This window comes from Nilaparvata lugens, chromosome 6, assembly GCF_014356525.2.
Source record: "Nilaparvata lugens isolate BPH chromosome 6, ASM1435652v1, whole genome shotgun sequence".
Lineage (NCBI taxonomy): Eukaryota > Metazoa > Arthropoda > Insecta > Hemiptera > Delphacidae > Nilaparvata > Nilaparvata lugens.
This window is the reverse complement of record NC_052509.1, coordinates 36,392,169-36,828,019: the sequence shown is the minus strand read 5'-3', so window position 1 is coordinate 36,828,019 and position 435,851 is coordinate 36,392,169. Positions and strand designations below refer to the sequence as shown.

Genomic DNA, 435,851 nt, shown 5'->3' with positions numbered 1-435,851 from the left:
CTAATTTTTCTTTGTTGTGGGGGGGGGGGGGTTCAAGGGGGATCTATACCCGAAACTCCTGAATATAGATTGGGAAACTACTTAAAAGTGATATTCCGTGTCAGTGAGTGTTCAATTTTTGCTGTTCACGTTCACCCAATTTATAATCCTCTGCTCTGATATAGTTATGCTCTATTCAGATAAGCAACACCATACATCCGCATAATAAATAATCATGCACTAAGCTTACCTTGTCCAAATACAGCATTGTATGCGTGTATAAATATATATATTGTATATAGGGATTACAATGCTGTTTAGGTAAGCTTCAGTAAAGAATGCTGTGACAAACGAACTTTGTTGGCGCACACACACACACACACACACACACCACACCACACACAACACACACACACACACACACCACACACACACACACAACCACCACCAGGAGGTTTTCTGTTATGCAACAGATTCGCTGTTCAGTTTCAACAGCGAACTCATAGTTTTGGCTGAGAGTTTTCCACATTTGGGAAAACTCAAAATTTTCGATGAAAACTCAATTTCCTGGGTCGTTATTCGAATTTAGTCAAAATCGAACTATAATATAGGCTTATCTCCGGGAGCTGAACAAAGAAGCTTCTATCGAATTCTCTGTGCGAGGCTTATTGAATGTGTTGAAACAATTTGGGGGCGCTAAGGGTGCCAAGGGGGAATATTTGGGTGATTTGGAAGTTTTCTTAGCCCCCAGTGTATTCTCTAACTGATTTTGAGGTTGGGTTTCCGAGACAATCAGCCGTATTGGCTGAGAATTTTTCGTAATTTTTGTCTTTTTGTGAGACGTCACACATGTATAAAATCTCACACTGAGTCATCGTGTTGTAACCTCAAACTTATAAGTGTGTGAAGAACATTAGAGAACACCAGGCTGAGAGATTCAGTATAAGATTCAATATAATAGTCCAAATCGCGGGAGGCATAAACCCTGCACACCCTTGATCTGTTTAATGACTAGATGTGTGAGAATAATGTTTTCTGCCAGTATAAGTTGTAGTGTAGCAATAGATTCAGAGACCTTAATTATTACCTGTATTGAAGACAGTATAAGAAATCAAACAGTCGATCAAGGAACTTGATGCATATAATTTACGGGATGCGCCACTAATATATTCTGAAGGTCTAGGATAGATTCTATCTATAAACCAAATGCCGTTCAGAAGATATTTCAAGGACAGAATCTTTCCAATTTCAGGCTCTATTGTGCGATTTTTACACTGCAGCTGCTTCGCTCTGTAGTAGGAACTTTATTTCTGCGTCGAAGTAGGGCACAGATAAAGCTGATATATTAGCAGGTAAGGACAGAGTCTTGATCGTGCTTAACAAGTACAAACGTGGCAAACACAAAATCTGAAGGGCTTAAGAAATAATCGAACTCAGGAAATAGCGTATTAAATTTGAAATATAATGAGCATAATAATAGTTACAAACAGTACAGCTTCGAGATTTGATAAAAGGTTTTGAATAATTTTCTCTTGACAGACTTAGTTGAATTTGTGCTATGATGCTGGGCTATCATGCACGTTCTTTTACAAAGTTTAAAAAATTCTTATAGGTAAATTAGAATTCTAAATGATTCAACCAAAAATATTACAATTTTTGAAATTAATCAGGGTCGTGGTTCAAGCAAATAAGGACAGTTAAACGATCACAAAAACTCACAATTTTAATTCCGTACACTCAGGCTATTAGCGCTTTTGACGTGGCCAATTTATTTAGCGAAGTAAAATTGAAGTAATTTCTGTACTTTTTCGAAGCGAAGGTGGGGCCCCATAAAATAAAAGAGAACTCACGTGATCCTTCTTGGCATAGTAGTTCTTTGAATTAATTTAGATTCGATGACTCGTCCAAACTTTGGTCTTCAGCACGTGGGAGATTTTAGAAATTAATTATTTCCGTCACCAATCAAAAAATGGATTATAAAATTTAGATTTATATGTGCCGAGCACTATTTTTTTCAGGATTTCTCCCAAGTTATAATAGTGAATTTAATAGCAATAGACTACATACATTATTGCAAGTGAGTTAGCGAAATTGATTATTTTATCTCTCTATTATGAACGGCCATGTCTTCGAGTTTCCCAGGATAGATATTTAAAAATTGTGGCTCCGAGTCGTCGAGGAATGTAGATTATGGAATTATTTCTAAAACTAAGCCTTACTGTCGTGACATAGAGTTATCGCACTCTATGTCGCGACAGTAAGGCTTAGTTTAGAAATAATTCTATAATCTGGTGTTTCAATAATTCATAATATCTTGCTGTTTTCCATAAAGGTAAAACAGCAGATATGGAAATCATAACAACTACCGATTTTGCAGTTACCTTTTGGTCCTAAGGCTCTAGAAGCCACACGACGATTGGTCAATTGGTTCCCCACCTTTTATATTGCCCAATAGGGGACCTTTTTTTAAATACAGTAGTGGGGCGATTCCCCAGCCGAGAGACCAGATACGTTTCGGAGGACACTTTGCTAGGAGCACTACGAGAGTAAAGATGTAGTCATTATGTTTCGGCCCTTTTTGGGCAAGTTTATAATATTGTTATAATACTATAACATCGAGAGGAAACACGAAGAAACCAACAACAAGTGCAGTTCAGTGAAACAAAGGGTCATACAAAAATGTCAATCAAAGTGCGGTTTGAAATTGGTGTATGGGGCTATCGACGAAATTTGGGTTCGTTGGGTTTTTCTGTTTTGAGTTTTGTTCTGAAATTAATATTTGCAACTGATATTATTTGTTTGATGACGTATAATATCTAACGTAAGGATAGTATGCGCCCCCAGATCAGAGGATAAGTTAATGTTACTTGTTGAATTTAATTTGATTCTAATTCTCTTTCGAGTCAGTATTGTTTGTTTAAAATGTTGTAGTGTTGAAATAGTGAACGGCGATTAAATCGGATTCATTTTCTAGATGTGCCAGCCTACTTTCCAAATTCTAAATTCTTTCAAATTATCTTTAAAGGTGAGGCACCACTGCGCCGACTCTGCTTCTAGAGCTATTTGAATCTCTGGATTTCAAACTTTCTAAAAAATTAAATTTTTCATTACTGACTCTAATTATACAAGATTAATTTTTCTATAGTTGATTTTTTGATTTACTATATAGTTAGCATTAAGTTAGCTCTCCAATTTTCGAGACGTCATATCTCAAAAACTGTGGGTGCTCAAAACGAATAAATTGCTCAATCAGCTCAAACGAGCTCAAAACGATGGTGTGTTCACTTCTTCGATTTCAAAAAGTGGGGAGCTGCATCAAGTTGGCTCTCCACTTTTTGAGACATCATATCCCAAAAACGGTGGGTGCTCAAAACGAAATAAAAGCTGCTCAAATCAGCTCAAAACGAGCTCAAAACGATGGCATGTTTTGTTTTTTGGTTTCGGAAAAGTGAGAGCTGCTCTCCAATTTCTGAAACGTCATATCTCGGAACCGGTGGTGCTCAAAACGAATAAAGTTGCTCAAATCAGCTCAAAACGAGCTCAAAACGATGGCGTGTTTAGTTTTCGATTTCGAAAGTGGAGAGCTGGCATTTGCTCTCCAATTTTGAGACGTCATATCTCAAACGGTGGGTGCTCAAAACGAAATAAAAGTTGCTCAAATCAGCTCAAAACGAGCTCAAAACGATGGCGTTGTGAGATTTAAAAATATTTTAGTGGAGAGCCAACTTAATGTTGGTCTAAAATCCTTGATTTGTTACATGGACCACTCAAGGGCAGTGCTCCGTTCTCTCTGGACCCGGACCTACACTCGCGCCGATTACCTAAATTCAACAACAACACACACACACAGGCAGGACATGCCCTCGTCCACTCTAATCTTGAGTCTCACCTAAACGAAAAAAATCACACAGCCTACAGGAAAACGTCACAAACACAACGGATCTTTACACTATCACTATGCACGCCTACCGCAAAAATCACACTTCAAAAAAACTATTTCCAACAATAAAACTGATTCACCTTCTCGAGAATAAACATTACTGTAAAGGAACTTAACAACCTCATCTGAATCAACTATTTTCATACAAATTCCCAAGGATTGATCATTGTTTCAACTTTATCTACAATACCTATCATTATAATATCATAATTTTTCTTTATAAGTTGTACATTGTATACAATGAATAGTGTCAAAATATATCTTTGATTAGATACAATTAAAAAATAAATACATAACAAATAAAACATCTACAGAATACAATAATACAACATTACAATACAATTCAACTCAAAGGATCTGATCTCATTTATTCAAATATTCTTCGATATTATAAAGCCTCTTTCAGTTAAATAATCTCTTTAATTCCAATTTGAATTTATTGGGATTCAGCTCTTGTTGATTCGCGTCGGTAGCTTGTTATAGAACTTGGCTCCTATGTATGTGGGCTTCTTCTTGTAGAACTCAAGTCTATGGCTTTGCAATGTAAAAGTTTATCTCTGTTTCTAGTGCTGTACCTATGATTATGTCCTAACGTCAAAATATTTCCAAGATTTCTTTCACACACATAATTGTCTCAAATGTAAAGACTGTAAACTGTCATTATATTCAAGGAGCGAATGTTCTTTACTGATGCTAGGGTCTAGTGTAAATTATTTCTTATAGCTTGTTTTTGTGATTTGAGAATTGAATCCATGTTCTGATTTGAAGTAGATCCATAAAGACTTATACCAAAGGATATTATAGAGTGTATGTAGGCAAAATAAATCATTTTCCGCGTTTCTATTTTACAAAAGGGAGACATTTTTCTAAGAACAATAATCCTCGATACCCGTGACAAACCCTTGTGACATGTTCTGTCCAATTCAAGTTTTGATCTACTGTTAATCCCAAGAACTTGGTAGAGGTGGACTGAGAAATGACTTTGTTGTCCAATTTATTGAAGGAAAAATGTTTTTACCTGCTGTGTAGTGAATGTCAATAGGTTCGTTTTACTCATATTGATTATTAATTTTTGTTCATCAGATGTTTTGCCAAAGTGGAGAGGTTTGATTCTGCTATTATCTCAATTAATTCTGGGATTTGGCTGATATTTTTAGTTTGCGTCATCAGCATACAAAACTAGCTCACTATTGCCTTCGAGATATGGTATACCTTTCAGATAACAGATAAAGAGAATTGGTCCCAGAATTGAGCCTTGGGGTACACCGCACCTACTGTTCTCATTTTTGAATTGAAGGTATTCCTGATCCCTTGTGATCATAGACTTATTTGAACAAACATTTTCCTGTTCATGATGTATGATTCAACCACTTGTAAGATACACCTGTCACCCCTAAAGTTTTAAGACGACCAAGCAAAATCCTGTGCGAAATGCTATCAAAAGCCTGTGTGAGATCTAAAAATATCCCGACTGCTTTTTCCGAGTTATCTATCGAGTCAATGACAGATTCGATAAATTTTGTTGCTGCAGTCTTGACTGATTTTCTGACTTGACCTAATTATTTAGTTTAAACATCTCGAGCCCAATTAACTTTTTAAAACTACTTATCAACAATAGCTAATCAAATAGTTTTCTATTTATTCCCTGATTACCTTCCGATTTACCTAAACTTTTCAAAAATTCTTTCTATTCTCCCCAAACATTCTCCCATAATAATTTCCAAATTTTCCTAATTTACTTGGGTTGACTTTTAAAATATCAATATACACTTTCGACGTGTGAGACCAGAATAAGTACGTTGACATCACAATAATTTCTATCACCATTCACGGAATTACAGAATACAAAAATTTATTCAGTACATAGAATCAGTTGTTTTTCACCTATCCTAGTTTCTTCTACCAGTTTTTATTCTACTGTTAAACCTTTAATTTCTCAATAATCAATTTCAATATGAAGATTCAGAATACTTTCAACTTAGGCTTCAATTATACTTGACTTTATCTTCAAGCACTTTAAAAGATTTTCACTTTAATGGATTTACAGAACTGAATAACTTTCCTATTTCATCTACAATTATTTAAACTTCAGACAAATTGGAGTAGAAAATATAAATTATTCATTCAACTATAAATCAAAATCTTGACCGTTAACATGTTCACAGCATGAATTTTCAATTATAGACTCGGTTTACCATATGATACATGGTACATACTATGAGTGGGAATTACTTGGGAACTGTGATGGCTCAAAACGTCAATTTCTGCTGAGAGTAGCTCCCCATAGACCTCCACTCTTGTGCAGGTTTCCACGTTTTGAGCACCTCTAGTTCAGGAGTTATAATTGGTTTTTTGATTTACCATATAGTACAGGAGACATAATATGAGTGGGAATTACTTGAGAACTGTGATGGCTCAAAACGTCAATTTATGCTGAGAGTAGCTTCTCATAGACCTCTACCCTTGTGCAGGTTTCCACGTTTTGAGCACCTCTGGTTCAGGAGTTAAAATTGATTTTTTTATTTACCATATAGTACAGGAGACATACTATGAGTGGGAATTACTTGAGAACTGTGATCTGTGATGGCTCAAAACATCAATTTCTGCTGCGAGTAGCTTCTTATAGACCTCTACTCTTGTGCAGGTTTCCACGTTTTGAGCACCTCTGGTTCAGGAGTTATAATTGATTTTTTGATTTACCATTTAATACATGGTACATAGTATGAGTGGGAATTACTTGAGAACTGTGATGGCTCAAAACGTCAATTCTGCTGAGAGTAGCTTTTCATAGACCTCTACTCTTGTGCAGGTTTCCACGTTTTGAGCACCTCTGGTTCAAGAGTTTTAATTGATTTTTTGATTTACCATATAGTACAGGAGACATACTATGAGTGGGAATTACTTGAGAAATGTGATGACTCAAAACGTCAATTTCTGCTGAGAGTAGCTTCTCATAGACCTCTAGTCTTGTGCAGGTTTCCACGTTTTGAGCACCTCTGGTTCAAGAGTTTTAATTGATTTTTTGATCTACCATATAGTACATGGTACATACTATGAGTGGGAAATACTTGAGAACTGTGATGGCTCAAAACGTCAATTTCTGCTGAGAGTAGCTCCACATAGACCTCTACCCTTGTGCAGGTTACCACGTTTTGAGCACCACTGGTTTAGGAGTTATAATAGATTTTTTGATTTACCATATAGTACATGGTACTTACTATGAGTGGGAATTACTTGAGAACTGTGATTACTCAAAACGTCAATTTCTGCTGAGGGTAGCTCCCCATAGACCTCCACTCTTGTGCAGGTTTCCACGTTTTGAGCACCTCTAGTTCAGGAGTTAAAATTGATTTTTTGATTTACCATATAGTACAGGAGACATACTATGAGTGGGAATTACTTGAGAACTGTGATCTGTGATGGCTCAAGACGTCAATTTCTGCTGAGAGTAGCTTCTTATAGACCTCTACTCTTGTGCAGGTTTCCACGTTTTGAGCACCTCTGGTTCTGGAGTTATAATTGATTTTTTGATTTACCATATAGTACATGGTACATAGTATGAGTGGGAATTCCTTGAGAACTGTGATGGCTCGAAACGTCAATTCTGCTGAGAGTAGCTTTTCATAGACCCCTACTCTTGTGCAGGTTTCCACGTTTTGAGCACCTCTAGTTCAGGAGTTAAAATTGATTTCTTGATTTACCATATAGTACAGGAGACATACTATGAGTGGGAATTACTTGAGAACTGTGATCGCTCAAAACGTCAATTTCTGCTGAGAGTAGCTTCTTATAGATCTATACTCTTGTGCAGGTTTTCACGTTTTGAGCACCTCTGGTTCTGGAGTTATAATTGATTTTTTGATTTACCATATAGTACATGGGACATACTATGTGTGGGAATTAATTGAGAACTGTGATGGCTCAAAACGTCAATTTCTGCTGAGAGTAGCTTCTCATAGACCTCTACTCTTGTGCAGGTTTCCACGTTTTGAGCACCTCTGGTTCAAGAGTTTTAATTGATTTTCTGATCTACCATATAGTACATGGTACATACTATGAGTGGGAAATACTTGAGAACTGTGATGGCTCAAAACGTCAATTCCTGCTGAGAGTAGCTCCACATAGACCTACCCTTGTGCAGGTTTCCACGTTTTGAGCACCTCTGTTTTAGGAGTTATAATTGATTTTTTGATTTACCATATGGTACATGGTACATACTATGAGTGGGAATTACTTGAGAACTGTGATTGCTCAAAACGTCAATCTCTGCTGAGAGTAGCTCCTAATAGACCTCAACTCTTGTGCAGGTTTCCACGTTTTGAGAACCTCTAGTTCAGGAGTTATAATTGATTTTTTGATTTACTGTATAGTACATGAAACATACTATGAGTGGGAAATACTTGAGAACTGTGATGGCTCGAAACGTCAATTTCTGCTGAGAGTAGCTTCTCATAGACTTCTACTCTTGTGCAGGTTTCCACGTTTTGAGCACCTCTGGTTCAGGAGTTTTAATTGATTTTTTGATCTACCATATAGTACATGGTACATACTATGAGTGGGAAATACTTGAGAACTGTGATGGCTCAAAACGTCAATTTCTGCTGAGAGTAGCTCCACATAGACCTCCACTCTTGTGGCAGGTTCCACGTTTTGAGCACCTCTAGTTCAGGATTATATTGATTTTTTGATTTCCGTATAGTACATGAAACATACTATGAAGGGAAATTACTTGAGAACTGTGATGGCTCAAAACGTCAATTTCTGCTAGAGTAGCTTCTCATAGACTCTTCTCCTCTTGTGCAGGTTTCCACGTTTTGAGCACCTCTGGTTCTGGAGTTATAATTGATTTTTTGATTTACATATAGCACATGGGACATACTATGAGTGGGAATACTTGAGAACTGTGATTGCTTAAAACGTCAATTTCTGCTAGAGTGCTCCTCATAGATCTCCACTCTGTGCAGGTTTCCACGTTTCGGCACCTCCTCTAGTTCAGGAGTTATAATTGATTTTTGAGTTACGTATATACAGAGACATAAATGCGTGGGAATTACTATGAGAATAAGAATAAGAATAAGAATTCTTTATTGCCGTTGAACAAAATTAATCGCAATAGGCAGTGTCAATATGCAGTAAAGCTTTAGAATACAAACATACACATAAAAAGTCATATTCAAATATACTTAATAATAAATATAAGTCAGGAAACATTACAATACAATACTATCAAAATATTTAAAAATTCAATAAAATATTATAAAAAAGCAGGCTATTGTAATTATTATTATTTTTGTATGGTACTTGATAAACACCTGGAAAACCACACTGTTACTGATTATACACTAACATTTACTACATTTCAAAGCACCAAACATCATCATGATTTTAAATATTCGTCGACCGAATAGTAACCATTCTGTTTTAAAATCAAACTAACTGCATTTTTAAATCTATTAACAGGCAGGGTTTTAACATTTACTGGCAACTTATTAAACAAAGCGAATTGTAAAAACATGTGACTTTTCAAACTCTTGGTCAGTCTTATTTTAGGGGTAACAATGTTTTCTTTATTCCTTGTATTATAGGTATGGTAATCACTGTGTCTGGGAAAGTTCTGTAATCTTTTTTTCACATGCATAACATTATATAGAATATATAAAGATGGCAAGGTCAGAATACCATGTTTAATGAAGTGTGGCTTACATGATTCTCTCTGGGGAAGGTCTAGGATAGCCCTAATAGCTTTTTTTTGCCATATGAAGACTCTCTTGTGTGTTGTCGAGTTCCCCCACATTCTAACACCATAAGCCAAATGAGAGTGAAAAAGACCATAATATGTCATCATTACTGTATCAGAGCTTACAGAATTTTTCAGTCGCCTCAGAAGATATACTACTCTGGCTAAGCGTTTACATAGACCATCAACATGCTCCTCCCAATTGAGTTTAGCATCCAAGATTATACCCAAAAGTTTCACTGGTTTCAAAACTTCTTTGTCAAGACCTGCTGAGTGTCCCAATTGAAATATTATTTTCTCCGTTTTCTCTTCATTTATCTTAAGCTTATTGGTTGAATACCATGTTTTAGCTTGTACCAAAGATCCATCAAGCTTCTTATTGATATTTTCTATGCTCACATCTGACTGAATTAAGGTGGTGTCATCAGCATACATCACGGAAAGACCCGATACATTGAAGCTAAAATCGTTTACAAATACCAAAAAGAGAAACGGTCCAAGTACCGATCCTTGTGGAACACCAGCATATATATTCAAGAAATTGGAACATTTACCATCTATGATAACCCTTTGCTTCCTACCCTGAAGATAACTTCTTAGGAGACTTAGCTCCTTGCCTACAATACCATAATATTCAAGTTTTTTACATAATATCTCATGCGAAACCAAATCAAAGGCCTTGCTCAGGTCTATTAGACTGGATCCTACCATACATTTCTCCTCAAAGCATTGCAAGATTAGGTCCACAATTTTTTCAACCGCATCAATTGTGGAGTGATTAGGTCGGAAACCATACTGGTAGGGATACAATAAGCTGTTATTCATGAAATATTCATATAATTGTATAAGCAGGCAAAATTCTATAATTTTACTGATAATAGGTATGAGAGAAATCGGTCTGTAGTTCGAAGGGTCATTATGATCTCCTTTCTTTAGAACAGGTGTGACTTTGGACAACTTCAGACAATCAGGGAAGCATCCCATGACAATAATCAGGTTTATAATAAACGTGAGGGGAAGCAGAATAACGTCAGTTATCTCTTTAATTAAATAATTAGAAACTCCATAGAAATCTTCACTACGGGAGTTACTCATTCTATTCACAATTGCTTTAACAGAAATCATATCCACTGTCTTCAATTTAAAGTTATATTTCGATTTAGGAGCTTTGATCAAAAATTCTAAAAATGATGCTTCACTTTGTTCCTGAACCTCATTTTGCATTGTATTCGATATATTAGAAAAATGCTCATTCAAAACGTCAGGAGGGATTGTAATTGGCTTCTTGAAGGTTTCAGTATAAGTTTCTTTTTTTACAATCGACCATGCAGCTTTACATTTATTGTTTGCTTTTTCGATAAATTTACTATTATTTATTATTTTGGCTTCTATCAACTTTTTTCGGTAAAGCTTTCTTACATTCTTATAAATTTTTCTATCATCTTCATTTAAAGTATTTTTAAATTTACTGTAGGATGTCAACAGTAAAATGTGTAATTTTCCAAGTTCAGGTGTGTACCAGTTTGTCACAGATTTTTTCTTGCTTCTACTTTCGAATGACAATCTAGGACAGCTGCTATTCAAACACTCCACTACAATACTTAAAAGAGCTTCAGCTGCCTCATTTACATTATTATTGGATTTGTAAACTTTTTTCCAACAAACATTCACAAGAGACTGTTTCAAATTATCCAACTTTTTCTCCGAAAATAACCTGATAGAAATTGTTTTTCCAGGGCTTTCATCAATTTCATTGCACTTATTTGGAGATGATAGCTTATTTTCTAGATTAAAAGATACACAAACACCCGCATGGTCCGATATCAAACCCTGTTCTAATTGAGAGACTTGAACGTATGCAGCAGAAACATTACTAATTACATTATCCAGACATGATTTGAACCTAGTTGGAGAAGAGTTTGCACAATATAAATCGAATGATCTCAACAAATTCAAGAAATGTTGAGTACTAGGTTCTAGGGTTTTTATTATATCAACATTGAAATCGCCTGCCAGTATTAGGTATTTGAAGCCTTTAATCCTATTGGTAACAAATGTTAATAGCCGCTCTAAATTAGTGATAAACTCTTCAAAATTAGAGCTTGGAGTACGATAAAGACTTATTACTAGGGCATTCCATTTGTTAAGCCTAATAGCTGACGCCTCACAACTAGTCTCACAACAATAAGATGATATGTCAATGTGTTTAAAATCTAGCCCTTCTCTAACTAAGATCGAAGAACCCCCATAAGGAGAACGTCGACAATAGAAGCTAGCCAAAACAAAATTTTGAGGAACATAGAAGCAAATTTCCTCCTCTCTTAGCCAGTGCTCACTCAGGCAGATTACCTCAACTTCCCTTTTATTTATAATAGCCTCCAGTTCAAAAAGCTTCATTCTTAAGGATTGAATATTCAGTGACCATACTATTAAATTTCTCTGAAGGTCCTGTTTTTTGCATTTAGAAATTGGTAGATCGCGAAAGATTTCAACAGGACCAACAATTAGTTTTCCGAGTAGCATTCTCCATACCCTAGTTCAATTACTCTTCTATTATCAACTGAACACTTCATTAATTTGTCAATCTTATCAGCCAGTGCCATCTTCCCTTTCCTATTTAGGTGAAGGCCATGCCTGGTAAACATATCTCTTTGCAGGTCTGAGATATCAATAACCCTCACATTACTAAATTTCCCACACAATTTTTTTATTTTACCATTTATTTTTCTAATTTCAACATTAACACAAGACCAGTCAGGCAGGTCATGTCTGACTGGAATTGTAGATACTAAAACATTAGTGAATACCAACAACTGCAGAACAGTGAGCAGACCTCTCAAAAATTTGGCAGACTGGTTGCAATATACATCATTGGCCCCTCCCATTAGCACAACATGGTCATCACTGGTCATATCAGCACTATCACTTTCAACATTACGGGCAATCGGGCTTAATTTTGCACCCGGCATAATAAACCCACTGACTGAATTAGATTTGCCTGAATCCACACTGTTGAGATAGTGAACCAGGTCACGACCGTGACTGTCACTGAAAATTTTAATCTTATTTTTGTTCCGCTTACCAAGATCAGTATTTGTTAATTTCTTCTCAACAGAACTATTTTTAGTTTTAGAAGTTCTTACCTGTCTAGAAACTGAGAAATTATTATGAATGTCATTACAAATTTGTGCCGTACCCTGAACAGTATTTTCTGAATTTCTACATTCTAGTAATCCTAACGACTTGCTAGACATTGTTTTTGGTTTCAGTATCTGACATAAATTACAAAGAATCCTCCATCTATAATTGGCCGCATTAAAATTAGAATCAAAAGAGAGACCCTCTGTTAAATTAGTTATACTGTTTTTTTCACGAAACTTGAACACTTCCTCAAGGAAAAACAGGGCGAATACTCCACAATCATAGTTGTTGTTCTGGCGAGGACAAGGTATATAAGCCAACCTATCTGAATCAAAAATCGAACTTACTCTCCCTATCAGAGCCTCCGCATATTTATCATTGAGTTCACCCATTGAGTCCAGCTTAAAAAACACCTTACCAATTTTATCAAACAGCACAATGCTCCAATGTGAACCACACCAACCATCCCTAGTACTGGAAGGCTGATTATCATTCACCACAAAAGCAATTATATCATTTTTATAGACAATTTCCTTAAGGAAGGACAAATCTGCGTTTTTATCATTAATTATCATGCTAGTTATCGCTGGTAGAACAACATAATTTTTACCTGAAAAAGAATCAATCAAATAGTTACAATAACAGTCCATATCCGTATCAGTCAGAAGTTCATTTTTAAGAAAATGACTAATCCGATCCATAAGTGTAGCCTCACGAGAAGACGTCTCCTCACTCTCAACTCCCGCAGCCCGCACTCGCGATTCACTCGCCGACACCTCCATCAGTCGAAAGTCGAGCTCCATCGAACGATTGATCGCCGCACTCCATTGCTCCTCGAGAACTTTTATCCTATCTCTCAACTGTAGATTCTCAAGCTCCAAGGCAGATTCATGGGTTGTTTGAGACTTATCACAAATATTAGAATCATTGAAATTGATCTCTTTGCCAACATTAGACGGAGATAATAGCAGCGACTCCTCGTCGGTTTCAATAGATGATATAGCCAGACTATCATGTGTATGCGACCCATTAATTTCTCGAATAATAGATGCACTGCTATTTGTCTTTATCGATACAGAACAGTTTTTGACAAGGCAACGCCAGGTAATATCACCTTTACTTGTGCAAGATCCTTTTCTAAATTTAACATTATTATATAAAATAGCAGGGTTGCCCTTTGACGTTTTGCTCTTTTCTATTGTCGATTTCATATTAATCTTACTCGATTTCACATTCATTGACTGTTTATTTGTTTCAATCGTATAGAGCTAATTCGCATACAAGGAAAAACAATAGAATTTTGATTATGCTTATCAAAAGAGTCAAAGGAAGAGTGAGTCAAAGGAGATTAACAGCGCCAAGAGGGCCTTCAAGGCAGGAAACAATTTGGAAGCCCGTGGAAGGAAAGAGTTGGAAAAGACCAAGGATAGTAGCAGACAATCACACGCAAAGATAAGCAAAATTGAAATTCTTTTCCGATTAAGTAAATTAATACGAAGAGAAAGTGACCCGGTGCGTATATTTAAGTATTGGCGCGGCCGGTTTACCGTAGTTATCGTTGGCGTAGGTCAGTTCAGATCAGCTGTTTCGGAATCAAAAGTTACTAACATTCCGTTGTCAAAATAACCAAAAACTCCGGCTACCAAGTATACAATTTACGCCAGTCTATATCTATAGATAGAAACAGAAAGGCCGCTCATCAAATTACCAGCCAGATAAGAGCAAAAGCCTAGTCTCTAGCAAAAACAAGCAGTATTCTCAGTCGCTTGTCAATCAATCTATCACTCTCTCTCTCCTTAATCAGTATACACAAGCACAGACAATCAGAACAGAACACTGCCGAAAAACAGTTTGTCACAGTTTAAAAATGAGGTTAGAAACCCTCAATCGCGAATAAAGTGGATATCACAAGTCTTTACTTACAGTTCACAGGGTCCAAGTGTGATTATAATATTGAACGGCACTATTTGGTTAGTATGATAAAATCTAAAACACTTAATTATTCACTTTAACTGGTAAAATCTCTAATAAATGAAGAGCTACTCATAATGTCAACTTCCCTGTACCTGCGCATGCGCAGTTTCCGATTTACCGTATAGTACATGAAACATAATATGAATGGGAATTACTTGAGAACTGTGATGGCTCAAAACGTCAATTTCTGCTGAGAGTAGCTTCTCATAGACCTCTACTCTTGTGCAGGTTTCCACGTTTTGAGCACCTCTGGTTCAGGAGTTTTAATTGATTTTTTGATTTACCGTATAGTACATGAAACATACTATGAATGGGAATTACTTGAGAACTGTGATGGCTCAAAACGTCAATTTCTGCTAAGAGTAGCTCCTCATAGACCTCCACTCTTGTGCAGGTTTCCACCTTTCGAGCACCTCTAGTTCAGGAGTTATAATTGATTTTTTGATTTACCGTATAGTACATGAAACATACTATGAATGGGAATTACTTGAGAACTGTGATGGCTCAAAACGTCAATTTCTGCTAAGAGTAGCTCCTCATAGACCTCCACTCTTGTGCAGGTTTCCACCTTTCGAGCACCTCTAGTTCAGGAGTTATAATTGATTTTTTGATTTACTGTATAGTACATGAAACATACTATGAATGGGAATTACTTGAGAACTGTGATGGCTCAAAACGTCAATTTCTGCTGAGAGTAGCTTTCCATAGACCTTCACACTTGTGCAGGTTTCCACGTTTTGAGCACCTGCAGTTCATGAGTTATAATTGATTTTAGGATTTATCGTGTAGTACATGAAACATAATATGAATGGGAATTACTTGAGAACTGTGATGGCTCAAAACGTCAATTTCTGCTGAAAGTAGCTTCTCATAGACCTCTACACTTGTGCAGGTTTCCACGTTTTGAGCACCTCTGGTTCTGGAGTTATAATTGATTTTTTGATTTACCATATAGTACATGGGACATATTATGAGTGGGAATTACTTGAGAACTGTGATGGCTCAAAACGTCAATTTCTGCTGAGAGTAGCTTCTCATAGACCTCTACTCTTGTGCAGGTTTCCACGTTTTGAGCACATCTGGTTTAGGAGTTTTAATTTATTTTTTGATTTACCATATAGTACATGGTACATACTATGAGTGGGAATTACTTGAGAACTGTGATGGCTCAAAACGTCAATCTCTACTGAATGTTACTTCTCATAGACCTCTACTCTTGTGCAGGTTTCCACGTTTTGAGCACCTCTGGTTCAGGAGTTATAATTGATTTTTCGATTTACCATATAGTACATGGTACATATTATGAGTGAGAATTACTTGAGAAATGTGATGGCTCAAAACGTCAATTTCTGCTGAGAGTTGCTTCTCATAGACCTCTACTCTTGTGCAGGTTTACACGTTTTGAGCACCTCTGGTTTAGGAGTTATAATTGATTTTTTGATCTACAATATAGTACATGGTACATATTATGAGTGGGAATTACTTGAGAACTGTGATGGCTCAGAACGTCAATTTCTGCTGACAGTAGCTTCTCATAGACCCCTACTCTTGTGCAGGTTTCCACGTTTTGAGCACCTCTAGTTCAGGACTTATAATTGGTTTTTTGATTTACCATATAGTACAGGAAACATAATATGAGTGGGAATTACTTGAGAACTGTGATGGCTCAAAACGTTAATTTCTGCTGAGAGTAGCTCCTCATAGACCTCCACTCTTGTGCAGGTTTCCACGTTCTGAGCACCTCTAGTTCAGGAGTTATAATTGATTTTTTGATTTATCATATAGTTAGCATTAAGTTAGCTCTCCAATTTTCGAGACGTCATATCTCAAAAACTGTGGGTGCTCAAAACGAAATAAAAGTTGCTCAAATCAGCTCAAAACGAGCTCAAAACGATGGTGTGTTTACTTTTTCGATTCCAAAAAGTGGAGAGCTGGCATTAAGTTGGCTCTCCAATTTTTGAGACGTCATATCTCTAAAACGGTGGGTGCTCAAAACGAAATAAAAGTTGCTCAAATCAGCTCAAAACGATGGCGTGTTTACTTTTTCGATTTCGAAAAGTGGAGAGCTGGCATTAAGTTGGCTCTCCACTTTTTGAGACGTCATATCTCAAAAACGGTGGGTGCTCAAAACAAAATAAAAGTTGCTCAAATCAGCTCAAAACGAGCTCAAAACGATGGCATGTTTGTTTTTCCGATTTCGAAAAGTGGAGAGCTGCTCTCCATTTTTTGAAACGTCATATCTCGAAAACGGTGGGTGCTCAAAACGAAATAAAAGTTGCTCAAATCAGCTCAAAACGAGCTCAAAACGATGGCGTGTTTAGTTTTTCGATTTCGAAAAGTGGAGAGCTGGCATTAAGTTGGCTCTCCAATTTTTGAGACGTCATATCTCAAAAACGGTGGGTGCTCATAACGAAATAAAAGTTGCTCAAATCAGCTCAAAACGAGCTCAAAACGATGGCGTTGAGAGATTTCGAAAATATTTTAGTGGAGAGCCAACTTAATGTTGGTGGAATTTAGATGTGACTAACCTTGCAAATTTGTATGGTGGAATTGTTCAATTTTGGCGAAAGGCAATGAAGATGGTGTGAGCTGAGATTTTTTTGTATAGTAAACGGTCTGGTTCATTCGAGAGTTATGGGGCTCGTCAGTAGAATAACGTAAACCGAAATCTAGAAGTATTTAGTGAGTCTTCGTAGTGACTGTAAGGGGAACAATCAGTGTAGTATAGTTTAGGGAAGCACAGTCAAAAGGTTCGTTAATGTTTGGTTAGAAAGTCAGCCGCAAAATCACAAGTAATAATTGGTAAAAAAATTAATTGTTGTGTTGAAAGTTGCTTAGAAATTTGGTATGGTAACGAAAATTGAAGGTTTTATACAATGAATATTATTTATAGTGATTAGTTGAGGTATACAAATAAAATAACAGAGTAAAGTTTCCGAGAAGGTAAAGTTAAAATGGTTATTAGTGTATGTGGGAACAAATATTTGAACAGTAATTAACGGGTTAAATTAAAATAAAATTAACAGTGAAGTTTTTTCCAGTTGAATTTGAAATAAAAAAAATCTCTTGAATTAAGCATGAGTTTAAATTATTTTGTAGAGTTGAAAGGTTGATTACAAATTTGAATGGGGATATGAAGGTAGAAATATGTAGGAAAATTCGTGTCAAAAAGGAAATAGAATTCTTGTTTGGAAAATTGAATTGTACTAAATAACAGTAGTAGAAATCTTACTTTGGCCAGTAAAGTTAAGTTCAAAGAAAAACGGAGAAGGAAGAGTGAGAGAGAGAGAGAGAGAGTGAGAAAGAGAGAGAGAGAGAGTTTTCCATGTGAATAAGTTGAGATATTTGGGAGATCTGGTAGAGTAATTGAATTTAGTTGAATATGAAGTTATTGTTGAGAAATAATTATGTGAGGCTCCAGTAAGGTTGACAATGTCAGTGAACTTGTGAATCAGTAATAGTGTAATAGTAGTCTATTAATGTGTTGGTAAATTCAATAATGTTGATAATCAGAAGTCAAGCAATAGCAGTCCAATGCTAAGATAATTGTTCCAGCTGAATTTTCATTATTATTAAATCATGCGTTGAGAATTATTCTTCCAGTGTTTGAATTAAATTTCACGTAAGCTACTTTGAGATAAATAATCATGATCAATGTCGAGTCACTTTATCTAGTTGAAGTTGTAGGCAGTGAGAAAATGACACCAACACTAGTAACAAGCGAAATATAGAATTATTGTCGATTAAAACCTGGCACTCATAGTTTTGTTTTGACTAGCGTTCTGTCATAGAGGTTTCCTACTAGAATATTATTATAATGAAAAGTGTTTTTCTCATGATTGTAGAATGCAAAATCACGCTTGAGTCATGTTGAAAAATATCCGAAACAGATCAGAAAAAAATAGGAAACAGACCAGTCTATTAAAGACAAGATTTTTTGTCGTGAGTTATAATTGGATAGGTTTTTGTGAGTATGGCGCCACTCTATAGCCTAGTCTCTATACACTCAACGAGATGATTCCTAATGAATGAGAAGGAGGAAAGAGAAAAAGAGTTATGACGACATTTACCATATTTGTTAGGCCTCCCATACACGTTTCGATCGGTCTTAAGGCCCGGACTCTTCATTCCGGGTCTTAAGGCCGATCGAAACGTGTATGGTGTGGCCTCAAGACGAAAAGTGATCTCAAGGCCGGATTTCGGCCGCACTGGAATCAAGTGAGATCTGCCTCAAGACAGATTAATTTTAATTGCTCTTGAGACGGATCTGGACGTGAATGGGGAAACCTGGTTTCGTCTTGAGGCCAAAACACCCGCTCTTCCACCTCTGCCATATTTTCTACCCTCGGTCAACACGTTTTGCACGTATTATGCATAGCAAAATCATTCTTAAAATCGATTTCTTGAAAAATCAATTATAACCATGGTCAACATGTTTTGCACGTGTTATGGATAGCAAAATTATTCTAAAAATAGATTTCTTGAAAAATCGATTATCGAAAAAAAGAAATCGATTTTTTGAGAGAGTCGATATTCATTTTTCATCCCAAGTTGTGCCTCAGTGTGAGTAGGAGAAAGTTAACAGTCACAATAAAAACCGGTTTCTTCAGGAATACTGCACTAATCATCCCCTAGTTTCACTTCAGAGTGAGCGGAATAGTCGAGGAATCAACACATCCCCCAAGCAGTAGGGTCAGTGTGTGTGTAGTAGTGTGGTGTTTTTGGAGTGTGGCATCACATTCGGCTGAATAAATTATCTGCTGAGGCTGATATGATAATATATGATTATCATATTCCTATTTTCATATTATAATATTCCTATTATCATAGTTGTAGTTGATCAAATGAAATGAGATAAAAATTAGATTTCGTATTTTCCTCTCTGTTCAAATATGGTAATAATGATATGATTAACCAAGATAATAGAAATATTACTGTGTAATACCTGTCTAGTCCTGTCCTAGTAGTGCTAAAAAAGTTTCAGGGTTGAAGGATTGAAGGAAATTCAACTTTCATGATAAAATTAATAACATCGCAAAGATTTGTTTTTCTTTTGAATATAACTTCTCCCAGAATCATGGGGCGTTATTGCTTTCCTCATCACAGAGTCTTGTTTTGAAATTAACGGGGTGACCATTCTCAATAATTCCAAATAAGTTGGCTCATCCATTCTTAGATAGTTTTTCATATATTATGGGTGACATTGCAACTCTGTCAATAAATTTACGTGGGTGAACTTCGTCCTCTGAAGCCATGACTTCGCCCACATGCTCCTTTTCCGTTTTTTCTTTTGGACACTGCACACATTATAACAGCAATTGCTTGTAGGTCCTCAATAGATGACTTGTCGTCTTGAACTGAACTTACTATCACAGAATGTATTGCACTAAAATTTGACTAAAATATTTCACAAATCTGCACAAACGCCCACCTTCCAATAGAGCTACCGCGCTACTGGATACGGTACTGGATACGCAACGGCCCCAAGGCCAATCGGTACGTGAGTGGGGAGACCGCCATTGAGGCCCGGTCTTAAGACCGATCGAAACGAGTCCGGGCCTTAAGACCGATCGAAACGTGTATGGTAGGCCTTAGAAGGATTCAGTACGGGTTCGTGAAGGGTTTATTAGTCGAAGATTTTGTTACGTGACAATATAATGTATTAAGAAGAAATTCCGGAATGTAAATAACTTGCGCAACTAGATTAGTCATTAAATTACGTTATAAACTTCTTAATATTGAATATCTTTATGTAGGTGAATTAGGTCTAACTTTATTTCATTGATCGGCTGCATACTCGCGGTAAATGAAATGATTGTACAGTTTCTCACGGTAGTAGATAATTGATTGTTTGGGAAATCGGGTGATTATCAATTTTTGAAGTTATCAACAGTCATGATATCCTATGTGACAATGTATGTACGTGATGCCTCTCATAATAATAAGAAGTCATTTAGTATAAGACGATTTATCATAATATTCTATACTATACCCATTTTCAATAGCTTAATACTCATACATTCATAGTTAAGAATTATACATTCACATAGTTAGGAGCTAGTACATATAGATAAAATATATTCTCATTCATAAAATAATAAGAATGATGTCTAAGGCCTCATATTTTATATTCTATTCGCTTTATATTTCATATTATTTTGTTGATATCCCTATTCTTTATTAGTTTACCTTCCATGATTAATACAATTATAAACTTACTAGCAAGAACCCGTGCTTCGCAAGGATCTATTTTAAGACTTGACAAAATGAAAACTTGACGTAATGAAATTTTGAAGAATTGAGAATAGGCCTATAACCATCCTTGGTTAATTAAGAATCTTTAAGCAGAATTTCAAGTTATTAGTCCAGTAGTTCAAACGTGATGATGCGTCAAACATAATTTTCCTTTCCCGTACATGCATAAGCCAGCTCTTTACTTTATATAATTATTATAGATATAGTTAACGACTGCAAGAGATAGGACTATGGAACAGAATAGTGGTGAAACTTTGAAAGCGCCAGAAGTGTCTCAAACACAATAGTAGGTAATACATGAACTTTTTGAAAGTGATTTGAAAAAATGTTAAAACAACAGAACTGAATCCTTATCATTCTACCTTCATTGAGAGAGGCTTTTGTTTGAGCCGAATGGAAATCTATTTATGAAAAAGTGAATGTCTGTTTGTGTGTTTGTATGTTTGTTTGTTCCTTGTAGACTTGAAAACTACTTGACATAACGGCATGAAACTTCGGGAATATGTTGTGTGAATATTGGGGCTGGTTTCTGAACAGGAATTTTAATAGGGGGGCTAATAATAATTATCTATTAATCCATTTTATAGACATATGTATTCGAAATTTTCGGCCGAGCGGCTACTGAAGAACGAAAAGATGATCACGATTCAAGATCATATTGTGATATGATTTAGCATCTAAAGTTACCAGCTGTAATAAACATATCACCCTGTGATGAATTATTGTGTACTGGTATTAAAACGGTAGTTTGGAGTTGAAGTGTAGTTGATTGGTACCAGCTGTTGATAATGGTTCCTTAGAAGACCTATACAAATAATTATCACTCCCCTATCATTGAGAAACTGGAAAATGTTGGAAAAAATTATTCACCTAATGAAAGAGAGTATATATATATATATATATATATAATATATATATATATATATTATATATATATATATATATATATATATATATATTGTATAGTATTCATATTGCATTCAATTATATTACTGAAGAATGGAAGAATAATTTACAATTTTTTGAATTTAGCTTAGCTTATATTCATCCTAAAATGGGAAGAATATGGAATTCTGTGTGATTCATCGTACATCGCATATTTCCTGGACCATATCTCGACAATCTACAGCTATGAAAACATGGAATATTTTTCTTTGAAACACTGATATAACCTTTTTTTTAATTGAAAAATTTACTGATAGATATTACTACCAATTGATTGAGAAGAATAATATGTTTTCGGAACAATGAATGCTGCATGACTAAGCACATAGGAAGTCCGTATTGAGATGTAAATGAACATGTTGATTGTCAGATAAATTTCATGATTCACCAAATAAAGTCAAGTGTAACATGAGATACATTGGCGGTACGAAGTTCGCTGGGTAAGCTAGTTGTAAATTAAGCTTTATTATTAATAGACAACGCTGAAAAAGACAGGCTCAATCACCAGGAATACTATAAATCTGTAGAACGTTCACCACGTAAAACACGTGGTAAGCTCGCGCTCTCAATCAACGCAAAATCAATTCGATCAGCTAAATGATGAAATTGTTTTAAGCTTCCCAATGATTACAACATATGTTAGAATATCATGTGTCAATTATCTCAGTTCCATATGGAGTTCACCTTACCATAAGCTTACTTAATAGGATCCTTTTTCATCCTATGAAATCCTTAGAGGCAAAATATCTCAAAATCCGTTCTTAGTGCGCATCTAGCATGTTTGAAGAATATTTGTGCAAAGTTTTAAGTCTGTAGGCCAATTAGTTTGAGCTGTAGTGTGATTTTACATCGAAATTTTCGAAAAGTGCCCTCTCCTGAACCCCCCTGTGCACCTGATTGGAATTTTTCTGCATAGATCTGATTTTTCCGTACCTGAACGAAAAAGTTCCTCATGACTTTGCTGTGCAATGAACGGTTAAAAAGTGAAAATTTTTGGGGGCCCAGCTCACTCGGGGGGGGAGCAGATTTCTGAAAATCCTTTTGTAGTGGATGTTTTGAGGCTACAATAAACAATTGTGCGAAATTTAAAGTTTTTAGGCTTAGTAGTTTGGGCTGTGGTGTGATTTCAGTTTGTTGGGGCTTAGCCTTTTAGAAATAAGGTAGAAGAAGAAAAATAAGATGAAGAAGAAGAGAAGAAGAAGAAGAAGAAGAAGAAGAAGAAGAAGAAGAAGAAGAAGAAGAAGAAGGAGATGAAGAAGAAGAAGAAGAGAAAGAAGAAGAGAAAGAAGAAGAGAAAGAAGAAGAGAAAGAAGAAGAGAAAGAAGAAGAAGAAAAAGAAGAAGAATGTATGTCCACAGATATCGAACCGAACCTCGAACCGCGCAGCAAACCGTGCATTCCTCCGAACATCTTGTCTTTCAACGAACATGAGCATTATGTTTCATAATGTTAAAAATCAGCTGTTAATCATTCGCCGCACCGTACTCCGCACCATTCGCCGTGCCGCTTGCCTCTGTTCTAACTGCTCGCCTCACCTCACTCCGATCGCTGAACTTTTCAGCCAATCAGAGCCCTCGATTACAATTCGCCGTGCAGCTCGCTCCACAATATATTGGCTATCCATCACAAGTGGAAAACATTCGAACATGAATACAGAAGTATGGGCAATTTTTTATTTGATTAAATTCATGTTTTGAAGAATTCATTGTTACGAATGATAAATTGATAGGAGCTTATAAATTCTGAATGAAAAAATAACTTCTGAAAAAAATAATTATATAAATCTGAAGTGTTGGTCATATCTAAATTCACAAAGAGTTCGATTCTTGTTGGCAAGATAGATGTTATTCAATGCAGAAATCATTGTTATTTTACTAAAAGATAGGATAAAATGAATAGTTCTCTTTCAGGGGGAGTTTTGACAACCCACAAAACTCATTTTTCATTTGAAGAAATAATATCAAAAAGGTGCATAGGACCTTACTTTTTTGTTCAGCTTGCCAAAATACCCCTCATTTCAATATTAAAATTTTCGACTGACTGTACAGTGAGTCAATCATTCTATCAAGGCTTGAATAATTTTGAAATTTTAATTAAATAAAAATGGTAGAGAATAATTATCATGTAGATATCAACACCTTTATTTAAAGACATATTAACTGCATGCGTTTTCATATTGCCGATACAGCATTGATAATACTGTAGACGTTTATTTAGCAGTCTCAAAAAACTGTTCTAGCTAAAAAATTAATAATACATGCCACGTGTAGGCTTATACATTGCATCAGGAAAACGAAGTTCAAAACTATGGTTTTCCTAAACATATGTTTTTGAGATAATTTCTTTGATGCAACTGTTTCACATTCACCTTTATAAATTTTACAGAGTTTGTGAAAATAAAAAATATTTATTGATTACCAAAACAATATTATTATTATATTAATGATAATAATTAATTATTAAAACAATACTTTTATTATATCAATAATAATAATATTATTAAACATATTTATCAATTATCAGAACAATATTATTGAGGTTGAGTGGAATCAGGTAGAAAGCAATAATAGAACAGATGTTCTTTTTTGAATTTCTATCATATTATTTTGTTATTTCCAATGATTACAACATATGTTAGAATATCACATGTCATAATCAAATTATCTCATTTCCATATGGCACTCACCTCACCATGTTCATAACCTTACTTAATTGGATCCTTTTTCATCCTTTGAAACCCTTAGAGGCAGAATATCTCAAAATCCGTTCTTAGTGCGCGTCTAGCATGTTTGAAGAATATTTGTGCAAAGTTTCAAGTCTGTAGGACAATTAGTTTGAGCTGTAGTGTGATTTTACATCAAAATTTTCGAAAAATGCCCTCTCCTGGACCCCCCTGTGCTCCTGATCGAAATTTTTCTGCATAGATCTAATTTTTTTTCGTAGCTGAACAAAAAAGTTCCTCATAACTTTGCCGTGCAATGAGCGGTTAAAAAGTACAACATTTTGGGGGGGCCCCAGCTCCCTCAGGGGGGCAAATTTCTGAAAATCCTTCCTTAGTGGATGTTTTCAGGCTACCATAAACAATCGTGCAAAATTTCAAGTTTTTAGGCTCAGTAGTTTGGGCTGTGGTGTGATTTCAGTCTGTCGGGGCTTAGCCTTCTATAAGTATAGAGAAGAAGATCATAGGTTCATTCAGTTTAACTGATTCCGTTTTTAGTTCACAGTAAATAATTCAGTGGTAGAGATTTCCTGCTAGAGTACAATAATGGATAGAACATTTTCATTGCTACGGAACGTACATCACGCGTGTGTCATTGCTCTCCGATGGCTCGCTAGTATTGCTTTTTCAACCATTGTTATCTTTGAATCGTAGTCTATGTAGAATAGTATTGCCTACTGAATTGCTTTATATTGTTAAAAATAAGTTGCACTCTCAACTCTATAGTAATGATAGTTAGATTCCAATACACTCAGCAGAGTGAAAAAGCTTCATCCTTTACTATTATAATCCCCCTTTATTTGGTTATAATTGCTATATTTGCTATAATTGCTTTATATTGTTAAAAATAAGTTGCACTCTCAACTCTATAGTAATGATAGTTAGATTCCAATACACTCGGCTGAGTGAAAAAGCTTCATCCTTTACTATTATAATCAACGTACTTCTTTTACAACAGCAGAGTAGCATAGAAACAACTGAAACACTGATGCCTTTTAAAATAATGTTTTTTCTTTGTTGGATTTTGCCAAGAAAATAATCAGAGACTCAATAAAGTGACTGAAGTATTCAAGATTATTATACTCGGTCCGTCTTTAGTACCTACTTAATAAGTGGACACGCCCATGTTTAGGATTTTTTCAACAAATCTTAATTAGTTTCTGTAAGTTTCAATAATTATATTAGTTGTAGTCATACATTTTGCTGAACTTCGGAATGATTAATGAGATTACTTTTGAAGAGGGCCCACTTCAAATTGGATCCTGGTATCAATCCAGATATTTGGCACTCCAAATTATACAGAATGCCTCTATGGTAACATATTATACTGATTAGATCTCTTTTTGCGTGTTTCTCACCGTAAGGAGGGGGACTGTCCCGAGCACTATTTTTAATTCAGACCTTTTCCCAAGTTATAATAGTAAATTTAATATGCAATAGACTAGAGCCATAATTGCAAGTGAGTTAGCGAAATAAATTATTTTATCTCACTGTTATGAACGGCCATGTCTTCGAGTTTCCCAGGATAGATATTCAAAAATTGTGGCTCCAAGTCGTTGAGGAATGTAGATTATGGAATTATCTCTAAAACTTAGCCTTCCTGTCGCGACATAGAGTGCGATAAGGTGGAAAACAGCAAGATATTGAAATTATAACAAACTACCGATTTTGCAGTTACCTTTTGGTCCTAAGGCTCTAGAAGCCACGCGACGATTGGTCAAATTGGTTCCCCACCTTTTATATCGCCCAATAGGAGAACTGTTTCTAAATACAGTAGTGGGGCGATTCCCCAGCCGAGAGACCAGATTACGTTTCGGAGGACACTTTGCTATAGTGAGGTCCACGCTATAATGGCAGTGAATAAAGATAGGAGAACAGCGTTTTCGATTCTCTGCCTTAATTAATTATATTTCTGCACTGTCAAAAACATATTTGGCATCGTTGCGGAGCTAGAAAAGAATAGTACTACCTGCTTTGGCGAATGATAGACAAGGATATCAACATCAAAGTTAATCAAATACTGTCATTATAACGTGGACCTCACTATAGGAGCACTACGAGAGTAAAGATGTAGTCATTATGCTTCGCCCTTTTTGGTCAAGTATATAATATTAGACTATTTATTAATGTAGGAGCTAGTTTTATTTTTATTAAAGTTAAAATTTTCCAGTAGTGCCATGTCCTGAAAAGCTTGATTGTGTTTCTTCATCATGTAGGAATAATTGTTTCCTCAAATAACCGCTAAGCTACGTAAAATAAGGTTAAAATATAATAAATTTAGGGAATTTAATTAATCGAAACTTACATCAGAGTATTGTATCAACAAAGCCTGTTATTGTTCAAGTTGAAAATTTCGATTGAGAGTAGTCCTTTTGATTTTATTATCGATGGGAGATAATAATATTTTTTTCTAAAGAATTACAGAAAGTAGAGAAGAAAGTTTCCAGTTATGTTACATTTGAGTTATTGTTTCTGAACATACATTATTGTGGAGAATTGCTAAAAATCAAGACGATAATCTTTAAATTGGAATGTGAATTGCAATATTATCTCAAGATTGAGACTTGCTAAATTTTTATATTTTTTTGACTGTGTTTTCTCATGGCGTTAAGGCTTTTAACTGAACGCTAATTTATTAAATTATACCAGAACTTTTGAATTATTTGTGAAGGAAGATCCATTAATTCTGATACAGAGAATCAGTATAGTTTATAGATAAAAATCTATATAAAATGAGGATTCAAATAGAATGAGAGAATTCAAATAATCCATAATCAATAGATAACTCCTTTTTTTGCTTTTGATTAATTGTAGGAATAGTTAGAAATTAATGCTGTAATACATTTATTTACAGCGGTTCATGTGTGTCCCCGAACCAACTTCATGTTTCACCCCTTCAAAATCCAGCTTTAAGACACAACTTCATACCATCATGGACTCCACGAGCAAGGCATGTCGTAGGAGGTCCCGATGATGATACCTGACCAGAATTGACATAAGGTCGTTTCGTGAGACGGAGGTTCCGCATCGCAAGATGACTTGCCGACATCATCAACTCAACTCTTAGAAGAAAACGCCGAAATAACAAAATAACATCGAAAGGAAACACGACAGAAACCATCAACAAAGTGCAGTTCAGTGAAACAAAGGGTCATACAAAAATGTCAATCGAAGTGCGGGTTTGAAATTGGCGTATGGGGTTATCGACGAAATTTGGGTTCTTTGGGTTTTTGTGTTTTGAGTTTTGTTCTGAAATTAATATTTGCAACTGATATTATTTGGTTTGGTGACGTATTAATATCTAACGTAAGGATAGTAATGCGCCCACATATCAGAGGATAAAGGTAATGTAACTTGTTAAATTTAATATGATTCTTATTCTCTTTCGTGTCAGGATAGTTGATATTTTGTTTGTTTTAAAATGTTGTAGTGTTAAAATAGTGAACGGCGATTAAATCAGGCATGGCAAAAACTTATTGTAGTTTTTCTGACCCTAACCCGTTCGCCTGCATGAATTGAAATAGTATAGACTCAGATTCATTTCCTAGATGTGCCAGCCTACTTTCAAAATTCTAAATTTAATTTCAAATTATCTTCCTATCATCTTTAAAAAGGTGAGGCACATATGGAAGCAATCAATTGATAGAATAATTTACAAATATAACAAATAATATTGCCTCAGGTATAGGATAACAATTAAAATACATAAATTCAACAATTATTAAGAATCTCACTAGAAAATGGTAACTTTTTAGAACAAGGTCTTCACAGTGAAGGCAAGTGTCTCTCTTCTCAAAACTTTTGGCTGAGCAGTTCCGTCTTACTCAATTTGCATAGAAATTCTGCTATTGGTGGAACTAGTATGACGTATACATCACATCAGAGATGAGTAAGAGAATAGTTCTTGCTTTATAATAAATAAACTTAAATTATCTGCCTTTTATCAGTAAATAAATTTTCTTCATATTTCTCCTTATTCAACATACAATGTGTTACCGCATGTGATAAGACTTTTCTAGTTGCTGATAACAAAAATAGAATATCATGTTTGAATATCATCCCTTTTTGGTGTCATTTTTCTGACCTATGATTGGCCTGAACGGGTTACAGAGATTTTTACATCAGTCCATGCGGTTGATTCTATGATAATTATTACATAATATTTATATTTCATACAAGAGATTCTTAATACAATAATAAATAACAAAAAATGAATATTACATTTCTTATCAGTGATAATTCATTATTTATTCATTCATTTATTATTAATGCTTGTATCATGATCATTTAACATGTTGTACATTTCCATCAATAAATTATTTTAACAATAAAAAATATATTTCTATTTTGAAACTCTTATCCTTATTACAATAATTATTGGTTTTAGAAGTAATATTATATCATCGTTTTGAAACGTAAGTTCAGTAGGACAAATAATTCATTTTGACTAATTTCTTGACTGCATTCAAAACAGCTGTTCACTAACATAAACAAAGTTGTAACCTCTAAATTTGATGGTTGACTATAAACAATTTACAAATTATTTGCAATAAATTATAATTTTCAATAAATAATTCTTGCAAAAATATGCCATATAGAACGGTGCTCTTATCTCAGTCTCAGCTGTTGATAAGTATAATCTTTATTGCTATCAGGTAACTGTACATTTGATACTATTCCTAGCCTTTGACAATAATAATATCTTCTATTACTTCGATTTATTTTATTTCATGGTCTCAATAATTTTAAGATGTCACAATACATACGTACATTACATACTTGTTACATGCCAAATGAAAAACAAACAGTTAGTTTATTCAAGAAAGTTATGGAAGTTCAATATGATATGTAATTGAATTGTTAATGGTTAACATCAAGTCCAATGACAAACATCTATAAGTTTTTCTTTAGTGATTATTGAATCCAACTCCTATATTGAGCGAGTTCAGTTGGTAGCAGAGACACATACATAAAAAGATAAAGCCATAAAGGTAAAAATTGTATGTTGTTGGGTCAGGAGACCGAGGAGGCCATGCAAAGCAAGTCTTGTCGTTCAGGCCATCAAGTCTAAGGCAAGTAGGCTGAATGATGGTCAGTGATTTCATCAAATCACTTATCATCAATTTCAATTCACGACACATCGTTCTGGATTAACATTGATACGAATTGACGTAATTAAAAGCTCTAGACACTTGCCAACTTCACTTTCCCTGTCTGAGAAAAAGCCTTACATCAAATTCTAACCAGTCCATCCAATAGTAGAAAAATTGCGGCAAAAGTATAGCAGGCACATGCGCACTGGTGCTAACTAACTAACTGAGATGCTTTTTCGCTCGACAAAGCCTATAATTTTCAATTGTGAGTTCAGCTCAAAGTAAAAATATTATACACAGTTAAAACGCCGACATTCATTTGTGAACACTCTGAGTTATCAATACAGTAGTGAATTGATGGCAGCGCATCCACAGCTTCTCTTGTTATGTAAATTCACTCCTATTTGAAAAATTGAACTTTAGTAATGTCTTTTGATCCTTCAACGATTTAATAGGAGCATTAAATCAGGAATCAATTCAATAAAACTATAATGAACCAGAGTTTATACACTTTGCTTATAACTTGCTTGAGCTAAAAACGCTGTTGGATCGCGCCATCTGTATTTCCATTTAGAATGCTTAATTCTGCAATTTTTAATCGAACTCTGTGAATCGGAATTTGTTTCTTTCGATAGAAAATATATGCGGTGGGTACGAGCTACGAGGTGTCAGTTGCCTTCTTGGTCCAAAACCGGGGTTTGTACGAAATAGGGTCGTTGCAACTATTAGCCCAGTCAATAAAGGTTTTTTCGATCCGAAAATTAAATAAAAGCTGAATCTTTTACCATCGATAGAACCTTCCCAAAGGGGCATTCTCTCAAAAGTCCCAAGAAATCCCCTTGGAGCTTTCCCCCCTAGCCCCCCACAAAGTTGAAAAATGCAGGTAATCACGGAAAATCAATTATCTCTGTACCCATCGATCGGAAACAGTTCTATTATATGCCATTAGATTCGTTACATTATGGACTACAATATTAGTTATATTCATTTTTTCAATAAAATCAACAGTTTTCTTGATAAAATAATATATATGTAAAAATTTAGGGGGTTTGCGATTTGATTTTTTTGTTTTCTTCGATTAACTTCAAAGCAAGTAGTTTTAAAGAAAAATGAGTCGAATAATTAATGTAGCCACTTTCATTTCAAATCCATTGATGTATATTGTTATGTATTTGCGATTCGATTTGACGCCGTGGAAGGGGAAACAGTCGACGCGGAACGGCGCGGCTGACTCTCTTAGCCATAGTAAACAGCAAACTGGAAATCAATTATCTCTGTAACCATTAATCGGAAAAAAATCTATCATATGTCATTCGATTCGTTAAATTAATGACTACAATATAAGTCGGATTCATTTCATCAATAAATCGGACAGTTTCCTTGATAAAATAATATAATGTAAAAATTTAGGGGTTTTTCAATTTGATTTTTTTGTTTTCTCCGATTAACTGCGAAGCAAGTAATTTTAAAGAACAATGTGACGAATAATTATTGTAGCCACATTCATTGCGAATCCATTGATGTATATTGTTATGTATTTGCGTTTTAAGTTGACGCTGTGGAAGGGGAAACAGTATAATACTGCTGTCTATATTGCATCTCATTTACACTATGGCGCTCGAAACAATTAATTTTGTCTATTGTTTTGACATGCGCTGTATATAGATTTTCACTTTTCAATACTCTAAAAAAATATTACAATTTTCTTGATTTAACCATGCTCATGATAAAAATCAGGATTTCGTTGTTTGCTCACAGAATTGATTATATTAATTTGAAATGTGCCTTCTCCATACGAGTCAGAGGTAACACAATTTGATAACTCTAGTTTCAGATATTGATGTTTTTCAACGAAGTTTCATGATATATTATGTCTCCGACTCCTTCATCTTATCCTTATTTAGTGAAAAATAAAGATTCAAAATTTCTTTTCATAGCTTTTCTTGTGTTTCATCTTGTTTCATCACTCTTTATAATTTAAACACTTGATAATGGAATGAATATCATCAGATCACGTGAACAAAAAAAAATAAAATAAAAGGGTGGGCCTACCTGAGATACTATATGATAACACTGTACTCCTGATAAGTTGAAAATTTTCAAGCTGAAAGTAGATTAATTTGTTGCACATTCGGTTCAAATATTACCAAATATTACCAATATTATCACTTATAGTGAGAACGAATTACTCTGAAGCTTTCTATTCTCACTGAACATAAAGAGGCAATACCAAGCCAGAATCGCAGTTCCGTTCAAATCATTATTATCAGAGCTTTCAAATTGATGCTATGTAACTATGGATGTTATCCCCATCTCACAATTTCCCTATTTATCCTTATCCTGATTCAGAATAAAGTAGTTGATCTCTACAATCACAAAAATCAATGTACAGTACCTATAATAAATAGTAAAAATAACAAAATTTCTAGTAATAATGCAACTTTTTCTAGGTACCGTACGAATTTCAAGGCTCATAAAATGACTTTTTCTCAATCACAGGCAGAAATTCCAATGATCATCGTAATAGTAATTTAATGAAAATTGTTTGTATTGTACATTGTTCGACATAAGATAAGCTACTTCTTCAAGGTAATCAACGTATTTAGGATTATCATGTTTATGAATGAAAGCGAGACTGTGATAGAAGATTGGTCGAACTGAAATATAAACATTATATACAATGCATATTTCTGATCGACTATAATTACAAATGATAGTATCAAGCCGTAATGAATTGAGCAACTGAATTTCAAAGCTACTATCCACTGTTCAAATCGCACTGTGATTTCCTTTTACTTCCAAATGGATTGAATTGCCTCACTCTTCAACGTAACAATTATTGTAAAAAAACCAGTGGAATGTGAACGTCATCCAAATAGCATTTGAATTTCAATTTTCAGATCATGAAATTCATAAAAAACTCATTTATGAGAGAAAAGTGATGAATTGCAAACAGTGCAAGTAACATTGATACAAAGCGATACAATGAAAATCAACATCGATTAATTTAATACTGGACTTATCAAATTCATATTACCGTTAATTTATATAGCTTATAAAATGTAAAACCAACATTTAAAATTTTCTCTACTGGAGCAAAACATCGATAGAAAATAAAGAAGAGCCCATTATAAGCACAATATACTTGTGAACTAGAATTCACTTGAACTAACTCATCACTTCAACCCTTCAATCACAATGAACTAGAATGGTATAAAAACCATGAAATTGATAATCAGGTACATTTTTCAAATAGCTTCTCCCAACTAAATCTGTGAATGCTAAGTCATAAGAAATCATGTTCAATAGATTTAATTTGAATGCTTCAAATAGAAAATGATCTATTCTTTTGGTGCCCTAATCAAAATCAATTTCAATCAACATTAATCGACATGAAGAAAAGCTTCTGCTAACCTTGTGTAATGAATGACAAATTGCGAGTGGAGGTGAAAAATCGATATGTTAACAAAAATAATAGAAAATGATAAATCATCTTTCAATTAATCTTATAGGGTAGGGTACTTTGTGGTTAAATGTGAAACACTTTCATGATTTTCCTACCTTTTATGCATGCTTACTCTTCCTTAATTTGTATGTTTGCATGGCTTTCATCTTTAAAACCTACTGAATTTTCATATTGGACTGTCTAAATAATGTAGATTCAACTAGTAAGAACGGAAGATAAGCTACTTTACAGAGAGAATCATAGAAAGTTTCAACTCAACAAGCCCAATGTATACATTTTTTTATGCCTCTGCCGTCATATATATTTGGCTCAACTGAAGGTATATTATCAATTTGGCTTGGAGGATATTAACTATAGAAAACAGCAAACACTGCATGCTATGATTTTTCAGGAAATTGCCACTGTTAACACTATTGTAATCTATGATTTATCTCAGTTTTTGACATTCATAACTTATGATAAATTTTAGCATAGTATTATGATCATACACACATATTCTAAATATGTATTATATTATGTAATAGTATGAATATTTTATCGGTTGCAAACAATATCTTTGTCTGTCATAGAATGCATTATTTAGCACATATATAACAACAAAAAGATTTTAGAGAATTAAAATGTGAAACATTAGTTTCATCGCATGTCAAAACAATAGATAAAATTGATTGTTTCGAGCGCCATAGAGTGAATAAGATGCAACTTAGAAAGCAGTAGGCCTACTAATGTATTTTACTGTTTACTATGGTGAAGAGAGTCAGCCAGGCCGTACCGCGTCGACTGTTTCCCCTTCCACAGCGTCAAATCGAATCGCAAATAAATAACAATATACATCAATGGATTCGCAATGAATGTGACTACATTAATTATCTGTCTAATTTTCTTTAGATTATTTGCTTCGAAGTTAATCGGAGCAAACACAAATCAAATCGAAAAACCCCCAAATTTTTACATTATATTATTTTATCAAGGAAACTGTTCGATTTATTGAGGAAATGAATCCGACTTATATTGTAGTCCTTAATTTAACGAATCGAATGACATATGATAGATTTTTTTCCGATTAATGGTTACAGAGATAATTGATTTCCAGTTTGTTGTTTACTATTGCTAAGAGAGTCAGCCGCGCCGTTCCGCGTCGATTGTTTCCCCTTCCACGGCGTCAAATCGAATCGCAAGAACATAACAATATACATCAATGGATTTGCAATGACAGTGGCTACATTAATTATCCGACTCATTTTCCTTTAAAACTACTTGTTTCGAAGTTAGTCGAAGAAAACAAAAAAATCAAATCGTAAGCCCCCTAAATTTTTACATATATATTATTTTATCAAGAAAACTGTTAATTTTATTGGAAAAATGAATATAACTAATATTGTAGTCCATAATGTAATAAATCGAATGGCATATAATAGAACTGTTTACCAACAATGGTTACAGAGATAATTGATTTCCCGTGTTTACCTGCATTTTTCATGTTTTAGGGGGCTGGGGCGGAAAGCTCCAAGGGGATTTCTTGGGACTTTTGGGAGAATGACCCTCTGGGAGGGTTCTATCGATGGTGGGAAATCCAGCTTTTATTCAATTTTCTGATCGAAACTGCTTTTTTGGACCTTCATTGACTGGGCTATATGTGTTAGGAACATTAAGGATGTCGATAATGTACGGAAATGGCAGCAGACGTCTTCCGACATTGAGATTAAATATCTTAACTCTATCAAATAATTAACTTGATGTTAACTCAGTGGCTACTGACCATACTACATCTCATATTGACAATAGATGGAGAAATAATCTGGAAGCAGTAACGGGGTCCATTGATGATTGGTTGGAACTTTTTTCATTCAGTCAGAGTTTTGTACACAGAGAATTAGTAACCAGGGCGAGCGGCGATAAGGCAGATTGAAATGAAACTGCTCATTTAGAACTCCAGCTAATATAGTCATTAGGAGTGATAAATAAAAAGTGCTACCACTATCATAACCGCTACTTATAAGAGAAAGCAGATAATTCTCGCTCTTCTTGATCAACTTGTATGATTTATTTATTCCATTTTGCATCAGATTAGGTCCATTAGCGTTCCTACGGACAGGATAAAAAGATACCTAAAAAATGGATTTGGTCGTCTATAGTTATCATAATGTTGCAGAAATTTACTGACTCATAATTCTTCGCACATTGGAACGTTATATTAATTTATTCCAGGCACGACATTATTAACTCTCATGGCATGGTATTAATTTCAATCGCAATCTATCTCCTAAATAATATTCACTCTTATGATGATTATAAAACGTTGTAGGTTCTAAAGTGTTATTGATGCAATTGGGACTGGAATATTATTCTGTGGTATCAGATCATTCACCTGATACTGTGGTACTGTGGTATCTGTGGTACTGTGATGATACTGTGGTATCATGAACATATCACCCCTGCCCACATTGCCAGTTCAACATAGAAGCTTCCCGATCAAAGACGTTTTCGAATAGTCAAGCTAGTTAGAGATATCTTGAAATACGGAAATCCGAACTATTTCAAAGATGATTTAAAATTTGTTTCTGAAGGTAGGAGGATAGATGCTTCACATACTAGAACCGGAGAAAGTACTTTAAGGATACCCAACCATCGAACTACTATTTTCACAAAATCCTTCTTAGTTAGTGTCTGTCGTGCATGGAATGCACTTCCTGTTTCTATCAAGTCCATCGAGAGCCGAGCGAGCTTCATCCTGACTTTAAAAAAACATCTTTTGGAAGAAATGACTGAAACTGTCCAGCCCTAGAACGATCACATGACAACCATCCCCCACCCATCCCACCAATCTTCTTCTTAAGGTGCCTGTCCGTTTCGAACGTTGGCGATCATATTGGCTGTGATGACTTTGTTAGTTGCGCTCCGAGAGAATTGAATGGAGTTTTTTCCAAACCAGGCTCTCAGGTTGGCCAGCCAGGATATTCTTCTTCGACCTGGGGCTCTCCTGCCTTCTATTTTGCCCTGCAGTATGGTCTGCAATAGCTCATATCTGCCCCTATTGCGCATTATGTGGCCCAAGTATTGCAACTTCCTGAATTTTATTATGTTAACCAGTTCTGGGGCCATATGCATCCTCCTCAACACCTCCTGATTGGTAATCCTATCAGTCCATGGTATCCTCAGGATTCTCCTATACAGCCATAACTCAAATGCTTGGAGTTTTGCTTCTGTGTTTTGCTTTAGAGTCCATGATTCAACACCATTCAACAGTACTGAGTACACATAGCACTTCAGTAATCGAATCTTCGTATGCAAGGTGAGGTCATGGCTCTTGAAAACAGACCCCATTGTTATGAAAGCACTTTTGGCTTTCGCAATCCGACACCGGATCTCCTGAGAATTATCCCTTGACTCATTAATCATAGTTCCAAGGTAGGTGTATTGTGCGACCCTATCAATTTTCGTCTGATCAATGTACAGTTCCGCTCCTTGGATGTCATCTTTACTAATGATCATGAGCTTTCTTTTGGCTGAGTTTATATCAAGTCCATCCCACCAATACAAACCTATAAACCTGTTATAGAATAAATTGTATATATATATATATATATATATATATATATATAACTCATGTTATTTCAATTATCCACTGCATACTGCTGTGTATATAACTAAAAGTTGATTACCCTGATCTACTTTCAGCCTACTCCATTTTATTAATCAATGATTTGATCTTATCTACCTATATAATTATTTTACTTTATTAATTTTCTGTTTTTCTTTCTCTTGAATATCCATATTAATTAAAACGTTCACAATATTTCCATTTATAAATAAATCCTCAGTTGAATTGATGAAATGAACGTTTTGTTAGAGAGTTAGTGGGAAGGATATTTTGAATATTATTTCCGAAGAATGGGCATTGATATGTCCAAAGCTCCGCCAATTTATGTAGATGCATAACAATATTATCTTTAGTTATTACAAATTGCTTTTTTCGTATCATATACAGTTTAATAATTATTTTCTTAGTCTATATTATGTAAATTCATCTATAATTTTGCTGTATTGTAAGATATTTTATATGAGTGTATAGGCCAGTATATATTGTATTCTACATAAATGAAGTACTCAATCGATCAATCATTTATTCTCAATCTTCTCTGTTGTTGCCGATGATGCCCACATGAATCCCCAGCTTGTGAGTCTTCAATGGTTGAGACTATGAGTATTTTGAGTTATGAACTTCTTAATATTATCAAAACTCAAAATAATCAAGTACCTCTGTGTTCTCCATCGATATAGCTGATATGGTATAGTAATCAATTTGTAGTGCACTATAGGTCTACATTGTGAAGTTTGGAAAACACCATAGTTCTATAGCTATATTATTAACACTTTTAAACTCGAAATCCTGGTCCAACAGACCTCTAAAGAAATTTGCATGTAGCAAATCACAGTTGTAGATGGACTTGTCTGCTCCCCCACCCTATGTACCTTTCCACTAGACAGTCCTCTTTTGCTGCCGGGCCCTTTCTCTAGTTCTAGGCTGGCGTTCATCAGTTGCTATGCTCAAATTCAGAACGTAGCGGTCTCTCTGACCGATGATTTCTGTTTAGTGTAACGTGAAATGAGGTGTTGCTGACCAAGGGTTTCTGTCTGTGTTTGAACAGGTTATTTTTGAACGAGCGTTAGCGAGTTATGACTTTTGACTTACTGAAGGCCAAAATCGTTGTCTGTTTGTATGTTCTACAATAACTTAGAATGCATTGACCAATCAGCTTTATTTTTTGAACACGCATTCTTCGAACCTTTTTACAAGTCAAGTCCGTTGGACAACAATATTTGTTGGACATCAAAGTTCGTTAGACAATAAAATTGACTCAATCATTCGTCTTTTTTCAGGATATAACAAATAACATTGGAAGTGCATAAGAAAATAAATTGTTTTGATTCATCATTTAGTCAGCTGAAGAATTCATTGCATGCAATTACAATAGATGATTCATTCATTCATTCATAATATCAGCTGAGGATATTTGGAAAGACAATTTAAGCGCTGACACATGATTTCAGCTGATTAATATACAACATAATTTACAACTTTCACATCAACAAACATGGATTGAGATAATATCAATGTGCGGTTTTCGCTATTCATTTTTTCTTTGAACTCTGTGTCGTTATCATGTATCACATGACCACCTTTTCATCTAGAACAAAATGAATTTGAATTAATATTAGAGACAAAGATATTGAAGCGACAGAGTAATTTTTCATTTCAAATAGAATCCAAAATGAAACCTACTGACAAATAAATCTTGTAAAAGAAATATTTTGCTTTTTTCATAATTTTCATCAACTTCATATAATTAATTGCGGGTTTCAAATATTATAATACAACAGTTTCTGAGCGAGTTCTTCAATTCCAGGGGGTCACTAGTTTATCCTCATTCATATCACTTGATTGTTTATTGGTGTCTTCTACAGGTATTAAAGATTCGAGAAGATGTTTGTTTTAGTTGTTCTTATGAATGCTACAAAGGGTTTTCAAGTCTATTCGCCGGATGTAGTGTGAAATGAGGTCTTGCTGTCCATGGGTTTCTGTTTGTGTTTTTGAACTGATCATTTCTTATTCTAATTTATCTGAACTTTGAATTCTGAATTTCTCACTTCTGTTGAGAAAGTACAATAAACGTGAGAGTCATTTCATTGGGTTATAAATGAGTTATAATTCTGCTATACGTATATACTATATACCCATTGTCTATACCCTGTAGTTCATGCAACTACAGGATATCAAAGTATATTATACTGTGTAGAGTTATTAGAAGGGTTCATCGTTAAAGAATACGTTGAATGGAGAGAGGTCCATGAAAAACGGTTATGCACTATTAAAATGATGTAGGCTACAAGCAAATAATGTTATAGCACAAATTTATTGAGCCTTGTCATGAATGAAAGCTAGTTGGTTAATCAAGTTCATTCTTCTAAAACGCAAAACGATTAACGTCGTACTGTGGCTGTGGCTGTGCTTCCAATCGCAAATTAAGTTGTAAATCAACAACCTTCAACAGTAGATTGCGTTTCTCCAGGGATAGGAGGAGGAGGTTGAGGAGGAGGAGGAGGAGTAGGAGGAGGAGGAGGAGGAGGAGGATGAGGAGGAGGAGGAGGAGGAGGAGGAGGAGGAGGAGGAGGAGGAGGAGAAGAAGAAGAAGAAGAAGAAGAAGAAGAAGAAGAAGAAGAAGAAGAAGGAGGATGAAGGGAGGAGGGGATATAAGATAGCTCTTGTGAGCAGTGAAAGGGAAATTGGAAAAAGTGATGAAGGAGCTAGTAGAGAGCAGTGGTTGCTATGTGATTCTTGGTCACTTTTTGAAAACTTTTTAAAAATCTTATCTATGAATAAATTTTGAGACACATCATCCTAGTTTTTGCTTGTGATAAGATGATCAATCATATTTTGGGACTCGAACCCATAGCCAGGCGAAGCGAGAGCCCGCTAAGTTGCGAGGATCCCGATCACTCGGCTAGGCTGGCTGGCAGAATAATTATTGTAAAAGAAGAAGATAGGAGATGAAAAAAGGTTTTAGATCACCCTCGATTTTTGCTCTTATTGAGGCCATATCTTGAAGTAAGAAGTATTAAGAAATGAAGTATATTTTGTCAGGAGAATTGGCTATGTATAAGTTCTTGTATGGTGGTATTATTATGTAGGTGGTATTTTGGTATGGTCGTATTAGTAGTAGCAGAGGGTATCATAAGCTTTCTTATGCTATATTTTCTCTATGGTGGTAGTATAGTTGTATGGTGGTACAGCAGTAGGTAAAGTTGAAGCACTGCCGCCGACTTGTGCCTGACCTTTTAAATTATAATTTTATTATCATTATTATTATTATTTTTATTGCATCCCAAACATCCGAATAATCAGACTGAGGATAAGTCAAAAAGAGCAACCTAAAGGAGGTTCTCAACACATATCATAATACATTAATAAAATACTGTAATTATACAATAGTCACATGAAATATTTATAAATATATATATATATATATATATATATATATTATATATATATATACAGTATATATAAAAACGCAGTTAGTCAAGATTACCTATGTACAAGGACCTGGGAAGAATCAAAGACAAGGAACAATAATATATCTCTCCTGCAGAAACTCATCCACAGAATAGTATGGCCTTTCAAGTAACAGCCTCTTTAACATTCCTCTAAATCTTAGTAAGTCCGCCATGTCTCTAATATCCTGAGGTAATCTATTATATATTTTTGGGCCCATATATTGCGGAGATTTTTCAAACATGGCGGTTCTATGAGCAGCCACTGATAGGGAGGCTGAGTGCCTTGTATTGTAACTGTGGATTTCATTATTATGGGTGAAGTTTGGTAGGTTTTTGTGAACGTATGAACAGATCTCCAAGATATACAGTGACGGCAGTGTAAGTATCCTGCTACTAAGGAATAGTTCTCGACAGGGATATCGGGGGGGCTTACCAAAAATAACTCTTAATGCTTTTTTCTGAGATCTAAATACTAGGATGAAGAATTTTGATCTTCCCCAAAGGGTTATGCCATACTTGAGGAAAGGAAAAAGATAACCGTAATATACCACCATTAGGGCTTTGAAGCTCAATGTGTTTTTGAGCACTCGCAGTGAGAAAATATCCGAGTTAACCCTGGAGCATATTCTTGAGTGTGTACTGACCAGTCCAATCTACTATCTAGTGTTACTCCTAGAAGATCAACAGCAACGCTCTGCTGGGGTACACTCAAATCGGCCAACTCATTAAAGTTTCTGGCTGCAAAATGGGGGGGTTGGAAGGTAATGAACTTAGTCTTACTTGAATTCATAGACAGACCATTTGCATCAAACCATCTCTTGATATTCAGTAGCTCTTTCTGTGTTTGGGTGACTACAGCTCTCAAACTTGAATTATTGATAATAGATGATGTGTCATCGGCATACTGAATAAGTGGCTTAGTAGAGCAAGATGGCAGATCATTTACGTACATAATAAATAATGTGGGACCAAGAATGGAGCCCTGTGGTACACCAGCATTGATTACAGCCCATTTTGATTGATAATTTTTATTGTCATGGTTTATTATTACACTGATTGTTTCCCTTACAATCACTACGAAGACTCACTAAATACTTATAGATTTTGGTTTACGTTATTCTACTGACGAGCCCCATAACTCTCGAATGAACCAGACCGTTTACTATACAAAAAAATCTCAGCTCACATCATCTTCGGTGCCTTTCGCTAAAATTAAACAATTGCACTGTATGAATTTGCTAGGTTAGTCACAGCTAAATTCCTTGATTTGTTACATGGACAACTCTCGGGCAGTGCTCCGTTCTCTCTGGACCCGGACCTACACTCGCGCCGATTACCTAAATTCAACAACAACACACACACAGGCAGGACATGCCCTCGTCCTCCTATAAATAATTGAAAAATACAAACAGCTTCAATAAACATTGGCAACTAAAATCCGACAAAGGAAACAACAATTTCATGTATCTGATTTGGGGGCGCATTACTATCGCTCATTTAGATAGCAATACATCACAAAACCAAACAATATCAGTCATAAAATAACAAATTAATTTCAACATGAAGTTAGTCAAGGAAGAAAAGCCCGTTGAACACAAATTTCGTCAATAATAACCCATTCCATAAATTTGGAATCCCCACTTTTGATAAACATTCTTGAGTGAACCTTTTGTTTCACTACACTGCACTTTCGTTGGTCTGTACGTTGCTTTATCGTCGAGGTTACGGTACCACGTTTTTGGCGGTGAACCTTTACCGGTTGAATTTGGCTTGACGGAGACGTCATCTTATGTACCTAGACCTGTCATCTGAACGGGAATCTTGAAGCGGTGTTATATAAAGTTGCGGAGCCAAAGGGGTGGTACATGAAGTTGGTTTGGGGTCACACATGAACCACTTAGCGGTTATTTGAAGAAACAATTATTCCTAAATGATGAAGCAACACAATTAAACTTCTCAGGACATGGCACTACTAGAAAATTTAAACTTTAATCAAAATAAAACTAAATCCTACATTAACCCTTAAAAGCCCAGCGTTGCCATATGGCAACAGAAAAATGTGTCAGCAGGGAATTTTTTTTTTTCGCCTATGACATGCGTTGGCAGCCCTGTAGCGGTTGGAATACACAGAGAAAGAGCCAGACTACAATATACAGCTGAGTTTGAACCTTGACATTGTTGTTTGTACTATCCAGCTGAGCATAAAAACTACAAATGACACCATGACAAACCAACATGAGTAAGTTGATTTTTATATTCATTGTTTATACCTCTCCATGAATATTTGTGATTTTATTTTGTTAAAAACATGTTTAGAAATAATTGTTGGATAATAATGATCCAGTTAACCTCAAATTGATAGTTGTGACTTCACTTTTCTTGCACCTGTTGCCATATGGCAACGCGGGGCTCTCACATTATCATTTCATTTCAGTACATAACCTTACTGCTGTGTACCTTCTAACAATATCTATGACTCCATTTACTGCAATATATCATTCAATTATAAATTATATTGAAATGACTATATATTTTATTATAATAACTCATCTCTGTATGATTGTCTCTTTCCCAAACTGACATTTGACATTGGAATTTAGCCATTTATTCCCAGTTTTACAATTGCTGCTTTCTCCACAGGCCTATGAGTGTAGCTGAAATACTTGAAGAGTTACAGCGTGATGAATTCCAAGATATTGATGTGGCTGAGTTATTTGTGGAGCCCCCAGAGCCAAACATACTATCAGATGAAGATTCAGCTGATGAAGATGAAGGAGGGATGATTGACAACCTCAGCAGCAGACAACTTGCAGCCTTGGGTGAAGTTGTTCTCACCAACAATATCAGAATGGGTGTTGGCAGTGAGATTGAAGTTCCATATGATGTTATGCCTCAAGAATTAGCCGCACATAATGCAGGTGGGTGAGTTTGGTATTCATTAGAATGCTCCATAATTCATTGTGAAGTCATGACTCAATACAGTTCAACGACATTATGAATAAACTAATTGAGCTGTTTGGCTATACACAGACATAATATATAATTATTATACAATTTTATAAGTGATGACAGTAATAAAATTATCAATGTTATATTGTTTCAATTGGACTGTTTTTTTGTTTGTTTCAGATGAGCAACCTCCATCCACAAGCATTTCAGAGGAATCAACAGCGGGAAGCAGTGTGGAACCATCTACATCAGGAGGCACTTCAAGAAAAAGAAAACGCCTACAACCAGATCAGTCACAAACGCCTACAAACGCCTCAACACAGTTCCAGCCTACCAATTTTTCATTTGACCGCAGATGGAAAAAAGATGATCTCTTCACCACTGCTCATCATTTTCCTGAAAGCGATTTTACAAAGTATAGAGATTTTTCACCTGTGGAACTATTCCAGCTTTTTTTTGATGAGGAGCTGTTTGACCTGATGATCAACGAGATAAAAAAATATGCAGCATTCAAAAACGTTCCTGATCCAAATATAACCAAAGCTGAACTGAAGTGTTTTTTTGGAATTCTGATTATTTCTGGGTATAATTCTTTGCCCGGAAAACGTTACTATTGGGAGACATCTGATGATGTGAGAAATCATCTTATTTGTAAGTCAATGAGACGAAACCGTTTCACACAAATAATGAGCTTGCTTCATTTTGTTGACAGTACAAGAATAGATCGTTCAGATAAACTTTGGAAACTTCGTCCTCTCATTGATAAGCTAAAAATAAACTTTGGAGTAAATTTTGTCCCAGTTCAACAATTAGATTTTGATGAGTCAATGATTGCCTATTATGGGCGTCATTCATGTAAGCAGTTCATAAGAGGAAAGCCAATCCGTTTTGGATATAAAGCTTGGTGCCTCAATACATTCAGTGGTTACCTTGTAGATTTTTCAATATATCAGGGTAGGACAGGAAGTACAGATGATGCATATGATAAAGCTTTTGGTAAATCAGCTGCACCATTAGTGAGGATGCTGAATGATCTAGAACCTTGCAAAGTTCTGCCATATCACATTTACTTCGATAATTTATTCACGGGTCTAAATTTACTATCATACCTGAGAGACCAGAACTTTCATGGTACTGGTACCATTAGAGCAAACCGTGTACCAAAAGATTGTAAATTATGCTCTCCAAATGAGATAAAAAAAAAGGAAAGAGGGTTTTATGACCATTCTGTCAGCAGCGACAACATAATAATCACAAGATGGCAAGACAATGCACCTGTCACTGTTGCCTCCACAATTCATGGGATAAATCCATTGTCCCATGTGAAGAGATATTCACGAAAAGAGAAAAAAACTGTCCTTGTCAAACGGCCATCACTCATTGGTGAGTATAATAAGTTCATGGGTGGGACAGATTTGATGGACGAGAATGTCAACCGATATAGAGTTGGCATTAGGAGCAAGAAATGGTGGTGGCCTATATTTTCATGGTGCCTTGATGTATCACTCCAGAATGCGTGGTATTTGTACAACATGGCCAACCGACCAAGAATCACACAGCTTGAGTTCAAACGTGCAATTGCTGTATATTATCTGCAAACTTTTGGAACTGAACCACAAGTTGGAGGGAGACCATCTTTACGCCCACAGTCAACTCCTGCATTTGAAGAGCTAAGATATGATGGATTGAACCACATTGTTATTGAAAATGAAAAGAAAGATGGGAAAAAAAAGAAACGAAGATGTGCTAGAGCAGGATGTAAAAGCTTCATGAGAACCAGTTGCAAGAAATGTGCTGTCGGCCTCTGCATACCATGCTTCTTACCATTCCACACAAGGAATTGACTGTTTGGAGATTGAATAGTTTGTAATCCAAGAATATCTTATCTGCTATTTTCCTATAACACTTGTTTGTAATAAAATATGTAAAATTAGAAAAGTTTTATTATTGAAAAGAATGATGAACCCATTGCTACTGCATTGACCTATTGTTGCCATATGGCAACGGCTGATTTTGTTCATTCAACAGCAATTGAGGTCAATCAATGAATAAAAAGTGTTATAAAAAGGTCTAAGAACACATATTCAACCAGTTTTTTCGATATAATTGGAAAAAATAACACATTGAAAAAACTTGGGCTTTGAAGGGTTAAATAATAGTCTAATATTATAAACTTGCCCAAAAAAGGCGAAACAAATCGACTACATCTTCACTCTCGTAGTGCTCCTAGCAAAGTGTCCTCCGAAACGTAATCTGGTCTCTCGGCTGGGGAATCGCCCCACTACTGTATTTAGCAACAGGTCTCCTATTGGGCGTGGGGAATCAATTTGACCAAACGGCACGTGGCTTCTAGAGCCTTAGTACCAAAAGGTAACTGAAAAATTGGTAGTTTGTTATCATTTCAATTGCTGTTTTCCACCTTATCACACTCTATGTCGCGACAGGAAGGCTAAGTTTGAGAGATAATCCCATACTCTACATTCCTTGATGACTTGGAGCCACAATTTTTAAATATCTATCCTGGGAAACTCGAAGTCATGGCCGTTCATAATAGGAGGAGAAAATTATTTATACTGCTAACTCACTTACAATGATGGCTCTAGTCTATTGCATATTAAATTTGCTATTATAATTTGGGAAAAGGCCAGAATTAAAAATAGTGCTCAGCACAGACTTATCAAAACTTTGGGTAATTTACCCGGTGGTTCTGGAGGGGGGGGTCTTATGGAACAGCCCCCGCACCCAGGAAAAGTAGGTACCGGAAAATTGATAAAATTATAAAATGCTTAGCACTAACACAAAAGCCTATTTAATTTTAATCGTGATTGAATGTCACGAGAATCAATCAGAAAAGGCTTGTTTGAAATTTTCGATCCAACAACAATAGTTCATTTGACTGTGTAATTTGGACACAATTTTTGACTCTGCAGCTTCATTAAGGCTAGTTGCTAGTAAGCCAAAAATGAAAAATGAAACTATTAAACCATCCTCATCCCTTGTGCTTAAGGGATGAGAGTGGTTCTAAAGTTTCATTTTTTTTTAATTTGTAAAAAAGTTCAATTTTTGCTTTGTTAGTCTTGTCGCTGAAATACATTGTTTCCAAGATACATGCGTGTAAACCAAAAATGAAAAAAACGAAACTTTCAAACCACCCTCATCCCTTAAGCACAAGGGATGAGGACTTTTGATATGTTCACCTTTCTACTGGTCAAAACCAAGCTGCGAAGTCAAATATTGTGCTCCAAATTTTCCCTGTCAATAATTGATCTATTGTTGTTGAACTTAAGATTTTGCACTCAACTCTATAACGGCTGTAGGGAGATGCCTAAAATAATGAAATACAGTAATACATGAAATTGAAGAGAATATAATTAGCACTGATTTTTTCAATCAATCATTGAAAAGTTATAAGGCAAAAAATATGAAAAAAGGATCCGGAAGGGTTTTTCTTAAAATGTGACACTTTTGAGAGCTCATACCTAGAAAACTAAAAGAGAGAAAGTGGAAAACTATGAAGAAAATGTTACGAATGAAACTTGTAGGCTTATTTGTAAGCTTTAATCGTGTACTTCAAGAAAATTCACGTAAGACATATGTGCAAAAAACCCAAAATATGGTACTTTGAAACCAGCACAGGGGGTAGGAGTGAGGACCTTTGATATGTTTACCCCCATACTATCCTCAAAAGAGCTGTGGGGTCAAAAGTATGTGTTCGAAACTTTTCCCTCTGTACCTTTTTTTAAGCATCCGTTGCCTGGACTATCACCGCTTCAAATCATGATCGAAATATTGTACTATTCATAGTTAGCTTGGAAATTATTGAATTCCAAGTACTGCTCCAGGAATTTTTGACCCATACACTGTATCCCATCAGCCTTCCACTTCTCCAATTTAAATGATGTCTTTCTTTCATTCATCAATGGATTACACAAATTAATGTATAGGGTACAAAGATATTATGTATATAGGTAAGTAAAGAGTATTGTACTATTCATTTCCTAATGATAACTGGAGAATGCTCATTTGACTTGATGAAGTAGGACTAGTGACTCGTTGCGTTAGGGTGGAGGTAGATCATGCCACTTTTAACAGAACAGTCAGGTCGATATGTAGATTTCAGCTTGGATCTCTTTTTTTAGGGACCCATGCTTCAGAGCCATAATAGAGTTCAGGGATTGCCATGAAATGTCAGCATTTTCTTTCTTGTGGCTTTATTCTCAGATTGCTATTCACAGTCCACAGGCCACATTATGTCCTGCTATTCATTTACTGTATCTTTATACAAACGTCTTGATTTCGCGAAATGAGATATCGCAACCCTATAATAGAAAATGAACTCACTCAAATACTTCATATGAACGATTTTATGTGATCTAATTGACAATTTTCCTAGAAAATCTTCGTTTTCTCACTAAGGAACGAGATTTACATAATTATTATTCTCAGCACTGTTATTGAATTTAATTTATGTAATGTTCTCTGTTAATGGGTATTTTATGTATTTTTCAGAACCCTGGGTAATTTAATGTAAGAATACTGAAACTGGTTCATTTTATTCAACTTTTAACATTTTGATGATTGCAGATTTCTCTTCACTGACGAAGAAGAGATGATAAAAGAGCAACTCTGCCACGTGCATTGGACACTGTCAACATCTTCTCCGTCCTTAGATGTATGTCACCCAGCCATTACGGAGCTCCAATTCACACACAACCGTGAAGCAAGCAAGATCAAAGAATGGGAAATCTACGTGTTGGATAGAGATGGTTGAAGGGGGTGAATTTGAGGGGGATTGCCATTACGCGTTTTGGTGAAGGGGGGTGTCTGAATTTCTCCTCCATTGTCTTAATATTCCCGCGCCGTGTCGGAGCGAACAGTTTATTCCCGGAGTCCCTGGGGCTGTAATGTATATATCGACGTAATTTTGCTAGTCCGGGGCCCTGCCCGAAGGACCTTACCAGCCTAGGGCGTCTACTCGATTGACGGCGCTCGCTATATTGAGTCGATTGCCATAGCAACCATGTCCCCAGGCACTCTAGTAACCCCCCCTTTCTACCCATCGCTCAATGTGTAGTACCCTTTTGCTTGCATAATTCTAACGTTGATCTATTCTCTCGCCGGCTCTCTTTTTGCCTTTGGAACAAATATTATGCTAGTTTTCCTTTGTTATATCACACTTGGTCTCATATACGCCCGTTCATTTCCTACTTTTAAATCAATTCTTGTTCTGTTTTTTGTGTGATAATAATATTCAATACCAACTACAATTCAATAAAGTGGGATATTCATATGCTTATAGCTGTTCATATTATTGCTTATATGTTCAGCTTACCAAATGTAAAATTGTTCTGAATATGAATATAATAGTATAACGCATTTATTCATATTTCATAACAATGGAATAACATGAAATGTATGAATAGATAATACGATAAATGATTTTTTCTAGACTTTCTCTTATTTTTAACATGTTACTGATTTGTTGCTAAATCAATAACCAGGTTGTATCGGTAGCTCCAGCTTTCACGCCTGAATTTCCCAATAGAATTTATTTCAATCAAATTTTGCAATGTTCGAAGAATCCTCCAGTTTTTTCAGCTTGTAGTATTAGGAACAATACAAGCCTCTGGGAACTCAGCACATTCTCTTGATACCGGCCCTCCAGCTGCTTTTCCACTGCAATGACAATGCTATCAAAATTCTGCTACCGAATTCCAACTGTCTCTGGCTCCAAATATATCGGAAGCTTATCATTGAGGTCAATCCACTCATGTTCCTCAATTATTAGTCCCATCAACAGATGTGGTAATTATGTTGGGGTATATTGGAGGATTTACTGATTAACAAGCATTTGGCATATTCACGAGTAACTTGATATGAAGGACTGTGAGGGATTACGTGAACATATTTGACAGTCTAGTTTTCAGACGTTTTAATCTAGTTTTTTGAGCATTCATTTGTAAACTAAACACCCTTGTGATGAATATCCCTTGTATCTTTCTTTAATTTGTATGTAGGGTAGTAACATACGATCAATAACCATAAAAATGAACCAAGTAGTTCAAATATACTATTTTATGAGGAATTAGAGTAGAATACTTATGCATTTCTAACGGGAATCGTCATCTATCTATATGAGTTGTATATGAAAAGAGTAATTAAAACTCAATTGATAAATAATTATAATGATTGAAAGATATTTGTTCTCCATCATATTATTGATAATTGAAGGTACTTAATACCTTCTTTAAAAACCTACAACATTCTCTTCCTATCTATTGTCTCTTTCTCAGATTTCCTCCTACATAGAGCTTCTCTCACCCTCTTTTCCCACTCATATGAGAATATATCTCCCTCTCAGTCACTTTAAAATCCGCTGAAATCACCTGTTTCATAGTCTGACCTGCTTCTCCCGCCCCGAGGGAGCCGCAGCCTTTTGTTAACAGCTCATTGTGTCCTGTGGTCTCTTGTACCCAAGCATTGTTTCGTTTCATTTTTCCCCTGAATTTCCCTTAGTAATTGGCTTTTCCATTTTCCACAGTGAAACTGCAAAGCAACCAACCGTTCGATGGAATATGTCGGATTATTTCAAGCCTGCAATGTTTGACATAAAGAAACAGTGATTTATGGATTTTATAGATAGGAGCATTGCATGAGTTTAGCATGAGTGATTCATTTATTGAATCATTGTCATTTCAATGGAGATTTACTCTTTTTCGTGAAATTGATTCCTTGTTGTTTCTATAGCAATTATCATTATTATGCGTCGAATTTCCTTATATGGAAATCGCTAAGTATTTACTTTGGATGCCGTACTAAATCCTTATTTCTTCGATTTTCTCCCAGAACTCTTTCAATCTGGCCGATATAGCCTCTCTTCTTTTTTTGGGAAAAGACCACATTCCTCCTTTTATTTTCCACTGGGTGTATTTCCCACTTTGCAACACTCCTTCTGAATTGGGTTCTGTCAAATATATCAGATAAGTCCTTCTGTACAATCATGTTTAATCCAATTTCCCACAGTCTTTTTGCTCTTCACAAAAATTAGGATTCTCTTCGTCATTCGATCCCCGGGAAGTCTCATCAAATGTCCAAAGAATTTTAATCTCCTCTTTTCGATATCGGCAGGTACTTTCTAGTATTTTTCCATAACGAGTATAAGTTCATTCATTATATTATTGTAATAGGTTACCTCATTCAACTCACCTCCTGAAATTTCCACCCCGGAAATGAAGTATATTCGAGATGACTATCTGAATATGCATCACTGCTGAAAGCATGAAATTATCAGTGGAGATTATAACTCTGATGAAGATAATGCACGTAATGTTGAATAAGAACTATAATATTCATCTTTATAGTGAAGGGGAGGTACGCATGTTATAAACCCCCTAATGAGCACAAAAAACAAAACAAAAGGCAAAAATCCAAGTTTCAGCATGAAGTATGTAATATAACCTCAAAACAATTTTGAAATGCTGTATATCGCCGACTTATCCAACTTATTCGGTGAAGAATATAGTTGGTTGATAATTTAAATGATTTGTCAATAATAGAATAAAAATAGGCTAGAACAAGATTGGTCTTGCACGAAGTCAGGATTATAAATGGAGGGTACACCATTCAACAAATAAACATATAAAATACGCATGAAAATAACAAACGAGCAATAATAAAAGAAAATATATATTGCAAAAATATCACAGATAGCTCACAAAAATATTTTACTTTGCTCATTAGCATCAATTAATGAATCTCATGCTTTTTTATTCAGCATATATTCTGTCTAGTTCCATAGCTCAGTTGTCAACCTGCTATTGCTTGTCGAATCTATATATTATATAATATATATATATATATATATATATATATATATATATATATATATATATATATATATATATATCTATATAATATATATATATATAGACAGAAGACACTTTAAAGTTTGTAATATAAATTAAAACAGGAGACACGAAATAAATAGATTGAAAACACTTAAAAACCTACATTAGAAATGGGGGAAATTTTCGAAGACTGTGTCTCCTTTCTCAACCGAGAAGGCTGCAGTTTTGAATCCAACGGTTGTGTGACCACAGAGTACGCACAGAGCCTCAATTGTAGCAGCAGAAACCACAGATTACGCGGTGCAGACGGATGGAGAGAAAAAGAGTACAGATTCAGGAGACATTATGGGGTATTTAGGTGGCGGTTACAAACGGGATATTTAAGATTTGAGTGAGTTATGAATAAGGAAAGGTGTAGCTTATGAATTGATAGAAAAGAGGAGATTTGAAATTAGAAATCATAGGGATGGGTATCGATAAATCGATGTTTCGACATCAAACATCAATGTTTACTGTTCGATGTTTTCCACTTATCGATGGTTTTACCTAGACATCGGTCATCCGATGTTTTTCTTTCAATAAATACCTTTAATACTAATTTTACTTGCGCAAGTATTACTCTTATTAATTTCTTAATTTATAATAAAAACCCTTTCGGCGAGCTAGCTTTGATCATCAGATTAATTCGAAGCACTAGGGCGCCCATCACTAATTCAAATTTATCACTCACGTGTCGAAAATCTTCTTGTAAGCCGCCGATGTCGATCCAACTCCATGTGGTCCGGGAATATGGTAGCCGGAATCGTCTCCTCCAAGGGGTTATAAATTTATTTAAAAATGAAAATGACTTCTGCTTCACAATAGCATCACGAAGTCTTTTAAGAAATTTAATAATTTACTTTAACTTTAACTTTTACAAAATCATTATCAAGGTACTACGCTCTAAAATATTTGGGGTCCTCTTATGGTGGCATTTGGCTGGCGAGTGCTGGTTCTCCTTTCTCAAGTTTTACAGATCCTATTTCCGACTTTCAAATTAGCATAAAATTTAAATATCTTAGTCCTCCGCCATTTAGGTTCAAATAGATCTTACAAAAAATACCAAAATATTGCTTAGATTGTATGATTAATAATTTCTTTGCTTTCGAGCCATATCGATAACATAGACTATACAACAATTCAACATAGATTCCGAACATTTATAGAAATATATATAAATATTTTTGAATTGGCCTACAATTGCCGCCTATTAACTGCCGTTTTACTATTGGTGCATGCAAATTTTATTCGGTATTCATGCGCCTGGTACCTCTTATTTCCTGAATACATTAAATTATTTTTATTTGGTTTTTTATTTATGCTCTTTACATGCTAGCTAATATTCTATACATTAATATTAATTCCATGCTACCTAATAATTAGCCACGTGATCAGGTGTTTTTTCACATTGCACACCATCTGATTGCAATAAAGCTCTGCCAAGGGGTTTTGGTCAGATTCTACGTTTCTCGGTTTGATCGATCTCTAGGTCACCGATCCGTGAATACATGTACCTAACCTCAATCTTCAAATATTTTATATAATAATCTATTTATGAGCAATAAAATTCCTTCAAATCCTTTTTAGGTTTTTGTACCATTTAGCCAGAACAAGCTGATGCTATCTAATCTTAGTTATTATCTATTTGGCGATATTAGCCAGTTACTTTATTTTCAGACCTATTACTGTTTCTGTTAGGGCTTTTTATCTACCCAGATTTAATACTTTACACGCGCCCCTGGGTTTGAATTCAAAATATTTGAGAATCACAATGTTTTTAATGAAAACCCACCCTTCAATACATCGATATACACTATACTTTATTTATAAATTATACTCTCATACTTCTATCACAGTTCGCAGACATATTTGCTGCATCTCCTTTATACCTTTATCAAATACAATAACAAATTCTCCTCCTCAACACACATAAAATATCATAAATATAAACTTCTAAACGCACTCCTCCTGACAACACTTAAACATAGTAATTTTTAAATTCGCCGCTTGCAGGGCCGCCAACCTAACTACACACATTTCATAATTCTCACAAATGATTCCTTTTAGACAATAATTTCGATTCACAAAACTTCTGGGCTTATATCTTATAGTATTTCTTAGGTCTTAATATAAATAATTTTCTATACATGGTATATACCTAACCCATTGTTGGTGTTTTTCATTACAGTACGTCCGCATAAAACGAGAGATCTCTGCCATACGTCGCTCTACCGGATTAGCGCTGGGGCTGTAAAGAGATGTCCTCGACCATTTAATATTAGCCAGGTGAAGTATTTCTTTCCACTGCTTGCTACAAAAATAGGTTGCGTTGTCTGATAGTACTCGTTTGGGCTTTCCTACTTCACTTGTCCATCTTTCCGTTATGCATCGGGCCAAAACTTCTCCGGTCAATTTACCTATGGGAAATAGCATGGTATATTTTGAAAAAACACATGTAAGCACGAATATGTATTTTTTTCCGTATTGCGCCATGGGCAATGGACCATATATATCCGCTGATATCAATTCCAATGGTGCGCTGGGGAGAATGGGATTCATTTCACCTCTGATATGGTATCGCGGGTATTTGGCTTTCTGGCATATATCGCAAGCTTTCACTATTTTGGCCACTTTTTTATGCATGCTTTTAAAATAACAGCTTTCTTTTAGTAGGTGGAGGGTCTTCGTAGTTCCAAAATGTCCAATGCGTTCGTGAGCTTCTTTTATCAAATCTGTTTCCATATTAGCGGGGATGATTAGGCGCCAGTCGTAAGTATTTTTAGCCGGTCGGTGGAACATAAATCCTTTGTAGCGGGTATACTGTCGCAGGTAGTCGGGCGGTTCGGCAGCTCCTTCTTCCATCAGTTCGCGGATCCGGGACAGTCTTGGGTCTTCATATTGGGCGATACGGATTCTTTCAGGTGTTAACATGGCAGTATGAATTCGTGGTTGGATGTTGGGAGGATATGGTATGCTTTCTCCACTCTTTACGGCGAAACATCTCAGGTTGGTATCTTGACAATATGTAGCGTCTATTTCCCTGGATAGAAAGTCGGCGGTCTGATTTTTCTTTCCTGGCAGATGGGTCAATTCGATATCGTATTCTTGAAGCGCAAGAAACCATCTAGATAAGCGGTTGTGATTCAATTTGGCTGTTTTGAAAAATGTTAAGGCTTTGTGGTCGGTATTGATAAATATCTTATTGCCGAGTAACAATGTCCGGTACTTAATACATACTTCCACAATACTCAACAACTCTTTTTCGGTCACAGAATAACGACGCTGGGCTGGATTGAGTGTCTTACTGAAAAATGCCAACACTCCTTTCTCTCCTTGCTCATCTTCTTGGAAAATCTCTGCGCCTATCGCGTAATCTGATGCATCGACATTCAAGAAAAAAGGTTTCTTTAGGTTAGGGTGTTTCAACACGACGGAATTTAGGAAAGCTTCTTTTAGTTGCTGGAATATGATCTCTTCTTTGTTAGTCCAAATCCAAGGCTTGGTACTAGACAGTATATGACTGAGTTGAGCAGTGTAGTGTGACATTTGTTTATTAAAACGGCGGTAGAATTGTAAAAATCCAATAAACTTTTGTAATTGTTTACGGTTGGTTGGTGATGGAAATTGTCTGATGGCTAATAATTTGTCCGGGTCCTGTGATATGCCAGTAGGTGTGATTATGTGTCCTAGATATTTCACCTCTCTCGCAAAAAATTCGCACTTAGATAGTTTGAGTTTCAATCCGCAATTTATCAATCTATCAAATACTATATCTAAATGCTGGCAATGTTCACGTATATTCTGTGAGGCTATTAATCCATCGTCCACGTATAATGTACAGTAGTCTCTGATATCGTCTCCTAGCGCCTGTCTCAAACATCGTATGAATATAGCCATAGCATTTCTTAATCCAAACGCTAAACGAGTGAACCTATAATTGCGTCCATTAAACAGGAAGGATAAATAATCGCGCGATTCCGGTGCTACTTGGACTTGCCAATATCCTGCGCTCAAATCTACCGTTGAATATATGGTCTTGCCATGGAAAGTTTGCATAACTTGTTCAATTTGGTCTGGTCCTTCTCGGTCATCATCCAATATGCGGTTCAAGGCGCGAGCATCCAGACAGAGTCTCACTGTTCCATCCTTTTTGGCTACACACACAATCGGCAAACTATAGGGTGCTGTGGATTCTTCTATAATTCCTAGTTGTTCCATGCGAGATATTTCTGCTATGGCGGCGGATCGATAGGTGAAAGGTATGGGGTATGATTTGCGGTAATACGTGTCGTGTGGTTTAACGTTGAGTGAACATTTGAAGTGAGTAGCTAGGCCAGGTTGTTCGGAAAAAACGTCTGCATTTTTGCGGAATACTTGAATTATTTCCTGTCTAGTGTCAGGGTGCCAATCGGTACGTTGATGAATTCTGTTTATCAGTATCTCTAACAATTCTTCGGTACTAGAGTCGGCTCTTGACGGTGCTCGGTCCTTCGTTGTTAGGCTTAGTACCTCCATACACTCCATAGCATTTTCCATTCCGTGGATACCCCACTCCCTCGGCACGCCTTCCATGTAGTGAGCGAAATGTACCTCAGCGATTCCTTCAGTGCGTTTCTTCAGATCAAGGGGTACTATAACTTCGTATGCTTCGGTTTCGGTAAATGCATGAAATTTCGAGGTTTGGAAATTTAAACAGGCCTGGAAGTGTTGTAGAAAATCTGTACCTATTATTATGTGCGGACCGGAAACAGGTAATACAAGAAATGTATATGCGAATCGTTGTTGTTGAAGATTTATTTCCAGTAAACATTGAGTAGTTATATGTATTCGCCGTCCTGGACTGATACCTGATACATATACGTTGGTTAACGGTAGAGTAGCTAATTTTGTTTTTTCTTTCAGACGTTGAAATAAGTCTGTTTGTATGAGGCTACATTGTGAACCACTATCTACTAATGCTTGAACCTTCATTCCATATATTTCTATATCGATATACGCTTGCATTTGGATATCCGGTAGCCTGCTTTCTTTTTCCGTTTCTTCTAACAAAGTCTCCGGTAAATCATTTCTGAATGTGGTGTATGATGTTGAAATATCCTGCTTTTCTTGGTTTGTTTCACTTGAGTTTGTGCTTGCTGTATCGGGGGTATCATATAGTCATGGTTTATTAGCTGTAGTTTTCTGTATATCTGGTGGCGGGTCGTTGGGTGTTGGGTTCCGGGTTTTTTGTTGATTCATTCCTATTGCATGTGCTAATGTATAATTTGTACTTACTTGTTGAGGTGGCGGTTTATAATTTCTGTTGTAATTGTTTTGTGTGTGATTATTATGTGAGTTTAATCGATCACGGCCATCATAGTGATTCTTACGATTGCTCTGCTGGGCATAGTGGTTGGTTGTGCGATTTTGAAATTTTTCATTATTCCAGTTACCATTTTGCCTGTGCTCATAGCGGCGTTCAAATTGAGGAGCAGATCGGTAGCGATCATATGATACCGGTTCATAATTTTGGCTGTTATACTGATTAAATTTTGAGTTATGTTGATTTGGTGCGTATCTCTGGTCTGAACGGTGGTTTGATATTGCCATTGCAGACTGTATGCCATATAAATGATTTATCAGCTGCTTGCAATCAGTAATGGGTTGTGTGGCGAGTGCCATTCTAACTTGATACGGTAGCTTCTTTAAAATAATACTTGCTAATGCCGATTCATTAATGGGCTCGCTCAATTGAGAATTTTTAAACTGTAGGGCAGTGACGAAAGTGGTACATGCACCGTCTAAGTTAGGGTTGAAATCGCATGATATATGTCCGCTAGCACGTCCAACTGTTTACTTCTGCTCCAATACTGTTCCAGGAAGACAGCTACAAACTCATCCAATGATGTAAATTCATGGGCTCTACTCCGAAAGAACATCAGGGGTTCGCCAATCAATAAATTAGTCAAACGAAGACGCCAAAAATTCCAAGAGGTAGGTGCAAGAGTTTGTACTAATTTTATCTGATCAATGAATGGTTGAGGTTGCAAATGGCGATCAGTATTATCAAATTTTCCTAGTCCTTGTAATATACTATGTACGTTGAGGTTGTCTGTTTGAATCCCTTGAGGTCGTTGTTGAATATGATTTTCTAATGCTGTTATTTTTTCCTGTGTTATCTGCCATTGACTATTATGTGTAATTTTATTTGCGTTTATTTCTTGATTTAATTGAGTCAGAGTGGATTTTTGAATTAGTAGAGTTCCGTTTAAAGCTTTACAGGTTTCTGTATTTTGATTGATGCTACCTTGCAGTTGGTTCATTTTTGTGGACATATTAATCTGTTTATTTTGTATTTCTTTAATACTGTTAATATTTTTGTCAACTGTAGTTGTTAAGGTTTGATTGGCAACGGTAATTTGTTTGTGGATTTCTTGGTGGCAATCGGCCTTAATGTTATTTGTTATATCCTGAATGGTGTAGTGATTTGTGTGGTTAGGTTATCTATCCTTTCATTGAGTTCACATGTAACCGTATCCAACCTTTCCGATAATCCTGCCGTAACTTTATCCTGACTTTCTTTTTGTAGGGTTATCATTGCTTTTAATTCTTCCCTATGATTCTCTACTTTAGTTTCAATATTATCCAACCGTTGTTCTACTGATTTTATAGCGCCTGCGGTCTCTTTCATGCCCTGTTCCACTGTTTGTTTATTTTCCTCTTTTACTGTAGCAATCTCTTTTTTAATCTCCTGCATCATATTATCCATTGTTTTTTGTAACATAATATTGAAAGTACTGCTAGTTTGTTCCATTATTACCTTTTGAAGCGGATCTAACTCTGTGATTGAAAATATACTTTGTTTGCTCAGGTGTGACTCGGCCTCCGGCGATGCGGGTTCTGCAGGCTGCTCCTCGCCCCCTTCAAAGTTGATCTCTGCTATCCGTTGATTCAATGGTGTGTCAGCGGCGTCGATTCGAGTGGATGATAGAGGTTGCAGACCTGGTGGATCGAAGACTATCGACCCGACGCTTCCTGGTTCCCTTTCTCGTGGCGTATTGGCATCTACCGTGGTGGGGTTTGATGTGCTTGGAGTCGACAAAGTGGGATCTGTGCAACCGCCGTACATATATGAAACTTCAGAGTTTGCGGGAGTGTGATTCATTATGTCAAATATGATAAATGCTAATTAAAAAGTGATAAAATGATAAGCGAAAATGCTTAAAAAAGAGACACAAACCGGGACTTACAGTGAAACAGTGATGTGTAAAGTGTTTGGATACTCATACAACAAGGTATTTATACTTAAGTTTTTTATAATGCTCTAGCGCCCCCAATGTTTTGTTTTAATTTATTCTTGGCTAGTTTACAGGCTGTGACTTATTTTCCAACCGGCTTAAACACATAATATATTTTTGACTAGAAAGTAATAGCAGTTTAGGCTTATAAAATATAATCTCTCTCTATAACATGTATTTTTTTACAGTACTAATAATATAAAATTTTCTTTAAAACATATAATTTCTCTTTATTTAAAGCTATTGATTCCCCAAAAAGTAATACAAATTTCACTTCGCCAGTTTTCCTCAAAACTCGTATAAGTTATCTATAATTTTCAATATGGTTATTGACTTAATTTCAAATAATTATTCAATGAGCTTGGCTCTCATCATCAGTCCCACGTTGGTACGGCATGTCTTTATGTCACGTTATTCTTTATATTTAAATAACGATTAGCCTCCTGCTTGGCATCAGTCGGTAAAGCATGAGATTTGATATAATTATATAATTAGGTCGTGGTTTTCTAATAGTATTCAGTCTTAAAAAATCTTGATAGGCCTAGATATGGGCTTCTCCTATAACTCTTGTAATTCAATAAAAATAAATATATATAATATGATACTTATACATAGTGTTGAGGAATAAAAATAAATTGCACACCATAACGTTTCATACATATATTACACAAATAATGCAAAAAATAATCGAGGCAAAAAATATATAAAGAGCGATAAAAAATATAATATAAAAATAGAACAATAATTGAAATCAGTAAAATATCACAGGCTAAACTTTATATTCTAGATTTATGGCACGAATCATTACCATGTGCCTTTATCTTAAAATCATATGCATTCTTTTGCATGTAGCTGCGATATGCGCTTGCTAATACTTGTCGACTTGGACAATTCAATAAAAATAAATATATAAATATGATACTTATACAATAGTGATGAGGAATAATAAATAAATTGCACACCATAACGTTTCATACATATATTACACAAATAATGCAAAAAATAAATCGAGGCAAAAAATATATAAAGAGCGATAAAAAATATAATATAAAAATAGAACAATAATTGAAATCAGTAAAATATCACAGGCTAAACTTTATATTCTAGATTTATGGCACGAATCATTACCATGTGCCTTTATCTTAAAATCATATGCATTCTTTTGCATGTAGCTGCGATATGCGCTTGCTAATACTTGTCGACTTGGACAATTCAATTAAAAATATGTGCTTTAAGATCAGCTTGATAAATTAGCCACTAATAATCCAAATATATATATATTAAAATCTCTAGTACTTAGTAGATTTCTTTGTATCGAATATATATTTTTATCTCAGGGTGCAAGATTCGGCACCTGACGGAATAGGTAGAGCCATTCATCTAGTGAATTAGAGCTATAATAAACTATCGCAAATTGTATTGCAAAAATTAAATATCATATGCATATGTTACTTATACAATAGTGTTGAGGAATAATAAATAAATTGCACACCATAACGTTTCATACATATATTACACAAATAATGCAAAAAATAAATCGAGGCAAAAAATATATAAAGAGCGATAAAAAATATAATATAAAAATAGAACAATAATTGAAATCATAAAATATCACAGGCTAAACTTTATATTCTAGATTTATGGCACGAATCATTACCATGTGCCTTTATCTTAAAATCATATGCATTCTGTTGCATGTAGCTGCGATATGCGCTTGCTAATACTTGTCGACTTGGACAATTCAATTAAAAATGTGTGCTTTAAGATCAGCTTGATAAATTAGCCACTAATAATCCAAATATATATATTAAAATCTCTAGTACTTAGTAGATTTCTTTGTATCGAATATATATTTTTATCTCAGGGTGCAAGATTCGGCACCTGACGGAATAGGTAGAGCCATTCATCTAGTGAATTAGAGCTATAATAAACTATCGCAAATTGTATTGCAAAAATTAAATGTCATATGCATATGTTTTAATAGCCTAGATTTTGTACTTCTTTGAGTTAATAGAAATTTCTGAAATATTGATCTATATTTTTCTTTCAATGAAATACCTTTAATACTAATTTTACTTGCGCAAGTATTACTCTTATTAATTTCTTAATTTATAATAAAAACCCTTTCGGCGAGCTAGCTTTGATCATCAGATTAATTCGAAGCACTAGGGCGCCCATCACTAATTCAATATTAATCACTCACGTGTCGAAAATCTTCTTGTAAGCCGCCGATGTCGATCCAACTCCATGTGGTCCGGGAATATGGTAGCCGGAATCGTCTCCTCCAAGGGGTTATAAATTTATTTAAAAATGAAAATGACTTCTGCTTCACAATAGCATCACGAAGTCTTTTAAGAAATTTAATAATTTACTTTAACTTTAACTTTTACAAAATCATTAGTAAGGTACTACGCTCTAAAATATTTGGGGTCCTCTTATGGTGGCATTTGGTTGGCGAGTGCTGGTTCTCCTTTCTCAAGTTTTACAGATCCTATTTCCGACTTTCAAATTAGCATAAAATTTAAATATCTTAGTCCTCCGCCATTTAGGTTCAAATAGATCTTACAAAAAATACCAAAATATTGCTTAGATTGTATGATTAATAATTTCTTTGCTTTCGAGCCATATCGATAACATAGACTATACAACAATTCAACATAGATTCCGAACATTTATAGAAATATATATAAATATTTTTGAATTGGCCTACAATTGCCGCCTATTAACTGCCGTTTTACTATTGGTGCATGCAAATTTTATTCGGTATTCATGCGCCTGGTACCTCTTATTTCCTGAATACATTAAATTATTTTTATTTGGTTTTTTATTTATGCTCTTTACATGCTAGCTAATATTCTATACATTAATATTAATTCCATGCTACCTAATAATTAGCCACGTGATCAGGTGTTTTTTCACATTGCACACCATCTGATTGCAATAAAGCTCTGCCAAGGGGTTTTGGTCAGATTCTACGTTTCTCGGTTTGATCGATCTCTAGGTCACCGATCCGTGAATACATGTACATAACCTCAATCTTCAAATATTTTATATAATAATCTATTTATGAGCAATAAAATTCCTTCAAATCCTTTTTAGGTTTTTGTACCATTTAGCCAGAACAAGCTGATGCTATCTAATCTTAGTTATTATCTATTTGGCGATATTAGCCAGTTACTTTATTTTCAGACCTATTACTGTTTCTGTTAGGGCTTTTTATCTACCCAGATTTAATACTTTACAAATCTCATACAAAATTTTCATTCTCTGGATTAAAAAGGTGTTTATAATAATTTTATAAATTAATTTTTCTGATTACTAAATCATTATTTATTCAAATTGCACATATTTTATGGGAATCTTCAATAATAGAGGTCGATTTGCATTAAAAAAGCCTCATAGTTCTTCCTCAAGTCATCTCTTGCTCAATTTCATCACTCTTATTTGGTAGCTATTATCACTCTGAAATAGTCTCAAAGAAAAATTGGAAAAAATATATTCTCTAGTGACTAGTGATTGATTAAATTAATCAAACTCTTCTACATAAAAGAATAATTCACTATGTTGGGAAAAATTGTGTGTTTGTATGAACTAAAGTAGGCATTGCTGTGCTACTGCACAACCGTTTGCTCAATCTTTCAGTTTTTATTTTTAATCACTAAATTAATAAAATAATATCATTAATATGAAAAAATTACGTTTATTTGCAATAATTATGTCAAGCAATGGTTATCATGAACTGGAAAAAGCTTTTTTTCAAACACATTAACAACATTTTACAATGAAAGAATTGATTGTATTGATTTATGTAGTTGTTCTGAACAAAAATCACAACTGAAGTCATCTTTCCCTTTCTTTTACATGTACATGAAAAAGTAGATTAATTTTTACTATCTGTGTCACTTAAGGATATAATAGACTTCATAGTATCATCCGTGAAAACGTAGGGTGATACGATGTTTAAAAACATCGATGTTTGAAAACATCGATGGTTACTGTTCGATGTTTTTCACTTATCGATGTTTAAGGTAGAAAAACACCTTACTATCTAGGGATACCCATCCCTAGAAATCAAAAAATAATTAGACTAAAATTGGAGAAATGAATTGTAGAATTGAACTTGAATGGAATTTATTTTTCATTTTTATTGAACATTCAATATATATATATATATATAATATATATATATATAATATATATATATATATATATATATATTATATATATATATATTTGATAGCTGTGAAATTTATTATTATATGATGAAATTTATTTTAATTTAATTAAACAGTTGGTAACTATGGTACTATTGCTGTCTGTTGAGACTAGGACTGGAAGCAGCTCCAAGCACCCAAATAAAAGCCAATTCTTTCGTCTTGACATCTTTGGAGGGGGCTGTGGGAGGGAGGGTGGCAAGGACTTTGACTTTGAAGCATTGGTCAAATTTCTTGTTTTGCTCAGAGCCATGGGTAGGGATGAGTAGGGAAGTATTATTTTTAATGGAAGCCCTGTGATTGTTGATCCGGAGGTTTAGGGCAGTGGTGGTTTCACCTATGTAAAAGGCAGGACAGAAGTTGCAGGAAATGAGGTAGATGCAATTTTTGGAGATGCAGTTACTGGATTGATGGATTTGGTGGGTGTAGTTGGTGATAGGACTGGTAAAGGAGATGGAAGAATCAGTGATTGGACAGGTTTTACAGCAGGGGCGTTTGCAAGGTAGGGTACCAGGTGGAGTTGGGATTTCATCAGAGGTGAGTGATTTGTTTTTACTGAGAATTTTCTTGAGGTTGGGAGGTTGCTTATATATGACGGTGGGTGGTTGCTGGAAAAGGTGTTTGGTAGAGGGATTGGAGGAGACAACATGGAACAGATCTTTGAGGACAGGTTTGAGGTTTTCAATTCCAGGGAAGTAGGTGGTAGAGAGCTTTGGAGTTTGTAGGATTTGGGAATAGTTTGTGGTTGGATTAGTGCCAGTTTTGGAGGTGATTTGTTTCTGTAATAACCTTTCAGGATAGTTACATTTCAGGAGGGATTGGTGGAGTTTTTTGAGGTACTGGTCAAGATGGTGGGGATCACTGCGAATTTTTGGCCTCAGATTGAGAGGTACCATAGCTACCAACTGTTTAATTAAATTGAAATAAATTTCATCATATAATAATAAATTTCACAGCTATCAAATATATATTGTGAAGCACTTCTTGGGGGAATTACTATCGCCGCCAGGGTTAAGTCGAAACACATATAACGAATCTTGTCCTGAGTCGCCAGTATTGAGGTTAGGAATTTGAAAATGCCTGCGTGGACGCTAAGTGAACACCAGACTGACTGAGTCACTACAAGATTCGATAAACACTTGGTCTCGGTCTGAATCGCGGGAGGCATAGACACTCGCTCACCCTTGATTCTTCTTATGACTGATTGTATAATGATAAAAATTTCAGATGTAGTGTAGTGGTCGCTAAACACTGAGTGCGGAGATCTCAAAACTATTACCTGTTATGAAACAGCATTTAAAATTATACAGGTCGAGAAAAAACCCCGAAGTAGATAATCTACAGGACTGCATCTCTAATAAGTTCCGAAGGAATGAGATAAGGTACTGAGGACCAGAGATCGTTCGGAATATACTTCGAGAACAGAGTCTTGTCGGGCTTTATGCTCTATTGTAGGAAATTATATTATCTCCAGCTGCATCTGCCATACAGTCGAAAAATTCGCTCCCAAGCCGAGGTTGGTCACAGATAAAAGCTGATATATGAGCAGCTAAGGACAGAGAATAGGTAATCTCGATCTGACCCCACACACTACATCCACTTAGATCTGTTCCAATATCCAGGTTGAACCAATTATTTCAATGATCGTACTTGATCGGTTCTTGATAATATAGAACGTGTCAGACATAATAATTGACAGGCTTAAGAAATAATCGAACTCAGAAGACGAATTGACAGAGTGAAAATATAATATAATAAAATATATAATTTGACAGTGCAGATTTAAAGCTTGGATTACAGATTGAAAATAGTTTAACATTGACAAAATAACTAGAAATTTGCTTGTGCTCGCATGATATCATGCATGATCCAACATACTTTATAATATTGACAAATAACATTGACAAAATAACTAGAAATTTGCTTGTGCTCGCATGATATCATGCATGATCCAACATACTTTATAATATTGACAAATTTAACAGTTCTTTTTTTAAATAATGGAAAAAAATTATAAAAGATTTTTAAAATTACTCAAGGTCGTGGTTCTGGCAGCGGAGGATAGTTAATCAACTACAAAATCTTTTAAATTCTATACCAGATAAAATCTAGGATCTTAATGATTATAAGCGCTTGTCGGCGTGGCCATTACTTTACGAAGAAAATTTTATATTTTTCTGCATTATGTTTTCTTCGAAGCAAAGATTGGGGCCCCAAACATAAAAACTCACGTGAATCCCCTTGGTGGTCGTGGTTCCTTTAGATCAAATTTTGTATGATCAGTTGCTGGTCCAGGCTTCGGTCTTAGCACATGTGGAATTTTAATTAAATATTTCCTTCACCAATTAAATTAGGGAATAATTAAATTTGAATTTCTAGAACAATCAATTGATGAATAATTTTACAAAATAATAGATAAATTGGCCTAAGACATTGGCTCACAGATAAAAAAATACAAAAATCGAATAAAATTTCACTAGTAGGTCTTTTTGGTAACTTTTTAACAATGTCTTAACAGTGAGGATTTTTAAAGGGAAGTGTGCTGCCTTCTTCTGAGCCTTTGGCTAGAACTTTTTTCTTGGAATCACTGTGTAATTAATTTGCATGAAAATTCGCCATTGGTGGAATGATTATGACATAGGCATGACGTCAGTGGCAAGCAGTAAAATATAATTCCTTTGATTACAATGATAACTTAATTTGTATAATTTTGTAAATTGCTTAATTCTCTATATACATTTCCATTATACAGTGTACATGCACTAGCATATATGATAAGGCAAGTTTGCTGGCTGATAACAGATTAATATAATTATGATGCTTTCAAACGATCATCCCTTTTGGTGCCATTTCTATGACATATGATTGGCTTAGACTTGCCAAAGAGATTCATTCACCATGTGACTCAGTTGAAACAATAATTTATAATTTAATATTTTTATAAAATTCTTATTATATTCGAAACTTCTTCTTCTTCTTTTCCTTCCCCTTATGCCGCTAAGCGTCGGGTGCCTCCAGCCATTTCTTATATTGCACTCTATCCTGGGCCATCCTCCTAACGTCCGTCATTGTCTTTCCCTTTCCAGCCGCGATACTCGCCACATACTCGCTCCATTCCATCCGTGGTCGTCCCCTGCCTCGACGTCCCTCCGGTCTTGCTTCCATTACCATCCTTGCTTTTCTTTCCTCCCTCATTCGTGTGACATGTCCATACCAACCTAAAGCTTTTCGTTGGACAGAAATGATCAGCTCTTCCTCCTTTAGAGTATCTCTGATCACTCCATTTCTCACTCTGTCTCTCCTTGTCTTTCCAACGACTTTTCTTAAATATCTCATTTCTGAGGAGGTAATTCTACTTTTATGCTTATCTAGGAGTGTCAGGCATTCTGTTCCATACATTAGGATGGGCTTAAAAACTGCTTGATAGATTTTCATTTTTGTTCCCTGGCTTATCTCTCTTTTCCCAAGTAGTGTCCTTCTTATTTGGTAGTATACTTGGTTAGCTTTCCTTACCCTATTATTGATTTCTTCATCAACCTTTCCATCTGTGGAAATGACCGTTCCCAAATATTCAAAGTTATTCACTCTTTCCATAGATTTTCCATTCCACTTTATTTCCATTTCTGCATTCCCCTGCATCTTAGATATCACCATTACCTTACTCTTATCTGTATTTACTATCATTCCCTTGTCTCTTATTGCACTACACCATTCCGTGACAGAATTCTGAAACTGTTATAATTAATTTTGCTGCTCTCATCAGTGATACAATATTCATGCTATGGCCTTGTTTGTTACTACAACATTTCACATTGTAATTTCGTGAGTAATAAATAATTTTAACAATAATACATTTTATTTTTCTATTGAAGTTCTTTATCCTTTTTCAATAGTTCTTAATTTTAAAAATAATATTATAGCTTGCATTAAAACCTGGCGTGACATTTATAATATTGGGTCAATCAGCTGTTTCTGAGCTGTTACAAAACATCTGATCCATTGTAAACAAAAGTGTAACCTCCAAAAAGTCCAATGAGCAATTCACGAATGGTTTGCACTCAATTGGCAAAACAATTACAATTTATTCCATTAAACAACTCTTTGAAAAAATGCGTAGTACAAAACGGTACTCTTATCTTATACTCAGCTGTTGATAAGGGAGCCTTACCGCTCGGGTGCTAACTGTTTGTTTGGCAAACCTTCTATTTTATAAGGGTAATTATAATTCTTGTAGTTAATTCTCTTCTTTCATGAGATTTACTCAAAAAATGCATCACAATATATATTAAATGTTCAATAAAAAAGAAAAATAAATTCCATTCAAGATCAATTCCACAATTCCTTTCTCCAATCTTAGTCTAATTCTTTTTTGATTTCTAATTTCAAATCTCCTCTTTTCTATCAATTCATAAGCTACACCTTTCCTTATCCATAACTCACTCAAATCTTAAATATCCCGTTTGTAACCGCCACCTAAATACCCCATAATGTCTCCTGAATCTGTACCCTATTTCTCTCCATCCGTCTGCACCGCGTAATCTGTGGTTTCTGCTGCTACAATTGAGGCTCTGTGCATACTCTGTGGTCACACAACCGTTAGATTCAAAACTGCAGTCTTCTCGTTTGAGAAAGGAGACACAGTTTCCGAAAATTTCCCCCATTTCTAACGTAAGTTTTTAAGTGTGTTTGATCTATGTATATCGTGTCTCCTGTTTTAATTTATATATATATATATAAAAGCGAAATTGTACTCACTCACTGACTGACTGACTATACTAACTCAATCACTCCCAGAACAAGCTGGTAGTTCTGTGAACAGTAGACCTCGCGCAGTTATAAGGACATCCCAAATCATAAGCACATCCACACTGATACACTAACTATTTATTTGATCAGATCATGCTTACACAAGATTTAATAATCATATAACTCTTTCCAGAATTTAGCGTGAGAAAACCAGAAGACATCTAGGCGCCCAGACGAGCTGTTCTTTGCATCCTATTTTATAGTGTATGAAAATTGCATTCAATGAGGCATGCAATTTATAGTCTACACAGCTGCTAATTTTTTAAAAGTTACATTGAGATATTGAATTGCATGCGTCATGGCATGCAATTTATAGTCAACTCGACAGCTGATTTATGATGATTAATTCTATAGTCTGATTTTCACTCTAATATTGACGTATGAAGGAGGCTCCTTTCCTTTTTTATATTATCCTTGAAATGCGAAATTTCCAAACATTAAATCATTTAAACATTTAAACATTTAAACATTTAAACATTTAAACATTTAAACATTTAAACATTTAAACATTTAAACATTTAAACATTTAAACATTAAACATTTAAACATTTAAACATTTAAACATTTAAACATTTAAACATTAAACATTTAAACATTTAAACATTTAAACATTTAAACATTTAAACATTTAAAATTTAAACATTTAAACATTTAAACATTTAAACATTTAAACATTTAAACATTTAAACATTTAAACATTTAAACATTTAAAATTTAAACATTTAAACATTTAAACATTTAACATTTAAACATTTAAACATTTAAACATTTAAACATTTAAACATTTAAACATTTAAACATTTAAACATTAAACATTTAAACATTTAAACATTTAAACATTTAAACATTTAAACATTTAAACATTTAAACATTTAAACTTTAAACATTTAAACATTTAAACATTTAAACATTAAACATTTAAACATTTAAACATTTAAACATTTAAACATTTAAACATTTAAACATTTAAACATTTAAACATTTAAACATTTAAACATTTAAACATTAAACATTTAAACATTTAAACATTTAAACATTTAAACATTGAACATTTAAACATTAAACATTCAAACATTTAAACATTCAAACATTAAACATTTAAAACATTTAAACATTAAACATTTAAACATTTAAAACATTTAAACATTAAACATTTAACCATTTAAACATTTAAACATTTAAACATTTAAACATTTAAACATTTAAACATTTAAACATTTAAAACATTTAAACATTTAAACATTTAAACATTCAAATATTTAAACATTTAAACATTTAAACATTTGAACATTTGAACATTTAAACATTCAAACATTCAAACATTTAAACATTTAAACATTTAAACATTTAAACAGTTGGATTGATCTCTCTTTTTCATCCTTGATCGTACTTCCTCCTTTTTTATTCTGCATAAGATTTAAATATATTCTCCAATTGGTGGATTTCAACAAATCTGCAATGAAGCAATTTTAACCTTAACAAGTAGTTCCCCATACAAGGATATATTATTTTATAAAGAACAAATAATTTTGGGCTCAACTCCAACCTCATGCAAGTTACATCTAATTAAATACACATTTTACACTTATAATGAGTTTTTATAAAATTTAATAAATACCACGTGGTGGCTTTTTGAAATGTACATTTTTAGCACCTACTAGATACTGTATTAAGATTGGTACATCCCCAGACTGTAATATGTATTAATGCGCTCAATAACAATAAATCCCATTTCCTTTATCTTTTTGTTTTGTTTTTATAATTTTTGTTCATGCTATAATATGATACAATAAATATTTTTGTGTTTTCTTAATCGTTTTTGTGACATTTATTTGACATGCTTAGTTTACAAGACCTTCTTGTCCTCGTCTTAACGAATGCTACCTAGATGCAATTATTTTGCTATAAAGTGTCTGGCTAATTTTCAAATATACGGCTCGACCAATTACTAAGGTCGCCGACAAGCTAATGTCAAAGAACCTAACCTCAAACATTATTATTATTATATTACTAAATAATTACAAAAAGACTTCTATTTTCATTTGGCTGTTAATAATCATAGCCTTGAGAGCCGTTATTATCTTATCTCTAGCTTATCTTCCAGCTTCTTGTGCTTAGACCTAACAATTTCTTTCAATAGATAAATTTGTTAACTACCCAAAATGTATTGTTATAATATGTTCACTCACACTAATGTTCATCATACATCTTTTGTAATAAGTGGGAGGCTTCTAATAAAAAATTAAAAAACAATAACAATAAATAGAAAATTACAAAGTAGCCTACAGCAGCGGAAGAAAAAAATCGGTGATAAAGAAATCCAACCACAAAAGATTTTGCTCAAAGTCTTTCTCTGTCATTACACAATAATGTATGTCGACATGTGTATTGATATGCATGTTTATCATGCATGTCCTACTGTTAGTGGTCAGCCTTACAATGTAGAAAGTTGCATTCTTCAGTTTCTGACTGTACTGCGAAATTTTGCTGACTGCTAACAGTTCAATATCATCTATAATGTTCTCCTATTATTCCATTAATTATGGACTTAAAATTTTCCTCTATCTACCATCAAACACTGTCACTACACCACCTACTACTCGCACTTTGTACCAAAGACAAAATAACTAATCGTATTCTCGTATTTTCCCAAGCTAGTACTTTTTGATGGTTCATTATTGTATTATTAATACAATAATACTATATGTATGAAATTGATAAAAAAATATTGATTTAAGAATCTGATTTTTAATACTTTAAATTATTTCTGACTTCATGAACAGCTTTGAAGATAAGTGATAGCCTATAATCCACTTTGAGAGAAGGGATACCCTGACACATGCATAGCTTATTGACAGTGACCAGCGTTCCAACAGAATTGAAACTGAACAGAGCGCTGGAGATATTGTCAGATCAATTTGATCAATTTGTGCGGCAGCATGTGGAGTCTTCTCTTTGTGAACATAAGACATGAGCGCATTGAAATTGATACAAACGTAACACACAACCCAACTGACCACCATATCGAGATGATAGATGTAAGGCGCAGAATTCATCTCACTCACTCATTCTCTCTCTCTTTCTCTCTCTCTCTCTCTCTCTCTCTCTCTCACTCACTCTCTCTCTCTTCAAGGATCAGTTTGTTGACACAGATCAGTTGTTGCCTCCGTATAGGATTGTGCAATTCTGACTACACACGACCAAAGGAGCTAAAGGAGCAAGCACTTGACGACTGTGAAGATGACGATGTGCTTTGCCATTAGAAATTCAGCTTTTGATGCATAATTGACCGCCCTACCTATGCAGGTCAGGCTGGACGTTCCTGCTTTGTGTTTTCGGTCCGAATTTGCTCGCCTTGTCCCCTGGCTACTGTCAATGTTTGAGAGCCCTAGGCTAAACCCCCCCCACACCATCACACCTTCACTCCCCAGTAGGTAGGTTTCCCCCTACTGTATTTTCTGTACTTTTTCCTCCTCATTCTTCTTAATCTCCTTATTATCTCCTCATCGTATTCTCTGAACTCCTCTCTGGAACATATTAATACTTATTCATAATTATTCATATTTCAGCTCCCTACTTTCCTCTCTAACGTGTTCAATTTTTTTATTTTTGTTTTCTTCTTCTTCCTCTTCTTAACCTTATCATCCTCCCAATCCTCCTTATCTCCATCTCATCTTCCTTCTTTGTTCTCTTATTTTTTCTCCTTTTTGTTAATCCTTACACTTCTTCTTTCATAATATGTTCAGTCCTTCTTTCTCTTATTATTCATAGTCCTCTCACAAACGTTTCTCATTGGAAAAGGGGAAGGAATTCTCTTATATTATTCATAGTTTTCCATCATATTATTATATCGAGAAGATATCGCCTTCACTCACACTATTTACTATCTCTTCTTCTTGCCCTCTTTTTTCTAACATATTTTTTCTCTACCGTCTACTCCACTGTTCTTCCTTCTTCTTTTCTTCTTCTTTTTTCGTTTTCTTCTGACAAACCTTATATTTTTATCATTACATTATTGTTCATTTGTCTATTCATAGTGGTTACTTACAGTTGATTCATCTTTCTTATTCACTATTCATTTCCTCCAATAAATCATTCTCAATTTTCTTTTTCTCCTTTTTTCCTTACCATTTTTTCCTTTTCACTGCCTTCTCCATTTCCTCTATCATTTCGTTGTAAATTTCTTAGAGTTGATTTCTAACGCAATAAATCGTTATAGAGACAAGCTTTTTTCGTAGGACCACACCCTGGTGAAATCCTAAATCGTTCTGACATTTCAAAGAGCAACTGCAGCAACAAAATTGGAATGGACAACAAATGGCGCAACCAGCAACAACTCATATGATTGATACAGATCGCTGCTGTAAATCAGAATCTGACATTTTATATTCTATTTTCGTCGCGCCTAGAAGGAAATAGAATTTTAACGACACCTCGCTGAGCGAAGGTTACGAATTCAACGAAAGTGTTGTATAGTTTTGGGATAGTTAAATGTACCGTTACCGCCACGCTGAGCATTTGTGAGCACTCTAATGGGTGTAAAGGTGCGTACAGACTCAAGCGTCAGTACGCGAGCAGTACGCAGAATGATTGCAGGTCGCACTATTCTGGATCGCGCGCAAAAAACTGGCCAAGTTCCCGCCGGCAACAATGGAACAAGTGGCATGCTCGCAATCTGACCGCGATCACTGTACTTAGCGAATACTTGTTCGTTTTAAGCGCGCGTCAGTCTGTACGTAGCTAAAGTACATACTTAGTAAATAAGGACATATATTTTTCAACTAACTGTAATTTATTACAGTTAGTTTTAATATGTTTACACATTAAGTATATAAGTACATATTTTTCAACTAACTGTACTACGCTTACCTTATGCTTAAGCTTACGCGAACCTTATGCTGAGCTGCACACAAACACGGTTCGATGTTTAGCGGTTTTTCCACGATCGAAGTTTCGCGCGCATTCCCAGTGCTCAGTATAAACATGTTATTGGTATAGACGATGCTGCGCACCCGTTTAAATAACGAATATTTAACTCACTTTTTTATGTATTTGACCATGACATGCAGTCGATTATTAAGTAAATATTAAAAACTTTTATTTACTAATGACTGGAGTACTTCCAATCGTCTAACAATCATTTTCAACAGTGTAGACCGGAAATGTTTTGATGGTTAGGAAGATTTGTGGTGTTTATTATGTAATCAAAAAGTTTGTTGGATTTGAAATTCAGCTGTTCATTTAGTATGTTGTTACTGTCTAGGATGGTGGCTTTATAAATTGCAAACTGTTCTGTTGTATTTAATTCATGTTCATTTCTTTTTACTTTCAATATTGTAAGGTTGGTATCTATGTTTGTGTAGGAGTGCCCGGTTTCATTGAAATGTGTTGCAAAAGCTGATTCTGTCTTGGTTTTAAGTGCGTTGATATGTTCTTTAAATCTAAACACATTTAAATGAAACCGGGCACTCCTACACAAACATAGATACCAACCTTACAATATTGAAAGTAAAAAGAAATGGACATGAATTAAATACAACAGAACAGTTTGAAATTTATATAGCCACCATCCTAGACAGTAACAAATTTATAAAGCCACCATCCTAGACAGTAACAACATACTAAATGGACAGCTGAATTTCAAATACAACAAACTTTTTGATCACATAATAAACACCACAAATCTTCCTAACCATCAAAACATTTCCGGTCTACACTGTTGAAAATTATTGCTAGACGATTGAAAGTACTCCAGTCATCAGTAAGTAAAAGTTTTTAATATTTACTTAATAATTGACTGCATGTCGTGTTCAAATACATAAAAAAGTGTGTTTATACAAAGCAGCTCGGAATGGATCAAGAAACCATCAATATTTAACTCTTCCAACTTCCTCGCTTCTGACTTCTATAATAAATTTAGATATATTATGATCAAACTCGTTATTCTCTGAACTTGAATCTTTCAATTATTGATTTAAAGTTGCGTTTATTATAATAGTTTGAATGTATTGTATTCATTGGATGCTTTCATGAGAACTCATCCATAGAATTGAATACAACTTCAAGTATGTGATTTATTCAATAAGTAGTTGTGACTTCTGTTGCAGGATCTCGTGTTCTCGTATCCTCGTATTTTTGTAAACTTGTACCATTCTTGTATTGAGTTGTAAATAAGTCATGCTGTCGAACGAGGGCTGACGAATTCTCCGACCAGCATGAGCGGGAGGCCGGTGATATCGGACATCTGACCTTGCCGTGGCGACCGAGAGACCAACTCCGATCTAATCGCCATCGCACTAGCACGATGCCTGGAGGTAATCTCATCCTCATTCCCAACTTAATCCTCATCTTCCACCTTTTCGGACTCCGAACTCTGTCGACAGATCCTAGATAAGTAATTGATATCCCCCATTGCAATATAAAATGTACCCCCTTAATTTTGGTCTCTAAAAGACAAGTCTGGTCTCAAGACCTTCAATTTGGGTTCTCACGTACAGAATGTTTTTTCAATCAGTTTATTATTTTTTATTTTCATTATAAGAGCAGTCAGTCCAACACGAACTATGTTCTTATTTCCTAATCCGTCAAATCACTAGAATTAGGATTTTCTGTCATCATTGACGAGATCGAAATCGGCGGATCTCAGGGTTTGCACGACTTCCGAACAACTGACAGCATACATTGTTGATGAGAGCGGCTAATTGTTCAGGTCCATCTTATTTGATGAATATGCTTCATCTATTCTTTTATTGAGTTAATTGAATTTTTTCAAACAAATGAAAATGGACGAATGATACAGCTCTATCCTCAAAAAAGCAACATGTTACAGTGATTTGGAATGTAAATTAAACAATTATTTCATATAATAATAGTATTCCTCACCTGGAAACGATTCTGCGTAAGGATAGTTATCCTTAGTTATCCTCTTATACATTCCAGTTGGAGAAATGTTTTCAGCTGAAATAGTAGAGAGTATTCCGATTTGAAATCAATGAAATTGATGAATTTTTTCTCAAATCAAATCAAAAAATTCTTTATTGGTTCTTCAACAACAATAAATATACAAAAAAAACTTTCAGCAGAAATAAAAGAAACCAATCACCTGCAAGGAAAATCCTGTGCGCAGGTGAGAGTTGCTAATACAAATTCAATAGTCAAAAGATCAAATAAGAATTTATATAATATAATATTTAATAAAAGAAGATGATGAATAAGAGGAATAAGGGTGAAAGAAAGAGAGATGGCAAATATACGGTACTATTGAAACAAAGATTAGAGTTACTCAAAAAGTATGTCCTCGATTTTACTGGTAATTACCCATTCAATAGTTCTTTTTTTAAGCAATGAATTAGAATTTAGATTGATATGCTCCATAAGGTAATCTGGAATTTTGTTGATTAATTTATTAGCTAGGTAGAAGTATTGTCTCCGGCAAACATTAAGATTCATTCTTATATTTTCAAACCTATTTCTGGAAGGTCGTAAATTGAAGTTTGATTCACGGAATAGAAAAATATCTTTGAATGAAAATTATAAGGTTTTCGATATATAATTGACGGACTGTTAAAACTTTAAACTCGTTGAATAAATTTTTCGTTGGATAAAGACGAGGTTTACCTAAAATAGTTTTAATAAGGTGTTTTTGGATAATAAAAAGTTCTTTAAAATGAGCATTCAAAGCACCCCCCCAAGCCCGAATGCCATACTGTAATACAGATTGAGCATATGAGTAGTAGATTAGCTTTGTTATTCTTTGATTATTTAGTTGTTTGATTTGATGAAATTTGTAAATAAGAAATCATAGTTTTTTGCACATGTTGTCAATATGACTGTTCCATCTTAGATAAGGATCTATTGTTATACCTAAATATTTAACATTATCTTTTTTATTTATTTTTGGACAGGAACATAAGCTATCATTATCGCAATTTAGTAGATGGATTTTAATGGTGTTGAGTGCATGTGGTTGAGTTGATGCGCTTGGGGAAAAAGTCATGAACACGCTTTTGTTTGTGTTCAGTGTTAGAAGATGTTCAGTCAGCCAAGAGTGTACCAGTCTCAGACCATTCTCTGCTGTGATTTTCACATTCTCCCATGTGCGTTCTGTAAAAACCAAAGCGGTGTCATCTGCAAAGGATATAATATTACAATTTCTAATTTTTAATTTGAGTAGATCGTTTATGTAAATTTGAAACAGAATAGGTGATAGAACCGTTCCTTGTGGAAGGCCATACTCGGTAACCTTCTTAATACTAGTTTTGTTATTAATAGTGAGTATTTTTGATACCTATCACACAGGTAGGAATGGAAGAGTTTTAGTGGTAAACCCCGAATTCCTAGATGTTCCAGTTTCTCCAAGAGCCTGGTCTGAGAGATAGTGTCGAAGGCTTTGGCTAGGTTTAGAAAAGTTGTTAATGTTTTATTTTTGTTATTAAAGTCATTCGTAATCAATTTCAAAAGTTCTGATATAGCATCTTCTGTTAATTTTCCAGATTGAAAACCATACTGGTTGGTATTAATAATTTTGAATTTGTCCAAAAACTCACTAATCCACTCTTTAACAGCTTTTCAACTACTTTTGCTAGATTATTCAGTAAACTGATGGGTAGGATTAGTTGGATCACCTGCTTTATGAATAGGAACGATTTTAGCTAGTTTGAATTGTTTTGGAAAGTAGCCAATTTGAAAGCATTTATTTATTATGTTTTTCAAAAGGTTCTGTAATAAAATAAGAAATGATTTTGAGACAAGAAGTACTAATGGTGTCCATACCGGGGGCAGAACTAGTTTTTAAAGAATTTAGTGTTTGGAATATTTCATCTTCGTCTGTATTGTGTAGTTAGAAAGAGTTATTTGACGGAATTGTAGAGTCAATATGGATATTTTGTCTGTCAGTGATATTTTTTGTTAATTCATTTGCATACAATTGCCCTATGTGGGCAAAATGATGATTTAAACTTTCCGAATCTATGTTAGGCATACCTGTTTTCCGTTTAGTATTTAATAGATCATTTATGCATTCCCATGTTTTTTTCGAATGTCCTCTACACTGATTTAATTTGTTATTGTAGTAGTCATACTTGCATTCTTTAATCATATTATTCAATGTGTTTCTATAGTATACATATTGGGCTTTGAGGATTATGTTGAAAGTTTGTTTCTTGAGGATTTGATGCATGCGGTCACGATTTCTTATGGGAGTGATAAGTCCAGTAGTAATCAAGGTTTTAGAGGTTTCATTTTGTGTGTTAAAGTTTTTATGTGAGTGACTTTTTTATCTCAGTTGTTATTTTATTAACAAAGAGATCTACAGCATCATCAACATTCAAATCAATTAAAGCATTTACATCGGACCAGTTGCAGTTTTCCATGTTTGTTGCTAATTCTCTTTAATTGATTAATTCTTTATAGTTAACTGTTAATTGTGGTTTCTGAGAAGTCTTCTCTATACACAAACTCGAGCAAATTAGAAAATGGTCAGTTACACTCGTTTCAATTATTGAGCCAATAGAATCATCAATAGATTTTGAAGAATTTTTATAGAATATATGATCTAGGCAAGATTGAGAGCCATTGACCACCCGTGTAGGTTTGTTTATATATGATTTGAATCCGTGAGATGAAAGTAAGTTAAAGTATTCGTTTACAACGTTAGAGTTACGGTTCAAATCTATGTTCAAATCACCAGTAATTATTATGTTTATTTTATTAATACTATGTAGGTAATCAATACATTCATTTAAACTATTGATAAAAATATTCAGATTCGAAGAGGGTGATCTGTAAACAGCAACTATGGTAAGCTCGATATTATTATAATTCAGAAAGGACATATTTAGTATTAAGGAGTTAGCTTCAAGTATGTCAAAGTTGATAAGATTAATTTTATACATATTTTTACTAAAGACGCAGATACCGTCACATTTATTGAGCTTACCAGGTGCGCTGTGAACAGTATAATTATCAAGGCTATAATTAAAGGAGAGTTTTTATGGTTTTAGTTTGTTCACGATTTATTGTAAAAGTAGGTATAGATTGAAATTAGAATAGGCTATAATAGACTGTGATATAATTGAAGTCTAGTAATTGTTTATTGATATTCCTGTATTATTATATATATTTTTTTTAACCGAATAACTTTGAAGCCTGCTCTTGCACTGCATTTTGTGTATTATCTTCATTTATGTAATGTTTTTGTAATTCTGTTAGAAATTTTATTGTATTGACTTGGCCTAGTGTACTGTATGTATTTTCTGGATGTGATAAATCATTGAATTGAATCATGCAAGAGGCTATTTGTTCAAGTGGTAAAATATGTTTTATACTGGATTACATTTTCTATGAAACATGCCGTTTAGAACAGCGATCCAAGATGATTGTTCACAAATGATGCTAATAATTGCTCGATTGATTTGCACCAGTTTTCATACCAAGCAGCCACTCTTGTTTCGTTTCAACAATATTGATGAAAATTGCAGGCCTACTGTCAACATTGCTAACAATAATTTCATGCGTTTATTGTTTTTGTTGAGCATGACAGTCTCTAAACGATGTTTTCGCGATTTATCATCTACTAAATTAATGAAATGCATTGTTATTACGATGACAAGCACAGAGCCTCGGGCGTGAAATAGCATTAAACGTGCCTGCATGGATCCTATTGGTTATAAAATGAGTTTGAAACTGACAACAGACTTGTTGTTTTTGTGCAGTGATTCCAACGTGCACTTGCGAAATTCATGGTTCGTAAATGTTTATTGTAATGGCTAATTCTATGCTTTTTCACCAAATTTGAATTTGACATGGTAGAGTAGATGCTGAAGGAAAGATTATTATAGAATACTTCGTTCATCCAATATGCAACGATGTAAGCTTGATTCATCATAAATTCACTAAGCTTGAATGTTGATGAAACCAAATAAATCTCTTTCGCATTAAACAGATCTGATAAGCCTGAAGAGAATTTAAATTTGAAACTCCACATAAACTGTAATCAGGACCACCTATATACTACCTCCCCTCCTATATAGGAAGTCCTGCTGTAATGAAAACTCAATCAACAGTAATTGTCCCGATATAAAAGAAGTCAGTATTACTAAATATCTAGGTGTTCTCATCGATAAACATTTGGAATGGGACATCCACATAAAATTAATCTGCAAAATAAGACACATTTCCTTCAAATTCTTTGAAGCAGAAAACATTCTGAGTCGAAGTCAGCTGAGAATGGTATACTCAGTGAGTTAAGAAAGAGGACCCCTTCATTAACCTTTTTTTTTGGTGGGGGAGGGGTTGCAATTTCGTGAATCAACCCTGTAGGAGGGCCCTTGAGAGAATCTACCCGACGGCCCGAAATAAACCTACAATAAATATGCATGGTAGATCTAGGAATTAAGGTTTATCAAGAAGCATTTGATACTGTTCAACATAATATTTCACTAGATAAATTATAATTATGTTGCTGGTGTTCGTGGACTGACAATAATGTGGATGAAGTCTCACCTTTCATGCCGGAAATAGTTTGTGTCAACAAACAAACAAGCCGGAGATTGTATGGCCTCTTTCACACGATAGGAGACGTGCAACTTGAACACTGAACAGTGTTCAAGTTTTTTTGTCGAAGTACGTTGAGTCCAATCGTGTCTTTCACATGGTGAACCCGAGCCAGGAACCTCCTTTTGTTACGTCTTTTCCCCTCGAGGCAAGCAGAAACCCGTATGGATCGAGATACTAGCGGACAAATCGCCGCTTTCACATGGTGATTCTACGTCTCTCCGGTCCTCACTTTTTCTCAAAATCTATCTTTCTTGAAAATGAAGATAGAAAGATTCTGATTTCGGATTTGGATTCAGCGACCCCAAATTTCTTTAAAGCGTAAGTCCCGTTTTCGAAAATATCCGAAAACAAGGAAGTTATGGCTGTTTTTAATAAAGCTTTCTACTATCATATAATTATACGGTAAAAACGAACAGGTACTGTACTATACAGTACGTATGTACTGTAGCTATTATTATACAACTTACTCCGTATTCACGTAGGAAATTTGATGGGATATTTATCTTGATTTCTGAAAATACCCAAAATAAGAGAGTAAGATAACTTTGAAAAACCAACGTTTTCCTGCCGATTGACAAAACAGATAAAAAATTAGTCTAAGACATATTATGTCTTAGACTAAAACGTGTAACAAATATCAGATCACTATTCAAGCTATCAAGCTTTTCATGAATTTATTTGTCTCCCCATGGCAGTAGGTTTGCGCCCAACGTTTTCACTTAAACATTTCTGTGATAATAATTATTAAATTATGATAGAAAACACTATCGTATTGATCTTCTAAATCCAGTTACATGCACATCGATTTCCGTAAAATTGATTTTTACCATTCCTATGAATTCTACCAGGTTCAGCGCAACTTGTTAAATATAATTATGTTTGATTCAACAGAATTCATAAGAACGTCAAAAAATCGAACAACAAAAAAGCCGAAGTTTGTGTCGACGGTATACGACATAGAAAGCAAAAGCTCGTGCTTGGTCCATAGTTCACGACTGAGGATTCAGCTCAGCGACTAAAATCGACAAGCCATGATTATGTTAATCAATACTCATATAATAATACAAAGTATGGAACTGCTTTTTACTATGATACATGGTTTTCATTCTTTAATAAAAATAAAACCAGATTCCGGTGTCAAAAGCATCAAAGTCGCCAGGCTGGTCTGGACTATTCATGACTTTCTCAGTATGCATTATCCACTCAGCAGTTCTAATACAAACTCAGACATCAGTTTCATTCTAGTTGGAATGGAATGACATTTTTTATTCTTTCAGTTCCTATTATTACCATAGATCGATTCAGATCACCACAATGTTTATACTGTATGTTCATAATAGATTTTTCTGATTGTTGCAAAGAAATATTTACTGGTATTTTGGAGTTTTAATCAACTATTTGAACCTGATAAATTAGATTGTTGAATGAAAATTGAAATTCAGTGAAGTTCACTTGTCCTTTTCCTCGTATTTTATTGGGTGATGAGTGGAGATGATTCGTGAGTTCATATTTGGATTCATCTTTTCAAAGTTTTTTTTTGAACTTTTAAAAATTAAAAATGTTCATGTTTAAACTTTTTAGGTGTTTGAAAACTTCTTGAAACCTTTGCCTGTCTCTTCGTGAGGCAGGAGTATTGTTATCTTTGTATGTTTACCATATAACCATAATTATGATAATGGAAAGCTATATTAAAAACAGCTATAACTCCCTTGTTTTCGGGTATTTTTGGAAATGGGACTTACGGTTTAAAGAATTTGGGGTCGCTGAATCCAAATCCGAAATCAGAAATCTTCTATCTATATTTTTAAGGAAGTTAGACTTTGAGAAAAAGTGATGAGTCATACTTTGAGCAAACGTCGGCGTAATTGTTAGATCTGTCGGCTTATTTGTAAGATCCCCATGTGAAAGCACAGGAGTGCTGCAAAATATGAAATATGATCTTCCGTAATATGATCTTCAGGAGCTAGGATTCTGCCGTGTGAAAGAGGCCTAATAAAGAAAGTAGTCTAAAGTAGTCAACAGTGAGTTGGCAACAGTTTGTTTGATATGGTGTTCCGAAAGGATTGGTGTTTGGTCCAATTCTTCCCCTTGCCTATATTAATGATCGGTTTTACAACACATTCAATGGACGTTCAACATCAACCGGTGACGACATTGTATTGGCGAATTAAGAAAAACAAAGTGGAATCACAAACAGGAGATGATCCAGATTGATCTTCTGGATCTCCATTGCTGGTTTCATTGTGATATATTAGCACTGCTGAAAACTGCTATGTAAATTTCTCATTATCAGCTATCTCATCATCATGTTAGACTACTTGAATATTATACTTGAACTTGAATAATAGAATTCACAGCCTGGGAATAATATCTATTTTTTCATGTTCTGGAAAGTGGAAGCTATGACTTGAATTAATTTTCATCGGTTTTCAATTCCAGCATAATTAGAATAGTTTGATTCCAGCATATTCTGATGGTAATATCACGCTTCAGAGGAATCCATAGTTATTGCATAGAGAAAATAATACTTCAATCTCCAATTTAGCAGTATTATTTTAATCTCTGATTAAGGTAATCGAGAATGTTCAAAATATATCCACTCTAATGTGGCCTGAGAAATATTCAAAGGTAGAATAAAATTAAATAATCAACTCAATGAAATAACAAGCGGTTTCTATTTGACTTTGCGTTTCCAGTAGAGTGGAATGAATTTACAAAACACAATTCAATATTACAATAATAATTATTATTCTTGATAATATTGGATATATGCTACCATCAATTGGATGATATTGATTTTTTGATGTAAAACAGGTAACAAATTGTCAAACTAACAATTTATTTGTACAAACATATGCAACAAGCAATAAATAATTTTACACACTAGTTCACAATCATCAACTCACAAAAATGTTATAATATAGTAGGCTCATCAGGTACAACCATTTTCACTATTGAATTCCAGTAATCTGAAGAACTCTCATTATCTTAACAATAAACAACTTTCATGGTTGAACAACATCGTATTGTGATTCTAAGTGAATAAGAGGTTCAAAATACGAATTAAAGGGAATTAATTCATCAATTCCCTTACTTAATGAAATTAAGATAGTATGGGGTGATGTGAACTTTACATAAGCTCTTAAAAAGGTTTTCTTCAATCAGTAATTTTAATTTATATAATATTCAACTGATTTGGAATTGTAGCCTATTCGATGAGCCTACCCCACTCCAACAAGCGGCTTCAACTAGATAAAATTCTAAACTATACAATCAGAAACAAATTCAACTCTTATAAAGCATGTGAAATAGAATAAAGATGGTCTTATTTGAAACAATAAATTTAATTCACTCGACCTAAAAGAAAACAATAATTATTATTCATTATTCAAGGAGGTCATTCAATATTCACATTAAATTTTCATTATCTAAGAAGTACTATTTACAAGGTAGATTACTTGACTAATAATGGAAATAATTTTAAAGTAAAATTACTCAACAGTATTGGTCTAGTTATTTCGATTAAAAACTTGAAGTGGGAGCATCATTGAAGTCTTAATTGGAGGAGCATCAGAACTTTGTCTAATAATCTATCAAATACAAAGATATTTTGAAGACAGATCTGTTTATCATGGGTTCATGACATGCTCAGTCTTGCTATTTGTTGTTTTTTTTCAAGTAATTCTATAATGAATCAAATATAGATTTTGAGAAATGAGTGAAATTAATTGTTTCTTCAAGTAGTACGGTGGCTTCTAAATCTTTACAATTTTTGTTTTGGTCTATTTAGATAAATTAAAGTTCAAATGTGACAAAAAATACAAAAATACGTTACCCTGTGCATGGTTGTATATGGGACGGATAAGAAGAATATGTTACATTCGCACCATATTATCAAATTTTCTAAATGATTGAGAAAGAGGAGCAAAGTGGATTCTAGTGAAAGTATTCTCGATCACTCGTTCATTCAAAAATAGATAGTAACAATTCTAGCGCGTATGCTTCATACACATTGTGAAGTGAGCTTGTCCTTTTGAAAAAAATTATTGCACATAGTATGGGGACAAAGTTACAATGTCTATATGAACATTACAAACTACTCATCATTTTCGGATTGTTAAAATCTTGAATGAATATGGATAAAAAATCACCAAGCCATCACATTGATGTTAAATAATCAAATCACCTTGTCCCTCATATAATATTGGATATACTCGGATGTGAAAACAACAATAGCTATCCCAGTTAAAACTGGTCTCTCCTCGAAATTCCACAAATTCGGACATGGAAAGACTTAATAGGAATAACGTCTCAGTGTGTTAACCAGGTAACTCCATGTCACTCTACAGACTGCAGAAACTGGATGGTCAACTCGTCTAAAAGTTCAAGTAATCTTGAGACCAACTCCCTTCATCAATCACATATGATTAAAAATCAATTCTTGGTGTTCTGGAATCGAACTGGAACTGTAAGTAGGTCTATTCATTTCTCCTCATAAATCCTTTCATCATCCTTGATGAAGCTCATAAGTATTCGAGCTTTGTATTTCATACATGACTATATTTAAGGATCATTGGTCAACATTCACATCGAAAACGTTTCTAGATCTTAAAGATTTTAAATATCTTCCCAATAATACAAGAATCTGACGGTCACAACATTTCTCCTCACAATGATACCGAATTAAGCTTTGGGTTTGAGTAATTGGAAGGATTATGATGACTGAGCGAGATTAGTGGATCTGCAGCTATTTAGTGAATTCCGATAACCAGGAATAATGAGATGAACCAGGTAACACTCTCAGCCAACAACCAACGTTAAATTCACAGTTACAGTTTGTTCTTAAGTGAAGTTTCATCAAACTTTTCTGATGAAAATATAAGAAATCAATTGACAGTTATTGTTGATAACAGTAGTGGGTTATCAAGTTGATGGGACTGGAGAACCAAGATCGGAAATGATAACATCAACACATTCCCATGAATGGTTCTCGTAGGACGTTTGTGACGAATGGAGAAAAATAGATTAACACATTTTCCATGTATTTTCGTAGAAAATTGGCGATAAATGAAGTAAACAAGTAGTAGACAAACACACCTAGCACACGACAGAGTTCAAGTGGTCACACCTTGCGCACAAAGAGGTACTCTGAAAACTGTTGTCCTTCAACGCCGCCGCCATTGCTGGCCGCTATTCGAAAGCCGGCGTTCAACAATCTGGTGACCGCTTGCACCGAGTTTAGCTTACAGTAGCCGTTCAACGGAAACCGAATCACGTGTCTGGTGTCGTGCTGGTTCCAAGCCATCCCGGATCTGGCGTCCATCAGAGCTTGGTTAGTTTCGGGAAAGACCTCGTCCAGTAGGGCTCGATCCCCGGACAACATGATCCTCTCCCCCAGGTCGGGACTTACATGAAGTGCCACACATTCGTAGCACTCGCCGCCTCCAATTGCCGCCTTTACGTCCAATTTGTCACCGCCCCCCAATCGCCCCCCGATGCTGGAGTTGCGCGGACTGGAGGCGGCTGATCCGCCCCCTGATGTGCTCCTTTGTCGTTCGCGGTCCTTCTTCAGCTGTTCGAGTTGCCGGCACATTGCTAAAACATAAGAGAAAAGACAATGATAAGAAATTGAATAATTAAAATTGATTTCAAGCAAATTTGTGTAAGAATTGTTTGTATTGATTTCAATTTCATACATCACTCTCTTATTAAAATCCACCAACAATAGAGAGAGACAAGGGCTTTCAAACCTACTGTATTTAAATGCAGCTCTCATAACCTACTATGCATTTGATGATTTATTTGAAGAAATTGAGATTATTAGTATTCATTCCCAAATTAACTCCCTGGAAAATCGTGGTGGTTTTCAGAGAAATGTATAATCTATAATCAAATAATCTAATAATCTAAATCTAATAATCTATTCCTAGATTTGATATTCGACAACACAGAAATATCAATTTAATTCAGTTCGACTGTATTTATTCAATAGATATATGTTCTATATCCTGACAAAAAGAGATTAAGTGAATGACAGGATCACACAGAGTCTGTTCCTTCTCAACGTCTGACAACAAAAATAAGCAGTGACCTTTCGGGGTCGAAACCAGGATACCGTTAGACGGCGTCCGTTGATTTTGGGGAGGCTGGCTTGGGGCAGATTGGAAATTGTAGTTTTGAGCGCTTGGGGGTGAGTGCGCGCTTAGGTACACTCGGCAAATGGAAATAGTCGTAATTATTATATGGGTCGCACAAGTAGTGGAGTTGGAGGGGCAAACGGGCAGCAAATTGCTTTAGGGTTGTGAGAAAGAAGGATTGAAGGAAACGATGAGAATGATAAAGAGAGCGAAACAAACAAAACAGAAGAGGAAGTAAGTGAGGGAGGGAAGGACCAGTGTGCTTGAGGCTAGCAGCAATGAGAGGACAGGGATGATGATGAGGTGGAGGAGAAGGAGGAGGTGGAAAAGGTGGTGGAGGAGTAGGAGAGTGATGAGGTGGAAGAGGGGTAGCGATCAGAGCAGATTGCTTGCCTGGGGCGATTCTCTTTTGAGAGCATCGCAGAATTTGAAGAGATTATGTCCAGGGGCACTGTACCCCTGAAGGCATTGAGTAATGAGCCCCAAACTGCCCGCGGCCCTCAATTATTCAGCCGGGGCCAATTCTGCGAGTAGAAAAGCGCTGAGCACCACCGCCTATTCCATTCTATCTGCATTATTTTCAACCCCCTACCGCCCTCCATTATTCGCTACTTCTCCCTTGCACCTGTCACAACCCTTTCTACCCCCCCAAAAATTCTCGCCCGTCTACAACAGCAGAATGAAGTATCATCCTCCTCCCCTTCCAAACTACCCTTCTTAGTCTCCAATACATCACACAGTGCAGTACTTTCTACCTCGAAAATATTAATTTATCAACTAAAAAATAAATATCAACTCACCACGTTTGTCTCTACAACCTCTACCGATCAAGTAAATTTGTATAATATTCTTGACACCTAAATTATCTGCCCTTTTCCTGATACTATGGTTCTCTTTGCACATGAAGGATGATAGCCTACATAATTTTTTATTATTGTGAAATAAATTGATAATCATGATTTAATCTACTAATAATGCATTTCCTAATCGAAATTCCCAATATAACTTACATGATAATATTATTTATTTAGATCATTTTTTGAAGGTTTGATTTATATTCGTTCGAAATGATGTATCATTTAATTCTTTTAAAGTATGAATTCATGGCTACTTTCTTTCATTTATAAAATAGAAACATAGTACCCTTTGAAATTAATGAAATAATAGATTAAGAATACAAATGATAGTAACTAGTTACATAGTTCACACTGGTTAAAACCCTGACGATGGTGTGAACACTGAAACTAGTTGTTATAATTTGTTTTCTCAATCTGTTATTCCATTAATTCAAAGGGTACTATAATTCCATTTAATCTTTATAGTGTTTCTACCACCTATTTGAACTAGATCACGTTCCAGAGAATATTGCTTAATACAGGGTGCTACGACATAATTGAGACTAGTTGATTCTTCTCCGAAGAAATGATTATTGCTATAGTTCCTATCCAATGGTATCCAATCATGTTTAAGCCACTTGAAAAAGTTGATCATCTTGTTCGCGTAGTCTTTGCTAAGAAACGTTCAACAGATTTTCTCCTTATCATACATCATCACCGCAGTTGAAAATGGGTTTGATCGTGAATTCCCCCATACCGGGATAATAATTATTGTATGAGTTATTCTGCTGGGAATGTTGCGAGATTTTATGACTGTTTCTTCAACAACTGAATGCGGATTGTCAGTAGAAGAATTTAGTTAATATGACAGCAACAAAATGCTAAACGGTGCATTATTTTGGCATTCGTAAAGGATTTGATTGATGAAAAAAAATATTATTTTTTCAACAAAGTTTCTCGCCAGGAGTCTGGATCTCTAAAATAATTTCATGTGAGTTATAATTCTAGTGATTTAGATAAAGATTAAACGTTTTTAATTTCATTGTTCTGATGAACTGATAGTAAAGGATATTGGAATAATTTGACAATACAGACAATTCCAATAATAATTATCAATATTGAACTTAAGAATGATGAAACAACTTTTTGCCTAAAAGAGATGGGACCTACAGCAGTCAGATTTGTGTGAGTGTGGCGAAACACTGACTATGAGCCACATAGCTGCTGAATGCCCCCAATCTTTCGAGGGCGATGTCAGAGAGCTGCATGAAACCACAAAAAGAGCTGTAAACTGGTTGAAGCAGCTATGAGTGGCTCTGGAAGAGGAACTGTATATTTTTATTTTCAGGCTAGGCCTGAAACTGATATTTTATGTTTTGAATACGTAGGTCTAAGACCTCATTTTTATTTCCTGAAAAAAAATTTAAGGCTGATGTTGGCATCAAAACTATACGATTGGATGAACCTATAAATGAGTGATTCTTGCAAGTATCACTATCATTTGGTTACATAAATCTGTAGCTCATGAATGTTCATTCCTATTTCCCAGAACTGTAATAACAGAATTTCTGTTATTAGTGTAGCGTGGCTAACGCAAAGCTCTGATCCAATTTTAAATGAATGTACTGAGCAAACAAATTCCAGCGGATTCGTATGAATGAATGTTGAAGATGAAGAGAAGAAAGGACGAACTTTGTACTCGCAAATCTTATTACTTATGCTCCAAGCGCCAACCATGTTCAAAGTTTATTCTTCGCATAACCGCGGGCCTCACAGGTCTATTCCTACATTATGATAAAGAGCAAGTTTCAATTTTTTCTGTTGCATACGTTTGATTACAAAATTCCACAAGGGATTTTTCCCAGTGCTCTGTCGGTCTGTGAGATTGTGCTTCTTATTAAAAAAATGTGAAAATTTTCATCATGCTCTGTTTTGTTCGAGCAGTTGAACTGCTCTATGATATGAGGTAATAAATTATTCTCAAGTACAAGAAGTACTAACAGTGCTATAAATTTATCTTCCTACTTCAACAAGGAAGTACATTTTAATCATGGAAAAAATTTATTCATTAATAAAAAAGTCGTATACTATTGCAATGGAGAATCAACTTGAGTTGGCCTAAATTCTGGTCATGGCCTAGATAAAGAGAGTATAAAATGTAATGAATGTATAGAATGCTCAGATGTATGAAATTTGATGCATAAAATGTTATATTCAATACTCTCTTGCTACATCTCTAGCACACGAAGGCACGAGAGCACTCACTTTTCAATGGACTCACTCAGACTCACTTTTCCCTCAGAGAAAACTCTAATCAGCATGAACATTCTAGAGGAAAAAATTCAAATAGTAAGAAAAAACACATGTGGAAATATTCCCTGAGGGTTTTTGAATTGTATCAGTCAAGTATTATCCTTCAAATTGCATTATCAACTTGAAATCTTATGGAAGGATCACTGCTCTTCCGACCTCAATAGGATAACAACATTCGGCTTCTGTTGGCGTATGATAAATCTACATGTTGTAGCACTTTGTATGGTACTATATATAATATACCGGTATCATTTGATAACGTCTGATAAAAAACTTGTCGATGTTTCGGGAGTTTATTTTGGTGAACGATCCCTCAATAAGACAAGTCTCGTCTGCCTTCGGGCGAGACATTCAGGTTTTAAAACTATGCTTTGGGCTTGATGTCACATTGCAAAGTGACAGGTCACATGGCCAGCATAGATGTGGATGGATTAAATTCACATTAAATGTACATGTACCACATTAAATTCATCTTGCATATTTTAATTATATATATAGCTGTGGACGGTAGTCAACCTCCCAGTTCCACATCAGTCAAACAAAGTTATTAATCTTCTATGTGAATAAAAAATGACAGCCGAATAATGTACCTACTATTTAATAAAATGTTTGGAGTAAAATGAGATTCATCTTACTGTACTGCCTACTTTATTGAAAGGAAAATAACTCATTGATTGATTGATTATTGATTCTTTATCACAAATGACAATCTTTTGCCAGGTCTTGCAAGACATTGATAATCAATGCTACGGACTTGAAGATTAAATCACAGTGAATAAAATTTGTATTGAAATTTGTAGCTGCAGGAAGAATTCATCAATTTGATGGACAGCCAATGCCATTCTACATAATTTGTTTTGGAAATAACATTAGTTAAAATCAATTATGTGCTTCATTGACTTCTTCCCTGCACGTTCTTCACATTTTCACGATCCATTTTTATTAGAATGTCAACTCAAATAAAAAGAAAGCTTGTACAAAGAAACCTAGTGGACATTCAAAGAGAAGAATGACACATAAATCCTTGGTAGTGCTTTCGATAAAGACTACATCGATTAATCAACATTAGAGGACTTGAAATAATGTAGGTTATCATAGAATGAAGATTCGTCAATAGAGTTTAGAATTTTCTCTAAATTTTGTAAAAAATTTTTCCAATTGAGGGAATTTTATTATCGGACTCTACGTAACCTATGAAACATGAGTGAAGTTCATCAATGGAGTAACTATCGATTCTCGAAACATATTTGAGTGCTGAAGGCGAATTTTTATAGTATTTTAGTGTAATGGATAGTAGAAGAGTAGATGGTTCAATTGGATAAGGGTACTCGGTATCAACGAACAAAATTGATAATTCTCAAGGGATGTTCTTGAAGTTGCTTGTCAGGACAACTAGAAGATCCTTGTTTAATTTATTATTCGAATAATATTTTTGAAGTTTGAAATTTTTGTAGAAATAATCAATATTGAATCAATATCGATATTTGAATGACCCGAGGATCAACATGGAAAGATGAGATTTGTGCTACTGTCGTTTTTCCTGTGAATTATGCTATTGAATTCAACAAACGTCCAGATATGCAGGAACATAATTACGCAATCATTCCTTTTTTGAATTCGTTGGTGGGCACAATCCACCTCTTACTCACTCTCTTTCTCACTCTATCTCTCACGGACTATCTCTCTCTCCTATCAACCTTGCGGCCAAATCAAAATAATTTACTGTTCAGTAACAACGATTATTATTGTCCTGATTATTATTAACAGGGGCTCGAACCAAGCTAATTTCAAGCAAAATGTTATTATTTCACATTAAACAGAATCAGTGTGCACTAATTAATTACATAACTGACATCAAGAGGTGGTCCAGTCTATTCAGACCGTGTACATGAACATGCTAACAAATTTCATCGACCATCTCGAATTTCAATTTCGAATTTTCCATTGAAACTCTGAAGGCTACTGCGCTGGTTTAAAATGAGAAAACAGGGGATGCTCCATGATATTAAATATCCATGGTCTGTGGCCCGTCATGTAGTAATAATAGTTGGACACTCCATTTCATGACGTTAATAATGAAACTAGTCCATATTCCAGTGTTCACCTAGTACATTTTCCGTACAGCTATTATACATAATACAAAACCCACATTTCCCCCAGCTAAATATATCCATTTCTAAACGAATAAACGAGATTGTACATGATTTTCTTGATAGGCCTATGTGCATCCTAAAAATAAAATTCCCAGTAATAGAACTCTGAAGGATGGAGAATATAATAATATTCAATTATAGAGAACTTAGCTGTTATGGTGTAGCTTGTGGTTGTTTGTGAATTTTTAGCACAAAATGCTCTTTCCAATTCAATATTATTGATATTATCAAACTCTTCTGTGTTTTTCCAGTTTCCTTATAACATTTCTACCTTGAAAATTGTTATCACTTGTAAACAAGATTGTTATCAAGTGCGAAACATAAGAGGAATAGTACAAGCCTATCTTAGAACAAGCCTGAAGCTGCCATAATATTCGTTCAATCTTGAAAAATGAGGTTTCATTAAAATTGTTGTTGGATTTGATAAAAAAAGTTATTTGTGTATTTTTTTTAAATAGACGGATATTAACCGCATAAAGATATTAAAGACAATTAAGCGGCTGCCATTTTGTTTTATGAATTTGAAGAATTTTTTTGTAGCTTTGTCCAGTTGTCATAAATGACAGTACAGAATTTCACTTTCGTATGTTCAGCCATTATTAAAGAAAAATAGTAATTGAAAGTATGTTGGCTGTGTGAGTAGCTATGAACTTTCTAAAAATTCGAAAATGATACTCGTATTTAGATATGTTTCGTACCCAGGAATCATGCACTAGACTATTGGTAGGGAGGTCCGAAACACCCTGAATACTCATAATAGTAAAACAACATAAAACTGATCCATTGATTTATCACGTTCTTCTTCTTCTCCCGAGCCTATATCCCATTTGTCTTGGGGTCGGCCCTCCTAATCCTTTTCCGCCATTCTGAGCGTTGTTGGATTAATTCAGGCTCCAAATCCGTCTTCCTCATATTCTTGGAGATGGTACGTATCCAGGTTGTCGGCGGTCTACCAGGGCGTCTCCTATGTTATTCAATTTCCATAACGAGTCTGGTCATGTGACGTCTTTAACGTGGTCTTCTTTACGTCTCATAACGTGCCCTAACGTGATATATGTTTCTATAGTACCTCGATGAAGGGCTTCCAAATTAATATCCACTTAGTGATACTCAGAATACATATATGTACGAGTTTTACAGAGTGATCTTTTAAAGAACAGCTTGAACAAAAAGTTTCAATCTGAAGCATTTCCATTCTGATTAAACGAGCGTTAGCGATTTCTTACTTTTGACTCAAGGCCAAAATCTTTGCCCGTCTGTGTGTCTGTCTGCTTGTATGTTTGTCTGCCCGTATGTTCTACAATAACTTTTGAGCAATTTGATCAATCAGCTTCAAATTTTGAACTCATGTTCTTCGATCCTTTTTACAGTTCAAGTTCATTGTACAACGAAATTAACTCACTCCGTCTTTTTTCAGGATAACAGTATAAAATCAATAGTGGATAAGAAGACCATTTGTTGTGATTAATAACTCAGTCAGATGGATTATTAACAGCATGCAATTTCTAAATATTTTCTATTCAATTGATATTATGAATTATTATCCAATCATTTGGAATCGAAATCATGTATCACATGCCCACCTTTCTATTAGAGAAATAAAGTTGAATTGAAAATGATGTAGTATTCATATTATGACGGATCCAAGATGAATATTTTGAAGCGAAAGAAAAGTAGTATTTTTAATTCGAATAGAACCCCCATAAGACCTACTGTCAAATTATCCTTCAGAAGAAATATTTAGCAGTTTCCATAATTTTCACGAATTTTGTATAATATTACAAGTTGCTGATTTCAAAGATGAATACAACAGTTTATGAGCGAGTTCTCCAACCCAGGGGGTCACTAGAGACTTCAATATGGTGAATGTAAACTTTATTACTCACGTGCGATGTCGAAGTATCTGGCTTCCTCTAATAGTAAATCGAGATCAGCAAAGTTGTCTGGTATTAAGAGTCGCGAGTTTCGCATGAAGTTGAGTATGTGCCTGAACATGCCACCGTCTCTGTCGATGAAATAGTGCTGTTTCAGCGAGTCCAACACGATTGGAATGCTACCGTTGAAGAGTTTTGCTAACCTCGATTCTGGATATCTGTAACAAAACGAAAAAATAGTTCAGGATTGAAAATATCTTCGGGATTGCTAAAGAATTAAAACGTCATGAATCCTCACAGCTATATTGAAATATTTTGTGAATGAACACCAAATAAATTTTTTGAAACATCCATTATACAAATGTGAAATGAACTGGAAATGCTTCGTCATCTCAAGGTATTCGTTCATTCGTCTCATTATAATGGATCTATAGATTTCTATGAAATGAAGAGAATCCTGAACATGTTTCTGCGTCACCATAACTTCGCCAGAGAAGGTAAGCTCTGCGTTTGTCTTGCGTATGGTCAGTGTTCTGCGTAAAATAATCACTATTATTAGATTTATAGAGTTGTGAGTGTGTCTTTTGATTGTACAGTGTGCGTGAGTGTGTTTTTTTAAATATAAGTTATAACTAAAATTTTTAAAGTGTACAATCATTTTATTGTGTATTCAATATATTTATCCGTGATGGAACGTGGAGAAGCTAGGAGAAAGAGAGGTCACTCTAGTGTTCAGCCAGCTAAAACACCTCCTTATTCTAAAATCGGCCAAGGAACTGCTCTACGAAGTCAAACACGTGAACTTGTAGTGATAATTCTAAGCATATTTTTATCTGGGAGAGTTTTAATATTGTTGGGCTGAAATGTGTTTTAAATTATATCAAATTCCAGTGACTATTTTGGATTATTTTTTGTTTTGTTTTGTATAAACTTGATTATAATACTCTTAAAATCCTACAAAATCATGCCAAAAACAAAACGCAGGTTGATGGTTATAGATTAGTTTTTTGTATTGTTTCATGATCACCTCAGAAGCCATTGAATTGTCAACGTATAATCAATGGTGTACAAGCATGACAAGAAAGGAGCTACAATGAGTTGGCTGGCGCCGATGCGACCCCTGCCTGTTGAGCAGTTAATAGGGCAGTTGGATTCATCTGCTGGGGGGCTCTTGGCCTTTGCATGTTGTGTACCTCTCCACAACAATTGTGTAATTTCTGCAAAACATTTTCTATAGGTTTTTAAAAATCTTTCTCAGAATAGCCAACAAGCTGCAGATTTTAAAATCAGAATGATATAGCTCACGAGCGAGTACTTCAGCCCAGGGTCTCACTAGTTTTCATAGTAAGTTTCATAGAAGCACGGAATAAAGAAGTGCTTATTGCTCATTACTTAGCATTACTTACTTAATTAGCATTAGCAAATGCATTTTTTTTATTAAATTTCATCTCTTGACTCACAAACTATTACTTATTAATCTCTTCATTACTCCGTGGTTGAAGGGAAATACTCACATATTATGTGAGACGTCTTATTAAGACGTCTCACAGACGTATAGGCCTGCCTACTTCAGCTATGAATATTATTTATACTCATTAAGGTCAAAATAAGTAATGTCGACTATGTAGGCTCATATTGTGTCCCTTTGTGTTTTGTAAATCAGTTAATTCTTCATCACAGACACACTTTTTCTCTATGTATTTAACACGACATGCAGTCAAAATTTATCTTTTGACTGCATGTCGTGTTAAATACATAGAGAAAAAGTGTTTTAATACATCGCAGCTCGGAATGGATCAAGGAACCATCATCATTATTATAGAGTTTTCTTGTACCCAAAATTGATTTGATGGAAAGTACCTACTGACCGCCTCTTCTTTCCCCGTCTGTAGGCTTATAAGAGAGTACTCATTATTCTCACTCGTGAATGACCGTGTAAATACGGCAACACCGCGGCAGCTGCATCCCACCTTTTCGCTACTCACCGTATCCCTCCAAGTACGAAGTAAATTAAAACACACTATAGTGTTTTGAAAACTACCTGAGAACTATATTTCATAGAGGACGCATCCGTCTTGTGTACGGAATAAGGAATCGATTATTTTTTAATTGTAGAAATATTTTATTAGTTTTGCAACAGAACACTAAAATCTTCAGTTATCGAGCTTTCGCCTCGAATATTACAAACTACAAAGGTTGCAAGAGTATCAAACAAAACTGTATTATAGAGTTTTGTATAGAGAGATAGGTAGTTCAATCGTGTACTTTACATAATACGACTCTTTTTCATAACCTGACAATCCTCCCTCTGGAGGATCTCATTTAATCAGGCATCACCAGCAATGAAATCGCCTGGAAAAAGAGTGCATGGGAACTCGACGAAATCTGAAATGAAGTGGGTCACTTTTCACTCTTGATATCGTTCTCTTGTATTCTCGTAAAAATGTTTCGAGGAACCAGTTTCAGTTATTAATAGTCAGTCCTACAGACATGTTAATTCACTTCATCTGTTGAAAACTATTACATAAATTCAGAGGAAGACATGGTGATAACAGCAAATTGGACTTTTATTCCCCAATTAAATATATTTTATTTTCTATCTTATGTCATCAGAAATCTTACGAGCCAATCATCCCATTATTTCTCATTCTTTTTTATCTGAATACACACATTAAAAGTAATTCTTATCCCAGAAGGTGGTTGTTGAGAGGCCTCAACACATCCTATAAAATTTCAAACGAGTCAACTGTTACAATGTTTCAAGTTCCAATAAAAAATCTTGAACTTTTTAAATAAATTATTTTGTGATAGATAATCTAATACGCAGAGCATAATTGAATTCATATCCAGGGGCAATTCTTATTAATAAATAATAATAATAATAATATCGTGTGACCTGGCTGGCTGGCTATTAATGTAAGGCATATCAAATTCAAGCATATATGTCTTCTTAATTTTATTATTTTTTCACAACACTATCACGCGAATGATTTTCTCATTTCACATTAATTTTGTTCGATAACAGTAGTACTCCAATAATTCACTCCACTTGGTGCGGCAGCGTTTGTAGAACTAAAACTTCCTGGTTTTGAAGCACCTAAATTTGAAAATTTACTTTGTGAACATATTTAAGCACTTAAAATTTTGTGAAGTGGAGAACTCCAAGACTTAATCTATTTCGGACTGTGTGTAACCCTATCTAAATTTGGGAGAGAAATAGCACAAGGTTACCTTATTTTTTCTCTCCCTATCATTTTGATGATGTATGGATGAAGAATTCAAGCGTGATTTGTGTGTATGTGTACAAACTAATTCAAATGTAACAAACTACTGTATTTTCAACATGGTTAGGTGTTGCATAGAGTAGATTTTTCACAATAAACTTATAGAATAGAATTAAAAGAATTAATCAATTATCATGAGATTCAACAATCGATAGATGAAATCTGGATTGATAAAATCTAACTAAATAAATATTGTATTTTTTCTATATTCAAAGAAGCCTATAATACTCGTGAGGTAACTACTGGGTCGCCAATAATTTTCTCCTGCTAGCATCTGTCTTGGTGAGAGTTCTAACTGCATTAACAGATAGAGATCCTTGATTCAAAGTACAGTCAATAGCCACGTTATCAAGAATCCTTGTGGCATAAATATATGACTATTATAGTCTATTCACATTTCACATAGCTTTGGGACAATATACACAGAATCAATACAGTGATTTTACTGGTGATCAACAATTGATAAGCTAGCCAGAGGTTCATATGAACACATTTACTAGAACAAGTTTTTTAAAATGATATACAAAAAACCCGACACAGATAGATTGAAAAAAACTTGAAGAACTCACGTATTACAGTATATTTAGGTAACTGAGTCGCCTTTTTAAACTGGTGAGTTGTAATTGTGAAAATATCTCTATGTGTATAAAATAAATTAAAACAGGAGACACGATATAAATAGATTGAAAACAATTAAAAAGTTACATTAGAAATGGAGAAATTTTTGGAGACTGTGTCTCCTTTCTCAACGAGGCAGTCTGTGCCTCTTGTTTTAATATATATTTAAATATATAATTATATTAAAACAAGACATAAATAGATTGAAAACACTTAAAAACTTACATTGGAAATGGGGGAAATTTTCGGAGACTGAGTCTCCTTCCTCAACCGAGCAGACTGCTGTTTTAAATCCCAAAAATTGGGATTCGAATGGATTCAAAACTGCAGTCTGCTCGGTTGAGGAAGGAGACTCAGTTTCCGAAAATTTCCCCCATTTCTAATGTAAGTTTTTAAGTGTTTTCAATCTATTTATATCTTGTGTCTCCTGTTTTAATTTATATTACAAACTTTAAAGTGTCTTCTGGTATATATATAAAGCTTTATACACTGAGTATGATGAATGACTATGAGTAAATAGGAGCGTGTAGCTTACATATATCTATGAACACAGATTGAAACTAAAGAGAACTATAGTGGTCCTATGGTGTGAGTTACAGTACATATATAGCACATGGAATAGAATGGTGATGTATATCAGCTTCAACCACCGCATATGTGTGTACATTGGAGGAAAAGGCGTAGCCAACGAGTAATAGGGTAAATGTATATTGAAGTAGAGGTTTGTACAGTGTTTGTACTCTTAGCGAGTGCACGACTTCATTAATTAGAACGGCGACCATTCATTTGCCGGTGCAGGTATTTGCGTAGAACGCCGGGGATCAAAATCAAACGTTCGACCGGCGTCAAATAAAACAGGCCGCGGCATTAATTAGATCCGGACAGCCCATGTATCCAACTCCCAGGCACAGTCCATCCACACAATGAATAATCACTTAACAGACATTGTAATCTATCCAAGTTCATGATTTTACTGTTTGGGTTCACGGAGCCTGGAATTATCGCAAAACAACTGGAGCTACCTGTCTTCCAGTGAAAAGCTTTGAATGGGCTTATTTCGAGAGCTACTAGAACTGGAATCAAAATTCGCTGAGCTTCACAGGAAATAACCATTTAATCAACTGAGCTTTCGTGTGCTGATGAACTATTATAACGTAGACGTCCAATAAGTTTGGCGTTGATTACTATGGAATCAATGACACAATTGAATTGACAGCCATTTCCCAGCTGGTTGAAGCACACCACAGTACTCTGCTTTTTCATGAGGATGACGCCTAGTACTACTACAAGTGGTGTGGGTAATGGGAGAGATGAGAAATAAAAATTGACATAAACTTTTCTAAGACATTATTGTGTAATGAAGTCTCTCGGAATAAAAATGTGATGTACTCTGCATTGAACTAACCCCGGATCAAAATTAGCCCAGCTTGAAGTAAACCAGCATCTTTGTTGATGATATCTACACTTTCCTTATTTCTTGTAATTATTTCAATATGAAAGAGATAATAATTTCTGTTCTACGAACAAGCATTTTACTTGCCATTCTCAAATTCTATTGGTGAATGCTAACACAACTTCAGCTTAGAGTGTAGGCCTACTACGTCACACACCGTCGATCAAATGCGAGAAGAAGTCCACGACCACAGATCGCTTTAATTGGCTGATGCCGTTAGATTATTATGCTCCATTTTGTCGAAAGATGTCATTCAAATCAATTTGTAATTTTGTTAATGGACTCTAAATTCATCAAAAGATGATTCAGATAAAGGATTCTTCACTATTATATTGGTGGGACAGTATTAAAAAGAAAATTAATTTCAACCGTATTAACTATTACGTATTCAGTACTAACCAAACTTGGTTGTGTCTTTAATTCAAATCAAGAAAAAACTATGTACAGTATTTAACATTATGCAGCCCAGCTCATCCTTGCAAATGCCTACATTCCAATTTTGTAATGAGGCTGAAACTCACGATCAAGTATGGAGAAAGTTGTTCCAAGGAAATATTCTAATAAGTCCTTATAATACAAAACAGCAAGCATTAGCACATAAATTTCAGAATAGTGTGACACAAATTGGAAAACAAACTACGGTCCTTATGTTGAGGAGAGTGTAACATAAAAACGAATTTTGCCAGCAACCAACCGGTTCCTGGAGGCGTGAAGTAATTATATTTAAAATAAATTGAAGCATGATTCTGGCTTACTCACAATGGCTGGTAATAAAGTACATTATTACCGGTGAAGCCAAGCTACCTATGGGTGATTGCCACAGTTAGAGTCTAGTCATCATCGTAAAGTCATGGGAAATGACTTTTACAATTCTTCTCAAAGATCGAGCAGATCACTCTCCAGCCAGCCATCTAGCACGCCAGTCGACATGCCATCTTCATCCATGTTACAACTCAATTGCATTTCAACAATATTGCTTTATTATTGAGAAAAATGATGAGAGTTGATAGGTTCCACTCCGGTTTAATTATCCCAAAGTTTAAAAGTCACCATTTGAGGAAATCGGAAGTGTTGTTTCTTGAAACTACAGTACATGATTTTTAATCTGCTTATTTGAATTTGTAGAAATGACGAGGCAAAGCAAATATGAGAAGATTTCGGATGAAAATGAACATCGGATTATAAAAACATTGAATACATTTCTGATGTTTTTTTTGTTTTTTTTTTAATCACAAATTTCAATATAATTTTCCCTGATTTATCAATTTCACTCTATTGATACTCATACACTGATACTCACATACAAAATACGACACTCACTCACTGGCAGATAAAGTCAAGATTGATGAGGAGTTTCCAATCGAATGTAAAACTCAAACAGTTCGTTAGTTCAATAATTGAACAATAATATTAGATTCTAATTATTCAATTAAATTAATATTTTATCAATTAATAGATTAATAAATTCTCAAATAACCTCACTGAAGGAGCTGGAGTCAAACAGTCCTGTGACTCGAATTTGTCAGTCTAGTGGAATCGATATAATTCCAATTTAATTATTTGATTACGGTGGGTTGAAATTGTGAATGTTCGGCATAAATCTAGGATCTGGAAATTGGAGTTGAAGTGAATCAGGTGAGCCAAGTACTATAGTGACATGCATAATGTTAAGCTTTATGTTGACAGTATTTGATTAACATTGGTGTTGCTATACTTGTCTATCATTAGACAAAGAATACAATACAATGAGTTTTTATTTGTCAACGTGACTAAGATTGGACTGTAATGTCCACTCCACCACTCGTATAATAACGTAGAATGGATAACCTGTATATAGATCAAATATTTATTAAAGGTGTGGCTATTCATTGTGTTATTTGTACTGGGAAAATTAGTGCTTAATTATAATATATATAATATATTATATTCCACTACATTTAATACATATAATAATTATTGTCAGAACATTGAATTCTTCAAAGGTCAAGCATGTTGGGAGAAATCTTTATCTATTTAGAACTAGCAGGAACCTGTGCTTCGCAAGGATCTATTTTAAAACTTGACAAAATTAAAACTTGACGTAATGAAATTTTGAAGAATTGAGAATAGGCCTTTAACCAACCTTGGTTAATTAAGAAGCTATATGCAAAATTTCAAGTTAATAAGTCCAGTAGTTCAGACGTGATGTTGCGTCAAACATAATTTTCCTATCCCGTACGTGCATAAGCCAGCTCTTTACTTTATATAATTATTATAGATATAGTTAACGACTGCAAGAGATAGGACTGTGGAACAGAATAGTGGTGAAACTATGATAGCGCCAGAAGTGTATCAAACACAATAGTAGGTACTACATGAACTTTTTGAAAGTGATTTCAAAAAAAAATTAAAACAACAGAACTGAATCCTTATCAATCTACCTTCATTTAGAGAGGCTTTTGTTTGAACCGAATGTAAAAATCTATATAATATAAAAATCTGGTGTGGCGCACTCACACAACTTTTCTTGCCGTTATGAAAATTTATCACCTGACGCTAGTGTTCCCGCACATCTCAAGTCTACTATTCAAAGATCCAAGCCAGCTGTTGACAGGGCAATAAGGCTGGAGACACTCGAAGTTTGCTATCTCTTCATAGTGAATGATTTAATAGAATCAACAATTGCCAACAGTTTGTAATTGAAATAATAACATTTTCTCAAATTTCGAGCTTATTTTCAATTTTAGGTGAAAATGTTACCGAACATTAATTGAAGAGATTTTCATGCTCAATCTTTTCCACTTGGAATTTTTTATTTAAATTGTATCTATAGCCTGATAATTGGGAATCTAAAATCAAACTTTGCATAGATGGGGCGGAGCTCCTGAAATTTTTACAGATATGAGACTTGTGGCAGTTGATAGAGCTTATCAATGACTATATCATTGACTTATAGAGCTTATCAATGACTAATAAATTTGATCGAAATCGTTGGAGCCGTTTTCGAGAGAATCGCGAAAAACCGTGTTTTTGAGAACATTTTCACCATTTTATACGCCATCTTGAATTGCATTAGATCGAAATTGTTCGTGTCGGATCCTTATAGTGTAAGGGCTATACGTTCCTAATTTCAAGTCATTCCGTTAACTGGGAGATGAGATATCGTGTACACAGACGCACATACACTTATACACACACACACACACACACACACACACACACTCACACTCACACACACACACACACACATACAGATCAATACCCAAAAACCACTTTTTCGGACTCAGGGGAACTTGAAACGTATAGAAATTTAGAAATTGGGGTACCTTAATTTTTTTCGGAAAGCAATACTTTCCTTACCTATGGTAATAGGGCAAGGAAGGTAAAAAATGAATGTCCGTTTGTGTGTTTGTTCCCTGTGGACTTGAAAACTACTTGACATAACGGCATGAAACTTTGGGAATATGTTGTGTGAATATTGAGGATGGTTTCTAAACAGAAATTTTAATAGGGGGGGGGGTAGTAATAATTATTTATTAATCCATTTTACATACCTATGTTTTCGAAATTTTCGGCCGGTGGCTACTGAAGAACGAAAAGATGATCATGATTGAAGATCATATTTACTGAGAGATATTACTACCAATTGATTGATGGACAATTTAAAACTAAATTAGGAAATTGAAGTAGTTTTAGGCAATAGCCTGTTTTTTCTTTTCCGATTCTTGTATTTTTTGCTAACCTTATAAATAAATAATGAATGCTGCATGACTAAGCACATAGGAAGTCCGTATTGAGATGTGAATGCAAATATTGATTGTCAGATAAATTTCATGATTCACCAAATAAAGTCAAGTGTGACATGAGATACATAGGCGGTAAGAAGCTCGCCGGGTAAGCTAGTTGTAAATTAAGCTTTATTATCAATAGTCAACGCTGAAAAAGACAGGCTCAATCACCAGGAATACTATAAATTTTATGAGGAACCAGTAAGCCATTAATTTTGAGTGGTTCAATCACTTCCATTATGGACACTAAATACATTATGGACAATTAATATGTATGAAATTTATTGGCTACAGAATAAAACACTTTTGATTGCAGTGACCCCGACTACTATATTATGAATAACCATTTGGATCAAATATCATGAATTACTCGCATCTTTCATCAACTCATAATTTTTGTTCACAAAATATTAACAAAAAAAATATATCAAGTTATATTGAATAAAATCACGGCTAGTACTCAAGTTTGTCTTTTTCTGGCTGTGTTACAAATAAATGTAGGTATATTTTTGACATTTTGTTTCTGTAATCTTGTTATCTATTAAGAAAGTTTTCAATGTAATTTTTGATGGCAATAGAATTTGAATTTAAAGAAAGAATTATCAACAAACTCCTAACCAAAGAAAATCTTTGTGTTCTGTTCTAATCAGAATGTATGAGACTCCATATACAGCTGATAGAAGGCGCAAACCGAACTGGCCCAGCACATAAAGGTGCATACAGATTTACGCGCCGTGAACATGAGCAATTCACTTTTAATCAGCTGATCCCAAGCTTTTTATATCTGCATCTTACCGTTTCTGTAAAAATACAGATATAGTCAGCTGATTAAAAATGAATTGCACCTTAAAGGTGCGTACAGATATACGCGCCGCGAACATGAGCAATTCACTTTTAATCAGCTGATGCCAAGCTTTCTATATCTGTATCTTATCGTTTCTGTGAAAATATTACTATAGTATAATAATATAGTAATATAGTATATAGTGGAAATATATAAATATATGGTGAAAATAATATAGTATTTCCACAGAAATGGTAAGATACAGATATAGAAAGCTTGGCATCAGCTGATTAAAAGTGAATTGCTCATGTTCGCGGCGCGTAAATCTGTATGCACGCTCCGCAATCTTCCAACACGCTCCACGCACGCTCCGCACACGACCCGCAGTCGCTCCGCAATCGCTCCACGCACGCTCCGCAATCGCTCCGATCATGAACGTTACGGGAGATGTTAGCTCTTCTCGCGTTCCACTCTTGCTCCCCGGTTGATCTGCTCCAGTGACGTTCGATTGCGGAGCCGAGCGAAAGTCTGTATGCACCTCAACAATAGAACACACACGTGGCAAGCTCGCGCTCTCAATCAACTCAAAATCAATTCGATCAGCTGATTGATAAAATTGTTTTGAGCTTTCCAATGATTACAACATATGTTAGAATATCATGTGTCAATTATCTCAGTTCCATATGGAGTTTACCTTACCATGTTCATAAGCTTACTTATAGGATCCTTTCTCATCCTTTGAAATCCTAGAGGCAAAATATCTCAAAATTCTTTCTTAATGCGCGTCTAGCATGTTTTAAGAATATATGTGCAAAGTTTTAGGCCAATTAGTTTGAGCTGTAGTGTGATTTTACATCAAAATTTTCGAAAAGTGCCCTCTCCTGAACCCCCCTATGCTCCTGATCGGAATTTTTCTGCATAGATCTATTTTTTTCTTTAGCTGAACGAAAAAGTTCCTCATGACTTTGCTGTGCAATGAGCGGTAAAAAAGTACAACATTTTTGGGGGACCTCAGCTCCCTAAGGGTGACAAATTTTTGAAAATCCTTTCGTAGTGAATGTTTTGAGGCTACCATAAACAATTGTGCGAAATTTAAAGTTTTTAGGCTCAGTAGTTGGGCTGTTGTGTGATTTCAGTTTGTTGGGGCTTAGCCTTTTATAGATATAGATAGAAAAAGGAGTAGAAGAAGAGGAGGAGGGGAATTAGGAGGAGGAGGAGGAGGAGGAGGAGGAGGAGGAGGAGGAGGAGGAGGAGGAGGAGGAGGAGGAGGAGAAGCAGGAGAAGAAGAAGAAGAAGAAGAAGAGAAGAAGAAGAAGAAAAAGAAGAAGAAGATAGATTATCATGTTTCTTTGGCCTGTGATCTGTATAAATGACCTGTAACAACTAAAGTTGCGTCCACACATGGCGAACCGAACCTCGAACAGCGCAGCAAACTGAGCATATTTTTCATAATGTCAAAAATCAGCTGTTAATCATTCGCCGTACCGTACTCCAAACCGTTCGCCGTGCCACTTGCCTCTGTTCTAACTGTTCGCCTCACAGCATTCCGAACGCTGAACTTTTCAGTCAATCAGAGCCCTCGATTACAATTCGCCGTGCAGCTCGCTCTGCAATAGTTTGGCTTTCCATCACAAGTGGAAAACATGCGAACATGAATACAGAAATATGGGCCATTTCTCATCTGATTAAATTCATGTTTTGAACAATTCATTGTTACGAATGATAAATTGAAAGGAGCTAATTCTAATTCAAATGAAATAACTTCTGAAAAAAATAATGATTGGATAAATACAAATATTAAAAATTATATTATTGACCAAGAACTCAGTACATCGACAATTCATTCAACTAATTCTGTACTGATAAAATTATAAGAATTTTTTTTATAGATAATCAATTTCATCAACTAATCATAAACTGACTGAAAAAAGTACTTCAATTTCCAAGAATTTAATTAGTAGAATTATATAAATCTGAAGTGTAGGTCATATTTAAATTCACAAAGAGTTTGATTCTTGTTGGCAAGAGACATGCTATTCAACTCAGAAATCATTGTTATTTTACTAAAATATAAGATCAAAAAATAGTTTCCCTTCCAGGGGGAGTTTTGACAACCCACAAAACTCATTTTTCATTTAAAGAAATATCGACCTTATTTTTTTGTTCAGCTTGCCAAAATACCCCTCATTTTAATATTAAAATTGAAACTGTATTGAAATTGACAATTGACTGACTATAGTGAGTCAATCATTCTATCACGGCTTGAATAATTTTAAAATTGTAATAATTGAATAAAAATGGTAGAGAATGATCTTCTTCTTCTTCTTCTTCTCTATACTTATAAAAGGCTAAGCCCCAACAGACTGAAATCACACCACAGCCCAAACTACTGAGCCTAAAAACTTGAAATTTTGCACGATTGTTTATGGTAGCCTGAAAACATCCACTAAGGAAGGATTTTCAGAAATTTGCCCCCCTGAGGGAGCTGGGGCCCCCCAAAATTATGTACTTTTCAACCGCTTATTGCACAGCAAAGTCATGAGGAACTTTTTTGTTCAGCTTCGAAAATAAATAAGATCTATGCAGAAAAATTTCGATCAAGAGCACAGGGGGGTCCAGGAGAGGGCATTTTTCAAAAATTTTGATGTAAAATCACACTACAGCTCAAACTGATTGTCCTACAGACTTGAAACTTTGCACAAATATTCTTCAAACATGCTAGACGCGCACTAAGAACGGATTTTGAGATATTTTGCCTCTAAGGGTTTCAAAGGATGAAAAAGGATCCTATTAAGTAAGGTTATGAACATGGTAAGGTGAGTGCCATATGGAAATGAGATAATTTATTGATTGACATGTGATATTCTAACATATGTTGTAATCATTGGAAATAACAAAATAATATGATATAAATTCAAAAAGGAACATCTGTTCTATTATTGCTTTCTACCTGATTCCACTCAACCTCAATAATATTATTCTGATAATTGATAAATATATTTAATAATATTATTATTATTGATATAATAAAAGTATTGTTTTAATAATTAATTATTATCATTAATATAATATTGGTATTGTTTTGGTAATCAATAAATATTTTTATTTTCACAAACTCTGTATAATTTTATTTATAATGGTGAATGTGAAACAGCTGCATCAAAGAAATTATCTGAAAAACATATGTTTTGAACTTCGTTTTCCTGATGCAATGTATAAGCCTACACGTGGCATGTATTATTAATTTTTCAGCTAGACAAGTTTTTTGAGACTGCTAAATAAACGTCTACAGTTTTATCAATGCTGTATCGGCAATATGAAAACGCATGCAGTTAATATGTCTTTAAATAAAGGTGTTGATATCTACATGATAATTATTTTCTACCATTTTTATTTAATTGAAATTTCAAAATTATTTAAGCCTTGATAGAATGATTGACTCACTGTACAGTCAGTCGAAAATTTTAATATTGAAATGAGGGGTATTTTGGCAAGCTGAACAAAAAAGTAAGGTCCTATGCACCTTTTTGATATTATTTCTTCAAATGAAAAATGAGTTTTGTAGGTTGTCAAAACTCTCCCTGGAAGAGAACAATTCATTTTATCCTATCTTTTAGTAAAATAACAATGATTTCTGCATTAAATAACATCTATCTTGCCAATAAGAATCGAACTCTTTGTGATTTTAGATATGACCTACACTTTAGATTTATCAAATTCTATTAATCAATTCATGGAGATTGAAGTACTTTTTTCAGTTAGTTGATGAAATTGATTATCAATAGAGAAAATGATTATAATACAGAATTAGTTGAATGAATTTTCGATGTACTGAGTTCTTGGTCAACAATAATTCAATATTGGTATTTATCCAATCATTATTTTTTTCAGAAGTTATTTCATTTGAATTAGAAAATATTTATAAGCTCCTATCAATTTATCATTCGTAACAATGAATTCTTCAAAACATGAATCTAATCAAATAAAAAATTGCCCATACTTTGTCACGTGGTACTTTAGTACCATCAAATATTTTAAAATGAACCAATGAATTTTAATAGAATTATAAAATGGAAAGAACGTTAGACCTAGTCAAAGGATAAATCAACTTAAATCGAATATTATTAGCGATTAGGAGTAATAGTATTATCAAAAATGATAAGAAAACATGTATAATTATGATTCAATAACTATGAGAACCCATTGGCAAGATCAAAAAATTATAAAGCGGCTTACTTATTATTGGCGGATTATAAAAAATAAAAGTGTGCATGAACATTGAGGTAAGAATTATTTGTTTACATTTTGAAAAGAATTAGTTGATCTTGAATAAATCGATAATTATTAGAATCAATGCTGAGCGAATCAGCTGATCATTCGGTCAACCAGTATAACAGGTTGAACTATATAAAATTTACTCACAAAGGATATATTATGTATACTAAAGGAAGTTGATGTGTAGAAATACGAACAACTATTATTTCTGTATAAATATTTATTATAATCTAAAAAGCACGAGAAACCAAGAGTATACAAACTCATATAAAAAACTAAATGTATTATCTATTAAAATTGTATGTTATGATTTATTTATGAAATCAATTCAAGATAAACACTCCATATATTTGTATAAAAACTTTTTTATTTAATTTTTTCTATCATAAAGTCGAGGAAGCCCTGATTCCCAAGGCGACCAATTGTATTGAGTTTATTAAATTGAAGGCCAATCAGAGAGTAGCTTACAGAATTATTCTTGGAAGAGACAAATTTTTCTGAAAACCTCCTTCTTCTGGCTGAAGATCTCGACCTGAGAGGATGCACATGGAGTTGAGGGTTCTTTCTTCCTTTTTAAAATTTTAAAACTATTAAGCCAAACCCTTTTTTAAATGTGAAATATTTGTATTAAATGTTAAATTATCTGTGAACTCAGTGCTGTCAAAGAGTTCGTAATTCGTAACTATTCCCTATAAATATATCTTTAATTCGGAAAGAAACTTATAAGAATCTGGATCACGCGCTAGCCCAGCAGAGATGAAAGGAGCCTACCTAATTAATTATTGGAAATAATTAATTCAATCCACGAGACCGTCAAGAACTTCATTTATGTGAGTGATAAGTCAAACGAGCTCGTTTTAGATTTTCTGCATATAATGGGGGAATTAATTAAAAGCGCTATTCAAATTGACTTACATTAAATAAAAAGTCACCACGTGTTGAATAATATCACATAGTTCATAAGATCATTTTATAAATTTATTTGATATATGTAGGAGGCTTACTTCCACGCACGGCCCGAATTCATATAAATCCCTGAGATCTCATGTTTGAATAATAATTTATTAATTACAATTTTGTTAATTGAACAAAGTATATCATATCAAACCTATAGACCAAACAGGTTTCTATTTGCAGAATTTTGTATTGATTGGAAGTCTAAGTATCAGTATTAAATATAATGTAATTATGAATTTGAAACACACTATTGTGAATATTAGCAAAACCTGTGATAATTATTCAGATTTTAGAAAGAATTTATTTAAGAAAAATTATAGATATATCGAGCATTTTATATACACTTTTTTATGGGAATATATTTTGTGTTTTATGTCAGCATACAAATCGTAGAAATTTATTTTATCCTAGTTCATCTCGTGATATACAGTTTGAGCTGTTTTAATACCAACAAATATTCAGCAGCACATAAAATTATTGAATCAAATAATATTGATCTTATTAAGAGCACTCAGTATTTATCATCCTTTGATGATAATCATTTTAGTCTGCCAGAACAAGTATATTGAAAAATTATATTAATAAGGTTCCAGTTATATCATATAAGGATCCAGAGAGCTTCAAGAACTGGCGTTGTAAGTTCTAAGGAATTTTGGAAGGATAAATTGGTGAATACCTGTATTCACGACGAGCGTTTTAAGAATCAACTAGAAACAACTATAGTTGGTCTTTATTATTCTCTAGTGGGTGCATGGTTACTGTTAATCAGTCATCAAATATTCTTTTAATTTCCTCACTGGTATTCTTCAAGAACTTCATAGAAGCAGCGGTAAGAATTATTAATCACCGGTCATTGAACCTTATGGTGATTATTTGTATTTGTAAAATTCATGTATCTACCACTGAGCTAGAGCTGAGGTTTGAACCCAGTAATTTTGCGAGCCGGACGGCCTTAATTTTTTGTGAATTTATTCGCAAAAGAGGGAATTTAACAACTGCTCTTATAAATACCAATAACATCGTATCATCTGTAAAGGATTGGAAATTTACCACTTTACACAATTATAGCTTCATAACGTGGGGCTCTATCATAAGAGATAACCCTCCAAGGAGCACAACTTCACAACTTCTGTATTCATGTTCGCATGTTTTCCACTTGTGATGGATAGCCAAAATATTGTGGAGCGAGCTGCACGGCGAATTGTAATCAAGGGCTCTGATTGGCTGAAAAGTTCAGCGTTCGGAATGAGGTGAGGCGAGCAGTTAGAACAGAGGCAAGCGGCACGGCGAATGGTTCGGAGTACGATACGGCGAATGATTAACAGCTGATTTTTAACATTACAAGACATTTATACAGATACAGAATCTAATATAATACAATTTAATCTTCAAAACACGGATCAGGAGTTAACTAGTATTTACTTCCATAAATTAGATTGTGCGCAACAGGTCAATAATATATTGTGTAACTGTGAAACTATAAAAAAATAATAAAAATCTGGTGTGGTACACTCACACTACTTTCCTTGCTCATTGATCTATAAGCCTCATTCTTAAACGAGGATAATCTAGGGGAATAACATTATGCCGATTGGCGGCTTAATAATTTTATTAAAACTACGATTATACTATTGTTATTGTTTTCAGAGTACATTTTCCTTTGTTTGAATTATGAAATTTGAGGATTTTTTAAAAGTTGTCAAAACAGCTGTTCTACAAATAAAATATCGACGTGTGTTCTTTTGAATAAACTGCTCTACCCACCTACCTCAAGCACGAGAAGGAGGTTACAAAGTAAATTTCTCAAGAATGGGGTGGACCCCCTGTTAGTTTCTCAGGAAGGAAACTCATGCTAGTTTATAGAGCTGATATATAACTATACAGGGTATGAATTTGAAAAAAATCGGTCAAGTCATTTTTGAGAAAATCGTGAAAAACATGTTTTTGTTTTGCGATTATCCGCCATTTTTCTCAAGAATATTACGGAGCTCCTGCAATTTTCCAAGGAATGAGACTCATGTCAGTTGATAGGGCTTATAAATAGCTATCCATGGTGAAAATTTGAAGAAAATCGTTAGAGCCGTTTTCGAGAAAACCGTGAAAAACATGGTTTTTTAGTGATCATTCGCCATTTTTCTCAAGAATATTACGGAGCTCCTGCAATTTTCCCAGAAATGAGACTCAAGTCAGTTGATAGGGCTTATAAATAGCTATCTAGGGTATAAATTTGAAGAAAATCGTTAGAGCCGTTTTCGAGAAAACCGTGAATAACTTGGTTTTTTAGTGATTATCCGCCATTTTTCACAAAAATATTACGGAGCTCCTGCAATTTTCCCAGAAATGAGACTCAAGTCAGTTGATAGGGCTTATAAATAGCTATCTAGGGTATAAATTTGAAGAAAATCGTTAGAGCCGTTTTCGATAAAACCGTGAAAAACATGGATTTTTAGTAATTATCCGCCATTTTTTCCGCCATCTTGAATTGAATTTTATTGAATTTCTTATTGTCGGGTCCTCATGGTATAAGGACGTTAAGTTTGAAATTTCAAGTCAATCGGTTGATTAGGAATGGAGTTATCGTGTTCACAGACATACACACATACACACATACACACACACACATACACACACACACACACACACACACACACACACACACACACACAGACCAACACCCAAAAATCATGTTTTTGGACTCAGGGGACCTTGAAACGTATAGAAATCTTGAAATTTGGCTACCTTAATTTTTTTTGGAAAGCAATACTTTCCTTACCTATGGTAGTAGGGCAAGGAAAGTAACAAGCACGTACAGTTAAATATCTGGGCCTCATATTGGATAGTAGGCTCATTTGGTCAGATCATGTACAGAAGATAAAAAATGAGTTATTTGTATACATAAGGAAGTTCTATTACCTCAGACAGTTATGTCCAAAAGAAGTATTGTTACAATTATACCATGCAGTTATTGGTTCTAGAATAAATTATGGAATAATATGCTATGGGAGTGCATACAATGTTCATATTAAACCTGTGATTACTGGTCAGAAACATATATTAGAAATAATTTGTAATAAACCTAAACAATATAGTTCAATGATGCTCTTCAGAGAACTATCAATATTATCAGTGAGACATTCTTTTCTATTCAAAGCATTGCTGGATTTAGCTGAAAATAATTTCGATATTCAACAGATGAGAGAAAGAATAAACCTCAGGAATTCACAGGACATTAACCTCCCAAAACCAAGATTAGAACATTCCAGACGACACTTCAAATACATAGCTATAAAAATATTCAATTCACTTCCAGTAACAACAAGGAAAATAACGTCACGTCAGTTATTTAGAAAAGAAATCAAGAAATTCATTTTACAACTAGACAACCCGAATGATTTTTTTACTAAATTAATATAGGTCTAAATTTAGTATAATTTTCACATTACACGACATGAACACTGCAACAATCAAAGATCATTGAACTCACAAATCCCGTCCGGTATGCGTAAACAGTAAGACAGTATCAAATTTCAATCACTGTATCTTTCTTCAAAACGCATTCATTTATGGTCTAATTACATCAGCACTTTGAAAAAAAACGAAACGTTAACTATGAATAAAATTTAACTAAATATGAAAAAAAAACAGCAACCACTCCGTACATAGTTTTAAGTTTTGTGTAAGTGTGTGTGTGTGTGTGGTGTGTGTGTGTGTGTGTGTGTGTGTGTGTGTGTGTGTGTGGTGTGTGTGTGTGTGTGTGTGTGTGTGTGTGTGTGTTGTGTGTGTGTGTGTGGTGTGTGTGTGTGTGGTGTGTGTGTGTGTGTGTTGTGTGTGTGTGTGTTGTGTGTGTGTGTGTGTGTATATTCAATTATTATGTTCTTCATGATATAATATTTAAATTTGTATATAAATATTTTATTATATATATTCAAGTGTCCCCACACAGGGTAGCCTATAGGGAACACATATTAGAAATTAGGAAACAATATTGTATTTGATTTTTGGAATGCATTTGATTGTATAATTATTTTTTTTGAATAAAGAATTTGAATTTTGAATAAAGATCACAGGCCGAAGCAACATAATAATCTATCTTCTTCTTCTTCTTCTTTCTTCTTCTTCTTCTCTCTTCTTCTTCTTTTCTTCTTCTTCTTCTTCTTCTTCTTCTTTTCTTCTTCTTCTTCTTTTCTTCTTCTTCTTCTTCTTCTTTTTCCTCTTCTTCTTCTTCTTCTTCTTCTTCTTTCTTCTTCTTCTTCTTCTTCTTTCTTCTTCTTCTTCTTCTTCTTCTTCTTCTTCGTCTTCTTCTTCTTCTCTTCTTCTTCTTCTTCTTCTTCTTCTTCTTCTTCTTCTTTTGGTAGAGAGTTAGTGGGGAGAATATTTTTAATATTCTTTCCGAAGAATGGACATTGATATGTCCAAACCTCCGCCAATTTATGTAGATGCAAACAATATAATTATTATCTATATAATATATTATTATATTACAAATTGCTTTTTCATATCATATACAGTTCAATAATTATTTTCTTAGTCTATATCATGTAAATTCATCTATAATTTTGCTGTATTGTAAGCTATTGTATATAAGTGTATAAGACAGTATATATTGTAATCTACATAAATAAAGTACTCAATCAATCAATCAATCTTCTTCTTCTTCTTCTTCTTCTTCTTCTTCTTCCTCTTCTTCCGACAAACTGAAATCACACCACAGCCCAAACTACTAAGCCTGAAAACTAAGCCTAATTTCGCACAATTATTGTTTATTGTAGCCTCAAAACATCCACTACAAAAGGATTTTCAGAAATCTGCCCCCCCCCCTGAGGGAGCTGGGCCCCCCAAAATTTTTACTTTTTAACCGTTCATTGCACAGCAAAGTCATGAGGAACTTTTTCGTTCAAGTACGAAAAAAATCAGATCTATGCAGAAAAATTCCAATCAGGAGCACAGGGGGGTTCAGGAGAGGGCACTTTTCGAAAATTTTGATGTAAAATCACACTACAGTTCAAACTAATTGGCCTACAGACTTAAAACTTTGCACAAATATTCTTCAAATTTCATCAATTAGCTGATCGAATTGATTTTGCGTTGATTGAGAGCGCGAGCTTACCACGTGTTTGTTCCATCGTTAGCCAGTTCGGTTTGCGCCTTCTATCAGCTGTATATGGAGTCTCATACACTCCGATTAGAACAGAGCACAAAGGTTTTCTTTGTTGAGGAGTTTGTTGATAATTCTTTTTTCAAATTCAAATTTTATTGCCATCAAAAATCACATTGAATACTTTCTTAATAGGCAACAAGTTTACAGAAACAAAATGTCAAACATATACCTACATTTATTTGTAGTACGGCCAGGAAAAGACAAACTTGAGTACTAGCCGTGAGTTTATTCAATATAACTTAATATATATATTTTTTGTTAATATTCTGTGAATAAAAATTACGAGTTGATGAGAGATGCGAGTAATTCCTCATATTTGATCCGAATGGTTATTCATAATACAGTAGTCGGGGTCACTGCAATCAAAAATTTTTTTATGCTGTACGGTAGCTAATAAATTTCATACGTATTGATTGTCCATAATGTATCCAGTGTCCATAATGGAAGTAATTGAACTACTCAAAATTAATGGCTTACTGGTCCCTCATAGATTTATAGTATTCCTGGTGATTGAGCCTGTCTTTTTCAGCGTTGTCTATTAATAAATAATAATGCTTAATTTACAACTAGCTTACCCAGCGAACTTCGTACCGCCAATGTATCTCATGTTACACTTGACTTTATTTGGTGAATCATGAAATTTATCTGACAATCAACATGTTCATTTACATCTCAATACGGACTTCCTATGTGCTTAGTCATGCAGCATTCATTATTCCGAAAACATATTATTCTTGTCAATCAATTGGTAGTAATATCTATCAGTAAAGTTTTCAATTAGAAAAAAAATCAGGTGTGGTACACTCACACAACTTTCCTTGCTCATATTTGAAACAACGATTAGACTTCTGTATATGTGTATATATAATTGTTTTCAGAGTACTTTTTCCTTTGTGTAAACTGTGAAATTCGATGATCTTGTTAGGAAGCGCCGCATTGTAATAGTATTGATGGTAGGTTCGGATCACTTCAATGATCCGGATCAATTGATCTCATTCACTGCTACGAGCCAATCAGAAGACCAGAATTGGAACTTCCCAAGGTCACGTGACGTGTTTAGTATTGGGGTCATGTAAAAAGCATTGGTTAGATAGGCGATTGATTACAAGTTTCCATTCTGTACCTATTCTGTGCCTATACACCGCATCAGGGAAACGAAGTTCAAAACTATGGTTATCCTGAACATATGTTTTGGAGATAATTTCTTTGATGCATCTGTTTCACATTCACCATTATATTATACAGAGTTTGGGAAAATAAAAATAATTAGTGATTACTAAAACAATACTATTGATGATAATTAATTTCAAAAACAATACTTCCAATAATAATAATAATATTATCAATTATCAGAACAATATTATTGAGGTTAAGTGGAATCAGCTAGGAAGCAATAATAGAACAGATGTTCTTTTTTGAATTTCTATCATATGATTTTGTTATTTCCAACGATTACAACATATGTCAGAATATCACATGTGAATCAATAAATTATCTCATTCCCATATGGCGTTCACCGTGAACCATGTTCATAAGCTCACTTAATAGGATCCTTTTTCATCATTTGAAACCCTTAGAGGCAAAATATCTCAAAATCCGTTCTTAGTACGCGTCTAGCATGTTTGAAGAATATTTGTGCAGAGTTTTATGTCTGTAGGCCAATTAGTTTGAGCTGTAGTGTGATTTTACATGAAAATTTTTAAAAAATGCCCTCTCCTGGACCCCTCTCTGCTCCTGGTCGGAGTTTTTCTGCCTATTTTTATGTTTTGTGGCTACAATACTATGTTATACATTGCCGAACTTGGCATTATTTGGCTATTTACCCATTATCAATTTATTATTTAGGCTGTGGAAATTCTTCTTCCTGAAGAAGAACTTCCTCACCACACAGAGCGGAAGACTTGCTACTGATAATCTCAAGAAGAAAGGAGACCTGCAGCCAATTCTCCCTATTAAATTGAATATAATTTATGTAGCACAAAGTAAAGTTCCTAATTATTATTATTTGAATCTTAAACTAAAGTTCCTATTGTTTTGAACGTACTACTGAGAGTGTACTTATTGCCTACAATTCCATATTATGATGTCCACCAGCAGCCTCACAGGACTATCACCATACGTACGCGTGAGGGAATAATAATATTATTGAGTCCTGATCAGGCAAAAGTGCCATAATAGTGCGCGAAAAGGCCAAAATCAATAGTGCATTATCAAATATCTCGACGATTCATCAAAAACCTATTAAAAATTGTAAAGATCGTTCAAAAATCATCACATGAACTCGAATACTTTTCATGCAGAAATTGCTAATAGTACTAATAAGAAAGACTAATTCATTTCATTATTCCAAATGAATGATTAATAGTATCATAAATTTGATTCTGTTAATTGCATCATCTTTTGAAGTGTTAATTTATTGATAAAATCCCAATTATTGTTTAAAATCAGTAGTTCTAAATTTCAATTCCTTGTTTGGAACTGTTATATTATAAGTTATCTTCCAGGATCTTCAGCTTGCAAATCAATCATTTATTTATAATCATTTATTATAATATGAATCGGATACAGAAGAACCTGACCTCCCCTATCGCCCTCACAGATCACAGAAAATTCTGAGCGAAGGTGGATGTGCTTCTCCTGTTGTGATCCTCTCAAGTCAACAAAAGCCTACATATTCCGGAGCAAAAAAGGGATGGATCATGATAATGGTTACCCCATAACAATATGCTTAACCCATATATATTGAAATATGTACTGAACTAGTGCAAATTACATTCTTTTTCCCTGACTTTGATTCATAATTTTTTTGCTTTATAGAATTTATAGGAAAGCTATCTTATTATTTTGCAGATCAATTTTATGTAGATGTCCCATTTTTATGCGTCGATGAGGTCATCTTTAGTGCTATTGACTTCTTTCATATGAGGACAATCACAGTTGCTTGAATTCTGATCTCAGTTAACGTGAAGTCCCAAGTTTAGATTATCACCAGGTTTATCAGATTTATTTAGCGAGACAGATTTATTTAACACTAAAGTAATGTTATTGGTTTTATTGACATTGAAACTGATTTTATTTCTTACCAACCACTTTTTCGACCGAACGTAGTGAGGTCTATGTTTTAACTCGGATTTTCTTTTGTCTGTCTGTATATGTATGTAACACAATTACGGCCAAACGCGTTGATAGAATTCGAGATTTGGCAGGAATATTCCTTTTTCAACGCGCGTCACAATGTATACACAAGGTTTTTTGAAATTTTGTATTGTAAGGATAATAGGAAAAGAAAAGGAATTGCTCCATACTCCGATATCACTATATACATATCGTCTACTCTGAAGATAGGACTAATCACTAATCAGACTATAGAATATTCATAATCAATCAGCTGACAATCGAGTTACACAGATATCTAGTGAAGCTGTGTCTATTTCTATAAGGTCTATAGTTTCAATCAAAGACCTTAAAGATGTATGCATCTTCAAGGTCTTTGGTTTCAATATTTTGTTTTGCAGTCATGCTATTATTATGCGTGCCCATCAGTACCACTATTCTCACATTTGAAAAAACTAATTTATTAGGTGATTAAAAATAATCAAATGAACTAAATAATGCTGAAGAAATTATATTTTTTATTGTAAAAAATTAATTTTATCAGATGGGAAGATTATCTCGGAACTGGATGAATCATATCATAATATGGAAACTGAGTTTGTTAACATTTCAAACAAGTCCCCCGACTGGATCGTCCAAGAATGAGATCAGCAGGCTCGCTTCGCTCGCCTGCATTTTTCATTTCAGCATTTATGTCATATATTAGGACAATCCAGTCGGGGGTCCAGACTAAACGTCTGGTTAAACGGATATGGCGAGCGAAGCGAGCCTGACGGCTAGTAATATAATATTCCCAGGATTGAAGTAGCAGTGCCCAATCAATTTTTCCGCGATAAATGCATTTAAATCTTCAACTTGGTGCCAACCCAACAAAGTCAACTCAACTTAATGCCAACCTGACAAAATTATCAATTTAGTTGCCAGTTAACAACTGTTTCGAAGAGGTACTCTATCTAGATTATAGTTCTATAGTAACATATGATATTGAAATTTCAATTATAATTAAGAGAATAATATAATTTAAAAATATAATTTCAATTATATTGGGAGAAGAAGAATATACATGCTAAAAGACGAACTTTAAACCCTTAAAAACAACTCTTGGAGTTACAATATTGCCAAAAGATTTCTTAGTGCGCCTCTAAAGGGCCAACTGAACATACCTACCAAATTTGAACGTTTTTGGTCCGGTAGATTTTTAGTTATGCGAGTGAGTGAGTGAGTCAGTCAGTCAGTCAGTCAGTCAGTCAGTCAGTCAGTCAATCAGTCAGTGAGTGAGTGCCATTTCGAATTTATATATATAGATAATGAAAAAAATCTAATGAAATCCAATCATAATTATCACATACTTCAAATATATTCATAGGTAGTAGAACCACACATGCTCTTAATTCAATGTCATGAATTGAAAAATAATTACTGTTTTTATAAATCTTATGTTTTGTGAAACATAAGAATTCAATGGAAATAGTTATAATAGTTTTTGAGATCCATCATAAGAAAAATTGCTTGCTGAATAAAACTGGAATAAAAAATAAATATAGTCTCGTCACTGTCATAGAATTTTGTTTTCGGGAAGGTGCTCTCCCTAGATGATAATGTTAATATATAATTTATATTTCGTATAGCCATCATCAAAGTACTTTCTGTACCTATTCTTTCATATTCATCTTGAATCCTGCAATGTTTTAAAATGAGGTCGCCAAGTTTGGTAATTCAAAAGCTATTATAATTTTTCTCACTTGCTCACACTCTCACTCGTTTTGAACAGACTATGGGAAACTCCCTTCTGATGATCAGCTGCTACTTAAGAGATCAAAAATCCTTTCTTAAGAAACTTCTGTTAGTTTTCCTAGAATTGAGACATGTTCGAAATCCATCCGACATACGTATCCACAAACACACATTATACAAACATAAATTTCTCGCCTAATATAATAATTGACTTCAATGATATGATTTCATTTAATGAGATTAATATCGAGGCACCGAGCTTCGCTCCGGTGTACAAAAGCAAAGAAGCATAAAAACATAGTTTATAATATTTATTTATTGATACATTGAACACAATTCTTTCAATTGTTTGGGGAAGGACCAACAGACACAGCCCAAAACTGTTTCTTCCCTGAATTTTAATGTATACACTATAAATACGGTAGTCCAAAATGTAGGTCATGTTCCATACATTTTTGAATTCCAATTTTCAGTCCAAACATTTGGAAACAGAAAAGTTCTTATTTGAATTCTCCACAAACCAAATTTGATAACAAAATAACACTCACTGATCACTTAAAACTGTAAAATAATTATTAGCTTTAAACATTTCGATATAGGTAGGTACTCTAATTTGGATATGTCAACAAATCAGACAAAGGTGCATTTTCGTTTGTGCGTAAACTTCCGCAGTCGACGACGACAAGCATTGTTGACATCCATATTGTCCAAATTTCAAGTGTGCTGAAACAGCTGATCAAATAACTTTTCATTATTAATTTGTGTTTATTATTCAAGAATCAAACAATATTTATTATTAAAATGAATAATAATATTAACATATTGCCATTTTAAATTATGAAATGTATAAACTTAACCTCCCCCAACACAACATAATATTTCAGGTTATTTTCATACAAATTTAACTATCTACCCAATCTGAGATCCTCACCCTGTCGTGCTCGACGATTCATTATGAAATCTATCTATATAATGAGAGGGAGTAGGGTCACAGAATAGGTACAGAATGGGAACTGTCAATAAAACGCCTATCTAACCAATGCTTTTTACATGACGCAAATAGTAGACACGTCACGTGACCTTGGGAATTTCAATCCTGGTCTTCTGATTGGCTCGTGGCAGTGAACAAGATCAATTGATCCGGATCATCAAAGTGATCCGAACCTACCATCAATACTATTATAATGCGGCGCTTCCTAACAAGATGGCGGTTTTTTTTTGCGTCACGGTACTAGCCAAGTTTCCATACTGTACGTATACTGTGGTAGGGTTGTGTTTGTTCGTGTGTTCGTTTGTTCGCATCAAAACATGTCAACTTGTGGATTGCATACCGGAAGAACAGGAAGGATTTAGATCTCCAAATTTTGCACATAGATTCTAAGAATATCAATCTCGTGCACCTAGAAGCCCAAATTTCAATCTTCCTTCTAGATTTTTCTTAATTTATATTCAAATTTCATTATGCGACATGACATTTTTTATACAGTCAGCATAGCTTACATTGTTGTAATATTATATTTCGCACCTAGGGTCGAAAATGAGACTTTTCCGGCTCGAAATCGGTTTTCAAGTCCGAGGCCGTAGGCCGAGGACTAGAAAAGATTGAGAGCCGGAAACACATTTTTGCCCGTGGTGCGAACGCTATTTTTCGCCACACAAAAAAATAAAACAAATATGAGAGAAATTGTTTATTAGGCACTTCCGAAAGCAAAACTGGAAGGTCATAGCTCTAACAAATCTGAGGTGAACTTAATATCAGGAAATTCTCCAAGTATTTTTTTTTCATTTTCAGTGAATACAATTATAAATCATATAAATATGATCGGGAAAGAACAATAGGCATGGCCCAAACTATTCTGTTTCCAAATTTTGATAATGAATAACATGTCCGAAAATTATGTTGGTTTTAGTAGTTCCAAAATTATCCACCAGGTTTAGTGGTAAACGCCGTACTAGCTGAGTAGATTTCAATTTGTCTAAATAACCTAAAATATCATGTTCAATTATGATTTAATGTGGGAGGTTGAGTTTATACTTTTTTATTCTTTCAAATGGCAATAAGATGATATTATTATGAATGTTTTGATTCTTGAATAATAAACACAAATAATGATCATTTTTTGGATCAGCTGTTTCAGCACACTTGAAATTTGGACAATCTGGATGTCAACAATGCTTGTTATCGGAAATTGAGGTTAGAAGTTCTATCCTACTCTGAAAATTGAATTTGAATAGTTTATAATATATCTTATTTGTATTTAATTCATCCAAATAGAATGATAGTATCTTTTTGCAAAATACTTTATTCAATCCTAGTTGCATAAACTGATTCCGTTCATAAACTATTTTGTTAAAACGTACACATTAAATCAGAATCAGCTGACTTCAAGGTTATTTTACAGCCCTAGGGCCGTAAAACTTTTACCGGCCTGGTCGGAAAACAATCACTTTCGGCCTCCATATGACGCACGAAAACCAGCTCATTACATCCAGGTGGGGCGAAAAATGTGTTTGTTTATAAGTGAGCAACTTGCAACTTATAGCCTAAGGTTAGTACAAGACATCTTGTTTTGAATGCAGCCGTGGTCTAGCGGTAGAGTGCTTGGCTAGGGCGCGAGTGTTCTTGGATCGATTCCCGAATTTTCCACTTCTTTTTGTTCATAATTTTTCCCTCGAAACTTATAATTATAAATACTTTTTTGAAAGAAGTTGTTCTCATTACGTTTGAACTTGAATTTCATCAAATAATATATTACAGAGTGGGTGAAAAGTCCGAGAACGGCTAACCCTACGGCTTAATATCTCATACACAAAGGTAATTTGATGGTGGGTGTGATTGGGGATCGCACTAAAATTGAAAATACTACTTTGCTATGACTTCAAAAATTTGTTCCGCCATCTTGGATCCACCATTTTGAATTCAACTTTGTTTTTTAAGTAGGAAGGTGGTCATCCGATACATGGTTTCGAAACGGTCAAAAAACATCGTTTCTTATTTCAATCAGATTCTTCCAGATTCAAATTCCTAACAGTGTGTGCCTCATTATAGAAAATGAATAGTTCTCCGAGGCACTGTCCACTGAGTTCTAATAACATATGAGAAACTAATATAATAACTTAAATATTATTGCCACTTATGTAATGAGTTTCAAGTTATAAGAAGTCATTTGAAATCTTATAACATAGCCCTTATTATTCTATTTGAGCTCGATGAGTCTGTGTGTTATAAACCAGGCGCTAAGGGCTAGGTCGTTTATGGAATGCAGTAACTCCAGCAGGAGCAGGTAATGGTTTTTGTTTCTCAGCAATATTATTCTTTCTCAGATAAGTAGACAAAAAATATTGTACGTAACTTGTACGGTAACATATTTACCACATTCCTATTATATGATAATATTCTGCCCTCAACTACGTTTTGGACAGTCACAATCATACTCATGCAGTAAATTATCGTTACAATATTTGTAACTTAAAGTATACAGAGAAAGCCGTACATAGAACATAATTTTATTATTAGAGTGGAATAAAATAATAAAAAATTGATTATGCCAACTAAAATCGTGACTTTGTATAAATAAACAGGTATGACATTAGTATAATGAAATTTTCTCTTGTTTTCAAATTTTATCTTGAAAGTATCTTCTAATAAAAAATGCTATGAGAAGATACATGGAACCTGTACTTTACTGGATCTCGGTAGCCTATACTACAATATTCTTGGGTTAGGTGTACCGGCTGATTGAAGCATGTTATGCTTTTGAATGAAACCTGTGTTGTATGTGCGTACTGTACACAGAGCGGCCTTATCGAAGGGGTCACGTGATTGATAGAAGGAAGGGGAGGGGGGTCGTCAACAATGTTGGTCTCGGTGCCGAGCGTCCGGATTTAACTTATTATTAATAACAAGTGCGGGTGGATGGATATCCATCGGACAGCGATCAATCCAATCAGCACGGGACTTGCCAAACAATGGTAGCTCAACTGCAAACTAGAGATTTGCAAACATACATCGGGGTTGGGTTGGTGGGTTGGCGGGGCAGTCCGTTGATAATGTTTGACGAAAGCCAGAGGCGATGCATGACTCTCCTCTCCCCCCACTACCAACCAATAGCTCCTACTTCATTCAACCAACAGCCCCCGGGTCACCCTTCATCACTGCAGTATTTCCGGGCCCCATTTTTCTCCACTGATTTTCCATATTTTAATTATTCGCTGTGAATCAGCAATTTGATCAAACATACTCATCGATTATGCTCTTTCTGAATCACTTCCTGTTAATACAAAAATATAGGAGTTTTCATCTCTACGATTTAGTTAGACTTCATGGATCATAAAAGTGTTAACAGGTTATTAAAAATAATATTTTCCATTAAACACATGAGTGTTATCAATTTTTTACCTGTAAAAGTAAATTAAATTGTTTATTTCTCTTTCCATTCCTCTATTCACCAACTCACATTGAATTGATTTTTTATTCTGTACTTGAGAAACCGACTCCTAACATGTACTATCAGTACATTACTGAGACGGACCAATACTTATGCTTACATCAGTTAGTGTTGATTCATTTTTGTTACATGACCTTAGGCATTATCTTGAACACCATATCAAATATTTGATAGACCCTGAAGAGAGAGCTCCAAAACCGATAATTCCGAATTATTGTTTGTGAGCAGGCCTGCACCTTACAGCAGCTATACCACCCAGCAATTGTTCCTCTCCATCCTACGCCGAAGTTTCCATCTGACCAAGGCCTGATCTTGATAGGATATAACAAAGGGATTTGAGCCCTTGAGGACTCAACTCACCAGAAGGTAGTAAAAGGCATACCGGTCAAGTGCCCTTTACAAGCCAACCTTCATTGTTGCCTTTACAGTCTGCCAGAGGTTGTGTGCTGGATCAAGGGATCATAGCAAACTTTCAATCGCCAGCTCTGGTGCGGTTCACTAGTAAACATTGTTCTCCCTGTCTTGTTCTAATCCTATCCTTGTTGCTTACCATCGCATTATTCTCCTTGGAGCACCTTCAAAATGGCTTGATCGTACTGATAAGAGGTTTGAAAGCAGTAGTCATATTGCATCATTATTTTTGAGGCCTTTGTCAAGGTTCTGCATTGGCTAATTCAATGATTACGTTCCCTCTCCTCCTCAATCAAAAAATTAGTTTATTATATTATTATATATAAAACTAGCAGGAACCCGTGCTTCGCAAGGATCTATTTTCAAACTTGATAATCTGAAAACTTGACTTAATGAAATTTTAAAGAACCTAAAATAGGCCTTTAACCATCCTTGGTTAATTAAGAATCTAGCCTATAAGCAAAATTTCAAGTTAATTAGTCCAGTAGTTCAGACGTGGTGATTCGTCAAACATAATTTTCCTATTCCATACGTGTATAAGCCAACTCTATCTTCTATATATATATAAAAAAATGAATGTCTGTTTGTGTGTTTGTTCCCTATGACTTGAAAAATACTTGACATAACGGCATGAAACTTTGGGAATATGTTGTGTGAATATTGGGGATGGTTTTTGACCAGAAATTTTAATAGGGTGGCTAATAATGATTATTTATTAATCTATTTTACAGACCTATGTTTTCTAAATTGTCGGCCTAGCGGCTACCGAAGAATGGAAAGATGATCATGATTCAAGATCATATTGAGATAATATGATTTAGCATCTAAAGTTACCAGCTGTAATAAACACATCACCCTATGATAAATTGTGTAGGCTACGGGTATTACAACGGTAGTTTGGAGTTGAAGTGTAGTTGATTGGTACCAGCTGTAGATAATGGTTCCTTAGAAGACCTATACAAATAATTATCACTCCCCTATCATTGAGTGACCGGAAAATGTTGGAAAAAATTATTCACCTCAAGGAAGAGATTTGTTCATATTGAATTTATTATTACTGAAGAATGTCAGAATAATTCACAATTTTTTGAATTTAGCTTAGCTTATTCTCATCCTGAAAATCCTAAAATGGAAGATGGAAAGAATATGTAATTCCTGGTGATGATTCATCGTACATCGCATATTTCCTGGACCATTTATTGACAATCAACAACTATGAAAACATTAAACTAATCTTTGAAACACTAATTTATCCTATCTATTTTTTTTTTAATTCAACACTTTACTGTTAGATATTACTACCAATTGATTGAGAAAAATATGTTTTGGGAATAATGAATGCTGCATGACCAAGCACATAGGAAGTCCGTATTTAGATGTGAATGAAAATATTGATTGTCAGATAAATTTCATGATTCACCAAATAAAGTGAAGTGTACATTGATTTTTGGCGGTACAAAGTTCGCCAGGTAAGCTAGTTGTAAATAAAGCTTTATTATTAATAGTCAACACTGAAAAAAGACAGGCTCAATCACCAGGAATACTATAAATTATGTGAAGGACCAGTAAGCCATTAATTTTGATTAGTTAAATCACTTACATTATGGACAATCAATACGTATGACATTTATTAGCTACAAAATAAAAAACTTTGATTGAAGTGACCCCGACTACTACAATATTAATAACCATTTAGATCAAATAAAAGATATTACTCACATCTCTCATCAACTCGTACTTCTTGTTCACAAAATATTAACACAAAAATATGAGTTATATTGAATGAACTCACGGCTAGTACTCAAATTTGTCTTTTTCTGGCCATGCTACAAATGAATATAGGTTGTTTATGTTTGACATCTTGTTTTTGTAATCTTGTTGTCTATTAGGAAGTTTTTCAATGTGATTTTTATTTGCAATAAAATTTGAAAAAAAGAATTATCAACAAACTCCTAACCAAAGAAAATCTCTGTGCTCTGTTCTAATTGGAATGTATAAGACTCATACAACAATGGAACAAACACGTGGTAAGCTAGTGCTTTCGATCCATGGAAAATTAAATTCGATCAGCTGATTGAAGAAATTATTTTAAGCTTTCCAATGATTATAACATATGTTAGAATATCATGTGTCAATTATCTCAGTTCCATAATTATGGCATTCACCTTACCATGTTCATAACCTTACTAAATATGATCCTTTATCATCCTTTGAAACCCTTGTAGGCAAAATATCTCAAAATCCGTTCTTAGTGCGCGTCTAGCATGTTTGAAGAATATTTGTGCAAAGTTTCAAGTCTGTAGGACAATTAGTATGAACTGTAGTGTGATTTTACATCAAAATTTTCGAAAAATGCCCTCTCCTGGACCCCCCTGTGGTCCTGATCGAAATTTTTCTGCATAGATCTAATTTTTTTTCGTAGCTGAACAAAAAAGTTCCTCATGACTTTTCTGTGCAATGAGCGGTTAAAAAGTACAACATTTTGGGGGGGCCCTAGCTCCCTCAGGGGGGCAAATTTCTGAAAATCCTTTCTTAGTGGATGTTTTCAGGCTACCATAAACAATCGTGCAAAATTTCAAGTTTTTAGGCTCAGTAGTTTGGGCTGTGGTGTGATTTCAGTCTGTCGGGGCTTAGCCTTTTATAAGTATAGAGATAAGTATAATTTCTCAAATGAGGTTCAGGTGTATCATCTGAATTTGACCAATATTGATGTTCATCTGTAAAGTCTCTGTGCTAAATATGTATTTATCATCCATTTTCCACTAAATTTTTTATCCCAATATTGAACTAGAAGTAATGTTCATTCAAGACTATCTCATGTCTTATTTTGATAACTGGAAGAATGCAATCTATGCAAGCATTCACATAAACATATCTTATAAATTACAGAAAATTCTATCAAACCTGTTAACTAGTCAGTTAGTGATACAAAAGTTCATCAGGACAGATGGTCAACCATTATAAGCTCATCAAATATTCAGAATCGATAACTCTGAGAAATCGTAATAGGTGAAAAAGCCTGGTATGACTAATTCCCCATCTATCTGGCACTGAGATCTGATGAGAGCTGGGAGTTAACTGGGAGACTCCTACACTGGGAGATAGGCATCGATTGTGGGAGTCGAGTGAGTCTTCCTTCGTTGTGAGTGTGAGTGAGCGGAAGAATGTCCAAAATCGTGATGCAATTGGAATGATACCCGTTGGCCTCACGTCCATATGGAACGACCGATCACCATGCTACAACCCCTCCAACCCCTGTGACTGTATCTTACTTCTCCAACCACTGAACATTTCCATCAAGCTAGTTTTTTAGTAAAGATTGATGATGTGATGTCTTTGTGCAAGTTACTTCCTGAAACGAATTTTGATAAATTACCAATATACATTCCCTTTTTTATCAACGTAAAAGACAAATAAACTATGTGGGAAGAAAGAAGAAAGAAGAGATAGTATACTGTTGCTATTGCGTGTGGAACCTGTCAAATTTGATAAAGGATTTCAGTTTTTAAATTCATCCTTAGGCAATAGATCATATATTTTTAAATACTAATTTGAATCAAAACATTCTTCGCACAGTAAAAGCCTGAACTGTATTGAATCAGCTGGTAGTTTAACCTCAGAATGAATGTCATTATAGCAAACATTATAACGTAATATAAGAGTTAACCTGGTGATATATATTGGAAAGAATGTTTCACCTATCAATCTGACTTGTCTTAACTGGAGTTTCATAACTGGAGTCTCCTAGACGTAATAATAATATAAAAAGGAGAATAGAAAATAAAACTGAACTAGAGTTTAACGAATTTGATTGGTTTAAACTGAGATTCCGTTCGAACTGGAACTTTACAAAGAACCTAATTTTATATAAAACAGCCAAAACGAAAACGGCGTGGAGTATTTATCAGCCAAAAATATTTTTGAAATTCTTCTCAGCTCTACACAACGTTCTATGCAATGTATCATACCATCTACCAATTCGTCGAAATAGATTCACTCTTCAACGGACGTGACTTGTCTACTTTCAACTGGAGATGTGTGGAAACCTAACACTTCCTGGACTCTACTCGTTTCTCCTCTTCTCATCTCTCCTCTTATTCTTTCCTCTCTCCTCCTCTTACTGACTGATTGTCATTTCACGAGCTGCGATTAGGCTAAAAAATCAGCGGAAACCTTGGGAAAGTGACGTCACAAATAAGGCTGACTATGATAGGGAGCGTGGGAAACGGCCGGATTTGTTAGTTGGCCTGCGGCTGCCTCTCAAACATTCGTGACAAATTATTAACCGATAGCTGGCTATATATCAGTCGTAAATATTCCGCTACAGGTCAGGTTAGCTGGTAGCTGGCCGGGTCGATCAAGACGCTTTCGCTTTGATGAATTTTATTTGTTCAACAGTTGTCTCCTTCTTATTCTTTTGAAAATTCTTGTTTTAAGAGATGGCATATCTTAATCTTTATCATTCCAAGACTTTAAATGATATTTTCTCTCTTTCTTCTTGATTTTTTTCTCAATACTCTTCTCGAGTAATCTTCTCACTCTATTCCCAATATTTTTTTAAACTCTCATAATGCAGATAGCTTTTAGATGTTGCATTATTTTAGAACGTTATAGAATTAATAATTATCCCATTTTATTAATCATGAATATATATTTTGTTTACAAACGGATTTATATTTATTTGGTAGGCCTACTCTATCAATCTTCTAGTTGAAATTCAAAAAAAATCTGTCCAGTGAAACACATTATTTCCAATTTTAGTTATTCGGTTTCGTTCTCTCTTTTTAACCTTCTTTCCGTCTCTCTAATAATTATAAACCTCGTGGTACGATACAGAATGTACAGTTGTGATACAGTGATATAGTTTAATAATATAATATACAAGCTATAATATTAGATATATAGTAATAGTAATAACTGAAATGATACTTCTTCCATACAGTCAAGCACTTCCTAAATATTTTAACTCATCATAGTCTCCATTCTCGTATTTCCCTCTTCCACTAGCATTCTCTCTTTTCTCCTTCTAATATTTCTCATTCTCATTCATCCCATCTTCTCTCGCACATAATCTGATTTCTTTCACCTTCCATTGATCTCCTCTACCTGAATTATTCTCTTTTGAAGATTCTTTTTCAAATTCACTCTCCATTTCTAATTTTCTGGTCATCCTTTCTCTGTCTTTTTCATATCTTCCTCATTGAACTCCATCTTTTTTCAAGTTGTGGCGCTTCCGTGAGCTGGCAGTAGCACACAACAGGTTTTTCTCACGTCTATTTATTCTTCTTCCAGATCCGCACAGATGGATGGAAGCTTCCTCGTACTGTGTATTTAAGTTTCCAAATCAGTATAATCCAAACTACTGATTAGTAGCACGCTCAATGATTGATGCACCTGTCAACAATGGAGCAAGTGGAAAAAGAAGCGGTAAAAGTGGAAGAAGGAGAGAAAAAAAGTAGATTATAAGATTCTGGGTCGAGAGGTAAAGAGTTTCAGTCTAGAAATTCAGTGTTTCGTGGGTTAGTTTTCAAGATATCCGAATAACGTTTCTCGAAGTACTAAGAAAAACGGAACTCGTGCTTGTTTACAACATGACTGACATTGAAATAACAAAAATGGTAGTTAAATTCGAAGTGCTCATCATAGCATTGATCGTACGTTTGCAATAATTGTGGAGTCTGAAGTTGTAACCGGCAGGTAACCGAGAAGGTTTTTAGAGAGTTTTTATTTATTCAGACACTCATAAAAAAGAAATTATATACTGAATATATATTATACTTCCACAATAAAAAGAACATCCTTTTTTGTGATATCTAGAGTTTATAGGATTTAGAAGCATTACACCAACAAAATGAAGTTATTTCCAGCAATCAAATATACTTTATCTAGTTTGTATATTTAACCAGTGGCGGCTCGTCCTATGTGTTCAATGGTTCATTGAACCCCCAGAATTGAATCAACTTCCTATACAATGATGAATTTGCAACTCAAATAATTATATTTCTATTTTATACTCATTAAATTACATCACAACATTTTTCATCTACGTAAACTTAATGTCGATGTTTTGCGGCCGGTGCCTGAGAGCCCGGAGTGGCTTGCTTGAAACAGCACCGAATGGAATGACGATGGAATGGTGGAGATGGAAAGCAGTGTTCATTTCCCGATGTGAACCCAGAAACAGGGCTGGGTATGGTAGTGGAACCAGGCACGGCCCTAGGGACTTTGCCGCCCTGGGCGAGATCGGCAACTGCCGCCCCCTCGCAAGTATCCCGTCTTTAATTGTTAATCCCGGGTTCCACCCCTCCTTGAGCGATCGCCTAACGCCGGTTACACATTGGGCGGTTTCTGCCGGGGCGGTAATTTCGCCGTCGCCGCCGTTCGAGCAGTAGTCTATGAACTTGAATGGAAGCTTACACACTGGGAGGCAGAAACGCCGCGCGGCTATATTGCCGTTGGCGGCAGCTGTGCAGCCGTTCACTACCACTGCGGCTGGCGGTGTTTTGCTGCTCTTGTCTACGCAGTGGCGTACGTGACCAAATGGGCGTTAACACATTTGGCGGTTGTCTACCGTCGCCGCTAATCAGTCGTCTTTCCCAGTTGCTCCAAGTCAGAGGTCTTTGAAAATCAGCCTTTTAATTTGTGTCTTGTTGTAAAGTTTGTAAGTTGTTTATAACATTTATTTATTGTTTTAAGTGTTTGTGGTTGACGAGTGTGAGAAAATGAGTAAGTTAATAGACAATGAGTTGTTAATATCATTTGTAGAACAGAGGCCAGTTTTGTGGGACAAAACCCTCGACATATTTAAGGATCGAGATGCAACAAGGAATGCGTGGAAGGAAGTGTGTATGGATGAGATTAGGGGGGATTTTGAAACTCTGGATGACAAGAAAAAAACTGTAATATGTTGTATATCGCTGTCGATTTAATAAAAACGTTCATTTCAATGAATCCAAGGCGATTTCTCTGCTGTATTCTTTTTCTTTGACGGCACAACAAACGTGGTAAACGTTGTTGCCTTTCCATTTTAAGTTAAACACTTAATAATATATACTTTTGGAAAATGTGCAAAATACAATTAACTGAACACTCATGAAACAGTGAAGTCACAACACATTTGCGATGAAGAACTACAACAATTATTTTGGCTACTGTTCATACGATCATACTGATCATATTTTGCCGCTCGATGTTTGGCGGTATTTTTTCCGCTGAATGTGTAAGCTTGACTTTTTTTCGAGGCTGCGACGGCAGTTTCGCCGCCGCGGCAGAAACCGCCCAGTGTGTAACCAGCGTTACTATTGTGTCTCCGCTGTGATGCGACACCACAGAGTCTCAGTAAACTCTAAAAAATTATGTTTAACACTAGTTATTGACATTTAAACAAATATTTGACAATTATAAATATTGGGGAACAGTAAAGTCCAGTCAATATAGACATAAAAATGGGGGTTTGCTTGCAATTTATGTCGTAGTTCTGATTTTTTAATATTTTATTTGGATACATGAGAGAGGTTCAGAACCAAATTCTTCATGTAAAATTCCCTTGTGCTAATACAGAGTGGCCCAAAAATTTCGTATTTCAGGTTCATTTTCCAGTTTTCAGCTATTTCCGGCAAAATTAGTGATCGGACAGAAAAATTTGCTCTTGCCTTTTTTAAGATCATAAAATTCTGAATGAAATTTGATCATTCGGAACTCTCTATCTCCAATGAGTACTGAGCTATGATTTTTCAAATATGAGTGATATTTTAAGGAAAAAAATCAATTTTGATCATATTTAGTATCCCGATCGGGATATATTTAGTATTTGATCAATATATCCCGATTACAATCTAGATGTAAAATTCAAAATCCCTCTGGGCATTTTTAGCTTCAACCATCATCACCATCTATATTGTCCTCACAGTGATATTTCGCACAATGATATAAGCTCATGAGATCATGTTCTATGAGAATCAACCGTTAGTTGCACTTCATTTCAGTATTTCCTAGTGGAGAGGCGCGCGAGAACACGATCAAGGATCGCTTAAGGATCAAGCTATCAAAATGAAAAAGTTTTCTTTTTTCAATCATTACTTTCTGAGACATGAGCGCCTAAAGTTTAAAATTTTGGGACAGAACATTTCAAATTCGGTACGAGATGAATCCATAATATTCAAAGGATAAATTCTTCATAGTATTTTTGATTTAATAAAACAAACATTTTCTGAAAATATCAATTTTTGAGAAAGTTTTTCAATTTACTAAAAATGACCAAAAATAGTGTTGAGTTTTTTTTTTTGTAAATTGAATAACTTTTTCAAAAATTGATATTTTCAGAAAATGTTTCAACATTTTCTTGTTCTATTCAATCAACAATACCATGAAGAATTTATCTCTTACCGAATTTGAAATGTCCTGTCCCAAAAATTTAAACTTTAGGCGTTCATATCTCAAAAAGTAATGATTGGAAGAGAATGTTTTCCTAAGAAAACTTTTTCATTTTGATATATACCGGTACAAATCGAAAAACTTTGAAAAATATCACCAGTACAAGAAAGTTTATTTTTAGCCTTTGCACAGCCTTAAGACGTACACTGCAACATAGTATTAGGCCTACTTAACTTGCTAAGTAATTAGAACTACAATTTCTACAAGTTTGTTTAACACACCTGTTTAATTAAGTAGAACTCGTCTGACCTTTGCAATTCCCTCACCAATTCTTCAAGATCTGGGGACTGAACTATTTTATGTTCGCTAGACCACTCAGACGTTCCTGGGACATTGTTGATCTTAGAAAAGTCTTCATTAGCTCGAGGTTGAAAAACTTCTTATATAATTTTACCATTCACATTTGAAATTATGAATTTATTATTTATTTGTATTTTAAAATTTTCCGTTCCTTTAAATTGGCCGCCCCCAAAACCTGCCGCCCTGTGCGGCCGCCCGGTCCGCCCACCCCTGGGGCCGGGCCTGAGTGGAACAGAGGAGGGGAATCGGTTTGCTAGCACGGATTTGGTTCACAATCCTGTGTGAACCAAGTTTGCACGAGTTCATCCGAGAGTAGCCGAACCTAGCCGAGGCAAGTGAAGCATTCGGTAAACCTCGGAATGAATCGTGAGTATTCGTGATACGGATACAGTGCCATCTTGAACTTGCTTATAACCAATAAATTTAAATTTGGTGGCAGTAAACAGTAAAAAAGCGGTAAACAAGAAGTAGCCTAAGCATGACAGTTTTGAGGTTATACGGTATGGTTACGGGTATACACTGTTTACAGTTGTGATAGATCTCACTGCATTTTTCGTTATATAAATTTGTTTTGCGTGTAGAAGAATATAGTAATTTCTAGTGAGTTTTGTGTATTCGTGAGTATTTCTAGTGTGTTAATTTTCTTTTAGTGAGAGTGTGAATATAATTTATTGTGTTACCGTAACAGCATTTTGATGAAGAAATATGAATAAGGTTCAGTATTTGTTAAATACAAACAATATTAATATTGAGGGTAGGTGTAAAATAAAACATAATGGTGACCAACTCTCGAAGTAAAAATCAAACAAGAAAAATATGAACAGGACAAAAAATTTATATTTGTAGAAAATAAGCTCAACCTTTGGGGTGTAATTATTATCGATCACGTTTACACTTGATTATGCGCAATACTCTATATCCTATTGACCTTTCTCTCCAATAGATCATGAGGTTGAACCCCCAAGCTAGAAGATCACGAGCCGCTACTGTATTTAACTCTTATATTTCTGGAAAATATAGCTGAGTTATGATTTGTGTTGTGGTTTACAGTTTCTCATTCGCTTAATTCCATAAAAAAATAAAGGTTTTCTTGTAAACAATCCTGGATGATTATGATTACAGAATAGACACATTGATAGTTATTATATAAGTTATGCCCATTCATTTGTAACAATTCGTATATCACCCAATTTTTCGCATAATACACAGTACAGTACAACAAACAAATTAATTCTATTTGAATATAGTAATGATATCTGCAATGTATGAGCGTATAATATGCTAAACTAGCATAAAGAATGTGTACGTTACATTCTATAATCTCTGTATATGCTATGTGCTCAATGCAAGAAATCACGCTTATGTTTACTTTTTGTATTAGGCCTATATTAAGGCTCGCCTTATCAGGTTATGTACAGACAGAATGTCTGGTTCATCTAAGGGCCTTTTCTGAGGACTTACCGAATCTGCCCAAGGATTGTTTCCATGTCCACGCTGATGTTTCTCAGCTGGCGGAGCATTAGGTATTATGTATTATCAGAACGCAGACATAAAACTCATATCACAGTCTAGTTCATTTATAATTAAATTCGTCAAAGCCTAATTCATGATTTCTCAAGTCCAGGATAAGTGACGACTGCACACTTCAACCGTCCACATAGAGTCATGCAAGCCAAATGTGCCAACCAGTCTTTCAGGGAGAGGGAAGTTGCAAAGCATATAACAATATTACTAACGAGTGTTTGACAATGGAGGGGCAAGCACCCCTACAAATGATTATTACACAAAATTGAATAGAAGTCTCAATGAAATGAATATTTGAATCATTGAGTTCTGTGTGCTAAATTTTTGAAAACGCATCCTTGTAAGATAATCAAAATAATAATTTATGACATAATACAAAGGTTGAATTCTTTCATGTCAGGGAAAGGAATACCAGTTCAGTCGGCTGATTGACAGAAAATATCTATTGATTATGAATTAATAGATATCAATTAGAAATGAATAGATAGTATATATTGATTATAAATTTAACTTTGGCTGCCCAATGCTATAAACAAATGATTGCAAGTATGAAAGGTTATGTTATCTTGAAATACAAAGATGTTTGTTTATTATATTAGCTACATTTTGAGCTCTCGCAATTATAACAAAATAAAATGATTGAAGGATCAATAATTTATTGAGTTACTGGAGAGTTAATTTTATCGTATCGCTTCTCATCTTGCTGTTTCGAACCCTGTAAGTTAGCTCGAGAAATGTGTTGTCACAGTACATAATAATTGTTTTACTGTTGCATAATAACATTATGAAACATTGAAAACCATGTTTCCATTAATTATGGTCTTCAATGAACAGAGTCAGGGGATGGGGAAAAACAGTGGAAGGATGGGGAATCATAGATATCCATATGATATTTTATGAACGTTTGCTCATGAATTCAACTTATGTTGGACCAACGGAGGCCGAAAGAGTCAATCTAGTCAGTTCATCCGCGATCATCTGTCTTGTGATTGGGCACTGGCGGTGATTGGAAGCGACATCTTGTGACGATAATTTGACACGTGTTCTCGCCCTCCTCAGCCGATTGAGATATCAGCTCCAGCATTCCCACTAAACCTGACCCAAATTAATGATATTCCACGTAATAAATTATGATTACCGTAAAGCGGGCGCCCGTTATAGTTTACAAGTCATTAATATTGAAATTGCTGTTGAAAAGCAGCTGAAAATTGAGAGCCACTAATAGAGAGGCAACTGCACACAAAACTCCACTGTAGTGGCGGAGAGTTTGTGTGTGTGTGTATGAGAGAGAGAGAGAGAGAGAGAGAGAGAGAGAGTGAGAGTGAGAGAGAGTGAGAGAGAGATCAACTTGATGGGGTTGCATCAATCAAACGCTGACAGTCAATGTGAAGCCTGCTATTAAAAAATAGTGAACGATCTGACCGTCTATTAACTCTAGCTGCTCATTTCTCAACAGAATCATAACTCATCAACATTGCCATTATTATCATCATCGTCATCTTCATTACAATTATTTCAAGCTTGCCAAGTAGCGGAATCTCATGCCTTCTGTTAAATACATTTTTCAATGAACAGGAATATTTTTATAGGTGTTTTCGGGATAAAAGGAAACGAGATTCTGTACAAGGTGTCCTACTGATTATACTTTGAATGGTCTTTATTCAATTACTATGTTATTACAATCCTGTTATTCCTTGAAATGAACTCATTATTTATTGTTAACAAGTTATTTGAAATGCGTATAGAGCGTATTAATACTAGACTACGATTCAGTGATATTATACATTTTATAAGATATTATCTTGTGTAATCTCTCTCTTTCATATGGTAACTTTTCACCTCCAATACATCATCGATTGATTATTTTGCTCATTCATCCAGAGTTTTAGACATAAGATACAGTAATATCAACGGTTCGCTGTTATCTAACCGTGTCAATTCTTCAATGCTTCTTGAATAAAAAAGTAAGAACTTTCAATAGTTAATTTATGATTTCCTTGCTTTTTCTTGAAAAAAAATGTCGACAATCTACTAAGTTTGAAGGCTTTGTAATTTTCACCTTCTATATTTTTGTTGTGTTTAATCTGTCACGTTTACATACAGAAATATAACTGAAAAGTGTTGCGTTTTAAATTATCGTAGTTTTTATTATATGAGTTTGTATTGTTGGATTTAGTCTTGGATTCTATGCGTTTTCACGTGTATTGAACTTTGTATGACGATTGTCAATTTTATCTTGTGATAGCTTACGACATGTATGATGTATAAATAAACGAAAACCGAATGAAAGGTAGGAAATTAACTAGCATTTCTGATATTTCATTGAAACGAATCGTGCAAATGTTCTTACAATGGGAAAGACTCGAAAAATGTTGTATTTTCGAAGTGGGAGAGATGGAAGGAAACTATTAATGCAAAGATAATAAAATTATTTATTCATTTATTTATTTAGAATGTGAAGGAAGACTACAGGCATTACGCCCAAATCAGTCTCCACTACTATCTACCAACAAATTGAACATGTAAGAAAAGAAAAATAAATGGTAATACAATGAAAGATACGGAAGATAATTATGATACTACATTCATAAAGTGTGTGCTGTGAAGCAATTGGGTATAAATATAAGCATGGTGAATGGAAAGCATGTGGAAGTAGAGATTGATTGAAATAAAATTAACTAATATCAATACAGAAATTGAATTATGTTCAATGTAATTTAAAGCTACGGATGAATAAATTGGAAAACATTATTATGAAGCAAAGAAAAGAAAATATTGAGGTTAACAAGTCAAGCTATACTAAATATAATATGAGTGTTACATACATAATCATGTAAATTTGAAAAAAATTAAATAATGTGAGACTAATCTAAGAATTACTAGTTTGAAAGAGAGACAAGTATTATTGAACAAAAGATTCATGTGCAAAAATAAAGCATGCTTGAGAGAGAAAAAAACCAAAGAAAATGTATCAGAGTGAGAGCATCAGAGCAACTGAATTTATCCCAAAGACTGCGATTGATGTATTCAGTGAACGATAGCCTCACTGGCATGGCCATGTACATCAACTCCATCACAAAAATCATTAAAAAGCCTCAGTGCTCCGTTTAATGGAGAGCAATAATTATGCAAAGTTCTTGACCTTGGGATATGGATACTCTTCTTACATTGAAGGAGGGCACCTGAAAACCAATCCTTGCAAGGAGACTAGAAAACCCAGAGGACATGCTCTTCCGATTTTCATGTAGAAAAGGAAGCGAAGAAGCTTATTCTGCACCCGCTCGATTCTCAATGCATCCAGATGAGTGGAAGGACTCCAAACAATGGGAGCATACTCAAGAGCACTCCTGACCAGAGATTGATACAGGGTTACCACAGTTTTAACATTATTGAAACTAGCAGAGTTTCTCAGGGCAAAGCCCAAGAGCCTGTTTGCTTTGCTTATGACGTGGTCAACATGTGCTGAGAAGGACAGTGCACTACTGAAAACAATGCCCAGATCCCTGCAAACTGTAACCCTTTCCAAGCAAACACCCTCAATCAAGTAGGAATGACTAATTGGATTGGATTTTCTAGAGATGGTCATACATTTGCACTTCTTAACATTCATTTCAAGTTTATTCTCATGGCACCACAATGCAACCCTGTCAACGTCAGCCTGCAAGGAATAACAATCGTTCAAGCCTCTCACCTCTTTGAAGATTTTCATATCGTCTGCAAAAATCAAACACCTGGAGTTGGGTATCTGGAGGGGTAGCTCATTGAACAGTAGCAAAAACAGAAGGGGTCCCAGATTGCTGCCTTGAGGAACACCAGATGTACTGAAGTAAGTACAAGAAATGCTTCCCTGCTCAGATACAAAATTCTTTCCTTGTTCAATAGATAACTCCTGAAGAATTCAATTAATGCAGTGTTGAAGCCTAGCTGAGATAGTCTCTTCAATAATACACCGTGATTGACACGATCAAAGGCTTAACTAAAGTCTGTATAGATAACATCAACCTCCCCACCAGCATCCATCCAGCACATCAGAGACAGATACTGTGAACTCCAACAAATTTGTTACAACTGATCTTCCAGGAAGAAAACCGTGCTGATTATCAGACAATATAGGGCATGGATACCAAAGAATCCTATCATAAAGTGATCTTTCGAAAACTTTGGCAAAGACTGACAATATACTTATTGGTCTATAGTTCATGATCTCATCTCTCCTACCGGATTTGAATATAGGGACTTTCTTCAAGATCTTCCATCTGCTCGGAAATACTCCAGTTTTCAGTGACAAGTCAAAGATGAACTTCAAAGGCCCAATTAGTAGCTCCCAACAACCCTTGAGAATGAAGGCAGGAACACCATCAGGCCCAGGAGCCACCCTCGGCTTCAATCTATCAATTGCTGACTTGATTCTATCCTCTGATATTGACAATATTTCCAAAGTACCAATTGTAATATTATAAACAAAATCAAGCGAATCACCCTTATTGTAGCAGGACGTGACTATGGTGAGAGAACAGAACCAAAGTATTCAGCAAATCCTGAAGGAATATCATCCCCAACAAAATTTTCATCATGCAGCGACATCCTCTCACAAAAGCCATTAGTCTTGCGTTTATTATTAACAAATGTCCAAATTTTTTGGAATTGTATCCTCGATCCGATTCTACCTTAATAACATAATTCCGATAGGCCTCTGAAATAAGAGATTTCAGCTCTCTTCTCAGTCTTAGAAATTCATCCATGTAACCAACTGAAGACCGTTTTTTACACGCACATTTGTTCTTCCTCTTCACCATTTCAATGATTTGGCGAGTGAACCAAGGTACCCGCCTTGACTAGGACCGTTCACGTGAAATTGATTTAAGAGGAATCGTGACATTAAAACATTCTTAGATTACACTGTAGAAGCAGTCAACAGCCGCATCAACTTCATCAATTCCATACAAGCCACTCCAGTCGTAGTCTTTGAGCAAGTTATATAAAGCAAAATAATCTGCTCTAAGGGAATCAAAGACAGGAGGAGCATTATTAAGTGATCGTCTTTTCACAGCAATATCACTCAGCAAGTTTATATTAAGTGCTGGATGATGTTCGATATCCTCTGGTACCAGCGGATTGGGTTCGTGCTCTATGGCTACGATAGGACTAAATCAAGTGTACGAAGATAAGAGTTTTGAATACTATAAATAGATTTCAAATAGTAAAAATTTAGGAAATTCCCCAACTTTTTAACGGTCACAGAACCATTAAGGAGATCATAATTACAGTCTATCACATCAGGCAAATTGAAGTCACCTGCTACAAGCAATCTATCACCTATCACATTGACATAACCCTCAATACAATCGAAATACCTATTATAATGATCAGAATTGGCGGAGTTGAGAAAATAAACAACATTAACGTATAGAGGATCATCCCTAACAAATACTTTTATCATTAAACTCTCAAAACTATGACTATCGAAAGATGAATTGATCAAAACATTCTCCTCAGATTCGATCTGCCTTCGCACCGCTATTAAGACACCCCCTTCGCGACAGGAGCCACTTCCGGGTCGATCCCGGCGATAGACGACATATCTTTCATGAAAGATCTCATTGTCAGAAAACCCGGAATTCAGCCATGTCTCAGTCAGCAAGATCACGTCATACTCAGAAGCAAGTAAAGAATTCAATAATACATGGATTTTGGTTCTTGAACCTCTCACATTTTGATAATACACACTCAGTTCCCTAGGAGCCATCATAATCGACCAACAGCAGCAAGTAAAGAGAAAAAAATATAGGCACATAACAGAAGACACTTTAAAGTTTGTAATTTAAATTGAAACAGGAGACACAAGATATAGATTGAAAACACTTGAAAACTTACATTAGAAATGGGGAAATTTTCGGAGACTGAGTCCCCTTTTTCAACCGAGCAGACTGCAGTTTTGAATCCAATGGTCGTGTGACCACAGAGTACGCACGGAGAGTCAAAAGCAGCAGAGACCACAGATTACGCGGTGCAGACGGATGAAGAGAAAAAGGGTACAGATTCAGGGGACATTATGGGGTATTTAGGGGGCGGTTGCAAATGGGATATTTAAGATTTGAGTGAGTTATGGATAAGGAAAGATGTAGCTTATGAATTGATAGAAAAGAGGAGATTTAAAATTGGAAATCAAAAAAGAATTAGACTTAAATTGTAGAAAGGAATTGTAGAATTGAACTTGAATGAAATTTATTTTCCATTTCTATTGAACGTTTAATATATATATTTGATAGCTGTGAAATTTATTATGATATGATGAAAATTATTTCAATTTAATTAAACAGTTGGTAGTTATGGTACTATTGCTGTCTGTTGAGACCAGGACTGTAAGCAGCTCCAAGCACCCAAATAAAAGCCAATTCTTTCGTCTTGACATCTATGGAGGGGGCTGTGGGAGGGAGGGTGGCAAGGACTTTGACTTTGAAGCATTGGTCAAAGTTCTTGTTGTGCTCAGAGCCATGGGTAGGGATGGGTAGGGAAGTATTATTTTTAAAGGAAGCCCTGTGATTGTTGATCCGGAGGTTTAAGGCAGGGGTGGTTTCACCTATGTAGAAGGCAGGACAGAAGTTGCAGGAAAGGAGGTAGATGCAATTTTTGGAGATGCAATTACTGGATTGAAGGATTTGGTGGGTGTAGTTGGTGATAGGACTGGTAAGGGAGATGGAAGAATCAGTGATAGGACAGGTTTTACAGCGGGTTTTACAGCGATTTGTTTGCAAGGTAGGGTACCAGGTGGAGTTGGGATTTCATCAGAGGTAAGTGATTTGTTTTTACTGAGAATTTTCTTGAGGTTGGGAGGTTGCTTATAAATGAGGGTGGGTGGTTGCTGGAAAAGGTGTTTGGTAGAGGGTTTGGAGGAGACGACATGGAACAGATCTTTAAGGACAGGTTTGAGGTTTTCAATTCCAGGGAAGTAGGTGGTACAAAGCTTTGGAGTTTGTGGGATTTGGGATTTTTTTGTGGTTGGATTAGTGCCAGTTTTGGAGGAGATTTGTTTCTGTAACAACCTTTCAGGATAGTTACATTTCAGGAGGGATTGGTGGAGTTTTTTGAGGTACTGGTCAAGATGGTGGGGATCACTGCAAATTTTTTGGCCTCGGATTGAGAGGGAACGTGGGAGGGATCTTTTGATGTGGTAGGGATGGCAACTCTCAAAGTGTAGGAACTGTTGAGTGTGGGTGAATTTGGTGAAAGTATTGGTGGATAAGGTATTGGAGTTGGAAAGGATTACATTGACATCTAGGAAGTTGATGGAGGATTCAGAAATATTCCAGGTGAAGGAGACAGAGTGGTTGGAGTTGAGTTGATTGAGGAAGTGGGAGAGGGTATCATGTCCATTAGACCATATGAGGAATATGTCGTCAATGAAACGGAGCAATATCAGGGGGGATAGGGTTTGTTTGGAAAGGAAATCTTGTTCAAGGAGGCCCATGAATAGGTTTGCATAGAATGGTGCCATCCTAATGCCCATCGCTGTACCCTGGGTTTGAAGATAATATTCATCTTCAAACCTGAAGGCATTGCTTGTGAGCACCAGTTTGGCAAGGTTTACTAGGAAGCAGGTTGAAGGGGTGGAGGGTGTGGGTCGTGAGGGAAGGAAATGCTCAAGGGATTTTAAGCCTTCCTTCAGAATGGGGGATGGGAGTGTAGATTATATTTATATATATATATATATATATATATATATATTATATATATATATATATATATATATTTATTTATATATATATATATTGAAAACACAATATAATAATATATAACTCAATATAAACAAGCAATATTCAAATAACTGTTAAACAGAAATTTAAAAGAAATTAAGATGAGTGAAAGGACAAAAAAGCAGGTAGAAAAAATAAAAAGTGTACTATAAAATTCCCAGTAATGATTAAAAAGGTGGGACTATTTTTATATAATGCTGTTCTCGATAAGCATGATATATAGAAAGAGATTGAAATTCTCAGAGTGAGAATGAAGATTTTAAGATAAAAAAGAATATAATATTCATATTCACACCATGCCTCCGGCAGAAAAAAAAACTGATGGATCAATATCTGTGATAATAAGAACAAAATAAGTTATGGATTCTTTAAATCATATCCATTAATTAGTATATTAATAAATGATTGCAATTCATACTATAGCAGTAACTTAGTCACAAGAAAGAGTTTATAAAAAATGAAAAAGAATTACTAATCTCGAATTGAAATCATAAAAAAATAATTTGAATTAGAATGCAGGCTAATTACTATGAACCATTTTAAGAGGATATTCAAGAGAGAGAAAAAAACAAAGGAGAAAATCAAGAGAGAAGCCGGTTGATTGAGAGGGTAGTTGGCAGCGACGAGATAGAAGAGTGACATGCTTCATATCGAAGCGTGACGCCAAGTAGAATAGAAATCAAGAATGCACACCAAATCACAAAAACAAAAGAGAAAGATAACAGTGATAAAGGAAGACTATGGTGAGCAGAGTCAGCTTGCAAAAAGCTCAACACAGTTACAACTTTGAACGTACTATAAAATTACAATTTTCAACACATAGTACCTGCTGTTCCCGTTACCACTGATAAAATAATCATTTTTCGATAATCATCTTCACTGAATCATTTAGAATATTTAGCCTAAGGCCAGTTAGACTTAAGTGAAAAAGAAAATGCTAATACGTTAAGTTAATGCTGAACACTCTCTCCTCCCTCAATCAGAGAAAGAAAAAAAACATTTCCCTTTAAATAGTGAAGCTAAGGTGAGTACAAAACAAGTGAAATATAACAAAATGAATATTACTGTGTGAAAGAGAAAAACAATAATTAAGCGAGAAATGAGCACTTGATAAAAAGATATGATAAAGAACAAAACTTAAAAGATATGAATCTTTATTTGATTCGACTTATACTAATAAAAAGAAAAAATATGAGCAATCAATGAATCTTATCCATTCATGAAGTTCTCAAGTTCCTTTTCAGTATTGATAACAAAAACCTGCCGATAATGTACAGGGCGAATCCTCACACTCCCTGATCTGTCCAGTCATAAATACTTGAAGTCGCGTTCCCTTTGATGTTTTTAGCCATATTCAGGATTCTCCTTCGCTTAGCGGTCAATACGTTGACGTAAACAGGCTGATCATCACACGGTAACCCCACATGACGAGTAGAATGTTTCTTAACTGATCACCCTATCCGCAACGTCACGACGAACAAACTTCGCAATTATACCAGGAGTCGGTTGACCAGATCCCATCTCCAATCTGTGACAACAGTCAATTGCCTCGGCGCCTATATTTACTCCGACGGCCTTACACGTTGCTATCACTAGATCTGTAACGTTCTCATCACGCGACACCGGCACACCATGAATCTCCAAAGTGTTTCTTCGGCCATATTGTTCGAGTGAGTTGAATTTATCAGACAAAAAATCAACACTCTCCCTTAGGATCAGATTCTCCTTTCGCAAAGATGAAATAATGTTTTCTCGATTCTTAATTATTTGACTCTTTTTAGCAAGAATCTCAGAGTTAGACATTAGTTTATCAAGACAAAACTGAAGCGACGTCTCAAGCTTTGACTGACTATCGAGGATATCATTTTTACTTTCCTTGCCCTATTACCATAGGTAAGGAAAGTATTGCTTTCCGAAAAAAATTAAGGTACCCCAATTTCTAAATTTCTATACGTTTCAAGGTCCCCTGAGTCCAAAAAACTGGTTTTTGGGTATTGGTCTGTATGTGTGTGTGTGTGTGTGTGTGTGTGTGTGTGTGTGTGTGTGTGTGTGTGTGTGTGTGTGTGTGTGTGTGTGTGTGTGTGTGTGTGTGTGTGTTGTGTGTGTGTGTGTATGAGTGTATGTGCGTCTGTGTACACGATATCTCATCTCCCAATTAACGGATTGACTTGAAATTTGGAACTTAAGGTCCTTCCACTATAAGGATCCGACACGAACAATTCCGATCAAATGCAATTCAAGATGGCGGCTAAAATTGCGGAAATGTTGTCAAAAACAGGGTTTTTCGTGATTTTCTCGGAAACGGCTCCAATGATTTTGATCAAATTCATACCTAAAATAGTCATCGATAAGCTCTATCAACTGCCATAAGTCCCATATCTGTAAAAATTTCAGGAGCTCCGCCCCATCAAAGCAGATAGATTCCCAATTATCGGGCTTCAGATACAATTGAAACAAAAAAAAATCAAGTGGAGTAGATTGAGCATGAAAATCTCTACAATTATTGTTCAGTAACATTTTCACCTAAAATTGAAAATAAGCTTTAAATTCGAGAAAATGTGACTATTCAATTGCAAATTATTGTTGATTCTATTAAATCATTCACTATGAAGAGATAGCGGACCTCATGTGTGTCTCCAGCGTTATTACCCTGTCACCAGCTGGCTCAAATCACTAAATAGTAGACTTGAGATGCGCGGGAACACTAGCGTCAGGTGATCAATTTTCATAACGGCAAGGAAAGTTGTGTGAGTGCGCCACACCAGATTTTTAAAATCTAACAACGACTTTTCAAAAATATCTGCTGTAATAGGTTGCTGCGAAGCTGCATAATAATTACTATTACTACTTTTAACAGGTGTACTGTCAGATTCACTATTTCTTCGTGAACGTAGTTTAAAAACACAGCTCTTACACGACCAAGACGTAGATATTAGTAACTCAAGTTCGGCATCACTCAATTCCTTACCACCACCCACACATTTACCATGAAATATTGAATTGCATTGACTGCATATCACTTTGTCTCTAGCTGATCGGTTAATAGAAAACTTGCATCCAGCACAGTCACTCATTTTGTTAGTCGGAATAATATATATGCAATAAATAGCTTGTAGATGAATAACACAGACAGTTCAAACGACAAAATATTGTCTAGCTTATCGGCAACTCCGACATGAAACCCAATAGGATTAATCCAGATGGGTAGTTCTTAAAAACAACTCGATTTAGAATAAATTTATAATTTTGGTTACAAGTTCTGAACGAGCTATTAGGTTTTAGGAGCATGTTGACAGCCGATAAGGTGCGCGAGATTAATGGCCTATCACTAGCATCATTTTGAATCTGCCTTTTGTTCACTAAAGAGAGAGAAAGTAAGAGAAATAGAGAAACAGAGAGATTGATAGAGGGGTCAGTGTAAAAGAATGTGATAGTGAGAGATAAGGGTGAAGGGAGTTGAAGGGAATTTGTGGGAAGAGGAGAAATTATTGAGAGAGATTGGTTGATTGCCTTTATCAAGGGCGGAGCTAGGACTCCATGTCCTCTCTGCTACACAACCTCCTAGAGAGAGAGAGAGTGTGTGTGTGTGTATGTGTGTGAGAGAGAGAGAGAGCGAGAGAAAGATATAAAGAGAGTGAGAGAAAGATAGATTAGGAGTGATGTTGAGACGGATGAAAGGAGTTGATATAAGAATTGTTCTAATCCCAGTACGTAGCCAATAAATTGGCCTGGAGGCAGCCAAGCCTTGCGCCCCGTGGCGAAGGAATTGATAGACGCCGGGAAAAAGCCTTGCTAGGAGCACTAGCAAGAAACATTGTTCATGTTTGGGAGCGATTTTTGTAAAGCGCTGTATCTCGCCATACATAAATCAGTCTTATTAATCTCTTTTCTCCAGCCTGAATATTGTATTGACGTTATAAGTTGCCAGTTGTTTGGCCAGGTCCCATCTTTTAGCCTGCAGCGGAAGACTATTAATTTGATATTTACTACGATTAGGCGAGCGGTCTTTAGGTTTAGGAAGAAGAGTAGTGCCCCAAGAATTTGCCGCTGGCTTGCGTGGAAGGATAGCTTTAAAACCGTTTCCCTCCCTTCCCACTATAACCTAACCTCTCACTTTTCTCTCTCATCTATGCACCATCTCCATCCCACATCAATAACTTATATCGCCTTATCTGGCTTGCATTACAGCCGCAGGCTCGATCCAAGTATTCTTATTCTTGATCATAGACGATGTGGTAAGAGGAAAAACTCCAGTTTTCAATATTATTTTTGAGCGAGGGAACTCATGATTTTATGTAATTTACATTATCATTTTCGAATAAGAGTTGTTCTATATATCACAAAAGTTTTGGTATAGCCTACTATTTAATTTTAATTCTTTACCTGTTCTCAGTCAACTCAAATAGGTATAAGACGATAATTGAAGTATGAATGATAAGAGTAGAATCTAAAAATATATCTACAGATGGAAATTACTGAGATATTGCAATTATTCAAATGGTAATGAATTAATTATTATTATTAAACGAAAATCCAAATTGAATGCTGTAATTCATCCCAAAGACTTCTGCTACTGCAAATATTGACAACAGGGTAAACAGCTAGATGGAAATTCGATGATCTCTACTATTCAATAATTAATTTTCTAATAGTACTGCTCATCGAGTTTCCATCTAGCTGTTTACCCTGTTGTCAATATTTGCAGTAGCAGAAGTCTCCGGGGTGAATCACAGCATTAAATTTGGATTTTCGTTTAATAATAATAATAATAATTAAAAATATATCCTCTATAGCTCATGTTACTTTCAGAATTTCATTGATCTTTGAACGGGCAATGAACAAAGATAATCCGACTAACCTAAAAAATAAATTCTTCAAGAGGTAGAGAGAACAGATTAAATGATTTGAACCTAATTCTGTGAATCAAAACCTCTACAACACGGGTTTCTCTATTAATAGCCTATATTACAGAACGCGTGCCTATTTATTTCGAACGCTGACTGTAAATGTGTAAGAATCGGATCTCTGAAGGACTAGACAGTGAGAAGGGGCGGAGTTCGAGCTTTATCAAAGTCTGGCACGTTCTCTTCATCTTCTCCTAACCTTTCTCCATCATCCTTATCATCACCTTCTTCCACTTGTCACTTATTCCTCTTCTTTGTTGTCTCTTGTTTCTGTTATTTTTCTTCTACTCTGTTGTCAGCCTCCTTACCCGTCATCCACTCACTCCTCCTCTCTCCTTCTTCAAACTGTTTTGTTGTGTGGTGTTGAATGGTTTGTTTCCCAGGAGAAGCGAGCAAGCAAGATCAGAGTTGTAGCGTGGGAGTTTGGAAAGCAGCTTAGTTCACGACCTAACTTTGACTGGCCAACAACTGATGAAATGTTAATGTCACTAGAATAGGCTTTTCTCTCGCCTCCCCTCTCTTGATCTTAATTGGAACAGTGCTCATGAGATTGTTGAGAATACACGTTTCAATCAGGAACAACAAGGGTACAGCCACATTTGAACTTTGAAATGATAGAGCAATTGAAGTTTGATTAGTTTTCTTTCTGCAGCCTTCAAACACTAATTTAAAAGAATCAAACATGATAAGAATGAAGAGACTTCTATTCTGGTACTATCTAGAGCCTGGTAGTCAATATTGAATCACATGTAGCTTGCTCTGTCTAATAACCTACTTGTTGGCTTCCAATCACACTAATCTAACGGACTTCATTCGAACCAATACGAGTAGTAGAGACGATTGTCTATCGACGGTTTCAATTTCAATCAAACATCTACTTATAAGTCACGTGTAGGTTGGTGCACCAGCGCAATAACTACCCTATTTTTCATGTTACTATCGTTCCTAATATATTCTGTAGCTCAAGTTGAGTTATATTGTAACTAAGCTATTTCTAACAACTGATAAAACCCACTATGCTCTTTTCATTTCCATTTCAATAACATACAATGTTTGTTGAATCACAGCCATCCCTTATCCTTCGTACCTATCCCTTAACAAGTTTAATACTTCCATGTTGGGAGTTGGTGTAGAAATCCCATATATTGATTGTTATCGTTTTAAGCGTACTTGGAAAACGTTTTTCCAATCCATGACACAGAAATATTCCTCTTCTTAGTATTTGAACATGAATTAGATAGCTATGGATATTGTTCGTATTTGGATTGCCATATTTTTTTTTAATACTAAAAGAAATCATTCATATTATTCTAGTAATGTTGAAATGAATTTCAAATTTAAGTTATTGTTATTTTTTTGATGATAAATTGAAGTGTGATGACTTACTTGGTGAGAGTTTCTAGCGAGGAGGTGTAGATTGTACCGCCGACGTCGATGTGAACGGGGGCGGTGTAGCGGGAGGCGGCAGCCACGCAGGGGATGCCTGTGATCTTGTGGTTGTAATTGAGGGGCGGTGGAGGGTGACCCGCTGAGGGAGGGGTGGGCGACGACGAATTCGACATTGTCGGAGAGGTGGCTGGTGATGTGCTGCAAAAACAAAAAAAAACTCTCTTTTATTTCATTTTCTCGTATCTACTTAATTATTCAATTCTAATCATGAGCTTGGTTCAGTACTAATATTTATTTGAAAATTCAAATACAAATTAATTTACAAAATGGATAGGAAATAAAATCCAAAAATAAGGATAGGAAACTGAAATTGAATAGCCTACACTTTCAATTCATTTAAAAAGTTATGTTAAGCTGATCAAATTACATTCTAATGTGAAAACATTGAATATAGACACTGGATAATTGCATATTAATTGAAATATTTCATTCGAACTGAGCAATTAATTTGATCAGGTTCTGGGATTGATGAAATGTTTTTTTTTTTTGAAATTTTGATTCCAATAAAATCAAAGTCTGGAAATTTGTTTTCTCAGCTCAGATGCTCAACTGCTTCAATGATCTATCGTGACAAATTCAACATGTGCATTCTGGAAACTGGAATGTATTACTCATGTTCATACTGATGTACATGCCCTTCTCATATTGGCCAATATGATCAATCATATATTTGCACTATGAGGATAGACAAAATCTATATTTGTTGATATCAACTCTATATTGGTTGTTTGACATATGAATAGAGCACTAAGTTTCCATCAGTCATATCAGCCTACAGCTCATTCCTGACCCTTTATACAGGTTTGCAGAGAACTTGAACACCGGAAACATAAACTTCTGATTTGGAGGTTCTATGAATCATCATTTCAAAGGCCTTCTCAAAACTAGAAAGATGACATCAATAAAAATGTTCTATGATAATTTTATTCAAAATGGCGGCTGATTGGAGTATTAGTTTTTAAATAAATAACTGATAAATTTTAATCAGTCGTCATTTTGGATAAAAGTATCATAGAGCATTTTCATTGATGTCATCTTTCTAGTTTTGAGAGCGTCTTTGAAATGATGTTTGGGTGTTTACGTTCAAAATATTTGAGTTACTACCCCTCATTTCTTTAAAAACTAAAACTTCAATCAGCCGCCATTTTGGATACAAGTATCATAGCGAATTATTGTCGATGCCACCTTTCTTGTTTCAAAAAGGCCTTTAAAATGATGTATCATTCAATGGGTGTTTACATTAAAAATATTCGAGTTACAACCCCTAAGTCACCCCCTTAGAAGGGTTGAAATTCAGTTGTACGTCAAAAGGTAGAGCATTTGACCAATAAATTATATCTATAAGCTATAACTTATATCTATTAAGTATTATATTTACAAGAGTCTCCAATTTATTGAAGGGTTCCCATACATATGACTCACTCTGTATATATGAATAAAGTATTATTGATCATCCGACAGCATGAACAATTGGATGTAGTTCGAAATGTCGCAATAAAAAATTAAAAATGAATATAATTGAACTGATATAATATTAGTCAGAGAAATTTGATATTTTCTATTATTCTCTTAAATAGGAAGGTAGGCTATGTTAAACATCAACATAATTTTGTAAACTGATCTCTTCTGTAGCTAGAGCTTCTTCCGACATTTGCGGACGACCTTCAAAGTAAAAGTGGGCCGGAGAAATTTGTAGTTTTGGTGAACCGTGAATGGATACAACGAGATTGACATCTCCAACAACTACTGAGCAAACTGTTGGCTGTTGGCAATATTTGGCTGCAGTTGTAGGGGAAGAGAGAGAAGCATCAAGTATAGGTGAAGAAGATTAAAGGACAGAAACTATGAGTGAGAAAAAGTAATGAAGATAGCGAAAGAGACTATCAGAAACGGGCAATTACAATATTTTTACAGGTCACTCACTTTTATGCCGGATAGAAGTGCCTAGAGATCGCTGCTGTGTTCGGGAGCAATCCAACAATCTCTGTCTCTCTCGCACCAATAAAGTGGCTATGGAGCAATCAAACAATCTCTACTTTATTTCTATCTTTGTTGCGGTGGCTGGGGGCACCGCAACATTCGATTAAAATGGTAATCGCCCACGGCTTGAATCACTCGCGTGTTAAAACACAGCGAAAACGAGCCGGCGAAAAAATAATAAATGAAGATGATTCTTCGAAATACACCACCGTCAAAGTCAGACACATCCATCCTAGCACTGAAAATCAGTCTTGTTTTGGCGGTGGCCACTTTTGTCGTTCTTGTGCTGAAAAAGAAGTGTCTTGTTTTGACGGGGCGAGTCCGTGACTAATTTCTCTACCTGGAAAACAGTCTCTGGTTGTCGCTATCAGTTTTTGACGCTTCTGTCAGATAAGCTGGCAGAATAGCTTGGAAGTAAACTGGTTTCAATTTTGGAACAGACTGTACTTTCTTTGAAATATTCTTTTTAGAACTTAGTGTGACTAGAAGTGTGTGTGTGACCACCATTGGACAATACTCCTGCGTGACATTGTCTCTCATCTCAACCTTATTTAGTTCTATTGCTTCCTCTCTCATTCTCTCTCTCCCACTCACTCTCTCACCCTCGATCTCCCTCTCTCTATCACTCCTGCGTCTTTCTCTCTCACTCTCTCTCTGTCTAACACTCACACACACACACACACACACTCTCTCTCTCTCTGTCTAACACACACTCTCTCTCTCTCTCTCTCTCTCTCTCTTTCTCTCTCTCTCTAACTCTCTCTCTTACCCGGTTGTGTGCTAATGCTCTCCTTTCTTCAAAACCCCTTAGGGTTTTGTTATTATTTCATTCAATGCTTCAGAAATAATTATCTACAACCTATCTTGAATTTGACTTTCCCATGCCTAGATTTGTAAATCTCTTTGTGTCAATAATATTCATTACTATCAACTCTTGCTTGTAATATTGTGAATTCCCCCATTCAACCGAGTAGGATTGTATAATATAGTTGATGTAGCATCGTACTGGAGGGTTGATGGTTGAATTTGAGAGAGGGCCGGCCGTGCAAAAAAAACTAAAACTGCAATTCAATAAAATCCTCACTTCTTCACTTTCTCACTATAGGCCTATATCCCTCAGAACCACACTCTCTTGTGAAATACACAATCCCCTACACTGAAATAATTTGACTCCTTCAAGTTATGTGCTCCCAACTTGATAATACCGCCCGTTGTTCTCTCAATAATATTTGTTGAACGAGCGTTAGCAAGTTCTTACTTTTCACTCAAGTTCAAAGTTGTTGCCAGTTTGTGGGTTTGCTTGTTTGTTTGAATGCACTACAATAACTTTAGAAAGAGTTGATCGATCAGCTTCAAATTTTGAACACGCACTCTTCGAACCTTTTTACAGGTCAAGTTCGTTGAACAACAAAATATTTTACTCACTTCTTCATCCTTTTTTAGGATATAAAAGTAACATTGAAAGTACTGCATGAGACAAAATAACTTGCTCCTGTGTGTCTGCCTGACTATTATCCTTCAGTAGCATACGCGTAATATTAATGATACAAATTGTGATGGCAGTTGCTATGTCGTTGGTATTATTGATTTAACAAAATTTGAATTCTGATTCTGAATCATTTACCCATACGGAGAAACCTATGAGGTCCTATGGATTCACGTAGGCCTACAGCGTAATATTAATAGGGAAACAGCTTAATGTTCCTTTTCCAAAGATAATATAACAGTGGGCTCCACTGGGATTCTTATTCAAATTGAAAAAAAATTCTGTAAAATAATTTTTTAGAAGAAAAAAAATTCTTCAAAATAATTTTTGTCTGCGATCTTCGTTCCGCCACATTGAATCAAAAATTTTCTATGGGAAGGTTTTAATACAAGATTCAAATAATAAAGAATTTCAAGAGACAATGAATGGTGGAAATCGCTCATAAATATATCAAACCGTTTCAAAGATATTCACATTTTAGTGTTGAAGTTTTCGTATATCTGTGATACAGAAATATTGCTCGCCTAGAACAGGATAGATTATTCATCACATATTCTTATCATTATCGTTCCCTAGCAACCTATTTTAAGCGTTTATATAGTAGCTGCTGAGAGAGATTTATGTGATAGATATACCTGAATAATACTATTAAATACTATATTCGACTAAACAACGAGTGACCCAAATGAAGCGATTCAAATATAAAAAAAAGAAAAATGGGAATGCGAAAAATATTATAATATTTGGAACTCCATAACTTATCATTTAATTAAGAGACATGTATGGAATTAATAATTTATTGAAAAACACTAATAATTTAGCAATATTGCACTAATAGTTTTAATTTTAGATGACTCTCTCCTGGATTATTGAGTTATGTGTTGGATATTCCTCAGTGATTGCTGCATCATCTGAGAAAACTCCGTAAAAGTGATCTCTGTTCGAAATTAACAGAATGCTCAAGTATAGACATTTAGAAGAATACAAACATTTCATTTAATGTTCATTGAAATCGACCACATCAGTATTATTTACACGTGAATTACCGGTAGTGTATTGTTAATGTATTAGGATTTGAGAAGATAATATGAGCATCTTATTGGTTTTTCTCTCAATGATTCAAATGAATGGCTTAATTGCTTTTATATAATAATGAAAATATCACAGTTTATTACATTCCAGTACAATTATCGTGTTTCACAATCCATTTCTAAGTAGAGCTCATAAGTATCGTAATCTTGCCATACAATTACCATACAATAATTGAAGTTGATTTCATTCAACTTCAGTGGTGCCATTTCACCAAACTGCTAAAGGGTGGGCAAAAACCAAGAGGTATTGGGGGGGGGGAGGAATACCCCCAAAGGATAGAGGGACCTGGGTTTTTCCCCATAAATGTTACATTAGAAGATGTTATTATATGCTTCATTTTTTCCAATTTTATACAAATGTGGTTGAAGTATCAATACAAACATATACATTATTAGTTATCAAATTCAATCATGGAATATTTATTAGAAATATGGGTCTACAGAGAGGCCCTAGAGTAGGAATACACTGAAACAGATTTCTTAAAAATCATGGAAAAAGATAAATTTTTCTTTTACAATGACAATTTCATTGGGGATCATATTCTAATTGGAAAATAACTTTCAGTTAGAAAGCTAAAGATACATCAAGCTGTTCCCATAATTCTCAACAACCCTTTACATACATTTTTGATTGTCTGATTGTGCCCTTTCTTTTGCTTTCACTGTGACATCTTGCAACTTGTAAATTCTCACATTGAAATTTATTCAATAAGTGTACCCATTCTGTATTCAAACTATACCACAGAGAAAAATATATTATTTATTACTCTGTACCCGTATCCATACTTTCAAGGCAATTTTGCTACATTGTTGATACTGTAGAAGGAATTATACTACTGCTGATAAAGAAAAGTATTAAATCATTATGAGACTCTAAGGATTCGTGTAGATAGACCCGCATTTTCATTATTTATCTGATCCTTGAGGGGGGCCTAGGCCCCCTAGGCAGCTGATTATAAGTAAGAATTAATATTGCTATTTTTATAATACAGTACAGTACACCTGAAGAATTGGCAAAGTTTATGGTAAGGGGTGAGGAGGTACTCAGCTCTTCCAACTAACATCGGATTAGTTTTGTGCAGTCTACTATAACAGATGTTCCCATATGGATGTTACTATAGACGTATTTATCATTGTATTCAATTTCTGTTTGTTAGTTTGTTTGTATGTCTGATGGAAATCGAAAACGGCTCTAACGATTTTGATTAAGTTTGAAATATAGTATATAGTTTGAAATATAGAGTTTGTGATACGAAAATCATCATTTGGATTAGGACTCATGTTTAGGATAACTCAATGAGGGAACTTAAAAATGATTAGGTACGGTAATATATTCATCAACCGAGTAGCAGCTGACTGAGAGAGTTTTCCGTCGTCAGTTGAAAACAGTTGATCAAGAGAGTTTTTCATCGTCAGTTGAAAACAGCTGATCGAGAGAGTTTGCCATTGTCAGTTGAAAACGAGACAGATGTGTTGAGTCACCAACTTTGTTGACGTCATTTTTTTGAAGTTATTGCATGATTCGAGAAAATAGGTGCAGAGAGCAGCCGAGTGACAGCAACGCAACGCAAATTTGAATTTGAAACATAATGATTGCGGTAATATTAATAAGGTAAATACTGAAGTAGTCAGTTTTAATATACCTGAGTAATTGAATTATAACAATTCATTCACTTCTAAATTTCCATCTCTATGTCTTTGTACTTTCAACTCTGTTTCTTTGATATTGTTATCTTCATAGACGTGAAGTAGATAGATAAGGGTGGGTGTCTTCCATGAGTAAAATGAAATGTCTATTTCCGACTTCTGCAGTTGAATACTTGTAGCTAGTAGTTCTGTGAACAGTAGACCTCGTACAGCATTTATAAACAGATCTCATTGTCAATATGTCACCCCAATTAGCCCTTCGGACATCGGAAAAAAGAAACCGGTACCGTGACGAGAGATCGTAAGTGTTGAAACGGCCAATGACTGATTGGCGTTTATTGACGATGACAATATTACCTGTTATAAATAAAACCGAGAGCATTGCCAAGCTGTAATCATCAAAAGCTAATTTACAAACATGCCAACATACATATACAGACAAAAGCAAATCCCGTCGTTGAAACGTAGAAAAATCAATCATGAAAATATGTGAATCATCAAATCATGAAAAAATAACATTTTCCCGCTATTTTGGGAAATGATAACTGTATATCTTCCAGTATTGAAAATGACATTCAAAATGAAAAACAATACTGAATAATTTTATTATATTGAAAATTCTCAATGTTCGAGTAATTAACCCTCCAGTAGGCCTAGACTACATTCAACACAGTAGAACCTATATAATTTGTAGCTTACGGGACCAAGTATTTAATACGAATTTTGGAGGGTGACGAATTATATATCAAGCTCTGCAATATCGAGGCTGATTAAACAAAATACGAGAAAATTATATCATTGATACTGATCCCATCATTGCCCATAAATAATTCATAATATAGCCTCTATGAATGAATATTAGAAAATATTGTTAAATATTAATTTGACATACTTGTAAAAGATTTCAGAGATCAATACAACTGTTCATGAGCGAGTTCTTCAACCAAGGCTGTCTCTAGTTATATTATTATATTATGTGAATCCATAGAACTTTAAAGTTCACTCCGTATGGGTAAATAATTCACAATCAGAATTCAAAATCCCTAAACTAATAATACCAATTACTATAACGTTAAAGGTATTGCTATCACAAGTTGTATTATCTAATACATATAGGCTATGTTGGAAACAAACAATACCTAGACAGGCAGACAGACATTAACGAAAGCGAGTTGATGTAAAATTTGTATATTAATCAGCTGAATTCGGGGCATTAAGGACAGTATATGTGATTATTCTTAAATAGCATTAGCTCTTATGAATAAATGGGTAAATTGTGGTAATTGCATGCAATTAATATTCCAGCTTACTAATGATAAATCACAACACCCTTTTTCCAATTCACTTCATCAGTTGATGTGATTTTTGGTCTCCTCATCACTGGAGTTATTAGTAACTGTAGCATAATTTTCGATGAACTCATTACTGGAGTTATCAGTTACTATTGCATATTAGTGTATTTATCTTTATGGGAATACCAATTACAGTGTTTTGATGACAAAACTACGAATTATAGAGAAGTTTCAGTGTACTCACTAATCTTGACAATTGACCTATCAAGTGAAGTTATTTTCGTTTTGAGTCAAGAAATTTACTAATAGTTCTATTATTTAAGCTCCAAATAACTGCAGAAAAGAGAGACAACTGCACAAAATAGGAATGATATATAGGACTTATAAATAGATATATAGGACTGATAAATAGGAATTATACAGTTACAAGATAAGTCATCGTCTGATATTACTACGTAAAGGGATAGAAAAGAGTGATAGGTTTCAGAAATAAATTGTCAATGGTCTTGTTAAGAATAGCCTACATGTGGGGATTCATCAGAACAATACCATTGTTTGAAAACCAGACAGCTCTGCGTAGTACAGTCCGTCCAAGAAGTATAACCTGACCGTCTTGTTTTTGAAGTGTCTGAGATTCGATGTGTCTGACTTTGTCATTTCTGTACGGATGTAAAAGTGTCCGGTTTTGGCGCCTAACGCACACGCCAATTCGAGACTCTTTCAAAACAGTCATTCCCTGTCGCTGGCGTACGGTGTCGATGGATGAGATAGTCGCTGTCCACTCCTGTCAGGTTCTGGGTGTGTCGGAGGACTAAGGTGGCGCGTACCCTAGTTTGAATAGCTTTATGTAATCTCTAAACATTGACATGAAGTGACTGGAGTATAGCTACAACAGTACAACTTGAAGTTAATAAAGGTTGAAGTTAAAATTCCAGACCACTTCATCACGTTAGCTGAGGTCATGATGTACTAAGAGTAGAAAAAATTAGCTCATTAGTCTCCAGACTAGATAGCTATAGTATTGTACAATAAAAAAATGATGTACTAAAACTTTCTGAGTTTAACGAAATATAATGGGAATGAAAACTTCAGTTTCTCAAGCGGTTCCCCCGATTTTTAGGGGCGTGTTTTCAGATGTTGGTCATTGAGGTTTTAGATACTTAAGATGTACTAAAAAACTAATTAATAGGCAGAATGAAATATGTTGAGCAATGAGCTCAACTCTTCAACCCTGGAGTATTTTTAGCAATAGTAGTATTTCGGGGAGAAAATTTCACTTACTAGATGTATACTTAAATTGGAAATTTGAGGGTCGCAATCTCTCACAATGTGGCAACGCCGATACTTGGTCGGCTGAAGGTTCTAGTTCTCAATTACTTTGAAAGTAGCAGAGAATGTACATTCGTCGCCAAGAAGCCAATCAGGACGGTTCTAGAGCTTGGTTTCTTGGCAGAAAATTCATCCTCAGCTCCTACTGGAGGATCTTTCTTGAAGATGCCCCACTCCATAAAATATCTTGATAACAGCAATAACTTATCTTGATAGAGCAACAATAACAGCTTGTCGACTTCAGCATTGAATTACTGGTGATATTAAAACCAGACAAATGTTTTAGATGGATGAATGCACTGCAATCGTAATGCTTGTTATAGATGCGTTGACAACAAACCTTCACAGCTCTTCAGCTGGTTGACATGAAAGGTCGCGCTTGATCTTATTACTTTCAATGTGGCAACGCCGATATTTGGTCGGCTGGATGATCTAGATCCAAATGACTTTGAAAGTAGCAGAGAATGTACATTCGTTGCTAAGAAACCAAGCGAGATCAAGCGCGAGATCTTATTACTTTCATTCATGGATCCATTATTCATTTGCTGAAAGAGACTGGTTTCCAACATAACAGGTGTCTTGTTAGTGCAAAAATTAAATCTTATAAAAGAATTGAGGGTTAATGGTGTCGTCTGTCAGTGCACCAGTATCATTTTTATCTAGGACCATCTCGACTTGCCATGTTCCAAGTGAGAGAAAGAGCAATTGGGAGGGACAAGGATAAAACACGTATTTGAAATAAAATATACTGTAGCAAATCTCCCCAACAAGATCTCTCGCAGTCATCCTTGTACGTGGAAGTAATGAAGCTGTTTGTTAGACGACGTGCTATGAAAACTGTCATACATTCTGACGTTAATCAAGTTTACATATCATATTTTCTAAGAGTAATGCGAGATAAATGAACGTTTTTTTAGATTAGGTTGGCATAGAGAAGAGACTAAACAGTTATTAAAAGCGGTTGTCTCTGCTGTGAAAAGAATTATTAGCTTGCTGCGATCGTCTTATCAGAAGAATTGATACGACGTCAGTTCCGGAATGCAAATGTTTATAGTATCTTCTATCATTTCTTTGACGTCAGAATGATAGTAGATTGTTGATGTCAGATTGAATCGCGCCTTATTGCGTCATTGTAGTCTACACTTCTAGAGCGTTTTTCTTTGTTTCCTCAACTCAAAACAAAGGCGTGTTTCATAGAAACTTATATGCTATTCTCAATTGTTTCAACTTTACAAGAGCCGAAATTTCAATGGAGCATGTTGAAGCTTCAGAGTACTGCTCTCCAAACTGAATGAAAGTGGGTCGCTTGTCCTGTTTATCCTGCTTTCTGGATAATTCCCAGTACAGACCAATTTTTTGCCATTCATAACTTATAGATTACTGTAAACTACGTAATCAAAATGCTTATTGAAAGAATTTAGAGCCCTCCTAGTATTTGAAAAATGATACTGTAGAATATTAGAAATAAATAAGTCTCAAAGATTAATACTCAACGTGTGTAATCTCTATTAAAACATGTAGGATAGAGTGAATTCCAATCAACAAACTATTAAATATTATAACTGATTTATGTCATCTGTTTTGCATAACATCTGGTTTCTGGTATACTACATCTTCCCCCTTTCTTCTTAAGTTCAATCTGCATATCGCAGTTGATCTGCGTGGCATCTTCTCATCGTTTCCTCAACATTCACTAGGTATGAGTATGGTCCATTTACTTTAACGATTTTTCCTTTTTTGTAGCCTTTGCCTGATCTGTCTAGTACCCATACGCCATCGCCCTCTCCGAACACCTTTGCGTTGACTCTCGGCTTGCTGTTCCCTTGTCTAACTAACTCTTCGTCTACTCTGTCGTTGACATCTGGTAGTAATAGATCTATTTTGCAGCGTAACTCGCGACCGAACATCATAAAAGGAGGTGTTTTTCCCGTTGCTCTCTTTGGGGATGTTCTATGAGCGAATAAAAATTTATTTAGTTTTTCTTGTAAGGTGCCAGTACTTCCTTTTGAAATTCCCATACGTTCTTTGAACGTTCGTACACAACGCTCCGCCAATCCATTGCTTTTTGGGTGATATGGGGTGATACGTGCATGTTTTATGTTCAGTTCTTTGCAGAAATTTTGGAATTCATACGAAGTCAGTTGAGGACCGTTGTCACTTTCAATTATTCTTGGGTAGCCAAATTTAGAAAATAGATCTTGTAATATATTGATCGTGGATTTTGTTGTGGTTGTTGACATGGGTATTACTTCGAGCCATTTCGATCTAGCATCTACAATGACTAACCACATTTTCCCTAAAAATGGTCCTGCGAAATCTATGTGGATTCTAGACCACACTTCTGTTGGAGAAAAGTGGCATCTCAACATCTCTGTTTCTGTTTTCTTGACATGCGGTGCAGTGTTTTACATGTTCCTCTAAATCTTTGTCCAGTCCAGGCCACCATACTTGGAATCGTGTTTTTCCTTTCATTGCTACAATTCCTGGATGACCTTCATGAAGAATTTGTAGTACTTTTGTTCTTTATCTTGTGGGTATGACTAAACGACCCGACCAGAGGAGTATGCCATTTTCAAATGATAGTTCTTCTCGCTTATTGTAATATGGTAGTAGTTCTTTGTTTACATTTGTATATGTTGTCCAACCACTCCGGAGATAGTTTGTAACTTTTGCAAGTGTTGTGTCATGTTTTGTTGTTTCTTGTAAGCTCTTTGTTGATAATGGTATATCTTGAAATCGAATGTGGAAAAGATGTGCTCTATTGTTTTCCCCTAACTTTTCGTTTTTTGACTTCAATACATTTTCCAAAGGAAACCTTGATAGCATATCCGCCGTTGCATTATCTGCACCTCTGTGATAATTTATTGAGTAGTCGTATGAGCTCAAAATTAAAGCCCATCTAGCAATACGGTTGGAAACAACTTTTGGAATAGAGTCATTTTCACCGAAAACTTTCACTAAAGCTTTATGATCAGTACGAATCTCAAAGTGTCTGCCATAGAGGAACTGTTCAAAACGTGTTACTCCGAAAATTCAACCTAATGCTTCTTTTTCAATCACACTGTACCGTTTTTTAGCTTTGTCAAGTCGTCTTGATGCGAACAAAATTGGCCTTTCAGTACCATCAGTATATATGTGAAAAAGAGCTGCACCTAATCCGACTTCACTTGCGTCTGTGGCAAGAATTAGAGGAAGTGATTCATCATAATGAGCTAAAGTATCTGATGTTGTTAATAAATGTCTCAATTTTGTAGCGATTTGTTCATGTTTTTTATCCCAGTGCCAATTTGCTCCTTTTTGAAGTAATTTGTGTAACGGAACGCACAGTGATTGTAAATGTGGAACAAATTTACTGTAGTAGTTGATTGATCCCAAGAAGGATCTTAGTTCTTTGACATTTTTCGGTGATGGCATATCTTCTACGGCTTTGATGTGTTCAGTTGTGGGGTGTATACCTGTTTGATCTATTCTGTGTCCCAAATAGTTTACTGATTCCTCAAACCATTTACATTTTTATTACCGTAGAGGTAAGGGTAGATTGAATTTGAGGAACCAATTAAGTCCAAACAAAGGTATGTCATCTTTCTTTATAACAATTACTGGTAATTTCCTGGAGTCACCAAAAGCATTGACAAGTGTTTCAATGTCAATCCCTGTGTATGCCGTGAGGTTTCTTGTTGGTTTTAAAATGGGACTTCCAATTTTTTTTCATAATTTCTCGTTAATAACGCTGTAAGCGGCACCTGGATCATACAGCATTTTCACTGTGTTGTTGTTGAGTTTAACGTTCACCATTACTTTACAGCCTTTTTCCAGAGTTCTTATATGTTCAATATCGGAAAGTGACAGGTTGTCATCTTCTATTGATAAATTTTCGCGGACCTGATTTATCTGTGTCTTTTACAATTGTAGCCTTCCCCTACTTTTAGACATGCTCTAGCAAAATGGTTCTTACCTCCGCAAGCTTTACAAAATTTGTTATTTGCAGTGCACATGACACCATCAGAATGTCGCCGGTTTCCACAACGGAGACAATGTGTATTTTTGTTCAATTTTAGAGTCGATTTCTTTTCATATTTTTCGTTGTACTTTTGAGGGTTAGATTCCATTGCCTGATGTTTATCAGAAATTTTTACTCTATTCAAATTTGTAGAACTGTTTTTAATTTCTTGCTGTTGAAGGTTAACGGTTTCTAGCAATTTTGCTGATTCTACTATTTTTGTAAAAGTTGTTTGTGTTGATGCATGCATTCTCAATAACTCAAGTTGCCAACTATCGTTGTTGATGCCTAATATGAACTGATCTCTTAAACGTTCATCCAGGTTATCACCAAAATTACAATTTCCTGCGAGAAACCTTAAATCTAGTTCAAATTGAGTTATGGTCTCACCTTCATTCCGGAATCGTCGAGAAAAACAAACTCTCTGGGATAGAGGTGCTTGTGGTTTCGTGTAGTATTTGTTTAAGACTTCTATTGCATCATTAAATCCAATGTTGTTTATGGGGGTCGGATGCATAGAATCGAAAACTATCTTGAATGGTTGCGGTCCCAGATTCTCAAGTAGTAAGTCTCGTTTTTTTTCTTCGTTTTTGATGTTTCCATTTCGTAGGAAAATCTTGAACCTTTCGTGCCAATATATCGAATCTTCGGTTGTTCCGTCGAATGGTTGACATTTGCTGTGATTTTTATTTACCGACTGCGCCATGTAGAATATTAGAAATAAATAAGTCTCAAAGATTAATACTCAACGTGTGTAATCTCTATTAAAACATGTAGGATAGAGTGAATTCCAATCAACAAACTATTAAATATTATAACTGATTTATGTCATCTGTTTTGCATAACATCTGGTTTCTGGTATACTACAGATACTTTATAGTAAAACTACAAGTCTTCATTAATATAGAATTATATTCAATTCATTCACTATATTCACTAATACATATTCACTAATATTCTCTAATATATTCACTAATTTATATTTCACTATAAACATGTTGAAGCACATTCAATTGATATTGAACCATCTAATTTCAACATCCTAAATACTTAATACCGTACGTACTTAATTGAATTTTTCACTGACATACTAAAATAGATTCATCCGCATAACGCTTAAAGTCGCAGTGTTTTTGGCATTATCGCCAGTGGAACAAGTGTTGCGTTAATTCCCTGATAGATCGATAAGTCCTAAATGTCTGAAAATTATGCTTGGTTTTAAGTAAACTAGTTTTTAATTAAAAAAAAAACGATGACATTGGGTGGAAATTGTTTCTATCTATTATCTATTAATCTATCTATTTCCAACAATTATTTCTATTTTCAAATGAATGACATATATATTATTGGTTTCTTGTTTCTATATGATTCAATTTTAATATTTTGCTTTGGAAAATTTCGATTGAACTTAATGGACAACAACCCACAGATCTACCTTACATTCAACCTTATCTTGAATTAAATTCCATTGGAGATTTATTCGGATATCGCTACTAGACCATTAGGAATCGTCGATATAAACAATATATGGGTATACTGTGAGAGAGAACAGATTCAGTAGTATGTGATCAGTCTTATAGATGCCGAGCTCGGAAGCCTGCCCTAAGTTCTGGACTTACAGAGTCCACGACTGAAATAAGCACTCGGGTCTAAATCGACTTTCTGAGTCACGGGTTTATCTTCTAAACTCCGGGGTCTATAAAGTTCTCGACTTATTTGAGTCCAGGACTTCAACGCAGTAAACTTGAGGAAAATTCACAATATTATATTTTTGTTATTTTGGCAATGGAAGACAGCTGATAGAAGAGGGCTTATTCAAACGAGCATGATCTCCAAACTATATTAATTTTGTATCAATTATTTTGTGAAAACACGTCTCGATTTATTTGAAGGCCTATAAAGCAAAACCTAACCTTTTGAAACATGGATGAATAAACATTTGATTATTAATTTCATGTTATGCTATTATTGATCATTGATCCTTGCCAGTGATTTTGGAATAAAAATTTTAGTAGGCTATTGAGTTGGAAAACGTATTTGCTTTGAAAAAAACTGGAATGATAATAATTTATTATTATTAATCTGTTGAGTATGACATTGATTGATAACATTCACAATGAAAGATGAAATTCTAAGGCAATCCTTGTATTATTTTTCTTGAAAATTTTTAGGTTATGTCACAGTCGGGAAATAAGGTTTTTACGCATAATTCTGATGGAACTTTTTTTAAAAATAGACTTGCTAATTATAAATTATAAATTTAGATGTACTAATCCAAATAATTTACGTATTCCAAGACATTCATTTGGCTATTAATTTACTCCAAATGTGTTTGCTCAATTTAAGTCCAGAACTTAATTTTAAAACATACCTCAGACGAGAGTTTAAAATCACGCTGTTTTAAGGTCTGGACTTAACGATATTTGATAAATTATTGACTCGGGAAGAGGCGAGAATCTAATTCAAGTCCTGGACTTATAAGCCCTTCACTCAGAAAGCTAAATTATAAACTCCAGGGTCTAACATGATCTCTAAACTCCAGGGTCTATTTGAGTCCTCGACTACGTTAACGCTCTGACTTGGTAAGCCAATTTTCTGAGTACGGAGTTTGAAGCCAGTCTAGAACTTAGCTGAATCCCGAGCTCGGAAACCAGCCCTAAGTGTTGGCTAGTGTGTGTAGCTAGCGAATGAGCAGTGTTAGTTCAGTAGTCGCATATCAGCCACTAGATATGTAGCCACAACTATTATAGCTACGTAGCTGCTGTTCTAGATATTAGATCGCTAGGAGCGCGGCACGTTCAATTAATTAATAAATCTCTCTATTTTCCTTGCTCTGTTTATCCATGTAAAGATCATGATCATGAAGAGATTTAATGTTTTGTATGTATACAAGTACAGCTTATTCTAGAAGATAATGTCTTGTACATTGAATAGTAATGTTTATTGGTAGTCACCCTCCCCCTTATTTTCACATTATTCTACTCTCTCAGAGTTGGTGCGCTATTTGCAGACGTTCCCTATATCTAAAACACTCTCAGTTTTATAATGTGCCTTTCTTTGAGACTACTTCATTTGAATGTCCATTAGATTATTATTTCTCTCCTTGCTTTCTCTTGAGCAAACTAATTTATTAATCAGGGTCAAGTGTAGGAGAGGGCCGCTTACGTTCCAGCTAACCATCAATGAGACAGAAAAATAAACGTAGTCTAGCCAATTGTTATTCATGAAGATGAATAATCTCCTAGAGAGGAGAAAACAAGTTGCATATTCTCAGTTGTAGTTGGAGGTGAAAAATAGAATAAGTAATAAAACCCAGCCATATTATTTGTTGCACATCGATTCAACGTAGTTTAACCTTGTTTGAAGATGACTGTATAATTTATAATGTAATTTCTGATCATAGTACAGCAGCAGGTTATAGAACGATAACGTATTCGCTCCTTCATACAGAAACTACTTGTATTCAATTTGACTTCTGAGTAGCTACAAATAGCTTTTATCCTCAATTTGATTCACTCTGTAACTTCTATTCTTAGATAAATTTGAACGATTTTTACTCATTTAATTACTTTTTTATCGTGTTTTGAGATTAAAGAATTGGTTTGAAAAAGGAATTAGGGATCCTCAAATAATAACTAGGGAACTGACTGCTGGATAGGCCTACTTTCACAGTAAATATGAGGCCAATGCATTCCTGATCTGGAACGTAGGCCTATACTGAAATTTGCGTCTATATTGATTTTGGTATACAAACCTAAATTTTGGTGCACTGAATCAATTCCGATAAGAATGGATGTTCAACTCATTCTAACAATAAATTGTCATATGTAGTACAGAGTAAAAATAAATCAATAAATCAATTAATTTAATAAATAAGTAAATCGATTTAATCAATAATTTTATCAAAAATAATTTATTCAATTAATCGATTTGATTTATTAAATTAAGAAAGTAAATCGATTTTGAAAGAGAGAGATTTTCAAGTAAATGGAGCGGCAGGGAACCATGAGAGCTCCAGCCAAAAGTTCTAGAAAAATATCATTCCTTTCAAACTGATAACTATTTGTTCACTGATTTCGCAAACTGATCTTCATTAACTTTTTTTTTCAAAATTTCAAAGCCTTCTTACGACAATAAAACATGACTGACGAGACAATACTTGATAGACGGCTCAGCACTTCCCAATTCTGAAAGCCTCCTACGACAAGGAAACATGACAATACTTTGCTTCAATACTTGATAGACGGCTCAGTACAATAAAGAAGCCCACTCTCTTCAATTTGACAATAATCAACTACCTTTAAGCAACCATCAGCGCATCAACAGACAACAATCATCCACTATCTTTAAGCATCATCAGTGACTTTCTCTAAACAACGATCAACTATCTACCGACTACCCTTAAGAACCATCAGTTCCTACCTTGAAGCATCCATCAGCCCGCGGCCCAGTTGGCCCCACAATCCGATGACCACAACTGTCGTATGACACTGTCTGTACTTGTCTTCATCATGCAGGCTCCGCACCAATAATGTGTCAACTCAAAACCCTTTATTGGAGGCTGCTGTCTGTTAACGCACAATGCCTCCGGAGCAACTGAGCCTTGCAGTTGTGTGATGGCATCGAACAGGAGCGTTGTTGCTTTATAATGAGAGAGCTGCACATGCACACACGCGCAGGCACAAAATACGCCAGCAGCCACTTTCGACGGACGATACGTCGGTCGCGTCGAGAGTCCAATCCGTCGATTTGGCCGCGGGCGACCGTCCGCTTGCTCGCTCGTTATTGAAGACCTGCACCTCTCCCGCCAAAGACGAGCAGGAAGCTCTCAAACAAAACGATCCAGCGGCCTCTTTATTTACATTTCAACATGCACATGATCTTTCTGCCCACCCTGCCAATCGTCACCAAAGGGTGCTACTGTTATACTCGATAGCAGCAATAGTGAGAAGAGTAGACAGATATTTGCCTAGTTTATGATTGTAGCTGATGACAACGCTCGCTCTCTCTCTCTTCCTATATCTTTCAATCTCTCACTGCCTCTCTATCCTGTTCTGGTGATTTAAAACGATTAATTTCTATATAGAAATGTTCAGTACCTGGTAGTACCGGTCCATTAAAAAACTGAAATAGGCGAGAGCTGCCCTAACAGAAAATGACGATTCTCCAATAAAAAAAATGAAAGTGATGATATCTATTACCGATATGGAATCGTTTCTTGTAGAAAAACATACAAGTATCTTGTACTCTTAACTTATAAACTCTCCTGTTTCTCAACACAACGACTGAATTGTGCCACAAACTTCAAGCGCAGTTTGCCCAAAGCCGGGCAACCAGTGGTAGATCGGCTACTTACAAAGGTACTCCAACATTATCTTTGTCAGCTATCGCTGTACAATGGATGCAATTGCAACAAGCGGATAAAGTACGCAGTGCAAGGAAGAGATAGAGAGAGATTATGCAGTAGCTTTGACACCTTTGAACAGATATTTCCTAGACGTATTGGTAGGCCAATAGCTGTAAGTTGTGAACAGTACTTACGCCAACTCAAGCTATAACCAAGAAACTGTAATCGAATGACATCATTCTACTTGAATTATTAATGACAACTGCGTCAATACGTTTCTCTCTAAATCCAACTCATTCACTCTCTCTCTCTCTCTCTCTCTCTCTCTCTCTCTCTCTCTTATTATCTCTCTGTGTTAGACCTTTGTAGGAGAGTTGTCGCTGAGGCAAGATGTCCGCACATAAATCCTGAGCTTGTCACAACAATAGCGATACGGAGATAAGGAGACAATAAATGCTAGGGTTGGGGCTTCTGGTCACTCTGTGTGATATATACTTGACAATCGCTTTCAATGTATGTGCGCTGACTTGATGTGCTGGCTGGACGCTTGAGAATTATGGCGTTTCTTTGGCAATACACACAGAGATTATGGATGCCAGAATTGAGATGTGGATGATGTATGAACCGATTGTATTTGACAGTAGAGATAGCGTGGGGTGTTTTTAAGTGTTCAAAATATAAAACAATGATTATTGTAGACAGAGGATCAAAGTCTAGGGACCATAATTCACAATAAATCACGAAGCAATATACTGGCTGTCCTATAGCATAGAGAAAAGTATACTACTATTCTCTATATTATAAAGAATATGAAGAATATTATTCATGGATGGGGTGAGATATATTAACCTATTCTAACCTTCCAACAACATTTATGATGAACTAGCTTACCCGGCGAACTTCGTACCGCCAAAATGTCAATGTATCTCATGTAACACTTGACTTTATTTGGTGAATCATGAAATTTATCTGACAATCAATATTTTCATTTACATCTCAATACGGACTTCGTATGTGCTTAGTCATGCATCCCGGAAACATATTCTTCTCAATCAATTGGTAGTAATATCTATCAGTAAAGTGTTGAATTAGAAAAAAAATAGATAGGTTGAATCAGTGTTTCAAAGATGAATTTAATGTTTTCATAGTTGTTTATTGTGAATAGATAGTCCAGGAAATATGCGATGCAGCATTTTATTTATATAGATAATTTTCCAACTGCAAAATAGATAATTTACTAAAAATCAATTAATTCTGAACACAGAAGAAGGCTGTTATTATTCGAAATTATTCGAAACAAAGCAATGTCTTTGGAGCATGTAAGTCTTTAACCTGAGGCCGCAATGATGGATGGTTGCACACAGAATAGTCATTTTCTTTTTAGTCTGGTCGTTTAGAATAAAATACATGGGCGGAGGCCTTTTATGGAGCAGCACACACTTTTGTCTACTATCTACCGACGGCTGCTGTATGACGCAATGATTATAACAGCTGATTTTTATTTCTGTGTGTGGCCAGCTCACGATTCTTCTCCCATAAGGATTACATGTAAACTTTGAATGACCGTAGGGAAGAGTCCTAAAGTCGGATTATCCTATACTATTAAACGAGCAATAATTTCTGTTTATATGTTTTGTGACATCTTAAAATTATTAAGACCATAAAATAAAATAAATCCAAGTAATAGAAGATATTATTATTGTCAGAGGCTAGGAAGAGTATCAAATGTACTGTTACCTGATAGCAATGAAGATTACACTTATCAACAGCTGTGACTGAGATAAGAGTACCGTTCTATACGGCATATTTTGGAAGAGTTATTTATTGAAAATTAAAATTTATTGCGAATAATTTGTAAATTGTTTATACTTAGTGCCGGTTGCAGTAAAACCGGGTTATTCTTAATACTGATTAATTCCAGTAGAATCATATTTTTGAAATGGTCTTCTCCGATTTGGTTCACGTGAAATTAATCAGGATTAAAATTCAACCGGCTTTTGTGCAACCGGGCCTTTGTGAGGGAAATTTTCCTCTGGAAATTAATCTCATAAACATTTCTATATTAACTATATATACTATTATAATTTCTTCTTTCGTGATAAATTGTTTATGCTTTTGTACTCTAGAGCGAAGCTCGGTCCTCGATATCCTATTATATTGATTCAGCAATTTCTGTATAGATATATTTATATAGTTATGTGGTTATCTGGTTACCTGGCTATCTGGTTATGTGATCATATGGTTGTATGGGTATATATTTATGTTAAAATATTGAAAAAAAATTGAAAATAAAAACGGATCACGAAAACGGCTCTAACGATTTTCACTTAAATTTGGAACAAATTAGGATTATGATATGAAGATTCGATTGCTCTAGGTATCAACCCTTGGATTACTCACTGAAGGACACTAAAAGGATTAATACGTCCTTGGAAAAACAGCTGGAAATTTTGTCGTCTATAGATACCGTAATGGAAGAGAGTGACCGAGTGCTTGTGTGTGGAATCATCCAGCTGATCTGACGAGAAGAAAAATTCAGCAAGAGAAACTTATTTTCGTTTATTTCTTTTTTTTTAGAAAACATGTTCACTTCAGAAAGTCCAAAATAGTAACTAGATGCTGTTAGTGGTACATAAAAAAAATTGTAGCAAACATAGTATCTCATTCTAAATCGAATTCATAGTATATCTATTTGTAATAATTGATGATGTGTTTGTTTTTTGAAGTGTGAATAAATTGTTATTTTGATGAGTGATAGTAGCTTAACCTAGATTTTGATTTTGACTGTAATATAAATTTGAAAAGGGACAGTTTTGGGCATAAGTCTGTTGTGCCTCCTCAAATAACTGTAATAGTTATTTATGCAACTAGTGCGCAAAGTGACAGTTTGCTGCACCGAAAGAAACGTTTACTGGTCTGGAATGGTTTCTTGAGTGCAGTAGAGGAACTTTGCGCACGTATTTCACATTGAATTTTCCTACAGTTACCATTGAATGTAAAAAATAGGTAATTGAAGGTAAAAATGTCTCATAATTCATCAATTTTTTTTGAGCGTTATATTGTGGCACTTGAATTGCTTATTATGAAGAATTGCAATCATTGCACACATAAATGTTCAGAAGTTAATTGAAATTACAATAGACGTGATATTTCAGAGTTATCCAGGAGTCAATTATTTTTATCCCATCTACAAAAAATCATAAATTAGTACTATAATGAAGATTATAATAACAAAATAATATGATTGATGTTGAAAAATAATTCCTTCCTACATAGGTATGAAATGATATAGTTTTACTCATTTCGCTTTAAATCTAGTATTTACAGGGTTTTCTAACTTAGCTTTTTCGGAGAGTAAAAGTGGAATTCGAATATTCTTCTTTCTTATATGTTAATTTTTTTTCTTCAATTATGAGTCAATTTTATGAGCTACCGCTGCTGCCTACTATTGTGTCTCACTTCCACAATCACATTCAACACTATCCACATCCATTTTTTACACAAATTATTACGAAAATCAAATGAGAAACAACAAATTTGCATTCAAAATACGCGCCAATGGTTGATTTGAATGATGGAAGTATGGAGAACCGACAGGCGCGCGACCTAGCGGAAAAAATCGTAACTACGTTCGTTCCATCTTTCCACCTACCTATCTAAAAACAATTTCCAGAAATTATATTAGATTTACGGTCTCAAATTACGAAAAAATGCTCAAAGTATCCTAAAAATAACATGGACACCAGAGAATTTTGATTGTAGTTTTTTTTATTCACATGGATATCAATGAACGGTAATTATATAACCTCAAAATTCAAATTTCATAATGTGTATTTGCTAGAGTACATTTCTCATTGTTTGCAGTTGCAATAATAATTATCAATAGAAAAGAAACATTATTAATTATTAAATGATGAGAAGTAATTATTAAATTATGATTTACATGAACATTATTCTTATTTTGGATTTCTAGAATGAGATTTCATCATAAAATGTAGCCATTGAAGTGATTCTCATCCGAACACAGTCATTCTAACCAACTTAATTTTGGCTTTCGCGTACCATTCATCCATATAACCCACTAACTATTTTGTGTTGCCATGTTGCAAATCTGGAGTACGCAAAGTAATACTTTGTAATCAGTGCCGGAATGGCCACTTTTCAAGGTATCTGTAGGAAAAAATAATTGTACAACTGAGAAAATGAATAAAAACTATAAATTCAATCTTTCGTTACGAGTTATCTATGCTTTTAAACTCCAGAGCAAAGCTCGGTCCCCCGATATTCCAATTATATTAAGCAAGCAATTTCTGTACATCTATTTTATATCTGGTTATTTATGTTCAACGGATCTCGAAAACGGCTCTAATGATTTTCACGAAATTTGGAACATAGTACGTTTATGATATAAAAATTCGATTGCACTAGGTCTCATCCTTGGGAAAACTCGCTAAACGACATTGAAATGATAATAATTCATCCTTGGCTGGAACAGCTGAGACTTTCGTCGTCTGTGGATGGTAGAAAGTGAGCAACGATTCTGTGGAAAATAAAAATATCGGATCCCCAGAATTCATAAGCTGACGTTCATTCTAAACACGATCATTTTAGAGAATTGTGTTCTGTTTATCAATAAAAAAAAATAAAGAGCGAAGCCCGGTGCTCCAATATCAAATTTGATATGTCATGAACCTTGTCCTGAACATAACGTACAGAACTAAAAAAATCATCAAATTCGGTGCACACATAAAAAAGTTATTGAATGTCAAAATTTGAGGCTCGATTTTTATTTATATAGATATAGTTCGGTTGAGTTCAGAAGTTGTATGCTGTGTGATATCATGTGCGTTTTTAAGAGATTTTTGCATGAATACATGCATACAATATTGGATTTCTTGTATAACGTTTTATATTTTTCTCATCAACAAATAGGAAATGTCATATAGCTCAACCTCGAAATCCTTATTCATGTCTAATTCACGTGTAAGAGCCTTTAAAGAATTGCAACTTTTCATGAATGTAACTTAGATTAGTTGAATATAGTTTCACCTACCTGAGAGTTGAGTTGGAAAGTTCAAACATGACGGTTGTGCTTGAGACCGCTGTATAAATGTGTTCCTCAGTTTGTTTTAGTATTAAAAGTGAAACGAATAAGCAGGCTAATGTTTGTAACTCACAGGAACAGTTGGAACAACTGTTGTTCGAGTGACGTTTCAGTGAACATTGCTGTGAAGACTTTTAGGTTAGAATCAAAGCCAATGCAGAGAATCTACTAGAATTACGAAGTGTTGGAAGGGGTCGGTAAAGGTTGAGCAGCCTATGAAGAGATAAGTACAACGCTATTACCTTCCCAGCTATATAGTTATAGTTTAAGGCCAAACTGATAGCAACCTGATTTTGATAGCAACCTCGGTACCTTACTACGTAGTTTGCGATAAAAGAAATTGTTTACAATTATAAAGATCAATATAACTACAATAGGAATTGAGAACGGCTCTTGATATTGATAATGTGGAGGAGATGCTAAAAATGAAAAAAATTCTGAAATAAATAAGAACACAAAGAAAACAATCAAAGAAGAGATAACTGCCCTCAATTTGACATCTATTTATTTATAGCTGAGCAGAATCGTAAAATTCATGAGAAAAATAAAAATTGAAACAGGAGCTGCAAAAGGGAGAAGTTATGTTGGAATATCTTCAAAATAGGTAATTCATTTTGAAAAATGGTTACCTCATTTTTATCTGAGCAGTCGATAGGAGGACAGCCCGACCTGCAGTGAGGTCTTTCGGCTCTTTGGTGTCAACTTCCGACCGCAGGTCGCATTTTCTCCTAAAAAAAAACAATTGAAAAAGATTAATGAGAGCGTCAAAACATTTAGAAAGAATCAAAACTTTCAAGAGATCTCAATATATTACTTGAGTGCCAGTATCAGGTCTGGAAATCTGAAAGGAATCATTAGTATATCACGATCTAAAACAAATTCGAGACTTCTATTCTAATAATAACGTATTTCATCTCTATTTATGGAATATATCCAGTGTTAGCACATCCTTCATGATGTTTTCATTTTGGAATACATCTATACTATCGTATAACAGAACCCCCGATTGAATTGAATCTACAAATCTTTATCACTGAATCGCGTTTTCTTGAGCCCTTTCCAAAAATCCAGAAGGATTAGCTCAGTTGATATTTGTCCTAGCCTTGTTGGAATGTAAACATTCAAATGTAGCAATGTTTGTTTGTGAGGTAGGTGATGTTTCCGTGGCTGAGAAGTGAGGAGCGTCAGTGAAAGGTCATCAGCGGTGAAGAAGTACACGATGATGCACGAGATAAAAGGCTAATCTGACGGACAGTGTGCGTGCTTTAGCATCCCGATCGCATAGATTAGTCGTGACCAGGGTATTTGGCCAGCCTGTTGATTTCCTCTCGTGATTAGCGAATAAGAAAGACGCCGATTGTGCCGTTATTCCACATGACCACTTCGCACCAACGATTTTCTCACCTTCTCGCCAGTGTCATTTCGGCACACTTGACTCTCAGATCTTCATGTTCTCTCAGGATCTCTCTCACGTTTTCTCTGTGAACTCATCGTGAGTGGGCAGAATTGAACATTTTCAAATAGATTAGTTATTCAAAAAGCTTTAATCATAGCTCAATTATAACTTCTGTTTCAGGAGGAGACGGAGAAGAACGTATATGGGAATGAGAATTTGAAGTTTTCATGAAAAATTATAAACGGAAGAAAAATGTTGGAGAGCAATTTCCATCTTGATCATGGGAGTCTCCACCATAGGAGACAAGGGAGACGCGTACCCCAAAATTCAAAAAATCTCAGATATCCAACACTTTTGTGTAGCAGACATATCAGAAAAAGAGACGGCTCAGTTTAGTCTGTGATTCCAAACATTACAAACTAGCTGAGTCATCGATAGACTGGAAGAATAAATATTAGGGCCTACAGAGCAATAGAACTAAAATATTTCGTTTCATCATGAATACTATAAAATAAAATATTCGGATTCATTTCTCTACAGAACCAATTTTATTTGATTACATTATATCCTTTGTTTATAGTTTAGTCTATCGAAAGCCATAGAAGTTATAGTTAGTAGTAGTAGTAGTAGTGGTGGTAGTAGTAGTAGTAGTAAAAGGCCCTAGTATATACTAGTTTCGTAAACGAATTAGTTCCTCCAACTAAAAAGATCCTGATAATCGATCTCCTTCCTCATACAAAATTCTTCATCATCAAACACAGGAAGCAATTTAATCGATCAATTGTTCATTTTGGTTGTATCTCGATCTTGGAATAGATCTCCGATCCGCCTATTCCACTTCAACAGCGATACATTCCCAAAAAACCAGTCAGGTATCTCCACAGTAATAAATAACATCTAGTTGTTTTGGAAGAAGCAAATCTTCTTTCTCTTCTCCTAACAAAATCTACCCTCTTATTTTCGCCAACATCAATCTGATGCTCACGCATTCAATTATCATTTTTGTGATTTTACGATAAGCCTCCCCGGATTCGGATTGCTTTTGACACTATTATCCTCGAATTAGAAAGGTGGAAAAAGCAAAACTTACATCTTGATGCATAATAAATAAGTGGGTTAGTTCTACATGTCGGCTCTATCCTCTATTATCGCCTGATAATTGAAAATTATGCACGAATAGACAGATCGCCAAGTATCATTCTAAGTTATGATGCAACTTCCATTCCACAAAAGTCGTTATCGTAAAATTTTTTCTCGAAGAGTGCTCTATATCATCCTGAAAGAGAAGCTTATTGATTCCAAGGAGATAGCGGAAGAAAAGACAATCAATTATGAAATGTAGAATTTGCCCCGAATGACCTATACGATTGGAAATAAACATTTGAACTAGTAGCTCTGTGAACAGTAGACCTCACGCAGTATTCTCATCCACAAGTACCTGATGTCAACTGTTTTAAATGTTAACAAACTCAATTCACGTTTGAATTTGTATTCCATATGATATAATTCATCCAGTTCCGTGATGATCTTTCTATCTGATGAAAATTATTTTTTTTAGAATCAAAAATATTATAATTTCTCCAGCATTATTTAGTTCATTTGTCTAATTTCATTCACCTATTAAATTAGTTTTTTCGAATGTGAGAATATTGATACAGATGGGCACGCATAATAATACCATGACTGCAAAACAAAATATTGAAACCAAAGACCTTAAAGCTGCGATTAGACCAAATTTAATGAAAAAAGTTCATAACTCAATCCTTATAGATTATATTAGATTGAACATAACTTATCATACACATGATAAGCATACGTGTTTGTTAACTTCCATTCAATCTAATAGAATCCATAAGGATTAACTTATAACCGTTTTGTTAATAACTTTGGTGTAAACCGAGCTTAAAGATGCATACCTCTTTAATGTCTTTGATTGAAACTATAGACATTATACAAATACAGTAATGGGCTGGCTTCTCCACACATCTGTCTAATCACTTGACAGCTGATTTATGATGAATAATTCTATAGTCTGATTTTTACTCTAATATTGGTGTATGAAGGAGGCTCCTTTTCCCTTTTATATTATCATTGAAATGCAAGATTTCCAAAAACCTTGTATATACGTCGACGCGCAATTTAAAAAGGAACATACCTGTCAAATTTCATGAAAATCTATTACCGCGTTTCGCTGTAAATGTGCAACATACAAACATATAAACATTTAAACATTTAAACATTTAAACATTTAAACATTTAAACATTTAAACATTTAAACATTTAAACATTTAAACATTTAAACATTTAAACATTTAAACATTTAAACATTTAAACATTTAAACATTTAAACATTTAAACATTTAAACATTTAAACATTTAAACATTTAAACATTTAAACATTTAAACATAAACATTTAAACATTAAACATTTAAACATTTAAACATTTAAACATTTAAACATTTAAACATTTAAACATTTAAACATTTAAACATTTAAACATTTAAACATTTAAACATTTAAAATTTAAACATTTAAACATTTACATTTAAACATTTAAACATTTAAACATTTAAACATTTAAACATTTAAACATTTAAACATTTAAACATTAAACATTTAAACATTTAAACATTAAACATTTAAACATTTAACATTTAAACATTTAAACATTTAAACATTTAAACATTTAAACATTTAAACATTTAAACATTTAAACATTTAAACATTTAAACATTAAACATTTAAAATTTAAACATTTAAACATTTAAACATTTAAACATTTAAACATTTAAACATTTAAACATTTGAACATTATTAAACATTTAAGAATTTAAACATTTAAACATTTAAGCATTTAAACATTTAAACATTTGAACATTTAAACATTTAAACATTTGAACATTTGAACATTTAAACATTGAGAGAAATGCCAAACCGTGGACTTGAATCTTAGACCTCACTTCGTTCGGTCAATAATATTAGGATGTACTGTATAATAGATAAACAATCTGGTATGAATTGTTTATTCTATGATTGTATCTCAAGAATTTTATGTACTGTTCAAGCTTAGTTTGAGCTTGAAAGCTGAAAAATACTTTTTATAATGCTATAATGTGATAGCAACTAACATTCACAGTGATCTGGAACGAACAAATATCCCAAATGTAATGAGAATCCGGATCACACTTTGCTTGAACCTCTGTTCATAGCTAGTTTCTCTTGATGATCATAATTAATTCAAGAAAATGCTTGAGAGTATTATGACATTTGCCAGGAATGATGCTAATTCATCTACCAAATCAGAAATGAATAAACCAAAACCAACAAGAACGTGATCAGAGAAAAAGTTCAAGAACTTTTATCTATAAAAATATAAATAGTAATAAGATAACACGAGTTTCGTACATTATCAAAGAATCCGAAAACTCACATTGCAATCATTAGTTGGAAAAGATAACACGGGCTGTGGGGTAGGAGTGGGGAAGGGGGCACCCCAAGAGCGTCAATTAAGAGTTTCGGCCGCCGCACCGCTCTAGAAAAATAAACCGGAAGCGGAAATGAAAACATGAACGACCGACAAGGGACCAAGAAGTTATAATTAAATATCATCAATGAATGAGGAGTCGGTCTGTCTAATTGAATAAAATCTGCCGGATCTCTCTATACATCGTTGCTGTATCTGTGTAGTATTTCTATAGTTGATTGCTTGCTATCTGGATAAGAGTACAGCGGCATCTAAACCCTTCCACCAAAGTTCCAGAAGCCACCATCAGAGTGCGCTAACGTCGCCGCTTCTGGAATAATTCAGATATGGCGATAAACGGAAATGCCCCGGGGCTGCGGGATGGCAGCTTCTGCAGCCATTCAACGCCGGCCAGTAAAAACACGTTTAACGAGGCTTACCCGAGAAAATGTAGTCTCCTCTATAAACATCTATTGCTGCTTCTGAATAGTCCTCACTCACACGTGTGGAGTGGACTTGCACTTATTTCTAGTTTCACTCCCTCCTTCTACCCCAGAATAATAAGTGACTGTTTGATCATGCGCACAAATAACTGAAGTGATGGTGACTATAAATTTAATATTTGTTGAATCGCCGGTGTTATAATAGTTGATAATATATAGTTCGATCTTTGTAGCTACTATACTCTGCCACAAAATACATAGTACATAGTACTGTATTTTATTATCTACATTTGATATACAATGACTGTGCGCATTATCTACAACCACAAAATATTATAATTTACAAATGAAGTCCACCATGATACAATCACCAATGATACAGAGAGAGAAAACATTTAAACGTACACTATTTTCCAATAAACTATTATATAAGAAGAAGAATAGAAATAATGAGATGTGCAGGCGGTGGATGGAGTGGAAGAAGAAAAAAGAGGAGAAGAAGAAGAGGGAAAGGATGATAAGGAGAATGGAGAGGAGGAGAGTAGGATGAGGAGGAGGAGGGGATGAAGATGATGGGACGAGAATGACCGATGAGGAGGGGAAAAATAGAAAGTATAAGTGCAACAACATGAAAATTACATCAAATTGCTCAGATGCTTTGAAAAACGTCTATTATTCACTACCTACAAATTATGAGTCTGCTTTGTAAAGGATTTCGACTTTGTGAGCTCTATGAACTGAATATGAGTTCAATATCATAACTTTTCAGCACATATTATTTGTTTGTTAATGAATCTTCTCAGAATTCTGAATTATTGTTTTTCTTGTTTCTCGGTTTGTTTAATCTATTATCCCCAGGTTCGCCTTTCCATATTTTTTTTATTTCTGCTCCTTGATCAGCACTCACTACTCTTCACTCCTGAAACCTCACTCTTCAGGACAGTAATGGACTGTTCACACCTGTCAGCACATCACTCATGTCTATGCACCAGCCCACCGCACACATCACCATCTTGGTTTTCGCAGATTACTGTGAATGGGTGTTACCAGAGCCCTAATAAAACTGCGCAAATTACTGTTATTACGAGAAAACGCCGGGCCTTCATGTGCCCAACATTGCCTTGAATCTGATTCTTGGTTCTCCATTCCACCATTCCAATCTACTAATAACACAAGGGAAGTGGTGGCAAACATAATTGATGACAGGAGAGTAAGCTTTATAGGAATTGATGTGTTTTCTCAGCATTCAGTAGCTTTCATCATTCTGCATGCAATTCTCATTTTTGCATCTTCTTCAAGTTGTCTCATTTCCTCTACTGATAATATGTTGGTAGCTGAGACGTGATCATGAGACAACTAGGAAGTTAGTTGAAGTGGTTATATCGGAGAATAGGATGAGATGTGAAACATTGACGGACAAAGAGAAGAATTACAAACATAGAGAAAGTGGAAGAGGAAAGAAGTGTAACAGAAAGAGCAGAAAGAAAACAATACTCTATGAGGGGACGCCGAAAAAAAATTGAAAAGAAAGACAATTTATGATATAAGATGATAGGGAAACTGGAAAAGAATACAGAACACAGCAGACAGATAGATTTGAAGAAAGCAAAAAGGAGGTGATGAAGAAGAGGAGGAGCAGTACGAAGAGAAAAATAGTGGTTGAGGAGGATGATGAAATAGTAGTGGTGTAATAAGGGCCGGAGAAAAAGTAAAATTTTGGAATACTGAAAATAATAAGAGAAAAAAGGGATAACAATATTAATACAAGAAAAAGAAAAAACATGAATAAGGGAAATAGAATGAGAAGAAACATTGGACGAAAAAAATAACAATAAGAAAAAAAAATGGTTGCAAAAAAGAGACAACAAGAAAATAGAAAAGAGAGAAGAAGAATAAGCAGCAAGAAGAAGTAGGAGTAGAAAACGGAAGTGCAAAGATGACGGTGGGAAGAAATAAGTAAAGGGTACCACCAGCAAGTCACTAGCAATTATCGTTGGTTGGTTTTGGTCTTGACGACGTGTATTATATTGGCAAGTTGTAGGCCTGAGAGCCGCTTCTTCAAACAGGAGTCAGGAGGCAGGACTAAGCCTCATCCATCGCACGGCCCCATTAACAACACTTTACGATCGATGGGCCCCATTAGACAGCAGCTGCCCATGGCCTTCTAGTTCCTCAGCAACTCACAGTTGAAACTCCCAAAGGAGACGTTCCTCTACAGACATCAGGTGCCGTTATCCCACAAATTTGATATGTGTGACCTTCCAGTCGTCTCTAAACTACTAGTATGAGTATGAAATGTGCTTTCCAAGATACAAACATATTTGAGTGAAAAAAATATTTGCATATTTGTTTATTCGATTTATTATCAATTATAAATCATAATCAAACAATATAATAATGTGATTGAAAGATCTTAGATATATTAGATCTGATAAGAATAAATGTGCGTCAATTTTGTTCTCAAGTAACCATACAAACTCATTTATTGATCGTCCCATTTCGTACAGCTACTAGAGAGGCACTACAGGCTTCAGACCAAATATGTTCCTATTAAAAATCACACGATAATATGTTGTGCACCAAATTTTGAATTGAACGATTCACTTTCCAGAACGAGAAAAAAATTTAATTCACTATAAATTGATCAATTCTCAATAGACAAAAACTCATCTCATAAACTTGATCTTTTCTGTGATTTCTCACAAGTTGAATGAGACGATTACCAATCTAATGATAACTTATATTTTTTCATTCTATCAAAAACTCATAATGTTCATTCAAATTATAAAATTATTACCGCTGAAAATCTCAGCTGCAGTGAGTTCCTCTCAAAAGAAGACATGCCTCTTCAATATCCTATAAACATATCAGGTGCCGTTAGTCAACAGATTTGATGAGTGTGACCTTCGAATCTGATTTGTTTTTAAACTATGCGAATGTGTATATTTTACAGCAGGAAATCTCCAGCCTGAGGCTTATTCAAACTTAAGAGAAACCAGGATTTCTTGTTCTCTACCTTACACCTCTAGGAGACGAATTAGTGACCTTCGATTATAGTCTAGATGGCTCCAGGCACATTTAGCAAATGTGCCAAATTATCAAAGTATAGTAGTCAATCAAGTTGTACATTCGAATTTATCAAGTTGATCAATCAAGTTTTAATATAGTAGAACAAGATCACAGAAACTCATTTTGATCTATTATTAGATTAGACTATACATAGTCGTCAATAAACATAGATATTTCTACCGCACAAGTTGAATGAATGCAACTTGGATGATAGATTCGATTACAGTTTTCTACTTAAGTAAGTCCCAAGTTGGAGATCTACTTTTTCATTGGAGATTTATTGATTAATCGATATTGCTGGTGACAACGATAATAAATTATCGATATTTCTATTTGACAATGACATTTGAGGTTTTGTCGAATTGTTTTCGTTTTCGTTCAAAATATGTATCTTTATGACTATTAATTTTTTGATGTGTCACAACTTGAATCTTAGACCTCACTTCGCTCGGTCAACGAGTAGCTTCATAGAATAGAAATGATTCACCTAATAACACATCTTGTAGTAAAGCAGCTCATCCAGATTGATAACTCTTATTAAAAAACTGGTCTTTATTCACGTTAATGCATTGCAAACATGACATACATACTATAAGATCAAGCTGGTAAACATGCAATCAAATATAATGCCCAACTACATAACTGCACATCACTGTATTTATACGACCTGGCTAACTCGTAGCTATACTGAGGCCGCGCTCACAGTCCTTACATGTTGTTACGAAAACAGATCATATGCACCAACGTAAGTCTCTTTATGTTTTGAGGAAGCACTATAGTTGGCCAAACGAAAATGGGTCCCTCAAGGTCAAAGCTTGCTCTTGACACCACCACCCGTCTCTACCAACACTGTTGCCACTTTGTACTAAGAGTGGCTAGTAAGAGAGAAAGTGAATGTGTGTGTGAGAGAGGGTGTGATAGTGAAGTATTGTTATTGTGAGGTGTATTGTTTGTCTTATCTGTCCAAAGCCTGGATGAAGTGTGATGGGAATCAAATGAGAATTCATGCAAATTGAAAAATGCAGAGTGAAGTGGGCACTACAAGAATATTGACTAAAATAAATAAAATTACATCACTCCACTCCCAATTGATTATTATAAAAGTCTTCAAGTAACCTTTATGAAGTAATAGCTCAGTTTATAAATAGTTGCATTTATAAAGAAAAATCTAATCATCATTATAAAATTGGATTTCTTGATGTCATGACTCAAGAAAGAGTTATACATTATACATAACAATATTCTTTCCTTCATTTCATGATGTTGAAGAATATAGCGGATGATGGGAGGAGGTAACACTCTACTACCAATAGACCAGAGTCTATGTGAACAATGTAAAATATGTTACAATGCAGAGTTCACAAGAATGATAAAACATTCTGAAGCATAGAAGAAATCCATCTGAAGAAATTCAAAGAACTTGAAACCCCCAGCAGTTTCAAGAAATGAATTGACATTCTATTGAGGTACCTACTGTGTTAGAGTGAAACTTCTTTTTATCCCCGGGAAAGATATTCAGAGCAGAGATTCAACGGCCACTTAGTGCGGAACAGTCACGATTAACTTTGAAATTACGATTATTATTTCCAGCGTTCATTTAACCGCCATTGACCGTTTCTAATTGCAAGGATTGAATGAATTATTTCCTTTGGCCTGCAATATAATTAATCTGTTTCTTTTAGTCATTGCAGTAGAGCAAATAATTGAGTAATTTTTCTTTGTAGAATTGGGTTCACCGATACCTACCAGCCCTGTAAATTACTGAGTTTAATTATGATTATAATTATGTGTATAAGGACAATAGAAAAATTACGTTTATACTACTTGGTAGTGGAGGGTTAACTCTCTTATTTGACTTTCCATAGAACATAATCATTTTAATCCATTCAAAATTGGACAAACATCATAAAGAGTAAACATTACCTTTTTCGAACAATTTCTATGCAAATTTGGGAAAGGAACAGTTTTGGGCTTGAAGCCTGTTGTTCCTTTCCCAATCATTCATAATTGAGAATTATATTGTATGTATCAATCTATATAATACTAGCCGTCAGGCTCGCTTCGCTCGCCATATCCGTCTAGCCAGGGGTTCCGCCCCCAGGACCCCCGGCTGGATCGTCCAAGAGTGAGATCAGCAGGCTCGCTTCGCTCGCCTGCATTTTCATCATATGTTAGGAAAATCCAGTCGGGGGTCCAGACTAAACGGATATGGCGAGCGAAGCGAGCCTGACTGCTAGTAATATAATATTCCCAGGATTGAAGTAGCAGTGCCCAATCAATATTTTTCCGCGATAAATGCATTTAAATCTTCAACTTGGTGCCAACCTAACAAAGACAACTCAACTTAATGCCAACCTGACAAAATTATTAATTTAGTTGCCAGTTAACAACTGTTTCGAAAAGGTACTCTATCTAGATTATAGTTCTATAGTAGCATATGATATGGAAATTTCAATTATAATTAAGAGATTGGGAGAAGAAGAATATACATGCTAAAAGACGAACTTTAAACCCTTAAAAACAACCCTTAGAGTTAAAATATTGCCAAAAGATTTCTTAGTGCGCCTCTAAAGGGCCAACTGAACATACCTACCAAATTTGAACGTTTTTGGTCCGGTAGATTTTTAGTTATGCGAGTGAGTGAGTGAGTGAGTGAGTGAGTGAGTGAGTGAGTGAGTGAGTGAATCAGTCAGTCAGTCAGTGAGTGAGTGCCATTTCGCTTTTATATATATAGATAGAAGATAGAAGAAGAGAGAGTAGGGTTGTGTTTGTTCGTGAGTTCGTTTGTTCGCATCAAAACATGTCAACTTGTGGATTGCATACTGGAAAAACGGGAATGATTTAGATCTCCAAATTTTGAACATAGATTCTAAAAATATCAATCTCGTGCACCTGGAAGCCCAAATTTCAATTTTCTTCTAGATTCTTCATAATTAATGTTCAAAATTCATTAATAGTACATACGATTTCATAAAAGAATCACCAAATCATATGGTGGAATTAAAAAATATTATTATACAGGTATACAGGTGTAAAGTAGTATAGGAAAATTATGTTTGACGCATCATCACGTCTGAACTACTGGACTGATTAACTTGAAATTTTGCATATAGATTCTTGCTTAACCGGGGATGGTTACAAACCTATTTTAAATTCTTCAATATTTGATTACATCAAGTTTTCAGTTCAGAACATTTCTCTTGAAAGGGTAATTAGAAGATAGGTAAGATTAGGGATCCTTTTCGAATGATAAAAACAGGTTTTCCGTCACACCCAAATTTTTTCCGCCATTTTGGAACCACCACTTTGAATTCAACTTCTTTTTTTAATTGAAAGGTGGTCATATGATAGGATTTCCAGAGAAAAGGTATGGTGGAAACCGCACATTGATATCTCAAACCTTTCAAAATTTATTCTCATTCATTTCCTTTATTTTAGTGTAGAAGATGATAGATAAATGGATGATATATCCATCTATCTATCATCTTCTATACTATAATAGAGGAAAGAACTGGCTTAAAGACGTATACACGTGTAGAGGATTGGGAAATTATGTTTGACGCATCATCACGTCTGAACTACTGGACTGATTCACTTGAAATGCAGCTTATAAATTCTTAATCAACCGAGGATTCTTATAGGCCTATTTTCAATTCTTCTGGATTTCATTACGTCAAGTTTTAAAATAGACCCTCGCGAAGCACGGGTTACCTGCTAGTGTATAAATAAATATATGATAATTTGCCCGAAATGAATTTGATCTGAATTGATGGAACTATTATAAAAATAAGACTGTTCATAGTTCATACAATAAATGTCACTCATACATTAAATTTCTTATAATATGAACTATGACGTGTATACAGAACAATGCTACGATAATAATTATCACTCTTTGGAAAATGACATCCACCATTCTTGAAATAGCAGAAACAGTACTTCAACCAAACATAGTACGTTTTCTAAGAAGATCTCTAAAAACCTTATCCACATGAATTCTCTATTCCAACAATCTTCTTGGTATTTCAGCTTTTAAAAGCTTGTGTGCAGGTTCCTGCATTTTCCTCCTCCTTTTTTTTACCTGTTACGCCCTTAACTGCATTCTCAAGGAGGCACAAGAGTTTTACAAGAGTGTGGAGGGAAAGTAAGAAAGCATAGAAGAAGAATAAATAAGTATTGGGAAGAAGGAGGACAAGATGAGAAGAGGAAGAGGGAAACAAGAGAGAAATGGTGAGGATGAGTGAGGGGAAAAGAGAACAAAGAGAAGACCAAGCAAGCTTAATGAAAGACAAGAAATGGAAGTTGATATTTACAGAAGAATACGGGTGGATGAATGATGATAGAAAGTAGATACACGGAAGAAAAGGTAAATTCGTAGAGGAAGAAGTAAGAGAATTAAAAGAAGCAGAATAATAAGAATGATGAACAATGTGTAACTGAAAAAAAAATCATTTAAACATTATTCTTGAATGTAAGAAGAAAATGAAGAATGAGAAGAAGATTCAATGTGGAGAACATGAAAACAAAAGCAGAGGATAGAGGTGATGGTGAAGAAAGATAGGAAGAAAGTAGTAAGACCGAGTTTGGAAAGAGGTGGACAAGAAAGTGTAGAACTACACGACAAACATTGGGATAGTTATAAGAATGTCTGTAGCAACGTGGAGTGAGAACAAAGGCGGAAAACAAAGACAATTTGATTAGGTAGAAGAGAAGAAATGAGAGGACAAGAACAAAATAATGAGAAGATGTGAGAAGTAAGAGGAGAGGGTGGACTAGCAAGAGAAAAGTAAGTGGAAAGAAAAAAGATGAGATGGTCCATTTGAAGTCTTTTGAGTAGACTACCGGCTGAAGAAATACCGGTACTCATTTATGGCTCATCAATCAACCAGTACTGAGCCATCTTCCCTCTTTGCTTTTAAAGTCTTACTAATCCAACCAAGCGAATATTATCTCCGGCTCACAAATGCCAATCTTCCAACCACGTACCTCTTTTATGATCCTTCTTCTTCAGCTGTGAATATTATTAACTGTCTCTCAGAACAGCATTGTGCAATATTTGCTCTCTCATCTCAACGTCAAAGCACTCACTTTCAATCGACTTGAATACAGGGGTTTCATAGTCTCGTTACTGAGGCGAGAAATAATAGACAACTTGTGCAGTGATAGTAGTCGAAATACTGGAAAAATAATGAAAAACCCTTCAATCATCATGGAACGTTAACAGTTTAGTTTTGAAAAATGAATTAAGACCTACTGTAGACATTCAGTATTTGGTTATGTGGTTTAAGATAGGATAATACTGGGAAATAGTTTATGATTATTTATTTATTCATTCATTGGATAGAAAATCACAATTTCGGAATGAGGAGTTATGTCACTTTGTGATTTCTTCCTAACGTTCTTGAGAGAAAATTGAATCAAATCCATTCAAATAATAATTTGGTTCTTTTTTTGAGAACATATCATGCAATGGTGGGTTGCATACGAGTGGAGGGAGAATTTGCATTGACTTTCTTGGGAAAAGAAGACTTGAAAATGGCTTGAAAGTTGAAACTAGTAGACTAGTGTTTATTGACCAAGCGGAGTGAGGTCTAAGATTCAAGTCGACGTTTGGCATTTCTCTTAATGTTTAAATGTTTAAATAATTATATGTTGCGCATTTACGGCAAAACGCGGTAATAGATTCTCATGAAATTTGACAGGTGTGTTCCTTTTTAAATTGCGCGTTGACGTGTATACAAGGTTTTTGGAAATTTTGCATTTCAAGGATAATATAAAAAGGATAAAGGAGCCTCCTTCATACGCCAATATTACCGTAAAAATCAGACTATAGAATTATCCATCATAAATCAGCTGTCTAGTGGACTATAATACTACCCGTTCAAAAACATCGAACATCTTGAAAATGTATCGTTCCATCAACGTTAGTAGACAGTAAGTTGTCTACTAGTAGTTCTGTGAACATTAGACCTGACGCAGTATTCTCATCCACAAGTACCTGATTGAAACTATAGACCTTATGGAAATACAGAAATAGACTGGCTTCTACACACATCTGTGTAATCACTTGTCAGCTGATTTATGATGAATAATTCTATAGTCTGATTTTAAATAATAAAATTTTTGGTATAATGATATAGTACTGCTTTCCGAAAAAAATTAAGGTATCCCAATTTCTAAATTTCTATACTTTTCAAGGTCCCCTGAGTCCAAAAAAGGGGTTGTTTGTGTGTATGAGTGTATGTGCGTCTGTGTACATGATATCTCATCTCCCAATTAACGGAATGACTTGATATTTGGAACTTAAGGTCCTTCCCCTATAAGGATCCGACACGAACAATGTCGATCAAATGCGATTCAAGATGGCGGCTGAAATGGCGAAAATGCTGTCAAAAACAGGGTTTTTCGCGATTTTCTCGAAAACGGCTCCAACGATTTTGATCAAAGTTATACCTAAAATAGTCATCGATGAGCTCTATCAACTGCCACAAGTCCCATATCTGTAAAAATTTCAGGAGCTCCGCCCCATCTATGCAAAGTTTGATTTTAGATTCTCAATTATCAGGCTTCAGATACAATTTAAACAAAAAGCTTATAAAAATAAGCTCGAAATTCGAGAAAATGTGATTATCAAACTGTGATTGCAAACTGTTGGCAACTGCTGATTCTATTGAATGATTCACTATGAAGAGGAGACCTCGTGTGTCTCCAGAGTTATTGCCCTGTCACCAGCTGGCTCAAATCTTTGAATAGTAGACTTGAGATGCACGGGAACACTAGCGTTACGTGATCAATTTTCATAACGGCAAGGAAAGTTGTGTGAGTGGGCCACACCAGATTTTTAGTTTTTACTTTAATATTGGCGTATGAAGGAGGCTCCTTTTTCCTTTTATATTATCCTTGAAATGCAAAATTTCAAAAAACCTTGTATATACGTCGGCGAGCAATTAAAAAAGGATCATACCTGTCAAATTTCATGAAAATCTATTACCGCGTTTCGCCGTAAATGCGCAACATATAAACATTTAAACATTGAAACATTGAAACATTTGAACATTTAAAAATTTAAACATTTAGGGCCGTTTGCACCATGTAAGTTTAAGCTAAAGCCAAAACCAAATCTGGATTTTTTTTTTGTTCAAACTAAAATTCCGTTTGCACACTATCAGTTTATCACTCTTTATTGAGTTTAAACTCTTGGAAAGTTTAAACCTCCAAAGCAGCAGGTTTAAACCAAATAATTTGGATTAACTTGACATCTGTAAAGATTTGACGGGGAAACAGCTGATTTTTCAACGGTTGTATATTTAATGCTTCTGTAGACGATAATTATTATTTAGGTTAGAGTGAATCATTATATGAATGTAAATATAATTATTATAATGATTGATGATAAGTTTTTGATACAGATGACTGCGAAGAAATTTTGAAACTGAGAAAAATTAGGCGAAAACAAATCATTTTAATTTCTGGGATGATAGAGAATTTTTTAAACGGTTTTGCTTCAGTAAAGTAACTGCCAATTTAGTATTTAATTGAATACACCACTTGATAGAAAATAAGACAATTTTTAACAGTGGTCTTTAATTAGAAAACATGTTCTCAAAACACATAACAGAGATATTTTGATTTCGAAAGATTTCTTCTAATAAACAAGGAAGACCGTAGTATCTATATATAAAAGCGAAATGGCACTCACTCACTGACTGACTGACTGACTCACTCACTCACTCACTAACTCACTCACTCACTCGCATAACTAAAAATCTACCGGACCAAAAACGTTCTAATTTTGTAGGTATGTTCAGTTGGCCCTTTAGAGGCGCACTAAGAAATCGTTTGGCAATATTTTAACTCTAAGGGTTGTTTTTAAGGGTTTAAAGTTCGTATTTTACATGTATATTATTTTTCTCCCAATCTCTTAATAATTGAAAATTCCATATCATATGTTACTATAGAACTATAATCTAGATAGAGTACCTCTTCGAAACAGTTGTTAACTGGCAACTAAATTAATAATTTTGTCAGGTTGGCATTAAGTTGAGTTGACTTTGTTAAGTTGGCACCAAGTTGAAGATTTGAATGCATTTATCGCGGAAAAATTGATTGGGCACTGCTACTTCAATCCTGGGAATATTATATTACTAGCCGTCAGGCTCGCTTCGCTCGCCATATCCGTTTAGCTAGACGTTTAGTCTGGACCCCCGACTGGATTGTCCAAACATATGATAAAAATGCTCAAATGGAAAATGCAGGCGAGCGAAGCGAGCCTTCTGATTTCATTCTTGGACGATCCAGTCGGGGGTCCAGGGGGCGGAGCCTCCTGGCTAGACGGATATGGCGAGCGAAGCGAGCCTGACGGCTAGTACCTAGATATAAGCGAACAAAATAACTTTTTCTTACATTCTAAAATAAAATTTTTGGTGTCAATTAAATATAAATTGTATCTAATATAGTAATATAGCATTCCATCATTTTATGAAGAACTTCTTGATCGCTTTTCACTTTTATTAACGTAAAGCTTAAAGCTCTGTGGTTTTGGTAATGTGGATTTAAACATTTGAACATTTAAATATTCAAACATTCAAACATTTAAACATTAAGATAAATGCCAAACCGTCGACTTGAAACTTAGACCTCACTTCGCTCGGTCAACTAACGTTGCCTTCCCATAAGCTGAGGCCATGATTCTAGTTTAGAGTTTTGAGTTATTGATAGAAAACTTTTTTACATTTTTCTTTTCTAATCTGATGATCAAAATTGCAACAAATATTATTGAAAAGAAATTGATTTCTAAAATTATGAAAAGTGAGAAATGAAGTTTGTAGGAAATCAGCATTATGGTAGTTTATTTTGTTAATTTCATCACACCGATTTTTCGCCAACACAACACAGAATGTTCTATGATGGGTTGATTGGATTGGCGTATCTACGGCAGCCAGTCCTGATAACAGCGCTCATACTCACATTCCGGGAGTACACGTCACGGTACGATAGGACAGAAAGCTCTATGTTTATTTAGGATTGTTCTAGACATTTTAAATTGATAAATTATTAATTAATTTTTGAAAAAACATAACAACAGGTCAATGTAACTTACTGAGCCTGAGGTCTACTGTTCACAGAACTACTAGTATAAGTGATTATTTGAAAAAAGAGTTTAAAAAAGAGTACTACTATGTAGTTTTCCATATTAATTAAACAATTCGAGTAGTTCTATTAAAATAATTTATAACTACTGAATTCAGTCAGTTTTACCTTGATTCTATATGGTAATACATCTCAGTAGTGGTGTAGTGAGCAGGCCTGTATCTTCTTTGATAAGTTATTCCCTGCTGAACTCACCTGTTCAACAGAATAACAAAGAAATGAGACTTGCTCGTTAAAAATGCAATTTCAATAAGAAATTATTATTTGTGTCTCAGAAGTCTTCCAATATATCAGGAAAGTTATTCTAATAATTAGGATTATGAGTTGAAACTCAATTTTTAAGTGAAAAATACTTGAAAACTGTTTTGAATCACAATTTCATGTTGAAGCAACAAAATTTGTATTTTCATACTTGGAAAATAATCATGTACTAAAGCTGGGTTTTCGTTTGTGCGTAAATGCCGTCGTCGACCACAACAGGGTGGGGATCTCAGATTGGGTAGATTCCAATTTGTCTAAATAACCTAAAAGATTATGTTCAATTATGTTTTAATGGGGGAGGTTGAGTTTATACTTTTTCATACTTTTAAATGGTAATATGTTGATATGATTAGAAATGTTTTGATTCTTGAATAATAAACACAAATAATGGAAAGTTATTTGATCTGCTGTTTTAGCACACTTGAAATTTGGATAATATGAATGTCAACAATGCTTGTCGTCGTCGACTGCGGAAGTTTACGCACAAACGAGAATGCACCTTTAGATGGATTATGTACAGTATTTAGAAATTGATAATATTATATGAGTGTAATCTAGATTCTAGTCTTTTCCATCATGTGTGTCAGATGTTATGCGATGTCCAAGCAGAAGCAAGCACATAATAAGAATATTTTGTACCGCCTGAGGCCAAACAACACGGGACCTGATTCGCCCAACTGTAGAACATCAGGTCACCGTATCATTAGTTTGAATTTATGTTTTCATTAGAGACTATGTACGAAACTAATCCCCAATAAGTGGTACAACCTATAAATTGATCGTGCCCAACTTAATTCCTGATTCTGTATTTCGGAATGTGTCTCTCACATTACTTTTTTCGTCTTATTATTATCAACCATTTTTGTTAATCTCTTTCATGAGTTGCTCTACATCCTGTATTTTTCTCTGTTATCTTCATCATTCCTCGCCGGTCTTTCCTCTCTTGTACCTCTATCACTTTTATCCTCCAATTCTTCAATATTGCGTTTAATTTTTATTGCTTATTCAATTTTGTAGAGAATCCACGTAATGGGTAACCTGTTCTCTCCATAAATATTTACATTTCTCACTCTCTCAAACCACCTACCCGTGATTCACTTTCTCTCTCTCGCTCTCTCTCTCTCTTGTTTAATCTATTGCTGACCCATTCCTGTTCCTGCAATATGTTTCTTCGAATATCACATAATAATATCTCACACTCTATTCTAATCTTCCAAACTATCTATTATTTTTTTCAAATTTTCTCGTTTCTCCTCTATGACTGTTTTTCTCTCATTTTTCTTATTTTTTTCTTTTCTCTTCTTTGTCTACCACTAATTCTTTCTCTCATTCATTCTTCTTTCCGACTACTTTCTGGCACCTCCTTCTTACATTCACTTACCTTTATTCCCTCTCCTTTTTTCTTTCCAATTCTTCTCCCTCACCTCATCCGCTCTTCCTCTTTGACAGCTACTTCATCGACGTCACCCAAGAGTAGAGAGTTCACTTGAACTCAAACTCATCAAGATAAATCTCATTAACTAACATGCGTGAAAATTCATTGCGCTTCTTTAACCGCAAACTCGAAGCGGTTCTTTTTCTGGTAGTCGAAGAACACATCAGATTTTTCTTGCGGTTATAATAATAATAATAATAATATTAATTCGTCCAATCAACATACATTGTACAAAATATTTTAGAAAAAAAACACTCTTAACTGGTGTAGCAAACATCTTCGCATGCACAATACATTGTATACCAAAGTCTAAATGAAACCCACAAGGTAATCCTGTGTGGGGCCCTTCTTCATACTTTTATCCACAATAGAAAAAAAATGAAATGAAATAAGTAAAAAATCAAATGAAAATATAGTCATACTTGGATATTACACATAAATTTAAAAACTAAAATTTTGAAAAAAAATTACTAGAGAAAAAGTATTGAACATAATAAATATAAAATCATAAAGCAATTAAACAGGATTTTGTGCGGGCAGCACATTCTGAGTGATCATTAGTATTATTCAGTTAACAGTTCTTATTACATTTTCGGCCCGCAGCGTAACTGTGCCAAACTAGTTCTCAGACCAATTTAGTTGAAATATCGACAAGGAATAGAATATAGTCACTCATCACAAAGAATCATCACATATCCAATAATTTGAGCTTGCCGCTTATGCAAACTCGTGTCGCTTCTTATGCCGAACATGCTATGGAGTTGAAGCTGATGCTATTTGGTAAGCTATCACTCTGCCATGTCTCAGATGCAAATGAGCCTTCAGGCTAGTTGTTTGATTAATGGTTCATGAGTTCTGAAAGACCCTTGCAGCGATTAGCGTTCAGTAGGAAATCTCTACTGTTCAACGGGTGTCCATTGGTTGGTTTTTCATCAAATTTATTTTTTGTCTCATTAAATCCACCGATCACGGTTCGTTTTCCTTGCAATTATTTTCTACTATGATTGTCGTTCACAATTTAACTATCGTATCCTATTGAAATATTACACTTCTCATTCATTATTTTACCATCAGTTGCTAGTCTATCTGCAATTGAAGCCTATATTCGCATAACGTGTTTGATAGGAAATATGAATTTGTGGAACCCAGCTAATAAATTTTAGTAACCATGTGAATGTCCTCAAGGTTGATGGTACAGAAATGGGGAATCTTTCTTAATGACTCAATTATTATAACTCTCATTGAATCCCTTCATCCATGATCCTAGTATTTGTATGTAACGCCTACTATGAAGCGTGGCTTAAGCATGGAATTATAGAAAGATACATACAATAACATACAATGAATTCCAATAACAAGGTAAATTGTAATAGTGAAATGCATTAGGATAAACGGTCGAAAATATCAACATGATTGATGATAATATCCTACATGTTGATGATGAACGGACTAAGTAAGCGATTCTCGAGATCTCTCCTTACCTTTGATAGAATATGATATACTAGAGCTCGAACGCAGTTCAATAATTGAGTATATTAAATCAATCAATTTTGATTTAAAGTGAAAGATTTTTCGTTCGGCTTGGATCAATTTCACTGCGAGCCAACAAGTGTACTGCCGATTAAAAATAAATTTGAATGCTTCGATTGATGGACATCGATAGATCGCTAATGTGACCAGTATCGCTTATGACTTGGTCAACCAGTTTCAAGCTGAGAAAACAATCAGCTTAATAATATCTCACTGACAGGTTTGGTAGACCTTATTCGATAGATTAATATTCTTTAGAATGGCTCAATTTGGTAATCACTAGAAGACAAAAAAATTTTTTTTCTAATTTTTCATAACAACTATGACAATCTTTGATATGATCCCCTGAAACGTAAATGTATTCATTGAGGATAATGAATAGATGGCTTTATTGAATGATTTACTATATTTTTCTATTAGAACGGATGGAAATGGATGAATTTAAAGCTCAGAAGGAGGATGTTCAAGTCCGAGACGAATCCAGTAAATCCGGTACTCAATATCTTCTCTACATCGGTGGCTCCAATCAAGCTTACGCTATCCTAATCCTAATTGGAAAAATCTTCTTAAGATTTTCGAATAGGAAAGCTGCTATCCAGCCTTAAGCTGAACCAACGCAATTTGACTCATCTTCATGTAAAAAGCAAATTCCCAGCTCACATGCTTCGAGGCAAAGTCATAAAATGTTAGCTTTCCTGTTGATACATAGTCGTAAAAGTTTCTGAACAGGTTTGCTCCAAGGAACTAGTGGCATTGAATCTGTTCTTTTCAACAGTGAATTATGTTCCAAATCAGCCTCAACATGTCGATTCAATAAGCTGAAGGCATATAAAATCTACCAACTCCCATTTTATTCAACAGTTTTATAATTTGAGATTTTATAGATTTCAACTGGAAACATCGAGCAAAGTTGTTTGGATGGAGTAATTACCTCGAGATTATTGAAATAAATTGGAGACAAAATTATCATAGCTACTTAAGAAGGACTAAAAAGACCTAACGAGTTTTCTATGAAGAAACGTTGATTATTAATAGTATGATTATGGCCTCTATTTTGGCGTTTGAATGGTCCAATTTCGGAATATGTAATCCATTCCAGCCAAAAAGTATAGTGTGGGCTGTAACAGATAGTTTTGTAACGTGACTTTCCATATTTATGACCTCTTCTGTACATGAGAAGAGATGGGAAGTTGAACTCTATCAGTTTTGGAAAGTTTGAGCTGATTCAGTTCCTTATTCGAAAAAATTATTCTTCCAGAACAATAAGAAAATTAAAATGTATGATAATTATTTATTGAATTACTAGCAGGGTACCCGTGCTTCGCTACGGGAATTTAATGACCATATTATTTTAGTAAAATATTTATAACCTGAATTCTACCAAAGCCGTTATAATCGTTTATGAGATCCATCATACAAACAAAAATTGCTTGCTGAATATAACTTGAACAATAAATTAATATAGTCTCGTCACTGTCATAGAATTTTGTATCCGAAAAGGTGCTCTCCCTCGATGAAAATGTTATTGTATATAGGACCGTTTCAAGTCTCATTCAAATACATTTCTATAATACTTAGTTACCCAAAAATCGTTGTCAGTAAGTGTGATGATTAGTTGCGTTGCTATTACCTCAGTTTGAACAACACATTCAACTCTGTTGAAATATACATTCAACTGCGTATATTGAAATGCAATCAAAAGTTAGTAATGCCTTATGGTGTCACGCAGTTGCTTTTATGCACTCACCTTGACATCAGGGAATATTTTTTTTTATTGAATCATGCAATGTTTTCAAATTATATTGCTAAATGTTATAACCACAGCTGTTAATTTTCTCTCTTTAGTTTTCAACAAACGATGAAAATTTCTGTTTCAATAAGCTGCCACTTGGAAGATCAATTTTTCCTCTCAAGTTATCTCAGAGAAGAGACTCAGCTCAAATTTTTGTATCACGGACCTACTATTTGCTAGGAGCATCTTATGATCTGCCCTCTATCGGTGATAAATAAAGAAATTAGTCCACAGCTTGGCATGAAAATTATTGAGTATAATCATTTGAATTATTAATTGATGTGTTGGGAGTGCTCTGTAGAATAGTAGACTAATTGCAGCGAATTTTGTGGAATATTGAGCGGGGCTTAAGAGTCGACCTCGACTTTATCCATTGGCAACTGATATTTCTCGTTGACAGTTATCAAATTAGCAGTGATCATGTTATATTTGCTTTTGCTTGTTGCAATTGAAAATAGAATTCCAAATCAAGTCTATTTGGGATTGGTTGACTCCATGGATCTCTTGCTTATTCTGGAATTTCTGGCATAGCCTATCGCTTAAGCCGGTTTACACCGAAGGCGCAAATACATAGATCCACTACATCTGAAAATAAATCTTTCTCTAAACGCAGAGTAGTTATTGGCGAAATGTTGATAGCTTAATCCTTATGGATTCTATTGGATTGAACGGAACTTGACTAACACATATGTTCATCAAATGTTCACATTTTCTTAATAACTTTGGTGTAAACGCAGCTTTACTCTTCGTTTCATTTATTCAAAAGTGTAAAAGCAGCCAATCCACTGATTCTTTCTTCCATGGAAGTCCATTTATATATAAGAGTCCATTCATAATAATTAGTCCAACATTAAATGTTGCTGATTTCTCATGTCCTAAACTTTACTACCATAAATATTAGAGTTGGAATTTTCAAGTGGACATTTTAATGTTAATTTGAATAGTTCTGAATAGAGTTTATTCAATTACTTTGATTATTCACTATACCATTATATGATTTCTTTCTTTAATCTTAGCTTGAAACCAAAAGCTTGGGGATGAAAATTTGAATGTAAATTAACATGTAACTTGATTTAATTTCTATCTAAATTGAGAACTTTAGTATTTACTTGTGATTCATTGATATAAATATCAATAGGTATGTCTTGGATCATGTAATGACATCAATATCGGGGACCGAGCTTAGCTCTGTAGTACAAAAGCATGAAAAATTTATAAGGAAAGAAGAAATTATAATATCATTCATAGTTCATATAGAAATGTTCTATCTAATCACAGTAAATTGAGATTAATTCCCAGAGGAATGCAAAAATTTCCCTCACAAAGTCCCGGTTGCACAAAAGCAGGTTGAATTTTAATCCTGATTAATTTCACGTGAACCAAATCAGAGAAGACCATTTCAAAAAGATAGATCTACTGGAATTTATCAGGATTGAAAATAATCCGGCTTTTTTTGCAACCGGCACCAAGTACCTGATTGAATGATTACAAAACTTAAACAGCTGAGTCATAATTTTGACACAGTCCCACACACATGAACTCGATCACTCACTTCCATCATCAACAGACGACGAAATAATTATTATCAGCTGTTTTTCCAAGGATGAATAATAATTATCCTTTCAATGTCCTTCAGCGAATTTTTCCAGGGATGAGACCTTGTGCAATCGAATTTTTATATTATATTCCTACTATGCTCTGAATTTCGTGAGAATCGTTAGAGCCGTTTTCGAGATCCGGTGAAATACAAATATATAAACATCTGAATATCTAAACATCCAAACATCTAAACATATAAACAGAAATTGCTCGTTTAATAGTATAGGATGAATGGAAATAGGACCAGCTGATGGAATATTATGTTTTTTTCGATATAAAATTTAGCTGATTTTGAAACATGAAAATATCAGGTCCAGTAGCTCAAAAGCCTGTTCAATTCCAATCATGATAAAATTCCATCAGAACTAATCAGAGCAGGGGCTTCTCTGATTGGTTCTCGTGGTATTTAGTCCGGGTTAGGAATTAACAGACAGGACAACTGGCTCTCTCAAGGCCATGGCTGCGTAGTAACATAGAGCAACAGAGGAACCAATACAACAGAAGCTTAAGAAATTAGTCGCATTTCTATCACCTCACAATAAACATCAATTCAACTACCATATGTTTGGAGAGATCGATTTTTAATTTATTATGCTATCATCCGGTCACTTTCTAAACCTATTCTTCCAGATGTTCCATGAATACTGCAATGTTTTGAAATAAGATCGCTAAATATGGTAACTCAACTACAGCTATTATAAGCTATAATCATCAGCTTCACTTTATTTTCACTTGCTCACACTTTCTTTCTCACGTTTTCAACAGAGTATGGAAACTTTTTTTGATCAGCTGCTACTTGAGGGACAAATAATCATTTCTGAAAGAGCTTCAGCGATTTTTCCCAGAGTTGAGACCTGTTCCAAAATATTTTTTCTATCGCAAACGTACTCTATTCCTGATTTGATAAAAAAATGTAAGAGGCGTTTTCGAGATCCGTCAGACATACATACTACATATCTGCAAACACACATATTTAAACAGAAATTGTTCGCTTAGTATAATTGACTTCAATGATCATGATTCCATTGAATGAGAGGTTAATTCACATAATAATAGCAACGGGTATAAAAAGCGAGAATGTCAAATATAATTGAAATCGAAACTATTAACAGCTGGCATAAGAAGCAAAAATGGCAATCATAATTTTGAAATCGAAACAGTGGCTATCATCTCATCTCCATCTGATCTAATGTAAACAAATTATAGTAAGATTCATATCAATGTGTCAGCATTATTTGAATAGGGAGTATTGATGCTATTGATGAGGTATACTGACAGTTTCAAGTGAATATGAACGAACTGTTATGCATATTCTCCAATATTTTTATCGAAAGCTATCTTCTATTTCCTTTGGTAACACAACTAATATTTGGGAATAATTGATTCATGGGAAAAGCGCCTTACTTCTATGGAAGATATTTTTACATTAGGGAAAGCAACAACAGCTATTTGGCCGTTTTAATAAATAACCCCTTTCTTTCGTCAAGTTAAATTCTGGCCGAATATCCTCATTCTTTGCACACAGATTCCACAACGGAAACTTCTGAAGTTTTAAAAATACCCTCCATTCATCATACTGAATAATTAAAATTTCATGGAAACTGTTTAAGCTGTTCACGTGATCTGTCAGATATACAAACAAGATTAGTCTTGATAGAATAGGATCAATTGATAAGACTCCCGTCATAAAAGTTTGTTTTATGAAACATAAAAATTATCTATACTCCCAGGAATAGAAATAAAAATATTTATTCTTATATTTATATTCTAGTATTTATAAATCTTCCTTTTTTAAAATTATTCCATATAACATGTTTCGGCTATAAATAATGCCATTATCAAGTGATTGGAAAATGAATAATAATATAATATTCTCAGGAATAGCTCTGATTGAAGTAGCAGTGCCAAATCAATTTTTCCGCGATGAATGAATTTTAATCTTCAACTTGGTGCCAACCAAATGAAATAATCTCAACTTAATGCCAACCTGACAAAATTATTAATTGGTCGCCAGTTATCAACTGTTTCGAATAGGTACTCTCTCTAGATTATAGTTCTATAGTAACGTATGATATGGACATTTCAATAATTATAATGAAGAGATTTGGAGAAGAAGAATATACATGCTAGAAGACGAACTTTAAACCCATAAAAACCACTCTTGGAGTTAAATATCGCCAAAAGATTTCTTAGTGAGCACCTAGGACATATAATGAAGCTATATTCTAAGTTTTGTTGCAATCCATCCAGTAGTTTTCCAGAAATCGTGATCAGTGAGTCAGTGAGATAAGAATTTTATGAGTATAGATTCAACATAATTACATTGCAAAACAAAAATCTGGTGTGGCGCACTCACACAATTTTCCTTGCCGTTATGAAAATTGATCACCTGACGCTAGTGTACACGGGCATCTCAAGTCTACTATTCAAAGATCTGAGCCAGCTGGTGACAGCACAATAACGCTGGAGACACACGAAGTCTGCCATCTCTTCATAGTGAATGATTTAATAGAATGAACAGTTTGCAATTGAATAATCATATTTTCTCGAATTTCGAGCTCATTTTCAATTTTTGGTGAAAATGTTACTGAATATTAATTGTAGAGATTTTCATGCTCAATCTTCTTCACTTAAATTTTTTAGTTTAAATTGTATCTGAAGACGGTATTGGTTGATCTTGAATTGGTTATCTAAAATCAAACTTTGCATATATGGGGCGGAGCTTATGGAATTTTTACAGATATGGGCATATGGGACTTGTGGCAGTTGATAGAGCTAATCAATGACTAATTTAGGTATAAATTTGATCAAAATCGTTCGAGCCGTTTTTAAAGAAATCGCGAAAAACCCTGTATTTGACAACATTTTCGCCATTTCAGCCGCCATCTTGAATTGCATTTGATCGAAATTGTTCGTGCCGGATCCTTATAGGGGAAGGTGGCCAAGTTGCCTCTAGGGCGCCCGGCCACCCTTGACTCAGCCTCTTGACCCACATTTGTGCCTGGAGTTTCACCCATATCTGGTCTCTTGGTTTTTTCTTTTTGCCCGTACGAAACTTTGTAGGGTCAGAAGTCTCACCTCTCCCAAGAAGTTTTGCCTGAATGGCCCCCCTTATCTAGGCAGTGGTGAGTTTTGGCCTCTCCGCCCACAAATTCGTGACCTACGTGAGTCCCTCTCTTGGCCTTTTTGTAGGTTCTTCCGCTTAGAGAGGGGACGTCAAATTGCCTTTAGAGCGCCCGGCGCCCGGCCACCCTCGACTCAGCCTCTTGACCCACATTTTTGCCTGGAGTTTCACCCATCTCTGGTCTCTTGGGTTTTTCTTTTTGCCCCTCCGAAACTCTGCAGGGTCAAAAGCCTCACCTCTCCCAGGAAGTTTTGCCTGAATGGCCACCCTTCTCTAAGCAGTGGTGAGTTTTGGCCTCTCCACCCACAAACTCGTGATCTACATCAGTTCCACTCCCGGCTTCTTTGTAGGTGTTCCGTAGTTGTTCCATGTGATCCACTCCTGGCTTCTTTGTAGGACCTTCCGCTGAAGGAGGAGTCACCAAATTGCCTTTGGGGAACCTGGTCACCCTCAACTTAGCCTCTTGACCAACATTTGTGCCTGGAGTTTCAACCATCTTTGGTCTCTTGGGATTTTCTTTTTTGCCCCTCAGAAACTGCCCTGATGGGGCAGATCTCGTGGGTTTGAAGGCAAGGCAACTTCTTGAGTTGCATTGGGGTCCCTTCTAGTCGCCTCCTACGACAAGCAAGGATACTGTGGGTAAATTCTGGTTTTCAACACATTCTTGAGTACGATGTTCGACTCAAAGCTCCCCCAACCCTAAGGGGGCAACAATAAATGTAGGTGCAGGAAACATGTTGTGCACATCACAGAAACGCAAAAATGCTTTTCATTCCTCTGGGAAATTGTCGCATTTGGCTTCCTATTTTTCTCCCACTCTTCTCCCTCCTCCTCCTACTCTTCAAATCATAAATATATCTTTTACATCCTTAAACAATGTAATTCTCTTTTATCTTTCTCGTTTCTCCACTTTTTCTTCTCCTGCTGTTGTGTGGCAGATAGGACCTGAAGTCCAAACTCCATCTTGATGAAGGCAATAGAACAATCCATAGTTTATCCTCCATCAAGAAACCTTAATATGTATTTTTTCTTCATCCTCTTTCCCCTAAACATTTCCTCTTCCCCCCAACATTATCACTATTATCATCATGTCCCTTCCTTTCCTTGATTTTAATTTGTTTGTAACTTTCATTCCTTCCTCGTATTCTCATTACTTCCTCCCTTTCTTTTTACCACTTTGTGCTCATCTCCTAATTCACCTTTTCTGTTTTCTCTCCCATCATCTCATACTCTTTCTCTTCCGCTTCAATTTGCCCTTTATCTCAACCTTCTCCTTATCGTCCGGACCGTGAGAATGTGTTGATTCACCCACGCCTGGTCTATGCAACACCAACTGATCAACACCTCTCCTTGATGTACATCTCTTCTCAATCGGGAGCTTTGCATCTCCTCCACCGCTTCATCTCCTCCCATGCTTCATTTCACTCTTCGACACACTGTCTCTCTCACCCAATCTCTCTCACTCACTCACACAGTCCCTCCTTTCCCACTCATCCGACTGGCGCGGCCAGTTGCATAAGATTACCTAGTGCAATAAAATAAATATTCTTGTCAGATCATTCTGTAATCATTTCCCATTGCTTGGGAATAGGCGGCTATTTGCATACGACAAGGTATCATGCCGCTTCCACAAGATTGTAAACAGATTTTTAAAGATACTAAAAAATAAAAATACAATAGTTTATTTCCTTATCATTTTCAGACATTTGAAGACTGAAAAATCATGATACGACTAAGATTCATTATAATGATTTCTTCCAATTATTGGAATGATGGAGCTCATAAGTTTGAAGATATCATAAGATTTGCATTTTTTTCGATTGCCAGTGATAATTATGAATTGGAAAATCAGAGATATTCATATTTGTCCAGGTTTTCCATAAAATTCAATTTCTACATAGATTCTTCATTATGGGGAATTTAATTTATGAAATGGAATCTACACCGTACGGAGAAGGATGAACCTGCAGAGGATGCACAATTGGATTCGTAATTCCTAATTTCCTATTTGACAATTCTCCAGTCAATAGACTGTGGCGAAGAATAATCAGATCTAAACTCAATCATGCGCCTTGAATTGATGAAGATGTAAAAGGGAAACTCATCATTAATGAGAATTTGATTAAGTTTTGTAAACGCTAGTAAGATATCATTAATTGGAATTAACCATTGAATTCCTAGCCAATCGGAGACTTTAAAGTAGACTATTCAAGCGTAATGTTATCAAGCGTATATTGAAAAGAGATTGACTAATACTCTATATACTAAATAATAATACTAAATACTAATACTAATAATACTAAATACTAATACTAAATACTCTCATGAACCTGAAATAAAGTGAATTCTCTTTCTCTCTTCTCCTATCTTCTCCATATTTTTCTCATCCTCCTTCTTCAGTTTCTCCACTTTCTCACTTTTACTCCTTTCTTTTCATCGTCTTATCTACCTACTTCTGTTTCTTTTAATTCAGTATCCTTGTGTCCTTTTCACATACTATATATTCCAATTACATATTTACATCCTCCTCCTCATTCTTCTATCCCTACTCCTTGAATGTTATTTAACTCTTTAGAATGTTATTTAGAATAATGTCTCAATTAAAACACAACAAACATCTTCTTGGAAAAAATTAATTGGGACAGCCGGCGTATAAAGCTGGGATTCCATTCCATGTAAGACCCATCACATTATCAGCTCTTAAGCTAGAAACCCATTGTTACATTGTCTACATGTTGTCAACAGCCTTGACATAACACCTGCAGTTAAAACGATTCAAATAAAAGATTCCAAATACAAGTTAACAGGCTGCGTCATGTCCATGCTTGGAGACTTCAATGGTGGATAAGTAGAGACGAGTCGTTTAAACGCCAGCTTTTGAAACATCAACTTCCTAAATACGGCTCTGAATGAGGTTCCTGAACCCAATGCCTCATTTCTATGATACACGTCAATAGACTGACTACTTGGATAGCATTCAAGTTCATCTTCTTTCTACTAAATCTGAAAGTGTGTAAGGCCCTTAATGGTCATAAGTAATATTTTGATCAATTAGCTAATATGCATGATTTTGGAAGTAGCTGAATCTTCCATAACGGTAAAAAAATAAACTTGGTGGGTTGTCCGGTCCCAATTAATCTTTAGTAGTCAGGATGTATTCTATTTTAAGATGAGAACATTCCAACTTTTTCTCAGATAAATATCACAATCATCAGCTCAATACTCCTTCTGAAACAATTACTGTTCGAACTCGAAGCATGAAAAAATGTATATTCAGCAGCGTCAGAATTATATTTCGAAGAGAGATAAACGCTGTTTCATTTTTGAACTCTATTTGAACTTTCTTTTAGATTCATGGCGAATGATTGAGTAGTCTATTTTTATGTAAAGTTCTAGATTCTATCAAATTGAAACTTGATTATTGAGATTGTAATCATTGATGACCTACAGTATTTTTTCACCAATGTGTGGATGATCACCAATTAATAATGATTGAGAGGGTTAGAACTCCTTCCACATTTCTAACAAGAGTGGATGTTTAGATAATGAATATTTTTACTTTCCTTGCCCTATTACCATAAGTCAGGAAAGTATTGCTTTCCGAAAAAATTAAGGTACACCAATTTCTAAATTTCTATACGTTTCAAGGTCCCCTGGGGTTTTTGGGTATGTATGTGTATGTGTGTGTGTGTGTGTGTGTGTGTGTGTGTGTGTGTGTGTGTGTGTGTGTGTGTGTGTGTGTGTGTGTGTGTGTGTGTGTGTGTGTGTGTGTGTGTGTGTGTGTGTGTGGTGTGTGGTGTGTGTGTGTGTGTGGTGTGTGTGTGTGTGTGTGTGTGGTGTGTGTGTGTGTGTGTGTGTGTGTGTGTGTGTGTGTGTGTGGTGTGTGTGTGTGTGTGTGTGTGTGTATGTGCGTCTGTGTACATGATATCTCATCTCACATTTAACGGAATGACTTGAAATTTGGAACTTAAGGTCCTTACACTATAAACAATTTCAATCAGATGCAATTGAAGATGGCGGCTAAAATGGCGAAAATGTTGTCAAAAACTGGGTTTTTCGCAATTTTCTCCAAAACGTCTCCAACGATTTCGATCAAATTGATACCTAAAATAGCCATTGATAAGCTCTATCAACTGCCACAAGTCGTATATCTGTAAAAATTTCAGGAGCTTCGCCTCATCTATGCTAAGTTTGATTTTAGATTCCCAATTATTAGTCTTCAGATACATTTTGAACAAAAAATTTCAAATAGAAAGGATTGAGCATGAAAATCTCTACAATTAATGTTCAGTAACATTTTCACCTAAAAATGGAAATAAGCTCGAAATTCGAGAAAATGTAATTATTCAATTGCGAACTGTTCTATTAAATCATTCACTAGGAAGAGATAGCAGACCTCGTGTGTCTCCAGCGTTATTGTCCTGTCACCAGCTGGCTCAGATATTTGAATAGTAGACTTTAATTGCTCGTGATCATTAGCGTCAGGTGATCAATTCTCATAACGGCAAGGAAAGTTGTGTGAGTGCGCCACACCAGATTTTTGTGATTAGTTTTTAGTGCATTCCAGTAGTATTATCTTTGAATTTTAATTTAATCTTTGAATAATTATATTAATGTATATTTATAAAAAGACTAGCATTGTATTATTTTATTATAGCGTCTCATTTCAGACCTTACTAGTTCGGTTATTTATCATTATCAAGGATAATGGAATAACCGATACTAGTCATGTTTGAAATACGTAGTATACAGAAATAAAATTGAGGGAGCTAGTTGCTATTTATTTATGAAATTTACCAAGTAGTCCAATCAAAATATCTAACCAAATATCTTTGTATTTGAAAATGTACATTATGAAACTCATCACTCAGAAAAACAACGAACTTAATGTCAAGTAAATCTTACTGGGATAATGTATCCACTCTTCAATGGCTCAAATCTTTATTGTTTCCAGCATTTCATGTGTGTCCATAATATTCAATTAGTAAATATCAATATCGAAGTAAGTTCTACAAACTTTATCAAGATGACAAAAAGTCTACAAAAAAAGGAGCCCAAACAGTCAATTCATACAGTTAAAAAAGTCGTTATGTGGAGAAATCAATAGTCATCTTCGTGTTGAAGAGTTATTCTAGTTATGGCATCCATTAGGTCCACTACTTCTAGTGGAACTATTCAGTATCTCAATGATAATGGAGCAGGCGGCAACCTATGTAGATTGAGAAAGTGAATTCCTAATTTCGAACAACAGTCACGTACCGAGATTGTGAAACATAATTTATTAGCTGACAACACAACTAATCAGTACAACTACTGTAAGCTGTCAGCAAAAAAGGCTGTGCAATGGTAGCAACAACAGCAGCTGAATCTGATAGCGGAGTCTGGTCCTTGCCTCAGGATAATGTTAGGTTCCTGCACAGCTGTATGACTCCAAGTTTAGCCCGGAGGAATCTCCAGGTTGACTTGTGTCCTTTTCAGATCGCCCAACCGGTCTTCCCTCCAACACAGACAAATCCAATCATACAAATCATCATGAGTGTTGTCAGAATCGCCCCTAGTTACAAATTGTTCTAGTCGCTGTCCGGTCCTCTAGTTAAACATCTGATACTGTAGAAACGGGTGAGTGATTAATAGTTGGAAATTTTCTTTGCCAAAAATGTCTTGACTGGCTTAATTTTTCCCATTTCCCCACAAAATAATAGGAAACTGGTTCAGATTCAATAATAGAGAAATCGAATGAAATAACTCATAACTACATAGTCTATCATTCTAGTGTATAGTTCTCATCTTAATTATCGGATTCATAATTATTCGTTTTTTTCGAATTCCTTTATTATTTCTGTTATTAAAATCTATTGTCTCTGTAAACGTCTCAATTTTCTAGCAGTAAACATCACATAATCGATGTTATTCAATCTGCAATACTATAGATATATTTCTGTAAATATATTATTGAACTCATATCCCACAGCCAAACTGTATCCTAGTGAGGAACATTTACAATATTTTCTATCAGGCGGATAATAATATTTATTTGAATGATTGTTTAATTTCCATCATAAATTACTTAATGATTGGGCCTACAGTTTTTTTCTTAATATGATCAAACAGAAATTCAATGTTTTTATTGAAAAAAAAACAAAAGTAGATAAAACTCCATTCAATAGCATTCAACTGAATGTTAGTCTTTTCCAATATTAATAATTTATTTCCTTCATGGATCTTTTCATAAGTTGAAAAATGAATCTGTAGACTGTAACTAATCAGTAACCCCGTCTGCTTGTCCCACAGAGTCTATGCAATACAGAACAGCTCTCCACTCGTTGATTAAATCATCCAGCCAGTTACTGACTATGATTTAGCCAAAATAACGGAACAGGGTCTTTGTCAAAAGTGCCCACAACTTGAACTGACTTGAGAAAGGCTAGGGAGGATTACCGTCTCCTGTCAGCTTATGTCAAATAATGAGGTGTGTGAAGAATTTACAGACATGATGATAAGTATGATATTGATGATGATGGTGGTGGTGCGATGATAATGATGATGATTACTAGAGCTAGTGATTATGATGATAGGTTGATGATGGTGACAATGATGATGATGAGGGCCAACAGTGGCAGTTTAGGCGGTTTCAAATAAGATGGCAGGACTCGAAAGCAGCTGAATTTGAATTGCTTTGCATGACAATCGAAAAACAAAGAGCAGAGTTCCGTTGTCGGCAATTTGATGATTTATGCATTCACTGATGTTTTGTGCTCTACGGCCTCCAACCAACTACCACAAATTGCATACTGATCAGTCACTCTCTAACTCAGCCTCACTCTCTCTTTTTCTCGCTCTCTTTTCTTCACTTACTCACTCCTTATCAATCACTCTTTTCTCTTTCACCGCTCTCTCATTTCATCTCCCTTCTGGCAGTAGCCGTGTCTTTGCTATGCAAATTTTCTGCGGACAGTGTGTTTCCAGTTGCATCGACCGAGGCACTGGCGTCTCATCTCTATTATTGATGAACTCCAAAATAGATCATGTATTTATTGCTAAAAGCATTACATAAGAGACGTATTTTGAAATCAGCAAATGTATTAGGAGGTTATGGGTATAATGATTATATAACAGCATCTTAAGCATCAATCCAGGATAAAATGCTCGTGAAATATGAAGAACTCGTACGATTTTTAAACAGATACCATCCTGATTACAATACTCATAACATAAAAATGTTTTACAGTGATGATCACACTTATCACAGTTAACTAATCAAAATTTAGATCATACTAAAGGTTTATTCAAATATATTTTTTCAGATCAAGATCTTGATGAGATATTAATGAGTTTAGGTGGACACATTTAAGTTTGTACACCCCGCTTTAAGGCTCAAACTGTGAGGAGAAGACTTGGATAACAATCCCATATTTAGGCCTTGTATCTGATAAAATAGGTAGGGAATTGAAGAGGAATGGATTTCATGTTGCTTTCAAGACCAAACCGATTTTAAATAGTCTATTTAGCTGGAGTAAAGACAAAATTGATATTTGGGATAAAAGCGGGGTGTACAAACTTAAATGTGATGATTGTAATGCTTGTTACATGGGTCAGACTGGTAGAAGTTTCAAAAGTGGAATTAAAGAACACATCAGAGATTGGAATAAACAAAATGGGGAATCTAACTTTGCAGAACATTTGATAACAAGTAATCACAAGTTCACAGTCAAGGAGAATGTTGAGTTTCTACATGTTAATAACAAAGGCAGATCTTTGAATATTCTAGAGGCTTTAGAAATAACAAGAGTAATTAAGGAAAATTCCCAGTATAGTTTAAATTACCAGATTCATTTCAACCAGTACAACACTACGAATTTAGTTTTATCATAAAATTGTAAGCATACATTAGTCAATAGTTTTCCCATTTACATATTTGTTTTATTATCTTTCACACTTGTTTTCTTGGTTCTTATTTTGTACTCAAAGTAAATTTTATTATCATGGCGATTCTGTTGCTTAAGCCGCCATTTTGTCACACCGTTGAGGGGGAGGAGGCTGTCTAGCTAGGCCAATGGCAGGCGTTCATGCCCTCGACCAATAGCAGTACTCGCCTACTAGTATAAATTCTGCTGCTCTTGTATTTAGTTTTAGTTTATCAGAGATTGACAATGGTGTAATAACCGAAACCGGTCTTTCTAATTATCAATAAATCAGTGGTTTTTTGACAATTTCTTAGTCTTTTTTCATTCAATATGAATAATTACCACAATATCAACTTCTCAACTACACAAAAAAAAAATTAAAATTTCATCTCTCATATTGATGCTTGTTTCCTAGAGACTTATATTTCCCACATGATATTGATTAGAGCATACAATAATAATTACAAAAGATTTTAAGTTGAACACAGTTATCACTTAAGAAGCACAGATATTTTCCGGACGTACTATAAAGGCGTAAACTGGCACAATAAGTTGTGATGGTGGCGTTAATTGAAATCAGCTACCACTAGCTGAGCCACCACACAATAAATCGGATCGATCTATATTTCGAAGGTTGAATTACTGTTCACCCTCAGGCCAGGAAGAGGATGGTCACTCTATAGACATCGTGGCATAGAAATACACGTATGTCAAAACGTCTTTAAAACATTTTAAAGTTTCATAATATAAATTTAAACAGGATACACACGACACGGATAGATTAAAAACACTTGAAAACTTACATTTAAATGAAGTACTACTTCTACTAAGTAATACTACTATTTGCACAACTTCTTATGTAGAGAGGAAACTGACGATTATTTTCATTTAAACGGAAATTTTAATTTTAATACGCTGCTTTTAATGTTTTTGATCTATCCGTGTCGTGTGTATCCTGTTTCAATTTATATATATATATATATATATATATATATATATATATATATATATATATATGTGTGTGTATTTTATATATTGGGCGAGGAAAGAGGGACTGTTGTTGGTACTTCCCCCGAGGAATTGGCACCTAAGGCTCACCTTGGCATCAAATACTATGTAAATTAGTTTGTGGTTAATAACTACGTAGCTATACCGACACCATACCTAAACGGGCATAGCTGTAGGTGATCGTAGGCTATACACCTCTTATTGTCAGCATAAAAGAGTCCAGCGCCTCCGGCTTCAAACGACGTCTTGCATCTCACAACAGGCAATAAGAACTCGAGCAGAGCAGCTGACTCACAAACACAAGATAATAATAATCGTAGCGTTCATCGGACCAAAACCATTGCAGCAAAGTGAATATCAAAAGGAGAAAACATATCAAGGGGAACATATCAATGAAATTGTAAATCTCACTAACCTAGTCACCTCACAGAATTACTTCTGTTACAATAACCAAAATTATATCCAGCCAAAAGTTCTTAAGAATAGAGAAACTCTTATATTGTTAATTCTTGGTATCTTCCGCAATTAAAAGATTCTATTACAATATCCTCCTTCTTATGAGGATACGAAGGAGTTACTAATACGCCAAAATCTCACTTTCAAGTTTACTGAACTTCAGATAATTATTTGATGCTCCCGAGCAGGTATCATTTTTTATTACCGAAGAACTGGATCGCTTCCGACCTAACTCCGACTTTAGGATACAATTTAAGAAAAATGTTAATTAAGCTGTTGGAATGAAGCACAGTTCTCAAGCCTTTTAAATACGCTAGGTTTTTTGCAATAAAATCTTGGTTTCAATGATTGAGAAATCTTCCATTTTACGACCGTGAATAACAATAAAAAGCACTAATTAATCTTAAATCCGTAGTGAAACCAAGGTACTCCACGTTTTTTATACTTTTTATTTATTGCCCTGTTGTAGATCCAAATTAGAAAGGAACCGATTTGCGATCATTGGGCCTATAATTCGCCTCTATAAATATAATTGAGACCTATCCTATCTAATGACGAAGAATTGCAATAAAACGTTTAATTGAATGATAATGAGGACGTTTACAGAGAAAAATGTACAGAAAAAAATAATAGCTAATTAATGAACAGAAATGTGATCAAAATATAATTAATTTTATAATTTATGATGATGTTTTTCTATAATGCGTGATTATAACAATAAAAAGGTGAAATTAAATGCCATTAAAACATTCAAAGAGAATTTTGGTACTATGCTAGCTGATAAGATAACCAGAAACTTTAACCAGAACTTTATAATAATTTGTTTAATCAATAATACACTATTATTTTATGTGAGATAATAGCAATACAATGCTCAAATCGAAAACAAGTTCAAAAGTACTCATTTAAAGAATGATACTTCAGCTGATGTAGTGGTGTAGATATTGGTATAGTATAATAAAAATGTAGAATCAAATATGTAAATATTTGCAGATCAAATCGAAGAAAATAGTGATGTCAGCCAATGATACAGTCAACTGGAAAAATGTTGACAGAAGCTAATCTGGTAAAGCATTCTATGAATAGCGAGTTTGTTATAACGATCGTGACGGAATTTAAAATGATAAGGTGCTAAAGCTGGATACTTTCTTATCTAGAGCGAAATTTAACAGATATTTTCCAGAGAAGACTAGCACTGATGGCAGGCTAACTGTTAACTGCCTACTGCTAAATTCCTACTGGTCACTGTCTTCATTATGAGACCAGAATTCGTATTGCATATAAATATATGACAATCATTCTGAATTTGGCAACAGACCAGTTCCAACACCCACACTCAGCCGATTTGCCTTCGTTTTGCAACTTGCCTTGTTTTATCTTTCCATGGACTATAATTTTCGCTGAACATTCAATACTAAGCCAGCCACATCACTGTGAGCCATTCATATCCTTGTTCATTAGCATTCGAAAGAGACCAATGCTCGTAACCTATGCTAATGTAGAAGCGTGTGTGATGCTAACAATATGTCTTCAGGAGGTCCAATTTCAAATAATTTTAGTCAACAGAAGTTTATCAATATGATTTTTTGGCTTTTGTCGCTTGTATTATTTATAATTGATATCCAGATATATTAATTCTATCGTTTGTAGTTTTTCTCCTTTTGGCATTCTTTGTGAAATTCCTGTTGTACCGTTGGAAGTTCAGAATATTCTATGTATATGGTTTGATGAATCAATGATCCAGTATTCCGGTTAAAGTTTTAGCCTTTTTTGAACATAATTTGCCTCATAGAAATCACTCAAAAAACACAATTGAAAATTTTTTATTTACAAGACGCCATTCCACATCTCCTAACATACAGTCCAAGTGAACGTGCACCAAGGCAGAGGGAAGTCAAGATTATCATGCAGGCCATTATTAGGAAAGCCGAGCTTGGCCATTGAGCAGAGCTTAGCCACCGGGCGGGTCAACCGCCTAAATGATCGCTCGTAAATAAATATTCGTCCAACATATTCTTCACTGCGAGATAACAGCCAGCTACGTGAGACAATCGGTCGAGCTCAATAGATAATGAAAATTAATAACATAATCGGCAATCGGACCACCTCCCCCCTTTTGATACTGTAGCGTGTTGGATCCATTAAGAACCACGACAAATTATCTTTGCTCAACACTTTCTGTCTCTCTCTTATCACAGTGCTATTTCTCTCTCACACACACATACACATATTTATCTCTCCCTCACACTATCTCAGTCATCTTCTGTCTTCTTTAAGGAGCAAGCTTTTTGTAATATATATATATATATTTTTTTTTATTTACCATCTTGCTCTTTTGTATAACTGTGCATTTTCCACTCTCTTGCACTCTTTTCTATCTCATCATGTTTTCATTTGTGCCTCAAATTAATTTGCTCCATCCTCACCTCAAATAAGAGTTTTTCTACTCTTATTTTTTTTTGGATACTACGTCTTCAATCGTTAAATTCCATAGTTCAACGTCTTGGAAAAACCATCAATCACCTAGTACATTTTGAATGATTTGGAATGCAATTGATCTTGTATAGACTGTTTCTACTCTGCAACGAGGTGTCAGCAACGGTTCAACTTGCGTGACACCGAGTAATCCACCGTGTGATCCACTTATTATCTTAGTGAAATTCCTCATGATTATTGATTCCAACTTGCAACGTTTCTGGCCATCTAGAGGGAAAATCTCACCCTCTCGGATGACAAAAACCATTACAACATTCAGGATAGAGAGCATAGGGAATCATATGTTTTTCAACACTTAATTCAGTTTCCTCACTTACTCAGATCGAAGTGTGCACCACTTTCCATGTTGTTTAGTACCAATACATCCAGTAATCTCATTATTAGTGAAGTTAGGAATTTTCCGCTCATTTCTAATCTGCTCTCACAAATGTCTCATCTTTCTCAAAGATCTCTGAATTATTCATCTTTTTATCATCTTTTACTACATTTCATTCCATTACTACACCTTTAGTATTGTATTAAAATTTTGATCCAATGCTCCTGTAACCGGCGCAGAACTCCTCAAGGCTACTCTTACAATAGGGTAAACTTAATAACGCAATAACCAGGACACAAGCTTAAATCGAAGATAAATTTACTACCCAATATATCTACAAGAATATCATTTGACACTAATCCCCATGATTTATGACAAGTTACAAGCAAGTTTCAACTAATAAAAATATATTTCAAACGTAAACTCCATTAAAAACAAAACTAAATTTCATTGAAGATCAAACTAAATTCCATTAAAAAATCAAACTAAATTTCATAAAGGATCAAACTAAGTTCCATTGGACAATCAAATTAATTTTCATGAAAGATCTAACTAAATTCCATTGAACAATCAAACTAAATTTCATTAAAGATCAAACTGAATTCAAATACAAATCAAACTAAATTCTAAAAAAAAATCAAATTGAATTCCATCATTCTCAAATTACTTAGTATGTGTCTCTGTGAGCACTACTTAAAAGCACAACGGTTTCCAAAGATTAAAGCAAGACATCAACAACCAACATGACCAAGTTTTCTATCCCAGGACTCCTCTTTCTCATCTACTCATGGATATCAATCACAATTATTGCAAGGAAATTTCAATAATCTGATCATTATAGTTAGTAAAACAGGGAGTAAGTTGAACTCATAATGACAATAAAAGGCACAAATCTAAACAATCTAATCAATAGTTATCAATAGCACAACATCGCATTACTGTGCAGTCAATAAGTTACAGTAAAATCTCAATTAATAAAACAATTCACATTTTAAATAATATAGAACACATTCAATAAAACAAAACATATTTCCTTCCTCAAGTGACATATGAAACATACTGAAAAATTGTGCCATCTCTCTTGCTCTCTCTTTCTCCATATAAAATGGAATTTGAACGTAATAACTTATTGGAATAAATCTTGGTAATCCTGGGTGATAGTTGGTGAAAATCTTTTCCTAAATTTTGAATAATGAATTTTGTAACCAATTTGGACAATTGGTCTAATGAATTTCCATAGTTTGTTGAACACTCACCCAAATGCACGATCAGAGTAAAGGAAACCATAGCACCGTACACAAGTACTGCTCAACTACGTCTGACTACTATTCTCAATCCAACAGGTAAAATCAATTTTAAAATGCTAGTAATACTGTACAGTATCGCTGCCTTTACTAAGACAATAGGTGTCATCCAACACCAAGTTACAGCGACTGCATTGGAAGAGACGGTAGAGAGAGAGAGAGAGAGAGAGAGAGAGAGAGAGAGAGAGAGAGAGAGAGAGAGAGAGAGAGAGAGAGAGAGAGAGAGAGAGAGAGAGAGAGAGAGAGAGAGAGAGAGAGAGAGAGAGCGAGAGTGAGAGAGTGAGTGGGAGAGAGTCATGCCACTCTGCGTTGTCAAATTATCAGGCAATATTCATCAATTGTTCTCATTCTCACACTATTACACACCACATTCAACCTAGTTAGATAAACTAAAGTATGTAAGTGAAATATTACAGAGGTAGATAGACCCTTTAGATAGATAGATCCCTGAAGAGCAGGGATAGATAAAGAGGATAGGTAGCTTTATAGACAAAGCTAAGGGTAGAATAATATAGATATGAAATGGATATACAAAGCTAGAGGCTACATGAGAAGCTTCTTGTTCTGCATTATTAGTAGTGTTATAAGATTATCAGCAGAAATCAGCAAAGCTCCAGGCAGCTGATCTTCGTTTCGGATTGCGGTCAGCTGATTTATAATGTTCAGCTGACCGTGGGCCCCTCTTAGCTGCCCTCAAGCACTCAATTAATCGCTATCCTAATCTTGATCGCCTTCAAAAATAATTGTTGCCTACCGATGTAATTAAGATTACAATTATAGCTCAGTGATGGATTTATTGAATTACGTATCAAAAGTGATCTAGAATATGCTGTTAATGTTTTATGTAATTTATTTCCTGATTGTTTTGGTTATAGAAAACCTGAAATACTGAGTAGCAAGAATCAATAGTTTACTTACTCAATCATACACAAAACGCAAATCATTAGAATGAGTCGGGGAAAGTCCAACAAGCACAACCCAATATCGCATCGGTTAACATTATTTAACTAGGATACATACTCTTATTACAAGACTGATCTACTCTTAATATGCTATATTTGTTGTAATAATGTAGAAAAACATTGAGTTATAGATAGCATAAATAATGTGTCAGAATTGGCTTCACATAAGGGTGAAAATTTCTATCACCGTTGAAAAATTGTAATAAAAGTTTGTTCAGTTGTAGAGTAGTTGAATAGATGGAGGTGAAGAAAAATTGCATTTGAAACGAGTTGTAGAAAAGTCAGCCTGACATTTGGAGGCAAATTTAAACTCCACTTGTAAAATCTTATCAACTAATCCGTTCCATAGCTCGCTTTACAGCTTCAGTTAATGCACTTACACTGAGCTCAGTAGCATAAAACTCACCATAAAGTGTAAGATTTAGAGGATGCTTCATGCACGTGCAACAGCTTACTGGTAGAGAAACACTTGTTTGACTCTTCGGCTAGTCTTCAACTTTGTAATTTCCAGCAGTGTAGAGAAATGCAATATAACGGCTGTTTCACTGTATCATGTGACGCGAATGCAGAATAAAACAAAGGCAAACTTGCATGAACTGAACTGAAATTGGGAATACACATTGAGAAGTATTAAAATTCACTAAATGGTCTCATCAAGAGACTATCAGATTTCATTGGTGTTTTCAAAGTAAATAATCATTATTGAAGGAATACATGTCTTCGAGGACGACTAAAACTTTTCTTCCACTAAATACTGAAGTAGAACTTTTTCCCCTGAATGAGTCCTTTGGAGTGAAATACAGAAGTACTTCTGTATTTGGAACATCAGATTACAGAAGTATTTATTACTACTTTTAAGAATTACTACAGAGAATTACTACTTTTCCTCTCTATAAAGTACTTTGAAGTGACTTCTTCACCCCCTAGTGATTAAAAATACAATTTAAATAACTTGGATGGCAAGGGAGGAACACTCTTATAATCATCATAAAATAATATAGAACTGTTCAATAATAATTCATTGTTCTACGAGTATTATCTGTGGTTGTAGACTGTTATCGAAGCAGAGGAGGATGATAATAGAAATCTGAACAATATACTAATTCAAGAGTAATCTTGAGAATAAAAAAAATATCAAAGGTGGAGAAAAAATATAAATTACGAGACCACAAGTGAGTTTCCTCTCTCAGGGAGTATAGTTAGGCTATTTTGTCCCTAGAGATATGGAATAAAATACCTATTGAATAATTATATCATATGAATGTAATAATACTGGATTGTTAATTATAATACAATACTGTGTTATCTATAATATTATTAACAAGATCATATTATTCTTTATAAATATTATAATACTAGCTGGCCCGGCGAACTACGTACCGCCAAATAGTTAATGCATCTCATGACAAACTTTGCTCCACACACCTGTGGAGGCGCGATGCGTCATTTTGCATTCAGGTGATTCTTGCTTATTGGTTTGGTTGGAAGAACTCACACACACTGAATCGGGCATGGCGTGGAACGGTGTGATGAGGCAGTCTCCGTAAGATCAACACTTTGTATCACCAAGCCGCGCCTCCTCAGGTGTGCTTAGCCTTAGCTTAATCTGATGCACTATATTTTTATGGAAATTATCCAACAATCAGTATTCACATTTATATCTCATTATGGACTTCCTATGTGCTTAGTTACCGTTGTTCAGCAGTTTGTATTTTCAGATATAGTTGAATGCAGCTTGCTGGGAAATTGAATAGTATATCTCCTTGCTGCCGATTTTCCCGTGCAAATTCTAAATTTACAGCATTTCGAGTTCTACGACCCAAGTTTGTTCGTCGTTCGTACCGCTGCATTATTATTGACCGACCAAGCGAGTCTAAGATTAAAGTCGACGGTTTGGCATTTCTCTTAATGTTTGATATCGGGGCACCGAGCTTCGCTCGTTATTTCTATTATTATTGATAAACAGAACGCAATTCTCTAAAATGATTGTGTTTATATTTCACAGCTGGCTATTATATGTCATCTTATGAATTACGGGGATGCGATATTTTGATTTTTCACATACTCACTCGCTCACTCACTTTTTTACTATCCACAGCTGTTTCAGCCAAGGATGAAATATTATTATTTTAATGTCGTTCAGCAAGTTTTCCAAGGATGAGACATAATGCAATCGAGTTTTTATATCATAGACCTACTATGTTCAAAATTTCGTGAAAATCGTTAGAGCCGTTTTCGAGATCAGTTGAACATAAATAACCAGATATATAGATATATAAAAATACAGAAATTGCTCGCTTAATATAATAGGATCAAAATATAAAAATATAGAAATTGCTCACTTAATTATAATAGGATATGTTTATATGTTGCGCATCTATGGCGAAACGCGGTAACAGATTTTCATAAAATTTGACAGGTATGTTCCTTTTCAAATTGCGCGTCGACATATGTACAAGGTTTTTGGAAATTTTCCATTTCAAGGATAATATAAAAGAAAAATGGAGCCTCCTTCATACGCCAATATTAGAGTAAAAATCTGGTGTGGCACACTCACACAACTTTCCTTGCCGTTATGAAAATTTATCACCTGACGCTGGTGTTCACGTGCATCTCAAGTCCACTATTCAAAGATCCAAGCCAGCTGGTGACAGGACAATAACGCTGGAGACATGCCTTTAAGAGAAGCTCGGTCAATAACATTTTCACGCTTATATTGAATATTAGATGAAAATGTTACTGACCATTAATTGTAGAGATTTTAATGCTTATCTTTTCCTCTTGGAATATTTTGTTTAAATTGAATCTGAAGCCTGATAATTAGGAATCTAAGATAAAACTTTGCATAGATGGGGCGGAGCTCCTGGAAGGATCCGACACGAACAATTTCAATCAAATGCAATTCAAGATGGCGGCTGAAATGGCGAAAATGTTGTCAAAAACAGGGTTTTTCGCGATTTTCTCGGAAACGGCTCCAACGATTTTTATCAAATTTATACCTAGAATAGTCATTGATAAGCTCTATCAACTGTTACAAGTCCCATATCTGTAAAAATTTCAGGAGCTCCGCCCCATCTATGCAAAGTTAGATTATATATTCCCAATTATCAGGCTTTATATACAATTCAAACAAAACATTTCAAGTGGAAAAGATTGAGCATGAGAATCTCTACAATTAATGTTCAGTAACATTTTCACCTAAAATTGAAAATAAGCTAAAAATTCGAGAGAATATGATTATTTAATTTCAAACTGTTGGCAACTGTTGATTCTATTAAATCAATCCTATTATATTAAGTGAGCAATATCTGTATTTATATATCTGGTTATTTTTATATCTGGCTAGTTTTATATCTGGTTATTTATGTTTTACGGATATCGAAAACGGTTCTAACGATTTTTAAAAAAATTTTGAACATAGTAATTTTATGATATAAAGATTCGATTGCACTAGGTCTCATTCTTTGGAAAACTCGCTGAATGACATTAAAAGGATAATTCATTCTTGAGAAACAGATGATAATTTCGTCGTCTCTCGATAACAGAAGATGCGTGTGCCTGTGTGGGAGAGAGACAGAATTATTTCCAGCTGTGAAATAAATAATCAATCAGCGAGAAATTTCATCTAGCTAGACAATTTAATCGATTTGATCAACATAATCTGATTTTTTAAGGTGACATGATGATCCTCCTAAACACTGGAGTATATCATAATTTTCAAAGTTGATCATTATTTGACAATTTCAAATGTTTGAACAGAAAATTGAGCCTGAATTCAAGTGTATGGAACATAACCTACTTTCTGGACTATTTATAGTGTATATATCGAAATTCGGGAAAGAAACAGTTTTGGGCTGTGCCTGTTAGTACTTCCCCAATCATTTTAAAGAATTGTGTTCGGTTTGTCAAAAGTCAATAAATAAATAACGAGCGAAGCACGGTGCCCCGATATATCTATAGTATATCTATTTTTAATTTATGATGAGTTTGTTTTTTGAAGTGTGAATAAATTGTTATTTTGATGAGTGATAGTAGCTTAACCTAGATTTTGATTTGGACTGTAGTATAAATTTGAAAAGGGACAGTTTTGGGCATAAGCCAGTTGTGCCTCCTCATATAACTGTAAAAAAATCTGGTGTGGCGCACTCACACAACTATCCTTGTCGTTATGAAAATTGATCACCTGACGCTAGTGTAGGTCCACGCGCATCTCAAGTCCATACTATTTAAAGATCTAAGCCAGCTGGTGACAGGACAATAACGCTGGTGACACATGAGGTCTGCTATCTCTTCATAGTGAATGATTTAATAGAATCAACAGTTGCCAACAGTTTGTAATTGGATAATCACATTTTCTCGAACTTGAAGCTTATTTTCAATTTTAGGTGAAAATGTTACTGGACATTAATTGTAGAGATTTTTATGCTCAATTTTTTCCACTGGAATTTTTTCGTTTAAATTGTATCTGAAGGCAGATAATCGGGAATCTAAAGTCAAACTTTGCATAGATGGGGTGGAGCTTCTGAAATTTTTACAGATATAGGACTCGTGGCAGTTGATAAAGCTTATCAATGACAATTTTGGGTATGAATTTGATCAAAATCGTTGGAGCCGTTTCAGAGAAAATCGCGAAAAACCGTGTTTTTGACAACATTTTTGTCATTTTAGCCGCCATCTTGAATTGCATTTGATCGAAATTGTTCGTGTCGGATCCTTATAGCGTAAGGACCTTAAGTTCCAAATTTCAAGTCATTCCGTTGATTGGGAGATGAGATATCATGTACACAGACGCACATACACTCTCATACACACACACACACACACACACACACACACACACACACACACACAGACCAATACCCAAAAACCACTTTTTTGGACTCAAGGGACCTTGAAACGTATAGAAATTTAGAAATTGGGGTACCTTAATTTTTTTCGGAAAGCAATACTTTCCTTACCTATGGTAATAGGGCAAGGAAAGTGATAATTGTACGACTGAGAAAATGAATAAATAAATATAAACTATGAATTCAATCTCTCGTTACAAATTTTCTATGCTTTTACACTCCAGAGCAAAGCTCGGTCCCCCGATATTCACTATGAAGAGATAGCTGACCTCGTGTGTCTTCAACGTTATTGTCCTGTCACCAGCTGGCTCAGATCTTTGAATAGTAGACTTGAGATGTGCGTGAACACTAGCGTCAGGTGATAAATTTCCATAACGGCAAGGAAAGTTGTGTTATTGCGCCACACCAGATTTTTTTTCTCTATTCCACAGCAATGATAGTGATGAAAACGACCGACGTAATTTTCCCGGCGGCTTTATATATTCGTATCAAGTGATGGTGATGGTGTGGGAGAAGGAAAAGAAGGAGGAGGGAAAAGAGGTGTGGGAGGAGTAGTTGGAGGAGGGGGAGGAGTAAGAGGAGGAGGTTGTGGATGAGGAAGAGGAGGAGGTGGGTGCGAAAGAGGTGATGAAGAAAGGGACAAAGTGCTGCATGAGAAGAGGGTAGGAAGCAGGGTGAAAAATTAATCTTTGCCCAGCGTTCAATAAGCATGCAACACGAACAACTAAATAAATAAATGAAAATAATCCGAAGCCCTTGGGCTAAGTTTGCTTTATTCTTCGTTTTACAATCTGTGTGAGCGATAGCCTGAAGCGATGCGTCTTCTATCGTCGCGTCATTTCGCTTCAAACCTAATGGCTTTTTAATGTTTATTATAGCCAGTCTGATAGAGTATGTGTTCCACGCATGACGTTCAAGTTCTGGTGGAAATTCCTAAGCTTCCAATTTACACGTTATCACTCTGTGTCTGGTATTTCCACTCGATTTGTCTGCCCTGCAGCTCTCAAACACACAGTGACCTTTGTGGTAATGCTTTCAAAACTCACAGATATCTTATCCCGAAATATGTAGGCGCAGAATACAGACAAACATCATCTTCTTATAACAAGAACGCATGTGACTTATGAAAAAGCATTTCCAAAAACGGCTTAACTTTCAAGAAGTACGTCCTCGGTATCTATTTTTCATGTCGTTATATCATTATATTGAAATGATAATACCCAACATTTTAAGAGCTATGTCTGCAGTATTCGTCTTTCATGTCTACTGCATTTCATTTTGATTCCCATATCAACTTTTAGCTAGATTAGAGAAATCATGAAGTGCCATGACTTGAGGATATTCTTTTGAAGTGATGAACCTTTCATCAAATACCCTTGCGTCACTTAGTAGTACCGTTACAGCATCTATGAACTATCACTCACAAGGTGAAAAACCAAACTGAGATTCCATTAAAGTTCTTCCGACCAATAATATAATTAATCGTTAATAATGAATGATTATTCTTCTTCACATGACAATTTATTATATCCTGGGAAAAGGAATCGTATAGATAAGTGTGAGCTTAGAAACGAAAAAAGCCGATGTAAAATTCAGGCTCTATTCAAATATGTATGACAACACAATACATTAAGTGTAACTACAGTTGTAACTTTATCTTATCCTTGAAGACTCATTGTTGCATGGTGAGAAGTATGAAAACGCAGTACATTACTCGTATTTCACGTGGTTTTCTATCTTCCAAAAGAAATTTACACTATTTCACTTGATACAGTATTTCACTCTGAACATCTTCGTTTACAGGAACATCGTCAAGGAATGGTTATATCTTAGAGAATACCATAATATCAATCAAATACGAGAAAACATGATTGACATTTCACAAACGACCATGTTCAGTCTTCCCTATTAAGTTGAGTAATCTTTTATATATTTGTTATACTCCTTATACTTTGTATTACACAGTAGAATCGAAATCTCAGTAAGCTGAAGAGAAATGCCATTCCATAGTTCCACAATGATCTACTTTCCAAATTGCAACAAACAGAGAAAGAAATTTGGCGAGTGCCGCTTTCAAAAGGAAAGAGCTCACTCCGTGTGTGTCCGTTCCCATTACAAACGCATGGGCGGACGTTTATTATCACGGAGCAGTTATGATGTGGCCTGTCAGGGTGACAGGAAAGGGGCGTAGTCACCCCTCCCACCACAGATGCTCTCACTCCTCACCATAATCCACTCAATCTTAACCACAGTCAGCTCCACTCCTTGACCACACTTTACACACACACACTTATTTTCGCGTTTCCTTGTTTACATAACGGCGACGACAAAATATAAATCTGCTCCGAATATTGTTATGGTAATAAGTCTGAAATTATGCTGCGAATAGAAATGCAGTTGTGAAAACTCGTGCGCACCCAAGTCCCACTCAAGTTTTATGCCCTGGCAAAGTAAAAAATTGTAACAAATTTATGCTGTGTTTTGAATTGTGACACTCAGTTGAGCATAACAGTGTCAGTGCCCTTACAAGTAGGCTGTCTAGTCTAGTCTGGTCTAGTCTGGTCAAGTATACTCTAGTCTAGTATAGTCTACCCTAGTCTAGTCTGTCTTCTACTCTAGTCTAGAGCTGTCTTAGTTTGCCAGATTATGGGGTAATAATAATAATAATAATAATGATAACAATAATAATAATAATAATAATAATAATAATTTGAGCCACGCATATGCGAGCCATGCGTTATTCTGAAAATTGGGAACCTAGATGTTTCAAAATAGGGTCGTTTTGTGAATTAGAAGAGACGCTCTCAAATATAGGACAGATTTGAGTACATTGAACAGTGTGCTCTTGTTATGATGTGTGTGAATAAAATAATTGTTTTGAAGATATTATGATATGATAGACACTCAGGAGTTTTGACAATGAATAACCTCATTACAAAACTTCCGAGAAGACATTCCATAATATGGTTTAAATAGATAGCCATGCGACAGTCTCATTGTGACAAAGAGGGGGTGAAAGAGAGTTTCATTAGAAATAGGGTTCACCACTAAATTGAGTTAAGCACATTATATTGAGTAAATAGGGTTGACCACATTGTAATTGTGGAGTTATCAGTCGGGCACAAAGTTTGAAATATATTGGCATCATTGTTGATGACAATTTGTTGTGGATGGGACAGATTGGAGAAATAATTAGGCTTTTTCCTACATAGGGTCTTCAATTTGAGGGGTGAGTGTCCAAGTTTTGTGTTGAGATATAAAATCTAATTACACACGACCCTGATCCATCTTCTTTATATTTCTCTTCTGGTATTAGAATTATAGTGAGTTTGAATCATAATATATTATAATGTAGTAAAAGTAATAGTTTTGTCAATTCAGAGTGATTGATTTGCATCGAACAAAGTTGTAGATAGTCTGAGGGAATTAGACTCTATCAAAGTATTCCATACTTAGAATGCAGTCATGTACGGTGATTTAGCCTACTTCCAACGTCGTTGCAGTTGCAATACCTGATAGCAATGCATGATACCGGTTTCTTTGGTCTCTATGAATACAGGGACTTCTGCATTCCTCCATACGCCATCTCCAGATTATTGTCATTTGTCATCATCATTGAATTTAGAATCAGAAATAGATGCAGAATCAGTGATGAAGATGAAAAAAATTATTGAAATAGAATATTGTGATTGGCATACAATGATGAGCATACAATTTTATATCATTGTTGTTCAGCCAGGTGATTATTAAATAATTAAATGTGATTAATCTATATAATAATATAGAGTAGGGTTGAGTTTGTTCGCATCAAAACATGTTAACTTGTGGATTGCATACCGAAAAAACGGGAATGATTCAGATCTCCAAGTTTTGCACATAGATTCTAAAAATATCAATTTCGTGCACCTCGAAGCCCAAATTTCAATTTTCCTTGTAGATTTTTCAGAAATGATGTTAAAATTTCATTTATGGAACAGCATACGGCATACCTATGTTGTAGAATTTGTCTATATAAAGGAAGCTCATAGAAAAATTGATAGGCTGGTAACAATGTGTAGCAATATTAAGTGTTTCGATACAAGAAGCTCATGTTTTGATACAGGAGTTTTGATACAAATGCTGGCATCTTATTACCGGTATAGCGATTGTGATAATATTATATTATTGTGAGTTGTTAAGTTTTAAGTAACAACCTATTGATTCTCAATCTTTTAAATTTCCAAAAAGCTGTTTTAGTAATACTGAAAATCATCTAACTTGCCATACAACACTACCGGCGCCGGTACAAGTAGTAAGTTAAATTATGTTATAAAAGTATGTAGGAGTTTTGATTTTGAATGAAATCAATACAATAATATAGCCAATCAGGCAACATACAATATTGTTCCACAGACAAATTCCTAAATCCGTGAAATATTGATAACTTTTTCTTAACATAAGAGATTTATTTCAAGTATGATGAGGTTAGGTATGTAATGTACTGAAATCCGATTATCAGGAACGAAAATTTGTTGAACCCAATTGAACAGTTATATTATTAAGATTTTTGAACAAACATTTAGAATAATATGTATCCAGTTATTTTGAACAAGTGCTATAAATAATCATTTTCTATGTATTTTGGTGGCGAATTCAATCGCGGCCCAACCTAAAATTTAACAGCATATTTGAATATTGCCGGAATTTTCAGCAATTTATTTGTATCAGGTCACAAATAGATGCGAAAATTAATGAATATCATTATGAATTATCAGACAGAAACAAATTAAATCTTTTTTCAAATGAAATATACTACATTTATTTTCATTCTTATCACTGAAAAGATACTGATGCAAAATAAGAGTAAGGATAATGCAATGTAATTATAACGTTGTTACAAGACATTCATCTCCAAGCATAGTCCTGACGTAGTGGTAAAGCTCTCGGCTTTGAAACGAAAGATTCTTCGTTCAAATCCCAAAGCTTTAGATTATTTTTTTTGTTCTTAATTTTTTCCCTGGAAACGTATTAATGTAAATAATTTTTTAAGGAAGTTGTTTTCATTACGATTGAACTCTGATTTCATCAAATGAAATTTAATGTAAAATTTTGAAATCAAGTTAATTAATATTAGTATTATATCTATATGTATAAAAATGAATGTATGTGTGTTAGTTTTCATTTGTTCCCTATAGACTTGAAAACTACTTGACAGAACAGCATGAAACTTTGGGAATATGTTGTGTGAATATTGGGGATGATTTCTGACCAGACATTTCAATAGGGAGGCTAATAAAAATTATTTATTTATCACTTTACAGACCTATGTTTTTGAAATTGTCGGCCGAGCGGTTACCGAATAACGGGAAGATGAATATGACTCAAGATCATGTTGTGATAATATGATTTAGCATCTAATGTTACCAGCTGTAATGAACAGATAAATTTTTTACTGGTATTAATACAGTACGGTAGTTTGGAGTTGAAGTTTAGTTGATTGGCACCAGCTGTAGATGATGATTAGTCAGAAGACCTATACATAGCTAGCAGGGCACCCGTGCTTCGCTACGGGAATTAAAAGATAAGATTATTTTTGTGAAACATTCATAATCTAAATTCTATCAAAATTTTTATAATAGTTTTTGAGATTAGGCCACAACTTGGCATGGAAATTATTGAATCAAATCATTCGAATAATTAATTGATGTGTTGGAAGTGTTCTGTAGAATATTAGTCTGATTGCAGCGAATTTTGTAGAATAATGGGTGGGGCTTAATAGTCTACCTCGACTTCATACTTGGCAATTAATATTTCCCATTGACAGTTATCAAATTAGCAGTGATCATGTTATTTTTGATTTTGCTTCATGCAATTGAAGAATAAATTCAAATTAAGTTGATTCGGGATTTGATGACTCTGGTATCCATGGATCTCTTGCTTATTCTGGAATTTTTGGCATAGCCTGTCGCTCACTTTTTGTTTCACTTATCCAAAAGTGTAAAAGCAGCCAATCCACTGATTCTTTCTTACATGGAAGTCCATTCATACATAAGAATCCATTCATAAATAGTTAGTATAACATTTATTCTGGCTGATTTCTTATGTCCTAAACTTTACTATCATAAATATTAAAGTGGGATAGATTTAATGTGAATTTGCATAAATCTGAATAGAGTTTATTCAATCACTTTGTTTATTGACTACCTTTATATGATTTCTTTCTTTGATCTTAGCTTGAGCCTAAAGCTTAGGGAAGAAGATTTAGATGAGAACCAACATGTAACTCAATTTAATTTCTATCTAAATTGACAACTTCATTTTTTACTTGTGATCCATTATCAATAGATTTGTCATGTTTCATGTAATAACATCATGAGAGGAAATAGGAGCAGCTAATGGAATATCATGTTTTTTTTTCGATTTAGTTTTTAGCTGATAATGAAACATGAGAATATCAGGTCCATTAGATCAGAAGCTTGTTCAATTTCAATCAGTATTAAATTTCATGAGAATTGATAAGAGCAGGGTTTTTTTTAAATAGAAGGCTTCTCTGATTGATTCTTGTGATCAGTCCGGATTAGGAATAAACAGACAGTGAAACTGGCTCTCTCAAGGTCATGGCTGCGTACAAACATAGAGCAACAGAGGAACCAATACAACAGAAGCTGGAGAAATTAATCGCATTTCTATCATCTCACAATGAATATTACATTTAACTACCATAATTATGTTTGGGAAGATCGATTTTAAATTTCTTTTGCTATCATCCGATCACTTATTTCTGAGCCTATTCTCCCAGATGTTCCATGAATACTGCAATGTTTTAAAATAAGGTCACCAAATTTGGTAACTCAACTACAGCTATTATAATATTTCTCATTTGCTCACAACCTTTTACGTTTTCAACAGACTATGGAAGCCTTTTATCTGATCAGCTGCTACTTGAGAGGGACCAATAATCCTTTCTCAAGGAACTTCAACGAATCTTCCCAGAGTTGAGACCTGTTCCAAAATAATGTTTTTCGTCGCAAATCCACAATATTCCCGATTTAATCGAAATCGTTAGAGCCGTTTTCGAGATCCATCCGACATACATACATATCCACAAACACACAAATTCAAACAAAAATTGCTTTCTTAGTATAATTAATTTCAACGATAACGATCTCATTCAATGAATGAGAGCTTATTTCGCATAATAATAACAGCTGACATCACAAGTAAAAATGTCAAACATGATTGAAATTGAAACAGTAGCGATCGAGTACGTTTGAGTTTCTTTTCGCGTTTTAAAATTTTCAATTATTAATACAGTATTTTCAGTTATTAGTGATGATTTAGTGAAGTATTATTATTTAATTTGGTTTTCAACTTTCCTAAATTCTAAATTCCTAGTTTATAAATATTTTGGACTCAAAATTGGACAAAAAAACGTGTAGTGTAAACATAACCTATTTTTGGACAATTTCTGTCTAAATTTGGGAAAGGAACAGTTTTGGGCTTTAAGCCTGTTGTTCCTTCCCCAATCATTCATAGTTGAGAATTATATAGCATCAATTAATGTATCATCAACATTGCTATCTTCATCTGATCTCAATAAACCAAATTAAAGTAAGATTCACATCAATGTGTCAGCATTTTTTGAATGGGGAGGAGCATTGATGCTATAAATGAGGAATACTGACAGTCATCGAACTGTTATGCATATTCTTCAATATTTTTTTCGAAAGCTACCTTCTATTTTCTCAATGTTTAAGAATCACAAAGTTCAACAATCAATGTTTGAGAATGATTGATTCATGGGAAAAGCGCCTTACTTCTATGAAAGATATTTTTACATAAGGAAAAGCAACAATAGCTATTTGGCCGTTTTAATAAATAACCCCTCTCTTTCGCCCAAGTTAAATTTTGGCCGAATTTCCTCATTCTTTGCAAACAGAGTCCACAACGGACAATTCTGAAATTTTGAAAATACCCTCCATATATCATACTGAATTATTAAAATTTCATCGAAATTGTTTAAGCAGTTTTCGCGATCTGTCGGATATACTATCAAAATTAGTCTTGATAGAATATGAAAAATCGATAGAAGCAAGTCCAGTCATAAAAGTTTGTTTCATGAAAAATAAAAACTATCTACACTCCCAGGAATAGCTCTGATTGAAGCAGCAGTGCCCAATTAATTTATTCTCGATTAATGCATTTCAATAAGTTCTTCAACTTGGTGCCAACCTAATGAAGACATCTCAACTTGATGCCAACCTGACAAAATTATTAATTTAGTTGCCAGTTAACAACTGTTTTGAAGAGGTACTCTCTATAGATTATAGTTCTATAGTAACATATGATATGGACATTTCTATTATAATTGAGAGATTGGGAGAAGAAGAATATACATGCTAAAAGACGATCTTTAAACCCTTAAAAACCACCCTTGGAGTTGAAATATCGCCAAAAGATTTCTTAGTGAGCACCTAGGACGTATAAGGAAGCTATATTCCATGTTTTGTTGCCAACCGTCCAGTAGTTTTCCAGAAATCGTGATCAGTGTGTCAGTGAGATAAGAATTTTATAAGTATAGATTATCACTCCCGTATCATTGAGAAACTGGAAAATGTTGGAAAAAAATGAATCACCTCATGGAAAATAGTTGTTCATATTGCATTCATCAATTACTGAAGAATGACAGAATATTTTTTTTTAATTTAGCTTAGTTTAGCTTAGGATATTCATCCTAAAATGGAAGATGGAAAGAATATGGAATTCTGTGTGATTCATCCTATATCGCATATTTCCTGGACCATCTATTGACAATCAAAAGCTATGAACGCATTAAATTCATCTTTGAAACACTCATATTTTTTTAATTCAACACTTTACTGATAAATATATTACTACAAATTGATTGAGAAGAATATGTTTTCGGAATAATAAATGCTGCATGACTAACCACATAGGAAGTCCGTATTGAGATGTAAATGAAAATATTGATTGTCAGATAAATTTCATGATCCACAAAATAAAGTTAAGTGTGACATGAGATACATTGACTTTTTGGCGGTACGAAGTTCGCCGGGCAAGCTAGTGAATAATAAGGCAATGCTAAAATTGCTCCAATGCTATAGTATCAGGTTCCAAGTGTTCAACAGTTCTTGAAGTTTTAGAAGCTTCAACAATATGATTTAAGCTTGTGTATTGTATGATTTAAAAATTGTTAGTAGGCCTGATGTACATTGGATGAAATGTAAGCCATGAACATTTTCATGTTTTCTGACAATAACAGATTTGATTGAGACGAAAAATTAATGTTAGGAGTAAGTAACGGATGAGGAAAAATATCCAAGAAAAGAGAAAGACTATCGATCATTTTATTAGACTGATAAGGAAATTTTCGATCCATTTTCGTTTTGTATGGTATCTAAATCTATTAATACTCAAAATAATTCTTATCTGGCTCGATGATAAATAAATTGATTTGAGGCAATTCACTATTCATCCTCCTCTTCTCAAATTAGAGAAAGGAATTTATGGTATGCCGAAAATACAATTAAATTTTTTTGGAAAACATCCCTTTGCGACATACCCAGATCAAGTCAAAAAAATCAAGTCATTAATACTACAACTAATGGATTGGAACGTATCTCGGCTCTCATCACAGTGAGTGCCCTGCAGTATGTGAAGCAGAAAATCACTTTTGAAAGCTAGGGATGTCCACGTCCATGAATCATGAGCACAAAATCTACACTGCACCAGCAACAAGCAACAGTGCTCCCGGTATTAACTTTTCCGAAAAAATGAACTAAGAAAAATATTCATTCATTCATGCTCTGAATAATGGCTTTCCAATGCTTGCCTTTTGCCTCCTTTCTGCTGCTCAGTTCAAACAGTGTGATGATATTAGAGGGGGGAGAGGGTAGAGTTTTGGAGCAGATGGTTGCTCTGCTATACACAACAACTAAAAAACAGCGCATTTGAAAAGTTATTTCCATCGGTACAAGAGCTGAAGCTAACTTGTGCGTGCGCGCGCGTGTGTGTGTGTGTGCCATTTTAAAACGGTCGCAAACGGCAATGCCTGAAAGGCTGAGAGAATACATTAGAGCGAGCCATAAAACACAATGATATCGTGTCTCCAGGGTCCGATACTTTTTGTGCTCACAACAGAAAAAGTTTGAATTTCTGTCAGAAGCCAATAAGCCGTGGATGGCCGGAAGCGGCGCCAAAGCCCAGGGGCATTGCAAATGCGACGCGGTTTCTTTAATTTCAGCGACAGCATCGCCTCCAGCACCATCATGGATATTAGATTTTCAACTATTATTAAAAAGAAAGCAATATCATATTTTAAACGACGCACCCTTTTTCGCGATAAGCCCTGTCATGCAGGGTGGGTGGGTGAAAAGGAGATGGCGTTCCACTTTTTCAGCTGCGAGGCAAAACTTCTTCAGCTCAATAAGAGCGCCACAAATCTGATCTCTGTGTATCACTGTTTTACAAGAGTTTATATTGACATTTTGCCTCGCTCCAGTCGCTTGTCATCGAACAACGTACATGTATGGCTACACACTCACACTTATCTGGTCAGCTTTGTTCTCAACTCATTCCATTCAGTCGCCTATTTTCGGCAAAATTGTTTTGTAAACTCACAGCTCTAAGTCTGGATACTTTTGTTCCAAAAAGATTTTCATTCTCCATTATATTATTGTTGATATCACCATAAAAATAGAATCAATCAAACTTATATTCAGAAAATCATGGATAATATCCGTTATATTGATGGATGGATAGATAATCCAAGACTAGATCCGTTCGGTAGGAAATCAAGTTTCATCTCTCATGAACTTCCACTCACTAATCTCATGAATAATGAATCTATTAAAAATGGATTCTACTTTATACTCATCAACTAATGATAACACTGCAATTACTAGAAACTGATTACAGTATTTTAATTACAAAAACGAAAAAGTATCAATGAAAGGAAAAAATATTAAGTCGATGTGGGACACTCTTTCTTTCCTAAAAACTGTATGATTGCGGCTAACAATCTAAAAAATAAAAATCAAAGCTCGTCATGTCGAAAATCTAACAGTTGCTAACGCATATGATAAGGATACATTAATGTAAGATACTATTATGAACGCATATCACTTCATCAATTTCAAATAGCATTTGAACAAATGAAATGGACATTCTCACAGAAAAATCAATGGATGGATAATCATTGTCTAGTCTATGAAATCTAATCAACTAGTCTATGAAATCAATTATGCATTAGTTACTTGAGTCTGTTTATTTTTATAAATCGTGTGACCCTATTCCTTGGCCTGTGATCTAGTCCTTGTGTCAGTATAAGTAAAATATGACTTTTCAGTATAAAGTCGGAGAGCATAGAATTTAATTGAAGAGTGATTGTATTGTATTCTATCCTCTCTGTTCAAAGTATGGCTTTTATTGGTGTGGAGAGGGGCACCATCACTGTTCCTGACGTCTCGTCAACGTGGCATCAACGACTTGAGTCAGGGATAGATGATGATCAAATTCATATTCGATGTGTGTCAAAACAACAACAATTCACAATACTTAGGCTGCCTACTGTACTTAGGCCTACTCATAAAAAAGTCGATACATTGGAAGCTTTTCTTATCAGTTTTATAAATGGATGGAGATTAATTTTGAAGCTTTCCACTGGAACGAGATATTTCTATACACTATTATTGCATTGATATTTAAAATTTTGTGGTTTTTCCACCAAGACACTAGTTATTTCAAGATAGTAATTGAATATAATTGGGGTTGGGGTACAATGGAATGAAGTGAAGATCCATCAATCAAAGCCAGTAAACCATGACTAATGATCTATGAAATGACCTCGCTAGCAATGATTTACAAGAGAATGGACCAGAAAGGCAGCAGGACAGGTGTACTGTAGTTGGCTACTTTCCATTTGCAGGTAACTTGCTGCTCTAAAGCTTTGATAGCCCCAAGACAGAGAGAGAGATCAGACTCTTGGAAAGCATTGGAAGTTGAAACTATTGATTTTGTGAGAAATATTCTGTTTTCTATTAGGTAACTTAATTATTATGCCTTTGGGTGTGTGTATGAATGGAATAACTGGGAAATATTTCAGAATGAGAGAAAGACTCATTTCTATGTAATTTATTTATATATTTTTCAAATGAATGAGAGAATAATTGACTAATTCATTCAGATAATGACATATTCTAGGATAAATGTTAGAGGCATGTTGATTCAAATACTTCACAATTTAATAGTTGAAGTAAAAGTCATCAATGAATAAATTCAATTAATTTGAAATAAATCAGGAGTCATATTGGTATTTCTTGTAGTATCATAGAGAAAGGATAGCACTCATGCTCATTCAAAGAATATTATAATTCAGTAGTCACTGGAAGATAAGAAGCACTAATTTCAATAATAGTTGCAAAAATTTGATTGTTCAAGAATCTCATTAATTCATAGTCTTGTTGGCTAGACAAACAAAACTAAAATTCGCATGAACGTTCTAGGAATCGTTAATAAAAATGGTGTTCAGCTAAAATATATTTTGATTATTCTCTAGAAAGTTCCGTCATTTATGGTTTAAAAACCAACATAAACATTCAACACATGCCATATACTCTTGACAGAAAAAATACTCTCTTATTAAATTTGAAATAGGAGTTCTGCTACATATGAAAATACTGTACCTTTAATATTTCTTATTCACCCGTCCCAAATAGCACCAGACAACAAGTTAAGACCTGCAAACTTTCTAAGATAATTTTTCGGAATCCAAAGGTCAGACTTTGCGAAGCAGGTTCCAACCTATTGTATGCAAATTGGAGTTTCATCGGTTTCAAGCATCAAGGATTCCACATAAGAGAATCGAGATTCATCAACGTGATAAAATTTTTTCCAGCATCTTAAATTTTGAAGTTATCCAAATAAGCTGATGCAAAATTCGCTAAAAATTCCAGAATCAGTCCTGTTGTGGCGGAATGACATCCTAAAATTATTGCTTCTTATTCTCGAATTCATTTTGCAGTTGAATCATTATCATTTGGATACATGGGTGAAGAATTCTTTGAATTCAGATATGAATCAATCCTCATAGAGATTTATTTTGTTATTTTATATTAGAACGGTTTCAAAAGGGTACCGGTACTATGGTATTATTTTACAATCCTCATAGAGAGGTTTGTATAATATCGATTCAATTAAAGGAATACAATGATAAAAAATATACGATGATAAATCAAGCAGTGAGTGTAATTAATAAGAAAAACAATTCAAAGTAATATACCAGTAAAATTGGTTAAAATACAATTTTAAAACATCCTCTATCTATATTTAGAGAAAAAATTATGGGAGAATGTTTTCGAATCACAATTATTATCGATTGAATTCTTGAACTAGGTGTTTGAAAATCAATTGGAATTTTAAATCACCACTACTCACTATGAATACAACACACACGAATGGTCCAAATGAAATAGTTTTTCATCGGGGTTTTAGTTTTAGATAGTTGACCAAATAGGAGTCTCTTATCATTACTCCCATTTTCCACGCACATTTTAGGGCTTATGTAGGCATAGCATAGTTTATACTGAATTATGAAACAGTCCCAACAGTTATATAAAGAGATTCATATGATTTTTCAAACTGTGAAAATTCTACTCGTTACGGTATTTCAGTTATGAATAGAAATTTTCCTTTATTAGTTCGTCAACAGGTTCTCACGCTACAATACATGAAATCATCACAGCAATGAGACATGCAATTTTTCACATCAGGTTTCCTCAATACTCTTCAATGAAAAGTAAGTTTGAGAGTTGAGAGACATTGTATGTCTATATATGTATCATCTGAAAAGTGACTAAACCCGTTAATCCCCATTTATCTCTGAAATCTGCATATTTGTTCTGGAACTAGAAATTCAGCACCAGTAAACTATAGAATAGGATCGGATCAATTTAAGCATACACGTGGCGATAACACGTATCCCCAACATTCATCTCAATCGTGATTCAGTCTCACAGGTGACCACAACAATGCGAGACTTGTCAGAATGAATTAGGAGCAGCGAGGAAGTATGGAGAGATATTGTCTGTTGAGTGTTTCGAAAAGATAAACCTAATTGGAATGAATGGATCCAGAAGTGAGCTTGATGCCAGATTGCAGTTCACAACCGGATTGAATCGCTATCAATTGGAGGCACATGGTAAGCAATTTGCAAAGAGGAGCCCAACCTAACCCTGGAACCTTGATATTCAGGCTTCAACTGGATTATAGTTGTGAAACGCACAAAACCCATCTCTAAATCATCACCATCAAGTCAGTATAGATATATATATATATATATATATATAATTGTGGGCGAGTGTTGGAACTCACATGAAGGTCTGAATGCCAATTTACAGCCAATCAAATTAACGATAAGAGAAGTGAGAGGTGCATTTAGGATGCGTAATGTGCCTTTTACCACGATAAGTTAATGTCAGACAGCTAGGCATATTATATAGTACAGGATCATTGAATCTATTACTAGTATCACTGCCTCTAAGTACAGTACTTACTCCTTGCAAGATGAATGTTTAGTGTAGCTGGAATAGTGAGTGAGTCTTCTTTATAGACGCTTGGTTTCTAATTATGGTCTGAATTCATCTTGACACATAAAACATGTGAATGTAATGTTGGACAGTTATTCTTGTTTCAATTCACTTGCTTTATAATATTGTCAGTTGAGAGTATTAACACCTGCACCTATTTCATCACAATAGAGAGAAAGCAACAATAGATTGTCTAAAACATATAAAAGTAGAATATTATATTGAGGAAGAATTGAATTATGCACCTTGGTTTTGAAAAATGTTTTTCCCAGTATTATCAAGTACAGTATAAATCTAAAAAGATTTCAAAGGATGGATAGATAAGAAGTACTCGTAGTGTGGAAATACATACTGAATTTCGGTAGCTTGCAATTTCTATTTTCAAGTTTCAACTTACAGAAGTAGTGACGATGAGTAAACTACATATCATTTGAATATTGTGTTATAAGTGCTGTTTTGTAACAATATAGTCTCACTATGTTCTGGGGTGACTGGGGAGTATTAAGAAGAAATGTCCTCCCTCAGGAAAAAAAATTCTCACATAAGACCCAAAAAGCTAATAGGAATTTCAAACCTATTCGTGAGCAAGGGGAAACTTCAGTAATTTGTCCAATTATAACTTGTCCTGAACCCTAAAGCCAGTTACATACACATCGATTTTTGGACGAAACAGCACTGGCTCATTAATATAATATTTATATAAAGGGGAAAGCGGATTCAATAAGCGTATCATTATAGTTTCAATAAAAACCTATAAGTTCTATAAAATCTATAACAACCAGAATTCAGCTGGAAGAATAAGGTTAACAATGTAGTAGTGAAAGCAACTATAATTTATTGTGCTCATATATTACAGCTACCAGTAAATTTGCTGAGTAGACTCCAAGTGAGTATTAAATTAAAACAGTAATTTGAAATTCATAGCCTACATCTCAATGATCACATAAATCATTATACCTACTTGGTCGGGTTTGATGAGTTCATTATTAAGATTTGAATCTATAAAATCACAAATATACGGTACGTTGTACCAGTATAAATCATAGTTTTACTGATGATTTACTGCTTTTTTGACATTTTATTACCGTACTGTAACTGTATCAGGTTTACTGGAAACTTGAACTCTACTCTCTATTCAACCACTATAGTATTATCTAGGTCAGATATGAGTCAATGTATTGAATGAATATGAATATTTAAATGTTTTATTATCTTATTGGTTGCCAATAGATGATGTAGTCAGGTGTCTCATCCACAAATAATTCAAATCCATTATGTTTGATGTGTTGACAATTTGATGTGATTTGATAAACATTAACTTAATGATATTCAGACCTATATCCCCATAACAGCTTATACCGGTAGCTACAGGAGATTTAATATATTATTCTGTTTGACTAAAATTGAATAATTCCAAGATATTTTATTCTGATAATTTGATGTGATATGCAGCCTGGAAGTAGATAAATGCTTAGAATTTAGAGGAATGACTGCAGAAATTAAAATGAGAATAATTATATCAAATTTGTCCTATTCAAGGATAATATATCTTATAAATCTCACAAGTGATATTAATTTAAGTTATTTGAGCAATTATATGATGTTTAGTTGGAGTGACATCTTAATTATTCGGCTATCCCATTATCATATGTATGATTTTTTAAATAATTCAATTAAGTAACTTTTATTTAGAATATTCCCTCTAAAATGTTCATCTGTACTGAACTGCTATACATAGTTCACATTGAACTGAGTGAATAGAGTCTGTACCAAAAAGTTGCAAATAACCAACAAACCACTCGAAATCTCAGACTACATCTTCATTCTCATCATACATCGTGTCTTGACCATAGAAACATCGGAAAGACTGGAATATAAAAAAGTTTTTAACACGTGTTTGACCTATGAATCTATCAATAGATATCTAGTAAAGTTCTAATGTAAATAACAGATTTTTATTGGCTAGTATTTGTACTGCAACGGCTACAGTGGAGAGATTTATGTGCACGGCAACTATTTAAGGAAGTTGAAAAAATATCAAGTCTATTATTTTTCCGATCACACGTGCGCGGAAAAATAAAATGGCAGCTCAATCGATGTCCGAATCATGTACATGGTTAATGCATCTGAAGGAGTTGCCAGTCAGCATTCTTTTGAACTCGCGATGAATATTTGATGAATTCGAAATGAATAATCCTGCACTTTGTCTTGGGTTGACCTTTCTCGTTCGCCACATTGTGGTTTATGATACGACCAGTCCTGAAAACTCTTGACATTATAAAGTCACTGACCATCTCGCATCTCCTCTGCATCTGCATCATTTCAGCTGCGCGTTATCTGCATCAATAATAATGCCCATTTCCTATTAAAAATGTTGAACATATCCGTGTGAAGCACTACCTGAATTGTGAATTAATTTTTTTACTTCAATTTACTTCTCAGTCCACTACCTGAATTTGTTTTTCACCTCTTAAATAAACATGGAACGTATGACATTGGACAAATTGACATTGTGATAACGCATTTATTGAGAAATTCAAAATATATAACAAAATCCCACCGCTCAGTTAGAACCAACAGAAAATTTTTGAATAATAGATCATACATTACTTAACCAGCTTTCATCAAGAATAAAAATTCATTATTATTAAAATGTAAAGTATTACTCAACATAATAAATAACTTGAAATTATCATTGCAGAAGTTCTTTTTCAATAACTTGGAAAAATATTGATAAACTTTGTGATATATGGGCACCTTATTTTAAATTGAAAGCAGATCAATAGTGAAATTTGATATCACATTAATAATCTTATTTCTATGACAATCTTATGAATGATTTGAGAATGACCAACAGAGGCTCAGCCCAATTCTGTAATTTTCATAGAAGTAGTGAATCAAGTAATAAGAGATGAATCTAAATTAAGGGCCGGTTTCCGAGCTCTAGATTTATAAGTTCTAGACTTACAGAGTCTTGGACTTGAATAAGCCTTTTGATCTAAATCGTATTTCTGAGTCATAGATTTATCTTTAAAACTCCAGGTTGTATGAAGTCCTAGACCTGTTTGAGTATAAAACTTGAAGCATGAACACGAGGGAAAAGTACAGTATTTTGTTTGTGTGTTGGCATTGAAAGATGACAGATGAAAGCTTGCTCCGTGCTGATAGATAGCATAACATAGCAATCATAGTAAAAGTTCTACAGTGCTATAAATAAAACATCTAAGATCTTGCTTCCCTCAAGAAAACATTGTAGAATAAGCTGAGGAGATTAAAATACATTTCAAGAATCGAGAGCTTCCTCTAAGCATGGTACATTTTTGATCCTTGAATAAATTCATTGATGATGTAAAACTATTAATTTTGTAAGACGAAATCCACGAAAGGCATGAATCCGAAAGGCATGAATCAAGATGAAAGTGGAATTATCTCTACGATGCATGAACACTCTCGTTGAATGTTTCTGTTGTTGAATGATCAATTGAAAATATAATTGCACGACTTAATTTATTTCCTACCTTTATCTGAAACGAGTAACATCCAGTACGAATAACTAAATCGACAATTTATTATTGAAAGTGTACCATTTATTCGTAATTGAATTGAATTTATCTGTTATTATCAATTATACCTTGTTATACGAGGAAAACAGGTTCTAGAGTTCTATAATACTTAATAATAGCTGCCAACTTATAAGGCTGTGAATGTTTTTGCCCTAGTTATTCTATTCTGACGCCGCTCTAGCTTCACACTAATGCAATAGAATTCCTCTCATGGTATATTATAATAGATATTGAAAAGGAATTCTTGAGTATGTAAATATGGAAAAGATATTCTAGATTCTAGAGTACGTATAACTAAACGGACAACTTACATAGTTGGTATTTGCAGAATTCATTTTCAAACAAGTTCCACATGGACATTCAAAGATATCACAGGTATGAATTATTACATCTCTGATACTTGGAAAGAATCTTGAAACTGGAAAAAATAATTTTATTGATTGTTTGAAAGGAAGTCCAAAAGAGTAAATCCATGAAATTATGTGAAGACCTTTATAAATAAACGAAGCTACCTCTCATCATCTTACAATAACTTCTATAGAACTAATAAACTTTCTCTCGCAGAAGTTCAAACATGTAAGAATGTTCACTTATTGTAAGAATAAGGAGAATATGTTTTTTGAACAATTGACTTTAATAATTGTAAAGCAGTCGAAAACAAAAACGTAAATTCTTGAATCTTCCAAATCAAAAGTTAGAAGTAACCCTCACCCTTGCGTAACCGAGAATGGTGAAAAATGTCCTAGTTTTTTCTGTCTATGATCACATTCAAGCTTATCCTGTTAGTCCATGCTCTTGGTGAACAAACAAAGAATTCCTATAAGTTTGAAGTTTTCTGTAGAAGAATATAAAAGATAGCAAATAAAACGGATTAAACATCCCCAATTCCTTTCTACCGCACACTTGACCCCTTATAACTTTTTATATTGTTACGATCTTTGTTCTGTTAATTCAAAGAAAAAATGAGAATAAAAAAGAAACTCCTATGCTTGATTAGCTTCTAATAAACTTAGTCCTTTGATAATGATATGTCCGGTCCAAGTGATTCCATTATTTTTTCACAAGTTTCTGTGTGTGTATGTTTGTGTGATAAGTTTGAAAGGATTAAAAAGTTGTTGGTTGGAATTAGGGCTGACAGGAATTGCAAAGGGGTGGGTTGAGATTCTTTAGTGGACGCCTTTGAGTTTTTTTGTCGCACCGTACGGTCTCCCTCTAATGGGAGCACCCTTTCAGATGTTCTGGTCAGGGAGGGACCAAGCCGTTCTTCAGGTATTAACGTCTGACAACCTTCATCTGCATATTATGAAACATCATCGGGCTCTCAATATCGTATAGTACGAGGAGTGTCCACCCTCTGTGGTCTATGGTCTGGTCTTGTCATCACACCCTTCAACGTGGTCGAGTGCTTTACTTGATACTTTTTATCCGCTCTTTTTTCATCATCATCATCATCTTCCGATGACTGAGCGCCTCTTGAAAGGGCATTATGCAATTAGCTGTGCTGAGAGCTGAGAACAAGAACGAGCGGCACCAAAGCAAAGGCCGACATGAAATATCATGATATTATCCTCATGACAGGACAATGCCAACTCGAAGTCTCCTATTTTAATAATGAATAAAACATATCCGCACTAAGTCACGTGATATTACAACAATCATAATGAAATGCTTTTGAGTCTTTCATCTTTGCAAGAGGAAGGATGGGGAGAAGAGGTCGAGATGAGTAGGAGAATAATAAAAAATGACTTTTCACATCTCATTGTCCGCAACAATCATGCTTGTAATGGAGCAGCTCATGAGCATGATGATAATAGTCCAGTCACTAAATACATTGGTGCATGCAATTTATATTGTAGTTCTGATTTTTCAATATATTATTTGGGTACATAAAAGAAGTCCAGAACAAATTTCTTTATGCAAAATTTCCTTGTGCTAGATACAGGGTGGCCCAAAAACCTCGTATTTTCGGCTCATTTTCCAGTTTTCAGCTATTTCTGCCAAATCTCGTAATCCGACAGAAAAATTTACTCCTGCTTTTTTTCTAGATTATGAAATTCTGAATAAAATAAGATCATTTGGAACTCCCTATCTCCAATGAGTACTGAGTTATGATTTTTCAAAAATGAGTGAAATTTGAAGAAAAAATCAATTTTGATGAATTTTAGTTTTTGATCAACAACATCTTCCGATTGTTACCTTTTAGATGTATAATTCAAAATCTATTTGGGCGTATTTTTCTGCTCTACAATCTGAGATCAGGTAGAGCGCTCTATCTCATATAGATTCCCAGGTACACCTGACAGCAATGCTCCTTGTATTGTGAAAAACACCCAATATTCAGCTTCAACCATCATCACCAACTACATAGTCTTCACATTGATATTTCGCACAATGACATAAGTTCATGGAATTATGTTCCATGAGAATCACCTGTTAGATGCACTTCATTCCTGTATTTCCTAGTGGAGAGGCGCGCTTAAGGATACCCCAAGGATCAAAATTTCAAACACTTATAACCTCTGACACAATGCTCAGATTTCATCGTACTACACTTCATTCTTCTCGGCTCGTCAAGGCGGTCCAAAATCCATGCATCATAAGTCAAATTCGGTTGAAAAGTAGAAAATTTATTGTTGAGTGTACCAAAGCCCACATTCCAATATACACAAAAATGGCCAATTTCTATTTGTACCCAAATAATATATTAAAAATCAGAACTACAATATAAATTGCCAGCACACCCCCTTTTTATGTCTATATTGACTGGACTATAATTGTTACGAAATAGGCCGAGTTCTAAAGGCGATGCACAAATTAAATTCAATCTTCCAAACCATATTTTTCTATCACTACTTCATTACTCCCTCCTTCTCCTTCTACTACTCATCCTTCTCCGATTTCTCCTCCGCCTCATCGTTCCTCTCCAACATATCCTCCTTCTCCTTCTCTTCCTCTGTCAAGTCATCCTTCTACAGCATTTTATCTTTCCAGCTTTACTCTTTATCAATTTTCTTCTCCTTCCTCCTCTTTTTCTACACCTCATTATTAATTTTTCTCGATCCCAATCTCTTCCATCTCTGGGAGCCCCTGATCATTCTCCCTCTTTTCCTCCTCGTCCTTCTACTCGTCCTTTTTTGACTCTGCCTACTTTCTCACTTTCATTGACTCCGATTTCTCTCCATTTCCATCATCCTTCGCACTTTCGCACTTTTTATTCTGCTTGTTATCCTCCTTTCAATTTTTTCACTCTCACCTCTTCTCTTCACACTTCCTCTCAATTTTTTTTCCGCCCTTTAATCTTATTTCTGTTGATTTAATTCCTACATAATAATATTGATGACTTTAAATGTAGTATAAACTTTGAAAATTGTATTCCTTCAAAGTATAGCTTGTGCGTAAGTATATTAGTATTAAAGTACTGTGTTTACAAATCCATCTTGCTCTCAAAACAAACCAAACAAGGCTCTTTCGTGATTCAATCGAACCTCTTTTCAAACTAGACGTCCGTCATTATTCTGATTGAGCGCTTTTGAATTCGTCAGTGATCGCCTGTCTATATTGTACCTGAACTTGTTAAAGCCTATTCAACTGAAGGAACTTCAGCTACAAAACGCAAATCATTCTGGATGAGTTTCAAAAATATTTGTATTGCAAACGAGTGATAGGTTACAGAAGAAAGCTGTTCCCTAATGAGCTTTTATGCTATGAAACTGACACTTGTGTTGTAAAATTCAAAGCCTGTGTGAGGCCTGTTCAACATCATAATAATATTTATAGGCAGACTACTAAATTATTTTTGAATTTCTTCAATGACTTATTTCAATTATGAATGTATTTTATAATGGAAGAATCAAACATGCCTCTTAATCGCCATTCCCATTTCCCATGCACAATAATACTGGTGTTCATAGGTAACACTATTATCAGCAAAGAAAAATCGCTATGCATGCCTGGAGAAGGGAAGTCCCCCTTCCCTAATTACCCATGGGTTATTTAGAAGAGCTTCTAGTGAAAACTGAACAATCTTACAGTGTTGAGATGATTTTTGAGTCATAATCGATAAACATTCTTTTAGAATGATCTATATAGCTATGTCAAAATTTATAATTTTCAAGCGAATTTGGTACTATTTGGTAGAGTAGAAACCGATCTAGGTAGAGTAGGAGGCCAGCGGGACAGGTAACAATGAAATTGAAGTTACGAACGTAGAAATTTGAAAAAAATTATAAAAACATTGATTCATCCGAATTGAAATCAAATCTATATGGAATTGATATTGGAAGAATATTATACATTCATATTAAGGAAGACGGATCGGATGGAAGGTCACTCAATAATCAAGACTATTCTGTTATATCAAAAAAAGTGAACTTCGACATTATACGCGTAAAGGCCTCATTTCAAAACCGTTTCTATACTTGATTCAATACTCAAACCTTTTGAACCCTAAATCATGTTTTCTCATGGAATCAATTTACATACAGTACTATCATTTCACTTTATACAAGCTTTCCTCCTAGAATAAACAGCAAATCAAGAAATTCTCCACTATTGAAGATATAATAGTAACTGGTTTGGAAGTTTGATCGCCGTGCCTGTTCTATGAATCAGGAATCTTGTGACATAAATACTTATATAAGTATTTATATAAGGAAGTACATACTTTTCTCACACAAATCACTTCGAATTTCTTGGTGGTCGCTCATTTACAAAGATGTTCTGTTTTTTGTGATCAATCGTTTATTATCGGATTGATTGCGTGAACAGAATCAAAGATAGAAACAAGTTTTTCGACTGAATTCATCTTGGAGAAATATCCAGCAAAAAAGCATAACATTAAAGGAATATCTAATCGACTTATGTTCTATATATTTACTACTTTTTTCTTAAGAAGCGCTGTGACAGTATATAATCCCCACCCTATTAGAGAGAAAATTGTCGTTGATAATAATAATTACACAGAAACATAAATCAAGAAATACTCCTAGACCGTCGTTGCTTGTGGGCTATACAATGATGCATTTCCAGTTACGTTGTAGACACAAAGTTTCTTGATATCTATGATATCCATGAGCAATGTCAGATGTCCGTGAATTACATAATCTTGCCCGTCAATAACACTTCTAATCTTGAATATCTTGAGACCCGAGCCCAATAAGTGAAATTTTTTCTTTATCTGAACCTTGCGTTCCCATAGCTCTCAAATGGGAGTAATCGCAATGAAATGAATGGTTGTTCTAGCAAAATAATTAGCAATCTGTTCCTTTATGAAGCCCAGTTTCTGGTTATTTTAAAAAGAAATATTATTATTAGAATAAATTTTAATAATCAGAAATCCGTCTAAAATTACTTTACAGTAATTATTGTTCCTATACAGGAACTACTACATTGAGTTAATTACGGTAATGACATTATTTGCATCCACAGTAAAATCCTAATAATGTTTTCAATGTTTACATGTCAGTATTCGTACAGCAGATAAGTAGTATCACCTCTTATAGTTTGTATAAAATAAGTTGAGACTTGGCCCTCCATCCGAAGAAATTGCATGGTTGCCAATTCGTGTAAAATTGCAACTTTTTCAAATTTCCTATTCAACATCAGAATTGGATGTAGAATATCATTCCCGATATCCTAGTAGTGCTAGAAAAGATCCAGGTTTGAAGGATTAGAAGAAAATTTAACTTTTATGATAAAATTGGAAAAATCGCGGAAATTTGTTTTTCTTTTGAATATCACTTCTCTCAGAATCATGGGGCGGAGTAATTCGTGATAATTTTATATCAAATTAACGGGTAGACTGTGTCCTTTCTATTGGGGTCCGATTAGTTTTTATCAGACCTATAGTTATTTTTTAATTAATGATTATGTTCGTCAATAACGAGACATTTCAAGCAGAAAAAATTAAATTTTCGACATGCTGGAAACATTTTTGTTTCAAAAGATAAGTGGGTAGTGAAATCTAAAAAGTTTCTCAGAAATAATTGAAATCCAAGGAATTTTAAAGTTCGAAGGGCGGCTGCATGGTATGCATTGTGTACTAAATTGTATGCTAAAAGCTGGAAACTTACGAGATATTTGATGAATTATTTCAAACGTAAGCAGCTGATTGCCTCTAGAAAGGATGTAATGAAACACCAACGTTAGTAGACTAACTGTCTACTAACTTTGATTAAACACTGCTTGGATTATTCGAGGCGAGGTTGTCATTTTCACTATTTTATAATAATGTGGCTTGTAGTTGCTGAATTTTTCAATCGTTCTGTATTTTGTTATTGTTGATCCCAGCTACTCATAGCCTATGGTGGCACACCATTCAGCCGCTATCCTTGACTTTGAAAATCCTGAGAGGCCAAAATACGTTGTTCCGAGTACATTTGACAATTGGAAAAATAATTTCAATTATTTCTGAGAAACTTTCTCGCTTTCACCACCTACTCATCTTTTGGAACAAAAAAGTTTCTATCATATCGAAAATTTCATGTTTTATGCTCAAAATGTCTCGACATTGACGAACATAAACATTAATTAAAAAAATAACTATATGTCGGATAAAAATTATTAGACACCAATAGAAAGGACACATTCTCCCCGATAATTTTATATAAAATAATTATGCATTACGACGCCCCATGATTCTAAGAGAAGATTCAAAAGAAAAACAAATTTTCGCGATGTTTCCAATTTTATCATAAAAGTTAAATTACCTTTTGATCCTTCTAACTTATCCTTAAATTTCTCTAGCACTACTAGGATATCGGGAATGATATTCTCGATCCCAATCTCTTCCATCTCTGGGAGCCCCTGATCATTCTCCCTCTTTTCCTCCTCGTCCTTCTACTCGTCCTTTTTTGACTCTGCCCACTTTCTCACTTTCATTGACTCCGATTTCTCTCCATTTCCATCATCCTTCGCACTTTCGCACTTTTTATTCTGCTTGTTATCCTCCTTTCAATTTTTTCACTCTCACCTCTTCTCTTTCCACTTCCTCTCAATTTTTTTCTTTTTTCCGCCCTTTAATCTTATTCCTGTTGATTTAATTCCTACATAATAATATTGATGACTTTAAATGTAGTATAAACTTTGAAAATTGTATTCCTTCAAAGTATAGCTTGTGCGTAAGTATATTAGTATTAAAGTACTGTATTTACAAATCCATCTTGCTCTCAAAACAAACCAAACAAGGCTCTTTCGTGATTCAATCGAACCTCTTTTCAAACTAGACGTCCGTCATTATTCTGATTGAGCGCTTTTGAATTCGTCAGTGATCGCCTGTCTATATTGTACCTGAACTTGTTAAAGCCTATTCAACTGAAGGAACTTCAGCTACAAAACGCAAATCATTCTGGATGAGTTTCAAAAATATTTGTATTGCAAACGAGTGATAGGTTACAGAAGAAAGCTGTTACTTAATGAGCTTTTATGCTATGAAACTGACACTTGTGTTGTAAAATTCAAAGCCTGTGTGAGGCCTGTTCAACATCATAATAATATTTATAGGCAGACTACTAAATTATTTTTGAATTTCTTCAATGACTTATTTCAATTATGAATGTATTTTATAATGGAAGAATCAAACATGCCTCTTAATCACCATTCCCATTTCCCATGCACAATAATACTGGTGTTCATAGGTAACACTATTATCAGCAAAGAAAAATCGCTATGCATGCCTGGAGAAGGGAACTCCCCCTTCCCTAATTACCCATGGGTTATTTAGAAGAGCTTCTAGTGAAAACTGAACAATCTTACAGTGTTGAGATGATTTTTGAGTCATAATCGATAAAAATTCTTTTAGAATGATCTATATAGCTATGTCAAAATTTATAATTTTCAAGCGAATTTGGTACTATTTGGTAGAGTAGAAACCGATCTAGGTAGAGTAGGAGGCCAGCGGGACAGGTAACAATGAAATTGAAGTTACGAACGTAGAAATTTGAAAAAATTATAAAAACATTGATTCATCCGAATTGAATTCAAATCTATATGGAATTGATATTGGAAGAATATTATACATTCATATTAAGGAAAACGGATCGGATGGAAGGTCACTCAATAATCAAGACTATTCTGTTATATCAAAAAAAGTGAACTTCGACATTATACGCGTAAAGGCCTCATTTCAAAACCGTTTCTATACTTGATTCAATACTCAAACCTTTTGAACCCTAAATCATGTTTTCTCATGGAATCAATTTATATACAGTACTATTATTTCACTTTATACAAGCTTTCCTCCTAGAATAAACAGCAAATCAAGAAATTCTCCACTATTGAAGATATAATAGTAACTGGTTTGGAAGTTTGATCGCCGTGCCTGTTCTATGAATCAGGAATCTTGTGACATAAATACTTATATAAGTATTTATATAAGGAAGTACATACTTTTCTCACACAAATCACTTCGAATTTCTTGGTGGTCGCTCATTTACAAAGATGTTCTGTTTTTTGTGATCAATCGTTTATTATCGGATTGATTGCGTGAACAGAATCAAAGATAGAAACTAGTTTTTCGACTGAATTCATCTTGGAGAAATATCCAGCAAAAAAGCATAACATTAAAGGAAATATCTAATCGACTTATGTTCTATATAATTTACTACTTTTTTCTTAAGAAGCGCTGTGACAGTATATAATCCCCACCCTATTAGAGAGAAAATTGTCGTTAATAATAATAATTACACAGAAACATAAATCAAGAAATACTCCTAGACCGTCGTTGCTTGTGGGCTATACAATGATGCATTTCCAGTTACGTTGTAGACACAAAGTTTCTTGATATCTATGATATCCATGAGCAATGTCAGATGTCCGTGAATTACATAATCTTGCCCGTCAATAACACTTCTAATCTTGAATATCTTGAGACCCGAGCCCAATATGTGAAATTTTTTCTTTATCTGAACCTTGCGTTCCCATAGCTCTCAAATGGGAGTAATCGCAATGAAATGAATGGTTGTTCTAGCAAAATAATTAGCAATCTGTTCCTTTATGAAGCCCAGTTTCTGGTTATTTTAAAAAGAAATATTATTATTAGAATTTTAATAATCAGAAATCCGTCTAAAATTACTTTACAGTAATTATTGTTCCTATACAGGAACTACTACATTGAGTTAATTACGGTAATGACATTATTTGCATCCACAGTAAAATCCTAATAATGTTTTCAATGTTTACATGACAGTATTCGTACAGCAGATAAGTAGTATCACCTCTTATAGTTTGTATAAAATAAGTTGAGACTTGGCCCTCCATCCGAAGAAATTGCATGGTTGCCAATTCGTGTAAAATTGCAACTTTTTCAAATTTCCTATTCAACATCAGAATTGGATGTAGAATATCATTCCCTATATCCTAGTAGTGCTAGAAAAGATCCAGGTTTGAAGGATTAGAAGAAAATTTAACTTTTATGATAAAATTGGAAAAATCGCGGAAATTTGTTTTTCTTTTGAATATCACTTCTCTCAGAATCATGGGGCGTAGTAATTCGTGATAATTTTATATCAAATTAACGGGTAGACTGTGTCCTTTCTATTGGGGTCCGATTAATTTTTATCAGACCTATAGTTATTTTTTAATTAATGATTATGTTCGTCAATAACGAGACATTTCAAGCAGAAAAAATTAAATTTTCGACATGCTGGAAACATTTTTGTTTCAAAAGATAAGTGGGTAGTGAAATCTAGAAAGTTTCTGACGTTGAATAGGAAATTTGAGAACGTTGCAATTTTACACCATTTGGCAACCCTGTAATTTCTTGGGATGGAGGGCCAAGTCTCAACTTATTTTACACAAACTATAGTATCAAAAATCTGTCTAGAATTCTCAGAAATAATTGAAATCCAAGGAATTTTAAAATTCGAAGGGCGGCTGCATGGTATGCATTGTGTACCAAATTGTATGCTAAAAGCTGGAAATTTACGAGATATTTGATGAATTATTTCAAACGTAAGCAGCTGATTGCCTCTAGAAAGGATGTAATGAAACACCAACGTTAGTAGACTAACTGTCTACTAACTTTGATTAAACACTGCTTGGATTATTCGAGGCGAGGTTGTCATTTTCACTATTTTATAATAATGTGGCTTGTAGTTGCTGAATTTTTCAATCGTTCTGTATTTTGTTATTGTTGATCCCAGCTACTCTAGCCTATGGTGGCACACCATTCAGCCGCTATCCTTGACTTTGAAAATCCTGAGAGGCCAAAATACGTTGTTCCGAGTACGTTTGACAATTGGAAAAATAATTTCAATTATTTCTTAGGAACTTTCTCGCTTTCACCACCTACTCATCTTTTGGAACAAAAAAGTTTCTAGAATATCGAAAATTTCATGTTTTATGCTCAAAATGTCTCGACATTGACGAACATAAACATTAATTAAAAAAATAACTATATGTCGGATAAAAATTATTAGACACCAATAGAAAGGACACATTCTCCCCGATAATTTTATATAAAATAATTATGCATTACGACGCCCCATGATTCTAAGAGAAGGGAGATTCAAAAGAAAAACAAATTTTCGCGATGTTTCCAATTTTATCATAAAAGTTAAATTTCCTTTTGATCCTTCTAACTTATCCTTAAATTTCTCTAGCACTACTAGGATATCGGGAATGATATTCTACATCCAATTCTGACGTTGAATAGGAAATTTGAGAAAGTTGCAATTTTACACCATTTGGCAACCCTGTAATTTCTTGGGATGGAGGGCCAAGTCTCAACTTATTTTACACAAACTATAGTATCAAAAATCTGTCTAGAATTACTAAATTGGATCTCAGACAGTAATTGTTAGTTTCTGACAGTAGAAACTCTTGTCAATAATTACTGTAGTCTTTCACAAGGTCTGAACCAGTGCCTCAGTACAAATACGGCAAAAAATTATGTAATACGCTTTTTTAAAATTGAAGGATCTCAATGGAACAAACCACGAGAGAATTGTTGGATTTCCAGAGATTGTAGTCCACGTTCCATAATAATTTAGAATGCAGAATGTTCTAGAGCGGACTGCTCGTCTCTCCTTTGGGTCTGTCCTTGCGGCTAGTGCATGCCCCTGCGAGTATGTAGTACGCCAAGCAAATGCGCATATCTTATTATCCGCCCTAGGCAGGTGAGCCCTTATGTTTAATCTAGATTTGCAGTTGCCGTGTTTTGTTGTAGGTACTGCTCACGTTGTGTACCTCAACTCACGAGATTTATGGGGAGCTCATGTTAATTATAAACATATTAAGGAGATGTAAGAGACATTTGAACAAAAAGAATTTCAATTTAAATATTCGAATTCTTCAAAGCAGCATAAATGAAAGACTACGATTGCAAATTTGATACTATTGAATACTTCCTAACATGTCCCATATGCTCTTAATGAAAGCACATATCAGCTTCCATCGAAACTAAAATTCTCCTGTTCTCCAGAATAGTGGAAGGAACAATTGCACAGAATATGATATTACATACATTGAGGACTCCTCGAATGCCTGTGTCAAAAGTAGAATCAATCTATTGATATTAAGACTTTTCCAAATTTACCATTTTCGGATATAAGGATTTAAAGATTGCCCTATAGCTTATCACTACGAGAGAGTGAACAATTCTTGGAGGACAATAATTAAAATTTGTGTGAATTGTTGAACGAGCGTTAGCGAGCTCTTACTTTTGACACAAGGCCAAAATTGTTGTGTGGCTGTTTATTTGTTTGTCCGTATGTCCTACAATAACATTTGAACGTCTAATCAATCATCTTCAAATTTGGAAAATATATTCGTCGAGCCTTTAAACAGATAAATTCATACAAATAAAGAAGAAGAAGAAGTAGAAGAAGAAGAAGAAGAAGAAGAAGAAGAAGAAGAAGAAGAAGAAGAAGACCGCGTCCATTTTCCACCAGCAGCCAATTATTTGCATTAGCCCGCGAATGTTCTTTATTCACTGATATCGGTCATTACAGTTAGCCAACACCAGTCATTTCACCAATTGCCCTCTATTAACTTACTGCACTCTCGTATCAATCAAACAGACTATTACTCCACTCTTCAATATTGAGTCATTGAAGGGATGCGTGCTGCTACTGCTAAGTCAGGGGCGTGTCAAATTGCGATAATTTGCACAAACTGTAAACTCCTTCCACAACACATTATTTCATTTCAGCTTTGTCGGTCATGATTCAATCAGAAGTCTTCTGTTCAATATTTTGCACTTCATTCGACAAGAGATTCAAATCAGATGATTTTCTCACTTCTGAATGTAGAAAAATAATACTCATGCTCTCTGATGTAATTACCAGATCTACTCAATAGTTTCCTGAATTGATCTACTAGTACTTACCAATTTTCTTTTTTACAACTTTTTTTCTAGATAACATTCATTAATAATATAACATAGGAAGTTTTCAACTAAAATGAATTGAATGAATGAATTTATTTATTTTTTTTGCCAAAAACAAAATACAAAAAAGCTTTACAAAAAATAAATATAAGTATATGCTACTGCACTTAAACCAAGATACATACATTTATTTAATTAGATATAATAACGAAATTATATCCTTTATATTATAGATAATAGTTATAAAATGAAGATTCAATTTATATTCACATGCATAAGTACAGTAGGTGAGGCAAAAACACCGGCAAAAGGAAGATTCCTTGTGCGCCAGTGTGAGTCGTAAATCAGCTTAATCAGGGATGTAATATATAAACTTGAATTTAGCGTATGAAGTGTTCGAAAATATAATTTATAATATGAAGTTGATTATTGTATAAAAGTCAACGATTGGAAATAATTCAAGTTCAGCCATGCCTCTATGGCTCTTTTTCTGTGTTTATTATTTCGGAAATCATTAAGTGGAAATTCACTTACTAGTATATTTATGAATTTACTGCTAATGTAGTAAAGTTGCCTTCTAAGAAGAGCTGAGTTGGTGTTATATATTTCATATTTTCTTATTGTGTTAGGTCTAAGATTATAATTTATGTAATCGGCTAGTGGGAAATTATGCTCGTATTTAAAACTGTAATTTGTTATGCAACTAAGACATAACTGTCGTATAGTTTTAACATCAAATTCACTGAACAAAATTTTAGTATCATGAGTTCTAGGTTTCTTTAAAATTGTCTTTATGATGAATTTTTGTATTAGAAAAAGGTTTTTAATATAGGTATCGAGAGTCCCACCCCAAACTATTAAACCATATCGCATTAGGGATTCTACAAGTGCCGTATATACCTGTTTACATTCTGAGAAAGATAACACATTTTTCAATTTATAAAATTCATAAGATAGGTATTTTAGTCTCTTACATAGGAAGTTTACATGTATGTCCCATTTGAGACACTCATCGATCCATATACCAAGATATTTGAGGCCCATTCATGTATCTTGAGAGTTTGAAACATACTAACCGCGGAACCAATCACTTCACAATAATTTGGTTGAAAAGCCATGAAGAATTCCGGTCACGAATTTGATGAATAATTGGTAATCAAATAAAAGAGCATTACCAATAATTATGAACTGGATGATTGCCAGGAGATACATTTCGAAAGTATCAAAGTTTTTTTGTCTGCCAAATAACTTCGGATTGACAAGTGTGATTGATTACATCATAGAGAAAAAAACGTTATGTAGTAATATTGAATAACTGATCACATCAATCAACTTTTGAGAGCTCAAAAAACGATTAGCTGTTAATCTGTTGGTCTTATATGTTAATCTGTTGGTCTTCCCCATATTCAATGTGTCAAAAAGAGGCTTAGAAGGATGTTGTATGGACTCTCTCGGACTTCCCTGAGCTCAATCTAAGACAGTTATTTATAAAAACAATTCTCACATATATAAGGAAAAATAAAATAAACCTATTTGCTAATATACAACACAATTATCAAGCACGACTCAGGAACAACCATGGATATTCAACACCTAGATTAATGCATGGAATAGAACTCAAATCACCATACTACCTAGCTCAAATTATCTATAGGAATTTGCCGGACGTCATCAGGGAGGCTGAGAATTGCAGCGACGTGGTGTATAAAAGTAGGTTGGTCGGGTGTCTTTTTGGCATAGGCTGGATTGGAACTGAGGAACTGCTCCATTCACCGTACATGTAGTATAACTTACCAGCTCAATTTAATTAAAATATAACTTTTTCGCTTCATTGCTGATCTTAGGTTCCCTTGCTCTCCCACTTGTAAATTTATAATCAACTCTGCTCTGCTATTGATCACGTATTTTTATGAATAAACTATAAACAGCAGTTACATTTACTTATATAGATTCTATAGAACATAAAGTTAATAGTTCATAGCACAGATAAAGATACATGTTACTCTATTTTCATGCAAGAACTCTCCCCCATTCACAGACGTATAGTATCCTTGGGGGAATTCCACGCCATCTATGTACTAGCATTAATGTAATAATGTATCATTTTCTATTTCAATTTATGTATTCTATTTATAATTGAATTTATGAATTTTACATTTTTTTTGTAATGCAATGTGGAAAAATAAATTGATTTGATTTGATTTATCAAGGTGGCTCCAAATTTCAGAAGCCAATTATTTCGAAAGTGGGGGGGGTGGTCGTCAAAGTTCAATTTTTATACATCCAGACCAATCTCCATTAGCTTCATCTGACTATAATCATATATTTTATACCAAGAGATTGCAGTATTATCAAAACGCATATAATGTAATTCTATGCATATGGTTTGAAACACATGATGTTAAATCGTCTCCTGAAAATGAATAGGTATAGAAAAAAATGTCCTTAAATACCTAATTGTTTGAGAATAAGCTATCACTTCTCACATTTATGGTTGAAACAGGGGTTTGGCATGGTTTCTATGTATAGACATAAGGTGTAGGCATAATCTTAGAGATTATGGGAAAATTCGTTTCATATCTGACAGTAACTATGTATAATATTTCACTTCACTATGCATCTCAAAAGCTCGCTAATGGATTTGTTTCAAGTAACAGAATGAAAATCACGTTCATCAAATCCAGAATTTTGATGAAATACTTCCAAATACAGCAGAAAAATGTCTGGTATTAAGAAAAAATCTGGTGTGGTACACTCACACAACTTTCCTTGCTCATTGAACTGGGAGCCTCATTCTTAAACGATAATAATTTAGAGAAATAACATAATGACGATTGGCGGCAACATAATTATTTGAAACTACGATCGGACTACTGTATATGTGTGTATATAATTATTGTTTTCAGAGTACTTTTTCCTTTGTGTAAATTGTGAAATCCGATGATTTTTTAAAAGTCGTCAAAACAGCTGTTCTACAGATGAAATATCTCGACTATGTGTTATTTTTATAGACTGCTCTACCTACCTACCTCATGCACGAGAAGGAGGTTACAAAGTACATTTCTCAAGGATGAGGTGAACCCCCCATTAGTTTCCCAGAGAGGAGACTCATGCCAGTTGATGGGGCTGATAAATAACTATACGGAGTATGAATTTGAAATAAATCAGTCGAGTAATTTTTGAGAAAATCGTGAAAAACATGGTTTTTCAGTAATTATCCGCCATTTTTCTCGAGAATATTACGCAGCTCCTGCAATTTTCCTAGAAATAAGACTCATGTCAGTTGATAGGGCTTATAAATAGCTATCCATGGTATAAATTTGAAGAAAATCGTTAGAGCCGTTTTCGAGAAAATCGTGAAAAACATGGTTTTTTAGTAATTATCCGCCATTTTTCTCGATAATATTACGCAGCTCCTGCAATTTTCCTAGAAATAAGACTCATGTCAGTTGATAGGGCTTATAAATAGCTATCCATGGTATTAATTTAAAGAAAATCGTTAGAGCCGTTTTTGAGAAAATCGTGAAAAACATGGTTTTTTAGTAATTATCCGCCATTTTTTCCGCCATCTTGAATTGAATTTTATTGAATTTCTTATTGTCGGGTCCTCATGGTATAAGGACCTTAAGTTTAAAATTTCAAGTCAATCGGTTAATTAGGAATGGAGTTATCGTGTTCACAGACATACACACATACACACACACACACACACACACACACATACACACACACACACAGACCAACACCCAAAAATCATGTTTTTGGACTCAGGGGACCTTGAAACGTATAGAAAACTTGAAATTGGGGTACCTTAATTTTTTTTGTAAAGCAATACTTTCCTTACATATGGTAGTGGGGCAAGGAAAGTAAAAACAGATGGAGTGAAGTAAAATAATTGTGGTTTAGATTTAATCATAATATTTTAAATACGTACGTGCATTCTCGACTAGTAGGCTACTCTTCTCATTTCAGAAAGTCCCAGAATATTCACTCACCTGAAAATAAACGTGCAATAATAACATTATTGAACAAAATAGCAACTTGGAAAATGAATGATATTAGGAATCTTCATGTCTAGCAATAATTTATGTTATTTCTATTCACTAATTCTTGTAATTACCTAATGAACTGCACATTGAAAAATCAACAGATTCTCTGGTTCACTGTGTTCTTTCCTTCTTTCCCTTGTTTCCTCTTTTCCTCCTATCGAAATTAAGGTCGTGGCCGATTTCCCATGCATTCACATCTATTTACGCGAGGATGTGATTCTTTTATCACGCGAAGCATGAGACTCACGTTTATAGAAACAAATAGAGAGTCCATTCTAATTTCAATTGTGTCCATGCAACAATTTATCAACAACTAAACTGCGTCATTCTACTAAGAAAACATGATTAAAATACAGTAACACTGAGTTACTGATCGATAGAACTAAGTTAGTGAGAGACGTTACCAGGAAATGTAGTACTGAATGAGCTAGGAGCTCAAGCCAATGTGAAGACCCCCTGCTGATTTCTGATGCATGGACTGATACATCCAGTTACTTACTTATCCAAGAGATAAACTTGTCAGTTACAGTTCCTACATCTTACGAGTTCTGCTTGACAGAAACGAGTATTTTTTATTATTTGCAACTTTTCGTTACTTCTTTATCACACCGTTTCGAAAAAGTGTTGGAGCATAAAGTAATCACCGCGAACCGATGGACGAGAATAAATCCCTTCTCCTCCTTCTTCTACACCTTCTACTTTTTCTCCAGATCCCTTTTTTCTCCTTTTTCATTTTCTCCAATATCCATCTCCTCCTTCTCTTTTTTCCTCATATCCTCCTCTTCTCCTCCTCCTCCATCTAGTTGTCCTCTTCCTAGTACATATCTTTCTTCTTTCTCGTCTTTTCTTCCTCCTTCTTCTCCGTCTTCTTGTTCTTCTTCTTATTCATCACAATTCCTTGGTTTTAGACACGTAAAGAAATTAACGTTCAGACAGATAATACGTGAAAAACCCAACGAGCATCAAAAAGTTTCAAAAACGGTTGGAGTACTCACGATTTTTTCCGCCCGATGGCTCACGTGACATGTGATTCCCAAACGTGTCCTGGCCGATTTAAGTTCTCGTTCAAAAGTAACCACTCTTTCTAACGGGTTCGGAACACCCCTTACTTTAGAATCAGCTCGCGTCCAGCAAAGCAGGGAGTTGCGCTCTATGTTGCCTGTCACTTCTATAGGACCCCTCACTGTTTTCCATGTTAAAATTTATTCTTCGAGTTCTGTTCTACATGTTCGATTTTTCAAAGATGTCTCGAGAGTTGAATGCCAAATTAGATTACGCATTCGTTCTGACTGCTCATTCGACATTCTTTGTGTTTTTGTTCTTTTTGGAAAGAATAATATTGCAGGAATGAACCAGACTAAATGTGGTATTCAAAAGAGTTCTTCCCTGAGTAAATAATTAGGTATCTTAATGGATGGATCCGAATGTTTGCATCATCATCAGATTTAAATGTGAACTGGATGGAGATTATTGATAAATTAATTATTCAGAATTGTAATAACTTTTATAAAACCCAATATATGATGATCTGACAAGCCATTGATAACAATAATGAATATTTAGGCCTGTATTCACCAGAAAATAGAACTGAGTTCTACAGTCAGTTGAAGCAACAAAAAAACTTACTCAACAAAAGACTGTCAAAAGCGGAATTCACCACAACAAACTGTTCTAGATCACGTGACCAGTCAAGGCTCCTTTGAAACTTACTCACCGATTTTGGTCGGTCAATCATCAGTTGACTACAGAAAACTGTATTGTGGGATGCGCTTTCAGAAAATGGCGCCAATGTTTACTTTAAATTGAAATTGAGGTTATTGCACAGAAAAGAGGAATATCAAATAATAAATAATCAAAATAGTGTGGCATTAATATTACTTCATCTATATAGGCTTACATGTGTATAGACACACATATTGTGCATTGAATTTTACATTGTAATAGGAGGTAAAATTGCACTTACCAGTAGCATATTTGTTTGTGTTTGATGCTGTTATAGCCGATTTTGCCCTCTTCTTGAGGTTTTCCCACATTGTTTTTAAAGCGGGAGCCTCCCTTTTAATATAATTATTAAAAGAGTTGAACTCCTCAGCAATTTTTTGGCCATCCTGAAGATTTTGTTTTATTCGGAGTGACATCTGTTTTTTGCATTCGATGACTTTGAAATGTTTCTCAATTATTTGAATGAGAAGTATTTTTTCAACGTTTATGGAATACACAATAATTCTCGTTTCTTAAACACTATTTCTAATAACTATAAATCACTAACACTACAACCTATTAGTAACTACAATAATTATTAAAATAATCAACTTGAATTGAAATAATAAAATAATTTTAAAAACTAATCACATATGATTGATGAAAAATAAACATTAGGCTATAGAGGTTACAAGCTTACAACAGAGGAACACATCATGTGAAAAATTCCTCTTTTTACTTTTCCTTGCCCTATTACCATAGGTAAGGAAAGTATTGCTTTCCGAAAAAAATTAAGGTACCCCAATTTGTAAATTTCTATACGTTTCAAGTTCCTCTGAGTCCAAAAAAGTGGGTCTGTATGTGTGAGTGAGTGTGTGTGTGTGTGTGTGTGTGTGTGTGTGTGTGTGTGGTGTGTGTGTGTGTGTGTGTGTGTCTGTGTACACGATATATCATCTCCCAATTAACGGAATGACTTGAAATTTGGAACTTAAGGTCCTTACAATATAAGGATCCGACACGAACAATTTTGATCAAATTCAATTAAAGATGGCGGCTAAAATGGCGAAAATGTTGCCAAAAACAGGGTTTTTCGCGATTTTCTCGAAAACGGCTCCAACGATTTTGATCAAATTCATACCTAAATTAGTCATTGATAGTCTCTATCAACTGCCATGAGTCCCATATCTATGAAAATTTCAGGAGCTCCGCCCCATCTATGCAAAGTTTGATTTTAGATTCCCAATTATCAGGCTTCAGATACAATTTAAACAAAAAATTTCAAGTGGAAAAGATTGAGCATGAAAATCTCTACAATTGATGTTAAGTAACATGTCCACCTAAAATTGGAAATAAGCTCGAAATTCGAAAAAATGTGATTATTTCAATTGCAAACTTTTGACAAGTGTTGATTCTATTAAATCTTTCACTATGAACAGATAGCAGACTTCATGTGTCTGCAGCGTTATTGTCCTGTCACCAGCTGGCTTAGATCTTCGAATAGAAGACTAATTTAGATGCGCGGGAACACTAGCGTCTGTTGATCAATTTTCATAACGGCAAGGAAAGTTGTGTGAGTGAGCCACACCAGATTTTTTAGGTTAGAGAACGATTCTACACGACCCAATTCTTGTCCACTGCCTTTACGATCCGGACTGATCTATGGTCAGCAGACCGTAGCTCAGTTTGTCCTGGTGAATACCGTTTGCTCAGTTCAAACGACAGTCGTGGAAGCATGAATTAATCAAAACTTGTTGAAGTTCCAGTTGAATCATTATTGGTGAATTTGAGCTTAAGTATAAATTCTATGCCGAGTTCTCTTCTTTTCTTCTTCTTCTTCTTCCGTTTCTCCTACGCCCTTCTCTTCTTCTCCACCTAGTGTGTCTTCCCAATCAGAGAGTTCCCTCTCTCTCCTTTCACATGTCTCTCACTTGTCTCCCCCTAGACAATAACGATGATGCCATAAAGATCCTCAATGTTTCAATTTTCTAGTCATAGAATACTTCTTTCAACTCCTCTTCAACCTTCCACAATATGCACACCAAAAAACCAAGCTATGATTCTAATTTTTTGAGATGGTGAAACTGCGTGATTCTCCATACATTTTATCAATAGTATTTTCTCTTATCATACTAATAATACTGTTCACCACTAGATCCAATTGAGAAGTATTCCAAATCTATGAACCTTATTCTAGTTCAAAGCTAACAAGCAGTTAGTAAATAGTAATGCTCAAATAGAGCATTAGTTTGGTTGAACTGAATTTTCGACAATATTTCAATCGATTTGAAGAGGAAAGATATCGATATCTGTGGATTCTGACTCAGTTGGGTCGTAAATCCAACCGAAAAATTGAGTGGACTGTATTGTGTTTGAAATAGAGAAAAATAAAACGAGTGTCCTAACTAGACGTTCTAGATCAAGACACTGCCAGTATCCACACAATGTTACACTATGAAAATTACACCTCTGGTGAATAATGTAATGTAAGTTTGTAAAAGAAGGATAAAAGATTGAAATTGAAAGTGTATTGATTATTGATGTAAACCTTGACCTCTTCAATATGATGTAAGGAACTAAGTATACTAATGAAAAGATTTGAATTAGGCACACGTTTTTAATTCGCTAACTTTTTCTAGCGCGCTTATGCTAACATTACAATAGTGCATGAGTTATACTGCAGTTGAATGTGCACTAAAACAATTTGACAAATGATAGTTCGTAAAGGAACAAACTTGGACAAATAAGAATTGATAAACAATTTGATGATAAGAAGAGTTGAATCAAAGTTAGGTATTGAAATAAATGACTATTAAACATGATTTGAATGAGTTGAACAGTGGATAAATTGAATAAGTAATAATTAATTTGAATGAATAGAATTTGAATATAATTATTTGATACCCAATTGAGTAAATTTTCTGAAACTACAGTTGACTAACTGTCAATATGTTTGAATAATGTCATAAGTAAAATTGATTTCAAAGATAACAAATTCTAAATGACTAATATTGCTTGAAAAGATAACCCAAGCTTGACTATCTGCTTGGTAACACAAAAGAGTGAAAATGTAAGTTGATATTAAAAAGACAGTCGGTCTCAACATGAGATAAAAGAGATTGAGATTGCCAAATCAAAATGACAATAAATAAGATCTCAAAACATACGAAATATTATCATAGCTGAGATAAACACAGACAATAACTGTGATTGCCGTGTATGCTGTAGAAGGACAGATGAATCCGCCTTAATGAAAAATATAAGAATATGTAAATGTTGAAATGTCAATATGCAATCCAATGCTGAAAACCAGTGAGTTCAAAGATTGCATTAATCTAAGCGGACTTGGGACGCAGGTAAGTGAAAACTTAACCTAGTTAAATTGTGAAATGCTAAGAATGCTGTCATAGCATTGAAGACATTCAAAGGACGATATGCCTAGAAACATAAATGGAGTGAAACAAAGTGACAAATTACGTTAACAAATGCCTTTGAAAAAGGGAACTACAAATACATGAAATTGGAAAAGGATGTGACTCATCTTTAGGACCATGAAAAAACGCCGACCAAGAACGTCTCCTTGACTCCAGTGAATCCAAGAGATAGGTTAGCTCTCCTGAGCCATCCTGTATCCAAGAATCGTTGTGTTGGACCTTAATTGCACTGCAAGGCCATTGTACAGTTGGGTCTTAGCGCCTTCACAAGTTCACAAGACCGTAAAGTTGGATCTTAGCTGGTTACAAGATCAAAATGTTGAATGATGAAGTATAGAAAAATATGATGTCGTACCGGTGACCAAGTAGCGGCATGAAACTGTTGCTGGCGCGATCTGAGACTGAGCGCACATGTAGGTTAGGTGTGACCAAAACAATAACACATATTGAAAGTGGATACAAAAGTTCAAAGATTACCGCAAATCGACGTGATTATCTAGAATTTGGAACTGTTCATGAACAATGAATGGTGAAGGTCACTAGTTGGTGAACACAGTGCCGTTGAAATACATTAACTCCATGTTAATGTCACGAGAGAATTTACCTATTCTCTGTCGGGAGTGCCGACGAATGATTGTTGAAATGTGAGAAAGAAACAGTTCCAAATTCACAGACATTGATTGAAATACATCACGGTGATGCCACAAATGAACAAGAGTTCAAATATAAATGGATGAAGCTTGAAATTTCATAAGTTATAAATTTAAGATGCAAAATGACCACGAGGAACCGAAGTTGAAATGTTCAAAAATTGATAAAAAACGGAGCGATTCCGGAGATTGATGTCTCGTTATGACGAGGATGACCGATGAAACCATTTTGACACAAAATTAAAATTTGAATAGGTGAAAATTGAAATAAAACTTCAAATTGAATGAGAAGACATGACGGACCAAACTCAACGCTTCGGTGACGACGAGAAAGGACCAGGAAGTAGGTTATGTTACCACAATTTCCGGTATAGCCACATGATGACTAAGTAGAAAAATAAATGCTAGCAGCAAATACAATAATCCAATTCAAAGATTAAATTGATAAAAGCAATGAATAATAATCAATAATATCTAAAAGCAAATAATAAATTGAAAAGATACTAAAGATCAATGAGGCTGTTGACTGTGTCCATGTAAGCCAACGACAAGAAGTCGATATTTAGATCGATATGTCACAAAATGACAAAGTGTGACCAACAAGAGGTGAACTGACAAAAACATCCGAATGATGATGCCAAAGTGTGGACATCAGATCTAACAATATCATTTATAAATTTTTAGCACACTAATTAACAACAAATTTGAGCTAGCCCATGTGAGGCAAATTCGTTCCTGTTCAGTGAAATCGACTTCTCAGGTAACTAACATTCCCATGTGCTATTTATAAACCTTTTTAGATTTTATTCAATCAGTTCAAAGTTCACACACTAGATGGCAAGTTGACTCTTGGTTGCAGCGCCATGTTATTAGTCAGTTGAAGTACGACGGTCAGAAGACTGCATTGACACAAGGCATCACCGCTCTCGCAAAGCACGAAATGAGTTTGAAATTTGCAACCGCCAATGGCAAAAGGGAAGAGCGAAACGAGCAAAATTTCGCAGCTTAGCAAAGCGAGCGTGTTCAGATGGGTGAGCACTGTGCAGCATTGAGTAGCACTGAGCAGCAGTGAGAAGTAAGCAGCCAGCAGTGAGAGGTAAGCAGTGAGTAGTGGGTAGTAATTTTCTTTGAGTGACAGAGTCCAAGAAGTGTGTTTGCTCTCACAACACCTGCAAGGTTTTCACGACCCTTATTCGAGATGCAATTGCTGCCATAAGAAGTGGTCCACATTAATCTTCATTCATAACCACAACAATCTTATATGAGATTTTATAACGAATATAAGCTTAGATATATATTTCTTCTTCTATACTACGTACTGAAAATCTCTTTTCCATAGCTCAATTTAAAGGCTTTTTTGGAAGGGCCTTCATTCATTATTTTCATTTTTTTAAGTTAGAGTATATTATTATTAGATTTTATTATATCACGTATATTTTTGAATACAACAAGAAAAAAAGACTCAAGGAATAAAAAAATATACAGCTGGAATAATATAAGGATAGAATAGCATTTAACATCTTCCAGGCCTGATCAGAGGCACCCCAAGCTCCAAAGCTGATCAGAGGCATCCAACTTCTTCATTTATGAATGAGTACAGTTTTTTTTTTAAGAAAAGTGGATGCAGTCCAACCACTTTCACATCACAGCGGAGTAAAACCGCACACTTCCATGGTATTTGCGGTTGTGAACGGTAATGGCCACAAATAATGATGACAAAAACGTTGAATTCGCCGCCGCAAGTGCTTATCGGCATCTAATGAGAGTTGCGCATGCGCACTATGTAGCGGTCGCAACTGCCGCGGGTGTTGACGCACATTCATATATATTATATACCACACTATATTCAATGCAACACTACACACAGAGCGGGCAGGCAACATAATTTCGTTCTGTCACTTCTAGGTTTATCTATCCAGCGGCTGTAACGATTTTTACCAGCCGCATTCATAAAGTGCGCCTGGTACAATTGCCCAAGGACTCAAATCAAAAGAATTCTTTTCGCATCTTCTTTTAACGCCTCTAGCGTTTTGAGACGGAAAATTATTTTTGACCCTGTAATAGTGGTGAGGTGGAACTTGTGGCCATCAATAATCATTTCCATTCTTGGGCTGTAGAGTCTGATATGATTTGGATGCTAATGTCGAAATCAACAACAAAAGCTAGTTTTATAATGTATAAAGTTCTCATTGAGTCAGTTGTTTCATAAACGTTCACGGTTTTCATTTTCCAATAAGTTATTGGAATTTTATAGCTGAGGATGATGACTATTGATTAGCTCTAGGCTTGTGCGTAAGTGATAAAAGTGATAAATGCTGATGATGAGAAATTAAGATATGATGCTAACTGATTAGTCAACCATCAGAAAGACACAACCAAATTCCATGTAAGTACTTCGTGATCACTCACTATCGAAGAGAGTTGGTGAACCAGAAATTGGGGAAAAGTGAGTCGAAATAATACCAGACGAGACTATCACAGGGTGAGATATAATGATTGAGAGGGGCGTGTGAATATTACGGGGTCAATCTTGTCTGCGAATCAATCACTAATATCTGTGAGTTTCTCTTGAGAGAGTGAAAAGGTAGATGGTTAGAGACAGAAAAATAAATAGTGGGAGTCCGAGAGTAATGATCCAAGAAAGATTGAAAAAACAGTGAATAGCAATAATAAGCTGAAAGATGAAAGAAAGAGAACAGAGAGAGATGAGGTATGACATAAGATTAGGCTACTCTATTTATGTGGATTACAATATATGTTGCTTCAACGTATTAGCCTAATCGACTAGAATATCAAACCTATATGATTTTAATATGAACAGGAGAATTATTCAACAGAATAAATACGATATGCAATTCTTGATATTGATCACAGAATCTGTTTCTTCTGGTATCCCAGTTGATAATGTGAGTTTGTATTTTGTAATTAGAAGAATTTCAACTATATCATGATATATTATACATTCTAGGAAAACGATGTGAAAAAGTGAGATTTTCCACATTAACAGGCTAATGGAAGTGGAAAAGTGAGTGGGGAGAGAAGAGAAAGAGGGTGAGAAAGCACAAAGAGGGCGAGAGAGAAGGAGAGGAACAAGATGAGTGACAAAGAAATACAGAGGATGTTGGGGAGAGAAAGATGCAATGAATGTCCATGTAAAACAGAAAGGAAAAGAGAATGATTATGGATAAACAGGTGACTATTTTCGTCTTTCGATATTAAATTAGAAGGCAAAATGAAAGGAAGGACAGTACACTCTCTGGAACCATACTCTCTCTTGTTTTTGCCTGAGGCAGGTTAAGCTTAAGTAGGTCACCGCCCCCGCGGGTATAATTCAGTATAACTATATTCTACCCACATATCTAAATAGGTATGATTCAAAACATATCTACATCCATCCTGTATAGTTATACCAAGATCATTCCATATAATTCAATACTATATACATGCCATATAGTAATAACTGGTGAAGCGATATCTATCCATGCTGAACGGTGTCAGCCTCCAAGGCCCAAATCAGGCAGCCCACCATTGGTGGGAGAGGGAGCATCAGTGCCGGGGTGAAAGGTCATAGCACACTCAACCGGCTCAATCTCTCTGACTGACTGATGTGAACCACCAATATAGCTCATATAGCTGCACAATCAGTTATCGATTTGGTCAAATCGAAGTAATCTACTCCAGAAGTGGGTGAAGATTAGAATGTTCATCAACGCTCCATCTCTGTTTACAACGGACATAGACTGGAAGAGTAACAAGATAGTACTAAAACTAGAGTAACTAGAGTATAGTTCATAGAACAGGCTATTGCAGGCTTCTTGTGAGATAGATGGAGATTTTCTTAATTGATGCACACAATATTGAGTTTTTATCTAGGATCATGACATGATATCTATATAATAAGAGAGAGTAGGGTTGTGTTTGTTCGCATCAAAACACTTCAACTCGTGGATATCATACCGGTAAAACAGGAATGATTTAGATCTCCAAGTTTTGGACATAGATTCTAAAAAAATCAATCTATAGTCATACCTCGAAGCCCAAATTTCAATTTTCCTTCTAGATTTCTCAGAATAAATGTTCAAATTTCATTCATGAGACATGACATTTCATACGCCATACATTGTTGTAAAATGGTTTTCTATAAAGGAAGCTCACAGAGAAATTCATACACTGGTAGCAATAATGTGTTTCGATACAGGAAGCTCATTTTTCGATACAGGAGTTTTGATAAAAATGCTGGTAGCCTATGTATCAATAATACTGATAATATAGATATAAGATGTTACACGACCTTTATACAGATCACAGGCCAAAGCAACATATTAACCTATACAATAATGAAGGAAAGAACTGGCTTATACACGTACGGAATAGGAGAATTATGACACATCATCAACTCTTAACGACTGGACTGACTTAACTTGAAATTTTGCATGTAGATTATTAATTAACCGAGGATAGTTATAGGTCTATTTTCAATTCTTCAAGATTTAATTACATCAAGTTTTCAGTTAGTCAAGTTTTAAAATAGATTCTTGCGGAGCACGGGCTAACTGCTAGTAATAACATATCTGCCATAAAGAACAAGGTGCAGCAGTTTGCTTCGATTCTCACATCAACTGTCATAGATTTAAAATGTTGCCAGTGGTGAATTTTCGTTTATTATTTTTGAGCTCATTTGAGTAGGCAACATGATTTGGACAGGTGTTCATTGTAGTTCTGCCGTTCCCGGTTATTACAAACAATATGAATCTGTGATCACTACACAACAAGATCACTCAACAACGCCGTCCCCAATGCAAACACAATTCGGTCCTGGGTCACCAGATCGAGTGAAATGGTGGTACACTGGAAGCAAATTAACACACATGGTCGTCGCAGATCCATTACCCCTCCAATGTCGCTTTCTTTAAAAGTATCGAAGCACATTCATCTCAATGCGTGAGTGGTAAATGAGCTAGACTTCTGCTGCTGGGCTGGCGAAAACCCTCCAATTATTCATTAAAGACCACAAAGCAAAGAATTATCGATGAAGTTGTTGCCATACCCTGCGACTTTTGTGCAAGAGCTGATAAACATTACAAAAATCTTCTTCAACGAAGCATTGATGCTAATGACCGCCATATTAGTTCGCGTACACAGTATTGTAATGAAACTACGTATTATTACATATTTGAACTCATTATTACATATTTTCCTTCAAGATCATACACACTGTATGGGGACAGGATCATAGACTGACCCGAATAGAATGAATTTGTGTAGATAGGAATGCTTCGGAAACAAACTGGAAGGAATGTTCAATCCAAGATTCGTCAATTTATTCAATCGTCATTTAATTCTTATAGACCGTCTTATTATAGAATCGAAGCCTGATGTCAAATAATCTCACATTCAGCTACTTTGTTTTTTAGATTTGGAATGTGGACTGGCTATTTCTTGAGGAATGAATATTCTTTCCTTCTTTATTATTTTCTCTTTCTCTTTCTTGGTAATTATTGACTGGTTCTGCACATTTTTCTTGAAATTGCCACAAACGCTCAGGTGCAGTAGAAAAACCATCAAATATCTCGGCATTCTCGGGTGCGAACGGACAACGCAAGTTGATTATCATCACGTTAAAACATTTGCTCCAGCTTCAAATTGTGGATAGGAGTAATTGGGTAGCCTCGTAGATTGCAATTGCAATGGAATTACCTTCTCGTTAACTTGAAATCACGTACAGTTTTGGTTGGTAGCATGAACAATTATTTTTCCTTCTCTATATTCTATAACCTACTATGAAGACTTCAGTTGATGTTTAACCTTATTCGTATAGTATAATATTCGATGAAAAATTGATCGTTTCAGATGGACTTGTAGCGTACTCTGAGAACGGCGGGGGACGAGAAATTCGCCTAATTTACTTTGATTCGATAAAATTTGGGATACTTTCCTGATTGGCTGATATTCATTCTATGGTTGATTAAACTTCGTGATTCATATTGGAGCATTCAATAATGTCATCCCTACTAACAAAGAATTCGAACACCCTTGTATTCGAAAAGGATTCCAAGAAATGCGCTACTGATAAAAATGTATTTCCGTATTTGTATAATTTCGGGAATGATATGATAAAGAGTAATAGAATAGTTATGAATGTAATATAAAAATCATTATATTATGTTATGTTTTATCTTTCGATGATAAGATACTGGTTTTTCTGATATTGTACTATTCTTTGGATCAATAAAATCTTCCTCATTTCTTTTCAAAAATAGGTTGATAAGCCTGCCTCTTCATCCCACAAATATCGAAAAGTAATGATAATGTTGATAATTGTTGAAATGTGATTGACTTCCACAAAATAATTAAGCAATAATAAATAATTATAACTCTCATAATAAATCATTGACTCAAACGTTTTCATATTATAAACCGGTATTTATATTATAATGATTAGAAAGATTGATATTGAAGATTTATCCTGATCTTGTTAATAGTCTCGATTCTTGTAATATCATTCACAGTCAAGATAGGATTGTTCAAACGTGTGGTTTCAGATAATATTGATGGTTTAATTATAAAAGTTGATAAATAAATAGTCCTTGTGCCGAGCACTGTTTTTAATTCAGGCCTTTACCCAAGTTATAATATTCAATTTGATTCGCAATAGGCTAGAGCCATTATTTTAAGTGAGTTGGTGAAATAAATTATTTTCTCTCTCTATGATGAACGGCTATGACTTCGACTTTCCCAGGATAGATATTTAAAAATTCTGGCTCCGAGTCGTCGAGGAATGTAGATTATGGAATTATCTCTAAAACTTAGCCTTCCTGTCGCGACATAGAGTGCGATAAGTTAGAAAATAGCAAGTATTACAATTATAACAAACTAATGATTTTGCAGTTACTATTTGGTCCTAAGGCTCTAGAAGCCACGCGACGACGATTGGTCAATTTAATTTCCCTTCGCCCAATAGGAGACCTGTTTCTAATACAGAAGTGGGGCGATTCCCCAGCCGAGAGACCAGATTACGTTTCAGAGGACACTGCTAGGAGCACTACGAAAGTGGAGATGTAGTCAATTTGTATCGCCCTTTTTGGGCAAGTTTATAATATTAGACTAATTAATGTAGGAGTTAGTTTTATTTTTATTAAAGTTTAAATTTTCTAGTAGTGCCATGTCCTGAAAAGTTTAATTGTGTTGCTTCATCATGTACAAATAATTGTTTCTTCAAATAACCGCTAAAGTACGTAAAATAAGGTAAAAAATATAATTTGGGGAATTTAATTAATTGAAACTTCCATCAGAGTATTGTATCAACAAAGCGTGTTATTGTTCAAGTTAATAATATAGATTGAGAATAGTCCTTATGATTTTATTAGTGATGAAAGATTTTTTTTTTTGTAAAGAAGTACAGAAAGTAGAGAAGAAAGTTTTCAGTTATGTTACATTTTAAAAAAATATTTAAAATTTAATATTTCTGTATAAATCTCTTGTCAGAAGTATGTACTTCAGGAAATTCAATTTCAATTGTCCGTTTGACTTTCCCTCTGACACTCTGAGAAATATTTTCCAATTGAAATCATTAAATACAAGACGAGATGTTAAGTCTTTGATTTTCCTTCATAGCTTATTAAATAATAGAATAGATTCCCCATATTTGCTTTCATATGTCAATATTTATATATCTACCATATCACGTCGCTCCACTTTCTCTTTTTTTTTGTGCCCCGTTCCAGAACTGTGAGTCACTGTAATTCTCCGGTCAACAGAGTTCAGAGACTTTTCAACTGTTTCTCTGGGCAACTGGACATCTTCTGGTTCTCTCATGGAAAATTTTATAGAATATTAAACAGTCTATTGTGAGATGCCCTTGCTCAGTCGTGTTGTCGATTATTTGTTGCTGTATATAGGTGTGTATCTTTTGCACTGTGTACTTCTTACTCATTCTGTTGCTTCATTGGAAGGTATCAGTCCTCTGACATTCATTTGTTAGTTTTATCCATTCTTTGTAACATTTTTATTTCAATTTTAGAATCTTTTCATTTCTATATTCAGTTTTATGATAATTTTCTTGTATACATCTATTTTATTCCTTCTCTTGTATTTCTATAGTTTTTTTCTTTTAACAGTATTGCAATTGTAAAAGTTATATTGCTCATTGTATAATAATAGGCATGCGGAGAGGCACGAGGGGAGACTGCACCAACATGACAACGTCGAGGCGATCCAGCTGCTAGACAATGGAGGGTTGGTGCGGAGGCTCAAAAGGAGGAAACCGTTTGAACTAGTGTAGTATTGTTCAAGTAGTGTCCAGTGAAAGAGCAGAGCAGTGATTGAGTGAATCTAGCTTCTATAGTGCAGTCAAAAAGTGTACATATTAATTAAACAATAGCAGTAAGAGTTCCTAATTCACTGTTCAATTTTTCAAGTAGTAATTTAGGATAGAAAAAATTAGCTCATTAGTCTTTAGACTAGATGGCTATGGTATTGACCAATAGAAAAAAAAATTGTATAATAATCTTGTATTGTTGTATTTGTGAAGGAGGCACATTAAGGATAACCTGTTGTCTCCATAAATAAATAAATAAATAAATATTAAATATTAACATTTGAGTAATATTGTTTCTGAAGATATATTATTGTAGAAAATTGCTGAAAGTCAGGAAGATAGAATTGGAATGTAATTTTGAATATTTTGTTAATGTTGAGACTTGCTAGTTTAATTTTTTTACTGTATTTTTTCATGGCGTTAAAGCTTTTACCTGAACGCTAATTTATTGAATTATACCAGAACTTTTGAATTATTTGTGAAGGAAGATCCATTAATTCTGATACAAAGAATCAGTAGTTTCTTGAAATGTTTTTTATGAAATGGGGATTCAAATAGAATGAGAGAATTTAAATAGTCTTTAATCAATAGATAACCCATGTTTTCGCTTTTATGAATTGCAGGAAGAGTTATAAATTAATGCTGTAATACATTTATTTACAGCGGTTCATATGTGACCCCAAACCAACTTCATTTACCACCCCTTTGGTTCCGCAGCTTTATGTAACACCGCTTCAAGACACCCGTTCAGATGACAGGTCTAGGGACGTAAGATGACATCGCCGTCAAGCCAAATTCAACCGGTAAAAGTTCACCGCCAAAAACAAGGTACCGTACCGTAGCCTCGACGATAAAGCAACGTACAGACCAACGAGAGTGCAGTGTAGTGAAACAAAGGTTCATTCAGGAATGTCAATCAAAAGTGGGGATTCCAAATTTATGAAATGGGCTATATGGGTTATTATCGACGAAAATTGGGTTCAACGGGTTTTTTCTTTCTTGAGTTTTCGCATTTAAATAATTTGTTATTTTATGACTGATATTGTTTGGTTTTGTGACGTATAGCTATTTGAACGAGGGATAGTAATGCGCCTCCAAATCAGATGAAGAATGTCAACAAAGTAACATGAAATTGTTGTTTCCTTTGTCCGATTTTAGTTGCCAATGTTTATTGAAGTTTGTATTTTTCAATTATTTCAAAGTGTAGTGTTAGTTTATGGTAGAAACCTATTAAATCAGGCATGGCAAGATCAATTGAAGTTTTCTTGACTCTAGCCCGTTCACCTGCATGAATTAAGTATAGACTCAGGTATTTTCTAGATGTGTCGGCCTATTTCCAAATTATCTTTTAAAAGGCCAGGCACATTCTCATTCTGATAGTATGATTTCTTCATATTTCAATTCAATGTTATGATAGTTTCACAGTGAATGAAGTTGAACTGGAGCTGATCTGTTAAGATTTAGTAAATTTGTAGATTGAATTTAGATTCCCTAAACTAACTTCATACTGTAGATAAGATTGTTCATATTGATGAGTGCACATGATATTGTTGAAATTTGCATTGTCTCACCATGTAGATTAGTGACTAGAGTATTGTTGGAGCAAGTGGTGATGTGTTGAGAACACAAGCAGAGGTCACACACCAAATAATGAAGCCTGAGTCGAGACGAAGCAAAGCGTGGGGGTTTCAGTGGTGGCCACGAGGCAAACTAATATTTTCAGAGCCGATGCGCTTCAGGGCAGATGAAGGCTGAGGAAACTTCCAGAGAGAATCACCTCAGGCAAGTCCGGTTATGTTCAAGCTCGAATAAATAAGAAAGAGGGAGAAGAAGATAGAATGAAGAAAAGGACGATAGACGGATTTCGTCTCTCTTCTTATCCTAAGCCGGCTGGCCGCTCGGGGCGTCGCCTAGGGGCACCACACAGTGCTCGCCCCTTCCATCCTGCTTTGCTGGGTTATTTCGCTGTTAGCCTAGGGGGCCTGTTTCCTCCGACCACCACCCGTCTCCAGTCTACAAAGAAATTAGACTGTGACGCAGCTCTGCGCAATCGATAGTAGTTGTTGCAAGAAAATCCTCACATTATACCCACCAGCTTCGACATCTAAACTTCAAATAGTTCCTCCATCAACTTGTGATTCAGTTTTTGAATCGATTTTGATCTGCTCGAATATGCTGAGGAGATAGTTATTTGTATATCTAGAGTGAAAAGTGCTGTCTTTTCTCCCTGAGGGAAAAGTTTGAAGCCCGAGGCGAAGCCGAGGGCAACAATTTTCCTGAGGGAGATAAAACATTTTTCACTCGTGATATACACAACATTTTTCCTCCACCTACATTTTTATAAAAACTGCTAATAAAATAATTTTTAAAAACGTATGTGACCAAACAATGTGTTACAACATAATCTAAAAAGTAAACAGAAACAGCTGGCTTGTAATCACAGTTCTCCTCCGACAGCACTATCTGTCGGCTAAAGTTGTAACAACAATGACAGCCAAAACTACAGCTATGATGAAGTTCCCGTTTCAAATTTGATTAGTTAATAAGTAATATTCGTTGGCTGATATTTTGAATAACATGGAATAAAAGAAAAAAATATAAACATTTTTTTTAGTATAGTGGTATGAAGTTTGTAATAATAATTTCAGCATACAAACATAAATTTTATATATCGATCAAATGTCTGGTTGAGGTATTGAATTTAGTTGGTTTAATGACTACTCTATATGCTTCCTCATCTGAGCTTAGACCTTCTGACCTATTCCAAATGTACGTTTTTAAAATAGAGATGCTTCCCATGTTATTTAAATGGAGTCACTTTTACTCCCTAGGGAGTTTTTCTGTTTTTTAGTACCGAGAGCGAAAAAGTGACACTTTAGTATCATGTTTCAGGGAGTAAAGTAAGTACTTTTGACAGTAGGTGGAGGAAAAGTCTATTTGTTTATCCGATTAATTACTTTTAGGCCTAGCTTCACTTTGAGGAAAAACCTTCAAATGAAGTTTGGAATAAAATTGTGCAGATTTTGCGCTTGTGATTAATCAAATCAAAGTTTGACTTCTTGCAAGTAAGGTGAGTGACAGCTCCCCTTATTTATGAGAATAGATGGCGTTCACTGGACGTCTCTATCCTCGTCAATATATTGAAGATGTGAAAGGCCAATGATCCAAAGTAGGACCGAATTACACGTTCAAAAATATTTATAGCATTTCGTTTGTTTCCTCCAATTGGAACTTCCAATAGCACACGCTATCAAGACAGTCTATGAAATGAGTAAATAAGATAGAGGATTCAATCGAGTACATGCATCCATCAATGATAAGTAACAAATGACAATGTTATTGTCCAATGAAACTGAAACTTGGAATCAACAAAAATAATACATAGCTTCAAAAAAATAACTCTTAACAATCCATATTATGATGGAATAGTAAAACAAAATTTTCCACTCGTGTTCACCAACGATAGGTATCAGAGGCTACTGCTGAAGAATATTACCTACAAAATACCATTGATATAGTTGTCACATGGCAAGTGATATTCGATTTGTTACAAGTCGTCATCATATGTAGATGGAGGATAGAATCAAATTCCACTATCAACAAAGAGCTATTGTTATTTGAAAAATATAACGGTATCAGATGTTCAACAAAAACCAATTGTTGTCATCCATCAATAACCAATCAAACACTCAAAAATTATACACTCAATGCGTCAGTTGATGCATAGCAGCGAGACCGCGAAACGATATGATAGTATTGAATTCAGCCGCGTTTCAGTGATTCAGCGGTGTGGTGAACCGCGAGTGAAACACACGTGTCGAAATAATAAAATAATAGCAGTCGGCTACAGCAGACGAGCACGCCTGAACTGACAGTTGGCAAGGTGCGCAAATAACGATTACGTGTGATGCTAGGTTAGCTGATGCCAGGTTAGATGATGCTAGGGTTAGTTGGCCGCGAAGCCATCAGTTGATTACGGTGGTTACCGACGGACGAATTATTCTCGTGGTGTATGATTGGCACCGGCGTCTGATTGCCCCGGGGGGCGAAATTGCCAGTCAGCTAAAATTGGTCCCTACTTCCACGCCAAAAGACCAGCAGTCTAATTTATTGTATTATTTTGGAGCCGTACGTACGGTCCAGCGATCTTTTTCCGCCGTCAATTTCAAGCCGAACGTCAATAAATTTGTTAGTGCACCTATTTACTAAGTATTAGTAAATATTAAATATTATAGTGATTTCATCACAGAAAGGTTCATAGAAATACATTTTAAAATTCGAAGTAATAGTATCATGCAGTAGAATAGTACTGATTCTGAAGTTTTCTTGTTCACTCAAGTTTCAGCTCCGAGTAGTCTAGCAGGTAACCCGTGCTTTTGCACTGGGGGAATTTCGTGTTGTAAAATTCAATCCCCTTATGTCCAGGAAACATCAAACCAATAATAATTATTCATTATTGTGTCAAAATCCCTTGGTAATCTTTATCAGAGTTGAAAGTTCTCATCAAAAATGGTTTGATTGGTCTCGAACCCACAAACTTTCTTTCATTCATCAGTCACGCATGCTACGAATGACCGTACACCCCGGAATCACTTGAACAAAGCTCTGTTTGGTTGGACTTTTATTATTGCAGCAACTTTGAATCTTAAATTGAATAGATTTATTATCATATATAAAGTAAAATTGATTGATAGAAGAATGAAAACAGGCCTGTAACCTGCCTCGGTAAATTCAGAGTCTTCATGTGAAAATGCAAGTTAATCAGACCATTACGGTAGTTCATGAGTGATGATGCGTCAATCGTTTATTCCCTCTTCGGTAAATGTATAACTAATTTCTTCCTTTATAATAGGCTACAAAAGATGCATACAAGACGTGTTTTTCACACGTAGCAATTTCCACAGTTGAAAATTACACATAAATTATTCTTTTGAAAAATTCATCAAAAAAATGACAATTAGCTACGATCCAGTTCTATTTTGCAAAAAAATAATAATATATATATCTGATTTCATAGGAAGAAGAATAAGAAGTCAATGTATTCTTTCCATCATGAAAAATCTGGTGTGGCGCACTCGCACAACTTTCCTTGCCGTTATGAAAATTGATCACCTAGTGTTCCCGCGTATCACAAGTCTACTATTCAAAGATTTGAGCCAGCTGGTGACAGGGCAATAACGCTGGAGACACACGAGGTCTGCTGTCTCTTCATAGTGAATCATTTAATAGAATCAACAGTTGCCAACAGTTTGCAATTATTGGATAATCACATTTTCTTGAATTTCGAGCTTATTTTTAATTTTAGGTGAAAATGTTACTAGACATTAATAATTAATTTTACAATTATTGTAGAGATTCTCATGCTCAATCTTTTCCTTTCGGATTTTTTGTTTAAATTGTATCTGAAGCCTGATAATTGAGGATCTAAAATCAAACTTTGCATAGATGGGGCGGAGCTCCTGAAATTTTTTCAGATATGTGACTTGTGACAGTTGATAGAGCTTATCGATTACTATTCCAGGTATAACTTTGATCAAAATCGTTGGAGCCGTTTTCGAGAAAATCGCGAAAACCCTTGTTTTTTATAACGTTTGCGCCATTTTAGCCGCCATCTTGAATCGCATTTGATCGAAATTCGTGTCGGATCCTTCTATTGTAATGACCTTACGTTCCAAATTTCAAGTCCTTCCGTTAATTGGGAGATGAGATATCGTGTACACAGACGCACATACACTCATATACACACACACACACACACACACACACACACACACACACACACACACACACACACACACACACAACACACACACACACACACACACACACACACACACACACATATATATATACAGTCCAATACCCAAAAACTACTTTTTTGGACTCAGGGGACCTTGAAACGTATAGAAATTTAGAAATTGGGGTGTACCTTAATTTTTTTCGGAAAGCTATTACCTATGGTAATAGGGCAAGGAAAGTAAAAAGTGATTGATGAAATAACCTTATTTTTATTATTCCAAAATATAATGGAGTATAAAATTCTTGAAAATCTCAATATATATTTCTGTTAGAAAAGAGAAGTAAGTTCAATTTTATGGACATTACACAAGGCCTTCTTCCATATTTCATGAATCAAAATTGGTTGCTAGGGAGTGATCGGATCGTGAAAAATGGTGTGACCTGGTAGAGGCCTTTGCCTATTGGGGGCTTGGTTTCAACAAAAGACAGAAAAATTAGGTAGTATTCACAATTTGAATCATTGTAAATATATGAATTAACTTATGAAGAGAATTAATTAAGTGAATTGTGAGGATATTCTTTCTATATTGTATATTGTATTTGTGAAGGATAACAATGGAGGCTTTATTTATTTATCTATGTAGCTACGCTATGAAATAAAAACTCCATTCAAGAAGAGATGATTTGGATTATCCAGCTTTGAGAATTAGTTTCAATAGAATAGTACATTTTAAACTGATTTCGAAGTCTAATGAGTTCTAATAATGACTTTTGAAATTGAAACTTTTAATTCATACGGTAGCCACTTCTCAATACAACCAACCTACTTCACCAGTTATGATCAATGTCCCAAGTTGGATGGTGGATAAAGATCAGAAAAAACTGAGTCATAAAACTCGTCATGTTTCTGACCACAATAATATTCTTTTCTCCATCAGGAAAAGAGACTGGAGTAACTAACTCATTAGTGGATACGTTCAGTATATAATAGGGTGTTGCTGACCGGTAGCAGAAGGGTATTTCAAATTGATTTACTGGTACATTATTTTTGCCCTGAACGTAACTCGCCACTGAAAGCAAAATAGGAAGAAAAAGAGGGAGTAATAAAAAGAGAAAATGCTTGACCGCAGGCTAGCGAACAGGGGCATGCTCTTTCTACAAGTTTACAACGTTAATTAAACAGGCAATTAGTGAGCGGGAGTCAGAATAGTTGCAACCGCGGGCTGAAGTCCACTGAACAGCCCCTAGGCAGACGAGGCTATCAAATCCACACACAGAAGCCAACTATAATGGATTTTGGTCTGGGATACGACTGCCACCAAATTAACAAGCACCTCAAAAATAAGAGCTACTAGATTATAAGATTCGGTTACTAGCTACTAGCTAGACTATTATAACATTCTGTAACTCTGAATTCAAAACTCTGAACCCAACGCAATAATCGCCCACTGACATTTCAAACTAATTAGTGGGAATCTCAATGATAATAACACTGTCAAAGCGTCTGACGCCCTATAGATAGTAGCAGCATCTATGGTTGCCTACAGTGGCACTACATTTGCATTTCTGAATCATCCAGTCTACTGAAGAGTATAGCTACAGAAGAGTAGACATCCAGCTCTCAAAACTTGAATGGTAAGCCTAATTCTTCTCTATCTTGTATCATGAAAAGGAATAATTTTATTGTTAATGCAGAAACTTAGCTACTCAATTGAATTATATAATTACCATACGTATTTATTATGATAATTTTATTGTTTATGGACCATAATGGTCTATATATGTATTTACTTATTCAATATAATTCCACCTGAAAAAAAATAACAAAACTATTACAATTACAATACAATGATACTTAACAATGTTAGTTACTTTACAATTCGTATTATTGTTTTATTATAAGAAAACAAAGATATTGTCAATTTCACTATAATAGTGAAATATTCATAGTGTAGAATAATATATAATAGTGAAATTAACAATATCTTTGTTTTCTTATTATGGAGAGATTTCACAACATGACCATCAATTCTACTAATTTTATTATTGTTTTATCATTTTATTAATTTTAAAGGGTACTATAGCCTAATTCTATTTTATGAATAATTTCACCTATTTATTTGTCTCTGGAAATAGGTCTGTTTGTTGCTCTGGAATGCAAATTATGTGAATAAATTATTGAATTGAAAAATCTCATGCAGAATAGTGAAGAGCCTAATGAGAGTCACCTCATACTGGCAATCGGTGAGAAAGTCATGTTCAAGGATTTCTAAGCAGGAAAAGATTGGAGGGAAAATGAAGAATATATTCATTATCATCAAACCAAGGACTGCCTGATTATTATGAGTGTGAGACGATGCTTTGCAGTGAGTTACGATGATTGTCATATAATTGCTCACCGGTCATAAATACAATGAATTGAACCCACAGTCATAAATAAAATACTGACTTGAAACTTGTAACGCTTAGTTCTAGCGGTGTTTTCATGGCTTAGCTGTAGTTTACAATCGACTAATTAGGATTCAGACACGTTTGCCAATATTTTTCAGGTGGTGTAATCTACCCAATTGCCAATCAGAATCTTATGAAATCTATTAAAACTGGACTTTCATGAATTGAACACTGATGTGATCTACAAAAATAAAATGCTCTGAAATACAAAAAGTAATGAAAGAAGATTTCAATGATACCTTCATTGTCCAAGAATGTGTACTTATCAAAATATTTTTCGTTGTGTTTCTCGTTATAAAATTTTCAATTATACTTCAATTTTTTTTTAAACTTAGTATTTTATTCGCCCTACATTATCATCATGCTATTCAATTCGAACTTTCGAGACCACGTTTTACATCACATCAACTAGAACTGAATATAATAGCCTTTTTGTAGAATGAAAGGATGTTTGTAACTAGTAAAATATGGAACATATCAAAGAGAACCCCACATTAGATAGAAATAGAATCCATTTGTCCATATAATATATCGTGCTATCGAATTCGCAATCCACTTCAAAACGCTTTTTTGAAAATCGTATTATGGTTTAATGTGGATAACACATCACTTAGAAAACTAGGAGTTTCACCGGAGTAGGAAACAAGATATACCTTCCCTCGATTTGGAACCGAATTTGAATCACGCTACGCACATCAGTCTACATTTCCTCATTACAGACATGGACATCAGACAAAGCAACATATTACTCGGTCCGGTAATGGATTGAAATCTAATTATTATTCATTGAATAATGCAATCTACCGTTTATGCACGCTGAAAGACCATTGCTAGAGTGATATGCTAGCTGAGAGATTGAATCGCCTGGACTAAACACCGCTCCCCAATACTGGTTCCACTAATACTAAATAATAGGCCACAGATAAACATTTAATGTGTATGTAACTAATCCCTTAATTTGGTGCGGTGCTGTTGAGTACGTGAATATCATGCGGATATTATATGGCCTGAAAAGGTTCAAGTGTGTTTATCGAGGAGCGAAGGAGTGCGGTCGTACTTTTCGTAGCTCCGTTATCGTCAATAGTAGATAAAGTGGAAGTTGCTTTCGTTTCTATTTCAACTTCAATGCTGTTTGTTCGCGTAAACATGCATAAATACTGATTTTTTCTTATTTGTGTGTTGGACCCACTATATTATTCGTGAGTAGATTGCGAACAATTAAATAGTTTATTTCTTCTTATAGTGTGCGTGCTCTCTCATATCATCTGTTAATATGGCTGACTGCTATAAATGTAATTCAAGTTTCGCGAATGCTGGGGAAGGCATCAAGTGTAATAAATGTGCAGGTCTGTTTCACGCGAGTTGTACTAGACTTGGTACAGTAGATAAGTTTAAAAAGATGAATTCTCAAGCAAAGTCAGCCTGGAAATGTGATGAGTGTATTTACGGCCCTGATAATACTAGTATAGACGCTAAGTTGAACAAAATATTGGAATCTATCACTGATCTGCGTACTGAGCTTATTAATCTGTTTGAGCCTAAGATTGCAGCACTTAAAACTGACGTCAATTCTTTAAAAAAGAGCAGTGAGGAAACCAAGTTAAAATTTGAAAAACTCTCTAAAGAACGCGATGAGAAGTATATCAAGTTGGAAACGGCCGTTGCAGAGCTTGAAAAAAGCAATTCCCAGCTACGAGATGAGGTTAATTTCCTACAACAGAGGTCTAGGATTGAAAACTTAGAAATTGGGGGTGTACCACGAACTGAAAAGGAGAACATTTATGATATATTAGGGGCTGTTGCTAAGACGATTGGGGTCGCGTTTAGACAGGAGGACATTGCTATAGCTCATAGGGTGCCAAACGCTAAGGGTGGTAGTAATATAATAGTCAAATTTGTTGCAAGAAGAGTAAAGATTTCGTGGCTCGAAGCGGCGAAGAAGAAAAAAGACATTAATTCAAATGATCTTGGCTTAGGGCTTCCTGGATCTTCTGTGTACATCAATGATCATCTGTCTCCTTACAATAAACAGCTTCTTGGGAAGGCTAAAGAGCTAAAAAAAAGGGAAAGCTTGAATTTGTTTGGGTCAAGAGTGGGAAAATATTTGTGAGGAAAGATGCTGCGTCCCCGGCCAAGCAAATAGTGCGGGAGGCCTCTCTTGATAAGTTTATTCAGGGTTAAAGTAGTTTTGGAGTTTCTTTGAGTATATCTAACTTACCTCTGTTGAGGATATCGAATTGCGAGTGTTGAATATTTTTTGAATAATGGTAATATGCTTGAATCATTTATTTTTCCTTGAAAAACGGATTTTTTTTCTTATTGCAGTTATTTACAGATCTATAGAGCATTCAATTTATCTATTTGATTCTGAACTTTTGTAGTTTTGTATCCTCGAGGAAGAGGTGTTTTAATTTTTTTTCGTGAAAATGCTAGGACTATACTTTTGTTTTTCTTATTATTTGTTTTATTTATATCTAATTTTTCTTGTTGCTAATTATAAGGATTCAATCCATGCCAGTGTTATGTATTGCAATATATTTATGTAGTTAGTTGAATTACTTGTTGAACTATGAAAGTTTGTTTTTGTGATTTTCAAATTTATTATTGAAATTAAAGTGTTAGAATTGCTAATCTGCTATTCACAAATCTATTTTTAAATATAATCGGATGAAAACATGGTATAGCATAAATAATACTCTTTCATTCCTGTGGTTTTCTTGACAAAAATATTTTAAATTTCAATTCAATTAGAATAATTCTCATACTTGGATTATTTTCAATGAATAGATGGTGCAACAAAAATATATGAACGATATCAAATATTAAACTTTCCTAAATCACAGGAATCTTTCATTTTAATCTATTCTTAAATATTTTGCTGTAGATATATTAATTTTATAATCTCATCCTTGCTTGACACTTCTTATCTGAATCATATCTTCTTATAAATTGTTATGAATTATGCTGGTCTATAGCTCTATTTATTTAAACTTATCAAACATTTTATAATGAATTATCAATATTCGAAATATAAAAGTTACAATAAAATGTTATACAGTGAACGAAAATTGCGTTCACGAATCTCTTAATATATAATTATTATTGCTTAATTTTCCATTCTACATGTTTATTGAGTACTCAGGGCTGCCTAGTTCAGGCTCTGGTAGATTTTTCTATCCGTTTGAATATTTAATTCTTATCTTATATAGATTTATTATGAGTTGATGTATTATTTGAATCTATGAATAGCTTTGTATTTTACCTATATTCTATTGTGGGTGCTGACACACATGTTGAAGAGAATCAAGTTTTTCTCTCTTTCACCTCCTTTGTGTCTTTTGATCATTTCTTTTCTTTTTCTATATGCTATTTCTTATTTTATTTAAGTGTGTGAGTGTGTGTGTGAATGAAATTCCAATGAAGGTAAATGAATTCGATATTCATTTTGAATTTCTGGTGTACCACCAAATCTCTAATATCAAATATTGTTTAAATTCTATGAGTTATGATGGAGGATGAAAATAGTTGTGTCTTGTTGAGTTCTATTGATGAAGTTAATATTTCTCATATTTCATCAAGTCATAGTTTTACGATCTTCCATCAAAACATACAAAGTATAAGCAGCAATTTTGATAAGTTTGTCACATATATTAGTTGCTGGAAAGTGAGGCCAGCTATTATAGCGTTGACTGAGGTGTGGTTGGATACAGATGAGCAGGTGTCCCAGTATTATATTGATGGCTATGAATCTTGTTCAAGTATTTCCTCTTTCACAAGAGCCACCGGCTTGATTGTTTATTTTTCCACTGAATTAGTTGGTTTCAACTGCAGTGTAAAGGAATGTGAGTTGGATGGTGCGGACGCTCTTTATCTTCAGTGCACCTTATCGAACTATAAATTCAATCTAATCGTTCTTTATAGATGGCATGGCTTTGAATGCGATAGATTTCTTACCAGTCTTGACACTATTTTAAACATTCCTTCGTCTTGTGATACTGTCATAATAGGAGATATTAATATCAACATTTTGGCGACTGGTGATAATAAAGTTGATGATTACTTAGAAGTTCTCAGCTACTACGGTTTTGAATCGATTATAGACATACCTACTAGAGTAACGGAGACAACATCAACCTGCATTGATCACGTATTTATGAGATCACAAAATTTTTCACATTTTGAAAAATGTGCAGTTATTGAGGATTTAATTGGTGATCATAGAGCTATAACATTGACAATTCGCGCTAACCTAGATAATAGTAGAAGGAATTCTTGTAAAGAAAAATACAAAATCGATTTAGACAAACTGAATAATTTCCTCCTGTCTCATGATTGGGGTGATGTTTTCTTAAGTAATAATGTTAACTATAAGTTTGATAAATTTATTGAGGTATTTAAAAATTATATTGATTGTTCAAAGGTGAGAGTCGAATGCAAAATAAAATCAATGAATTTGAAGAAACTCAAACCATGGATAACTGATGGTCTGTGTGCAGCAATCCACTCGCGTGATAGATTATTTAAAATAATGAAAAGAAACCCTGATAACTTAAGATTAAAAAATAACTTCAAAAATTTCTCTAGAAAAATAAAAAATTGGATTAAAATTGAAAAAATAAAGTATTATTCTTCATTAAATCAAATGCCTCCACGGCAAAAATGGCAAGTTTTGAATAAGCTGTGTGGAAATCCGAAAAAATGTAAACCCCTAAAAGAATTAAAAATAGAACACAGGGATGAAATTGTTAGTGATGCAAAAAGATTGTCAAATATTTTTAATGAGTATTTTGTTAGCATTGGCAGAGATGTCGCTGCTAATTCTAATGGTGGAGCTGATAACATGGACTATCATAATATCTTCAAGGAAACTAATCAGCAGAAGTCTATATTCCTTGAAGCTGTTACCTATGATGAGCTCTTAGTTTACATTAGAGGATTAGAAAATGGTAAATCTTGTGGGGGTGACTGTATATCTTCTGGATTATTGAAGAATGTTGCGCTGGCCATAGTACCAATTCTAGTTGATATTTTCAATTGTAGTCTCTCTACAGGGGTGTTTCCTTCTGGGATGAAGCTGGCAAGAGTGGTGCCAGTTTTCAAGTCGGGTTCTCGATTAAAGTTGAACAATTATAGACCTATATCCCTGCTGTCAGTATTTTCAAAGTTGTTGGAGAAGATAATGAAAAGGAGACTTCTAGAATTTCTTGATTCATGTAATTTTTTCTATAGTAACCAATTTGGCTTTCGTGAATGTATGAATACAGAAATGGCTCTTGAAAGGTTTATGGCAGTTGTTTTCTCTGGTCTCAACTTCAGGCCAGCACGCTGTGTCGCAGGACTGTTTCTAGATATAAAAAAGGCATTTGACACAGTGAACCATTCGATCTTGTTAAATAAATTGTATAATGCTGGCATCAGGGGCGTGGCTCATGACTGGTTCTTGTCCTATTTGAATGACAGACAACAATATGTAGCCATTGGAGGTGTGAAGAGTGAGGTTCAGGTAGTGGACTGTGGTGTACCACAGGGATCAGTCCTTGGGCCAATCTTGTTCCTCATTTTTATTAATGATCTCTATTCGTTCAGGTTCTCTGGTATGCCTGTATCTTTTGCAGATGACACTGCATTGGCATATTGTGATCTGGATGGCCCCAATTTGGTAAGATTAATGCAGGATGATTTGAACAAGCTGTTGCTCTGGTTTAGACACAATAAGATTCAGCTCAATCTTTCAAAAACAAAATACATGCTGTTTACACTATCAACATCATGGACATTGCCTTCTGCACTGAAGTTTCATGGTAGCTGTGCGAGTGATGACTGTGACTGTGAGGTGGTTGGTCAAACTGACTCATTAAAATATTTGGGTGTGATTGTTGATGAAAAGCTCACTTGGTCTCATCATATTACTAATATAAAAAGCCATCTGCTGTTAATGCTGAGGAAGTTCTACTTTTTGAATAAATTTCTCCCTATGAGTGTCCTGAGGCAGCTATATTTTGCACTTGTCGATTCAAAAATCAGCTACGGTATAAATTGTTGGGGCTCCACTTACATTAGTCACTTGAAGCCCTTAATAACTATACAAAAATCCATAGTTCGTGCCATCAAGAAGGAGGGTAGATATGAACATTCTTTTCCTATCTTTCAGAGTCTCAGATGCTTGCCTCTCAGATATATCTATGTTTTCAAAGTATTGTATATGTTTTATGTTATGTCTGGAAACTGTGGTCATGCGTTGTTCAGGGATGTTCCTAGTTATCAAACTAGGAGAGTGACATCTGATTTACTAAGACTTCCTAAATCGTATACCACTTGTTTCCAGAAATCGTTTGTATTTCTCGGCCCTAAGTTTTTCAACAATATTCCTCTTGAAATTAAGAGAACACAAAATCGACTTGTTTTTAAAACAAAAGTTCTTGGATGGCTTAGAGGTCTTATGCCTGACTATCTAGAGACCTTATTCAATGTGGTTTCTTAGTTAAAATACTCTGATAATGGTGGCTATGCATTGGCTAAATGAGCTGGAATTGGAGAGTGAGCATGGTTAGTGTGAATGTGTGAGTGATTGGTTGCTAATTTTTCTTTCTTTCTTCTTTTTATATTTTTCTACTTCTCTATAAATTCATAAATTATCAGATATTCATTCCTGCTCGCAGACGTAGAGTTTTGTACTCTCAGCAAGCAGTATTTTTCTATCCAAATTCACAAATTAGTCCTGGTTTAGCATGTTCGAATTCTTGTCTGATGTTATTGTTATTTGTTTAATAAATTAGACTTTTATGTACTTTATAAAATATTAACTTATTACTCTAATATTGTTAAACTGTATTATTTTTCTCATAATTTGTAAATATTGTGAATTGGATTGAATAAAATTTGAATTTGAATTTGAATTTGAATTTGAATTATTATTATACAGCGATTTCCTATAGCAACAAAATATTCAGGTTGAGAGAATAGAGTTCTCATTATTTTACGGCCTCCCAGTTAATACAATTATAATGATCTATATGGAGCATTTTATATAATACTAGCAGGGTATCCGTGCTTCGCTACGGGAATAGAATGATCAGATTATTTTTGTAAAATATTTATAACCTGAATTCAACCAAAGCCGTTATAATCGTTTTTGAGATCCATCATACAAACAAAAATTTCTTGCTGAATATAACTTGAATAATAAATTAATATAGTCTCGTCACTGTCATAGAATTTTGTTTCCGAAAAGGTGCTCTCCCTCGATGAAAATGTTATTATATATAGGACCGTTTCAAGTTTCATTCAAATACATTTCTATAATACTTGGTTACCCAAAAATCGTTGTCAGTAAGTGTGATGATTAGTTGCGTTGCTATCACCTCAGTTTGAACAATGCATTCAACTCTGTTGAAATATACATTCAACTGCGTATTTTAAAAAGCAATCAAAAGTTAGCGATGCCTTATGGTGTCACCCAGTTGCTCTTATGCACTCATCTTGACATCAGGGGGTATGTTTATTGAATCATGCAATGTTTTCAAATTATATTGCTAAATGTTATAACCACAACTGTTAATTTTCTCTCTCCCTCTCCTCAACTTTTCAACAAACGATGGAATTTTCTGTTACAATAAGCTGCCACTTGGATGATCAATTTCTCTTCTCAAGTTATCTCAGAGATGAGACTCAGCTCAAATTTTTGTATCACTGACCTACTATTTGCTAGGAGCATCTTATGATCTGCCCTCTATCGGTAATAAATGAAAAAATTAGGCCACAGCTTGGCATGAAAATTATTGAGTCTAATCATTTGAATTATTAATTGATGTGTTGGAAGTGCTCTGTAGAATAGTAGACTAATTGCAGCGAATTTTGTAGAATATTGGGCGGGGCTTAAGAGTCGACATCGACTTTATCCATTGGCAATTAATATTTCTCGTTGACAGTTATCAAATAAGCAGTGATCATGTTATTTTTGATTTTGCTTTATGCAATTGAAAATAGGATTCCAAATCAAGTTTATTTGGAATTGGTTGACTCTGGTATCCATGGATCTCTTGCTTATTCTGGAATTTCTGGCATAGTCTATCGCTTAAGCTGGTTTACACCGAAGTTATTGACAAAATGTTGATAACTTAATCCTTATGGATCCTATTAGATTAAACGGAACTTGACTAACACATATGTTCATCAAATGTTTACATTTTGTTAATAACTTTGGTGTAAACGTAGCTTTACTCTTCGTTTCACTTATTCAAAAGTTTAAAAGCGGCCAATCCACTGATTCTTTCTTCCATGGAAGTCCATTTATATATAAGAGTCCATTCATAATAATTAGTCTAACATTTAATATGGCTGATTTCTCATGTCCTAAACTTTACTACCATAAATATTGGAGTGGGAATTTTTGAGTGGATATTTTAATGTTAATTTGAATAATTCTTAATAGAGTTCAATCAATTACTTTGATTATTGTTGACTAACATTATATGATTTCTTTCTTTAATCTTGAATCCAGAAGCTTAGGGATGAAAATTTGAATGTAAATTAACATGTGGCTCAATTTAATTTCTATCTAAATTGAGAACTTTAGTATTTACTTGTGTTTCATTAATATAAATATCAATAGGTTTGTCTTGTGTCTTGTAATGACATCAATATCAGGGACCGAGCTTCGCTCTGGAGTACAAAGGCATAAAAAATTTACTACGAAAGGAGAAATTATAATATCATTCATAGTTCATACAGAAATGTTCTATCTAATCACAGTGAATTAAGATTAATTCCCAGAGGAATACAAAAATTTCCCTCACAAAGGCCCGGTTGCACAAAAGCCGGTTGAATTTAAATCCTGATTAATTTCACGTGAACCAAATCAGAGAAGACCATTTCATGAAGATGAATCTACTGGAATTTATCAGGATTAAAAATAATCCGGCTTTTTAGCAACCGGCACTAAGTACCTGAATGAATGATTACAAAAGTTCAACAGCTGACTCATAATTTTTACACAGTCCCACACACATGAACTCGCTCACTCACTTCCATCAACAGACAACGAAATAATAATCATTATCAGCTGTTTTTCCAAGGATGAATGATAATTATCCTTTTAATGTCCTTCAGCGAGTTTTCCCAGGGATGAGACCTAGTGCAATCGAATTTTTATATTATAAACCTACTATGCTCTGAATTTCGTGAGAATCGTTGGAGCCGTTTTCGAGATCCGGTGAAATACAAACATATAAACATCTAAACATCCAAACATCTAAACATATAAACAGAAGTTGCTCGTTCAATAGTATAGGATAGGAGAAAATAGGACCAGCTGATGGAATATTATGTTTTTTTTTATATAGTTTTTAACTGATTTTGAAACATGAAAATATCAGGTCCAGTAGCTCAAAAGCCTGTTCAATTTCAATCATAATTAAATTCCATGAGAACTAATCAGAGCAGGGGTTTTTTCTAATAGAAGGCTTCTCTGATTGGTTCTCCTGGTATTTAGTCCGGATTTGGAATTAACAGACAGGACAACTGGCTCTCTCAAGGCCATGACTGCCTAGAAACATAGAGCAACAGAGGAACCAATACAACAGAAGCTGAAGAAATTGGTCGCACATCTATCACCTCACAATAAACATCAATTCAACTACTATATGTTTGATGAAGTCGATTTTGAATTTATTTTGCTATCATCCGGTCACTTTCTGTACCTATTCTTCCAGATGTTCCATGAATACTGCAATGTTTTAAAATAAGATCGCTAAATTTAAATTTGGTAACTCAACTACAGCTATTATAATCTTTCTCACTTGCTCACACTTTCTTTCTCACGTTTTCAACAGAGTATGGAAACTTTTTTTGATCAGCTGCTACTTGAGGGACCAATAATCCTTTCTGAAATAGGTTCAGCGATTTTTCCCAGAGTTGAGACCTGTTCCAAAATAATTTTTTTATCGCAAACGTATTCTATTCCCGATTTAATAAACAAACGTTAGAGGCGTTTTCGAGATCCTTCAGATATACATACATATCCGCAAACAAACATATTTAAACAGAAATTGTTTGCTTAGTATAATTGACTTCAATGATTATGATTTCATTCAATGAGAGCTTATTTCACATAATAATAACAACGGGCATAAAAAGCAAAAATGGCAATCATAATTTTGGAAACGAAACCGTAGCTATCATCTTATCTCCATCTGATCTAATGTAAACAAATTATAGTAAGATGCACATCAATGTGTCAGCATTATTTGAATTGGGAGCATTGATGCTTTTAATGAGGTATGCTGACAGTTTCAAGTGAATATCAACGAACTGTTATGCATATTCTCCAATATTTTTATCGAAAGCTACCTTCTATTTTATTTGGTAACACAACTAATGCTTGGGAATAATTGATTCATGGGAAAAGCGCCTTACTTCTATGGAAGATATTTTTACATTAGGAAAAGCAACAAGAGGTATTTGACCGTTTTAATAAATAACCCCTTTCTTTCGTCAAGTTAAATTCTGGCTGAATTACCTCATTCTTTGCACACAGATTCCAAAACGGATACTTCTGAATTTTTAAAAATACCCTCCATTCATCACACTGAATAATACAAATTTAATCAAAACTGTTTAAGCAGTTTTCGCGATGTTGGATATACAAACAAAATTGGTCTTGATAGAATAGGATGAATTGATTGAAGCAACACCAGTCATAAAAGTTTGTTTCATGAAAAATAAAAATTATCTATACTCCGGAGTATAGCTCCGATTGAAGCAGCAGTAACCAATCAATTTGTTCTCTATCAATGCATTTTAATTATTTCTTCAAAATAATCGCGCTGTTCACGCGATCTGTCAGATATACAAACATAATTAGTCTTGATAGAATAGGATCAATTGATAGAACTCCCGTTATAAAAGTTTGTTCTATGAAACATAAAAATTATCTATACTCCCAAAAATGGAACTAAAAATATTTATTCTCATATTTATATTCTAATATTTATAAATCTGATTACCCTTTTTAAAATTATTCAACACGACATGTTTTGGCTATAAATAATACCATTATCAAGTGATTGGAAAATAAATAATAATATAATATTCTCAGGAATAGCTCTGATTGAAGTAGCAGTGCCCAATCAAATTTTCCTTTATAAAAGCATTTTTAATCTTCAACTTGGTGCCAACCTAACAAAGTTAACTCAACTTAATGCCAACCTGACAAAATTATTAATTTGGTTACCAGTTAACAACAGTTACGAAGAGGTACTCTCTCTAGATTATAGTTCTATATTAACATATGGTATGGACATTTCAATTATAATTAAGAGATTAGTATAAGAAAAATATACATGCTAGAAGACGAACTTTAAACCCTTGAAAACCACCCTTAGAGTTAAAATATCGCCAAAAGATTTCTTAGTGAGCACCTAGTACTTATAAGGAAGCTCTATATTTCAAGTTTTGTTACAATCCGTCCAGTAGTTTCCCAGAAATCGTGATCAGTGAGTCAGTGAGATAAGAATCTTATAAGTATAGACTAGAAGTCCATAATAGTTAGTAAAACATATTGTGGCTGATTTCTCATGTCCTAAACTTTACTATAATAAATATTGAAGTGGGATCATTACAATGTAAATTTGCATACATCTGAATAGAGTGTATTCAATCACTTTGATCATTGACTACCATTATATGATTTCTTTCTTTGATCTTAGCTTAGAATCAAAAGCTTATGGATGAAAATTTGGATGTAAACTAACATGTTACTCAATTTAATTTCTATCTGAATTGACAACTTTAGTATTTACTTGTGATCTATCAATATCAATAGGTTTGTCTTGTGCCATGCAATGACATCATGAAAGGAAATAGGAGCAGCTGATGGAATATTTTGTTTTTAATTCAATAAAGTTTTTAGCTGATTTTGAAACATGAAAATATCAGGCCCAGTAGTTCAAAAGCCTGTTCAATTTCAATCAGGATTAAATTTCATGAGAATTAATCAGAGCAGCGTTTTTTTAATAGAAGGCTTCTCTTATTGGTTCTCGTGGTATTTAGTCCGGATTATGAATTAACAGACAGTGCAACTGGCTCTTTCAAGGCCATGGCTGTGTACAAACATAGAGCAACAGAGGAACCAATACAACAGAATCTGAAGAAATTAGTTGCATCTCTATCACCTCACAATGAACATTACATTCAACTACCATATGTTTGGAGAGATCGATTTTAAATTTTTTTATACAATCCGGTCACTTCCTGAACATATTCTTCCAGATGTTCCATGAATACTGCAATGTTTTAAATTAGGGTCGCCAAATTTGTAAGCTCAAATACAGCTATTATAATCTTTTTCATTTGCTCACACTCTCTTACGTTTTCAACAAACTATGGAAAACTTTATTCCGATCAGCTGCTACTTGAGGGACCAATAATCCTTTCTCAAGGAACCCCAGAGTTGAGACCTGTTCCAAAATAATGTTTTTGTCGCAAACCCACTATATTCTTGATTTAATCAAAATCGTTAGAGCTGTTTTCGAGATCCGTCCGACATACATACATAACCACCCACACGTCATATTCAAATATAAATTACTTTCTTAGTATAATTGACTTCAATGATTATGATTACATTCAATGAGAGCTTATTTCACATAATAATAACAGCTGGCATCAAAAGTAAAAATGTCAAACACGATTGAAATTGAAACAGTAGCGATCATCAATATTCTTCATCATCTGATCTGAAGTAACCAAATTATACTAAGATTCACATCAATGTGTCAGAATTGTTTGAATGGGGAGCATTGATGCTATTAATGAGGAATACTGACAGTCAACGAATTGTTAAGCATATCTCTATATATGAAAATGAATGTCTGTTTGTGTGTTTTTTTGTTTGTTTGTTCCCTATAGACTCGAAAAATACTTGACAGAACGGCATGAAACTTTGGGAATATGTTGTGTGAATATTGGGGATGGTTTCTGACCAGGAATTTCAATAGGGGGTCTAATGATTATTATATTTTATTAATCCATTTTACAGACCTATGTTTTAAAATTTTCGGCCGAGTGGCTACTTATAAATTTAGCATCTAAAGTTACCAGCTGTATGATAAACACGTCACCATGTGATCAGTTGTGTACTGGTATTGAAACGGTGGTTTGGAGTTGACGTTAGTGTACCGTAGTTGATAGGTACCAGCTGTAGATAATCGTTCCTTAGAAGACCTATACAAATAATATTCTTATCACTCCCCTTCATTCAGAAACTCATGGAAGAGAGTTGTTCATACTGCAATCATTAATTACTGAAGAATTACAGACTGAATTGAATTTCTCTTTGAATTTAGCTTAGCTTTATAATATTCATCCTAGAATTGAAGATGGAAAGAATATGGAATACTGTGTAATTATTGATCGTACATCGCATATTTCCTGGACCAACAACAACTTTGAAAACATTAAATTCATCTTTGAAGCATTGATCCAACCTACCGGTATCTATTTTTTTAATTCAACACTTTACTGATAGATATTACTACCAATTGATTGAGAATATGTTGCAATGTCGGAATAATAAATGTTTCATGACTAAGCACATAGGAAGTACGTATTGAGATGTAAATGAAAATATTGATTGTCAGATAAATTTCATGATTCACAAAATAAAGTCAAGTGTGACATGAGATGACATGACTTTTTGGCAGTACGAAGTTCGCCGGGTAAGCTAGTTCTCCTATATTTTTATCGGGAGCTACCTTCCACTTTCTTTGGTAAAACAATCAATGTTTGAGAATAATTGATTCATGGGAAAAGCGCCTTACTTCTATGGAAGATATTTTTACATTAGGAAAAGCAAAAACAGCTATTTGGCCGTTTTAATAAATAACCCCTTTCTTTCGCCCAAGTTGAATTTTGGCCGATTTTCGTCATTCTTTGCAAACAGATTCCACAACGGACACTTCTGAAGTTCTAAAAATACCCTCCATATATATCATAATCAATATTATTGAAATTTCATCGAAATTGTTTAAGCAGTTTTCGCGATCTGTAGGATATACAAACAAAATTAATCTTGATAGAATAGTATCAATTGATAGAAGCAGCTCCTGTCATGGAACTTTGTTTTATGAAAAACAAAAACTATCTATACTCCCAAAAATAGCTCTGAAGCAGCAGTGCCCAATCAATATGTTCTCTCAATAAATGCATTTTAATTAGTTCTTCAAATTGGTGCCAACCTAATGGAGTCATCTTTACTTAATGACAACCTGACAAAATTATTAATTTAGTTGCCAGTTAACTACTGTTTCGAAGAGGTACTCTATCTAGATTATAGTTCTATAGTAACATATGATATGGACATTTCAATTATAATTGAGAGATTAGGAGAATGAGGATATACATGCTAAAAGACGAACTTTAAACCCTTAAAGACCACCCTTAGAGTTGAACTATCGCCAAAATATTTCTTAGTGAGCACCTAGGATGTATAAGAAAGCTATATTCCAAGTTTTGTTGCAATCCATCCAGTAGTTTTCCAGAAATCGTGATCAGGGAGATAAGAATTTTATAAGTATAGATTATTGATACTACTCGCGCTTCGCGCTCGGCAGGGGGCTTCGTCCCCTGCACCCCCAGTAGTGTAGGTTAGCAGCCTCCGCGCTTCACGCTCCGGCTGGGAGGCGGGCTTCACCCGCCCAATCGCCTTTTATGACTATAAGGGGTTGAAGCAGCCTCCGCGTGAGCTTTTTTTACAAAAAAATATTTTTTTTGGTAGTAGAAACAAAACCCAAACTTCTATGGACTCAGTTAGTCGAGTGGGTTATTATAATATTTCAAAAAAGAAACTCGAAATTGACGATTAAAGTTTTCTGATATACGGAAATAATAAGCAGGCAAACAAAGGCTAGTGACCCTTCTAAAGCTGTGAAGAATGGGCTCCAGTGACTAAACTCTACCAGTGTGAACGGTTGTATGCAGAAGCATTTATGCGCCATTACTATTGCTCTCTTCTGAAAATAGGACAGGTTCTATTTTCTGGCAAGAATTTTCTATTCTTCATCTTCTAATTTTTCTATTTTTTCTTCTTCTTCTTTTCCTTTTGATCCTTCTTCTTTTAATTTTTCTTTTTCTCCTTCTTCAATAATTCTGAAGGTTTTCCGTAGCCTCTAGTATAGTATGCAACAGATTTGGTGTTCAGTTTTCACAGCAAACTCATAGTTTTGGCTGAGAATTTTTTGCATTTGGGAAAACTTCGAATTTTTGATGAAAACTCAATTTCCCAGGTCGCCATTTGAATTTGATTGAAATTTAGCTATGACTTTACACTTGAATTGGCGAGCTGAACAGAAAATCTACTTATTAATTTTTTGTGATAAACAAATTTAAATGTGTCGCAAATATTTGGGGTTGGCCAGGGGTGCCAGGGGGAGAAATTTGAAAGTTCTGGAGGTTATCCCGTAGACTTCAGTGTAGTTTGCAACAGATTTGGTGTTCAGTATTCACAGCGAACTCATAGTTTTGGGAAGACTTCAAATCTTCAATGAAAACTCAATTTCCCGGGTCGCCATTTCAATTTGGTCAAAATCGAACTATGGATATAGACCTATCTCAGGGAGCTGAACAAAAAAGCTTTCATCAAATTTTCTTTGCGAGGCTTATTTGAATGTGTCGAAAAAAATTTGAGAGGCACTAGGGGTGCCAGGGGGGTGAAATTTTCGTGATTTGGAGGTTTTCCCATAGACTCCAGTGTGTTCTCCAACTGATTTTGAGGTCGGTTTTCCGAGACAATTATTAATGGCCACGTGGAAAGTGCAAATAGTATAAGTGTACTGGATTATAATTGTAATTTTTGTGGTCGTTTAACTGTCCTTATCTGCCTGTACCACAACCCTGATTAAATTTCACATATTGTGATATTCTCTAGTTAAATCATTGGAATCATAATTTATCTTTAAGAATTTTTAAACTTTGTAAAAAGAACGTGCATGATAGCCCAGCATCATAGCACTGATTCAAATAAGCTTGTCAGCAGAAAATTATTCAAAACCTGTTTATCAAATCTTGAAATTGTACTGTTTATTAATTATTATTATTATTATTTTTCATTATATTTCAAATTTCATACTTTATTTCCTGAGTTTGATTATTTCTTTAGCCCTTCAGATTTTGTGTTTGGCACATCTTCTGTACTTGTTAAGCACCGATCAAAAACGATCATTGAAATAATTGATCCAAATCTGGTTCAAGGAACAGATCTGAGTGGAAATATTAAGTGCGGTCAGATCGAGATCATATGTTCTCTGTCCTTACCTGCAAATATCTCAGCTTCTATCTGTGCCCTACATCGACTTAGGAATGAAGGTTCCTACCACAGAGCAGAAACAGTTACAGCGGAAAGAATCACACAATAGAGCCTGAAACTTGGAAAGATTCTGTCCGCGAAGTATCTTCCAAACGGCATTTGGTCTATCAAACCTATCCTAGACCGTTGGAATTTATTAGTGGCGCAATCCCGCAAATTATATGCACCAAGTTCCTTGCTCGACCTGTTTGATTTTGTGCACTGTCTACAATACAGGTAATAATTTAAGGTCTCTGAATCTAGTGTCTAGCGATTGCTACACTATGACGCATACTTGCAGAGAATATTATTCTCATACAGATAGTCATTGAACAGATCAAGGGTGTGCAGGAGTTTGTGCCTCCCGCGATTTGGACTATTAAATTAAATCTTTTACTGAATCTCTCAGCCTGGTGTTCTATAGTATTCATCCACATACTCATAAATTTGAGATTACAACACCGAGGATTCAGTGTAAGATTTTATACCTGTGTGACATCTCCATCTGGGGCATTATTCAAGTCAAAAAACCTGGAACTCCCCAAGGAGCATTACAATATTCACAGTCACAGTCGATGTACCTAGAATACATGAATTCTATGTACATCATGTAAGAATAAAAATTTGGATATTCCTCGAAATAATGAAGGAAAGGAAATTGATAGGTCTTGAGCTAGCAGCTGTATCGTTATCACCCGATAGGATGTCAATAAACTCTAGATTGGATAATAACGGCTCTCCAGGCTATGGTTTCGAACAGCCAAATGAAAATGAAAGTATTATCGCTATTTATTTAATAATATAAAATATATAATATTTTGAGGTTAGGTTCTTTAGTACTTATTAGTCGGCGACCTGAATAATCGGTCTAGCCATATAATTTGAGAATTAGCCAGACACAATGTGGCAAATTTAGTTGCATTTAAATAGCATTCGCTTAAACTATGATCAGAGGGTTAGTAATCAAGCATGGCATGTCAATGTAAAAGAAAAAGCATTTTAGAAAATACAAAAATATTTATTATATCATACAAGCATGAACAAAATGTATAAAATAAATAAAAAGATTAAGGAAATGGGATGTAACTTTATTCAGCTCATGAATACATTTGTAGTTTTAGGATATGCTACTTATAGTGCAGTATTTGACTGGCGGTAAAAGCAAATAAATTCAAAAATACACATATTTATTAAATGAACAGTAAGAAATTGTAAACTACGCAGTACCCAGATTTATGTAACAAATATAAAATAAATATTCAAGACAAAAATATTCGCTCTTTAGGTTGTAACATGGCAGTTTAGTATGGACTATTTTGACAACTTTGAATTACATCATTGCGTAGTAGTGAGGCCACCAATGAGAGTGAATATTTAAATTTCATGCAAATTAAAAATAGGGAAGTGTGATTGTGAAAGAATAAGGGTAGGTCCAAGCCCACTTGCTTGATAGAGGTTACCAGGGACAGCCACCAATTTGAAGAGCACAAGACTAGATCCCTTTTTAAATAATTGTAAATTTTAGAAATCAAAAGTTAATAATTAGAATTCAATTCCATAAGACTCAGTGAAGTTGTAATATAACAAGAGTCATTAAATTTAAATAATCCCCTTGGAGAGAACGACAGCAGCTCACCAGGAAGGCCAAGGACATCGAAACGAATCCGGACCATCATCAAAATTGTGAATTTTGACACATGAGTTCAATTGAAAAAATATTTAGGAGGGCCCTCAGTGCTTCGAAATTATCACAATTAAATAAAGCTAGCTCGTCAAAAGGTTATTTAAATATTAAAAATAATATCAAAACTTGCGCAAGTCTTCAAACATAAAGGGAATATTTTTAAGAAACATTTATGAGATTAGCTATTGAATATGCACAGAGGGAACATTTATTAATATTTGATTAATTATAATTTTATGCTCACTCATATATCTTTTGTCAGTAATTTATTCGATTTTTGCAAAGCTCATGTTCATAAGATAAAATGATTTATCTAATTTCCACCAGAGGCCGAACCCAAGCCCTGAGATATATGTATATTCTGAGATTTATATTTCAATATTTGTATTTTTCATATAATTTCGGAAATAAGATTTATAAGTTTAATTCCACAAGCAACAGCAAGTCGACAACTGATCTGTACAATTTGAGAGAATATATGCTGATTAAAGAAGCACATGGTAATTATTCGTGCTAAGGAACAAAGTCAATCCTTAGAGAGCTATCTGTGATATTTTTTGATAGATATTTATTCTCATATTATTTTTATATTTGTTGCTCTATATTTTCCATTTATTGCTCATTGATTTTTTATTTATTGCTCAATTACATTTTTTTGTTATATTCATTGAATGGTGTACCCTTTATTTATTATCCTATCTCCATGCACGACCAATCTTGTAATATTCTATTTTATTATCATTATTGACATATATTTAAAACTATCAACCAACTGTATTCTTCACCGAATAAGTTGGATCAATCGGCTATATACAGCATTGATTATTAAATCTTTGGAAATAAAACGTTCCCGAGATTTATTTGAATTATCCAGGACCAGAATATCCGATTTGAAAAAACTCAAAGATCATAGTATTAAGTTGCAGCAATACAAATGAATAGAATTTATAAGGTATTCTGATAGAGTCTCGCCTTTGATTCCGCATGGTATAATTTTTCATTGCTGACCACTTTGTTGAATGGTGGCGAGTGGCGTTGGTGGCGATACCGCATTGTCTAGTTCAAAAGTCAGAGCCCTTATATCTATCTACCTCGCCTGCATCTATATCTGTGGAGTCAACCAAATCAGTCACAAAAACTGTGAACTGTTAAAGCGGCTGACGTTTGCAGCCAGCGAAAGCAGAGAATTGTTTGAGCTCCTAGAAGAGCTGGTAAGAAACTGGTGCTATTTTTATTCCAGGAGTCACAAAAAATAACATTACAATCGGTGATAGCAATTGGCTGGTTTGAAACAATGTCTGTCTGCTTGAATCCAGTCCCTCCAATTGCTATTCAACACTTACCGATTTCTCGCCGATACAACACCACACACACCACAGGATAGCGTACTCTCTGATTGGCTGATTGGGATGGCGTATCGACAAACAGCCAATCAGGAAGCTTTCTGTCCTGTCATATCGTGCAGGGTCAGCGAGGAATCAGTTAGTGTGAAAACGGTCAATGGCCAGCTATAATTTGCAAATATTCGCCTATTTTTCCGGGAATTAAGCAAAACTGTAGGTCAACATCTACCTCACCATCATCATCTCTCCCATCTCCAACCCTGATCTGCGCAAAAGCCTGTTACTCATGTGAGCATGAACCTCAGAGCGCATAAATGTTTTGAACTTGTATTTTTCATTTTTTTACGTACTATTTAGTTTGAGAGGATTACATTTTTTAATATAATTTCACCTCATATTTTGAGATTTTTTAGTTCTGAAGTGGTATGAATTAGTAAGAATGATTCTGGAAGATGGAAAGAATCGACAACAAAGAGGAAACCAAAAATAATAGAGGCAGCATGCGTTACAAAGAATGGCGTTGGAGTACAGGATTGATGATAAACGTGAAATAGGAATCATGTAGCAATTAAATTATATTAATGGAAACTGTTGGGTGAGGTGAGGGAGGAGTGAATAGAGGAAAGTACGGAGACGACGATGAAAAGTATAAGAAGCAACAAAATAAAATAAAGGCTGTTGTAAAACAGGGGAAGAGATTTTATTGCGGTGGAAGTAAACAGTGCATAGTAATAACAGTGGAACAAGAGTCAAGTCAAATAAGGAGTTTTGTATTAAATTCTGACGAGAGTGAAAAGCTGTGAGTAAGAGAGTAAGGGTGTCGGCCATGGGTAGGGGGGAAGGGAGTTGGTTGGTTAGCACAGAGCAAAGCGGCAACAAAACCTCCTATTTATATTAATTTCTATATGCTCACCCCTCCTCACCCCCAACGACGACCAGCTACCTCGCTTCTCTTTCTCCGGGCTAAATCAAACAGAATTCGGTACAGCAGTTAATTATAAAGTCGTCTGAGTTAGACAGAGAGGGTAGAGTAGAAGGCCTGCAGGGCAGCCACCATAGCCGCCTTGTGTTTCTGCGAGTGCAGTGTTGCCAAATGTCTGATTTATTAAAAACTCACCTTGCCCCGTGGGGCAGGCAGTCTGGCTCGGAAAAGCTCGGAAAACCTCCTCGACGCTCGGCTCGGTCGCATTACCTACGGCCCGAGGCGTTTTCCAGCACAATCGCTGCGCACTGAACACATTCAAAAGTTTCAAATCTCCTGTGTACATACTCATTCACACTTTCATACAGAAACAAACTGTCCCTGGAAATTTTAAAGTGAAATAATATATTCGAATGTAAATTGAAATTCAATGTTGTGATAGTTTCTATTGAAATACGATTTCCTTATTCAGAAATTTGAGAGTAATAAAATTATTTGACGAAAGAAATAGTTTTTGACTGCACCTGTTGCTCCGCTCCAATCATGATTTGTAGGTTAATGATTTATTGATTATTCTTTATTGATTCGTACAATAAATACAACATAAAAATTATAGGGAGAGAAAAAATGTAACCTTCTGCTATTCTCCTCCCAAATTTAGATAAGGTTACACATAATCCAAAATAGGTCAAGTCTTGCAGTTTTTCACTTCAAGCTAGATGTTGGGTTCATGTTAAACTTGCTTATATAAAAAGTAACTGCACCACTGTTGTACAGTTACGATTAATAACCTCACTAGTTTATTAATATATTTCTAATAATCGGGAAACATAGTGGAATACAAGAAAACTGGACAAAAATATCTAATGACAAATTTTGATTCTTCCAGCTCATAATCTTGATACTTGATTCATACTTTGATGGGTTACTTTGCTTAGTTCGAGAGAAAAGTTGAAAAAGGGTTTCACAACTGCAGCAAGGAACGTCGCAGCGCCCGTTATTTGTGTTGGCAACCCTTTCGCCCATTGTTTCAACAGGAAGGAAGCGACGCGAATGAAGAGGAGACACATTCTCCATCCTGTTTTGGCCCCCGGGGCGGACACCTTGACCGAGAACTCAAATTTCCGCGACTGTCGCTGACACACGGCTCTTCCGCCGCCCTGGGGTAGTTGCCACCCAAGGCTGATAGTGTACCGCCCCTACTTCACAGCTCGACGCCTCTTTTGCGCCCTCAAATGAGCTCTTTTGCACCCTCATCCAGAATGTCCTTGAGTTGTTGTCCACTACACAAGATATTCCAATTCAAACTATTTCAACTACTCCAACATTGTGATGTTAAACGTTGGAAGAATAAGAAGTTTTGTTTTGTTTTGATTTCTTCAGATGTGAAGTGATCTTAAATTTTCTTGATATCTGTGAGATACTTTATCGCTTGTACCCTTTCTCCGTCACTGTCCCTGATGATTAATGACACCCAAGTTCTCCAATTCATAGCGTCTGCCTATCCTTATTGTTATTCTGAACAATAGATCGCTCAGTGGACAGCTAACTCCCAAAATCGCTCATCGGACCTAACCTTATTGGTGTCGATTTCCGATGAGCGATTTTGGGATGTGCTATTGTGTATTACTATTTGTCTAGTCTTCCTATCAATATAATGATAATTAATTATACAGTATTGACGGAAATGGGAAAGGATTGGAAAAAAGTATTTTACGTCACGTGGACGGGAAGGGCCCTTTTGCAGGGCAAGAACAATGTTTCTAGTTGAGGCGTCAGCCGAGACTAAATTTCATTCGAACCCTGCAGGAGTCATTCACGTCCAAGTAACTTACACTATTTTTTGTCATAATAGTCTGAAGAAGAATAATTGGGAGATAGTAAACATTACCTACTTGTGCTAAATTACTACATGCATTCTATAAACATAACCTAGTTTACAAATTCCGAATCAGGAATTTCTTGATTTTAGTTGACAAAACTTCCACTTGGAGCGCTGAAAGGCAGTCTTTCGCCAGTTTTGCTGTCCCTATTCCGGATTTAGGGAACATACTCGACTGTAGAGAAAACAAATGATTTTATTACAGTATAGTATGCTGTAATGAGAATCATATGTTTATTTGTTCTACAATCAGCTACTTACCGGTTTGATTTCATGCATGTAAAACAGCTGATATTGAATGACTATGACAAAAATTCAATTGCCCAGTGATTTTACCTTCATTCAATCAATGGATAGATGGATAGTAACTTCAAGTCAATAATTTCCACCACCAATAGATATCATTAAAATAATTATGTAAGCTCCACAAATAAAAGCAGTTGCCAAATTGATTCTATTGTTTTAATTTCTTTACAGATTCCTGTCAACATAAATGGATGCAATAGACGACTGTGACCCTTGGCGGCCACAGAAATGGTAGGCGAGAATCGAGAATGTGTACTAGTATCAGCTCATCTGCACCAATATAATCAAATTAGCAAGTCCCATGCCCGGTTTCACAAACCTAAGGCATTTGAACATGGTTGAAGTCTATCCGATGGTGAAATCAGCAATAATCCGTTCCACAAACACCAGTTACGTTCAACCACGGTCGAACCAATGGTTAAGTTTGATTGCCGCCGAACGGGCTATCAAATTATTTGAACACGGTCAAAAGACTGGTTTGATCAATTTCCTTGCTTGTTTGTAGTTATGTTTTTGACGCAATGAAAAAATTCAAAGTTTTAAGTGTGATTGAATTTAGTTGTAGTAAATTGGGTTCGTTCTGGGACTCTTTTAATAAGTAAATTATTATAGTATAGAGAATAGAAGAAGATTTTGAATTGAAAATTTGCATTACCCTTTTATTACACAGTAGGTCTATATTATTCAATCCTTAGATCAAACTTGCTGCTTCAATGCATCTCATTAGAATTGGAATGTTCTTTTGTCCATACAAAAAAAAATTGATGGTGATTTATAAATCTCTTTTACGAGAGTATTCAATTCATATTTGAAATATTATTATAGATTATTATAGATGTGTGACTATACAAAACGTCTAGGCCAGGGGCGTATATAAGAAGGCCTGGGCCTCCCGAAATAATGAATATAAAGAAAAATCAGTACAGTAATTACAGAAAAAAGTACAGTAATCTGAATTTTTGACGACCTGATGGTAAAGTAAAAAGGGCATTCAGCGCAAAATTACCCTCTGAATATGAGCAGCAGAACTGAAATTATTAGGTATCATGGGGTGTTTACTATATTTACTATATTACAGCATTAAATTTGGATTTTCGTTTAATAATTATTATTAATTCATTACCATTTGGATAATTGCAATATCTCAGTAGTTTCCACCTATCAAAATCAGATGTAGCCAATAGCAAGCCAACTAACATGTTAGGCAACTTCAGAAAAGTACAGCTACGAGAATTGACCATGTTCAGATTTGACCGACGGAGTTTTGATCAATCCCGAGGTTGTTGGAACAGTTGTATGTTTGAACGAACAAAGTATACATATTCGTTGAGGAGTATATATTATGAAGTCCATGAACATAGATAAATCATATAATTCTTAATCCGTAGTACCATCTACAATCTATCAACACATAAAAGATTATTCCATTATTCACATTTCCTCCACCAATAGTCATAAATCTGCTAGTCAACATCAAAGACCAAACTCATATTCACGTCAAATTCCACATTACTTGATGATTCAGGTATCCTCCAGTTACCATTGATTAGTATTTATTAAGCGACTGAATGAATTATAATCAATGAGAGCTACCAATGATATTGAGGTTCATCTTTAAAACATTCTGAACAACCTCGTTAGGAGTGGTTCTGTTAAATGCTGAACGGTTTATATGCGATCCTCGAGCTAAATGCGATCTATAACTTATTCCGAGGAGAATGAAGTCTAGATCATTATAATATTGACTCCATATCATCGCTGATATGACCGCAATACCAACATGCAATAGTGTTAATATATTATTTATTCATATAGGTAGCATACATATCATGTTGAACACGAGATCGTATATCATAGCGTTATGATCTGTCACGTTGACTTTCTTCATTGTTGAGAAATGATTGTTACAGGATGTGATTTAAGAAGCTGGATTATCATTCATAACGGTTATCAATCATAAATTCGTCAAATTTTGTCATGGAGAGTAGGCTGGCCCAGTTTCCATATTACTTTAGCTGTCGATACAAAAACAAAAAAGTCGTTACACTAATCTAACATCAAGTCTTTGAGAGACTTCTCAACCACGTCATTCGCTACATGTTCTATTGCTACATTAATTATCTTCAGGTGCATGAAACGCAAAATATTGCTTGATTATGAGCTTATAGATCATATTATTATGAACGATGTACGATAATCACATCCAAAGAAACTGAATGTTTCTCTGAAAGGTGATAAGGTTTTATAGATACAATAATAATACACTACTATTGAAAGTACTACGTACTTGAAAAAATTAATGTGGAACTGAAAGTAGTCTGTGACTGTGTAATGTGTGAATGCGAAACGACAATACTGCACAATGATTCTGGTTTCTAATTCACCTTTTACCCTCATAAAACTACCATCATAACCTACTATGAACCTTTAGTGAATTAGATTGGCTGTGACCTTTCAAGCCGAATTCTACTACTTCATTCATCAACTTTCGTTGCACACATGCTCATGGGTGTCTCTTCCTAAACTAGTCCAAGTATGGGAATATGTTATTATAACATTACCAGCCAGAAAATTTTTCAGTTCTGATCATGAGGAATTCCAATTTGTATCATATGTGTGACAGGGGTTGAGGGGACAGATTCTAATACAGTGATAATGCACTTGAATTATACTTTATCAATACTGAAAAAACCTTTTTTGGTTGTAAAGGTGTACAATTGCACATTTTTATAGCGTGAAGCAGGGGCCGAATAAGCAGCATGCAAGGCCTAAGACTGAATGGGCCGGATGTATTTCATTGGTGAATGTGCAAATGAAGTTGTCGCCATGACAGTCGTGAGATCTCCGTCACGATGTTAACCGGTCACGACGACAAAACTCTTGCATGACCAGCTTTCCTTGTTAAGCTCACCCGCTTCCATCATGTGTACTTTGCACCACACCATACTTACAACCATGCTAATTTTTCTTGCAACACAATGATGCTTGCTGAATATGGAACTTTTGATAGTTTTAACTCTGCACCGACCTAGTCAAACTTGTTAAAAGCTTACTGTGTTTCATTTTACGTACCATATTACCTTTCAGCAGTGGTAGTGTTAAGTTTGATAAGTGATATGAATACAACACTACTGCTTGCACATCATACAACACTAGGCCTACTGCCTTCTGCTGGGTGCTTCCGTAGGATTGATTACATTCCTGCTTGTATCTTATTTACATTATGGAACATGGGAGGAGAAACGGAGTATGTTTTGAAATTTTTTCAATCATGCTACCATAATTTGTGAATAATTATCAAATGAAAAGGGATGATATATTTAGCGCATCATCAATACACTTTACATGATTAATAATTATAATAAATTATTATAATTATTTGAATGATCAAATTAATTATTAGAATGCAGTGAGTTTAAAATCTACCTGAAACCTTCATAAATCTGATGCCTTTATCATACCCTCCACACAAGCCCAAGGCATGTTTAGTCTTCTTCCTCAACGAAAACAGTATATATATTTTAGAAGTTCCATTCTATCAGCAGGTTGTTCAGCACACAAAATCTAGATGAAATCCAATGACAACTGCTCAGTGAAACCAGTGTTGGGATCGAGGTGGCGTTAAAGATCTTATCACGTGCAAGATGAGCGGATACGAAACGACTTTCGTATCATTAACGTTTGTGAATCGTGATGAATTCCACGCCCCAAATATAATTAGCATGTCGGTCGCTGGGAGAGCGTCGTCATTGGAATTCTGTCGTGACAGCTGAATGAATATCATCGGCTTAGGCGATCTGCATAAAATTCACGATGAACGCAAAAATGAAGACAAGCGGTGAAAGTTTCTCAGCGCTTTGATTTCAGAAGAAGCTCTGCATGTTGCTATTCGGGCAAATCGCATTCAAAAACTTGATTTTCCCTTATATCACGAGGAAACCGCTCATCAGAACGATGAATCATCATTTAGGATGATAAACAATATTTAAAAATGCAGATGAATTTACTATAAAAAACTTAATTTTATTATAATATTATAAAAACGATGTCAGTACCATTTTCAATAATAATATAAATGTGATAATAACTCGAGTGTTGGTAAGAATAGTGTGTGCAAGTGACGTGCCAAACTTAATGAATGATAGAATTCAGCTATGCTTCGGTTCCCCAAATTTTATTTCGTTTGGCCATGACCGGTTTTGTACAAATAACCTATGGTCAGATGCAGGCTGTTCTATGCTTGACTAGTGTACGCACATCCTTCTCTGAGATGCTGTCCCTGTTTCAACTAAATTCTGAGAATTACGTAATAGAGGAAAAGCTGATTGCATAGAGGATGCTAAGGATGGGGTTAAACAGAAAGTAATAATGAACCATCGCCCAAATAAAATTGGGAAAGTGATGTTGGATTGGATTGCAAGAGCTGATGTTCGAAAATAGATATACAAAATTCATTATACTTGTGATGGTTGATAGAGTTGATGAAGGAAGTATCTATCGCCTCTGAAATACCCCCGTACATAAAATGTAAATTTTATCATTTATAAAGTGTATTTTTCATCCTTATTTCTTGTATAATTCTAAGAAGAATTCATCGGACTACTATCATTGAGTAGAACTACGTACTTGAAATTGACACAATCGAGTTCATTGCAAAATTCAGGTTCCTTTGCTACATAATTATATCAATTTCTACTCATAACTGAGACTATCGTAGCTATCTCACCCACCACTATCACTAAAGCACAGAAAGAAAGCGTTAAATCCAATCGAGGAAAACATTGTAATGAAGTATTGAATTAAGCAAAGCATTCAATCAGATTAGCATTCAAAGTATTAATCATCTCAATAGTGTAATTTAGCTGAAATTATTTCAAGTACACTATCAGAATCGATTGAATCGATAGTTGAATCAGAATCGATTGTTACTCATATTTACTGACTTCAATGAAAATTATCAAGTCACAAAATCCCAAGGTGAAGCCTATTTCTATTCAACAACTTATTGATCTTATTGATAATACCTGAGCAACTGATGACTCAAGGAGCAAGCAAATTAATTACCCAACAGAAACCTCATGTATTGAGCAACAAAGAGATATGCTTTTTCTAAAGACCACAAAAACAATCGTTTAATAAACGTTTCAGCCAAACTGTTCACTAAATAATGTTCCCGAGATGCAATAAAAAAATAAAACGTTGAAGAATTATTATTGAAAACATTTGTCGTAATAGTGGATATTGTCTCGAGTATAGCAATATTTATGTTGTTACCCCTGAAGCTATCTGAAAGTATTATTTTTATTATTTCTTCGCGGGCGTTCGATAAATGATGTTTATTATTTTTGTCCGTTTGTTAAGTTCGTATTGATGCCATGTCTTAAGGCCTTAAAATTGAATAATAATATACAAGACGCTGTTAGTCCCCTACTCCTCCCATTCTATAATGACGTCACATATTTTTTTCCAATCCTCTTGTCTGGTAGTAAATATGTCACATTTATGAGGCCGATAGAGACAAACCCTGAGGGAAACAATATCCATTCTCCTCCCTCCAATACTGATTCCCTCTTACTAACCCTACCTCCCGTCTATCCCCTACCCTAACATAGCCACTAAGAGCCTTACTGGTTCTATTAAATACTAATGAACCACCAAAGGGAACATCCGAAAACTATTTTCTAACAAAAAGTAGTCAACATATTCAGCGTTCATAATCGTTGAGTATACAAAACAATAGCGATAAAACTTATTCGAGTTGTATTAGAAATGACTAACAAGATGAGTTCAGGACAAGATGGCAAAATTATTACGGTGATTGGAAACCTAAACAGGATGTGAATTCCGATTCCCAAATTATTGATGAGTGGACTGGAATACTCAAAATGTAAAACAAATAGATTTAGTGAATGCTCGACCTTTGATTTAAGCTGGTAATGTTAGCTTAAAAGCTCAAGCACTCTTGAAAGAAGTAAAAGCTCCATTATTCAGAGTGTGATGTCACTTTTGGTGCACACATGCCTAGCTAGCTGTAATTGTTAGAGCAAATTGGATCCAAGAATTTTTACGTTCTCTCCTGCTGAAATAAAAATACCACAAGGTTCTTACCAGCTCTTTAAGGATATAAAACTCTGCTATCAATCGCTGCAAACTGCTGCCGGTTTATCAGTCTGCAGTTCTTACGGCTACTCTGGATGACTCCGCAATTATAGATGCTGAAGAGATAGATAAATATGAGGACTCCAAATACTGTACAAGTCAATATAGAACCGACTCCAAACCAACTCGTTACCATCTGACAAAGTGGGTCAACAGTGTGAGATCATATCGAGCAGGATTAAAGGTGATACAAATTTAGAATTCCTTATAATATCTATGAATCTATGCTGCTGCTTCAACTTAATACTATGACCCTGTGTTTCAATCAATACAGTTTCGATAATGATAACTTAGATAAATCTTGAGAACGTGATATTTCTGAAGATTTAGTGATCAATGCTGTATACTGCCGATTTGTCCATCACATTCGATGAAGAATGTGGTTAGTTGATAATTTTATTAATATGTCAATGATAAAATAATGTGCTGATACTAGATTGGTCATGCATGAAGACAGGGTTATAGAAGAAAGGTACACCATACAACAGATAAAAATAATATATATCACATAGAGATGCAACGAGCGATAATAGAAATTTGAGACAATAAATATAAAGCAATATGAGAATATATAAAAGAAAAATAACACAGTAGCTCACTAAAATTTTACTACGCTTACTAGCATTAGATAATAAATCTTATAGCTCATTAATTACACATAGATATAGGCTCAATTTCTCGACTTTCATTTGCTTGTCGAATATATTATTCATAATTCTATATTCCAATAAAATATTAATTATTAAAATATTATTGTATCTCAGGGCTTGAGTTCGGCATACAGTGGAACTTAGATAAAATAAATTATCTTGAAATTATTGGGGCCTCTTTATAATTGCTTCAATGCAATAATGATTTTAAAAATTGATAATGTGAGCTTATAGAATAATTTTAATATTTATTTATATACGATAGTTCTTTGGCTACTTGAATCTTTAATTCTCATTAGAGTTCTTAATAAGGCCTTCCCTTATCTTTAATTAAATGCACAAGAAATCCTGAATCAAGCTTGATTTTGAAATATAACCTTCGATGAGTTAGCTTTTTTAATTTTTATAAATTCGTAGCACTGAGGGCCCTCTAAAATATTTTAAAACTCACGTGCAAAGATCTTCGAATATTTAGCAAAGTAGCATGGTTTCTGCCTCATGTGCCCAATGCCTTTGGTCTGGAGGTGGGCTGACGTCATCTTCTTCAGTGGAAATAATTAATCTAATAACTCTTGTCATACAGCGACTTCACTGAGTTATAGCGATTGCTTAATAGGAACATTTAAATTTAAACTTTGGCAAAAAATTAATATCATAATAAGGGGTTCAGTCTAATGCTCTCATATTTGGTTGGTGTCTCAGTCGATCTCTGACAAGCAAGTGGGCAGGTGATCCTCCCTTATTCTTTTTCAACAATACTCCCTTCTTCCAAATTTGCATAAATTTGACTAGGGGCTATGATTGGTGAATTTTCACCAAATGCCCATGACGTAATTTGGCTCTAGCAAATACTTCGCAATACAACGATAAATTATACTATAATAAACAAATATTTTTTACATTCAACTCTGGCTTCATGCAAATCACACTTATACATGAATTTTACAATGATAACATATTTTTATTGAAGACTATGTGGTAGTTTTTGAAATATATACTTTTAGCGCCTAACAAATATACTGGACTGATTGGTACATTCCACAAATTTTTGTATTACTGCACTCATTAAAACTAAATCCCATTTCTCTTTATTTTTTATTATGATTTTTGTACTTGCATGTTTTGTTTATTGACATAAATATAATGAATATATTTTTTTAACGTTTTACATATTCTATTAGTCATGCTATACCTTACAAAACCCCTCTGGTCCTTGTTTCAAGGATACTATTCAGATACTAATATTTTTGCTCAAAAGTGGCTGATGGAATTCTATGTATCCAGCTTGAACGCTGTTGATATGGCCGACAGGTAATAGTAATACTTGTAATTACAGGTAATTAGTAATACTGGTGTAATACTAAACTTCCTAACCTCAATATTCTTGTTATTATTATTAAATAGTTGAAAAAGTAAATTATATTTTCATACCGTTGCCAATAATCATCATAGTATTTAGAGTCTTCCCTATCTTATCTATCTAGTTGGTTGATAGTACAGCTGATCGATAATATTTGGTTTCCTTCCATGAGACCCAGTTGATTCTCTTTGTCTATAATATTGAAGGTGTATCAAAATGCACCATTATAAGCAAAGACCTTAAAGAGATAAAGACCCACAATGCCTATGCCTTCCCAATGATAGCTCTTACTTGAAATTGAAGGCCGCCATTGGGGTATTTTAGCACGAGATATTATATATTATTATTTATTTGTAATACTATAGATCACAAAAGCATTGGTGGCATTGGTATGTGATAATCTTATGGGTTGCCCCCTCAATGGCGGATTTCAATTCCAAGTACGACACTAGCGCTGCATGTGAGTCTATGCATCTTTAAGGTCTTTGGTTATAAGAGGCACACAAATTATTGCAGAATTTTAGAAATAAATATGCATCTGAGAAAAAGGGTTTTCAAGATTGTAACAAAATCTGAATTCTTATGTTTCAATTACTGTATATCTTGCCTTTCGGTTACAAGAGTATTCTCGAAATCTCGAGAGTTCTTTTTGGGTTATCTCTAATAACTCATCAAAAGTGAAACTCTTCATTTATTCCCCAGCAATGCTCGATGTATGAATCATTTTGAAACCTAACTAATCAATTATTCATATCAATCAACTCAATAAATTAATCAATTTAATTATTAACTGGAGCAAACACTTACAATTTTAGAGAAACGAACAGGCTATTTTACAAAACCTCTCAATATCTTAATAATACTCAATGAAAACTTTAACATTCATTAATGTGTATAATTAAAATTATTGAATCGATTTAATAGTCATTGATGAAATTTAAAGAATGATATTAGAATAGTATAAAATCGAAATTTGATTTTTTTATCATTCTCCAATTAGACCTATACAGATCTGATAATGAATTGATGCTCTTAAAGTATAAATGATTAACTTATGGTGACAAAAGAAAGTGATAAAGTGAGATTTAATCAATTCACCTTTTGATAACGCCAACTAAACCAAATCTCTTCCTAGTAATCATCAATATAATCTACATAATATTCAACTCAATTGTGTGTCGTAACGACATATTTATCAGCATCACGTTTTAAGTAATTCGTTCTCGAGTTTCCAACAAAAAATCATGTTTTTCAACAATATCCATTTCCCACCTTCAGAAATTGATAATAATCATAATTCATGTGAAAATCGTGAGCCATCGTCCAAGTGGATTATCTCGCGTGTGGTCTTCTTTTCCAACGAAACTGACCCTTTTCATTTTCAATCATGTGCATAAATCAGTCTGACATATTTCTCTTTTTTCCTGTGCAAACAGGACACTCGAAATTCTTACCTTATAGCTTCCCACTGTGAATATGAAAATATTTGGAGATACAGGAGTAATCATTTATGCAGCTCACTTCTATTTATGGAACCAGTTTGAGAGCAGTGATCGCGAAAATATGATCGATGGGTTTCCGTATCAATTGATAGGGTGGGCACAGACATAATATACACCTCGAACACGCGCATTTCGCTGTTCATCAGCTGATGCCATACTTAGTAGTTGGTAAAAATAATATGTATCATTCTGTTTATGTACAAATACAGATAAACATGACATCAGCTGATGTAAAGCGAAATGCGCGTGTTTATGGCGCATAAGTCTGTACACACTTCAATACACAAGGTATATAACAAGTCACCTGAAGCTCACTAACCTAGGAATATACAATGTTCTTCTACATATGAAACATCAATATATTGTTATATTAATATTAAAAAAAAAGTTAATTATTATTTTATAAATTTGAATTCGTCATTGGCGAGCAACGTTAGTAGACAGAATGTTGATCACTCACAGGTGTAAGATTCAAAGTGGTGGGGGAACGCCAGCGTAACGTCACGTTTAGTAAGAAAGTGATCGAGTAACCACACTGAGTATACAGTTTATTCACTGCAGCATCGAATACATGGTCGTTTAATCCCTTAAGATTTAATTTTTACCAAGAACTTTAAAATTTTCTGTACATATAGCGAATGAATCACCGATTCTAATGATGTTAAATATTTTAATTTTATCCAACTTGTATGAATAAAATTAAGTTGAAATTTTTCAAAGAATCAAAAACGTGACATGAAAAGTTAATAAGCTGAAAAAGCGTTAGTAGACAACGTTATACTATTATAATTTCAGATTAAATCATAAAACAATCTTGATAAACCAATGCATTGCGATAAACCAATCCCAATAAATCCGAAGCATTGCATTCATATAAATGCACTAAACCAATACCTACTATTACTTCGAAGTAATAGTGGGTATTGACTGAACACAATCATGCTGGTATTGAGCACATGTTCTACAACTGTACTACGAAATATATATATATATATTTAGATCATGTATTTTGTAGTTTGGTTATACGTCAGCTTGTGAATTTCGGGGATGAGATATTTTGATTTTCGTAGTACAGTTGTAGAACATGTGCTCAATACCAGCATGATTGTGTTCAGTCAATACCCACTATTACTTCGAAGTAATAGTAGGTATTGGTTATATATATATATATATATATATATATATATATATATATATATGGTTGAAATTTTTAAAAGAATCAAAAACGTGACATGAAAAGTTATATATATATAAAAGCGAAATGGCACTCACTGACTGACTGACTGACTCACTCACTCGCAGAACTAAAAATCTACCGGACCAAAAACGTTCAAATTTGGTAGGTATGTTCAGTTGGCCCTTTAGAGGCGCACTAAGAACGGATTTGGAAAAATTTCCAAAAATACGCCCAAAATCTGCGTTTTTTCAGCGTTTTCTCAGCTTTATCGAGAACAAATGAACAGAAAATGTTCAAATTTAGTACAGAAGCTGAGCTAGGGTGTAATAATGTTGTTTTAGAGGGAATTTGAAATAACGTCAAAAATACGCCCAAAGTTTGCGTTTTTCCAGCGATTTTTTTGCGCTTTCTCAGCTTTATCGAGAACAAATGAACAGAAATAGTTCAAATTCACTACAGAAGCACAGAAAATTTTAAGTGGAAAAGATTGAGCATGAAAATCTCTACAATTATTGATGTTCAGTAACATTTTCACCTGAAATTGAAAATAAGCTCGAAATTCGATAAAATGTGATTATTTCAATTGCAAAGTGTTGGCAACAGTTGATTCTATGATTCATTCACTATGGAGAGATAGCAGACATCGTTTGCCTCCAGCGTTATTGTCCTGACACCAGGTGGCTCAGATCTTTGAATATTAGTAGACTTCAGATGCGCGGGAACTCTAGCGTCAGGTAATCAATTTTCGTAACGGCAAGGAAAGTTGTGTGAGTGCGCCACACCAATTTTTTTTTCATTTTAATACTGGCCGCCTTCAGTATATAAATAGTATGCTGCTATTGAATTATTACTTTTTCAAGTTTGGTAAGTCTATCAGGTTTAATATTTGATTCAATACCCGAAATAAAAAAAATTGTCTGATGTATGCTATTAGATAATAAATGTGATGTAGGTAATAAAATATATCTGATTTTAAACTAATAACCTGATTAAAGTTTTTTTTCAACTGGAATAATATTTTCTGAAATTGATAATTGAAAAAACTGGTATGGTACACTCAAACAACTTTCCTTGCTCAATAAACTGTGAGCCCCATTCTTAAACGAGAATAATTCAGGGGCTATTCCCTGAATAATGACGATTGACGGCAACATATTTGAATCTACGATCAGACTTCTGTATATCCATACTTATAAAATTCTTATCTCACTGACTCACTGACCACGATTTCTGGAAAACTACTGGACTGATTGCAACAAAACTTGAAATACGAGTCCTTATAAGTCCTTGGTGCTCAATAACAAATCTTTTGGCGATATTTTAACTCTAAGGGTATAGCTTCCTTATAAGTCCTAGGTGCTCAATAACAAATCTTTTGGCGATATTTTAACTCTAAGGGTGGTTTTTAAGGGTTTAAATTTCGTCTTTTAGCATGTATATTCTTCTTATTCCAATCTCTTATTTATAATTGAAATGTCCATACCATATGTTAATATAGAACTATAATCTAGAGAGAGTACCTCTTCGAAACAGTTGTTAACTGGTAACCAAATTAATGATTTTGTCAGGTTGGCATTAAGTTGGGTTGATTTTGTTAGGTTGGCACCAAGTTGAAGATTAAAATGCATTTATCGCGGAAAAATTTATTGGGCACTGCTACTCCAATCAGAGCTATTCCTGAGAATATTACATTATTATTTATTTTCCAACCACTTGATAATGGCATTATTTACAGCCGAAACATGTCGTATTATAATTTTGAAAAGGGTAATCAGATTTATAAATATTAGAATAAATATTTTTATTTCTATTCCTTGGAGTATAGATAATTTTTTTGTTTCATAAAACAAACTTTTATGACTGGATTTCTATCAATTGATCCTATTCTATCAAGACTAATTTTGTTTGTATATCTGACAGATCGTGTGAACAGCTTAAACAAATTTCAATTATTCAGTATGATGAATGGAGGGTATTTTTGAAACTACAGAAGTGTCCGTTGTGGAATCCGTGTGCAAAGAGTGAGGAAATTCGGCCAGAATTTAACTTGACGAAAGAAAGGGATTATTTATTAAAACGGCCAAATAGCTGTTGTTGCTTTTCCTAATGTAAAAATATCTTCCATAGAAGTAAGGCGCTTTTCCCATGAATGAATTATTCCCAAACATTAGTTGTGTTACCAAATAAAATAGAAGGTAGCTTTCGATAAAAATATTGGAGAATATGCATAACATTTTGTTGATATTCAGTTGAAACTGTCAGGATACCTCATTAATAGCATCAATGCTCCCCATTCAAATAATACTGACACATTGATATGAATCTTACTATAATTTGTTTACATTAGTTTGATGGAGATAAGATGATAGTTACTGTTTCGATTTCAAAATTATGATTGCCATTTTTACCAATTTGTTACCAAATTTAGCGATCTTATTTTAAAACATTGCAGTATTCATGGAACATCTGGAAGGATAGGACCTATTCTTCCAGATGTTCCATGAATACTGAAATGTTTTAAAATAAGATCGCTGTACCTGGTACAGAAAGTGACCGGATGATAGCCAAATAAATTTAAAATCGATCTCTCCAAACATATGGTAGTTGAATTGATGTTCATTGTGAGGTGATAGAAATGCGACTAATTTCTTCAGCTTCTGTTGTATTGGTTCCTCTGTTGCTCCATGTTTCTACGCCATGGCCTTGAGAGAGTCAGTTGTCCTGTCTGTTAATTCCTAATCCGGAATAAATACCACGAGAACCAATCAGAAAAGAATTTTATTAAAAAAAACCCTGCTCTGATTAGTTCTCATGGAATTTAATCATGATTGAAATTGAACAGGCTTTTGAGCTACTGGACCTGATATTTTCATGTTTCAAAATCAGCTAAAAACTAAATCGAAAAAACATAATATTCCATCAGCTGGTCCTATTTCTTTTCATCCTATACTATTAAACGAGAAATTTCTGTTTATATGTTTAGATGTTCAAAAGTTTGGATGTTTAGATATTTAGATGTTTATATGTTTGTATTTCACCGGATCTCTAAAACGGCTCTAACGATTCTCACGAAATTCAGAGCATAGTAGGTTTATAATATAAAAATTCGATTGCACTAGGTCTCATCCCTGGGAAAACTCGCTGAAGGACATTGAAAGGATAATAATTATTCATCCTTGGAAAAACAGCTGATAATAATTATTTCATCATCTGTTGATGATGGAAGTGAGTGAGCGAGTTCATATTTGTGGGACTGTATCAAAATTATGACTCAGCTGTTGAACTATTGTAATCATTCAATCAGGTACTTGGTGCCGGTTGCAAAAAAGCCAGATTATTTTCAATCCTGATAAATTCCAGTAGATCCATCTTTTTGAAATGGTCTTCTCTGATTTGGTTCACGTGAAATTAATCAGGATTAATATTCAACCGGCTTTTGTGCAACCGGGCCTTTGTGAGGGAAATTTTTGGATTCCTCTGGGAATTAATCTTAATTCACTGTGATTAGATGGAACATTTCTGTATGAGCTATGAATGATATTATAATCTTTCTTTCGTAGTAATTTTTTTATGCTTTTGTACTCCAGAGCGAAGCTCGGTCCCCGATATTGATGTCATTACATGACACAAGTCAAACCTATTCATATTCATATCAATGAAACACAAGTAAATACTAAAGTTCTCAATTTAGATAGAAATTAAATTGAGTTACATGTTAATTTACATTCAAATTTTCATCCCTAAGCTTTTGGTTTCAAGCTAAGATTATAAAGAAAGAAATCATATAATGGTAGTCAATAATAATCAAAGTAATTGATTAAACTCTATCAGGAATTATTCAAATTAACATTAAAATGTCCACTTGAAAATTCCCACTCCAATATTTATGGTAGTAAAGTTTAGGACATGAGAAATCAGCCATATTAAATGTTAGACTAATTATTATGAATGGACTCTTATATATATAAATGGACTTCCATGGAAGAAAGAATCAGTCGATTGGCCGCTTTTAAACTTTTGAATAAGTGAAACGAAGAGTAAAGCTACGTTTACACCAAAGTTATTAACAAAATGTAAACATTTGATGAACATTTGTGTTAATCAAGTTCCGTTCAATCTAATAGAATCCATAAGGATTAAGTCATCAACATTTTGTCAATAACTTCGGTGTAAACCAGCCTAAGCGATAGGCTATACCAGAAATTACAGAATAAGCAAGAGATCCATGGATATCAGAGTCAACCAATTCCAAATAAACTTGAATAAACTTGGAATCCTATTTTCAATTGCATCAAGCAAAAGCAAAAATGATATGATCACTGCTAATTTGATAACTGTCAACGAGAAATATTAATTGCCAAAGGATAAAGTCGATGTCGACTCTTAAGCCCCACCCAATATTCCACAAAATTCGCTGCAATTAGTCTACCATTCTACAGAGCACTTCCAACACATCAATTAATAATTCAAATGATTAGACTCAATAATTCTCATGCCAAGCTGTGACCTTATTTCTTTATTTATTACCGATAGAAGGCAGATCATAAGATGCTCCTAGCAAATAGTAGGTCCGTGATACAAACATTTGAGCTGAGTCTCATCTCTGAGATAACTTGAGAGGAAAAATTGAACATCCAAGTGGCAGCTTATTGAAACAGAAATTTCCATCGTTTGTTGAAAACTAAAGAGAGGAAGAGAGGAAATTAACCGCTGTGGTTATAATATTTAGCAATATAATTTGGAAACATTGCATGATTCAGTAAAAATATTCCCTGATGTCAAGATGAGTGCATAAGAGCAACTGGGTGACATCGCTAACTTTTGATTGCTTTCCAAAATACGCAGTTGGTTGTATATTTCAACAGAGTTGAATGTGTTGTTCTAACTGAGGTGATAGCATCGCAACTAATCATCACACTTACTTACAACGATTTTTGTGTGACTGAGTATTATAGAAATGTATTTGAATGAACGGTCCTATATATAATAACATTTTCATCGAGGGAGAGCACCTTTTCGAATACAAAATTCTATGACAGTGACGAGACTATATTAATTTATTATTCATGTTATATTCAGCCAGCAATTTTTGTTTGTCTGATGGATCTCAAAAACGATTTTAACGGCTGTGGTAGAATTCAGGTTATAAATATTTTACAAGAATAATCTGATCATTTAATTCCCGTAGGGAAGCACGGGTACCCTGCTAGTGTGTATATAAAATTGTTTTCAGAGTAGGCTACTTTTTCCTTTGTGTAAATTGTGGAATTCGATGATTTTTTAAAAGTCGTCAAAACAGCTATTCTACAGATGAAATAATCTTGACTATGTGTTTTTTCTATGAACTGCTCTACATACCTACCTCATGCAAGAGAAGGAGGTGACAAAGTCCATTTCTCAAGGATGGGGTGGACCCCTATTAGTTTCCCAGAAAGGAGACTCATGCCAGTTGATGGAGCTGATAAATAAGCTAATTCATACAGGGTATGAATTTGAAAAAAATCGGTCAAGTCATTTTTGAGAAAATCGTGAAAAACATGGTTTTTTAGTAATCATCCGCCACTTTTCTCAAGAATATTACGGAGCTCCTGCATTTTTCCCAGAAATGAGACTCATGTCAGTTGATAGGGCTTATAAATAGCTATCCATGGTATGAATTTTAAGAAAATTGTTAGAGCTGTTTTCGAGAAAACCGTGAAAAACATTGTTTTTTAGTAATTATCCGCCATTTTGAATTCAATTTTATTGAATTACTCATTGTCGAATCCTCATGTTAAGTTTGAAATAAAGTTTAAAATTTCAAGTCAATCGGTTGATTAGGAATGAAGTAATCGTGTTCACAGACATACCTTAAGCCCATTGCCTACCTTAATTTTTTTTTGAAAGCAATACTTTCCTTACCTATGGTAATAGGGCAACGAAAGTAAAAATCGAATTCGTGAATATCCTCGAAATTTCATCAATTTATCTTCTGAATACAAATCTACAGCATTCAAATCTTCAAACTTTTAAGAACGTCACCAGCAAAACGTTTCCAAAAAAACATCCGCAAGTCCTTAAATTGACTTTTCCATGATGATTTTTAAAATTGTTTTTTTAATCGTTTTTCGTCATTCTGAATCTTATGGGTAAACTTGGTGTCGCTGAGAACGAATCTGCAATCAGAATTCCTCTATCTTGAAGAATAACGAAAAACCCTAGCTACTGATCATCCGACAACCGTTAACAGCCATCCAGCAATGCGGCCGAAATACTTCCCGTTCAGACATGCATCTCAAATGACAACTCAGTCAAGCTGTGCGAAACCGAAAGTACGAAGAAGACGCGCATCCTACCTGTCTGAAGGTTGGTCATAAATTATTTTCGTGAGAGTACGAACAGAGCGCGCTTCATTTCAGTGCGCGCTCTCTTCGTACCTCACTGATTTACCCTTCTGACAGCTTGACAGATCTTCGTTCTCCCTGATAATATAAAATATATAAAATCTAAAATATATAAATATAAATCCAATATAAAATATATAAATTATAATATAAATATCACGCTACTACTTATTTTCTAGTTTTCTTCAATAAACCCCTTCAACAAATATCGACATGTTGAGGACCGAATGGTGAATATTGAAAAATATTAATATTGTAGATTTCTGTTAGTGTTCTCCAATTATTGTGTTGAAGTGATTTGATTTAAGCCGAATTTATTGATATGAATTCCAGTGAACTTCGATTTATGTTAACTGTTAATTATATTTTTGTTTTTAATCTTAAGTGTTAATTTTATTTTTTGACTGGAGTACGATTCTGCTAAATTACTTCAAAGCTGTTTGAAAGCTGCATTAATTTCAACAACATGGAAGTAATTTAGACTTCTATGTTGTTGAAATTATTGCAACTGAAATCATGTGTCGGCACATAAAGTCTGTCCGTCTGACAGTCTGTGTGATATAAAATCAAAACAATTTTTCATCTTATGCACTTCCAATGTTATTTCTATATCCTGAAGTGGTGAGTCAATTTTGTTGTCCAACGAACTTCACCTGTGAAAAGGTTTGAAGAATTCGTGTTCAAAATTTGAAGCTGATTGATCAATTTTCTCTAAAGTTCTTTTCGAACATAAAAACAGGCAGAAAACGCCTTAGTAAGTCAAAAGTGAGAACTTCGCTAACGCTCGTTCTAATGTAGAGACTTACGTTTCAAGCTATATATATCAGCCTGAATTTTGAACCCTTGTCAACACTAACTTGTCAAACTCGAATCGTAGAGGTAGGAAAAGAGCGCGCATCATTTCAGAGCGCGCTCTCTTCGCAGCTCACTGATTTGCCCTTCTGACAGCTTGACAGAACTTTTGCATGCGCGCTGTCTTCGTTTTCCCGTGCGAAACCAGCTTGCACTGCGGCACTAGGTTAGGCGCTGTAGATATATTCAGAAGATAAATTGATGAAATTTCTAGGATAAATTTTCACGAATTCGATTTTTCAATTATCAATTTCAGAAAATATTATTCCAGTCTAAAAAAAAAAACTTTAATCGGGTTATTAGTTCTAAATCAGGTAAGGGTTTGAAAGGGTACGCTAGGAGGATAGGTTTTTGCTTTTAAATAGCAAAATGCTTTTATTATTCAAATGTTTTGATGATAAATTATTGTAAAGCAGAAACAGAAAGCTTGCATGTCAGAACATGTTTGTGTTATATAATTTTACTATACGTCACCCTATGATTTTCAAGAATGCGATTTTTGCCTACCCTGTTCTACAGCCTACGTCGCGGCTTTAGTTCTCCCACTCCAATCGCATGCCAACTCATCCATATAAATAAAAATCGAGCCTCAAATTTTGACATTCAATAACTTTTTTATGTGTGCACCGAATTCGATGAGTTTTGTTTAGTTGTGTTGTTCAGGAGCAGGTTTATGGTCTATCAAATTTATGATCAGACTTCAGGACTCGTTCCTACGGTCCTTCAAAGTTTGCATGTAATCCTTATGGGAGAAGATTTGTGAGCTGACCAAACACAGAAATGAAAATCAGCTGTTATAATCATTGCGTTATCCAACAGCCGTCGGTAGATCTGCTTTTACTTTCCTTGCCCTATCACCGTAGGTCAAGGAAGTATAGAAATAAATCACCTGGTTTTGATAATATAAGGTTGAAAGATATATTGTTATTGAAGGATGAAATGGTTTCATTTTTACAATTGCTTATAAATAAAATTATCAAATCCCAAAGTATACCTGACCTTATGAAAGTTTCTGTTGTCTGACCCATCCATAAAAATGGTGAATTCTCTATTTTTAAGAATTTTAGACCAATTGCCATATTAGCAATTTTTGAAAAAAAATTTCGAGAAATATATTGCCGAGAGGATGAATTTATTCCTGCTTAAACATAATATCATCAATGATTTTCAATATGGTTTTATGAAAGGATTAGGTCCAAATAAATTGTTGTCAAATTTTTCTAATTATATATATGGTAACTTGAAGGATAATGTTCATAACCTTTGTCTTTTTATAGATTTTTCAAAAGCATTTGACACTATAGTTCATAAAATTTTATTACAAAAGCTATCTAGTGTTGGGATAAGGGGACCTGTACTCAGGTTATTTGAAAGTTATCTGGAGAATAGAAAATTTGTTGTTAAAATTGGGAACTATTCAAGTCAAGAGAGGACTTCAAATGTGGGAGTACCTCAAGGATCAGTCCTGGGACCTTTGCTGTTTTTACTTTACACAAATGACTTACCTAGATATTTGATTCACTGTAAGATTTTTATGTTTGCAGATGATATTTTGTTGATTTCCTCTCATAAATCGTTAGATGTGGCCGAAACCCGGTTACAACATGATACCAATACTCTAGCTAAATGGTATCATAATAATTGTCTAAATATAAATGTTACCAAAACCAAGGTGCTACATATAACCTCATCCTACATGAAAAGAATTGGGGAACCCAAAATTAAGCACCATTGCTGTGAATGTTTCCAACTGCAGGAGCAAGATATTTTCATATGTACAAGAGATTGTCAGTTTATATCGAATTGTATAAATTATAAGTATTTAGGAGTAACAGTTGACAGTCATTTTCGTTGGGATATCCATAAAAAAATTTTTGTAATAGACTGAAACAGGTATTGGCCAAAATGTATTATATTAAAGATTTAATACCTAATAAAGTGAAGAGGATGATGTATATAGCCTTGAGAGAGTCTGTTATGAGATATGGATTGCAAGGGTGGGGATTTGCTAGCAATGTTTATCTTAGGAGAATATCTTCGGTACAGAGGAAGATTTCACGTTTGGTCAGCAATTCTCAGGGATATATTTCATATGAGAACCTTTTGAATAGATGCAAGGTTTTGAATATAAAAGGTATATTTCTGTTTACTTTGATTTTAGAAAATTACTTCTGCAAAAAATATTTAGTTATGAAAGTTAATCGATACGATTTAAGGAATGAGAGGTATGTTGTACCATTCACTTCAAATAATTTAGCCAGAAACACCTTAATCAACATTGTACCAAGAACTTTCAATGATTTACCCGATAATTGTGCTGAGTTTGTTAATATGCGCCTGTTGAAAAGGAATTTAAAGATTTGGTTGAATAATTACACTTTAGATGTAACATAATGTAACTCATCATTAATTGTAGAGATTTACATGCTCAATCTTTTCCACTCAATTTTTTTTGTTTTCATTGTATCTGAAGCCTGATAATTAGGAATCTAAAATCAAACTTTGCATAGTCGGGGCGGAGCTCTTGAAATTTTTACAGATATGGGACTTGTGTCAATTGATAGAGCTTATCAGTGACTATTCTATGTATAAATTCAATTAAAATCGTTGGGACGTTTTTGAGAAAATCGCGGACAACCCTGTTTTTGACAACATTTTCTTAATTTTAGCCGCCATCTTCAAATGCATTTGATCGAAATTGTTCGTATCGGATCCTTATATTGTAAGGACCTTAAGTTCCAAATTTCAAGTCATTCCTTTAATTGGGAGATGAGATATCGTGTAGGGGGCGCGACAGTCGAGACCGACGACAGTCGAGGCCTGCGACAGTAGAGGACTGTTTTCCAGTCCTCTACGGTCGTAGGCCTCGACTGTCGGGAGTGTACGAAATTGAAGAGTCCTCTACTGTTGCCTAACGCAGGCGACATTTGAGGATTCTTTTTTAGGAGTCCTCTGCGGTTGCAGGTCTCAACTGTCGGGGCTGTTCAAAAATTGAAGAGGCCTCGACTGTTGCCTAACGCAGGCGACATTTGAGGCCACTTTTTCAGGAGTCTTCTACCGTCGCTGGCCTCGACTGTCGGGCCTGTACAAAAATTAGAGAGTCGCTTGCTGCAGACGACAGTTGAGGACACATCCTACTGCGATACCAGACTGTAACTGTACTAATGGGTTAATAGTGCATTAACATCTAGTGTTCAATAGATGTTATGAAATACATTTTGTAATGATTAGAACATCTGATTTGTTGAAAACCAAATAATGGAAACTTTCTTCATGAAAAAAGCATATGAACTTTGAAGGATCGTAGGGCTTATCTTTAAAGGATTTTCAGAACGAAAATAGGCCTATGACACTTGTCGGTCATACAGGTGAAGAATTACAGCTTAATCAAACAGAAAGACAGACACCATCTCTTCTTATAGATAGATAGATAGAAGATAGATAGATATATAGATTTGTCAATGAAGGAGGCATAATGCAGTAGTAATGAATTCCCATTACTTAAAAATATGTTCAGGGACCACCATCCAAGTACTGGAATGTATATTATATCAAATAATAAATAAATTTTATTGTCATAAACCAACATTGGTAATTGACAAAGTCACACATTAAACAAAATATAGAACACAAAATACATTCATTCAGGTACTATCAAAAAATTCGCTCAAACAATGAAACGGTCATTCAACAAGCCAATTAAAATGTATTTTTTTGAAATGAACAATGTTAGCACATTTGATCTCTGTAGGTAACTTATTATAGATCCTTAGTCCTATGCTGTCATAATGCTTCATGCTTGTGGATAGACGTTGATATGGTATATCAATTTGATGTTTATACCTTGTATCATGAGCATGAATTTTGCATCTTGTCTTCGAATTAGGTAAGTTTTTCATTGTATAAAGAGTTACATTGTAGATATACAAATTTATGATAGTTAATAGTTTAAGTTTCTTGAAAAGAGGTCGACAGTGGCTCAGATAGTCTGCACCTGACAAAACTCAGACTGCTTTTTGTTCATGTGGCAATAATAAGACTTTGTTCATGTGGCTGCTGTTTCCATATATTAAAATACCATAGGCAATTGTGCTTTGAAAAAAGGCAAAGTATGAGCTCCTGAGATATTGTTTTGGAACTAAAGTTTTCAATTGTCACAGTAAATAAATAACTCTAGCTAGCCTACCAGTAATGAAATTTATGTGGGGTTCCCACGTCAATTTGGAGTCAAACATTAATCCAAGGAACTTGATACTATTGCTGTTTTTTAGTGTGTGATCTCTCTGGCTAAATGTCAGAAACTGAGTTTTGTCTTCATTTAATTTGAAGCCATTCGCTCTGAACCATTTGGAAGCTTCTATTAACGTATTAGCTGTCATATTCTTTAGTGTGTGTGCATCTAAGTGAGAATGGAGAAAAGTGGTATCATCAGCGTACAACACAGACTTACTATTGAGTGAGATAGGGAGATCATTAATCATAATCACAAATAAGAGAGGTCCCAAAATTGATCCTTGGGGGACACCATACTTCACTCTGGCAAGATCTGATTTATTATTGCCCACACATACAACCTGTTTTCGTTCACCAAGGTAGGATCTAAAAAGACTGAGACTCTTCCCAGTGATTCCATTAAATGCCAATTTATCCAGCAGGGTATTGTGTTCCACGCAGTCAAATGCTTTGCAGAAGACTTACTCTCAAATGATTTGATCACAAATTTTATCAGGGACTCAAAGGCGTCTTCCCTTCACAAAACCAAATTAATGTTCTGATAACATTTTAATATTCATCAAATATTCATATACCTGTATGCACATGACAATCTCTAGCACTTTTGAAAAAACTGGCACTATCTGAATAGGTCTAAAGCTAGACAGTTCTTCTTTAGAACCTTTCTCATAAACCGGAACGACCTTGGACACTTTTAACACATTAGGAAAAATACCTTTTGAAATGCAGATATTTATACATTGAGTCAGTGCTGGTACCACCTGCAATACGTTTAAGAAGGCAACTGGATAGGCCATAGAAAACCTCGCTTTCAGATGGCTTTAGATCATAAACTACTCTAGAGATAACTTCTTGACTGACCTCATGAAAACAAAAAGTGGCATTATGCTTTTTATCAACACTTTCATTAGGCATTTCGATGGCTGATATGGATAGCTTCACTATCTTTTCATGGACATCATCAACCGATTGTATGAAATATTCATTCAAAATATTTGGCATTGGAGTGGTGGATCCTTGAGCACATTTACTTGAAGATTTCGTTTTGATTATTTGCCTGCTTTCCTGCAACTGTTATTCGAGGACTCAATAATTGAAACATACTATCGGGTGAACTTAATGCTTTTTCCAATTTAATAAGACTTGACCACCTTTGTTGACGAAACTTAATTGTAGGGTGGAAAGATGTGGGTTTCTTTATTTTACATGTTGAACTTAATAGAAATAAAAGTTCATTTATTGACAAAGAACATTTCCCAATGCATAGTCAACATCAAAACAATTTAAAAGTTACAAAATTAATTAGCTTCAGAGAATCGAAAAAGGTTACATAGTACGATGATTAGAGTAACAACCTTCTTATATAATCTAGGAAGTTGATTTGAAAAATCAGCAACTTCATCTAAACATTCTTCCTTAAAAATATTTTTCACAGTGTTTTTGAAAAATATACCCGAAATGTTTCTAACAATTACTATATATTATAATCAGACATATAATTTTGTACCTATAATAATTTTGACATATATTTTTGTAAAGCCACCTCTTTTGAGATCTTGCAATTTGTAGAAATTCAGTTCTAAGATTATTCCTGCGCCTAGTATTTATAACTCGCACTTTGTGATCGGCAGGGGGCTTCGCCCACGGCACCCCTGAAAATGTTTTTCTGGTTTATAATGTTTTTTTTTTGTAATTTGGAAGTGTAGACTCTTCTCCTTGTGAGAGGCTACTTCTCTTTTCTTCATCACTAAGAAGCAGTGCTCAATGACTCAGACTCACAACCTGCTATCTCTATAAAATATTATTGGTTCAGCTTCTTACTTGGGTTGACATTACTCTTTCAATAATTGTTTGTGGACAGATACACATTGAAAGTAAACGCATGTTTGTTCTACATGTAAACTTGAATAATTCCATTTTTAAACTATGACAGAACTTAATTGTACTAGGCTATAAATTGAAAATCTATGGTGACCTTACCGTACGTAAATATAACAAGGTAAAGTTATAAAGTCTCCTCCCCAAATTGTCAGCCCCATCACCACTTATCACCATTATTTTTTTGAATAATCTTCATTTTTAGTAGAAAATTGAAGATTGATGTTATGAGTGGGGATGAAGCCCTGCCAGCCACTAGTAGTCTCGGCGCCTATGATCATTGTAATTTCTCGCTATTCACTACATCTGTATCAGCAATAAAAATGAACTGTATACTGCACTCCATAAGTCGAGATGATCTAGGCCTACAATGTAAACATAGGCAGATGTGCATGTGAGAATCGGATTCTCGGAAGGCTTAATGCTGACACGTTCTAGCTAAAATCTTTTTGTTCTCATTCACCACTTCATACATGAGAAAGTAAAATTTAAAAGAATTTCATACAGTTGAACATTATTTGTTGAAATTCTTATTATTCTTCTCGCTTACCTGAGTGAATGAAATATATTGGTAGATGTAGAATGAAAATTGAAGAAAACGTTTTGATGATAAAGCAATTCTTTGAATATAATCATTATTCATGGTGTCCTTAGAATGTGTAACGTTAATGATCTTTAATGATCTAATGATACTTTGTTTTTCGTCATGTTAGAAAACAAATTCATGGAGGAGGAGAAAGGAATCAGACGATAAGGGATTGGGACAAATAGTGAATAGATACATAGAAAAAGTGAATTGAATGGGGATAGAAAAATTGCTAAAAGGTAGTGAAACATAATATATTGAGCCTGGTATACAAAAAGAGGTAATGTAACAAAGCATGAAAATAATACAGAAGAATACCAAGCTAGCTTGTACGGGAGGAGAAAAAAAGTTGGAAGAGGAGAACAAGAGAAGAAGGCAAGAAACAGAAGAAGAGACATGAGGAGGAAAGGAGATGACACCGAAGGGAAGAAGAACAAGAAAGGAGGAAACAAGAATCAGAAGAAGAAGGATGATGAGAAAATGAAAAGAAACGGAAGAAGAAAAAGAAAGAAGGAAGAGTGTACTTCTCTGAACAAAAATTGTGAGGATTATGATTGTAATAGGATACAACATAATAAGTTCAGATAAATACTCTCAATTTGTAATCTTCCCAATGTACTAACAAAAAGAAAATTTGAATTGATAATCAATCTGTCTTATTCAGTTATTAATGGAGTAAATAAGAGTGTAATATAATAGCCCGCCGACTTGTCTTCACGGTCGACGAATCATGTGCTTTGTCCCAAAAGTTTGGCCAATTGCGAAGAGTGCCAGGAATGCTAGTCGAAGTGGGAAATTTGAATGGATCTATTTGAGCTGTAGATCGTGACCTGTAGATCTCACCACACTATCGATGAAATGAAATATTGAAAGATTTAGCTAAAAACTAACTAACATATATAATTCCTCATCTGAACATTCAGTAATCAATCAAAATCTTTTCAGATACCACAATCTTTCCTAGACTCCGATTGGGTTTCGATGTTTTTAGACAATTATTTCTATTTTTGTCAAAATTTTTATATTCCAGTATTTCCAAGCATTTCTGGAACAATTCTCTACTCTATGAATTTGATGTTGTCGGTGATATTTTTTCATAAGAAACGTAGGATTATAATTCAATACCAGCAATAATTATAACTGCAGAATATTTTTTCAATGCGAGAGGTATTAATAAAAGCAGGGAATAAAACAATCTCTCTCACACGTTTCACTCTCTCTCACACGTTTTCCCTTTATAATAGCCAATTTGATAAATCATTGATTTGAAACAGAGCCACCGTTCTGTATTATTATTATTATTGTTAATAAAAGTATTATTACTCTTATCCAAAGAAATACAACAATATCATTCGAAATAGATATAGTCAACTCTTCATCTACCTTTTTTTCACACATCTCTTCCAACTCCCCTTCACCATCTAACTCTTATCCAACTTATTTTAACTATCTATCTTATTTCAACTATCCTCCAACTCATAGGAAATACTGACAAATTTTAGTGAATCACACTCCTCTTCCTTCTTCCATCTCTTTTTCTCTTCTGTTTTTTCCTTTCTTTTTCATCATCTCATTCTATTTTTTCTTAACTTTTTTGTTGAACTTCTTCATTATATCTTTTCCTTTTCTCAACTGCACTTCCACTTTCATCTTTCCAGTGGAGTGTTAGTGAAAATTATATCCATGATAACCTTTTCCAACGATCATGAACGGTTTAAACTTGGCCGATTTAAGTAGATATAGAAAAATATTGTATTATCGAATTGCATTACATCTTCAGACCATTTTTACATTCATTACATTCATTTTTCAAATTGTACTGTAAAGAATTAATTGAAGTTAGCTGTATCGTTCATATTATGAATAATTATTATGAACCAACGATCATGATACTAAGAAAATGATTACATGACAGCTGCAACCCTAAACTCTAGACTAACAATGAGAAAGAAAGAAATGTTCAACACTATTCATTCATTCATTTTGTATATGTCAACTAAGGACCACAGTAATTCACCATTAACCATTATCATAAACGCTATCATTATTATTATTATTATTATTATTATGTTGGTCTCCCGCTTTCGCCTCCAATACTCATTCTCCTCCAATACTCATTCTTAGGCTACATTCTCTTCTCCAGGAGTCCTCTACCGTCGCTGGCCTCGAATGTCGCAGGTCACACACACACACAAACACACACACACACACACACACACACACACACACACACACACACACACAACACACACACACACCACACACAAACACACACACAGAACAATACCCAAAAACCACTATTTTGGACTCAGGGGACCTTGAAACGTATATAAATTTAGAAATTGGGGTACCTTAATTTTTTTCGCAAAGCAATACTTTCCTTACCTATAGGGCGAAGAAATTAAAAATATAGTGCATCAGATTAAGCTGAGACTAAGCACACCTGAGGCTTGTTGATTCAAAGTGTTGATCTTATGGAGATTGTCTTATCACACCGTTCCACGCTATGCCCGATTCAGTGTGTGTGAGGTCTTCCATTCAAACCAATAAGCAAGAAGCACCTGGATGCAAAATGCCACATTGCGCCTCCTCAGGTGTGCATCCAGCTAAAGTTTGTCATTAGATGCATTAACTATTTGGCGGTACGAAGTTCGCCGGGCCAATAGATGACTGACCAACCTCCTGTCTACTAACTTTGATTGGCGAGTACAATTCCAAATATAACTCTGAAATTTGAATAGACGAGTCGACGAATTGGCTTTGAGATGGTTGTTTGGTCCCTATCACCAATATGTAACTCATTTCAATAAATCACTTTTGTTAATATTATCATAGACAAAATATAGTAACATAGGCTTATGCTATTTTTTTCTCTATATGGAATGAGTACTGTGATGAATCTTTCAAATAGATCTCATGAAAAGAGAGAAAAAATTGTGATTACCTTTTAAAATGAAAGAATTTGCTAAAGGAATAGTTAGCGACCGAGCGATAAAGCTTACTTATCAATAACTGTATATTAGATAAGAGTACCGTTCTGTACTGAATATTTTTCTAGGAAAATTATTCAATAAAATTATAATTATTTTGCGAATAAAGCACAAATTATTTATGAATCGCTCACCGATTTTGAGGTTACACTTGTTTACTATCGATCAGATGTTTTTAAAACAGTTCGAACGCAGCTGACTGATTCAAAGCATTGTCAAATATCATACCGGTTCTCATGCAAGGTAAAATATCATTCCTAAAAATTATAAAACTATCAATAAAGGATCAAGAATTTCAAAATAAAAAATAAAATGTATGTATTATTGTTGAAATTATTTATTATTTAAGAAATTATACTATACGTCAGGTCTTATTGTAACTAAATAGGTCATAGCATGAAATTATATTATCGATAAAATGGCAGAAATTAATTATAATAATCTCAAACCTAATAAAAATTGTACAAGAATATTAATTTATTAATAATTTAATTCAACTGAACCACATGGTAATTAAATCTCTATGGCAGGTCTAAGCCAATCACAGTGCATAGAAATAGCACCAAGACGGTGATCGTTTGAAAGCAACACATGTTAATCTATTATCAGACACCAACCCCGCCTTATCAGTTATACTAGCACATGTACATTGTATGAGAGGAACTATGTCTATAAGATTAAGCAGTTTTAAGAATTACATAAATTAAATTATTATTGTAATTAAAGGAATTGTATTCTACTACTTGCCACTGACGTCATGTTTACGTCACAAGCGTTCTACCAATGGCAAATTTTTATGCAAATTATTACATTGAGATTCCGAGAAGCAAGGTCTAGCCTAAAAGCTTAGAGAAAAGAGCAGCACTTCCCTTTTGAAATCCTTACCGTGTAGATCTCTTTTTATAGTTACCAAAGACCTATTTGTAAAATTTCTTGTTCGATTTTAAATGTTCTATTTGTGAGCCGATATTTTAGGCCAATTTATTTGTTATTCGTAAATTTCTGTTCTCATCAATCGGTAAATTTAAAAACTTAAAGTAAATTATCCCTTAATTAATTCGGTGAAGGAGATATTTAAATTAAAATTCCCCACGTGCTGAAACCAAAGCCTGGATTGCCGCCGATCAAACGATTTTTGATCTAAAGAAGAAAACCACGACCGCCAAGGAATTTCACGTGAGTTATAAGTTTTAAAAAGGGGCCCCAATCTACGCTTCGAAAATATTTCAGTGCAGAAAAACATAAATTTTTCTTCGTTAAGTTATTGGCCACGCCGACAAGCGCTTTAGCATTTAAGAGCCTAGAATTTATTCACATTTAATTTATAAGAATTTGTAGTTGATTAACTATCCTCCGCTGCCTGAACCACGACCCCGAACATTTTAAAAAATATTTCTATAATTCATTTTTTCACTATTTTTTCAAACTGTTAAATTTTATCAATTGTAAAATTCTGTTGAATCACGCATGGTATCATGCAAGCACAAGAAAATTTTTAACTATTCTATTAATGCTAAATTATTATCAACCTGTGAATCAAATTCTGAATCTGCACTGTATGATTACATATTTTATTATAATATATTTCAGTTTTGTTAATTCGCTTTCTGAGTTCGATTATTTCTTAAGCCTGTCAATTATTGTGTCTGATACGTTCTATATCATCAAGAACCGATCGAATACGATCATTGGAATAATTGAATCAAGCTGGATATTGGAACAGGTCTAAGTGGATGTAGCGAGTGGGGTCAGATCGAGATATTTATTCTTTGTCCTTACCTGCTCATATATCAGCTTTTATCTGTTACCTACCTCGAATTTGGAGCGAACTCATCAATTGTACAGCAGTGGCAGCCATAGATCATATAAATTCCTACAATAGAGCTTAAAACCCGACAAGACTCTGTTCTCGAAGTATATTCTGAACGATATTTGGTCCAAATACCGTATTTTTAATCCTTCAGAACTTATTAGAGACGCAGTCCCGTAAATTATCTACATCGGGATTTTTGCTCGACCTGTATGATTTTGTATGCTCATTCTTCACAGGTAATAATTTTAAGGTATCCGTATTCAGTGTTTAGCGATCGCTACACTACTTATAAAAATTTCATCACAATACAATTTGTCATTAGAAGAATCAAGGGTGAGCGAGCGTTTAGGCCTCCCGCGATTCCGACAATTGTATTGAGTCTTGTAGTGAGTCAATCAGTCTGGTGTTCACTCAGCGTCCTCACACGCCATTGCAAAATTTATAGCCACTACACCACTGACTCAGTGCAAGATTCACCCTACATGTGTGAAGCCTTCAAATCACGCTCCACATGATTTGGCGCCCAACGTGGGGCATTTAAACACAGCATTACATCATCCTACGTGTGTTGCCCTATCCTTGGAGGTGAGAGTGACTCCCCCAGGAAGAGCACCACATGATTTGGCGCCCAACAGTGATAGGCATTGAAGAGGTGGATAATCGACTGCGAGGATTATTTAGTTGCTCAGTATACTATAGCGCTGACAACGGGAAAATTTGTGAAAAATTCATGGTTGTGAATTTTTTCGAATTTAATATTGACTGTTCACTGTTATATAAAATAACAAGAAGTACCATACCCAATTTTTGAACAGAAAAGAAATTTATCGATTGATGAATTTCTAGAGAAAAAATCGAACTCAGAATTTTATTATCGTGTTATTCGAAAATTGGTCATACTATAAGTCATAGGTATAAGAGATATCATAAGAAAGGTCATATTATTTGAAGAATATTAGGTCTATATTGAAACAATTTATAAAAATTTACAGAAAAGAGGATTGAAGTTATTTATATTTTTTAAATTTTTAAAACATAAAGAGGGAAGTAAAATTAAATCACGGATATATTGCGGAATAATTTAAGCAGAGTATCACTGCTTTTATATAAAATTTTGCGAAGAATACTAGCCCTATATATAATTGCGGCAAGAAATTATAAGAATAAAATATTTATAATAATAATAATAATAAATTATAAGAGGCGTACCTGTATTACTGCATAAGTGTTCACTGTGTATCCTGTATGTTCGTGTCATTTTTATGTTAACGATATTGCTAACTTGACTCATTTTATCACTGAACACATTGTTAAACCACTTTTTCTGTATTTCACTCACTACTGCGCTATAACAATTTCTATTGGATTCCTTACCAATTATTTTGTATATCACAACACTTTCACGTTTTTTATTCACTGCAAACTTTCGTTGTGCTATTTTTCCGCAAACTATGGCAGGAAACGACCAGGTCAATCCAAGTCTGTCGGATACCGAGGACCTCTCACCCGATTGTTCGCCGCCATCCGCATCCGCCACCGCATCCGCCGATTTCCATCCCAATGTACTGGATGATTTATCTTCGACACAGGTGGAGGAGAGCTGCATCCTAGTGGAAGATCCGTCGGCAGCCCAAGAGCCGGAGGACGAAACATCGGGAGAGCATACGGACGACGACGCCCCAGAAACAGGAACCCCCATCTCTCGTACTGTCGCTCGGATAAAAAACCAGAAGATAACCGTTCGCCATACGCCCACTCCCGCACTGGATATGGACGCCCTCCTGAAAGCAATAGCCAAGATGAATGAACAAACAAAGGAAGAATTAAAAGAAGACAACAAACAAATAAAAGAAGCATCGAAGAAAACAAATGAAGCAATAAACAATCTAAATGAAAAAAGCGAACAAATAAAGGAAGACAACAAACAAACGAAGGAAGCAATAAACAATCTAAATAAGGAAATCCAAGAAGTAAAGAAGGTAAATGAACAGGGTTTGGAGAAATTGAGTCAGCGGATGGATGGAGCATTCCGTGACACAGATAAAACCATCAAAAAATTAGCTGAGTGTCTAGATAAATCAATTTTAGAAACAAATAACCGATTGGATAGGATATCTGAAGATATGCATATGGGAAAAATCAGCGTCGAAGTCAGCATTAAGAAACATATACATGTGGAGAAGGATACAATAAAGGTGGTTAAAGTCAAACGAGCAAGCGAACATAACACATGTATGGAAAACCAACCCACCGAGAATGTCAAGACTGGAGTCGCGCCGCACCCCGCCGAACGCCGAGAGGAACCAGTCGACATCATCCGCCAGGCCGAGGACGTCATCCATGGCATAGAGGGACAGCCCGTACCACCGCGCGCCGGACACCAGGAATCCAAGGACATTGCCCACCAAGTTGAAGAGCAGCCCGGACCGCCGACCGCACATATCTCCCATCCACAGAGGACAGCACCTGCAACACATCAAATCAGTATCCATCAAAAACAATCAGAAAACAACATTAGAACAATTAAAATCCGCATGAAGTCAAGACTACACACAAGCAGAAAAACAATTCAAGAAAGAAGAAGAATATCTAGAAGAACCTACAACCACCGCCGTCATGTAAGGCTAAAATTGAATATCAAATTTCTCCCCGCCATGCAGAAAAGAAAAACAGTGGCAAAAAGAATCTATTCACACCGCAGTCACGTCCGGTTAAAATCCAGTAGACTGTACACCGGCATGCAAAAAAGGAAAATATCATTTGGAAAGACACACAGACACCACCGGCATGTAAGGTTTAAAAAGATTAAACTGCATGTTACCGGCCGACAAAGAGGAAACACGTATGTAAGAAGTGATTTACACCGCCGGCACATTCGTTTTAAGCCAAATTTAATAAAACGGATAGTCGCAAATTGGAATTAGACCTTGAGAATACCGAAATCAAATTTAGATGGGGGCTTAAGGAAGAAATAATTTTTCAATCAACTGGAAACTACATTTGTGGAATACATCAACTATCAAACTTCCTCATAGTCCCAGCCTACCCATTGAATCATATCTTTGCAGACTAGCCTCTTTCTACTACAGCCTAATAATCAACACAACCTAAGCTTCGCCGCATCTCAGCTAATAATGAAATATTATTAATTCACTTCAAATGAAGAAACCGAAATCAACTTTAAGTCAAGAAAACAAAACTGAAAACAACTCTAAAAATTACCAACCTGTTCAAGCCATCCGCCTCATGCTACAATCATCACAGAAACAATCGCCTAGTTATATCCGCCCAACTGGAAAACAAAAACAAAAATTGTATTATCCACGGAAAATAATTATAAATTAGAAATAACATGAAATTAGTAGTGAATAGGAGGAAAGAAAATAAACAAAGTTTATTTGAAAAAATGTGTAAATCTAACCATGAAATTCAGAATCGATAGAAAAAATCTATTCAGAACCAAAGCCTGTTCGATAATTTTCTTCGTCCCACCAACCAATGTGTACGAAATCCTAGAGTCAATGTTAATAGAATCCAAGCAATATCGTTATTCAATTATTAATGTAACATATTATTTAATGTGAAATCATAAGCAAAAACGCAACCAAAAATATATATTTATGTTAATTTGCACGAAATGCGCATGTTCTATGTCATATATGAATGTATCTCTAAAAAACTCCAAAGAAAATGAAATTCTTACCTTTAAATGTGAAATTTATTACTGTTGCATCAAAAGATCATGAATTGTAATTCAAATTGATAAATGTAATCTTAAGGACTTAATATTTGTAACCAACATTGATAAAAATCAAGAAAGCCATCTCAAGTGTAATCCTGTTTGTACGCAACGTACTAAGCGCAAATAAGAAATTGCTCGAGTCAAACGGTAGACGATTGTCAAGTCACCGAAGTAAAATCACACTCTCACCCAATTTATGTAAAAGCCAAACCAAAGAGTCGAAACCTGTAATAACTATGAAAAAATGATGAAAGTCTATATTTGTTGCAAATACTGTTCAAATCTTAAGAAGTAATATGTGAAATCTTGTATATTTGTTATAGTTATGGGTCTGCTCATAAGCCACCCGTGAATGGAAGTTGTGGAGTTGTTTTAATGAAGGATCCAAAGAGACCTCATTAATTATTGTATTTCGATTGTATCCAATGAAAGGAACAATCAATTATTTATTTTCTCGTAGCCAAAAGTGCACGATATATTGTTTTTAGTGTTAAGTGTTGAGTTTTCGTAGAAGTAAGGAGAGGAAATAGTGTATTCATCACAATATCGGATTTTTCAAATAGTCATTGTTTCGACTCGTCTCCCAATTACCTATTTAAAATATCCTGGGGGCTTTTGTGTGATGAATCTTTCAAATAGATCTCATGAAAAGAGAGAAAAATTGTGATTACCTTTTAAAATGAAAGAATTTGCTAAAGGAATAGTTAGCGACCGAGCGATAAAGCTTACTTATCAATAACTGTATATTAGATAAGAGTACCGTTCTGTACTGAATATTTTTCTAGGAAAATTATTCAATAAAATTATAATTATTTTGCGAATAAAGCACAAATTATTTATGAATCGCTCACCGATTTTGAGGTTACACTTGTTTACTATCGATCAGATGTTTTTAAAACAGTTCGAACGCAGCTGACTGATTCAAAGCATTGTCAAATATCATACCGTTCTCATGCAAGGTAAAATATCATTCCTAAAAATTATAAAACTATCAATAAAGGATCAAGAATTTCAAAATAAAAAATAAAATGTATGTATTATTGTTGAAATTATTTATTATTTAAGAAATTATACTATACGTCAGGTCTTATTGTAACTAAATAGGTCATAGCATGAAATTATATTATCGATAAAATGGCAGAAATTAATTATAATAATCTCAAACCTAATAAAAATTGTACAAGAATATTAATTTATTAATAATTTAATTCAACTGAACCACATGGTAATTAAATCTCTATGGCAGGTCTAAGCCAATCACAGTGCATAGAAATAGCACCAAGACGGTGATCGTTTGAAAGCAACACATGTTAATCTATTATCAGACACCAACCCTGCCTTATCAGTTACACTAGCACATGTACATTGTATGAGAGGAACTATGTCTATAAGATTAAGCAGTTTTAAGAATTACATAAATTAAATTATTATTGTAATTAAAGGAATTGTATTCTACTACTTGCCACTGACGTCATGTTTACGTCACAAGCGTTCTACCAATGGCAAATTTTTATGCAAATTATTACATTGAGATTCCGAGAAGCAAGGTCTAGCCTAAAAGCTTAGAGAAAAGAGCAGCACTTCCCTTTTGAAATCCTTACCGTGTAGATCTCTTTTTATAGTTACCAAAGACCTATTTGTAAAATTTCTTGTTCGATTTTAAATGTTCTATTTGTGAGCCGATATTTTAGGCCAATTTATTTGTTATTCGTAAATTTCTGTTCTCATCAATCGGTAAATTTAAAAACTTAAAGTAAATTATCCCTTAATTAATTCGGTGAAGGAGATATTTAAATTAAAATTCCCCACGTGCTGAAACCAAAGCCTGGATTGCCGCCGATCAAACGATTTTTGATCTAAAGAAGAAAACCACGACCGCCAAGGAATTTCACGTGAGTTATAAGTTTTAAAAGGGGCCCCAATCTACGCTTCGAAAATATTTCAGTGCAGAAAAACATAAATTTTTCTTCGTTAAGTTATTGGCCACGCCGACAAGCGCTTTAGCATTTAAGAGCCTAGAATTTATTCACATTTAATTTATAAGAATTTGTAGTTGATTAACTATCCTCCGCTGCCTGAACCACGACCCCGAACATTTTAAAAAATATTTCTATAATTCATTTTTTCACTATTTTTTCAAACTGTTAAATTTTATCAATTGTAAAATTCTGTTGAATCACGCATGGTATCATGCAAGCACAAGAAAATTTTTAACTATTCTATTAATGCTAAATTATTATCAACCTGTGAATCAAATTCTGAATCTGCACTGTATGATTACATATTTTATTATAATATATTTCAGTTTTGTTAATTCGCTTTCTGAGTTCGATTATTTCTTAAGCCTGTCAATTATTGTGTCTGATACGTTCTATATCATCAAGAACCGATCGAATACGATCATTGGAATAATTGAATCAAGCTGGATATTGGAACAGGTCTAAGTGGATGTAGCGAGTGGGGTCAGATCGAGATATTTATTCTTTGTCCTTACCTGCTCATATATCAGCTTTTATCTGTTACCTACCTCGAATTTGGAGCGAACTCATCAATTGTACAGCAGTGGCAGCCATAGATCATATAAATTCCTACAATAGAGCTTAAAACCCGACAAGACTCTGTTCTCGAAGTATATTCTGAACGATATTTGGTTCAAATACCGTATTTTAATCCTTCAGAACTTATTAGAGACGCAGTCCCGTAAATTATCTACATCGGGATTTTTGCTCGACCTGTATGATTTTGTATGCTCATTCTTCACAGGTAATAATTTTAAGGTATCCGTATTCAGTGTTTAGCGATCGCTACACTACTTATAAAAATTTCATCACAATACAATTTGTCATTAGAAGAATCAAGGGTGAGCGAGCGTTTAGGCCTCCCGCGATTCCGACAATTGTATTGAGTCTTGTAGTGAGTCAATCAGTCTGGTGTTCACTCAGCGTCCTCACACGCCATTGCAAAATTTATAGCCACTACACCACTGACTCAGTGCAAGATTCACCCTACATGTGTGAAGCCTTCAAATCACGCTCCACATGATTTGGCGCCCAACGTGGGGCATTTAAACACAGCATTACATCATCCTACGTGTGTTGCCCTATCCTTGGAGGTGAGAGTGACTCCCCCAGGAAGAGCACCACAGTACGTACCACTACAATATCTCTGCTCGTGAATTGAGAAATTCGATAATTAACTTCAAAACCTGACATGATATCTAAAACTTGTAATATTTTGTACTCACGTGCTTCTCATTCGAATTTGTTCCGTTTTGAGAAATTATCTTTGCATGAATAAGTTGCATCAGCTCACCTGAAATAAAAAAAAATAGGTTCGGTTTAGAATAGAACTGGAGGACAGGATATAGCTGAATTTGATATTCTTTTTGTTATATTCCCTCATTCTTTGCACAAAGATTCCGTAACGAGCACTTCTCAAGTTTTAAAAATAACCTCCACTATCATACTGCATTATCCAAATTTAATCGAAACTGTTGCAGCAGTTCTCGTGATCCGAGATCCCGGCTCACCAATCATAGTCAAATCAGATATTTTTGGTTTTACTAAACTTACGAATAAACCATCATGGTTTGTAAATGAAAGACCTTCACTACTTTGCACGTTCAGTATGACATTCAACGAGAACATTATGGAGACAGCTATATCACCTACTATCACCTCTGGTCGGCTGTGAGTTCAGGCAATAACAGTTCAATTCACTCAAATCAAATTGAGATCACCCCAGGCTATTACAATATAATCTTCCTTTATGGATAAGTGGCTAACGAGATTCTCAAGAACTCTCAAGAAATAATATGGGTTGAATCCCGGAGAATGATACATACAGACTACAATAATTTTAAATCTGTCTACAAGATTAGAGTCAAAGCCTCAAATATGAATTTAAAGGTGAAATCACTTATTCCCAGAGCTCTGAATTTCAATGTCATTACCTACAGAAATAGCAGTCTCTCTTCTAATATGTTTGGTTCTGTAGATGTGAGCAGCACAATGAAAATTATCAAGGGGAGAGTAGATCAAATTAATCGTGACACAGCCAATGTTCTGATACACACAAAAATAAAATAATGTGCGGAGTTTCACATTATGTTTTCAAATGTTCTCAACCATTGAAATGAAATAACAGTGAGTCAGCAATAATTATTAGTGAGAAAAATACTTGTATTTTACTAGGATGATACTCCTATTATACAGCTAAAGAATTTCTTCCATTGGAATTGGAATGGTAATGCTTTATGCAGATACACACATTCATCCTTAGCATCAACTTCTGTATTTCCTATCTTTCGAAAATGATAGGGGACTCCATTCATGCCCTGGAGCAGGTACAAGATAGCAAACAGAGGAGTTCACACGTAACAGCATTGACATAAAATGTATCAACCTCCCATATCATCTCGCACAAGTCATCCCATTTCAGGTATTCGTCTCATTCATGCATTTATATTATCGATGCATTTATATTACTGATGAGCGCTATTTGAAGTGACAATAAATAACATATGAAGTTATACATTTTTTCACTGAATACTCTCTAACTCTTTTACTAATGTTCTTAAACAATAGACTAATATAATGATAATGATAGTGATTAATTCAATTTGTACGAGCATGTCAATCCATAACAATGACTAGTAGTTCTGAGAACAGTAAACCTCGCTCAGTTATAAACCACAGCATCCTTTGATACTGTTCATCAGAGTAAATAATTATGTCGTGCCAGCGAAATATCGGTGTGTTCAACTAATGGCAGTTTGGCTTGTTGTATCGACAATGTTAATAATCCTATACTATTAGAGGAGCAATTTATGTTTAGATGTTTATATGTTTGTATGACACCGGATCTCGAAAACTATTCTCACGAAATTCAGAGCATAGTAGGTTTATAATATAAAAATTCGATTGCACTATGTCTCATCCCTGGGAAAACTCGCTGAAGGACATGAAAAGGATAATATTATTCACCCTTGGAAAAACAGCTGATAATTTCGTCGTCTGTTGATGATGGAAGTGAGTGAGCGAGTGCATGTGTGGGGGACTGAGACAAAATTATGACTCAGATATTGAACTTTTGTAATCATTCAATCAGGCACTTATAAGTGTCGGTTGCACAAAGGCCGGTTAAATTTTAATCATGATTAATTCCAGTAGAACCAATCAGAAAAGCCATATTTTTGAAATTAATGGTCTTCTCTGATTTGGTTCATGTGAAATTAATTGGGTTTAAAATTTAACCGGCTTTTGTGCAACCGGGCCTTAGTGAGAGAGATTTTTCAATTATTCCACTGGGAATAAATCTCAATCCATAAATATATATATATATATATATATATATATATATATTATATATATATATATTATGATTTCCTCTTTCGTAATACATTTTTTATGCTTTTGTAATTCAGAGCAAAGCTCGGTCCCCCGATACTTTGTTGTAAGTTATAAGCAACTATGCAACAAAAGCTTACCAAGTAGAAAGCAGAGAAAAGTCGGGAGAAAATACTAGTCTATGCTACTTCGAGTTATCAGTTGCATGCAATTAATAGTCGACACGACAGCTGATTTATGATGAAAAGTTTTCTAGTTGATTTTTACGGTAATATTGGCGTTCAAAGGAGACTACTTTTCATTTTGTATTATCTTAAAAATCTGGTGAGGGGCACTCACACAACTATCCTTCCGTTAAGGAAATTTCCATTGCCATTTAAAATCAATCAGCTGACGAAATCAATTCTGCTATCTCTTCCAGTCAATGATTTAATAGAATCAACAAGGTACTACAATACATTCTAGGCACATTGGAATTAACAGTTGGCTCTCTCATTAAGTTTGCATTTGAATAATCACATTTTCTCGAATTTCGAGCCTACTACCAATATTAGGTGAACATGTTACAATACATTAATTGTAGAGATTTCCCTGCTCAATCTTTTCCACTTAAAAGTTTTTGTTCAAATTGAATCTGAAGCCTGATAATTGGAAATCTAAAATCAAACTTTGCATAGCTCCTGAAATTTTTACAGATATGGGACTTGTGGTAGTTGATAGAGCTTATCAATGACTATTTTAGGTTTCAATTTGAACAAAATCGTTGAAGTCGTATTTGAGAAAATCGCGAAAAACTCTGTTTTTGACATATTTTTTACCATTTAAGCCGCCATCTTGAATTGCATTTGATCGGAATAGTTCGTGTAGGATCCTTATAGTATAAGGACCTTACGTTCCAAATTTCAAGTCATTCCGTTAATTGGCAGATGAAATTTAGATCATGTCATTACCAATTTCATCTCACCTTATTTAAATCAATATCGAGAATCGAGCTGATAAAAAATGGAGATCTGCATACAGCTACGTGATTTCAGTAATTATTAGTACGGGGTACTACTACTATTCATCATCCACTAGGTGGAGCTTATTGATTGAACATGACGTCACTGGATGGTGTTTGTCTTAGCCAACAACAAATTCAAATTCAAATTTATTTATTCAAGAGCTAAATATGCAACAAATCTCACATATTATGAAAACTTATTAATTACAATGAAGATTGAATGGAACATTAGAATATTGATAATATTCAGGCCTAGAAATCGATAGATTCCTTCAAGCAATCAATCGTAGTATAGCATTTTATTATTCCTAAACAAGGAATATACAGTCATTTTCAACACTCCAATGAAATTTTATTTTAACACTGACTGGGATTTGAAACTGAATTATCTTAATAGAAGTGAATAGAGAAGGCAGATACGCAGCTTTCTGACAGATAATCAAATCTTGGCACCTTCTTGAATGTTGTGTGAAGTGTTGAGCTACCGCGCTTTTAATTGATGAGGACCAGCATTGATTATGCACGCTGGTGCGCCAGATTTTAGCGAAAGGGTAAGATACACTAATGGCTAACGATGAGTTTTAAAGAAATCTATACCTGTATACTTTATACACGTTGAAAGTACTAGTTCTTTACCGACTATATATATATATATATATATATATATATATATATATATATATATATATATCGATATATCGATATAATAACACTATATTCGCGATGAAACTGTATAGAAACTATATCTATGGAATAAAAGTATATCCAAGATGAAAATAACGTAGGATGCCGAACAATATCCATATTCTATTATGATTCTGAATTCACTAATAATCTATATCTATAGGATTATACAATATTGTATTCAATGATGAGCTATATGCAAATGGTAATACTGTATTCACTAATACTGTTTGTTCGCGACGTGATTATAAGGCGGAGAATGTATTTAAGAATATATAGGTATAATATTAAGAGAGTGCGCTCGACCCTATCTGCATAATGTGATGCGAGAGGCTTGTAATGGGCAGAGAATGATGCAAATTAAGAAAGAAGGGCAGAGCGAGAGCACAACGGGTATGAGTGAGAGGAAAGCAATGGGTTTTGACGAGACAGGCACCGGTAATCCTTGAATGCCGGTGGCGTACCCCAAGGTACAATCCTAGGCCCCGTATACGTTGTTGTTTACTTCGTTTTTTTCCTATTTCTCGGTTGGTCGCAAGACTGCGGGGGCTTAGCCCCTTGGGCGCCTTATGTTGTTGTTTACTCCTCACAATTATTCTTCTCCGTCTCCTACTACTCCTTCTCCTCCTACTCTAGTAACTTGTTGGTACTGAGACTTCTCGTTGATAATCGGAGTGGTACCGCGCCAAATGAAGGTGTGTACTGTATTGGTATAGGCGATATACATGCATACCAACGCTGTGCCAAAACGTTCAGGACGAATATTATGCTCATGATTTTCTGAGGATGATGCCCACATAATCTTCTAGCTTGTGACTGGTAAGGAACACACAGTTTTTAGGATATACAGATTATAGCATACAGAGCTTCAGGTTGGTTACGAACCACCAGGAGGAGATTCTTCAATCTCTGAGAGAAAAATTCACTCAATAAACATTCTGAAGGTACATTTTGGTATCAATAAAAATTTCATTCATTGAAATGGATTGTTAGGTCTCAGTTAGGAAAACAAAAATATTTGTCACCAATAGTGCTATCAGTCGACAATGTAGATAAGACGATAACGACTAGAAAGGCTGAGATTATTGATACGATAATGACTAGAAAGGCTAAGATTATTATTATTATATTTTTGTTGTGTGAAGCCACAAATTCTGAGCGGTGCTCAAGTGGCATACATGTCATTTTTAGAATGGAGTCACATGAATGCTCTAAATCACTCCTCAATGGTATAAGAACAAGCCTCTACCAGTGTCCTAATTATCTTTGAAACAAATAACTTATAGCTGCTACACAGCCTTATATCCTCAGGAATGCAATTAAAACACTTGAGTCCTGAATAATACGGTCCCTTTTCGAGAAGAGTCAGTCTATGGATAGGGAACTGGAATAATCCTGTATTTTTACCTCGTGTTTCATAAGTATGACAAATTCGGTTAGCATTAAAAATATTTTTGTTTTTGAACACAAACGAAACAACTTTAAGGAAGTATAACGCTGGAACTGTAAGTAGTCGGAGTGCCTTGAATATGGTCTTACAGGAGAAAGATGGACCCACTCCCCCCAAAATCCGAAGTGCTTTTTTCTGCATTTTTAAGTTTGTGTTCAAATGAATTCTTCCAGCCCCCCAAAACAAAATACTAAATCTAATGAGTGAAAGAAAATACCCATGGTAAACCTTTAGAGCTGTCTTGAGATTTGAATTCGACTTTGCTCTCAGAGCAAAGAGAGCATGTTGAAGCCTTTTCTGGAGTTTCTCTATGTGACCATCCCACTTCAAGTTTGCCTGCAATTCAATCCCCAGAAACTTTGTCTTATCATTAGCAGGACACTCCCATCCCACAATAGCTGGATCATTCTCATCACCTCTCATAGAGAGCTTGATAAAATTTGTCTTGCTTGGATTAAGATTCAAGGAATTATAATAAAACCATCCATTGAGCTGCTGCATGGCAATCTTAGCCTTCTCCATGACATCTTGATAGTTGTTCCCTTCAAGTAAGATTGTTGTGTCGTCAGCATACAACAACAATTCACCATCAACATTATAGGACAAGTCTTTGATAAATAAATATATTAAACAATGTAGGCCCAAGTATGGAGCCCTGAGGAACCCCTCGCTTAACCAGTTGCCATTCAGAAAGCACCTGAGAGCCCTCACAATAGTTTTTCACAGCTGGTATCCATCCACAAGATAGGATCTCAAAAACACCTCTGCATAACCTGCAAATCCATAATATTCAAGCTTACTCAGAAGGAGTTCATGATCGACCATCTCGAACGCTCTGGATAAGTCACAGAAGACACCCACAGCCCTCCGCGACCCATCCAGAGCCCCCAAAAAATCGGATATAACATCAATCATGGCCGACTTACTTGATGCACCCCTTTTGAAACCATATTGTTGATTATAAAATATTCTTTCACTCTCCAAGTAAGCGGACATCTGTTGAAATATAACCCTTTCGAAAATCTTGGAGAAAGTCATCAATAATGCTATAGGCTGATAATTCTCTACATCTTTTCTACTTTCTTCCTCATGGATGGGTTTAATGACAACGAATTTTAGTTTCTGTGGGAATATCCCTTCCTTCAGACACAAATTTAAAACTTGTGTGAGAGGCTGCAATATAATGGGACATACCCATTTCACTACCCTGGAAGGAATTTCATCCCAGCCACATGAACCAGTATTTTTTGAAACCCAAGATCGCTCCTTTCAACTCACTCTCAGTAATAGCTCTGAATCTAAATATGCCATATTGTCTACCTATTTTATTTGGATAACGCTTCTCATGACTCAGCCCAGCAGAGCTCGACCGTTCAGCACCACATTCCAAAAAATAATCATTGAACAAAGATGCAACACTTACTGGATCAGAAACATTGGTATTTCCATTAGTTAACTCAATTCTTTGCTCACTATAATAGTTCGACAGCCCCAATTCTTTCCTGACAACAGACCACGCTCCTCTGTTGACATTACTTGACTGTGAGATGATCTTCTCATTGGCTTTCTGCTTGGCCAATAATATTATTTTTTTTCCAAGATTTTCTTATAGGTGACAAAAAAATTCAAAAATGTAGGGTCCCTATCAGTTCTAGCCTCTATGCACAGTTCTCTTTTTCTAGAACATGAAATACTAATTCCATTAGTCAACCAGTTTTTGTTGAAGTGTTTCACTGTAGCTTTAAACTTCTTGGGCGGGAAACATCCAGTAAAACAATTATAAAATAAGGAATTGAAAGCATTAAAGGCATTTTCACCACCATTATTACTGAAACAGGGTGACCAATCTACCGTATTTAATAGTTCGTAGAATGAATTGAGTGACTTATCTATACATCTGCCCGATTTATATACAGGACGTTCCACAGCAAACCCGTTCTCTAGAGTCACACTTAAAGCCAGATGGTCTGAGAGACCAAGGTCAATTATATTTCATGAATTTTTTCCACATTGTAATTCGTGATTATATTATCAATACAAGTGGCTGAAAACGAGGATATTCTAGTAGGCTTGTCAAAAACGAATTTATATAAATTCGACGTCGTAATGTTCAAAAACGTATTCTTATCTCTACTGTTTTCTTTTAGAAGATCAATATTGAAATCCCCACGAATAAATATCGTTTTCTGTTTTAAGTTGCGCTTGAGCAAACACAAGAGCTTGTCATAGATATTTAAAACGTCCTCCACAGAACTATCCTTCGCTCTATATATAGAAATCACTACAAATACTCTAGAAATCCCACTCCTCCTCAGACTGAACTCAACAGCCGCACACTCAAATGTACTCTCAATAGCCAGGCCCTCAATATCTTCTCTAACCTTAAAATTAATTGATTTTTTTAAGATTATACACGTACCACCTCTTCTTTTTTTCTTTCTACTGTAAGATGAAGCTAGAATATAGTTATTGAGTCTGTTCAGAATAGTGGTATCACATGGAGCCAGCCAATGCTCATTGAATGACACAACCAATGGATAACTCAGATCTGCGATGAGTACATTCAACTCTTCAATTTTGCTTCCAATGCCCTGTATATTCACACTGAAAAGGAATGGTGTGTAGATGGAATTGCCCGACTTTACTCTATCAACTGCCCGGGTGGGTCCACCCCCAAAAAACTCTGTTCACATGTAGGGGAGTTACTTTGTGATAACAAACTAGCTGGTGATTGCAAACTGCTTTCAATTAACTCTGCCAGTCTATTACAGAAAATTCTCTTGCCTGATCGATTCATATGTAAGCCATATGATAACAATTTGAAAAGAAAATTGTTTCCTCAATTATTTAATAAAATAATAATATTGTGTGAATTTTGTGGTTAGGTTCTTTGTAAACAACGCTTGTCGGCAATATCTATAACGGTCAAGCTAAACATCTACAATTCAATCAGATACTCGCTAGCAGAATAATTGCATGTAGGTAGCATTCGTTAAGACGAGGACAAAAGGGTTTTGTAGCTTATAGCATGCAAAATAAAGGATAAGAATGTTTAAAAAGCAAATATAAATATTTTTTGGTATATGTGAGCAGATAAAAATCACAAAAACATAATAAAAAATAAAAGGGAAGTAGGATCTAATTTTTCTAGGTGTATTAATACATTCTGTATACTCGAGCAGAATCTGATTGTTTACCAATCAGGGTACAGTATTTGCTCAGCGCTAAAAAATAATTAATTCAAAAGTCTCCACGTGGTCCTTTTTAAAATTATGAGAATTTGTAATTATTGTAGAGTACATAAAAAACTGTAATTAGAATAAAATAAAAGTTAAGGGTAAAAATATTCGTGTTTAACATAGTAATATGCTCTTGTACTGTGGATTATTTGACAGTATTAAATTGTGTCATCGCGGATTTATTGGAATCCACCAATAGGAGAAAATATTCAAATTTTATGCAAATTTCGTCGAAAGAGAATAAGGGAAGACCAACTGCCCACTTGCTTGCCAGAGACCAACCAAGACGCCAACCATCACGAGAGCAATAGACTGATTCCCTTATAAGAATCAATTTTATTTATTACCAAAGTTTGAATCTTTAAAAACTCTTAATAAGTGATGAACCTAACTCAGTAAAGTCGCTCTATGACATGAGTTATTAATTTAAATATCCCCATTGAAAAGGATGACAGCAGCCCACCAGAAAGGCATAGGACACACGAGGCAAATCCATGCCACATCTTTAATTTTGTGAAATATCTACGCACGTGAGTTACAGAAATATAATCTCTTGAGAGGGCCCTGAGTGCAACAATTGCTCAAGTTGATGCTCGAATATGCTCAGTTAATGTACTTTAATATCAGTATTACTGGTATTATAGGAATTATAGAAGCTCAAAGTTCATAAGATAAATTATTCATCAAAATTCCACTGACAGCCGAACTCATACCCTGAGAATTGAATATTAAAAATCTCTAATATTATTGGAATACTAAATGATGAAATTCTTATTCGATTAGCAGAAGTGAGTGGAAAGATTGAACTATAGAAATCTATAAAATGTATGCTGATAGAAAAATTATGAAAATTTATTATTAGTTGATGCTATTAAGCAGAATAAGTGTTTTAATTGAGACATCTGTGATATTTTTCTTGTATATATTCTCATATTGCTTTTGCATTTATTGTTTCATATAATATTTTTTGCTCGTTGATTTCATTGTAATTATATATTTATTGATTGAATAGTGTACTTTTCATTATTATCCTGTCTTCATGGATGACAAATCTTGTACTAGTAATTTTTATTATCATTATTGACCAATTAATAAAATTATCAACCAACTATATTCTTCACCGGATAAGTTGGTTAAATCAGTGATATACAGTATGGATCACTAGATCTCCAGAAATAATACGTTCTCAAGATTCATTCAAATGGTTCAACCTAATCACTGAAATCAAATTGACTGAAATGCAGGGTCATAGTATAAAATTGATGCAGTATGTGACGTGGTATTTTAGCACCACAAAATACTTTTGAAATAAACTATTGAGCTTTGATAGAATTATAAAATAGAAAGAATAGATAGCCTAGTCAAGGTACCGCTCAAGTAAAATCGAATGTTATTCATGATGAAGAGAAATCATGTTTTCTATTAAGCGATAAGAGAACCATGCAAAATTGTAATTCAACAATAATGAGAAGTCTTTGGCAGTAGATAAAATTATAAAGCGGCTTGTTTATTATTGGCAGATTATAAAAAATAAAAGTTTGCATGTACATTTTGAGGTTAGAATGATTTATTTGATTTAATACATCAATCAATCTAGGATCAATCGACAGTTTTTTGAATTGATACCTAACAAACCAGCTGATTGCTTAATCAACTATTACGAATTGAATTATAGTTTTTTACTCATAAAATATATATTATATACTAGGGAAGGTTTATGCAAATAGATAAGGACAACTATTATTGTTACACGAGTATTTATTGAAATCTAAAAAGGTATGAAAACCAAGAGTACACAAAGCTCACATAAAAAATTAAATGTATATTGTATTATAGCATCATATATCGAAATTTATTTATTAGAATACTCTCAGACTATTACTTAACTTTTTTATTTAGAAATTTTTATTTATCTTTGTATAACAAAGTTAGGAAAACCCTGAATCTTAAGTAACCAATTACATCACGTCTTACTAAGATTAGAAAGCCAATCAGAGGAAAGCTTATAAATCTTTTAAGGAAGAGATGGAATTTTTCTGAAAATCATTCTCTGTAGCTTGTGATCTCGATCTGTGAGGAGCACATGGAGATTAGGGTTCTTTCTTCCTATTAATTTTTAAAATCATCAAGCCAATCCCTTTTTAAATGTCAAGTATATGTGATTAATGTTTGATTATTTGTGAACTCAGTGTTGCTAAAGAGTTCTCAATTGTAATTTATTCCCGTAAATATATTTTTAATACTGATAGAAATTTATAAGAAATCTGGACCATACAAGAGCCCAGCAGAGACGAAAAGGACCTGCATAATCAATTATTGGAGATAATTAATTATTCTATAAGAACTTACAAGAACATCATTACTGTGAGTGTATTAGTTCTAATGAGCTCATTAGCCGGCCTTTATCAGTGAATTGGGGAATTGATTAAAGCGCTATATAAATTTATTCAAGTTTAAGAAATTCGCAACGTGTCGACTACTATCATATAGTTTATAAGAACTTTTTATGAATTTATTTGATTTGTGTAGGAAGCTTATTTCCATGCACGGCACGAACACGAATTCATAAACCCTGAGATTATAAATTATTACTTTCATTAATTATTATTCATTGATCAAAGTATGTTCTAGTAAATCTATATACTGAACAGGTTTCAATTTGTCTAATTCTGAATCAACCTGAAGTCCATGTATCAGTATTAAATATACGTATATATTTTTTACAGCTTACAATATTGTGAATGCTAATAAATCTTGTGATAATTATCCAAATATTAGAAAATTTATTTATTTAAAGAAAATTATAGATATAAGAATATTCTATATATATTATTTTATGGGAATATACTTTATGTTTTATGTCAGCATACAAGATCCTAGAAGTTTTTATTATTTCCTAACTCATCTCGTGATATACAGTTTGAGCTGTCTTGGTACCAAGCAATATCCTTCTGCAGCATATAAAATCAGTGAATCAATTAATATTGATCTTATTCAGAGCATTTATTACTTATCATCCTTTGATGATAGTCACACTATTCAGCCAGAAAAATCTTACTGAAAATTATATTAATAAGTCTACAGTATATCATATAAGGATCCAGAGAGCTTCAAGAACTGGCGTTGTAAGTTTCAAGGAATTTCAAAAGGGTAAATTGATGCATACCTATATTCATGACGAGCGTTTCAAAAACCAACTAGAAAAGTCAATTGTTGGTCTTCATTATTCTTGATTGAATATATGGTTACTGATAATCAGTCACCAACTATCTTTTTGATTTCCTTATTGGTATTCTTCCAGAACTTCACGGAAGCAGCGGTAAGAATTATTGATCACCAGTCATTGAACCCTATGGTGATTCATTGTATTCATGCAACTACTGCAACTACATGCAAATACATTCGTATTCACGTGGAGTCTTCATGCAACTACTACTGAGCTAGAGCTGTGGTTTGAACCCAGCATTTTTGCGAGCCGGACGGCCTTAACTTTTTGCAAATTTATTTGCGAAATAGGGATTTTAGCAAGCGCTCCAGTATATATCAAATATATCGCCCAACATGGATGGTTTGCAATTTACCACTTAACAAGTACTACAGATCATAGAAAATATAAGGAATTCTAATTCAAATACTGTGTGTTGATCACACTCGGTATTATCTCACACTGCTGACCCCTTTACCAGATGGTAGCGAGTTGGATTGATGTCAGTACCTTATTGTATTGTGCAATATTTGAACTCATTATATTCATCTACCTCTCCAACATCTATATCTGCGGAGCCAGTCAATGCAGCGGTAAAGATTGCCGATTGACAAAGCAGCAGCAGTTTGCAGCAATTGATAGCAGAATTTTGTATAAGCTCCTGGAAGAGCTGGTAAGAACCATATGATATTTTTATTTCAGCAAGTGCCAAAATATCAAAAATATTCAAATTTCACATGCTCTACTGACAGATTGCCAGCTGGGCACATGTAGGTCAAATACGGCTCTACAACATTGACGACCTCACTCATCCAGAGTTGAACGGTGGCATAAGAAACGTCAAACTCAAAAGTTTACATGAGAAGCAAGGTAAAATCATTGTAAGCGTATTGCTTCTTACACTGAGACCCGCCTGATAGGATAGGATTGGATTCTGTGTGCAAGATCAGAGCAAGTCTGTGAAGTCTGCACAAGTGTTGCCAGGGGCGATTTTCGCCACTGGGCGGCAAGTTGAATGTTTTCAAAGAGCATCCAACTGCTGCAATGCAATGAGCGTACTTGGTCTAGTACCAACTGTCGGAAAGGATCTTCTGCCAACAGCCGGCAGCTAGGCCCTGTCAAGTGAGTGACGTCATATTTGTACAGCGTGTTATGTTAGCGCCCCTTCAAACACGTGCATAGAACACGTGTTTGCTACTAATGGCCAAAACTGAACCTTCATTTCTATCCCGAAAAACTTATCTATCACAAATTAAGGCTAAAGATATTAATTCCTCAAGGGTATTAATCTTCTCTGTTTCATTCCAAGTTAATTTCTTCCCCAAATCAGCACCCAATACCCATTCTTTAAAGTAAAATGACTATCTCCAGTTCTATTTTTTCAAGTCCAGGCAATGAATGCTCAAAGATGGGTGTTTAGATTACATAAAATATTGATAGTTAGGGTTAGAGTAGATGGGAGGCGAACTACTCCAACTTGGGAGGTCCTCTAACCTGAATAGTGAGCATACGTTGGGAGGGTAGTGTGAAGGAACAATAATTTTTCTACAATAAATTGATCGTAAAACACATCTTGACGTACTGAAAACTCATTGTGAACCAACTAACTTTTGGTTAGGTAACCTATAATCTATTTTATGGTTGTTGCGCATGTGCATCACGTTTACTTTCCTTTCGCTTCGTATGCGCAGTACGAATTTTACATTTTCGCTCTAAAATTGATAAATTATAATTTTTGGTCTGTAATCAACTAGGCCTAGTTGATTGCTTGTTCTAGCCATATATGATGGCTTAGTTCCAAGGTGGCTGAGGTCCATAACCTGAACAATGGCGGAAATATAATACTATGCATTATGGTATTTGTAGTCTCATTCTGCAGTTTCGCAGAAAAATATCCTATTATATTAAGCGAGCAATTCCTGTATATCTGTTTATATTTTTATATCTGGTTAGTTTTATATTTTATATCTGGTTATCTGTTTATTTATGTTCAACGGATCTCGAAAACGGCTCTAACGATTTTCACGAAATTTTGAACATAGTAGGTTTATGAAAAATTCTATTGATTTAGGTCTCATCCCTGAGAAAACTCGCTGAAGGACTTGAAAAGGATGATTCATCCGTGGAAAAACCGATGATAATTTCGTCGTTTGTCGATAACAGAAGATGCGTGTGCCTGTGTGGGAGATAAGCTGTGAAATCAATTAGCTTACCGTATCTCGCGAGAAATCTAGAAATTTTAATTGACTCGATCAAAATAATCTGATTTGTTGACATGAGATGGTATATCATAATATTCAAAGTTAATCATTATTTTACAGTTCTGAGTGATTAGTGAGTGTTACTTTGTTATTCAATTTGGTTTGTAAACAATCTAAATTAAAACTTTTATGTTTCCAAATATTTGACCTGAGTTCAAGTGTATGGAACATCACCTACTTTTTGGAATATTTATAGTGCATAAATCAAAATTCGGGAAGAAACAGTTTTGGGCTGTGCCTGTTTAGTCCTTCCTCAATCATTTTAAAGAATTGAGTTCTGTTTATCAATAAATAAATAACGAGCGAATGCCTCGATATTTTGTATGTAGTTCGAGTAAATCTGGGGGAATAATATAACATTGTTTTGTAGTTTAATTCTGCAGTTTTGTGAAAAAATATTTGTATGTAATTCGAGTAAATCTGGGGAGCACTAACAGCAGGACACTAACCAAAAAAGCGGGACTGTCCCGTCGAAAGTGGGACGGAATCTTTCCTTAGGTTGTAGTATTATGCTAAATTTTCCTATGGGGTTTATTCTGTGAAGTTTGTTTTGAAATCATCAAATTGTGTGAATGTTAAATGAACCGAAAGGATAACTCCTCTATAACACAGAACGAATTGAAATCTATAAATAAAATACATACGAGAAACATCTCCTCTAGAGATGGAAGAGAAATAGCGAGATACCAAATACAATAACAGCACCATTAGTAGATTACAGAATCACTCAGTCACTGTTGACAATAGAATCTGAAAACATGCTTCAGTCAGTGAGAAACATAGTATTTTTATTCAAATTTTAGTTTTCAAATCATCAGTAGTGTTAAAAACTTTATAAAGAGCTGTGCAAGATTGAACCTCCCAACGATGAGATGATTATGAATCGAACGACTGAGCAAAGAGAGAGGATTGGTGGAAGAGAAAAAGCGAGGAAGAGGAGAAGAGTAAAGTACGGTAGTTTTGATTAGCATAAAGATAGTGAGTAGTGAGCCAAGTGAAGAGGTGTGAGAGATGGGACAGGAGCCAAGCCAAGCAGCTACTGGTTACTGGAGTACTGATGCCGCTTGTGCTGGTCAGCTTAAAAGCTGTTGTCCTTGAGTACCTACTTTACTTTTCCCATTATCAGTGCACTACTCATTCTCTATTCTTCTTACTCCTCTTCGCCTCCTTATTACCTCATCCATTCACTCCATTAATATTTTCCACTTCATTATCATCGTCTTTTTTTTTGCTTCTCTGTCACCTCCTCTAGTCTGTCTGATCTAATCATCTATTCCTGTTACTCTTCTTTCTCATCTCCCTCCTCCTTTTCCTCATTCCCCAATTATTTTCATGCTACTCCTCGTCCTTTTTCTACAGGCGTTCCTATCACCACCTTTTATTTATAGTCTTTCTCTTCTACCTCCCTATTCGTAGATTTATTCATCTCAATTTTTCACGTAGAAATATTACATTTTTTTGATCTCACTCCTTCTTGATATCTTTCACTTTAAATCCCACTTATTCTTATCAACTCCTTCTTTTATTACTCCCTAATATCGGGGAACCGAGCTTCACTCGTTATTTATTTTTGAAATCGAAATTCAATTTGATAAACAAAGCACAATTCTTTAAAATTATTGGGGAAGGACTGATATGCACAGCCCAAAACTGTTTCTTCCCCGATTTTGGTTTATACACTATAAATAGTCCAAAAAGTAGGTTATGTTCCATACACTTGAATTTTATACAGTGTTCTGATCTGAAATTAGAATGGATTTCCGTTAGCCGTAGTCCCAGCATTAGACTTCAATCTGAAATAGGGACTTGTAAATTATCTTATTACTGAAGTGAACTAAATTACTTGAAAAATGGATTGTTGAATATTTCAATCAAGCTTCAGCTTTCTAATTTAGACTCTTATAATTTGAAATCCAACCTCCACAAGACAGACAATTTTTGTGAATGATGAATATAATACCGATTAGCACCAGTATTACTTTTTACGAAAATTCCTAAAAAAGTTTTCACTTAAGAGGACATTGTTGAGAATGTTGAATTGTGTAATTCAAATACAATTGACATTGAAACGCGTAAAATTTTCACAGAATTTTTTCATAATTCTAGGAGGGCTCGCCCACATCTTGGGAACAAACAGAGTTCGCGCGGCGCGACGCGGGGTCCGCATTATGAAAATTTATTCCTCGACGAGGCATGGTTGAGAGGGGGGTGGGACGTGGCCAGGGACAGCAATAAAAACAGGGGAAAAAACGAAAGCGTGCTCAAGCCGCAGGCAAAAAGCGTTGGTCTGTAACACGGATGGCTTGGGAACTGAGACCGCGGAGACTATCCACGGTCCCAACAAGAAACACCTCGTACAGATCCCCCCACCACTGCCACAACTCAATTATTACAACACAGGCACACAGATAGAGCAGAGCACTCGTCCAACTATTATGATGGATTCTTGTGTGAGTCATCACCAGTAATCGGATTGCCGACGTAGTTATGTGGAAACAATGCTGGCTGAAAGGTTGCCATAAAGCACTAGTACTTTATGGGTACCTCCGGTGCCAGATAAGGTTTTCCGATCTTTACATTATTTTGCATCCTTTTATTGTGTGAAGCAAGAAAGTGCAGAATTTTGGACAGAAAAATCATCAGTAAGTAGAGAGTAGTAAAGCTGACCTTATAAAAGAGGTTCATCGTTGATATTCTGATCGAACATTCTGATCCCATTTTTAGCGTTTGGAGAAGAAGAAGAACAACCACCACAACAACGAAAAAAGAATGAGGATGAGACATTTTCTATTCAAGGATTTTGTCACATACCAATAGTTCAAATGTCCAGTTCTTGTACAACTTTGCATTCATCCCCAAAAATCTCTCTTCGAAGAAAATATCTTATTTAGTTAATCATTCAGAATTACAAAACTTTCAGAAGAGTAGGCTACCACAGGCTTTCGCCCAAAACGGTTCCAATTCTAATATTTTATACAACAGTCCAAATGTTGTTTATGTGTCACTTCCACATTTTCCACTTAAAAACTTAAATCCACAATCAAAATAAAACAAGAAACATTTTTAAATTAAAAAAATACTTTTAAAATGGATAAAATCAATTATAAATAATAAGAAAATTCCAAGCTTTGAAAAAACTATAAATTGTAAGACCGAAAAGACAAACTTCATAAAAGATTACAGAAGACTGAATTCTACTTCCAGAAGCAATAACCAATTTAGGAGCTGTTAGGAACTGAATTTTTCCAAATTCATGGAGGAGTGTGTCCATGGGCTTATAAAATAATAAACTATACAGTAATATTACAATAAATTATCAGTCAGTTTAATCGATTTATGAATCGTACAATAATAAACAAACAAGTGGCTAATGATCTTCAGTGAAGATCACGTCAACCTGGGCAAGTATACACTCCTTGAATCTAAGTAATTAGTATCTAAGTAATCTCCTTGAATCTAGTAATACTAAATTCAGGGACAATAAGAATTGTTATGGAATAGAAAAGTCGGTAAAAACGTTTAATTTCACGTTAAGAACATTCAAAGCTTAGACCAGTTATAGAATAGACACGGCGATGAAGCCAACATCTACTGCCAAATCCACCCATCTTGACGTCACAACAGTGACGTCACGCATTGTATAGAAATTATAGAAAAATTTTTGAGTTTGTTGTGTAAGTGTTTGTGGTGTTTAACTTACATTGTTGTTAAACAATGGATTGTTGTTAAACATAGCTTGTTTTCCATAGCAGATTGTTATTTATTTATGTAATTATTATTTATGAAAATGGTAATCTCCGCTGCGCAGCATATAATTGCACTGAAATTTTTAGGAAAAAGGTGGATTATCTTTTCATGTGTAAGTTGAAATTTATACACATAAATATTGTAAGTTGTAACTGTAATATTATCCTTGGTTATGATGTAAGTGAACTCATTGCAGCATGACAAATTAGTTTTGTAGGCTACCGTATCTTATTATTTTCAAAACACATTATAACTTTGACCGATATATTTTTTGCCTTTAGCTAGAAATAACCTAAAAACACCATGAATCTGAAATATACACAATCTGAAAGCTTTCCATACGATGTGTGACGTCACTGTTGTGACGTCAAGAAGGGTGGATTTGGCAGTAGATGTTGGCTTCAGAGGCTAGACTTCCCAGCGTGTCTATTCTATAACTGGTCTAAGATTCGAAGCACAATAGAGTAGATTCAGAGAGCAAGATTCAGAGAACACTCAGAGTGACCTAGCTCTCATGGGAAGTACTTTATCCGATCAACAGGTGTCAACCTCACAAGAGGCGTGAAACGTTTCTCTGAACGGAGCCTCATCCTTTCACATCACAACCGCTTCCTCAGTTTATCTCGCCATCTCTCACACTTACTTTATTTCTATACACCATCAGCATCTTCCACACCTGAAGAAACGGGAACTTACGTCCAACAAAATACACTCAAAATGATTTATGAACTAGTATGTTCAATTATTTCTTGGTAGAAAACATATTTGCAGTGATCCATATATATTTCTCCTAAAGAAATAATTGAAGGCATCAACAGTCCGTGAGTATGTCCTGTATGACTATTAGTGGTATCTTAGTATCTTCACTCATGTCTTAGTACTATAGTTTCAAGCTATACAAGAATAGTTTTAGAGTTATTTGCTTCCATGTACTACAACTAGAAATATAACTATTATAGTTCTCAGCACTCGGCTATAGAAATCACAGTACTTCTGGATAGATAAGTAGTCATTTCTTTCCGTGGAAGTTTCTTCCTAGTGTGAATGTATCGATCCACGCTTGCTTCTACCGACTTATTTTATTTTATTGGAAGTGATTAGAATTGCATCGTGACTCATCTATCTATGTCATATAGGCTAGAGGGTATGTCAGAAGGTGGGTCCTACCACTTTCATCTCTCTGTTAGTCACCAAAATTGTCTATAAATAATCGTATCACAGTAGAAAGATAATTATTTACAAACAGTCGTATTTCAATTTAATTTGTGAATGATCTTCACACACGGTGAATCATGTTGTCACATTGTATGAATTTCTTTCCTTAATGGTACAGCTGACGTGAGAGTATGTATTGAATAGTTAATAAAGAAAGATTACAGTGAGAAGTAATAGATCACAGGAGCATTATTGATACAGAGATCTCTAATAATAAAGTTTAGATTTAAGAATATAATAATATTGAATGTAATATTATTGATGACTCGGCAACACTATCTGCAATATTTTTCATCAAGGTAGGCAAAGTGTTCAAAATTCAAAATTTATTTATTCAACATCATTTACAATCAACTTAAGGACAAAGAAACAGATTACAGTTCAAAACTTCTTTTCATCCCAATTTCATAAAATAAATAGTCCAAATAAAGGTTATGTGCGACTTTAAAATTTTTCACTAACTTCCACATTGAAACAAAACACAAACACTTTTGAAACAATTAATTTTGAATTTAGAAAGAATAAAATCCGAATTGACAAAATTCCTTTCACTTAGCACTCAAAACTGTAAAATAAAATAATATTAATTTGAAATATTTTGTTCCGAAAATTAAAACAATCTTCTCCACTAGAAGCACAGCTGATATATTATGTATATTTATATATTATGTTCAAGTATTATGAAGTATTATAGTGAATAAGTATTTTGCCTCTCAAAGATTTTGCGAAGAAGCTACTCATATTATCAGATTGTAGTTCACCTACAGGTCCTTTCTAATGACTTGGAACTCATTTGCGTACAGGTACAGGAACGGACTCACCGATTATGTCCGTTCGCGTTCTTATTCAGGAATAACAGCAACGTGAAGAGGCATAACACATAAATCCGTAATATTGGAATATTTGAGATAAGTGGTTTCAGCAAACGATTTATTCGGTCACAAAGCCCAAATTAGCATATTCCCATGTAGTTATATAACATTCGCCAACTTGGAAAACACATGATAAATTATTATGAGGAACATTAAGGAAATAAATAAGAAAGCTGAAAAATAAGTAGTATGTCCAAAAAAAGAGTTAAATGAATAGGAACAACAAAATTTATGGTTATATAGACTTTTTAAATGGTTGACGCACAAAGGAATTCGAGTAACACCACAAATTTTATATCCAACGAGCCAAAAATCAACGTAACGTATGAAGAACGTTGTCTGTTGGGAACCTCTACACATATTGCCAGCGGGTTCCAAAGTTATAGAAATTCTTCGCTAAGACATCGCGCGAGATATTCATTATAATGCTGAATAATAACTGAGAGGATAATGAAAACGAATGAAGAATTACAATTTATTCAAAGAGAAATTCGCATGAGAAGGAAAGAGAGAATATTTATGGAAAGCAAAAGGAGAAAATGGCCTCGGGCAGTCGTTTCCACATCCCCGGGAAGAGAATAAGTTTTAGTGCTGGAGCTTTGACGATGCAACAGCCGAAGGGAAGTGAGAAAGAGAGAGAGAGGAAAAGTAGAGGAGTGGGCTAAGATGAAGCATGAGGTGATAAAGATGAGAGGAGGTGGAGTTCACAAAGAAGTTCAAGAGAGACAGGTCCACAGAGGGGAATGAAAATAGTTGAAAGTTTGGCAGCTCGATTCCCATCGTAAGAAAGTAGGTGAGGTAAGAAGAAAATAGAAAATGAATGAGGATAGGTTGCCCTGCAGGAAGTGGGTGCTGAGGACGGGGGGTTGAAGGTTGAAGGGCGCATCTTTTGATGAGGTGGATGAAAAGCATTTGCAAGTTTGCTACTTGACGGCTGAGTTGGAATTGAATCAATCGGCATTTCTCGCTCTCTAGCTTATCTAGCTTACCTCACAAATGAACCAGATGTTTGTAATTATCATTATTATGCAGTGTGTATTAGCCGGATGAATGGTAGTAAGCGAGTATACAGAGTGAGTCATATATGTATGGGAACCCTTCAATAAGTTGGAGACTGTTACAAATTTTCTATGCTTTTACACTCTAGAGCGAAGATCAGAGGTCCCCCGATATTAATTATTCTATAGTCTGATTGATCCTATCTTCAAAGTAGATGATATGTAATTATAGTGATATCAGATTATGGAGGAATTCCTCATCTTTTCATATTATCCTTAAAATGCAAAATTTCAAAAAACCTTGTGTATACATCGACGCGCAGTTGAAAAAGGAATATTCCTGCCAAATCTTATCGAATTCTATCAACGCGTTTGGCCGTAATCGTGTTACATACAGACAGACAAAAGAAAATCCGAGTGCGGTCAATGATTAATGTTTGCACGTAAATAATTTCAATTTAATAGGCCACTCCAGTCTAAGCCAACATAAAAGAATTGAGAATACCACATTTATACGTTGTTGAAGAGAAAAGTTTCATAAATGATAGAATAATAATGTTTTCTCGAATTTAATGTATGAATATGAAAAGATACACGATGATAAATATGACAAGTAACAAGCAAGAATTTGGTACAACTGCTGAATTTACAAGCTGGTCATGTGGGACCCAGCATACAAACTAGAAACCCGTAAATTGAATAGTATAGAGTTGATTGCTGTAATAATTTCCAGTTGTAACTTGACGATTTACAAGTATCCTGTTGGTCATGGTGGGAGAGTGATTTAAGGTTGAGGATGAGAGGGGGAAATTGCGAGAGGAGTGTCGGAAGGTGGTGGAAAGGGTGAGTGGGTAGAGGTGGGCCATGTTCAAAATTCCTCGATGGGTTATGGGAGACTTTTCAACAGCCTTACTCGGGCAAGGACATAAACTTCTCAGCTCCAAGCTATAATATTTACTTGTATCTATAATATTTATTTACACAAGTTTATCTCTATAATATTTACTTTAGACACGACCGAATTTACTGGTGAAGTTTTTTCGGCTGATGAGGAGCGCTGCAGGAGGTATTTTTTACTGTACTTACGACCGGCTTTTAATGGAATTAAAAGCTAGTTTGGTTTGACCATTAAAAGGTAATTACGGTTTTACCCCCCGGGGTCACTTGAAAAGTCTGGGGACAAGGACCCCTGAAAGGGTGTAATGATTAGATCACAATTATTTTCTCTATGAGAGTTTTATTACACCACAGTAGTGGTTTTTATTCAAGCGACTCCTAATGTAATCAGCAGGATATTACTTCGGGTATAATGTCCGAGAGTGCATTTTCATGACGAGGTCAAAGTTTTTGTATTGCATAATGGTGAGTTCAAAATTACTTAGGTATATTGTCTCTTAGACAATACAGTGTCTAAATATTAGACAATATCTGTTAGAATACAGACTAGATACTTCCTTAACTATTGTGAGAAAACAGTTCAGAAAAATCTGGTGTGGTACACTCACACAACTTTCCTTGCTCATATTTGAAACTACGATCAGACTTCTGTATATGTGTATATATAATTGTTTTCAGAGTACTTTTTCTTTGTGTGAATTTTGAAATTCGATGATTTTTTTAGTCGTCATTTTTTTAAAGTCGTCAAAAGAGCTGTTCTACAGATGAAATATCTCGACTATGTGTTCTTTTTATGAACTGCGCTACCTACCCACCTCATGCACGAGAAGGATGCACTAAGTCCATTTCCCAAGGATGGGGTGGACCCCCATTGGTTTCCCAGAAAGAAGACTCATGCCAGTTGATAGAGCTGATGAATAACTATACAGTGTATGAATTTGAAAAATATCGGTCAAGTTATTTTTGAGAAAATCGTGAAAAACATGGTTTTTTAGTACGCCGCCATTTTTCTCAAGAATATTACGGAGCTCCTGCAATTTTCCCAGAAGAAAAACTCATGTCATTTGATAGGGCTTATGAATAGCTATCCATGGTATAAATTTGAAGAAAATCGTTAGAGCCGTTTTCGAGAAAACCGTGAAAAACATGGATTTTTAGTCATTATCCGCCATTTTTCTCAAGAATATTACGGAGCTCCTGGAATTTTCCCAGAAATGAGACTTATGCCAGTTGATAGGGCTTATAAATAGCTATCCATGGTATAAATTTGAAGAAAATCATTAGAGCCGTTTTCGAGAAAACCGTGAAAAACATGGATTTTTAGTCATTATCCGCCATTTTTTCCGCCATCTTGAATTGAATTCTATTGAATTTCTTATTGTCAGATCCTCATGGTATAAGGACCTTAAGTTTAAAATTTCAACTCAATCAGTTAATTAGGAATGGAGTTATCGTGTTCACAGACATACACACACACACACATACACACACACACACACACACACACATACACACACAGACCAACACCCAAAAATCATGTTTTTGGACTCAGGGGATCTTGAAACGTATAGAAAACATGAAATTAGGGTACCTTAAATTTTTTTGGAAAGCAATACTTTCCTTACCTATGGTAATAGGGCAAGGAAAGTAAAAGGACTTCTAACTAAGCTAAAAATCTGGTGTGGCGCACTCACAAACTTTCCTTGCCGTTATGAGAATTGATCACCTGACGCTAGTGTGCACGCGCATCTCAAGTCTACTTATAAATAAAGATCTGAGCCAGCTGGTGACAGGACAAAACGGCTGGAGACATACGATGTCTGCAATCTCTTCATAGTGAATGATTTAATAGAATCAACTGTTTGCAATAATTGGATAATCACATTTTCTCGAATTTCGAGCTTATTTTCAAATTTATGTGAAAATGTTACTGAACATTACTTATAGAGATTTCCATGCTCAATCTTTTCCACCCAAATTTTTTTGTTCAAATTGTATCTGAAACCTGATAATTGAGAATCTAAAATCAAACTTTGCATAGATGGGGCGGAGCTCCTGAAATTTTTACAGATATGGGACTTGTGGCAGTTGATAGAGTTTATCAATGACTATTTTAGATATGAATTTAATCAAAATCGTTGAAGCCGTTTCCGAGAAAATCGCGAAAAACCCAGTTTTTGACAACATTTTCTCCATTTTGAATAGGCCCCAAAGGCTCTATGTCCAGTCAACTTGATGACGTCACAGATCGACTCAAAATGATCAATTGGAAAATAATAATAATAGTATTGGTTAATTTAAAGGCAATTTGTGAATTTAATAGGCTAGCAAATTAATTAATATTATGATTGTCACAACTAAAATGATAAATTCAATGATAATACGTATTCTCTGAGTGTTAATCTTAGGTGAAAACAGAAATTGATCTCAACTATTTTTTTAATGTTTTATTTGTCTTTTCAATGTTAATTATAGTTGGAGCTAAATAATTAGAAACGTAAACGATATAAAAAAGTAAAATCCAAGTTAAAGTTAGTTTTCTCAAATAATTATCGTTATCGATAATCGATATCGATAATAATAATTATCATTATCGATAACATTGATCGTGAATGTAAATTTAGTATGCTATACCAACACGTTTGAATTGAACTGAAAGCGAAAAAATTAATTTCACTCTCAAACAAAAATTAGACGAAGGGCAAGTAAGTAATAGATTTAGTGACCACTAGTTTTCAAGTAAGGCAGTTAAATTTATCTAAAAAGAAATCGTTCCATGAGACTTGACCATACAAATTTTCTTGTGCCAACTTGTTTGTTGATGCATAATATTCCTATTGAATATTATTTTGTCTCAATCACTTCTGAGCGAATAATAAGCTGCATATCCGATTCAAGTGTTCTGGTCTCTGTGAGCATTTCAAGCTGGTAGTATGAAATATCATCTTGAAAGGTTAAGATCTGGCTCGCCTACGGTTAGGCATTTTGTCAGAAGTTATAGGTGTTTGAAATTTTGATCCTTGAGGTGTACTTGAGCGCGCCTCTCTACTAGGAAATACTGAAATGAAGTGCATCTAACGGGTGATCCTCATAGAACATAATCTTATTAACTTATGTCATTGTGTGAAATATCAATTTGAAGACTATGTAGTTGGTGATGATGGTTGAAGCTGAAAATTAGGTGTTTTTCACAATACAAGGAGCATTGTTGTCAGGTGTACCTGGAAATCTGTATGAGATAGAGCGCTCTACCTGATCTCAGATTGTAGAGCACAAAAATACGCCCAGAGGGATTTTGAATTATACATCTGAATTGTAACAATCCGAAGATATTGTTGATCAAAAAAAAAATTCATCAAAATTAATTTTTTCTTCAAATTTTACTCATTTTTGAAAAATCATAACTCAGCACTCATTAGAGATAGAGTTCCGAATGATCTCATTTTATTCAGAATTTCCTTATTCTAGAAAAAAGGCAGGGGCAAATTTTCCTGTCCGATTACGAGATTTGGCAGAAATAGCTGAAAACTGGGAAATGAACCGAAAATACGAGGTTTTTGGGCCACTCTGTATCTAGCACAAGGAAATTTTGCATGAAGAAATTGGTTCTGGACTTCTCTTATGTACCCAATATAATATTAGAAAATCAGAACTACAATATAAATTGCAAGCACACCCCCTTTTTTAAGACTATATTGACTGGACTATTATGCACAGCTGTTGAACTATTTGCAATCAATCAGCTTATCTCACAAGAAATAATATTATCTAGAAATTTGAATCTACTTGATCAAAATATCGAATCTGTTGACATGATATGTTATATCATTCTAAATTAAAGTACATCAGAATTTTCAAAGTTGATTAGTATTTTACAGTTTAAGTGATTAGTGAGTGTTATTTTGTTATTCAGTTTGGTTTGTAAACAATCGTAATTTAGAACTTCTCTGTATTCAAATCTTTGGACTGGAAATTGAACCTGAATTCAAGTGTATGAAACATAAACAACTTTTTGGTGTATTTATAGTGTATAAATCAAAATTCGGGGGAGAAACAGTTTTGGGCTGTGCATATTAGTCCTTTCCCAATCATTTTAAAGAATTGTGTTCTGTTTATCTATAAATAAATATTAACTATGCTTTTATGCTTTTATTATTTTGTACTTCGGAGAGAAGCTCGGTGCCCCAATATTCCTCATTATACATTGAATATAGATTTGAATAGCTTTCATAGAATATAGATTTGTATCCTAGAGTGAATGAGCGCAATCTACAGCTTCATAACCACGATAGCTTATCCATTGCATAAACAACCGCCAAACACAATCACAAAAGCAGCCTTCATCTCAGATTCTTGATTGACATAACAACTCCTGGATATTACTTAGAACACAAGCCTTCATTTCAGAATCTTGATGGACCATAATGATCAAACTGATCCAGTCAATCCAAACTGACTTCAATGATTGACCAATTGATTGACTTCAGTTGATTGGTGGCAAGTTCGACTAATTGACGGACGGTTAGCGGTAATCATTGACTGTTAATTAGACGAGGATCAATCAATGAGTATTAGTCATCTTCGTGAGTCTATCTATGACTGTGAGCCAACAGTTATCTATCTTGTTATCATCGTGTCAAGCGTTCAATATAGTTCTTTACAGTGCAAAGCGAGTTGAAAATCAGCTCCATAATTACAACGCCAAATTCCAACAAGACAAATACTCGATGAACGTGATCAGAGAGATCACAAATACGTGATCAGAAAGATCACAAATACGTGATCAATGTGATCAGAAAAGTTCCTATTTCTCAGACCAAGAAACATAGAAATTGTAAAAAAATGTTTAAAAAATTATTAGAAATCAGAATTTGGTGGTACAACAATCATTCTCATGCTATTTGAGAACAATTTTGTACCATTCTTATGTTCACTGGTTCATAAAAAATCCAAAGGTTGATAATCATCCTGTAGATCTCTGTGAAAAAAACTGTAGTTACTGATAAGAAATTCATCCATCCCCATCCGTCGCGCGAATGCAGTAGTGTGCACAAGGCTTTATTGGTAGAAAATTGAAATTTGAATGTACGGTAATAGTTAGATTTGTATTCTTTTCCAGAACTAGTCATCATTACTCATTTCGCCCTTTCCTTTAAGGCTATTCATAAAACATTTCTTAATATTATTTCATTCAGAAAATAATCGTCAACACCAAGGCATCGCTAAAATCTGCCGCAATTACCGCTCTGGTATTGAGTGTATGCATGATGCGCAGGACGTACTGCAATTGGCACATAATTAGGTGGCATAGAGTCTTCTCCACGCTGTATCATCTGTAATAGTATTGCAATGATGATGATTATGGCAATAATGGCGATGTTCACGGATTATAATCGACCGACGGGGAATGCATCCAATAATTAATTGCTACAACGGACACAAAGCGGACCATCATGATGATGACGCTTATGATTATGCTGATGATGATGTTGGCGTCAATGATGATGATGATATGATGGTATAGATGATGATGATGATGTTGATGCTGATGTAACTAACAATCGCAAATGCATTATTGGAATGCATGGCAATCATGTAGGCCTAGTCTGTACTGTCACGGAAGAAGGAAACCAATAAGTAGATAGTGTCCTCTAATCCGCGATACTGTGTAATTGGGTACTCACGAGCCAAAAAAAAACGTTCAGTTATTCATTTACTTATTGGATAGAACAAACAATACAATAGTCGGAAAAGAAAAAAAGGCTATTGCCAAAAACTTCTTCTATTTTCCAATTTTGTCTTGAATCGTCCAAATACGAGTATTATGGAGGTCACGTCCATTTCAATAATTAGGGAGACCACGTGAACAATCTTATCCATCTATTGATGAATATCTATATAGTTGAGTGTGGAATCTTTACGATGTTAGGTAGGATTATATTCTGGACTGTGGTAGACTACGTTTGTAGAGAGAACTACTTGAGTTGTATTCGCATTCAATCAGAATCAATTTTTTATCAACTTTTAATACTCTACCAAAAGAGAGAGAGAGTAAGTGGAGCTCAAAGGTGGTAGTACGCGTTCGAGGCTCTACCAATCAGCTCGTGATTGGTTCGGTGTCTTCTTTTCACAAAACTTTCAAAGTATCCAATTCCCTGTCTTATTATACATTATAAGTATACAGTATTCTACCATAGAGAAAATAATTATAGCATAAGAAGATATCACATGGTATAGGTTGTTTATGTTTCAAATTTCAAGCCGATTTTTGTCGATTACTGTCAACATCTGTCTATTATTAATGTTTTGGCTGGTTTGATGATGTAAGAACGGCAAAGTATTAGAAACTACCTGCGTCCCATAGCTCCACGAAAAATAACTACTTGGACTATCAGCTTGAGTTAAGAGTGCAATTTAGAACATAAATACCATGGAAAATCTTTTTATTCTATATTTTTTTGTATTCTATTTACTTTCTTGATTGATTCCAACATCATACGCTCTCAAAATCACAATCCGTCTTCTGTACCAAGATTGATACACCAGTATATTTTTTGATCATAAATTCCAAATCATCATCGATTTTATCTCATGAAAGAATCCATCCACTGTTCTACCATCAAATCGACGCTGTAAATTGTAGAGTACGGTGCAAGTTTCATTTTTGAATATTCATTAGTTACAAAATCAGAAGACGAATTAAAGAACTCTGCTAGAGTCGAAGGAACGCCAACGTGTTTCTCTTGAACTCTTCACTCATAACACTGGTCGCCGAAATTGTAAATCCTACAGTGACAACAAACATTAACACCAATTTCCCAAATAAATAAAACCGAATACATCTGAATGCTAGTGTGAAATTCAATTTTTCGCCAGGCATAGTTGCATGGCCATAAGTAACGTTTAATGCGATTAGGCAGCACACGCCTTCTTATTGTGAGAGAGACTTGGTGCTTGGATCCGGAGTCGCTGTTTTTCTCGGTCGGGACGAATGATTGTAATTTCATGACCATTAGGTCTACCCAAATGGCGACCCTAACAAGGCGTGTAATGTAGTGCCCGCGGCGCGAACTCGGTATGAGACACCCTCTCAAACTCTTCCTCTTCCTCGTCCTCCTTCCATACCACCCCATCTTCCTTCTCCATCACATTCTCCTCATCATCAGCGAAACGAGTAGGTGGTGCAAGGACAGATGGCCTCCCCCTTCCCACCACCACATCTAAAACAAATGGGTCTTTTGTCTTTAACCATTCCTTATCTCCACACCTTCTATAGCATCCCTTCCCCCCACCAAGAACTCTATCTTCGTGTTTCTCACGTCATAATTTCAATCGCACACTGAATTGTGAGCATTGGCTGCGTCTACACACATTGCAATGATATGCAACAAAATTCTATGATCTTTCTTTACTACTCCCAATCTAGCCCACTCACTCACCCACTCTTTTCTATCTTCTTCTTCTTCATCATTTTATTCTCCTTCTCCTCTTTCTACTTCTTATTCTCTTCTCTTCTCTCTCTTCTATGCTTGGGCTATTTCTGTTCTGGGCACCTCTTCATCAGTTATTTCCCAACAAACTAAACCGAACCACCCACTAAACTTATGAGTTATTACACTCCTAACAAGTGCAGTAAGAATTCAGAATAATAAGTAACAGTTGAGACGACAATATTGAGTAGCTTTAAGAGCAATTCATATTTTCGTAAGAGCCTCGTTCCATTTCAGAAGTGAACTTTGTAAAGCAAACTTCACTTTACTCATTCAAATGAGGAAGCCATAAATTTCAAATAGCGAAATTATAAAAAGGATTATTGTCTCATTCAACTGTTTATCTGTATCGAACTCAATAATTATTTTGTTGTTGTTGTCGGAGCGTGATTGTATTACTTCATCTATTCAAATTACAAAATACTCCTATTTTCTTCGATTTCAGGGTATGCTAGTACTTGACAGTGTGAGTGATTTTTGACAAAGCATCCTCGAGTAAAGTGATATCATGATGATAATTATATATATTGATTTATTGTGGAATTCTGTTTTTCTTGAAAGTTAAAATTTATTCAACGTTTATAACAAATATTAGTAAATCAGAGCAATACTTGAATAGTTTGTCAGTTCCAAAAAATATTTAAAACATTTTTCATTGTTTATTATTTATTGATCGAGCTACGTGGGCTACGAGAAGAGAAGAAAGGGACAAATTCAACTTCTTTATTGTAGAGTGGATTGTTCAGAGTGAGTTTATTTCCAAAAATGTATAAGTACAAAACTGATTAGGTTTGTTTACTAAATCATTGATACAAGCACTTACAATGATTAGGATTGGAAAAAAACAGGTGAATTCTGGAGTATATCTCCCCTGAATTTGAATGAATGGTTTGATAGTTTTGATAATGAAAAGGATAGATCAGCCGGCGTTGCATGATACGATGGTGTAACTATTTTACACTGACAGAAGTGCTTGGAGGTACAATGAGTGGTATATAGTAGGCCGTTCTTCTACGTGATCTCATCAGCATTTGTGAGCTGTGTGTGCCTGGAGGGTTTCGGTCCCTCCACCAGGGGGGGGGGGGGAGCTGAACCATGGAATTAGTTTGAGGAGGCGATGAGACGGAGAGCGAACGAGGGAGGTGGATCGAGAGAGTGAGAGGGATGAAGTATGAGTGAACGAATAGCCGGGAGCTGAAAGAGAGAGGCAAGAAGGAGAGAAAGAGTTAGAAGAGGAGGAGGAGTCAGTTCTTTCCGCTGGAGGCTAGAAAGTCAAACAAGGGGTGGAAATTGTGTATGGCCTGGATGCGGTGGTGGGGGGATTGCCTGGGGGCAGATTGCCCTGCTCATGCCTCAGGGCAAAAATACTCCAGAATAAATTCCTGTCGAGACCCAACGGTGCACTCACTCACTCACACAAGCACTACTACAATCAAATAGGACTACACATCAGCTCAACATTCGATATGTATGTTGATTCATGTTTAAGGCATCAGGTAAACTAAATAAGTCTAGTCAGCTACACATGATGCGTTATGTTAATGTTCTTTTTCGTATTGAAATGAGGCCTACAGTAGCGTGTTTGAGTGAATGGTGAGAGTGAATAAATCATTCTCTCGTGAGATTGCACTAATCTTGAATGTCTGACATACGTGATATGTGGATGACAAGATTAATCGCTTGAGGAAATGTTATTTATCAAGGAATTTTCCAATGTTTCCCAACTGACACTCCTAATACTGATATTGAAGACGTCAACATCAAGGTACGACATTGATGTTTGCAACATTGTTGCGAACAATATTGATGTTTACGATAAGTTCGCACCAGGTTTGAACTATGGAAGTATGATTCTAGTTCCTTGGTGAGAAAATCGTTCCTTCAGCAAGCAAACCCACATGGCTTCTCCATTAAGGTTTTCCATCCTATTCTGTTCAAATAGCCAATTTCATCAGGCACTTCCATGTTAAGTTTCAATCCGAGTCAATCAGCATTACTGTAGTTGAAATCTCTCGAATATTCTGTGTCTCCGGTACTTCAAACAGATTATTCAACCACTAAAAACATAATTAATGGATTGAACATTATTATAAATCAACCTTCAGTACTCTCATCAGATAATCCTGCTTACAAAAAATATACCATTATTTTCCCACTCCAGTACATAGCTTTGTTGAACAGATTTTATTTTATTGATGATTCCTCCAATAGAAGCATTCAGATAGAGATATAATTTTTTCAAGTTTGTCTACTAAGTATTATGGTTTTATTCAATTTATTTGATTCAGTTTACAGACGGCTTGTCAATACTCTAATGATTTGGTCAATATATTGGTAATCTACTCCATGTCTATACATATTGCAATTAGTCTATTATATGCACGATTGCATCTGGCACTCTGGCATGGACACTGCTGAGGCTGAGGGGCGGCCTACATAGGTACTGAAGACGTGAAGTGGCTCGCTACTCAATCCTGATCTTGAACGATTAGCTGAGGGCTAGCTAGCAACCCTACACTGAAGACTACATCGGCTCAAGAGGCCAGTGATGGCCTACTGCACTAATTAGTACGCCGAACCACCAAACATAATCGGGAGGGTAAAGACAGTCGGCTCTTGTCTTGGCAGTTGGCAGGTCTTACATTAATTTGACCACGTGCTCAGGTTAAGCGCTTGCGGGCGAACGCACGCGTTTTAGCGCCTAATTGCACTCTCCTTGACTCTCACTCTAGCGCTCTCTCTTTTCCCATCATCCTATCTCTCTCAGTAAAAATCTTTCTCTCTCTACACGACCGACGGTTGGCTGTCTTCTGCAATCGATCAAGACTATAATAAAAAACATTGTATGGTACAACTTACTATGATACATACTCACGCACACAAGCATGGTTGTGATATTTTAAAATTGAAATTAGTTTATTATATGAAAAGTACAAAATAGAGTAGATGGAGGATTACCAAAATAGGTGAGATGGGAGTGGAAAGGGACAAAGCAGTGCAGAAAGGAGAGAAGAACGAAGAAGTGATAAATAAAAGTTAATCAGAATTTGAAGAGGCACTGAAGGAGGATGAAGCAAGTAAACTGTATGAGAAAGGTGGTAATCCAAAGCAATTGAGAATGAATAGGTGATCTAAGAGAAATCATAAAAGTGTACAATTTTGACATCTTTCAGTACAGCATTCTACTGGGAAAGTTCAGGAATACATTTCTGGTTGCATTAGACAAATGAGTGAATCAGAAATGTCTGTGAAGCCTACTGCAGGTATGTAGGCCTAGTAACTGCATAGGAGCAGTTGCATACGGGTAGTAAAACATTCGAACTGTACCTATAGTTCCACTAACTTGTTCGTCAGTCATGGCCATTCTCCATTTTTACATAAAGGCACTTCTTATGATACACGATACGTTAATATTGTTACTTTATTGATAACAATTGAGCAATAGTGTGATAGCTAGTGCATTCACCAATTAAGAACAAAGCAAGAAATATTTTCCTTGCTACTGTAGCTCACTGCAATAGTTGTTGAAGGGATTATGCTTTGAAATTTCGATTGACAATGATCTTCTTATTGCATTTAGTGATGAAATTTTGATCTGCATACACCTCATAGGTCTCTATAAAGAAAAAAAATTTCCTTTGGAATGGAAGGTTTTTTTGAGCTGTGGTTTGCTGATGAATCAAAGCCCCCAAACAATATTATGAAAGTAATTCCCTGTTTCCATTTCCCAGTGAAAAAGCCAACCATTCTACCATTCTAAACTGCGAGTTATTTCTACAGTCGGAAAACTATAGACTCGAAGCAAAACACGTGACAAAAATATAACTGGATAACTGCATACAGGAAGAAAGGGAGTGTCCCCACAAAGGGAACATGTTTCCAGGAAATTGAACTCAATTGAAACCAGAACATGACGACATGTATACTGTCGTCAATACAAAGAGATCAATTATTACTTTTGAGGATTGAAAAAATCCAGTCATTGCTAGATTACTTCAACAGTAAGAGAGGATTTTTGTATGCAAAAGGGGACTGCACAATCACTGTGGTCTCTCTGTAACAAGTTATTTGTGTTTTTACAGTAATTGAACATATTGATACCGAATTAAGATGTGGTTTTAATAGAATTGTAGACTTTAGTAATAGTTAGTCTCTGGATTTCAATGAAGTAGAATTTTGGAACAATGAAGTAGATCACGTGAAAAAGTTGATGAATGGTTGTAAAATTCATGTTTGATAGTATTTTCTACATGTTTTCAAAATTCAATATTTCATTATCTTCAAGGATTATCGGAATCAAATAGGACTGGAACAGTATTCCATTACAAATAATTTTAGTCGTTAAAATATTTTCTATCCATTTTTCCTATATTGTTGAACTTTTTTTGTTTTGTACACTTTCCCCTCTACATTTTTCAACTTCCCAATTCCGTAATAGTAAGAAAAACATAAAAGGTATAACAATGTAGGGAATAGGGATGGAAAATATTTTACGGAATTTATAGAAAATGAAGTAAACAATACAATACAAGTCGAGAGCTAAGACTATAGTCCAGTCAAGGAAAGGTAATAGAGGGAAAAGTTGGGAAGACAATTTTTGACCCTACAGTTATTTTAGTATTATGAAACTTCTAAACCACCCTCATCCCCTTAGCAAATGAGTTGGGAATGAGGACTTTTGATATGTTCTCCTCCTAACTAGTCTCAACAAAGCTGCAAAAATTTTGTTTAAAACATTCCCTCCAAATTCCTTTGTCAATTGATCTATTGTTGCAAAAATGGACATTTCACACTCAACACTAAAGCTGCTGCAAAAGGTGTAGGGAAATTCGTAAAGTGTGAAATTATACATAAAATTGGAGAGAATTTGATGCTCTATAAGCTCATAATCAACATGGATTTTTCCCATCGATTTTAAAAATGTTAAAAGAGCAAAAATGGAAAAAAATTGGTGGCAAACGTCTTTTTCAAAAATGTCACAATTTCAAGAGCAGATATCTTGAAAACTGGAGTAGATAATTATATGAAGAAAGTTGTAGAATGAATATTGTAGCAAATTATGTGAGTTTCAATTATTTGTTATATGACATTCAAGTCCTTAGGATAGATAGTTTTCGAGTTTTATGCGAGAAACCAAAAAATTGGTACCTTTAAACCACCCCCACTCCCTTAGCACAGTTGGTAGGAGTGGGGACTTTTTATATGTTTACCTCCTTACTACCCTTAACAGAACTGTGGGGTAAAAAATTGTCTTCCCAACTTTTCCCTCTATACCCTTTCTTGAGCATTCATTGCCTGGACTACTATGCTAACACGCCAAACCATAATTATTAAAAATTAGTTTTCACAGCTCAATGCAACAGTTCTATTGATTTTACGCTGAAAGTTACTCAAATGTGGAAACTTTCGAATCACCTGAAGTTGAACATCATAGGTCGACCACTTAAATGGGAGTTGATGGTGAGTTCCGAACCATCAAGAAGAGATTTTAGACCATTCAAGAAGGGAGTTCACATGTAGCAACAAGTCACTCAGCTGTCTCAAGTGTGAAAACTTTCAAATCGCCTGGAGCGAAATATCACAGGTTGAACCCCCCCGAATGGCACAACAACAAAAGCAATAATTCATCTTGACTATTAATTTTACTACTCTTCAAGAATCATAAAACCAAGCACTCAGGCATGTCTTGCCCTAAGTCAGTTAACTTGAATAGGCACTCGGCCTTACCTAGCTGAGAACAATGCCTTATTTGTTTGAATAGTTGTATTTTACTACTCTTGCAACAGCATCCTCTCTTGTGTTTTTGAGGTTTTACTACTTTTGATGCGTGCACCGAACAGTACTCACAACATATAGTATCTAGTACCTATTACTGTACAGGTACAGGTACACAACTATCTTGATTTAACTAGTGAACGGTAGGTCGCGAGTGTAAATTCTACTCGTATGTAAGATATATTGCCCACGGGTAATTTGGGTTGAACTATAGGTTATAGGTTATATATGGCTTAGGGAATAGGGGTGATCGAGTTTGGAGCTTGAAAGATGCATTTATAGCATCTAGGAAATCAATTGTGTAAAAATGTGTAAATGTGTAAATGTGTAAAAAATGTATTCATAAGATATCTTGAAACTTGGACTTGTAGAATGGGGATTAGGTAGAAGTTCCGGTTGAATCAAATCAATCATATCGGTTGTATCCTTCAATAAATCTGTATGATCGATGGATATGACGGATAAAACTAATCAAGATTCGAACATAATAATATCATTATCTATAAGTTATGAAGAGGATCGATTCAAACATGTTTCTGTAGAATTGTCAAATGAGGAAACAGGAAAAGTAAGGTCGGGGGAACATTCAGAAAATTATCGATTTTCAGCAGCTTGAATATTGGGATCTATAAGAATTACGACTGAATTACAAATGATCAGTAGCAAACGTAGTAGGCTTCAATTCGTATTTGAAACACATTTTTCCAGGGTCAATTGTTCTCGTGATACAGAAGGTCAACCAAAACATTGTACCTCATCACCCCGTTTTTAAATTCATCAATGTACATGATTGTTTCACCAAATCGAAATTTCAATAGAGCTAAGACAATAACAATTTCGTGAATTCTCTCTCTCTATATAGTATTTGCATTCAAAAGTATGATCATGACGATATAATAGATAAAACTTATTACAGCAAAATCAAGTTTTCAAGTTACACAAAAAACCTGATAATCTTCTTCGATAGCATGTTGTCTAATTCATTCTCCCCTCACACTTCTACCTCTCATACTGCCTTTTCTTTCAATTTTTTCCTCCTCTTCTTCTCCTTTTTCGCCCCTTCTTCATTCTCTTCTGCCTCAGCTTGTTTGCGTAAAGCTTCGCGTTTAAATAACACAGTCATTAATATTATTGGAATCCAAGCAGCAGAATAGTAATTATTACGCTATTAACTTTTTAATGAAATTTCCTAATATGCAACCAAAATAACTTATTCTGAGTGCATGAGAGTTGGAGAGAGAGAGAGAGAGAGAGTGTGGAAGCGATAGAGAGAGACAGAGAGAGAGAGATTGATAATAGATTGATTGATAAAAACTGAGTTAGTTGAACAGATAGCATGCATGTATTGCTGCTAGGTATATTGGGCCTATAATCGGTTATTTACAGACAAATTTCCGTCCTGTTTAGCCCGGAGCTTGGTGATTTGGAAATATACTAGGCCAGAGGATGAAATATTATTACTTCGTGCGTATAGTTTCAACAGCGATCTGTTATCGTCGCGTAATATCGAAGACAAGCTACTCAATGAAGACAACCTGAAAAATTCAGCTACTTAATAGCTCTTCGATACGCTCTCTTTTCTACAGTTAGGTGATGTGAGATAATTTTCATGTACTGTATTTTTTAAATATCCATTTATCCAGTTATGTACATCGACACTTCAAAGAAGCACAAACGTCTTAAATATACTCGTATAGCCACAAAAAACCCATTAAGGGTTTGACACACGGCTCTTGTCTCTAATCATGTTTTTGAAAAATTTAGAATTGTTATACTACTACTGGAATAATAATTATTTTTGATTGTTACTATTTCTAGGCAACCAAAACGTGATACTCAGCTGAGCTTAGATAAGTAAGTTCAAGAAAATTATTTTGGAATACGGTAAATGAACCGTTGGTGAGTAAACGAACTCCAAAACACCAAATTTCTCTGTACGGGTTCTGTTACTGGTAAAGAATAGTTCTATGTGGAAAACTCACTTTGATGATAAGACCGTGTATGGGATTTTCAACATCAACAAAATTATTAATGTGATTTTGATACAATGAATATTTTAAATTGATAATTAATAAATTATTCAAATTAAAAAGTAGAAAATTTGAATTGGTTGTATTATTAATTGTTTTATTTATAATAAATACTTATATCATATTTCAAATAATATAATTTCTGAAAATATTACAATTTTGAAAATTGATGATAGAATGATGAAATAATTAATAATAAATCAATAAAATAATAAAATAAATGATAAAAAAATTAATTGATATTATTCTAAATATTGATATGGGATATTGAAATATTCAATTATACATTTTGGATATTACTAATTATTTTCAGTAATTTTTTTATCAATTAATTGGTTGATAAATTATTCAGAAATTAAAATTCATCAAAAATTGAATTAATTTTCAAATTAATTGGATTGATTCAATTATTACTTGAAATAAATTATCAGTTATAAATGTTCAATTGAATTATTAATTTTAAAATAGAATAAGGTTGTTATTAATTAATAACAAAATTGTACAGACAAACATTTGATAGATTTCAGGACATTTCACCCATAATTACTCACTTTTCATATTTAATGGTAACTGTAGCAAAAATGTAATGTGAAATACGTGCGCAAAGTTGGTTTACTGCACTCAAAAAACCAACGTTTTGCTGCACGTAAACGTTTCTTTCGGTGCAGCAAAATGTCACTTTGCGCACTAGTTGCACAAATAACTATTCCAATTCCTGGAATAATAGAGCAACCTTTGAGAGTTCTCAAAAGCCAAATTTTCAAAGTCCATGTATAAACTAACAAAGTTTCCTTACCTTACAATCAGCAATTTTGTAATAAATAGATGTTTTATTGTGGTAGCAAAAGAGAACATCAAAATGCATTACAACGTCAAATGGTAACAAACGTAGATACATAACAGATGAATAGAACTATTAGGTACTATAAGTCACAATATTGTACATAGATGAATAATTATAACTGATTCTACACCCAGAAATTGTTCTCTGATCTCAATATAATAATCAAGAATAAGGCTATTCCAATTCAAGATTTATTTCGAAAAATTCATGTATTGTATAAATACAATTCTTTGACAAAATTGCTTTTAATTTATTTTTAAATTTTGTAAAATCCAGGTTTCTGATAGAAGGAGGTAGAAAATTGAATAATTTTATTGCTGTATGGATAAAGGTTTTTTGAGTCCTGTTAATGAATAGGACCCATTATTTGATGTGGGATTTCCCAAAATAAAAAATCAACACAACTATCAAATAACCCACTCAAGGGAGCACTGTTCAATTCCATTGATTATACATGAAGGCTACAGTATCAGTGAACAAAGTGTATGAAAGAGGCCTATTCCAAACTGTAATTAAATCTACTTTTGTTAGTGGCATGGCGTGTTGTGCTGTTTTTGCGAGTCAGCAAAAATCATCATTTGCTTGGGCGAAATTTGATAGAACAATGCATACAAACACACATAATAAAAGCTTTCAACAAAGGAAAGAATATTGTTCATTTGTTTGGACTGCTGGCTGCTGTTTGATTATTATCAGGGGTGGTTGATTGTGGAGCGTTGGGGGGGAGGGGAGGGGGGAAAGGGGTTTGCAAAAATTGCGGGTCAATGGATCCGTTTGTGTAGAGAAGAGAAGAAACAACATAATTAGATGCATAGCCACAGTCACCCCGGTAACCGCCCCCTGACACAAGCAGCACAGTTGTTAATATTGAGAGTGTCGAACGCGGGGAAACGATATCATAATGACATCTAATTATCAATGCACAATAATTACAAAACCGCGGCAAAATAATGATGCATTTCTAATTAAAACGGAACTATATTTTACTTAGAAATTTCACAAACAATCCAGCCAGCGTGCCCTGCCGTTGTCGATACAATAATTTAAGTTGTCCCAAGAGCTTCAGGCGAATTCAATGGCTGGCTCATTTTGTTTTAAAACACACCAACACATACACACCCATTCACACACACCTACATCTCACATCCACTCATATTGTATTCCTCGTACCCATTAATTCATAATGCTGTACCACACATCAGGTTATCCAGCATGATTTTTTATCCAACTGATGATAAATAATATGTACTTTTCTATCATTGTGGAAATTAAGGATCACATAATTTCTCCGAAAATACTGAATAAATAGTAGTGAAATGTTCGGCTGTAGTTAAAATAATTGTTGTTATGCAGTAGTATAATTATAAAGTACATTGACAATAACTCTGTGTTCTCAAGTTACAATTCAGCGAATAAGTTTAATAAAAATGAGTACGATGGGTTTAAACGGTGATGTTCATTCACTTTAAAAATTCAAATGATTATCTAGGAAATTATAAAGAATCCAATAGAAATATTTTCTTCTAAATTGTCAGGAAATTTTTCTGTACGAGAGCAGATTCTCGTTTTGTGAATTTAAAATGTATTATGCTGCATGAAATATTACCTACATTCCTCTTGTGCTATCAACTATTATGTGAAACAAATCCAAGAAACTTTTGTGAACTCAACATTAAAACTGTTTTTAATAAGTGTTTCAACTGAACTTAGCTTCGAAAAGTATTTGGATCAATTCAACTTTTACATGAATCAGTGAATTTAGAATATTACAGTACGATCTTCAATTTTCCAGCAGTGCGCAAAGCAAATTGGTTTGAGCAGAATTCACATATTATCATACACACATATTCTCAGCAAGATTTGTGGGAAATATTTCAACAAAATTTGCAAACTTTTTCAAAATACTCTAGTTGAATCGTTGTGGAACAGTGATTCGAAAAGTGACCACCAGATCAAGAAGACAAATACTCTGGTGGGAAACTTGAGTATGCTCCAAATCCTTGGAAACTAAGTTTAAAAGGTTATCGACATCTCTATTCGATTACAACTCAAGGCAGATTACCTGATAACCTGATAATACTCTACTGTGCTGTAGTTACAGAGACCCGATGTAAGTAATAATACCCGTTCATCACTCAACAGCGTATCCGATAGTCTCCAAAGCAGAATGCGTTGCCAGCAGATATAAGTGTATTCAGCTTGCAACAAAGGTAGGTAGGTAGGTAGGTATAAGCCGTGTTATAGCCTTTAGGTGGATACAGATGGATGGATGTTGGTCATCTCTGTGAGATAGGATAGGAATGATATAGAAGTTAAGGACACTTCCACTTCCACTACACCCACCCATTTCACAGATCGCAACGTACAGGATGTGTATAGATAATGACGTATATATTGTGCATAAATATATGTACAGAATAGAACCAGTTCAACAATCATACGCCTCAATGCCTCGGGCATCACTCACACCCTATTTCCTCACCACTCCCCTCCAGCCATCCAGGGGAGCCCTCTCATAACCCCCCTTCACCGCATCGCAGACACATCATTTTGCCTATGTCTTCCACAAGAACAGTGACGTTCAAGTATCCACTCCCTCATTCTATTTCAATAACTCCAATGTAAATTGGTAATTAAAAAGTTTTTAATTCAATCCATGGGTATGGAAAATAGCTATTTATGTATTAAGAGCGTAAAACTTGATTGTTTGAGAAAATAGATTAATATGTGAAAGCAATAAAAAAGTTTCAAGCTCGAATTACATCAATTTCTTCTACAACTGCAGAATGGGACTACAAAACAATAAATACAATAATGTATAATATTACATTGTCGTCATTGTAGTTCATGAACCTTATCCATAATGGATCTCAGATGTTAACATATACCATTGATAATGGACTATATTGATATGGACTATATGCCTCGAACCAACAATCAATCAGTTGATCATAGACGAAAAATTATAATTTCTTGATTTTAGGAAGCGAAAAAGAGAAAATACTGAGCATGCTATGAAATACTGATTGATGTTTTACGAGCAATATTAGAATAGATAGATAGATGAAACATAGATTTGGACCACTCAAGCAAAGTACCACAATCTGGAAACTTGACGAACTGAAAGCTTATTGTTACAACAAAATTTATGACTTACTGAGATCTTGAATAATTGAAAACAGGCCTATGACCATCCTCGGTAAATAAAGAATATATATGCGAAATTTCAATTTAATCAGTACAGTAGTTCAGACGTGATGATGTGTCATTCATGTATTTCCCATCCCGTACATGTATAGGCCTAAGCCAATATTCTTTTCTTTATATATATTTTTTTCAATTGTGTTTTATCATTGTCATATACAGGGTGATTCATAATTATGGTAAAATAATTTAATACGTGATAGTAGAGGTAAAAATAAGAAAAAAAATTCTCATAAACATATATCCATAAACGCTTCATTAGCGAGCTATACAGAGTGAAAGATTACGTCCGGAATTCAGTTCCTCTGGTGAAATACACCGATGCTGAATTGTTTGGGGACTAGTTTTTGAAAAACTTATGCTGGATTCATATGGAAAAATATCTGAAAAATTGAATAAAACTAGTCTGGAAGCTGTAGTGTGAGTAGTCTTTGAGAAAAAAGTTGAAATATGCAAAACATCTAAGTAGAAAAACACAGACATCGTTTGATGCCCAATAACTTTCTTTAATGACCAGTAAACTAATAATTTTTCACAATAAAAATTGTAGAGAATTCAATTCTGAAAAGAATTATGTAAGCTGTGTAAACTAAATTGGAATAAAAGTTGGATAAAATGTATTCTTATGTAGTACATTACACCACAAAAATTTGCTGTTTTATGAGGAGAGAACTAATAACTCATAAGTTGTAGCTGATTGCAAATAAAATATTCGGTTTTTTCCAATTTGTGATACTTTCCTTGAGTGGTCATATCCATCCATCTATAATATTTTTTTATAAGCAGTTCACTTACTTGCTGACGTTTCACCATTATAACAAATGACATCCTCGGAGTGCAGTTTTAGCTACACTGACCCCTGCGTGTGTTTGGAAGTTCTTCCACGTGGTCGAAGGGAGTACCTCCTCCCCTCTCCTTCTTCTACGTGTTCGGCCTAGCGCTGCTGAGTGAATGGAATTCCTAGGAACTTCCAAACACACGCAGGGGTCAGTGTAGCTAAAACTGCACTCCGAGGATGTCATTTGTTATAATGGTGAAACGTCAGCAAGTAAGTGAACTGCTTATAGAAAAATATTATAGATGGATGGATATGACCACTCAAGGAAAGTATCACAAATTGGAAACTTGACGAACTGAAAACCTGTCGAATTGTCAATTTGACAAATTGAAAACTTGACTTACTGAGAAAAAAATCTCATAACAATCCTTGGTTGATATACAATTTATGCTGAATTTCAAGATAATCAGTTCAATAGTTTAAACGTGATGATGCGTAATTTCTTATCCCATACATGAATAAGCCAATTCTTTTTTTTATAAAAGCCTCGGGGGTCCTGCTACTGTTATACTATAGTCCATCGAACCCCTAATTAATTCCAATCTCATGCAAAAGCTCCATAAAATGAGTTGACGAGAAGAAAATAACTTTCCGTTTTCAGTTTTAAGCTTTAAGCTAAATTTTCAGTCAAGTTTTGGCAGGCATATTGGATACCCATAAATGATTTTTGCGGTTCAATAATTTTCCAATAATACAAAAGTTATTACTGTTCAACAGTATTGCACAGTGCATGATTCTCACATCTCTCGAACGTCTCCTCTATAGGATCAATGTATCACATTCATATAAAATGCAAATTTATGAAGCTCATTTCTAATTTGTACATCTTATGCTCTATCAGTACCTGCTTTATGTTTCTATAACCGATGAATTCAAGACTCCGCAACATCCAAATAAAGCTATTTTGTTGGCAACTCTCAATAAAAGTTCGCAATTCTCATTCTAGACAAGCACAGCAACATTGTTCAATAATGTTGTTTGTCATTACTTTATAAAATACAAAAACAATCTTTCCCGATATTACACTCGAATTGACTAGAATTGATAAGCTACAGCATATATAGTTCATAAAATACATCTCAAATAGCTTGCATCTTATAATACAAAGAAGTATTGAAAAAAGAGCTAATGGATTTTTTTCTTTTTTAAATTTTCTATTACGGTACCCAACTTCTGTAACTCATCTCATTATTATTGTTGAAGTAATTGATGTACAGAAGAAATGTTTTGCTTACTCCACTAACCAAGAGGTGAAGTGAGTTATGGCTTTGAAATTATGCATATATATTATAACGCTTTACAATAAAATAATAATATTGCCACCAGGTGAGCAAATTGTAGTAACTGAATTAGTTTTGGAGGGAGTTGTGTATTATTTATTCTACCATTGTTTATTCTATGAGCAGCAAACTTGACGTCATAAATGTTATAGTTATGATGTAAATAGATAGCAATTCAGTGGCATGTTCTTCGAAGTATAATGAACTCATCAACTGCGAGTTAAACTAACTCAGTTGGATTCTAGGTCGGGCATTATGTTAATTTCTAAAGTTATTCGCATCTCTGTATTTGTTAGTTGGTGTTATCATTGTTAGAGCACATGAGAACAGTTTACAGAGAATTGAACATAAGGTGGACGTGGCTTAGTTATGGACATTGCAGAGACCAAACTCCAACTCCAGTTGTACAGCAGTGGAATTCACACATCCACATAGCATATTTTTTACAGAACACAGAACTGTTATTGTACAATGTAGAGGAACATAAGATATTTGACAAGTCAACATTGTACTTCTAGATGAATAATATCTATTGAAGTTTTTTCAGTTATCGTATTTGATAGATTGACACCTTGTGGGAGCGAACTCCTCAAGATCAACTGAATAAACTAAATAATATTCAAACGAAAAAATAAGGATAAGTTGCAGAAGTGAAAGACTGAGGTGATGAGAAATAATCAGCTGAGAAACATCATAAGGTGCTTACAGACCAGAGAGAATAGAAAGTAATCTTCTATATAATAAGAGAGAGTAGGGTTGTGTTTGTTCGTGTGTTCGTTTGTTCGCATCAGAACAATACATGTCAACTTGTGGATTGCATACCGGAAAAACGGGAATGATTTAGATCTCCAAATTTTGCACATAAAATATCAATCTAAAGATTCTAAAAATATCAATCTCGTGCACCTGGAAGCCCAAATTTCAATTTTCCTTCTAGATTTTTTCAGAATTAATGTTCAAATTCCATTAATGTTACATACGATTTCATAAAAAATCACCAAATCATATGGTCGAAATTAAGAATCGAAATTAGAATGACTGACTCACTGTACAGTAAGTCGAAAATTTTAATATTGGAATGAGGGGTATTTTGGCAAGCTGAGCAAAAAATAAGGTCATATGCACATTTTCATTATATCTTCAAATGAAAAATGAGTTTTGTGGGTTGTCAAAACTCCTTCTGGAAGGGAAACTATTCAACTTATTCTATCTTTCAGTAAAATAACAATGATCTATATAATAAAGGGAAGAACTGGATTATACACGTATACAGGTGTAAAGTATAGGAAAATTATGTTTGACGCATCATCACGTCTGAACTACTGTACTGGACTGATTAACTTGAAATTTTGCATATAGATTCTTGCTTAACCGAGGATGGTTATAAACCTATTTTAAATTCTTCAATTTTTGATTACATCAAGTTTTCAGTTTGTCAAGTTTTCAATTATTTGGCATGCTTTCAGTTGTTGTAAGGAAGCAGCAGAACGTTTCTCTTAAAAGGGAAATTAGAACATAGGTATGATTGGGGATCCTTTTCGTTGGTAAAAACAGGTTTTCCGTCGCACCCAAATTTTATCCGCCATTTTGAATCCAACTTCTTTTTTTAATTGAAAAGTGGTCAAATGACACATGATTCCGATACAGGATTTCCAGAGAAAAGGTATGGTGAAAACCGCACATCGATATCTCAAACCTTTCAAAATTTATTCTCATTCATTTCCTTTATTAAAGTAAAGAGAATGATATATCCATCTATCTATCATCTTCTATACTATAATAAAGGAAAGAACTGGCTTAAAAACGTGTAGAGGATAGGAAAATTATGTTTGACGCATCATCACGTCTGAATTACTGGACTGATTTACTTTAAATGCTGCTTATAGATGCTTAATCAACCGAGGATTATTATAGGCCTATTTTCAATTCTTCTAGATTTCATTACGTCAAGTTTTAAAATAGACCCTTGCGAAGCACGGGTTACCTGCTAGTACTTTACATGTTTATCTATTTATTTTCATTGCATCCACTGACCTCCTGAAAGAGGGGTGTTTGGATTTGTCATGTCTTTAAACTATCTTGAGATAATTTTATTACCTAACATCTCGAGGTTCGAAGAGGTCTCTGAGTTCCGGTCGTGTGTATGGGAAGGATATTATTTCATATCCTTTTCAGAGAATGAACAATTTATTTGTTGAAACACCCCTGATATAATATGTAGTTACATCACAATAATATTATCGTATTCAAATTGCATTCTGTCTTTATTCTCATTAATTAATTTTTCATACTTTGTAAAATTCGTTGAATGATTATCAATACTGTCATTTGATGTAAATCAGTGTGAAGGCCAGTATAATATTATTGTAAAATACATAAATGAAGAACTCTAATTCAATCTAACTCCTGAACAAAGTAAGCACATGTGCACGGCAACTTTTTTCAATTGAATATAAAAAGTTTTACTGGCTATTTCTTTTAAGCGATACATTCTGTACTCTCTGGTAGTCTTATGCGCCACTTACACGCACATTCCGGCCTTCTATACACATCTGCATGTGTACAGAAACAATAAGATACAGATTCAATAAGCATAGCATTAGCTGATTAAAAGCTAAATGCACTTTCTCGTTGTGCATATGTAGGTACGCACATTAAAATTAGATTCCTCTTTTTTGACTATTTCAATCACTCACAAAATTTTTCCCCTCAAACTAATGCACAAGTATAGGTGAAAAATATTCATTTTGAAGATTAACCTTACATTTGGCCTTATCCGTAGGTATACTAAAAGAATATGGTATTTGGTTTATATGAGCTTACTTTTAAGGTTCAAATGTATGGAATATTATGTAGTCTGCTAGTTTTATTCCGAAGTCTTACATCCAACCGATATTATCCAATAATTCGAATTAACCTTTCGATTATCAGAATGATGTAGGAACATCTCTGCAAATCGTTACAACATATAGGTAATAAATGTATATTCCAAAGTCACAAAGTGATTTCTAACTTGTATTCCAAACACAGACATGAAGATAGAGATTCTAAACCTGTGAATGTGATAGTTGCAGATTATCAAATTCAGTGTGTTACCCAGTGTATTCCAAGAGTTTTTGTAAGGGGCAGTGTGAGCGTTTTTAGTGTTATACATCTCTCAATGCAAGATTTGCTCTTTCAACTCTTGGATGCACGCACTGCATATACGAGAATATCTGCTATGCTCGTTTACGTTTGTTAGAAGACGTTTGTTCAGCTGGAAGACTTTTCCTTACAAGTCTTGCACCATGTTGAAGCACACACAAAACAAGTAACCAGCAATAATCTATCGAATTGACAACACCACTTTTTGAAACCAGTTAGATTGTCAAGCGATAACGCCTTTACAACAGCACTGCTTTAGCATTTTGTGAAAGGTGTGACTATTTGGCACCCAAGGCTAGATTGTGGAGGGCGGTTTCTAATAGGAAATTACCAACTAAAGGTGATCTAGTAGTAAATAGACCCACTAGTAAAGAGGCGAGACTAGTTTGATAAAAATTTAGAAGTTGTGTAGTAACTATTTACTGCTTCTGCTTCACTATACTAACTTTTTATTGGATAGTCTCCCAGAACTCCCACACACTATAGAGATGGACTATGATTCATCGATACACTTTTAGGCACTACTTCGCAATCAATTATATCAATAACTTCTCAAATACACTATTAACTTTAGGAATCTTGTGATACTGTTAATAGATAGACCTAAAAACATTGGAGCAGCATTGTTTAAGACCAAGTATTCATAGGCCCGATTTTGCCAAAACGAAAGCTTGGTTTGAGCGACAGTCATAAAACAACGAAAATCATATCACAGAAATATTATAAATCATCTGACTGAAGCTATAACGCAGTTTTCGTTTTTGGTGTAATCGGACCTTGGCGAAGCACGTTCTGTTGAACTAATCAGAACTCATAAAAGTATCTATCTACATTGAAGAGATGATTGGCTCTTGGCAACCAAGCGTGCTTGACAAAGTCAGTCATGGAAATTGTTTACAAATTAGCACACGGCTCATTAATTTCCAGGTCTACTTCGAGGGTATTGTATGTTTCCTACTCTCCTTCTATATAAACAACTTCTAAATTCGTATGAAAACAAAAAAGAGTATAAGTACTTATATAATTGGTTGAACCAACAACTTATTTCTATTGAACTGCATCTGCAAAGTATATCTTGGGATATACTTGTTGTAACTCACCGTTTTTGACACGTGGGCTCCAGTGTGAAGCCTCGATTCTCAGCGACGACTGACGGAATACGAATAAGATCGTGGGGAAAAATTTTGGCGGTTATGCTGCCACTGTTTGTAAAACACAAATATAATATTAGTTTAGTTCGACGATGCAGTTAAGTTTTGTCGATATTGTGTAGAAGGTTAGCGAGTTACGTAGATGAAGCGTCGAACGTCGAAGAGCACAACCTAACCTCAACTTGACACCACGGAACTCACTAGCACACTGAAACACTGGAAGATCCGCTCCAAGCGCCGAGCAACTTCCACTCCTCCCCTCGCCAAAAACCTAGCGCGCATTCCCACCAACCTGAGGCAGACCCTGCGGCTCATCCACACCCCTCGACTTTACCATTGTCATACGAATCCTATATAGATTTTTGTCCTCATAGAGATTGAGTTATACTATATAATACTGTAAGTATTTATACTTACAGTATACAGTGTTATATTATAATACTGTATAGTATTATAACAGATTAAATAACTCTCTAAATAGAAGTGTTTTGCAAAACCTATGGACTGGCTCTCAGATCGTAATATTACTAGTAGTTCTGTGAATAGTAGACCTCACGCAGTATTCTCATCCACAAGTACCTGATTGAAACTATAGACCTTTATGGAAATACAGCAATAGACTGGCTTCTCCACACATCTGTGTAATCACTTGTCAGCTGTTTCATGATGAATAATTCTATAGTCTGATTTTTACTTTCCTTGCCCTATTACCATAGGTTTTCTTTTCCGAAAAGAAATAAGGCAAAACCAAATTATTCTAAAGTACTGTACGTTTCAAGGTCCCCTGAGTCCAAAAAAGTGGTTTTTGGGTATTGTGTGAGTGTGTGTGTGTGTGTGTGTGTGTGTGTGTGTGGTGTGTGTGTGTGTGTGTGTGTGTATGAGTGTATGTGGTCTGTGTACACGATATCTCATCTCCCAATTAACGGAATGACTTGGAATTTGAAACTCAAGGTCCTTTCCCTATAAGTATCCGACAATTTCGACCAAATGCAATTCAAGATGGCGGCTAAAATGGCGGAAATGTTGTCAAAAACAGGGTTTTTTGCGATTTTATCGAAAATGGCTTCAACGATTTTGATCAAATTTTTACCTAAAATAGTCATTGTTAAGCTCTATCAACTGCCGCAAGTCCCATATCTGTAAAAATCCAGGAGCTCCGCCCCATCTTTGCAAAGTTTGATTTCAGGTTCCCAATTATCAGGCTTCAGATACAATTTGAACAGAAAATTTTAAGTGAAAAAGATTCAGCATGAAAATCTCTACAAGTAATGCTCAGTAACATTTTCACATAAATTTGAAAATAAACTCGAAATTCCAGAAAATGAGATTATTCAATATTACAAACTGTTGACAACTGTTGATTCTATTGAATCATTCACTATGAAGAGACAGCAGACCTTGTGTGTCTCCAGCGTTATAGTCCTGTCACCAGCTGACTCAAATCTTTGAATAGTAGACTTGAGATGCGCGGGAACACTAGCGTCAGGTGATCAATTTTCATAACGGCAAGGAAAGTTGTGTGAGTCCGCCACACCAGATTTTTACTCTAATATTGGCGTAATATCGGGGACCGAGCTTCGCTCTGGAGTACAAAAGCATGAAAAATTATCACGAAAGAAGAAATTATAATAACATTCATAGGTACAGAAATGTTCTATCTCATCACAGTAAATTGAGATTTATTCTCAGAGGAATGCAAAAATTTCCCTCACAAAGGCCCAGTTGCACAAGAGCCGGTTAAATTTTAATCCTGATTAACTTCACGTGAACCAAATCAGAGAAGACCATTTCAAAAAGATGGATCCACTGGAATAAATCAGGAATGAAAATAACCCGGCTTTTTCACAACCGGCACTAAGTACCTGATTGAATTATTACAAAGGTTCAACAGCTGAGACATAATTTTGACACAGTCCCACACACATGAACTCGCTAACTCACTTCATCACCAAGAGATGACGAAATATTTATTGTTATCAGCTGTTTTCCAAGGATGAATAAAAATTATCCTTTTAATGTCCTTCAGCGAGTTTTACCAGGGATGAGACATAGTGCAATCGAATCTTTATATTATAAACATACCATGCTCTGAATTTCGTGAGAATCGTTGGAGCCGTTTTCGAGATCTGGTGAAATACAAGCATATAAACATATGAACATCTAAACATCTAAACATAAAATAAACATATAAACAGATGTTGCTCATTTAATAGTATAGGATGAAGAAGGCTCCTTTTACATTTGAACATTTAAACATTTAAACATTTAAACATTTAAACATTTAAACATTTAAACATTTAAACATTTAAACATTTAAAACATTTGAACATTTAAAATTTAAACATTTAAACATTTAAACATTAAAACATTTGAACATTTAAACATTTAAACATTTAAACATTTAAACATTTAAACATTTAAACATTTAAACATTTAAACATTTAAACATTTAAACATTTAAACATTTAAACATTTAAACATTTAAACATTTAAACATTTAAACATTTAAACATTTAAACATTTAAACATTTAAACATTTAAACATTTAAACATTTAAACATTTAAACATTTAAACATTTAAACATTTAACATTTAAACATTTAAACATTTAAACATTTAAACATTTAAACATTTAAACATTTAAACATTTAAACATTTAAACATTTAAACATTTAAACATTTAAACATTTAAACATTAAACATTTAAACATTTAAACATTTAAACATTTAAACATTTAAACATTTAAACATTTAAACATTTAAAAAACATTTAAACATTTAAACATTTAAACATTTAAACATTAAACATTTAAAATTTAAACATTTAAACATTTAAACATTTAAACATTAAACATTTAAACATTTAAACATTTAAACATTTAAACATTTAAACATTTAAAACATTTGAACATTTAAACATTTAAACATTTAAACATTTAAACATTTAATTTAAACATTTAAACATTTAAACATTTAAACATTTAACATTTAAACATTTAAACATTTAAACATTTAAACATTTAAACATTTAAACTTTAAACATTAAACATTTAAACATTTAAACATTTAACATTTAACATTTAAACATTTAAACATTAAACATTAAACATTTAAACATTTAAACATTCAAACATTTAAACATTTAAACATTAAACATTTAAACATTTAAAACATTTGAACATTTAAACATTAAACATTTAAACATTTAAACATTTAAACATTTTAAACACTTAAACATTAAACATTTAAACATTTAAAATTTAAACATTTAAACATTTAAACATTTAAACATTTAAACATTTAAACATTAAACATTTAAACATTTAAACATTTAAACATTTAAACATTTAAACATTTAAACATTTAAACATTTAAACATTTAAACATTTTAAACATTTAAACATTTAAACATTTAAACATTTAACATTTAAACATTTAAACATTAAACATTTAAACATTTAAACATTTAAAACATTTGAACATTTAAACATTCAAACATTTAAACATTTTAAACATTTAAACATTAAACATTTAAACATTTAAACATTTAAACATTTAAACATTTAAACATTAAACATTTAACATTTAAAACATTTGAACATTTAAACATTCAAACATTTAAATATTTAAACATTTAAACATTTAAACATTTAAACATTTAAACATTTAAACATTTAAACATTTAACATTTAAACATTAAACATTTAAACATTAAACATTTAAACATTTAAACATTTAAACATTAAACATTTAAACATTTAAACTTTAAACATTTAAACATTTAAACATTTAAACATTTAAACATTAAACATTTAAACATTTAAACATTTAAACATTTAAACATTTAAACCTTTAAACATTTAACATTAAACATTTAAACATTTAGGGCCGGTTTCCGACTTCAGACTAGACTTTAACTGGCTTTAAACTCTGGGGTCAGAAAATTGGCTTTCCGAGTCAGAGCGTTAACGTAGTTGAGGACTTAAATAGACTCTGGAGTTTAGAGATCATGTTAGACCCTGGAGTTTATAATTTCGCTTTCTGAGTGAATGGCTTGTAAGTCCAGGACTTGAATTAGATTCTCGCCTCTTTCCGAGTCAAGGATTTTTCAAAAATCGTTAAGTCCAGGACTTAAAACAGCGTGATTTTAAACCCTCAACTGGTGTAGGGTTTAAATCCAAGTTCTAGACTTAACTTTGCAAACACAATTCAGTTATTGTTTTGGAGTAGATAAAAAGCTAAATAGATGTCATGGAATACCTAAATTATTTGGATTGGTCCATCTAAATTCATAATATATAGTTTGCAAGTTTATATTGGAATATAACTGTATCAGAGTTATGCGTAAAAAACTACTGTAACCTCATTCTATGACATAACCTAAAATGTTCAAGCAAAATAATACAAGGATTGCCTTGGAATTTATATTCTAATCTGAATGTTATTAATCCATGTCATATTCAACATATTAATAATAATAACAGTAATAAATTATTACTCCAGTTTTTTCAAAACAAATACGTTTTCAAACTCGATAGCCAAATGAAATTTTTATTCCAAAATCACTGGTTAGGATCAATGATCAATAACAGCATAATGTAAAATTAAATGTTTATTCATCCACCTTTCAAAGGTTTTGCTTTGAATAGGCCTACAAACAAATCGAAACGTATTTTTACAAAATAGTTTGGAGAGCATGCTCATTTGAATTGTCCCGCTGCAATCAGCTGTTTCCGTTTTGCTATAATGCCAACAATACAACAGCGAAATATTGTGAATTTCCCTCATGTCTACTGCGTTAAAGTCCTGGACTCAAATAAGTCGAGAACTTGATAGACTCCGGAGTTTGGAAGATAAAATCGTGATTCAGAAAGTCAATATAGACCCGAGAGCTTATTTGAGTCCTGGACTCTGTAAGTCCAGAACTTATAGATCCCGAGCTCGGAAACCGGCCCCTAAACATTTAAACATTTAAACATTTAAACATTTAAACATTTAAACATTTAAACATTTAACTTTAAACATTTAACATTTAAACATTAAACATTAAACATTTAAACATTAAACATTTAAACACTTAAACATTTAAAACATTTGAACATTTAAACATTTAAACATTTAAACATTTAAACATTTAAACATTTAAACATTTAAACATTTAAACATTTAAACATTTAAACATTTAAACTTTAAACATTTAAACATTTAAACATTTAAACATTTAAACATTTAAAATTTAAACATTTAAACATTTAAACATTTAAAACATTTTAAACATTTAACATTTAAACATTTAAACATTTAAACATTTAAACATTTAAAACATTTTAAACATTTAAACATTTAAACATTTAAACATTTAAACATTTAAAACATTTAAACATTTAAACATTAAACATTTAAACATTTAAACATTTAAACATTTAACATTTAAACATTTAACATTTAAAACATTTTAAACATTTAAACATTTAAACATTTAAACATTTAAACATTAAACATTTAACATTAAACATTTAAACATTTAAACATTTAAAACATTTAAACATTTTAAACATTTAAACATTTACACATTTAAACATTTAAACATTTAAACATTTAAACTTTAAACATTTAAACATTTAAACATTTAAACATTTAAACATTTAAACATTTAAACATTTAAACATTTAAACATTTAAACATTTAAACATTTAAACATTTAACATTTAAACATTTAAAACATTTAAACATTTAAACATTTAAACATTTAAACATTTAAACATTTAAACATTTAAACATTTAAACATTTAAACATTTAAACATTTAAACATTTAAACATTTAAACATTTAAACATTTAAACATTTAAACATTTAAACATTTAAACATTTAAACTTTAACATTTAAACATTAAACATTTAAACATTTAACATTTAAACATTTAAACATTTAAACATTTAACATTTAAACATTCAAACATTTAAACATTTAAACATTTAAACATTTAAACATTTAAACACTTAAACATTTAAACATTTAAGAATTTAAACATTTAGGGCCGGTCTCCGACTTCAGACTAGACTTTAACTGGCTTTAAACTCTGGAGTCAGAAAATTGGCTTTCCGAGTCAGAGCGTTAACGTAGTTGAGGACTTAAATAGACTCTGGAGTTTAGAGATCATGTTAGACACTGGAGTTTATAATTTCGCTTTCTGAGTGAATGGCTTATAAGTCCAGGACTTGAATTAGATTCTCGCCTCTTTCCGAGTCAAGGATTTATCAAAAATCGTTAAGTCCAGGACTTAAAACAGCGTTATTTTAAACCCTCGACTGGGGTAGGGTTTAAATCCAAGTTCTAGACTTAACTGTGCAAACACAATTCAGTTATTGTTTTGGAGTAGATAAAAAGCTAAATAGATGTCATGGAATACCTAAATTATTTGGATTGGTCCATCTAAATTCATAATATATAGTTTGCAAGTTTATATTGGAATATAACTGTATCAGAGTTATGCGTAAAAAACTACTGTAACCTCATTTTATGACATAACCTAAAAATGTTCAAGCAAAATAATACAAGGATTGCCTTGGAATTTATATTCTAATCTGAATGTTATTAATCCATGTCATATTCAACATATTAATAATAATAACAGTAATAAATTATTACTCCAGTTTTTTCAAAACAAATACGTTTTCAAACTCGATAGCCAAATGAAATTTTTATTCCAAAATCACTGGTTAGGATCAATGATCAATAACAGCATAATGTAAAATTAAATGTTTATTCATCCACCTTTCAAAGGTTTTGCTTTGAATAGGCCTACAAACAAATCGAAACGTATTTTTACAAAATAGTTTGGAGAGCATGCTCATTTGAATTGTCCCGCTGCAATCAGCTGTTTCCGTTTTGCTATAATGCCAACAATACAACAGCGAAATATTGTGAATTTCCCTCATGTCTACTGCGTTAAAGTCCTGGACTCAAATAAGTCGAGAACTTGATAGACTCCGGAGTTTGGAAGATAAAATCGTGATTCAGAAAGTCAATATAGACCGAGAGCTTATTTGAGTCCTGGACTCTGTAAGTCCAGAACTTATAGATCCCGAGCTCGGAAACCGGCCCCTAAACATTTAAACATTAAACATTTAAACATTTAAACATTTAAACATTTAAAATTTAAACATTTAAACATTTAAACATTTAAACATTTAAACATTTAAACATTTAAACATTTAAACATTTAAACATTTAAACATTTAAACATTAAAATTTAAACATTTAAAATTTAAACATTTAAACATTTAAACATTTAAACATTTAAACATTTAAACATTAAACATTTAAACATTTAAACATTAAAATTTAAACATTTAAACATTTAAACATTAAACATTTAAACATTTAAACATTTAACATTTAAACATTTAAACATTTAAACATTTAAACATTTAAACATTTAAACATTTAAACATTTAAACATTAACATTTAAACATTTAAACATTTAAACATTTAAACATTCAAACATTCAAACATTTAAACATTTAAACATTTAAACATTTAAACATTTAAACATTTAAACATTTAAACATTAAAACATCTTAACATTTAAACATTCAAACATGCAAACATTAAGAGAAATGCCAAACTGTCGACTTAAATCGATAAAAGCTACATTAGTTAGGTCAAAAATGTGAAATACTCGTAATAACGTACCGTTGCTGTTTCGCGGCTTTTTTACAAAATACATCCCTGTTTGGATTTGTTTGCTGAATAATTTATTTGAATAAATTGAATAAAGTTGCTAATTATATTTTTTTTCCTGAGGGTGATGCCAGAGACAAGTAAATACGTTAGGTTAACAGTATCTTCACTCCATGGTTATGCTTACATGAGCTGTATGCTTGTGCGTGAGTAATGAAACTGATGATTATGAGAGATGAGTGTACCTTTACCTTTAGGTACAATCCAAACCATTGGAAAGTAATTTATAACCCCATAAATGGAAAAAGCAACTTTTCGCTCTGTGTTTTCCACATTTTACCGAAATCACTCCACATTTTACACAATAAATAAAAATAGTATACTTTAGCCTTCATTATACTACATTGTAATATACTTGTACATCAATAACATTCTTCACTCAACTATTTTCAATTATTGACTCTCCAATTTCTTGAAGATTTTCCATTTGTATGATTCATGAATAATCCACAGGTTTTGTCTCAGAAGTTATTATTTGAGAAAGTTGAGTCACGTCAAACGTAAAATAGTAATTTCTCGCCTCCTATTACGGTCTGTCAGCACGCTGCGTTGATAATATGAACTTATTTACCTTGGGTCTTGGATAGCATATTATTTGAAGATCTATCCAATAACGTCCATTTGCTAGATCATATCGTCTTTTTCAGACGATACAATCAAATTCTGACTTTGGGAGAGTCATTGCGAAGCATGGGTTCTTACCAGTATTTCCTACTATATATCCTATTTATAGTATAACATCTTCTGTCTGCGGCCAATATAGACTCCTTCACTTTTCCAAACTACATCTCCAACAATTCGTCCATCTCAAATCTCCAAAGGATATCCTCATGCTCACCCATCCTACATGATTGTGAACTATGTGATCGTATCTTTGGCCCTGAGGCAATCAGCTCGATCATCACTGATCCTCATTTCTATTATAGCTATTCGCCTCTCGGCATGCCTCATTATGGTAATGTAAATCAACTTTCGGCTCACTCACAAAACACAAACACAAAAAACAACTTTTTTTTCTTGTTCTGAAAATTGTTCTCTTCATGAATCGTTGTTGTCTTCATGCCTTCAAGCACATTTTGAGTCACACTATTCTTATTTTGATTCAATCCGACCGTTAAAGTATATTGCCACATAAATAAAAATGAAGAACTCCTGTATGTTATGTTCGTACTATTTTCCAGCATACTATTTCTCGAGGTAGGAAAACTGTGAAGAAGAATTTGATGTTTGCTGTTATGTTAAATCGTGGAAAATCATCAGGTCAACAACATGATTCGATCCAATGATACTTACTTTGATGAATTGGAATTTTAATATACCATAAAGGTATTATGGAGAGCAGAATATGCTTAGTCTAGGTACCATTTCACGGATAATTTTACAAAAAACGTTCAAGTGTATCATGTCATTGAACAACATAACCTCTTTATAATGATTATCAAACGAAAATCTGAATTTCTAAAATTATTTTATATGCTGTAACAGTCATATTAAAATCTGATGGGCAAGCAAAATCCCTATTTGGAAGAATTTTATAGGTCTGAAGTAAAAATAGCTAGTCTATTATCGCCAAATGCGATAACAACTATTAAAAGATTAAATAATAACGGGTACCATGGCTAATATTAGAACAGCCGAATAGAAAAAGAATGTTATTTGCTACTTATATTATTATCATCTAAAGTATTGGAAAATTTGAGGTTAGGCTTAAAATACCTACTGATCGGCGACCTAATAATCAATCAAGTCGAATAATGTAAAATCTAGCCAGACACCTTGGCAAAAATTTATTGTAAACAAATGGTATGCAGCTGGAGGACTTTGGAAAGCACATGGCTGATTGTTATAGAGGGAGAAACAATTTATAAATCCTAAAAAAATCTATTATCTGTAATGAATATACTTAAACCACCTTATAAAAATAAATTAGAATATTAAGGAAGTGGGATGTTCCTAGGCGCATGGATACAGTAGTGAATTTGCATGAACCAATCAAATTGCAGTAATCGATGGGCGGCAATAGAGAGCCGATTCAAATGTATTTATAAATATTTCTATAAATGATAAGATTTTGTAAAATTGTTACTACTCAGTTTATGTATCGGATATGGTCCGAGAAAGTATAAAGTATTATGCCTGAGATATAGGTAATAGTTTGGTAGATTGGCACGGACTATTTGATATCTTTAAATGACATAGTAGCGAATTATTTAAATATATGTAAATTTGTAAGTCGGAAATGAAAATTTTAGAAATAAGAGTAGAACCTGCCCACTTGCCTGCTAGACACCACTATGGAACGACACTAAAATTTGTAGAGCACAAGACCCTTTATTGAATTGAGGCGGTAGGTGCAATAAGGGCTGTAACTCAAAACTATCGTTCTGAGATATAAAGATCCAAAGTTTTTACACATATTTCTTGTAACATTCGGTTAACATTGTTGAAATATGAATGGTTCAATTCTTTTGGAAATATGTTCTCTTTGGTAAATTAATAGGAACAAATTTTATTTCAAGATACTTCATTTTCAATTTAATATAATATGGAAGTATGTTGGAAGCCCTTATTGGGGAGAATACTCTCTATGACATTCTATACAATAAGGGCTCATAAATCTGTTCTCCCCAATAAGGTCTTGGGTTATTTTAATGAGTAAATTTCGTATAGGTAATAAATATTACAATACTGTTTAATATATTTAATTATTTATTTATTCCTATTTAATATACATGTCTTTATGAAAAATAAAACTTCAAAAGTGTTCATGGTTCAATGAAATATTGAAACCAGATGCCAAATATTAGTTGAAATGATGCCCCAAATATGAGTGTTATCCTATTTGAAAATGATATGTGAATGTCTTATGAAGAAACATCCATGGCCATCGGTTCATCATTTTCTTCTCTTCTGAATCAGTGGAGAAGTTCTGTACTTGTAATCAGCTTCTTGGTTAGTTTCCCTTCTCGCAAAAAACTCTTAATAAAACTGTCGGCTCTCCTGTTTCAAATAAGGATAGAGGTCTCTGACATCTTTGATTTTTCCTATTTCAAGTGGAACTGCTGGTGCAATAGACAAAGAAAGTTTTTCAGGGAGTTGCTTCAAATATATTTGAAAGGTTCATACACTTGAGAGTATGATTTAGACACAGCAAGTGTACCACAAGGTTTGTATTTGATAATACAATACTGCTGTGCTGAATTGCAACGCTTTCAATAGGTAATATTTTAAGTTATAGTGAATAAAACCACAAAAGTAAGGAAAATTAGCTTTTCTCTGCAAGAAGGGCTTGAACATGGGTTTGCTATAATACTTATACCAACCTCAAGAAAAAAGATATTCGAATGAAATCTTCACATTTTATAGAAGAAATGATGGAGAATCCATTTCCGAGTTCTCCCCAATAAGGGCTTATAGGCCTATAGGCCCATATTGCACCCACCGCCTCAATTGTACTTTTGAAAGACTTAAAGTTTGAAGTCATTAATTAATTTTTCCTAAGACATAGTGATGCTGCATTAAAGCGAAAGTCATTTAAACATTTATTTATTCCCTTGGAGAAGACGACTTTGGCCACCAAAAATCCAGGACGACCAGGAAATTCGGATCGCCGCCAACAACTTGTAAAAATTCAGCACGTGAGTGATATATTATTGGAATATATAAAGTTAGGGCGCCCTCAGTGCTTCGAGTGAAATAAATACAAAAGCTAGATCATCGAAAAGGTTATAAATATTGAAAATTATTATGAAACTTGCGCAAGTCTTAAGAAGGTATAAGAAATATATTTTATTAGATAAGAGTGTATCAATTTACATATCCAAAGGTGCACAGATTAAAGGAATATTAAATTTTAATCTTGTAATACAAACGCTCACTCAATCATTGATTCTATTTAATAATTTGTAATGATATAATGTAGCTCTTGTTCACTGGATAAATTGATTTATCTACTTCCATCAGAGGCTGAACCTTAAGCCCATATATATATATATATATATATATAATATATATATATATATATATTATTGAGGAATATACAAGAGCCTAAAGAAATATATATACTGTATATTTATAATTTATGAATTATCAATTTATCATTTTATGATTTTTGGAAAGAAGATATAAAGTGAGATTCACTAAATCGACAAGCAACAGCAAGTCGATACCTAAGCTGCATACAAATGAATGCATAATATTATCAATGAATTAAAAAAGCACATGGTAACGTTTCGTGCTAAAGAGCTAAAGGATAGTGTACTAGTCTGTGATATTTTATTTTGATATATTTATTCTTATATTTATGGTGTGTGCTTGTTGCTCTATATGTTTCCATATTTATCTGACTTTTAATATTTATTTGTACAATATATGTATCAAATTTTTTATGGTGTATCCTTTTATTTAATTCCCCAATACCACGCATGACAAATCTCATATCTATTTATCAAATTATCAGTATTGAATTATTAAGAAAGTTACCATCCGATTTTATCATTGATGGAATGAGCTGGATGACTCAGCAATATATTGCATTGTTAAATAAATCTCTGTAAATAATACATTCCAAAAAATTTCTATAAATTGTCCATGAGCAGTAAATTGCCAGAAACCCTGAGCGAACTTGTAAGAAATTTATCAAAGTCTAAGAACCACAACCAGAGTTATATATTTTTTGTACTCATGCTTTACCGACTGCAGCCAAGCTAGGCAAATCGTTATTCATTGAAAAATAACGTCAGAATGCTCATGGGCATTTAAAAAAATGCAATATATCGTTTATTACATCTATACTATCATTTTTTTCATTTCCAGCAAAATAATATTTGTGCTTTATGAATATTGATATTTTCCTTCCCTGGATGTAGTGAATAATTTAAGTAGAGGGAAACTGATACTTTGAGGAAGCTTTTTCGCTTGAAATCCCCTCCCCCCTCTCCCCCATCGTCCATCCCGCCTCCCCTTCCCCCCGCCTGTAGGGTGGGGGGTGTTCTAAAAATAGATTTCACCTTCCCCTTGCCCAGTGGTTGTGAGGGGGTTGAAAAGAGAGAGATATATCTTCCTCTCTCTCTCTCTCTTTCTAAAAATAGATTTCCCCTTCCCCTTGTCCAGTGGTGGTGAGGGGGATGAAAAGAGATATCTCTCTATACTGACAGATTAAAGTGAATCCATATTTCTACATCTAATGCTATACTGACAAATTGAGGTGAATGCTAGATGAGGGAAAAAAATCTCTTTGAGAGGGAAAAATTCCCTTGGTGACAGATTAAAGTGAATCCATATTACTACATCTATACTGACAGATTAAAGTGAATCCATATTTCTAATGCTATACTGACAAATTAAAGTGAATGCTAGATGAGGGAAAAAATCTCTTTGAGAGGGAAAAATTCTCTACTGTCAAATTAAAGTGAATCCATATTTCTAATGCTATACTGACAAATTAAAGTGAATCCATATTACTACATCTATACTGACCGAGTCGCTTCTCACAAGCAGCAGACGGCTCCAGTCAGATGTAGCATCTGCTTTCTCCTTCTTTTACTCAGTCCATCTCTTACCCTCACCCTTCTAAATTCCTTCTCTATTACGAAAGGCGAGTGAAGGAGACAAGCGATAACTAACTTCCATTTTGCGCTCCTATACTAGTGAAACGCTTCTCTCTATCGAGAGTTACGAAAGGCTAGAGAATTCAAACCGTAGGCACGTGCGCTCGCTCGTCACCCTCTCCCTCTTCTAGACAAATGACACGAGCACTCTGCAAGGTTCCCCTCTCCTGCATCGAAAACCGTTACATTCCGTTACATGAAAAATGTCTAAATCGATTTATCATCTGTGACATGTGTTTAGCCGTTAAAGTTACTTCACTCTCTCTCATAATATCTCATCCTTTTACAAGATTTATGTAGAAAACCGATATAGTCAAAAATGTCTAGACTGAAATTTGAAGCTGCAGGTGTTTAAATACTTCACTCTCTCTCACGCAAGTGTTTATGCAATCAATCATAGTCAAAAATGTCTAGACTGAAATTTGAAGCAGGAGGTGTTAAAATACTTCACTCTCTCTCACACAAGTGTTTATGCAATCAATCATAGTCAAAAAATGTCTAGGCTGAAATTTGAAGCAGGAGGTGTTTAAATACCTCTCTCTCTCTCTCACGCAAGTGTTTATGCAATCAATCATAGTGAAAAATGTCTAGACTGAAATTTGAAGCAACATGTGTTAAAGTTCACTCTCTCTCACGCAACTGTTTACAAGATTTTATGTTTTCGGCGCCAATATAAAGTCTTTATATTTGGCTAAATCCATTTTTTCTGTAATAATTTGCACTACCTGATTTTCTGTAAGGTTATGTTGTTTGGCCTCAATCCAGTTCATGTGAAAACTTACCTGGGCGTATTTGGATATGATGTCCAGGGCCACTCTGTGTATGAATAAATTTAGATAGTCAATGAATGGAGCCGAACATTGCAGTCTCATGACAGTACCCTCTTCCGAATTTTTAATTGCCTCAGCTATTTCATCACGAACGCTTTTCACAGCTACTCCCATCTCGTTTTTCTTAATAAAATCTCCTATATCATTTTTAGTTGCGTACTTTTCTGCAATTTGCTTAATTAGAATAGCAATAGCATCTTTTGTAATGAATTGTTCAATACCCTCCATAATATTAGCTTTTATTGCACTCGCCATTTCAGATAATCGTTTTTCAAACTCTTCCTTTGTTAATGAAGAACTAGTCAATTTCTGCAAAGCAGATTCTAAATATTGCTTATCAATTGATGATGGATCTGTTTCATTCACTTTAGTAAAAATTTCTGTACTAAGCTGTTTTAATTTAGTATTGAGATAGTTTCTGTCCAGCACCTCCAAATTCTTAATTTTATCTGATACGGCTTTTAATTTTCATCTAAATAAGCTTTATCAACTTTATCGTTGTTAATACTGAGCAACTGAGATGAAAAGCTGTCTGTTAAAGTTTTTACTTCTCCTAGAGCAGATTTTAAAGTTAGAGTTCTCTCTGCAATAGCTTTATCGATATTAGCACTGAAATTTTGTAATGTACTTAGAATATGTTCTCTTTCAATTATGCTCACTCCAATATTCTTTGTATTTTCCGAAACGAGTTTGGTTATTTGCGAATCTAAATAAAATTTCACAGCTTCGCTGATTCCTTGTTGATTTATCGATTCGATTATTTCTGTGTTATCGAGTCAATATCACACGTAAGATTAGCAACAGCTCCGCTAGCACTAGCCGTATCAATTCGTCCGAATCGATGTAGAGTCATCAAAACACTAAACAATTAATTTTGCTTCTTTTAGCTCTTCAATTATAGACGCGATCTCAATATCATGCCCGGTGTTGCCAGTAGCTTTTGAGGAATAGAGTAAATTTAATCTTTCCACTAATTCGTCAAAATTATCAAAGTATTGATAAATTCTATCATGAGAATTATTTTTTGCAAATTTCAATAAACCCCACCCCTTCTTTTTACTAATTTTTTTACTGGGAAATAACTTTTGAATCATTTGCGATTTAATTCCCTGATTTCGTTTAACATAGCCTCTTCGATCTAAATGTATGCCTGTAAGTGTTAAGATTTTTTTATACTTATCCAGATCTCTCTGATTATAAAGATTCGAGTTAGGTCTTGCACTGAATAATAACTCAAGTAGGCCTTGTGTTAAACGAAATCTTTCATTATTAATATCTATATAACCGTTATCGAATATTACTCGCTGATTTCCAATATAATACACGTCATCTTTAGAATTATATGAAATTCCATAACTGATTGAATTATTCAATTTTTCCGCATGAAACGTTTTTAGATATTGTGACAGCACATCATCGTTTCTGCTAGAACCAAGTAAACTGTTTTCAAATTTAGTCGAGCTTAAAAAATTGTCTGTTGAACTCTCATAACTCTGCTCATCCCCCTCCTCATTATCATCAATTTCCATACTCTGTTCCTCTTTTACTTCTTCCTTTTTTGGTTTTACACTAGAGTGTGAGAATTTGTTTTTTCCCAATTCAATTATAGGTTCTATCAATGGTGATAGAGTTTTCCTATTGTATTCCTCTGATCGCCTTTCAAAATTGACTAAGCTTTTATGCTTGTCTCTAATTACTTTTCTCAATTTCTTAATCTTTTCGATTAAACCAACGTTCTTTCTATTAAGTTTTCTGCTGCTGTATGACAACATGACTGCACAAAGAATTAATCTCTACTGAACGGTAAGAAACGTATCGAGCGAATCTCGGTACTTACCGCTATTAATTCCGCACTCACTCATAATAGTTACAAAATTATGAGGTTTACGATTCCAAACTGTATGACAAAGTTTAATGAAATCTTTATAAGAAATATCTCCTCCAACATGATCTCTGTGAATTAATTTCAGACTCAATAAATCTATCTTGAAGATTATAATCATATTTGCATTGTCCCTAGTGAAATGTTTCTGTGTAGCTCCATAACTCTGAATTAAATATGCAGTGTCAATATTTCGATGTCGTCCCATAGTAAAATATTCTCTTATCTGTGGGACATTACTCAGTTGCAAGTCATCAAAAATTACCAAGCTATATTCAGGGATATTCTCTGCGCAACATTATAATTCTTTGTTGTTTAAAAATATGTATCAAACAAATAATTTCTTGTGCGAAAACAATCGAATGCAAAGTATGAAAATGGCTCCGATGTACACGAATTCACAGAAAAGAAACTTTGCTTGTTATGGATTCTTCTACAACGGAAAGGATTTACAATGTGTTTATTGCCTGCATGCATTGAGACTGCATAAAGCACGTACATGTTGTCTGTCGTCAATTAATGAAGAAAGACCACTTAATTACTCTATAATAGTTCCTGCCTACACTTAGTTTTCTTCATTCGCTCAACAACATGGATCCGAGAAAGTGGTTGCCTGCTGACAACGAATTGGAAGTGAGGTTAAAAAACTGTATTGATTGGTACGATGAGTGTGAAAGTGCAATTAGGAAATCAACTCCTGAAAATAATAGTTTGGCGAAACAATTGAAAGACATTTTTCTAAGCACGGTTAATTTAAATGACATAAGAGACTATCTATGTTATTATCGTCCTTATAATTTGTGTATAGATAAGCTAATTAAAATTGAAGATGAAATTATGAATAGTTGTGCTGAAATGTGTAAATAAACGTTTTCTGCCTTCAAATGATTTTTCATTCCAATATCCCATTCACGATTTTTAGTTTAGTTGCTGCTTAGAGCTAGACCTGACAACACGTGTGGGGTGATCTTTTTTATACAGACACGAGCCCCTATAACACGTGCATCTCATCAATTTAGAAAGAGAGATATATCTGTCTCTATTCCCCTCATCTGACACATGTCAAACATCTGGGAAGCCGTTAACATGCAGTGTTATGGTTTTTCAAAATTCAAAAAATTAACTCGTCTCTTGATGTCAATTTCATTTAACGAATTTGATTCAATTGCGAAGAATATTAAATTTTCAACAGGATGTCAAGATGTTTATTTACCGTTAACAAAAACAGAAAATGTACACTTTTCGATTTTATCTGAGATTTTCGAACTGCTCAATATTCTAGACAGCGGTCATCTACATTATGATTGTACAAATGATTCAGCATTATCTGTTGTTAAAAATTCCGATGAACTTTGGAAATGCTTGTACGATATTGCAGATAAAAAATGTAAAAGAACTTAGATCATTGTAGAGATTCACTAGTATAGCATTAGATGTGAGAGAGAGAGAATTTCTCATTTCAATTAGATGTAGAGAGAGTCATTGACCTCACTCTGGATTCACTAGTATAGCATTAGATGTAGAAATATGGATTCACTTTAATTTGTCAGTAGAGAATTTTTCCCTCTCAAAGAGATTTTTTTCCCTCATCTAGCATTCACTTCAATCTGTCAGTATAGCATTAGATGTAGAAATATGGATTCACTTTAATTTGACAGTAGAGAATTTTTCCCTCTCAAAGAGATTTTTTTCCCTCATCTAGCATTCACTTCAATCTGTCAGTATAGAGAGGGAATTTTTCCTCCTAAAAGGGAAATTTTTTTTCCCTCACCTGGGCAAGGGGAAGGGGAGAGAGAGAGAGAGAGATATCTCTTTTCAACCCCCTCACCTCCACTGGGCAGGGGGAAGGGGAAATCTATTTTTAGAAAGAGAGAGAGAGAGAGAGAGAAAGATATATCTCTCTCTTTTCATCCCCCTCACCACCACTGGGCAAGGGGAAGGGGAAATCTATTTTTAGAACACCCCCCACCCAACAGGCGGGGGAAGGGGTGGCGGGATTGACGAGGGGGAGAGGGGGGAGGGGGTTTTGGAGCAAAAAAGCTTCCTCAAAGTATCAGTTTCCCTCTACTAATTTATTATTAGTTTAGAAGATGTAAGAAAATGGTAACAAGGAGTAACGTACCAGTCACGAAAGTGATTTTATTCTTTTGTTATAATCTATATAAGAAAATCATGTCGAGCTACTTTCCATAATAAGATGAATTCTCAACTGAGAAATTGGCTAGATGACACAGGAAAATATTTCGAAACAGATTTATCAAAGACCTTAGAGAGATATAGACCCACAATGCCTATGCCTTCCCAATGATAGCTCTTACTTGAAATTGAAGGCCGCCATTGGGGTATTTTAGCACGAGATATTATATCTATATATCTGTAATGTTATAGATTACAAAGGCATTGGTATGTAATAATCTTATAGATTGCTCCCTCAATGGCCGATTTCAATTCCAAGTACGACACTAGCGCTGCATGTGAGTCTATGCATCTTTAAAGTCTTTGAATTTAAAGGTATTCTTCTTCTTTCATTAAAGGTGTGTGTGTGTGTGTGTGTGTGTGTGTGTGTGTGTGTGTGTGTGTGTGTGTGTGTGTGCGCCACACCAGATTTTTATAATATATTTATCTTCATCTCTTATATATTTATCTTCATTACTATGTGTTCACGCCGGTCAAAACCCTTTATCCTGCGCAAGAATCTCATTTCTGCAGCCTGAACTCTACTCTCTACTTTCCAGTGGCTTTGTAGTGATCCACTATTCACTTCCGTACAGGAGGACTGGGGAAGCTATTACTCTATTAAAACTTAATGATAGTCTCTTTTGTGGTCTTCTTGCCCAGGGTTCGGCTTATAGTTCCACATACTAATTGGAACTTCCCTATTTTTCTTTCAATATCCAAATGATTTCTGAAGCTATATCGCACCCAAGGTAGCGTTTGGACACTTGTTCCAAAATCTTGGATCCAGTGGGAGACTTGCCGGTGAATGTTGTTAATTTAGTTTCATCTATGATTAGGTAAAACTAAATCAGACATTTCTGAGGTCAGATCTGCAGTCTAGACTGTCGCCACAGTAAAACATGAAGACATGTTGCATAGACTTTGCGATCTGCGACAGTCTTCTCCTTCTTCTTCTTCTTCTTCTTCTTACACTGCTTTTTCCATTGACTAAGCTTTTTGCGATTCTCTATTCTCTTTCTTCTTCTTTATGGTCTTCCTTGATTGATCTTTTTCTCTTTTTTTTAAATTTTCTGGGATGGACAAGACTCATTAGCTGTGGTGAAAGCACCTTTTCCAGGAGAGTAGTCCTTGAAGATAAACCTTGAAGAAAACCTTGAAGAAAATCCTGTGGGTCCAGATGCGGTAAGTTGGCGTCCCCACCGCTGGACTTGACCTGGACCCGCAAATCCCAACCAGGCGTAGTGTTTCATTACTGACAAACTCACAAATAGCCTCGGAAATCGAATTTAAAGGTTTTAGAGGAAAATAGATGTCATTCTAAAGATAAAAGAGGGGATAATTAAACTTAAAAAAAATGAACTAGTGAACTTGATTTATCAAATATTGAAGTATCAATTATCCTTCAATATTTCAATTCATAATATCTTGGGTTTTTTCTATCTTTTTCATTCTCAGATTCATTATTCTCCGTAATTCCACAACTTCGAACGTTTGGCACGTAAGATATAAGACTGATTTGAGTTGTATCTACAATTTTTTTCTAAAACACTGCTCTCCGTAGCTCTTCAAAATATCATTAAATTTCTCATTTCAAAAATTAGTATGAGTATGAATTTGAATTACCTTCAACATAAATAACCACATGGAGCTCCTCCATAGCAGCTCCTCCATATTTATGAATATGAACAAGATTGTCGAAATAAGGTATGCTATACAATTTCCTTCACTCTTATTTCTTCTTATTCTTCTTCTTCTTCTTCCGTCGCCCTCTCTCTCATCATCTTATCTCATCTCTTCCTCTCTACAACGTATCTTCATTTGACTGCTTCTCCTCCGTCAGAATTTGGAATGAAGTAGTAGCATGAGTTTGAGTGTAGTGCGAATTGCAAATGCCATGATTGGATAGACGTCAGCGTGAGAGGATGAATTGCGAACGTTTCAATGTTTTGACAAATGACGGATTATTGCCGAGTGCACACTGGAAGCACACACGATTCTATAATTAATTTTTTTCTCAATAATATAATTATCGAATCAAAAGGTTAACACATTTATTAGCGTGATAAGAAGAAGAGGAGAGGTACATGAAAAGAGCTGACGAGTGGAAAGGAACTAGAAAATGGTAGAGGAGAGGTGTGAAGAGAAGAGATAGATAGATAGATAAATGACTTTTATTTACACTTTACAATAAAAGTGATGTGGGCAAAATTGAGGCAATAGAAGCCCCCTCTTCCATTAAACCCACGATGATAAGTTAAATAAAAATAATAATATACATTACAATTTGAAATTAAATGATAATTGTAAATTATAAGGAAACAACTGAATCAATTCACTACAAATTGAATAAATTAAGAGGAAAAAGGAGAGAAAACTAAAAGCAAGAAATCTAATAGTGAATAAATCTCACTCACACAAAACATTCACACACACGCGCACACTCACACACACACACACAATCACACTTACACCTCTAAAGAACATAGAGTAAAACCGCCTAGTTAAGCCCTCCCCCCCTGATCCACGCCACGACAGCCGCACTGAACCGGCTTTGACTGTTGAGCAGCCTAATATGAGCTGGCAGTGAATTCCATAATCCAATCGCACTAACATGGAATGACTTATTATATAGCTAAGTTCTGTGAATTTGGAACGGACAATGAGCAAGCTCCATGATGCATCCCACCACTGCCAACATCCCATGAAGCGAAACCCCGCTGCCAAGTAATTGGGAGACCGAGATTTCAAGAGTTTTAAGAGGAACATGAGTGCATGGAGACTCCTGTACTCGTGCAGTCTTAGAAGTTTGAGCTGTCCAAAATATTGAGTAATATGTTCGTCACGTCGTAAACCAAAGATGAAGCGCACACAGTAATTCTGAGCGCGCTGCAATCTCTGAGTAAGTTGAACAGTCATGTCCATAGTCTCACTAAGTTACAGTACAAAAAAAGGGAAATATATCAATGTTTTAACTAACATGATTTTAGTAGGAAAAGGTAGAAGGTGTCCAATCCTTTTCAAAGAGTTAATCCCAGCTACAACTTTGTTACTAGTCAAGTTTACATGGTCTGTCCAGTCGAGAGTATTACTGTAAAAGTCAAACCAAGATTCTTCACCCTGGTGCTGTAGTCAAGTTGAACATTGTTTATTCTTATGTGGGGTAAGTCATTAAGGATTAGTCTAGTCAAGAGTCTTAAGTGACCTACAACCATGACCTGCGATTTGCTCTCATTAATTTTCAAACCATTATTTTCCGTCCAGGTGATCACACGGGCAAGGTCATTGATTGGTCATGATTCATGTCACTCACAGCTGTCGCCGCATCACCAAGCTTGAAATGCTTATACAGCTGTAAGTCGTCAGCATACAAGTGATGCTCTGTAGTATTAAGTACATGAGTCGAATTGTCAATGTATGCACTGAATAGCAGAGGACCCAAGATTGAACCCTTGGGGACACCTCGTCCCACTGGTCGTCAGCGCGAAGAGGAACCCCAGAGTCTCACACACTGACGTCTATTCTGCAAGTAGGACCGCATCCACCATTGAACGAGAGAAACCCATACCCTCCAGTCTGTACAATAGGATGGGATGGAACACACAGTCAAATGCCTTGTTGAAATTAACAAGGACAATGAGTGTGAGCTCCCTGCCATCCATTGCTCTGCAAACGTCATCAGCCACCTTGAGAAGAGCAGAATTGGTGCTGTGACCAGACCTGAAACCTGACTGGAAGTCGCTAATAAGCCCCCTACTGCACATAAATTCACTCATTTGTTTGTGGACAATCACATCCAGTACTTTGGAGAGCACAGATAGTAAGCTGATGGGTATGTAGTCTGAAAGGGAGGACGGGGTTGGGAGTTTTGTTTAAGGGTATGACTATAGATGACTTCCAATTTCCAGGGAAAACGGAAGTCATGAGAGATGAAGGGGGTGATGAAGGGAAGTATCAGGAGAAGCATAATTTTTAATGGTAGATCATTAGCCCCAATAGCATTGCTCCTTATCTCCAGTATAGCGGCCAAAACATCACTTGCTGAGACACCTGAAAAGTAGAATGGCTCTCCAGTTACTTGAGCTGGCAAAGAGTTGAAGTAGTCATGGGCACGATCCAGTCCAACAGGTATGTCAGTAAAATAGTTGTTGAGATCGTCCAGTGAGTGAGACACAACAGGCCCGCCCCCCTCTCCGCCAACTCCAACAGACCTCAGTCTATGCCACTTACAAGCAGATGAACCAGCAGAGGAAATCAGATTTTGGAATTATCTGGATTTGGTGTTTCTCATGGTCTGCTTGCACAAATTTCTCATTCGCTTGTAGCGATTGGAATCCACAGAGCTCTTTGTGCGTCGTGCAACTCTACTACACTGATCGCGTTTGGCCATCATCCGACGTATTTAACTTGAAATCCATGGAGCAGGATCCCTTGTCACTCTGCGCTGCACAAGCAGAACATACTTATTGAATAAATAGGATACACCATTATGCAACTCATTCACCATGTATTTAACATCATTAGTTGTGTAAATGGTTTGCCAGTTCAATGTCATCCCCTCATTGAATAACTCATGGTAGTTAATGTTTTTGTAATCTATGTATTCAATTATTTTTGGCTTCTGTTTGGGACTTTTCAAGCCATATACGAGGTAAACCATATCATGAGCAGACAGTGCAGGGAAAGGGATCTGCCCATGGCCAACAGCCGACCGCTCATCACAAACAGCAATCAGGTCCAGGAGCGTATCAGACATAGCGGAATGATGAGTCGCCTGGAGGGGGAGCAGGGTCATGCCACCAGTATAAAACATAGTCGTGAGTTGAGTCTTGTCATAGGTGTCACGTCCTAGTAAATCAGTGTTAAAGTCTCCCATTACAGCTATATGGCTGTACGGCAGCATAAGATGCAACAGGGTATCTCCAAAGTCACTCATGAATCCTATATGAGGTGGTTGATAACATACTCCAATCAGCATTTTATCATTATGAGATTTAATTTCAAGAACAAACGCAGCAACACCTCCACCGTTTTTATGTAAGCGATCGTTAAGAAGGAGTACATACCCATCAAGTTCCACAAGCCTATTTGAAACGTCAGGTTTCAGCCAAGACTCCGATACCAAGACAACGTCACAATCCTGGCATCCGAATACATGCCTGAATTCGTCGATGTGACAGAGGAGGGATTGTGCATTCACATGAGCAATCTTCAGTCGGCCGGGAAATGGAGTGACCGCCCGCCTAAGCAGCTCGCCGGTGCTCAGTGCCGCAGCATCGTTATACTGCGTATAGTGTCATTCAAGTTGTAGAATAGATTGGGCATTAACACTCTAGTGCTCGCATGGAGCACAAGGCATACTGATACTTATGCTGTGAAAAGTTGGCAGCACTGATGACCTTGAGCGGTGATCTACCTTCCTACCAAGTCTCTCTATTCATGTGTTAGTCTACCAGTTGTTGTCTTAGAGTGAGTTTGTGACGTCTGACAATCAATTATTTCTAGTGGTGCATTCTTGGAGCACGGGTGTGCTCCACGCGACTACTGCATTCACAGTTTTTAACTTATTTGAGTTCTTGATTTTTTTAGTATTTTCATTTTCTGTGTTATAAATGTGTAGTAAAGACATTTTTTCTTTTAAATTGAATAATGGGTGATCGAGTACTACTCAACGACCACGAGCAGTTGCGCCGATGGTTGTCTGAAGCTGAGGATGACAATGAGATTATTTTCGGTGTTGAAGATGAAGATGAACTTTAAGTGGACCACGTTGAAATGCCCAACTCTGGATGCATGGAAGAGGGTAGTGACCACGAAATGGAATTAATTGATACAGAACCTACAAGGGAAGAAATTCATGAAACTGGACGTTCACCATCTCCATCTTTGAACTCTGAATTTTATTTGGGAAAGGATAGAACTACAAGATGGTACCTTGATCCTCAAGTACCTCGTACATCCCGGACCCCCAGACACAATATCATTCCTGTATTTCACCGACCAGGACCACAAGGTAATGCCAGAAATGCCCAATCACCTGCAATGACATTTCATTGTATAATAGACAATGACATGGTTTTGAAGATTGTAGAATATACAAACATATATATTGAGAAAGTTAGGGCCAATTTTGAGAGAGATAGAGATGCTAGGGACACCTATGTTCGTGAGATCAAAGCATTGATAGGACTGTTGTTACTTGCAGGTGCATTGAAAGCGGGTAGAAGAAATGTGCTTGATATGTGGAACATGACTTGTGGTACAGGAGTTGAATCAGCATATCTTACAATGAGTATGAACCGATTCAGATTTCTTCTACGTTGTCTCCGTTTTGACAATATTCATAGCCGAGATGAACGAAAAAGTGTTGACAAATTAGCTGCTTTTCGGGAAGTTTTTGAAAACTTTGTATCAAATTGTAAGAGCTCATACAAGCCAACAGACTATTTGACCATTGATGAACAGCTAGTGTGTTTTAGAGGTAATTGCCCTTTCAGAGTGTATATGCCAAGTAAACCAGCAAAATATGGAATCAAAGTGTTTGCTCTTGTCTCTACCTCAAACTTTTATGCCACAAATCTCGAAATATATGTAGGAAAACAGCTCGATGGACCTTTCAAAAATAGCAATAGTACTGAAGATTTGGTGTTGCGGCTAGTGGAGCCTATTGCTTGGTCAAACCGGAACATAACATGTGATAATTGGTTTACGTCTGTATCCCTTGCAAAGAGACTACGAGAAGAGAAGAAAATAACCATTGTTGCCACTCTACGTAAGAATAAGCATGAAATACCACCTAATTTTCTACCTGCTCGAGACAGAGAAGTGAAAAGTAGCCTGTTTGGTTTTCAAAAAAACTGCATCCTTGTGTCGTACGTGCCTAAGAAGAATAAAGCGGTTGTAATTCTTTCTACCATGCATGATAGTGCTGCCATCGATACAGAGACTGGGGATGAAAAGAAACCTGTTATAATATTCCTATTTAAAACAAACTCTAAATACCGAATGGGATATTGCTTGGAGCAGGGTGGAAGTTACGTAGAATTCCAAGAGGATACTTTAAAATTCTCTACTAAAGAACGATATGTTTTAGTCACACGTAATACTACACTTATGCTGAATAGCGAATTAATAACAACTATAAATAGAATAACTCTTCATGAGTGTAAACTTCCTAAAATAGAATGGTATGACGGTGTTCCCGGCTGTGGTAAATCTTACTTTATAGTCTCGCATCATGAGCCTGGCAAGGACTCACTCAAACACGGGCAGGTATAAAAGCAATCCGTGAAACTGTCATTGAAAGGTATGTTCGAAAACATTGTAATCGTCTTAAGCTAGATTACAGGACAGTTGGCTCATATATAATAAATCATAATCAGAATAAAACATACAATAGAGTTTTTATTGATAAAGCTCTAATTATGCATGCGGGTTACATAGGTTTTATTGCTAACTTGAGTAAGGCCTCAGAAATAATTGTAGTTGGTGACGCAAACCAAATACCCTATATTGAGAGAAGTAATTATGCCACAAGATGGCATAAAATTTCAGAATTCTGCGAACCTTTTACAAAACAAACGGTAACTCGTAGATGTCCTATCGATGTTTGTTTTGTCCTTTCCACTGTCTATGAAAATATTACGACGATTAATGAAAGAGCTATCTCAATTCTGCCTACTTACAGAAATGGGGAATACCATCTGATACAACCCGACACTCTGATATTAACATTCACCCAAGAGGAAAAACTTATGGTGGGTGATACTATAAAGTGGAGAGAGGATGTTGCACTTCACACAATCCACGAAGCACAAGGGCTAACTCATAAAAATGTTATTCTAATCAAAATTAAGTACAAAGAGAATGAAATCTATAACAGCATGCCCCATGCGATTGTTGCCTTGTCTAGACACACTGAAACTTTCAGGTATTTAACAACCAGTCTGGTAGATGATGCTGTGGACAAACTGATTAAGAAACTTAAATTCATAGATAGTGAGGGGCTTGTTAAATGGAACAAGGAAAAGAGGAGTGGACCTGATGATATAAGTTATGAGTGACACTGAAGAGGTTCTTAATATTTTAGAAACAGAAAATGAAGCTGATGTAATCGACGATTATTTGAACTATCACTTTCACGAAGACAGAAATAAAGAAGCTGAGAGTTTCAATATTATGTCTATGAATATACATAGTTTGAATGCTAATTTCGATCAGTTTATTTGCTGCCTCAATGAATTGAAAACTGATATTCACATTATAATATTAACTGAGACCTGGTTGACTGCAGATATGCCGTTCATTTTCAACATTCCTGGATATACGGCAATAAATAAGTACACTAAACAGAATAAATGTGATGGATTATGCATGTACATAAAAGATTGCATAAGATTCAATGGAGTTTCACTCGATATTACTGATGCCAATGTAGTTAGTGCTGACTTAAGAATTGATGATTTTATTGTGAAAGTGATTGGGGTTTATAGATCACCAAGTAATCAAAATATTGATAATTTTCTTAATAGTCTGAGTAATGAAATCAGTAAAATTCCAAATGGAATAAATGTATGTGTGGCGGGAGACATGAATATAAATACACATTCAACTAGTGTTCCTGTTCAAGATTATCTGCATATTTTCAATAGTAATGGCTGTAAGTCCTACATAACTGGTGATACCAGAGTAACAACCACAACAAATTCTTGCATTGACCACATTTTTTATAAAAATTCAGGCAACCATTCTATGTCCATTAAAGGAGCTATATTTAGGACAACCATAACTGACCACTACGCGGTTGTACTGAACTTGGTGAAGGTTCCTATCAATAAGGATAATAGAAACGTATTGATAAACACATTAACTAGAACCAACTATCATGCACTATTGGAACGCATAAGGAATGAGGATTGGGAAGAAATCTATACCGTAAATGGAAGCATTGACACTATTATGGATAAATTTGTCGATCGTTTGACCAGTCTCATCAATCAATGCAAGAAGGTAAAAGTGATACCTAACAGACTTCGTCCCCTGAAGCCCTGGATATCTGAAGGCATCATAAGATCAATAATCACGCGGGACAAAATGCATTTTAGACTCAGAAGAGATCCTAATAACAATATCTTAAAGAATGAATATAAGGCTTATCGTAATGGTTTGAATAAGATCATAAATCATGCAAAGGAAGTCTACTATAAAGGGAAAATTGAAAATTGTAATAACAACAGCATGAAGTTGTGGAAGTGCATAAACGAAGTTATAGGTGAGGCCAGTATCAAGGAAAAGAGTACTGAACTTGATGCTCACTCCCTCAACAATTATTTCACAAATGTGGGTAAATTACAAGCTCAAACTATCAATATCCCTGATAATACTGGTGATCGATTTCCTGCAATACAGATCGAAAACACGTTTTTTATGAGACCAACTTGCCCAGTTGAAGTTGGAGCAACTATTAAAAATCTAAAGAACAACTGCAGTCCTGGTATTGATGGTCTAGGTAATATTACGCTGAAGAAAATAGCCAATTTTATATCTCAACCTCTCGCTTTCATTTTTAATAGATGCTTTGAGGAGGGATATTTTCCCGAGCACCTCAAATCAGCCAAAATAAAACCTCTATTCAAACAAGGTGACCCAACTAATCCCTGTAATTATAGACCGATTAGTCTTATCAGCAACCTTGCTAAAATAATGGAGAAACTAATAAAGTCAAGAGTTGTTTCTTTCTTGAATCTTAACAAAATAATCAACAAGAACCAATTCGGTTTCCAAAATGGTAAAAGTACATCTGACGCTCTAATAAAATTCATCAATACTTCATCTGATAAAATAAACTCCAATAAAAAAACTATTGCGGTCTTCCTGGATATACGCAAAGCTTTTGATACAATACCTCATAATGCTTTGTTCAATAAACTGGAGTCCTATGGTTTCAGAGGAGTCTCGCTTAAATTGTTCAAAAGCTATTTGAGTAATAGAACCCAGTCCCTAACCATAAATGATCAATCTAGTGTAACTAACTTAACTTCTTATGGTCTTCCTCAAGGTACTGTACTTTCTCCCATCCTTTCCATACTCTATGTAAATGACTTTTTAAATTTAAGACTTCTAAACTCAACTGTGATATCCTTTGCAGATGATACTGCAGCTATTTTTTACGATAATTCATGGAACGAAGTTCATACCATAGCTGAAAATAATATGCTTTCAATTAAGAAGTGGTTAGTTAAGAATACCTTAAGTTTAAATATTGAAAAAACTAATTACATAACTTTCTCTGCAAATAGAGTAGGACAGCCTAACGAGAATCAAGATTTGAGACTCCATTCTCAGTGCAATTTAAACTTGGGTAATTGTGATTGTCCCACCATTAAAAAAGTCAATAATACTAAGTATTTGGGAATTATAATTGATGGAAACCTTAAATGGGATGTTCATATTAAATACATATGTAGAAAAATTAGATATTTATCTTTTAAATTTTATCAAGTTAACAGATTTCTTAATAAGAACCACCTGAAAATGATGTATCATGCTCTAGTCGAGTCAATTCTGCAGTATGGCATAGTTGTTTGGGGAGGCTGTTTCAACTGTTATTTTGGTGAATTATTTGTAGCACAAAAACTGATATATTAAGCAAACCCAGGCTCTATCCAACGGATATGGTTTTTAGTGATTTTGAGGTCATGACTATACGTCAATTATACATAAAAACCGTAATTGAGTACTTAATAAAATATAGATCCGATTTTCCTCTCACAATACTCTCTACTCTTAATTATTATAATCTAAGGGCCACTGCTAACAAATATGTAACCTATAACACTGATATTGAATGTATAAGGAGGCAATTAATTTACATAGGTACTAAAATAATAAACCTCATTCCAAATCACTTTCTCATGGACAATAAGATCAGTGGAAAAATCATACTGGATATAAAAAACTGGACATACAGTAATTTCTTCTTCCATTTAGATATATGACTCGAGATTTCTGCTCCAGCATTGTTTTTTCATCAGTTTTTTTTCATTTTTCAGTGGACTCGCTTACCTTTATTTTGAGTACCTATTCCTCTGTTTTCTTCCTTCCCCCCATTTCTCCCTTCCTTTTTTTTCCTCATTACTTCTCTTCTCTTCTTTGCCTGCCTATTACATGGGAAACCATAGTTGGCTAGGTACCTTCCTCTCTTTTTTTCTCTTCTCCAACACACCCAAACACTAAGCCCATTGTTTTTTTATATTTGTAACATTTATTGTGTTTTATTTGTTTCGTAAATCTTTGTATTTTTGTTGTTTCTTGTTTTGTGTGTTTTTAATAAATAATAAATTAATTAATAAATGAAATAACATCGTACAATGAAACAAAGTATGGAGTTGATATACTAGACAAAATGTGTTGTCAGTATGATGTGAGCCGAAACTCTCGTAGGTGGCCTCTGACACTTTTTTTCCACATACTAAATATTGCAGGCGTGAATGCTTTGACAATCTACAAGGCAAATCAAGGGAATGTCCTTGTGTCCAGATTGGACTTTTTGAAAAGATTGGCATTTGAACTGATGAGACCTCATATGGAGCACCGTATCAGCCTTCACACAATACCCAAACAAATAAGGACCAGAGGACGACTTCTGTTGAATCTGGATCAAGGAGGAGCAGACCCAACTCAACAGCTACCGCAACCGCCTCGAACTGCTGAAACTGGAAGATGCTACCTGTGTGGTAGGGCACGGAACAAAACCACAAGAAAATCTTGTATCAAGTGCAATAATTGGGTTTGTTTAGATCATCTAAGAAGTGTTTTCACCGAGTGTCTTGAATAAGGAAAGTTTAATTTTTTATCATTTATGAGGATTACATTTTTAGACATTTGAGAGCATTTAATTATCTAAAATTTCTGTAGTAACATTACTATATTATTTGAGAACATTGAATTTTCTAAAATTTGTGTAGTAGCATTCCAATATTATTTCATATAAACTTTCAATTTCATAATTCTCGATTTATTCTATTTTATTTTTTATTGAGGCTGAAAATAAAAAATATTAATTTTCATCAATGTATATTGTTCCATCCCAACCAAAAATGACAAATGACATCATTAAATGACAATTAAATATCAAAATAGTCATGAAAATAGAGTGGAGCACGATTGTGCTCCACGCGATCACTCATGTTAGAGTAATCCACGCGAGCAGCGGAGTGTTTTAATGACGCAGAGAATAAGAAGAAGAAGGCAAAAACTAGGCAGCTTAAAAGATTCAAGTTTAAAAAAGACAAACGTAGCACATTCACACCAACACATATACACCATAACAACATTATAATATTGAAAGAATAATACAAAACTGGAATGCATGCAATGATTTGAGATTGAGAATACTCAATGATTTTACTCGTAACTGGCCAGTGAAATTCGGCTCCATAACTATTGTGAATGAAAGGAGAGGGGAAAAAAGAGTTATCTGACTCAATTTTAGAAGAAAGGAAGTTTCTCAGCTATATAAATGCTCAATTTACCACCATTTCAAATTGAATGAGATTTATCACAACAAAAGAAAATCAATAGTGGATTGGTAGCAGCCATTGATATGAAGAACAAAAGTTTTAAGGGAAGATGCAGTAAAACAAAATAATCATAATGATAAAAATACAGAAAAATAATGTTGGAATAGAGAGAAAAAGTGTTAGGACAGAATAAGTGATGTTACTTTATGAATTATAAAACGATTATGGAATAGTGTAGTTGATTAGAAAAATATAGAATAAAACTGAGATAATGAACTGCATGTTGAGAAAAAATAATAATACAAAACAATGAGCGGTTAATCGTTTTGATTGTGACACAGAAAAGAACGAGAGCATGATTTAAAAAAAGGATAGGAAATAACGATATTGTTATCATGTACTCTTGCTGTGAAGATAAACCCTACATATCACGAAAAATTAGAACAGAGAACGGAGGGAGCAGATAAGAGAGACGTAATCAAGATAACATGATGCGATGGACAACTAGATGACAATCTATATGCTACTCTTCATTCACACACAGAGATAATCATGCAATGTAGACATCGAAATTATTTATGAATTTGACTGAATGGTAATGTTTTGTTGAAGGAGATGTAAGACTGATTCAGATTTTATCCATCCAGCCAATTAAACGATAATTCAAAAGTTAAAAATTAATTATCTTCAATCAGTCAAATTGAAATCCCAAAGTAAACTGAATTTACTGTGGTAATCGACTGGAAAAGCAATATCTCTTGAATATAATTATTAACTGCAATAATAATGGAACTATTAATTAACTGAAATGATTAACAATATACGCAAATGAATAATATGTATAAGATAGAAAACTGTTCTTTTGAATTATTTTCTTTGAATTCTAAGCTGATATTTAGTCCAAGGTGACATGCTTATCAGAATAGATATAATCAGTGCTCACGGCTCACTGGAATGAAATCTGTCACCCTCGCGCCACATCACTCTGCCGTCGATCGTCCACGCATTCCTGATGCCCACTCTAGCTGCCACCTTGCGGAAGTGAGCATGTCGTCGTCTCGTGAGGTCCTCTTTTATAGTGATATCAGAACCCTTGAGCTGCCTCCTCGCCGATAACACCGAGCGCCGAGTCTGGTAGCTCACGAACTTGACAATGACAGCTCTCGGTCTCGCCTGAGTCGCTCCAGTACCAGGAAGACTTCCCACTCTGTGGCAGCGGTCGATCTGCGCTGCATCCACCGCGATTTTCAATCTGTCACTACACAGCTTGGTGACAATCTCGGTGTCATTTTCACCATTCACCTCCGGAATGCCAAATATTCGTACATTATTGCGACGTTGGTATTGTTCTTGAGAGTCCAACTTAAACTCATACAATTCGGTACGAGATGCTGCTTTTTTTGTAATGTCGCGTATTTCAGCCTCTAATGAATCAATTTTTTTCAATCAGCTCATCGAGATTATCATTCAGCTTTAACACAACACGGTCGACGATACTATCAAGGAACTTGTTATCTGACAAGAGTTCGGCTACAAACTCTTTGAGCATGCCTTTATCAGCCGGCCACCCCTCCCCCTTGGTCGATGCGGACGACGGGCGATCGCTCGATGCCGAACCCTTATCGCCGCCGGTTGCGACCTTGGCTAGCATGCTCCTTAGCACTGCTGGCGAAGATTTAGGTTTAAATTTATTTAAATCACAGCAACCACTCAAGATGAGAATTTGAAACTTGTGATGATTGAAGATGATCACACACAGCACAAGTCAGCCAAAAATTAGAACTCAACTAACACAAGAACATGCAGAACTCGAGAAACAAACAGGAGCCGAAATGAACAACGTCAGGCCGTTAGCATTCTTATCTCACTAGCCTTCATATATATAAGAGAAGAGAAGAGTAGAAAGTTTAGCATGCATCTGTATGTGTCAGTCTTCAATCTATTGCTTCATAGCTAAATATGAACATAGATGGTAGCATACATCACTAGCTGTACGATAGTAAGTTAAGCTATCAAATTCTTATTTCTGTTTAAATTCTTTCTTTTCTCTTTTTCCATGTCTTTCTCTTCCTTCCCTTCTCTATTTTTCTACTCCTTTTACATATTTTTTCCTTTATATTTATAATCCTTTTCCCACTTATTTTTCCTTTGCCATCATTTGTTTTTCTTGACTCTTTCTTTCTCTTGTACTTACTCTGGTTCACCGCTCCTCAGCTTCTTCATCATCAATTCCAATTATTAACTTTTTTATTTCATTCTCTTGTTTATTATTATAATAATGCACAAATAATTCAAAGTCTCTGCCTTCTGTACTCCTTTCCATCCCTACTACTAATCTTTTCTTCTCCTTCTCCTCCTCTTTGGATCGCTTTGAACATTTGAATTTCTTCAACATTTTTCTTCTACACCTGCATATCTTCTCAGGCGCTGATATTCTATCAGATCATAATCCCCTGGTGGGAGATTTCAGAATCAGAATGAAGAAGATCGAAAAGAAATCACCCCCACCTTTCGATTTGAGAAAACTAAGAGATGAGAAAACAAAGGCAGATGTGATACGGACTCTTAATGATCAGTATGAAGGGACAGACAGAGGTGATGTGGGAATGGAACTGAAAGGTCTACAGAAAATAGTACAAAATATAAAAACGGATATGCTGAAACCAGAAAAGAGGAGGAATAAACCATGGATGACCAAGGAGATCCTTGAACTTATGGAGGATAGAAGATTGTCAAGGGGTAACAAAGGTGAGTACTGTAGGATCCAGAAGATCATTGTAAACAAAATAAGAGAAGCCAAAGAGAAAGAAATGATTGAAAAGTGTGAAGAGATAGAATATTTACAGAGCAAGCATGACGACTTCAACATCTACAAGAAAGTGAGAGAGCTTACCGGGACTGGCCGAAGAAAGACGGGAAGAGTGCTGTATCAGATGAGGGAGATGTAATTCTATCTTTGGAAGAGAAGAAAGAACAGTGGACAAAGTACATCGAGAAACTGTTCCAAGACAACAGAGCTGAAGGCATCCCACATGAGACGGGAGAGTGTGGACCGTACATTTTGGAGGAAGAGGTCAATGCAGCAATCAACCAAATGAAGAACCGGAAAGCAGCTGGGCCCGATGGAATACACGCAGAGTTCCTAAAACTCCTTGGAACCGAGAACATAAAACGGTTGAGAAGCATTTTCAATCAGATTTACACATCGGGCAGGATCCCAGAGTCATGGCTGAAATCGGAGTTCATCACTTTACCAAAGAAACCAAGTGTCAAGACCTGTGACGACTATCGCACCATCAGCTTAATGAGCCATGTGTTGAAGCTGTTTCTGAAGATAATTCATAAACGAATATACAAACTGTGTGAAGAACAGATAGCACCGAATCAGTTTGGTTTCTTGAATGCTGTAGGTACACGGGAAGCCCTTTTTAGTGTGCAAGTACTATTTCAACGAAGCAGAGATGTTAACTGCAGCGTATTTGCATGCCTTATAGATTATAAAAAGGCATTCGATCGGGTAATACACGAGAAGATGGTGGACATACTCAGAAACATTGGAATGGATTCAGGAACAATTAACATAATAATAAACCTGTACTGGAACCAGTCCGCGGTACTCAAAATACAGGGAGAGCATACGGAGGAGATAAATATTCAACAAGGAGTGAGGCAAGGATGTATTCTTTCACCCATCCTTCTTAATTTATACTCTGAATTCATCTTCAGGGAAGCACTTGAAGACATAGAAGAGGGCATATCCCTCAACGGCTTGTGTATCAATAATATTAGATATGCAGATGATACCATAATCTTTGCAGATACACCGGAAGGACTTCCGGCACTTTTAAACAAAGTCGTACAAGTAAGTGCTAGATATGGACTAGAAATGAATGTCAACAAGACAAAATTTTTAATAGTTAGTAAGGAAGAATTCAGTAATGTCCATATCACTGTCAATAACATAAGAATAGAAAGAGTAAAGCACTACACATACTTGGGAACTATAATAAATGAAAATTGGGATAATGCACAAGAGATCAAGTGCTGAATAGAAAAAGCAAGAGCAATATTTGTTAAAATGAGTGCCTTATTTAAAAATCACAACATAACTCTTGCCACAAAGGTCCGCTTCTTGAGATGTTATGTCTTCACTGTGTTGCTATATGGAGTTGAAACATGGATAGTCACACAAGAACTTTCTAAAAGGCTGGAGGCCTTTGAAATGTGGCTGTACAGGAGGATGTTGCGGATCTCTTGGAAAGAAGATAAGGTCACTAATGTAGAGGTTCTGTGTCTAATGAATAAGAAGACGGAAATCATGAACACAGTAAAAAGTCGCAAGCTACAGTACTTGGGTCACATCATGCGGAGTGAGAAGAGATACGCACTGCTGCAGCAAATACTCCAAGGCAAAATTAACAGCAAGCGAGGCCGAGGAAGAAGAAGAACATCATGGATCGCAAACCTGAGGCAGTGGTATGACAAATCATCCGCTGAGCTTTTTCGCATCGCAACCAACAGGGTGAAAATTGCATTGATGGTCGCCAACATCCGAAACGGATAGGCACCCTAAGAAGAAGATATCTTATTTCTATTCGTTCTTTATTCTCTTTGCTCTTCCTCATTCCACTCCCATTGCTTCTCTCCATCCTCGTAACTCATCCTCTTACCTCATCCATTCACAAAATCCTTCTTTATCAATCATCCTTCTGTTTTACATTCACATTTCCCCTCTAAATCCTTTTCCGTCGTGGGTATTTCTTCTCCTTGTTTTTACTTTCCTCTTGTCTTCTTCTTCATCCTCTCCTTCTTGCCCAACATCGATCGATGGCATTGCCAGTGGCTGAAGACAGCTACAGGATAGAAACAAGAAGGTCGGGCTGAAGGGGGTGAGGAAGGTGAACTTCCTTCATCTCACAGCTGGAAAACTTCTAAACATAGCCTCAACTATAGCCTCTTATATTATTTAGAATATATTACAACCTACAGAGTTAAACCTCGATGGATAGCCTCAACAAGACGTGAACAGATAAGCGCCCTGTCTCGAGATGTTTATGACGATAGCAGCGATAAAGAGCAGCCACAGCGCCACAGCGCCACAGCTTGCTCAAATCATGCAAACGTAGCTGACAGAAAAAATCTTAAAGGTCATCTGAAGAGAGGAATTGGTGGCACAACTAAAACGTCACTGGTGATACTTCATTAGGAATATTTCTGAATCGGCAAGATGAATTATTCAATTTAAAGGATATCTAGTGTGTACGTTTAAATGAATGTGATGGAGTACAATTGATTTTCTTCTTTGTAAATAAGAAGGGGGAATACTTATCAGCGTGAGTTCAATAAAACGATTTGAGAAGATAATTTAATCAAATGATAAATACTTTAAAATGACTTATTACTTATCAATTACTTATAAAGAGTACATACAAATGCCAAATACCTTATGAGGAGTTTACTGAGTGTACAGAGAAGGGGGAATGTACAGAGTGACCACGAGAAACGTTTAAATTTTAGAAATAAAAGAACAATAATAATGGAAAGATGAGAGGCTCCCTGACCATAGAATCACAAAAAAATAGTAAAATATGTAGCTTCGCTTGCCTGTGGAGGAGAATGGATTAGGAATGTTTCAAACTCAGACAAAGAAAGATCTAGTTTTGGCAGGAATTACTGATGATGAAATTAAAAATAGAAATAATTTCAAAACAAAAGTGAACAAATGGGAAATTATTCCAGAGATAAAAGCACCAAGAGTTGGTACAAGATGGAGTGAAGAATGAAAAGCTGCTTTTTCTCAGAGAATGAAAAGCTGGTGGGCGAACAAGAAAACCGCCAAGTCTAATAAAAATCGATGATCATGATTTTACTCAGCGTCTTCCACTTCGGGAGCTCTACGACTAATAATAATAATAATGGAAAGATTATATTTTTCAACTTGGGTGAAATAGTTGTGAATATATGCCATATACGTGGAGAAAATTATTTTGGGAAGGTGACATACTTCTTCCCTGAGGCAATTTTTTATTCTGTCCAGCAACCTCTTCCACAAACGTTCCAGTGATCAACACCACCTCAGTACGTATCACCACTCTCAAGTCATCTAGAGTACAGGGTTTATGTCAAAAAACTTGCTTTTTCAAATGCCCTACAAAGAAAAATCAGTTCAGATCACTTGAAAGTGGCGATACTCACTGAGGTGGCGTAGATCACTGAGGATACACTGGAACGATTGTGGAAGAGTTTGCTGGACGGAATAGAAAATTGCCTCAGTGAAGAAGGACGTCACCTTCATTCCATAATTTTCTCTACAAGAAGCAAATGGCATATACTCACAACTATTTTACTCAAGTTGAATAAATAGTATCTTTTGAAAAATTAATATTGTTTTTTATTTATTGAATGTAAATGTTACTTGTGGTCACTCTGTATTATCACGACGATGTTTTAGTCGTGTATAGTAGCAAAGAATAGAATAATCTTTTAAAATACGTACAATTTTTCTCTGAGAGTACCATAGAGAAACGTGTAGAGAATAGTGAGGGTAGCCATCTAGTTGTCACCCCGACTACTTGACACGGGTAGCCGTCTAGTTGTCACCCCGACTACTTGACACCTACTGGACCGGAGGTGCCAACTAGTCATAACCGTAAACGACAACTTGACATCTCGCACCCTCGCGTCAGGGTGTACCCCCCCCCCCCCCCCGACTAGTTGTCACCTCCTCAGAAAGGAGACAAAAGTGGACGGGTATGGCTCACGTCTACTTGTCCCCTGAAAACCGGTTTTAAAAGGGAACAAGTAGTCGGGGTGTGAAGTATTCAGGGTGGCAACTAGTCACGTACCCAATTTTAGTGAGTTCACTATTATAGTGAGTGCACTCCATTCACGACGGTGAAGTGATTGTTCGGTGATTATTTGTTATACGTTATTAGTCCACTGTTCTGGAAAAGCAACTATAGATTGATATCCTATTATATTAAGCGAGCAATTTCTGTATTTTTATAGCTGGTTATTTATATTTATTTATATCTGGATATTTATGTTCAACGGATCTCGAAAACAGCTCTAACAATTTAAAAAACGGCACGAAATTTGGAACATAGTAGGTTTATGATATAAAAATTCGATTGGACTAGGTCTCATCCCTAGGAAAACTCACTGAACGACATTAAAAAGATAATTCATCCTTGGCTGAAACAGCTGTGGATAGTAAAAAGTTGAGTGAGCGAGTGAATATGTGAAAAATCGAAATATTGCATCCCCAAAATTCATAAGATGACATATAGCCAGCTGTGAAATATAAACACGATCATCTTGGAGAATTGTGTACTGTTTATCAATAAACAAAAATAACGAGCGAAGCTCGGTGCCCCGATATTAATACATTGAACAGTATACAGTACATCAACAAATGGAATAAATCCATTGAACGAAATATAAAACATACGGAGTAATGATTCTGATGAGCGAGAGAACCTTATTGAATTTACGACCGCAGTAACCTTCACTTCCATCGATATGTTGACTTTTTATTTCACAGTGTAAAAAGGATAAATATTCCGTACATAATCTTCCCCATATGATAGTATCTTGTGTTTAAGATTGGGACTCGAGTATGAAAGTGGAACTCAAAATACTACTTTGTTGTATTCACGTTCCTTGTAACATCGTTTCGTTGGACGATAAATTATTCTCCATCGATACAAGTACGGTAATATTACTGATTCCTTTCATCCTCGTATTCCTGTATTATTTTATGTCCTGTATCGTTGACCACCTCACGCGAAACAGAACTTACGAAGGAAATAGTTTTCTGCTTCATCAACCAGCATTACTTCAGAACTAGAAGTTCTAACCGCTTTTCAAATCATCAGTAATCTAAAGCTACATTTCAAAGTAAGGTAACATCCCAACAAACGACCTTAAATTGCTGATCCATGCAAAAATAACTTGCACAGCGGTTGTAAACGTCTATTTCTCAATTGAAGAAATCGAACTCTTGAACTTGAATCTAAAATGAATGCTCCAAACTTCTTTTTTTATTTTCAGCCATCAACTGATAACAAGGCCAAAGACTTGTGGACAAGTGTCTGACACCTCACAAAATTAGGCACAGAAACGACAAGATAGTATTAGTGGAGATTCCACTAAATTAAACGCTGTCTCTACAATATTTCAACAACATTGGAATCGGATCCAAGCTTGTGAGAGTCAGATTAAAATGGATTACAATAAGTTGTTGATGTTACCAACATGTTTCTTATTTATACGTATATGAATGGAAATGGAGTGTAAATATTGGATTTATTTAGATGAGAGTTGATGTTTTCTGGGTCTAGGATTAGTAGTTGAATTAATCGAATGTTGTGTGAAAGAGCCTACAATACGAGATTTGGTTGGCGGGTGGTATACCTGTCATATTGGAAGTAGCTCTCATTCTACAATCAAAAAATCTTCAGGAAGCCTACAGAGTATGAGTGTTTCCATCCAGTTAAACTACTCTTCTTATCCTCGCAAACTTGGAACTGGCATCACACTACATTCTATTTAGTTCCTCTTTCAAATTATATATTTTTTATCCCTCATAACCTAGAAGAAATAGGAGCCATCAATCAATATGAGAGAAGTACTGATAATCTCTCTACATATTGTGAGAAGATCTTGTATTTTTTTAACTACAACTTATCAGACTACAAGTTACAATGGGGTAACTTGTCATGCTTCTATATATTTATAACTAGCCGTCAGGCTCGCTTCGCTCGCCATATCCGTCTAGCCAAGGGGCTCCGCCCCCTGGCTCCCCGACTGGATCGTCTAAAAATGAGATCAGCGGGCTCGCTCCGCTCCCCTGCATTTTTCATTTGAGCATGCCTCATTCCATCAGAAAGTCAAAGTACTGAGAAAACGCAGAAAGGCAGAGAAAAACGCAGATTTTGGGCGTATCTTTGATGAAATATTAAAGTCACCTCATCACAAAATTGTTAGACCCTAGCTAAACCTCTGTACCAAATTTGAACATTTTCTGTCTATTACTCCATGAAAGAACTGAGAAAATGGAATTTTGGGGGTATCTTTTGCGTTATTTCAAATTCCTTCTAACCCAACTTCATTACACACCAGCTGAGCTTCTGTAGTGAATTTGAACATTTTCTGTTCATTTGTTTTCGATAAAGCTGCGAAAGCGCAAAAAACGCTGGAAAAACGCTAATTTCGGGCGTATCTTTGACGTTAATGCAAATTCCTTCTAACACAACATTATTACACCCTAGCTGAGCTTCTGTACTAAATTTGAACATTTTCTATTCATTTGTTCTCGATAAATCTGAGAAAACGCTTGAAAAACGCAGAATTTGGGCGTATCTTTGGAAATTTTTCCAAATCCGTTCTTAAGGCGCCTCTAAAGTGCCAACTGAACATTCCTACCAAATTTGAACGTTTTTTGTCTGGTAGATTTTTAGATCTGCGGGTGAGTGAGTGAGTGAGTGAGTCAGTCAGTGAGTGAGTGCCATTTCGCTTTTATATATATAGATGATCATAATAATATTTCTGAAACAATGAATGATTTTATTTTTCTTAATATTTTGAGTTGGCTCCCATGTACACTACAAAGACAATGACTTATGTGAAAAAAGTACATGCAGCCACTGATCATTAACTGAAGTTACACTAAATGACGGAAGTACTAAAATTCTTCATTCTCTACTCCTAATCCAAGGGTTCCCATTGCACAGTTTAAAATCATATTTGATCAACGTATTTAGAATAAATTTGATTCTCTATCAGATCCGTATTAAGACTTTTTTATTATTAAAACCGATCAAATATATCTGAATCAATACTTTTAACAATACTATGACAATAAGTATTGTCATAAATGGATACCTCATCTAGTATTCGTGTTAAGAAATATTAAATCCAGTATTCTTCTTTGGTAAATTCTCTAGTCTAATAATTCATGTTTCTAGTCTGATCGGTGATCGATAATCTTCACTATTCTTCTCTAAGTATTATATTTTTTTAAAGAGAGTAGTCAAGTCCTCTATTCTCATTGTCCTTTTTGAATTGATGTTTTTTTTTAAATCTTTGTTCATCTAGTATTTTTCTCAAATTCCGTTCCACATCATTTTACTCTAGTCCATGAATTCCTCACTCTAGTCTCATATTTTACTTTCTTTTATCTTTTTATTCATTTGTTTTTGTTCGACTGCAAACTGAATTGCCACTGCTCGAGTCGTCATTACTGATTGCGGTCACACGAGTTGTCTGCAGTTGTGTTGGCCGTGAATTTATCGGTATGACACGATATGATAAATCCGAGTTTATTGGTCGTCAAGCGTCAACAGCCGTGACGCGGCAACTAACCGATGGCCGTCCACGCAGATAAATCTCACTAATGAGTTGCAGCTGCTCAACTACACATCTCCTTTTCACTTATGATGAACGCACCAACGGTTATTGTATCAGACAGGTGCAGCATGTATTAGATTGTAAAATATGTTTTTATTTTTATAACGAGAAATATTCACTGTATCTATTCAAAAGTATATATTTTACTTAAAAGAATATATAAGTTGATGAGATGCAGAATGAGTATATAACTATCACTGTTTCGCTATTATTATTATTATCACTATTACTTAATCAACTATTAATGTATATATATATATATATATATATATATATATATATATATATATATATATATATCAACCGGGTACAGCCAAATAAGCAGTTTCACTTACTTGCTGCCATTTTGCCATTATATCAAATAACATCCTTGGAGCGCAGTTTTAGCTACACTGACTCCTGCGTGTGTTTGGAAGTTCTTCCACGTGGACGAAGGGAGTACCTCCTCCCCTCACCTTCTTCCACGTGCTCGGCCTGGCGCTGCTGGGTGAATGGAATTCCCGGAGAAGTGTCTGGCTTTTGTGCTGTGTTGAGAATGATTTTTCCAAAGGGAAGAGATATTTGTACTGTAATCTCTTTTGTTAAGGCTCCCTTGTTTCTCTATCCTGGCTGATATTCTTCTATTTGTTTGACCTACATACATCTTGTCACAATTCAGGCAGGGAATACTATAGACTTTTTGTGTAGTTGAGAAGTTGATATTGTGGTAATTATTCATATTGAATGAAAATGACTAAGAAATTGTCAAAAAACCACCGATTCATTGATAATCAGAAAGACCAGTTTCGGTTATTACACCATTGTCAATCTCTGATAAACTAAAACTAAATACAAGAGCAGCAGAATTTATACTAGTAGGCGAGTACTGCTATTGGTCGAGGGCATAAACGCCTGCCATTGGCCTAGCTAGACAGTCTCCTACCACTCAACGGTGTGACAAAATGGCGGCATAAGCAACAGAATGATAATAAAATTTACTTTCAGTACAAAATAAGAACCAAGGAAACAAATGTGAAAGATAATAAAACAAATATGTAAATGGAAAAACTATTGACTAATGTATGTTTACAATTTTATGATAAAACTGAATTCGTAGTGGAATTCATTTCAACCAATACAACACTACGAATTTAGTTTTACCATAAATAGCAGTACTCGCCTACTAGTATAGATTCTGCTGCTCTTGTATTTAGTTTTAGTTTAACAGAGATTGACAATGGTGTAATAACCGAAACCGGTCTTTCTAATTATCAATAAATCAGTGTTTTTTTTTGACAATTTCTTAGTCTTTTTCATTCAATACTATAGACGCCCTGATTTTCTAGTTCTAATCTCTGAAAGGGTTTCTTTAGAAATCACGAAATAGTTTGGAGAGGTTCGTAGACTGGTTTGATTTGATGTTTTTTCAGTATTCTTCCAATATGGTCCTGATGTATGGAAGAAGGACGGTTTTTTCGAATGCTTTCTCTTCCTTGAGTTTTTCTTTGGGGATTGGAGGTGTCAGTTGTTTGTTCAATGATTTTTCGATTATTCAATTATTGTAGCCATTATACTTCAGTATGGATTTGATTGTCTTGATCTCCTCTTCTTTGCTTTTTTCGTCCGTGAGATGAAGAGATCCAAAGATTAGACTATTGACTACAGAGAAGGAGTGTGCGGGGTGATGATGAGATAGTGCATTCAGGTATCTGATTGTATGGGTTGGTTTTCGGTATACAGAGTGTTCCAGACTGCCATTTTTGTTTCTCGTGATTAGAATGTCTAAAAACGGTAGTTTAGCTTCTTCTTCTATTTCGAGGGTGAACTGTATTTTGGGGTGTATCTGGTTCAGCTGATTGAGGAATTCAAAAAGTTCTTCTTTACCATGAGGCCAAATGATAAAAGTATGGTTGACATATCTCTTCCAAAGGGTTGGTTTCAGTTTTGTTCTACTGAGAGCTTCTTCTTCAGAATGAGTCATGAAGAGATTGGCTATGGCTGGAGAGAGGGATGATCCCATGGGGGTTCCTTCAATTTGTCTGTAGTATTGGTTATTGTGAGTGGGATATGTATTTTTCAGGCAGTGGCTTGTCAGGTCAATAATTGATTTAGAAAAGTGTGCATTTTGATTCATGATGATTGGGGCTTCATCAACAGGGATGTTGGGGTACATGGAAATGATGTCTACACTTGCTAGTACATCCCCCAAATTAAGGGTTATGTCTTTGATTTGATTAATAGAATCATAGGAGTTTTTCACATATATGATTGTAATTCTTCTATAATTGGTTGAATGAGGTTGGCTATGAATCGTTCAAGTTTCTGGGTAGGTGAGTTAATAGCACTCACAATTAATCTGAGAGCTTATGTATTTTTGGAAAACCATAAATTTTCGGGCATCTACTAGATTTCTCTCTGGGAATTAATTTGAGTTGGGTATCTGGGTTGATATTGGATTGTTTGATTATTGACTTCGTAATTTTTCAAGGTAGGTCGTGGGGTCTCGTTGAACCGGCTTGTACGCTGAATCTTTGAGAATATTCTCTAGTTTTTCCTTATATACTGTTCTGTCCATAACTACTGTAGAATTCCCATTGTCAGCTGGTAAGATTACTATGGAGGGATTTCTAGAAAGGGTTTTCAAGGCTGTGATTTCTTCTTTCAGTAAATTGGACTTGGAAGGATTTGATTTTTCCAATGATTCTAAAGAAACTTTAAAGAAATTTCCAAAGAAACCCTTCCAGAGATTAGAACTGGAAAATCAGGGCATCTACAGTATTCCCTGCCTGAATTGTGACAAGATGTATGTAGGTCAAACAAATAGAAGAATAACAGCGAGGATAGAGGAACACAAATTGAACATAAAAAACAAACAATCCACTTCAGCCCTTTACAACCATGTAAAAAACACAGGTGACAAAATAAATTTTAAGAATTCAAAACAAATAGCCAACATTCAAGATTTTCGGGTTAGGATTACACGAGAGGCCCTAAAAATACAGAAACAAGGGAGCATTAGCAAAAGAGATTACAGTACAAATATCTCTTCCCTTTGAAAAATCATTCTCAATACAACACAAAATCCAAACACTTCTCCGGGAATTCCATTCACCCAGCAGCGCCAGGCCGAGCACGTGGATGAAGGAGAGGGGAGGAGGTACTCCCTTCGACCACGTGGAAGAACTTCCAAACACAGGAGTCAGTGTAGCTAAAACTGTGCTCCGAGGATGTCATTTGTTATAATGGCGAAACGTCAGCAAGTAAGTGAAACTGCTAATTGGATGTACCCAGTTGATATATTAGCATGTTCACCCATCCGCGAATTTTTAAAAGTTTACATATTACATCTCTACGGGGAGATAGTATTCGATCAGTGTGAAGTGTTCAAAAAATTCCAGTCGAAAAGGACAACAATGTTGTTTGAGTTGAATTTTCTGTGTAGGTGTCACGACATGGTTTTTTCGATTGCTTTCTCTTCCTTGAGTTTTTCTTTGGGGATTGGAGGTGTCAGTTGTTTTTTCAATGATTTTTAGATTATTCTATCATTGTAGCCATTATACTTCAGTATGGATTTGATTGTCTTGATCTCCTCTTCTTTGCTTTTTTCGTCCATGAGATGAAGAGATCCAAAGATTAGACTATTGACTACAGAAAAGGAGTGTGCGGGGTGATGATGAGATAGTGCATTCAGGTATCTATTTGTATGGGTTGGTTTTCGGTATACAGAGTGTTCCAGTCTGCCATTTTTGTTTCTCGTGATTAGAATGTCAAAAAACGGTAGTTCAGCTTCTTCTTCTATTTCGAGGTTGAACTGTATTTTGGGGTGTATCTGGATCAGCTGATTGATGAATTCGAAAAGTTCTTCTTTACCATGAGGCCAAATGATAAAGATATTGTCAACATATCTCTTCCAAAGAGTTGGTTTCAGTTTTGTTCTACTGAGAGCTTCTTCTTCAAAATGAGTCATGAAGAGATTGGCTATGGCTGGAGAGAGGGATGATCCCATGGGGGTTCCTCCAATTTGTATCGGATTGTTTGATTTTTGACTTCGTAATTTTCTCAAGGTAGGTTGTGGGGTCTCGTTAAACCGGCTTGTTGGCTGCATCTTTAAGAATATTCTCTAGTTTTTCGTTATATACTGGTCTGTCCATAACTACTGTAAAATTCCCTTTGTCAGCTAGAAGGATTACTATGGAGGGATTTCTAGAAAGGGTTTTCAAGGCTGTGATTTCTCCTTTCGGTAAATTGGTCTTGGGAGGATTTGATTTTTCAATCAATTATGAAAGATTTCTTGTCTGATCTCTTCTGCTTCAATGCGTTCAAATTCTTTAAGACTTGGTTCAATAGTGGATATTATTTCTTCATGTGGTAAGTTTTCGGGGGTGATTGCAAAATTGAAACCTTCTTTCAGAACATTTTCTTCAACTTTAGTTAATTTGTGGCTTGGAAGATTGTGTACAACTCTCCTACAAGTGTTTTCGGTTGTCACTCTCCTGGTCTAATTGTCTTTGATCTGAAGGTTAGCAAATTTCTTATCTAGTTTGTTGGTTTTAAGGGTTCTGTATGTTTCAGTACGGAAATTGACTAATAGTTTAAGACGTTGCCAAATAAGGGGGTTTAGTGAGTTACTGAGGGTGTAGTGAATGGTAATTAATTTTGACTCTAGAGTACTGAGTTGTTTCCTAACACGTTGAATATTTTCAATGAGTAACACTTTACTGGCTTTCTTGAGAATACTATTTGTTTTGAAATTATTAGTATGATAAGATAGTTCAGTAAAGTTGGGAAGCAGATAAATGTGTCATGACACATTTACCCAGCAGCGCCAGGCCGAACACGTGGAAGAAGGAGAGGGGAGGAGGTACTCCCTTCGACCACGTTGAAGAACTTCCATCACATGCAGGAGTCAGTGTAGCTAAAACTGCGCTCCCAGAATATCATTTTGTTATAATGGCGAAAGGTCAGCAAGTAAGTGAAACTGCTTATTGGATGTACCTGGTTGATATATTAGCATGTTCATCCATCTGCAAATTTTTAAAAGTTCACATATATAATATATATATATGTATATATATTATATGTAAAAGAATTAACCGGGTACATCCGTTGTTTTGACTTACTTGAGTCTGACGTTTCGTCGCCATCGCAGACGACATCTTCTGAGGGTGGCGTCGAGATCTACACTGAGTCCTAGGTATTCTTTCTGGTCGAAGAGCATATCTCCTACCCCCTCCCTCCACTTGCTTGTGCTGGCGCTGTTGGGTGAGTGAAATTCCAGGAAAGTTGTCTTGTTTTGGTGACAATGGTGCTGTAGCGGGTTTCATTGTACCAGGTACTGGGCGTTTGGTATTCAAAATTAACTTCATAAGGGAGACACGTTGAGGCTGTCGTCTCTTTTATTTAGAGAGCCTTGCTTTTCGATTTCCAACGCCTCTCTCACAATCCTGACTTGAAAATCTCGAATGCTGGCTATTTGTTTGGAATTCACGAAATTTATTGTATGACCAGTATTTTTCACATGGTTATATAGGGCTGAGGTTGATTGTTGATTTTTTATGCTTAATTTATGTTCATCTATTCTAGCAGAGATTCTCCTATTTGTTTGGCCTACATATTGCTTGTCACAGTTCAGGCAGGGGATACTGTAGACTCCTTGGTTTTCTAGCTCCAGTCTGTTGATGGGTTTTTTTAAGATTTGTGAAATGAGTACTCATTTCACAAATCTTAAAAAAAACCCATCAACAGACTGGAGCTAGAAAACCAAGGAGTCTACAGTATCCCCTGCCTGAACTGTGACAAGCAATATGTAGGCCAAACAAATAGGAGAATCTCTGCTAGAATAGATGAACATAAATTAAGCATAAAAAATCAACAATCAACCTCAGCCCTATATAACCATGTGAAAAATACTGGTCATACAATAAATTTCGTGAATTCCAAACAAATAGCCAGCATTCGAGATTTTCAAGTCAGGATTGTGAGAGAGGCGTTGGAAATCGAAAAGCAAGGCTCTCTAAATAAAAGAGACGACAGCCTCAACGTGTCTCCCTATGGAAGTTAATTTTGAATACCAAACGCCCAGTACCTGGTACAATGAAACCCGCTACAGCACCATTGTCACCAAAACAAGACAACTTTCCTGGAATTTCACTCACCCAACAGCGCCAGCACAAGCAAGTGGAGGGAGGGGGTAGGAGATATGCTCTTCGACCCAGAAAGAATACCTAGGACTCAGTGTAGATCTCGACGCCACCCTCAGAAGATGTCGTCTGCGATGGCGACGAAACGTCAGACTCAAGTAAGTCAAAACAAACGGATGTACCCGGTTAATTCTTTACATATAATATATCCATCCGCGAAACACTCAAATGTAATGTATATATATGTATATATGTTCATATATATATATATATATATATATAATATATATAATATATATAATATATATTTATTTATTTATATTTATAAGTGACTTCACTTCCTGGTTGATTGACAAGGGGGACCAGCTCCCCGGAATTCTTGTTTAAATGTAAGTTTTTGAATGTTTTTAATCTATCCGTGTTGTGTGTATCCTGTTTATAGTTATATATAGAACTTAGTGTTTCTGTTAAGTGGTATATATATATATTATATATATATATATATAATATATATATATATATATATATATATATTATATATATATATATGTATATATGTATATATGTATATATATATATCATATATATATATATATTATATATATATATATATATATATATATATATACTATATATATTATTATATAATATATATATATATATATGTATATATGTATATATATATATCATATATATATATATGTATTTTTCGCAAATAAAATTTCTTTTTAAAAACTGAGTTTTAATTAAAACTCAAATTAAAACTCAGTTTTTAAAAAGAAATTTTATTTGCGAAAAATACATGTTAACACATCAAGTGGCTGGAGTAGACTGACTAAATGAGCCAGCTGAGAGCAACACTAAGCGTACTGACAAAAATAGTAGTCAGCACATCAATTGTTTAAGTTTACATAATTCCTCCCTTCTTTAGATTTTTTCGTCCCAAAAAATTAATTTGGGACACTCAAAAATTACAAAAATTAAAATAAAGTTACAAATTAAAGTTTACTAACTTAGATCTAATTTCTAGGTGGTACAATATAGCTTATGGTAGGGGTTGATGTTATTGGTACTTGTGTATCAATTCGGTAATTTAGTACACTGGTTGGCTTCTTAAATTTGTAATAAACGATTATCAAAATTACAAGAAGTATAAATGTACTTAAAACAAAAGTTACAATGTTGCGTGTCTTAAGGATGAAAGAATCTTCAAAATTTATAAAATCAAAATCTCTAGGATCAATATCATCAAGTTCACTAACATCTTTCAAATCGATAAGTTTATTATGAATTTTTTTCGGTACATGACTTAATTTTTTAATTAACTAGGTAACTGAAGTGAATGGTAATTTTACATCTGTCATTTTATCATCGATATCCAGGTGATAAGGAAAGATGAAGGAGTATTTATATTGCCATTATTGATATTAATTTGATCAAACTTATATCCTAAAATACAATTACAATTTTCGAAAAAATTGCTTGGTTGCCTGTAAAGTCGGTATATGGGCGAAAGTTTTACATGACAACGACTTTGAGTGGTAAAATAATTTTAATGTGAATATTCATTTGTATAGTAGGAAGAAGGATGAAATAATAGTAACAATTTGAAACATTTATTTATACAAAGAATTATATTTAAAACATCAATTTATACAAAGAATCTCGCACTGAACCACAACATTGTGATTACTACAACATAACCTATTCACTTATGCATGATTATGTGATTATGCATTATTGTGATTATTTACTACAACATAGCCTATTCACTCATTCACCTAAGCAGGCGCAGCCGCAGAAGATTGCTTGCGGCGCCTGCGCAGGTTGACTGCTCCGTTTCACTCTCTCTCCAGGTGAATGCCTTCGGGCTGCTCGCCACTGCTCCTATTCGTGCTCTTTCCAGACGACCGTGAACCAAAACGAACGCTCTCACTCGCTCTCATTGTGAGCGCATAACGTGGGAACGTAACGCAGTTTCTTGAAGTGTCATCCGGCAAACTAATTTATAAGACGTTGTCATGTCAAAATTCATGAATGATCTATCATTAATTATTCCTATTCTTACACAACTATCCAAATCCTTATTATTTACTACAGACAAAATACAGTTATCATGTATAATTTCTCCTGAAGTACAAAAAGAAATAGAAGAGAATATTTGACAATTGGTAAGTTTCCAAAGCTTTTTGTTTTGAGACACAGATATCGATTTTTCTTTTATTTTCATGGTGTGAACATTTGATTCCATTTCAACAGGATAAGACAGAAGGTCATATTCTTCAAATAAATCGTTTAATTTCGGTAGCTGGATAATGTAAGTTATAACAGATTTCGATACAATACAAGTGCTATTACTAATTTCCCATAAAATACTGGAATCTCTACTAGCTAATGAATAATTCTTATAATTAATTAACCTACGAAAATCATCAAAGCTCAAAATTGATGGATGAAGTTTCCCTTCTTTGCAATACATCAACAAGTTAACAACATCATTTATTTCATCATCCAACAATTGTATAGTCAAAGTAATTGAGTCAACAGCTTGCATATTTTCGACAATATTGGCAGTTTCATTAGTAATATTTTCTAATGCTTTATTATTTGAATTAATATGCTCAACATCGAAATTGAATTTCTTAATTAACTCTTGGTTCATTTCAAAATTATGTTTTCCATTTTTAACAAGATGTAATTCATTATTTTCTATTTTATCAATAACTTTGTCGAGGTGTTCTTTGTCGTCAGCAGTCATAAGTCCTGTCAACCATGATATGGCGTTTCCTAATCCATTCATTAGTCCACGTTCAACCTTTTTATTTTTATTTTCAGAAATCATTTCTAATTTAAAATATTGGTTGAGTGAAATTTTCTTCAAGGATTTAATAAAGTCAGAGGATATGTAAGCGACTTGCAGATTATTAATATGAGTCTGTAATTTCAAAGATTGTATTTTAAGGTCAGTCACATTAGTAAAAAGGATAACTTTGTATGTGTCGTTAATAGATTGTCCTATTTCAATCGGAATTATTCCTGCTGTCTTTGTCAAGTCTGTCAGTCTGTATGTCAACGTTGCTGGGATCAGGAACAACAGAAGGATGGTCATTGCCTTCATCTGCAACAATTAGATTATCTTTTACTTTTTTACGAGGCCTTTCCATCTGTTAGGGTGGACTTTGATTACATTTCTTTTCAGTTTAAACCTATCACCTTCCTTAGTAGCTGTGCTATACCTTGGAACATTTTTGTGAAATTTCGGGTTTTTGATGAATATCCTATCTGGTATTTCAGGTGGTTCCTCTCTATTTTTGTTACATTTTTCTGTTCGTTTTTCTTTTTCCTCAATTATTTTCTTGTAAACGGCATCATTCAACGCTTGTATTTCTCTGAAGTATTGATTAGCAAGTTCTTCAGTGATTACTGCAGGATTATCCTGATCTTGATTTTTTGGTAAATAATTCTGAATTCGGAAAGTTAGTTCATTTGGACTTAAGTTGAATTGATCTTTTATCGAATTGTTATAGGTTCACAAAGCTAATCGAAGTTTTTGTTCGACACTATATTTTGGGAATTTAATTTCGAGTCCTTGTAGAATTCCAATAATTGTGTAGTGTGTTCTTTCTATTAGTCCTTGAGATTGGGGATGATAAGGTGTGGTGAGGTAGGTTTCAATACCATTCATTTCAGTGAGTTGTTTGTATAGTGGATTGTTGAATTCTAATCTGTTATCGGTTCGAATGCATTTTGGAATTTGGGAAACTGAAAGATAGTTGTTTAGATTTTTTATTATTTCGATACTGTTGGATGATTTCAATGTGTAGGCGGAAAGTCTTTTAGAAAACGAATTGAAAATTGTGAGGATTTTAATATTATTCAACGTGAAAGAGTCAATCTGAAGTTTTTCGAAAGGTTTAGTAGGTGTGGGAGTTACTTTAAATTTAGTTTTAATTGGGTTTCTTTCATACTTGGTTTTCAAACAGATTTCACATTCATTTACAAATTCGGTTACGTCTTTGTGCATTGCAGGCCAATAGTAGTTTTTACGTTTTTGTTTATAATTCTCGTTAATTCCTCTGTGGAAGTTTTTGTCTTCATGACATCGAGCTATTATCATTGTTTGTTCATCTATATCAGTTATGTCGGCATTTATTCTTTTGTAGATTCGGAATTTTATGTTGGGAACTATTTTGACAATTTCATTAGTCATTGAACTTAGAATTTCTGTTTTCAGAGCTTCAAACAATGGACTCTTATTTGAAAATACTATACCATACACAGTATCAGGTTTCCAATACTCTCGTATTTCTTTTACGTTGTTTCCAATGTCACGTGCGTCTCTGTATTTGAAAATTATTCTGTTTTTATTAGGGATCTTTTTGAATTAGGGTTTTCCTTTACCTCGTGAAATAACTATTTGGTTTGCTTCAGTGTTTATGATACTATTTTCGTCCATTATACCTAATTCTATCATCTGAACTTTCTTGAGAATGTTGTGTCATTAGTGAGTCATTTGCATTAACTATCGAATTGTTACCTAATTGTTCATCAAAATCATCCAATACACTTTCATTCACCGACCGAGGAGCTGCATTGTTATGGAATCTTAGCAGATCATTGATATCAATGTCATCGTACTCATCATTGTTATTGGCATTGTCGTTGACATTGTTCACATTATTTCCCGTGGGAAAGCCTGGGAACAATTCTGAATCGTCAAAACCTGTAAATTCATCACTACTCTCCATCATATTTACATTGAAAGGCCATGAGAGACAATCAGCAACACAATTTGAGCGACCTTTTATGAATTCTATGGTGTAATCATACTCTTCCATTAACAATTTCCATCTCATTAATTTAGCATTTGGTTCTTTTAGAGAATGAAGCCATTGGAGTGGCTTGTGATCTGTTCTCAGGGTGAATTTTCTTCCATACAAATATGGCCTGAAATGTTTCACTGCCGAAGTTATTGCCAACATTTCTTTTTCAATAGTAGAAAAATTTTGTTCAGCAGGATTGAGTGTTCTAGAAGCGAATGAAATTGGGAGATTTTTATTGTCAGTCATTTGACTAAGGACCGCCCCTAAGCTTAGATGGGATGCATCTGTTGTCAAAATATATGGATCATTCAATTTAGGTAACTGCAATATTGGTGCGTTAGTAATTGCTTCTTTCAGAAAATTGACAGCTTCAATGAATTTAGGATCTTTTGGGTTTATAGTGGATGTTTTTCTCAATGTGTTAGTTGAATGTTGAGCTATTTTAGTGAATCCTTTTATCATTTTTCAGTAGTATCCTGCCAAACCTAAAAATTGTTTTATTTGTTTAGTAGTTTGTGGAACGGGAGAATCTTTTATTGCATTTACTTTTTCAGGATTAGGCTGAATGCCTTTTTCCGAAACTATGTGACCTAGAAATAGAAGTTCTTTCTTAAAGAATTCGGTCTTGTCCAATTGTATTTTTAGTTGATAAGTTTTCAATCGTTTGAATACAATGTTCAGGTGTTTCATGTGATCTTGTAAGCTATCACTAAAAATAATAATATCACGATATACAAGAACATTTGGTAAATCACAAAATATCAAGCTCATTGTCCTTTGAAATTGAGGCGGACCATTTTTCAACCTAAATGGCATTCTGAGAAACTCATAATGACCATTCTCAGTACTAAAAGCTGTTTTTGGTATTGATTCGGGTTCCATTTCAATTTGATGAATCCTGAAACAAGGTCAATAGCCGAAAAGTACATTGCTCGACCGATTTTTGAAAACAAGTCTTCAATATTCGGGATAGGAAATCTATCATCTTTAGTTTTGTTGTTCAATTTCTGATAATCTACTACAAGACAAACTTTGCGTTTTCCTGAAGCATCAGGTTTCTTCGGCACAACCCATAAGGGTTCTCCCATACGGAGAATTAGACGGTCTTATTATCTTTTGTTCGAGTAACTTGTTTATTTCATTACTAATATCCTGCCTAAATGAGATAGGATAGTGTTAGTTTTTTGAATAAACAGGTTCTTCGTCTGTAGTCACTATTTTATGCTTGAGCAAGTTAGTAGCAGTTAATATATCACCTTCGAATTTTATTAATTCGGGATATTTCATAAGAGTACTAATAATGCATTCTTTCTCTTCTGAGTTCATATGCTCAGTTCTCGATAAAGAAGTGATTTCGTCAATGGAGAGGGGATTATCGATCATTTCACCCATGTACAATTCACATTCTACTACAGAAACTGTTTCGATACTCAACGTTTTGTCACAATCAGAAAAATATTCAATCTCAATAAAACCATTCCTATCAATATCAGTTACAATATATCACTATTATACAACTGCAATTCCTTAATACTAACAACACATAGCTTATCTGATGGTGTGCAAACATTAGTTTTGATTTTCAATTCATTCCAACCCTTGTTGATTTCAATATGATTCATTCCTAACAGTGGTATCATGCAATCATTTGTTATGAGACAATTGGTCTCCAAATCAATTTTTGCTTTCAACCCTTGCAATGTTTGCTTTCCAAAAAGAACATCATGATTATTAAAATCATACACATAAAATTTTTCATCTTTATCAACACCAAGCATATTCTTAACATTAATATTTACACAACCTTTCCCATTAGATTCACCAGTGAGTGTATGAATTTTATAATCACATTCAATTATTTTTGTCTGAGGAGAAACCATTTGAGGTTTAATGAAAATATATTTACTACCTGTATCGATCAAAATTCGTGAATCATTGTAATGAATATGAGGCAAATCAAGAGAGATCGTATTCAAATCTAATACTACCTTTTTGGATTGTTGTTTGAGCCTACTTCTGAAAAATGATTCATTTTCTCGCAAAGGTCACTTACAGCATTTTCCATAGAACTCATTCTAGCATCCATGCTTTCAAATTCGGAAAAATCATTCTCAGAAAATTCAATATTGTGAACTGGAAACTTTTGAAAGTTGGAAACTGTTCTCATGCTCACATCGTTTGATTTTTGATTCAAATTTTGGTTGTTATTATTGAAGTTTGCATTTGGATCACGATTGAAGTTGTGATTTTGGAAACTTTGTCCATTACAAAATCTACTTTGAAATATATATTGTAGTCTGTTGAAATTTATCTCTTTCCTGTATAGGGCTACTTGTAATATAAATATAAAGAAAATAATTGAAAATCTCAGTACCCTTTTTTAAAAATATTTTATCACAACATGTTTCGGTCAATTATGCCATTTTCAAGTGATCAACCACTTGAAAATGGCATAATTGACCGAAACATGTCGTGATAAAATATTTTTAAAAAAGGGTACTGAGATTTTCAATTATTTTCTTTATATTTCTGTTGAAATTATTCTGAGGCTGAGAGAAATTTCACAGATTGAAATGATTTTGAAGTTGAGAAAAATTTCTCTGAAATGATTTTGAGGTTGAGAAAAATTTCTCTGATTGAAATTGATTTGTTTTCCTTCAGATTTACTGGAAGTTTGATAAGTTGTAAATCCTAAATGTTTAAAATAAGCACTACTCTTATTGATAATAGCCTGTCTTGCATCACTGAGGTCTTCGATTCCTAGCGTTTGAAGGTGAGCTCCAAGCTGGTGGTTGATTCCTTCGACTAAAATCATTACAATTTGTTTATCCAACTGAGATGAGATAGTTTCAATAATTGGACCAGTTAGTGCAACGAGTTTGTGTCTTGAGATAATCACGGTTCTTTTTTGTTGCAGTCCATTTATGAATTGGATAGGGTGTTCTTTTTGGTGTGATTTCATAGCAAGCAGTTCCATAGTTAATTCTTCTACTGTCCTATTATCGGCAAAGTTGTTTTTCAAAACATCAATCAAATTTGAGAGGTCATCTTCTGTTCTGTTGAGGATTACATCTCTAGCAGGTCCATCTTATTTGTTTTTACAATAGTGAAGGAGAATCCAATGATTGTCTGCTGCTTCCACGATATGATTATTACAATAGTCATTTTTCAATTCTTTGACAACTTCAAGAAAGCTGAGTAGTTCTATTGCGTTTCCTGTATATTCAGGTATTATGTGTAGGTGATGTTTCGCAATTGGTCTTGAAATAAGGGGGTTATCCATTGTGCTTTCACTGTTATCTTCACTATAACTGTCACTGATTGTAGATGTAGAAGATGTGTTACCTTGAACTGTGGAGTTGGATACAGCTGCAGCCAGAGCCAGGTACGATCTTAACTTCGGCCAGTAATATTGATAAGAAGTTTATGGTCTGGTCTGCTATCCTTCTTGCCTTTCTTCCCCAGGATGGGGTGTTGGTTGTTGATGTTGATGAGTCACTCTTCCACTTGATGGTCTCAATGATGGTTCTATCAGTTGCGACCCTGACTTTTGAATTTTACGTGATCACTTGTGATTGATAATTGATCAATATGACTGGCGGTTAAATGACAGCACAATTTTCACGAAAAACTCTTCAGGGTCCCTGTTTGGGCGCCAAATATGTTCAAATTCATTAAAATCAGTTTTTAAAAAGATTTTTATTTGCGAAAATACATGTTAACACATCAAGTGGCTGGAGTAGACTAACTGAATGAGTGTGCTGAGAGTGACACTAAGTGGTACTGACAAAAATAGTAGTCAGCACATCAATTGTTGAAGTTTATATAATTCTATAATATTAGTTTATATCATTTTTATATTATATATATATATATAAAGTTTTATAATATAAATATAAACAGGATACACATGACATGGATAGATTAAAAACACTCAAAACTTACATT

At 34.7% G+C, this 435,851-nt stretch overlaps 3 protein-coding genes across 10 annotated transcripts; 1 reads left to right on the top strand and 2 right to left on the bottom strand.

The window, feature by feature from the left end:
- The first annotated feature begins 42,322 nt into the window (after positions 1-42,322).
- LOC111049577 (piggyBac transposable element-derived protein 3) lies at positions 42,323-45,413 on the top strand. Of its 2 annotated transcripts, XM_022335691.2 has the most exons (4): positions 42,323-42,541; positions 42,943-43,220; positions 43,432-43,458; positions 44,745-44,878. In XM_022335691.2, exons 1-4 carry the CDS (start codon positions 42,525-42,527, stop codon positions 44,747-44,749), a joined length of 327 nt encoding a protein of 108 aa, XP_022191383.2. In that variant the 5' UTR covers positions 42,323-42,524; the 3' UTR covers positions 44,750-44,878. The 2 variants fall into 2 exon arrangements, with proteins under 2 accessions (XP_022191383.2, XP_039286653.1); XM_039430719.1 differs by having other exon boundaries at positions 43,432-45,413.
- A 36,233-nt stretch (positions 45,414-81,646) lies between these two features.
- Positions 81,647-380,007, bottom strand: LOC111048106 (BTB/POZ domain-containing protein KCTD1). 7 transcript variants are annotated; one of them, XM_039430713.1, is made up of 8 exons: positions 379,739-380,007; positions 332,359-332,426; positions 250,910-250,970; positions 187,577-187,663; positions 170,576-170,674; positions 146,608-146,808; positions 92,316-92,521; positions 81,647-84,585 (listed from the first exon to the last, which is right to left on the bottom strand). In XM_039430713.1, the coding sequence occupies exons 4-8, from the start codon at positions 187,597-187,599 to the stop codon at positions 84,113-84,115; spliced, it is 1,002 nt and encodes a 333-aa protein (XP_039286647.1). In that variant the 5' UTR covers positions 187,600-187,663; positions 250,910-250,970; positions 332,359-332,426; positions 379,739-380,007; the 3' UTR covers positions 81,647-84,112. The 7 variants fall into 7 exon arrangements, with proteins under 7 accessions (XP_039286647.1, XP_039286649.1, XP_039286648.1 ...); XM_039430715.1 differs by lacking the exon at positions 250,910-250,970; XM_039430714.1 differs by lacking the exons at positions 250,910-250,970; positions 332,359-332,426.
- On the bottom strand, positions 326,668-328,317 carry LOC120351904. Its single transcript, XM_039430718.1, has 2 exons — positions 327,624-328,317; positions 326,668-327,153 (listed from the first exon to the last, which is right to left on the bottom strand). Exons 1-2 carry the CDS (start codon positions 327,862-327,864, stop codon positions 326,843-326,845), a joined length of 552 nt encoding a protein of 183 aa, XP_039286652.1. The 5' UTR covers positions 327,865-328,317; the 3' UTR covers positions 326,668-326,842.
- Positions 380,008-435,851: the final 55,844 nt, after the last annotated feature.

Bases quoted from the DNA above. Each gene is read 5' to 3' on its own strand.
- LOC111049577 (XM_039430719.1), top strand. The intron at 43,221-43,431 runs GTGGGTGAGTTT...TGTTTGTTTCAG, and splicing joins ATTAGCCGCACATAATGCAG to ATGAGCAACCTCCATCCACA.
- LOC111048106 (XM_039430713.1), bottom strand. From the start codon at position 187,599: ATGTATTACCATATAGAATCAAG. The intron at 170,675-187,576 runs GTAAAACTGACT...GTTTTTTTTTAG, and splicing joins TATTACCATATAGAATCAAG to GAGAAAATGCGACCTGCGGT. The intron at 146,809-170,575 runs GTAACCATTTTT...TTGTTTTTGCAG, and splicing joins ACTGCTCAGATAAAAATGAG to CACATCACCAGCCACCTCTC.
- LOC120351904 (XM_039430718.1), bottom strand. From the start codon at position 327,864: ATGGATACTGATTTGATGTGTTGCAGGTGCTGTCCTCTGTGGATGGGA. The intron at 327,154-327,623 runs GTGGGTTGGTTT...TATTGCTTTCAG, and splicing joins CTCCAGTCTTGACATTCTCG to GAGGGCGTCCATATCCAGTG.